At 40.4% G+C, this 543,694-nt stretch overlaps 7 protein-coding genes and 1 long non-coding RNA gene across 13 annotated transcripts; 5 read left to right on the top strand and 3 right to left on the bottom strand.

Moving 5' to 3' along the window:
* The first annotated feature begins 67,664 nt into the window (after positions 1-67,664).
* CAV2 (caveolin 2) lies at positions 67,665-77,964 on the top strand. Its single transcript, XM_051607897.1, has 3 exons — positions 67,665-68,026; positions 68,196-68,383; positions 75,742-77,964. The coding sequence occupies exons 1-3, from the start codon at positions 67,877-67,879 to the stop codon at positions 75,890-75,892; spliced, it is 489 nt and encodes a 162-aa protein (XP_051463857.1). The 5' UTR covers positions 67,665-67,876; the 3' UTR covers positions 75,893-77,964.
* A 6,392-nt stretch (positions 77,965-84,356) lies between these two features.
* Positions 84,357-103,574, top strand: CAV1 (caveolin 1). Its single transcript, XM_051642688.1, has 3 exons — positions 84,357-84,549; positions 85,483-85,647; positions 101,199-103,574. Exons 1-3 carry the CDS (start codon positions 84,520-84,522, stop codon positions 101,538-101,540), a joined length of 537 nt encoding a protein of 178 aa, XP_051498648.1. The 5' UTR covers positions 84,357-84,519; the 3' UTR covers positions 101,541-103,574.
* Positions 103,575-142,729: 39,155 nt separating this feature from the next.
* On the bottom strand, positions 142,730-156,204 carry LOC127383745 (uncharacterized). Its single transcript, XR_007889287.1, has 5 exons — positions 155,940-156,204; positions 148,708-148,773; positions 147,822-147,964; positions 145,787-145,921; positions 142,730-144,297 (listed from the first exon to the last, which is right to left on the bottom strand). It is a non-coding gene; the product is annotated as an uncharacterized LOC127383745 (long non-coding RNA).
* A 108-nt stretch (positions 156,205-156,312) lies between these two features.
* Positions 156,313-247,551, top strand: MET (MET proto-oncogene, receptor tyrosine kinase). The gene is made up of 21 exons (XM_051617152.1): positions 156,313-156,384; positions 176,064-177,278; positions 191,285-191,476; positions 203,026-203,160; positions 204,548-204,721; positions 210,143-210,303; positions 211,521-211,623; positions 211,836-211,972; positions 214,301-214,465; positions 215,316-215,415; positions 224,584-224,802; positions 230,395-230,541; positions 232,580-232,736; positions 233,537-233,677; positions 237,027-237,257; positions 239,402-239,482; positions 240,100-240,281; positions 241,863-241,972; positions 243,893-244,058; positions 244,945-245,081; positions 245,220-247,551. Exons 2-21 carry the CDS (start codon positions 176,073-176,075, stop codon positions 245,428-245,430), a joined length of 4,155 nt encoding a protein of 1,384 aa, XP_051473112.1. The 5' UTR covers positions 156,313-156,384; positions 176,064-176,072; the 3' UTR covers positions 245,431-247,551.
* A 21,208-nt stretch (positions 247,552-268,759) lies between these two features.
* On the top strand, positions 268,760-297,879 carry CAPZA2 (capping actin protein of muscle Z-line subunit alpha 2). The gene is made up of 10 exons (XM_051630164.1): positions 268,760-268,862; positions 282,688-282,751; positions 284,707-284,758; positions 285,199-285,262; positions 285,757-285,963; positions 287,108-287,187; positions 289,672-289,750; positions 293,239-293,310; positions 295,916-295,978; positions 296,870-297,879. Exons 1-10 carry the CDS (start codon positions 268,824-268,826, stop codon positions 297,008-297,010), a joined length of 861 nt encoding a protein of 286 aa, XP_051486124.1. The 5' UTR covers positions 268,760-268,823; the 3' UTR covers positions 297,011-297,879.
* Positions 297,880-311,437: 13,558 nt separating this feature from the next.
* Positions 311,438-460,438, top strand: ST7 (suppression of tumorigenicity 7). 6 transcript variants are annotated; one of them, XM_051619501.1, is made up of 15 exons: positions 311,458-311,985; positions 391,967-392,049; positions 401,715-401,874; positions 406,496-406,550; positions 407,110-407,225; positions 408,352-408,427; positions 411,397-411,551; positions 415,402-415,499; positions 427,995-428,109; positions 438,681-438,753; positions 440,264-440,366; positions 449,986-450,136; positions 454,151-454,243; positions 456,427-456,566; positions 460,115-460,438. In XM_051619501.1, the coding sequence occupies exons 1-15, from the start codon at positions 311,835-311,837 to the stop codon at positions 460,208-460,210; spliced, it is 1,665 nt and encodes a 554-aa protein (XP_051475461.1). In that variant the 5' UTR covers positions 311,458-311,834; the 3' UTR covers positions 460,211-460,438. The 6 variants fall into 6 exon arrangements, with proteins under 6 accessions (XP_051475486.1, XP_051475461.1, XP_051475476.1 ...); XM_051619516.1 differs by lacking the exon at positions 311,458-311,985 and adding an exon at positions 340,877-340,894; XM_051619508.1 differs by lacking the exon at positions 311,458-311,985 and adding an exon at positions 351,716-352,159.
* A 6,675-nt stretch (positions 460,439-467,113) lies between these two features.
* WNT2 (Wnt family member 2) lies at positions 467,114-482,384 on the bottom strand. Its single transcript, XM_051624400.1, has 5 exons — positions 482,305-482,384; positions 480,741-480,964; positions 477,631-477,908; positions 474,460-474,724; positions 467,114-467,367 (listed from the first exon to the last, which is right to left on the bottom strand). Exons 1-5 carry the CDS (start codon positions 482,382-482,384, stop codon positions 467,138-467,140), a joined length of 1,077 nt encoding a protein of 358 aa, XP_051480360.1. The 3' UTR covers positions 467,114-467,137.
* Positions 482,385-490,431: 8,047 nt separating this feature from the next.
* On the bottom strand, positions 490,432-528,874 carry ASZ1 (ankyrin repeat, SAM and basic leucine zipper domain containing 1). The gene is made up of 13 exons (XM_051632812.1): positions 528,778-528,874; positions 527,139-527,235; positions 522,365-522,487; positions 518,994-519,105; positions 510,307-510,418; positions 509,936-510,070; positions 507,716-507,828; positions 503,979-504,054; positions 503,556-503,612; positions 497,772-497,884; positions 492,793-492,898; positions 492,251-492,364; positions 490,432-490,578 (listed from the first exon to the last, which is right to left on the bottom strand). The coding sequence occupies exons 1-13, from the start codon at positions 528,871-528,873 to the stop codon at positions 490,432-490,434; spliced, it is 1,401 nt and encodes a 466-aa protein (XP_051488772.1). The 5' UTR covers position 528,874.
* Between the last annotated feature and the right edge of the window lie 14,820 nt (positions 528,875-543,694).

Below are 543,694 nucleotides of genomic sequence, written 5' to 3' on the forward strand. Positions count from 1 at the left end.
GACTAGGGCCAGCAGACAGCTGTGGCAGTTCATTGAGACTTTTCTCAGTGACTCTTGGTAAGAAAGGACTCAGATGTGCAGCTGATTCAGCTTTTGCACTGGTGAGTGCTGCTGCATTTACACCTGATGCCTCTTGTCTCCTTTCCGGAGGAGCAGCCAGGGTCAGCTCCCAGCTGTCCCACAGGCTGTCCCTGTGTTCTCTTGGGCCCTGACCTTATCTGCACAACCAAGTGTAGAAAGTGCTGGCAGTTTAATCTACTTATGTGTAATTTCCACGTTCTTAACAATAGTTAACTTCCTTCACTCTTTGCTTATCTTGTATATGTCTGGCAGAGGGTCTACTTTTTTCTTAGTATTGGTTGTCCCTCAAATCCAGACCAAGTAGAAATAAACTTTTAAGCTGACTTTAAAATTGTGACACTCAAGGAATTAAAAAAAATATTTAAACCTATAATACTTCTAAATTTTGTCTGTTTTTGAACTCCTAAGGGTTTCCTGCACAGTTGTGTGATTTAATTTTTTTTCCTATTAAGCAAAAAAATTGAGACTCTAACATAGCACAAGAAAAAGGGGGAAAAGTCTTGAAAAAGAACACTAAAAATCTTGAAAGCCATGATGAAAGAATGAAAACTACTAACTACAATTACTGTATATTTACACAGTGCCTAGCACAACAGACAGTTGATACTTTATATAATTTTTACTCATATTGTTGACAGCTACTGGTCTCAGCAAGTAATTTTCTCCTCAGTCTAGTTGTATTCTCGATCATTTTAATTGCAAGAGGTTACACAGCCCACACTATGAAACTCAATAACACCTGGTTTGCTATTATTTCAGGTGAAACCACAATAAAATTGTCATCACAGTAGTGTGTCACTGTATTAGGCTCAGAGTAAAGGATTTGGGAATGTGCTTTAAGTATGTTCTTCAAGATAAGCACTTCTTTCAGCCTCCTCTGAAGCCAAAAACCACTATAGCTTCAAGCAAGAATTGTGGTCTATTCAGAGATCTCCCAATGGATTCAACAGAATTGATCTTCTTTCAGATCAAATTATGCATCTCTGAATTCAGATCCAGTGGCATGGTTTTCCATCATTTTATCTTTCCTTTAACAAATAAAAACATAAGGGTGAAAGAGACCTCAAGAGATCACTAACTCACCTTCCACTGAAACCATTCCCCACAGATGATAGTTTATCCTGTCCTTATAGATCCCAGTGAATAACAACTTACAGCATCCCTGGATCATTTTATGCACATTGATTGTACACTGCTAAGCAAAACATACCCTTTGCGGGAAAACACTCTCAGTTGGGTACTTTAACCTTAGTAGAACCTGATTAATAAATAAATTGTTCATGGGAGCTTTCATTGTAACATCCCCCTCCCCATTAAATTGATTAGGCAGTCATACTTTATTCATACCTAACACAGATTTTTCTTCATCTCGAAGTTGAAGCCATTTAATGTCCTAGATAGTGTTGATTTAAAAGAAGCATGGATCACTCTGCAATGTGCCTTTTCAGATACCTAGTTTGATGAACTAGTTTTTCCAATTTTTCTTCCAAATGTACTCTTCTTCAGCTGAGGCTTTTAGTAAAACAGCAGTTTATGACCTTCACAGCACAGCAGCAGTGAGGACCAGAACCCTGCCCCTCATGGGCTGAATGTTCAGAGCTCCTACACCACCACCAGGAAGGTTGGTGGCCCCCCATGGCAGGTGTGTGCTGCATCCAGCCAGGACACAGGACCCTGCTGCAGCTTAGCACAGGGCACAATAATGAACATTTATTGAAAAAGAAGTTGAGGAAGATCGTCTTTTTTACTTCACTATTGGAGATGTTTCATTCCACTTAGTTCAGTTTAGCTTATATTGACTGAGCATCAACATTTGTTAAGGTATTTGAAACCTGTCGCTAGCTAAGGGAAAAATATTTAGAAATAATCAGCTTTGAAAACTATGCAACAAATGCAGCTGTAGGGATGAACAATGTTTGTTGGCATTCCCTGAACATATTGCAGATCATTTACAGGTCTCAGCAAAATGCCTACAGAGCGCCAGGACCAGGGAGTGAATTAATGTGCTTCAGGCTGAATGCATTTTCTTTAAACAAAATACAAAGTTTAGAAACTGCATGAACTTTCCAAACAGAATTTTCTCCTTATCTGGAAAAGAAACAGTAACCAATTAATTATTCTTGGTTAGTTATTCTTAGCTTTTTATAAATTCTTTTAACTCCACTGTCATTGAGCAATCTCTATATGTATTTTAGGTCTGTTATCCAGATTGTTGTCCTTGAGTTGCTTACTGCAGCCCTTGTCTACCATCTGATTTTAATTTTTTTTTCTGCATGAGATACGTCTGTAATCTGGCAGGATGAACTCTGTCCAATAGCTGGGCATGTTGCAAAACTCTCTTATTATTTTTAACCAGCTTAGCAAAATTATTTGAGGAGCTTTCAGTGCCTTGTATGTAAAACAGATATCTTCTGGAAGGGAGTAATTGTTCCCAACTGATTCTAAAGAGTATGGATTCAGCTTTATTTGGAAAAACAAACAAAATAACAAACAAACAAAACAACAACAACAAAAACATACACCACTGTTCCTGCTCATGTAAAAGAATTCTTCAGACCAACAGGAATAATAATATGACATGCAGCTACAGTCCAAGCAGCCAGCCAACCAGCATATGATCTTTTATCAGAGTTTTGCATTGTTCTGTTAACTGCATGATGCCAAAAAATAATAATAATAAAGAGAAATCCTTTGTTCCCTTTCACTAACCTAGAAGGTCACAAAACAGACAGTTCCTTCTTGATTACACTAAATAAATAAAAGTCTGATTCACAGAGGGGAAACAATCATCTGCCAACTGCCAAACCCTGTAAAGGGTAAACCTGCTTTTATTTTGTGAGCCAGATTGGTGAGTCACTGAGCCTATGACTAATACCAGCAAGAATTAACATGTACCCAATAATATAACCTCCCTTTGTACTGCAGGAGGGTTGCTCAACAGCAGACCCTGGTCTGACAGGTGCTTCTGGCAGTAGGGACCACCCCAATATTAGAACCATAAGCCCTCCCTACTGCAGCTACTGACATACATTTACTGTATTCATAGGCATAAACTCAGCATAGGAGTTGAATAATTAGGTTATTTGTTTGGGAAATAAGCCACTATGGAAATAAACACCCTCCTCTCCTCCCTCCCCCTTGCTCTGGGTGAGCTGCCTGCAGAACATGCTGTAACCAGAGGTTCCTCCCGGAGCACCGGTGACGTGCACTTGGACAACGACAGGAGGTTTTTCAACAGGAAAACCTGAGGCCATGGGATCAGAGAAAGCCAAGGATTTTGAGATTAAGGTTAGTATCTGAATATGGGTCTTCTCAGGAAACATACATTCCAAGAAGCGCATGGAAGCTGGACAAAATCAAATGGTCAATTAGTATTTTGAAAATTATGTAAGAAAAATGTGTTACAATACAATAAAATAAAAAATAATTTTTAAAAAGTATTTGTTTGTTAATTTCTTTCTTTAAATACATGCATCTGCTAGTCCTTCACAGCCACTGACAAAATTCATGGTGACAGCAACTAGGCCAGAATTTCACTAAAGGTACTCATCACCAAACTACATGTTTTAGTTGCTCATCAAAACTATTTAATGCTCTAAGCCTTTTCTTTTTAAGTACAGCTCTTACCACCGAGACATATCACAAACCAACAGAAATTGGACCCTCTGCAGCATAACCTAACATGAAGCTGAGCCCCTAAATATGGGGTTATTTATAAAAAATAAGAACTAGAGCATCACCATAGTTGAGGTTAACTCTCAGGTCACCTGCTTAGAAATAATTTTGGTAAGGATATCCCAGTAAGAAAAAGAAAGAATGTGAATGACAGTGTCATCAAATACCTAATCATGAAGAGGGAAGTATCTGAATACCTTGAAGACCCTTTTAGTCCCTACATGGATCTAAAAAGCTGAACAGCTTTGACCTGTTTCAGACTGAAACAGTTGCAATTGCTACTTATAACTGATCAGAGAAGGTCCCTCTATGTTCTCTACTGCACTGTAGTGGAATGCTGTAACCTTTGGACCAGTGCTGAAATGGAAAACTGTATCACAATTTTTTACTAAATTTTATTTGGTCTTATTTTAAATGTTATAAATTATTTATTTTCTGATCAAGCACTTTGTTCACTTTGATTCAAATGTTTTATATTCATTTCATTTTATTACTGTTTTTAAAATTAATAAAATGCTATTAATAAATCATTTGACAGTCATAAAACTCTCAAAAGCACAAAAGCATATAAATATATATTTATAACTCTGTACAAACGGAGGAGGAAAGCCAGTGAGCTGAGAATGAGTCTCTGTTTGAAGCTCCTTACTTGACCTTGAGCAAGTAGCTAACTTCTCTGCACCTCAGTTTTTCAGTTACAATAAGCTCATAATAATTCTCTATCTTGGAGAAGAGTTGTGATGACAAACCCATAATTATTTGAGAGGTTTGCATATAGAGCCATGAAGGGAGACATAAAAATAAGCAGGCAGATAGAAGTGATTTACTGGCTGAAATAAAATTATGCTAGTTAAATTCATTTCAAATTTCATCTTCTTAGCTGTATATAAATAACTATGACATAGGAAATAAACCATGGGTTTACTGCTGAGGAGCTGACCTGAAGACAAGTAACTGTAATCTTCTGGTTTCCCTTGTTTTGTTCATCCATCTTTCCAGATTTCAACTCCTTGAGCTCAATATTTCCATGTCTCTTTGGAAATTCCAAAATGGAATTCCATTCCATCCTGTCCCCCACTCTCAAACTAAATGTCTTCTTTGTTATTGAAAGTCAGGAGTAAAGTATAGGTTTTAGGAATTGTTAGACTACTATCTGTTGCAGCTGTCATAAGCCTCTAAAGAAGTGCACTGTAAATCCAGGTAACGCATAAGGCTGGAGGACTTCAAGCCCTATGCATGAATTTGGGACATGGTTACTACTGGGTTTCTGTGGTTGAGAGGCTCCCCGGTTCCACCAAGAAGAAGCAAAGAGAAGGCAATGCACACAGGTAGCGTTCAAATGAAAAGAGCAGGAGAGCACTGTGGATCAAGGGAAGCTGAAGAGTGAGGTCAGTCTACAAGGCCCAAAGATAAGCAGCCAAAGATAATAACAAGCAGCTTAATGGTTTCTTTCCAGTAAGTTTAAGAACTGCAACAAATATAGAAGAAAAAAAAATATCAAAAAACCTGTAATTCTACCAAATAAAAATGTAGCTGGAATGCTGTCTTCATTCTGCAGAACTGTGAACTGTACCTCTGTGTATCAGACATAGTAAGGCCCCAGAAACCTTAATGAAACCAACTGATCAGAGAAGAGAGTTTGGAGGAACATTCACAATAGAAGTGGTAACAGCATAAAATCCACTGCTAGCAGTGAAGCGATGGTAATGTTTAACAAGTTTTTGTGTTCTTTAAGCTTTATGTGATGCTGGTGTAGACTGTGAGAACTACCTTTGTAGTGCTCTTTGAGAGAGAGCAAGGTTCATGGAGGCAGCAACATTACTGCTGTTCTGGATATAGCAGCCTAAATAGATGAGCAAAGTGCTGTTTTATCTCCCACAAAGTTACTGGCTCTCCCTAGAGTCTGGCCTCGGACAAGGATAAAGCCACCATACAGCCTTGGTGCTTTTGTTTCTCACTTGCCTTTGAGCAGTATGTGGAGACAAGTTTTTGGGATGCTTGGCAAATGAAAATAGAACAGAAGGGAAAAAATGTGGTGTGGCATATCAGATTCCTGGCTTGAACAAATGGCATGGAAACCGGGCTGTGTTAGCTTTCTGCTCTAGGTCACAAAATTGTGAAATTGCCATGTAATTTAAAAGACAGGTAACAAAATTTAAAAAAATAAAGAGTGGCCACATCTTTGCTGCAGGGTCTAGCAGGAAGGAAAATTCCTTAAGGTGTTCTTGAAAAACTTGATTGCAAAGAATGTTTTACTAGAAAAGCAGGTTTTTATTAATGTACTGAAGAACCTAGAGATCAGCATGATGCCAAATTGAATCAAATTACTGATTTATGCAACCATCATATGTGATTAATCATTTGTACCATAACAGTAGTGGGATGAGAGTTTAAGTACATTTGGAGCAGGAATGGAATTGTAGATGTAGGTGAAGCCAGTGCAAAAGAGCACAAAAATTCAAAGGAGAATCTCCATGTGAGAAAGCAGAAAAACAGTTAGCATGTCTAAGGGGTTCATTTGAAAGAACACTACCAAAGACTTAACACTGAAAATGTAAAGGAGGGAACTGACCACACTGTAAAAAAAACAGCAGAGGTTTATGCACTGGATTTTCCAAGTCCAATGCTGTTGTGTTGTATTTTATGGCAGGGAAAAATAATTATTAATAAGGTTTAGATTAGGGCCTGGCACAAGGAGAAGGCAGTGGCACAGAAAGAAAAAGGAAATCATCAGCAAATAAAAGGAGTATCAACAGTAGGTATGAAGTACCACCAATTTGCCTTGAGCAATACACAAGAGAAGAAAAGAAAATGCAGCTAATTAAAGCAAACTTTTAATAATATTATGATAATTTCAATTACTAATAGAATAAGATAATGCTATGTATTACTATTGTTATTGCCATTTATTATTGTGCTGACTCCTGAAAAATTATTTCTCTTCTTGATATTATTTTCCTGCAGATTTCATCCCTAGTATAATTTTCAAGCATATGTATCCACCTACAGATTGTAACAACATGGACAAATCAGCTGCTTTACTTATCCAACAATATTTTTGTTTTACTATCCGATGACATTGATCAGATCCTGAGCATATTTCTGCTCTTCACTCTGAGAAGCACTTGTCAAAATGAAAACAAGCGCACACTGAGTGCAAACTGCTACTGTGGGAAGAAGTGTGGTTATAGGCTTCCGCAAGTGAAATGTTGGCATGAAATCCTGGAGCCTTGTATGTTGAAAAACAGTGTCTATACAGCAGAAATTACAGAATCATAAAATTACTTGGGTTGGAAGGGACCTTGAAGATCATCTAGTTCCAGCTAGCTGGGACCTGCATGGGTAGGGACTCCTCCAACTAGACCTGGCTGCTGAAAGCCACACCCAGTCTGGCCTTGAACACTTCCAGGGACTGGGCATCCACAACTTCCCTGGGCTACCTGTGCCAGTGTCTCACCATCCTCACACGAAATAATTTCTTCCTAAAATCTAATCCAAATCTACCTTCTTCCAGTTAAAAGCCATTTCCCATTGTCCTATTGCTACGTGCCCTTGTAAAAAGTCCCTCAGAGAGGCGGACAAGCAGTGAGAAAGTGACTAGGTGGAAAAGGCCAGACCAGGCTTCTTTTAGAGCAGCTTCTCACTGTAAAGAGATAAAACTGTCTGCTCTTGTTCTTTACTGACTTCAGGATAACAGGATTTTTCATACACTCTTTGCAACCAAACTAGATTGCTTTTGGGGAGTACCTGACTTTTCAACGGCAATAACACAGCAAGATCTCTAAGCACTTGTGTCAACTTTAGATCAATATAATTGATTGGCCTAAATGCTGCATGTGCAAAACATCATATAAACACATGACAAGACTATCTGAATGTAATTTATGCTCTGCAAGGTAAAGGAACATCTTTTGTCTCCATGGTGCTTTCAGTTTTAGTAGTATCATGCCAATCTTGAAGGCTAATGTACAGCTGATCAATTCTGTTATGAGTCCTCAGCCTCTGCCCACTACAAACCATGCTCCTATACCAAAATTGAAGAAATAATCTAGAATTCCTGATAAATGTGAATCATGTTTCAGTAATTTTGTTTCATTGTTGTAAGCCACTGCTAGATCTGTGTGCAGCAGAGGGTGTGAGCCTGGAAGAATTATGATTGTACCAGCTCTTCAATGTAAGAGATAAGAGACTTCTGTGTTATAGCTGGAAAAGCCCTGGTTTATTTGCTGATGTTAATCAAGGTAAGATTCATACAGGCCTGTCTGAAAGAAAGTGTTCTTTTTGCAGAGGAGGAAGACAAATAGCTGGAGATGGATTATGCAGTAAATGCCAGAGCCTTCACCCTGTTATGAGGAGTATTCTGAGGAATGATCCTGGTCACAAGTGTTTCACAGAAATTCCACCCAGCTGAAAAATGACACTGACAGTCTTTTGCCATGCTTGGAAGAACTTTTTTCTGTAGGTGCTTTATTTCAATAACCTCTAAATGGGAATAAAGCCAGGGACAGACAGTATGAGCATATAACCATGTCCCCATCCCTGCATATTGTACAGGGAAGAGCAGAATGAGGTGCTGATCAAAAGGAGGCAAGATGGACAGTGGAAGTAAATATTCTGCCAGGAAAGGGCACCTCAGAGTGGGAAACCTAGCAATAACTTTTTTATTTCACTTCACCCCAAAGTTATTATTTGATTTTTGGTGGAGGGAGACTTTTCTCCAGTCTCATCACATGCTCGCCCAAGTCAGTTCTGTTTCAGAACAACCTTGATGAATAAGCATAAAAAAGGAAAGTGTGACAGCTGATTCTATATGAAAAACTTTTATTCAAGGACAAGAAATAAACCAGGCCATCTTATCTCAATTGCTTTGCCATTTTAGGAAAAACTCAAGCCCAGGTGTTGTTACTAGTCCAGCTAGCAGCCTTCACTAACCATTCCTACCCCTTGACTCAGCTGGCCAGAATGACTCAAGCATGGGAGCCGCTGTGGGGAGCTGGGCACTTACTGCTCTGTACTCACAGCTGGGACTGAACCAAGGCCAGGCAGAAAGAAAAAGCTGTTCACCTAACATAGTCTCATTTAATCTAAATTAAACATCCCTGTGGGAAAAGCTCAACCTGTGAGCCAGAAGAACTTAACCACAGTTCACTGAAGAAACCCTATTTATCTAATAACAGAAAAACACACACAGATATTAGAAAAACCACCAGAATCCTTCATGCCTATAATAAAAATGATAGTGGGAATTATGTGGTTGGGACCACAAGGAGTAGAAAAGGAAGAACAGCTCTGTTCTCCTAACCAGTGTATGGGTTACAAGCCAGCAGCTGGCAGAGCCTTGGGATTTCTGAGGGCCTAAGCTGCTGGTGGTGAGATAGCAGCATGAGCTGTCTTCTGCTCCTTCCAGTCCTGTCTCATCTGTCAGAAAGTAAGCTCAGACCTGGTGACCTGCATTCCTTTCACTCATCTCTGACCACAGTATATCCTCAGCAAGAACCAGCTGCTGCGGTTTTGCTGCTGTCACTTGCCCCAGCTCAGGATATAGCACCCATTTGCAAGGTATCAGCACATCCAGGATTTTTAATTATCACCCCAGAAGGAATTTTGATACAATTATAAAAGTTTCATGAGATTATGGAAATTAATCTCAAGAGTCAGGTGTAAAAAGATATTTTTAGGGAGCAATGTATTGTTTCTCTCCAGGTGCCATAGCATTCAATGCCACCCACTAAGACTGCATTATTTGAATTATAGCATAGCTCATGGCAGAGAAAAACAATCAAAAAGGAGTGGTAATAATGGCAGCAAGTGACTTAATAAGTCCCTGATTGCAGGAAAAATGTTAAGAGCTGAAGCATCTGAACAGTTAGCGATACACAATCTATACACTCTGGCTACTAGGTTGATTTATTTCCATTTTTCCTTTCTCTACTGGTCTGGCTTTCCCTTATTAATATCTTTAAATTTCACCAGCCTTTCTCAGTACTACACAGCAACTCATTCTCAGCATTAATGTATGTTGTTAAAGGCACATAATGTTGTAACTCTGCTATGGAAACAGTCATAAGAGACCATCACGTAACATTTTAATCTGAGTCTCATTCAGCAGGAAAGTAGAATTACTTTTTCATATTGTTTCCTTGCACTCTTCAAATACAGGAAATTGCAGGTGTTGATTTTCTCTTTTTGTTTTCCATTCCGCCAACCCTCTCTGTCACACAAGAATGAATTATTTCAGGGCCTTGTTTTTGCATTTTGTATATCTTTACTCTCTTCCTTGACTTGTCCCAACCCCATTGCAGTTAACATCAAGCCCTGCATCAGTTCCCCCAGTGAGTTTCCCTAGAGGTAATACACAGCAGAGTATTAACAAGTAGCGTTCATCCTCCATAGGGGTCCATGGGCTGCAAACACCTTTCATCTTCTGATGCTTCAGTCCTTGGCAGTCTTGATTCCCAGTGCTTTCCAAGCAGGAAATGTCTGGCCTGTTAGAAAGACATCTCATACATCTCCTGTTTGCCTCAGTGCCATGAATACCACATTCCTCAGTCCATCTTGGATAGGGGGACACAAGCCCCAAACATCCTGGATGGAAATGGTGAGGCCAAGTGAACTGCCTCCAGCCTAAGCAGGACTATAAATCCTGGTCACACCAGAGGAGACACTGTTTCTACTTTTCTGCCAAAGGGCATTGGATTTTGAGTGATAAACATTTTCTAAACCTGTGAAAGGGGAAAACCCTGCGGCATTTTCATGTTCCCATTTTCCACTAAATCTCCTCTCCTTTCTGACCACAACTCAAATTGAGAGAAAAAAGAAGAATATGAACAAACAATTTTTTTTAACCAAAAGGCAATTTTTCCTCTTGTCAAATAGAAAAATAACCTGTGTAACTTCAGGGGTCTTTTTCTTGCATTAGCTAATTTGAGATCCTTTAAATAGTCCTCCAGAGACCCCAGTTCCTTTTTATTATAGTTCATCTGTCTTTTATGGCTTTGCTCTCATGAAAGATGAACAGCTGCAAAGGTCAAGGGTCACTGTGATCATTTAATCTGACCTGTATAGCATAGACCACCACATTTTACCCACTAATTCTTGTACCGAATCCCATAAATTGCAGATGGAAGATCATATATCTTTTATCAACAAATGTTTCCTTGATTTAAAGGCAACACATGATAAGAAGCCTACCCCAGAAATTTGTTCCATGGTTTATTTATTCTGATCTTATATGAATTTTTCACTAGGGCTGATTAGGACTTTTTCAATAAAATATTTTGCACTGAAGAAATGTAGGTATTATCAAGGGAGTGGAGACCTTGACATTATCTCACTGTTTTACTTTCAAAAAAGAAAAAAATTAACAGAAAGTAGTATATCCTTCAAAGCACTGAATCTTTTGTTCTGGTTTGCTTTGTGGATGTTCCTGATACATTTAATATCAGGACAATCGGGGAACTAGCTTCTTGACATTAAATGTGAAAAGCTAGGCCGTGGCAATGCCTCTAATGTTTTCAGACACACTGAGCTGGGAACTCCATCAGATACATGAGCCCAAATGCTTGCACAACCCTACGATTTCTGTCAGGCCTGTGGGCCTATTTGTAAGTGCCATAAAGACTGTTTGTGCCTCCGGGGTTTGAAAATACGTCTTTGACCCCAGGAAACATATCCATGGTTTTCAAATAAACCATCCTCAGAAAAATTAATCTGGCAGAAGGTTATAGGCAATCGGAGAGACAATCCGTTAACTTTTTGGAGAAGTGTTTGATATCCATCTGTCAACAGGCAGAGGGGCCCTGGTGATGTACGACCCGAGCTACACAGATTAGTTTGACCTAACAAAAGAGTGTAACATACAGACACTGAAGTGTTGACAGTACTTTACTTTACATCCTTTCCCAAAAGATTATCTTTCCCATGTTTTGAAATTTTACTTACAGTGGCATGAATTTATCAGAGTGGCTCTGATAAGGTTTTCTTATAACTAATTTCTTCCCTGTCTATAGCATAAACAATAATCTTTAGATAGAACAGGCTCAAAGACTTCAGCAGAGCTCTTTTCCAAGAGATAATATAGTTTCTATAAGCTGACATTTCAAAAAAATATGGGTTTTGCATGAAATAATTTTCAAAAAAAGGAAAACATTCAGATGATCCTAATTTCCACTTTCAAAATAAACATTTTCATTTGTGTATTTGGAGACTTTTTATTTTGTAAATATTTTTTATAACTAGCCAAAAATTTAAAATTATTTTCAAAACAATATGCCAGAAAGCTTTGATCCAAAACATTCTTTTGAAAAAAAATTAAAGAATTTTTAGTTTATGCTGCAATATCAAAATTCCTAATATTAAAATCCTCTAAGAATCATAACTTCTGACCTCACTATAATTGCATTTCTCTATTGGTAACTAAAATTTGGGTTACAAAAAGGGGGCAAACTCTATTGCACCCATTTTATGCTTGAAGACAACAGAAGATGTTTCTTCAGATTCTTGCTCAGAGACAGGCATCAGATCTCAAACACACTCTTCACCTCTCTGTACCGTGCAAGGATCTCAGGGTGAGTGAATTCCTTATCTTGCCATCTCTGCTCAGTGGCTAGTAGAGGGACGATGAGTCCAAGTGCTCCTGATAGCCCAGGATGCAACAGCAGAATGAGACGCAGAACTTATGAATCCAGGAATGCAGGCCCAAAATGAGAAAATAAAATTTTAAAATACTAACTTAAATGTTAAGTAATGTGGAATTTTTGCAGCTTTATGCACTATTTATTTTTCTTTTGTCTAAGGTAGTAAAACATTCAGGAATTGAAGATTTTGTTAAGTGCTGTGAAAACACAGTAAGTGAAAGTGTCATGCCAGAAGCATTCACAGCTTAAACACACAGACAGAGGGCAGGTTACAAGCAATGACAGTGAGACCATAAGACAGCATTAAGCATTAAGCTCAACATTAAGACAAGAAGTACACTCTGGTTACAGCCACAAACATACCATATTTATTTGTGCTTTCAGTTGTATTGGTCTCTCTCAAATGACTTCTAATGGGCATACTCCTACATGACACAGGTGTGAGTAACAAGAAAACTACGTTCACTGGTTTTTAGGTCAGAAGAGAGAGGGTGGGTTTTGCATATGTGAAGCAGTGGTTATCAAAACTGAACACTGAAATTAATTCTCTGCATGCTGCAAATTATTAGTATACATTTCTCATTCAGCAGCAGATTTTTCTTTGTGTATCTGATACTTTAATGACTATTATTCCGGGCACATAATTCTCACAGAGTCTATTGTTAAATTTGAATAGTAGTCACAAATTTCAAGAACTTCCTGTTTTTTCACAATTCACTTCTTTCCTTTTGTAAAATATGTTTTGTGGATTTTTTTCTGGTCTTCATTGTTTCAACATTCTAGCATCTTATTTGAGAACAGTAAATGGTTAGAGTACTTGCTGCAATCTAAAAACTTGCAGTTCAGTTCCATGTTCTGTGGGACCTTGAACCTGTGATATTCTGCTAACACAGCAAAAGCCTACTTAGTTACAAATGTGTTTATTGAGAAGTCAATGTTCAGCAAACTCAGAGAAATACCCCTTCTGATTCTCAAAGTGTCAGCTGGTGGAAGGCTATTTTACTCCAGAAACATCATTTTTAAGTACAGTGTCTCAGTGCAGGGTCTTGGAGCTGGTTTAGTGATAGTCCTCACATGATGAGGCTCCAGAACCTTCTCTGAGCATCATGTTTTGCGGACTCATGGTATATTGCACAACTACTGCCCAGTAGCTCTGGCACAGAGCTGCAAGTCACATCTGGAACAGGGATATAGCAGCAAGGCCTGCTACTTCCACCACTCTCAGTTATTCAATTTGACTTTGAGGACTTCTCATATCATTTTCTACAAGCCCAGCACCCTGGGTTGAAGCACTTGAAGCTGGGAGGAGAAAATACTCCTGAAACATGCTGTTTATTCATGGAAATCACTGCTATAATCAGTAACACTACAATTAAAATTGGTTTTCATAAACCAAAGTTAACTATTTGACATATATCTTCTACTGGATTGTCACAATTTTTGGTTTATAAGTACTCCTTTTTGCTGAATGTTATTGGAATCGGTTCCTAACCTCTGGATCTTTATTACACTTATCTTGTGTTAGATACCACTTTTGTAAGTGCAAGGGCAACAGGCTGTAATCAAATCAGGATTTGCTCGGCCTTTTTTCTACAGTAGACTGCAAAATTTAGCCTATGCATAAGGTTTGCACTTGTACTGCTGCATCTTATGGGGCTAAACAGCAGGTCTGACTTAAAGCCTGTTCATGCTTCTCCGTGCTGTGGCATGGACTGCTTCTATTTTAGTCCACCTGGCATTCTCATTGCAATGGCTGATAAAAAAAAAGTACTATTTGAAAATTATTTCACTCATTTTAGCTGACTTTTAACATTTTTCAGATCTGCAGGACCACTGGACACCTGGTTGTTAACCACCTATACACAGAAAAACAAGGGTCTGTGCAACATCCAGTGTCAGTATCAGTGCACTATCTGTGTCAGAGCAGCCTGACACAGCAGCTTGATGTCTGCTTCATGTGCTTCTTCAACAGGGCTAATACACTCAAGCAGCCTGGCCAAACCCAGGCTACCATCCCTCAAACTAGTCTCCTGAAAAGGAGGAGGCTGCAGACAGCCTGCACAGGAGCTGCTGAAGCAGGATGTCCTCAGCCTGCCTAGGAAGGGACCCTGGAGGTCCACCACATCATGCTTCTACTCTTGATATATCTGACAGCCAGGCAGTTTGGTCATCTGATCTCTGCATTTTCAAGAAGGCATTTAATCTGTTTTGTCCTATTCCTAAATTTTCAATCCATGACAACACAGATTCTGAATGATAAAGCCATTGACTTAAATGACACATTCCCATCTTTTGTGACATATTGGCTTAGGGCTTAGTTTTTCTGGAGTTGGAGGCATCAGGAAGATGAGGATCCAATGGATAGCTCATGCCCATCACATAGAAGGCTCCTCATAACAGGCCAGTTCAATTACTAGTTAGTAATTTTATTTTTTTTTTCCCCTGAGAAAAACATTAGTCTTGAAAAAAACAGTGTGTGTTTTTGCCACAGATGGGCATAAACATCTTACTGAAATACACTCCCAGGTACTGAGAAGCCAAATGTAACAAGAACCAGCAGTAGAAGGACAGACAAATTTAAACAAAAATATAACTTCTGTAAAAAAAATAAAATCAGGATGCATGATTATTTAAACAAATCATCACATAAAGTGTTGCACGGTCAGTCTGCTCACGAGTGTAATCAAGATCAGATGCCTCTCTGGAATCTCCTTCAACTAAAGGCAAGTTGTTGGACCGGTTACAAAACAGTGAAACACTTTCAGCGGTGTTATCAAGGACAGGTAGGGCAATCTGAGAGTTTCTCCTATCCTCAAAAAAACAAAAAACACCAACATGAAATGTTTCTTTAAATCTACAGAGACTTTTATTTTCAAATTTTGATTTTTTTTAACAAAAAGGTGCTTATCCAAAACTGTATCAGCCACCACTTATAAACAATATTACACAATGAATAAACGAAATGCCCCACTTAAATGTAACCAAATACAACTATAAACTAGTCTTTCATCTCTTTTGACTTTATGAATAGAGTTGCTTGCTCCACACTTGTGACTCTTAGGATTGGTAATACGGCAAATATATGTGGTATAAATGCATTTTTTTTAATCCCTGACTTCACAGATTTGCCTTTATCAGTTGACTTTTGCTTTTTGTAGCAAGTGGCAATCTCATTACACTTGATTTCTGCATATTGCAACTTCAAATAGAAGGCATCTTATCTCCTTGCGGTAGAAGTGGCAGTACAGAAGTAGTGTTTCATTCTACAGCATAACTTGGCACTGGGAAAATCAATCCAAACTGACTCCTAATAAACTAGAGGTTGATGATTGCTCCTGACATCAATGCTTCAGTGCTGGCCTCTTTTTTTTTTTTTTTTTTTTTTTTTAAATTTACTAACATCTTGGGAATCCTAGCTTTTAGAACTACACAGTTTATCCAGAAAACTCTGAATTCACTTTAAAGAGAGTTCACAGCCACCAAAGAGATCTCACAACTTGACCTAAAGCCTGAAAATGCCAGGCAGCAAATAAAAAACATTGTTTTCTTTTTAAGTCAGTCTCATGCTTTTCGCTGCATAACTCACATTTTTTGAACCTCAAGCATGGACAATACTGTACATTGTGCTTTCTCATGGGGTCCTGGTTTAGGACGATTGCTGGTTTTGCATTGAGAGCTTCTCCTCACTGTCATTTTGACTATTGAGAGTGTGAGTGCTCTGTGAGCGGGGAAAAACGTGATGGTTCTGCTCTCTACGGGCAAAAGGTAAATTGAAGCAATGACGAGCAAAGGGTAAATTCTTGCCCTTATATGTCCTGGACATTTGTGAAGAAGCAAACAGAAAAGCTGGGGCATGTGGCACAGGAGGAGAAATGCATGCCACAGCCCACAGCAGGCTCCTCTGCAAAAAGGGTGCTCATCGCTCCCTCTGCAGAAGCAGCTGCATAGTGGGGGCTGAAGCAGCCCAGTGACACCCTGTCCAGGACAAGCCCGGCAGAAGCAGCCAGCCACAGACACTCTGCCCCTGCTCCTGCAGTGCAGCTCCACGCTGAGCACCAGCACAGCAGGATGGCCACAGAAATAGCCACCCAAATGCTGCTTCCTAGAGGTGATCGCCAGGCAAAGGCAGGGGCAGGTTTGCCCAGCTGACACTTGCCTTCGCAGACACAATGGGATTTTATAAACAAGGCACACATCTACTAGGCTGCTCATGGCAGTGAGACATTTCCTATTCCACCCTACACCAAGGAGATTTTGGGTTTTTTTGGTATCTGTTACTAATTGGATAGGGATACAGTAAATGAAGACCAGCTTGTGATTCAAGCTGTGCTAGTCCTCCTCAACAGCCAACAATAACCCTGTGCATCTAAATGTCTATCATGCCTCCAGTAGTCCAGGCAGCTTCTTAGTGACAGTGACTAAATGACATCTTTGACCATAGGATTATTTTTTCCCAATGTATCTCATCTGTTTATCCCAGACTGAAACCACCCTGGATCTGATGAGTGCTACAATCTGGCTACACGCTGCTAATCCTCCAAGGGGAAGCATCTCCACAAGTGTTTTAAGACGATTCTTCTCACTAACATCCGACACCAGTGACTGAGGCGATTTCAGGGAGCTTTGCAATTCCCTCCCCCCGGGATACAGCGGGGACAGCCTGTGCAGGATGAATCAACGCCATACGTCAAGCACTGTTTGTATATGTTTCAGCGTATCCAGGCAAAGTCTTTTAACTTTCCATCCTAGAGCCCGAGCTGTACTTTCCTGAATGTCAGCCAGGAAAATCTTGTAGATTTGGCAGCAGGAGTGTGGGAAGCCTGGTTGAAGACCAGCCCAAAGTGCTGGAGCAGAGGCTTTATATAAAGAGAGAGAATCCAAACACCTTCCTTTGTTTTGCGTTACAAACGAATACAAATGGAGCTCTGAGATTGCAATCAGGCCCTATTGTATAAGCACAGGCCTTTCCATTACTCCATTAGAGCTTTTTGGCATGTAGAACTTCATTATTTTTCAGCTGGAAAACTAATTAAAATGAATTCTTTTTTATTTATCAGAGTTTTAATTCTTCAGTTCTCAAATTCTTCACTGGCTTCCAGCCACTTAATTTTGGTCCCTAGGGCAAAGCCTGACAAATTAAGATAAAGCCATTACTTAATGTTCCCCTCCTGAGAGAAAACGAGAAGTATTTCCTGTTCTTATTAATTGCATGAAGTCAATTTGCACGGTACAACTTCAGCGTGATCAGAGCCTCAGCACCTCACATCTCTCTCTTCCTTTACTTGTCACTCAGCTGCAGTGGCAGAGGCAGGGAGAGCTGCCCAGTTCCAGCTGGGCTCTCCACAACGCCCAGGATATCCCAGGGTAATGGGAGCGTTTGTTCAGGTGCTTGGCTTTTGCCCTTTGCCCTCGGGGAGTCACCCTCTCTAATACCTCTCAGGTATTTTTGCTTCCAGAGGGCTGGAGAGGGCTGTGCAGCACTTAAAAGGAGAAGCCGTCCCCGGGGATCCCAGCCACGCCAAGCGGGTTGGTTAGTCAGAGCTCTGGTATGGGCACTGCCCAGTTCAAGCACATTCAAAGCAGCCAAAATCCACCTTTATCTTTTTTTTTTTTTCCCCAAAGCACAGATCACAGAAGTTCACGCACTTGTCAAGCAGTGTGTTGATTTCACCGATACTGTTTCTCCATCCTCCCCAGCTGCACAGCCTGGTGCAATAGGTAACAAACAGCCTTTCCCATGGCAACACGATTCAATGCCCTCGCATTAAGGGGAACGGGAGGACACCAGAGAGCAGAGCAGCCCGCTGAGCAACAGCTCGGGAAAACAGCCAGGGTGATGCAAAAAGTTTAGAGGGGAAGCAGCAAAACAAACAGAAAAGGAACACAGCGACGTGCCTGCAGTTGTGAGGGGACAAGCAGGCAGCAGCAGTGCTGTGTTTCTCTCCCTGTTTGGTGTCCCTGATACAAATCCTGTGCCCTTTGGCCACCAGAGCTCTGCCCAGCACTGCTTTGCTCTTCAGTGCTCTCTTTATAGCATTCTTACATTTAAAAAAAGCTCACTCCAATGAAACCCAGCTCAATAGCAGAAGTTCCCCCAAATATTTTCCTAAAGCCAGCTTGGTTAGGGAAAGACTTGGCTAAGCAAGGAGACAACGTGCCAAGTGCTGTTGAACTCTGTTATCTCAGATTTGTTGCCCTGTTTGGGACTGAGAGCAGATGTTGCAGAATCCCTGGCAGTGGCACACCAGGCCAGGCTATGCCAGTGCCCTGGAGGGATGAATTTGTTCCGTGACCCCTTCTGGGCTTGAGACACCCTGCTTTGCCTCTGCACTGGTGCAAGCCCTTCCCTGGAGTTGGGAGCGGCTTGCACAAGTGTCAGCATGCCTCCGCATTGTCCCCTGCATTGACAGGACAGGCTGTAAAGCTTCCTCCTCTGCCCTGCTCTGAGTCAGGGCAAGCTCCTGCTTCCTGGCAGGGGCTGAGCTCTGTCCTGCTGCTGGGCCCCAGAGAGGGCAGGAAAACAGGCCCCAGCTGCCCCCAGCCAGAGCCACCCCACACCTTGCCCATGTCATCAAGTCCCCCCATGCTGTGAGCAGGAGGGGAAGCTGGGGAGGAGACAGAGTTTCCCTGGCAGCTGTACTTGGGCAAGGAAGAAGCTAGAAGCCCCCTGCTCCTGCGTTACTGAGGCAGGCACAAACAAAAACATATTGGAGGGCAGATGTTTGGGAAGCAAGCAAAGCATACAGCTCTGCTTCTGCTAGGCTACACCAGCCAAGGAAGGAGCCTAGAGACGCATGTGGCAAACAAAAAGGATTCACCAAAGACCTTCACACTGCACAAATGAGCAACAATATAGCCTTTGTTTACCTTACTCCTCCCCAAATCAGTTTTTCTTTGCAGATACGTTTTGAATAGTGTTGTTCTTTTAAAAAATATATGGGATCTGAAGACAGCCTTTCAATATATTCCTTTAAAACTCCAACATTTTAGTGGGAAATTTATTTCTAGTGTTGTACAGACTTTCATTGCACATCTTCAGTTTTTCTAATCTGTGATGGGTCATCTTGTCCTGCCACCTAACCCTGAATTCCATACAGCTGAACTGTATCGGGCACATGCCTTGTTAAAGCTACAGGCAGGATTATATTTATTGCAAAAATGCTTCCTGATACTATTTGGAATGATTCAATGGATTAAAATGCAAAAGTGAGCAACAGGGAGAGTCTGGAACACATTTTCTGCTAAAGCACTTCAGATAAGGTTGTTACCCTAATGGAAAAAATCATAATGGTCAGTGCTATGTGACAAACATCCCCTAAATCAAAATTATTCAAGCACTCCTTTTCATTTCCTTTCTGAGAATTACTTCTAAAAGTGTTATATTCCTGAATTTTTTTTTCAGGGAGATATGAATGGTCAGTTCTGTCAATATTTTAAGCAGATGCAGTTTCTGCGCACTTTTAGGCCAGTAGGGAATTTCATCCTTTTTTTTTTTTTCTTTTTTGTCACATGCAAGCTTTAAAAAGCCAGCTGTGGCTGTTGCTCCAGATAAGGTCAAGGGAAAATACATGTTCTCCCTGTGTTAGAAACTTTTAAAGGCATTTGTATTGGGAAATTATTCTGCTTGCTTAATATGAAGGAGGGACTTGAATTTAGTAGAAAGGTAACATGTAGGATGTACCTAGACATTAGGAAGAAATTCTTTAGTGTGAGGGTGGCAAGACACAGGAGCAGGTTGTCCAAGGAGGCTGTGGATGCCCCATCCCTGTAAGTATTCAAGGCCAGGTTGGATGGGGCTTTGAGCAACCTGGTCTAGCGGAAGGTGTCCCTGCCCATGCAGAGGGGTTGGTAGGTAGATGATCTTTAAGGTCCCTTCCAACTCTAACCATTCTATGATTCTATGATACTTTTTGCAATCTCTAAGAAAATCACTAATTCACTGTGTTACAAACCCCTGAGAAACCCCACTTCCCATGGGCAACAGAGTTTTACTGGAATCTGTTCTGTAGTTTCTCCACTGACTCTTCATCCTCTCAAGGTTCTCAGTGGTACCATAAAGGAAGCACTCTCATGGGTCTGAATGTGAAAGCTGTGTGCTTTCTCAGATCCAACTGCTTAAACACTCAGGATGTGAAGACAACGTAGAAGCAGGGACCTGATCATGGAGAGCTGAAATGTGAAGTAATGAGGAAGACAATTGCACTGCAGTGGGCAGTAACCAAGAAGAGCATGGGAAAAGAAAGGAGGAAAGAGGGAAATTAGGGGATTGAACTTGATGATCTTTAAGGATCCCTTCCAACACAAACTATTCTAGGATTCTGTGACCTATCAGCAAGATTACTTGTGAGCCCATCGACCAGGGAAATCATCTGCAGTGGAGGGAATAGGCAAGACCTGATTTCAGTTCTTTAGTGCTCGTCACACAGTGTTAGAAAGATTCTTGTTTCTTCTCCCCTCCCCACTTTGCGGTAATGCAATTTCAAGAAGAAAGGTACAAATGCTCCCCTGCCTTCTCTCCCCATGCCCTCATTTCACAAACAGATGGATTGGCAGTAAGGATGCTCCCCTGGGAGTACTCAGCACAGATATATTATTAAGTATTGCTTTGTACATAATTGCTAATTACTCAGTGGTGAGACAGGTGCCAAGCTGTTTTGCATTTGCACAGAAAGGCCCTGGGGAAGTTTGGAGTAAAAAAAAAAATCAGCGCTCAGTGATACCTGGGCATCCAGGGTTCAGGAAACTGAGCAGGAAAATTTAAAATCTGGATTCCAACTTACACATTTGCAGTCAATGTTAGAGCTTTTCTGTAACATCTCCAAGCTTCAGAGTGCCTCATTTTGCACGGCTAGCTAATATTTCTTCAACTTACATTTTTATATTATATTTCTAGAAAACCTTGTAATTTTAAGCCAAGTTGATTAAAGACATGTATTACTAACACTGACATTATTTTGCTTGTATTTACAGTTTCAATAGGAGACAAGCCCTGTTGAACAGCTAAATAGGTGTCAGCTTTTCTGTGCCCAGCAAGATCATGGAGCAGAGCCTCCTTAGGCTCTGCTAAGGCAAGTAGAAAACAAAGAGGTTATTGGTGACAGCCAACACAGTTTCACCAAGGGCATATCCTGCCTGACTAATTTGGTGGCATTCTGCAATGGGGTTACACAGCATCAGTGGACAAAGTAAGAGCAACCAATGTCATCTACCTGGACCTGTGCAAAGCTTTTCCTGTTCCGCATGATATCCTGGTATCAAAACTGGGATGATACAGATTCAATGGATGGACCACTCGTTGGGTAAGGAACTGGCTGGATGGTCACACTCAAAGAATGGTGATCAATGGCTCAAAGTCCAGATAGATACCTGTGATGAGTGGTGTTTCCCAAGGGCCGGGACTTGGACTGGTACTATTTAACATCTTTGTCAGAGACATGGACAGTGGGACTGAGTGCATTCTCAGAAAGTTTGCCAGTGACACCAAAGTGTGTGGTGTGATTGACATGCTGGAGGGAAGGGATGCCATCCAGAGGGACCTTGACAGGCTTGAGAAGTGGGCTGGTGCAAACTGCATGAAGTTGACGCTTCAGGAAGAAGGAATGATGGAAACATTCAAACTGGGCTTGACCCAGTTTTCATGGGCAATCGTAGCAGGAAAGATGCAGCAGCCTGGGATGCTGGGAAGTTGTTGAAATATGCTAGTATCCGCAAAGCCTTTTATTCTCTGCTGTGGTTAACTGCATTTGGGGTTTGTGTGGAAAGCACAGCTAAAAGCTTTTAAACCAAGCCACTATTTCCTCCCTGGTTGGGGAAGATAAGCTCCTAACATGAATGCATGTGGTGTTACAGTGGAAAACCACACTGTAAATTGCACTGCAGATAAGAAAACCAGCTAAATTAATAGGTTGGTCTGGAGTGCAGCATTTATCTAAGGAGGTTAACTTACAAGAAAAGACATCTAAGGTTTGTGTGATTTATTGCTGAGTAGTTTGTGGCCTACAGAAAAATGCACAGATTAAAGATAAACACATAAAATATAACACTGTCAAGTTCACTTTCTGAATTAATTTTATTCTAGTACTTATTCCTCACATGTTACAAGTGAGTGATTTTGAGAGTAGTTGAGAAAAATTAGAAATTGTCTGATCACACAAGCTCAAGTTGCAAAGAGTTTTCTCAAACACACATTTTCCCTCATGACACTTCTTTGTTTATATATCAGATGCTTATTTCTTTATACTTTATTGTAGGGCACTTAGCACTCAGCAAGATCTGCACCAGTGACTCTGCAATATACTGGCTTCTCTTCACCCACAGAACTGCACTGTGAGAGGAAGGTGGGCTAAACACCTTGCTGGACTTGCCAGTTTGCTTCTTGAGCAGTGTAGGGTGGTTCTCCCTTCAAAGAGCCCCTGTACCCTGGTGATTGCAGTGCTATATGTGTTCCTTGTAAAAAAACCTACAGTGCCCCAGTCTTGAATGGTATGCCCAGTCCTAATTTCCTAACCTTAAAAAGGTATAGGAGGTCTAGAAAACATTCAGAGAAATGCAACCTATGTTATCCCTTCAATAGGGAACAGCTTCCATGTTAGGAACAAGGACAATTAAATGGATAGGAACAATTCATCCTGAGAACACAAAATATTGGTGGAGTTTTGATAAAAGTACCTGAATTCACTGATGATGGGGAGGATGAATAGGGAAATGCCTCCCTGACCTATGAAAATACTACTGCAGCCACAATTTTGCTGGGATGTAGCAAGCAACCAGACAGATAATTGGAAGAAAAAAGGCCACCAAGGGCTGTGGCTTACAAAGGTGCTGCCTACAGCTATGGAAAATTCTTCCGTCATGATAAGCTGGACACAGGGAAAACATGCTGGGCAAGTACTGTCACTCATTTGCCTTGCCCTAACATGGTTTTCTTGACATTCACTTTGAACCAGTGCTAGGATACTGGGCTAGGCAGATCTTTCATTGAGCCCAGAAGAGCACCTCTTATGTTCTTACATCCACTTTCCAGAATGGGCTGAGTTGGTCACATGCCTTCTGTATAGCACCTGACTAGCTGACAACAGAACGATGACTTAAAGTACATTTTAAACAACAGAACTACAGTTTTTGGAAGGAAGCTGTTCCACAGATGAGATAAGCAGTCCTTGACACCTTCTGTGCCACTCCCATGGCTCCTCAGAACAGAGAATCCTTCCCTGCCCTGACCACTGCTGCAGGCCGGGGTGTCAAGGGCAGAAGGACCTGTGTCAGAGATGCTTCTACCTTCTGAATATTTGGACACCACTGATGTGTGTACCACATGAGTGGCTGGAGCACAAGATCAAGAAACTGCTTCCAAGTGACCAGTGTAAAGTACAACAGCAAGACTGACTTGTGATTACATAATTAAACCATACAATTTTTGTTTATTTTTTTAAAACTGGAATTAAGTGGTTGAACTTCCACTTACTCCAAGCTGAAGAAAGAAAGGAGTGACAAAAATGTTGTTAGTCTTATATCTGATTTAACAAACATCTCAGAAATACCCCTAGTGTCAAAACGAAGTAAGCAAAGTTGGGCTACCTCAGTTTTCAGCAAGAGCATGTCATGATGTCTTGGTATACTGGAAAGTTCAATATACAGAAATAAACTGCCTCTTTAAAAGAGCATTTACTAATTACTTACTAATCCTATGGATTTTAGATCTGTCTGATAAAGGACTTCAAACAACACACAAAGAATATTTGAATAAGATGAAACTAAGATGAAAATAAATGCTTGGGCACTTAATACCTTTAGGAAAAAAAATCAGCAACTTTTCGAAATATTTGAGTAATTGAATGCTTCAAACTGGAAGAGAAACTGGGAAAAATATTACTTAAACCATTTTAGCACTGGAGCTATTAAAATATGCACCCAGTGCACTCCGAATACACATTAAATTCTCCATGAAGGGCCCCCAGAGAGAAAACTGAGATTACAGGCTGAATTAAGCCAACACATTCAGCAGATCCCAGACCTCCAATCTATCAGAAAAATTCACATGTGATGCAGCTCTGAGCTATTGTAGACATAAATACTCAGTCTGCTTATACAAATCCCACAGAAATACTTACCAGGCAGGAACTTCTGAGCAACAAAATAATTTCTTCTTAAAAATCCTTCACTTTGAATAACAATCCTAACTTTAGGCCTAAATTCAGTTCCAGTTAAGGCCATGCAGCCATCTCCCAGGAAATGTTTGTTTTCCCTACATTCAATAAAATGGAAATCCCTAAAGTTCTTTAAGTCATTCTCCTGAAAGTTTCTTGGTTTAATTTTCAGACCAATTTTGGATAATTTATTTGTGAACAAGACTTTTTCCTCTCTGACTAATCAGATGTAGCCATGCATAATACTTCTCCAATAAATAATTTTCAAGCCTTTTTTTTTTTTTTTTTTTTTTTTTGCCTTGTCAGTCAGTGACTAATGTAATTAGAAGTGTTTGCTCACTTTCATTCAGGAGTGGCACTGTCTGTTATTTGAGTGGATTTGGGTGTTTTTAGTAATTAACCCAGGACTAGATTATGATTGTGAGTGGCACTGATGAGACAGGATGCTCTGGACTCCTGAGATAGGCAGGGCGGTTGGGCAGGATCCATAATACTGCTATAGGCAATAATTCAGCAAGCTTGGAAGACACATCGTGTGTAACATGTCAGTAAAGTCCTACCATTTTCATCACCCTGCCCTGAATGTTTTTCTCCGGCTACTGAAAGTCCACCAGCACAACCTCCAAAACTCAGGCAGCAGTGACACTGCTAAGTTCTTGCATTGTCAGCAGCCTTAGGGCAGACCCTCTTCAATGACATCCAAATCTCTGAGTCCAGCTTGTCCCCATAGCTATTTTGTGCTCTTCAAGCACTCTAGAGTATCCTTTCTCTTTGTAAGTGCATAAGAAGCCTTATATGCCATTTTTTTTCAAAATGCATGACAGATTTTATCCTGCTTATTGTATCTTCCAAAGCAAGCCCAACAGAAAATCATAAAGACGGTATAATTTTGCTTTCCTAACTGCAAGAAAGGCAAGGCATTTTCTGTAGGAACTGGGGCAAACATGCAAAGCAATTCGGAGAGCAGGAACTAACAGAAGCTGGAAGCATCTGGCCTCTCTCCACCTTCTAATCCCAAGGCTTTACCTGTAGCCGCAGGACCTAAATACCTCAGTGGTGAATAAGTCCTTCTGCGAAATCCCCATTACATAAATGGAAACTCATACCTAGACAGATGCTGAGGTACATACCAGCAGAGGAATGATCAGTACTAATACCTGTTTTTGAAAATACTCTTTCTTACTTTTTTTCTGGATTCACAGAGCATCAGGGAACCAGAGCTATCATTTCCCCCAGAACAAACCATTTGACATCTTCTACCACACATTGCAGTGGTGTACATGCAGCTGGGTGTTTCCTCAAGACTGGTTTTTACTGTAATATTCGTAGAAAGTATCTCTGCTTATAAAGAATTCTGGAAAATCATGGTAGAAAATGAGTAGTCTTTTTCTGTTCATGCTCTACAATATGTTGCTGTGCATTTAAGCTTAATAGGCTGGTTAATAAAACCATGGAGTGCTGATGAGAAGGAAACCAGGCTCTTATGATTTGAATATTATGAATAAAATGAATGACTGTAGAAAACCAAGACCTTTAAAAGGGGCCTTTAACCTTAACTGAAATGCCAGGAAGTAGCAGAGTATAGTTGTAGTAACTCTGCTCCTTAAGTTCACTCTGGAGTTTTCTGAATGGTTAATTTAGATATCCACACAGGTAAACAGTGCTGTATTGGTATTGAATTAAGAATAAGCACACCCAGCAAGAGCTTACCAGCACCAAAAAAGACTAATTAGACTGTATTTTTCTAAAAACACATAATAGTGGATCCTCTGTTAAGCTTCTAATTAATGAGTTACATCCCTGGATCGCCCAGGTGTTATAAAATTTCTCAAAGCTACTCTCTGTTTATCAAGTGTAAATGCATGTTGTTCTGGCACTAAGCCATTTTTTTTCCACCAAGGGAAACTTCCTCTACCGTGGTGCTCCCTGAACAGCCATGTGCAGGCAGGGGGCTACCCAGGACATCAGCTTTCTAGGACAAACTCCAGCTGAATGCATTCTGCAAAACCAAGGCAGCTTTAAAGGGAAACTGGGAGGTCCCTTGAAGGGTGATTCCTATCAGTAGCTGTTCCAAACACATCAACAGGGCTTCAACAAAACTCAGCCACTGCCCTTATCTTTCCAGCAGCCCTGGGAGTCCCACCACCATGCAGCAGAGACCCAAGCAGCAAAATATAATTGTTAATAACCATACAGACTTAAAGGGTAGCAAAAGCATAACTGTAAGAAAAAGAACCTGGAAGATAAATGTTTCACAGCGATGGGAAAAATTATTTCAATATATGAAGCTCATGAATAATTTTGAGATCTTCAGTCAGATGGACAAGATATTATTATCATTCCATGTAGTTTATTACTACATTGCATTTGAAATGGCTTTGTAATTTCCTGTCTAATTCTACCCTTAGGTCTCTTCTATATTACTGCTTTCCAATTATCTTTTATTTTTCTTCTTGAATATATATGTTTTGAATTATTTTTTCATCTGATGTATCAGCCCACGGTTCTCCAGATTGAATCTTATTTTGTTATTTCCTGTCCACATTTTGACAAATAGGAGTTTATTGCTTTGTAAAGCTGAAGTAAAAAAAAATAGATTGTATAAGGATGCTCTGTCATGTGTTTGTATTTATGTCTGGAAACACATAGCCCTTATTACAAGCACTGTGTAAAACATCTCAGAGATGCCCCAAATTCACTATCATGCACAGTTAGCCCACTCAGATTAAAGAAAAACCAACACCAAACACAAACCAAAACATAAACAAAACAAGCAAACAAACAAATTAAAAAAAAACCCAAGCCAAACACACAAAAAAACAAAGCCAGACTTTATAATCATGTATTACTGTCTAATCACCCTTTGAATTGCAAGACATGCTCCTGCCAAAAGGAGGTGTATAAAATCCAGCTCTGCCAGGCTAAAAGATGAAGAATTTCAAGGCCAATGATGCTCCAGGAAAATTCTCCAGCCTTGCTCTTTACTCCTTGAAAAATAAAATCATGCCATCTCAAAACATCACCATAAAGCTATAGTGAGATTAACCCCACAAAACCCATCAGGCAAGGTCAAGAAACCCCTCAGGAGGAAGGTCAGGCAGAGCATCAAGGTATGGAACAGGCAAGCATCCCAAGCAGCATCAGCAAGGGAAAAAAGGGAGTCCCTCAGCCACCACCACTCCTCATCATCACAAATAAAACTGTCCCTGAGTGATCACAGAGCTTGGCCTGTGCTGAAGACTGTACATTCAGAGCACTGGAGATTTCACTCACTGAGCTTCCCTTCCCAACATTTATCACATAGAAAAAAAACAGAAACTTCTTCTTTCTCCATGCAGCTCCTTTTCTCAGACTTCGGTGACGTTTTACACAATCAAACCTGCTAACAAGTCTTGTGGAGACTTCTTCACTGCTTGACACATTTAGCATTACTGTCATTCTGTGCTCCTTTCCTTCAGTTGTTTTGCAGTTTGAGTTGCATTGCTCATCTTGGCAGAAACTAAAAAGCTCTTTTCCATATACCTGGCAGTGACTGAGGGTACAGCCCTTTAATATTTTGTATTAGTGAAGAAGAGAAAACAAAACAAAATTTAAAAAAAACCAAAACAACAACCAACCAAAAAAAAACCAAACAAACACACACAAAAAGAAAATACTAAAGTCCCCAGAAATATGATTTTTACTATTTTCTCTTCAGGATGTATTTTCAGTTTGTTTGGTTTAAAGGTTTATTTTGAAAAAAATAAAAATAATAATAATAAAAAAAATCTGTTGTAACTTCCCTAGGGCTTTAAAAACCTATAATTAACTTTTATAAAATGGATGACATTTGCAGGCAGATGGTTAAATAGTATTTAAAAGCAGAAATGTGATTAAAACTCCTCAAGGGTTTTTAAACTGACTATCACAATCTCCTGTCTGTGCAAGGGATAACAAGAGCTATTTTTAGCGAACTGAGGGTGGAATAGGCTATTTGCCTTTCTCAGGTTTCTGTTTGCTTTGTTTTCATCAATCCAACGATTTCTGTGTATTCTTCCGTTTTCAAAGCCACAGGTTCTCTAATAAAGTGCACCAATTTAGCATCAGAAAGAAGATGATGTTCAAAAATCTCTAACAGGCTGTCCTGGGAATCACTGCAACACTTTAATAAGCCTCAGTTTTATCTTACTAAACTAAAATAAGACTTGGCACATGATATTTGCCAGCTGTTGTACATTTACCAGCTTAACTACATTTTTTAATGTTGATGAAGCACCATGGAGGACCAACTTGTAGCCTTATTTGGATTAAACTTTACAACATGCCATATCAGATCTCTTTTATTTGCATGTCTATTTGCTTTGTTCACTTATTTTTATTGGACCCAGATATCAGCAGGGTCCTGTATTCCTTTAATTAGTACAAATTGTTATATGCTATATGGAAAGATAAGATTTAGTTCTTCTGTGGTGGGAGATATTTTAGAATATTTACAATTCAAAATGCTGATGTGTGATTCTCTCTCCACACAAAAGGAATTGCAAATCCTGTTTATAATTAACTGTCATATCTCACAGACTATAAAGTCTACCTCACACCACATCTCCAGGATTTCCAAGGCAGACAATATCTGGCTTTGCATGGGAAACTTGCAGCTGCATATCAGTCGCACTTTTGAGGTTGTTCTGGGGAGACCGTGTAGCAATCTTCCAGTACCTGAAGGGGGCCTACAGGAAGCCAGAGAGTGACTTTTTACAAGCGTGTGTATTGGTAAGACAAGGGGTAATGGTTTTAAACTAGAAGTGGGGAGATTTAGATTAGACATTAGGAAGATATTACGTAGTGTGAGGGTGGTGAGACACTAGAACAGGTTGCCCAGGGAAGTTGTGGATGTACCTTCCCTGGAAGTGTTCAAGGCCAAACTAAATAGAGCTTTGAGCAACCTGGTCTAGTAGAAGGTGTCTCTGCCCATGCATAGGGCTTGGAACCAAACGATCTTTAAGGTCCCTTCCAACCCCAACCATTCTATGATATTTTCTTACAATTCAACTTCTCAGCTTTACACTAGTTTAAATCTTCACCCCTTTCAGTGAGCTTCTATAATGATTCTCTGCACGTTGTCTCCCTGAAGTCCTTCACTGAGGAACAAGAGTGGCCACCAATCTGCAGCAGCAGCTGCATAGGGAAAAGCTCCCTCCCTGTGTGAGGGTTGGGTGCCTGCTCACCCCCGGGCTTCAGCATCCCTGGGCTGCAGCCATTGTTTGGTGCTGATGTCCTACTTCTGCCAGGAGAAGCAAGGCTTCAGGTCTCAATCATGTTGATTGCCCTGGCATTCATCTCCAGAACGATCCGCAGGAGGAGCTCCGGGCTATGACAGTGTGCTGGCTGTGTCCCTGCCATGTCCCCTAGGGATGGCTCCTTCCCTGCCAGCAGCTCCCTGGTGCTGCACGGCTCCCATTGGCACAGTGTAAGGGAAATCCTGTGAGTCTTTGCTTCACTTCTGCCTGTGCCCCAGAGAAAAAGCCACTGGATTCATATCCTTCATCACATTTTTTAGAATTGCCTAAGACAGTACACCCTCAGTGTCCTAGAGCTGGGAACATGCTGATTTCATGCCATAAATCAGGAGGAAAGGACTGATGTTAAGCTCATAAACACAACAGTCACACAGAAGTACCAAAGACCACCAAAACTGCAGTTTTTTATATTCCAGCATTATAAATAATACTCTCTCCATTGGTAATTATATGAGAAGAAAAATAAAAATGTTATTTTAGCTCAGTTCAGATCGCAAACCATCATACCTGTTCACAGAGTGAAGGACTCAGTGCCATAATCTCAATTTTCACTCTGGAAAATTAAAATATGTGAGATTGTATCATGTGAATGTAATTGCAAATGCGTTTGTGACAGTGATTATCCTCTCCAAGTCACTGATGAATATTCATTCACAGTGAAAGATGTGCTGACAAGAATACTGTGCATTTTTCGGGAAGGTCACACTGGTTAAGTTAGGTGTAACAGCTTGTTAGTGAGACTCAGCTGACCATCTTTTTGGCTTGTGGCTATTACAGAAAATTTACTCTATCCATATTGGTTCCATACTTTTATTGCTGTTCTCAGAGCACAGCGGGAAGAAAAATTGTGAGCTCCTGTAGCAGCATAGTCTGGAAACAAAGCCAAGATTATCCAGCCAAAGGCAGGCTGCTTTTCATTCCTATCTAGTAGCTGGGCCTGGCAAAATACGAGCAGAAGCTATTAATCTGCTCATAATCAAGACAAGGCTTGATCAAAAATCAGTATTGGTCATCTGTATGAATATTGATGGATAACAATAATTTTATCAATTTATTTGATATTGATTTATTTCTAAGGTGAACGAAGGTATCTAAGTCAGTGAGGGAATTTAGGAACATTTGCTGTATTTCCTTGTAGACTGGATTCCTTGTAGAGAACAAAGTTGCTGTAAATCTCCATAGATTCTCAGAGCCTGGTAACTGGAGCACAAATAAAGATTAGTGGAGTTTTTAAACCCTTGCAATAGAAGATGTGTTTGAGAGATGCCTCCTAAGCAGAGAGACTGACACAGAAAAGCTCTGTGGAGGGAATTCAGTCCTCTGTGTCAGAGAAAGGAAAGTGCAGAAGAGGAGATATGTGGGCCATCTATTGTTTTTAAGATAAACTTTCTCTGAAATGCTTTTGTTCTAAATAGAGCAGAGTTTAGGGGAAGAGAGAATGCTTTTAATAAGTAATTTGTTATTAAGAGCTTTTGTATAAGACCTCAGCTTTATTCTACTAAAAGGTATTCACATATTCCTTCTACCCTTGGAACATCACGGCCATAGCAACTCTGCAATAAATATTTTCTTTAAAGAAAAGGGAAAGCGGTTTTGCAAGGTTCTTAATCACACACCTGTGTCATCCCATACACTGGAGGAGCTGGTATCCTCTGTGCATAGGAGGCACCTTTAAAGGGACAAGGAGGCCTCAGAGCCACTTTCAGACCCTAGGGATCAGGGTGTTCTTCCATTTGAAGTAAGACCAGCTGCTGTGTTTGTTCTGGTTTGGATTGGTGGGTTTTTTGGTAGTGGGGGAAGGGACCGTGGAGTGGCTCCTGTAAGAAGCTGAGAAGCTTCCCCTCCTCCAAAACCAGTCAAGGAGCCATTAGAGGGACAATAGATGCACCTCAGCGATTAACATACGAACTAACAGCTACAACACCTGAGCAGAGAGGCACTTAGGAGAGAAGAGCTGTGCTGGAGGAGAGCGGTGCTGGTGGTTGGTGAGGAAGAAGGGGAAGAAGGTGCCCAAGCAGAAGTTTCACTGCAACCCATGGCGAGATGTCAGCTGTCCCCCTGCACTCATGGAGGAAGGTGGTGGAACGTTCCATGAAGGTGCCAGGAGGGGTGAACTTGGCCAGTGGACTTAGGTTTTGTGGCCAGAGGATTTGCTGCCTGTGGACTCTGATTACGCAGCTTTGGAAGACCCCGGTGCCAGGGCAGTTTGTTCCCGAAGGAGCCCATGACTCTGTGGGAAGTCCAGGCTGGAGCAGCTCCGGACCTCGTGGGAAGGACTCATGGAGGAGAGGATGGTGGAGGACTCTCTCCCATGGGAGGGACCCCATGGGGGAGCAGGGGAGGACTGTAAGGAATCCTTCTTCCTGAAGAGGAAGGAGCAGCAGGAACCACCAGCCTGTGAACTGTCTCTAAACCCCATTCCCTGTCTCCCTGGACAGCTGGGGGGAAGGAGAGAGAGGAATCGGGAACAAAACGATTTGGGGCTGGGAAGAAGGGAGGGGTGGGGAAACATATGCAAGCCCTGCTCTTTGTGTTGTCTGTGTCCTGTGTGTGTTTGAGCAGTGTGAAATTAAATTATTGTTTTTTCCCCAAGTTGAGTCTGTTTTGCCCGGGACGTTAATCGGTGCAGAACCCTCCTTGTCCTTTGTTTCAACTCATGAGCCTTGTCCTCCTCATCCCAGAGTGTTGGGGGCAGGGGGAGTTGAGTGAGCGGCCTTGTGACTGCTCCTTTGTTGTGTTGGGCCCCACACCAGACAGTGTTTTAAATGTAACTGGTTTGGAAACTCTTCTCAATTGAAATTGCTACTTTTTTTGCTACAGCTAAAGTCTATGTTATGCATTTACAACGGAAAACCGCACCTATGAAAAAGCCATTAGAATAAAAGCTGTCAATGAGAAGCCTTACATAGAAATGAGACAGCAGAGATTGCACTCGGGCTGTGTCAAGGGTGTTAGCACTCACATCTGTTCCACAACACCTTGTCCAGTCCCATGATCAGGACCTGCATGGTGTCACAGCAAGAAGGAATTTTTTACAAGTGAGTGCTCAGGCAGGACTCTCTAATTGTGACTGAAAAGAGCATCATTAGCAGCCCTGCTAGCAGTTAATCTACCTGATTCCCTTGCTAGCAGGTTCCATGACATCTGAGAAGGCTGATGACTGAGCAGATGGCAAGTCCACAACAGCCCACCAGTCAACTGTTATTACTGTTGCCAAATCTTCTTGAAGTTTCCTTCAGGGAGTTCAAATGGGAGGCTGCAGAATTCAAAAAATCTGTAAATGGCAATTTTCTGAACCAAGGCCTGGAAAAGCATTGACCTTTAGCATTAGTGTTTTCCTCTTCCCTCTGTGAGTGGTCTATGTGGGTATGTGAAAGACCCATGGGAGATATGTTTGGGAAGGCAAGATAGAAGTTTCTAGAAGGCAGGCTGTGAGGGCAAGGGATAAGATTGATGAAGTCTCATGTGTGAGAATGAAGGGCTTCTTTAAAATTGGCTCTTTACAACACCAGCTATGATCTAACTGAAAAATTTAGACCAGGAACTTAGTCATGTTGTTGAAGGCTGTCTGAGAGCTAGAATTCTAAAAGTCCGCCAGTGTCTCCTCCTTAAAATGCTCTAGCGTGAGATCCAAGCCCAAGAACCCAGTCTGATCCACTTCTGGAGAGTTGTACCATGTAATGAATTCATACTGACCTTGTTCCTGAAACTGAGAAAGAGTTATCTTGAACAGTTTAAGCAGTCTATAAACTAGTTGTCAGCTGGTAAAATGTCCTGATAGAGTCTTGCTTTATCCTTGTCTCTTTTTCCTCTTCCTTTACTTGGAAGTGGCAGAATTCAGACTGCAACCCATGGTTCTTACAGACCAGACTGCTCTGGGGTGGCTCTCATCTGTCTGTAGGAACAAGTAGGTGGAAGTGCTTTCCTGGATTTCCTGGGGTACAAAGAGAGCAATGAGGAAATCGGTAGATGGGCACTAATTTAGTATTCACAGCATTGACTAGCTGCAAGGAGATGACCTCCTAATCACTTCAGAGGCTGCCCAGTCCATCCTGGCCACATGTCCTGACCTTCGTCCTCCAGCAGAGCTCTTGCCCCATGGTAACCATCACCCAGGTGGTTATCAATAGTCAAGGTCTGACACTTGACATCAGCCATGGCTGGAGATCACCAGGGAAGGAAGTACAAGTTGGGTTAAAGGGAGGAAGAAGATGGTTGGACTTGATGATCTTCGAGGTCCCTTCCAACCAGGATGATTCTGTGGTTCTATGATTAAGATTATGATTTTTTAAATCAGAATACCCACCAATGTATGAGAAACCTTTTCAGTTTTAGGAGGTTTTCCGTGCCCCCAGCTGCTTCTTCCTCCCCTACCCTTCACTCCTCCCTTTAAGAGCATCAAATGCCAAAGCATTTGGTGTAATTGGGCTGTCAAGGGGGCATAATATTCTTCCTGGGTTTTCAAATCTGTTAGCTGCTGTGCAGACAAGGAAGAGCTAACAGCCTTGTCTGCACCACCTTTGCAACTCACGCAGAGCAAACATGAGTTAACAACTTCAAAAAAGTCTGGCTTTAGTCTTCTCCTGAAACTGTAGGATTTTGTGACTTTGTCTTGGCTGCTTTCCTTTGAAGGCCTTGTTACTACAGTGTTTACTTTATCTTCATGCCACCTAAAAAAGCCAAATTCTCAGGAGCTCATATTCAATTCTACCAATCTGTCTTAGTATCTACTTCAGCATATTTCTCCAGACCTTTACAACAGTTATTGTACTTTCCCCTGGCCAGCTTCAACACCAGGGCATGTCTCTACCTCTCTGTTGAGAGAAGTGTTTCATACATACACAGAAACCTCTTTACAATCTGTTTCGATCAGCCAGGGGAACAACCATAAAGAGATTAAAATAGAAGAAAGATTTTGCTTTATATGGCAAGCAAGTAAAATATAGGAAAGAGTACAGTGAGACTGCACAGCAACATTAATCTGGCAGTCAAATGCTGCCACCATGAAGAGACCAAAGCTGACTCTTGAGTTTGGTAAATGATAATCAAGAAATCCTGAGTTCCTGTACTGTGCTTAACTATTAATTAGAAGATATATGGCTACTGGTCAAAGATCAGAAAAGGCTTGGAGAGAAAAGGCCTGAAATATTTCTTGGTAGTGCCAAAATATTTCTAAGTGACTATCAGAGTGGTAGCTAGGTAGTTACATACTGCAGGGTCTGCTTAGTTCCCTCATTCCCCCCAATAAGAAATGCAATCAGTAGATTAAGCTCTGCAATTTTATACATTTTTTTGATTGTTTTGCAGATAAGGGAAATTCCTCTCTAAACACCTTTGAATATTGTCTCCAATATTTTGCAAATGTAAGCCTTGCATACTGATGACAACAACCATTGCAGATTGAGGAATTCTGTTTCTTGTGTTTTATAAAAGTTTTTTCAGTTATAAAAAGGATTGTAAAGCTGGTGCTGAACAGTGAGTGTGGAGCAATGGAGGGAAGCTGCATGTCCAGCTGTGTCAATGCTGTGCATGGCAGGATGGTCAAGTCATTGTCATCAGGTGAAACTATTCCAGTCAGCAGCAGACACTGAAAACACAGAGGTGTAGTCCACTTGAACTCCTCCTTCCTGCATAGGAGGAAAGAAGCATTGAAAGGAGAGCAAAGCAACAAATGATAGACCAAACTTGCCAGATCTGAAGAGTTCCCCTAATTTACTTTACACATGTTTGTAATCCACAGTTTGGCTGACTTGATATGCCTTTACTAATAATAGAAAGTTTTGTAACCTTAAAACAGTACTTGTTTAAGAAAATGTTTTCTCATATGCTACTCCTCTTTGCAAAACAAATGAGCAAAGTCTAACAATATATGAAAAATATAATACACTTGTAAAGGGCATCTGCAGTATATTCTGCCCCTCTTTGTTGTATATTTTTTTAGGAAGCAAGTTTAAAAATGGACAATTTAAGACACATAATAGAATTCCCTTGGCCACTGAGTTGTGCTTGATACATGTAGTGTAGTATATGCAAAAGCACATGAAACAAACACTTGAGGCTTTCCATCATCTGCAATCTGGCTCAAATTTTTTCCATGCTTCCTCAGTTCTGAGAAGGAAAGTGGAAAATCTCTGATCTGCTCCATCTGTTTGCTTCATACAGTGGCACATGCTAATCCCTGAAGAGCACCGACTGCAGCACATCGATAAAACTGGTTCAAACAAGCTAGAGTAGATTTTGTTGTAAAAACCAAGACAAGGCCTTCAATTTTTAATTTATCTTCCAGCCCTCTAATAAAACTGGATAAGCTTTGTGAGATTTCAGCAACATTGAAAGAAAATGCAGGACAAAGAGAAATTTTATTTATTTGCAAACTCATTCTGGCCCCTAACGACCTTGAAAACTCAGACTGGCATGAAGCTTGGACAGCAAAGTAGCCTTCCTTTCTATTTATTCACATGGCAATTCACAGCCCCAAGAACTGCTTGCAGTTTGTAGTCTACCCAAATAAATCAGAAGTTCATCTGGAGCAGTATCTTCCATTAATTGCTGCTAACACTATATTTTGGCACATGCTGATAAAAGGAGTTAAAGCAAAACCTGCCTGTGCCAGAGGTCCCAAGTTGCCCCTGTAGTATCCCAGAAAATGCCTAAGGCCAGTGGCCTTGGAAGGCAGCCTGCCATCAGACTTCAGCCAGCCTGGGGGTTTTCTCCAAACTCTCTGGTCTGCTTATCTCAGCTGCAACTTGCTTGTGCCAGGATCACTCTAACCTAACCAGGCAGCCAGAGACAGTGCTTGGGAGAAGTATTTCAGCATTCTTAGGAGTGCGAGCAAACCAAAGTAAGGCAGAAAACATTCTGGGAGCTTTAAAAATATATAGCAGACAGATGCTGCTACTTCTGATAACACCACTTGGAGTCTTTGATAGCTCTACTTTTTCAGAAAACTAAACAGAATTAAAAAATACCAATTCTGAGCTCTTTAAGGGGAAAAAATTAATCACATTCCCATCTGCTGCCATGGGAGTGTTCACAAGTGTGTATTTAAAGCGAAGAGTGGTGTCCAGGCACACAGCTCCTACCAACAAAGCCTCCAACCATTACAATTTGTACCAATCGTGTAAACATGTTTATATGCATTTAGCAAAGGTAAAGACTTCACTTTTGAGTGATACTGTACTTTGAAAAGAAATCTGTGGCAAAAAATACTAATTTTTTAAAGGAAGAAGGAATTTAATCCATCTATTTTTAAAATTACAGCAAAGGTTCTGTGTTCACAAATACACATAGACACAGGTACAAGTGCAAGTGATGAAATGCAGTTTATTCTTCCCTTACTAAGTATTGGACTAAATAACACTGACATACTTGTCCCAAGGTCAGAAAATTCTTATGCATTATCTTAACTTATTAATAATCCATTAAACTCGTTTAATTCTTCAAATGAGATGCAACATTGCTACATTTCTTCTTCCTTGTTTGGCAGACACTTAGAAGAGCTAGTAGAGAGCAAAGAACCATATATATTTTTTTACTTTATTTTGAGAGAAAAATGTTATTTTAATCAATGTTTAAAATGCCAGTAAGTCAAAATATTAAGATGTGATGTGTGATCAGCAGTCAGTGCCTTAAGGCTCTCTGTAAAGTTTATGCTTCTTATTTCAGTCCACATCACAGTAACATTAACCACACTGTTCCACTTTTCATCTAACAGAACCCAGCACCAGGCTTTTGAATCTGGATCACTGACTCTGCCAGCAGGACTTCTGATTAATACTGGTGTAAAATGAAATTATGTTACCAATTTTTCACCCATCAGTTCACAAGATTATACTTTCTTTTCTGGAAAATGTTGACTCCTTCTGAAGCTCGTTGTGCAATCTGGCAGCTAGCAGCTGTTCTTCAGCTGAGGAATTTCTTCTTTTTTCTCGACACCACATTATTTTTGAGATACTATTTTCCTTTTCATTTTAAGGTCATTGATGACAGAGCACCTGAAATAAGCTTCCCAAGAAGCCCATGGAGAGAAAGCCTGAGAATCTGGTGTGGTACAGAGGGGGCAGCAGAGGGAGATGTGCAGGGCAGCTGCCCAATTCTGGGGGGGCTCTCTGAAGAAGTCTCCTTTTCAAACAGTTTGCTAGTCACTGCTGCTAAGGAAAGAAAGTTGAAAGTCAGCACTTACAGCATCTATCTACCAGAAGAGAGATGCCAAAGCTATGGACTCAACAGTTCCACACCTGAAAAGTAAAAGATTAGAGGAGTTGAAATGGCCTATTTATATTTAGTCTACTAAAAAGGGCAAAATATCCCATTATCTAAAATCCTAAGGAGTTTAGGTAATATTTTACATACCTTTTTACTATGAAGTAGGAAGGAAGTAAATCCAGCAACAGAATCCATGGGCAATATTCTCAAACAAGCACTCTGAAACAAAAAGCATATGACTCACCTCTTCTGCTAAAAAAAATTGTCCTTCTCTCCTGGGACATCACCACTGATGTTGCTACAGCTGCTTCTGTGTGGCATTTTCTGGACCACTGCTCCTCCTTTTTCTTTATATCTATTGGAATATTGCTGCTGTATTTGTGGTCAGGCTGAAAGTGAATGCCAGGGCATACACCAGAGCATTGCAAACTGTGTCACCCAGCCTGGGACACCAAGAGGAATCCAGCCAGAGCACTGCGAAAGGTCTCATTCATGTATCTGGGCTGATAGTGAGAGTGTAGGAAGAGTTCTCTCCAGGAGGAGGCTCCCAGCTCTTTTTGTCCTGACACAGATTTTACCTACGCACTAGTTTTGAATCGAGCTCAGCAGGCTAAACAGAATTATTCACAGCATCTCGCCAAGAGATGCTTAAACTACTACATTTATTTCTACTTTTCTACGTAGCAGGTAGTGAAGAAAAAAGTGGATAATTTTGGAGATGGATTGGAAGGTTACGGGTTGGGAATCAGTAAACTCTTCTGACTTAATACAAGGGGAGAGAGAAATCTACTTTGTGAAACTTGAAATGTTAGTGGAAATTAAAAATTAGTGGAAATATTCACAATGTTAGCACATATAGCAATTGATATATTTTTTAGATATTTTCCCACTGTTTTCTTGGGGACACAATCTGAAGGACTGAATTCCTGAAATGTAAAGGAATCAGCAGAATTAAGACTAGGAAGAAGATTCCCTCTTACAGAATGAAAAATGTTATTTTGTTATTCATTCAGTATGTTTTTTTTTTATTAATAAACAGGAATTAGAAAGATGGGAAATACCCTAAAAATGCTATTAAATTATTTTTCTATTATTTTTCCACATCCAATCCAATTATTTCACTGAGTGCTTATAAAGCTGCCTGGCAACTTACCAACTAATTGAAAAGGCTTTGGAATGATGGGGTTAAAGATGATTATTTTTTTTTGTCCAACTGAAGAATACGCACATCAGGTACTGACTGGTACCAGTGTGAAAGTTATATATATATAATTTTATTTTAGGTATATATATCAATAAGATTATTATTATAAAATATTTCCTGATGGTCTAGCCTGTGATGCTGAGTGCCCTCTGCAAATCCCGAGCATTAGACCCACGCGTGACCCGCTTGCTTGCTACATCTTTCGTTTGGGTGGGAGCTACTGTTAAACCCCATCAGCCACAGAATGAGGGAGAAAGGGTCATTTCAGACCATCTACGGCAGAGTACCAAGCCAGTGCAGAAATTATGACCAAATAAAATATTTAGGAACAGAGAGTCTAAACGCAGGCCAAATATCCAGGTCCAGAACACAGAGCATAGATTAGACCCTAAAACAGTCTTTAACTTCACAGCAACAAAAAATATGAGAAAAAATCTTTAAACTATTAGCAAGGCTGAGCAGCATGCTAGCCATGAAGTCAGTATTAGATCAACAGTGTCAAATGCCACAAACTTGTTTGGTTCCTGATGCAGCTCCACTGACTTCAGCCTAAGCCAATGGCTACTCCAAGGACTTAAATTCATTCCATGGCTTCTTTGAACAACTTGAAATAAATATTTTAGAGGATTGCTTCTAAATTTGGCCTCTGAAAAATAAACAGAGATCAGACTAACAATACTGCTATGCAAAGAGGAGAAGCACAAATGGGAAGGTTTCCAACAAGGGCACAAGGCTTTCAAACCACACCTCCGAGTTTTGCAAGGGCATGTTAATTGTCACTAGGAGGCTGGATTCTTCACCTTTTATTTTGCTTGCTGGCAACTTCAGATTAAATTCAATTTTTGGCCAAAATCCTGAGTTTGCCTCCTCTCACAGATGTGATTCAAATGGAAAGCAGATAAAACCTGCTAGATTTGCTTAGACTTTGTTCTTTAGGATACTGGACAGCAGTTATTATTTTTGAAGACACGCCTTCTGTGAAATGTTGCCAAGGCAAACATATACAGCACACAAATGCAGGTAAATAACTTCATATTTGATCTTGCTGATAATCAAATTAGGAAGGATGTTTAAATAGTAGGTGTACCTACATCAAATCAAAATTACCATGGCATTGATGCACAGAAAGATTAGATTAGAATTACAATTTGCTTAATTTGATCCCTTGTTTTCTGCTCTCTAGCTAGAGTGGTGCTGCTTCAGGTTATACGGAGATCAAAAGATTATAAACCAAATAAGTGATCAAATGAATGAGCTGTTAATTACACTGAAAAAACCCCACAGTACTAGATACCATGGAATTTGTTAATTTTTCATGGTGCTTCTAAGTGATGATTATTTACATTACTCTATGGAACACAGGTGACATTAATTGAATGACTGGTGAGACGTTACAATCCCTACTGCAAAACTGCTTTTTTGCTCCTATTTACTGCATCAAAATCTAGGGATACCACACCAAGTCCCCTGAAGAGAACTTCAATGTACACATTTATACTTTTAAAAGGAGCCACATATAGGCGTTCTTACTCATTGCAAAGAGATTGAGACTTTTCCTGATTAGTAATTTCATTAAACAGAAGCTGATAGTTTATATAATGTCATTTTCATCTTAATCAAAGATGAACAATAAGAAGTGACTGAAACATTAGAAGCAAATTATAACATACTTAGGAAACAGGTACATAAGGCCTGCATAAGTGACTAAAATCCCAGGTAGAGGTTTGGTGGCTTTACTTCATTTTCAGTCTCCTGCATGGGGAAGGAGATGCTGCTGGTGCAGATTGTCTCCCAGAAGCTGTACTTCATGAAGGCTGCTGGCCACTTCCTTGTGGCTGAGAGTGAATGAGCAGATTGCTATAACCTTACCCTCGCTGTTAGCTTCTCCTTATTGCCCCTGCTGATTTTTAGTTTTGGTTTCAGACGGAATTTCCAATGCCCTTTGCAGTTTGATCAAGGTTACGGGTGACGCTCTGTTAAAATAAAAAAAATGTCTGACAGCTATAGTTTACAGCAGATGGATTCCTGTCCCTTAACCCCTGCCTAGTGTGTGGAAAAGCTTCCAAGCCGATGAGACAAGCAAACAACAAAACAAAAACTCAAGTACCTTAAGCCCAGTATACAGAAGCCTGTGGGTGGAGGCATCTGAAGCATTCAGCTACAAAACAGAGGGATGGAGGGTGATAAACCCAAAGCAAGACTGCTTGAAACAGAATGTTGTGAGGAACCCTGGAGGAAAGGAAGAGATGGAGTGGACAAAGAGCCAAAGCCTGGTTGATTGTTCATGCCAGTAACCTTCTCAGGGTGCAATTCATTAAAAACTTCACTCGTCTTCACATTGCCATTAAGCTTCAAACAGCTGGCTCTGTGTATAATTTAAAATCACTTTCTGCAGTAACGCACTGTTATTAGTTCAAGCAAAGGGAATAAACATTCAGAATAAAAGCAGCCCTGTAATGCAGGGTTAGAATTAGTAGGTTAATTTTCCTTTGCAGGGATTTTTTTTTGCCAAATATTTTAGTGATGTTGATGTTTTCACTAAGCTTTTCATTTGGAGTGACTCATAGCTGCGGCTTCCTATAACAGAAGGGATTCCTATTTGGATTCCCTACAAGGCACCTCCTTTCTATTTACATATAAATCAGATGCAGGAAGAGATTAGCAGCTTCATTCCAGTAACTGCGAACAATCCAGGTCCTCTTTGCAAAGAATTATGCTATGAGTTTTACAAAAGACTTGAGGAGGAGGCAGGCAGTTTGTTTTCCTTTTCCAGGAAAAATAAAAAAAAAACCAACAACCTGTTGCATGAGCAAGGAATTATGACTGGAAAACCCAGTGGCAAACCCAGAAATAAAAGCAAACCTGGACTGACTTGAAATGCCACTGTGCTAAAGGTAGCAGGTGTTTCTGTTGTTTTCTGCTTTGGATATAAAGAAAGAAAAATGAAGACATCTCACAGGCTTTGAAGAGAATGAGCAGTCCTATTAAAGGACCAGTTTAAACAACAGGGAGTCAGTGGGAGCTCTGGGTGTGCAAAATCATGTGGAATAATGTAATTCTGCCAGGAGCAGAGAGGGCCATGTGGCTGCACAGCAAGAAGAAGGAGGAAGAGTCCTCTTTCGCACACTGCTCCCCTCTCCTTTTAATCTTAGACTTGAGTCAAGTTTATATGACATCAGAAACTCTGACAAAAGTGAGGTTCCACATCAGACAAATGTGCACTTCAGTGCTTCACCTGTATGGATATATGATCTCTCTGTATAAAGTGTATATACCGAATAGACACACACAGAGTGTTATACAAATACCTCATTAAATATATACACTGTTATACAACCGTATCTCAACAGGTTCTTTTCTCCCTATTCCAGCTCCTCAGGTATTGATTCATGATCTTATTTCCACTGATGCTCATCTGGAGCCAGGAACTACACCAGTGCAAAACTGGTGCAAATTTACATTAGAAGAAGCTATTGTAAATTGTTTCCACTAAAATATGTGTTTACATCTGACAGCCTGCAAACCTTGCTCAGGAAATGAGTGAAAAGAAAAAAAAGGTCTTCCAAAACAATTTCATTTGAAAAGTCTCCAAGTTATACACTCCAGCACTGTAAACAAGGTTCTTTTAAGAAGGTTTAGAATCATAAAATGGTTCGGGTTGGAAGGGACCTTGAAGACCATCTAGTTCCAGATTTGAATGTCTTTCCTTGAGATCAACTTTAATGCAGGTGAATTTGCCATTCAGTCTTTCCTTTACAGATTTACTGTCAGCATAAACATTTGCAAGGCAGATATTAAGATCATTTGGTCTGTTTAGAAGCTGAGCCTGAAAAATGTTGCTTTCCAACTGCAAACATTTTTACAGGCTCTTAGTCATGAAGACATTTGCCACAGTATTTTCAAAATATCCTAGTGTAACCAAAAATTGACAGACACTGTGTCGATATTATGGTGATTTTTCTTACATCATTTTCTTAGAAGGTGGGAGGAAACACAGGGACAAAGAAGTCAAGCTGGTGCTTACAGATGTTAATTCGGTCTCTGGGAGTTTTTTAGACTTCTTGTGTGGCTCCCAAATGCCACCTGTGTGCTTGTGTTTTGCTTCTTTGAAATCAGGGTGCTACTACTCCCCTACTTAGCAGTTAAGCTCCTCTTGTGATGTCCATTTTCTTCCCATCGGCCAGTCTCAGGCAGCAGTAGTAATTCAGATGCAGGAGCTTTGGGAGCTGCTCCACAGATTAAAAAAAAAGTATGGAAACATAGGGGGAAAAAAGCAAGAGAACCAGAGAACAGAAGAGCAAAAAGCTGATGAGCTGTACCAGGAGAGACGGTCACCAATTTAAAAAATCTCAATTAAGAAAAAAAATGTTCTTTCTTGAAAAAATGAAGTGGAACAGCATCTGCATAAAATGCATAATTATTCAATCTGAAATCTTTATAATATACTTTATTTTTATTTTTCTAAAGCAAAGTCACCTATCAAATCACTCTAACTGGGTGATGTTTTTACCTATTACTGCAGTAATTCTCCAGCATTTGGTTATCTCTGTTTTGTCATTTTAAAATCAGACTTTTTAAAATATGAATTTTATTTTTGTCATTGGTCAAGAGTGTTCATGCCAACAATGTTCCAGAAAATATGACAGAAAACCAAATTGCAACCGTTCAGATGTATTTATATGCAAATCATTGATTTGTAGGAGGCAGGCATCAAAATCAGAGAGAACGTGAAGATCTGGGCATGATTTACTTCTCTGTTTTGCCTATTGTTCTATTTTGGGCATTTTAGACAAAAATCAATTTATTAGGTTATTAATAATTTACTTATTGAAGTGAAAAATAACTGAAAAAAAATAGAAAACTAAATAAAGATAAAAATCCACTGAGTTGCCAAAGCATGGCATTACCAGGCTGGGAAAAAACCCAGATACGACATTTTTTTAGTTTGCTGCCAGAAATCAGGAAAATAGAAAACTGCATAAATTTACACCATCAAGAAGGAAATGTTATTAATTACAATAGCACAAAACATTTCATTAGTAAATAAATGAAAACCAACCACATCTTTTTATGCAAACCATAAAGAGCCAATCTGCATTTTGTTTTCATAATATGAAAAGGAAATTGTAACAAATACCCAAGCTCATACCCTTCCTGTAGCCAAACCATCCCTATTAAGGAACTATGTAATTGGACACACTATAATATCATCATTCCTCATCTAAGACATTCAATGCAGCTTCACCGGTATCACAAGGTCATTTCTTCCAATGGTCATTTAAGAAAAACATAACTTTGTACTCAAAAAATACTTATGCTGGCTTCAGCAAAAGTTGTCTGATTGGAACAGTCCAAAGAGGTCTTGGTATCTTGAGGATGCTTAAGTTCCTGATATCTCTCACTGCTGCTCATGTGAATGTAAGAACTTCACAGAAAATCTTCAGACAGTTATATTTACCATTTCTTCTTCCTCTTCATCAAGGTCAAAGAGATTTGAAGGTGCTCAGGAACTCACAAAAGCAGGATTCTTATTTGTAATCTTCTCAGTGCCAAAACAAGTGTCAGCTGGTCTTTGATGCTGTAAATAGAAAGATCTCCCCATGCTCTCATTAATAAGGGCTGGGAACTACCATTTTTCCTGGCCCTGTGCCTTTCTGAGTCAGAGAGAGCCCCAGGCTTAGCACCTACCTCTGCAGCCCCTGGCGACATATGCTCAGAAGATAACAGATAATATAGACTGACATTGCAAAACAACACCAAATTTTCACAGTTAAGCTTTTATTATTTATTAAATATAATTTTAATGTTACAGATCTTTTTGCCCCTATCCATCTTGAAGATTCATCCAGGTTTTAAGAGGTAACCTGTATTTTCAAGATTAACAGTTGACTGTGGGTGATGCACATGGTATACACAATGGATGCAGGATAAGATTCTCATCTCTATTTGGCTACACGGAGGCAGAGGGAAATAAACCCTGTGCTTGTAAAGACAAGCCCGAACGTTAAAGCCTGCAGTCCCCAGAGGAGAAAAGTAGGATGCAATCCTCATTTGGGTGGGACAGCACATTTTGAAAGTGTTTGCATCAGGAACAGGGGAGTGCCTCTGTGCAGAAAAAAACATGTCTTACCCTCCTCAAGAACAAAAGGAGGAAATACCATCAGTTCTTCCTTTGGATGTATTTTGTCAGCATCAGATGGAATTTTGTACATGTGCGTGAACATACTCTTATGCACACATGCATAAACACATAGAGGCATTTAAGCTTAAAGCTGTGCCATGCTCTGGACTAATTTCAATAACAATACTTCCTGTCTTGCTCCACTGTGATGAGGAAGATGGAACAGAAGGGAAGAAGGAAAAAAGAAGGAATAGTGATCCCAGCAAAAGACAATCTTTTGCTACGTTCTTCCCTCTTTTCTTCGGCAGGAGTTTCTGATGCCTCAGAAACCTATGAGAAATGTGAACCCTTCAGCCCTATCTGTTTTGTATGAAGTGTACAAGTGTTTTCTTTCTCACTTGCCTTAGCACATTCTCAAAAAACAAAACAAAACAAAAACACAAAATAACCCCACAAAAAACCCCACAAAACACAAAAAACCCCACCACTTAGTCATCTCCTGCTTTCTTATCATGGCTATTATTCATAACTTTTGCTAAAATGCTAAATGGGCCAAAATGGACATATTCCTTCCACTGATAATGATGGTGTATTCAGAAGACCGGGCACATTGCAGACTTCATTAGTGACATTGAGTCAATCATATCAGTCCAAATCACAGGTTGTGGTATTGCCCAGAAAAGACATTACTTATTTAGAGGTAACTCTTAATGATGCCCACTTCCCAAGTTGTTCACATATTCACTCTTCATCAGAGAAAAGAAACCAAGATTCCCTACTCCTTGCACAGCACAAGCCACACGAGAGCCCTCTTGTCTACTTTTTCTTTGGGTTCATGATATCTTCATGTGGGCTGTTGATAGTCTATCTGCAATAGGAAGGATGAAGTGTGACCCCATCCCAGCCTAGCTTAGAGACTGAGTAACGGAAGGGGGCTGGGACTTCCTCAGGATATGGAGGAAACTGAATCAGATCTTCCACTTCCCAGGCAAGTGCTTTCCCCCCAGGTCATCAGGACAACATGGCCACTGCCTTTCCCTTTTCTCTAAGCAGTTTATTGCTATCCCTTGCTGAACCATGAGCGCTCAGACCATCTCTAGCAAATCAAGTCCTTCCAGACATAAGTGCTGAACTGCTTTATTTAGCCAAGAACTGCAGCCCTATCATGTGTAGCAAAGCCCTTAAAGGTACTCAAGTAAGCTTTGGGGACTGAGACAAGGGTCTGAGTCCTACACCTTCCAGGCAGGCTTTAAGTTACTTGCTCAGTTCCTTAAATTTGGCTTATAAAGAAAACCTATGTACCTGAATTGTGAGTCTGGCTAATAATCTCTCTGACTTTGTCTATATGCCATGCAAAAACATGAATCTGAGCACTTACTGAAGTTCAGACACTGAAATGGCTTTAAGGAAACCTTTGGAGAATGCTAGAGAAGAGAATGAGAAACTATTGGGAAACCATCAGCAAAATGCATCTGCAGTGGATTAACACATGACCTTGGGCTTTCACTGGTCACATCCAGGGCAAGAGCCTCTGCCATGCCCCAGCCTTGCTGCGAGGGTCAGCGTTGGGTCAGCACTTCCACCACTAATGCTGGCAGCTGCTTCACCTGTCACTGAAAGCTGAAAGCACCCATAAAGTCAACTATGTTGTGATCATTTTCTAGAATGTATGGTATTTGACACTTGCCCCAAAGTAAATGCTAATACAGCTTTCTGTGCTGATATGGCTTCTTAATTTCTAATGGCATATTAAAATAGTTTTTCTAATAAAACTGCATTTGTATGAGGAAGTGACAGAGTTATATCAGCTTCTAGATAGGCTAATACAATTGCACCCATGTCAAACTGGAGAAAATGAAAACAAGAATTAAGAGCTTCATTTACTGACACTAACATTTCATTCTTATGTTCTTGCAGGTTTTTACTTGAGAATAAAAGCCAAGATTGAGTGTAAAATCAGAATGTCCTGGCTCTCCTTAACCTGGCTCTTCTTAACATTCTGGATCTGTATTTTGGGGTGGGAACTTGTACTTTCCTTTCTGTAAAACAAAAATAAACCACATAAAACTAAATATCAAATATTCACTTTTTCTCCTTGGAATTTGATGAACAAATGGAAAATATAAAATTTTCCATGATGGCAAAGATAGATAGATAGATAGATAGATAGATAGATAGATAGATAGATAGATAGATAGATAGATTTTATTCTAGCTAAATAGAGCTGCTGAAGAGGGACAAGTAGGATGAAAACCTGGAAGCCAATCTGACTTTCACTAATATTTTCAACTGACTAGCAATATTTACAGACGTTTTTCATTATCATTGGATCATATTTTCTCATGGAAAATTGTGCTTCCAGCAATTTCAGTCCATTCCTAATAGGGACAATTTAGACCATGAGTAACTTTTCAAAAGACTTGGAATTCTAATTGATAATAAATTTTTAAAATCTAATAGTTTCTTCTTCAACTGTTTATCAGAAGTCCTGCTGGGGATCCTAGTTATTTTTTAATGATTTGGTGATTACAGAACATTACATTTCATAACAAGAAAATTATTTAGTGTAGACAACATTGACTCATTGTATTTTATCCTCTTCTGCAAAGTAATAAAAAGTCTTACTGTCTTAGGCATGGAGATTTTTCCAAGATAGTGGTTTTTTTCAGTTTTGTCACTGACTTCACTAAGAGAATGACTGGAAACAGAGTGAGAATGTTTAAACGTAATTCTGTGAAGGCCACATATTTAGAAGCCATTTAATTTCCACAAAGTCTTTAATTCCATACATCCTTGCTATGGACTGTGTTGTTTAGGTCAACCACCGTTAGATACCTAGTGAGTAGGTTGGAACTACATGCTGTATGCTGAATTTTTAATATCTAAACCAGAATGCACTGTTCCCAAAGAGCAATTAAATGTCTGCATCCTAAGGGCTTTTTTATATTTGAGTTTGGAAAATATTCCTCTCTTCACAGCTGTTACCCAGCCAAAAAACAATATGTGAGTACAGCCAGCAACCTGGAGTGGAAAAGAGCTATTTATTTCCTTGCTGTGATCCAAGGTGTTTTCAGGATTGCTGAATATAGCTTCCTGTTTTTTAGACAGTTCTTAAAAGTGGACCTTTGGGGAAGAAAAGTATTCTACAAGTTGCACAAACTTTGAAGATATGTCACTGACTTCCATAAACTAGTCCTGGTTTATGTCATTGTGGTTCAGTTTCTTTTACATTTTATGGGCCAACACAATGCTGTTTCATAATTCAATGCACGTTCAAGTATGGAACATATCCATGCTGCTGATCCTGGGAACAGCTTCAGTTTCATCAAGTCTTTGGAGTGAGCGGTGCAACTGTAGATGATATCTGAGATAGAACTGGACATCCAAATGCATGTGCATATCTCTTGTGTCACTCTGTTTCATTACAAGAAAGCAATATTTATTGCCAGGTGTGGGTGCCCCTTCTCCTTATTGCAGCACAACTTTCAGTGGGCTATTGGCAAGCTCCTGGAAGCCAAGCAGTTTATGATAGACTCTTAATTAATAATCCATTTATTTATTTATAGTTTCTTAGGCTTTTATATGGAGCAGCTTTCTAAAATATATCTCTGCAAATTTTAGGAGTTCTGGCATCTTTTAGAGCACAAGTCCCTTTGAGCTGAATCAGAGACAAATTTGAATGTCTTGTCATATTGCAGTACTTCAGGTAATTATTTTTTTTTCTAGAAGTAAGTACACAATATGAAATATTCTTAAAATATTATGTTGTTTCTCATAATTGATATACTCTTCAAATGTAACACAGAATTTTCATCCTTTGCTATCTTGTTTACATAATAATTTTTGTAGCCTGTACCATGGAAGTGCCCTGATCTGAGGTTTCTGCTGGTGGAGAAACAGAATTATTTTTTTTTTTCCATGCTAAAGTAGCCCCCTCCCCCCACTACAAATAGACATTAGATGTTTTTTTTTCAGGACTTATGCAATTCAGGGCTCAGTACAGCTCTCGCTAGGCACTAATAAGCCTCTTGATATTTTTCCACACAGCTGCTATATTGGTGGTGTCACATACCTACTGTCAGGCTTGGTTGGTTGCAAGGGCAGGATGGCAACTTTGCAGGCCTGGCACTGAGAGGACTGTAGGCCATCTTTCTCTGTGCAACTTGTACAAGAATTAGATTTTAAATTCTTATGGTATCAATACTTGCCAAAACTCACATAACTTCAGCTGTAGCATACCTAATTGTTAATAATGAAAGTTATAATAAAAATCATCTAAGTATAGTTCAGCAGATTAAATTAAACCAATTATGTTTCATAAAGATCAGGTTTAAAGCTCACTAGACCCAGGGGAATCCCTGTCTTGTAATCTTTACTGGTTAAATAGTTTTATTTCGGCATTTGAGACACTAATTCATGTCTTTACCTAGAAAATCCTTCACATAAATTTATTTATTCAATAGGTCAACATTTATATTGGAATATAAATATTTTAAGACCAAACAGGGACTGTTAATAGGATGTAGTATTTTAAAATATACGACCCAATGAAAGATGTTCCTGAAAGATATTGGCTTGCATCTCTTACTCTTAAGGATGTGTGAATTCATACATAATTCAAGTTTTACCTTTCCTGGACAATTTCCTACCATTTATGGAAACAGTAAAATCATCCAATTGCAAAGAACTTCTACAGACAGATCCAGAGCCAGAGTGCAGAATGGGACCCTAAAAAGGATGAACAAAATATGATATTCAGCATTTCTCATGTTCACTGCTTTTCCTAAGAAAAATACAGAACACTTACATGCATAAACATGGAAATCTATATTTACAGCAAACAAGTCCACTCTAGTCATTTCTGCATTTGAGAAAAGGGTGCAGTGCTGAAAAGCTGAGTATATAGAAGAAGAAAAGCATCAAAAATTCATTATTAAAATGCATTAATGGGGAAATTACTGATTGAACAAATATTCTGCTTTAGCTGCTATCAGAATGGAAATAATTTTAGTAATCTATATAAAGTTTTATTATATTCTTTTTCCTTTCAAACACAGATTTTCTAACCACACAAAGTGGTGGAGAAATCTGTCTGAACAATGATACCACACAACATTTTACAGTACCTGCAGTGGAAAATATATTTATGCATATGTATTAATAATCATCACTATTACCCAACATAGATTTCATTTTTTTCAGTAATACTGCTGTATTATTATTAGCAGTGCTTAACATTTTGTAATTATATTCTCAAAATATCATTCCAGTGATTTCTGAGCCCACTTGCAGTAAAAACGGGTCTTTCCTGCCAGATTGATTCTTTCAATGTAGCAGACACTTATATTACAAAAGAAAATGCACAAAATCAGAAAAAGTGGTGTAATGAATAATGCTAACACTGTAACAAACTTGTATAGAGGAATGACTGTTTTTGCTTTTTATTTTACTAATCAGCATCTTAAGAAAAAAAAAGTCTACACATCACATATTCTGAGGAAATGATAGAACTTCCTGTTCTCTCACATCTGGAACATTAGCAAGCACAACCTCCAAAAAAATAGAGGCTAAATAATTTTCCACGTTGTTTATTTCAAAGACCTCCTTCCAGAATTAAAGGAAATCTATTTGCATGTTTCTAAAGGCATTGTTCCTTCAGTCTGTGATGTTCATCAGTCAGGTTTGCTGCTTTTGTTTTTGTAATCTAAATAAATATAGTTCAATGGTTTGCAACTCCATGGTTATCCCAGTGGATTCCTCTACATCTATTGTGTAAAGCAGAACAAGGGGAAGCAAAGGATGACTAATTTTATTAATACGAGGTGATGGAAGCAAGTGGAAATCTCTACATTCTGCAATGATCTGACACTTTTAAGACTCTTGTAAAGCCCAATGATTCAAGAGCTTCTGAATCTCTTGCACTTAAGTTTGTATTTTCCATTTCACTAATTATTCATACAATTCTCTTTGACTGCTAGATATTAATAGCAGTTTGGTAAAACATCTATTGTTTAGTAATGGTTACTAGTTGTAGGTAAGCGTACATAGGCACTTACCAATCTACTGGGTGTAAATCCATGCCGAGTTTGCAATAATATGTTCACAAAATCGTAGCCTAAGTGAGAAACAAGTGTTGAAGTAAGGGAGAAACAACCACTGAAAAACAGTGCTTGTGGAGTGAAAGCAAATGGAAATGCAACACACACAATATGCTGCAGTAGCTAGAAGGAAGAAGTTTTTTACAATGAGGGTTGTGAAACACTGTAACAGGTTGTCCAGAGGGGCTGTAGATGTCCCATCCCTAGAAACTTTCACTCTCAGGTTGGATGGGGATATGAGTAACCTGTTCTAGGTGAAGGCATCCTTGCAGGCTGCAGGGGGTTTGGGCTAGATGACATTTAAAGGTCCCTTCCCATCCAAACTATTCCATGATTGTATGAATCTATGCTGACAGAAGGAATCAACATGAACATGTATTTCCTTTATTTTCTGATAGTCTCTAACTTTTAAAAATATTTTTAAGATTGGGAAAGTTCTGCAAAGCAATTACAGGTTAACTAAAGTAAGCTGTACCAAATTCTGTGTAGTTCTTACTTGTCAGTGGTTTTCACAGTACAGCAAACATCTGAAAAGGTTTTTATCTTGAGTAGAGCTTTACAGAAATGAAATTTTCCATTTTGTGGAAAATTATACAAAATGTGTTTGAAACTGTAAACAGAGAATTTTAAAATTTCCTGTTATTTCCTGTGAATCAGGATGTTTCTGTATTTCCTACCAAAACAGCATTAAAATTGACTTATACTTGCTAAATATCTCCATTTTAGCAAAATACAGAAAAATAGATAATTTAACTGATGCAACCCAGACTGCAGCCAAAACCCACCGCTTGCTCTTCCATTGAAATCCAGGTAACTCTGGGCAGGCTCACAGAGTGCACAACACAGGACTGAGCCCACGACTGTACAGACAAAAACTATGGAAGACAATGCATGACTGAAACCAGCTGCTCAACAGCTGGATTTTATCCAAAGCCTCTCCTTTACACTGCCTACAGTTCAGAGAGAGAAAATGGCTCCTAAGGGCATTTTAGCCTAATGATGAAACAGATACTTAAATCATAGCATCACAGAATGGTTTGGGCTGGAAGGAACCTTTAAGGTCATCGAGTTCCAACCTCACTGCATGGGCATGGACATCTCCCACTAGACCAGGTTGGTCAAAGCCCCATCCAACCTGCCCTTGAACACTTCCAGGGATGGGGTTTCCACAACTTCCCTGTGCAGCCTGGGCCAGTGTCTCACCACCCTCACACTAAAGAATTTCCTCCTAATGTCTAACCTAAATCTCACCTCTTCCAGTTTTAATCAATTAGCCCTTGTCCTCTCACTACAAGCCCTTGTAAAAAGTCCCTCCCCAGCTTTCCCGTAGGCCCCTTTCAGGTACTGGAAGACCACTTAAAGTTCTCCTCGGAGCCTTCTCTTCTCCAGGCTGAACAGCCCCAACTCTCTCTGCCTGTCTTTGTAGGAGAGGTGCTCCAGCCCTTGGATCATCTTCATGGCCCCAAAATAACTAGCCAAATAACCTTCTGAAGAGTGTCTCCTTCTGCTAACCATAGAAGAACCAACCTAGGCTAAATATCTAAATTCTAGATTATCCACCTTTAAGACAGCTAAATTTGGAAGAGGGAAATAGTTAATTAATATATTTTATTACTGACTAGAGATGGCCACAATTTCACCCAGTCTTTTTCTAGACAATGGCTGCTGACATTTAAATATGTAGTTGCTGCCACTGACAGACCTTCAGAGTTTCATAATGCCACTGAAAAACAGATAAACAGATTCTTCCAGGCATCTCCAGAACACATCCAGAATTCCATCCTCACGCTACCTCCTGAACACCATGTCCAGAAAACAACATTCATAGGTATCTTGGGGAATTCCTTCTCACAGTGTTGCCTAATGCAACATTTGTAGTTCATGAGAATTTTTCTTCTCAATTAAAAATATGAATGCAGTAGCATTTGGCCCCTTTAAACATCATGAATAGCTCAACTAAAATTTGGTCAAAGTCATTGTCACAGAGTAGCCATTCTATTTCAGCTTCTAGAGGAAAGGTTTGGAAGACAAAGGGCAGACTGAATTGTCCTTAAAGCTGTGTAGAAGGCCAGTGCAAAGTGACTGAGGAGAAGGGTGGGACATTTCCATTTCCTTGAGTAAATCCATAATGTAGCCACTGAACTTTGGACACTGAGAAGCTATGAGACTTTAGAGCACAGAAGTGGCAGCAGGAACAGTTAAGATGGGAAGTGATTAAGGCATGAACAATGTGAGGCTGGAAAGTACTGCAACAGGCCATTGGGAAACAGCGATTACAGTGTCAGCACTGAACTGCCAAATGTGTTTTCTACTGACCAAAGTGGGATCCAAGATTTCTTTGTTGCAAAGCTCAACATTGCTGAACAAGAAATATTTGTTTCAACCAGTGAATAAAATGTACATAAAGTGGTGCTGCCTCCCACCTTCTTGGTGGACACATTTGTGCCATAGGTGGTTAGTGGGCAGCAGCTCATTGCTGCTGGATTACCTGGCAGCCAGTGTTCCTCAAAGTGATTTGCCTGGTGCATGGTGAACTGTTGTCCAAATGGCAAATACAAAACGAGACAGTGTGCTTTAGCAACATGTTTCAAGAAGAAGAAAGATACTGAAAATTCACTGGCAAATCAGCACAGTATTTTTCATTAAAAGGGAATCACCCAAGGAGATCTTTCTCAAGACCAAAGTTTTTGCAATCTAAAACTTGGAAGGAGATTTTGAGTGGACTGAGCAATCTGTTGAACTTTCAGAGACATGCTCTTGGTAAATTCTTGTGTACTAAAGGTACTGGAACTGAATTACTATGAAGCAAGGCAGTGTCTGCTCAAGGAATGCCCCAACTTTACGAAGAACATAAATTTGCTATTTTTACAGGACTCTGCAAAAGTTACACAGACATCTCATATTGTACAACCCTAGGGCTCTTTCCCGCCAAACTATTAAATACATTCCATAGATACAAATCACAGATGTTAAAATATTGCCAACATTCAGTCAGGAAAAATGTTCTAGGCAAAATGTTAGGTTAAACTTATGCCTATAGAGAATACTGGGGCTGGACGAGTCTACATGTCATAGCTCTTCAGCAGCCCCAAAAGTTGTTTTATGGAGACAAACACACACTCTACAATCAAGGCATGTGGAGAAAGATTTCTTTTTTCTCCTGTAAATGGAATTAATCTTTCATTTTCCCAATAGAAGATAATTTTTAAACCACTGTTCACACTTCGGCATCGACCAGTTCAGTATTTTACTTTAATTATTATTCAATCATCTCTAAATAAAAACTTTGCCTGGTAAAAGCAGATTTTTTAGACTAGATAGTAGCACTTAAGCATGGCCGTGTCTCTTGCAGTAAGTCCAGATAGTTCTATCATATGCCATTTTATGAAGCCATGTACTTTTTCTTCTGACTTCTTAGCTTATTACATCAAAATAATCAATGAGGAGCAGTCCCTGTGTTCACTTCAATAGAAGAACTGCAAATCAAGTCAATCTTTGTTGTAGCTTACACAGTTTTCACTGTCTACACCAGCACTGCCTCCCATCTAAAGTCATGCCACATCCAGCTGATGGGGGCTATGTCTCACCCAGGGGAGCTGGAAGGGCTTCTGAGCTGCTGGACCTATACACCCCTTCCCTGCTCAGGAGGTTGCTGGGGCTTCATCGCAATGTGTCTCCCATGGGAATTCTGACAGCCTAGCTAAGGTGGCTGGAGGGGGGCTGCAGCACATTCCAGACAGATCCAAGATATAAGGAACATAAACAGGCAGGATAGCCCTTATCCTATTCTCAGCTATCCAGACATTAAACAACCCCCAGATTTCTATTATGTGGGGATTGTGTCTTGATGGACAGAAGAACAAAGAAATGTGTCAAAACATAAGGGAATATTTCTCCCCGCATGTTTGTATTTTTCTAAATGTTAATTAAATAAGCTCAGGTGGCTTTCCCTGATTGTTTACACCTGAACTTTTCATCAGCTTAATATTTCATAAACCAACTACCTATGCTACTCTTCATGGATTTTTAAAAATTAGTGCATTTTGTTTCAAGATGCAGATGTTAGTATAATACAGTACTAACAGATCTCTCAGTATGAATAAACAGGAACGTGTGTTTATGCATGATACAGAGAATTGTGCAGGGAGTTCTCCTCATTAAAATGGTAAACTAAGTCCAGCTGAATTAGAGCTTGAAAGCCAAAGGGAAGTATGTTACTATCTTATCCTGCAGGACACAAGGTAATTTTTTAAAAATGGTGGCATGTTAGTGATAATGTAAACAGAAATACAAAATCCAACCAGGCAGTAGTATTTGGCATGTTTCATACCTACAGAGATCCATTTTCATTTCCAGTGGAGATTTTCTGGCTCAGCTACTTCTAAAAAAAGAAGGCAAGTCAGTTTTTAAAAGCTGTCCTCAAGTACACTCTATATATCCCCTCCATATAATACTGGAAAATGAAATTACTTTTTACTTTGAAATAGTTACTAGAGATTCTAGATTAATATTCTGTAATGAAGCAGAGAGAAAGAGCTCATAAGGACAATTACATTTTCTTTCTTTTAACAAGGAATTAGGAGCAATAAGCTTTTCTTGTCTGATGACAAAAAGCTGTAAACCAAGAGATTAAGAAATCAGGCCAAAAAGAAATCTGAGCACCAGGATGTAATAACCATAGTACTGAAGGCTCTGCTTATGCTGGGAAAGGCAGCATTTTGGACACACATTGGGTTTGCTCCATTTTTTTTCCTTTTTATTTTTTTTTCCTGAAGGTGGTTCCAAAAGGAACTGAGCATAATTTTTCTCTCCTGGTGTTTACCAGTAAGACAAGTTCACAGCCTAAACAAATCTCCCTGATAAATTTTTAAGCTAGCACAGTAAGTTGTCCCTGTAGTAGAAATAATGTTATATTATTATACTACTTTCAGCATCTGGCTTCTCCTGTTCAGGGAGGCATCATCCCTTGAGACATTCAAGGTCAGGCTTGATGGAGTTCTGAGCAATTTGGTGTGGTTGGAGATGTCCCTGCTTATTGTAGGGGGGTTGGACTAGAGGACCTTTAGTGGTCCCTTCCAACTCAATACATTCTATGATTCTATGATTCTATCACTTATTCTCACCCACAAGAAAAATTCTTCACTTGTTGAATTGAGCCAATATTTTTCCAGCTAAAATATCTGCAGCTTGCAAAGTGGATATCCTTGCAGTCAGCATGTATTACTAGCTTTGAGACCAGAAGAGCCTGTGGTGCTGTTTACCTTTGCACAATATCATTGTGGTTAGCAGAACCACTCTATAAATAAGCCTTGGCTTCATGTTCTTGGCTTTTTAAGCCTCAGGAAACTGGAAATTAAAGCCTGTAAATCACAGGGAAGTGCCCTAACCAGCCAACATGGGGGAAGAAGTAGGATTTTGTGGTTTTGACTGGTGCACAATACAAATAATCTAACTGTTCCCACCTCGCTGAAAATTTTAAAAAGACCTAGTTCTATCAAAACCATATAAGATGCCAATTTTTCAGCAAAAATGGTTCAGCCAAATAAAAACACCCAGAGCTAACACTGAACCAACACCCAAGAAGCCCATGAATACAGCAACCTATCAAACCTCACAAGAAACAAACTTGAGATGTGGATGGTGTCACACAACCACATGAAAAAAATTACAAACATATTTACATCCCACAAAATGAAACTATAACCCCACAGTTAAAAATAGTGATTCTCTTTAAATGAGTGCAGAGGAACCAGGAACCACAGCAGCCATCCCCGAGGCTGCTACTCTTTGTTCTCCTGGCAATGCTGAGCCTTTCTGTTAAGTCCCTGGAGTTAACTCCGATTAATAATCATGCTGCAGGTCGGCACTAGGCCAGCTCCCATGAAATAATATTTATGTCTCTCTTATCTGGTCATGCATTATTAAACTTGATCTTTTGGCGTACCCCAAACAATTACCTGCCTCTCATAAAAGCAGGCTGTGCACTGCTGGAAGCATAAAAGAGATTCTATTGTATTTTTAAACTTGTGCTGGTAGATGGAGCTGGTAGACAGAGAGGCTGAATGAATGGACTGAATCTTCACTCTTGAATTGTGATCTGGTGAATGGAATTAAAATGCTTAACCAACCACTCAGACAGATGTCAGCACAGTTGTCATCAAATCTGACCTGCTCCCAGAGCTCTCTGAAACCCACCAGAATCCCTTAGCAGTGAGAACAATTAGTAAAAAGGGGAACTGGACTTGGATAGATCACTAATTCCAAAGTTAACTTGCTAGGCCATCAACATACATGGGCACACTTAAGCACATTTTAATGCAGAAATGCTAAATGTTATTTTTCCCTTGTCTTAGTGTCCAAAGTCAGAATTCAGGGATCAGTGTTTCTCTTGTAATACAGGACACCTTCACTGCCTTGTGCCCAGCAAGAAACTTGGCTCCTGTTCCTGCTTTAGTCTCAGTGCATGTGTCTCTGATTCTCCTCAGTTCAGATTGCAGAAAGGTGCTGGGCAGGAATAGGTCTTCACATGTGCTGGCAGAGCTGATACTTTGCTTTGAAAGTTCGTGCAAATATAAGAAACTTTAAGCCTTTATTTATCAGCTTATTTTCACTATCAAACTCTTTGACAATGTATAGAGCAACAAATATTGTTTCAGTAGTTAACCTCAATTCCTGAATTATACAACTAATAACTCATAAACTTCTTCTTTCACAGGGAGTCGTTACCACATGGATTTTTACTTTTGTATCTTTGAAACCCTCCTCAAGCAGAAGTCAGATTATATAAGTACATCTCATATACCAAAGAATAGGGTAGGTGTTCTCAGCCTTTCAAACTCTCCATTCCTCAGATTTTCAAGACAGAGCCACCATGCTTGCCACCTGCAAAAGGCAGCACCAGAGTGTAAACAATTTCTTTGTGCTGAATCTCCCTTTGCTTTCCCTGATCTTGAGTTGACATGAAATATTTGGCCACACTGTGCACAGACCCCAAAGTCCAAGCCATCTTCTCTCTGCCAGGCATGCTGAGATAAAAACACAGATAAGATTCATTGCTCCTGTAATTTCTTTCCCTGGGAAACATAAAACCTGGGCAGCTCTCACCTTCTTTTGGACACTCTGTGTAAAAATCACTAGACCCAGAGCACATGAGAGGCAAAATTCCACTCCATCCAGACTGTGTTCTATTAATTCCTGATATACAGCTTATTAGTGGAGATTTGTAACATATACAAAGGCAAAAGGCAATGCTCCTTTGATGTTAGTCTTTTTGCCTTGCCTGCTTTTCATTTGTACCCCTTCAGCTCAAGTTGTGCTGCTTACCTGCTTCTGCCACAGTGTCTGCTTTCTTGCAGTGGCATTTAGCAGCCGTCAGAACATACATGCCCAGAGCACACACACTGCCAGGGCAGATATGAGAAGCAAGTCCATTGATGGGAATTATGGTGGGAAGCATGGCATAGCCAGTGCTGTGCTTTTCTGGTTCTTTATTTGTTAGTCATAATTTATAGATGGTAGAGAAAATATAACTTTGCAGCACCTTCAGACATTGCACATAGTGGAGGCGTGTGGCACTTCTCTGCAAACACAGGAACATTTGGCCAGTTCTCCCCACTGCCCACCTGACTCATATAGAGCACTTAGCAAGCACCAAAAGCTTTGGGCTTTTGATAGCACACTAATTACAAAAGCATGCTTCTGTTCATCATCTCAGGCTTCAGCTCCGTTCTGAATTTTTCTTTAGATTTGTGCTCTCCACCCACTTCTTTGTGAGCTCTGGGTAAATGCTCACATTGTATTTTGTTAATGTTTCTTGCCTATATGATGGTAGCTGTGTTTTGATCACTATCTGAACAAAACCACCTTTCCTGGATTGGTCATGAGACAGGGTAGAATTTATGAGACATCTTTCTCCAGATTACACTGCCTTCAGCTATGTTCTGTCAGAGACACTCTGTAATACTTTGTAAATACATGTTCTTTCATGTCACAGTGATCTGGAAGTAATGTCTCAGAAAAGAACAAAACAGAAATAAAAGATGGTTTCTCACAGGCCTGTCTTAAATGGCATCTTTAAAAATACCAGAATAGTCTGTATCCTGCATAAGACAGATGAAGGTGATCCTTTTTTTCTTCTAACACCTATTAGATGAACAGTTAAACTGCACAGTCTTTGTATTAAAACTGCATTCTCATGTATTTTTTGAAGACCCCTTCTGGCCAGCCTCTTGCAGGAGTTCTTCCCAGGCCACACTGAGCCTTCTTAGTAAAATACATCCCAGTCAATCTGCAGAATGCCTGGCCCGAAAGGCTGTGCTGCTACTTCTACTGGCAACAGTTCTGGGCACGCTTGGGCTTCATCCTATGCATTCACTGTGAGCAGCAATGGATTCTTCTGTATCCCTCTGCACCTCAGCTTTCCTCCTAGGACTAACAAGTACAATAACAGGCAACAATACAACTGTGAAACCAGTCATCTACTTCTTATCAATGGGATTGGCAGGCAGCGAGCGAGGAGGACAGCAGGGCTTTTTTGACCTTACCCATACCACTAACCTGACCTAATGCAAGTCAAGGACTGGGCAAAATTCATCTCCACTGGAGCAAGAAAAGAACCAGTAAACAATTGGAGACCTTTCTTTTTCATCAAACTTTGTGGTGATCCCAGGGTTGAGTCCCTACTGTATTTTCAAACTCACTGTGAAGATGCAGGTTGTATCCATCTTATCACACACAACAGGCAGAGTGTATTTCAAACAGCTTTCACTATCCTCATAGCCTTCCCTACTAAGCATGCTGAACGGTACTTCTCCTGAGAATTTTGGTCACCAGGATGTCGGCAATAAAACTAATCTGAGAGAAAAGGAAAGTCTGCCAGAAAGTTTTGAATGTCCAAGTTATGTACACAGTAGAGTGCAGCAAACACTAACAGGTTTTTTAATGGCACACTGGGCTCTTGTAAGGGCAAATGGATTCCCTGATATGCTTCACAGGATTAATAAACATAAGCCTGGCAAGTGAGTCATGCAGATAAAGGCCATATAGCACAAACCACACAGATTTATTGTGTTTCTCTCCATATAATGGAAGTTATATGGAGAGAAAAAGCCCTGGTCTACCAGTTCTCAGTGTTCAGATGACCATACTGGTACTTTCATATTCGTGTCAGAAGATCCTCAAAAGCTGTGTTCTCCTGTCTTTTGCTTTTTCTTGAATAACAAATTTGAAGTAAACTAGAAAGCCTACAATTAAATTAAACAAATCTAAATTACTTGGTTAAGGCACCAAAATAAACCTGGGGCTACTGAAATGGAAAACAGAATGAGTCATAATCCAAGAAATGCCTCAGGCTTGCCACACTCTCAGTATAATATGTCAGTATTATCTAATAAACTTGATTTTCAAAGGTTCAGAGTGCCCAGCATATGTTTTAGTTAGTCACCAAAACAAGGTGTAGATATACACCCACCTTCATTGCTCTTGTACTCTGGGGATAAGCGAGATGGTTCCTGGATTCCTCCTTAGAAGAGTCCCAGGAAGGTTGACAGAGCATTGCCTGGCCCTGCAGGAGCAGGATTTTTAAGGAACCAGAGCTCAAGTCAAGGGAAAACTCAAAGGGAAAAATGGAGCTGACTCAGGAGTGGCCTAGAATTCAGGGAATAGCCTGGGTTGTTTTACCATATATAGCCTGGGTACAGTCCTTCAGTAATTTGACATTCAAGTCTCTGACTTTGCCCTTATTCCCAAAGGTTCAGCTGGAAAAGCCAGAGCTCTGACTTAGTTCAGTTATAAGCAGCTGACCTATATATTTTGCTGGCTTCCCAACATGCCATTCTAAAATTATATGATGAATAAGAATGGAAAAGAGTATTTTCTAGATTTTAGGAAAAAAAAAAGTTTTGTTTTTTTTTTCTCCAGGTTTGGATTAATTTGTTGCTGAGAAGGTCCTAAATTCCTTGGAGACTTTCTGGCTCATCAACATATTGCAAACAGACCAAAAATGCATTCTTAGGATAAGTAGTTTATCAGATTGTAAGTATTTTTGTACAGGAACTGCACAAGAGAATGACCTAATTCAAGGATAATATGCCCAGTATTCCCTTTCCATAACCAAAGCATGAAAAGGATAGAAGCCTGTGAGAAGATCAAAGAGCTTTCAACAGAGAAAGTTGTTAAACAGCAAGTTGCAGGAATAATCTGGAAAATTTAGTGGTATTAACCACTGAAGTGTGGTTTAGATATGCAAACTAACTATGATACTCTAAATCAAATGATCATCACATTTAGAGTCAGATTCCAGATGGACAGTTTTCATACACATCTCTAAGATATATTTGATCCAGCTGCCAAATGGATAGGAATCTGCACCTTCAGAAAAAATTACCAGGGATTTTTTTTAAATGTCCAAAACACATAAGCCTGTGGCAGCTGCTGAAGAGTTGAAGGGTCTTATTTTCATTTTTTTAAAAGTCACCCACTAATGACTGCACTCTGCTTCGTATCCCCAGTCATCACCTGCTTCCCACCAGACATCAGCATCCTGCAAAACGACACACCAACAAATGAAGTGTAGAACAACCATTAGCAAGAGTTCTAATTAAACCAGAGCATCTAGCAATCTCCAGCAAACACAGTGGGACCCAAGCTGAAGAGCAGGGCCCTCCATCATTGACTGCTCATCCCAGAACGTTTGCAACACAGAGCAGTCACGCACAGTTACTGCTTGTACAAGGATTTTCCAACAGAATCTGGTTCAACTGTTGGATGCTCATGGAGAAATCATCTGGTCCTTCCTGCACATCCTGACAGCACCAGAGCTGTTATCATATCACATCCACAACATCCTTTTTTTTTTTCTTTTCTTTTTTTGTCATTTAAATGGGCAAACAGCACAAGCTCTGAAGTTCTGATCTGCATTCAGGTCCTGGTTTCACGCTACAACAAACTTCAGTGCCTTTCTTTTCTCTGCCTATATGAATCAACAGTCATAAATTCTTGTGTTACCACATTTTAACAAGTTACCACTGGTCAGCTCAACAGTAGCAGCTGGCTTTGACCACCATGTTGCAAGGTGAAGGTAGATGGATTTCCCCCCCACCTCTGGCAGACTTGAAGCACCAACAGCCTCATGAGTTGCCATCCACAGCTGAACCACCCTCCATACCCTGCATCCCTCTCCCAGTCTTTTACAATGTCCAGCTGGCCTACTTAGCAGGAACCTGTCTTAAATACTTTCTCAGCCCCCATTAGTGTTTCTTATAATGTTTTACAAGCTGAAACACATAGGAAACTTTGATTATAGCAGACCCTGTACTGCTGTAAACATTGAAGAACGGGACTTTTTTTCACTAGATCATCACTTCTTTCGGCACTCAAATCTGGGTCCCACTGAGTCATTCTGGGTTTTACTCCGTAACATATTCTGACATATTAACAACAGTTCTGCTGATACATCCTATAAACTGCACTGAGAAGCAAAATCTGGGGGGAAAAAAATGAAAACAGACAAGAACGAGTTATGAATATACACTGAAAACATTTCCAGGCTTCTACTGATGGGAGAAAAGAAGAAAGAAATATCTAAAAATGTCTGAGCCCAGCCCCTTTGCTATTCCCCATGCTCTCCATCTGCTCACAAGGAACTGTATTCCCATTGTCGGTATTAAACTGCGAACTCTCTCACCCCTCGCTGGAGACCATTTGAGCACTAACTTGTAAATCATCAGAGCAGTAACTCAGGAGGCCTCATGGGAGTACTTTATTTCTTCCTTTCTCATATTAGGAATTGGAGGCTATGCTGAAAGCTACTGTAAACATGTCTGTTACCACTAAGCTAGCTTGGCCAAAATAGACCCAGAAAATCCTAAAATAATTTCTGCAACCAGTTTTTGACCGGAACACATTTATTGTCTACTCTGTCTACTCTGATTCTCTAAGCAGCTTTCATCCTGACACATAGAAAACCAGCCTTCATAGATGCTTTTGGCTTAAATTCAGCAGCATTGGATATAATTTGGCAAAATAAAGACAGATGTTCAGCCATGGCTTACATTTGTTTACACTGATTGATCACTGAAAACAGTGAATTTTACACTCCATAGGGCAGAAAATTACAAGAAAAACAGCTGAATGAAAGGGAGTTTCCATACACAGAGACAGGATCTAATTATCTATTTTCATGGAACAAGTCAAGAGTCACTGCTTCATTAGTGACAAATAAGCATATATATTATGCACTCACTTTTTCCAAAAGTCTCCTGTCAGGTCTTTGTATGCACACTCTTCAAACAAGTTATTTATTCAGTGGGTTTTTTTTGCTTATACAGATGCGGTTACATCAAAAAAACGTGTTGGAGTGCGCAGTTTAAACTCTCTATATGTGTCAAATCTGAATATTTTCGCTGCCCACTGTGAAAACAAGAAATCTAGATTCTGATCCATATCTTAATCTGCAACATCCTCCAGGTTTTGTTTCATTTTAACTTACCTTGCATATCCAAAAATGCCACCCAGATTTCTCATTTCACTACACCTGTTTCCTTCATATGGATTGCCCCAGGCATGCGTTTGTCAGAAGGAAAATGGGGAAAAGGAGTTGTACCCTCTCCACTAACAATGCCTGGTTCCCTTCTTGACATCTCAGCTGTGCAGCTGCCCCTCCCTGCCACCCTCACCACACGGCCACGCGAGGGCTGCAGCCACAGTTTTTACACCTCAGTCCTAATGTGCAAAAATATTTAGAGCCCATCTGACCTTTTCATATCCCAGCAGCCTATCTGTGAAATGTTACTTACAAAAATTCCTCAGAAACGTCACAGAAATGTGAGGATAAAATAAAGACTGTTCTCATAGCTCCTATGAAATCATTACTATTTTCAGTACCGATCTTGAAAAGAAAGTAACATATTTGAAGTACATACCTGTTAAAACTTCAATGAAATTACAAGACAAATTAATAGGATTCCTTGTCCTTTGTCTCTTTGAAAATGTAAATTGCTATGTATATAATAACGATATGACAACTTTAGATCAGGCTAGAAATAATTTATAAAAGGAAGAGAGGAAAAAGGAAAAGGACACCCTGAGAATCAAACTCATCCAGACAAGAAAAACAGATGAGGCCAAACTCGCCATTGTCCGTGGTCTTGTTGCAAAGACTGGAGAGCTTTCTCAGATGCAAAGTACAATTGTGAAAACTTCTGACAAAAGACACATAATTAACATCCTTGCCATATTCAGGAAAGACTTTGTATATAAAGCACTACAATAATCAAAGAAATGCTCAAAGCTTAAACAGGAAAATCCTTATAAAAATAATGTTGAATTGACTCCACATTTTTCAATAAAATTAATCATTGGCTAGAGTCTAAATGTAACTGAGTTAATCCACTCTTTGCAATGGACAAACACAAAAACTTCTTCACTGAGAACTTTCCTCTTCCAAAACCCTGTGTACAAGCTGGGCTGTTTGTCCTTATGCTGCACTTCACACCTCAGAGGAATTGCTGTGAAAGTGCAAGATAGGTCTTCATAATCCTTCTCCACACCAGTTCTTAAAACTCCCCTTCCAATAACATGTACAAAAATGTAGCACTAAAACTACTGAGCCCACCACAACCTTGCTTGTTTCCTGGGATGCCCTCTCTGGATGTTTTCATCCATCAGTCATCCTGTGTCTATAATTTCGATTACAAGCTCCTTGAGAGTCTACAGCTTGTTCAATGTTTGTGCATTCTATACTGCAATAAGTTATGAGAGGCTATTCTAATACAAAGAAGTTGTAATAATGAATAATTTCACCCATCCACTTATTCTTAAAATACAGCAATAAATTCACAGTATCTCCTCAATAGCATGAAGCTCATAAGTGCCATAAAGAACTACACCTGCGCCAAAGTTTGGAAACACACACACGTTTCATGCCATACAATGTAATTCTCTGTTTTTTAACTATACAGAGATTTAAAATATACATAAATATATACACACACATATATATACACCTTCAGAGGATATTATACATATATAAGAGCAGATAAGATCTCTACCCCGTTTATGGTCATTGCTCTCCATTCTTATTTTTGTTTTTCGAACTGTTTTTTCCAGCCATGCTGGCAGGAAGCAGAGCCAGGCAGTCCTGCGGAGAGACCATTTCTGGGGGAAACTGAAAAACTCCTTCTTACTGCATATTGCATATGCCTCCTTGTTTTCCATACATTTGCCAGAAAAGCCAAGGAACAGAGACTGATACTACTCAGGCACTGCCATCAGCCTAATGTGATAATTTGTATACAATGAATTTCCAAAATAACGACAACAGCAATAGAAAACAGCATGTTTTAAGGGGTTCTTAATAAGCAACATCCCAAGTTGTCTACAGCCGTGAGCTTTTATTGCTTTAAACATTCTTTTCATGAAAAACATTTTTCTTTCAGGAGCAATTACATCAAGTTTATTTCAAATCCTAAGAGATTATGAAGGAAGATTTCGTTTTCCACGGAGCTGTCTTGACAGACATCAACATTTATCAGCTATTACAATAACAAATTTCACAAAACAGACGGGCATTAACAAAAAGTGCTATTTACTTTTTACAACAGGGCTGATTCTGCAAGAACACTCTCCAGTGACAGGACATGGTCTGGGTGATCTTGCAAGGAGAACCCCCCTTAGCTTTTAGCAAAGCTGAAGCTGAGCAGATGGAGCTACAGACTCCCTGCTCCAGCTGGTTGGAGTGAGATGTAGCAAGGTGGTTGCAAAATAGGTAGAAGTACTCAAAAGCAGCTCCCTGCTTGTGCACATGCACCCTGATCCATTACTCTAGTGAAAGAGAAGGTTGAAAATAGTTGATATAAACCAGTACAGTCTCAATTCAGTAGCCAATGGGCTAGTTTGGGATATTCTGCTGGTTGCTCCTACCTTGCTTTTCAGCAGCACCAAACCCAAATTTCTGTGCTTGACCCAAGCAGCCACTAAAAGTCTGCTGAATGCCTTTGGGCTGCACTCAGCTTCCCATATCTATAGGCTAAAAAATATTAGTTGCTGGACAGAAGTATTCTGAAGGGTGGGTCTGAACATCAAGTCCGTCAATTGGCCTTTCTATTCCTCCAACCTCACAGAACAAAAAGGAACTGGAGGGGTAGAAATGCGGCTCATAAGTACACCTTGAGTCATCATGCTAGTTCTTTGCTTGCATTTGAACCTGTTGTAAACTTGTATTTGCATGCTTTTATAATTAGTGAGGCACAGTGACAGTACTGGATCCAAACCATTTACGTGACACCAGTATCACTAAACTCATCAGCGTGGGAGAAAAAAATAACAACATGAGTTACACATAGATGTGAAGCTTTTCTGCAGAAGTTATCCGGTCAAGAACAATGTGATAAGGTCCAGAGCATTGTATTAAGTGATTTCCTACCCTGACCTTGCATAGTTATTTTTATTTCACTTTCCTGCGAGCTTCTCAAATATTAAAACCAATCTTAATGCAGTAGTGAAAATTAAAGAAAATTACCAGTACCAGCTTCCTTGAAATTCAACAAGCCTGGGTCACTGGTTAGCAATATCCCTTCTCTTTCTGAGACTGGTGGGTGTTTGAGATTACTGAATGCAGCAAGAAAGTACTCCTGACAGCTCATGAGCTCACACTGCCTATCAATATTATAAAATATTTTATTTGCTAACTTTTATAAGGATCACTCTTAGGCTTAAATCATGTTCTCGAACTATAGGAAATAATTGGCAGCGATGGATGCCTTGTTTTGTTGTGGCAACCGTTAGGCAGTTTAGTGAGTATGAGACCAGTAAGTAAAGCTGAAGTCTATCAGACCGGTGCGGCTGGACATGGGAACCCTGGTGTGCAGTGGTGACACCTCTTTCCTCCTTCTTCTCCACTTGCTCCCCACAGCTGGAAAGCCGGAAGCAGATACGACCCAATACGGCCTAATGCACAACCGCCTCGGCTGTTTTGTTTATTTTTTCCTGCTGCCAGGAAAATTCCAACTGTTGTTGTTGCAGTGCCACAAACGCTTGCTCCTACAAATCTCAGCCAGGCGTGAGGCGGCAGGGAGCGCGGCGCGGGGCCGGCTGCCCGGGGATTTGGGATGAATGGGGAAAGAAACATGCCGGGCGCCTCGGGCAGCAGAGGGGCGGGGGCTGGCCGGACGCCCCGACCCTCAGAGCTGCCGTCGGGCCGGGGGGCGGCTGGGCTGCCCGCAGGGGCTTCGGGCGCCAGGTCCCTCGCTGCCCAAGACTCCTACTCCGAGACGCAGCCCGGGGTCCCCTTCGACCCAGCTCCAGCGAGGGTGCGTCCCGGCCCGCGGGGCGTGTCCCGGGCAGCCCAGCTCCGCCCCAGCCCCGCGGCGCCGCGGCAGCGGACGGGGCAGGGCCGGGCCGGGCCGGGCCGGGTGCCGGGGAGCAGCGGGCACCGCCATGGGGCTGGAGACGGAGAAGGCGGACACTCGCATCTTCATGGACGACGACAACTTCCCGCCGAGCGGCGGCCCCGCGCTGTTGGAGGCTGAGAAGTGCGCGGAGGACGAGCTGGACCGCGACCCCCGCGGGATGAACGCCCACCTCCAGGTGCGCATCGGCCCGCGGCCGCGGGGACCCAGCCCGCGGGGAGCTGCGCCGGGCCGCGGAGCGGGGGGGCCGGGGTGCAGGCTGGACGGGCAGGCCGGGGCCGGCGGGGACACCGACGGTCTCCCCTGGTCCCAGCTCCGCGTTAAGGCAGAGCTGCTTCTCGTTCCAGGTGGGCTTCGAGGATGTGATCGCGGAGCCCCAGCTAACCCACTCCTTCGACAAAGTCTGGATCTGCAGCCACGCTCTCTTTGAGCTCAGCAAGTACCTGATTTACAAGCTCCTGACCCTGGTCCTTGCCATACCCATGGCCCTGATTCTGGCGCTTGTCTTTGCGGTGCTCAGCTGGCTGCACATTTGGTAAGTGCATCTTGGTGCTCGTCGGTGCGTGGGCTCTGCAGACAGCTCAGGAAACGCTCGTGTTGATTTAGTGCCTAAATGTTGTCCACTGCCTTTTCAACCGGTAGTCGGATCGATTTACATCTGTTTTTAAAGGGAGGGAAATTAAAACGTTTGCTCTGGGATGCAGTTCCCTGCTTGTTCACACCAGCAGTCTGCCTTGTCTGTCTAAGTTCCTGAGGGCAGAGAGCCTGTTTTACCATCTGCATGGTACCTACCCCAGTGTATCCCAGCCTTGGCTGGTTTCTGGAGTAGTAGTAATGACTGCTCGGGTTTTGTTAACTGGAGTACAGACATTGTTAAAACACATGTATTTGAAATGAAAGACCTGGACAGAAGCATTACTTACACTTGACACCTTCTCAGGGTGGTTACCTCTTCTGCTTTTTTCCGCACTGACTGAAGAGACTGTTTTGGGCCCAGCTTGCTTTTTCTTTGCTACAGCCACAAAATCTGCTGTCACAGCCTTTTGTCTGGTGCATGGCCACCTCTAAGTGCAGTGCCCCATGGCCCAGGTTCACAGGCAAGTATAGTAGCCCTCCCAATCACAGCAAGCCTGATGTGCTTTAAACAGAATATTCTGGCAGAATATCAGGGAAAAGTACCTCGAGATCAGAAAGGCAGATGATTGTGGAGAAGGAGGAAAAGCAGTGAAAAGAACAGCTTGAGGAAAGAACTGAGAATCCACAAGGCTGCAGAGGAAGGAGTGAATGCAGGTTACCAACATCATTCCTGCAAACCAGGAGTTTCTGTATACATGGGATTTGGGCTGTCTCATTTGACTTGGGTAACACTGGAATCACGAAGAAGTCATTAAGGAGAACAAAATACAACCCAGAAACTGGAAAACAAACTCAAAGCAATAGTAATAGATTGGTTGTCTGAACCTGTGGTTGCAGTCTTGTGGGTGCAGATTTCAGTTTTTGGAAGTGGAATGGATGTTTGTGTAGCTAACACTGTCACGAGCCACTTCAAAACCTGATTAACTTGAATTTTGGAGCATAAAGTTTGCATAACATCTTAAGGAGTTGCAGCCTAAGTTAGAGCTGCCCACCTGCTGCTCCTCTGGTCTCCCAAATTTTATGAACACTGTATAGTGTGCCCAGACTTTTAGGTCTGTCAGCTCTCTCTGTGCCATAGTGTACTGTGTGACTGCAAAAGGGCATAGTGGGCTTACAGATTTCCAGTAGTGAAATATTGATGGAAGAATTAATTGATGCTCAATTTATTAAGATTAAAGATATGTTGTGCTTCAGAATGATTGTGTATCTGGGTTTCACAGCCTGGATACACAGACATGAGTTTCACTGAACCAGGACTCAGAGGTCAGTTTCTATTTATGCAAGTGGTCCCAAGTGACTCTTTCAGGGACTGTAGGTTCTCAGTGCATCTGAAATAGGACTATCTGAATGTGCCACTTCATTTGAAAAGTTTCCCTTGACTTTCTTTGAACATACTTGCTTCCCCAACGACTTAATTTTCCTTCCCTATGTTCATTGTGTCTACAGAAGTGATCTTTCAGGTTGCTTCCTTGCATCTGGGATGGGTGTGAAAAACTAGCTCTGTCTGTACCCCCTCAGATCCCATCCAGTGCTGCCATCCAAACTCAACACCGTCTTTCTTTCCCACAACCTGGATTTGCTCCAACACAGAAGTGGAACACACAGAGACTAGGATAGCTTATCTGCAACTCTCCACATTCCAGATTTTTTGGGAGTAAGGAGTTCAGTGTTTCCGCATTTGAATTGAGTAGCGTGGGAACAACAGATCTCAGAGGCATTAGTCAGTGTTGGCATAAGGGGCCTGAATACATGGTAGTGACTCCCATGTAGCCCCCTTGAATCTTTTTTTGTGGGTGAGAGGAAGGAGTTCCAGGTAATTCTTCAGCTGTTGAAACATCATGGGAAAACCCTGACCACACCCTCCGACATGGCTGCCTGGAGCAGGGCTTGTCACATTCTCTGTGCCTCACTTTCCTCATCCAAACAGTGAGTTGATGATGTTGATCTGTCCCAGGGGATCCTTTCCTGAGGGTAGATTTGTAGGTGCTTTGAGAACGTTTGGAAGTGCTCAAGCACAAAGCTCTGTTGATTGTCACACATGTTGTGACAGTTTTATCAGCATGCTAAAAATCCACAAAAGTGACTCAGCAGTCCTCATGCATGAAGGACAGCTCAGGAGCTGTGCCCCCTCCATACCTGACAGTAAATACTGGCTTTCATCAGCAAAAAGTTTTCTAAAGAAGGAATCAAATATGTGAGACTTCATGGAAAGCAAAAAGAAAGTAAAGTAAGATGTAATAATACACTTTAATTTTTATTTTTGCTGATATAGAAGGAACTGGATCTGTTCTCAGACTGGCTGCTTGAACCACAGTCCAGTTTTACACTACCTGGAAAAAGGTACTGATGAACTGAAACTGTGCCAGCAAGCAGGTTGGTGACAAGCCAGTTCAAGGGTGGCTACTTCTCCACATTTCTTCTCTTTTACCAATGGCTGTTATTCTCACCAGAGATTGTGGAAGTTGTCAAGACTGAGTTTTAATATCTTTCTGGGAATATCTGAGCAAGCTTTTAAACATCACCTTAGATTGAGGCTGTTAAGGTTATTGATTTTTAAAGATGAGCAGAACACTGCCAGTTTTTCAGGCAGCACATAGAAAATTTTCTTTATTATAGATCAGGGACTGATTGTTGTTCCAAGCCACATGTTTGTCACTTCTTGGACATTAACACTTGAATCTCATATATGCTTTGTTGTAGTCTTGTCTGAATAGTGTTCTTGTATTTTGTGTATTTATGCTGAGAATCAGTGCTTCATTTGACAATCCATATCTTGGGTTTTGGGTCTGAGATGGGCTCTAAAGCACAAGAACTCAGCCAGAGCAGCAGGTACTTAAAGCTTCTCTCAGCTTGAACTTCCATACACAGTGCTAAGATGTAGCCAGGGATTCATATGCAGAGTAGATAAGGATTTGTGTCATCTCTTACCTCATTCTCCACAACCCAGTTTACAAAACTTATTGCTATCATACTCAACCCCCAAAACATCTCCGTACTGACTGTCTGAAATCAAAAGAAATTACAGTACAGCTATGTTGTGAAGACCCAATTTAGGATCTTGTGTTGCCCTGATGTCTCTTCGTTCATGTCCAGTGGATATCCCTTGGCTTCTGATGAGGAAGTAGGTGGATGTTGTCTTGCTTTCTTTTTAGTTTTTTATTTTCCAGTCTACCCAGGCCCTGGGATATATAGTGTTTGGTTTTGATGCACTTCATATACTATGTATGTGTCCTGGAAGACTTTGGTGGTTATCTCCAAGTCATGAATATCCAAAAGGTTAGTGGGACTCAACAAGAAGCTCTGCAACTGCTAGGTAATATTTAGCAGTCTGTTCACAATGCGTGTTTGTATTTTACAGCCATGCAAGACTTTTAGTTCACAATCATGATGTAGTACATGTGCATACTTTCAATTAGGTAGTTTAACCACTGAATGGTATAGCATTTAAAAAATAGCATTAAGACATATCTGAGATTCCATTTTGAAAACCTTTACAGGAGAAGATGTGATTCTTCACTTAGAAGCAGGAATCTGAATTAATATTGAATGACGACTCCGCCCAACTCTGAAAAGTTGAGCTGCTTTGAACTGAAAATACCTCTGTCAGTGGGAATTAAATTGTGCTCAGCCATTTCCAAGAGGAGTTTAGTTCTCAATAAAGTTCCCTCAGTGGTTGGCAGAAGAAAAGTAATGTAATCAAATGTAGGAAAGGTTGTTGGGTATAATTTTGTAGATGTTATGTCTTGAACAGAAAGAAGAGAGGATAGGATAGGATAGGATAGGATAGGATAGGATAGGATAGGATAGGATAGGATAGGATAGGATAGGATAGGATGGAAAAAAAATGAGTAATTTTGTCTTTTCAGTTCAACAGTTCCCAAAAGAGGTGGTTCCTTCTGTTTAGTGAAAGGATGGGTATTTTATGATGTATAGACATAGCAAGATTCAATGAGAGGTCAAATAGATTGTTGAAATGCCTTGGGTACACTTCAGCTAAATTCATCAGAGCTTTGATTTTCTTCATAGAATCATAGAATGGTTTGAGTTGGAACGGACCTTAAAGATCATCTAATTCCAAGCTCCCTGCATGGACAGGGTCATCTCCCACTAGATCAGGTTGCTCAAAGCCCCATCCAACCTGCCCTTGAACACTTCCAGGGATGGGACTTCCACAGCTTCCCTGGGCAACCTGTTCCAGTGTCTCACCATCCTCAAATTAAAGAATTTCATCCTAATGTCTAATCTAAATCTCCCCTCTTCCAGTTTTGATCCATTACCTCTTGTACTCTCAATACAAGCTCTTGTAAAAAGTCCCTCCCCAACTTTCCTGTAGGCTCCCTTCATGCACTGGAAAACTGCTGTATTCCCAATGCTGTATTCCCATGTGGTGAGACCAAGAGTACCAGTATTGCAGAAAATGATGATATATGTCTTGATGCCGACTTTCCTTCCACTGTAAGATGTTACTCAAGGAGTGACCATCTCTGTGAATAGAAGTGCAGGCTGGGGTAAACCCACAGGGATGGGAGTATGTATTAATGTTTATCTAACAGGTTACAAACCCAAATACATGGCATCTAATGGTGCTTGGTTATTTTAAGTGTGCCTGGTTATTCCAAGGAAGTCACATTGTACCTTCTGATGATTTGGGAATGCCACATGGTAGGATAACATATCCAATGCAGAGCAGGATGCGTACTTAGATACACGTAGATACATATATAGACAGACTCATATATTTAAAGTTAGAAAGTACCTTTTACTCCTCTCTTGACTATAAAGGATTTTCTTCTCAGAGGAAGGCTGTTTGATTAATTGCTGTCCAAGTAGACTGACTTTTATTTTAAAATTGAAAGTTATTTACATTAGTTAGCTGTGGTTGCTGAAGTGTTTCACAAATGGTCCTACAGAGTTACCCTAAGTTGTTTTTTCACATGCATTTACCATAAAATCAGATAGCAGGTGTTAACAGATTATAAAATGTTACCAAAACATTGTATATATTTGTTGTATTTAATGTTCTCAAAAGAGGTTGATTTCTGGTACTGTGTGAATGACCTCTACAGACATTGCAAGTAGTATGAGCGCTGCTTTTCCAGCCGTCCCTAATGAAATCCTTGTGATTCACTATATCTTTATTTGAAAATTCTACTTAGTGTGGTATTTTTTTAGTTTATATTTGGTGTGATTTTGACAATGGAGGATCCAATAGAAATGTCAGCTTTTCTGCTTCTCTGCAGTTCAGTTAGGCTTACAAAAAATGCAGGATGAATTAATTTTAGATTGCAGCAAAGGAACAGTGACATAAACTAACTGAAATGCAAAAGAGGTGAAGTTAACAAAAGCTGAATAGCCATTTCTGGTGTTTTCTCTGCGTTGCTTGGAGAAATACCAGGTTTTTTTCCCTTTGCATTACTGATGTTTATCAACTGTATTCTAACATGTGAAGCCCTAATTTTATTCTCTAGAAACTATTTTATATGCAGTGATATTATAGGTGGTTATAAAACACATAGTTTATTGAGTTCATTTTAAAACCAGATGCATATTATTCCAGTAACACTCACAGTTCTATATGCTGTGTATATTACTAGCTGTTTCAGCAGAGACAAAAGAAGAGAAGGTTTTAGAAAAACTATTCTTGTGTAAATCCATCTGGGTTAGCTTAGAGTGCAACATAGACACACTAGTACATGGCTTGCATTGTATGATAAAAGCTGAGAATCTGGTTAGGCAAACATTGAAAATTATTCATTTTGACTCTTTACATTTCTAAGCTACAGCTTTTTAAAAATATACAATGTTTTTTCTACTTTGTACTGAGCAGTACTCATTGGGAATACACAAACTTGCAATACAGACTCATGATGAACTAGAAAATTGAATCTTTCCTGTCATTCCAACCAAAGTCAATGAGAGTTCTGCAAAGGAATTGCATGGACACCAAGACTAGGATATTATATGTTGAAAGCAAGAACAAACTAGAATGGATAATCTTGATAAAGAGCTTCTTCTACCTAACTTAGGAAATAAATGTGTTTTATATGGCACAGAGGTTTTATAAAAACCTTGCTCTAGTACCACTTCAGTATTACATAAATTATTTACACATTTAATTTGTTTGCATCCAAATAGGAATGTCCAGCTTAATGAAATGACATGGGGTTTTGGCCAGTAAATTATTAAAACAGGAGAATAACTTGAAATAGTGTGGTCAGTTATCATGTATCCACTGACCCCCCTGAGCTACCCGTATGTGCTCTTCTGGCTCATTCTATTTTTAGTATGCTTAGCTTAAGCCACCACTAATGACATTGCTTTGGAAGTGGGACATATGGAGAGCATCCTCACATGGTTCCTAGTGCTCAAGAGATGGAAGCACAATACTTTCAAGTATGGACTCTAAGTGAATTAAAAAAATCTTTCCCCTGACCAGGAGTTATGACCTTATTCTACTGTAGTTTCTCATCCACAATTAAAAAACTCTCCAGCATCAGCAAGATCCCATTTTTCTGAGGTTCAGCATGTGTCTGTACTATGCTAATCCAATCTAACTGGATATTGCTTTACTGTTTCTGTTTTATTGTAGCACTTGTAACAGCCAGTTAGGTTGGTCGAATGAGGCAGGAATGGCAACATGCACGTGGCCTCTGTGTTTGTATGTGTGTGTGAGAGAGAGAGAGACAGAGAGGGATAAAAGAAACACTAGAAGGGACTGCAGAGCAAAACCAGGTTTTAAAGAGTGTTATTACCAGCACTGGATCAAACTGGGGAATGTAGCATTTCTGTTAAGGAGCAAAAACCCACACTCAGATAGGCCCTCTGCTCCTCAGCCACAGTGGGGTGGCACCAAGGCTGCAGCCTACAACATGTACCAGCCCTTCCAGCAGCATGGGGAGAACAGCAAAAGTTCACCCCTGTAAAATGCATATCCAAAAGTTAGCTCAGCATTGCCAATTAAGAAGAAGCAGAGCCATGATGAAAAGGAAGCTGGCCTCTGCTGTCCTCTGCGTTGCACGCAAGTGATCCTGGCCAGAGGGGCACATGCATTATGGTGCTTCTGCATGTGCAGGTGTGAGGCTGTGAAGGAACAAAATGGATGGAGAATGAGTGCAAGAGTATAAAATCAACTTGTTTAAAGATTTAGTTAGAAAATCACTTCCTCTTCCATAAGATCTCACACTTGTGCTTGGTTATTCTGATTTCCCTGTGCTATAGCAGCGGCCGTCTTCAAATCTTCCATTTTCTCTTTTACAGGATTGTGATGCCTTTTGTGAAAACCTGTCTCATGGTCTTGCCTTCAGTGCAGATTCTATGGAAGAGCCTCACAGATGTTTGCATCCTACCACTGTTTCAGAGCATCAGCCGATGCTTTGCCATGGTTAATATACGCCTGGACCAAGAGTAAACGTCAGGGATGTGACGCTGCTGTAGTAGTAGCTGGTGTTACACCTCTTTGCTAACCTAACATACAAGCACTTATCATTCATTCCAAACTGTAAAATTACGATGGCTGGTTTAAGTGGGAACTTGCTATTTTTTCTAAAACTCATCTGTTTTCAGGGAGAACAGTTTAATAAGTCGGCAGTTTTCACAGCTCACTGTTTTAACAACAGAGTGAACACCAAGTACGTTGGCAACACTTTATTTTAATGGTACGTGAATTGCTAGATTGCAGAAGAATTCTCATGGAGGTTTAACAGCCACTGCAGTGATAATGACTGGTGTTACTACTATAAATATTTAATCAGGCTCTGATACCTTAGGTGAAACCAATCTCTAGAGTTTCCCATTGACTTTACTGGCAGTCCACCAGGGATCATTTTTGGCCCTCACTATGCAGAATTATTAACTCAGTCCTTTGCTATTGGCAGTTAAAATGAACTGTTGTGTAATTCTTCTGTATTGGAGAGGAAAAGCTCTTTGGAAGTTTATTCCTTAAAATAAGGTGTTAGCTAATGATTTGGAACATCGGGTAATGAGCTAATGGTCTAACGAAAGGTATCCCTGCCCGTGCAGGGGGGTTGGAACTAGATGATCTTTAAGGTCCCTTCTAACCCAAATCATTGTATAATTCTGTGATTCTAATCTGTATATTTTATTTAATAAGATATTAACTTTGATGTATATTTTGTACCTTTGTAAATGGCACTTGATCAGTTTTCTTTGAAGCATTATTTCTGTAGTATTTGAATTCTAACCAACTTACTAGGCAGCAAGAGTGAGACACTGCAAAGAATGCCTTCAGAAAATGAAAATTTCCGTTTCTAAATTACGTAGATTTTGATGTGTTACCGTGCAATTCCAGTATATTAATTATATATTGTTGCCCATAAAAGCAAAGATTACAAGTGTTTTCATACAAGACTATTGAAAGAGCTGGAAATATCTGTTTATGAGAAATGTTTTTTATTAAAAATGGGGTGTATTAAATGCAACCCTGCCTATTTCTGTGTATAATCTGTGCAAATATTGTGATATTTTAAATTATAAACACTACACTAGCACTTTACCTAGGTAGAAAGCTCTTACAGAAGGCAAATGAGAGTAACTGGTATCCTTCCCTAATTCCCCTCAACTATTGACTCTCCATGTTGCTTATTTGCTACTTTAAATTTCCACTTTAAAGCCTAACCCATAAAAAAGTTCTTGCTTCTGCATCTAATATGGCTTTGTAAACCAGAATAACAGAACATATGCAGAGGTACATTAAAATTACATTAGCCTTCTGATGGGCTTATGTTCTGCTTTCTTTAAACACAGCTGAAAAGTTGCAATTGTAAAATGTTTGTACGATTTAGAATGTTATTTTCTAAAATTATTTCACATATTTATCAAACAAGAGATAGAATATATATATATGAATAATAAAATTTTAGCTTTTTTCTATTTTCAACTTCATTTTTTCAGGTTTTTCAACTTTTAAAAAGCTCTAAATAAACATATATATGCTGAACAAACAGCATAGAATACTATGCAGTTCTTCCAAAACATGGGAGAGGTAAAATAAATGCTGATCATCAATATGGTTCCACTGTCATTAACTGCATTTAACTTATTTATAGTAGAAAATTATGTATCTCTGTGGATAACTACGCCCAGGCAGAATTGCTTTCTCTGAAGCAGGTCTTTCTGTGTGGAATTTTGGCTATGCTCTTTTTAGGGGCGCATGCTTTATTTACAGATGAGCTGCTGACTTTTCTTGCTTATTGGCCTGCAGAAGCTAGCTGACACTGTATATTCTTTGTACAATGAGAACACCTTTGTACGTTAAAAAACACTTTTACCATTTGTGTCATTTAGAGAGGGATTCATATGGCTTTTCAAAACTGGATATTAATTATTAGTACCCATGGAAACTTCTCTTGAGTCTTCTGCAAAAAGTTAGCTCACTGTTCAGATGTGCTCTTCAAGATACCTTTGTTATGTTAAAAACTGAAAGATCTCTTTTGAAAATAATAAATGGTCACGCTAGACGAATTCTTTTGAGTTATTTTCTTTTACAGCATCCAAGGATTTCTACAAAGCTTTTTTCCACAGAAAAATATGCCCATGATGAATTCATTTTAAAAACAAAATAATAAAGGAAATCAATCAGTACTAATCCTTGTGTCTAAAAGGAGCCCCATAAAAGCCTAAGCTTTCAGGGAACTCAGGTCTGGATCTAAACTTTGAAAATTAAGCCATTAACTAGAGAAAAGGTTATCATTTTATGAAATGCACTCCTGGATATATGCATTCGTACTGAAGTCATCTGACTCTAGCTACCACAGGCAATCAAGTAGAATGGTTTGCTTTGTTCTTATTTTTATTTAGACTTGTCATTAATTCGATCTTTTCACTATTTCTCTACCTGTTACAAAATTCAAGTAAGCTTGTAATTAAGTAATTAAAGCTGTTAGTTTCTTAAATATTTTACTGCAGTATCTTTCTCTGGAACAGATGTGCTTTTACTGTTAACAAAACACCAAAGGGACTGTTAGGGCTAGAGTGAAATAGTAGACACTTGGCAAATATGCTTACTTCAGCCATGAAAGCAGTGAAAAGAAAGTGTGAATATATACACTCCAATACTTAAGTGTGAATCTGGCCCGGGCAACTCCGGCTGGCAAGTTTTCTCTGGATTTTATAGACTGGACAGTTCTGCCAGACATCCTGAAGCTCTGCCAGAGCTGATGCTGTCAATAGCTGACAGCCCTGTGGGACAACAGGGACTAAACAGGCTCTGGGACTGAATTGTGATCTTCAATGTAGAGGTGGGTGCTTTAAGTTTGTCTCAAATTTGTTTGAAATGTGGACAAACCAGCCCAGCTGATCCCTTAACAGCAACGTACAAATGAGAATTTAGGCAAGAAGGGGAGGCCAGAAACTTAGTCTCATTGTCTGCAACAAATATACGCAAATTTACACCTGATTCAAGTAATCTACTTTGATATATCTTCTTTCCTTCTATGGAATGGGGAAAATGTTACTGCTCTTAACAAGAGCAGACTTTCCATCATCTGGGAAGTGTAACGAGGATAAATAAAAAGTGTGAGATGTTTTGATTTCAGCCTGCCTCTTGTTACTGCAGACCTCAGATTTATAATCATGAGCTGGAGATTCAGTTCTGTCATGCAAAATATTTCAGTATCTTGTTTTTCATGAAGATCAAAACTAACATACAGAACTAACCCCAGATTTCTGCTTATGCATTTCTCCTTTTAATTCGCAAAGAAATTTAACCTGCCTCCTTAGGAAAGTGATTTCATTAAATCCTTCTTGTCTGACTTGAGAGCTTTTATATCTGTATCTTATCTTTCCCTACCCTAGTTGTTCACCATATAAATTGGAATAAATTCCTTACAAAAAATTTGACATAATAGTAAATGAGCCTTTTCTCACCTATCCAAAAAGCTCAGTTACACATACACTGACTGAAAAGTTCAGAACATCCCTGCAGCTCTGGGACCTCAGACCACACACTCATATTTAGTGGCAGCTAAAAAATGGTAAGTCCATTAGTTTTAGAGGGTGTGATAATTCCCCCACCTGCAGATATAAAACTAATGCTGCTAAGCTGTATTAAAGCTTTCAAAAATAAATGGAAAAATACGTGGTTTGTTGTGGTGTTTTTTTTAAAACTGCAAATGGAACAAAGTCAAACACCAGACAGTCTACTGGTGGTGTCTGTTAGTACACGGTGTTTGTGAAAATTAGATCTGAAGACCTCCAGTGAGTATACTGAACTCATGCTTTAAAAACTTGAGGTACTTTCTTCATGCAGAGATTTATAACTGAGAGGAGCATTTACAAAGGCTAATTGTAGCCTGGTGACACTAATATTCCTAAGCTTATTGCAACAAAAAGAAAATGTCTTCTGTGTAGTTAATTCAGAGGAGCTAAGATAGGTTCCTTCTCTGAATCATCTTCCAGAGAAGACTCTGCACTTATCAATGTAGAATGTTTGGCTTAGCTTGTCTCCTTCCCTCCGCTACAGAAAAAGTTTTATTTGCTGCAGAAATTGGGCAGGCCTATGAGCATCACCTACTTTAGGTGTTTGGTTTTGTCTGTTGTCTGGCTTCCCTCTCCAAATGCAAGTGGGAGAGAGAAGGACACCTTCTCAAGGAACTGAATTAGATCCTACTATAGACACTTGAATGGAATAAAATTTAGAGATTTACACTTTTATTTCAAGCTTCGAGGAAAACTTGTCTATTTTGTCAACAATTTAGTAAGAGCTGGTTTTTCACCTTGATTTGTATTTTACACTATCAGAGCTATCACAGTGCTACAACTATAAGCTAGGGTTGGCCATGAAACACTTGAACAGCAAACATCTGTGACAAGTCCCACCCTATGTTAGCCTCAAGGTGTGGGTCTTTAGCCCCATTAATGAGATTAGTTCTCACAATCTGATATTTCTATAAGACACCTGAACAGTTAATAATATGCTAGAACTGGCGAACGGTACAGAAGTGTTGACATGGACCAGTGTTCATGATCCAGCTCAGTATTTGCCAAGAAATTTGATACTGAAAAGGGCTGAGAAAAGAGTGACTTGATTTGCGCAAGGTCTGTCTGACAAAATTAAAGCTTTCAATCTATTTGCCCCTCCAGCAAAGGCAATTACCAGGTATCTTGATCAAGACCTACAGGGACAAGCTCTAATAAAAGACGTACACACCTACTGCAGGACTGAGATGAAAGTCAGACACTTGGATCCAAAATTGCAATCCCTGCCCAGCTGCCACCCAACCAGGAACATGTCTAAACTCAGAAGGCACCTCCTTCTCATGTAACCTACCCCCAGTGCCTATAGTTTTACTTCGGTCATGCCCAGAACTGCCCTTGTTTGAGCAACCTCGCATGTTACTCGCATCTAATCCCAGTCAGAATCCCAAAAGAAGGGAAAATAATGCCTTGGATCCCTTAAAATACACTTACATCAGCAGAATAGGGGACTTCCCAAAATATGCTTTTCCAGGAATGTGTCCAAATACATCAGCACACCTCAGACAGGCAAAAATTGATTACGGGTCTCTCAAGTGTTGGATTACTTCTAGCCCTCAAGCTATTGTGAAATGTTTTATGGCAGCAGCATTTTCACATAAAGGGAAAATCAACCCTAGCTAGAGGTTGTGAGAAGGAAGGAATGTGAGGAGATCTCACCATGTCTTTGGTAAAATTGCTCCTTTGCTGCAAGGAACAAACAGGTCAAATAACAAATGTGTAACATGGAAGTGCTGGTGATGAGGGGCACCCATCTCAGTGGAAAAGTTCTGATCCGGTGACTTATAATTTAAAATATAGAAATCCTCTAGGGAGTGGGGACAGAATGACCACCATGAATCCTCCAGGGCTGCTAGTCTGTAAATTATGGAACGAGAAAAACATTGGCCACATGTTAAACCCATCCCAATGCTTATTACAACGCAGCAGGGTGAGGGCAATAGCATGGCTGATAAAAGCTCACTATGAACAGTTCTGGCAGCTCAGGCTTTCGTCCAGCAAAACATCCAAAACCATGCATAACTTGAGCAGTTGAACAGAATAGACTAAAAGAAGTGGTGATCTTCCTCTACTAAGCCTCAGATTTTAAGTGCTCTGCATAAGACAGGCTGCTTGCTGACAGCCTCTGTTATCTGACAGCCTCACTGCTGTTGAAACTATACATAAAGAACACTGTTTCCCAGGGCTGATTCTGATCTTGCTGACATTGGAATATATCAGGAGTATTGCTAATACTGTAATTGGAATAATTACACAAGCTTAAAAAAAAAAAAAAGGGGAGGGGGGACAAGTTGAAGGAGAGGGAGTGTTTGATATCAAAGACACTCGAGCAGTCATGCAGATTGAGTTCCGTTTCATGACTCGTTTTCTGATAGTTTTTTGAGGAATATTGTCCAATCCTTTTTTTTTTTTTTTTTTTTTTCCCTCTGGCCTCTGGGAAGAGATGTTTCCTACCTATTCCAAAACCTTTCCTCTTCTCAAAAGGGAAAGAGGAAAAAACAGTTCATACCTTGCACACACTTTGCTCCATGTTGGAGCAAGTTCTCAGATAATGTAATCCTGAGGTTTCAAAGTTCAGTTAAGGCAAGACCTTGGAACTATAATTTTTTTTTAAGTTAGGTATTAAATACCCAAGGCTGGTGTGATGGAGAAAGAAGAAAGGCAGGGAGGTGGCCAGCCAAGGCAGCATGTAGTCCTAGGCTACTAAAGATGCAGCAAAACTCAATGAGAAGGCAGTTTTGGTGGCATTTCCAAGGCCAGCTTGGGTGTCTAGAACCCCTGGCAATTTTTGTCCACCCCTGGACAATCCATTCATAGTAACTGGGACAAGGACCAGGGCTTTTGTGTTTTCAGATGAATCCTGCAAGCCTTTACCAGGCTTTTTCCAGCAAAGCTATACTTTTCCTCTGTACGTAATGGGAGCTCCTTGCAGAACTCCTGCTCTCATCCATGCCAGGTCTCTGGCTAAGTTAGTGTGCATTTCTCACGCAGCAGTGCTAGAGGCAATGGGCCGTGGCTCTCTCCCTGTTCATATCTGCACATGTAACTTCCTCACTCTTACAACTTGGTAGTACCCATGACATTTTCTTCTCTATATGCTGTCTTCTTGGTATTCAAGCTCAAGTGAGCACTTCTGAGGTTCAGCAGATAGAATGGTTCATTTCAGCTATATAAGCATCCCATCTCATGAAGTCTGTAAATTCCATCAGCTTCCAATATTTTTCTACCTGCAGTAGTGTTGCACAATTCAAGTATTTCTTTTAAAGGGGGCTGTGGTCCTGCAGAAACTACTCCAGGACGAATCCAGCTCTTCAAATTAACAAATATCTCTCTTCTTTTTTTTTTTTTTTTTTTTGGTCATTCTTGAGATGCAGTAGTGCTGAATGATGGGTCAAAATCTTCACATTTATGTGCAGGACACTGACTGATCAGAAAACTTTCCAAAGTATGAAAACAAAAGAACTGTTCTGCAGAGCTTTTTTCAGATGGGTTGAAAACTTGCAGAGACTATCCTTCAATCCAGTCAATCGACCCAAAACACAAGCAAATGCTTGGACAGCTGAAAATATTTTAATGATGGCCTAAGTGAATTATTGCATCAATAAGAAACTACGGATATTTTTTGAAATACAACTAACTTGGAAAGTTGGAAAACATCCATCAGAGCATTTATTCTAAAGTTTACTAGCAATATAAACTCTTCACTACTAACTGATGACCATATCAGTAATATGTGTCAATGTGGACTGCCTTTTCAACAGGTGCAGTATGTACATCTGTGGATCTGACATCCATCTCAGCCAGTGGTCTTGTACAAGGTCATTTTTCTGTTGAATTGTCAAAGCCAAGTATACTGCAGTTAAGAATTTTCTACTTCTGTTGCTGCAATTCTGTGCAAAACGGCACAACACCAAGGTCACTATTTTTCTGTTAATGTTCTAAATCTTGAACCATGGTTTGGTTTCCTAACAGAAAAACTGATGGCTGCACACACACACACAAAAGGGCAAAATATAGCTCATGCAAGATGGCTCAGGTTAGGGTTGCAACGGCACTAAATGCTGATGTGTGTAAATTAGAGATCTGTAGTGCCGCTGCAACCCTGCCTGAACCATCTTGAATACACTGATGAATCCTTACAGCTTTTACACCAACATATGCCCTTGAGCTTACAAAGGACCTTGAGAACAAAGCATGGCAAAATGACGGTGTCCCAGCACGTCTCTTTAAAAGTAAATCCCAGGGGCTAATATGCATGGCAGACACACATAGGTCAGTCTCCTCCCCGGGGGAAATATAGTACAGTTAAAGTGCAGGACTGTTAAATATTTGCATAGTTTTGAAATGAACCAGTTGAGAAAATCTTTTCTCCATCCCAAGGATGTCCAAGTTTCCACAATTGTTCCTGGGGCAGCGACCATTATGTGTAAACTATTGTCAATGCCGGGGGAGAGGGGGGAGGAGGGGGGGAGCCCCACAAACGCCTCGCTCACTCTGGATGTGAAACACAACTAAAGCTTTCCATATCCTCATTGCTTCCTTGCCCCCCCCCCCCCCCCCCCCCGCTTTCCCCCTCGCCTCCCTCCCCCCACCCCGGTTCGGGTCTGCAGCACACAGGCACCGTCTCCCCCCGCCCAGAGCCCAGCGGCGGGGACCGGCTGCCGAGGGTCGCGGACGGCCGGTGGGAGGGAAGGCGGTGCAGAGAAGACCTTTTCCCTTTCCCCGTCGTATCTCTGTCCCAGCGCGGCGTGTCCCGAGCATCCGGGACTGGGTCCGCCCGCTTCCAGGTTGCCGGGGCAGGGCCGCTTTCCCCTCCCACCCCCGGCGGCTCCCAGCCGCCCTGCGATGTGCCGGGCCCTACCGCGGCTTGTCATCCACCCCAGCCAAAGGCAGGGAGCAGCCCCTGGCCGGCGGCCAGCCGTCTCTCTCCCAGCTACCTCCCCCGGGCCGGCCGCTCCGCACAGCAGGATCCTCCTGCCTCCGGTCCTACAAGTTATAGCGCAGGGACACCCGCGGCAGAGCCGCCAGCCAGACCGGGGCAGCATGTCCGGCACCAAATACGTAGACTCGGAGGTAGGACCGCTGCGGGGACGGAGCCGGGACGCTGCCAGAGCTCCGCCGGCTGCCCTTGCCGCCCTCCCGCTCCGCGCCCGCTACCTGCAGCGGCTCGGCCCCCTCCGCGGCTGCCGCGGCTGCTGCGCCAAGGCCCGGCGGACGAGAGGGACGGGGCGGGGGCGCGGCTCGACGGCGGAGCCTGCGGCCGGCGCCCGGCGGGGAGGGCGGGCAGCCGGGCACCGGCGGGAAGCCGGGCACCTGCGGGCAGGGACAGAGGGTCTCGGGGGAGCTCGTCCTCTGCCGCCGGGGCGGGGCCGCGGTGATGGGGGTCGTACGCTGAGGGTGGTATATGGAGGGGGCTACGGCGGGGGCGCCGCCGTGAAGGGGGCACGGTGATGGCTGCGCGTGAAGGGTGGTATAGTGAGGGCAGTGTAGTGAGGGCAGTGTAGTGAGGGCAGTACGGTGAGGTTACCGGGGTAGAGGGGGCACAGTGAGGGCGCTGTGCTCCAGTCCGCACGGCGAGGGCGGCATAGCGAGGGCAGCGTGGGGAGGGCGGTATTGGGAAGACAGAGTGGGGAGGGCGTTATGAGGAGAGCGCTGAGAGGGGAGCCCCGTGGGGGGCCACGCTGCCCCCTCCCGCTTAGGGGCGGCTTCGCTCCGCCCTGGGCGGGGCGCGGGGCAGGGCGCGGGCGGTGCGGGGCGCGGCGGGGCCGGAGCACCGGGCGGCGGGAGCGGCGGCCAGTGCCGTGCCTGGTACCGCGGGAGTGTGGTTGGCGCCCCGCGGCTGCACTTAAATAACCGGGGCGAGAGCCGCCCCGCAGCCAGCCTCTCGTCGCTCCGCTCTCCCCGCGGTACCCGGGCCCGCCCTCCTGCGCGGCCGGGCCCTGCCCTCCCCGCCCCTCCTCGGCTCGGCTCTCCCCTCCCGCCCGCTCTCCCTCTCCCTGTCCGCAGGGCTTTCTGTACACGGCGCCCATCAGGGAGCAGGGCAACATCTACAAGCCCAACAACAAGATGATGGCAGATGAGCTGAGCGAAAAGGCGGTGCACGACGTGCACACCAAAGAGATCGACCTGGTCAACCGAGATCCCAAGCACCTCAACGATGACATGGTCAAGGTGAGGGGGCCGAGGCGGGACGGGGCGAGGGGCCAGGCCGGTTCCGGGCAGCTGCCTGTCCTGCCGAGACAGAGTACGCGGGCACGGCCAGGGCGACAGCAGCCTGCGAACCGCTTCGCTCCACCTGCTGCAGGAGGGGAAGGGCCAGGGGGGACGTTCGTAACGTATTTGTCTTTAAAAAAAATAAATTAAAATGCAAGCGAGAGGGTGCAGGAGAAAGGCGGGCTCCTTGCAGAGGCGGGTCGCGCTGCATCCTCCGGCGGGCTGCCCTGGCTCTCCCTCCCTCCGGGGCGGGGGCTTGCGGCAGCCCCTGGGGGGAAGGGCGCCCCGGCCCGGGGTCCTGCAGCTGTGGTCAGGCAGGTCAGCCCGGCGGCCGGGACATCCCGCCTGGGACCGAGGGAGCGGGGGAAAATGTTGCGTGACCTTAACTAACACCGGCAGAGGGATTTTCCTTCCTTCGGGCACGCATGGAGGAGGCAGGGCAGGGAGGTGGCACCAAACAAGTGGAGTCTGAGGGAGCTGCGTTGCCGTGCAAGGCCTGCGGGACTCTCCCTAAACCAAGTGGGGGCAAAATCAGAGGTCCTGGTGCTCGTTTGGATTTGTGTCCTTGTTTTGTTTTGTTTTCCTTGTTTTTTTTCCTTCCCTCAATAAATGATAAATAGAAACAATTAAACTAAGTCTAACTGCGCCCTTGTGTAGATTTTTTTTCTTCAGGTTTTTAATTCAGAGTTTGACTGTTTTGACAAGTCAGGGTCGATGGAGCTTTTTGCTTGAAGTTGCTTTGGTCAGAAAAATCACAGAGCTGGTTCTTCTCTTAGCAGACAAATTTTATACTATCTATGTGAAAATTGAGGATGGCTCATCTGGGCTTGTAGAACCTAAGAAAAACAGGACTTGCCCAGTCATGGGTGACTAAACCATGAATTGGCTTATTTAGTGTCCAGCAGAGTCAGTGTGTGCACTTCACTATGTTTGTTGGTCAGGAAGACCCATTATTGAAAAAGAGAAATATTGCATTGTTTCCAGAGAATCAAAAGTTGGACTCTGGTCCTGGAATGTATGTCAGTGAAATAATTCACGCTATGTGTAGACAACATAGCAAAGTCCCAAGTAAACTCAAATTCCACTGGCTGCAGCACAATTTGAAGGTGCTCATTATAACTAGACACTGTGCTGGATCAATGCTAAGAATTATCCCTCAGAACTATATTTTTAGGGAGCCATTGTCAGCTTTGCCATCTAGAAAGAAAAGGCATAAAGTTTGTATTTGTTAAGAAAAAGTCACCTGTGTACCTAATGATACAAAACTGCCATTAAAATGGTTGATTTTAAAAAGGAGAGAGCAATTCTTTTTCTTCTAACCACGGAGGAGCAGCTGGGCAGAAAGGGAATATGGAGCTGAAGAATGAGACTGCATCATGTCTTATTGCGTACATCAACAGAAGAAGTCCCCAAAGCAACCAAACCTTCTGAGGATGAGTCATAGCCCCCAAGCAAGTCAGAATCTGGGTGTCCACAAACTTAACTAGGGAAGGAAAAATCCTGCTGGGAAAAGAGGGAGACCACTGATGGAAAAACCTCCTAACGAACTTGAAAGATACTGGAGTGTGCAAAGCCCATCTTGCCCTCTCTGCCTCCCACACGGGCAGTGATTAAGAAGGTTTGTTACATCCAATCATCCAAAAGAAAGTTGTAAAGAATTACAGGAATGGAAAAACATCTTTTCAGTTCGTCCTTTTGAAGTAATAGTGGACCAACACATTTGCTGAAAACCAGCAAAGAGCCAGAATACTGGTACCACCTCTGTGTCAGCAGGTGAACTCTTGATACTGCACGTAGTCACATCAAGACACAGGAATGTATCAAAATGAGTTTGATGTTAACCAGACAGGATCCATTTTGCATCATAAAACCAGCAGTATTTGTAAAACATGGACATCATAAAGAAACATTTCTCTGCTTTGTTAAAAGAATAAATAAGAATTATTTTTATTTTTGTGGGTATTTTGTGGATCGGTCCAACCTGAAAAAGAGAGAGGAATTTTGCCACAATCTGAGTTATTTGGACACTGCTTTCAGATTCAGCCTATTAGATGTAGCAATAAAGTTCAGACCCAGTACCTAGGGGACAGGCTTGGATTGGGTTGAAAGTACACAGGTTCATTTTCTGCCTTATCCATGAATCTGTGCACCCCTTCTGTCATGCATCTACCTTTCTTACTTCAGCTGTAAATTATCCAGGCAGAATGTAAAACATAGACTTGTATAGCAAAAGGAGTCCCCAGTCTCAGTCTGTTACTGAGAAAGCCAGAGGAAAAAAAAAATGTTCAGGAGTGTTACAGAGCCAGAAGTGTGGTTCAGGCTTAGCTCAATTTTGTTTAGAGCCATTGCTTTTTTCCAGATTCAGAACCTTCTGCTTTTTAGCCAGCATTTAATGCATTTCTTGCCACTTGACTATGAGGCACAATAGCATGGAAACTGGGGACAAATCAGTCAGCCATGAAACAGAAATGATTAGACAGAGAACGAGGAATCTGCTCTGTAAGCAGCTCTGTAAAAGGCCTCAGTGTTGTCTGCATTCAAATACTTCCCATAGCACATTTTAAAATAACCCTTGCTTGTGAGAAGCAGGAGACGTGTTCTCCGGTAATTCAACACACAGCACCTGTACAGCTTCCTCTGCAGCAGATACATAGTGTAGGCAGCAATAGGGTAGGGATCTGGGCAAGAGGGAGAGACCTAGTCTAGATCCTTGCATAAAACAAGATGCTTTATACCAAAGTTATGGGTGACCTCAACTTTGCTTACAGTTTATCGTCAAATTAGCTACCAAGTGGAAGTTAAGTGCTGAGAGGTTTCCAGAAATATGTGGTGAATCACTGGATTTCTGTTCAGAGAGGGGTGGCAATGAGGTCTTGCCTCTGAGGTCTGCAGATAGCAGTTGGCAGCTCTGTGCTGGAGGAAGCAAAATATAGTAAAATCACCAGAATTTCCTTCCTGTTCTAATTCCTTCAGTGGGGAGCAGAAAGGAAGGAGTTTCTTCCTCATACGATGACCCTCATGCATCATCTTGGCAGGGGGAGAACATGCAACAGTGTTCATGTGCTTTGAGGCATTGGCTTGTGAAGTTGGCTAGTCATGCAAGGAGGGAATCTAGTGAGAGAGAAAAAGTCTCTGTGCACCTGGGAGCTCTCCAGGAGTCAGTCTGGTAATTATACAGCTATTTATCTCACAGTTATATCTATTTCATATGTCCTTCACTGGACGATTATGCTCTTGGATTTGAGTCCCACATTTTTTGTTCGCATGTGATGAGACACAACAAACAGGACAGAAAGCAAATAGGTTTTTTTCTGTCATTCATTTCCTGATTATGCAGGATTCACATTAACGTACCTGAAGTTCAGCCTTTGCTCTTCCTGTTTCCCAAACTTCATATAAATTACAGCCTTCCAACTCTTTGGAGTTCAAATTTTCTCAAAGTATCAGTAGTCAAGTCTGCACAAAGTTTACTGAGTTTGGAAGACATGAAGGAGGAGGGAAATGGTATTGCTGCAGCTTGCACCTCTCGGTACTTCCTTGCTTCTTGCTCAGGATGGGGATGGACCTTGTAGCCAGCCAACCTTGTAAAGTCTACTCCTTTGGGTCTAGTGAGGACCAAACATGCATTCACAGCTGCAGCCAGATTACAGTTTTTTCCTACGGTGGTGTGCCAGGAAGGAAGGCCTGTGCCTGGTCTACTGTCCAGAATATTATTACTATTTTGTTTTAAACAAGTGGTGTCTATCTGCTACTTGTTGCGTAAGAGTACTTTTCTCCCTGGCAAAAAAGTCCAGTACTTGGCTCTAGATGGAAGGATGCAGAGCTTTTGTACCAAGGTTTAAACAGTTATGTATTCATGCTGACCACTTAAAGCTTAATGCAGTTCAGGGCAATTCAGCTCACTGCAAGGAAAAGTCTGGAATTTTTAGTCAGATGTTGATAGATACCATAACACACTCATGTAGGCATTAGGGAGGAAAGAATTAGTCAGCCATTTAAGAACCGTTTACAATTTCTGTCACTCTAATAAAAAGAGAGGTTTTTAAAAAAAAACATTTGCCATTTTATTTAGTCCTTCACAGTTACAGTCCTTCCCTGTTGTGCTGAGCAGGGTGTAAGATGCACAGAGAGATGACTAGGCAGAGCATCTCCCATCTCCACGCCTGAGAACCTCTTGGAAGGGAAGCAGGTGTCATTCCCTGCTCTTTTCGTATGAGAGGGCTGAGACATTGAGAACTGTCACTCAGATGTGACAGCAGGCAACAGCTTGGGAGGAACAGAATTCTGCTCTTCAACAGGCTAAAACATGAGAAAAGCAGCTCAGTCAGGTGTTGTTTTGTTTTTTTTAATCAAGGAATTAAATTAAATCGAATGCAGAACCTCTTTCCGTGTTTTCAGATAGAGTTACAAGTCCCATGGAAATAGGAAAATATACATTTAAATACATCAATATAAATATATAATATATAAATACATTTTTATATGTAAAATATGTGTGTATGTTCGAATCAAGCTTGTCATTTGGGCTCTTGCTGTTGGCAGTGGTGGACACTAGATGCCTCTGGAGGCAGATTTACATCACAGAGTTTGGGCATAACCGTATGACAGACTGAGTGATGTACTCAAGGGGCATGTTTTCTCTCCATTGAAGACAGATGTAGCTTAGACACAACACCTTGCTTTTACACATCTGTATTTTAATGCAGTTATTCTGAAACTCTGTATCATGTTAATGTCCAGCTGTGGGGTTTAGATTTAGAATGCAAGAACAGTCAAACATTTGACTTTGGCTACCCACATGATACAATTGTTTCAAATACTTCTTCCCAGGCTAGTCTAGGAGTGAGAGATAAAATCTTGAATCATGAATGCCGGTTTATATGACAGCTGAGCGAGGTTTTAGAGCTCTGAAAAACAGTTTTCTTGCATATTAATTAGGAGTTCCTGGACATGGAATTTGTGGATGTCCGTAAGATTGCAAATTATAATGGCATCTGTTCTAACAAAATAGTCTTTCTCAAAAAATGTGTTTGTGTTTAAGCTCGTAGTCTTATTAAAGCCTTATGCACTGTCTTCTTGCTTAGCATGATGAACATGACTCATAAGCCCATAGGAAAATATTCATTTGATGGCCATGGGGACAGAGCCAATGATTCAGCATGGATGTCCCCATTGTTAGAATTTCTTTGACACCCTTATATTCAGAGGAGACAGATAGTTTCTGTTTCTGATAAATTCAACAGAATTCAGATTATACATTAGAAAATGTTAAAACATTTTTAATTAATTTTAGCATTTTTAGCCCACTATATGGGGAGAAATGGTATCTTCTCTTGCAGCGAGTATGGATGTCTATGCAAAAAAAAAAGTAGTGTTGAAATCCAAAAGTCTCCAGAGAGAAGAGGGAAAATGTGTATAGTATAGTGATCTGTCCACAAGGTCCCTAGTGAGAATTTGATCTTTGTTGTATTTTAGGCAACAGAAAGAAGAAAATACAAATTAACTTGGATGATTCTGTAAAACTTGTGATCTCTGGAAAACTGGAGAGACTTATAGTTCTGAACTAAGATAAGTTTGTATGTCCCAGAGCTCTCAAACACCCTTGTAATACACATACAGTGCAATGAAATCTATGTTGGCAATTGATTTTCTGAGCTTTTTGATCCAGAACTACCATCTCTCTTCTATTTTCCAGACAAATGACAGTAATAAAAATTGTCTTGGACTAAAAAGGGCTTATTATTTTGAAGATGAAAGATAAGCTATTCTATTTAATTTCATTTTATTTATTGCGTGGCAGGTTTAATTCAGTATCTTATTTTTTTTTCCTGGCAGATTTCTTACGAAAATGTCCTTTGATAGTTTCAAAACAGAGTTTGAATTTCATGCAATGTATTTCTTCTCAGAAATCATGTAATCAGCTTAGTATTCAAACCCACAAATAGTTTCAGTACCATTATCCCTATTCTAAGGAGCACATTAATTGATAGAACTTTCACTCAGGCATTATTCAAGATTAGTTTTTATTCAAGGTAGTAGAGGAGTTATGCTACAGGTGTTAGTAGGGCTGTACAAGGATGGGTTTTGTCCAGTCTTCTACTCATCTGGACCATGTATCTTATTTTCAAGTAAATGCAAACTGATAAATTCAGCTTTGTCAATAAGAAGTTAGAAGATTCTCTCACAGCTGAAGGTGAAAGCATCACATTCCCTGTCCAGACTCTCCTTGTGCTGAATGTATACTCCGACTTCCAAAAAAGGCTGGAGGAATCTCACAGATGGATTGCAACAGTTCCTTTGTCAGCTTTGAAATCCCTTCTCAGAATTTATTTTTTTTTTTTCCTCAGATTAATTACTAACCTCAGACCAGGTTAATATCTGCTGTAGACCTCAGCCATAAGTCTGGTGTTTTATGAAGTCCAGGTTCATATATCTCTGTTCTAGTGCAGTTTATGAGGAAACAAGAACTGTAGGCAAATGATGCTGTAATTTTTAGGAAATGCTAAAGAAACGGTTACCTCATATTTAAGGACCAGTAACTTAAGATCTTCCATAAGAAAGACAATTTGCCAACAGAAGTGCAGAGGTATTTTTTTTTAAAAAGGAACTGAGAGGCAGCTGGGCATCTCTTTGTCAGCAATAAGCTTATTCAGGTAGAAATGAGGGAAAAGGTGAGAACAAGTTCCACAGATTTACTAGAAAGTATGTCAGCAGTTGACAGGAATGTGTTTGTGGGTCATGTACCCAGTAAAGAGTTTCTTCTCCTTTGACTCACTTTAGAAATGATAGAAAAAAATTTAAAAAAAAGGAATTTCAGATCTAAAGCACCCTCCAAAGGTGCCCATCTCTCTCCACATACTACTGGAGTCCAAGGTCACTGTATTTCCTTTCCTATTAGTGCTTAAATTTATGAAGCTTGAAGGTAGAGCAAATTCTAAAAAGTTATACTTAATAGCAGTTTATTATCATAGTAGCAGCTCTGTAAACCTGCATCGAAGGCAATATGATTCATTCATACACAATTAATTCATAAATCTATTTTTATATCGAAGATGTATTTATACAATATGTATAATAGAAAAATAATACAAAAATCTATTTACATATTTCATTTATTAACATTTCTGGAATCAATAAAAAATTTCCATTATCTTTAGTGTAGTCAAAACTTCACTCAGTGTTCATGTTGATGAACAAACAGATGAACAGACATATGTGGATGTACATATACACAGACATATTAGAGTTCTTTGCTAAAGTACTTATTTCAAACAAGAAACTGTGAAACATGAGATATAATAAAATAGAGATAGCTTCTTAAGAGTTTTTCTTTAGGAAAACTGCAACAACCTCCCAGCAGCCCATTTCCAGGGAGGATAAGAGCCACTTTGTTTTCTGATTGCTTACTACAACAACATCAGTGTATTTTCCAAGTAACTGGCTGACATGATATCCCCACCTGCACAGGAAGTTTCTCTATATTTCAGAGGAGTCCAGATGTCTCCGTGAAGCTGCTAGTCTTTCCTTCAGCTGGACTATATTGAGACAGGACAGGCAACTGCTTCAGGAAGAGATCCCTGGAGAATGGCTGGTTTCTGCAGCTCTGACCCGTTGGCACCAGCCACATTTTTCTCACAAGTATTTCCACAGATTCTGGTGAGCCTGCCCATCTGATAAAACAGCCCACCACCAGGGCTTTTCTGGCATGTAATCAGTAATTCAGCGTGGGCAGGGAGTAGGGGGTTGTTCTTTCAGTAGTTAGTAGCAAATTTATTTTTTTTTTGGCTGTTTTCATTGATTTTCAGTTTGTGAAATGGTGGTCTGCGGTCATGATGTTTTTCTAAGTGATGGTATTATTTAAAATTGTTCACAACCCATTTGAATATATGTTATGTGTGCAGTAGGGGTCACTCCTGACCAGACTGGTTTTCTTCCCTGCCAAGAAGCGTGTAGTCCCTCAACTCTACTTTCCAACATTAATATGCTTGTTTGTTAAAGCATTGTTTGCTTTTCTGGCATACTCTATAGTACTCAGAAAAGAGTCACTGTTTCCATTAAGAGATCTGCTGGCAGAACACTTTTCTTGCCATATTATGGAAAGCAGGCACAAGGAGACAGGGAATGTAAGGCAAATGCAGTGGTCAGTTTAAGCAAGTCACTGGAGTGGAACAGTTCTGCTTGCTTGTTAATGGTTTCATTCACTTTGGAATTATTTGTTTGTCATTTTTTCTGCACTTAACCAGCCTTACATAAAAACTATGGTCCTAGCCATCTGCACTCATGGCATCTTTTTTACTGCAAAGGAGTGAATGTTGTGCCTGCTGATCTGGCCAGTCCCCAGAAGACCAAGTGTGTTTTGAAGACAGCATTCAAGGTTCACAAGCAGAGCCTAATCTTGCTGCAGCCCAGTCTTGGGGGACTTGCAGGGTTCCCTTGTTAGATGCTTGCCACCATACCAAGAGTCAAGGTCATTTCTTGTCTTGTGATGGAACTGATTGCATCTCTGAATGCTGCTGGATATTAATGTTTTGTAGTCACCTATGCTATACCCTGAGGCTCATGAATACTCTGGAATAGATGGACTTTACTGCACGCCTGACAGCACCTAATGTTGGCTGTTGAAAACAATGATTAGTGAGGAAACAGAACATCTAGGCATAATGAAGCTCTGTGTTTTCAGGAGCAGAGTACCAGCTTCTCTACTACAGGTAAACATTTACCAGATGGAGATTACACAGCGCTCTTAAAATTGTGAACAGGTCTCCTGATGTCTGAGAGGTGAGGGAAGGGAGAAAAGCAGCTTTACTCCCATAAGCCCCAACACCCCCATGGTCTTTCCCTCAGATTCAACAGAAAAAACCTATGCTTTTTTCATCATTTTCTGATAAACTGTGGCAGTGGTTGGGAAGACAAGCATCAGCAGACATGGAAACATAGTATTTCATAGGGTCAAGGAAACATCTAGATGTTTGATTTCACTGATCTAACTGAATGGCTGTTGGCTTATTGCTTGAATTTTTTTTCTGCTGCTGTGATGCCCGTTGTTCTCCAAGCACTGTATTTGGCAATTTTTAAGTTCCAAAAAGTATATGAAAGTACAAAAACTAATAATGGTCTTCTACACTCAATTCATTTTCTTGTTTTTAATAACACACACCATGGCCTTCATCAAAGTTAGTAGTGCTGCACCTGTCCTGAACATCAGTTCCCAAGTGTGACTTATGCCATAGAAAGACTTGTCATTTTGTCATCTTTTATACATTTTCTTTTGCAGAATGTTTCTTTAAACAGACATTGAATGCATTGGTAAAACTTGCAAATTGCATTTATTACAAGAGAAAAAAATATAATATCTGCTTTTTTTCTATATCTCTGTTTCAAGTCTCACAGGGACATTGTAATATGGTGAAACAATATTATACTTACAGTTTTGGTATCAGAGAAAAACCTGTTTAAAAACAGCACAGAGTAAGTAGTAAAGACAGTTTCCATACTGTGCTAAAAATGTAAAAGAAACTAGCTTGTGACTTTTCCCTGTGTAACTATACGTTCAGACTTGACTATAGCCTTGGTCTGATAGGAGATGTGAGCATATTGACATAAGTGGGACAGTTCACAATTTTCAGGTTGTGTGCATATATAAATGTTTTGCCTGATCAGAGATATGAGTGGTGGATCAAGAGAGATCCGGTAAGGACCTAAGCATCCTTTCACTGACTCCCAAAGGTACTGATGGCACTCAAAAACGTGGGGATCCTCAGCACTTGTTTGAGTTTCTCCTCTAGAGTAGCAGTGGTGCCTGTCTGTGCAAACTGCCTGCTCTGAGCACAGTAGCAGAATACAGCTACAACACACAAAATATCTGAATAATTGCAGTTACAATCACAGAAACGTAGATTAGATCAAACCCCCTATAAAATGTTGATGGCATCAATAATTAATTTTTTTTCCTGATAGCACCAACACAGTAAATTTTTCAATTTAGTGGATATTATGTACCTCAAAGAACGAACTTTCAAGGAGAAGCACAACTGGTGAGTGGGCAATTTGAGGTTGGCATTTAACACACCTTCCCAACCTGCCAGGTTTTGATACGTACGGACTAAAGTGGCGAGGTCAACAGGTCATCTATTTTTGCATGTAACTAATATATCAAGTCAGCTGGGGATTTTTTGAAAGAAACAGTAACTTCACACTGCTAAGCTTTTATTAGTTAGTAGTTTTTTTCTTCAAACAGACTTTGAAAAAAGAAGACAAATTGCCCATACCATTTCCCTTTCTTGTAAATAAATCTCTTTTAGAATCAAAGAACGTTCCTTAATTTCCTGATACAAGTTTAATAAACATATGCAGAGCAAAAGAAGCTGTGGTAAGTAGCAGAATCAGACAAAAGCTTCAAGCAAAGTAAAAGCTGGCTTTACCAAACTGAATAGTAGGAAACAAAGAATAGCTGAAGTCAGGAAGTGTATTGTAGGCATGGAACAGGAGTTGATAGTGTTTAATGGCTTTGGCTAAAACAGGAGGCTGAAGTGAGTTATTAGCATCCCTTAGAGGGTCAAAACAAATTTCTTTCACTTCTAGTGAACGTGCCTGTGTATTCGTTGGCTTGGCAAATAACTAATGTGATCTCACAGCACACCCTGACAGCTCTGGAGGAACAAACTGCGCACTGAACATGCCGTATACCCAACAAGACCTGTGCCTAACCTAAGCATGCCTTTGGGTAGACAAAACAGAGTTCTTCACAGATCTATGTGTGCGTGATGCTTTGGCGAAAGTGGTCTTGGCAACAATACCCTAAAAAAGGTATCTTACCCTTGCAAGCCAGTTAGACTAATTTCTAGAAATTAGAGTGTCTTTCTTCCCTAGGATCATATTTCTGGCCACTTCTCTTTCTCCTGTCAATCCTATTTTTACTTTACTTAGTGCAGTTGGAGTCCCGTTACCAGTCTGATGACACTCACTATCACTGAGTGCTACTGAACTGAAAACCAGAGGAGAGTAATAGGAGGGCCTGAGGAGTGAGTAATTCCAGTGACATAAATGTAACCCATAGCAAGGCAAAATGCATCCAGTCACCCATTCCTCCTGCTGCTTGTGGAGGACTGATCCCTATGAGTTAAAAACAGGATCTTTCATGGGAGTGGTTCAGTGCAGGAAGAATATGGGTGATATCTCAGTTCCTGCAGCATAAAGACTTTTCTGTACTGCCTAAACAGTGAAATAAATAGAGCATTTCCCAGCCAGTTGATCTGTACGTGATCTCTTAGCAGCTGAGAAGAGCCCAGATCACTTCAGCTCCTTGCCTGTCTTTATTTAGACTGCACACTGCTGTGGGTAAGTGTGGTTTTGAGACAGCACCGCAGAGGTTTGCGTTCCAGTGGCAGCTGGACTCTGGACGTGTACCTAATCTCATAACGTTCCTATGGCTTTCAGGGTCATAGCAGCTTCATTTTAACACTGTACTCAGCTGAGAGTTTTTAGAGTTGCCAGGCTATGTTTCTGTCTTCACGCTCAAGTTCAGTTTGGTATCTCCCTTAATCAAACTGGAGCAATGTGGAACATGAGACTTGAGGAATAATGAGATGGGAAAGATGTGGTAGTAGGACATCAGCTATGATTTCTAGAGCACCATCTATGTAGCTTCTGTGCATTGGCAGAAACATTCCAAGAGCTGTTGAGATTGCTCCAACAGAGTAACCTCTTGACAATTGTTCGTGAATACACCTCTGCTATCATCTCACAGACAGACTGATTCCTTTTAAGACAACTGTGCATGATTTGAGCTGGGAAATCCTGGCCAGAGATATATCATATATGTTCTAATATTAGCATCATCTCCTGGAATGAGGACAGGGCTCTCCATCTGGCAATGGTATTTGGCATGATTCTTCTGTCAGCTCTGCAGGGTTAACTCTGTGGACATCTTGGAATGCACAACAGGCTAAAAATATTAGTTACAGAGAATCAAGATTACAGAAAGTTTACCATTTCATTTGAATAAAAGTGAGTTTACTGGCTTCCATTTTGCAGGAAAACATTCATTATAATGAATTATTTTGAAAATAATTGAATTACGGGCCAGTCCTACTATTTATTTTTAAATTTCTAGGAAATTCATACAAAGCTATGGTTTCTTTTTTGCATGCCAAAAATACTTTGCTGATAAAAATAGGTCTCACTTAGCTAAATTAAAAATGCAACCATGAAAAGGCTGATGGAACTCAATGCAAACTTGCTTTCCTGCTGAGATTTAATATTTCCCTTATAGACCAGTTGAAAAAACACAAGAAAGACTCCACCACAACTGAACTGAATAAAAAGACCTTAGGCATGACCCTGAATAGCCCTCAATGCACTGGACTGCTGTATGATGGCTGTGAGCACAAACTGGCTCTGTCAGGGATCACAGCATCAACTGCTGGGAAGCATGCAATAAATTGCCAGAAGTTTTAGAATAAGGGAGCTATGCTCAACCATGTAGTCTTCATAGAACCATAGAATGGTTTGGGTTGGAAGAGACTTCCAAGATCATCTAGTTCCAACACCCCTGCCATGGGCAGGGGCACCTCCCAGTAGACCAAGTAGCTCAAAGCCCCATCCAACCTGGCCTTGACCACTTCCAATGATAGGGCATCCATTCATGTAATAGCAGTGTTTTGAGAAGCAGCTTTTTTTGCTGTATCATCTTGGGTTTTGGCATCATCTGCATATTTTTGTTACCTGATTTCAAGGCAAACATTGATACTAAGCCAATACTCATTCTCTTTGAAAATGAGCTAACATGGGATATGGGCTACAATCAAAGGTTAACTTTTGAATAGTTGCAGAAGCAGATACTGTAAATATGCTTACTTGTGTATGCCAAAAAATAAGATAGATATATATATATGCTCCATAAACTGAGGCCTACATTTTTCCAACATGTGTAGTCAGTTGAATGAGATTGATTTGAGTGGAAAATATGCAAATTTTGAAATAATCTTTAGAGGGGAGTGGGAGGATGGGACTCTGTGATCTTAAAGGTCTTTTCTGACCATGACTATTCTGTGATTCTGTGATAAGACTATTATATGCCATCATCAGTAGATAGTGACTTCTTCATGTACACTTCCACAACTTTTACTTCTTTCTTTCATAATGCAGTCCTAAAATCCCGTGATTGATACAAGGCCATCTGTTTCATTTGGTAAAAAGATCACAATACATCCAGGAAGGTTCCTTGCTCTGTCTTACTGCACTGCATCTAACTTTTAATGACTGATTCATGTAATTACTTTATGGCAAATACACTTCGTAAAGCTTTTTTTTTCCTCCATTGTTTAGTCCCTAGACATGAACTAGTCTATTAACCCCACAATGAAAATAAAGAGCATATTGTCTGTGATGCCTTTCTGAGAATTTGAGTTATTTCCACCAGAGCTTCAATCTTGCACCCACTGGAATTACAGAGCCCTAATAATTCCCAATTTCCTGTCTTCAGCAGTGAACATAGAGTACTTTCTGTGCTTCTTTAGACACTATTGCAGAAGAGAACCATGATCCAAACTCTCTTTACATTTTCTCTGTTTTGTAGCTATTATTTAAAATTACGCTGCCTGGTTTCATAAAGTCCAGAAAGACTTTCGGCCCCACACACCTTTATGGACAAGTGCACAACGCTGAGATGTGCTCCTTGGGTACTCTGCCTGGACAAAATCTGCCATTGGTTTCTGTGAAGGCGGAATTTCAGCCCAAATGATACCTTCAGGTGTGATGGTGATGATGATGGTGAATTCCCCTCCCAAAGAACCATAGATCGCTTTCAGATCACTAAAGCCTAGTTCAGAGTGGCAGGTAAAGAGGGAGTTTATAGTTTGCATTATGTTTAGAGAGAAGCACTGGCTGAGACTGATGTTTAGGCCTAATAATATGTTGAATTAAGCCAGCTTGATATTAGGCTTTCAAGATATTTGGTATCACAGCTGATGCAGAAATTTCCTTCCAAGGACTTTCAAGCCCTTCAAGTAAATTGCACCTAGACTTTTCTTGCTTTAGAATGATCTTTCTTCTTTAAGAAACTGGAAAGTCCAGTGGTCTTAAAATATTTTTCCCTTAGTTGGTAATTTCTTTTTTGAGGTTGCTGAAGACTCAACAGGAGAGAAAGAGCAGTGCTTTCCAATTTATATGTATGTTTTAGATTTAAATGAGTAATTGTGAGACTTTTCCTACAGTATAAGAGATACTTACACTGAGTGTATGTATATTCACCTCCTTCCAGCACACTAAGGTACTGTTGCCTAAATTCCTGACACCACTGGCCCATATCATACTTACTCCACTCCTGTAAATTTTCACTTACAGCAGCAACAGCAACTCACTTTGGGATCCAGTCTCAGGAGTGCAATGTATTTTTTCTTTCATCTGATTTAAATAGTAACTTAGTTTCTTGCAAAGGAAAAGTCTTGTGATGTTCTTTTTCCTGTTGAATGCAGTACCTATACAGTTGGTTGTGCTGAATAAATTAAATATCCTGTATTGTGGGTTATATCAAACACATGTTTCTGTGACATGGAGCTGAACTATCATCACAATTCTGTTAATTTTCTAATAGAAATGTTATGACAATTAAGCTTCCTGAATGATTCAGTATTTCAACAGAGAGAGGCAAAACATGCCAGTTGGAATGCACTGTTTCCTTAAGTCAATTTTTGAACTATTTATGACGAATAGTCAAAACTATGAAATATGTGGAAGAGTGTGTTCTTTCTAAATATTAATATGTTAGCCTGGCTGGGTCTTTCATGAACAATGTTACCACATAAACAGGACAGGCTAGAACAAAATGGCTCTAATATGAAGAGCTTCCTTACTTCTAGTAAGATGAAAGAGCTCCCTAACGCTTTCAGAATAAGGAGGAACTCCACCAGATACAGGTCAACATGTAAGATTTTATTTTTCGTTCTATTAACAGCTATCTATGTCTGCTTCAAAGTATATATTTAAATAGCTACCCTCACCATTTATTCATGGTCAAAATTCAGCAGTGTTATACAAGGAAAGATCAGGTAATTCAGATGAATAAAACACATTTTATTGATGCATGCTTGAGGTGTGGAAAAAGTCAAAGTAGTAACTGCATTTATTCCATACGAAAAGATGTGAAATGGTTAAGTTAGGCAATGAAGCTTGATGTCTCTGTTCACCTGGTTCATCCCTTAAGTAGACTTCAGTGGTACTCTCTACCTTAAGGGTTGTAGAACATGAGGAAAATACATTGTGGGCAGTTCATCTCTGTCTGGATGTTAGATGTCTAATTTTGAGCTAATTATTGAGGCTCCCGGATAGTCACTGGAAAAAGGTTCTTGTCTTAAATGATGTGTTAAAATGGGTTTAATCATGTTGGGATGTAGGAAGTACATGCTTTGGTGCTTTGGCGCAGGACATCATTGCTGTCCAGGAAATGGGTTTCTGGAATCTACCCTTGATGCAAACATCTGACTGACCTGATTTTGTGTTCTTTGCTGCAGATTGATTTTGAAGATGTGGTTGCTGAGCCAGAGGGAACACACAGCTTTGATGGGATTTGGAAGGCCAGTTTTACCACCTTCACTGTAATGAAGTACTGGTTTTATCGTTTACTGACAGCTATCTTTGGCATTCCTATGGCTGTCATCTGGGGCATCTACTTTGCCATTTTGTCATTCCTGCACATCTGGGTGGTGGTGCCATGCATAAGGAGCTACCTGATTGAGATCCAGTGCATTAGCCGTGTCTATTCCATCGGCGTCCACACGTTCTGCGACCCACTGTTTGAGGCCATAGGCAAAATGTTCAGCCACATCCGAGCCACAGTACGGAAGGAGATTTGAGGGACGTTCCAAGGAGAGCCATCAGCCTAGGCAGGGGGTGGGGGTTTTGTGTTGTTTGGAGTGTTTTGGTGCCAGTTTCATGTTTCTCAAAGCAACACAGAGCAACTGGTGGTGAATATACTGGCCCAAAACAAAGAATCACTTGCTCAGTTTCTTATTCTAATGTTTATTCTTACTGGACTACATGCTTTTTTTTTTTTTTCTCCTTCAGTCTGCATTTCTAACTAACTTTAAATGGCTATTCTTCCATGCCAGCTGCATATAATTTTGCTGTCCGTTCAATTCAGAGACTGAAGTGTTGTTGGATGCCTTTTTATCTCACCCTAAATTTCTTGTGAGGTAAATCCACAGTGATACTGAAGAACGACAAAAATGCTTTCCAACACTGTAAAGCCATTCATTTTATTGTGGCCAAAGAGCACAGAGCTATTGCAGCAGAATGAACGTGACCAGCTGGCAGGTTTTAGCAGAATGTTCTTTTTCAATTGGATTGTCAGTTGACTGCAGCTATTTACAGTCATGGTCAGATATGGTGCACTATGAATAAATCAGTGAAGTAAACAAATTACTGAACTGCTATATGTCCCAAAAACCTAAGACAGTATCAGGTTGGAGACGCTGACACATGAAAACTTTTCGTGTGCATAAAAAGCCTTGGTCGGTGCCTGTCTCATTCTTTATGCCTTGGAAGTTTGCATTCAGTTGTTTCTCAACTTCTGTTAGGTTTGCAGAAGCAAACTGCAGTTGAGAACTGAAACTGGTTATTATGGAAATGTTTTTTCTGACTGTGACTTAACAACACATCCCTTGGTGAGCATTTAGGTGCTTATCTCATAGATTGGGGCTTTTTGTGTTGTTCTTTTTTTTTTTTTTTTTAAAAGTACCCAGATAAATACATATCACAGGTATGCCAGAGATAACCCTGAGTTACAAGAAAAGTAAAGGTGTGCCAAACACAACCCACATGAGGCCGAGGAGGAGCTGCCCCTGAGAGAGACATTTCTATCAGCTTTCAAAGCTTCCCTGTCAGCACCAGTCAGGTTGCCGCTAGCGCGCGGATTGTTTTCAGGACAAACGCTGAGTATCTTCCGGATGCTTTGCTGAGTCTAAACTAATCCATCACAAGAGATGATTTGGAAACTTCACGTTCATGGGGGGTTTTGTTTTCAGCTGAGCTGCAACATCAGGAAGTCTTAAACTGAGGGTGTTGTGTGAAACAACCGTGTTGCAAAGAACAGGGCCTGGAAAGCAAAGCCTTGGCAACACGTTCTGATGCTGTGACCTGCAGGAGCTTTTTGCCCTTGTGATAGTACTGTGTTCAGAGATGCTCTCTGCATCCCCACACGGTTTGCGTGAAGCATTTGTAAAAATAGTTGTGAGGCTCATCAGGTAAACTAGCCTGGGGCCTGAGCCTACTCCGGGTGGGATCTCCAGCAAACCAGTTCTTGACCTTGGAGAGTGCAAGATTTGTCCCTTGGGATGAGCATGGAGCTGTCTGGTACACCTACAGCTTTTTTTTATTTAGCGCTGATATTTCACGTATTGCTTTACCTAACACGGGAGTGCCTTCAGTTCAATTTCTGCCAAAGCATTGAAAACTTTAGGAAATGCTGCATTTTTTAGGGGGAGGGAAAGGGGGGAAAGAAGGGAGAAGATGCACAAAAAATTTACAAAGCTGTTAACTACTATTTGCATTTAAAACAGACACTGGTATGGATATAGTTTTATGTTTTTCTATGTACATAATGGAGAGTGTACTAGTCTAGATTTTTTTCAGTATTAAAAACCAAACGAGATTGTAAACAAATATTTTATCTTTTTATGAGGAAAATCACTCTGAAGAAAACCTTGATTTATGATATAAACTGCATATCCTGAAAGATGTCTGTTCACTTAGAGTTATTAGTCCCTAATCCGAATACATTGCTGATCCAAGATATTTACATTGTTGTTATACGCTTACAGATATAACTGACACTTTTTTAAAATTTTGCATGTACATTAAATACTACAATAAAAAGATGTTTAACAGTATCTCCTGTCTGATTTCTTTTCCTTGAAAGTCATGTTATTCGGAAGAAAAGCCCAATATTTCTTGATAAGGAAGCAGAAGGCCATTAAGTTTCTCAAGAAAGAAGGTGCAAAACAGTCTTAATTTGTGGTTCAGGATCTGACTCAGGAAGTTTCTCCAAAACAAAAGAAGTCATTTTTCTACCAAGTAAATATTTTCTGCTGCTAAATAAGTAGGCAGTAGGACTAGTGAACACAGCATTGAATAGGGACCCTAAGCTTGTTAAAATACTCAATTATGACAGATTTCTTTGCTTTTGTATTCCTCAGTTTCCCTGTATTTCAAATTAGGACAATTATGTTTACTTGTAGACTATTTTAATATCCAGTTAAAACAATGATATCATAATACAATCAGCTGCTTTTAGTTCATTTTACATAAAAGGCTTTAGCCATCCAAAATTCAGTCCTAGATTGTCCCAATAGCTCTTCAATTAACATTGTTTAAAGCTTTTGTTTTGAGTCCAGTGGAAACAAGATTGTTCCTAATAAAAGCTCATTAGCCTAAGCATTTAATGTATGGAAATAGGGGAGTGATAGCTTTTATCCAGCTGTGTATACACTTAACTTGTGACAGGACAGGACAGTTCTTTTCTATGGGGTTATTGCACAATACCTGTCACACCATTAAACTAGTACACAAAAGTCCAACAAAACAGGCAATTACATTTTGGCTTACAAATCTATTAACCCTATTGTAATGTCCAGAGGGCAGATGCCAACTTAAGGTAGTCTGTCATACGTTTTTCAATAGCAGAATGGTGTATTTAATGGTATTAATAATACAATGGTAGCAGAAAGTATGTTGGATTTGACTGGATTGTGAGAAAATTTAAAAGATTTTAAAATGCAAAAGGGAGATTGTAGTGTGGAAAAAAAAAGGCAAATGAGATTCTGGTATTCAAAAATATCTTGCTTTTGCAAAGAGCCTGATAAATTGAGGATAGTCACATCTATTCATCTCACACATTTATAATGTCATGTCTCCAAGACTCCTCCTGGGAGACATGTGCCGATTCCCCCTGTGAGAGCCATCTCCCTGGCACTTTGCTGGGTAGCAGTTGCAGGGCTGTGCTGTGGGTGAATCTCATACCTGTGCTCCTGCCAGGCTCTCAGTGTAATGACCCTGGTGATCAACACCACCGTCACGATGCATCCCATAGCAAGATTCAGGTCTGTCTACTGGGGACTAGGCATTAGCTGGTAGAGAGTTGCATCAGTCATTCTCCTATCATGGCTGTACAGATGGTGTAGATAGTCTTGTACTTCTAAATGTGAAAATCGGGGTCAAAAGCTACCTCAGAACCTGTGGGTTCAGGAGGGTTCCACACCACTTTCTCATCCTACCAGACAATTGTGTTGACTGTTGCTGGCCACTCTTCTCATCCTATGGGTCACCAGTTCTTAAGTTGTGCCATTTAGCATGAACCATTTTCTTTTAAATACTCTGGGGCATGTGGGGAGCTGGGCACTCCAGTAAAAAACAGCCAGAGCACCCAAGTTTTGAGAAATAGAGTGTCAGCTGCTTGGTTGTGTGGTTGATCCTTTGGAATTTGATTAAGAACAGTGGACTAAATACATTATACTTTTTGGAAATACATTTATTGGGATGAATGAGAAACCATAGACTTTTATTAATTATAGAGAATTTCCATAGTTGCACCCAGGCCATCTTTTGATTTGCTCTTGGGTTAAACTAGAACTGTTCTGTGTTCACTTGCTTTCATTGCCTTGTGCATCTCCATCCTTCTCCTTTTTTTCCTCATGTCTTGAGCAGCAGGAAAGAGGCTCTGAATGAAGTCTTTACTAAGGCAAAACATCTTTGTTATCTTTGTCTGTGTCTTACAAAGGTTATTTTTTCATTTTGTGTTATCTGACACTGGGATACCATATAATACAGGGTATATTATTTCTATCTTACTTCTGCAGAATTTTTAATTAAAATTTCAATTATGTAGTAGGATTGGCACATCCTGTCTTCAAGATGCTTTATTACGGTCTTCTGGAGGCACAGTGATAAAATGTTGCACATTGATAACTATGACAGTATATAAATGCGCAGTATTTTCACTAGATTTTAACTGCTTTTACTAAGGATGGAATAAGTGGGAAGAGAGTGCTAGACTGAGCACCAGCCCACGTCCTCCCTCACAGGCAAGGCACATTTTAGTGTTGATTCAAGATACAATCCAGAAAAGGCCCCAGGCTCAATGCCAGTAAGTAATTTGTGTTTGCTCTGAAAACCTGAATTTACATAATCCTGGAGACGCCTTAATTTCCTTGGCACATAATTGTCAGTAAAACTCACTGCAAAGGTGCCCAGGTCATGCCTACTGACTGCTGAGACTTAAAATTGAGATGTTCTTCTGGCTGCCACGTTCTCATGCAGGAAATGGAAATAATTGCTCAGGGATCACTAAGAGCTAGGAAATTATGCCTTTCTGAGGTTTTTAGTCTAGCATCTCACTACTTAAGATAGAGGAGACTTAAACATCTCTCACTGCAATCCCAGGTGTAAACTTAAGCCTCTCACTGCTCATTGTGCTGACTACTAGAGTATGAGCCCAATTGTATAAGCCCATTTTTCCTTGTGTGCTGTGCAGGAACTAACCACAGACACCTTTGATGACTTCCAGGAGGTGCCAAGTTGCCTTCAAGGCACTACCTGAGCTTTGTGACACCATTATTGGTCTAAAGTTTTCAGAATTTAGATTTTCACTTCCATCAAGCAGCCATCAATGCAGAGTGGAATAAAGGCATTATGGTCTCTAGTTCTATCACTTATAGAGATAATTCTGTTTTCCATCTTGAAAGACATGGAAACTAGGCTGAAGGTTGTTCTGCTTTCTGCAGACTGACAGCAGCTTGCAGGGCTTGTTTTGGCACACAGGGATTAATTTATATATAAAGCTGACATAGCTGTGACCTCAGTTGATCACATCTCAGAACCTTTATCCAGAATATGGAGTACTCCTGTAGTCCTTTTATGCACTGACAATTTTTTCCTGGCTGGTTATTCTGAGCTACAAAATGCTTTACATCAGAGGATCAGCTCAGAGGAACCTTAGAGGACCGAAGGGTCTGCAGTTATGTAATTGGCAGCTGGCAGCTGTTGGAATATGGGCATTCATCTGTGACTATTACTCGTCAAAACATTCAACCTGCTCATCTCCAGCAACTGGAGCTCCAGATGTAGTTTACCAGATGTACATGTTGCCAAAAATCCTACTGGCAAAAAATCCCAAGTGGAAGAAGTGACATGGAAACTAAATAGATGGTGTCATGAGAACAAAATAATGAAGTAGTATATCAAAAGGAGCAGGTATATTCTATAGATAGGATGGGTTGAAGAAATCTGGGGGGTCTGCCTTGCATACTTAAGGAATGAGGAGAAGCTGTGCACAACAGATGCATTTCCATCTAGCAGTGATAGATGGAGACTCTTGGAAGGAAAAAAAGGAGAGGGATGACTCTTCATACCTTTCTTCAGTTCATACCTGTAACTTTTTGCAGATAAATTCTGAACCGAAGGAGAGTGGTAGAGGAGAGTAAAAATGAACAGTGCAGTGCTAGGCACCAAGAGAGACAGCAAAAACCAAAGCATTGAAGTGTCATCAAGATGTGCGCATTTCTACTTAAGTGTGACTTTCCTTGGAGGGGAATGACCATAGGTATGGTCAGATAAAGCTAGTTTTCAATGCACTGACAAGTCAGCTCAAAACTTGCCTTGGACACAGTATGTATGACCAGATTCACACAACAGGAGCCTGACTGGGCAGACGACTGAGTCTGGAAGCTGCTTCCCATCCTGGAGAAGCACACTGGGAAGCAGGCTGGGGAATCACCCAGTGCTGCCAGCAGTGGTCTGACTCATGCATGAAAACTCCTTCCGTGCAATCCCAAAGCCCAACCCAAATGTGTTGGTGGGCAGCACTTAGCCTGTGTTCCCTGCGATAAGCATGTGCTGCCTTGCCAGACTCCTCATTTTATAGATATGCTTTATCTCACTGACAGAATCCTCTGTTATAGTCTAGATTCCTCATAGGACAGTAAATATCCCAATAATAGGAGCTGACACCTGAATCAAGCATGTGAGTTCTTGTATGTTTAGAGAAGTGCCTTCCATATTTTTTTCATACTTTGTCACCTCCTGACTTTTAATCTTCTGACTTGTAGAGTATTTTATCACTTTATTTCATGAGGAGTAGACTCTGATTCAACTGTTACAGACATCTGCCAATTCAACTGTCTTCTCTTAACAAGAGCAGATGTTGTTACTCCCTATTAGACAATGACTCAACTACATTTGGAAGCAGCTAAAATTTTGCCTGTTTTATCTGTGCTGAGTTTCTGAAACAGTCTGAAGAATTATGTGCAACAAAAGATGCTTAGGTACAAAAAGGTGGAACTGTTTTTGTCATATTTTAACAGGACTGGGTCTTTTGATCTGAATTTGAGTGTCTTTGGAGAATAATTTCTGTTGTTTCTGTAGTTAAAAAAATCCTGTGTGTATTTTAATATGCATCCTTTGAGGAAGGCCACTGAAAATATATATTTATGAAAATGCTCCCCTTGGTTGCAGAATTGTCTGTCCAAGTACCAGCATTCAGCACCGACATGTTGCAGCCAGTGCTGCCCAGCTCTTCAGTGGAGTGGGGAAAACCTCTCTATTGCAGAGTGCTCAAAAAAAACCTTGGACATCTGCATGTCTCAATTATGAGAGACTAAAAATTCTACAGCTGAAACTATCCTGTTGGTGGATGATCATCCAAAAGAAGAAAAAAAATAAAAATCTTAATTGTCTGTGACCTGTTGAATCATGGATTACTGAGGAGAGAAACTCAAAACAAACCTGTTGCTGATGGCAACAAGAACCGGGCTTAAATGCAGAGGGATTCCTCTCAGCACTGGCAAAAACCTCCAGCCCAAACCCTCACTTTGAGTCCTTGGGACATTGAACCCTGACTCTCTTAACAATCAATATTTCTCATTTAGAAGATTAAGACTTTAGAGAGACAAGGGAAAGTAAAATAATTTTGTGGAGAATTAACAGTTCTGAATTAATCATACATTTGTGATAGCAATGATTAAAGGCACATGCTGTACTTCTTTGCACTAAACTTTTTACTCTGTTTTGCTGCCACGACCATGATACTTGCCTTATTTGTGGTCACTATTGTCATTTCAGCTAGCCCTTCTCCCTATTTCACCATTGGTGGTTACATCACCATGATATCCAGGAATTCATTTATTCACACAGACATGTCACTAGCTCATAGGCATGCTCAGACCTACCCGACTTGTAGACTCTTGAGAGACTTACAGGGAATTCACAGAGCCCTGTTGCTCTGCTCAGCAGCTTCAGCTCAAGGTATTTCTTCCCCTCCAAAGCTACCTCCATATTAGCTCGATGTCTGCAGAAGGTCTACAACTTGCAGGCATCTGAAAGAACGCCTTGTCCAGTTCCTGTTCTGATTTCTGTTCTCCTCTGCCTTCATTTCAGCATGAACTTCCAGCAGTTATGTAGATGATTCTGGACAGATAGCTTATGCGGAAGAAATCACTCTCTATCTGCCCTTCTCCCTGCTCAGTAGTATTTCATAGCCTTCTCCTAGGCGGACTTCATGCATTTTTGTCTTTGTTTACAACCATCATCTAGAAGCAAAAAGCCTTTATTCCTTTAAGGAAAACCTCCTTGAAAGTGGCTAAAAAATACTAGCTAATCATTTTATTGTTCTCATTTGAGTCCTACTACTATATTTCCAAATGCCCATCACATAATGACTGATGTAATCAGATAATATTAATGCATTAGATCCAGTTCTATCAGTGTATGATGCTACTTGCCCTGGGCCCATGAACGATGACTATGTCAAAAGCAGATTTTTAATTGCTTCCCAAAACTAGGATGTCCTGGTGGCTTACCAAACACTGCTGTTGGTAAGAGGCTGTTAAGAAATGACACATTTGTCTTAAGAAGTAACAGTTTATCTGTCAACCAAGGATATGTGGGTAGTTGCAGTCCAGATGAACAGCCGCATTGATCCCTTTTCATGGCACGTGCTATCAAATTCCTGTATGTATTAATACCAAGTGATTCTCTGAGGCAGAGCACAAGTCCCTAAGGAGCTTTGCAGTCAGTGACTTAATTCTGTAAAAAGAAAGTAACAGGTGTAAATAATTGGCATAATATAGTTCTGAATATTTCTAAAGACATGAAATGGAATAGTTTTCACAAGTTGTCTGTTTCCAGAATAAATATTGGTAGAGACAACAGACGTAAAGGTGCTTTCATATTACCCTGCAGAAATGTTTATCCCGTGTCTCCTCAAAAGACTGGTTCTTGCAGTAAAGAAATAAGCTGCAGGATTTTTTAGTTCTTACCTCTTCCAACACTGATACCTCTTTTCTGGTAATTTCTGTTTTGTGGACCTAGGACTCAAACTGGAACCCCTTCTGCCCTGCAAACCTGTCCATACTCAGAGAGTAGTGATGTGACCATTGCGAATGTGTTGTTAATTTACACTGCACGCTGTGATTCTCAAGTGTGTGGCACTTCTCACAGTAATGAACTCTGTTTGTCTTACTAGAGTGAGACTGATTTATTTTGCATTTCTTTTACTGCAACTTACTGCACATAAACACAAGAAAGTGCAGAAAATGATAAGTGTAATCTATAAAGTTTGACTGAAAAATGTGTATAAAATACTTCAAGTTCAAGGCTGCTAGGCCATGTAGTCTACACAGCTATTGTATAAAAATCTTGGGTTTGGTTTCTAAGAGAAATATTGCAGCAAGCCACAAAGTCACATGGAAGTTGTAGAGTGCAAGAGTAAATCATCAGCTAACAAAATATCTTCCAACCAAAACAGTAATTCAGTGTGACCATGAGCCTGTCTTAATCAAGCGTAGTCTCATATAATTTGCTGGGAAAACTTATGCTTTTGACATTATGCAAAAGTCTTGCTGAAAATGGGCCTGACTTGTAGGAACCTTTTGTCATGGTGCTGTTAACATTCTTGTAATGAATTCTGCATGGAGGTTGAAGGTGGAAACTGGGACCAAAGCAAATGTCACCTCTCCACTGGTGGTTGCCTTTGAGGTTTTTGTCTCCAGGCAGCACAGAATGGCTTTGAGATGAATGGAGAACACAGAACTCTTGAGGAAGTAAAAAATGGCCTCAAAGTATGTGATCAGGTCCCTCGCTATGCCCACACAGGTCTATGAATTGCCTGAGGAGGAGACAAGGAATCCCCAGGGGAGCTGATGGGAACAGAGCCAGTGCCTCGCCAAAAGCTGTGTCTCTGTGTCAGAGCAGTGTGTAGCTGACAGACCCCAGCTCTTCCACAGCCACACGTGTTGAAAGGTCACAAGCAGGGGCTGAACACCCCCACAGGGACCTAAAAATGCCACAGGCTCACTGATTAACCTCCTTGGTGAAATGTAGTATAATTTAGGATGTATTTTTCTGTCTCCCATGACATCAGAACCCTTCTGCTGTTGTATATAATTATAAAAATGTCCCTCTGACTTCTTGTTGCTGAAAATACACAGGCTGTTTTGTTTTCTAAAAAACAACATGTTCTCTCTCTCTTGTTTTTCTATTTTTGGCAGGTTCTACCATGAAAACTATGATGATTACTAGAGCTGAAAGCTGGAGTAAGGCTTAAGATGACACCCTCTAGCATGGAGCTTTATAAAGGTACCAAGTCATTAGCTTCCCTCCCAGAACTAATACAGGGTCTTTTTTATTTATATAGTTCTCCTAAGCAGAAGATGAAACACACTACTCGTTTGTAACTGGTGCTAAGATCTTACTCGCCTTAACCACAGAGTAAACTATCACTGCAGAGGCAGATGCACAACAGCAGAAAGGGAGTAGGCACTGAAACACACCATGCAGGGGCCTGAGTAATGGGCAAAAAATGGGAGTGTAACCCTTTGACCATATTTAGTTTCCACATGTGAATCTTGGCTGGCTGAAACCTACCCCGAATGCCAGTGAGGCCTGAGAAGCTGGAAATCTTCTGCTCTGTGCATACAAGCAGAGTCATGACTCACACAGAAGAGAAACAGTTTTCTTTTGCATGAGGAATATTTTTTCCTTATTGACCAGGGAGACACCCAAAAATAGCTTTGCTTTCTGAGTGATTCTGTCAATTCGTGGCAGTGCTGTGGAGGTATGAAAACCAAAGAAGCATTTACAGCTCCAGCAATTTGCTAATAAGAAGTAGAAATCTCTGTTTAAAGACAGACAGCCAAATTCATTATATATGTCAACTCCCTGAAGACAATGAATTAAACCGATGGTATCTCAGACTGTTCAATAAGTTCCAAATGTCAGACAAATAAATTAAATGAAGGACCAAATAATATTAATGCAAGATATTTTAAATGCTGTGCAATTTAATCTCTTTGAGTAGGGAGCTCAGTGTATAATCTCATTTGCACTGGGCTTTATTTCTGATGCAACATATATTCAGCATCAAAACTGAAGAAGCATTAAACTTCTGTGATAGATAGAGCTCTCTCAATCACAGAAGAATAATGTTTCTTGGAAAGGAAAGACACTTCTGAGAATCCCAGATTGTTGGAGTTTGTTGCCACCGAAGCTGTCAGAACTTTCCAAGTTACTTCAATGGAAACTGAAGTAAGCCAAGGAAAATCCCACCCCATAGTGAGGGAGAACATCATCAAAAGGTGTTAGTAATCAGAGCAAGGCAAACAGGGCTTATTTTAATGCTTGCTTTGTTTTGACTCTCACGGTTTGCTCCAGAGACCCTCTTCTTCTAACATCCGTAAATGTCACTGATCTAAACCAGGTGAAAAACAGGCCTTCATCAGCCAGAAGGAGCTCACCGAGCCCAGCGCGCCCCCCTGGTGCTCACCTCGCAGCCGCCCCTCTCGCAGCCGCTGCGCCCACCCCAGGGGCAGCAGCACCAGCCGCGGGCACGGGGCTCAGCGGCAGGGCGAGAGGCACAGCCCTCCTCTGAGAATGCCCCTTTTTTTAAAGTGTTTGTTGTTGGTTTTTTTTTTCTCTAAAACCAAACCAACACACGGTATTTTCTTTTTATGCTTAATGAGGGGGGAAATTCCTCTTGGGAAACGCCCTAAAACACGATCCCGGCCAGGCACCCCCTGCGCGGAGCCGCTGCGGCATCGCAATGCCGAGGCTGCCACCTCCTGGCTGCGGGGCTGCGGGGAAAAGAGCGGTAAAAAGCTCCTTTGGAGCTCAGAAAGGAAACCAGTCTGATCCTGCCTAAGCCCATCATTTAATTGTCAAAACATCCCACAGCACATCCAGCAACGGGACTCTGCTGCACTCCGTCGCACTTACAGGGGGTTTATGGATGGAGTTAAAATTCTGCATCAGCTTACATGACGCCTGGAATAAAAACACTTGAGTTGACTCGAGATAATATTCTAATGTGAGAGATCAATTCTAAATATGAGAAATAAAAATAAAAGGAATGTAACACAACGGCTCGAGTGACTTTGTAAAATCACATTACTGAAGTTACTTCCATTTACATTTCATCTACTGAAACAAGTGTTTGCCAAACACTTGACCAGTGGAAATGTACCCTCTGCTTTCATTCTAATAGAAGTGTTTCAAAAAATCATTTGTTACTGTAAGTGCAGAGGGGAGAGCAATGGAATAAAAACCTCCCTTGAGGACAGCAGAAATGGATGCAGCAGAATTCTGCTCTGACTGAAATAAGCACCAGGATTTTCATACCAGGAAAGTGCAGTCAAAAAGAAAAGAGGGAAGGAATAACATTTGACAAGCAAACCTCCCACCTGCTGATCATTGACAGCAGAGAGATCAAGCCAGAGCAAGCCTGAAAGGAGAGTTTTGTTTTTTTCCTGCCTGTCTCCCCTGGAAATTTTGGCTGGGAGTGTCCTTAGCCAGAGGCTCCAGAAACACCAGGTAACACAGTAGAAACAGCGACGCACCAGGTGAACCCGCTTCAGTTCTGTGCGGTGCTTACGGTGCAGCACAAAGCAGCCACCCTGAGGAGTTCTATGGAGTAAACAAAATATGTTCCCCAAGAGAGATAATAGTTCTACCTGTAACCGACATTTTTTGCAAGAACATGTGATCTTCTAAGGGTGCAAGAGTGTTCCAAGAAGCTCAATCCTCTGTGTCAGAAGCAGTGGTCCTGCTGACTGGCAACCATAGGCAGCACCATGGTTGCTTGAGTTTTAGAGAAGTACTAGGCAGACTAACACAGAGCTTGAGTCGTTGCTGGTTAACATCTGGCTGTATTGTGCTGCTTCTAATATCATGAAGCAGCCCCAGGCCTCAATTCACCAGCTGGATTAAATCAACCAAGCAGATCCTCTGTTTTCAGAGCCACAGTAGGCATCAGGAGCAGATTGGTGACTCTGGCACAATGTCTATTAATAAATAAAAGCATCAGTCTTTCCATTTGAATAGGCCCTTTTCTTTGGCAGATCTCAAAGTAATTTCTAAAGAAGGGCAAGCATTATTATCTCCATTATGGGGCTAGGTTATATGACAAGCTCACAGGCAGGAACTGGGTGAGATCTTGGATCTACAATAAGCAACAGCTGCTCTCCTTGGTTAAATGCCACACACTAGCAGTCCTGAAAGTTGTCAGGTCCTGGCCAAGTGCACAAAGCCCCTTAGCCAGATGGGCAAGAACAAGTGCAGGAAAGCTGGTCCCGTTACCCAGTCAGTTCTTTAGGTAACTGAAACTTCACAGAAGACTCATCCAGAATTGCAAACAAGCAGCGACAGTTTTTAACATGACTTGCCTTTTAAGTTCTCTTGCTTCCCCATACTCCTTTTTTAAACAGTCCTCACTTCCAACAGGCAGGGATCTAAACTTACCTGCTGCAGGGAAGAAATACTCTTACTCATTTGTCAGTGCCCTATAGGGGAAAGTTTGGAACCTGTTCCTATTTTGTAGGTTTGCTACAGGCTTTTGGATACTTTTATTATTCCTGAAAACATGGCATCCTTGCAGAAAGACTACCGTGCAAGTAGCTTGCTTCATGTGCGTGCTTCATATGTAGACACCATATATAAACATCATAGCTGATGGTTTAGGTATTGGGTCACGTTATATGTTAAACAAATTACTTATCATAGTCATTTTTGATTGTAAGTCAAGATGTCAAGCCAGGATCTCTCCCAGATCCCCATGCAAAACATAAAGAAAATGTATTTCTAGTTAATAGTTCATTTAATTATGTCGACACATACATATTAACTTGGCCTTTTAGCTAGTGAGCCAGAGCAATGCAAACTTTGGTTTGCAAAACACCATGCATGGTAATATGCACCTCTACATGAGCTGTTCTGTGCATGTGTTAGCAAAGAGAAGAAGGTTGTTTCCCAGTGCAGGGGTGGTTCAGAAGTTACACACAAACAACACAAACATGTACACACAATGAAAACAGGCTCTTGCTGTTGGATACTGACATTCATTACCATCTGACAGCTGCTCTGAACCAGATGGGAAACAGCCATTCCAGTTCTGCTCTAAGCCACATCCCAACACCAGCATCACCACAGACTCCCAAGCTGGCATCTCAACCAAAAGGCAGTGGAGCAAGTGGGCAAAGGAGCCAGATCTCCCCTGCTGCCAATGCCATCCCTGCAGGAAAGGACTGAAGAATATTTGGTGTGGAGGGAAGAGAAGCAGGGAGCAGCAGGTGTTCAGATGCTGTGCTTGGGAAGCTGTGACCACACTTGTTCTGTATACAAGGAACGTCTGGGCCCAGTGTTGACAATCTGGTAGTGACTGAAAGCGGTCGAGTTAGCTCAGATATGATAAACAGAAGAAAAAAAAGTAACATGTCATCACCAAAAGCAGTAGCTCCCAACCCGTGAGTCAAGCCTTCCTAGCGAGGCATGACAGCATTAAAGATAAGATACAGAAGAGAGAACAGACGTATTGCTGAAGAACAGAGGAGAAAGATTTAGTTTATTATGTTTATTCATTCTCTTTTTCATTCCCAAGTTCAAAACTCAGAGAAAAAGTACATGCTGCTACATGGTAAGGAAATCTACCACTATAGATTTCCAAAGGCAGGGGCACTGAGGAGGTCATGGAATGATGGAGAGGAGAGGAGGAAAAGAAAGGGTAATGAAAAGCTACTTCTATGAGGCATGCCTGAGATAGAATGGGTATACTTCTCCCCCCCAAAAAAAATTAATCCAAAGCATTTCCATATTTAGAACAGTAAAATGAGCCAAATACACAACATTCTTAGTAAAACATGAAACTGGATTCAGCTTCACCCAAGTTAATTTAAATTCTAGTATAACAAAACAAACAAACAAAAAAAATGTCAGCCCTTAAAAATAAGTGTTGGCAGTTATTTCCTTCAAACTGTATCATTCTGGTACCCTGCACTAAGATAAACTGTCAGTTGATAGTATATATAAAATCCCACTTAAACAGGGAGGTTCAGTACATGGCAAGAGTCCACTTCTATACATTTTTATGTATATCAGCAACTTGATACTCATAAAAAAACTTCTTGTTCTACAAATGTCTGGTTCCCCACATCCATCAAGTTACTGATTGTCTCAAGCACATCAAAGCCAAAAAAAGTGAACACCACCCATCTCCCCCTTTTGTTTCAATTTGAGTGCCCTATTAGACTTTCAACATTGTTTTGATGTTCCAGTTCCACCAAATAATAAATATATCCTAGTTTCGCTTAGTCCAAATGTGTGTCTGTTTTACATCTTAATAGCTACAGAAGGCACCAGGTTTTGCCTTGAAATTCTATCTTTCATAAATACTTGGGGGGAAATAATAATAATAAAATAAAATTTAAAAAAGAAAAAAGAAGAAGAAAAAAAAAAAAGGGGGGGGATATTAATTGTTCGTTGCCTGGACCCTATTGTTTTTACTCAGCATCTTCATCCTCCCACCTTTGGGGAGAGCTGCATTAAATGCCACATCAAGCCTACCAGTGCTCTAACACTGATGTCCTGTTTGCCCAGCAGTTCCAGCTCAATAGAAACATTAGCTCTTGACCTTACCCTTGTACCAAAAATCAGCTCATTTCATAATTTGCAAGTTAATCATCATACATCTGTAGGATCAGAAGCAAGATCATAAATTCAAGAGGGTTGTATTTCATTGTCTTTGGGGTTAGTCTTGTATCCACCATTCCTCTGTTGATACTTTCCTCCAGGTTCTATGCTATTAAATGCCTGTGCTGTTGCTGTAGTTTGGGCCCAACACAACAACAAAGAAACAGCCACATGGCTGCTCACTCAACTACACCCCCTCACACACACACAAACACTCTGCAATGAGAAGGACAAAGGCCAACTAGAAGCTCAAGGGTCAAGACAAAGGACACCGATTAAGGTCCCAGGCAAAGCAGACTCAACCTGGAGAAAAAATAATAATTTCACACTAATCAAATGCCCACAGGACACAGACAACACAAGAGCAGGGCTTGCATATGTTACTCCACCCCTCCCTTCTTCCCAGGCCCAAATCACTTAGTTTCCAGTTTCTCTCCCTCCTTCCCCCCAGTGGCACAGGGGGACAGGGGATGGGTTTAGTCAGTTCACGGGCTGGTGGTTCTTGCTACTCCTTTCTCCTCAGGAAGGAGGATTCCTTACATTCCTCCCCTGCTTCCCCAGGGGGTCCCTCCCATGGGAGAGAGTCCTCCATCAACCCCCCACTTCATGAGTCCTTCCCACGAGGTCCGGAGCTGCTCCAGCCTGGGCTTCCCACAGAGTCATGGGCTGCTTTGGGAACAGTCACCTCCCCTTGTGCTGGGGTCTTCCACAGCTGCATAATCAGAGTCCGCTGGCAGCTAGTCTGAGTCCACTGGACACAAAATCCAAGTCTACTGTCCCAAGTTCATCCTTCCTGGTGCCTTCAGGGAATGTTCCACCACGTTCTCAACGAGTGCAGGGGCACAGCTGCCATCTCGCCATGGGTTGCAGGGAAACTTCTGCTTGGGCACCTTCTTCCCCTTCTTCCTTACCAACCACCAGCACCGCTCTTTCTCTCCAGCACAGCTCTTCTTTCTATAAGTGCTCCTCTGCTCAGGTGTTATATCAGTTCTTTCATGTGTTAATTGCTAAGGTGCATCTATTGTCCCTCTAATGGCTCTTTGGCTGGATTTGGAACAGGGGGAGCTTCTCAGCTTCTTACAGGAGCCACTCCTGGGGCCCTTCCCCCCTACCAAAAAATCCCCACCAAGCCAGACCAACACAGCTTTTTATAGTTCATATATTCTAGTCTACTCCCTTGAATGTCTTTCATCCAGTGTGGGCCATGTCTAGACTTGAAAAATTGCTTACAAGGGAAATTGTGGTCATGAAATATATAAAGAGAAAGACTGCTAGGTTTAGCTCAGCTATTTTTGATTTTCTGGAGTCCCAGGACTCACCCAATCAGATAAAGAGACGAGTAAAGCCCGCTTCGTACATTAGCAAAACAACAGCCAGCAAGCTCCAATGGCCTACTACAAACACCTGTCCATAGACAGCTGTCCTCCCGGTGGCTTTGGTCAGCCTCTGTAGGAGGCCTGACTTTGTGATGGCAGAAAACAGGTGAGATGGATCCTACCCACTGGATCGTGAGGTGTTCTTCAGTGCACTGGGAGAGTGACATTGCTCCTAATCTGAGAAAATAAATCAGGTGAAACACCCTTTTTGTTTGTTTGTTTCCTCCTTTCATAGTGCTGAAGCATCAGGTTGAATTTCTGAAAATGGAAAAACCTAAACTAAATGTTCTCCACTGGGAAGCAGTGCTGCCTTCCTTACCTAATGCGTGATTCAAACAGCAGGCTGCTGAGAAGTGTCAACATGCAGATGGAGACACTGCACACAGAAGATCAAGCCACAGCATTATCTCATCTTCGTGTAACACAGACAGAAACATGCTGCACGTGTATGAAGAGACCAATACATTAACTGCTTGCATGCACTCAGACACACACTCCTTTTTTGTACAAGGATAAATTATATGACCCTCAATAAGCAAACAAATATACAAACTTAAAAACAGCCGAGACAGGAATGACCAACTAGTAAAAATTACCTCAATGCATACCATACAAACAGAACACACATAGAAAAATAACAATCTACAATCCTTTCAAATATTAACAACTAAAAAAGCTGTACTCAGATACAGAAAATAGCCAGTGAAATTTTCTGTGCCCCTGTGACTACTGTGGTGACAGTTTGGGTCCCAGCAGGTGGAATTAGAAAGGAGAAATCAACAAATGGCATAGGAAAATGCACCTGTTGAAGGTATCACTTTTATGTATATCAGGCAAAATGAGACATGACAGCCATGCACTGACTGAAACTCTAGGGAGGCCTCCGCCTCAGAAGTCTTAAGAGCAAGAAGGTTGCTGGAACGGCAGCCCTGGCAGGCTGGAAGCAGTGACCAAGCTTCCCCCGGCCACGGCTGGGTCATGGGGCTTGGGACAGGTATGAAAATTATTATTTACACCACTGGAACTGTCATATACCGGGACTAGAGGCATCAAGTATCAGTCAAAAAGGAAAAATCGAAAAAATAATTAGCTGTGATATTACACCTGTAACTCCTGGGGCAGGCTCAGGCATTTGGTACCCCACTGCTGGGGGGAGCTGGGCTCTCACAGCCCTGGGAGGAGAGTGAAGAGGTTGGGACATTAAAATTAGGGCTGATAAAATCAGAGAAGCTGTGTATAAAAATTTCCCTGCAAACTGACTTTCCCCTGGAAAATAAGCACATGCCAGTAGAGCTCCTGTGCCCTCCAGAAGGATACTTGTCCTTGGGCAGTACTGCTGCAGCAAATGTAGTGGGGTCCCTGAGAGGGTATCCCCAAAGCTGCAGGAAAAGACCATGTTGGCCTGAGAAGATGGATGACCACAGAATGCTGTATTCATGCAAAATTATTGCATTTGAAAGTCAGATATGGAGAAAGGGCTGTCAGCCAGGGTTAATTTAACTATCTGAGGATGGTGAAACACTGGAACAAGTTGCCCAGGGAGGTTGTAAATGAATGCCCTATCCCTGGGACAGCTTGGATAAGGCTCTGAGAAACTTGGTCTAGCTGAGGATATCCCTGCTCACTGCAGGGAGATCGGTTAGACTAGATGACCTTCAAAGGTCCTTTTCACCCACACTATTCTGAGGTTCTATGATTCTATATGGAAAAACACCTGTATCCCACCAAATAAACATGGATGGAATTTCAGAGCCCCAGACAAGGAATACTTCAGGGGATTTATCAAGGAGAAAGTGACAGATGTTTGTGGACTGAAAAACAATGGAGAAGTAATATTTTCCACATCAATAATAAAGACCTTTTACTCTGTGCTTTTACCTGAGCAGATCAATAAAGGTTACAAATGTTCCAGATAAAGCAATATATTCTAGCCTAAGTTCACTGTTCAAATGCCAAGAATTTAGGCAGAAAGCCAGGTTTAATAAAAATGAAATGGAAGCCATGGTTTGACTAAATCATTCTTTTGGATTTCTAGACAACATTATATAGTGTTAGTGGCTACAGTAAAGAGCATGTCAAGGGCATGATTCATGGCTGCTTTAGCCCAGTTGTACACTGGCTGAACATCCCTGGACTCAATAAACACCACAGTGAATCAGACATGAAAGCTGTCAAGAGAAGGAAAACACAAAATGCAATGATTTTTAACACTAATCTGAGTATTATCATAGCACACAGATCCTGAAATTGCTATGAAGGATCTTTGTGTCACACATATCACTACCAGTCTTGAGATTTGTTTGTGATTTTTGTTTACCTTGCCATTCTTCCTTAAGCTCTCTGTTCCTAGAGTCACATGATTAAATGAAAACTGGTGGGTTTGTGTTGTTCTTCTTTTTTAAAAGGGACTCACTCGCCTTCATAGGGCTGCTAGCAAAACCCAAATAATAAAGTTGTGAACTGTAAGAGACAAATAGAAAGAAGTCATCGTTTCACTGTTACTGATTTCAAATGCTTCTGATTTTAAGCTACTGTAATCCTGGAGGACCTTGGTGCATCATTTTGTAGATCCTGGAGCACCCACCAGCCTTGCATGTATGTGGTCAAGACTAAATGTTTGAGAGTCAGGTATCACCTGTCAGACACAACAACAGTTAAAGTTAAGGGAGTGTGACCTAAACAAAAGTAGCAGAGGTCAACATGGAAAATAACAAGTCAAACCAGTAGCACAGATCTACCTTGATGATCTAAAACCTCACTCTGCTGGATTTATTGCTGAGGCCATTAACTGCTGCGCCCAACTACAAAAGCTAATGAGACCATTAAGGGCAAACTAAGGAAAGCCAGAGACAACTTGACTTTTTTTTTGTAACTTACTGCTTGTAACTACATTGTTAAATTGTTAACATTGCCATGTAGTACACATTTACTGGATTTAGGTAACTTTGTTGCCTAGACCTTGGAGCTGTTAATACAATGTGATGAAGGGATCTCCTCCCTAACACTGCAGGCAGCTCGGTCTGCTGGAAAGAAGTGAGAGCCTGATTGTCTTGGTAAGAATCAGGCTAAAGGCCATGACTACCATGTTGAAAGAAATTATAGGAAACATGTGGCTAATTGAATTCAGAGCAGTGAGCTATCAACAGTTTCGAAAGTTGCTTGTTCTTAAGTATAAAATACACTTGACAAATAGTTTTCATCAGCACTGATCCATGGTGCAGTCCACAGTGTGTGACTAGTCCTTTTGCTCATGTCATCCTAATCTTCCCAAGGTGTAAGATGTTCTGCAATACCCTGAAACAGTTAAATGCAAATTGTGGTTTCCAGGATGGGTCCATGCTTAGAGGGTTTTTGCTGATGTCTGTAAGGCATTTGCTTGGGACACCAGCAGCCCAGAGCTCTGAAGACCGAATGGAGATTCTGCAGGTGCTTTAAGAGCCTGGTGATCCAAAAACACTTGCAAAGTGGGTGACACAGAGGGTAGTCCCTGACCTAATGTTGATTCTGATCCTGAAGTTTTTCTTTTAATTGTTGCGTTCTGTTACACAACCAGAGATCTGTTCAGTGCAAACACTGAACACACAGCACACACATTTCTAGGTATGTGTGAATCAGCATTAGTACTCTCACATGAGGCTAAATATCAATTTTAATGTCTTCTTCTATGCTTTTCAGATTAATTTTAAAGCCAGTCTTCAGTCCAAAGCTTTTCCTGGACGCTTCAGATGAGATTCATTTTGGACTCGCTGGCAGCAAAAAGTGACAGTAAGTAGTTTTATGCTGGGTTTGTTAGCAGTGAGCTTTGGAAATGTTACAATGGAGCTCCCAAATCATTAGGTATGTAATAACACTTTTCAACTAAGCAAAAATGGAGGCTTGTGCTATAAAGATGAATAAATTACAGAAAAACTTAAAAAAAAATAAATGTAAATGTTGAAGGGTGAAGGAGCAGGCACAGACCTGAGGTAAACTTCCTCTAGCCCATCCAAGTGTGTATGCTTGTTTGGAACTCTGCAGTTTGGTTGGCTGCTCACTGGTGTAGCCAGCAGTGTATGGTAGCACTGAGTGATGCTGGAAGTTGCACAGCTCTGTGTTTCTCCACACAGGTAAATCCATAAGTGCTATTATGGTTGTTAAGGGAGTAAAATGTGTCTAATAAAAAAAATAAAAATAAAAAATCTTGCCTGTATAATTTTAAGCCTTTGTGGGACAGGCCTGTTCCCTCAGCAAAGTGGTTGTGGTCTTGCTGGCAGGACCATCCAGAAAAGCTACTTCTATGATCTCATTGCCAACAGGAAAGCTATTAGAAAAGAAGTAATATGACTTGGTGGTTTTCCATGTTTGAGAAGAATAAAGATCCCTGCCCTTTTTGAGTATACCAGTGAGAAAGATAAAGCATCTTTTAGTGGTGGATGCATCTTTCAGACATATTCACACTACAGCTCCCTTTTTTTTCTTTAAGAAGCAAACCCTAAACTCTTGGTCTCAAAGGCATAAAGGCACTGTTTGTGTCGTCCGTGGTGTATAAGGAGAATAGCATTGAAATGGCCAGGCTTTGTCATGATTTCAGAAGACATCCTCCCCAGATCTTCCCTACAGTGAGATTTTTACTTCTGGTTCTTGAGCTACAGAGAAGATAAGAGGTGACAGGAGTGTCTGTCACTTTTGGTTGACAGTGCTTTGGCAGGTCAGCATCTTCCAGCTCACTGGGGAGCACTCAGGCTCTGCGAGTGCCACAGGCAAATTCAAGGCCCTTCTCTGTCTCATTCCATCTCTTCAGTAGAGCAGGGTTCAGCTGCTCTGGAGGAGATTTTGCTGCATCTGGATCACCATTCACATACTTTTAAAGGTACTTCCACCTCTAGGTGTCAGTGGGAGCTGTAGACCTCCTGTAGCCAAAGGGATTACATTTCAATACAGTTGTGCCATGGCAGTGTTACAAGGGTCAACAATGTGATCATAGTTTCTGGGGAATGCCATCATATTTTTAACTTCTGTTAAACAAATCCAGTGTTGTTTTGCTGTTGATATAGTTGGCAGAGCTTCAAAAATTGTTGTGTAAAATGGAAAGCTTGCAAGAAAAGTTTATTTCCATGTTCACGAGGTTTGCAAAGGAACGTTTTGCTTCTGTGTTTCATTAAAAGTCAAAGGTAAAGGAAGTTGTCCATACAGCTGGGAAAAGCCTCATGTATTTTACAGACAGGAGCAGGACATGTTTTGAAAAAAGGAGCTGCTCTGTAAGTTACTTACCAGCTGTATCCCTGTAGCTGACTGGAGAGGAGTGGGATGTTTGATCTTTAATTCTTCACAGTTTGTAAGTTTGTAGAAGTCCCTCATGGTAGTTATGTTCTTCTGGTTATTGGAATAGAGACTCACAGCCCTCAGACTTTTCAGACAAAAAGGTATTTCTAGGCCAGTCCCATTTTTAAGTTTCATAGTATTCAGCAGGTCAGTAACAACGAAAGTGGCCTCTCTAGAGATTCAGTACTTCTAAAGCAGAAACACCATCAATGTTACTTACTACCTTCAGAATTTTTGAAAGCTATTTCAATTAAGAGGAATCAGATTGTTTTATTTATATAAATGAATACAAAAATAAATTTATATATCATATTTATATAATGTTTTGTTTGCATCTAAACAGGACCCTTGGAACTCCTAAATTAGGTGCCTGTGTTTGTGGGCACCCTGCCAGGGGGAGAAGGTCTCCACTGGAGGACATGCAATACAAACTGAATGTCCAAGCTGAATTTTCCTCCTGAACTGCTGGGTGCAGTATCTGCACCCAACAGCACCTCCTCAAACAAAAAAAGTATTTTTAAGAATGGGGATTCAAAATGAAAAAGCCTCATTAATCAGTGACAGGATTCAGTATTCCAATTGCTATTGTATTTTTTTCCATCTGAAGCAGACTTTCAGATAAATCAAAATATTCCACAGCAACTTTTTAATTTCATTGGAATTGTAAATTTAAAAGCTAGCTGCAAATTGATTTCTGCAATGTTGAAACAATTTACTGTTATCATTTCAGCTTTTCTGCCTCATATAATATGCATTCTCAAATGTTCCACCCTGATCAGTTAACTAAAATTATAGTAATTCCTGACGAGCAGGACTGTCCTTTTCCATCTTGTTTTAAAGCTGGCTTTAAAAAGGTGTAGGATAGAGAGATAACCTTCACATAGACCTCTCTTTTCAGAAGGCACTTCTTCAGGGAAATCCAAAGCTAACATCTATTAGGCAGACCCAGGACCGAAAACAGAGACAAAAAGACCTGGAAGACAGTATATAATAGTATGCTTTGTGTAAATCTGAGTTGCCATAATTCCACCAACTTTGGATGGAACAACTTTAAACTTTATCTGAATGTATGCAGCCTGTATCTCCAGCCCAGCTTTGGAGAACTGAGCATCCTCCATGAGGTGCTAAGCACTAACGGTAGGGATTCTTGTCAAGTGAAGTTGAGTTCATTCTGGAAAAAACACTTGGACCTGTCTGAGAGAGCTCTCAACTTTGAAAATTCAGGTATTTCTCTGGAAAATTTGTACAGAAAATCTTTTAAATCTTTCAAATCTCTGTGATTCACAAGAGGACAAGCTCTGGCTCCTGTCTATGTCTGTGCGTTAGTAATTAGACCGGCTTTTCATTGCCTTGCCAGGGAGTTACTATGTGTCCCAGAACACCTGCCACAGTGCACCCTGCCCTCACGCCTGTGCTACAGGCACACTGCTATCTGGTGTCCCATGCTCCCCTGGCCCCAGCTGAGCCACCCATAGATGCAATGGGAGGTGAGAATAAGGCCTGTTGCTAAATGCTTCTTCTTGTCAACACCTGGCTCATGCAGATGCATCTGGCCCCTTTCAGGAGTCACTGGAAATAGGCAACAACCCTCTTAACTGAGGCTGTAGAGAGAAGAAAATCCAGGCTTTATTTGTTAAGAAAGGTCTCTATGACAGGGGGTGGGGAGAACGTCTTATAAATGAGTGGCTGCTCTCTCAGAAGTTATTAAATTACTGTGGAAAGCTGCTGGCAGTTGTGTGTACTGAGGTGGATAAAAATCAGAGTCAACGCTGGGATGTGTCATAAAGAATTTAATTACAAAATCTCTGACTATCAGTGTCAGAATTTTGATTGGCTTGTCAATGGAAAAATTAATGTTATTGCTGTAGAATTACTGCTGGTTTAATTAGAAATAATGCTTTAATTAAAAAATATGGTAAGTTTCTCACTGTAAATATGCCATGATTGGTATACTCCACCAAAATATTTGTGTTTGAAACTGAATAATATTATAATAGTATCTGGGTTTTACCTTTTATCAGTAGATCTTGTTAATGTGACCCACTATAAAAGGATCGTCTTACAAAAGCATTTGGAAGTGTTTATGAAACATTAATGAGTACTGTCCACAACGCTTGTGGGGAGAAATGTGCTTTTTTAAGAATTTAACAGTTGGATAAACTAAAACAGGTGGTTGTTACAAATTATTGGAGATCAACACAGAAAAACAGCACTTCTTGCATTCTGAATGCTTTTTTCCTCCACAAACAGTTTCTAAAGTATTTCTGTGTGTAGTTATTTTATTTTATTACAGTTTTAAAGACACTTCTAAAAGGCTGCTGCCATAGCTGCAGGCAAGGTAGCATCCGGAAAGAATATGCAATAATACCCTGATTAAATGTGAATACATTCAAAATAACAAATTATGAGGCAGGCATAATGATGCTGTAAGAATTCCATCTTCAGAGCCACTGAAGCTGGGACATAGGGTTTGAAGAAGAAAGGTGAATTAGCTGGGGATAAATAAACTTCAGTTCCACATCCACCTCCTCATTTCATCCCATACTCCTCCTTGGGTTGTTTGTATCAAAAAATAATCAACATATTAATGCAAAAGAACAGTCTGTCACCTGAGCCTAAAGGGGAGTGGGTTAGTGATAACCTGCTGCCCAATTTATTGCATCTGGAATCTGATCATACATCAGAGCCACTGGCAATTATTCCATTTTGCTGTTGTATAACAATACAGGTCGAAAGGCTTTTCAGATTATTAATTTTTTAATAAATTGGAAGAGTGTGTGAATGCCTATGTATTTGCCTAACTGGAAGCAACCCTTCCTGAGGAGCAGCTCATCAGAACGCTGTCACTCATGGCAGGACTGCAGAGGGGCTGCGGGGGGGAGGATCATGTGGGAATCATCCTCTGCTGAGAGGCACCTCTGCTCCTCCTGGCTTTTCTGACAGCATCCCTGTGCCTGGCTGCTTGTTTAATGGTTTGCAAAACACCCTGACAGAAATTTAAAGTCTGTTCTGATCTGTAAATGAAGTTATACCTTCAGAGCCACTATTCATGCTGAGCTAACAAGCTGCATTGCTATCAGCCAGTTAGGAACAGTGTTGAAGAGCCATTTGACAAGCAAGAGTGAGGGTATTTCTGAAAGATTGTCACAACATTTGTTATTTAATACTGTACTGAAGTTAAAGACACTTGCCTGTGTTGGAATATGTTTTTATCACAGATGCAGCATACTAAATATTGAATAGTGGCTTGGTTATTAACAGCTGAAAGTAAGAATTGATTTATGCTTCAAGCACTAAAGTAGGAGTCTAATAAGAAAATCTTGCCGAAATTTTGTTGAATATTCAGCCTAGAACATAACCAGCATGTAATTAAAAAGATAAATACTGTTCAGTTATATTTTCAGTAGTTATGTTTTCTGGTTATTTTTAAATCTACTTTGGAAGTGAAGATACATGTCATGATTTTTAAAACAGTTCAATTAAACATAAACTGATTAATTTTAATCCTCAGGAAGCTTTAGGTAGTTCTGGGGGGAAGGTGAAATACATATGTAAAGTATTTAGAGGTTTGTAATAGCTGTAGTCCTCTGGGAAGCAAAAATCAACATTCATATCTATGTTGGACAGAACAGACTAATAAATTAAAACCATCTGAAAGGTTCATTTGTTCTCCAAGCTGTGTCTGCACAGCAGATACGGTTTTTATTCAGAAGGCACCATGTTCCATTTAGTAGATGGGTACTTGCTTATTTTCTAATCACAATAAGAATTTTCTACAGGACTGCAGGATTATTATAGGCACCTACAAGGAGACCCAGCTGCATCTGTCCTTGGTGATGCAGGAGCTGTAACATTGCCAGACAGGTCACACAGGCAGAACCTGTGAGTCAGGGAGAAGCAAACTTGACTTGCCCAAGTAGACAAAACACATCTAGGTCTGTAAAAAAAAATAGCATCTTTGAACTCGGGATTTGTTTGCATCCCAAAGAGTTAGCAAACATGGGAGCTAGCACTGCAGGTTGGATACTCACACTGCAGAGTAAGCCTGCCAGCTTGGTTTTCCCCCCCTCAGCCAGTTCTGGCTCTTGGAGTCAAATGTAGATCTTACATGATATAGCCATGTATAACAAAGAAAATCAGACTGACTGTGTGATAGGAAAACTAACAGGTTTACCTATCAGATTAGAAATCAAAATGAATATTGTAGAAGTGCAGCCTAGAGATATATCCTGAAGGCATTATTATTTTCCTGAGCACAATATAATTTTGTAATACCACTACAAGAAAGACAATTGTAATAAATTAATCCTGGCAGCTGTAGATTTGATACAGTATCTTTATTAAGGCAACCAGAAAATAGTATATCAAGTAATCTTGAAAGCCTGTAGCACAATTTGACCATTGCTTTCATCCCACTGACATCAAAGGAGTCAGTCAGTGAATTGTGTCTGCTCCATCAATCTCACAGGAGCAGGAGAGGGGAGAGACAAAAGACATAAGGTACATTGGAAAACACAATAGTTTGTTTTCAGGATAAAATCAACTGACATACCTAAATCCCATCAATTTTCTGTGAACTCACTTTTCCTCAGTGCTTGTTACTTTTAAAGTAGTACAAAAGTCCTTAATTGGCTTAAAATTCTGAAAATGTTATGTTTTACTTCCACTAAGGAAAAAATGCCCTTTTGCTGCTGTCACGAGCCAATACTGGGGGGCTACAGCTGCTGTGTCAATAAAAGGTGTAGGGGGAATGGGCATAGACAGAAATGAGCCTAGGGAAACTAGGAAGCGAGAATACTTCACCAAGCCATACTGTTGACATGAAAAACACCATTTTAACAGTGATCATAAATGCATAAAACGTTTTAACTGGGCCATAAGGCCCAGTAAATCATTTTATTATAGGCAGAAAATCTGTGGTTCTCAAAAAGAAAGCAAAGTTGGCACTGAGCATACCACAAACCAATGGATTTTAAACCCACAGTTTGGATAGAGGGAAACTTTTTCCCAATTTATTCTTTTTAGCATTGAGAAACCTGGCTGAGGTAGCCCACTGCAATAAATAGAGGAGAAAAATCCTCAATGATTAATTCAGGCAATTCAGAGACCTGGGACAAAGTGCAAAAAAAAGCATGAGAAAGCCCCACTTGTGCAAACAGCAATGTGAGGGACTGGAAAAGCAGGCTGAAATGGGGAGAAGAAGGTGACTCAGACTATAATGTTGAGAACTGCTGCTGCCATAGGGCAGCCCAAACAACATGCCAGGTTCTGAGTTAAAAATACAATATATTTATTAAAAAACAAAACAACCAAACAAACCAAACTAAAACAAAAAAACAACTAAAAAACCACAAACAACAACATATGAACCAGAAATCTGAGACCATACAGCAAGAGTGAGACCAGAGACAGGAAAACAGATGACATTCAAGAGGCAGTCACACTAAGCCTTAACAAAATAGTGCCAAAGTGAATCAAGAAACCTCCCATGCACGACCTTCTGGTCCAAATACGTGGAAAATAAGCCTGTTTGAAAGCAGTTGTGGCTGATGTACAATGGTCAGTGCTTTCAGGTGGCAAAGTGTTTATCCTACAGATTCTTTATGCAGCAGAAAAGTCTGATCACCCATGTGCAGGTGGTCATTTCTCATTTTCCAGTTTCTGTTGTGCTCAATACTTTGTGTATGTGTATCTCAAGTGCAGCCATTCCATCAAGCACAAATCTCATAAATCTTCAGGTGCAGCAGAGACCAGCTTTATTCAGCATTATTCCTTAAAAAAGAAAACCATTTAATTATATGCAAAGTCTTGTAACCACACTATTTTCCAACAAGTTTTCAGTTAACTTCTTGGTGAGAACTAGCAATTTTCAAAATTATATATATTTTTTTTTCATATTTTTTTTTCCCCCTTAAAAAACCCAAAACATTTAAGGCTTGTCCTTGTGGTGGTTCATGAAAGCTGTTGCTGTCTCTATCTCCTCCATTGCCCAGGTTTTCTAGCTGGACTAGATTTCATATAATAAGTCCTAGAGCCAGGAACTCCTACAAGATGTCAAGGGAGGAGCAGTTTGTTTAAGAAGCCCACACAGCCGAAGGCTTTGGAGTATGAAGCATGCAGACTACTGCTCCCATGAGATGCTTGAGGTATCAAAACAAAACCATTCTCTGCTGAAAACATGAGCTTCATTTTTCATCATAAGGCATAATTTTCATTAAGAAAAATAATTTCTGAGCAGCTCCAAAAACAACAGTCCAGTGGCATGCACAGTTCAACGGCTTATTAAATCTGAAGTGGGGAATTTGCATGCTATGAAATTGGTGCATGGCCAGGATATTCTCGGAAAAAAAGAACCAGGGGACCTTTGCTAATCATTGACAGTCACGGATGCCAGTGGTAACACCTCGTCCAAAATCTGTTACCTCCTAAGTCCTACACTTCCCTAAGACCCCATGAAGGAGGTAATCAAGAAGGATTCAGGGGAAATTCAGCAACTAACAAATTCCTATTTTTCCAAAGCCGAATGAAACTCCTTTCTTTTGCCAACAAACAAATGATTCAACATGTGTACCTCTTCCTCCATCTATATTCAGATGGAACAGTCTTTCCTACATTTGATTGCTGGCATTATTAGAAATACTGAACCAACAGTTGAGATGCATATTAGTAAAAAATGCATCCAACATTTTCAAACTGAAGCAACTTCCACAAGTGCATGTTTGAAAACCTGAGTGCAGCAAGTCAAAGTACTTTAAGGTTGCTAAAAAGCTCCCTCAACATCAGGCAGCTAGGGTTGTTTACCACTGTGGGATTTACTGGCAGCCTTAAACTTATAAAGGCTCTCATAAACTGAGCACTACCTTAGGGTCATATTGCAGCATCTCAGTGAAGTTTTTCCAGCAAAATATTTGCTTCCCAATATCTCTAACAGTTGGAACCTTTCTATTCTCTCATTGATTTTTCAGCAGCCTGAGAGGCTATGTGAGAGGCAGGATAAAATGGCACAAGCCTGAAGAGCATCACCAGAAGGTGGGTAACTGGCTCAAGAACAATCTCCAGCACCCCAGTCTGGCACCCTACCCAAGCTCTGCCTTTGGCAGATGGGTGCAAAGGACAGGCAGCTAGGGAGTCTGTCTATAACTGCTGCAACAGACCTACTTTTTCGGCACCTCTGGAATGGAGAAAGGCTGACTGAGGTATGTTAAGGAAGGGTTAGATAACTTGGTGGCTTGCCAAGGGTAGAAGCACAATCTGGAAAGGAAAGCCTATTAATAGGTGTTCAGATCTCTATAACAGGTCAAAAATCTGCAGGGAAAATCCCCCATTAAGGGATTATAGTTGCAGAGCTGTCTAAAACAGGGCGGTATTTGAGCCTTCCTCCATTCACTATAAACTTCCTATTATATTGTCTGGCCCATTCAAACTTTCAGTAGATTTTTTTTACAAAGGTCTGTACTTACAGAAACAAAACCACTAAAAATCTAATGAGAATAGGTGCAAAAAATTGTTAGAACTATCAATGGTGCATTTCTAATACATTTATTGTTTGCTGAGTTATATTTTTCAAGCAGAATTTATAAAGATATTACTATATTTATAGTTCATAGTGTTTAGGTCTATTTTGCTATATTCATTCTGCCTTGAAGTCTAAAAGATGTGTTGGAATCAGACTCCTTCCTTAAAAATTTTATTTCTTCATGGATTTAATTTTCCAGTGTTCCTTCAGGTAAGAGAAATTCCTAAAATACAATCCTCTCTTTCCCAGAAGCTATACTTGAAAATGTATCTGCACAGTATACCCTAAATCCAACTTGTAAACTTTGAGTCCTTTAATTTAATAATTTGCTGAGAACCACATGCTGATTATGGAATTATAAACTAGTGTTTGGCCTCTGCTTATGCTGTGAGATTAAGACCGGCTTGCAGACAAGCATGAGGACCTTGAGCCTCATGTCATGGTCTCCATCCACGGATGGGTGCTTTCCATACATATCCCTGCCTATTAGTCTCACACAAAGCATTCATGCTTAGGGCAACCCATGAATAAACTCTGGCTGTAAAATGGTCCAGGAAGCCTGGCCTTGCCTATTGTCATCTATTCAAGTCACCCAAGAGGGCACAGGTACCCGACCCAAGCTTTTGTCTCCAGCTGTATCTGTCTGAGGCCACAGTAAAGCACATACCTGCTCGTAAACAACGTGGATGCTGGGCTTCAGCAAGGACTTAAAGCTAAAATATCAGGTTAGACACTCCAATGGTGTTTCTTCTACACACGGCTGCAGCAGTGTGTTGCATGTTACTCATCCATGCCCACAAGTATTTCCTCAGGAAAGAGCAGGACTCTGTAAGATTCACTTTATTTGCAAATGTATACGAAGATCAGCCCAGCACAACAGAGCAACATATTACTTGGGTATAAACTGTGCTGCTTGTACCTGCCTCTGACAACAATAAAAAATACAACACTTAGGTGAAATTGCTGACTCCCTAGTCTTTTGGTTGGAAAATATAATATTGATATTGACTTTAGATCTTGCCTGATTTACTTTAATTTGAGCCAGGCCTCTACAGAAACCTGTTGCCTAGGTAACAAATGCTGTGCACCATAATAAGGCAAATTGCTGTTGAAATAAATAGTAATTATGGCCCTGGCTTCAAAAGTATTATCTTTCTCTTTATTTTAAAGTATCCTTGGGTAAGGGTGTAAGCACTGGCTTTGTTTATTTGTATGGTCTCACTGCTGGGTGTCTGGGGGGAGGGAGAGCGCACACTCGCCTGCCTGTCCTCCCTCTGCTCCCCTGGCAGCTCTAATGGTGTATGCATAGATACTTCCAAGCAGCATTTATTTCCTCAAGGGTGCACCAATACAAAGTGTAAAATTCCCGTCAGGAAAGAGCAGGGGTTGACATCATTCCTGTTCAGCATCCCCTACAAGAATTGCTTACAGATGAGCGCTGTAAGTGAGCCCTGGCTTAACCGAGGGCCCCCAGCCTTTGCCATGCGCCCTGCAGAGTCCTGCCCTGACTCAGGGCCCTGCACACCTTTTCACATTCATCAGGCACAGGATTTGTTTAGCATATATGGCTCTTCATCTGATTGTCTGGTGATTCACAGACAAGTATGAGCTCGAAGGAGTGAATAACGATGTCATGCCCAACATTCATCTATTTGTACTTGTAAAGTATTCACACTGGAAAAGCAAATGTGGATAGTTGCTTTCATTTTTTTCCTTTCTTCATCACTTTTTGGTTCAGCATGGTGATCTCAGGTCTCATAACGTACCATGACCAGCTGTAGTGCTACTGTCCAGTGACTGCCTTGGATCAGCTGAGAGGGAGCACCGACCATGGGGACCACTCAATCAAGTGACCTGGGGTCCTGTCCTAGCCCACCACAGCACACAGCCAAGTCGAAGTCCCTCACCCCGGCTTTCTCCATAGTAATCAGACACCAGAGCAAGGAAAACTATTGCCAACCACATATCTGAGGGGTAAACTGCAGTGAGACTATGTGAGAAACTCTGTAACCCCACCACACATGGGAGCCAGCAGAAAACACATCTGCAGAAAAGGGGAATATAGCCTTCCTGCTTGGACCTATTGCCCACACCATGGAAGAGGAATGTTCAGGTTATGACTCCACACAACAGCTCCTCTGCAAACTGTAGATGGGTACTGATGCACTTCATGTTTCCCTCAGCAGGGAATGGGCTGCGGAAGACAAACTTGTCTTCCAGATACTTGTTTGTAAAGAGTAATAGCAAGTCCACTCACAGATATACTTTCTACTCACACCAGATTTAAGGCGCTGTAACAACCTAAAAAAGCTAAGCTGTGGTCCTCTCAGGCTGGAAGACATCTGGAGTAGTGGCAATGTCTTTAAAACATTCTTCACCTTAATGATTTTCTTGTGATTTCCCTGGTGTTTCTACCTCTGTCATATGTTTGCTTCACAAAGCTTTCAGGCATTCTGCCTGATAAACTGCCATAGATCCCCATTTAATAATATTGATGTGACAGCAGCCAGGGAAGTGAGAGGATATGAATAAATGTTCCAAACACCACTTTTGCAGGAAGATGTCTTCTTTCCATTAGGAGGAGCCAAGTTCTGGGTTGAGGACAGATTTGGCTTCAGGTAGAAGGGATAAGGCCTGTCTTCCTCTGGTCTTGGAAGGAGCTGCAGCCCACAGGGACACCCCTGCATAATCGCACCCTGGCAACAGTTTTTTCCAATATGGCTTAGATTTGGTCAGAGTTCCTTTTGAATGGGGCCAGGATTGCACTGTGGGTATCCTTATATGTCTGTTCTTGGTAAGATTTGCTCACCTCTTTGGAAATCCAATAGGAGTTTTGAAAGTAAACTGAGCTGAAGTGGCGGCAGTCATGATGGTGTAAGCTCTGGGACACTGCCCAGGCAATGGGTGCTTAGTCAGGCTTTAAAAGCTCCATCCTGAGAATAAAAGGATCAGCAGTGGAAAGTGAATTTTCACCTACTTTGGCTACTTTTTGAGACTTCCAAAATTGTGCAGAGCATAGAGTCATTGCTCCTTGAGAAAGAATGACATTTTCTAGGGCTATCAGCCCAGCTTATTTAATGAGCCCTGAAAGCACTTTAAAACGCGTGTGTGTGCATGCATGCATGTGTGTACTGGATGGCAGGGAGGCAGAGAGAATCAGAGACACTTTATCAGAAAACATGATCTGTTTTTTAAAGAGTTTGACACACACAATCTTATCTAATTATTCAGAACATTTAACATCACCTAACTCCAGAAAATAAAAATCTCTTTCCTCCTCCCCTACCCCCTCTTTGCTGAAACTTAATACACAAAGACTAATACGGCACAAAACCATCTCATTGAGCCTTAAGATGTAAGATGACAACTCGTGGCCTTTGCCATTGATTGCCAGCCAAGTTACATACATCTTAGAGTCTCAGCGGGCCACCATTTGTCACCACACTGACAGTGACATATGGCTCAGCCTATTGTTCTGCAGGGGTAACCCCAGCCCCAGTAGGCCGGTAGCCACAGGGGGCAGTTTGCAGGACCTTGTGCTGTGTTCCCCAGGAGATCCTGTGCTGTGTACCTTGGACCATCCCTGGGGTCTGGGAGAGGCCACAGCCGTTGAGGCAATGAGAGAGCTGCTCTTTGGAACAGCTTTGGAAGAGCTCCAAAAAAAAAAAAAAAAAAAGCCTTCCCCTTCTCCTCATCAGCACAGTGTGTTTCTGCAGTAAGTTGTTGTTTGTGAATCCTGTGCTCTCCAAACTAGAGTTTGCAGGGTCCCTCCTCTTCACATTTGTTTTAGGCAAAGAAAAGAAAGTCTGAATCTGAATATTTATTTGGGTGTAGCTGCTTTCCTGCTGTGCTGGACAGATTTGCCTTGTAGGTTTAGAAATATACCTAAAGGCCAAGCAAGCTGTCAGACAGCTATTCTTAATAATTTGGTGCCCACAGCCAAATGGGTACAATTGCAAGGACACTTTTCACTGTGGGAAACAGGCATGTGCACAATCCAAGCAAATGGGTGCTCAGTCTGACTTCTGCTGTGTGGGCAAGCTCTTTGCCTCCAATTACTATCTTCACAACAGTGACTGAGTTTCCTGACTCCTGAAGTCCCAAATTAACATCCTTCAAACCTGCATTTAACATTAGAGGTTTACACACCTAAAATCCTCCTGGCCTTTCTACAGTTCTGCAGGCCAGTATAACAGAACCACCTACATTTTGGTGACACTGAACTGTTTGAGCACACATATTCATTTGAATCCTAGCAGCTCTGCTCGGTACCTAGTAGCACAATATTGTGGCACTGGCTCATCCTTGGAGAACTCACTTGATAACTAAGAATGCATTTAATTCCTTAGGAACCATGCTGTGATGGAAGATGCTGGTATCCCAATTAATGTTTTGATTACGTATCTATATGACAGAAGTGCATTCCTATCAAATGAAGTAAAACTGCAAGAAAATCATATGCAGCCAGATATGGTTCAGTGCCACTGGTATCCTCCCCAGCAGTGACAGTTTCTGACCTTCCAACTCTATCAACTGAACTGCTGGGTCATCTCAATAAGGGCTCTCTCAGTTCTTCTCATCTGAGGATGCTATTGATCACATGCATAAAATATTCAGAGGAGGGAAAGATTGCAACTTCTACAGCCTGGGTGAAAGCTCTAATTGTTGCTCTTACAATGCTAAATGTTTATGTAAAGCTGAACAGACGCAAAAACATAACAGAGACACCTTGGAAATGGGGGATCTGGGATATCCCATCCCACCAGGCAGTGGAAGGACCTGAATGCTGATCCCCCTCAGTTCAGGGGAGTCCTCAGACTGCCAAGCTACCAAACAAAAAGAGAAGGAAAGCACATCAGACTGGTTATAGGAAATGGGATGGGGGGACCCCAGCTCCTAACCTAGCCAAAGTTTCCAGGCTCCCAGCCCACAGGATGGTACCCTGGAAGTGGTACCTTCCTATCTTTTAGCATCCTAGGCTACCAGGATTATCTCACGTGTGATTCTATATTAAAAAACACAGACACACATACACTTTGGTAAAAGAATAAAAGCTGTAATTCTAATTGCAAATATTTGAACTTCTGCTTCCAAGCACTATGGTATTTGACACTACTCAAATTAAAGCCCCAAATGTTAATCCAAGGCTCTAGTAGCAGCAGGATGAATACAAGCTTTCTTTTTTGTTTTCCCAGTGACCTTAACCATTCTCTCTAGAAACAAAAATTCTTCCCTAGAATGCCTCCATGATTTCTGGCTCGTCAAAGGAATATTGCTGTGATAAATTCAGAAGGAACTCTCTTGTTACACATAAAAAACCCAACTATTTCTCTTTCTTATGTTTAGCCATGTATCATTACAGAGTAAGGATGAAGGGAGTTGGGTGTGTTTTTTTTCTATTTTGGCCATTGGTCTTTTACCAAGGGAATAAACCCCATAATTATTAATTATGTTGGATTTTTTAATCCATTTTAGTATTTTCAAACTCTAACTCATTAGGTTAGTCTGCCTAAGAGAGGATTCAAATAATTTAACAGTAGAGTAGCAATCAGAAGAATATAGCAAAGGCTGTGCCAGGTCAGATGGGTAGGTCCACCTAGTCCAGTACTCCATCCGAGTAAGCAAACTAACCTCAGGGGCCTATGACAGGGTATTGAAACAGGGCCAGCATTCTCAGCCTCCAACAGTTTGCAGGTGCTGAGCTTCAGTTTACATATAATAGACTTCAATGGGGTTTTCTTTCTTGGGTTTTTCAAGAGAGAGAAGTCATGTGTAAGACTGGAAAATACACTAAGGAAATGAGATAAACATCAGAACTCTGCTAAAATCAACAGATTTGTATTTGAATAAAGCTGGCAAGAGAGAAAAAAATAAAGGTACATTTTAAAATAGACTATGGATAGGCAAAAGAAATTGTCTTGACTGGAATCGACAGAAATATGTCATGATATTGATAGTTTTCCTATATACTATTGAACATATGCATTCTTTCATTTTATTTAATTTCAGCACATTTGGGGTGTTTTAATCACATAAACTGTAATTTCTATAGCAGTACAGTTTTCACATTCATTTATTTTTGAAATCAAGCTCCTGAATGTAATGCATATCCTACAAAAATACTACTGCTATTCATGTGTATTGTAGGTAGAGGTTATAGTAAAAAAGTCAAACCATCTCAAAGAGGGTAGTCAACTCACTTCTGCCTCCCCTGCACATGGAGATGTTACACAGCAGTGGTATGTGACACAGCAGTGGTATGTAACACCCCTAATGAGGTGTGCTGGCCACTTCTGAAGAGTGGGTGCAATGGCCCACACTCCTCCACCTTCCATTCTCTATTCCCAGAAGATAGGGAAGCAGTGAGTGTGTGTGGCTTGTGACTCAGCCTTGAGTGCATTGCAAAGTTTAGAGGGGCAGGCAAGAAGCCTGGCAGCCAGGGATGGGACAATCTGGAAAGTGTCTGTACAGCACTGGCTAGGTCTCTGTGCCAGGAGTCTGTGGAGGGTTATCTACAATCCATCTCCTTCTGATGATCTGACTGATTTAAAGGGTCTCACCACTTCTCTTGAGTTATCCAAAGCTGAACTATACCAGCAAGAACAGAGGATCACGTTATGATGGCTATGACACAGAAATATGTCTCAGTAGAAAAGCAAACTTTGCTGTCCTTAAATTCCTTGGATATGGATGTGATCAAACTAAAACAAACAAACAAACAAACCCATCCTGAGAAAGCAGACTGGAATTCTGAATGCCTTGGAGTTGCTATAGTCACAGGACACATCTCCACTAAACTCACTGTGTTTCCAGTCCTGAGAGATTTTTCCAAGCTAGTTTTAGCTTAGTTATCCTGAGTTCTGACAACAACAGAGCTAAGGAGGCATGGATTATAACAGGTCAAAATACTTCAGGTTCCTGGCAATTTTACAGTTCATAATGAAGCTCATTACAAGAAGGGCAGTTCCTTATTGCAGAGAACATTGATCATTAAGTTGTATTGTGTAAAACCTAAAGGAGAGGTTCGGTCCTGGGTATGACCATCCATCAACTGTTGTCCTCTGAAGCCATTTCAAGACTCTTAGCTCTGTTTCAAGTGAACATGTTCAGGCCACAGAAACACTGTCACACCTTGTACCTTCTCACATGTCCCTTGAGTAGTTCCAGATGGGGCATTCTTTCGCTCTGAGAAATAGCTCCTCTGTTGGAGCACCACAGTTCATTGGTGAAACAGTGTTAGGAAGAATGTAATTATGTTCTTCAGAAAGAAGGAAAAATTCAGACCTACAGTGACATTGCTTCAGGGAGAAAAATTTTAAACAGCCTCTCCGTGTTTCAAGACTATAAATAACACAAATCTTTAAACTTTTTCTGCTATGACTGCCTGGAATAATACGTGTTCATCTCCCAGATTTCTTAAAGTAACAAGAACAGTACCCCTGTGAAAAACAAGACAGGACAGCCAGCAACCATGAACTTAACTGCATTCTTTCCGCTGAAATTTTAGTTATGCAAAAAGACAACAAATAATAATGGCACGATTAGATCACATACCTATCTAACATAAGAGGTTTCCTAGCCTTCAAATCCAAACAAAGCCAGATTATTTAAGCAGCCATCCACTGAAATTCATTTCCCTCATTGGGGAAAAAAAGTGTATGAATATATATGTGTGTGTGTATTTGTATGTGTATAAATTTGAAGAATTAGGCATAAAGGTAATTTCAAATAAGGAAACTCTAGCATGTAAACATGCAGATGACAATCCCTCTATCCTGAACTGTGTCTTACAACACACTCTGTGAACCTTTTCATGTAATACCTGTGCACAAGTCTCTTGGTGCTGTTTCAGGGGAACTCAGAAACATATTAAAAAAAAAAAAAAAAGAGGAGGGTCAGTGGCAGGTATAATGGGGGCTGTTCACGCAGATATCTTGACAGAAATTACCTGTGGGTAGTTCTGCCTGATTGTATAGACCACTTACAACTCATTCTACCCAATTTTATTCTGCAGGTGTTTTTCTATGTTTTCTGGAGCACAAGTTAGGATGTGTCATGGAGGGTGTCAGTTATAAATGCACTATAATTACCTGGAATTTCTTTCTAAAACTTAACATCCAAATGGCAAGATCAGACTTGAAATGACAGTAATCACTCCTGTTCTCATACTCGAATGTTTATTTCAAGTAATAATCAACTAATATTTAGTGATAAGCTCAAGGTATCCATCTTTCTAACATTTGCATCATTCTTGCAGAAAACAATACTTTTTAGGGAATCAAGACAGTTTACTTAGAAGACCAGAAGACCTATTTTCCTCCAGAAAAACATTATTTCTCTATTAAATGGTAAGTCACAAAAAATTGCTCATTCCTCAAAACTCACTTTTTAAAAAGATTGTTTATTCAAATTTACAAACCTTCCTCTCTAAAATGAAGTATTGTAACATGTAACAAAAAAATGCATTTGACTTCTATGAAGCAAGATGACAGAATTTCTAGTACACTTCCAAAAGGATGTCCAATTCTCATATTTCTCTAAAATACTAAATTTAACGTCCAGTTATCTGTCATGAAAAAAATTATTTGTTATCAAGGTCTCCTAAAACTACTTTTTTGGTCGCCTAATCATAGAAGCCCTTCCTGCTTTCATCAAAAATATTGTGCATCTTCAAATAGTTAATTACAGTTGTAAGACTCAAATAGTCTTGCAGTTATTACAGTTTGGTTTGGCTTTCACTTTTGTTTGCAGAGTTTTGTTTATTTTCTTAGTTTATTTCTGTATTTTTGCTCCATAAGGCTATTTATGGAATTTTTTGTGTCATTCTGCCTCCAAACATACTTTTATAGTATCTTTCCGCTCTCTGATGTATTATGGTAGTTTCTTCAGTTAATGTGAAGGGTCGCGTTAACCAATATTTTTATCCCGCAGTGCTGGGAGTCAGCTTTAAGACAAGAGCCCTTGCCATGAGCAGGAATCAGCTCCACAATGACCATTTTATTTGAGGTGAAACCTCATCTTATAGCACAGCCACACAGCCTCTAAGAGCCCTGGACCAAACCTGCTTTGTGACCAGAAAGGTGTGCCTCTGGGGAAAGGCAACCAAGGTGAAGACCTGGAGCCTTCTGAGGATGTTTCTAGTGGCACCACCTCACATCGTCCTGCCTCAGAGCTCAGCCACACCAGAGCAGTTATCCACATGTTCAGTCACAGAGCTGCTAAGATGTAAGTACATAGCAGTTCTGAAAAATTCCAAAGAAAAGCTGAAGCTGCCAGACAGCTATCTACCAGGTCTGACATTTGCTCTCTGTGAACCACTGCTAACTTATATTTTAAATTTACATCTTTCTGCTTTGTACCTTTTTTTAAGACTTTTTGCTTTTTTCTAAGAGTAACGACCATCCTTCCACTTCTGGACTTGACACTTTGACACATAACCTAGACCACCAGCTAGTTTATGTGTCAAGTTTTCCCTTGGGTTTCTCATTTGCTGTAGTAATGTCCCTTTACAAATAAGTTTGTTTTCCATTTGAGTATGAGTCCATGATGGGAACCACCTATTATCAACACTAACTTCCTAAGAAGTCAGCTGTACTGCTGTCTGGGCTGCTAAAGGAGTGTTAAAAGGGAAGTCTAAAGTAGGCAGAATAGTTGCTTTCCTGATGGATCCTTCTCTCTTTGTTGACTACAGACAGGATTTGACTAGTTTACATTACACACCAGGCTTTCACACTCTCAAAATTAGATGCAGAGAATCTCATTTTCAGCAATTACAGGAGCTTCATGTTTTGAATTCTGAGGTGATGAGCTCTGTGAAAAGCAGCTCATCAATGAAATCCAGGGACCTATGTCAGCTAAACAGCCCTGGTAAGTACCAACAGGAGGCAGATCCAAGCACTTGGTTTCTTTGAGCCCGCTGCTCTGTTCAGAGGTGTTGACCAGCACATTTTGTCTTTACTCCAAATTGTGATCCAAATGTGCTTTGAGCAATCTTCTGACTATAACTATTTCAAATACCAAGAATTAGAAACTCCTATTTAAATGTTATCCCTTACTTCCACCTACAAACAAAAAATTCACCCTCCTTTGGATATACCTGGAGAGGAAGTAAATTATCCCACTGCCGACTACAGTTAAGCTCATATATTTTTTAACCTGATACTTTGCAGCGAGGATGCTGACTAACTCAGTTGAAAGCTGATAGCCTGCCAGTATTTTCCCATAATTTCCCTTGAGGGATAAACAGATTCTCCCCAAATTGACTGAGAAAGTGCAAGGGCTAGGAATTACACAGCCAGATACATGCAATAAATTGTATAAACAATGAAGAAACAATTGCACACATGTGGGTGTACAGTTCACACCCAGGTTGCATTAATTTGGCTTCTGAGACCTGAGTGATGAACTCTCCAGCTAACTTTGAATTAAAACATACTCTAAAAGAAACCTGTATATTAAAAATCTGCAGCTTTCTATTATTATTAAGGACAGTTTATTGGTTCTGAAAATACTCATTTTCATAGACTTCTGGGACTGCCATTTGAACACGATAGAACTAGAAAAGGTTTGAATACAGTGGCAAAGATGATGTTCAAAATAGAGAATAAATTGATTAGGATTTGCCAGTCTGGAAAAGGGACAGTGAGGGGAAAATGTAAAAGGTACAGAGAAGTGAAAGCATCACAGAGAAAAAAAAAATGTAAGGGAAATTTTTTCAGTATTTCTAAAAATACAAGAATCAGAAGAAAACAAACAATATGACAAGGTGAGAACATTAAAACAGACAGGGGAAAGTGTTGGGGATTTTTCCCCACACAGATCCTAGTTAATCAGTGGATGGAACTCATTGGCAGAGGACAAGCACAAAACATGATAGGAAAAATAGATGGAAGTAATGTCCATCAAGAGCAATGAAACAAAAACCTGAGTATCAGCAGCTGGCTCAGGAAATCCTCCAGCCATAGAGTGTTGCAAACTGGGCAGGAAAACTGGATAAAACGTCCCTGTATCTTTGCCTGGTCTTATACTTCTTCCCTGTGACATGTGCTGTGGTGACTGTCAGAAGCTTGATGGGTTTTTTTGGCTTTTGTCTTGATCCAATATAGCAATTTTTCATATACTTATGTAGTCAGTGTCTCTCCCTGGACCTTCCTTTCATTGCTATGGTTATAAACACTTCCTGAAGTTTCCCAGGGCAACCATACCTTCAAAGTGCAGTTTGTTAAAGCTGGTGAATTTTCCAGTATTTCCCAGGTCCATTATTTTCAATTTATCTACCAGGTCTTTGTCTCCACAAATTCAGTAACATTGTCATATTGAGAACTCTGATCTATATTTCTTGATACAAGCTTTGGGATATAATTAGATTTCCTCTTCACACGTGTTCTTTTTTAAACCTTAAAAAAAAAAAAGTGGGTTTTTTTTGTTTTGGTTTTGGTTTCGGTTTGGTTTGGTTTGGTTTTGGTTTGGGGTTTTTTGTTGTTTTTTGGGTTTTTTGTGTGTGTGTGTGTGAGAGAGAAATAGGAAAAAATATATTTAGTGATATTCTTTGCCAATATTAAACAATCAAAGTGCAACAATGAGTAAGCATGTTATGAAAACCAAGTAAGGTGAAAGCAATGATTAAAATAAATAAACAGAAAACTCCTTTCAGCAATTTGAGGACCATATTTGATGCACTGCATTTTTTTAACTAGCCAGCAGGAGTGTGAGTATGAGTAAGAGGCAAGAGCTAAAATCAAAACAATAAGCCAGTGTTCAGACTTACAGAAGAAGGAAATATGAGCAACTTAAGCAACTGAGAACTGGTAAACAGACAAAATAATAAATGCAAATAAACCACAGCTGCAGAGGGAATTACAGAAAGTTTAATGTTTGATGATGTGAAATCTGAGCAGTTTAATTCTAAGTGTTAATTATTTCAAGTGCCTTTTGCAGCATGCTGAGTCTAGTGAAACAGTATGAATCACTGTCTAGCCTTAAATATGAACCATAATGGAGTTCATGCAAGTGATGTTGTTTCTGTTTTTCCATTCTTGTACTAAAGCAGTCTTCAGGCATTGTTTATGTACATGGTCTAACGCCCTTCCCCTACCTTTTGTTACGTCTTTGTACAGCACAACAGCTTTTCTCTCACAAATGTCTTCATAGCTGACTTGTAAATATGCAGAATTCCTATTTTTCATTCCCCTACAGGGATGGTCTGTCTTGATACAAATATTGATATCCCAGGTTTATTACAGCTGCCAACAGTTTGGTCCCAGAATGGAATCATGCTGCACATCAAGCTGCACCAGTGTTTTACATGAGGATCTGCTTCAGATATTGGCTCCCACATGTGTGGGACTTGGGTGTCATGGTGCAGTTCTTGATAAAAAGCATGGACAGCAATGAAGTTGCCATAATATGTCTTTTTTTTTTCCTCATGCCTTGATTCATTAGGCAGTCACTGATGAACGCTGAAGGGAACGGTTCTGATCCTTCAGAAAAAGAGATTGCTTTGGTTTTTTTCCCTTTTTCTTGATTCATTTGGTCCAATAGAACAGAGCTCTTCTCAGTCCATGTTAGTTATACACCAGAATACCAGAGGTAAAGGATTCCTCTGATGCACATATACCCCAGACTTCTTCAGAGGTGAATTATTAAATTCAGTTTAGATCACAATAAGCAATTCCACATGGAGAAGTCTCTGAATCCTTCAATTAACAGCCTTCAACAATTTTTAGAAGAATGTAATCTGAGGCACAATTAGCAAGAATCACTACATCTCAGTATTATCACTCGCTTTTGCAGATGGTACAGAAGAACTGAGAAAGTGGCAAGTTTAAACTACTATTGCTTTAAAAGCACAGCTTATGTGAGAAAATGCCTTCTAACTTTCAAGCAGAAAGGAAGTGTCAGGAATTTCACTTACATAGTTGCTTACATAAATCATAGTAAGATGTTGATCTATATCATTAGAAGCCTAAATATTTAGAATAATCTAGATGCTATGCTAAACTCTGTGGGTAAGAAAGGAACTATTATTTGGCCAAGAAGTACGACGCATGTTTATGTCACTATGTAAATAATGATGGCAAAATATGATTTAGATATTATCTCAGAATCCACGAGGTGGCAGTGTCATAGTTTTCTTAGTATCACACCCTGAAATATTAATTTTCTATTAAAATATCTAAATGACATTGTGATATTTATCACCTCGGGTTTGAAAAATTTGGGGAAGTAATTGAAACATCTCCTGTGTCTCCAAAACCTGACAATGAAAAATTATTACCCTAAGAAAAGGCAGAAACTATTGTGCAAAGATGAGGAGCCAGCTTCCTGTGAGGCATCTGTCATGTTCCTGGGTGTTTAGTGCTGGGGCGCCTACGGAGGCTTGTGAAGGTTGCTGAATTCAGATGAGATCATATCCTGCAGAAAAATAAGAATATCACTCCCTGAAATCAGCCAGTCCTCAAAACCTACATTCATTTACAGTAGCAAAAGTAATATATAAAATTAATGGCAATTTCTCACTATTTCCGTTTTATTTAGAAAGTCTGATCACTTTCTGACTTTGTTATTTTGCAGGGATACTAAATATTAGGCCTATGTTAGCTCATATCAGATCTCTTTAATAAAAAGCTCTTTATTGAGAAAGTGGAATATACAATACAAACCTATGTCCATGAAAAAAAAATCTGTGCTTTATTTTTTAAAAATCACTAAAAATGCAGAACCACTAAGAACATCTGAAGGGAGAGAGACCCTCGTCCTTTTCTAGTCTTCCCCAGGAAACAAAACATCCCTATTGCAAATGAAGGAAAAGGTCATGCAGAATCTAACAAGTGGTTTCATTACTCCCTGGCTGCCGTTGCCTTCACACCCGCTGCAAGGCTGCTTGTGGGTTATTGTGCTCTGTCCCAAGGGCTGGGGTTGTGGCCACCATCCTGCTGGCTCCATGCCGAGGCAGAGCCAGGTGGCCCACACAGAGCTGCCCTTACATCAAGCAGATTGATGCAATCGGGTAGATCACATCTGTCAGGATCTGTCGGATTCCCAGGAGCGTGATTAATTAACGCAACCTTATTTAAACACAGTCTGGCGATTCCAAACTTTTGTACATCCAATGCCAGCTTTCCTTCCTTATTCTAGCAAGCCCTTCATTAAACACCGGTGGTGTGAGGCCATAGACATGCAAATGGAGTTGTGCTCAGCAGAGTCAGTGCTGGGATCTTCTGGCCACCTCTTAGAGCAAGGGCTGCACCATTGGCTAGCTTGACCTGTTAGCACCTCCCAAAATTACTATCTAGGCTCTGTGGCAGTTAGGGCCTGTTCTTGAAAACTCTTGTCTAGGATTGTACCTCTTCCTTCTGTCCTGACCGCTCCTCAGCGTGATCCTCTCTTTCCTTTCCAGCTGTTCACATAGCTCTGACTCTTAAACCTCTGGTCTTTCTCCCAGAGTGATCTCACCCACGTGTGACATCTCAGCTGCAGTTCCACCTCTCCTGCCATTCCAGGCTCAGCAGGTAGAGCTCAGCTAGGTGATGAAGGCATCAGCCTGGATGTACCTACTTGCATATGTCTGTGTGTGAGCTGAGTGGGGGTGTAATTGATACTGTCAGCTATTTCAGGAAACATGCAGACATCTAAAATGAGTCCCATCATCTGCAAGACACACTTCACTCCTCTGTCCAAGTCAGTCTTTCAGCTTCTCTGTGAACATCTCCCATTTCCAGCAGCTCAGGTCAAACCTGGTTAAGATACAGCTTCCAGTCTTCCTCAAAGCTTTGGCAACGGTGTCCTGCTGCAAGCCTATGGCACACTGCCACCTTAGACCCACCTCCAGGTGCTTACACCTTGTGTGTGTCTAAAATTGCAGGTTCTATTCAGCAATATCTCTGTAGCCTTTCAAACTCACCCCTAAGTGTCCAGAGTAGTGATGCTCAGCTCTGAGACAGGGCAGGGGCATCAGGAGAGGCAGAACCAGTTCTGAATCCCTGCAGAAGTCACAGAGTCTGCTTCCCATCCACGAAAGAGGTATCTGTGCTTTACACTCAAGCCAGTGAAAAAACATCAATATTTGATTAGGAAACCTGTACTGGAAACGTTCACATTTAAAAATGGCAACCTGCTCCACATAAAGCAAATGTTGGTCAGAATATTGGAACTGCCAGGATAGGAAGAGGAGACGAGAAACAATGTGATCCATGAGACAAAATTTCTGCTGTCTCTTGGCACCCATATAAGAAGAGTCTCTGAAACTACTGTGGCAGAAGTAGATGGGTAGTCCAAGTGTATCTCATTGGCCATGCCTTTAATGAAACTTTAAAGAAACTGATAGTTATCACAACTAGTGAATTTATCCCTGCATACTTTGATGCCTCTTTAATCTTAAAAAAAAAAAAAAAAAAAAAAAAAAAAAAAAGAAGAAGAAGAGAAAGAGAGAGAGAGAGAAAGAGAGACGACTCTACAGTGAGGTCTAATGCTATCTTCAATAATGAGAAAACACATCAGCTGTCTTGAGCCAAGAAATTTTGGAGAAATTTAGGAACTGTGTAAATATTTGTTGTTTATTTTTCGACTGTGAATTTTGTCTGCTTTCTCCCTCGAAACAAAAATTACCTGCTTCAAAATCTCTTCAACAACACTGGAGAGAACAAAACTTAGCTGGAGTATTTCCACCGAGTCTTGATCTAAATTAATTGGTTTTGAAACTTCTATCTGTTGCATTTACCTCAGTGCTTCCCTGGTAGCACAGAGACAGAAAGGCTAGGTTCCTCTTGTCTCACTACCTGTCAGTAACTGAGACCCAGACAAGAAGCATTACATGTCCTTCCTCTTGTATCTATGAGGAAAAATAAAGTTATTCATATTTTAGATGCACTCAGTTATATTCTCCAGCATTTTTCTCGGTGCTGCTGTTTACTATGAAAAGAGACCAGGTTGACAAGATCCCCAGCTTGGGAATTTCAAAAGGCGTGTGAAGTAAGCTGGGTCTTGCCCAGGTGAGGGGAGAGGCTGGGAGCAGAGGCGAAGCCACCCCTAACACGGAGGTCACCCGTCAGTGGGGTGATGGGGCTGCAGATCTTGCTTTCCTTCCTAAAAAGGAGCAGCCTTTCCTTTCCATCTCCAGCAGCTCCTCCACCCCAGCCACTCCTCTGACATGTTTGGGTTGACATTAGGCCTCTGCCGTGATTAATGCCAATAGGATGTGTGCAGTGAGACACATCACAGCCTTCTAAGATAATGTTAGCAATTATTACATCATTATTGTCGTTAAAGAGCACTAACACATACCAGCAAATTGTTCACAATACCTTTTAACTCTGAGAAAAGCATTAAAAACTACTTTAAGATGTAAAAGATCTGTCTAGGCTTATACATTTGGAGGAAATTGAAAACCCCCAACAAATGGCAAATCTTCCTGCACTGCCTTCAGTGCAACTTCTGAGAGTTTTGCAGAACTGATGCTTTATTTCCCAGGAGACTGAATGGACAGGCTGAAGTGCCCTGGATGCCTCAAAGTGGCCAGCTGACCTCACAAGATGCCTTGACCAAGGCAACTGAGGTGACCTGCTTCATCTGGCAACCAGGATGCTCAAGACAGATGATCCAAATAACTCTTATTTCTTCCCTGTTTTTCAATAAATGATTGCAGACAAAAGTCCCTGGATTTCACAAGCAAGTAGTTCTATGAGCAGCTGGCTATGCAGATAAATTACTAATGTATAGATTAACAATACAACATTAGCAAAAGGGTATTTTCATAATTAGCTTCATAACTCAAGGTGCCAATTTCAAAGCTTTTTGCTTCTGCATGAGGCTTACCTCCCTGACTTATTTAGGCATTAAAAAAAAATTCCCTTTAGGATTTTTGGACCTTCAGAAAAATTAGTGTATATTAGACCTACTTCCCTCCCTTTCCTTCTCTGGAGGTTTCCTTCCTGTCTTACCTTAGACAAGATGGTGGTTTTCTCTGTTCCTCAGTCCCTCATCAGGAAAATGAAGCTAATAGCACTTCTCAGCAGTGGTTTTAGGGGAAGATTAAGATAGCAGGTGTTTGAGATGTTCTTCAGTATGTTATCATGAGAGACAGCTATAAGGGGGAAGAGGATATGAAAGAAAGAAGAAAGAAGGGGTAAAATACTTCTTATCTCTTAGTTGGGAGTCAAACTTTGGGAGCTAACGTGGGAGTCAGTCAGATCTGGATTTGTCCTGATGGTAATTGCAGCTTTTATAGAATCATTTAAATTGTCTGTCAAATGAAAATATTTCTGTATAATGAGCATGCTATGAAAAACACCCCTGCCAAACTGAGGGCAGACGCAGTCACCATATCTATGAGGGACTGGCACAGAAGTGCAACTACCACTGAGCTGGGTGAAGAGCAGGTCACGGCGCCTGAGCCTTCCCTGGCCACCCGCAAGTAGGCTGGGCACGTAGGCAGAGCCAGTACCATGATTTAATTTGGAAAAAAAGCACCACCTTTCAGTTCCTCACTTCTGATGTACTCATTATATGGTTAAACATCCTGAGCTGGATGGGTTTTGTCCCACTGCTCCCCTCTTTCCTACTGCCCAGTTCTTGGTAGGATGCTTTTGTTCTTAGAGATAAAATTAAACCTGTGAAAGTGACTGAAATCAGGAAGATGTTCTTACAAAACCTACATTTTAACTTTGAATTTTGACTTGACACCATGTGTTAAAAACACTATCATAACAGAGGGAAGTGAAGCATGAAATTGCAATGCTGAAGTAACCAATTTGGTTTGGCTCAGAATTTTTTTGTTTCATTTGATTTGAAAATGTTCACAAACTCAAAGTTAATCTGTAAACTCACCTAAGCTCTTGCTGGGATGTTAAACATATCTTCTCTTTGCATGTTACACAGCAATGTTACTAGCTCCTGAAGGCATGAAAAAGGTAATAATTTAATAATATGTAAGGACACTTTTTTGTTTCGTGTTTTTTTTTAGTGAAGAAACATATTGCTAACAGTAAAGATGTATTGTTAAGGGCACAAATATTTCCTGGCTACATATTATGGGTGTGCTCTTGCTTAATTTAAAAAAAGGGGATTGTGATATTGACTTCATTCTCCACAGTATTAGATTCATAATCAGCACATGTGTCTAATTAAATTATGAAAGTCATTGAAACGAATAATCTCCTATCAAGATTCTTATAAGTTGGGCTGTATCCTAAACCAGCCTCATAAAACACAGCTTTTGGCAAATACCATATACTTACATCATTACAGAATCAACAATGTTATTCTAAAGTCAATTTAAAAATGCATATTCTTTAATGATAATAAACCAAATCCTGGCCTGACTTACAATAAATTGGCTTTGGTCACAGAATACATTTATTTATCTTTAAAAATGTATCAAAATAGGTATTGTACACAAAATTAAACACATTCTAAACCACATCTGGGAAATAGTTCATATTTTATGACATTAAGTAAAAAGTTACTATGAGTTTGTAGAACTGTGTTCTTCTTTGTGGCCACATAGAAGACAAATTTGATACACTCATGTACATAAAGCATCTGATTTTCCAAATCAACAAAAAATTATGCATGTAACCCCTTAAGGAGATGAAAAGATAACGCAGATGAAACCTAGACACAGTTCTGAAACAAAGCATGCTGGGCAAATTACCACTATAAACTACATCAGTCTGTGGTTTTGCCAAAAACCTTCGGTTTGGTAGTTATGGAGAGCTAAGATGTAAGCTCCCAAGTCTGCAAACACATCTGCACACAACTGATTTCACTACCAAGCACATTCTGTAATGCTTTCTTTCCATTTGATGCCTACTCAACAGTATGCCAAGGAAATACAAGTCGATGTAGGATCTGTTTTTTTTCTCTACTCCTTGGAAGTTTTACAATTATAATTTTTGGTTTTAAAATGCTTTCTTCTCTCTCATATGTTGAAAAAATTGTCAAGAAAAAAAAAAACCTTTGCATTAATCTGGTAACAGGCAAAGTGCTATAAATTCAGGAAGTAAATAAACTGAAAATGAAGGGATAATTTTCTTTCTCAGATCTCTCTCAACTTCACTCCTCTGAGATACTGCTTACAGCAGCATTACTTTATGCAGTAGCTTTCTGAGATGCTTTCAGACAAAGGAGAAATTTGAAGGAGATAGTTCTCTTTCAACTTGCAGGAGCTCACCACCAGCAATACTTGTGCAAACAGCACACTGCAGACCTGCATCGTGACCAGCAATGTGCCCTTGTGGCTAAGAAGGCCAATGGCATCCTGGGGTGTATTAGAAAGGGTGTGGTTAGTAGGTCAAGAGAGGTTCTCCTCCCCCTCTATTCTGCATTGGTGAGGCCGCATCTGGAGTATTGTGTCCAGTTCTGGGCCCCTCAGTTCAAGAAGGACAGGGAACTGCTTGAAAGAGTCTAGCGCAGAGCCACGAAGATGATGAAGGGAGTGGAACATCTCCCTTATGAGGAAAGGCTGAGGGAGCTGGGTCTCTTTAGTTTGGAGAAAAGGAGACTGAGGGGTGACCTCATCAATGTTTACAAATACGTAAAGGGTGAGTGTCAAGAAGATGGAGTTAAGCTTTTTTCAGTGATGACCAGTGATAGGACAAGGAGAAATGGATACAAATTGGAGCATAGGAGGTTTAAGGTGAATATCAGAAAAATTTTTTTACTGTGAGAGTGACAGAGCACTGGAACAGGCTGCCCAGAGAGGTTGTGGAGTCTCCTTCTCTGGAGACATTCAAAACCCACCTGGACGCCTTCCTGTGTGATATGCTCTAGGTGACCCTGCTCTGGCAGGGGGGTTGGACTACATGATCTTTCAAGGTCCCTTCCAACCCCTATGATTCTGTGATTCTGTGATTCTGTGTGACCTACAATGATGAGCACAGTAGAAACCAGTCTGCAAGTTCCCGTGGCTCTTAGCATCACCAGACTTAAGTATGTGCTTAACTTGAGGTATCCAACTATCTCTAGTGAAACTCATGTCCTTCCAAAGTAGAATGAATCAGGACTGTGTTTGCTCAAGCATGCTCACACGTGTGTTAGTACAGTCACACCCTTCCCCTGCTCACCAGCTGCACACATAGCTGGAGGCAGGATCTGTGCCTGTGCTTTTAAATAGGCAGTTTTTCTATTTCCAATGATCTGGCTGCTATGACCTTTGTAAACACAAATAGCAAACTGAAGGGGAAAAAAGGCTGCACCTGAGTCACAGGAATTGGACTGAGAAGAGACTTCTGGAAACTTTCTAGCATTTGATCCAAAAAGAATACTGAACATGTAATAATAAAAGTGATTTTACTACAATACAAATGCAACAGGATTGCTGTACAAGTCGGGGGGGGGGGAGGAGGGGAAGAATGCATTTAAAATGTACTGAGAAGAATGTCAAGAAACACTTATCAGACGATTTTAAGACAAGCAATTGTGCAATACCAGTGAACATATGAATATAATATGCAGCAAAATTTTCACTTCACAAATAACTGACTTTTGAATATCATTGGGTTAATTTCCAGTTATACAAACATATCTACAGTGCCCAAGTGTAGACACTGTGTTTGAGTTTTGCCACTGTGCTTTCCCTGAAGTAGTTCACAGTGAGCTATGCTAGAAAAGTCCTCTACAAGCAAATGCTGGAAAGCCTTTGCTTCTGTTGGGTGAGATCAGTGAATGCACCAAGGGCTCCATTCAGCTTTCCATCCCTGAAATGATTACTTGGTTTTGTACATTCAGACATACTCATTCCAGGATTTAACATATTTCAACACTATTGGGAAGGGAAGCAAGGCTAAAGTGAAGAGCAAAACTGCAATCCACAACATCTCCTCCCAGTTTCCCTGCTGCTTTCCAGAGGGTGAGGTGCCTTCTCAGTTTAAAATAAAATAAAACTTGGCTGCTTCAAGCCCACACTCCTCCTCAGTCTCTGACCTCGCCTTTTTGCAGGCACTAGCACTCATGTTACTGCATTGCAGATGGACTGGAGGAGCTGATCTGTCTGAAAACTAATCTCTGTTCTTCTAAGTGGTTAATTTTTGCTGGATTCCTGAACTTCATGTACCAACTTATCTGGTCACCCAGACTCTGGGACTGGAAAAAAAGGGACACAGACCCGTGGCACTGCAGGCTTCAGATGTATTATCTCCATTCATATCTTCCTCCCGTCTCAAGAAATCCAGTTATTTGGTTCCTGCACCACGCAGATTTTGGAATCACTCAGTTGTGGTGTTCAATTTATTGGCAATTACAATCGGACAGACAAATAAGGAGAAAACCACCATCAAGTTAAACAAAATCATTTCCCTTGATTATTCAATAAATTGAGAAAAGAAAGCATCTGTGATACACAGTGCAATTAGTGGAAACATGTTTGGTTACGATCTGTGTTTCCATACAAATGCAGGACTGGCCAGGATTGCTCGGTGGTTAGAGATTAGGATTGCTAGCTGGGGCCTTCTCTTTCTGGCTTTGCAGGGGACTTTTGCAACCTTCAGCCACAGGCTGAAATTTCCTCTAGTGCCATTGTATACCCTCTTACAAACAAAACAGAAAGTACTTATTTAGCTTGCAGAATCTGTGGGCTTAGTTAATAAATGCCTAGATAGCTAATAAAATAGCCATAAAGCAGTGATGATCGAATCTTTGGAGCCTACAGTTCTAAGTAGCAATTGTGATATTTATCCTGGTTTCCAGAGGGGCAAAACAGCTGTCACAGGCGTGCTTTGTTCAGAGCCTAATCCCCCCTCAACACAGTCTGTCCCTGCCCACCATGTGATTTTGTGCCCAGGGAAGACAGAAGTGAAAGGTGGCTTGTGTCTGTGACTTCAAGTGGCAAAGCAGTCACAGGGAACTGTGCCTCAGGCACAACCCCTTCCCCAAGCTGCCCCTGGCATTTGCAGCCAGGCTTCCTTCCAGTAAACAAAGGTCTACAGGAATTTCAGTTACACATTAGCCCAGCAGGCTGCTGCACTGATATTTTACCTTAGGATCACTGCTCTGTAAAACAGTTGGGTTGGGTGGAATAATCTAAGACTTTTTTTTTGCATTTCAGCCTCGAGGGAGCCTCAGACTGAGCTACTGTCAGCCCACATTGAACAGTACTGTGGCAGAAAGGTAACGCTAAGCTCAGGTCTGGAGATGTTTGTCTCACATGTTCTTAAGCATTAAATTAATTCCTTTCCACTTTCTTGCTCCTTGTGAAATCATTTACTAATGAGTAAGCCCGGCTAAGTTAGAAGTCTCTGGAGTCTCACAATGACATTTGCATTTTATATCTGCTCCCTAAGGTGTGGATGAATGCAGCAGAGGACAAAGAGCAAATCCACTGATGGCATCGTATAGCTGTGGTGACATATAGTATAGTCCTACAGAAATGCATAATAGACCCATTTTTTATTCTGCAGTTTTAAAAAAGGTGGTTAGATCCAGATTCTTGGAGAAATTTTAATGTCTTTGCCTTCTTAAAATAAAATCGGCAGTGAGTAGTTGAACTCCATTTTGCTACCTGTAGTTATGATAAATTGTGTCTTAGAAATGCATAGAAATATAAATCGTCCTGTGTTGTCATTCCTCACCTTTATATTTGGAAGTTCAACTTAAACATAGCCTTGCCATTCATTTTTCTAACTATGTGTTTATATTCTCGTACAAGTGATAGTGTTTCCTCATCAGCTTCCTATCTTGAAACACGTCAGGGTTGGGAAGCATGTGCCAATACTCTCCTCAGTAAGTTCCAGTTCTCTTGCTGAATAGATCACCCTGACAAACTATCCTTTACACTTTTGAATTGTTTTTCCATTGCCGTCAGCTTTTTAAAATGTGCCACACCATCATACTTAAGCCAGACACTTTAACGGAGTGTGGAGGATTAGCCCCTTTTAGACATGAGAGAGTAGCAAGGAAAAGTTACAAGAAAATAGGATGATAAATAAGAAAGTCACAGTTCCTTTTTCACCAGTTCCTGCACCTTAAAGATGCTTCAAGCCTCTGAGAAACTTTAATGGTGCACCCACATCATTGCAAGCAGTGAAGGGAGTATCCAAGGATTATCAAAGCCCTAATGCAGTGTAGTTGTCTATAGAGCTGACCTAAAGTAACACGGCATCAGCAGTGTCAAAATTGAAAGGAAACATCTGTTTCTCTTTTTTATGTTAGTGACAAACCATTTGTTAGCTTTAGAATAGCACAGGCTGCCCCACTGATAACAGCTCGGGCACTGGCTGTTCAGCCTGGGCAGGTGCATGGGGAACTGAGGAGTGACTAACAATAGATAACGTGGGGCTGTGCTTCAGAGCATGAACCCCGGACTGAAATATTTTTCTTTATCACCTTCTTTCAAAACCAAGGAGCAAGATTCTTCCAAATCTGGTGCAACTATATGGATGCACTCTGATTAACTAATCACTAATTGACGCCCTGTGAGCAGTATGAACTAATTGCAACCACGCTTTTCCCTCTAGGGGCTGGCACTGCGTGTGTTGCTTCTCAGGCTTCCTCTTCTAGCAACTGATTTCCAGTGAGTTCAAACAAATGAGATCCAATCGGTCAGAACACCTGTACCGCTGGTTAGGTTTTAGCAATTTCATCTTTGAGGGAGCATGAAAAAAGGGATTGGTTTTATTTTCACTTGTAAATTCTAGTGTGTTGCTATCATACATGATATGAGGAGGCAGTAACTGCAACCTCACCTGTAGCCTTGGTACACGTATCAAAGCAGGGTATCTTTTTTGCTATCTGTTGTCAGTAAAAGATACTGCAGAGTAAGAATCTCACAAATTAAACACATAAAAGGTTACACTCTGCCTTGATCACACATCTGTTTTTGCAGAGAATTGGTTTATAGCTGGGTTAGATGTCTTTATCACTAGTGCCAAAAAGCCCATAGGAAAGAGGAGACAGATAAACAAACTGTGAAAGTGCTGCTGATGCAGATTGGTGGAAGGCTGGCTAACTGCTTTGTAAAAGCATTTTGTTCTGATGTACAGCTTTGTCTGCATTTACACACCACAGTGACATCCAAGGCCTAAAGCAAATACATACAATACTTCATTTAATTTTCCTCTCAAAATGTTTTGATGTAAGGTCTGACATTTTTCCCATGGTTAATCATGGAACTGGGCAATGTTTCTTATGGTTCCTCGTCCTTTACTCATGCAAAACATTCATCAGTTTAAATGATATGATTAAGGGGAGAAGAGTCAGGGCCAAAAAAGGAAGCAGGCAAAGGGAAAATAGATGTCTCCAATAACTTCTATTGGAATATGGAACCTTTCACTTAAAATCTGGTTTAAATCAGTAGCTGCTGAAACTCATTACCAGAAAAAAGAAAAAAGAAAAAAAAAATTTAAAAAAAATGGGTCCCTGGTTTTGAGATCTTCAGTCTCCCAGCAGCTCCACAAGGGTACATTGTTTGGTGCCTCAGTTTCCCAACACCTCTAAAAGATGAAGCCATGATCTGTCTTGCAAGCTTTGTAAGGGAGAAACCTCAGCCCTTGCTGGTTCCTACCATGGAGGATGCACGTGCAGAGGGAGCTGGCTGTTTGATGGTCTAGATGAAGTGAGGTCATTTGGTCTGAATGACACACAGGCAGATGCTCAGAGCAGAGCCAGCACTGACACTATGACAGTGTCAATAGGGGCAAGAGGGGCAGAATTTGTTCTCCACTACAAAGCCGGGAGGGTGGGGAGGAAGAAGGGAGGGGGGCAAGGAAAGGTCTGGGGACAAGCCTAGAGGTGCCAAAGTCCTGCTGTCTCAGGGTGAGGCTTTAGCATCACTCAGGCACAGACATACCTGATGGTGCCCAGCGGCCGGGAAGCAGCGAGCGCTGTCCCCGCTCGCCGCCACTACCCGCTGGGCCTGACAACGCCAGGGTGCACGATAAGGGCCACCAAGGGCGGCCGCGGCGGGTCCCCTCGAGACTTTGCCGGTCTGGAGAGCTACAGCCATCCCTTCTGCCCCCAGGCTGAGGGATCCTGGCCGGGAGAGACGCGGGGGAAGGAGGGACGAAGGGAGGGGAGAGGGAGGGAGGGAAGAAGGCGCCCCCTCCCTCCTTCCCCCCACCGCTCACCCGGGCTCCTGCGATGTGGTGAGTCACAGGCAGGTCAGGACCGCGCCGGAGGGGCGGAGGGAGCCGAGGGGACCGGCTGATTTACCGCTGGGAGCCGCCACCAGCGCGGCGGAGGCGCCGGAGAGAAGGGCGCGCAGAGCCGCCCCGCAGCCCAGGTGCCGGGCGGGAGGCCCCTGCCCGCCGGGGCGCGCAGCCCCCCGCCCCAGGTAGGGAAGGCAGCGCCAGGCCAGGCAGGCTCAGCTGGCGGGGCGGGAGGAGGGGGTTGCGGGTGGGGAGGGAGGGGGCAGAGCGGAGCCGCTGAGGTGCGCCGGGCTGTGCCCCGCTCCGCCCCGCCTGGGCCGGGCTGTGCCGGGTGCCCGGCGAGGACCGCGGAGCCAGCCCACCGGCTGCAGCGCTCGCCCCTCCGGCGGCGGTGCCGGCGCGCAGACCGCTCCGCTCCTCGCTGGTAGGGACCGGCAACCGCGGGGACGGCGGGGCGAGCCGGAGACTTGGGGAGCGGGATGAGCCGGGAGCGGGGAAAGGACGGGGAGCGGCTCGGGTGCTCCGCCGCGCCGTGCCCCGCCCGGGAACTTCGCGGGAGCGCAGGGACGCCCGGAGGCGCCGCTGCCCGCACCGGGTCAGCAGCCTCCGCACCGGGCGGGCGCGGCGGCAGGTGAGCCGCGGTGCGGGGCCGCTCTGCCCCTGCCCGGCCGAGCTCCGCGGGGCGCCCGCACCAGGGGACGCCCGCGAAGTCGCTGCCGCGGGCAGGGCAGGACAGGGCAGGGCGAGCAGCGCTTCCCGGGCTGCTCCGCTCCGCCGCGGTGCGCGGCTGCGGCTGCGGCGGCCGCGCAGGCTGAGCGCGCTGCCCCCTCCCTCCCTCCCCCCGGCCCTTCCAGCTCCGCGGGCGCGGCGGGAGCGCGGAACGGGGCTGGCGGCAGCAGCAGCGCCCGCGGCTGCTTGCGGCGGAGCTGTTCGCGAGAGGAAAGGGGAAGTTCTAACTCGGAAACGGTGTCTCGGAGGTGTGTGGGTTTGCGGTGGGCAGTGCGGCCGCCTTCCGTGAGGCTGAGGTCTCGGAGAGAGCCGGCAGGATTCCCTCAGCGGGGGATTTGTACTTAATGGGTGTGCAGCGTTCACTGCCTTTCTCGCACTCGTATTGCGGTTTGCTGTTTGGTTTTGTGTTCTGGTTGGATTTTTTCCATTTTTAAAAAGCAGGATTTGCTACAAATAGTAAATAATTCACGCCATATTCCATTCCACCACTGTTTCCATGTCAGAATTAAATTAGGTGGTCTTTGGCTTTATAAATACTAAATGCATTCCTTAGAAATCGGAAGTTTTGTGCAGACATCTAAAAATAGGGATTGATAATCAAGTAACAGTGATGTTTAAGGAACTGTGCGTTGTAACCTGTAGGAGGTTATCTGAGCTGCAGTGCTTGCTCTTTCCGAAGAACCTATGCCACGTGTGGTAGTCAATTTGCTTTCATCCTACAGGTGCTTTTTGCACTGTCCACCAGCAAAAAGTGGATGCTGTCCTGTTTTAAATATTTTTTTTTTTCCTTTTCTCTCTCTCTCTTTTTTTTTTTTTTTAATGGAGATCTGAGACGTTTGAATTTATAATCAGGCCAGGTGAAGTGTCTCACATGTTTCTCTAAGAGCTGGTTAAATGTTTACAGATCATACACTGCAAGAGCAAAAAAACTAGCATTTGGCAGGAGCTGCATGTTGAAAACAAAGTAAGTTAGAGAATGACTGTATCACTTGTTCTTTGTGTGCCCTAATCCTTCTTCAGCACTGTGTGATTCTTTTTCTGACTGTCTTCTAACACAAACTGAATCATTTGGGGAAAGGAATATTTTGTAAAACATTCATCTTTCTATTTACAGAAAAGAGTCAGCTTCTTTGCCTTTTTGTTGGGGAAAGGATGAATTCTCTGTCTTTGTTATCCTGTAGGGCACTTTCTTTTAATCTTTTTTTTTTTTTTTTTTTTTCCCTCCAAAGGATAACTCCTGCATAGCAGTTATTTATCTATAAACTGAATTGCATGTGTTGTGGCTGAAGAGTGGTTTGTGGGGGTGTCATTTGCTCAGGGGACGTGGCAGTGCAGCCTATAGATGGATGGGAGCACAATGAGTCAGGGCAAGCCAGCCAGAAAGCTAAAACTCAGCAGAGGTTCAATGAACAGCTCATGAGTGCAAAACTGAGTGGCAAATATTGTCTTCCCAGGACTGCCTTTCCCATGCTGGTTTTCCTGCATTTTATTTTTCTGGTACCTTAGCTGATGATATGTAGCCTCCTCCTGCTGGTCCAATGTAATTGAAGGGGCCAACCCACCTACTCTCGTTGTTTGATGATCTGCAAGTGACTGCTCCGTATTTTTCAACACAGAGGAGAAATTCAAAGCCTGCCACCTCCCAGATCTGGCTTCCAAGACTCCAGACAATAACTGGCACAGCTGGTTGTGGTGCAAGAGCAGCAGCCTTACCTTCACAGCTACAGAGGGAACCTGATTTCAGCAACATGCTGTGCTGGGACAGCCGGAGAGCCTGAGCTACAGCAGTAGGAGTCCCAGACCTCTGGGTGACCAGCTTTGTACCACAGTTGTTTTGTGGTTTTAATGTGTCTAGACTTTATTCACTTCAGGCAGGAAGCAAGGGAAGATTCTGCATCTCCACGTGTGTTTGTGGAATTAAGGGAAATCCTGCTTAGGCTCTTTCAGCACTACAGAAATAGGCATCATTTCTTGAACAAGAAAGCAAAAGGCTAGCTGAATAACATTCTGTGAAACTAGAGGAACATGAAACCCAGAAGGGAGTTAAAGGAACTATTTTGGAGCAGAAGAGAAGGAACAAGATAAAGTGTGATACTTCAGATAAACCTTCCTAAGATTTTGGGTGGCAACCACATTTTTGTGGCTGGTTCCTGTGAGACCCTTGTGTCCAGGCTTCCCACCTCCCTGCTGCTGCCTCACTGGCTGACCTTCAAGCCAGTGGCACAATTTCATGTTTCATTATGCTCTTGCTATCAACTGAGTCATCAACCTGTGCATGTTGTTTGCTGTGGCCACAGCCTGTGATTTTGCCTCCCATGCAAAGTTTGTAGCCAGTAGTTAAACCCATGGTGACGCCGCAGCAGCTGCTGCATGGTCCCAAGCAGCACGTCATCACTGGAGAGGCAGGACCACTGCTCCACAGAGAACTTCACAGGTAGCAGCACCACTGCTCCACAGAGAACTTCACAGGTAGCAGCACATCTTTGTCCGTCCCTCAATATCCCTTGGCACGGCCAAGCCAGGAAGGTTTCTGTTGTTCTCTTCTTGTAAAAATGTTGCGTTTTTCTTGGCAATGGTTTTAACAAATCTACATCTCATACATAGCAACTGATACAAGCGCATTAGCAGAAGCCATTTTTAAATCATTTTCCTTACCCAGGGGAAAAGTAGTATAGACAAGGCCTTCAGGAAATGAATAATTAGGTGACCTTTTTCCCCCCAGAATATCAGGTCTGTTTTATGTAGAGCTGTTTGAAGTCACACAAATTCTCATTACTTTCCAAATCTCTAACCTTGCCTTGTTTAAGATACCTTTTAGGAAATCAAATCAGTGTTTCAATCTAATTTCCAAAGGCATTCAAACACATGGTATGTGTGCTAACTTGTTTCCTCTAGCATTAACAAATCTAGCAAATTGCCAAGCTATTTGCCTTCAGGAAAGCCATGATGTTGTACAAGAAGATAAAGTATTTTTGTCCTCCAATGTTAAACATTAGAAAAAGAAAGGAAAGTTATCAGACCAAATTGGTCTGGGATATAACTCCTTTGATGGAAAGAGTGTTACCAAGTAGATTGTAATTTTTTTTTAATCTGTTCTGAGACTTTTCAGTTGTGTTGCCATCTTTTTCAGTCACTTGGTGTGGCTGGATGGTGACAGAGTCTTCTTGACTCAGATGGACTTGCCTTGAATTAGTTGCAGTCAACTGCTTTCAAGAGCACCAAATATCAGAGTGGAAAACAGAAGTGGAGATGAAAATTTTGAGGTGTTTATAACCCTCAGATTTTAAGGAGAGGCTGTGTGCATAACCCAGGTGTGGGGTGCATCTGGTGCAAACAGGTAGGCAGTGGATGCCCCAAAACTGCTTTCCTCCACCTCTCCCCTCAGCACATCAGTCTCCAGGGAAGCAAATGCCTCAGAGCATTTAATTTTTCAAGCGGGTGTCAATAACAGAAGAGTTTCTGTGATGCTAAGGAGTTTAATAAGCTCAAAATACTTCAGCAGATCCCTTTTTTTGCACATCCTGCAGCTCTGTGATAGTTTCTTCTGCTTATCCCAGGAAAATGAACATGCAATTGTCCTTTTGTATGGAAGTCTATGGAAAGGTTCTCATTTGAATTAATGATTAATTTGATTGCAAGTGCATGTGAAAGGAAAATTGCTGAATGCTTTCAGAAGATTTTCATCTTGCTCAAGTGTTCACACCACGGCCATCACCATGGTATTTGATAGCTATCCATTTTGCTGTGTACATTGCAGCTTTAACCTCTCTTTGAAGGGTCAGATTGGCATATCTTTTTTCCTGTAGTCACAGAGAAATATCAATTTCTGTGTAAGGTGCTTTCCTCCTACCATAGCTCCTTCATTTTGACGTTTATCCAACTAAGCAGTATCAGAATCTTTTTGACATGTCCTGGTATCATTTCTGCAAAGGATCACTGACCTAGCTTGATAAATTTAAAAAATCAGCAATATAACTAAATATGTGACATTTATTGAAATTCATTCTTTGCCATGGAGCTACTTTCTTTCAAAAATATTGAGAATAGTAAGAGATTGCCGCTGCAATTTGATTAAATCTACAGTTGTTACCATTTGCCTTCTGAAAATTGATTCCTTCCCCTCCCTGTCCCCCAGCTTGACATGCTTATTGATTAAAAACTCTGCCCTGGCCTAAGCCAGTGTATATTTGTCAGTGTTTGTGTGCTTCCCATGCAAGTTTGGACAGGCTTTTGACCATGGAAGCTGACTCTACTCCTAAGCTATTGGAAATTGTAAGGTTCCCTAGCAATTGTTTTTAACTATATGATGACACATCTTTGAACCCCATTGTACGAAGGAAAAACACCTTCTGACTGGAGGGAGATTTCCTGTTTATGTGTATGTTAGCTGGAATTAAGCCTTCCCCTGTGCGTTGGCTGAGTTGTGGGTTGTTGTTTTGGGTTTTTTTTTTTGTAATCCAAAATGTCAATGTGGCAAGTCACCTCCAGAATTTATTTTTTTGGACAGGATACAGGTCTTTTATTGTCAGAATAGCATGGCTCTGGATTTGATGATAAAGCATAGGGCCTCTCAGTTACACTGCTACAAGCAGACTCAATTAGTTGAGGCAGCACAGTTATAAAGATAGCTAGATTTAGGCAATAAGTAATTAACTTTTATTGACAGTTTTATACAATGTGAGTTCACTTCCCACACAGGAAGTTTTTGGCTTCAGGCAGATGTTCTTTCAGCATAAGCAGATAAATTTGCCAAATGTATAATTTATTTTATAAAATGGTTAGAATCCATAGCTTTGGTTGTGACTGAAGAGAGCCCAGTAAAATCTTCTGATTCACTTTATTGAGCAAAGAGTAAGCCCAGCAGGTGGACTCCAGCTGAGAGCCCAACTACAGAATTTCATGCAGTACCTGAAGGGCTTTCAGCTGTATAGACATGGGCAGTTGACCAAAAAATAAAGCATATGTAGCACTCCTGCCTCTTGGTATCTGGTGTGCTTAGGTTTGGGACCTTGTGGTGTGCCTCTGAACCCAACGTGCCATAGCTGAACCCCCTTCAGAGGGGAGAGGAGGTGTCAGGAGACTCAGAAAGGCATTTTGCCAGTAACAGTAACAAGGCTGGACCACCCTCAAGTTACACAGTAAAGTTATAGTTATTTATTAAATACTGTGTTAAGGTTTCTGGTTTGCTTCAAATGATGCTCATTTTAAACAACTGTCTAGGACTGGGAGAAACCTGGACTAATGGACTGATTACGCCAAGCGTTTGTTAGGGCTGAGAGCCACATGGCCGCGGTGCGGGGTGTCCGCACCCAGCCCCAGCTGTGCTGCTGCTGCCCCTGCCCACATCTGGCAGAACGTTATCCTCGGCTGAATTCCAGTCCCTCTATTACGCACCACAATGGTTCAGACCCACAACACGTGCGAGTCTTCAGCAACTTGCTTTTCATACCTCCTCTTGTGGTTGTGCTACTTGCCTGGGAGGAGCTGAGCACTTTCTGCTGCTGACCCTTTATGGACGCTGGGTTTGGCTGTGCCTTTGTGTGTGTTTGCACAGTATTTGCAAAATGGATTTTCACTATTTCCTCCCTTTCAACTTTAATACAACATTGAGGTATTTTTTCCACATTATTTTTTTCTCATTAATATTTGTACAAATTGATAATTCCTGCAGGAACTATTTACTTTTCTCTATAGTTAGAATTCCAAACTTACTTATTTTCCCTTTATTTTAGGAGATATTATTTCTTTTGTTTCTCTGTTTATTTTTTAGTTTGTTTGAGCTGGATGCTGAATGTCACCTTTCTTTTACATTGTTTTTTTCCATATTGAAACTGCTCTAGCTTGCATCGTTTTAAGCTTGGTAGAGGACTATTGTGCCATATGATACCTAGGGACATACACAGTTTCTTATTGTATGGTCTTTAGCTTTATTGTGAATAAGAATACTTTTTGAATTGGTTGGCCTAAAATAAATCAACAAAATTTCAGGACCATTACAGATATTTATTCAGACAGAAGGGTTTGGTTCTCCCCACATCACACCCACCCCATGGATGATCTGATGAGGATAAAGGTAGCAGGTTTCCAAGTAACCTCAGCCTTTAAGAAAATTCCCAAATCTGTGAGTTGTCCCAAATGCATGACTAGAAAATAACATGTTTTGCTCTGTAGAGGTGAAATAACTTCACAAGCTTCATCTGTCTCCAGATCTATGCTGGAGTAACTGAGGCTTGGATTTCTCTCTATCTTGAAGACTGTTGTACAGACAAAGTTGTATTAGGATTTCTGTTACATAAATTATATGCCCTTTTATCTGTTGTTATATATCGCCGTATCTGTTATGGGTATTATTGTATCATTTTCATGTGTCTCCATGAACATGTCTCATTCATGGGTTAGGTCTGAGAAATCAGGATAAAGCAGAGAGAGGCAGCTTTCCTGAAGACAATGAAAGGTGTTGGTAGTTGAATTCATGTCAAAAGTTGATAAATTCCTCTTTCCTAATGTCAGTGAAAATGTTAAATGAATTACTGGAGTTATATTCAGTTTTTCTGTCTACTTCTACAAAGTGGATACTAATTTTAGATGTTATATATTACTGTCCTGCAAAGCCTTTGCTTAAACTCTTCAAGTTTATTGCTTTTGCTCTTTGGATTAGAAGGCAATATAATTCTTAGTGAAAAAAAAAATCTTGTTAATACTTGGTATTTTATATCATTCTTACAAATGCCCAAAGCTGCATTAAAAAATTAAAAAAAAAATAAAATTGCAATATTAATGCTTTAAAAAGTAGATAGAATGCAAACAGTATTGGACTGCAGTGAAGCAGTAAACCACTTTGAAGCTCCCTCTGTGATTAAGCACTTCTGCATCAGAGACTATAATCCAAATTTCACCCTGAAAAATGTGTTTACCATCCATTCAATTCAGTGCAAAATGTTGGGCCTGTCTGAGGATGAAGTTTAGTCCACAGTTAGAGATTGAAAACTTTATCTTAACTGTTGTTTAACCCTCCTGATGAAGGAAAACTTCAGAATCCACTTTGCTGTTGATTTTTTGTATGTGTTCAAGGACTGGGTGCTACATGATAATGAGTTTTATCCTTGTTTGCTTTTCCAGTGCTTCCAAATAGTAAATGGGGGTGTTCCCCCAGCCAGGATATAGGTGCCCTTAGTTAAAGTTGAGGTGTCTGAATACAAGTAAATTTCATCACCTTCAATGGAAATTATCCAAATGCTTAGAACAGGTAGCAGACCTACACTTGTACTACAGCTTTATTTCTGTGCTTTGCTTTGTTTTTCCCATTTCCTAGTATTTCGTGTTTATTAAGTATATTGTAGTCAGAACGTGAAATTCCCAAATGTCTTTTTTTCCTGGTATTGCCAACACTGGCCTTGCGTACAACTCACCAGAGAACATGGCACAGTGGCAACATTTCACTCTGTCCTTTGCCTTCTTGGAGGATCCAATAGCTCCTTGCCCTGGGAGTGTCCTCTCCTGTGACATCCTCCAGATCTTGCCAGTTCTCTACCTTGGCTCTTAAGTCAAATTTCCACAATGGGAAAAGCCTGTTGAATCTACTCAACATGGGAACCTTCCTATAAGTTTTTGGACTATCCTATAAATTTTGTATCAGTTCTGTTCATGCTTCAGACCTGCAAAATGTTAAAACCCCATTACATTCTATCTGCCATTAAATCCCATAGAATTCAGTTACTCTTCTTTGTATCAAATTCTATTGGATTTTTGTCCATATTATCCCAACCTTGTGTATACAAAAGAGATGGATTGCTAGGCATGTCCATTTGTGAGAAAGGGATGATTTCCTCCCTTTCCTGGTTATATTCAGAAAGACCTGACCAACAACAGTTACCCTCTTTCCTGGATAACTATGGCAGGCTACATGGCAGCAGTTGCTCTGATTGTGGAGTGTTCTAACAGAAGGTGGGAGAGATGAGAGCCAGGCTGGAGGTGGGTAAAGTCAGCACAGAGTGCATGAAATCACAAAAATAATTAATGACCTTCTAATTGCAGAACTGAATCCTGTGTATTTTCTCCAGGGCTAAAAAGGGAAAACACCGTGCATGGTCATTATCAGTCAGGAGCACTGAGTGCCAGTTCTCTGGAGTCTTCTTTCCTTCTGAAAACACATTTACAAAAATAAGTATGCGTTTGTTCTTCTTCAGATGTAAGCTGCCATGATAAAATCACCTTGGGGAGAGCTCAGAGACATCTTTGCTGCTTCCTGAAAATTGCTGCGTGGTTTGGTTTTTTTTGTTTGTTTTCAAATTGAGAGGTTTTCATGTAACATGCTTTGAAATAACTCCTTTTAGGCAAATAATACCACATTTCTCTCGTAAACTAAACACAGGCAAGGCCAACCTCTGCCTGCAGATAAGCACACGTGGCTTCCAAAGTTCCCCTGACTGTAGCGGGAGAGCTTCCTGCTTATCTGAGGAGAGTATGTGCCTGAAATCCCCGCAGGGCACAAAAATAAGGTAACAACCAGTGAATTGTTTTCACAGTACAAAAAGCCTTTCAGGAAGCAGCAAGGAGCAATAAGAGGTGGCTAAAGGATAAGAAAGTACCCCTTTTCCTCTGGAAAAGGCAAATCTGAAGGCAGATTATTTACTGGGACCTCCCTTGCATGCTGTTAATAGGGGTAAAAGCCCATCAGTCAAATATTTGACTAGGCATAGTTTATAGGGATTTCAAAGAGATATAAAAAGATAATGCCCGTGTCCATTAGCTAGTTACTTGCAAATGCAATGTAGGTTATTTCAGTCTTTCTTTAAAGAGTAATGATTGTCTTCATTAACAATATATAAGATTTTTAAAGATTTACTCTTCTGCATCTATCATCCCTGTTAAATAATGCCTTCTGCATCTCAGTATTTATCCTTTATCATCTATTGCTCATTTTAAATGAAGTAATATTGAGATTCTGTCATGTCAACAGATCTTCTGCCTTTCAGGCTGTTTTAAGCACCCTGTTTTCTAGTCCTTAGTCAGCTCAGCTATCATAGGTATTGATTATAATATTTTTTGCATAAAGCCTGCACAGTCAAGCCTTGGAGCAGGTGGTAGCTTCATATTAAAGAAATGTAACTTACCCTGACAAACCTGAGATCTGAAGCTAGGCTTTCATGTAAAAGCCAGATGTGTAAGAATTTAGACCTCTCCCATCGTCACCCCCAACAGCTGCATCTTACTCAAAATTAAATTGCTCAAGTGAGTAATTATTAATCACATGAGTAATCAATTTTTTTTTTTATTTGTGCGTGACATACATGGTGCAAAAAGCAAAACAATATCATTTGAATATTTTAAGTAGGAGCAGGGATGTAAAAGAAAATGTTCTTGTTAGATGAGTGACCTTTGCTTAGTGTTGAATTCAGTGCTGTAAACTACTTAACAAAACCCAGTGCTCAGGAGCAATTGTTGTAATATTAAGCCCTAAATTAAAAACATATGCTAACTGAAATTTCCAGTTTTACCACTACCATTTTATTTTCCTTTTGGATAAGCTGACCACACTTAAAATTATGGGTAAGATCCAGGTCTTTGGCGTCTAAAACAGGGTTTAGTGTGAGATCAGGGCGTAAGTCCAAGAAAAGGATCCAGAAAGGTAACACTCACTGGTCACAAAGCTTTCAGATGCTCCGATTAACTGGTGCCTGCGCTTCGTGCTAAATATGCCCTGGATCTCACCTGAGCTTCAGCTCTGCAGCAGAAGAAATCACGTAGAGCAGTAAGAGGCCCTTGATTCTGGCCAGGTTACAGCTCATCTAAGCTGGTTTCCAGTCCCCAGACAGGATGGAGCCAGGCTATACAAACAGGTCCTGCTGCTGACAGGCTGCCTCGTGTCCCACCCTCAATCCCTGGTCTTCGTCCTGGCCTACTTGGCTCCAAAGCGTGAGGATCGCATTGCCTAGGAGGATTCGCATCCATGCCTTCCTCTGTCTGCATCTTCCCACCTGGATGGGAGGAAGAGAGCAAGGTGAATGCTGGATCTCTCATGGCAGGGGAGTGCTGGCAGAGGCCACCTGGACCCAAGGGAGGGCAGGTGGCAGAGAGAATCTTAGCATCATAGAATTATTTTGGTTGGAAAAGACTTTTAAGATCATCAAGTCCAACCATTAACGTAGCACACTGCCAAGTCCACCACTAAACCATGTCCCTAAAGGGATGTAGAGCCAAGCCCTAGTCTCAGACCTGTGGCCAACCTTGGCCAGCATGTGGGGATGAAGACCATGGTTTTAAATAAACTCCCTTATGGCAGGCACCATCCTACAGCTGTCTTTCTGTGCTGTGCCTGTTTTAAACACTGATACTAAGCCCTTCATATTTTGGAGGTGTTTGGTAAGAACAAGCTAATTTATCCTCATGTCACCCCTATGAGAAAGGTAAATACTGTCTGAAGTTTGGAAACAGCCTCTTTGCTTATCTCACAGACTCCTTGAATCTGGCTCCAGCTTTCCAAAGGAGGCACTCTGGAATCTGAACAAGTCTAAAACCTGGTATCAGACCCTGTATAAACAAGAACCCCTGAGAACAGTGATTGCACATTTAAGCTCCCCAGGTCTCCCCAAGAGGAGGGGGGAAAGGCTGAAAGAAAGTAAATGAAGCAACTGAAAAATCCATTCTGAAAGAAAGAAAGATCATCTCATTAGCATGAAACAACTTAGACCACTCAGCCATCCCTGAACACTTTCTTCAAACTATTGAGTTTTTCAGCATCATCTGAAGGTCAGCACAATATTTCAGAATAAAAGCTGTGGCTGACAGACCTTTGTTGAGGGAGATCTGCCAAAAAACAGGAGCTGAGGCTGCTCCAGATCAGCCACTCCGCTGATTGCAGCTGTGACACTGTTGCCTCTGGTGAGAGCCAGGATGTCAGATAGGCTGGTCCCAGGCCATTTCGGGATTTATGAACACCAATACTGTAAAGTTCTTGGAAGCAGATCATGAATCACAGGTTCACAGTAAGGCAGCCGTCATGCCAGTGAGCCATCATTAACTCAGTTTCTAAACTGAGTGAAAGTAGGGCATCAGTTAAAGTGCATTGCAATAACATCAACTTGCAGTGACAAAAGCAAGGTCAGCATTAAAATAAAAGGTCACAACCTCCTAACCAAACACAGATGGGAAATGAACACTATCCTTGACATTGCTCCTGTTTGATTATCAGAAAGCTGCTATGAAGCTAAGTAGACCATCAGGTTATTAACTTTGGTACCAGACAAAGGATGTGTTCTGCTAAGCTGAGACATAAATACAGACTTCATTGCTTTCAATAGGTGGTTTACAAATACAGTCAATTCCATTTTCTCTGTAGCCATTCTGAGGGTTTGCACCATGAATTTACCTAGGGCAAAGGCTACTGAGTTAGTTTTGCATAGAGGCAGTGTTTGTAGTTCTCTCAGACACAACATTACACATCATGGTTATACTGCTTGTGGAGCCAGCTTGGGCATGCAGGAGTACAGTCTGCTTTAAAATATACTACATGTGGACAAATCACAGTATCATGTCAATGGTCTATGCCAGGACAGACCAGTTCAGCAGCCTCTCAAAGCTCCTAGATGCAAGGAGTGGGCTTGGAGGCAACCTAAAGGCCTCTGTGCAGTACCATCACAGGTCCACAGGCATTTTTTTTTTCCCCAGTTTCTCCAGTGCCTGGATAAGGCAGCCCCCAGCAGTCTTGTTCCAGCCCTTGGGCAAGCTCTCCAAATCTGGAGGCCCTGCTCACTCCTACAGATGTGCTGATCTTGCTGGGACCCTGCGCGAAGTTTGGCCATGACTTCTTGACTCGACAAGCTGTGTATCAAGCAAGGCATCACCAATATATCAGCAATCCTTGACCCTAAGTTTTGTCACTAATTTGCTTTGCAACTCGCTGAGACACATTGACTGAGGAGGGTGAAGTCCCTGCACTGGTGACATGTTTTATGTGCGCCCACAGAGCAGGAAAGCTGTTTCCTGACACTGTCCTGCTAGTTCTTTCAGAGGGAAGAACAGTGCCAGCACAATTACTTTTGCTTGGTAACCTAGGTATTTGTGCCACACCTTGGAGGAATTCAGAAACTTGTTGGGTTTTAGTTGCTGTTATTATTATAGTTCTTGTATTTACCATGGCGTTCAAAAAACCTCGATAACTTGGTGTGCATATAGACCCTTTGTTACAGTTCTCATGTAATGTACTTTATCTTCACTATCTATTGATGTACACAACTCTTTCCTTTTTTTTTTAAGAGATTAATGTTTGGCTATGAAGAATTATTGTCTTGGGGGCTCCTAAGAGCTATTAGCAGCTACTGACAATTAAACTGCAGGAAGTGCCCTGCATCAAGATCTTTCATAATTGCTGTTAGAACCTTTAGATCGGATCTGTATGCTGTCTTGGCTACTCATGGCTATCTACCTCTTAATCTTTTTCATTCTATGACCCATGGCATTCCTTTAATTATCACACTATGGAAGGCTGTTAGCTTTACAAGACAGGAAAGGCTTCCAAAACCTGCTCTGCATTTCAATACAGGAATTCAGGTAGATAGATGTCATAACCATGAAGTGTAAAGTAGAAAATCTAAGTACGTGCTGAAAGTAGTTAAAGGAATTGAGCTAAAACTCTGCTTGCAGCCAGGTTTGCCAACTTGGCTCTTTACGAAAGGAGGAACTACATTCCAGGGAAATTACACTGTCCCTGTTCTGTACAGACAACCACAGAATGCTCAGACTCATGCAAAAAGTTGATCAACAGGATCAACTAAAAAATACAAGAAAACTGCTTTTTTCTACTGTCAGGTAAAAAGGATGTGTGTCTTTACCTGAGCTTGTATGACTTCCTTGGTGAACCAGGGCACATGTCTGCATTTACCTCAATTGCCTAGAGTCAAGAAAGGTCTTTGCTTTGCATATGCAGGGAAAATGTGTTGAGATTAGATTGTCCAAACATGTGAAAAATTAGGAGTGAAGCCCAAATATCTCCATATTCAGTCACCTGAAACAGAAGACCAATGTACAATAACAAGCGTAACATGTTGTTTTACCCCCATACAGCTCCTTTTCTATTTGGACTGAATAAGATGTTTCCATGCTGGTTGTCAGGCTGAATTATTTGCTGCAGAAGCCAAGTTTAAGTCTGGGATAGAACCAGATTTGTTTTAGTGCCAATGTGGTAAAAAAGTCACAATAGCATCACAGGTATTTTGTTAATGAAGCTCCACAGTTGCTGACTTGCATTTCAAGTGAATGCAGTGGATCAATAGTGGTGTATTGTTAAAAGTTTACTTTCTGTTTTACTACTATCACCAAACATAATATATTTTTTAAAAATCCTCCTATCCTTATGCAACCAGATGTGAAAAGCTGTCCTCCTGTATTTAAATGTCCAAATCCACCTGGAAATATGAGCATGAACAAAGAAGGACCTAACTTGTTGTGGGTATTTTGTGCCTGTTTCTTAATTATTCTTTGTATATTTTTAACTTCTGTTCTAGTTCCTATTCTTTGTGGAATTGATTCCTCAGCCCTTAGAATGAGTACCACCTCCTTACATTAGAAATTTCCCTGAATCCCAACAAATGCTGTATAACACCTTTTAAATTAGTCTTTTTAAGCAACATAGAGCTTTTGATCTGCTCCACTCATTCGTAATACATCAGTGAGTGCTTGCTGAGGTTCATTATGAAAGAATCTGTAGTGCCACTGTAGCCCATCACAACAAAAAATTATTAAATAAATCCAGTTGTGCTGCAGACCCAAGATGTGAGTTGGCTTTAAGATGTTAAGATCTGAAGCAAGTTTCAAAGAAAACACTATACTTTATGGCACTGCAGGACACGTACAAATGTAATGCAAAATGAGTATAAGAATAACATCTTCTCCACTGCAAAGGAGAGATTAGTGTTCTTGTGTTTTAATGCCTGTTAAAAATAAACCTGGCAGGCAATGAAAATGCTTCCACTGATGGCTGCTGTGAATTATAATGGTATATTGGACCCAATAATTGGCCATGTATATTAAAGAGTATATTTTATGCAGGGAGAATTTAATTACTTTATTTAAAAAAAAAAAAAATGAATATTGTAAGAAAAGGCTTACAGATCAGTTGAACATGCTAATGAAAGCATTTTCTTCTGACACACATGATTGCACTGGATATGTAGAGGATTTAGGTAATGGTAGATCCTCCAGCAATTGCCTAGGCAATGCCCATCAGGCATCTGCGTGCACACGCACCGCTTGGAGTACCACAGGAACCTCCCAGCTCTGTTATGAATGAATTTATTACCTAAATCACTGGTACTAAGTCCTGTGACTCTGCACTGAGAAAATGCATAATGTTAGTGTACATATCATGTACAGTTATGTTCCTGTGTCCTGACTAGGATGGGTAACCTAAATGAGAGTTAAATAGTGAAGACAAGAGAACATGGATTTTAACTCAGATTAGCCATTTGAATTGAACTCAGGGATCAATTTTCTGTTTACTGCTGACTTTCTCAAATTTCCTTGTTCTCTCTGTTATTTTAACTCAAGATAGCTAATGCAGGTTAGCAATTCTGACTTCAGAAAAATTTTAATCTGTGGACATAGAAAATAGGTTAACCTCAATAAGCATTTTACATATAACCAATCTTGCCTACAGATGCAATCAGTTAATTGAAAAGTCTGATGAAGACACATCCTGTGTGAGCTTAATCTGTTGAAGCTGATGCCAGTGCTGTGACAGATTTGCAACCACACATTCAAGGTGGATGGATGGAGCTGTTATCATCTCCCCCTTTCAGTTGCCCTGTCCTGTTAAATGATGCCACTTTCATCATGGCAGGACATCTGATCCACAGGGAATAAGGTCATGAACTGGCACAAATACTGGTCCAGGATAGTAAAGCAAACTGAACTATCAAGAGCAGCAATCAGTAATGTTATCCTATATAAATTTGCCACCACGAGTCTGTCAGAGCCCATATTAACAAGATGTACTATCCCACTGGAGGAAAAAAAAAAAAAAAAAAAAAAAAAAAGCTAGGCTATCAAATACTTCCTTAAAGAAAGGGAAAGGCTACCACTCACTGTCATCAGTTTGTGAAATGTGAATTAACATAGCTCTGCTGTTACCTAACCTAAAATGACCTATTTGAGGACTAAATGTGCTCTTGTATAAACATGCTCTGTGTGGGATACACAGGACCCTGTTATTTCACTTTCTGAAATAAAGCAAGGCAAAATGAGATGCACCAACCAACAGTGTGTTGTCTTAGCTTGTGCAGATCCATGGAGTGCTTTGTGATCAGAGGTAGATGGGACCCAAGTTGTTGAAATGAGGGCTAGAAAAACAGGCATGACTGCTGTCTGGCTTCCTTGCGTATGACAGCTTGAACATTGTTCTACAAATAAGGCCAGGCCTGACTTGTCAGTATGGGGGCAAACAGTGTGAAGAAGAGGCATGATGTTCAATGTTTACAAATTGTCACCCAGGCTGTAATTAGGGAGAATGGAGCTTGTAGAAAAAGATTGCCATTGGGAAGCTCTTAATTGTGCACAAACACTCAAGACCAAGCCTGGTGAGAAGCATCGGCAATAGCACTTGAGGTTGCCAGGCACAATAATATGACACATCATTGCTAGCCACTTGCAATGGTTGATCAAAATCCATTTTCTCATCAGTTATACAAGCTAGAGTCTGCTGAGGGATGGAAAAATGAGCACATCATGACACAGGCTTTGAAAATATCTCTTACAAAAGAAATAATCCATCCACAGCTATTGCTTGCTGATAGTTATCACCAGTCAAAGCTTACAAGTCTTCTGTAGACACATGAAAGACACAAGTCACAGAAAGGTCACAAAAGAATGAACAGCATGCATCATCCAAACCAAGTACAGGAACAGAGGGTTTACTTGTTTTCCTTTTGCAACTGATAGCCAGCAACCAGTTCTTTGACCTGCATTCAAAAAGTGTATCTTTTAACGTAAGTATTTTGGTTCTAATTCAGCAAAACTCTTTAATTGCTTAAGTTCAACTGAAATTACATATGAGTATGTGCTAAGGAGAATGGGGACTATTGGACCATTGAAGAGAGGTGGGACAAAATTTTTAATTCTCCAAACTTTTCCCACTTCCCGTGTTTGCAATGAGCTGGTCTGCTTTTTTATAAAAAAGCAACTTTGTAATGCAGGCTGTAGCAGTGTACTAGAGAAAGTCTGTGGGTCAAATACAGATAAAAAGAGGCACCAAACATCATGAGAGTCTCACTGAGTAACAGTAGAGTATGTATCATGCGAGGACTTTGAAAAAAACCAAATACCTAAAAAAAGGATTTGCACACTGTGCTCTCCACATAACTCCTATGTCCTCCCTAAGCTATAAATGTCTCACAGTGGAACGTGTGTCTTCTGATTTCAGGTGCCTTGAGGAAAGATACACAGTGTGGTAGAGACATGCATTGTAGGGGAGCCATCTTACCTTAAGCTACCCATAAATCTAAGCCTGAGATTCCTATAAGTGGGACTCAGTAGATTTTTTGTATGGGAGAATGCTTGAAACACCTCAGAAACCAAACAAAGGAAGACACAATGATGGAGCTAAGATGTAAGATGACTTGGTTTTCATTTATTGCTCATATTTTCCTTCCTGTAGTGGTGAAATACAGTACCTATTATTCTTGGCATCCTTTGCATTACACTGAATCCCGCCCTTGCTCTTGCTGTTAAGCTTTTTGCTTCAGATCTCATTTGCTAAAGGAGCCTAAGGAGGAATTTTCTGTCTCCAGAGCACAGATTCAAACCAATGCTGTTTCACCAACTGCATGTAGGCAGACAGTAGCCTGTCTGAGGATTCTGACCTCACATCCCAAGATGTGGTTTGAGGGAAACACTAAGTCAGACTATTTATGGCTCTAAATCCCTCTGCAGTGAGGGTTTTTTACTGCTAGACAGCTAGGGATCTTCTTTTTCAGATGCTGGAAGAATGGGAAGGATTGTAAACTGAAGGCTGAGGGGCATACTGGTTGGGAAATCTATTTGGGAATGTATTAAGACAAGTACATAGCACAGAATATACTGTAACAAGGTAGATGCCTGTCAAGTAACCTTTCAGCTTTTTTCCCGTATTGGTGGTAGATCATTTTCATCTGCATCCTCTTCTATTTTCCCCCTAGTGTTTTCTCTCTCCACTGCAGTGCCGCCTCTGTTAAGTGGGTTTAAACTTGTTGTAGTAAACAATATACCTGCCTCCGTGTTGTGTCAGAAACAGAGCACTTTTGGAATTTTCTGCTTAATCTAGTATTTGTCAGAACATGTTGACATGTCAGAAGCGAGTCTGCAGGAATGTATCAGTTGTAGCAGTTTCTTGGTTGGAAGCACCAGCTGGAAGGAGACAGACAGACCAGGCTCCTGCTCCTCCCATTGCCAGGACCTTTGTGAGGCAGGGTCATGGAAAGGGTTGTTCTTGGATCGGGTGTGGCTTCTGGGTGTTTTGCACAAACTTTGGAAGCTCTTGGTTTCATCCCAGCACAGAGAAGGCAAAACTCTGTAATAGCAAGAAGTTTCAGAAGTTTCAGAGGAGGAGAACATTTACTGACATATGCAATACAGAAATCAGCACTGTGTACTGGTGCTATTTTCTAATTATAGCAATATCCCTGCTTTTTTTTTTTTTTTCATTTTCTTATAAACTCAAATCTATGTTTGGTTTGTTTCCAGGATTCTGTTGTCACTAATTAATATCAGAAAATGTTGATTTGAAGGAAGATTTTAATTTCACAATACCAGAAGTGTGACTTGTTCTTACCAGCTAATACTTGCAAGTAGGCTGTGTTTCTGACTTTATCCCCAGGTCTTGATCATGATTCTTATAAGATAACAGGGAGGAAGAACAATTCTTTGTTTCCAAAACCTATTTTTTTGTGTAATTAATGAGGTAAGCCACAAAAAGAGTTCAGTGGATGCTGAAATAAAAAGTTATAAGGCACACAGGAGATTATTGATGGATTGTTTTAACCAATCTAGTGAAAACACTGAGTTTATACATAGCTGAAACAGCTCTAGTCTGTGAGCATCTTTAATTTTGTGTAAAGTCATAATGAAACAAGAAGTCAGTATAGATTCCTATTATTAGTTTGTAATTGTCAAAGTTGTCTATTTTAAGTCCTTTCAGTGGTCATAAGCATTTCTCTGTTAGCAAGAATTGCTTAACTATAGCCAAACGATAAGTATTTTCCCAAAGTATAGTATCATATTGCTGTTAGAATGCATAATTGTTTTCTCCATGAAGAATCTAAATTTGGCTTAACAACTGTGTCATGACACGAACAGAAAATCTCTGGTGTCACAGGGCATAGCGTGGACACTGCACCGAAACGCTCATAACCACAGTTCATTTAATTGATCTTCAGAGGGGGTGAAATATCACACTAGTCATCTGCCTTTGGTTTTTCAAGCCACATCAAACAATTATGTGGAGAAGTAAAAAAAAAAAGGAAAGTGCTAGGTTTTTTTATTTCATCGGTTAATGGCTGTGGGTCACTTGATACCCCTTTGTTTACAACACAGTGATATGCCTGTATCTTGTAAAGGTTCACCAGAGTGACTTACTGCTGTGGTACCGGGTCTAAAATAAAACTTGTACATGCCAGGCACCACATGATTCATGAAATATTCTAACAATATATTACAAAACCTTGTCAACACTAGTGAAAATGACTATTCCAAGAAGTGGAGCTGGCTGAAAAAAACATTATTTTTTCCAAACAGGGCCTTTATGAAAGACAGTGATTTGGGGATCTAGAGGGAGAGAGGGGGGGGTTTCTTCCTTTGGTCTGGTGGAGAAAAGTCAAATAAAAAATGCCAACAGAATAAAAGAAGCCCATTTCAGCCCAGATCATCACATTAAGTCTTTCTTATTTCTTACTTTTGAGCAGCTGTGCGAACAACCAGCTCAGCCCCTTGAAGAGCTTGCCAAATGTCCATGCACTGAAGTGCTGCAACTGCGTTGTGTGCACTTGTGTCCCAATCTGCTTTCAGCTACCTGTGCACCATCTTCTAAATTGTATCAGGCAGCTGGTTTAATGCCAGTGTGGAAGCAGACATCTCTGCTACTGTACAACACACCAAGGGGTCTTTCAAAATTCATCATGAGAAAATCCTCTGTGATTGTTCTGAAAGTAGTGAAAAGGGTACCCATGAAGAACAGTAATCATAGCAGTTTCTAGCACAAGACTATTAATAACACTGAGCAAGATTACAACACTTCTTAAACTGAAATAGTTCAGCTGGTATGTGCAGCCTAGAAACATATTTCTGTTGACTGATGAACTGATGTTTTAGTTTATGAAATATAACCACTCTTTAAATATATTTTGACAGATTAGCTCTATGACAATGAAGCCTTTTACTGCATATCCTTCTGGGTTTATCGTATTCCTGTTTGCCTTGCTGCAGAGGAGCCATGGACAATGCAAAGAAGCAGCTAAAAAATCAGAGATGGATTTGAGTGTAAAATATGATCTTCCTAACTTCGTTGCAGAAACACCGATTCAGAATGTAGTTTTATACAAGCATCATGTTTATATTGGAGCAATCAACAAGATTTATGTACTAAATGAAACTCTCCAGAACATTTCTGTGTACAAGACTGGACCCATTCTGGAGAACCCCGACTGCATGCCATGTGAAGACTGCAGAGATAAAGCCAATTTATCTAACAGCGTATGGAAGGATAATGTCAACATGGCACTGCTCTTAGAAACTTATTATGATGATCAGCTCATCAGCTGTGGTAGCGTGTCTGGAGGCATCTGCCACCGTCACATCATTCACCCTGACAACCCTGCTGACATTGAAAGCGAGGTGCACTGCATGTATTCGCCTCGGGTGGATGGAGAAGCAGATAATTGTCCTGACTGTGTTGTGAGCACTTTAGGAACCAAAGTTTTGGTGACTGAAAAGGACAGGTTTGTCAACTTCTTTGTGGGAAATACTGTGACATCTACATTTCAGCCTCCTCATGTGCTGCATTCAATATCAGTTAGAAGGTTAAAAGAAACACAGGATGGTTTTGAATTTCTCACAGATCAATCTTATATAGATATCCTTCCTCAGTTCCGCGACTCGTACCCAATTAGGTATGTCCATGCCTTTGAAAATGATCACTTTGTCTATTTTCTGACTGTCCAGAGAGAATCTCTTGACTCTCAGGCTTTTCACACTAGAATTATCCGCTTCTGCACTTTAGACTCAGAGATGCGATCTTACATGGAAATGCCTCTTGAGTGTATTTTTACCGAAAAGCGGAGGAAGAGGTCCATCCGAAAGGAGGTGTTCAACATTCTGCAAGCTGCCTACGTAAGCAAGCCAGGTGCAGCTCTAGCCCATGAAATGGGCCTTGGGTTAAACGATGATATTCTCTATGGTGTTTTTGCACAAAGCAAACCAGACTCTTCCGAACCAACCAATAGATCTGCTGTCTGCGCTGTCTCCGTGCGAACCATCAACGAGTTCTTCAACAAGATTGTTGACAAGCAGAATATGAAATGTCTCCAGCACTTTTATGGGAAAGAGAGTAAATACTGCTTGAACAGGGTAAGTGACAGTTAATTTGTTACATTTTGGGACTGCAGTTCTCTTTTTGCCTACTCCATTGCTGGGTAGCCATCCCCTCAATTTTAGTTACAAAATGTAAGTCCCTGATCATTTAGATTATTTGGCATTGCTGATGATTCATTGCTGTAAGAATTAGGTCCTGTAAATTGACTGTGAAAATCCCTAAGGTCCTTATGGTACTAAGAAAGTATTTTTATTTATGTATTTGTAAGTCATTTTTTCCTGTGTTCTTGAGAGACTGTGATACAGATAAATGGAACATTTAGGCAGTTAGGTCTTTCAGTATCTCAAAAAAGTATTCATTAACATTCATATCCATGTGCACTGAGGAGTCCCTGAATATATCACTCATATTTCAAACTGTGTTAATGCTGAATCACTGCCCTCTTTGGAAAAAAAAAAAAAGAAAGAGCTGGTTTGGAACATGCCATGAAGAGCCAGATTGTAATACAGTTACTCATGCTTGATACATAAACAGTCCCACTGAAATCAGTTTTCTTAATGAAAGAAGTGTCTATGAACAGTGCGTCTGAATGAGGATACTGGTAGTCTCAGTTGTGAGGGTTCCCTCTCTGTACAGTATGCTTTCAGGTGGTCACTGCTTTTCAACCACCTGATATATGATGAGTGAAGAAAGGACAGAAGTTATGTCTTCCCTTCTGGCCAGTGTCTGTGCTGGTGTCAGCTCTTGTACAGGAAATACAGACTCTGGGAATCAGGTACTTTAAACATTTCATTTGAAACACAAAACATTAGAGCTTTGAATTGTCCTTCTTATGCAGCAGGGTCTTAAATGTCCAATCTGGGGAGCTTTCTTTTCTCAAATACAAGAAAAGTGGAGCTCAGAGGTGGCACACTGTTCTCTACTAGCAAGCACAGCCAGACCTGTCATGGGAGCTGGGATGAAGCCTGTGTCAGGATAGAGCAACAGCTCAACCTGCATTTGGGGCTGGATGGAGTCTATCATGCCCTGTTGTTGGGGTGGCTCCTGGTGAGAGTGGGAACCACAGATCTTAATCACCCCTGTACCACCAGAGTCCTCCTCAGCCCAGCTGCCCAACACAGGGCATCAGGGCAGGGTGGTGTCACATGCCCTGGTTGGAGGTGGGAGCCTCTTGCATGAAAAAGGAAGGCTGCTCTTTACTGCCAGGGTGAGATGGTGGAGTCTGGGGAAAAGCACCCATTACAGACCTGGTTTGGCTTAGAATCATAGAACCGTAGAATTGTTTTGGTTGGAAAAGACCTTTAAGATCATCAGGTCAAACCATTAACCTAATGCTGGCTAGTCCCTGGTAGTGAGAATGCACTCAGAGGGGCAGAGGGGAATCTGACCCAGTCTGAGCACCATTACAACAGCCTCAGCACCTGGCAGACTGCTCCTTATCACAGGCTCTAGGTGTTCAGCACAGATGTAGGCACTGCCTGCAGATCCTGATACAGCAACAGACCCAGCATTTTATTCCCTTTTTTTGGGAGGAAGGCAATTTTCAGGAACTAAAAGGAAGTTAGCAAACATGCATCACAGTTACTTCTTACCTTTCTTCACTGTGTTATTGCTGTTCTAATGTTTCATTTCAGGGCTTAATATCTTTTTTTCTTTTTTCGTTTTTTTCTTAGTTTTTAACAATGAACATTGTTCTCCTCTGAAAGTACTTTTTTTTTTTTTCACTATTGCTGGGCCATTTTATTTGTGATTGACTGTCTTTAAAACTCATGGCCTTTAACTTATCTCATTCTGTTCTTGCCTATACACCTGTTTCATGAGGTGATCTTTTTGTAGCAAAGTGCAGCATTAAAATATTGACAGAATAATTTGCCACTTTTCACATGCTGGGAAGTGCTTTCCTGTTTCAAGAGCTTCTCCAGAGTGTGCTGCTGCTTTGCATATCAGAACTGAATGTCTTATACTGCAGACAGTTTATTATAGTTGCCCATTTTAAAGAAATGTCATCAGAACTCTGATTTCTGCTACATTAAATTGATAAAGGGAAAATGTTTCTGTGATCTCTTGTGGTTCCTTTAAATGGCATAAAGGCAGTTAGAAATTTCTGTCCTGATTGTTTGCTTAGCACTAAAATACCAGAACTGTCAACTTTGCCATTCCACCATTCCATTTTCTTTGCTTTATTCCAGAGGACTCATTAGGGTTCCAATGAAAAGTGTCCCATGAGTTTTTTCAGGTTTCAACTAGCCAACAAGATTGACAAGAAATTGCCAGGCATCCTTCATACACCTGTTTTTCTCAGATGTGTAAAATAGACCTGCAAGGTTGGAAGGTGAAGGAGGGGAAGGAGCAGGCAGAAGGAGGAAATCCCATTATATCTTATGTTTATGCTTGTGTCAGGAATGTAAATTCTGGTCTTCATTGATTTTGCTAGAGATAAAATAATAATAAAAAAAAAAATCCCAAACCCTTCAACTCTTCTTAGGCTCTTTTTGTTCATTATAAAAAACTACATGAGGGCATAACCCATTTTTTCCCTTTTATAAGTCACCTTCGACTTAAAAGGAAGGTTTTATAAACTGTAAGAGTTTGTCAGAGTTTATTTTGGCAAAATTCAAAACTTGATTTTTGTAATGTAGCCAAGATGATCTTTCTCTTTGATGTTGAAAGAATGAAACCACAGACCGCTTATGCAAGTGAAAGGCACTGACCACTGAGATTAAGTCATAGCACAGTGAAAACAGTACAGCAGTGAATATGGAATGCCACTAGCTTCAACATTAAAAAGAAAAATGAGCCTTTAGCAATGTTTGCAGGGGAGTGTGATCTGATAATTTACAGTTAGTATCTGATGAGGGCCATTTCATGTTATCAAAAAAAGTCCCACAAGACAATTGTACATCATTTTGTTGGACTTTGGGTATTCCAAAATACTGTGGCTGTCCCTCAGGACTATATAGTCTGAGGCTGGTAAAGGTAGAATTAGACCAAAATAAACCAGAATAAAACATCCCAAACACTTCCTCAACTCATTCTTCTCAGATTTTAAGTATTTAAAAAAACAATACTTCACCTCATATTGATGTGGTTGAAAAAAATTGTTAGTTTTTAGCCTTGTTTCCTAAAGGAATTAATTTTAACTTGTCATGCTGTTGTATGCCTGTCTTTCCATTAGTTGTCCTGACAACCTCAATAATAAGAAATCTTAAAGATGTGAATCCAGGTGTGAACCCAGAGACAGATCCAATATATGCTTAGGCTGTAGAAACTGATGAAGTGTAAGGAAACCCTCTATAAACATCAGAAGGACTCGCAGGGACCAAAGCAGGTATTGCTCACCCATGGGACAGAGAAGTCTCTGTCAGAACTTAATTGGACAGTGAAGTCAACCAACCACAAGATATAAATCCAGATACAACTGTGCATCACTTATTCCAGTGCTCATGGAAAACTTCATAAAATCAAAAGAAAACATTTCCAGTTGTGTTTAAGTGAAATACAGAATAAGTCAAAGCCTGGACTCGCTGATGTCAGGGTTAGGAAAAGCGAATCCAGCGTGCATCTGATTGATATCAGATGTACCTCAACGGAGCTGTGACCAGTTAGCACTTCCTAATAATTTCCTTCAGTGAAGAGCTGGCTGTCACTTCAACGACAGCAAGGAGGAAACAGAACTGGCTTTAAATTAAAAGAAAAATTTGGAGTCAAGGTAAAGGGGTTTTATTGCCCAAGTCAGGACAAGGATCTGAGAGGGAGATGCTGTGGAGGATTGTGGATCACTGTTCAGGAATTTTCTCACCCACAATGAAGAGAAAACTGGATGTAGGCTTTTACAGAGTTTATTTGACACAGTCACTATCAGCTCTGGTGTGGGACTCCTCAAAACGGGAATATTTAGATGAGGAGACAGTTGTTGCGTCATTTGCAGACATAGTCCAGTAGTCTGTTCCCCTATCAAGAATTAAATAAGATTCTCCGAATGAGGAAGATGGGTTGAATTTAATATTGACAATCTCAACTATACATTTAAATTGTAATTAGTTAGATCATGAGGCTTTGTTTAGCCTTTCTGTGTCTCTTACATGCTACACAGTTGTGAGCTCAGTTCTTCTGCTGCACAACTTCAATGACTGTTGACTTCCATGAAAAAAACACCTCTAAAAATTAAATCCAAATTCAGATATTGTAATGGGTCTGTGGTTTTTATTCTTCTATAGGTAATTTAAGGTGAAATGCTAAAGTACTCCATTCACCTTGCAGGAAAAGCGAAACCACGGACAGGCTTTTGCCACCATGTTCCAAACAGGTGTCTTAAGCAAAACAAACTGGTTGCCACTCCAAACAAATGAAAAGCACAAACAGTTGGAAAAATGTGAAATGAAAACAGAAGATCACCAAAACAAAAGATAAAGTGACAGTAAAATAAACACACAGTGATGCTTCTTTATTACCATTACACTCATGATAGATGAGCAAAATTGGGTTATGCTTATATTGTAATGGAAGAAAATAATTGCTGCCTTCTATCAGGAAACCGCAAAGGCACTTATTGATCTGTCATCCTAAGGGTATGTCTAGGAATATTTAATAAAATAAACAGAGACAAATAACTCTTTTGAGGCCCTGTAACTGTAATATCCCACACCATTTGGCTTAAAAATTTTTGGCAAGTTTAAAAATAACACCACATCTCTATGATTAGGAAGAGTTGATGTGGCTTATTTAGATAATCTCACAGCATGGAGGAAATGTTTTTTGTATTCCGAATATAATGTGCCTGAATACTTTCCCTAGAAGTCAGGCACTAGAATCTGTTGGATTGGTTCAGTCATTTATCCCTCTGGAAATGCTGTATCAAATGGCATACAGCACTCAGCCTAGCACGGAGCCTGCTTCCATCCATACAGATTTTGTGTGAGCTTCTCTATGGGTTCTGATGTCTCAGAAGAATAAATGAAGAGGAACTGGGTGCTCTGACACCCTTTAAAACAGGATTAAACCAGAATAGTAAGGTGACAGGCTGCATCCATGTTCCTGCTCTGTGCTCACTGCCTGTCTGCTGAAAGCCCGGGTGGTATCCGAGGGTCCTCGTTGTGCCCTGTACAACATGGTGCAAGGCGGGGTGTGCCCATCACCCAGCTCCTCCCCACCGCTAGGTACGTGGCCACCTACCCACCTGGCCATGCAAGACCTGACTGGGGCAAATACCATGGCCTAAGGGGTTGCAGGAAGAGCCTGAATTCCAGTTAAGCTGCATATGAGGGATGCATGGTATGGGCACTGGTACAGATGTGAATATGAATGTGTAGGGGGAATACTGTGATTATCTAGGTGTGGCTGTGATTATCTCAGGCTGGGCCAGATTCTGCAGAGGTGTAACTCTAGAGGTAAGGGGTTTTTCGGTCCCTGGGACTGGCCAGGTAGACACTGTCTCAAGGGAGTTCCCAAGAAAAAGGCAAGGCAAAGAAAAAGGCAGGTCAAGGAATTTCTTTGGAAAGTACCACACCACCCTGAGCGGTAGATATCTTTTCAGGCTCTTCCAAGCCTGAAGAGCTATAGGATCTGGGGGCTGACCTGCTTGCCCTTGAGTGCTGCAAAAACTACAAAGAGTTTCCTTCTCCTGATTTCCTGTTAGAGGCCTGTCTCTGCCTCCCAGCACTGCTGCCTGGTGTTTTATCATTTTCTCGATGAAAGATGGATTTCTCTGTGAAAAAGTGGTATCCATTAAACTACCATTTTCTGCAAAGGGCACTGCTTTATCAGCCAGACTTACTAATAATGTTCCATTTCCAGACTTTTTAATCAAATTGTTCCACTGAAGGCAGGGTTCTCTATTGGTTATTAGTGTGGAAGAGTGACTGCTGCTTTTCTGTGGAATTGCACAGAAATAATTTCAGGCAGAAGGTAATTCTTTTTATATGGATACCTAGATTCTCTGGTCATGTGTTTTTTATGTCTCAAAGTTTCAGAAGATCCTTAATTAATACTAAAGACTAGAATTGGACATAGAATAATTTTCTTATCCTATGTAACTTTGCAAATTTGAAAACCCTAACAGTCCCACCACTAGCAGGTATGCAGCATTAAGGACACTCACTAGGGATATGTGATATTCAGATCTAAGCCTGTTTTCCTGAGTTCAGACCAAATTGTAATCCTTTGCCCCAGATTAAGTTCCTGTCTATTCTGCAACGGGATCATGTCAGCCCCTACTGAAAGAGCTGCTTGGATTTCTTTATAAACAGTTCCATGTTCCAGAGAAAGAAGCTGATTCTGCAGTGCACTGCATGCAGATCTAAGTCCTGGATTCATCCCACCTGGCTTTGGTAGGTAGTAGAGACATCTAAGTAAGCAGTGAATTTTCCTCAGGATCTGCTGCCAAGTGATGGCGAGACACATAAATCCTGACAACGCAGACATCTGCCTTTCAGCTCTCTCAGCACCAACCTTACCTCAGCAGCTTCTCTACTTACTTTCCTTGATCTGACTCAGGACCACATATTGCCATCATTATTGCTCACTAAAGCAACAGTTGGTAGTTATTATCCAAGAGAGTGTTGTGTTACTCAAACTTTCTAGGTGGCATGTGGGTTTCTGATCTCAGACAGCTTTTGCATCAGAGCAGAATTACCCCTCATTTCCAAACATGCAAGTAAACCACAGTAAATGAAAAAAAAAAAAAAAATACTGCAAAGGGAGAAGTTCCATGGCATAAACAGTTCAGAAAGCATGTGTAGGTCACAAAGAAGTATTACTTGTGTTTTCTATGGAGTGAGTGAAAACAATGAAATATTAGAAGAGGAATGATCTTGGGGAAGTGATATGAGAGCTTCATTTTGTTAGGGCAGATTTAACACTGCTTTTATGCACAGCCTGTGGGAATTAGGGCAAATTGCGTGATTTTCTCCTACTCTGGGCTCCTTTCTATCCCACACATGTCTTGCACCTCTGTTTTGGCTAGCTATGCACTTGTTGGGCAATGTTATCTTGGAATAAGAGTCTCCTCACTCAGCATTAATTTGGGAAAACTGGTCTTCTTGGAATTCACAGTTTTTCTATTTTATCACAGCTTCCATGTAAGTAATGACTTGTATGAAAAATGCACTGATGTACACTACAAATGTACAGCAAAACTGCTTTTATCAGCACAACATCTCCGATGCATTATTTTATTTCTTCAAATTGTGTAATTAGTCAACACCTCTCCTTTGATAATTTGTATACTGAGTTAAACGTTAAATTAATATAAGGGAAATCAGCAAAATACAAAGATTACTTAGGTCCATTTTATCCGCTGAATCAATAGGATTTACTTAGTGCTAATGCTCTAACCAGATTACATGAACTAATGCAGCACTGTTCAATGACAAAGGCAAATAACTCTTTGAATGATCTTGACAATAGAACATGTAATCATCTTAATTTGTATTACCTAATTACATTTAACATGGATGTCTTTCTACCTATTACCTTAAGTGGAACAACAGCACAGCAACTTCCACTTTCTTATTTTAGCAGTGAAGCAGATCAAGGCAACAAGTATTAATAGTGGAGTGATGCTGTGCAAAATTTAGTATCGAATTCTTTCAAAAATTTCTCTTTTTCTAGGAGTCATAAACATAAGTGTGATCTTTCCATTTACTTCAGTGAGTTCTAGATCAAGTGAAGTTGAAAGTGTAGCTTAAAGGTAATTAATCCTTCATAAATTCCCTCTAAATTGTTCCTTATTTTGCAACAAGTAGTATTTTGAAGGATTGGTTTCCTGTGTAACTCGCACCATCTCCAGGCAGTTGCAACACACAGTAGTGGCCACTGCTTAGTTAGGATTGCTTGATTGTTTCCATCTTAAAGGACTGTTTCCAGTTAATTTCTTTTTCTTCAAGTCTCCTACTTTGCAGTTGAGATTTGAAGAGTTTATTCCCAGAATGGAAACATCCTTACTTCTTCTGTATTTTATAAAAAAAACACCTTCAAATTGGTTTCAAATACATGAGGAATATTGGGAAGAGGAGGAAGGCGGAAGAGGAGGAAGGCAGAAGAGGGGAACAAGTCTTCATTTAAAACAAAAAGAGGAAAAAGTTATATTACCTTTTAGAATAAACCTTCAGTGCCTCAACCGAAGTTCCTAGAATTTGGTCCCCTGCCCCAGGCTTGTTCAGTTCTCCATGAACACTGAACTGAGTTCACAGCACCTACGCCCACGACGTGTCTTTCGCTGGTCCAAATGAAACCAGAAGAATGGTGGATATACTTATATGGAAGTTGTTTAGGATGTAAATTTGTGTCCACTAGAAAACTGAGCTGTTCCATTCGCTATTCTTTGTTCCTTTTCTTCAGATTACAAGAAGTGCTTGGTAACAGTGTCTGGTGCTACTGTGCAGAAATCTGTTTTACAGAGCACATGGCTTTTTGAAGACTGTATTTTCAAATACTTTTCTCTTGGGATGTGATTTCTGAGTGATTTCCGTTCCACTTCCCAAGAACATGGACTTCTTGGGAAGAATAAGTTGGTTGGTTGATGAGATAGGGCTTGAAGAAGAAAAAGAAAATTCAGCATACCTAGTACCTATCACAGACACATTAACATGGAAATTAGCCATCTTTCTGTGCTCTGAGAGCAGCAGGTGGGGAACCCTCTGCATATCACCATCAGGCTGCTCTAGGCTATTTTCCATGTAGTCTCTAAGGAAAATAATAGATAAATCACCCATTTGGGATACCCCTTTCTGAGGAATTACCCAGTTGATATGGATATGTACAATGGTTTAATATGGAAGACCCAATCTCTTGATAATATTTGATAAAGGAAGTGAACTGGGAAAATATTAATGTAAAGCAATCTTGGTGCCAATAAAGAACACTATTCACGTGTGTTTGGCCTGTTACTGAACAATACTTACGACAAGTACTGATGTGTGGCCACCCCTGTTTAGATTCCCACAGTTGCTCTTCTTATAAATGCAGCAGCAAGTTTTGGGAAGTCACTTCAGTTAGGCTGACCCAGTGGGCACTTGCCGTTGATCATGTTGGCAAAAGCCATTGTGCTACATCCAAAGAATTTCTATTTCCCATGTTCCTCAATTCTGGTTGGCTTCTCTTCTGCCTGGTGTACAGTGTGAGAGTTTGTTGACAAGAGATTCTTTTCTGGTCAGTTACTTCCAAAAAATAAATGTGTCCATATTTTTTTCAATGTAACATAATTGAATGTGCTCATAACCGTAAAGAATTCAGACACCCTGTGATAGTTAAGTATAGTGAGAACAATAAATGTGACTGACTTTTTAGAATTGCTAGTAGTAGAGTGTTGTCCATTTCAAAATCTGTCTTGCAAATTGCAGAGGAAAAAATATTCTTTTGTGATAGCATAGAATAAAGCTATATATATATTTGTCCTCCATTACCCTTTATTGACTGGCCAGCTATGGCATGAAACCACATGGGAAAGGAGAAGGGAGATAGTCCCTTTGCTAAGAGAACTGACAAAAAAAGACAGTAAGTGAACAGTCTGCAAATGTGCCAGAAACTAGGAAGTTTGTCCTGTTTTTTTTTTCTCATCTCCCCATTTTGTCAAAGAGCTCTAGATACAGGGATCTTAGCAGTCATCTCTAACTAAGTACAGAATTAAAAAGACCAGTATTTGACAGCTGGGGAAAATTTAAGGAGTAATTCCTTTCAAAGATAACAATCACAGACAGGCCAATTTTATAATGTCCCTCATTTTTATTTACATGGGATGGGAAAACAGCCAATACAGGTTCTAAATCCAGCCTTCCGGCAGACCTCCAACATGATGGTAATCAAACCACTCATCCTCTTCAGGCAGTACCCTGGATTCATTGAATTATTTGGGCCAGAATTTCACTTGTGTTTCACATGGAGAGAAGCAGTGAACAAATCTACTTCTCACCTGAGAGAAATACTGCAAACTACCTAGAAAATTCAAAACTGTGCTAAAAATGTACAAGGACATTTAGAGAGGAAAATCTGATAAGGTTCCTTTGTGTTCCTCACAGTTACTCTTCCTGTTCAGAGTCTGCTGTTCATATAAATTCTTCAGCATCATGTGCTTGATTGCAGTAGGACACACTCCTTGAAAACTGTATTTTTATTATTATCTTAATTCACTGACCTCCACAACAGAAGAGATGTGCGACTCATACACCCTCTCTGTTTTTAATCATCTTGAGAATCAATTTGTAATGTAGAATCAAGTATTCATTCCCTCTGCAGCAGTTTCTCTGAAAAAGGATTTTTGCCATTTGTGAATATCAGGATCCAGCTCATTTAGCAGTAGCTCATTTCCCCCTGCTCTCTGTTATGCCACAGAAATGCTCAAGGGAGAAACACTGTCAGCACTTGTGGGTGCCCACTTCTCTTGAGGGAAACTTCCAGGATTCCCAACAGAAAACAAAATCTGATACTTAGGAATTTGATTCCTGACAGCCAACAAGTTAAGTCATAAAAACAAACCAGCAGGAAATAAGACTCCTGCTTATTCCTACTTTCACTTGAGTTCTCCTTCATAACTGTACTATTTTACAATTGACACCAGGAAATTTTTCCTAATTACTTTCAGTCCATTTGTCCAATTTGTCAAATGAAGTTTAAATTTTAATTATTTCCTCCAAATCATTCACAAGACAGTATTAGATGTTCTGCTGTGATTAAGTCATTCATTTCTAGTTTACTCAAGACATTAAGCATAATATCAAGATATTACAGCTAATAGCACTTTCTAATTGAGCACTGCACTTAACTATGAAGGACAGGTTTTGCTCAGTTTGAGAAGGACAAGCCTGGAGGAGTGTTTCTCCAAACTGCAGTTGCTGCAAATAATAGAAAAGCTCCCCAAAAGTCTTCAGTTAAAATTTTTAGGGTTTGTTTGTTTGTTTATTTGTTTGTTTTTTTCCCTGAGTCTAGCTATTTAGACTAGAGAGTAGACTTTGTGATTGATTCTGACACTGACCTACCTAACTGAGGATTTTTTTGAGACATTCATTAGTGCCTTTAAAATTTCCTCCCTGCTTTGCACTGTTGGCTTCAAATGTGCAACTCTGAAATATTCTTTTTATGCTCACTGCATGTGATATACAAATCATATGTTAACTGCCAAATAGTGACAGGTCCTGATAGGCAACTCAACAATGTCTAGAGACTTCTCTTGGTGTGATCATCTTCTGTAGACCAAATCCTGGGTAAATTCCAACACTTCCTCTATGAACAAACAAGATATCTCCTACCCTTCTGGACACAGCCAAAAGGCAGGGCTTGCTCACACCTCACTGCATTCCAGTGGCACACCTACATCAGTTTCACAAAGCCTTGGCTATGAATCACACTTGCAGTTGGCACCTCTTGTAGAAGACAAGCAATATAGCCCAACCCCAGCATTTACTTGCTGTCTAATCATCTGTTTCAATAGTTGTGTGATTTGTCACTGGAATTTGGCATAATATCCAGAGTGCATCATCTGACATCAGTTATTTTTCCACATTGACAGCCAAATGGATACTTAGGTGTATACTGAGAGGGATAAAGGGAGGAAGAGAGACAGATTTGGGCTTGAAAGAGTTAATTTAAAGCAGCTACTTTGCCCAGGTTTTCCATCTTATCAATCTTCCTTCAGTTTTCTAAGTAGCCTTTTAATCTTTGCATTTCTACCCAGAGATCAAAGCCTTTCTATTTCTTGAACAGCTAACCTTACATTATGGTTAATCCATGAAGCGCCAGGTTTTGACAGAGCCATATGTGGAACAGTCTGCAGGTTCTCGGGCACATACCCAAAATTACAACATCTCTGAGGAAGGCTGTGCTGACTTTGTGGTTGAACTGACTTTGAGGAATCTAGAAATGGTGTTGGGGCAAGCAGGAAAATCTAGCCACTTGTAAAAAAGAGCTTGAACAGGGTTTCATGGGCTGGTCAGGATGTTCAAATTGTGTTAAGATGACTACATAGGAGAAACTACTTTTTTAGGGCTGGCACAGAAACATCTCTCCCCAAAGTAATTTGCTTATGGAAAAAAAAAAAAAAAAAAAAGGAATTACAACAAAAAACAGAGATCCCAAGTTGGAGGAGAGTAAATTCAGAACTCTGCCTTATTTCAAAAAGCATGAAAACTGTACATCTTTCTGCACTTGAACTATTCATACTCATTGTATGAGTAATCTTTGCACAGATGTTTCAGAAATACTTTTAGAGTGGATAGGATATGGGTACAAAATAAAAGAGATTTTAGCTTCTTTGGTGGCCAAAGCAAAAAAACCCTAAATTCAGCACTTGTTGATCAGTCAAAAATATTTAAACTATATTTAATGAATGTTCAGTGTGCCTAGTGCAAAGGATCATTTCAATTCCTGCTGAGCAAAGCACACCATAATTTAACAGTTAATACCAAAACTAATACAGCAGACACTTTAGCATGTGGATAACCAAACTGTGAAGTCACTGCTCTATCAGATCTAATCTGGAAGGCTTCTTTCTGTACCATTACGCAGTGCACAGAGATTTCAGTTGCTCTTTTTTGGTCTTATGCAGGTTTTTACCTGAAAGATACAGTAAATTGACAGTGCATGCTGAGCAAAACTGGCACCACAACTGACTGTAACTCCTAAGGATCATGGAAAACTTCATCTGCTAGTTCTGGTTTTGTGCGCAGTTCAAAAATGTTACAAGTCAACAGCAAAGGACTGAGCTATTAGGTTGAACATTTTGTTAACAGCATTTTCAGTGCCTTGATTTTTCTCCATAATTCACCAGAGTGCAGCCAGAAATAAATTTGTGATTCGTTGCTTGCTTTCTTATGGTACTTTGATTATAGGTAAGAAGGGAAAACATCTGAATCAAGAAAATATGAAAATAAAATTGATTTACTGATTGTTTTTTAAGGGTGATCCAGATCTATTGAATTCAGTTTAAAACCTCTGTCTTTAAAAGGTTTAATTTGAGCTTTAAATTAAAAAAATACAGCTTTTTTGTAACAACAATGAAACAAAAACTTAGGAAAACCGAAGCTCTTTATTGATTTTAACAGAGGGAACAACCATAAGCTATTTTATGATCTTCCTACATGTTTATTCATAAAGTATGTCACAGTGGGAACATGTTAGATGACTTCCAAATTTAAACTGGTTAAGGATCCTTGAGGGGGTTTCTGGTTGTTGTCTATACTGTATCACCAAAACAGATGATGTAGTATCAATAGTAATGGAATTACCAGTTAATAGATTACTATTGAATTGTCAGGACAGCAGGTTATATTCTTCTCTGGAGATAACCTAAAGTGTATTGCTTAAGAATTTTTCCAATGAAAATTAAAAACATGTACTCTCTATTCCCAAACTGAAAGAGAAAATCCTGCAAATGGAGCAACTATTGTAGTACACTCAAGACATAGATAGATTGGACAAAATAGTGCATGAGCCATAGATGATCAATACAATAGCCTAAGTAATTATAAAAAGCTGGCTTCCCCATAGTTTCATTTAAAAATACAATCAGAAACATATTCTTCCTGGCTTATCTCCCTTTTCTCTTTCTCCATCTTTTTCTCCTGTTTTTTGGCTTATCACTGAAAAACATGTTGAAAACAGAATAGAGAGTAATACTGGAAATTGGTATTTTAATGCAGAAAAAAAGGTTAAAAAAATTGCAATGCTTTTAGACAGTTTTCTAGGAATTAGTGTTTGAGAAGCTGGTGTGTTGCTGGACAGTGTCTGCAGTCAAGGAATTCTGAGACCCTTGAAGAAGTCACTAAGAGAAAGGATACCTTGATATATGTGCTTTTACACATACCATCTGGTTACATACAGAGCTTGTGTGTTATTCCCAACAGACAGGATTAAAAAAAAGTTGAAAGAACATTCCCATAACATTAAGAAGTCGTCGCCTTCCTCATGGAACATCATAACTAATGAAGCAATTAAGTTTGAAACAGTTTAAAATACTTTTGGTCAAATGCATTTGTGCTAAATGACTTCACTCTGACAAAGATCTATTCCTACTCGTAAAGACAGTACTCATCTGTACTTCATTTTCTAACAGGCTTTTTCAAGAAATGCTTCATACTGCAGAGCACAAGATGATGAATATCGCTTAGAAGTTACAACTCCTCTGCAGAGGGTTGACTTGTTCATGGGCCAGTTCAACAGTGTCCTGTTAACTTCAATATCTGTCTTCACCAAAGGGAACCTTACCATTGCAAATCTGGGCAGTTCGGAAGGTCGCTTCATGCAGGTAAATATTACTACAACACCTTCACAGTGAAAAAACATACTGGCTTTTACCAGGATGGCGAAAATTGAGGAGCAGTTAAGCAGGGCATTAGAAAATTGAAATTGCTGAGTAAAACAGAGCTTCTGGAATGTAATTAAAGTGGCTAATAGACAGTTCAGCATTTTAAGTGTTCACATGGGCTTTGTGATTTGGAGCAATGGTTTTAGAGCAAATTCTACCATGATCTCCACTTAGTCCAGCTGGCTTAGTTCACAGAGCAGTTCTGGTCCATACAGTCTAGATTTCTTTCAAGGGAAACTAAACTGAAAGCTCTTTTTTGAATACATAACAAAAAACCCCTTCAACCTCAACCTGGGCAAAAAGCTCCAAAGCAGTGACTTGATTCTTCAGCAGCTTCAGATATGCACTTCATATGGTCATTTGGTCTAGAGGATCAGATTAAACTTAGTTTAAAGTAAATTGCCAAGTTGTGTTATAATGTAAAAGCAGGAGCCTTCGTTGCTCAGCATTAGCTGCTTCTATATACTGATCCATTCCTCTGGCACCAAATTACTTGCTCATAGCCTGTGACTCACAGCTGTAGAATTGAGATTAGCTCCTCTTCCACCTACTTTCAAGTTTCTGAGTGCATCTTAGATTTTTGGGCTCTTGCTCGTTCCCGACTCACTGTTCTTTTGGACAGCAGTTCTTCCTGTCCTACAACAGGTTTTCCATAATAAGTGGTAAATCACCCTCCTGAGAAGTCTGTCTCCCTTCACTGACTATAGAATTTATCTAGATGGGTAGACTACACTACATGACTTCTTTGTAGGTGACTAATGAAATACATCTAACTGTTAGGGCCAGCCATCTTTTAAAAACTTGGCACTCAGAAGACAAAATACTTTCAAAGCTTCCTTTATTCACCCATCTTATTTCAAGCACTCTCATCCCGCAATGACCACCTTGGAGAGCTTGACTTCTGCAGCTGCCACAGGGTCCAGCCTGGATGTGTATCTCAGCCTTGATCTCTCTTGCACTCAACGACCTGTGTCCTTTTACTGTGCCACCATTTTTTGTCTTCTGGTGGGCTTCCTGAACTGTTAGCAGTCTGGCCATTTTAGCTCTGTAGGCTGCAGAGAGTCATGAAAATTGCTTGCTTTGTTCCCCAACCATCATTAACTGAAACCTGATGAGATTTGCCATAATGACTTGCTCTGCCCTTCACGCTTTCCCATTTCCCAAAACCTCCCATCAGACATCACTTGGGCGCTTGCTCCTTTTCATAAAAATCTTTGTGTGGTGGAACTCATCAGATGAGATTAACTAACAAGCTGTCCCTTTCTTCTCTCCCTTTTCCTTCTCTGTACTTGCCTCACATAGTAAGTAGGGTTACATATTGTCCCCAGTATTTGTTAACCTACTATTGGCACCATTTAGAGACAAATGGAATTCTAAACCTCCACTTCTGACTTCTGCACAGACTGGACACAGAACCTGCCCCATCTTGTAAAATGTGTAATGCTCCACTGGGGGGGAGATCAAAGTGATTTACCACAAAGGATAGATGAAAAATTGAAGAAAATCATGTTTGTCTTTCCCTCTAAAACTTAGGGGGAAACCAAATGTCCAATGACAACCCTGCCAGTTTTACTTGAACTTCCCTTGATTACCTTGGTAACTTTAAGCTGCAGTTTGTCCTCAGAACTGGAAAGGCAAATGCTAAGAGCTACACACTGAGCTCAGAAGCAGCCTACACTCTGTTCTTAAATGTGCTTACTGGTTCACACAGCGAACACGAGCAATTTGTTTAACCTTTCTGAAACCATTTCCTTATCTACAAAATACAGTTTAGCTACTGTCTTACTCACTGCATTTCTTCTGGGCTGTCACAAAGCTTTTAGGGAGCTTTGGTGGAAAACGCAAGGCAGCATTATTTTTATTTGTAACATTCTTTAAATTATTCATTCAAGCCCTGCACCACACATTTCATTCAGACATTTGCCAAACTTAAGGAACAATTAAAATATTTCCAGAATACATTTCCCATTCCAGGTTCAGCAACAGATCAAAAGAAAGGCTATTGTGTAAACTGCACATTGCCATTAGCAGAAATATTCTCATCATTGAATTAGATTAGCTTGAGCTACAGGGGGAAGTCAGCATTGGGCTCATATTGTAATAAGCAGATGCTCTTTCTTTGAGGGTTTGGTGCAACCAGCGAGAGAATAAGCTTACTGGCTACCTGTAATGACACTACCTCCAAATAAAATGGTTAGTATTTGTTTTGCTTCCAATGATATTGGAAGGGATACTAGATCTGTAGGATACAGCAGACACAGCTTTTTGCAGAATTTAATGCTCACTGGCATTAACATATTTTTCACTAATAGTTATGTAGGAAGTGCTTTCAAACATGTTCATTAGCAAATGCCCAACTAAAGCAGATTTGCAGTGTTTCTATGGAAATATAGCTACTAACTGCAATGAGATTGAGATAATAAAAAATTAAGCTATTAAACGATCATTACTGAAGTAAAATGGGTTAAAAAAATCAGGATAATCTAACAATGACTTAATTTATCAAAAAGATATCCCCAAACACTTCCCCTCATTTTTTAGCAAAAAAAGTGTAATTATGTTATGTTTGTTTCATTCACAAATCTACTGCAACATATTGTAAAGAATCCTCAGTTTTTCACTTACTGCACACCTCTCTTTTGCACAGTCATTTGCACTCATGTTTTTAGCTCTTTCTGTATGCAAATATTGAATTTTCCTGTGCAAACCCCTTGTAACTTGTAGCTGTTCAGAGCTGCCTGTATCCTGTCAGAGGTAGGTATGCTTACAGAGAAAATTAGTTCCAAAATTCTACCTATTAGGGAACCTGTTTTAAATCCGGTTACACAGTATTAATATCTTGCAAAGATATTTTCAGGCCAACTATTGAAAAGCAAAACATATTCATATATATCTAAAATTAGAAAGTCAGCTCAGCTCTTCCAGTGAATCCAGTTCATCTTGTATCATCTTTGAAATACCAAACCTTACCATATTTAGGCAATTTGGTTTGTGACAGATTTCAGCACTAGCAGTCATCCATGAGATTAAAAGAAATAGCAGTACAGTACCTTTGTCTCTGACAACTGCAAGCTGAAAAGTGCCCGAATATGAAACAGCTTTATGAAAATAATGAAGATTTAATTCACTTTTTTGACTGTATTAATTTAGGTTTTCCTTTAATTGTTATGTAACATTTTGGGGAAGAGGGGAGAGAAAGATGTTTAAACGTAGTGATTGTGCCCTCTAAATTGAACTGAAGCACCAAGCCTGTGCTGTGGAAGCCAGTGGGTGCAGCAGGCACCTACTGATACTCAACCTCAGATAAATTGATTTGAAAAAGTTTCTCATATTCTCCCACTATACTTGTTTATACTTGATCAGCAGCCAACCCCTTGGTTCTCCTTTTCTTTCCTTTTTCTTGCTTTTATCTCCTTTTGCACTTCCATCTGCTCAGCACTTTCTGCCTTCCTACTGACCCCACATCTCCAACTCCATTTCCATCTCTATCCATTTTTCTCTCCTTACCACAGGGCTGTAGCACAGCATTGCTGCAAAAGCCAATAGAAGGTTTAATATGTAGTTTCTGAGAGTAAAGGTTTTCTTTCTGTAGATGACAGCTAGCTGATTCTGAAATTTTTATGTATTTAGAGACATATCAAAATTAATACCTTCTATCTTTACAAGTGATTCCACTGAAGCTCATAGTATTACCCATCAAAGCTGTGCTAATAGCCCAACTCAGAATATAGCCTGTATGTTGCTTATTGAGGAGCCAGTAATATTCAGAATGCAAAAGTAGGTATGTTTTATCCAACCAAGGAATATCACCTGTTGGTTTCTGCTCGTGGTTTTAGTTCCATTAAATAGAATTATTCAATTAAACAGCTCTGGAAAGTGCTAATACTGGAAAGGAAACACAGCTTCCTTCACTAAATGATTTTTGGTTTTTTTCAGCCAAAATCTAAAACTAAAATCAAATCAATCTGGATGGTCCAAATACAGAAGATTCATGAGTTCTTTTAAGGAGAATAATTGGGGCCAGGAGGTGAATTCCAAAGCTCTCCTGGAGAGTAATTGCAGCCCATTGACATACTGAGCATGTTTTGGCTGCATCAGAAATGTTAAATCTGTATTTGGCCATGAAGAGAATGAAGTTTGTAGTTTACTGAATATTGTGGAGTTTCTGTTACAAAACAGAGCAGTAATAATTTTTCTAAGACAGCTGACATGTATGAGACGGAAAAGAAAAATGGTTTTACTTCCTTCCTAAGCTGGAGCCTGACAACAAGGGTTTTTTTCTCCCTTCTTTTTTTTTCTGTTGAGAAGCTGCAGCTGTTTTGGCCTTTCTTATTGTGCTTGTTTCCAGAGTGTGACTGGGAACACAGGCTGTAAGTACAGCTGTTGGGTGCAAAGTGAATCAGGTATTTCACAGTGGTTATTTGATTAGAAAACAGCACCCAGTGACACTGCTGTAGTTGGGGAATGAGATTTTCAGCTGGTGTAAAGCATCCTTACTCCTCTCAAGCCAAAGGAGCTACGCTGAGAATATGACTCACAACTGGAAAAGACACTTTCATTACCAGCCAGTATTTTGGGAAATTATAGCTTGTCAAAAAAACCTAACAAAAAACCTTGTGATATATTGAGATAATATCTTCTACTTTTGCTCAGTTCCAAGGTGGATTTTTAATTTTTTTAATTTTTTTTATTATTATTATCTGGAGCTTGGTGTTATTTCAGAGAGTGACTTTTTGAGTGATGGAGAAAAGAGCAGAGTTCTTCAGGAAGGGGAAATCTTTCTGATAGCTCAGGGGAAAGTGGGATGTGGGAAAGCTTTGCAAGGTTTATTCTGAAAAGCTCAGATTTGGTCTGGCCTTGACATACACAGAAGTTGGTTTTCAGCATAATGCTGAATGGAAGTGGGAGGTGTCCCTGCCCGTGCAGGGGGGTTGGAACTATATGATCTTTAAGGTCCCTTCCAATTCAAACCATTCTATGATTGTGTGTGCTACTTATGCTTGAAGCTGGCCTCACCCAAGTGAAGCCCAAAGAAATGCACTGCTTGTTGGTGACCTTCCTGAGGAAGAGAGGGATAGAAAAATGTTTACTGTATGTTTTACAACTACTGCAGGCAACCACTCTCTTTAGATGCAATTTTGGCAGCAGAGCCATCTCATCCTTCTGACTATACCAGTGAAACTCAGTGCAACCACTGCAGGCAACCACTCTCTTTAGATGCAATTTTGGCAGCAGAGCCATCTCAGCCTTCTGACTATACCAGTGAAACTCAGTGCACAGTGGAGCAGCACTGGGCTGCATGCAGAGTAAGGAGTTCCCCCACGTGCCCTCTCATCTTCAATTGGGCAGTAGGACCTCCATCCTGTTGCTCCTGGAGGTAAGGAAAGGGTCTTCACATGGATATGCATACACACTGAGATGCAATCAGCCACATGTTGGCTGCAGTCCTGTCCAATCTAGCTGGATGTGAGCCAGCTCTAGATGAGAAGCCAAGTTTTAGCAAAACATGGTCACGCACTGTCATGTCTGAACAGATGCTGGACTGAAAATGGCTTAGGTCAAGAGAACCAAAGCATGATGGCACTGATAGGCCTCGTCAGGGTTGAGCACATCACACAAGAAGCCACTCACCATCCTCCTCAGGGCTTCTCAGCACTTGTTAGACATGAAACAATACAGAAGAAGAATAATAAGCCTTATTCTAGGGACCCATTACATCCCAGTATCTTTAACAATATATTTAACTCAGAAAGGATGTATGGGTTCAAAATAAAGGCTCAAGGAGCACAGTCTCCTGTCTCCAACAGGGGCTAGGATGGATAAGGGAGAGGTATGAGGCAAGTAAAAGCACCCAGTAATGATTCTCCCAGTACCCTCTGGCTCCAGGCATTCAGTGGCTCAGAGATTCCATGAGCTGGAAATTGCACCTGTATCTGGTGTTTAATAGTTCTTGATGGACTTCTTTTCCATCAATTTTACCTATTGGTTTTTGAAATTATTTGTTGTTTTGTCCTCTACAGTACATTGTGACAATGGCTTCCATAATTTCATTCTTCTTTGAATGATGAAGAGCTTCTTTTGGCATTACCTTAACTTTCTGCCTTATCATTTCATTTGGTGCCCTCAGTTCTGTCTGATGAGGAATACGGACTTGGCTCGCATAGATCAATGGTCTGGGAAATTGTCACACGCTGAAGAGAAAACTTTCACATCCAAGTAGACAGAACACTTGAAAGTCACACCAATTTCCCAGTAATACTTGTGATTAAAAACAAACACCACCACCAAACTTTAACACACACATCTCATTTCCCTGAAAAGAGAGAAATTAGCATGTGTCATTGCTGCTTTCATAGATTACATGCCAGGGAAGAAAATGGCATGCTACAGAAATTAGTACAGACAGAAATAATTACATCTGCTTTTTATTTGTGTCTGCAGTCAAGGCTTGGAAAAATTTGTCCCAGATTTCAGCAAGGAGAGAGCCAAGCATTCAGCATTACCCTCCTCTTGCAAACAGCAAAGTGGCAAGGCCTTGCCTCTCCAGGAATCAAGGCTCAAAGCCATGGTGCCTAGAAGCAAAATGAGTTGACGCAGAGCAAGGAGCTCACGAAATACATGAACACAGACCTTAAACCTTACAGAGCCAGAAGGGGGACACGACTGATGGGATGCCTTTGGAGTCATTGCAAAGGCTGTCCTCTGTGCCCACTGCTGTCCTGCCTCTGTGGTGCAGAAATCCACCTGGCTTTTCAATACTGGCAGTCTGATCTAGGTAAAGCTAAATGCACACTATGCACATGTGCATCTGTAGGAATGCAAATAGTTGCAGTCTTTCCCACTTTATCATTTTTAAACCAACAGAAAACTGTGGCAAACGACAAATAGTATTTTCGTATCTTTGACAGTTTTATAATAGCAGTTCTTTTTCTGGTAAATAATATCTCTTGATGATCCCAGAAAAACAGAACAAACAAACAAACAAAAAAACCCAACAAATATTGCATAATGTGAAATCCGTATAGTCAAATGAAAATTAACACCTGGTGACAAATAACTGTTTTGAGAGCACACATGTTTTATTATTCACTCTGAGTAGAAAAGCTTACACCCTTCAGAGGAGATCCATTATACTCTCCATGGATTAGAATGATATACAGCATTTAGAGAGTTACATATGTGCCCTTTGCAAGGCTACGCTGCATATCCCAGGGCATTTGAGGCATTACACAATAAAGTTAACCCTGAGCCTATCTCTGTTGGATAATGGCCTACACCTGCCAGACATCTAGGGAAAAAATAACAATATGATACTTGGACGGGATTGCTTTTAGAAGGCCTCTCATTTTTGCAGAAGATATTTCAACATGCAGACAGTAACATTTGTAATTCAATCCTGCTGACTAGCAGAACTGAGCATCAGAATTATTTTCAAAAGAAGCTGTTGCATGCTGGTTTTTAACTCAGGTTATTACAGTCTTAATTTGCCATATTATGCATAAACAAACGTAGAGTCAAGTATTCTTACTTAACGTTAATACCAGCTGATGAAAATTAAATATTTTTTAAATTAATTATTTTGATGTTCGTGGACCTAAGTGATCACTGACTTTCAGGATAAAAGATATATTAATTCATATATTCATGAATTAATTAACTGTTGGCTGTTATCTTCATGGAAGTACTTTTGAGCTATGCTGAAAGACCACGTACTTTTTTCTTTAAATGGAGACACATAAATACTGTGTGTGCTTTAGGGAGGATATCTGGGGTTGTAGTTACTAATAATTAATGTGATTCTCAGAAAGGTAATTTCTAAGAACATCAGAAGAGTCACATGGATTTAAATGAAGAATCCATGTAGTTCACTGCTCTGTCTCCAGCAGTGGTGACTAGTGGATGTCTAGAGACTGAGGAAACATATGTACTAACTTCTGCTTCAGGCCTCCAACTATTTTCCATTCTGGGGATTTCCTGAGCTATTGGGTTTTGTCTGTTTAGCTCTTCCCATGTACATGTGGCGATTCCCTTTGAATGTGTATTCCTCTTGCATTCACATCCTTTGGCAAGGAGTCCCATAGGTCATCATATATTGCTAGGAAGTCTTACTCTTTTGTTTGCTTTGAGCCTGACTCTCACTTTTGTCTTTTGATGGTGTTTAGTGCTTTTTTTAGAAGAGAGTAAATGGTCAGTCTCTAAATTCTCATGATTCTGTATGTCTTTTTCATAGCTTTTCCACACATACCCTACTCAGTCATTGTTCATTATAGCCTTTTGATCATCTGTGTTACCCTTCTCTGAACCTTTTCCCATTTTAACGTACTTTTTTTGTCATGAGGCAACCAGAACTTCACAGAGAAGTCAAGGTTCAAGCAAGCCATGAATTTGTATGACATCAGGATGTTTTCCAATTTGTTCTCTTAATATTTTTCTAATAATTCCTAAGGTGTTTGTTTGTTTGTTTTTGACTGCTGCTAAGCAGTGAGATGATGTTTTCATTACACTATCTATCATATAAAGCTTTAAATTCATCTTCTTTGTTGTCTTTCACCTGCCATTTTATTGCCTTGGCATACTGTCATGTGAAGTCCTTCCATCATCCTTCATAGTGTGTCCTCATCCCCTTGGATACCTCCAGACCATCAGAAAACTTTTGTCACTAAACTGCTCAAACACTTTTCTCACTAATTTATGAGTAAGTTGAATAATGTGGATCTCAGCACAGACACCTTGCAGAACATCTCTGGTGACTTCTCACTATTGCAGGGACTGACCATTTACTGCTAACATCTGTTTGATCTCTTTAGTTTATTATCTATTTGTGCAAGATCTTCCCTCTATTCTGAGTGCAGACACATAGTTATACTTTCATTTCTTTTATGTTATCAAATTAATGATTAAAATGTAAAGAAAACCCAACACCACCACCTCAAAAAAAAACCAAACCCAAACCAAGCCAGTACTTTTTAATTTTGTAAAGAGAAATCCTTCTGTAGTACTGAACCATTTCCATGGTAGAAGTAGCCCCTGTATGGTGGTGTTTCCATGGTAGATTTAAAGCCACACTGTATGCATACCAGCCCAGTCCTAAGAAATAAAAATCAGAGGTTTCTGAGAACAGCACTGGAGTCATAAGTAGCTTCTTCCTGCTATAGAAGCTGTCTTCAAACTGCCTTTTTCTTCAGGATTATGGTGGATAAGATAGAATTTCAAGGAGTGGGCTGATGTGTGCAAAAAAACGCACAGTTCTATAGACCAAAAAGAGCATTTTTGCATCTAGAATCTGTTACAGCAGCATTGTAGGCTCATAGATTAGTTCTAAGAAAACTCCAAACTTTTATTCCAAAGTCCCAAATTAGTTAGGAAATGCATCTTGAGCTCCCTGTATGTCATGAGGTCAAAGTCCATTCACCCGGGCTTTGGGCAAGTGATTTGACTCAGTAAAATAAAGGTCAGTGTTTAAAGTACCAAAAAAAAATTCCAGGATTGTAGAGATGGGATCCAAATTTTCATGTATTGCTCTGAGGTTGCAACACAGATGTGTTCAAAGGGTTAACACTGTGGCTCAATCAGAAAGAATGCTTGGCAATAAGAGGTAGCCTGGATTAATGATAGAAAAGAATTCTTAGCATTTTATAGCAGTGGGTATTTGAGATGAGACATGGCTAATGATCAACTAAAAAGGTATTTGCAGCTGTGGTGCTACCTCTCCACATAATGCCAACATTAATCAAGTTTTTTCATGCAGCTTGGCAGTCCATTCTATTTTTCATTGTCCTGAATATAAAAACAGAGCTCATGCCCTAATAACATGGAGTCAGAGACCATACTTCTGTGTCACCAAAAATGATCAGACCTTATTGATTTCTAAAAGCTGCACTTTCTGTACTGTGAAGCAAAACCATAGCAGTCTTTAACAAAGCCAGTTTCATTTTAAAGGAAAAAGAGGCCTCTTGCAACCCCAAACTGTAAATACCTCTGGGACACGGAGCACTTATTGCCATGAATTAACTGCTCATATATTTTATTTAAGTTTTGAATTACAACAAAACATCAGCTGTAATTACAGCATGTCTAAGTCTGGTTTTGGAGTCAGCCATCTTGTTGAAAGACCTTGGCAGTGCGAAAAGCCAGTGAAATCATGTAAGTCAATGTCCTAGCTGTTCTGATGCTGTCTTCAGAGTCAGAAGAAAAGATTCATTATAGTGAAAAATTAAACATTTGACATACAAGTTATTTCCAGAATGCCTTCAATCTTTTTAAAGAATGAACCCCATTGAAATTCAACTTCTCAGTAAATGTTGATTACCTAAATTCCTTAAGTAAACTACACGTGATCCAGCTTTTGAAACCTGAACATGATCTTCCTTCATGTAAACAATCCTCTGCCTGTGTTGCCTGATGCTATCACGTTTGGGTGCACATCCCTCTGGATTGCAGGCCCAAGCCTATAAAATCTTGCTATCAAATATCCACCCCAATCTTCAGATGCTTTATGCCTGTGCTTAACAACCATGACTCATCCCATTAAAGTCAACAAAGTACAGTAGTAAAGTCAAGCGTGTGTTTGCAGGAATAGGCCTGAATTCTCAGAAGTATTTAGGTAACTCAAGATGGAGAGAGATGACTAGTGGGGGAATTTCATACTGTGTGACTAATCTCCCTAAGATCTCCTAAAATCAATAGAGAGAGAGTGGGCTCATGCAGAAGGTCTTCAGGATAACTAAATTAGGCTTCTGTTTTGGAACATCTTCTAGAGAAGCCTCCACCTCTCCCTGTCATTAAGAGGTGCTTTAAGTGCTCTGTCCTGGACACCCAGCTCCCTCAGAAATCACCAGGAGCCAGATCTCAAGATGCCCAGCCATGTCTTGCAAAGAGCCTGTCTGTAGCAGCAGCCACCCAGCCAGCTCTGGGAATCAAGGTCCATGTGCCTGTAGCTCCGCAGAGCTGCTCACAGCACAACCTGCGCCTGCTGTAGCTTTGCACTCTGATGGCCCCACCTGCTTCAAGACCACATACTGTTGACACAGGGTAAAGTTTACTTTTCAAACTGAAGGACCAAAGTGAAAATAAATAGAAATATGTTTGACTTCTGAAGGCTTGGAGTTATAAGATTATTTTCCATGGATGTTGTAGATAAAATTCTTCTTTCTTAAATGTACAGGGCTGAATAAATGACCCATCTTAATTTTTTACAGTTGATTTATAAATACCTGAAATTAAAGGACTAAAAACACAAAACAATTCCTTCATATTTCAATAAATATGATGCATTTTGAGGATCCTCCCAACAGCAATGATTTTGCTGTGTTAAATAAAGCAGATTTTATAGCACTTTAATCAGATCATGATGGAACATTATGCAAAATATTATGCAATGTAACGTAAAGTAATTAATGCAAGCAGAGAAGTGGTAGGAACATGAGATTGCTGAGCAGCATGCATTTGTGTCACACACTGCCTGCTGATATTTCCAATTTCTTTCCTAGATAGTGGTTTCCCGTTCAGAACCCACATCTCCACACGTCAGCTTTCAGCTAGACTCCCACCCTGTCTCTCCCCAAGTTGTTGTCGAGAATTCATTAGCAGACGATGGCTATACCCTGGTAGTGACAGGTAAAAAGGTGAGTGGTTCATAACCTAATCCTTCTGTTCACTGTATAAACCTGCCATCAGAGCAGCAACTTTCAGGAAGAGCAGCTATTCACACTGTGGCTTTATGCTCTGCATCCTCCCAGCCTTGCCATTCCCTTGGGAACACTTGACGGGCAAGTTTCCTCCAAGATTATTTTTTTTTCTGTACTCAACAAACCAACAGCCTAATATTGAGAAATGTTTAAATAATGTAAGAGCTGCGACATAAACAGACAAAAGCCAGGAAATGCAAATTTTAAGGCTGAAACCCTGTCCTTAATTCAAGTGCTTGCAAAGAAAGAACACACAATGGCTTCAGAGAAGAATGGTGCTCACAGTTTCCTGGCTTTTGATGGTTTGTGTCATAACATTGTAACTTTTTCAGGAGGAGTGTGTGTGCAAGAATTATGGGGGTGTGTTTAAAATTGGAAGTCAGTGTTCTCAGTAAGTTTTGAAGACTGCCTTAGCATGTAGTCTACAAATGGTTAATAAAAGATGAAGAGCTGTCATAAATATGCTATTGTCATAAGTAGACACACATTGTAGACTGGCTTTAAAACATCAGCAGATAATATTACAGATAATCCTAAACCAGAACCGTAAGCAATAATTTGACCCCTTGAGTTCTATAAGAATCTGCAGAAATAGATCAGCCATTAGTAAAGATTGTTATTAATCATTTACTAGAAATGTATGAGATATTTATGAGTAATCTTCAAGAAAATTTCCAAAATAAGTTAGATACTGAAATATAGAGAAGTATGATGTAGTAATGTAATTATTTACTTATGTTAATATTTTAACTAAAACAAATTTGTACATATTTAGAGTTGCTATTATAATAACTATTTTGATATTTTAAATAATAAAAGTTTCAATTAATAACCTAGGTATAGTATAGGGGTTTTGGTGGTAGCTGTTGAACAACAAGTACATGGGCAGTCAAATGCTGTGTGTCACAGCTTTTAATACAGCCTCACCAAAGTTGCAATAGCCATCATGCCTACTTTTTTACATGTATGAACTAAGGCATACTGACATACACCATTTTTTCCAAGAACTAGTGCAGAACTGGGAGGAGCACACTCCTGTTTTCTTTTTCCATCAGCTAAAAATGCTATCTTGCTGTAAACACCAGATGCTGGTAGTAACTATATAACATTAAGATGCCTTTAGGGTTTCTCCCAAGCGAATTTAAAATCATGTCAGTTAAATTACTTATAAGATACTATAATTACTGAGCTAAAGAGAAGTCAAACCGCAGCTTGCACATCTGAAATCTGAGTAGCACCACAGTGCAATGCATAAATAGAGACTCTCCTTGCCACTTAGTGTATGTATTAAAAGGATCTGTGCATCATGTCTTTCCATTGACAGATAACGAAGATCCCGCTGCAGGGACCAGGCTGCCATCACTTCAGGTCCTGCAGCCAGTGCCTGCTGGCGCCTGCCTTCATGCAGTGTGGCTGGTGCAGCCAGCAGTGCCTCAGGTTGCCCCAGTGCCCCAGCGGCACCTGGACCCAGGAGACCTGCTTGCCCAGGGTTTATGAGGTAAACCAGTGGGTTTCTCATATCTGTCTCTGAGGAAAGAGAGCAGTTTGCCCTCTGCGGACATTTTCTGTATATTTTTATGCAATCATGATCAATGAAGTGTCTGCTCTTCTTGGCTTCCCCTTGACCTCGGTGTCCATAAAGCCTCTGGCTGGATGCAGGTACTCTCCCTGAACGCTGCAGGCTCTGGGGCTCTCGGTGGACTGGTCTGTCTGATCATCCTGGCTTGCCACAGGAGAGCCTCAACCCTGCAAAGCACTTGTGGTGGGGAAACAGCATGGTCTGAGGCAGCCTGGCAGAGATCTGATGGGAAAGGCCCATCACAAAAAGGAGCACTCTTCCCCTCAGTCACCTTTCAAAGAGGGGAGGTGAAGGAAAGCTCTTCCCACCCACAGCTGCCACGGCCTGACCCACCACAGTAGGCCTCCAGGCCCCACTCATTATCCATCCCTGCACTGGCTCCAGCACTGGGGGAAAGAGTGGTGTGACTGAGCTGTCAATCAAAGCACCACCCTGCAGGGATGATTTTTTCAAACATCCCTCCCGGGCTCCTTGTTCCCATGGGTCCACTTGCTACCAAGGGGGATGACCCTGTAGCTGCACCCCTCCTTGGGACAGAGGACAGCCAGAGGTAGCTGCCAGCCGGCCAAAGCCCGTCAAGGATGTGCCAGAACAAAGCGGCATGGAGGAGCAGAGAGCCGCCCTGGCGCGCTCCTGGTTTAATTTAGCTACGGTTTGTGCAGGATCCGCGCTGGCCGCGGTACCTGTAACCGAATCGTCCTGTGTGAAGTGTGACAGAGCTGGGAAGGCAGAGGTTTACATGGCTTATGGAAAACTGTGGCAAGGACAAGCATAAAAGCATTTCTGGTAGCATTTACGCAAATTTACTTTTGTTAGTGCATTTAAACTACATCATGTAGTCAAAAATACTTTTTCCTTTATGGGCATGCAGCTTTTACATTGAGATGTTAAACTCTGTGAGAGAAAGGGACACAAAAGCTTTTTTATTTTTTATTTATTTATTTGCTTGTTTATTTATTTCAGCCAGGCAGATTATTTCATGTACATCAACTTTTTAAAGAGTAAACAGGCAAATGTGCTAATGAGTTAGAAACACAGGTTTACAGGTTGTTTTTTTCTTTTCCATGTTCACAAAATTTAGGGCTAACGCAGGTAAAGTTCAATGAACAAACTAAGAAGTAATGTAGCAATCAAACCCAAAACGGGTGGAAAGGGCGTGTTGTGTGAGGGGGTTTGCCTTGCCCTCTGTTGCCTCTGTTACCTTTGGGCAAAGGAGTTGTAAAAATGTTGCTACAGCAGAATGCGAGTAGTTTACTTTCACTTTATACAAGAACACATTTATTTTAAAAAAAAGCTGTATTAGGTTATAAAATAGTCCTTTCTGGCCTTTAAGTCTGTGAATCATCAATTCAAAGGGATATACTGACAATGAGTCCTGATACATTTTTATGTACCTCTGCAGGACCAAGCTACTCCACCTTTTTGGCATAGCTTGTTTAGTCAAGCACAAGTTGCATCCCTTAATATTTTTTCATGGCAAAACTTTCCAGCAGCGGCTGTATATTGCAGTGACTCAAAAAAGATTTCTAAGGTTCTGAACAGCTTAGTTTCTGATTTTAAGAGGTGCTGAGCTCATATAGCCCTCTTTAACTGCAATTATGAATGTGTTCACTCAGCAGTTTTAAGTGCCTGGAGCCCATGCAGAGATGCTTAGACAGAGAGATGTGTCCCCAAGGCCACTTTTGCTGTCCCTGTGAAGTTGCAAGGAGGACTCATTCAGGTGAACATGCCTTGGATATGGTGCAGTAGGAGCAGGTGTGGGGCTGACCAGGTGCTCCCCTTCCACACATGGCTCAGCCCTGCCTGCTCAGCACAAGCCCAGTCTATCCCTGTAATTAATATGGATCTGTGGCACCGATGGATCTTAAAGTGAATCTCAAATTACAGCGTGTCCATGTTGGCAGAAGTTACTTCTAGAAGGCTTGTAAGGAATAAAAATGCAGCTGAGTACTTAAATCCCTTTGGATTGCTAGCTGTTAAGACAGATTTCATGCTCTACTGGACCATGACATTTAACATTATTACTGAAAAAAATATAGAACAGATTATTCATCATCTTCTGATCTGTCTTTAAACCCATATGCATAAAATATGAGAAACAAGCTTGTTTTGTTCCTAACAAACAGAGGATGACCTGCTTTGCATAGTATCTGAAATTCAGTCTGAACCCCCCACTAATATTTTGCAGCTTTCAGAGGGACAGATTGCTTGAGGTATGTCATATGATCACTTTAACCTGAGGGGAACACAGAGCTTCTCTGCAGACCTGGTCCAATGGACATTAGCGAAGTCTCCAACAAAGTTTTCCCAGGTTATTACACAGAGTGGTGTGCAATGGGAAAAAAAAAAAAAGAGAGATTCCCCTCAGGAGGAATGGCAGAGAAGAAATCCAGCATTTTCCCGTGGAGTCCTGCAGATCTTTTGTCTCTCTGCCCTGCTTTAAGCACTTTTCCTAAGAGCTGTGGGTGGTGGGGAACAGCCCTGCAGCTCAGGCTGCAGCCCAGAGCTCCAGCTCTGCTGGGGCATCCCTCCTGCTACAGACAAGGAGCAGGACTGGTGCCAGGACACGTCCCCACTACAGCCCAGCTCCCACCCCACACCTCGGCACCCTACCCCACTCCCACCCACCACCTCTGCCAACAACGAAGCGTGTTTCATCAGCCTGGACTGGCCTTGCCAGAGGGAAGCTCAGAGACTCAACTCAGAAGGAGTCTTTTCTGAGATCACTTGGTGCTGGAACAAATTGCAGGCATCCACGTGTGGCGTTCAGGTCACACTGAAAGGTGAACAGTATAAAAGAAGAAATAAATTGGTGTCCCTTTTGATTCTTTATTGTGGTTAAAAACCTGACATGGTTTTTTTTGTTGCTTTTAAAGTGAGTCATTTTAGCTGCCCTTTGTCTCAGACATACCAAGAACATCAGGCTGTATGCTGCCTGTTTAGGTTGGAGGTTTTGCTGGAAATTTCACATGTGGCCTGTACATGTTCCTGCCTCTTAATTAAAATGAATGGGCTGTTGAAACTTTAATAAATAGATACTTTCTTCCAACAATTTATAAAGTATGTGAGTGGATATTAGCATAATGGTTGTCAACATAAACAAAAGAAAAATACTATACTTAATTTTTTTCCATAAAGAAAAGTTAACTTTCTGTCCTTTAACTCAAAAGTCCAGAGAGCAGCAGGTAGAAGCAGAACATCAAGCATTGCAGCAGGACTTGGTCCATCTTACAAATGGAGTGTCCTTTCTATAGACAATTTCTGAATCCTAAATTTCACAGCATTTATAACTGATTTGGATTTTGCTTACTTTCTGCTACTACCCGACCAATGTAAGCACACAGAAGATGCTTACGTATGCCTCAGTTCAAAATGCAGGAGGTTCACTATTCATTCGTGTCAGCTCTCCCAAGAAAAAGTCTGAAAAGCTACATTTGACTTCCAGTGGTTTCATTGCAATACAACAAGTGAAATAAAAATAAATTCACACAGAACACTGGGGAAAATTCTGCAGAGCTTAAATAAAAAGTGTAAGATTTGGTTTATTTTTTCCTATCTACTTAGAAGTCTTGTCTTCTAAACTTGGTGGCAGAATGTAGTAAATACATTCCTTCTCCTTCAATTAAGGCACATGGGCTGCTATCAAAAGTCTCTCTTGGCAGATCACTCAAAACTAGTTAAGTGCCTTTGGTTTTTATTCTGTATGGCTGTGTGGAGCCTGATCTTAACACCCTTATTTTGCAAACTTATGGATTACATTTCAGAGTCTTCAAATGCCACATGTCAATGCATTGTTGTATAAAACATGAGACATCCTGTACCCCCACAGAGCAATTTCAGTTTCTGCTAGCTTTTTGTTACTCCAAAAATAGATAGTGGGCTGAGATATTAAGTAGAGTGGAAAACAAGGATCTGAAGTCAGTCCAGATTTCGAAAGAAATTTAAAAAAAATTTAAAATAGGGGAAACTTTAATTTGGGAGTAGCACAGACTCCATGGTGTACAGTAGTGCTCCACACTCTTAGCAGCAGTGTTGTGTGCTGGGGGGCTGTGCATGCATCACTCCTTTTTTATGGGATTTGTGTAAAAGCAATGTACCTACGTAGGTTCCCTCTTCTTTGCCCATTGAGAGCTGACTCAAAGCTCTGTATAATAGGGAAGATTCCTACAGGCCTCAGTGCATTTTAGATCAGACTCTGTCCGGTTGTTAATGGGGGCAGTAAATTTCTTCATATAGAATATAGTATAATTCTTTTGAAGTATTCTTCAGCTGCCTTTCTATCTACAGTAGTTCATTTGTGAGAGTCTTGAAGTATAGCTACATGAGAGTTGAAAAGAAATGTGCTGTCTTACTGGATTTCCAGATGAAATAATAGCCAAGTATCTCTCAAACACTTGCCTTTCAGCTTGAAAATGAAGTCGGATTCTTTGAAAGGCACAGCTGTATTGCATTTTAGGGGCAAAATTGCTATCACTAAAGCATTAAGTCTAAGACATTTAAGCACTATGACCATAAGTATAAATTTAGTCTTTCATTCTCTGTTTGTTCAGTGGTAGTGGTATGTTTGCAAAATTACTCAGTATTGTTAAAAGTCCCCATAAACCCTGAATGAATATCTTTTTTATTTTTTTGTTTTTTACTGGCAGTACTGACCAGTACTTTTTCTGAGTTTTGTAAGACTTCTATAGTGTTCCTACCTTTTTCCCACCATTGTTATATTTTACAGGACAATTTACAATATACAGAAAAAAAAAAAAAAAAAAAAAGCATTTCCTTTGTAGATTGTCTCTGTGTGTTTCTGAGAGGTAGTGTATTTTTAACTCGGAATTAGAGGTGACCAAATGTAAAAGATTTAAGGGAAGAATAGCAGAAGTCATGTTAACTTTATCACAGCCAATGCAATATCGGATTTTGGTGTCTTTGAAGCTACTTTGCTCTGAACCTGACTTTCATTAAGCTAACAAAAAATTGTCATTTTGGGGCTCTTTTGTGTTCAGCATTCAGCTTCTAACAAAATAAGTACATTGTATGTTTAACATGCCAGAAATAAGATGTGAAAGACCAGAACGGCAGGATTTAAGAGACTATTACAATGCACAGCTTGTTCAGTGCCCCTAAACACTATCCTTCAAAGCTTTCTAGTATAGGTTTTGTTATTTATTGCTACTGTCAGAGAAGGCTCATAATGTGACAAATGAAAGGTGAAGAACAATTAAGATGAATGGTTGGACATGGTCTGCCAGAAGAAATGCTTTTCTAAAATTATTCCTTTGCGCATTCTTTAACTCCATTTGAACTTCAAGAAAACCTGATGTAACTAACACAATGTTTTTTTAACAGATTATCCCGAACAGTGCTCCCTTAGAAGGCAGGACAAAACTGACACTGTGTGGATGGGACTTTGGATTCAGCAAAAATAATAGATTTGAATTTAAAAATACAGTAGTCCATATTGGAGGACAAATTTGTGCCCTGGAAGCAAAATCCAGCAACAAAAACAAGTAAGAAACCTAAAATATTAATTTCCTTTTATACCCTATGTTCTTTGTGTGATATGGATTTTTTAATGATGTAAACGTTCAGTCTATAAGTGTCGTCTCCAATTCTGAAATTTAAATCAGGAAACAATCCCTTGGTTTGATATGCTCCCCAAGAAAAAAGTGCTTGAAATGGACATCAAATAAATCTAGTAAATGCCAATAGCTCCGGCAGCAGCTTTTTCTGGTTTGCCTACAAAATGCTGTTCAACATCTGTGGGAGCTGGCAAGAACAAAACTATTCAAATGTTTGAAAAGGGGCAGGTCCTTTTGCGGGGATCCTGCTGGGCTCAGTTATGTCACACCTCTGTCTTCCTGCTCTGTGAAGCTGCTGGAGAGAAATGTGAGAAGATGCAGGTATTTTGTCATGCTGGGGCTTATGTCTCTCAGCTGCACCTCTCCTCCTCCTCTGCAGAAATAAGTATTTGAGGCAGTGGGAAAATTGCTGAAGTTTAAGACAGTGGTTATTTTGGTTGATATCTTGAAGAAATAGGATATTCAATGAGTATCCTTTCTCAGTTCAAAGCATTTGACTATCTACAAACAAAGCAATGGGCAAATTGTGGCTTGGCTTCGCTGTTCATGTATACAGTAACAAAAAGGTCTCACCCTCCAGAAGTACTTAGCACTCTCCTAACTGTTACTCTCAACAATTTTAATGCAAACAAAATTATTTGAGGAGACAACATCATATATTAGACCATGTAAATGAAATGTACTACATTTACATATGCTGCCACAAAAGTTCAAGTTTAATTTTTTGTAATATTTAACTATTTAATATTTAATGTAGAACAAACTTGTGTATATGATGCATTTTTTATAATCCTGTTGTCTACCAAAATTTGTCATAAAAAGAAAATACCAAAAAACAACTCAGCCGTTGAATGGGAGGTATTTGTTTTCTTTAGCATGCTTCTTTTATTTTTCTGAAATTTATTTGGTATTCAGAAATTATTTTATCTGGCCAAGTATAAACACCACAGTGTTTGTATTTAGTCTTAAAAAAGGCAACCATAATTCTTGTAGCTGTTGTTTCTGAAATGTCCCTGACATGCATAGATCAGTGATTTGTTTAGTATGGATACTTCATTATTACAAGTTTGATGTGGCTGTATTGTAATACAAAAAATCAAGCCAGAAAAAAACTGTAATCCCATCTTTTTCCTTATTTTCCAAAGGCTGGAATGCACCGTTCCTTCTGCAAAAAATCCACTTTTTAACATATCCAGTAGTGTTTCTGTTGGACATGATAAAACAGTATTCAGTACATTTTCATACGTGGTAAGTACTATGATTAAAACTTTGTTGTCAAAATTAGCTTCAATATTAATTGGAAGGAGACTCTTCATGAGTCCAATCTAGTGTGGTAATTCTATATTCCTGTTTGCTTTATTATTACTTCATGGAAATGCTAATAATGTTTTAAGATTCTTTTCACATTTTGAAAATAATTTAACAATCCACTGTTTTTATTTTTACCCCCATCCCCTCAGAATCCTGTAATAACAAGTATCTCTCCCACCTATGGCCCCAAATCTGGAGGAACGTTGCTAACTGTAGCTGGAAAATACCTTAACAGTGGGAAATCCAGAAGGATTTTTGTTGGTGAGAAACCATGCACCTTAAAAAGGTAATGTACTTATTACAAAGTGATGCCTTTAATATTGAAATGGCTTGATTAAAATGTCTTGGAGTAAAAAAAAAGACACAAATGTTCATTGCTCTCCTCTGCTCATGTTATGCATCAGAGAACTGATACTGAAAGAACCGTTCTGTTCTGGATTACATCCTGAGTTTAGCATGTCTGAAAGATTGCTAGACTACAGTTCTCTAGAAGACATGTTTATTCTGTAAGGCCTTCATTAACCTCATTAAAAGGTTGCATAGAGAAGTAGCAAGTCAGCTTCTAATGGACTAGAAGCTGTCCCTTTCCCATCATTTTTGTCACCCCAGTTCCCACACACTCAGCCCTCTGGTATTAGAAAGAGCTACTGTCCATGCAGCAGTTCCCAGTGAGAATCCAGTGTGTGCAGGTTACCATTTCCTACTGTTTTTTTTTTTGGTGGAAACCTTACCAGGATCTGAGATTGTATCCTGTGCAGAGGAGCAGCTGTTTCTGTGCTACTATCAGTGAACAGCCTCCAAACCAGAAGCAGCATCAGTTTGGGACTTTTCCTGGTGTATATAAAGTTGTTTAGAGGATTAAGCCAGAATTTCCCTTGGCTCTGTACTGAATCCAGTAGGAGCTTAGTCAAGAATCTTTGACGTGCTCTGTGCAGAAATGCCTTCAATCCCAGCTGAACATAAAAAATAAATAGCAAGCACAGATTTTCTGCTGTGGGCAGACAAGGCTTCTGAATTTGTAGCCATTCTGCTTGCTTGGTTAGGTAGGTACAGCAGGGTGGCTGCTCCTCTGCACAGGATACCAAGATCTTCAATACTTCTGTTCAGTAGCTTCTTAATAGTTTAGGGTGGCATTTATTGGTGTCATCATCTCAGCTGCTCAACTAATGGACAAATATGAAAAACTGTTGAGAATGATTAATCTGAACCATTTGAGATGTGTACTGTGGGGGTGAGATGCAGGCAGCTCAGAGGCAGACATCTGGTTTGGTCAGGTGGACCTCTAGGCGTCAAACCATAGCTGGGGCTTATCCAGTAAGCATCTCCAGCACCCCTCTTCCTCACCAGCCAAATTGTCTGGAGACTTCTACACAGGTCTTAACGAGTTTCTCAGGGCAGGTACCCTCTACCCAAACTGGCAGCTAGATCAAGAGTTTATTTTTCCTTTAAAAGAAGGTTAAAAGCTTCCAGATACTTGGGAATGAATCACTAACTCCTACAGCACACAGTAAACCCCACCTTTCTGGAAAGCTTCAGAAGTCACATTAATTGCCCTTTTTGTCTAATTTGGAGGCAATCTCTCATATCCTTTGAGAATCATAGACTCACAGAATTAAGGTTGGAAGGGACCTTAAAGATCATCTAGTTCCAACCTCCCTGCTATGAGCAGGGACACCTCACTAGAGCAGGCTGCACAAGCCTCATCCAACCTGGCCTTGAACACCTCCAAGGAGGGGGCTTCCACAACCTCCCTGGGCAACCTGTTCCAGTGCCTTAATGGGAATGGCCTCACTTGGAGGGCTTCTGGATGTCATTGGGCCCAATGTACTGAAACCAGTCAGTAGAGTTACATTTACTTCTCCAGTCAGTTGTTACCCTATCTCTGATGTGTCCTGCTCCCTGAGGCCACGCTTCAGGAGGTGCTTCAAGCTTCAGGATCCTTCACCCCTCTGCTGCCTGCTCACCCACAGAGCTCAGTGAAGGAGGAGGACTTCCAGGGCCATTCATGAGAAAGCAAGGGAAAGGAGAATATCCCAGAGACTCTGCTACTGTGCTGAATTCAGCAAGCTCTTCCTGAATTCTTACCTTCTCCTCCTTTCTCCTTGCCCTCTGCTTGCCCCTCAGCAGCACTTGGAGTCATCAGGTGCCCCTAGGGCAGGACATCTCTAACATGCTGGTACCTCCCTCACCAGCACCTTTTCTTGCGGTTTTTAACACAGGGTAAATCTTGTGGACTTGAAAAAGAAAGACATTATCCCTAGGTTACAGCAGAACCAATTGTTCTTAAACTGGGAGCACACTCTCATTTTCTAGGCTGGAAGCTGCCTTTGCAGGGTGCAGAGGCTGATGTGGCTGTCGCCAGAACTGGGGAAACCCCTCCTACCTGGCAAGGTGCAAGGCTACGAAATTAAGATGAAACTTGAGCCTATGCAGTGATGTTGCTGTTTCTACCTCGTGCCATGCTTATTTGTTGCAAATGATCATCCAGTGTGGGAATCAATGACATTTTTTTACAAGTGGATCTTCAGGCAGGGTTGGGACTCACTAAAGTACAGTCTTTTAAACCGAGTAAGTTTTCTAATGGTGACAAGCAAGCCCTTATCTGTTCTTCCAGTGTATCAGCAAGCACTGTGGAGTGCTACACTCCACCACAAGGAATTCCCCAGGAATATCGTGTGAGGGTGGGAATCGATGAAGCTATCCGAGATGCAAGCAGTCCTTTCATGTACAGAGAAGACCCTGTTGTTTTCAAAATTCATCCAGCCAAATCTTTTCTTAGGTGAGTAAAAGTTTCTTACAGAAATAAGAAAAGTAATGAATGAAAGAAGAATGGCTATGCTTAGCAATCTATCAAAAGAAATTGCATTTTTATCTCCATCTGCCATGCCAATTGCTTCAATTATGGCACAGTTGCAGAGGGCAGATCATTTCCTCTCAGAGGTGAAGGAGAAGGGGGCAGGGTGCCTCTTTTCTTTATGTGATTTAACTCCTACCAGCTTCTGAGCGTACCTGTGATGCCCTGCTGGGATACCTACTGTACAGCTAAGTGTGTCTCCTGTGTCTGGACATTACACTGATTTGTGAGGAAAATCATTTAATGTGACAAGTCAGCAGTACTCAGGAGAGCAAATGGATTTTAAAATAGTCTAAATCCGGCCCTACATAAATATTATGAATATATATGTATGGTAGCATTTGTGTGTTTTTATGTGACATATTTATGGTCTCAGTAGCTCTAATCCAAACCATCTGCCTTTGCCAAAAAATTGTCAGTGGTAAAAAAGACACCTTTTTCATCACCCTTGCAAGCAGTCAGTTAAGTAAGTTAGCAAATGCTAAGTACAAGTATACACCCTCCTTTAAAATGTACACATTTGTGTTAATATCCTGGCATAACACAATTTTAAAAAATATTTTTATTTTCTTGTATTTGATTATTTGTTATAGCAAGTGTAAAATTTGTCTCCTAGCACTGCTCAGAGCTATATCTTTGTATTCACCTCATATATCCCTAATTCTGGTTTTCTGTTGTCATTCACTCTAAAACATAATTTGTAATTAATATTATCATAGCAGACATAACATTATCCTACTCATCTTTTTTTTCTTTTTTTTTAAATTTTCCCTAGTGGTGGAAGTACAATCACAGCTCAGGGAATGTACTTGAACTCAGTGTGCTTTCCTCAGATGGTGATTACGGTACCCAAATTGGGAATGAACTTCTCTGTGGTGAGTCAGTCTTGGAGAAGACAATCTGTTATCTTGTCATCTTTGTGTGGTGAATGGCACTGAATTTTCAGTCAAAATACTTTGATTTTTGCCTTGAAACGTCAGGGCTTCCACCAACATTTTGAAGTTTTCTGCACAGACTGTCTCCAGACTGCATAGGCAAGACTCAACAATAAATTAGAACTTAAACTGAGAGTAGAACAACCGTTTCCAAGGAACCTCTTCCAAATAAATAAGTCTTTTACAGTCTTATATTGTGATTTAACGATGCAAATTAAATGAGTAGACAGAGAACAATGCAATACACTTATGTCATTACACAGCAAGTTCAAGTGCTACTGTAATAGGTAGGAAATTTATTCAGATGGTTACTGTGGATATAAAAGGAAAATGGAACAAGAATCAAGAAAAGAGGAAAAGTAAAAATGTAAAATCTAAAGTAATATTATTTTGAATAGTTTCTGATTGCCTAATTACCTGTTGGGGCAAATCTTTCCTAATTTACCAAAGTTCAGCAACTAAGTTTTAAGGGAAGTTTGGGCTTTTGCAGTCAGGTACATCTGCATGAGTCAGTCAGGGATCGGAGTCTTGTTTTGTTACCTGAGTTATCTGATAGTACACAGTGTTTAAATCTAAAAGAGCTGTTCTGATATGACCATGTGTTCTACTTTAATTTTTAGAAGGCAAAGGTGACATTTATTGGCTAGTTGTACTGTAACTGTTTCCTGTAAGGTTTTGCTTACACATTTGTCTCGCATCTCCAACTTTTTCTTATCCTGTAAGGTCTGTGTAGCCTGACTGAAGCTAAATTCACCTACACTCTGTATGACAGGCTATGCTACCGCTCATATCCTCAGTTTCTTTCTAATGATCATCATATGCTATTTCCTGTATTTAATTCTAAGTATCAGACCTGGGTTTGCATAAAGCATTTTAAATGGTATGTCTGCAAATTTGCAATCTTTAATAGCTTCAAGGTCATAGTATTCTTCATGATCCTAATTTGTATAATATTATGAGTGTCAGGACCTGCATTTCAGCTGAATGTAATCGTGTCTTGTAAATTAATGGGTTTAGTTTTTAAACCAAAAATCCGTGCCCCTGCAATGAAACATGGTATCCAGTGTTATCAAAGACACTTCACCCATGAGTCAGAAAGAAAACATTTCAGTGAAACCCACCAAACTCAGAATTTATTGGGTTTTCAGTAAGGTGGGCATGTCTATTTCTGCGTACAAAAATTTTTCAAATAAAAGATCATTGCTGAAATGAGCTCTTTAGATTTTGCTCTGTGTGGATTTCAGCAGTCCTTCTTTTGAAGTACAGATCATTCACTTGCTTTCTCTGTTCCCCTGTAAGAATAGGCAGTACTGCTTCCTTTCAGACCCTAATTCTGCATACCTTGCTTGCCAAATATATGGGGCTTCTTCAGAATTTGCAGAGATTTTAAAGGATCTAAAGAAAAAGTTAAATCCACTGTCCAAAAGTGACTGAGAACTCCAGACAATGAACACTGCAGAATTTACTTTCTCCCCCAAATCTCAGGGAGCAACCTTTCCTTTGAGTAGTGGTTTGCTGCCATCCTGCCTTTTAACTTGCTATTGAAAAAAAACCATGGACATAGACAGTGAGAATTATCTCCCCTCTTCTTTTTCTTTTCATAGCTTGCAGTGTGCATGATATTTGCCAACACACAAGAAGAGGCAGGTCTGACACTCCTTTTCCATGAGGATATCTGTTCCCCACAAGTGCTGATCTCTAAGAATCTGCCGCAGTGTAAAAGCAGTTGTACACAAGTTCATTCTCCCTGCACAAAGTCTGGAATGTAGCCTCAAAGAGAATATAATCCAGAGTGTTTTATACTTTGACACTGCCCAAGTAATATGTTTTGCTCTATTGAAATTAAAGGTTTCTAGCACTTGGTGGCTTTCCCTGCCTCTGTGGCAGCCCAGCTCTTCTTGCCATTTGTTCTGACACTAGTCATTACCTCAAGCTTATTTCTCAAGGAAGAATATTTGTTCTCAGGAAGAAGGGGAAGATTTATAAGTGGCAAAACAAGATTGCACTGTGTAACTGAGGAAATGGCTGGCAGAGATGCCTATGATTGCATCCTGTGCCATCCTGTGCTGGAGGTTCTGGGCCCTGTACATGAGCGATATGCCAAAAAAACAAACTTTCATTCAGTCATCACAAAAATAAACAACAATGACAATCTATTTCCAGCAGGGATCCAGAGCACTGCGGTGACCTGCTATCTTGTTTATAAAACAGAAAACAGGTTGTGGTCCTGAACATACCAAACCCAGACAAACAGTACAATGCAAGCCAAAATGATCCAAAAGCCCTATAGCTGAGTTTATATGTCTTTTTGCTTCCTTATTTTGAGAGGAGAGCTAACTGAGAATTTTTTTTAATTGTTATTTAAGCATTTTTTCTTTTCAGTTTTCTCTCACCACCTTCCTCCAAGAAGATGCTTTTGTCAGCATTCAGAAACTCTGGCTCTTGGGAAAACCAAAGCCAGCACTGAAACACATCCCAAAGCATCAAAGGAAAGTACAGCTGGGAGGGACCACAAAGACCTAGCCTGGCCCATTTCCCTGAGGCAGGAGCAAACGTACCCAGACCACTGCCTGACAGATATTTGTCTAGGCTGTTATTAAAACTCCTTGTGAAAGAAATTTCACAACCTTGCTTAAACAAGCTGTGGAGAGAGCTGCTCTACCTGCTTACCTAGTGGTTTGGAAAGACTTATTTCTAATAATTAACCCAAATCCTAGCTGCTAATTAGCTATCTTCTTGTTTAACCCTCAGTGGACACAAACAACAGATTACCAGTCTCTCCTGCTAATTTTACATATTTGCACTCCATTATGATTCAGCCTTTCTCTTTTCCAATTAAAACAAACTAAACTACTCAAAACTCTCCAGATAAGTGTTGTTTCCTAGAGCTCTCCTTGTTCATTCTGCCACCTCCCAGACCCTCTGCCATTTGCCTAAAACTGGTAGTGCCTAATTTAAAAGAGGTCTCACCTTTTTCTGTCAGCTATCTGTCCCCAGACCTTTAATTCACTCCCTTAGGCTTAATTGTGGCCTAGAGCCCTGATGGAATTGCAGTGTGTGCTGAGGGTCACTTTTGTAAGCAGCAGGGGCTGTTGAGGTTGTTCTGCATCCCAAAGCCTCAGGGAGCAGAGCCAGCTGATGTGCCCTGGGGCTTTTACTCTTCTCTGCCTGTTTCTTTCCATCCCAGTCTTTCCATCAAGAGATGAGTGGTACAACTGGTAAAACAGTTTTTCTGGAACAACTCCCCATAAGAAGGGCTGTTTCACAGAGACTGAAAAGATTGGGGGACAATATGCCAGTCCCCACAGAAGAAACATATAAGTACAGCTTTTCAACTTTCATGTTTGAAGTTCAAGTATTTCTTAAACTTTTTGTTCTATAAGGCAAAAATGTCTTGCATCCCCTTGATCATTTTTATTTCATATTTGTTTAAATGTTCTTAAAATTATTCAATACTGTGTTCACACTAGTTGTGTTTATGTTATGCTCCATTTTAACATTATCAAAACAATACATTTTACCTTCTTTGAATTTGGTATTTCAACAAATGAAAAAGTATTCTAGAACTATGGAACCATATGTTTCAATACTTGCAATGTCTTTTTACATTTCTGTTTCATTAGTTCTTTTGACCATTTGTTCGGACTAGGAACAAAAAACATCAATTTAGGCAGTGCTGCATGAATTCCTAACAGCTCTAGATGATGCATAAGGATACACAAACTCTCTGATTTCAGCTCAAACATCCAGTTCCTGTGTGAGGTACATAAGTAGGGAAGCACCTCATTCCTTCCTTTCACTTTACATTGTGCCTATAGAAAAAGCTTTGTACCATTTGGAATGGTGTTTGGTTAGGAGCCTGTTTACAAAATAAGTGTCTTCTAACCTCTGCTATAAGTCGTGCTAGATGATTCTCCTTCTGAAGCACATGAAGCAAATATTTTATCTTTGAAAGCCTGTACTTTGCATTGATTCCTCAATATTGAACAAGTGGTCTCTCAGGGATCCTTTGCTGTCACAATTATAATATTCCTTTAATTAATTAATTTGGATATGTGTTATTACTGCTTAATCTCTTCTGAACATGGATGTCTGAAGATATCCAAGGTTGCAAAACTAGGGAGAAGCACCTTTTAATGCATGACCTCCAACAGCTGACCATGTAGCTACACAAGATCATCTCCACAGACTTTTCATTTTCTCTTCAGTAAGTAATCTCTTGAATGATCTTTAGCATTTTTTAATTTCTCCCTGCTAAATGCCATTTCCTGCTCTATTACAGGAATTAGGGCATTTTAAAATAATAAATAATCCATATTATAATACAGATTATAATTATAAATTATTATTGTATATAATTATATATTATTATACACTGTTATATATATTATTATATATGACATTATAATTATAAGCCATATAATAATAATAAAACAATCCATTTTCCTAATACTCATTAAAATGCTTAGAGCTCATCAGCAAGTGTCTACGTTAGATTTATTAAATAATGATAAAGGAACTTCCTTGGAAACTCTGGATGATGTGCATGTGACTATTGAAGATATCCCTGACTACCTGTCCAAAGACACTCAGGATTGGATCCTCTGTCTGCATTGATTCTGTGACATAAAGCTGCCACAGAAGTCCAGCAAAGATTTTCCTTCACAAAGGGGAACCATTGGCCTTTCTTTCTGTACCAATTTGGCATCTCATGCACATCTACTGCTAAGGAAAGAGTGCAGCAGGGGGTGCCAGGGAAAAGCCCATGCTGTGAAATCACCAGGGTGGCAGTGATGTGGTGCTAGCAGGTACATTGACCACCCCAAGCCCAGGGAGGACTTTAGCCTCCAGTCCATACTGGTTGTGTTGTGCAAAGGGGTGGGTCTCAGACCCAGGAGCAAGAGAGGTTTTTCTCTACCTTCTGGTGCACTGATCTGATAGACTGGAAGTATCATCATGACTTCACCCAAGAAGATAACTAGAATAAAAATGCTACCGATACATTAGCACCATTCATGGCACCACTTGAAATGGCAGCAAAAGCCAATGAGTTCTCTGAAAAATCTTCAAGATAGTCTGCTTGAGTGTCACTGCTCAGATTCTCAAGTACACAGAAAAGTCTTCTGAATGGGCTTTCCTCAAGTCAGACCTGAATTCTCATCTGTTTCTATTGAGAAATTGTTCTTTGGCAAAGATGGTTGGAGAGTCTCCCAGTCTGTCTTTAACCTAATTCAACTTTCATTCCACAATGGAACTCCAAAAGTTTACTTTTTATGAAAGGAAAGATTGGCCCTTTTCTCCCTTTTGACGGCTACAGATCCTGCAATATACATCCAGCTGCCCCTCTCTTATCTGGGTCAGCTTCTGGGAGACCTCTGGAGCCCAGAGATCCTCCCTCATACTTATCCTGTTTTTCTATCAGATGAAAAAAATTGAATTGGGCACCAAAGTTCAGATTCTGTAGGTCAGGTTTGAATTAATTGCCTCAAGGGTCATATTTTACAAATGAAACAAGAATACATACCTTTAAGTGATGAGTCATATGCATTCTGCAATGGATTATTATTCCCTTTGGGGTATAGTATTTACTTATGCTTGTGAAATGCTCCATAACTTTTACATCTTTTCTTCCTTCTTGTCTTCAGATGTAGATCATAGTCAAAGGAAGAATGTAGGCTTAGCTTTTAAAGTGAATGTACTTTAAAGCCTAATTAAATAAAAGTTGAAGGTGCTGGGTGATAGGCAGTATCTTAATTGAGAAGGCAATAGATTGAATTAGGGTTTCTTTCTTATAGATCCTCAATCCAATATTTCTTGAAAACTAAACCGTCATATTCTTCAATTGCTAAAACCAATTTCAAGGTAAAAATGTCATGTCAAATCATGTAGCAATAAGGGCATTGCAAATGAGATTTTTCTTGACCTTACCAATCAGTCACATTGCATCTTCTCCAAAGAGTGTTATTAGATTTTTATCATTTTCTGAAAGCTTCCTCTTCAGAGACCAGCCTGATAAAGTAAAGTATCTGATTCTAATAGATAGCCACAAACAAAGTTACGAATACCACTGCTATTCATTTAAGAGACACTACTACTCTACAGTAGATAAAAAGTCTAATGAATTTGCATTAACCAAATAAATATAATGAATACCTGGGACATATTTGGTTTTATAATTATATATCTATAGTAATCCCTTTTTAGAATCGACACAATATGATAGATAACTTTTTGAATATTCATGTGTCATGGAAAAGTATGGCTTGAGCATACATTATACTAATGTTGCATCTGCCAAGGCTGCCCGGAGAGGTTGTGGAGTCTCCTTCACTGGAGACATTCAAAACCCACCTGGACATGTTCCTGTGTGATGTGCTCTAAGTGATCATGCTCTGGCAGGGGGGTTGGACTGGATGATCTTTTGAGGTCGCTTCCAACCCCTAGGATTCTGTGATTCTGTGATCTTATTAATACCATACTGATTCAAATTAATTTATAGATCCACATGATACAACAAAGCCTGAGATGTGGTAAATGGTGTATAACAGGTACTCAAAATAAGAACAGTCTAATATTTTAAGCAAATGGAGTGAAATTCTGCCTTGTCTTGCATCCCACAGATTACCTTGTTGTCATGGGTGATGCACAACTATTTCTGAGTTTGTGCTGGGAACCTAACCAGGTTGTTAGTTACACAGGTACAAGTTTCATTTGCATCACTGAGAGCTGCACCAAGTTATTTAACTGACCAACTCACAGCTCACAGACATGTAACTCTTGTAGTAAAGCTCTAGTGTTCTATTTCAGAGACTTGAAAATGTTTCCCTTGGCAGATTCAGGATTTCACTATATTATGCACAGAAACATATAAGAAAAAGTGCTGATTTGTACATAGCTAATTTAATCTCACTTTTCAAGTTAATGTGAGTATATAACTGATAAAGTTTGAATAGTTATGTCACTGATTTGAAACATAGCAAAATGACATTGCATTAATTTAGCATATTAGAAACAAATGTAAACTAATTTTCCAGCTCCTTCAGGCAGCATTTTATAGAATCATAGAATCACAGAATCACTTAGGTTGGAAAAGACCTTTAAAATCAAGTCCAATCATTAACCCTGCTCTTCCAAGTCCAGCACTAAGCCGTATTCCCAAGCACCACATCTAGACGACTTTTAAACACATCCATAGATGTGTTTAAACCACCTCCCTGGGCAGCATGTTCCAATGTCTGACAACCCTTGCAGTGAAAAAGTTCTTCCTAATGCCTAGTCTAAACCTCCCATGGCACAGCTTGAAGCTAATGACAACCAATTTAATTTGAAGAACGAAAGAGGAAAATACGTATTTTTTTGCTTCCTCTAGATGTGCAAAGGTATTCAACAGCACTGTTGGTTTTCCAGGGAAATTTCTAGTAGAGCAAATTTAGAGATTTGTGATGACTAGGAGCTAAGCCTCATTCTTACTAGGCCACATGTCAGCCACTCTAGTTATTTAAAAAAAAAAGTGTCATCTCTGCTGTTAGGGCATAGTGTACAGGCAACTACTTGTAGAAGGCTTATACAGTTACAAGAGAAATACTTTTGTGGAGGTGAAGCAACTCTGTTTATGCCAGAAGTCCTTCAACCATATCCACAGTAGGCAGCATGAAAGGGAGGCACAGCAAAGGGACTACACGATACAATCACAAACAAGCCACTCTGCACTTTGTGTGAGGCTGCCCAGCACCCATCGTGCCTCCCATCGATGCTTGTAGATGTGCTGTTGACATTATAATCAAATTAGTCATGTAGAAACCTTCACAGTCGAGAGATAAGTCGACCCTTGTAAAGCACCATTAATCTAATTAAAGCTGTTGACTAAAATGTATCAGATGCATCCCAGTCTAGGTGGGCCTGTTTCCCTTTGTTGACTATAAAGGCAGTTTAGACAACTAACTCCAACACAGGTGTCTTGATGCAGCCTGGATGAATCCCATCTGTAAGGTTTCATATTATCCCTGTAAACTGCCTAAAACCAGCTTTAGATCAGGCTACCAGCAAATTCTCACTGTTCTTGCTTGCAACACAGGAGTCATTTTAGGAAGGAGCTGGGTCCATCTTGTCTGTCTCGTGAGTCCTGTGTCAAAGCTGTTTGGGATAGAGGAAAGCACCCCCACAGCACAAAGCATGCTCTGGCAGTGTAGGGTTCACCAGCAGCTTTCCCCTGGGAAGGACCTCTGGAGCAGGCAGGCCCTCAAGAGGAATAATGGCAGAGTGAGGGGCAAGCATGGCTTCACACTGGTTGTCAGGTGGCTCCTGTAGTGAGGCGCAAACATCTCCTCTCCACTGGTCCAAGGAGATATAACATGAAGTACACCCCAGTCAACACTCCCAGGAGGAACTTGCATGACACCTGGGTACCTAAGCACTAAATGCCACACATCTAGGGCATAATACGTACATTTTTTGAAAGAAGATACTCTTTGCTGAGATTTTGTGGCCCAGAATCCCTTGGTCGCTTAGACTTTAAAGCACTTTCTCTCAACATCCATAGTGTCTTTCTGGAAACATAGTGGCTCAACTATGCTGTGGGTAAGCAGTGCTTTACTTTTGTTTTCCACTGTTTCAGTCAGATTCATTGGCCCTATTTTTACCTTCTCTGGTCTCTTGCTATTGCTTTGGTAATGTAAAAGGAAGAGAAATCCATGTGGCAGTCACTCTGGCATAGGCTGGATAAACTGAATTATGGCTACTTTGTGTCCCAGTACAGCTTCAGTACATCAGGATAGCCTCCTCATGGTCCTTGGCTTTGGAAATTGTTTTCCATTAATTATCTGCAAAATATTTACTTTAAAAGTGCTGGGAACAATCAGGCCAGGAAGCTTGTTTACTTGAACATTTCCTCAACAAGAGTGCAAACACCATTGACATGGAGCTTTTATACTCTTCTCTCAGCTCTAAATAAACACTGTGTAGCACTGATCAAGATTTTGCTTTGGTTAAAGAAGAACAAGACCCCTGGTGCTTTTTTTTTAATTATATGTGTATTGTTAAAGAACAGTTATGTTCATCAGTGACTTCCTATGCACGTACTTACTGCAATTACCTCTTTCTTTTTTATAGGCATGTAGCCACCGCTCTAGCTCAGAGATCATCTGCTGTACAACGCCTTCACTGAAAGCCTTCAATCTCCAACCACCCTTTGTAACCAAAGTCTTCTTTCTTTTTGATGGTGTCAGCTCTTTGTACTTCAATTTTGATTATGTAAATAATCCTGTTTTTAAGCATTTTGAAAAGCCAGTGTTCATCTCAAGAGGCAACCAAAATATTCTGGAAATTAAGGTAAGAAATGTTGAAATAAGTTTTTCAATTATTTGCAAGCGCACATCAGCAGTGTAGTGTGGAACACAGACTTTGATGAAATAAGGGAAGCCCCAAGGAAGCAAGGGCAGAGAGAGATGTGTGTTCATTACTGTGTTCATCTGAACCCCCAGCTGTCACAACTTAAAAGATGCAGAGCTGACAACAAAGACATACCAGAGTGATTGTTTGCACCAGATTGGGTGGGAGAGGTGCTTTCCTTATCTTCTTGGGAGGACCACAGTACATCAGCTTCCAGTTGCAATAACCTGCATCACCAGTTTAGGATTAAACATGGCCAGCCACCCAGAACCTAAAGTCTGTGTTCTGCACACATGTCCTGATTCTCACTGTCACATGGTTTTATGTCCTTCCTCATGAAAGATTTGGAGTTGCCTTTAGAAAGTGACCTAGTGGCTTTGGCTCCCTAGAGCTGAGGGAAGCTCTGTCCTGTGCACAAATTCACTCATGAGGATCAGTCACCACTGCAGCCTAAATATTTACAGATCCATGAAAAATGCAAAGTTGATGCTGACTGCCTGTTAAAAGAGTACAAAAATGGCCTACATCACACTGAGAAACATCTCTTAGGAATTTGGGGCCCTCACAAGCTGCCTGCTCTGTTCTAGTGTGCTGTGGAGAAAGTTAAACACATTTTGTGAGAGTCTGATTTCTTGAAATCTAGTGCTTTTCTGATTTAAAGTATCAAATTGAAACAGTATAAATACAGGTATTTCTAATTTACAATTAATGTTTATGAAAATTTATTATTATTTACATGTAAATTGTATATAATATATGTAATTTATATAATCTATAGTCTATTAAAAATGCTTTACAGAAGAGAACCAGCCTTAATGCTGGGGTCATCTCTTTGCATAGCTCCTCCAGAGCTCTGTAAGTCAAAACTCTTTTCCCATATGACTGTCATGAAATCTTGAAGCCCTGAGGTCTCTGACTCCAAGATGGTCCAGTGGGCCAGCCTCTGAGCTCCAGAAAATCAGAGGTTTACTTCAGAGCCTCTGTCAGCCATGAGGTATTCCAGTTAAACTCTCTGAATATTGATATGTCTCCACAAAGTGTTTTAGGCAAATTCCAAAGAATAATCAGTCTGATTTTTATTTTTTTATTTTGTTTTGCTACTTGGAACTATTCACCGTACAATCACCCCTTGCTCAATGCAGAGCAATTCTCCTGTTCAGTTATGGAGAAATGCTAGAAAGAATTCTGGTATGCGGGTCAACGGAGAGCTGGGAATATATAGCTTCTGCATGGCTCAGTGCCTCTGTGCAGTGACAGCAGTGTTTTCCAGTATTTTCCAGGTCATGCATATCAAACGATTGGAAAGAAGACTAATTTGAGAAGAATCATAGAATAACTTAGATTTGAAGGAACCTCTGGAGGTCTTCATAGTCTAAACCCCTTGCTCAAAACAGGGCTATGGTAAAAATTAGGTCAGTTTGCCTATGCCTTGTCTAAATGAGTTTTGAAAATCTCCAAGAATGGAGATTTTACAGCTTTAAAAAACTCCACTAGCCCTGCATTGTGCTTCCTGTGCTTCAGCTCCCTTCCTAGCTCAGTATCCCTCTTCTGTACTTCATCCAGTTTGTCAGTATCTCTCTTGGTCAGTGGGGTTCAAAATTAGACAGTTCACCAGGTGTGGTCTCACAAGTGCTGAGTAGAGCTGATGGCCAGCCAGTTTGTCACCCACTTTATCCAGCCAGCCAGCCAGCCAGCCAGCCAGCCAGTCCATATAATCCCAAGTTGTTTTCAATGCTAGGAAATACTGTGTTACAAATCTTACTAAAATCAAGGTAAATACTGTCCAGTACTCACCCTTACTCTACAGAAGGCAATCAGGCTGCTCAGGCAAAATCCTACCTTAGGAACTTATGCTGGCTCTTCCCAATTGCATTCTTGTCCTTCCTCTGGAAAAGCTTCCATGAGGACTTGCTCCATAATCTTCCCAGGGGCTGAGGTTAAAGATTTTGTGGTTTTTAACTCTCTTGTTTCTTTTACTCTTGAACTTTTTATTGTCCCCTAAGGAGAATCCCTAGTGCTATTTATTGCTGGGAAGAAGCCATTCAGATGAGAAGGCCTGGCTGAGGACCGTCCTACTGATAACTGACCAAAGTCACAGTTTTGTATCATTGATGTCACCTGTAGTCATGGCACCCAAGGCAGATGTCTACTTAAGGCTAATGCTCTGGTTATTTCCTGGCAACTAACTGGTGAATAACAATAATGAAAGCTGGTGTCCTAGAACAAAGCATCAACCAGCCTCAATATAACATCTTACTCTAAATAGAATTAGTTATAGTGGGATGCTTCTACCAAAACACTGAGGCAACATTCAGAAATTATAGTCATGAGCCAAAAGATCCAAAAGCCATTTTGGCAACACTTTTCCCTTGCCCCATACCCACATTCAAAAATACCCACACACAAGTTTACATGCCTCATGGTCATATTTTGTGCAGTAATTAAGCAAACTCAGCATGAAATTAAATGGCAGCTTGCTTCAGTGAACAGTCTATTCTACCAAACCAAAGTTCTTTTATCTTTTTCTTAATTAGTTTCAGAGGGGCGGAGGGAGTTTTTATCACAAGTTTTTCAATCAGACTAATCCAGTGTGACATTATTTGGCTTTCCTCAAATGGCAGTGGGTACCAATTGAAAGGTTCTGTTTGGTTTCTCCCCTGATGACTGTAAGATGTTTTTGTAAGAAAATGTTACACACAAGAAAACATTAAGTCTCCTATCTAAAACACAGTCAGGGCACTGTATGCCATGAATGTCAGCCCTTCTTGTCTTTAGTGCCAGCCCTTTTGTCTTCCACACTACTGAGCCTCTCAAGGTCCCACATCATCACTGTCTTCCTCTGCCAAGTATGTGGCTCTTTGAAGTCTCTCAGTGCCCACCATGCCCCAGCCAGAGGGGTCATGGCAAAGTGGCTTGAGGCACTTCTCTTCTTCAACACCATGAAGATACCACTTCAGAAGCGTTCCCATCTCCCACTGACTTGGGAAGCTCTCAGGGCAGGAGAAATCTGGTGTTTTGCTGTTGGGTACAACCAAGAACCTGAGTCTGCTGAAGAGGACAGAGTCTACTTGCTGCCGTCCGCAGGAGCCACAGGCCCAGACCTGCAAGCTGGCCTGCTGACAGCCCAGTGTGTCCTAGCTGTGAAAAAAACAAAGAAACAAAGACAAAAAACAACAACTGATAAATAAGGAAAGAAACAGCTTCTTACCTCAGTCTGCCAGAGGCCTGGCCTAGTCAGGGGTTGTGCTCACGTGCCAAGCCAGTGCACAGTCTGTGTGCATGCTTCCAGAGGAGGCCTAGGAATGGGCCAGTAGGTGACTAAAGGCTATTTAGAAATATAAATCTTACACTAGCAAAACAAGTAGCACAATTGTAATTTCATGTTACACATCACATTTGAGGTCTTGGTTTTCTTTTGGCACATCTGTCCTAAAACTAAGTGTAGAACAAGACTTACTAAATGTCCTACTCTATTCCTGAGCCAGTACAAGATATTCTTTATGAGACAATCTTATGGAACTCTTGTCTATTTATAGGTCACTCTATTTTCAATCTTCTTCCACATAGAAAAAGATGTTTCTCTCAATGTCTGGTCCAAGAGAGTGCAATATAGAAACCCTGGTATTTCTGAGCAAGCTGAAGTGGAAGCTCTGCAGCTGCAGTTACTCCTTCTTGCCAAGTCAAGCCACTCTGCTTAGGAACCTTTAAAATTCTTCCTACACCAATCTCAAAATTTCTACACCTTGGTCTGTGGTCCTTCTACTGCTTCTAGACTTTCACCCAAATTATTACAATCTCTCTGAAGTTGTGAGGTAGTTAATCTATCAGATTGGTTTGCAACAGCTACTCAGTCCAGTAACAAGCTTCTCCAGCTTATGTGCAAGGGCATTGCTCAGGAAAAAGGGGATAATACACATTTTTAATAGAAAACACTGTTTTCCAGTTCTCAGAGCAGTTTCCTCATTTTCTTACAATGATAGGCAAATTTTATGGTCCTTAGAATAGCAAAACTACTGCTGAAAGAGTTCTGAAACTTTCTATTTTGAGATAGTATATAGAATATATTTGAAACTACAATATATTAATGGCAATGTGATGGTAGTAAGTAAAACATACTGTCTTCCTTATACCTAACTAAGGACCACCTTAGGAAATGTCAGTATGATTTTTTTCCCCTTGGATAAGCATCAATTTTGATGGAGAAAATTTCTAAGATTTGGTGTAGAAGAAAAAGAAGCTGCCCAGCCACATTCTCCAGGATAGTACATTTACCCTGAAGATGGAAGACTCAAATTCAAGTCTTTCAATTTATATGATTCAAAACAAATAGTTGAACATGAATTGGCTCACAGCCTGTAGCAAGCCTCCATCATAACAAGCAATAAGCCATGAATCACATTCTCCCTGGCCCATTGAATATTTACTTAATAACACCAAACAGAATGACTCCAGGTAGCCAGAAGATAGAGTGTTAAATGGACTTTTTTGGCCAGCAATTAAGAAGCACTCACCTGGGGTGTGGGTTAAACATCCTATTGAAAACAGGATGTTTAACTGGCTCTCCTATGTTTTTGTTAACCTTTTCCCAGGGCTCAGTCTAATTCTGCAGGAGACCCAGAATATCTTCCAAAGTAAGATTTTTTTGCCCCTCAGGATGGGATTCTTGTTTTCTTTCCAGTAAATGAGGCCTCATTGCAGTATCAGCCTTGATGCCTTACTCCCTCCCAAACTCCTAGATCCAGCCCACATAAATAGCCTGTATTAGTGTTACTCCCCATCCTCGTTCTCCCCTTTTACTCCCACTTAATATGTCTGTTCTTTCATCTTAATTTTGGCTGTAAATGCAGTATGGCAGCTTCATAAATACTGATGCACTCCAGAACACAAAAGATCCTGAACTTGTCCTTTGGACACTATATCAGAAAGAAAAATATTTCATCCAAGTCTGAGATGGTGAAAGCAGGTTTTCTGAGTAAGGAGTACACTTTCTATGCTGTCAGCTTCACCAGGGTTTGTTCCTTTTTGGTCTGTGAAACATGATGTTAACAGTTTTTTGCATTTTTATTATTATAATTAACTAGTTCTTTTTGAAAGTTTCACTCCTTCTACCATAACCACTTGCAAAACAAAATGTTTGAGATGCCTTTAGCTTGTGGATAATATAATGCCAGTTTTTTATAAACAACAGGATCACATAATGCTTCCTTTCTTGCACAGATTATGCAAAAATCTAAACAGGACCAACAGGATTTATCCCTTGGACATTTACAGTTTTAGAAGTCTGTATGGACTGTATGAGTATTAGTGACAGCAGATTTTATGCATAACCTTTCTCCCTCTCTGGCCTGTCTGTCAAACTCCCATTTACATGAAAAAACCTGATATATGCATATTGACAGAGCAATGTAAATTTGCATTAGTCTTTTATTTCACTATTGTTTTTCCATTAAAACATTTTCCAAAGTAATAAAAGGACTTCTCCTTAACTTTCATGAGATGGCTATGTAATATGTAATTGATTTTTTTTCCAAGGGAAATTATATTGATTCAGAAGCTGTTAAAGGAGAGGTGCTAAAAGTTGGAAATAAAAGCTGTGAAAAACTCTTCCTGCAGTCGGAATCAATTCTGTGCACAGTTCCCAGTGATCTCCTGAAATCCAACAGCGAGCTAAATATAGAGGTGAGGCAGCTACTCCACATATGAGATACTAATGCCATTTTTATTATCATTCCCAATGTCACTATTGAACCTATAAACTTTAAGTTTAAGCCTAAGCCTGTGTTTACAGAGATATCTATTCCTGTTCATTTGGGATGGAAATTCAAAGAATATCGAAAATTGAAAAAGGAATATTATCATCATTGTTGTTATTACCTGTTTGTGTAGAGACTTTCTGGAGCCTTAGGCACAAAGTAGGACCTAAACTAAGCACAGAAATAAAATTATAGTTATTAATCCAAACACAAGAGGCCAAACATGAAGCTAAAATGGAGTAGGTTTACTTTGGAGCTCACAAGCCCTTTTTTCAGCAAAAAAATTCTGCTGCTGTCAAGAGAATCAGATCCTTTCTGAAATAATTTTTGTCTGCTTTTTATAATTTTATTTCAATTATTTTTGTAAGATGCAGTCATACAAGTGGACAAATGTTTGAATTCCACTATTTTTCTAAAAGTGATCTCACTAGAGTCATTCAGAGTGCTACTGCAAATGTAAATTGTAGACACTTGACCTACTGATTTGTAGAATAAGACACAAATCCTTCAATATCTTTGTAATTTTTTTTTTAATATAAAAAAAAGGAAAATCACAGCAGAATGGGATTAACTTTAAACTATGAAATTTGCTGATCATTCTCATTCACTGTTGATTCACTGCTGAAACTGATTCACTGAAAACAGTGGAGACTTTGCCAGTCATGTAAGTGCGATTAGGATCAAAGTCTATGTAAGCTCTTTGGAGCAGTGACCACCTATTTTTTCTATGCCTTTATGACATTCATCTCAACAGGGTCCTGGGCCATGAGCAGCATTCCTATGTGCTACTGCAATCTAAGTAAATAGTAATAACCAATCTGCTTTATTAATACAGCAATATTAATTTGTTTTAATAATAATTTATTTTCGAAAGTACAAAATAAATTTATTGGATCTATCAGGCAAATTATAAAATTAAATGCAGCTCTCCTTTTGGTGTCTGTGTTTTCCAGAGCTGTAAATGCCTTGTTCCATGTAATACTTGTGCACATGTTGCATTCTGTACCTGTTTGTACTTTTACATGTGCAACTGGGACTGTCACTACATTCAGTCAGTTCTACAATGTGATAGTTCCTGAACATCTAAGAAACAGATATGCGTGACATGTATTTTGTACATAGAAAAGAACACAACATAAAGGGGTTAAATAAGGTTTCTGCTTGTTTACTGGCAAGGAGCCTCAGAAATTGCAGTCTGCCCAGCGAAGAAGAAAATTTGCTCTTTTGACGGGCAAATCCATCATTACAGTACCCAGAGGAATGAATTCCACGCAAGGAAGAGAATAGATGGCCAAATGCATTCCAACTGACTGAGCTAGTGCCGTGTGACCTAAAACAGTTTTTCCCTGTTAGCTGCTCGGTGTTTGTTTGGTTGTTGATTTTGCGGGTTGGTTTTTTGTTTTGTTTCTTTAAACTGTTGACAAGCTAGAATCTGGCAAAGGACAGGCTCACGTGACCTTGGGAACTAAAATGCAGGCAGGCTGTCAGCAGAGGGAGAGTTTGATGTTACAGTGTATTTATGCCAGAAGGATGCATATTAAAGACATTTGGCCTTGTTTTTTAACATGCATCTGAGCCCATATATCCATAGGCTCACACATTTCTGTGCACCATTTGAGGAAAAGTATGAATTGAGCATTTTGAGTTAACATCTGGTAGCAGTGGGACCTTGTTATCCAGAGTGCGTGCGTGAGTGCATGCCGTGTGTGTGGTGCAGTGCATACATAACTGTGTCACTACCAGAGCTCTTGAAGGCATGTAATGAATCATTAAAATGTAGATCTGCTTTTGTGCACACCAATATAGCATATTTCTCCACGCCCAATGTCTTATCACAGTTCAGCATCACAAAATCAAGACTGAATACATTCGGGACATATCAGCTCATACTTTAGTACTAGTAATCTACTTCTTACTTGTCTTTTGAAATCGTCACACAATTGTTTTTCTTTATTTTTTTCCAGTGGAAGCAAGAAGTTTTGTCAACAGTTATCGGGAAAGTGCTGATCCGGCAAGATCAGAATTTCACGGGACTAATTGCTGGAGTTGTTTCAACATCAGTTTTAGTTTTTATCTTTTTGGTGTTTTTCCTCTGGAGAAGGAAGAAGAAACAAATTAAAGGTCCATCATAGTAAATTCCATAAAATAATCCTGTTATATCTTAGATTTTAAAAGCTTACCTCAATTTATGCTTTGCTTAACTGCCATGCCATGCCCTGATGTAACCTGTCAGCAGAAGTTTCACAATCAAGTCCAATGTTTAGTTGTCTTTCAGCCCTTGGCTCTTGCCTGAGCTGGGTGAAGGGCCACACTATGCCTAGAGAAGGATTTCAGAGGAACTCTGAGCTACTAGGAGAACTTAGCAACTTCTCTTCCCCAGTCAGCCTTGGAAAAGGGGACAAGTAAATTACATCCATAGAATCATGAGTACTTCAGCTTCATCCAGTTACCTTGTAGTCATCCAGGATGTGCCAAAGTTGCACAAAACGCAGAGCACTGTGGTGTCCTGGTGTCCTGTTCACATATATGAGGAACTTGGCCAGAGTTTGCCTCCTCTCTGGCCCCCATGGCTGAGTTTCCTTCCAGAGGGAACTGCCACGCTGGGAGGGGAGGAGGAGGGAAGCTAGTATATAAACAGGACTAGTTCTGATGCAGTATCACAGTCAGATCATTAAGCTGGCCCCAGAGGATTTGAAACTCTCTTGGATCTTCCAGTGTGGCCAAGAGTGGGGCTTTAACACAAGTTATGGCAAATCTGCTCTACAAATAGGTCAAGTTTGGGTCCTGCACATCTGCCTCAGCAACAACCTAACCCTCTTCCCAGCAGAGCAGAACATCTCAACTTAAATAAATACCTAAATTTCTGTTGGCATACGGTAAATGTAAGGGAGTTTTAATATTTCTTTCTCCTCCCCCTTCAGATCTTGGAAGCGACCTAGTGCGCTATGATGGCAGAGTGCACACTCCTCACCTGGACAGGCTGGTGAGCGCGAGGAGCGTAAGCCCAACCACAGAAATGGTTTCAAGTGAATCTGTAGACTACAGATCAACTTTTCTAGAAGGTATGCCCCTGTTATGAATCAGTACAGATAATACTTTATACATCTTGCTTTTCATATGTCTTCAGATGACAGCTATTTTGATCAGTATCTTAATTTCAATTTCTCATCTGGTTTGTCTGTTTCTGTACTGTTTGGGACTTATATGTTCACAGGCTTACTATTTGAACTGAGCTTCTCACGTGCTCCCCAAGGTTAAGTTGCAAAGGATTTTTACTTTTGCTCAGGTTGGAGGAATATATAAAATACTATTAGTAAAACCCCTCTGTAAGTATGCTTCATAGTTCATTAGGAGCTAGTGGACATAAAGATTTTGTGTTATCAGGAGGTCCACCATGTACAAATCCACTCTTAAAAAAGTTATTTTAAGGATAGCATCGAGTGGCTGTAGGTTGTAGTCTCAGGGACTTCATACAGTCATTATAAAGCAGTTCTGTCAGCCCAACAAGAGACATGGACTTTTGTAAACTCATATTCTTTTGGCTGCTCATACCCCTCCTTTAAAATGGCATATTGTAAGATGCAGAAATGTTGATTTTAAAAATTAAGCTGAAGGGATGTGAAAACTGTGACAAATTGAGTGGAGGACCATGTGTGCTGAGATGCAAGTCTCAGAAAACACACTGTTCATTTTCAGGACTGTGGGCATAAGGGAAGAATAATCTTATGCTGAATACATTTTTGTGCCTTAAAACACCATTTTAGAGTATTATATTCAGCCACTTTAGGCTAAATATGTCTTTTAAGAAGTGGAGCCCATGTTCTGTGATTACCATTAAAGAGTCTTTAACTATTAGGAGTTACCATATTATGATATTTGAGATATCACCAATTTTTATTAGTCTTGTTATAGTCTTGTACTAATTCAAGTGCTGCTGTATACAGCTCAATAGAAATCACTCCAAATCCTTATTCCACCTTTGTAGTTCTCAATCATGGAGCTGTTTGAGAGCCAGGCCCATTCCCAGCTTCCTTTATGATTCTATAATTGCTGCTGCCAGCTCACACAGGAAGTTTCTTGATTGAAAGATTCCTGAAGGAAAAGGCATGCCTGTGTCACTGGTTAGGAGGGAAAGTGGTGAGACAAAAACTGTGCAAAGATCCTGGCACCTCTGTGCACTGTCAACGCAGAGCAGAGAGTGCACCCAAGAAGAAGGTGTGTTCGGTTAATGTTCCTGTAAGAATGTTCACGTCAATTACTGTCAAAGAATAAAATGACAGGATATTGTGGTTTTGAGCCCAACACAACGACAAAGAATCATCCACATGGCCCCTCACTCAACTCCCCCCACACACACGCTCTGGGATGAGGAGGACAAGGCTCATGGGTCGAGAAAAAGGACAAGGAAGGTTCTTCACCGTTTAAGGTCCCGGGCAAAACAGACTCAACTTGGGGGGCGGGGGAATTAATTTCACACTACTCAAACACACACAGGACACAGACAACACAAAGAGCAGGGCTTGCATATGTTACCCCACCCCTCCCTTCTTCCCGGGCTCAAATCACTTTGTTCCCAGTTTCTCTCCCTCCTTCCCCCCAGCGGCACAGGGAGACAGGGGAGGGGGTTTAGAGCCAGTTCACAGGCTGCTGGTTCTTGCCACACCATCTTCCTCGGGAAGAAGGATTCCTTACAGTCCTCCCCTGCTTCTCCACGGGGTCCCTCCCATGGGAGAGAGTCCTCCATGAACCTCTCCTTCATGAGTCCTTCCCACGAGGTCCAGAGCTGCTCCACCGTGGGCTTCCCACAGAGTCACGGGCTGCTTCAGGAACAAACTCCCCTGGTGCTGGGGTCTTCCAAAGCTGCGCAGTCAGAGTCCACTGGCAGCAAATCCTCTGGCCACAAAATCTAAGTCTGTTGGACTTGTTCACCCCTCCTGGCGCCTTCATGGAATGTTCCACCACCTTCCTCCATGAGTGCAGGGGGACAGCTGCCATCTCGCCATGGGTTGCAGTGAAACTTCTGCTTGGGCACCTTCTTCCCTTTCTTCCTCACCAACCACCAGCACCGCTCTCCTCGCTTTCCTCCTCCAGCACAGCTCTTTTCTCCTAAGTGCTTCTCTGCTCAGGTGTTATGTTGCTTCTTTCGTATGTTAATCGCTGAGATGCATCTATTGTCCCTCTAATGGCTTTTTGACTGGGTTTTGGAGTAGGAGGAGCTTCTCAGCTTCTTACCGGAGCCATTCCTGGGGCTCTTCCCCCGCTACCAAAAAACCCACCAAACCAGAACGCAGGAACATTAGAAAATATGCAGATTTACATGTAGCAGCTGTAACAATTATTTAGCATCCATAGCTAGAGTATTTCACTGTGATTTTTAAACAGATATTTGTTCTTTCTGACATAATGAGGCTTTGTTGATGTAAGAGTATGTATTTTTCTTCTTGATAGAGTAGCACTGAGTTTATCTCAGAACCTACAGTAATAACAGCCCTATATGGACATTTCCCAAGTTTTATGCATAAATATATAAAGCCTGCACAACATCTTTTACTCTTTGTGATACAATATCTGATAATTTCTGTTGTTAAATTTATTCCCTTTGTTTCTTTTTGACCCTGGGCTAAATTCTGCTCATTGACTGCACTGGAATCATTCCAGACTGAAACTGGTGCAAATTAAACTTAGTTCCTTGATTCTGTTACACAAAATGCTAGAAAAAAAAATCGGTTAAACAAAAGCAATTTTAAATACCTGAACAACATGTTGTTGACAAAAATAATTTTCTCAAATAAATTGTCCCTGCTTGACTGAAACACTTTAATTTCTGCTATTCTAAATCAGTTGGCTTATGTTATTTTCATGAGTAGCACCAACTGTATTATCTTCAGCAGTTACAGGATATGAATCACCTCTAGGCATTTCCCTGGTTGAATATGTACCATTAGATAAATATAGCTAGTCACCAACAGTTTGGAAACCTTCATGAAATATGAAGTTCCCTACCAGATTAGAACATGACAATAATAAAAGTTTTCATGTCTTTTAATTTTTCACTACCTCCTCCTCCCACATCGCTGTCATTTTTCCATTTTACTCTTGTTACTCCCAATTACTAGAAATGTTATAACCTACACTTGGCAAGAAGTGACAGGGCTTCATTCCATCCAGTCAGAATAGTGAAAGTTTTGCCATTTGCTTTCTTAAAAGCATAAGTTTCTAGTGACATGGTTTTCCTGGACTTTGGCAGATTAGCAATGCATATTTTCATTTTCCCTTTGTGATCAAAACTTCTGCAAAGCCAAGCCACTTCCAAACTGATAAACTCAAACCTTTGCTCACCAATGAAATAAAGCTCTTAATTTTCCAAGGAGAAATCTGAAAGAATTATAACAGTTTCTGTTCCTCTTGCAGATCAGTTTCCAAGCATCTCTCAGAATGGATCGTGCAGACCTGCCCAGTATCCTCACTCTGACCTCTCCCCAATTCTGTCTAGTGGAGACTCAGATTTAGCAAGTCCACTTCTCCAAACTAACGTCCACATTGACATCAGTGCCTTAAATCCTGACCTGGTCAAAGAAGTGCAGCATGTGGTTATTGGTGCTGACAGCCTGATTGTGCACTTCAGCGAAGTGATAGGGAGAGGTGGGTACCACGACTGACCTTGCAAACTGCTGTTCTTTTTGCTTGCCAATCTGTTTTAAACCATTCTGAGTAAGGTGTCTAGGTAGGGGTTTTTCAAGCTTTTTGCCTCTTCAGCACTGCTCAGGCAGGGCTTCTGATCCACAAAGCTGCAGAGTAGAAATGAGACTGCCACAAAACATTGTATGAGTCTATGGCACATGCCTAAATGGCAAAGGATGCTGAGGCAGGGGCACCAATGATCTCAAACTCAGAGCCTGAGGGTGGGCAGGGTTGCTACATGACACAGAAAACTCCTGCAGTCACTAATGCATTCAGTAGAAGTCCTCGTGGGCCAGGTGAAATGCATACACTCCTTTTTCCTCCATAAGTTTCCTCCAGCTCTGATGAATTCAGTTTCTTCCTGCCGAAGGCTCTCTGTTCCCCCTCATTCCTCTCTCATCCCAGCTGCAGGAATGCATAGTTCCTGATTCACTTCCCTGTATTTTTGTCCTTGATATTGTGAGTTCCCTATTTCTCTTTCTTTCACCACCCCTATTCCTCTACGTCTCCGTAAGCATGTTCCCTCTTTCTTTCATAGCCCAAGCCAGTATTTCCGTTGGAGGCATTTATTGAAATCTGTACTAGTGAGTACCTATTAGTAACCAAGCAGAAACAGACCATGCATGAGTGGAGTCTTGTTGAGTATCAGCATACTGATAAAAACTTGGCTATAAATGATATTCCTAAAGCCTCTTCTACAGGAAAATAGCTACAAATCAAAGAAACAGTCAGTGCGCTTCCCTTCCATGTATTACACTTTATCCCCAAAGCAAGGGTGGGCCTTCTTCTTTTTTTTCTTGTTTCAGAAAAGGCTAAGTAATTTCCCATTTTTTAAATGTTGAAAAATATCAGGAATGACACCGATATAATTAACCTTAATAATTTTCTCCTCCATAACTAGAAATGAGACAAATCCAAGATATTTCAGACACACCCTATCCAAGCTTTAGGATGTGTGCCCAGGCTCCAAACAATCTGTGGTCTGATGGGATTTTAGTTGCTTTTATAAAACAAACTTTGTATTGATTTTACCCTAAGCCAAAAGCAAAGCCAACTGGGCTCTGACCAGCACTTATGACTGGAACCTAGTAGAATTAATCAGATAGTCTTGTTCTCTGCAGAACTCACAGTTTACAAAAAAAAATAAAAAATAAAAACAAAACTATGTTGATTTCTAACTGCAAATATTAATACTTTTAAAGTGTCCAGTAAATAGCATGTCCATGAAGAAAAGCCACCATTACATGTACATAGTTTGATTTGGATAAATTAGTGTACGTGCCTGGAGCTCAAAGTTCTCTGTGTGTCCCAAATAGGTCAAGCTGACTTCTCATAATAGGTTTCCCTGCTTTGCAGACTACCCCATTTGCTTGACTGGAAAGCACAGGATCAGGAAGGATTTCTGTGCCCCTGGCAGTTTATTCATAGACCATCAGCTAGGAGGCAAATTTCTCTCATCTTCTAGTGATATTTTGCACTAGGAACTAAGCCATAGCAGAGACCATAGGCTGCTGCCTGGTGATGCAGTCAGTCTGTGACTGACAGAGTAACTCCCAAACTGTTTGTGGCCAACTCACCACTTTTAACACTCAGCATTTTCCATGGAATAGCAAGCCCAGAGAGACTGTAAGCCCACAGTGACCCTGAAGATGCATCAAGACTGTACAAGCCAGTGGGCTTGCAGACCACTGGGAACCACTGCTCCAGTGGTCATGTCATCTCTTCCTGACCTCTTCCCTATGCCTTCCAGTGCCCTTCTCTGACATATATCCAACAGGAGGGTATGGTGGGAATGGCCTGACATGCTTTTTGTGTGTGTAGTCATAACAAGAATATGAAGCAGTTATGGCGCCAGTCTTGTTATTTATACTCTCCATCTAGGTCAAGAAATATCAATTATGCTGCAAATAGAGTTTTCAATTTATGTAATGATGGTTTTATGTAATGATAGCTTTATGTGTTAGTTATGAAGTATATTACAAGTGTTGGGAATTGGACAGAAATGAAGTGTGATCACTTTCTTAAAGCATAATTGCTACCCAGTGGAAAATACCAGAAAGCTAATTTTACTTCTTAAAGCTAATCTTTCTCATTTTTTTTCACAGGACATTTTGGGTGTGTGTACCATGGGACATTGCTGGATAATGATGGCAGGAAAATTCATTGTGCTGTGAAGTCACTGAATAGTGAGTTACATATTTAATAGTGAGAAATTACCACAATTCCAAGGATAACCAGGGTGAACTAATAAATTACAATGAAGTGCACTTTTACAAATAAAGATTTTTAGTTGCAACTGGATCAGATTTATCTCTGGAGCAATTCCAATGACTTTGGATTACCACAAGACATTGGTATATATTTGTGCATCAAATGAAATGTGTGTGTATTTCCTGTACAAAGAAAAGGACAGAGGAAAATGAGGGACAGGCAGTGTCATTTTTTATTCCACTGACTACTGAAGATTTGGCTTTGGAAGTTAAATTGCTACAGAACAGGCAAAGCTGCTGGAAAAACAGGAAGAAACTATAACAACATTTATTAAAGGCTTTATTCAAGTGTTGTTATTCAATTCTAAATCGTTCATAATAAGAAAAGGAGAAATGAATTTAAATCACCAACAAACCATATCTGGTAATTGCAAGAAAACAGACGCACATAACCTAGTTGAAATGTGGGAGGTGGGGAGCATGTCTGTAGCTTCTCATCACTTTGTTGCACAATGACATGCTGGACAGAAATTAACTGTAATTTGTTTGGGGTTTCTTTTTTAATTAATTCATTTTATTACTGAATTTCTCAGGGATTACAGACCTGGAAGAAGTAGCTCAGTTTCTGAAAGAAGGAATAATCATGAAAGATTTCACTCATCCCAATGTTCTGTCACTCCTGGGAATCTGTTTGCCCAATGAAGGGTCCCCCTTAGTCGTTCTTCCATACATGAAACACGGAGATCTTCGAAACTTCATTAGGAATGAGACTCATGTAAGTACATGGTGAGGTTCACAAAACAGTAATGCAAGTCTAGCCACGCCCTGCTCCAGCACCACAGGTTATGAGCTCTGATAATTACATTACGTCTATAACTTGCTGCTGTTCCTACACCTTAACCTTTAGTACTTGCTTAGGCTGGCATCAAGCCCACCCACAGCACTACCACTCCTTCCCCTCCCCCTCAAATTCCTCTCTCAAATGTTTCCCAGAAATTATCAGCAATAAGTATTTCTCATTTCCCATCCATAAGCCTCTTTATAAACAAATGTGTTTATGAGATCTAAGTCAAGGGGCCCAGCCATCTGCTGGTTTAAACTGGCATATCTCTGTTGACTTCAGCACACAGCTGTGCCAGTTGTCACCATCTGCTCTTACAACTCTCGGCATGGGATCTTCATGTCCAGCTAGAGAGTGTCACAGTCCTGTTATTATCAATATTTTTTCTTCCTACCTTAAGAGAGAAAACCAGCAATTTTTATACAAACTATAAGTTCTGTCATATCAGAGATGTTCCCAATTTTCAATGAAAGACTGCAGATTTCTCTAATGTGCCTCACTGCTTTCTCTCAAGTATGAGACCACAGGTCTTGCTTCAGGTAGTGTAAGCCCACTTTATATTGTAGTATTTCACCCATTTCACAGTGCTAGGACAATATAAATTGACTTGGAGCCAAAGGTATTTCACCTCTGCCTATATGGCAATCAACAATAAAGAGTAAAATTAAAAAAAAAAAAAAAGCATCTTGGAAAATTGTTGGGGGAGTTAAGCTTTCTGAGGTAGGGGCCTCTTTTGAGCTTCTTTCATTCTACAAGGATCAGGGACCTTGTCTGTGAGTAGTGCCATGGTCCTTCCTGAAATAAATAGACTAAATGCCACAGTTGAACAGGATTGTTCCACAGAAGAACATTTTATGGAGCGATGGCAACAACAGAAAACAAAAATCTGTTGGACCATACTATTACAGAAGAAGTAATGACGTTGGATAAAATAATTACAGACTTATATTTATTTCCAAATTTAACATTTCCAGTAAGGTTTCACCTTGTAGATCAGCAGAAAGAATTACTAATCATTTTGGAAAATCTTCCTCTGGTAGCTGGTAAGGTCTCATTTGCCTTTTCCATGGCATCGTATTGATGATAGCTTGCACTTATGTTGTCCCAGATAGGACTCTCTCCTTTCTTGGTCATTTCCAGCATATGAGCTCCAAGTTCCTAGTTAGCCCCTTCTACAGAGTTACATGGTATTACTCTAAATTCACAAATGTGAATTTTGTATATCAGCTGTGATGTTGAGGTTTCAGCACACTGTTCTACTTCCCAACCCAGATCATGCTGCTTATGCTTCGAACTCCACTTTTTTCGAGTTTGTCAGCTGGTTTGATTTCTTAAGGTGTATTTTCTCACTGGAGGCAAGAACTTGACCTGAACTTACATCAGTTTTTCTACAAGCACCAAGCTGTCTTGGTCATTCTGGTGGCAAGATAGGTGTATCAAAAACTAAAAGTCAAAAAAATATTCTGCTCTTTGGGTTTCTGCATTGATTGTATCACAAATGTTTGTATTTTACAGAACCCAACAGTAAAAGACTTAATTGGATTTGGCCTTCAGGTCGCAAAAGGGATGAAATACCTTGCAAGCAAAAAGTTTGTTCATAGAGACTTGGCAGCAAGAAACTGTATGTAAGTACAAACATCTAATTCCAGCCATGCTGTTACATTCTTTTGTGTAAGACAGGGAGATGAGGTAAATGCAAGTTTCCAGGAATCTCCTTTTTCAGTCAAAATAGTGTGTTGTTTTCATTGTTCCATTATTATACTGATGTTCAGCTTGCATTCTGATGAGCTACTCAGCTTGCTACAGGCTCACTTCTTACACATAAGCTTTTTTTTGAGTGTGGGAAATAAGAGCTGAGGTGAAAGTGTAGTTTCTCAAAATCATTGGTTAGAGCATTTAAAAGGCATCTCCTAAGGGAAGTTAAACTGCTGTTGTCTCAACTTGCTATGCTTCCACCCAACCTCTTCAGAAGCAGCTCACCTCTGCTGCCACACCTAGCAGGAGGGAGAGGAACACAGGGCAACTTTGTGAGAAAAAGAGGAACACAAAGAAACACCAGTGAGACTTATTGACAATAATATTTCATTACATGAGTGTGAGCTTACTTTGGCTCAATTGCACATACAAATTAACATAAAAAAATCAAACCATGCAAAGAATCTTACGAGTGTCTGGGTAGCCAGACAGTAAGTATGGTTCACACAAAGACTAAGTGATACAGGAGTTGCCAATACTGTTATGCTGATTCATCACCTATGTTGTGAGTTAATGAGGTACACCATTAACATTAGAGTTTATTTTTAGCACATCATAATCAGGAATGCTGGCTGCAAAAAGGTTATTCACCTGTAATATCAGATTTCTTTTTCAAAGGATACACACTTGTGCAGCTGAACACCCTCTGAAAAAGAATGTTTTCCTACAGCTGCTGTTTTTTTAAGGGAGGAAAAAAGCCACCAGCAACATGATTTTCAGGTTTCCTAAGATGAAAGGAATTGGGTTACTGGGTAGAAGTCCTGGTTCATCTAATCCAAGTCCAAATAGTGGCAGTAGAGCATTCCCTCTGGCCTACTGTCCCTTCATTGAGTGAGGAGTGAACAGCTCTCAGGATGTCTCCCATTGCCAACTGAATGGCTGCTTTTGCACCACTCAGCACTTCAGAGCCTGGAGAACTGCTACCACATGAGAGGAAGATGTAGAGTTGAAGAGCCACATTCCCTAGTGGCCGTGTGCATCCAGCACTCGGAAGCACAGCCCCTGCCACAATGGCAGTGTCCGTCAGAAAGGAAGACAGGATGCAAATACAGTCCCTGTATGGGACTCTTGACTCTATTCCACTATGCTAGAAGAGGTGCAGGAAGCTGCTAGGGCATAAACTGTCCCCTGTTGACCCATCAAAGTTCCCTCCTACTTCCTTTGTTGATACTGGTTTAGTTACTACATCAGTAAATACAGCAGATGGTTCAGTGCCATTCAGAGGGACTTCAGTAAACCAGAGGGGTTGTCCAGACAGAAACCTCATAAATTCCAGACAGGGAAATGCTACGTGTAGAGGCTGAAATAGATGGAATTGTTTACCCTGGAGAAGGCTCAGGGGTAGTTACTGAGATAATGACAGGTCCTTCCTTATCAAAACTGAGACTAAGTAGGAAGGGTGATGCCTTGACTTGAAAATAAAAATTAGTGGTTTCTAAGGATATGGAAGAAGAAACAGCTGTGAAAGAAATGATGTAGCACTCAATCAGGGTGTATACATTATCAGCAAAAATCTTTTTATACAGAGCAATTGTTTTAAAAGAACCGTAATTCAAATTATATTATCAAAACAGTAGCAGTAATTTCCTGAGCTCATTCACTGTGTTCAGTGGATGTCAAATATACTTTGCTGCACTTTTTGTTTCACTGTTACATTAATTCATAGACCCAAGATAAGGTACTATCTTGCAAAGTCACGGTCTCAAGAATGTGAGTCACTCATTATAATCCACCATCACTGTAAATCTCACCTGCTCAGTTGCAGATAATACTTTTTGTCATTTCTCTAGGTTGGATGAAAAATTCACTGTCAAGGTTGCTGATTTTGGTCTTGCTAGAGATGTCTATGATAAAGAATACTACAGTGTGCACAATAAAACTGGAGCTAAACTGCCAGTGAAATGGATGGCTTTAGAAAGTTTACAAACTCAGAAGTTCACAACAAAGTCAGATGTGGTAATGTACAAACATTATTTGCATCTCCTATTAATCTCTCTTTTATTGCCTGAGGCATCTCTCTAGTATTTAATTAATGGACTAGCTCCAAAGCAAAACTTATATTGGAATCTACCTTGAGTTCACAGAAGAGTAAGAGACTGTTTCTACATCCAGAAAGGGTATTTGTTCTAATCACAAAGCAACAAGTTGTTGACCTTGGGCAAGAGTTAGAAGTTTAATGCCACTCCAAGGGAAACTAAGGACATTCTAAAAAGCTAAGTTAGAGCTGAACCCTGTGACAGGAGGGGCTCTGGAAAGCTTGACGAAACAGGTTAACTTTGCTACTTGTAAAATGTAATAGTTCTCAAAAAGACTTTATTTGTTTTATAAATACTTCCTGACTGCCTAGAGCAACCTCAAGTATTACCTGGCCATTTATGAAGAAAAAATCATAAGATGAAGTCATCGTTTGGCTAGATCACTTTGTATTTTAGCTTTCCTTTCAATCCAGATTCAAATTAGCCTGTGATGCATAGAATTTTCACCACGTATATTCTCTTCAGTATGTATTTACAAAGGGTTAGTCAGATCATCAGCTCATGCAAATTGGCAGAGCTCCATTAACCTCAAAAGAGGTCTGCCAATTTATACCAGTTAAGTAGCAGGCCTATAGGCTTTTATTTTCTTTCATTTACTTAGTTGAGTTTCTCTGACTCTAATTTAAGTGGCTCCTCAAGTCCTTACAGCATTTATTAGCCCACTTAAAAGAAAGCTGAAGGCAGTAAAATACCTTTTCAAAGGGAAAATTCATGCATTTGAATGCTTAAATCTGTCAAACCATCTTCTAAAACTGGAATGTAAAGCCCTCCTACCCTTTCACTTATTTATTTCTTTGTTTTCTTAGTGGTCCTTCGGTGTGTTGTTATGGGAACTTATGACAAGAGGGGCACCACCTTATCCTGATGTAAATTCATTTGATATAACTGTTTACTTATTACAAGGAAGAAGGCTGCTACAACCTGAATACTGCCCTGACCCACTGTAAGTAAATATTTCCAAAGCCTTCTGCAAATGCTGCTGATTCTGATATTATAGTAAAACTGTGGGAGGAAAGAGGGTTTGATTTTTTTCCTTTCTACATAATTTCATAATTGAACACCTCTTTTATCTGAATGGCAGGTATGAAGTAATGCTGAAGTGCTGGCATCCAAAACCTGAGTTGCGTCCAGCATTTTCTGAACTTGTTTCAAAAATATCAACAATCTTCTCCACTTTTATTGGAGAACACTACGTTCATGTCAATGCTACTTATGTCAACGTGAAGTGTGTTGCTCCCTATCCTTCTCTTTTATCATCACAAGACAACACAGACATGGATGTTGACACATGACGGGTATGTCTGAAATAGAGGAAAATCCATTCTTATGTATGAACAAAAAGCAGAACATTTGATCCACTAGTTTTTATTGCCCGGTCTTTGTGAGAACACTGTTGCACATGTTTACGTTGTTGCCCAAGTTGCACAAGTACAAGGACGTGATATCGTGTTGTTAAGCCTATGGGATTGTATAAACCATCACAGCTGCATCAATGTACCAAATGGAAATGTTGAGTGCTACCATCCAGAGCTAGTTCCCACTGGCTCTCATCAATGTATGCTCAGACCCAAGAACAAAGATCCATCATTAATACCATGAAGGAGAAAGTAGAATACCAATCAGTACGGCTGGAAGGACTATTACTGTTGCATGTACTTTAGGATAATGAGCAATGCAGAAATGGTTTTCACACAAAAGGCTAAGACAAACAATGAGAGTTACACGAGTTTAAAGTGTCTTTTCCTCCTGCACAGTCCAAACTTTGGATTTTTGCACTACATCAGCAAGGGTTCTTAAAACGTGGACAGCCAGGAGGGCCGGCCTCATAGTAAATGTCATAACAGAAACTAACATTAAAAAAACAGTGTGCAGTAAGATAAGTATGTCAGCCTTGCCAGTCCTCTGGTGTAGTCAGACGGTACATAAAATGAAAGTAAAATCATCCACTTTAAAGCATTCCTAGTGTCAACTTCATTCCAGTGGTCAGCCACTTCTTAGAGTAACAGCCTACATTGACTGTTCTCTTGCTAAAAAATGCAAAGCCTCCATTTCTATCAATAAATAATTTACCACTCTCTGAGAATAAAAACCTGAAGGCATCCATATGAAATGCCAGGTTAATCCCTGGGTTCTATTAATATGGGTGGCATTATTCTAGAGAGGAAGAGGAGATGGGCAGGCTGGCAGCCTTGTGGAGCTGTTGTCTGGCGAGTCACGCGAAGCTCTGCCACCGACCCTTGGGTGGAGCTGCTGCCAAAGGTGAGTAAAGAGCAGAGGTGTTGATCCAGCCCTGACCTAAAGAGACACTGCCAAGCAGGAAATGTTGGTGACTTCTTTGTGCCAGCCCTAAAGAGAAGAGAAGACTGATCAAAAGAAGAAACAGCTTTAGGCCCCCCTAGCCTCTTCTTGGATCACAGCTCAATGAATTATTATACCTACTTCTATTTCTGAATTATGACCAGAGAAACAATTTTGAAAACAGATAGTACATAATACTTTAATTCATTAGGGAAGAGTACTATAACTTTAGGGCAAGCATCACATGTCATTTCTGTTCCTGTGGAATTCTGTGCATACTACTGTATAGCTTGTTTAGTATAGGATAGAACTGGGTTTGTTGGTGTAAACACTTAAAGTAATCTATTTTTATATTAAAAAAAAAAAAAAAGTTTATTTTTAATGACATTTACAAAGTTTGGTTAGGCCACAAAATACTGCACTGTGAACATTTCAGAAAATGTATGTCAACGTACATGATTCATAAATTGTAGCAACCTTAAAAAAATACTGTGTAGACATTAAAAAGGAAAGACCTGACTGTAAACACACTCCACCCTAAGTATAATATCTCAGTTGCTGCAAGCCAACCATTTTAAGATCTTCAAAGAAAGGTAGTGCAGATAAAGAACTGATATAAAAGAGATATATTGTTTTGGGAGACAGTGTTATAACTGAAAGATTTATAAGGAGGGCAGAGTGTGTAGGCAAACTATGAGCAGATAATATTGTATAGTGTTTCATCACCACTTTCATTTCAGAAATGAACTTTCATGTCTGCTGAGAGCAATACTAATTGTAGATTGCTCAAGGACAAAAGGCTTTGCTGCAGGCAAAAAAAAAATCATCTCTATGGTAGTTAAAACAGCTAAGGAAGTTTATGACACATAGATTTGGAGAAGATACTCCAGACTTGTACATACATGCTTGAGGAACGCTGCAATGTGAAACAGAGGACATTTTTACTATTTATGAACTTTTGCTTAATAAAGTTAATGTTGTGTCTGGGACACCTGTAAGAATACGTGATTCTGGTAAAGATTTGGTGTTAGTAAGTTCATATATCTGCAAAGAGCTAAATGGTACTGAAGTTTATAGTTGTTGTTATGACCTAATAAACATGTTACTAAAATGAATTACTGTAATACTTTATGCTCTGAGTGCTCTAATTACTGTGAACATCTGACTGTTAAGCTGATAAAAGCCTGTAGGATTTTTCTGACTACTGTGGCACTGTGTGAGGAAACAACTCAGAAACATAAAAATATGGAGAGTGCCCCAAAAAATCAAATAGGCAGTTCATCAGCCTCCTATCCATCAATAGATGCCTCAGAGAAAAGTGCAAAATATGCTGTCATGAACAATCATGGCATGGCCTGCTTGGTTAGAAAGGCTCTTCCCTAACCACAGGCTACACCCATGCAGAGCCTTAAAATTCTTCATGCACTTAGTATTGGGAGTAACATTTGAAGCTCAGAATTTAGGCATCCTAAAGAGTAGCTGCTTGACCCAACAAGGATGCCAGTGCTTGCAATCAGCATCCAGGCTCCCTAAGCATAGGATCCGAGAATCACAGAATCATAGAATGGTTTGGGTTGGCAAGGACCTTTAAGATTATCTAGTTACAACACCCCTGCATGGGCAGGGACACCTTCTATTAGACCAGGTTGCTCAAAGCCCCATCCAACCTGGCTGTGAACACTTCTAGGGAAGGGGCAAATCAGTCATGATCCACAAGAAACTCCAAGCACCTAAACCCATGTTCCTCACAGTCATCAATCACAAGTTTTACCTCTGCAAGGTGCTTTGTCTCTGGGACACCTGAAGAGAGAAGGCATTGCAGTCTTCAGGGGTCTTAGTTCTTCTGGAGGAGCAGGAGCCAGCCCGTCTCTTCTCCCACACATTTCCTCCCATTAAATTAGGTGCCTCCAACTGAATTCACAAGTTCACTTCTGCAAAGAGTAATTTAAGTGGGTGCCCCAGAAACACTGCAGTGTGCACTGCCCCATGCTGCTCTTCAGCCAGACGATGCTACCAGTTCATTTCTCCAGCAGCTTACCTTAGAGGGACATTTTATACTTAACGCACTCTGAAATATTTAATGCACAAAGTCTCAGCTGATTAAAAACAGCCTTTATACACTCTTCTAATTTACAAACATCAAGCAACCAACATCAGGCACATTTACTTCTAAGCAGAAAATATATATGTTCAGTTTCAACTCTAAGTGTATTTTGGGGAAAAAAAGGCATTGAAAATAGCAGGTAAGGATGAAAACATTCTGTTGTGTTGCAAGTCAAATCCAGCAAAGTTCTGACTTTTTTATTGTAATTATTTACATCTCATTTATTTTCCAGTACATTTTCAGGATTTCCCTGAAAAGTCAGTAAAAAATTTCCAATGTTTGACTGCAGTCTGCTGCTAATACCACTGTCTTCAATCTAAACCAGCATAACACACAAACGATGGTCTGAACTTAAATACCAGATTTGTAACACATTCCTCTGATTATTTCTCATGATTTCTAAGGGATGCTATTAATTGCCTTTTTGAAAGGGTCAACAGAATCACAAGCTTCCCATGTCCAGTTTTTCATCCTGATAACTTTGCGTACACCAGGTACACACTACAGCAGATCTTCAGCTGACTGACACTGGCAGCCTTCCCCCAGTATGAATATTAACAGTGGACATGGCCTGTGTTCAAAAAATTGCATAACAGATACCCTGCACCAAAGCCAAGAGATTAAAAAACAGGGAGGGATATCCTCACCCCACAGAAAAGTTTTCTGTTGATTTCACACAAACTTTTTCAGTACACAATTAACTCAACCATTTAAATTAATTTGTCTGTAATTACAGAAGATTTTCAATACATCCAACAATATTAAAAGTTTCTAAAAAAGAAGGAAAACAGTACATTTTGCTATTGAGTTGCTAAGGCTTTGCATATTTCTGTCTCTGCAAAAGGGCATAAAAATCATTTTAGACCTAAACATGGAACTCTCCCTTCAGAAATTTCATTTCTGGAATTCAACAGTGACATGATCACAGGAAAAGGTCATAGCACATAATTTAAATACAAATCTTAATCGTTTTCACTCATTAAACGAAAAAGTTATTCCTGAGAAATTCCAATTTCCATTACTTTTAATAAAGAGGTCATGAACTGGGTATTCCGAGCATCGAAGAAGGACACAGGAAATCAGGGTTTTGCCAGATGGATTACTAAAAACATTTACAAGAAATTGTAATCTCACAGACAGCAGGGAGAATTCAGAGCAACTTGACTGACAGTACAAACACCAGCCTGGAGGAGATCGGTCTCTCGCCCTGGAACTGTGTGTTCTGACATTAAACCTGAATTTGCCTTTTTAAATCCCCATCCACCTGCCAGGGCTCAAGGTGTAATAACTTCCAGTGAGAATGCCAAAAGACTTTTTCTGATTAAGGTCAAGCACTTGTAGCCACTCCATGACCTCCTGGGGGACAAAGAGAAAACGTTTCTGTTTTGTGAGGAATGTTGCTTCCCTGGCTGGTGTTAGTATTAACTTTAGTGCTTTACTTTCCAGAGCTGTCAGCCTCCCCATGACACCCCATGCCTGGGGAGACACCCTCAGGTGATGTTAAAACCCTGCCAGGGTCAGCCCAGAGAGACCCTTACAGCTGAACAACAATGACGTGCAGTCCAGCTGAATCGGGCTTAAACAGGAGACTCTGACACACAGACCACGCTGGGCTTTTAGTTTTTCAGTTGTTAGTTTGTTCGGGGTTAGAGGGAGGGGGAGAGTCATGATCAGGTTTCTTTTCCTCCTGCTGTCACCTCCTCCGTTCTTCTTAGGTTTGGAGTTGGCACAGAAAGCCTCGGGACAGCCGACTGACCTGAGTCTGCCTCATGTCTTCTTAGCAGGCTCCGGAGTTCAAGAAAGGATGCTTGTAGAGTTAGGGAATTAAGTGGATGAAGCTAGAAACTTTAGTTCAGGTTGATAGGATATTGTTTGTACAATCCAAGATAGAACACCAAAGAAGCATTGTGTGGTTCATATAATCTCATTTCCATGTGCTTTTCTCCTTCAGTAGTAAGTACTTTGCTGCAGCCTGGTCCATTAGGAGGTATCTGCTGAATGTCTTCTCACATTCATTCAGACAACTTATGAGAGAAGTCATCCTTGCTCAGGCCTCCGAGGCCCTCTGTGTTTCTGTAAATGCTGTATGCTAACAGAGTTCTAATTAGCAAGTACATGTTGAGCCCCTCTCTGATGTAAATGACAGCTGAATATCCTCCTTTAGGTTGTGAAAAGTGCTATTCCCAGAAGCTTTACGGTGCATGACCAAAAATGGACACCTCAGCTGCCATGAGCTTGCAGCTAGCTGGGGCTGTTGGCATGACTTTGCATGACAAAACCGAAGACAAATGCTAAAAATACTGTTTGAGCTTTAATTAGCAAGGGGAAAAAAAGCACTTAAGACAATGATGGTATATTCTCTATCATTTGTGTGGTTAAGAAAAGAATACATTTCAGACAGACAGAGCAGTTGCAGCCTGTTGGAGCTCATAAACACAGAGATGGTGCAGAATTCACAGCAAACGATAATGTGACAACACATATATCCCAGTCAGCAAGCAGGACACAACAAGGAAGGAGTCACATCCAACCCCAACTGTATGCTAATGGTTTTCTTAAGAAAAGCTCTTTCTGAGAAAAGGTTACTGCTACAATCATCTTCCAAAGTAAAAACACTCTCATATTCTAACTTTTGCATTTTGTACAGGATTTTGTATTTATTGGAATAGCTTCTTCCTTAATTTTCAGTTACTAGAAATGTATCCATTGAGATGAGCTTGTCTATTAGATCACCAGCCATGCCTATGCAAAATACTTGCCACCTGGCCACAGGACCCTTAACAGCATTGGGACTATTTCCCTCTACAGCTCAATAATTATAAAAATGCTCCAGCGTTGCTTGTATCTTCTGTTCACCTCTGAGATTGAAATTGTTGCAGCTGTTGGCAGAACTTTTGAACATTAACTCTGAATTGGATGGGAAGAGGGTAAAAGTTTGTCAGGCCTATGTAGTCCCCATGAATGTTGAATCGTGCCACTGAAGTGATGAAAACAAACTTACTCACTGACAAGTGTAAACCTGGGCTGCTGTATGAAATGCAAGTAAATAAAGGATATCCATGTCAGGACTTTTTCTGCTTCTTCTTGTTAATATTAAGTTCAAAAATATCCTGGAAAAATATACGTACATCTGCAATAAGAATGATTTAAAAAATATTCGGTAGGTATCTTGATATTAACTTATAACAGCAGGATTTTCTCAAGATGATCACAAAACTACAAATTAAATTATTTTAAAATATGTTTAAGTCTATGTCATATGTCTAGGAGAGTGAATGCCTTCAAAATATATCTGTTAGCCTATTTGGATAAATGAAGGGAATTCTCTACTAATAGCCATTCTGGACATCTTGAAAGAGGTTTTGTTTCTTCTCAAAACTGAGTTGCTTGGGGAGAAGTCCAGGGAAATTGATTTTTTATTATTTGGCAGAAACTAAAGTTCTCTGCACTATTGGGGGGTTCTTCTGTCCAACAAAACTGATCTACCAAGTATTCTGTCCTTTTTATTGTCTCTAGTATCTTCACACTACCAGAAGTCATCACAATACGGAGGTTCTGTGTGCAAATATCTACCTAATGTTCTGCAGACAATCCTGAATAGGAAAATAATGTATGGATGGTGATGATCATCATAAACAAATCCTTATCCCCATGCTGAACAAATAATTATCAATACAGCATTTTTCTTATGCATCCCCTTCCATAGTCTATATAGTCCTTACAATGACTGCATATAAAGTTTATGTAGTCCTATATTTTACTGCATAAAACCTTGAATGGTGTTAAATAGTAAGTACATTGCAGGAAAACTGGCGGCCATGAAGGTTAATGGCATATTAACCAACCAATAACAAAGGCCCATCTTTAATTAAATGCTTGGTTTATATCATATTTGTAATACTGTACTTATGCACTAGCCTGCCAAGCAGATATTACAAACCAGACTAATTCATAAAGTACAACATACGGGAGCAACACTCCGGTATATTCAATGTGAATTCAGATTAACAAAGTCTCATTTCAGTGAAAACCAAAAAACAACTTGCTTTACCATCTTAATGTCAATACAGAAACTTTGTCCATCATTCATACATGCAACCACAAGCAGGACATTAGAAACTGCAATGAGATCAAAGGATTTTACTGCTCAAGATACCCAACACTATTTTCTACAAGTTAGTATCACTCCTCTCCACTCCCCTTACTTAGTTATATATTACCCCCAGCAGCTAGGTCAGATTTTATGAGGACCATTTCTGAAAGTTGGAAGAGGTTTATCTGTCAGGAAGCCATCTCTTTGAAGCGTTCAACTCCTTCAAGATCTGAAATGCTTCCCAGAGTCTTTTCACTTCCCAGATGTATTGCAAGTTCCAAATATCTAAGCATAAAGTGACAGACTCTCACAGTTGCAAGGGAACTTCTGTTTAGGGGTAAATCCTAGCTGAGAGGTAAGCTGTGTCAGTCAGATATCAGTGATCTGAGTGGGAAGCACTGCTGCTTTGGCTTATCTATGTTTTGCAATACCAGTGTTGTCCTTTTCATGTAAGCAAAAGGTATCCACAACTTCAGACTCTTATGCTGTGGAGTGGGTTTTCTTTAGATACAAACTGAATATATAATATGTCTTCTCACAGAGCCAAGCTATGCTTAGAGAACATGAGAGAAGTTTCTCAGCTTACAATAATTTATACTTCAAGACAAGGGAAAACTGATAAAAGGCTGTTGTAAAAATAGGCAAATCCATCCTACCTCTGTGATCAGCTGAGATAACATTAGCACATTGTCCAACAGGAAGGCATTATCCAGTAACCAGGACCACAACATACAGCTCAAAAATCAATCACTCTGAGAAAGACTGGTTAAGGAAATCAATACCAAAATTATGCATGATTAGGAAATACTGAAACATTGGGAAAACTCCCTCATAGAAATGTCATCGTAAAAGCCTCCCCATTTCCTTTCTTGATGCTCCTAATCAAACACTCCTCTGTTCAAACTGTTAGAGACACTCTCAGCCTGCTATAATAATGTGTAGTGCCCAGGCCTGAGAAGGAAAGCTGACCAGAGAATGAGCAGAAAGAACCAGTTTTGGAGATAAGATTTTTCCTTTGTAACTACGCTAAGAAGAATTAAAATAAATAGTATTATCCAGTATGGAGAGAGAGATTTTCATCAATAAATTTCAAAGCACTTGCACAGAAATTTAGGGCTGGAAAAAATGTTGGGAGATTATTTGGTCCATCCTACGTCACTAAGGTAGGGTGAATGCATCTAAGCTGCCTTGACAAACACTTTTCTAACATGTTTGCTTTACAAAAAACCCAAACCTGTACAAACTACAAGGATTTTAGGGCTTCATTATGTGTATAGTGGTAAAGTTCCACTGCTTTTTTTTTTTAAATCTTCCTTGCTGCAGCATGAGGCTCACTTTCCTGCTTTTTTTGCCCCAGTACTGGCTGCATAGCAGACAAATGACTGTCATGTTATTTATAGAAAACTTTTAACCATAGATGCCCCATCTTAATCTCCTCTTTTCTAAGGTAAAAGTTTTCTTCAACCTTTACTCATGTGCTCTATTTTCTAAACATCTTCAGTTTCTTCCTGGTGGTTCTTCCAAACTCGGTACTCTGAAAATGTGCTACTTTATAGAGTGATTAAGTTAACAGCTCTGTTACACAATCCAAGCTGTCTGGAAAAGCAAAAGACTACAGCACATCATGTGGTTAGAGGTTTTGTCCACAAACAGATGTAGATTGAGAACTATGGCTTTAGATGTTAACACGGCAAATTAATAACTTGCTTGAGGATCTTTCTGGTTATACAAGTTAGATGGCTCCACAATTCCCTGAGTCCTCTCTTTTTAAAGTATATATCCTAGATTTGTCTCAGGATAGTGTCTCTCCCCTAACTAATTCTTTTGTGATTGCCTTAGCTGAACCACGGCAGTTAGGAAAGCTGCCTCACCAGGAGGACAGCTTTCACCCAAAGAGCAATGGCAAAGACAGGAGCAAGAACTCAAGTTAGTTGAAGTCCCAATGTTAGCCCACATTACCCAACAAAATAAGCTTTTTAGAAAAGTATAGAACTCTGTATTTTTTAATTCATATGTATTCTGTTGTTTCACATTATTTTGTTTTTATATTAACTAACTTAGATCAATTAACCTTGAATAACTTGCATAATCCAGCCAGGCAGTGCCAGAGAACTAGAGATCTCTGGCTTCTAAATAGAGTGCTGTAAATAAAGAATTTCTTGAGCACTTATTCATGAGATGGGGCAGGCAGAAACCAGGCCAAACCCAAGGAGCAGAGCAAAGCTAAGAGCACAAATGAGACATTGTAGTGTACTAAGAAGTGATGATTTCTACAAAGATGGAAACTGATCAGACTTTGCTAGGTAGGGGAGGAGGTGCACTGAGGCTCAGTGTTTGCAATATTATACTACCACAATTGCCAGTCTCTCCCTCATGTCAAACCTGATGTATGGCAAAATGCCCAGGATCCCAGGGAGGTCCCTCCTTCTAACAAGTGCTCTCTGAGGCCACTTACCCTGCCAGAGAGCTCTATCATGGCTGCAGCTGGTAGGCAGGAGATGCAGAGGTATCCCTTCCAAACTGGTGAGAGAAGGTATTTCTTCTGCAGTGCTTCCACACTCACTGGTAATGACTCACACTGCACAAAGACTGGCATGGCAGTAAAAACTCATGCACAAACTCACTGAATATCAGCTCCCTCTACTGTAAATACATCGGTAGATGTTACTTTGCCACCCCACCACCTCCCAAAATGATCAGTTTTGATAAAAGTACTGCTCGGAAGCACTGTGACCAAGATCACTGGAAAAAGGCATCCTGTAAAACAGACAAACAAAAAGACAGCACAGATTTTTCTGTTCAATTCTTGTGGTTATGATAATTGGGTTTTCAGTCTTCTTGTATGCTGCAAAAATCCATCTCTAGTTTGTCTCAAAACTGGAATAAATTTCATGATCTTAATCTAATATCTTACAAACAACTCTAGTCTACAGTCTACAGAGCAGTCTGCTGCAGGAACTGCAGTTTTGCCTTTATTAGTCACCATATGCATTTCTGACAGAAAATGTAATGGTGTGGACTTTAACCTCTGTTGATTATTATGCTACTTCAGATGGTTTGTCTTCCTGAAAAGGTTAAAAATCTGACAAATCTCAATAGCTGATGGCTGTGCCTATCTGTACTGAGGTCTATTCTTGGTTCCAGGAGAAACCAGAGATGTTTGCAGCACAGCTCAGTAACACAGTACCATTAACTGATAAGATATACTCAACAGTATGACTCAAAAGGACTTATATTGTTGTTCAGTCCAGACTGAATTTAATTAATAATTTAAGCCCCAAAATACAAGAGGCTGGCTTTTTTCAGAGAAAGGGAAGTAATTTTTATATTGAAATTTACCTTATTTTTTTTAATGGTAGACTAAACAAAAGTTTAATTTCAGATTAAACCAGTGGTCACAGTTGTACTTGGCATGAAATACAATTAAATTATCAAAGTATTAAAAGTTGGCCAAGAGATCAAGGAAGATGAGGACAGCAGAGAGGCTCTGACACTTGCCCAAGAATGGATAGCCAGAGCTTCTGGTGAAATTTGAATGTAATGAAAAGAACAGACACTAGATCAGAAAGAATCCAGACACTTGGAGAAGTGATCAATAGCCTATCTATGAAAATGGTCCATTTATGGATTGTACAAAAGGAGCAGGAAGAAGATGTTAATATCACAAGATGGGGATCAAGAGCTGAGTGTTGACATCTAATTTGCTTGAGTGTTGAAGAACAGAGGCAAGGAAGGAGAAGAAAGAGAAAGAAGGGGTGAAAATATGATCAAGAAAGGTCAGCTCAGAGGACACGGAAGCATCAAGGGGATGGGGTGAAAGCACTGGAAGTAGTGAGCTACCAAGTCTCTCCAAGTAAGGAACCTGAGAGACGGACAGAGCTGCCTGAGACAGCAGCAGAAAGGGAAGGGAGGCCAGACACCAGTGTGTCCCACACACATGGGCTGAAGAGATTTCAGAATCCCCCGACGTCCTTACAGTATCCTATGTGCTGCTGTATGGAGGGTCACATCTCATCCTTAGCTGTGGGCTCTCTAGAGTCCCTGAAGAGAGATAATGAGAGAAAAGGGATGAAAAGCAGAAAGTGAGTTTGATCAATTTAATGTTGACTTTGTACCATTCCTTTGATAGAAACACTCAAAGCAAATAAAGCTGCTTTGAAATAGGAATTGACAGGACAAACTATAGCAAGTGCATGAGAGGAACTTTATCAGAATTATGCCACAACTCATTAATCTGTATTACAGTAATAATGTTTCTTTAAAGTTAACACCAGTGTTTCGAAGCAGAAGGTCTTCTGGATCTCTAGCAACTCACTGCAAACCCTTTATAGCTAATCAGTATCATTGCTTCAAAAGAAATTAAACTGTCTCCACCCAGTAACTTTGCTGGCATTTGATCTACAATTGGCTTGAAGTTAAAAATTAATTACCCTTCCAACATATTGATTACATGACTATAAACATAAAAGCAGCAGCCCAGAACAATGTACACTGACCCTCTGTTGAAACAGCATGTTTGTTTTCAAAAGGAAGCTAATTAAGACGAGTTTTCCCCAGAAGAGGACGACAGCAGTAAAACTAAAACCAACAGTGCCATCTAGTGCAGCACTGTGCTCAAAGAGCACCTCAGAATCGTGTCGTTCTTTATTTCAGCTATTTCCCAATGCTAACGAAAAAGGACTTGTAAATTACTATCACATTCCATGTGCCTGAAGTCCCAAGTCTTACCATCAGGAAATACATGACTTCCAGCTGAACAAAGTCTTACATCATATTTACATTTGGATAATTAATGAAAATATAAATATACTTGATTATTGGATTTAACTACTAACTGTGAATTAACTGAAACAAATTCTCAGGCTTCTAAACTGTTCATTTTCAAAACAGTTACACTGGATCATCTCCTCATTGTCTTCAGATGGTATCTTTATCATATGCACTAAAATACTTTAGATAAAAATCTCCGGATATCTCTCATGTCTACATTAGATGTATATGTACAATGTGATGTGTATTAAATTAGATGTATATGTATACACACCAGTGAGAAAAAATAGAAAACAAAAAAGGACAGTACCATTTTATTATTTGTGTTGTAGTATCTGTTTAGGATCCGCTAAATATACCCTTTGCTAATGAACACCAATCGTTTTTACCAGAAAAATGTAAGCCATTAACTTTTTTGCCCATATGTCACAGAATCACAGAATCACAGAATTTTTTTATTTGGAAGGGACCTTAAAGATCACCGAGTTCCAACTCCGCTGCATGGGCAGGGACACCTCCCACTAGAACAGGCTGCTCAGAGCCCCATCCAACCTGCCCTCAAACACCTCCAGGGATGGCGCCCCCACAGTTCCAGTGTCTCACCACCCTTACACTGAAGAATTTCCACCTGATCTCTAATCTAAATCTCTCTTCTTTCAGCTTAAAACCATTACCCCTCGTCCTCTCACTGCAAGCCCCTGTAAAAAGACCCTCCCCAGCTTTCCTGCAGGCACTGACAAAGTCACAGTGACAAACGCACTTTGTCACTGACAAAGCATGTAGACCTTGCTTTGGAACCCTCTTCCCTAGAAGAGCCATGGTCCAACCCATGTGAGGTACCCTCATAGAACTCACAATTCCACAGAAATGCTCTCCCATTTTGTTGCCACCTGATTTTATGCTTCTCTCTGACTGCTTTAATGTCCCCTATCATTAAATATACCCTTTCAGGAACACTGAACACTGACTTGGCTTTCTTTTCCCAAAACCCTGTAACATCCTCCCACTGCATCTAGCACCATACTTAGCACCCTCACTAGATTAATGTACATTCATTGTCAGCTTTTAATATAGCTTGCCTTAAACTACAAAAGGAAGCCTAAAATAAAAGCTGTATATCCTGCAGCAAGAAAGATTACAATCTCAATGTGAATTGCCTCAGATTCCTTTCTACCCCAGGGCTCATATTTCACCAAAGTTTTTAGCACCCATAGCCTGGTATCACTAAGCTTTAATCCATACTAAATAGTGTCAGGCACATCTCGGATGACATTGAGCACACAGATGTGTGCAGTAGGCACAGAAGTCAAGCACACACATCCTTCAGATATTGCAGCTTAGTCAAGACTGGAATTCCTCTCTGCTTTATTCACCAGTTCCTCCCCTGACATCAGGGGAACCAGTCTGTCCACACCCACAAAACAGCTCCACTATTTGTTTTGGTTTCCCTTTTGTTTTGTTTTGCTTGGCTAAATGTTAAAACATAAACCAAACCCTCGGGCTGACACAGGCCTGACCCATTTCAGGTCACTCCCATCCACCTTGTGCCAAGACCAGAAGCAGGCCCATGCCACTGTCTCTATCATGCTCCACCATTTGCAGGGATGGTCACCAGCAGGTGACCCCACCAGGTCCTCCACAACACACATGACAAAACCTTAACTTTGCCAAGTTTAGAGGGCTGCAACAGACTTCTATTACTAGATTGAGGGTTTATTGCGAGCTCTTGTGCACAATCCTCCCCTGGAACATAACCCACGATTAGAGGCAGGCTGTATTGCACAGAAACTGTGAAAGGCAATACACTGTAAGGAAAAAAAAAATTACTGAGATCTGCTTCCCTCTCCTCTCCACCTGCCCATTTTCCCACTTCTTTCCTAGGTCTTCTCTTTCCTCTCTGACTCAAAGAAGTCCCAGTACACTAGGCAGGAAGCAATGGTGGCAGCAGCAGCCTGATATGACTGGGAGCAATGAAAAGACTGTGACTAAAATCAATGTATGGACAAATCCAGAAACAAACAAGTAGCAATGAAGAGCTAAAAACTACCAGAAATTAACACATACAGATCGAACCATCACATGCTACACTAGGGAACAGCCAAAAAAACTACAGCCAGTGCTGTGCAAGGACACTGGTCACATGAGGAGACAGGACTCAGTTACAGCAGGTCTGCAAATAAGCCCAACTACGTCTAAAACCAGCTTTTCATGTCATCATGTCAGCAAGTTGCACACAATAGAGTGGTCCCATGTGTCTCACCACCTGCTGCCTACTATCACTCCTTCTAAATCTTTCATAGGTTGTCAAAGACTCACTTCCTGTCACCATTAAATTTTCAAGAAAACTGTGTCTTCTCCTGTGTTGCACTTGAAACATCTATAAAGGCTCCTTCCTGCTCTCCTTTGCCTCTTTCCCTAAAATCTACTTTTTACTCGGAAGGCACAAAAATTTGAAATAGTGAGACTAGAGACCCCTCTCCATCATGCTAGATGTTTACATTTTTTGATATCCCACTTCTGTTTGTGTCTCCTTGTCTCCTCATCCTGCTCATCACAACAGGGGTGAGATTCCTACTTTTGCTGTATATCTTGGTCCAACATGAGAGTCTAAAACCAGAAGTTCAAAATCTTCTGGTGAGGAAGGAAGTGGAGCAGAGTATTTGTACCAGCTTTCCACAGATTGCATAACCCTGAGCTTACCATCTGGAAAGAAAGTACATGAAGCTTCCGTGCAGACTAATGGTCTGTATCAATCAGGGATATCATTACAACAGCAGCAACAGGAATTAAAACAGGCACATATACATAGCAAATGCAATTCTCTAAAAAATAAAAAACGAGATAAGGCAGGTGTGGATTAAATATTTGTTCCCCTTCCATGATCAACAGCATTTTCTTTGGTTCAAAACAGTTCATCTAGATACTGAAATTCTTTAGTGAATTATTAATTACTACCAAAATACAATTCTGGTTTTAATATTTTCCTCTCCCAATTAGTTCACACAAAACGCTTGCTAAAGGGCCACAGAGGAAAACGGCTGTATTTTTCTCAGAGTAAGTATGTTTTACTCCTCTGTGTATTTCTTGAACATGGAGAAATTAAAGAACTATAATCTGATCTTTGCGCTACTTTTGTTCTGAGTTGTTCTTCTTAACCAAAAGATTACTTAATGGGGGGGATGGGGAGGAGCATTATGGTGGAATGTATTTCCTTTGGTTTTTGCATCAGACTTCTGTGACTTGTCTTTCATGTCAGTTGAGGGAGAATTTGACCAACTATCCCTATATCTCAGTTTACTGCCACTAGAAAAGCCATCCTTCTTCTCTTTTTACAAACTTCTCAGAAATAGACAGAATTGTTAACCTAATCAAAATCCCATTCTCACAGAGATAATCAATAGTGGAAATGCTTGGGAGAGAGAATTCTTCCTTGTAAACCCTTCGATAAAGAACTGTCAATATGAAGCCTATGAAGCCGATCACAGTAAAGTACAAAACAAGCACGAAATACAATGATGGATAATTCCTGGATTAAGCGTTTTTATGCTTCTGATATTAATTTTTCTCTTTGCAGCAGACCTCCGTAGCATCATATAATTCAATGAAGTGTAAAAGTGAGGCCTCAAAATAAGAAAAAAAAAATTAAACAAGAAATATGCTATCTTGAGACAACGTATACACATGTAAAACTTGGCATTTCCTCTCACAGATACACTGCCTATTCATCTGTAACCTTGATTCCTGATAATTTAGTCTTAACTGAAAAGGTCCATGGTCATCATCAACTTCAGAATCCAGGTGGGTGAAATCCTGGCTCTCTTGTAATCAGACAGAGACTTACTAATTTCTAGAGCACCAGAAAACTGAGAACAATGCAGTTATGGTCATATATAGGACTACTTTTGCTAAAGGAAAATGGTAAGATAAGTTCCTCAGTTTCTTTTACACCTCAGGTGATTTCACTGTATCCCTGCCCAGAGATAAGAAATAACAGATCTCCCAAGGAAGCAGATCTTAGGCTTTAAGGCCACCAGTGAGTTCTGCAGTACAGAGTTTACTTGACTGCTATAGGCAAATTGCACCACCACCTGTGCCACTCTTCCATTAAACAGTGCAGAGGGGAAAAAAAAAAAAAAAAAAACAACAAACTACCCACTCTTTTAAGATACATATGTGATTTTATCTATACACAACATTGCAACTGTTTCAAAAGTAGATGACTTAAGTTATATTTCCACATCGACATTCAGACACCATCCTAACTTTCATAACTATTTAGCATTCAGAACTGCTACTGAGGTCTGAAGCAAGTGTACTCAAATACTAATTTTGTGCATCATTCAGGAGCCAGATGATCAAAAATAAAATTACATTACTTCAAAATCCTAGCTCTTCCTCCTGTTTCTTCTAATATACAACACAAGATTAAAAATTCTGTATGCAGAATGAAGTACCACTGCTTCTGAGACATTTTACTCTACACAGGCACAGTAATTCACAGCCCATCAGTCATACCTGCTTGTATGGTCTACTTTTATTGAGATTTTATCTTTATAAGACTGTCAGTTCTATGGAAAGCAAAAGAAAAAGGAATTTGGATTCCTCCAGTGAATCTGAACTTCATTAAACAAATCAGAACATTTGTTATTTCCTATTGAAAAATAAAATTGTCAAACAATGTCTCTTTTAAAATGAAAGTAAATAAACCCAGCTAGAAGACTACACTTTCATTTTTCAGAAAGGAGTAACTAAAAATATAAACAGGAACCAGGCTCAGTGAGAGGAAAGGAAAGGAATTTTTGTGCTTTTTTGCAGAGCTTTTCAAAATCAGGTGGCTGATTTATTCCTGCGAGTTAATGTTCTATTTTTGTAACATGTTAATGGCTGGGGAGAGCAGTGCTCCAGCTACTGTGCTTTCCTTAGTTTTATTTGTTTTCTCCTAGCACCACTGCTGGTTTCTCCTGGTCCTGCCTTCTCTTCCAAACCTATCCTGCTACACAGCAAGGGCTAATGAACAAGGCATACCAAAGGAGAGCTAGACTGGTTCCAGCTAGAGAAGTCCCAGAGCTACTGTAAGCCACACACATCTTAACAGCCCTCTTCAGCCATTATGGGGTGCAGAAACCTCACACTTTGTTTCTCCCCCACTTCCTAATCCCCAGCCTGTCCTCTCTCCTTGATAATCGTAATACTCCTCAATCTCTATATTATCAATAGTTACTAATACTAAAATTCATCAGTACTGGCAATCCATCAAGCAATGTACTGCTTACTTCAAGAAGACTTTTAGAATGCACTTTTACTACACTATTGCTCCTTATATTACGTCAGAATTAAATAAATTAGCAAAAAGATACTCGGCAATGAAAGATGTTTTATAAGCTGTAACTAATCTTCTTCGCTTGATAATATTTCATTTTACATTTCAAAAGGAAGACAGGATTCTTTCACCAGAGAATTCTGGATGAGGTGCTTTTGCAGGTCTGACAACTTTATCAAACTACACGCTCAAGAAGTCACAGTTTGCAGGAAGAAACAACAATTTAAAAGCCAATGCTGTAGCTTTCAAATAGTTAACATACTAAGACAGCAAATATAGCAAATATGTTAGGAGAAACCTACTGACACATACCCCACGTATGAATGTTACAGGCTTCAGAATCAATAGACCTTGAAAGTGTTGGCACTTCTGAAAATCTGTGCATAGATTGGATTACATAAGCATTGCTCTTTCCAAAAGATAGCTTGGGACTGAATAAAACTGAAAGTGGGTATTTTAGTATGCATTGTTTCCTCTTTATCACCTTCTTGTTGCCTTCAGCTCTTTGCAGATGCTTCTGCACTATTGCCCACTGCCTTCAAGGACCTGCAACCTCCTTATCTCTTCTGAAGCAGCAGCAGCAGCCATGAAGACTTAAGTATTATTTCTCTCCTTTGGTTGCTTTCCTCTAAAATGCTCAACACTTGCTCTTTTCCACACTACTTTTTGTGCATTCCCATCCCTGAATAAAAATTCTGTATCACAATAAACAAACATAGAATCATAGAATTTCTTGGGTTGCAAGTGACCACTAAAGTTCATCTAGTCCCACCCCCCTATAGTAGGCAGGGACATCTCACACTAGAACAGATCACTCAGAGCCCTGTCAAGCCTGACCTTGAATGTGTCCAGGGATGGAGCCCCCACCACCTCTCTAGGCAACCTGTTCCAGTGATCCACCCTCATATTAAGTAACTTTTTCCTCATTTCCAACTTAAATCTACCCTTCCTTAGCTTCAAACCATTACCCCTTGTCCTATCACTACATGCCCTAGTGAACAAGTCTTCCCCAGACTTCTTATAGGCTCCTTTCAGGTATTGGAAGGTCACTATAAGGCCCACCCGGAGTCTTCTTCAGGCTGAACAATCCCTACTCCCTCAACCTGTCTTCACAAAAGAAGTTCTCCAGCCCTCTGATCATTAATCTCACTCTTAGTTCTTGAATGAGTGTATCTGCTTCAAAGAGCCTTGGTTTCTGAGAGGGCTAAATCTTGTTGCAAGCAGTGAACTAAAGTATTAGCTTGCATTTTAAGACAAATCTCAGAAACAACATGGGTATCTGATTCCTAAAATACAACTACACGAGAAAAGAAAGGCAAATGTAAGACTGTGCATTTGAATTACATAAGGCAAGATACACAGCTGACAATTCTCGGAGGGGACTGGGTGGAGAAAGAAGCCGAGAAAACTCCCAAGAATAGAAACAGAGTAGGAAGTCACAGAGAAAGTCAGGATAAGATCTGAATGCAATCCTAAAAAGAACCTAAAAGGAGCTTCTAGGTTAAATGTGGTAATAAAGGCCCCTAAAATTGATGAAAAATATGTGCCCTAAATATCAAGTTTGTAATTTAAATAATTGTGACATGCAAAGTCTCCATGAAAAATATAGACTATGTTGTAAAATTAATAAAAAATGTAAAAACATTATAGTTGTGAAGCATAAAGAATGTTGTGACAATCTTAACAATGCCACAGTGCAAGATGGTGAACTTGGTGAGCAAAGAAAAAAATGGCCAGTAAATTCTGAGGTATCAACAAAAATCTTGATATAAGAAAGACATTATTTTATAGTGAGAACAATCATTAACTGGAACAATCTCCCTAGGAAAGTGGTAGAGTCTCCATCACTGGAGGTTTTCAAGACACAAGTAGACAGGGCAACAGATAATCTCATCCAGGCTCCCTTTCCTGTGAAAAGATGGACCAGATGATGTTTCAAGGTCCCTTCCAACCTGAGCTGTTCTGTGACTCTAAATGGGACCTTCATAGCAGCTGAAGGGCTGTTGAGCCATTCTCTTGAATATCTGCAGTGGCCTAAAAGATCCTAAGTGTTATCTAAGAAGAAAGCTCAGTCTCACGTTTGCTCTGCAGTTGCACTTTATTATACCTTCCTTCCTGTCACAGCTTTCTTTCCAACACTGTTGTAAGGATTTAATATTCAACTTATCTAGGACAAACCTATTTGCTTTCACTGTTCAGGTTCTGTAAGGTATAAGGGGCAAAACTGGGAGGTTGCAAACAGCAGTAACTCCCCAGAATATGGACATAAATTGGTAGGCAATTTCCAAGGTCCTAAGATCCAATACCTATTTGGGAATCTCAGGAACCGGAGTGTGCCTCTTACCAACTCACAGGAATGTGAGGATTTTGATCAACGGGTGTCAGGATGCAAGGAGACACTTCCTACAGAAAGGAGCAGGCAGCAGGGACACAGCCTGCCACACCCTTCTGGGCACTCCTACTGTCCCAAGGGCAGGAGCACCATCTGAGCAGGGATCAGAGCTTGGCCAGAGTCCACCTTTGTCCTAGGAAACAGTGTAGTACATTCTCCAGATTAAATAAGTAGGCACCAAATATACCTCTCATCAATTTGTCATCTGAACAGATGCAATAGGTCAAATGTCTATTACCCTCTTGAATACAAAGAATGAAAATGTAGTAATTTTTTTCTGCATAGTTTATCCCAGTCTTTGGGGCCAGTGCAGAAGGAGAGAAGAAGCATGCTATGCTAGCCCCTGTGCCCTGTTGCCTCCTCGCCAGGTATGGCTTTAGCACAGGAACTGCACTTCTCAAGCCATTTTAACAGCTCTGCAGGAAGACCTTGCAGGAGGGACTGCTGAGCCCTCCATCCGAATGTTACTCAAGGACGAGGAGTCTGGCCTTAGAGAGCTGATACAAAATAAATTACAGAAGCAGTATAGCAAAACTGCAAGGTTTTTTTCATTCATTTTTCTCTTATTGCATCACTAAACCACACACTGCTCACCAGATTTGCTAGCTCATGTAGTGGGACTGTACATCTACTAAGACACGAGCCAGCCAGTTAGTATGTTTTGGTTCTCTGTGTGGTTCTAGTGCAAATTAACCTTTAATCAATGTGTAGAGACACTGGCACATGGAAAAGATCACTCATGTAGATTAACTTTTTAGCACGAGAAGATTTACTGGCTGGAGATTGGCTGTATTCAACTTAAAACAGCAAGTAAAGCTGTAACTTCAGATATGATGCATATAAATTCCAAAATAACCAAGGTATCACTGCAGTTCACTCAGAAGACATTTCCCAAGTCACTTCTTAATCTGGGTGGAAATTAGGAAGTCCTGTTGCATGAGATTGAGTGTTGTGCAATGCCTTCTCCTGCTGCAGACCATTACCCTTTATTACTGAGTCCAAATAGCATATAACAGATGTTTCAAAACCAAACATCCTTCAGACATACCTTTTCTGCTCTATATTTCATCACTCCACATCAAGCAATTGCCTTATCAAACATTAGGTCTAGTTGTCCTTTATTTTGTTCCTTACATAAATATAGTACTTTCCTTTATCCCTCCATGGATTCAGGTATTTTAAATTTCTCTTCAATTTTTCTGAAATGGTCACATTGTCCTACATGTTCATAGAATCATAGAATCATAGAATCTTAGGGGTTGGAAGGGACCTCGAAAGATCATCTAGTCCAACCCCCCCTGCTAGAGCAGGGTCACCTAGAGCACATCACACAAGAACGCATCCAGGTGGGTTTTGAATGTCTCCAGTGAAGGAGACTCCACAACCTCCCTGGGCAGCCTGTTCCAGTGCTCTGTCACTCTCACAGTAAAAAAATTTTTCGTATATTCACCTTGAACCTCCTATGCTCCAATTTCCACCCATTACCCCTTGTCCTATCACTGGTCATCACTGAGAAAAGCCTAACTCCATCTCCCTGACACTCACCCCTTACGTATTTGTAAACATTAATGAGGTCACCCCTCAGTCTCCTTTTCTCCAAGCTAAAGAGACCCAGCTCCCTCAGCCTCTCCTCATAAGGGAGATGTTCTACTCCCTTAATCATCTTTGTAGCTCTGCGCTGGACTCTCTCAAGCAGATCCCTGTCCTTCTTGAACTGAGGGGCCCAGAACTGGACACAATACTCCAGATGCGGCCTCACCAATGCAGAATAAAGAGGTAGGAGAACCTCTCTTGACCTACTAACCACACCCTTTCTAATACACCCCAGGATGCCGTTGGCCTTCTTGGCCACAAGGGCACATTGCTGGCTCATGGTCATCCTCCTGTCTACCAGGATTCCCAGGTCCCTTTCTCCTACACTGCTCTCCAGCAGGTCAGCCCCCAACCTGTACTGGTGCATGGTGTTTTTCTTCCCCAAATGCAGAACTCTACACTTGCCCTTGTTGAACTTCATCATGTTTCTCCCCGCCCAACTCTCCAGCCTGTCTAAGTCCCTCTGAATGGCAGCACAGCCTTCTGGTGTGTCAGCCACCCCTCCCAGCTTAGTGTCATCAGCAAACTTGCTGAGGGTACATTCTATACCCTCATCCAGGTCGTTGATGAAGATGTTGAACAACACCGGTCCCAGTACCCAGTTCATTCATTATTTTGATTTTTTTATTTTTATCATTTGCTTATATGCTCATTTTCAGTGCCATTGTAATTTCCACATAACCATTTGACTGTAACAACTTTTTGTCCAGTACCTCTTTCATTTCCATGCAAAAGTCCTGTTGGGACATCTAGAATGACAGCCTTGAAAAATTCTAGATGTCGGTAATATTTTGCTGTACTGCATGTAAAGGCATTAATCATTGTGTAAAGATAGTTATGCAGCAAAGGCAGATGTGGATGATCTCAACAGCATGAGAAGATCCTTTGGCTAGAAGCTAGCTGCGTTCATACCACTAATCACAATCGATTTAGACATATCTTGATACCTGTGAATTTTCAAGTATTTTTTTTTCCTTCAGTTTTCTGTAGATTTTCACCTTCTGCAGAATGGAGTCTGTGGCCACCTCACTGCCGCCAGAACAGCTCATTATCAAAGCAGCTTCTCCTGCTTATCCCTTTTCCCAGCCTGACTTTGCTCCTGGAAGAAAACAAACTTCCCACTATCTATCTGACCCTTGAAGAACAGTTCAACAATCCTTGCTGGAAGGAACTCACTGAGCAGGAGGACCATCCTCTATGCCATGCCTGGCTGGAAGGAAAAAAGCATTCCCAGGAAGTGTCGATGTGGTGTTACCGCACTGCTCCCTGGGCATTTGTCCCACTGTTTCTCATTGTTGGAAGAGGATACTGAACTTCACTGGCCCCAAATGCATGTGGTTTAAGCTACACAAATGTTTTATTTCCCTTATTACATTTTTCCTATAAACTTTTATCATGCCTTCCTCCACACGGTCCTTGTGAGCAGCCATCTCACACGCCGCTCTGTGTACCTGTAACGTCACACTGCTGAAAGACGCTCTTCAAGTTTTTTCTGTAGTAAAAAAACTCCCATCTATTTATTTTCGTATCCCCTCCTCTTGCCCACCTTCCTTCTCCACGTCGGATCTCCTGCAGGGTAGATCAGTCCACACAAGCTACCTGCCCGGTCCCTGCTGCTGGGACCAAGCGCAGCTGCCAGCCTCCCTCCCAGCACACGGCGCAGCGCTCCAGACCCACTAACCCGCACCGGGCATGCGGAAACCTGACGATGTTTAGCTCTCTCTGCCCACGTTTCCAGCGACCTCACTCGAATGACTCATTCCGCTACCAGAACAGGAGACGGGAACCCCCGCTGTCTGACCCGAACCCGCCCGGAGGGGCCGTGCCGCCCTGCCCTGCCCTGCCCTGCCCTGCCCTGCCCTCCCCATCCCCCCGCGCCCTCTGACGCCCCGCTCCGCCGCGGGCTGAAGCCCACCCCGCCCTCCCCCAGCACGGGCACCACCCGGGCCGCCCCCCGCGGACGCGGACGCGCAGGGCCCGCCCCACGCCCCGCCCGCCCCGCGCACATGCGCAGAGGCGCCGCCTGCCCCGCGAGCCGCGCCGCGCGCGGGGGGGACACGCCCTTCCTGCCTGGGAGGGAGGAGACGGGGGCGGCGGCCGCAGCCGGACGGGAAGATGGCGGACCTGGAGGAGCAGCTGTCCGATGAGGAGAAGGTGGGGGGGGGGGGGGGTGCTGCGCCAGGCCGGGCTGCCCGCTTGTCCCCCGGGCGGGTGAGCCGGGAGGTCGCGGGGCCAGATCCGCTCTCGCTCCGTGGTTCGTGTTTTTTTTCCGCCGCCCTGCGCCCAGGCCTGTCAGCCAGGGGGGCGGGAGGAGGGTCTGCAGGGAAGCAGTGGGGAGGCCTGGCCTGGCCGCCGCGCCGGCCCCGGCGCATCTCCCGCCGCTCCTTGTACGGTGCGGGCCTGGAGGGAGGCGGGGCCCGGTGTCAGGTGGAGGCGGCGGCCGCTTTGCCGGCTCCCCGGGGCGGCGGGCACGACCTCTGCCTGCCGCTGCCTCCGCCCGCTGTGGTGAGGGGAACGGTGAGGGGAGAGGCAGGAGGGACTCGGAGGGACTCTCCCCTCCCCTTCCCCCACCTCCACTTCCCGTTTCCGAGGCCTCTGGTCCGTGCCAGCCGGCTGCTCCGGTGCACCGGCTCTGCCTTCCCGGAGAGGGCTCTGTGCCGTGGCCCCGGCCCCAGAACAGCCTTGGCCATCGCCTCCCCCCTCACCGCCCCGCAGGCTGCGGGAGGAGGTGGGATACGGGAGCTTTAGGGGGTGGGGGGATGGCGGTGTAGGGATGAGGCAGGCTGTTTTACTTCCTATTAGGAGGCAGTAATTGGGGAAGTGTAAGGCCAAGAAGCAGGGGGTCTGCGTTAACGAGATGTGTGTGTAATCTCTTTTTATAGCAGCTGGAAACTTCTTAGATTTAAAACAGGTTTTTCTAGAAAAATCTGACTAGGAGCAGGGTGTCTTATAAGTCCTCAGTAATCAGTGCTTCTTGTCTTTTTCTGTTGGACCTAGCTCCATGGCAGCTGCCTGTTTGAGAGCTAGGGTGTGGTGATTTGTGTACATGGTGCTGCTGATGTCTTTATGTAACGCACAGTATTACACATTTTCGTCTTCAGAAACGTAGGTTTTCATGACAGTGAAAGCTGAGGTGACTTAAATGTGGAAAACATCAGTAAATGACGTTTCAGACTTCTCTGAAGTTAGAAGGATGTCTAAAATGCCTAAGAAGTTACAATAAGGCAGATTTTCTGCATATTTGAGGATAACAGAACCACGTTTCAGAACTGGAGATGCACTAAAAGGCCAAGAGATGCACAGCACCTGGATCTTGCTGTCTTCTTTCCCAAGAGGATTTAAGGCCATGCACTCCTCTACTTAAATCGCATTGAAGTGCCACCTCTTGGTACAAGTAGTAATGTAGTCAAAAAGTATATGTGGTGACCCATGATTCTTTTAGCCACTTATAGAAAACACAAGTAACTTTAACCAGTACATTGTTCCTAGAGGGTATGCTTGAAAATACTTAGACTACAAGTTATCCTGTCATCACTGAATGGATAATGTTAAAAGGGATCTCTGGAGGTCATTTTGCCCAACCCCCTAGCTCAAGCAGGGTCATCTAGAGCAGGCTGCCCAGGACTATGTGCAGATGGCTTTTGAAAATCTCCTGGAATGGAGACTCTGCAACCTCCCTGGGTAACCTGTGCCAGTGTTTGGTCACCCTTTTAGTAAAAAAGTATTTCCTTATGCTCAGATGGCACCTTTGGTGTTTCATTTTGTTTCCATTGCTGCTTCTCCTGTCGAATAACAGAAGATACAGTGACAGTGCTTTCATGACTAATGTGGGTTAATTTCTGAACTTTCTTCTATCTGTTAGTTCCAATTTTTCTTTTCCTCCAGAATGGGTGCAGACCTTCTAGGGACTCTTCCTGCCTCAGTGTAGGTGAATAGAATCAACACTCTTCCGTTGTAAATTTAAATTGATTCCTTTAGCCGCTTCAGGCCCATATAAAATTGATTGTCCCATATGAGTGGAATTTTCCAAGCCTGGCAGTATGTTTTATTGGCCAATAAAGCAAAGATGGAAAAGCAGGAAAATATCCATGCCTTAAGATTTTCATTCTGCTACACTTAAGTTGTGCTGTCACTTTACAATAAAATGTTACACCAAACATTCAGTTTTACTGAGCTAAAAAAAAAATCAGTTAGATAGCATTTGAAAAGCACACCCTTCTCATCTGTCCATTTGGGACTATAAATAAGTGTAGGAGTAGAGGCAGACAGACAAATACTCATTTTCACAGAGAATAAATCACATTGCTTTTGTATATTTTTCTCTCATGCTGCAGAACTTGTAGAAAGCTGACACAGATGATGGTGGTACAGTTTTGTAGGTAATTTCAAGGAGGGAAGAAGGTGAACAAAGTCGCAGAACTTTTTTTGTACCAGATTCCTAAATAATGCTGTAAAAGCATAAGTAAATAGGAGATCAAGTGATGCAGTAATGTGAGCTCTGAAAAGTCTTTGATTAGTGTCTTACTTTGTGTATAGTCAGTACATTTGTGTTAGAAAGGCAGTAAGCAATTCTGTTTGCAGTGGCTATGCCTTGCTGTTGCTATCTAGTAGTCAATTTAAGATGGCTGTATTTAGCTCTAACATAATCAGATTTAAAACTTGCAGTTTTTAGCATAATTGAGAATAGAGAAAGGGCATGAAATGGAATCGTGGCAAAACAGAGTTACAGTTCAGGTAAAGAAGCTTGAAAATCAAGGAAGGAGAAGAGCCAGTTCCTGGAAGGAATATGATTTCAATGTTCAAGACTACATATTGAAACTGGTTTTGAACTTAGTCTCATTCCTTAGATTCACATTTTAGCAGGAGATTTTTGAAGCTTGCGTATCTTTCATTGATGTGGTAGTAAGTGTGAGGATAAATTTGAAAAAGTTTTTTTAAAAATAATAAATTTGAGAACTACTAGTAGTAAATATGGTGTGTGCGATTTGTGAACATTCACAGCTCTGAAGCTGGGCCACTGCCATTTTAAGTTAGTGGCTTTAGCATCCAGTACCAGGAATCTTCCAGTGCTAAAATCAGCTTTTGTGAGACACAATGTTTTGTATTTGCTTTATTTACATAAATCACTGAAAGTTCAGAAGCTTTTAGATATGTGGAATAATGTAAGTTAATGTTTGTTTCAATCTATTAATAAAAATGGGGTGTGATAGGTGGAAATCTTGAAGCCCTGAACTCTTAAGGATAGCAACATGAAGTCATCACTTTTGTGCCCTTCCTGGGTAATGCATCCTCACTTCAGAAGTTTTGAATACAAACCCTTTGTTTATTTATCCAGCATATTTGAAGTAGTTCTGTTCAAGTCTACTAATAATTTCTTGCAGTTTAATTTTATTCCAGTTTCTCTAAAAACTGTTTTCTTGTCTGTGGCTATGTCAAACTAATAAGCATATATACAGTGTTTTTAGTGAGTATATTAGTGTGAATATAAAAGCTGCAATTTATCTACATTAATATAAGCAATGATTAGTGGAAGGTACTCATTCTACTGTAAAAGTTGATTTTACTAATGTAAATATTCATTAACAAACAACAGCTCAAATGCAAAGCAAGACTAAAACTATTTAAATAGTAAAACTAGTGTTATGTAGTCCATTTTTGGTGACTCGAAGGGATGTGTAGATTTTTTTTTTATTTTTTTTTTTTTAATGTGAATCCTGTTCTCTACAAAGCACAGGAGCTAAATAGCTGTGTTGATACCAAGATAAAGTGTGAGAAAATCAGGATGCCTTCAGGGAGGAAAGGGGAGAATCCTCCTACGAAGGATAACACACCAATTTTTTAATTGCAAAACTAGCTCTTGCGTTCTTTCAGGTGCTGAGCATATAGATATGGGAATCGTCAAACATTATTTTTTTAAAAAAAGGAGCCACACCTCTTTCAATATGGTTATATTTCTGTAGTTCCACTTGTTCAGGAAGGTGGGGTTTAACAGTAGGTCAGTTTGCTGTCATAAGAGCAGAACTTCTCTTCTGAGAAGGAAGCAGTCCTGTTTGTGAAAAAGAGCCAGCATTGCTTCCAGGTTTTTGCTGGTGCATTGTGTAACTTAGATTAGGTGTCAAAACCTACCATTTAATAAAGGTGGGCGTCTTACAGCAACAAACCTCTGCAGTTGTCTTGTTAGATTGTTTAAGGAAAACTTGTTTCTTTAGCCAGTGTTTTGAGGTAAAAACTTTATGCCAGTAACATGCATTCTCTCGTGTAACTTCATCTTTAAAATGTAATACACTGACAGCAGATCTCACTTTCGTATACAAGCCCACCTATGTGTGAGGTACTGGTGTTTCCTTTGATGCTAATATAAACCTTTTTCCTAAAACTGCTCTGGAAGCATTAGCAGAATTTTTTTTTACAAAGAGGTAACTAAAAAAATCTTTACATGTATTAGTGCAATTTGAAAGGATCTCCAATTCTGACTTTAAGAATTGCCCAGAATGGGAATTAGAGTTCATAGATTATTAGAACCATAAGTTGTTGGAGTAGACATAGGGTTTGAATAGACTTTTTGGGGTATAATTGCACTGTAGTCTATAAGGTAAACTTAAGGTAAAGTTTTGCAAGTGTTCTTAATGTTATTTCTTAGTAGTTTATCAACACATGCTTTGTTTTATATTTAAAAGTGCAGCTTTGCTAATGTGTCTAGCAAGAGGGCCTTGTGGACTCTCTGGCTCTTGTTTGTATTTAAATTCTGAATGAAACTGGAAATTCCATAGCAGGCTCCAATGAAAGGCTGAAAAATCTTTAGTACTTAAATGTGAAATAATTCAGTTACTGTTTAAGCATATCTTCTGTTTAATTTACTACATTATTTAAGCTGTAAAAGTTAGCGTTTTTCCACAAGTGAAATGTAGCCAAGTTGTGTGGTAGGAATTGCTTTTACAAAGGCAAGGTTACTCAACAGTTACACTTTGGTAACTTTTTACATGAATTCTTTAATAAGAATGAGGAATTTCTTAGTACATCTCAGACTGGCATGGAATTCTATATAGCTGTCCTTCCAAGATTAAGATACCACAGTGTGTTGTCTTGAGTTAGGGATTAATTTTATTTAAGGGTATCAATACCCTTGAGTTTGAAGGACAGAACATAAATTGTAACAACTTTGTTGTGAAATAACAGAAGTTACCAACACTGTCTGAAAAAAATGATCATACGCTGTATGTATAACTGCAAATAATAATTTATTTGTAGAGTCACGCAGGCTGGAAGAAACTTCTGGAGGTAACTCAAATGCTTCTTGGTCAAAGTGGGCCAACGTAGATCAGGTTGCTTAGGAACTTGCACTTTGAGTTTTGGCTGTGTCCAAGGATGGAGACTGCACAGCCTCTCTGGTGATGTGTTGTAATGTTTGACCTCACCCATGGTCAGAAATTTTTCCTAATATTCTGTTGTTGGAACTTGTGTCCAATGCTGCATGTCTTTGACTGTGCACCTCCATAGAAAACTATTATGCAAAGCAAAAGAGTCTGCATTTCTGACAAGTTAAAAAATAATTATCTGGGACTCGAGCATGATTATAAGTTAAACCTGTTATTCTAAATATAAGATCAGTGATTTCTAAAACTGCAGTTCATATTTTGTTATTAGTAGTTTGAATAGTTAGGTACTTTTTGTGGATTATGACTTTTATCGTGTCAAGGAGTATTTATAATGCAGTGACACCTCAGGAGCATCAGAAGCCCTGTTCTTGCTGTCTGTGCTCACAGAACTCTCGCGGAAGTTTGCTACCCAGGAAACCTCATAGTTTAAGTAGGTAAGAGAAACAAATTGAACCAAAAATAGAGAAGAGTAATAGAACAGATTATTAGCAGATCCAGTAATGAACCTAGAGGAAGTAATTTGTGATATAACAGGTAAGGTTCTATTGCCCACCAACACTGAGATCAACCTACAGTTCTGCTGTGAAATACCATCTTTGGTTCTTTTCAATTTTGGCAGCTGGAAAGGAGGAGGATAAGTATTTTAGCTACATTATTTAGTGAATCAGTGTGTTTTTCTTGGGCAGCACAGTATAATAGTTTCTGAAAGTAGGGTGTGAAGAAGTTTGAACTGCTCAGGCAGAAATGAAAGCAGATGACTCTTTTTAATCCTTGAGTTAAAGCTGAAATGCAAAATATTTTGAATACTTGCAAACTAAGAGGTAACTTTGAGAGAGAATTTCAAGATCCTGAGATACTGGAATTATGGGGGGGAATGTACAGTTAAGGTGACACCTTACTCTGTGACTTTTAATAAAGACATTTTTTGTATAGCAAGCTCTAATCTTTTTCCTTTTCTCTCCCTGCTATTATTGAATCCAGGCTTGATGTCCTTGGAGTAACTAATTATAAATAATGAACTTGGAGTAGTAGAAAGGATCACTTTAAAAATGTAGGCTTTGTAGTGGGAGAATGCTGTACAAATATGAACAAAGTGCTTTTTAGGTTATAGGATTTACCACTCTGTCATGGCTGAGAAGAAGGGGTCTAGTTGCTGCAGCTGAGGACCAGCACACTCGTTGGGCTGACAGAACATCTTGCTTCTGTATGTGGGAGATAATGCCATCATTTTTTTCCTTTGTGAAGTCTTAGTAATTTCTTACACTTTTTACTTCGAAAACAAAAGTTGATGCTTTTGCTTTTCACTAAATGTAAAATTGTACTATTTTTACAGTTTTCAATGAATGAATTTTGCAGGGAAATTCTGAGATATTTACATGCTTACTGTCATGTATCTGATCCATAAGCAAAGTAAGGGATTTTTCAGCTTCTAAAGGTTTTATTAATAAGATTTACTCAAAAAGTTACATCAGACCAATGACTGCATTAGACCTTTGTCAAATTGTGTGAGATACCTGTTTAGCAAAGGGAGTACTAGCCTTTAATGTGCTCCTCAAAACAGTATTTTGTTTCTTGAGTTGATTATATATGTTGGGGCTTGACTATAATGAAATAGGAAATACCAAAGAATTATAAAGTTTCAGATACTGACATTTTAAGGCACCCAATGTGTAATCGTTTGAGACTGGCACTTAATGGTGCTTTATTGAATACACCTCCTATTATTATTTTTTTTTTTACTGGTCTGTCTTTCTTTTTTTTGCTTTCGTTCTCAAAGCCCTTTGAAAGTTATTGAAAGCGGCTTTTGTCTAAGTTGTTAACCTGAGATGTTCTTAACCTTTTTTTCTTTTTCTTTTTTTTTCCTGGTTGCTCATATCACAAGATCTTATGTACGTATCTGGAAAAAGAACTGCTACATTAAAGATAAAAACTTGCAGTAAAGATGCTGCAGTTAGAATGTTCTGTATGGCAAATGTGGGACATGAAGCACTTTAGAATTACTTTTGCATGTGTGTGGTTTTCTTGGCTTGTTTGTTTTCAAGCCAACTCCTCAGAAGACAGAAAGAAGGAGAAAAATAACAATGTATTCTGCTGTCTGTATTATAATTACAGCAATTTTTTTAAATCCAGAGCTTTTTAGTAGTCGATGGTGATAGCTGAAGCTGAAGTTTCAGGTTGGTCTTGATCCTTGAATGTCTACAAACAAAACATACTTGTTTCACTAATTTGAGACCAGTACAGGTTTTTGCTATCTTTCTGAATTAAAATATGGGAAGTGTGTGATATAAAAAGATGTCCAATTAGATACAGTTAGAGGTAATTGAAGTAACTGCAAAACCACATGAGGGAAATTTATCTAGCTGCCTTTTTTTTTTTTTTTTCCCTAGTTAGATTTGTGTAGTATCCAAGTAACATACATGGCATTCATATTCCTCTTTGCTATCTGACTTGGAACAATGACTTTTAGAAGTCCTGTTTTAGGTTTGTTTTTTTAAATCCTTCATCTTAATATGATGTGGTGTGGAGAGAGATTTTTAAACTGGATACTTTTATAATATTTAGATACACTGTTGCAGAAAGGGCCTACAGTGAAACAATCAGCACCTTTCAAAATTGTTATTTTGTGAAAATAAATCTCATTATTTGAGTCACTTCCTTGGGTAGAAAGAATGCAGCTAGAATATCTCACGCTGTGTAAGGTTTACTTTTTGCACCACTTTTAAGTGCTGGTACTGTTACATACTCTTAAATACTTATGTATTAAAAATAATTGAGGAAAACACACATGCTACAGATGCAATGCAGCTTCAGACAGATGCTATGCAGCTTCAGGCATTACTATGAAGGAAATGTCTGTTCAGTCAAAGCCATAGGCATGGAATGTGCCCCTCCTTTCCTGTGCCACAGAACCTCATTTTTGCAGTGTTTTCTTCCTCAGCTCTCCCAGAAGCAAAAGTGAATTCAATACTAGAGTGCATTTTTCAGTTGAGCTTGGTAGGAAAAGAGTTGCAATGCTACTTTTTATATTCCTTCCCTCTCTACTAGAGTAACACTGTGCTCTATGTCTGTGTGAAATGGCACATGTTTCAGGATGCTTCTTCACTACCTGATGAAATTATACTCATGAGTATGGGTGAGGTTCTGTGAGAAGCTGAGAAGAAAGTTTGCTGCCAACATGGAGTTAAGTGCTTTTTCACATACATGTTTTCAGTGCTTTCCTGGCCATTTGAAGGCTTATTCGCCTCACTAAACTCTTAAGAGGCGAGAACCAAAAATTATTTTAAACTCTCTTAAGAAATTGATTGGTTATTTTTTAAACTTTTCTTTAGCTAGATCAATTTACTTCTCTGGATGCTCACATAAATAAATGAGCACTGGTGCTTAAAATAAGTTTGTAAAAATGGATCATGGGGCTTATTTGGGAGAAGGCAGGGAGGTTAGTCCTTTTTGTGGTGGCAGAAGCACAGTATTAGGTCAGTTTATGCCACTTTGAAAACACCTCCAGCTTTTTTTGAATTTTAAAATATGTATCATAATTGCTGGTTTAACATCCTGGGGGGGTATCTAACCAAAGAATTTAATGAACAATTAGAGCCAGTAATACGAAGTATCTACTTGGTCAAAGGAGAAGCCAGTTAGTTTTTGAGTTTGCAAACCCTTTTAAAAAAAGTATGTTGGTGTTTGCGGTACTGTCCTTAGACACTGTATCTTGCAAATGAGAACCTTAGACTGTGTTGCTTGGTGCACTACATGTGTCAATGCAAAGTAATTTTGACTGATAAAAGGTGTCATAGCACTTTTGTTCATTGGAAAGGAGCGCTGCATATTGAAAAATAATGGCTCAGCTGAACTGAAAGTTTTAATCAAACTCAGAAGCCAGTAAAATTAGACATTAGTCCAATATCACTCCAGATGGAACAAGCAGGATCCTGTGATTGTGTGTGTAAGTTACAGGGTCTTGAGAGATTTGGAGTTTACCTAGTCTGAATCAGCTTACATGTGTCATAATTTCTGTAACTACAAGTTAATTGTGAAACACTCCTGTAGCTACCTGTAAATAAAGTTCAGTGGATCAAGACCAAGCCATTTATTTAGTTGCTGCAGAAAGCCTCCCTGAACCAACAGGAACTACAGCAGAAGGCCTGCCTCTGGAAACAGGCCTCTCTGGACTCTTTACTATTCCTAAAGCAGAACCAAAGAGCTCCCTTCTCCTGCATGTGGTTTCTCATCTACTTTTTGCCAAATGTAGGTTCCTGTAAGTGGAATATTTGTTTTGTAAGGAAGCAAGGGTGCTCGCAGAAATCCAGAATATGAATGCACGATATACGATGTCTTTCTCCTGCTATACAACTTCTTATAATCACTGATAAAAGTGTTGGAAGCTCTTTCATGGTTTTTTTCCCTGTGATTGGCAAAGAAGTTGTCATTGAGTGGATGTGTATTATGGAGGTCTTATGTTACCTTCCCCCCCCCCGCTTTAATTTTTAATGCAGTTTTCACTTGAAAAGGACTTTTAATATCTGCTTCATTATTTCATTTTTATTGCTCTGGAACAGTAAACTTTAACCTTTTATGAGTGTAGAGGAAGGGTGGGTCTGTCTGCCACAAGGAGTTCGCAACTGAACTTGATATAATGGATGTGTAGGAAAGAGTAAGGGCAAAGTATGTGGTTTCACAGCTTCTTGCTTACCAGCACATTTTTCTGGCGCAGCATGGCTGTTGATTGAAGGACTGAACTGTCAGGGGTGCCTGGCAAATATAACTGTATTTCAGTTAAGTTAAAAAGAGGGAAAGAAAGAAGGGCAGGAGAGGGGGAGAGAAAAGCTAATGTAAATTTTAACATCTCATTTATCGTTAGGTGTACTCTAGTTGATTATCAGGAATGAACATATTTTAGCAGAGCTGACAGTGGCGTGGGGGAGCCCCTGCACTTCTGCGAGCTGTGGATTCATGACCATATATAGGCACACACAGCACTGAAGGTTGGGCTTTTTCAAGCAGTGTCAGTTCCGATGTGCCAGGAACAGGAAGAGTAGTTTGGGGACATTTGAAGTCACCATGTACAACTTCTTTAAAATAAACCTATGAATGTCTCAGACTGAAAAAGGTAAAGAATAAGGATTTCTCTGTGTATCTAATGGGTGTCATGCCTTGAGAGAAATCAGATTGTGAAATAAAAGCAATTCTGAAGTTTGTGTTTTCTTGCATGCTGCTCTGCAGACATTTAACTGAAAACAGTGACTGTAAAGCTGATCTTGGAAACTACATTGATAAAACACTGTCTTAAAATTCAGGTGGTGTTTTAAGTGTAATAAGTGGAGAAATTTCAGGTGTTTTCTTAGTCTTGGTTTTTGAGTTTTCTGAAGAAATACTGAACTGTAACCTAATTTGTCACTTGCTGATACATGTATAAGGTTTTTTTGTACTGTGTGTGAAGGTGTAGTTCTCTTGAATGGAAAAAGCTTTGTTATTTAGACTTCTAAAATGTTATATTGTTTCTGGTTTGACTTGTTCAAATCAGTGCTTATCAACTTTTAAAAGTCTCAATGTATTGAATAACCAGCATTATTTTCAACTATAGTGTATTTGATTGAAGTGTTTTATTAAACAGTTTTCAGAAAAAAATAACTTCCTAGCTCACTTGGACTATATTGCATTATTACTTTGTATTACAAGTAATGTGCCTCTTGCTGTATGTGCATTTTTTTTTTTTTTAGTTTACCCATAAACACCACATTTTTTATGGACTGTCCTTTTTTACAATGGTTTCCTCAAAGGACAGCTGAACCAGTTGCTTTTTACTGCCAAAAAGGGGAGATCTTAATCTCATTGAGGCCCATGAAAGTGTATTGCTTTATCCTTCAGTATCAGTCTGGTTTTGGAAAACAGAAATTTCTAGTAGACCATTTATTTCTGGAAAAACTCAATGGCAAGAAAGAAGCCTTAAAGCCTTTTCAGTTAGTTATGTAGTAAGTGAGACTACTGGATTTTATCTTTTGTATAGGCTTCTAGTACATATGAGTTGGGCAAATACGGCTTTTTCAGATACTCATCTCCACACATAAGTTAATTTGGTTTAACAGCTCAAGAAAAGTGGACTAGTTTTAAATGGGCTTCACGAAGGTAGGTTAGCAAAATGCAGTGTGTCTTAAACTGACAGTCAATTTTTGAAGACACATGAGGTTTTTTCTTCCATAAGCATGAATATACTTTATACTTCTTGATGAAATGGTTATTGCAAATTTACATGATTGCTTTTATCTGTCCTATAAAATGGGCATCTGTGATGAATTATCACACTGAAAAAATCCTCATTGAGTAAGTGAATTTACTAGCAAAATATTCATTAAAAGTAAGTTGATCTGTGCTAAAGAAACATTTGTTCCTGTTGAATACTTCTTAATTGATATTGCTTGTACTATAGCTATGAAAAATTGTTACTGAGAATGTAGAAAGAAAAAACAATTTTATATTACCAATACAGCTAAAAATGAGGTATTACTCCAGTTTTAATACACACTTAATATCTCACCTTACATATATTACTAGTACATGGTCATTCAGAGTACAGTGTGGGCACTCAAGTTTTGCTAAATTTTGATCATTTAGCCACAGTCCAGCCTAAAACTGATGGATTGTTTATTTCAGAAACCAAAAATGTCTCTTAGTCTTGTTTCTCTGCTTTCCCAGAGCTAACCTGGCCTTGGCAGGGGTAAGCAGTCCTATTCACATCCTGAAGTCAAGTCAAAACCAAGAAACAATGTCCTGTCATCTAACTTTGAGTTGGGAGTCAGCCTGATAGTCATGCTGAGAGCACAGCTAAATACCTGTCTTTAGGTATGAGGCCTAGATTCCAGCCTGATCCAAGGCACTGTTAATTGCTCATTCAATAAAATGCCTGGGTCATACAGCCTTGGAGCCTGTCTTGCCCTTCTCCTCCATGAGTGGTTTAATAGTATTGTAGGTTAGCTGTCTTTGTGTCCTTCGGAGAGCTGTGTACACAGTGCTCTGACTTCAGCAGAAGAGGTGTGGAGCATCTCCTCAATCCAAAAAACTGTTCAGACTGGTGGTTGCAGTAATCTGGCTAATGCAGATAAGTTTACATTCCTTTGGGTCAAAAGAGACAATCCAAGTTAACTTTCTTCTTACCTGGGACAGTGCTTTAATAAGCTGCCATAGGAGAATATGTTGTTGCCTCTCTGTGTCTCTTTTGAGAAGAGTAAACCCTGTGGCATTTTACCTCAGTATAATGCAAATTTATGTTAATGTGGAAAGAGGAGTTCTGATTTAGGTATTGGAGGCAGCAGGTAAAAGCTGTCTGAAATCCAAAATGTAGCATTCAATTTAGAAAGCTGGGAACTGACAGCCTTTCCACAAGCCAGCTCTGAGTGACTGTGCACTGTTAGTGAGCAGAAAGCTGCCTAGGCTAGTCATTTGTGGTCTCACTGAAGTTTGAACGCTGCTAATGAGACAGCTAAGAAGTCTCTGGGACACTCTGAGCCTGAGCCATCTCTCCTGGAAACTGGTCTGAAACTTGGGCCCTGTCAAGAACCTGTGTCCTAAGCACTGGCTATATTGCTACCCTTGACTACAAAAGGTATTTACAAGTCTGTTCAAGAGCTCTAGCATGCTCAGAAAATTCTTTTTGTAGTTTCAAGTGTATATAAATATGTAAATGTAAAGTATTCTTTGCTAATGAAGTATGTGTTTCTGAAGCATCTTAATTTCAAACTGTTAGCCCAGAGAGTGCAGACACAAAATCTCCCGGCTCTTTATCCCATAGTAACATAACTGAAGGTGTTAGAAATGGAAAGTATGGTTCATGTGGTATCCTGTATTTGAATAGTGACATCAAAAAACCCAAAATAATTTTGCTCACTGGGCAGTTGTACAAGTGCTTGTGCAGGCAGAAGGAGGGAGAAAACCAGGGCAGGCGCATGTACTTTCAGTGGAAGTACTGACTTACGCTCTATTTTGTCTGCAAGAAGTTGTGAATAAAGACAATTACTCGTGGATTTGTATGAAATAAGTTCTCAGGGTGATTTTCCAAACTTTTATCTGCTTATACTGTGGAATTAAGAGGCATTACAGGTAGATGCAGGTGAAATTACATGCTTTAGTGTCTGCGCAAATGTTTTCAGTTTTATGTATTCTATCAATTACTGTCTAGCTGTGGGCCTTTTGGGAAGTTTAGAACCATAGGATGTGTAATAAAATTAGAGAAGAAGCTTTGAAGGTTGAATAGATCTTCATCGTGGGTTTTGGCTCTCTTGTATTGAGTCTTAGGCATCCATGGACTGAAGGTTGAAATAGATCTGATGTGTTATATTAATCTTTTTCCTTTTGCCAATAATACAATGAGTGACTCCATTTCTTTGTCTGCTTCCATTGCATATAATCTCCTCTATTCTGTTTGAAGAGGTGGAACTTTATATTCTGTGTTTCTAACAAAGTCAGAGTAGTTAAAATAATGTGAACAAATATATGAAGGAGTGGGAGTTGTACAGTTTTATGTCTGGGTATTAAAGCTAAACAATGCATATTTGGTTTGAATAGGAATTACTACAAATGTATACAACCACGTAATTGTTTTTGTATTTCAGGTGCGTATAGCAGCAAAATTCATAATTCATGCTCCTCCTGGGGAATTCAATGAGGTGTTCAATGGTGAGTATCTGTCTACTCTGCCCTTTCATTTAAGGCGTCTATGTTCACAGTTATATTGCCAATTACTCTCCTGAATTTCATGTAGTTTATATTTTAGCAACTTGCTGCAAGAGCTGGTTTTGTAGCTTGGCATAATAAGCTTTGCAGTCACAAGACAGCTTGGAGTTTAAATGCAAAAGGAGGAAAGTACCACTTTTCTTTGTGATGTGAGAATGAGCTTTCTTTCTGTTTTTAATCAGTCATGACTTAACAGTTGCTAGGGTTTTTGTTTAGAAGACACAGTACTCTTTTTTTTTTGTCTTTGATAGACAATTAAATTTTTCAACAGAAATTAAACCAGCTGTAATTAAAATGTTTGGGGTTTTTTTTGTTTGTCTTTTTGTTCTTTAAAGAAGGAACATTATTACAAATACTTAACCTTGAATATGCAAAGGACTACTTCTTAATGCCTGTTGAGGAAAGAATATAAATCTTCTATAAACAATTTTTAACCCTTAAATTCTGGAAACAGTTCATTTTACAGAGTGTATTGATAAGTTGAAAGGAAGCTTGAAATTAGCTTCTCTCAACTATTGTTGCCTGAACTTTAACCTGAGGTGTTACTTGTCTTTAAAAATTGTTGTGTGTGTCCTGTATCAATATAGATGGGCATACATATGTAAGAGGGCATACATTTTGTAGCTGTAGCTTACAAATAGCTCTGGTGCTATTTAAGTAAAGAAGTAGCTTGAGTGTACTAAATCAGTGTCAGGTTGGAGAGAGCTTAATTTTGTTTAAATATGTAATGGTTTTTAGGAGTACCTTGTTTTTCAGTTAAATTGTGACCAGCTAATTATTATTTAAACTTAGGTTTTACAGCTCATTAACCCAACTCCCAAAGGTTAATGAAATTTCTTATAGCAGTACTGCTATAAACATTAGTGTTAAGCAAGTTCATAGTTGCAACCACCTGGTCAATAAAGGAGTATAATATGTTAAAAGTGCATAATAAAACAATTGATCATAAATGCACAACCAGTGTTCAAGGAGATTCAGATTGGCTTCTTAAAAAAAAAGAATATATGTTTGAATTCAAATTCTGTAAACTGTGATTTTGGTTGGTTGGTTTGACTTGGGGTTTTTTGGGATTGTGATTTTTTTTTTTGTGGGGTTTGTTGTTTGGGTTTTTTTTCCATTTTGGGTGTTTTGTTGTTTGGTGTTTCAGTATGTTTTTTAAAAGAAAAAATACTTCAAATTCTGGATTTTTTTTTCAGTTGCATCATATCTTGGGAATCTTCAGAAAAGTTTAAAAAGTTATGAGACTAATGTTAATTCATGATCAGTGCATTAAATTATTATTACAATACTGCCTAGTAAATAATAAGGCAGGTAGTCAAGTACATAAAAAAAAAATTACTGCATAGCAAATATTAAGTCATTCTGAGGAGGGTATTGACTTTACACTCATGTTTCTTTTATGATGGTAGAAGAAATGATTTTGTGATATATTGTGCTCTGACTACTGTGGGTCATTACAAAACAAGAGCAAAAGTTACAAGGCTTAAAAAAACAAGTACAACACCTACTATATTAGTGTCATCAAAATACACAAGCCACTACCATCAATACAGTGTGAGGGATTTGGTAGTTTACATCTTAAAAGTGAACTTGTTTGAATCCTATGCTGTTTTTATTCAGAACTTCTCTAAAAACTACTTTGACAGATTCCTAGAGCTGTCACACTGCCTGTAGAATATGGCTTATATCTGCTTACCAGATTGCTTTGGAAGAGATCCATTTCCAGGCTACTCTTCTCATTTTATTCAGCCATATTATGAAATGTGAAGCAATAAATTTTCTACCTAGTAATCTGCATGGGGGTGGGGTGTTTTGGGTTCTTTGTTTTTTACAGTCTGTTGACAGGTTATGTGACTGAAACAAGTTTCCGAGTTAACTGTACTTTTATGTTGTTTCAGATGTTCGGTTGCTGCTTAATAACGACAATCTTCTCAGGGAAGGAGCAGCCCAGTAAGTACCAGATGCCACATACTTAGTTGCCTAAAAGCAAGATGTTTTTCAGTAAGACTTTCACTGTCAATAAGTGATTCATTTAAAAAGATGTTTATGCCAAAATCTGTAAGAATGAAGTTGTCTGGCTTAGTAAGTTGGATCCTTGAGGAATTTAAAATTTATCTGTTCCTCCAGTTTCTGTGGGTTACCATAAAGCTTATGTGTTTGTCTGTATCAGGTTACTTTTGAACATAAATGATTGTGTAGTGGTGGTTGGAATCTGTAATGCCAGCACTGAGTGAACCAAGGTGATTCCAAGAATTTGGGCTTGCTAGATACAGTTTGATACAGTTTCCTGATACAGTTTCCTGATGCACATTGCTCAAATTATTAGCTAGTATTTAAATCTCTTACAGGAAAAAGATTGTGCTTGATGCAGGCTTTTTTTTCTCTTCTAGTGCATTTGCACAGTACAACTTGGACCAGTTTACTCCAGTAAAAATTGACGGTTACGATGAACAGGTATGAATACAAAGAAATACTTGCAGTGTTCTTCCTTAAACTGCTAAATAAGTTCTAGTATTGGAACATACATTGACAAGAAAATGAGAATAAATGTATCTTTCCTGCCAAATAGAGAGATTATGGCCCTTCAATAGTACTAGTTCCGTTAGCTAATCATTTATGGCATCTAAAGAGAGCTTGAAATTTTTTTTGTGTTGTCCCAAATTCAGTCAGACCTGATTTGGAGATGGAGAGCAATTTGCTCCATCTTTAGTATTAGAAGACAAATTTCTATATTGTATTGTTTGTTGCAGTAAGATTCAGGGCTTTTTCCTGTGTCAGTGTGTCCTGTTAGCCTCATCCTCTCTTGCTATCTGTATATTTTGTTCAAAATGTGAGTCTTTGGATATGAGCAAGCTCCAGTTAAACATAGGATATAATTAGATTTGGCATGGTATTTTTTTTCTCCTTATTCAATAGCAAATGTTGTTAACTAAAATTTTGTAATACAGGTTTTGATAACGGAACATGGTGATTTGGGAAATGGAAAATTTTTGGATCCCAAGAACAAGATTTCTTTTAAATTTGATCACTTAAGGAAGGAGGCTACTGATCCTAGACCCCACGAAGTTGAAAATGCCATAGAATCCTGGAGAAATTCAGTTGAAACAGCAATGAAAGCATATGTGAAAGAACACTACCCAAATGGTGTCTGCACAGTAAGTACTGAATTATATAACCATGGTACTACTAGAGATTAAAATAAAATGTAACTTTTCATAAACCAGGAATATAGGTGGTTTCAACTGTTACGGGTTCATACAGGGAAATGAGGGAAAGCTTCAAGAGTTTAATATTTCAGCTATTGGATTGCAAGTGGGTGGTTACTGTAGGTCATAGTGATGACTTAGTCTCAGTTCTGAAGAATTTTTATTTAAATTTCTTATAGTAAGACTTTCCGTAGATTACTGCACGTTGATCCCCTTGATCCTGGCTACCTGGCTGGTTACTTAAAAAAAAAAAAAATCCATGAGATACGAATGTCTGTGTTGGTTTGGTTCAGTTCACTGACAAAACCATCAGTAAAGCAAACTATTTTCTCTCCATCACATCTCCTGTATATCAGAGTGCTGTATGTTCTTTCCATCAGAATCTCTTGAGTTCTGGTGGCTTCTTAAAATAAAACCTGGACCAAAATAGCATTCATTTCCTGTTAGGAGCCCTATGACTATTTAAAATTCAGCAGACTAATCTAATGATAGATGTCCTGTGCTTTGTATTAACCTGATGGAAAAATTAGCTAGATAAAAAAACTGTTCAATTGCTGAGTTAACAAGTGGAATTGGATTCCCAGGCAGTCAGATCAGTTTCAGCTTCTGTGAAGGAAACCAGATTGCATGTTCATTGAGATAATTTTTAGTAGTATTTTATTTTAGGGGATTAAGTAGGACAGAGGACCAAAACCATCCTTTTAATAACCTTTTCGCTGGTCTGTAAAGGCTTAAATCATAATTTAGTTGTAGAATAAGTGGTATCTGAAACACACCTGGTTATATATAGTCAGAGCAGTTACTGCTATAGGCTTGAAATTCCTCTAGTTGCAGAAAAATGAATTTGCAGAATATAAAATTACAGTTAAGATGCTTGACCTTCATATTTTCTGATCTTAATTTTTTCTGCATTATAATCTGCACTTTAGTATTTCATGTACTGAATATTATGTAAGAACCGTAGTGGTTTTAAAGGCAAATTTTACAGCTTATGTAATAATAATAGAACTAAATATTTCTAAGCAGTTTGAGCAAGACAGATACTGAAACTTTAACTCCGTTTTTTTTTTTTTGTTTTTCATTCCTAATTCAGGTGTATGGTAAAACAATTGATGGGCAGCAGACTATTATTGCTTGCATAGAGAGCCATCAGTTCCAAGCAAAAAATTTTTGGTAAGTTTCTGTATGGATATAGATATAGTAGAATACAGCAAACTCAATAACTGCACTGGTGCCATAACACTGATAATCCTTTGTTCAGAGAAGGTACATGCACATCTTGCATGTGACTTTACTGTCCCTCTACTCCATCCAATTTTTTTAAATTATATTTTTTTCTGTACTTGGTTGAAATAAATTTTCCATACTCTGAAGTGAATGTGGATAGCTCCTTGCAGGAAACTGGCCAGAGTTGGATAAAAATCACAGTATCAGAAATGGGTTAAGGCATTGTCTCCTAAAGATAGCTAATATATGCAGCTGTCTAAAAAAATGTATTTCATTATTATTTTATTTGCTATTTTGCATCTACCTGAGATTATATTTACTAATCCTGTAGGTAAAGAATGAAAGTGCAGAAATGTTTGTTTTCTGATGCTGAAGGCGAGTGTTGCGTATGCAGAGTGATTTCAGTATGAGTCTATATCAATTAAGTAATTTGCCCAGTATACTGTTCTATAGATTGCAATTGAATTTGCTCAGTTATTAAATAATTTTTGCTATTGACTTAAGCTTAACTAATTAAGTCTGCATGTTTTACATCCATATTAAAAGTAACTTGAAATAATAATGATTTTCTTTATAGTTCAGAAATATGAAAGAATTTTGGTATTCCAAGTAGTTACTTTAATATTAAAGCCTTTACATTAAACAAGAGAAGCATATACGCCAACAACCTTTTCTAGATGAAGAAAATCTTTCAAGAAAGTTTTCTTTAACAAAGTTATGGTCAGACTTCTATGGGTAAATATTGACCATGTTTCTAAGAGTTTTACAGCAGGATAGTCAGTCTAATTCTCATTCTTAGCGAGTTTTAATAAATGCATGTTGGCTTGGGGGTTTTTGCAGATGGAAGAATAGATTCAGAGTTAACCAGGCTCCTCAGTTATCCAGCTGTGTAGATGTCTGAATATTCAGCCCAAGCCACAGCCAGTATTTCTTCTCAAGGTGTCCCAGATTTTTAAGCATTTGAAAGACTGGCAACCTATTGTTAAAGTAAGTTTGTTGGATGGTAGAGAAGCAGCAGCACATGCCAGAGACAAATGTTCTGTGAATTTCTGAAATACTAGCAACATTGTAGGATAGTTTATTAAAGAATGTGGAAGAGAAGGAAGAGTAATCTCTTACAGACATCTTAAGTCAGGAGAGGTAAATAAAGTAATGACAAGTTGTTTTTAACTTAAAGCATTTTCTACAGAAGGATCCTTCTGAACTTGCACTCTTCTTGGAATAGCATTTGAAGGACTAAAAAGATATCCCAGAATGGAAACATTGTGGTCATCTTAACTTCAAGGATTACAGAGTGACTTAAGAAGCAAACAAATTTGTTTGCTAGTCATTGAATCCTATGCATTTGAAACTAATATTGTACCTAAAATGTAGTTCAGCACATAAGCTTTCTTATAAATGATAGGTTGGTCTTAAGGTTACCAGTAATATTAGTGTCACCGAGTGGGACGACCCTTCCCGTTTTCTTAGAGATGCCAACAAGCTTCTCCGTTTTTCTGAGTGCAAATTTTCAGTAATAATCTATAAATTGGATATTGTCTGAAATAATAACCAATGGCTTTATAATTGAGTTAACATTGTTAGTATCTGAAATGTGTCAGTGTAGATCCATTAGTAGGTGTTAATCTTATTCTGTATCTCTTTTCTCTCCCCTTGTTGAATGCTCTGCAATCTACACCTAACATTAGTAGGTACTCGTAGTATCAACTTTCTCCTGTAAGTGCAAGGGAGAAATTGAGAGACAGCTGCAGTGCATTCTTAATATAGCTCTAACATTCTAATCCACTAATCTCAGAACTAAATAAAAAAATGTCTAGTCTACAGGAAAGAAATCAGGTGAAACTGCAGTCTCCTCGTGCTGTTTTCCAGATGTTTGAAACTCCCTTTAAGCAATTTGGCAAGGATATTCAATTTGTGGAAGGAAACAGGAAGGAAATAGTTGTCCTGGAACAGAAATGCTAGAAGAGCTGAAAGACCTAGTTACAGTTCAGCATAGCGGAAAGTCTTGCTTCTTTAATGTTCCTTTCGTTCAAGCTTTTCGTAGCCTGAGGTGAAGTGTGACTTCAGCTGATCCAGCAAAGTTGTCCAGGTCCTGGAAACAAAATATTGACTACAAATACGTAATCAATAATAAAGGAGGGAAAGAACATTGGAGGCTTTGGGTATTTTCAGAAGTTAAGTCCTATTGTTAAAAGATACTTACTAATAAATCTCCTTGGTCCACATCCAAAACTGAGGGTAAATATTTTGGAGAACTGTTCTTTTCTCAACTGATTATGGGGCTAAATACTTAGGGAAAGATTTTGCGCACGTGTAGTTGCACAGCAGATTTCATTCTCTGTTTTCCTCTGACTGTCAGTTGTATATCATGGTTTGTTTTTTTCCTTAACCAGTGGGCTGACATCTGATTTCCATTTTATTTTTTTAAAGGAATGGCCGTTGGAGGTCAGAATGGAAATTTACAATCACCCCTTCAACCACTCAAGTGGCTGGCATCTTGAAAATTCAGGTATGCTTATCTCAAACTGTGTCCTGATCAGTAAAGTCACCAGTTGTTATCAAGGGAGGTACTTGCCTAATCCTTACAAACACAAAATATGTGTTTGATGTAAGGATTCAGAAGACTTCAGAAGATGTATGTATTCACCTCGACTAGGCATTGTACTTCTTTGATTTCTTGAATTCTTGGTGACATGAGTCTTTCCTGAGGGAAGGCCCTTTCTGAAGTACATTTGTTGTTTTTTTTTCTTTTTAAATTACAATAGCAGTATTTTTCATGTTGGCCACCCTGTTGTTCAGAAAGGTAAGAACCTTTGGTTTCAGTCATTCCACCATTTCAATTTTTTTAATCTGTGTCTTCTTCATTCAGAATTTGCCCTTGTTGGCTTCAGGGCATTAAGAAAGGAGATGTTCTCCAAGCAGGAATGCAGAAATCTTGAGACCAGAGGAAGTCTGACTGTCATGTGGTAGGCAGGGGAACTTGACTTCCTGGATTGGTTCTCTGGAATGTGTACACATATTTTGCAGGAGTTTATTAAAACAATTCTGGGATCAGGGACTAGTATCTTAGTGCAGTCTGGCTTTCAGCGTAGGGCTTTACTGTTGCTTTACAAGACACATGAGAGGCCACGTGAGTTTTGCACTTTCTTACTGCTCAAGTGACTTGACTTCAGAAGGAAGATGCAATGGAATGTTTTTATAGCCATAGCCTTAGATTAAGGAATTTTAGGATTTGGTAGATGTGTTCAGATCCACCCAAGCAGGGGGCCCAAATCTGATTTCCTATTCTGTGGTAAATTCTGTAACAACTGGAAGGATTGTCAAAATGTGGACATCCATTATTATATTGCCAGATGAAGATGGTTTCAGTAAGCACCCTAAATAACTTCAAGGATTCTTGAGACTTTGGGAGAATCTAAGTAAATTGCCACTTAAATGTTGCTTGCAGCAAAACAGGAATTTTTTGTTAAATGTCTTAAGAGATTTTCCATATCAAGCAGGCAGGTGTCTGCCCAATTCTAGGAAAGGTTAGCCCAGTACCCTAGAAAATACCCTGAATAGGGAATTTAATAAGGTTTTAATTGTCATCTAAATTTGGGCAGCAGCTGATTTAGTCTTTTATTACTATTTCACATAATTAATTAAGACATTATTTATTTTCATTAAAGTCTGTGTTCTGTGGAATGATGAAAGTTTCACATCTTTTGCTTTTATAGGAGCTACCTGTTTCACGAAGGAATTTTGAAATCAGTTTCAAATTTTTAGAAATTGTGTACGATTTCTTCAGTATGTGAGGGTGCTCCCCCTGTCCAAAGATACAAACAAAAGTGCTTTAATGTTTTTTAAGGAGCAAAATAATTTTCTGGAATAGGAGCTCACTACAGTATTACTGAAATTTCAGAGTACTGGAGTTTCAGTGTTATTTGCAGAATCTTTATGACAGTAATATGGCCATTAACCTGTTTCTGATAAGGCCTTTTATGAATAGGTTGGGAAAAATTCCAGCATCACCTGCTGTCTTCAGGTGTCTTCATTTTTTAAGGTCACTTGCACAATTTCTTCCTTTTTCTAATTCTAGTAATAGATTCTAATATAGGAGATTCTCAACAATCTTAATCTCTTCCATTGTTTAATTTTCTTTTAATTGTATGTAAGGGGAAAACTTCAGCAGCAAAGTCTTAGTAAAACTGAGTCCCTGTGATGTTTGACATGCTCCAACTGTGCATGGAAAACAACTGATAAGTGTACTGGTTACTCATTTTATCTCTTAGATAATCTGTTATTCTCATCCCTCCTTGGTTAACCTTTCCAAGAGATTCTGTTCATAAACATCATCCTTCTTGTAGTCTTCTGAACCCAGACCTAGCATTCTAGAAGGATGTCAGCAGTGAGGTGTCGTACAGAACAGTTACTTCTCATATTTTGTATAAGATATAACACATCCTAGAATTAGATATGACTCTTCATCCCTATGCAGTTTTCAGGCCTGAGTGTTTGCCAAGAACGTGACTCAGTGAGACAGATAAGATGTCCCTACTAATGTTGGCCTCAGAGATCAGGGAAGGCTTGAGCCCTTTGCAGTGTATTGTGACAAAGAAGAGAGGACATTTATACTTCTGAGTGCTGTTTCATTTGAAGGTCTCAGAGTTTGGCACTGAGTAAGCATGATACGTCTTTTAGGAACTGGATTGAAAAAGGCTGGCACAAGTTTCACCCAGTAATGTTTGATTTGAAAAGACACTTATTGTATGGTTAGCATAATACCTTTTGTTGGAAAAAAAAAAAGTATTTGACAATAAGCAAAGTAATAATGTAAAGTGAATCATAGGAAATAGTTTTTCTCCTATAGGAACCTTTCTTTTGCCTAGGTACAGCTATCTTACTGTGTGTCATGCTTTCTCTATTGTTTAAAAATTGAGGTTCTCTTGCACAAATCATAATGATAATATGATTAAATTGTAGTATTGTGCATTAATCTCCAAATTAAAATGTTATATTGCCTTATTAGGTGAGACACAAATGCCTCAATTCCTCATAACATCAGCCATGTTAACTAGCAAAATTGTAAAAAATGTCTTAAAATATCTGTTTAAAAGTCAGTGAGCTGCATAACTCTTCTGTATCAGTTATTGTGAATGATTAAATGTAACTTTATATATGCTTCCTATTTTTTAGGTTTCACAAAAGTTGCCTTAGAAACTAAATGTTTTCAGATCCTTTCCAACTGAATATAAAAACTTCAGTAGAGTTTTACTGGTCTCCTGCAAAATAATCGAGGAAACTGTTCTGTAGATATAACATTTCAAGAGTAAATAGATTTAATTCCTCTTTGCTGTCTAACTTTGGCAAACTTTGTCCCCAAAAGCTCCTTTGTCTAATTAAATACCAGCTTCTGTTATGGGCCATGTCTAATAAAGAAAGATATCAAAACCAGGCACATCTAGAAAGGGAAGCTTAATGTTGCATGTCCCTAGAAAACAGATTGGGTGAAGCAAAAACCAGCTGAACAGTATCCTGAAGCCTTGCCAAAGCTATACTGATTTTAAATGTATCTTCACCATTTCAAGAGTTGCTAGTAAGGTCACATAAGTATTATGTCATCTTCTTCATTATGTTAATAAAAACCTTGGTTTAGTGGTGGGCTCAGCAGTGTTAGGTTTATGGCTGGACTTGATGATCTTAAAGGTCTTTTCCAACCAATGATTCTGTGGTTCTATGATCCTCAGCTTCTTCACATGAAGAATGCTTCACATGCTTAAGACACATACATCAACACAAAAATGTTTCCAGAGTAACTTCTTTACTATTCCCCCTCAAAAATATTTAAATACTATAACACTTTGGTTTTCCAATTTGTTTTTGTTGTTCTGTAAAATTTTATTTGGTTTAGTTTGATTCATATATTTTTTTTATTATAATAAATACTACAATACTTGACTTTTCTATGTTGTTCGTCTGTAATAGTTAATATGAAGTTCTTTGTTTCATTTTCTGTAGGTTCACTATTATGAAGATGGTAATGTTCAGCTGGTGAGCCATAAAGACATACAAGATTCTCTAACAGTGTCTGTAAGTGAACTTTAAAGATCCTTAGAGCGTGTATTGAAGTGACTTTGATTTAAAAAGAGAAACAAGATTAAAAAAACCTCAGAAGTTTGGAGGCTCGTTTCAATGGGAATTACTGTTCAAATGTATAAATATTTTGTACGTAGTACATACAACTTTTACCTAACATGTAGTTACTGCTTTGGTTTTTATTTTTAAAAAGTAAACAAGTTGAAATTAATGCATTTGGTTTGTATAAGGTCAATTAACTTTGTTTGTAAAGCTTTAATTAGCTGGCTGTTGGTCTTTCTGCACTTCTACATTTAAACTTTGGTCTGCAGAGTGACCTATAAAATTAATCTTTTAATATGAAGGAGGTTTGAGTTATAATAACCCACTTAAGTAGTACAGTATCTAGGAGATTGCCTCCTTTGCTCACTGGGAGAAGAACAGTGTGCTAAAAATAGTAAATAAATTCTACCGGTTGAGAAGTAGTAGTGGGTATTCTCCCTTCATTTCCACCCTGTCTGTAACTGGTGCTGTCAGCCTCTTGCTTTTCTGTACAAAAAGCCCTTTCAGAGATGCTTCAGCTTAAAAAGCATAACACACTTCATATTACAACTTATTTTGAAATGGATCATTATAGTAACAGGGAGCAGACAGTAGAAATAATTTTTTTTTTTAAATAGTACCAGATCTACCTTTTAAGAGTTGGTAATGCTGCAACATAAACTACTACTACTTTTGAAATAATTCTCCTCTTGCCTACTAGAGATGGTGTTTATGAGCACTAAGATTTTCTTTTACAGTGTTCTGTACTAAAGCTTAAGCCAGTGCAGTTAAATTGGCAAAGGGAAATTGTAAAAGTGAACAGAGAAGTATTTTAATGATAATGACTGGTAGTGACCCATTTGGCTCAAAAGCTCAATTCATCAATAAGCAACACTGTTTGTTAATATAAAGCAAGGCTTGTTGTCTTTTCGGTTGCAATAGCACCATAAAGAATGGGGGAGTGTGGTGCCAACTGATAACGCTTCTGGAGCTGTAGATATAAAATTACTTTTGACCCCCTAAGCAAAAGAGCTGTTTAGTCTTTCATTCAACTAAGAGTTGCTTCGGGGAAGATTATGTGGAAGTTCTCCATTCAGCAGCTTGTGCTTCACTTTCTGTTGGGAAGAAACTTAATCCTGTTCTGCTATTTAGTAAAGCAGCAGAAGAACCATGAGTAGAAAAACATCTTTTAGATAACTTTCCTACCTCCTGCTAAAACAAAGGCAAGTATGCTGCTGGATATCAATTTTTAGCTTTGGTGTTGAGCTTCATAGAGGGCAGAGGCTGTACAGGTTCTTATTTCAGACAGAAAAAAGGGTAGGTAGGTTAAAAAGAGCCCAAACGACTCCTTTTTTGTTGTTTGGCAGAGAAGCAATTTTGTGCCATCAATGGGCGCCACAGGAATAAATAACTGAAGAGCTCTTTTACTGCTAGAGCTATGAATAATTTTGCTGAAGATTACTTTCTTAGCTCTAGTTTCTCTCTGAGCCAAATAAGACCTCATACCCTTGAATTCTTCCATTCATTAGTAGAGCTTTTGAAATAATTGCCTCAGTTCACTGAAAAGTCAAAACCTTTTCAGTTGTTCTGCTTGGTCTCTACCTTCTTCATCTCTTTCTGTTGTGTCCAGGAGTGCTTTCACAGTTGATAGCTACAGCTTACTTGAAACTTTGAACCAGATTTAGTTGCAGCTGCCATAGCTTTCTCCCAGCCTTTGCCTTTGTAGGAATGAGGGATCACGTGGGGCAAGAATACTCCTATCTTTCAACAGCTTCTCCAGAAGCACCCTTGTGAATGTCTTCAACACCAAATTGGAAGCTCTGAAATTCATGAACCCTCATTTCCTTCTTGAGATTTCTTTCAAGCACTTCAGCTAATTAGTCTCCAGGTTGACTGACAGGTCATTTTTTGTTTTTAAAATAAACACACACTTGCATACTTAAGGGTGAGGCCCAAAGCTGAGAAATTGTTTTATCAGTCATGATGAAATTTGGACATTGCAGTGTGTTGCACCCTCATTTTTGCAAAATGTACTCAGAGATGTTTTTAGGGGATCAGGTATATAAAGTGTTTGTATCAGCTTACTCTCCAGAATCAGCATGTTTAGAAGTGAGGAAATATGGGGGGGGGGTTGTTGTTTTGGTTTTTTTTATGTTGTATTCTGCGTGTTTCTGGGTTAGCTGGTGTTCTTTAAGTTTTCTTGGAAATGTAATATTGCTAATGTTAATATCTATGCTTTGCATGTTTTCAGAGATGTGTGTGCATTGTCATACTTCCAGATGCTGTTGCTTCATATACCTTTCCATCATACCATAGAATTTTATATAAAAATATTTTAATTAGCTTTGCGGTAATCTTTATGCTTGTTGCAGTTGGACTGTTTTTTATAAATGTATAATAATAAAATGTAAATTATGCCTTTTGGATGCATGTATCATTCAGTTTTGGTTTAGCCACTAAATGGCTATGTGTTCTCATTAAATGAACCTGACATCTCTCATAAGTATAGAAAAAAACAATCTAGCTGCTCTTGGAAGTGTGCTGTACAGCAGACCTAATTCAAGTGCTCTTTTCCTAGAATGAAGCCCAGACAGCAAAGGAATTTATAAAAATCGTGGAGGCTGCAGAGAATGAGTATCAGGTATGTTGGAAGCAAACACTACCCTTACTCTCATGTATAGCATTACCATGTTCCTAGCCAAAGCTAGTATTCTACAAAGCTTAAGGTTTTGATATCAAGATAATGCAGTTCCATACAAATATAAATAGATTACATGCTGCTATTTACTGTATCCTTGCGTTCCATGCCTTCTGGTGGCTGCACTCACCTACTGTATGTTACAAAGAAGTCCCAAGCGTGATCAAGTATTGGCAATTCTGTTCTCTTTTAGTATTAATGCATTCCTTAAGTGGAATTTTTTACAGATTCTGTTCAGAGGCCACTCTGTTAGACAGCTTTGCTACATATGACCACAAGCACTATCCATTACAATTAGTAATTTTAAAGTTAGAACAGTATTGCTGTTCTAGTTATACTGTGTCTAATTGGATTCATGTTCATTTAGGCTTTGAACATAAGGTAAATGTCAGACATGTTCTGTCATTTTTTTTAAATGCTCTTCAATAAAAATTTACCAAGTGTCTATCATATGCATTATATTCAAGTTCATATGATGTAGGGGACTGACTCTACCATCCCCACAGGAAAAACAGTGGAAGACTTTGGTATCTGAAATTAATGATGTGCAAGCTAACTCTGATCAGCACTTCATTTCTGCTGCTGATTAACCACATGTAGTTTGCTGAAACACCTGGGCTCCAGCCAGATTTATTGCATCTCTCTCACTAATTTTCTTCACATAATTTCAATCTGGATCTCAGAGCTTTCCTTCATAAAATAATGTTTTAATTTAGCACCTTTTTATTAAGCCTGTTTAAGAGGTAACAAACTACTCGATCAGTTAACTTTTTACATAGCACGCTGGTTCTGTCCTTCACGTGCCTTTGTTTTGTGTGACTCTGTGTTTCCCAGACTGCTATCAGTGAGAATTACCAGACTATGTCGGACACTACTTTCAAGGCCTTACGTCGACAGTTGCCAGTTACCCGCACCAAGATTGACTGGAACAAGATCCTTAGCTATAAGATTGGAAAAGAGATGCAGAATGCTTAAAGTGAACATTGCATGACTGGATCATTTTAGTGTCCTTGTATACAAATAAAAAATATTACAAAAAGTATTCGGAACTGTCAAAATCACCCAGTCAGCATGGGCTTTTGCCATTGAAAATCACTGTAAGTAGTTAGAGCACAAAGCTTAGCTAATTGACTTTTTTCCTTTTCCTTTCTTTTCAGAGGATTGCAACTTCAGTATAGCTGAATATCTTCCTTTAGAGTTTCTGTTGTACCTTTATTTTTTTATAATGAAGAGACCATGCCTTTAGTTTTCACTTACACATTAAGAAACAGTTTTAAAAATATTTTTGCATATGATAACCCTTTCTCTTGCTTTCATGTGAAATGGACAACTTCCAAAATTTGCTGGATTCCCTGTGGAGATCAGTAATGTGAATTTGTAGGTAAAGGTCAACATGGAGTTAGCTATAGGTGCTGTTTTTGAAATCATCTATTCTTTCATCATATGTAAAATTGGGAAGAGTATTTTCTATATCCTTAAAACCTTTTGGAATACTTATTTAACTAGCTCCATGGTAACAAGTTTTGTGTTGTTTTTTTGTTTGTAGTTTGTTTTGTTTTTTTTTAAGGAAAAGGCCAAGGTCTAATGCTGTTTTAAGATTCTGAGATTAAATAAAAGTACTTATTTCAGAAATGCATTTAATGCTTTGTTCCTGACAATTACTTAGATGAGCTTAAACTCCATCTGCCCTTGAGGTTTTTATCATAAAACCAGAAATGTATTATAACAAGGCATATTGTAATATATATAATCCTGTACTCATTACTATGTCTGTCAGTTTATTTTTTCTTGGATTGAAATGTACTAAAATTCAATGTGACATTAAAATGCAAATTTTCTATTTATTTGAGTATCAGATTGCTTCGTGATAAAGCCTATTTTTGGTGTTTCTATATATTTTTAAAATACTGCTTAAAACAGCCACAAACTTCTGGCCTATTGGCTATTCTCAGTGCATTTGAATATTGTTGAATCATCATCATCCATTGTTTCTATGTGCATTTAAGAAACATCTACATATTGAAGTCAACTTTAAACAAGTATCTTTAGCTTTATATTGGCTAAAGAGGATTAAAAAATTACAAGACCACAACCAACATGTTATCTGGAGAATACTTTCCCTGTCTGATATATCACATTGAAAATGGACATCAGGTATTTAAATCATAGACTTCATTACAAGTGCACTACAACATTTCTATAAAATGCAGATTTCATTTTTAATTAGATTAAAACCTGTTTTAGAATATACAAATTAGTTATATGCCCATTATGGGAAAAATCAACAGCTTTTTCTTTTTCTTAGAAGGCAGGTGTTTTTGCACACTCCTAAACCAGTAGAGCTTACACAAAAGTTTTATATCTTTGTTAAGTTAGTTATCTTAATGTTAAGTTAGAGCATAGCAAGAAAGAGTCTTTACTTGTACTGCATATAAAATGTACACACAAACGTACTACACAAAGTAGTTTACTGTTTGAATTGTAATAGCAATACCCCTATGTTCTGTTCTTCAGTGCTCTTTTATAAGGGGGTATAGAATTAACTGAAGTTCTTGAAACTGCTGCTACTTTACAGTGCTAAACTGTATAGTAGAAGAGTGGTATTTCTTCTACCACAGTCTTCCTGGAGAGTTGCCCTATTAATTGTCTTCTTAGATTAACTATTGAACCATGTTGTTCTATAAAAAGGTTTATAAAATCTGTAAGTGAGCTAATAACACATACTGGGTCACTGTCAAGTCAGTCTGTCAATCTTAAGTTCTAAATATGAATCTTGTTTGAATAACTTCTTTGACATACTTAAGAAGAAGCTAAAAATAAAAGACAGTGCACAAAGAGTTAGGAGAACTGTTAGTGGGCAACAACCATACAAATAACTTTTCTAGCTGTTAGAATATTATGTATGACCAGAATCAGCACTGGCTAAAAGTCAGAATGCTATTTTTCTTACCTGAAATAAAAAGCTAGTTTTAAATATATTCCTAATGAAGAGGTATTTTACTGTGAAGTACTCTAGTACTGTGTTTCCCCATCTATTCAGTCCTGTGGTAGTCTTAATTCCTTATCTTTGAAGAATAGCATCCTACAGGTTCATTTCTACCAGTAGGTAGATCTGTATTACTTACATTTTTTCCTGTTGTGTTTATTTTTAGTCTGTGAGAGAATTTCACACCTTGAACATCACATTTATTAAGTTATAACTTCAATAAAGGAATTTATAAGTAAATCAACTATTCTGTTAACTTTTCCAATATGGTATGTTGTATCATATTTAGGGGTAATGACTCCCCAAATGAAGCTGACCTGAGTATCAGCAGAGGCACATGGCACATTTGGAGTTCTTAATTTCTCTCAGCATTTGGGATGTCACTTGCTCTTTTTTTTTTTTTTTCTACCCTTTTGCCTTTTGTATTTGAGACCTTTAGAGCTTGCTTGGTAGGCTTTAGAGTATTTTGTGTAGGTAAAGCACCTTCTCTGAGAAATGTTGTTGTGGCAATTGTCTTAATGTGAATTACTATTTGTTTATATTCTATTTTTAAATATAAAGATTTGTATTGTGGAATCTTCATGTACTAGACATTATGGCTTGTAATATGGACTTGTAAAATGCTTGCATTTATGAAGTGTGTAATGACTTATGCATCTCAGTCCTCCTTTATACGCAGGAAATTTTGACTTATGCAAGTAAGCAATTGTTCTTTCTGAACATCTTTAACGGGAGTGACAATTCTGCTTTCAGTTCCTTCTGAGTATGCCCTTTTCTACATGTCTATTTTAATTAATAATGCAGGTAGAATGAAACTTTAAAATCATTGTTATTTTGAATATATCACTACTGCTGCTTATGCTCTACATGCAGAGGCAATTCTACTGGCTGGTTCAGTTGGGAACGCTGCAGTGCAGTTCATTAGTAAATGGTCATTCAGCCCATGGTTAAAAGTATTGTGTGACACTGAAAATCCAATACATGCGTTCTTTTTAGGGGATGACTCCAGCCACATCTCTGGCAGTGATGTAGTTTGTGCAGTTTGGGAGTAAATGCCTTTTTCATCCCCACTTGCCACATACTGGTTTTGCTGAAAAAGCCGTTTTTATGCTCTTGAGTTCACTTTCTTTGGTAGAAATCTGAACTGGGAACTGTCCTGGGTGTGCACCAAATGGCCTCCAGCTCCTAATGGTGACCTGAGTCCATAGCAGTGGTTTCCTTCAGGCAGCTTGAAACCACGTAATGCATTGAGTATATCTGGAGGATCAGGCTAAACTTGACTTTCAAATTTTCAGACGGTATGTGCTGTAGGTGTAGAGGCTGATCATCAGCCGTTGGATTCTGTGGACTCACTGCTACCGTGCGGAATTACTTGCTGACACAGACATAGCTTCTGCCACATTCGTTTACTGGAAGGATTGAAAGTGTTCTTCCTCTGATACAACTGTAAACTAGGTTTAGATTAAACTTAGTTTGTTCATAACCTTGAAGTGTCAATTTTTGTGTGACGGTGTCAACTCTAAACTTCTTTCTTTTTTTTTTTAATACTTTTTTCCCACAGCCTAGTACTCAATAGGTTTTCTTACTAGTGAAATTTTCCTCTGCTACTGTGACTGGCTTACCTGTAACAGGTATTGTTTAGCATGATATTGTCCATGTGCTCATCACAAGAGAGGATAAGGGTAGTAATCGTTGTCTTAAAGGGTTCTTATTCTGTAAACATGTTTAGACTTTTTTTTGTGCAGCTTTTCCTTGCAAAACAGTAAAGCTGTGCAGGGACAAATCTGTTGGTTTTTTTCTCTTTAGTCAAGAGGACCATGTAGAGACTTTTGCCTGACCAGCTGTAGCTTGAAATAACTTCAGATCTGGAACAATTTGCAGCTTACAGGGTTGTAAACATGCCTGATAAAGTAGTTTTTGGTTGTTTGGTTTGAGGGGAACATCCCCACATTGGCCCCGAAGGGCCAATCATACAGCAAGGGCCCCAAATATCATCCCTGGGATTTGAGGTGCCATCATGCTGCCTTTTCCAAGGTAAGGCAGTAAGTCCAGTTACAACGCAAGGTGTGTAAGTACAAGAAGTAAGGTACAAGAATGTGGACTGTAATGGTTTTCCTTAATGAAGAAAGGTGACTGTGTTTCCACTCGACCAAGTCTTCTGTTCAGTCTGGAAAGTGGGAGCCTGATGCTGCAGCTCTGAGGAAAGGATCGGTTAAGTTAAAGTTGCACTCCAGGAGCACAGGTCTGCTGGAGTCTGGCAGAGCACTCACAGCAGGAGTCTTGGGTACACAGTGCCTGAGAGCTGCAGCCTCTGCCACCAGCCTCTCTGGGTACACCTGCTGCTCCTGATCCCATGCCTTGCAGATGGCAGTGATGTGCTTCAAGTGTTGCCCCAGCAGTTCTTCCCATCTCAGCACAGTCTGTTTTAACCCAGTCAAAACTGCTGCCCCAAATGCTTCTGTGGACCTTCTGTCAGTAAGCTGCTGTTTGTATAGTCACCTGGCACTTCTTTCTTCTGTCTGTTGCAGAAATAACTTCCACATAATTTGGAAATTAGGGAAGGAGGCTTGAAAAAGGAGTCAACTAATTATGAAATAAATCAATATTCAAGAGAGAATGTTTTGGTTTAATTTATTTTCAACTTTACTGTGAGCTAAGCCTTTACTTAAGGCTAATATATGCATAAGCAACTGGAGTAGAAGTCTGAGCTTTGAAGACTCACTAGCGGTTTTAAACAAGTAGCAGGAAGAAAAATCTGCTGCTTTTTTTCCTTTTACTTGATGCTGCATTGTCAAGCCAGCTTTCAGATGCTGTAAAACTGGTAAGCTTTGTGAGTCTTTTACTTCATTGTAAAAATAGGAACATGAGAGCAAAAATGTGATTGGGAAAAAAACAGTTGTGGTTATAAGACTCCCAAGTGCAGATATTTGCTCAAAAGGTTTCTGAACAATAGTTGCGTCAGGAATCTTAAAATCCTTGAATGGAAAGAAAAAGCTCATCTTTTTTTTATTCCACAGTGTGGCAGGATCAGCTGCATCTCAACTGTACATGGCAGGAAACAGACTTGTCTGCTGTGAAAGAAATTCTTAATTACAAATATTTTCCTTCCTCTCTGAGTTACTGTAGGGCTTTGGAGTTAGTATTAAGGTAGATCTTAGGAAAAAATCAATCTTCCTTGCTGGATCTTAACGTCTTTTTATCTTAGCTGTGAACATACAGAACAGCTCATTCCCATTTTCTTTGCAACACATTTTAGGTATTTGAAGGGCATCTCCAGGCTCTGTAGCTTTTAGGCTAAAGACAATCCAGCAACTCTAATTTCAACATGAAAGCCAAACCTTTAAGTAATTTCTCTACATCCTGCTTTTTTTGGTTTGGTTCATTTTGAGAGGGAGGTAAATTTTTTTTTCCCCTCTACATATTGTTCATTTCATCCTGGTGATGTTACAGGCTATCATGATACTAACATAGTATTTGGATTTCGTTTTGCTAGATTCTGGCCTTGAATGCTACAGTGTTCTCTAGCATTGTCCTATCAGCAGTTAAGAGTTCTGTTATATTTTTAAAGCCCATTAAATTAAAGAGGGGGGGAAAAAAAGACAAAACCAACCACTGCTAGGTATGTGTGCCTTATGTTTTCTCTACTGAAAGTAGGCACTGGGAGTGTACAAAAATGAGACTGGTATGTGGACTAGCCAGCAAATGGATTCTGTGCTCAGAGCATCCTGTGATGAAGAGTCAAGGGCTGCTGTGGACTTGTCCAGAGGGATGAGCTGGATCCTTGTTATCTGGGATATTTGTGCCAACAGCAGGCAGTTTGGTTAGCCGTACCTTGTAGACACTGATGTCAGCCAAAATCGAGGAGGTGAAATGTGCCACCCTCTCTTGTGCTAGAAAGCACATAATTTGTTTTTTTCCTACCTTTTTTCTATATGGAGGAAAAGGAAAGGAATTAATGATCAGTTACAGTTGACAAGGCAGCTTGATCTAGGGGTCCAGGGGAACCAGTTCTGTTTTCAGAGGCACTGAAGCTCATCTTACCTCTCTTTCCATGCACTGGTGAAGATTGGATCCCAGCCAGTGTAGCATTCATGCAAGCCTTTTCCATATCTCCCAACAGTTCTGTGTGTAGAAACCAGTAGCGTCCTCACTTCACCAAGCTAGCCAGAACTTCTCACAGAGTATCAGAAAAGCCTGTGTCATTCAAGAGCCTGTTTAAAGTTTGTGTAGGCGTGTACTGAGTATGAAGAGTCCTTGAGCTGTCACAGATGCCAGGAGCTAGCTCAGTTGCAGAAGACTAGACCTGAGAGAAGCTGTTAAGAAAGTAAATGCCATATGCTCATGAAGAATTGAAGTGCTGCTTCTGTTCTAGGGCTTTGCTGCAAGGCAAAGGAAGACATGGCTACATAACTGATTTTCCAGGTACAAGATCTGGAGTTAAGAAGCATGCAAAAGAATCTGTTGAAGACAGTAATGAGTGGGTGTCCTGTTCATCGCTAAACATAGTGAGCCATCGTCTTCCATCTAAGAACTAACCTACCTCTCTTTAGCTCTTTCAGCTGAATACTGTGTCTCTTGCAGTCCTACCAACAGTTGGTGTGACTAGAATTACTACCCAAACTGTAGCTGCAGAGACAGCATGATAAGCCATCTGTCAAAACACAGATGATGACAAGGTTGAAAAACAGGGCTGTAGCAGATACAACCTTAACAATCCCACAACCAAGGAGCGTTGTTCTGGGAAAAAAATCGAAGTTACCTACAAAGTAATGGTCCCAGTGAAAGAGGCTCAATGTTGTCTGTAAGAGTGGATTTTCACTGCAGCTTATGAGTTTGCTACAATTCATATGGCTGTCTTTGGTGGCTGAAATCACTGCAGAAGATGAAAACATGGGAGCAGCAACCATTCCTATGACCTTTGCTCAGAACCTCTCGTATTCTATTGATAGAATTGGAAGGATAAAATCCTTCCATGTTGCTATTGTGCTTGCCAACAAGCAAGTTAGGAAAAGCTAAGGAAAAAGACTGAAAGTGTGTGGGTGAAGCTATCTGCTTCATTTTGTTTTCATCTTGTTCTTCTTCATGCTGATGTAAAAAGGAGCTGAATTCAGTCAGCAAGGTAAAGACAGATTGGCTTCTTTAGCTGCACTGACTGTGTCTAAACAGAAATTGAAGTGAGACAATGCTGAAGTCAAATGTAAATGAGGATTCATTGGATATGCAAAATAAGTGTGTTTGTCTGCAACTGGGATGGGACAGAAGAATTCCTGTTGGAGTAGCAGAGGAGACAGTACACCATTAAAATCAATTAGCCAAAGCAGACAGGCTACCCTGTAGGAGAGAGATTCATAGGGATTTCAAATCTCCTCAGTACAGAAGAGAAAAATGCAAAGTAGAAAAAAGAAACTTTGGGAACAGTCTCTATCTCAGGATTGAAAAAACCTAACAGCTAATTTGCTGGGGGCAGGGGCAAGAAAAATATACAAATACTTGTGATAAAAGCAAGGGGCAAAGCAGCAAGCATCTGTCTTCTCTTTTTTAAAAATGGCTAGATAGCAGAAGAATTAATTAAGAGATTCCTGTTTCTAAGAGAGAATGTGTGGAAAGGACAGGGTATATTGAGAAGGGAAGGAATTGAAAGCCACTCAGATAACTACCACCTGTATGTGTGGCTCTCACCAGTGCACAGAGCACTCCTGGCACAGGGAAGTGACCTCTGTCACACCTAGTGTGGAAGGGCAACACAAGCTGCCGTGGTGTGATCACTAGTTGGCAAAGAGAGCAAGTCTGAGGGAGGTGGCCAGCAGCACCTAGGCCCTCCTCCCACACATCCCTATCTGTAATAAAGCTCTGGTGTAAGTACTACTGTGCTGCATTTATGCACTCAGGGCCACTGCAAAGCATTTGCAGAACCTGCTGCCCTGACCTTGGTGCCCTTTCCCAGCTGCTGCAGCACTCTGCTCCCCTACAGCTGCAGGGACACTGCCTTTTTCCCCACATAGCAGCAGCTGTTGGGATTAGGAGAATACTGTCTCAATGTAATGTTTCTTACAGCCTTCCTTTGCTATAGGCCTGCTTGTGTTCCTCACCTCGGGGTGTGCAAGCCCAGAGAAACACACATGTACAGAAGCATGTGCTGTTTCAAACTGATGCCAGGTTGGAGTTCACAAGTATGATTTCATGAGTATTCAGCGATGGACAAGATCCCACAGTAGTGACTATATTTAGTGTTAACCCTTTTCCATCACAGCTTTCTGTTTGCAAAAGGGATTATGGAAAAAGTCCATATGAAGTCTCTGAAGTGCTGTAGCGATGTCATGAGAGAAGCCACTAGGGAATGAATAATGCTCTATGTGTAGCAGGATTTCAGTAATAGGTAGTAAATGGGGCTAAGGATCTGTTCTGAATAATGGGAGTGCAGGTATCAGCTGGTGCTTGTGTACAAACACACCTTGTGCTGAACAAGCCAGTGGAGTATGCCAGAAATGTGCTGTGATTCCTGGGGCTGCAGGCACCCATCTCACCCCTGTATGTACAACTATGCTTGACTGTGCAGTAAATTCACAGCTGTATGATGAGAGACAGTGAATGGGATAGAAGCTAGCAGTAACGTATGACAAGTCACTTCACTTTGGGCTTCCCAACACTAGCAGTTGTGAGAAGGAAGAGAATCTTCTCAGGCCAGGTGGGACTCTATCACATTACTCTTCTGCTTTCTTCACAGTCAAAAGGAGGCTGAAATATAAAAATGTTATATGATAGTGTATCTATTATGTAGAATTCACCTAAGTCTGAGTTGGCTAAGAGCACACAACCTAATGTAGAAGAGAGATGTGAACTATTCGGATTAATATTAATGAACTCTTCAGATTAAGAAGGGGAGGCCTATTGTGACATTAATGAAATTTCTTACATCTTAGGCCAGGCTTACTCTGAAATGTGACTTTTGCAACCAGCTCACTTTTACTGAAGAAATGGCCATCCTGGTTTTCCCTTTCCAGAGCTCTTTCTCCTTGACAGACTAAATTTGGGTTACCAGCTAGGCTTTCTTTTTAGGCAGAGATTATTGAGTACAATTACCTACTACACATCACAAAAAGATGTTCCTCAGTTTTCCGCAATACTGTCACCTAAATACCATGAGGTAAATTTAATTTGAGATAGTGATTGCATCATTACTAAAAGGGGAGATGGGCTGAACTGAAATAAAGGATGCTGTGAGAAAGGAATTTGGACATGAACAATTACTGCTGATTTTCTTCATCTGGATTTCTGGAGATTAAGTAAAAGGTGGATTCCTGTGTTTCTACAGACACATAGCTGGTGAAGATGATGTGTTGACAAATAATAGAGGAAAAATAAACTATGCTCTCAAAATGTTTATCGTGAACTTCAGAGGAGGGGATTTGAGACATTTTCTCTCTTAAAAAGGTTTATTTATTACATACAGTATCAATGCTCAGTAAATTAAAACCCACTCTCAACACCCTTCTTAAGAAAAAAAAAAGTCATGATACTGAACAGCAAGAGAATTCAACGTCTTCTACATATCCTGACCCCACAAATGCATCTCAGTTAAAAAAAAATAATAATAAAAAAGTAATTTATTGTTTGGCTTCAGTCCAAGGCATGGATGTGGGGAGCTGAGCTCTTGTCCTTTTCCTCAACCTAAACAGAGGAGGGAAGGAAGGTTGGTTCCCCTCTGGACTTTTTGCCATCTGTCTCTGCCTCCCCATTTCTCCCACAGCCTTGTTTGCCTCCTGTGACATACAGAACATGTGTGGATGCAGATGTCAGACTCTGACTTGCTGAGAGCTCTTTTTTGACCAGGGGCCAGCCTCGCAGCTTGCATGATTTCTTTAGGAATCCTAAGCATGTACCATCTTGTACAAATACTGATGTGCCCCAGTCCGCCACCTGATTTTCACAAAGGCTCATTAAATGCCTCATGAATGTGTGCATCCACCTACTTCATAAAAATACAGAAGTGCTACTGGGGGATATTTCAAGGGAATATTATTATTATTATTATTATTATTATTATTATTATTATTATTATTATTATTATTATTATTAGCCTTAGCAAATATGTGTGTTTGGGATGGATGACTTTGCCCCACACTGATGCTGATTGTTGGGGTGAAATTCCCATCTGATTTTTAGGGAGAAAGTAATTTGTTAGGCAAAAAAGGAAAATATGAAAGCAGGTTTTGGTTGTTCGGGTTTTTTTGTTTTGTGGTTTGTCTTTTTTTTCTGGTTATGATTTATTTCAAACAGTACCTGAAAATACTCAAACACAGCTCTGAGTTATATCAACTGTTTGGTAACACCTTTCTTTGCCCTGTCTTTACATTAACATCTGATTCTTGACTGAGCCAGGTCTAACCCGCTTTTTTGACTTGTGCAATCAGGGCAGCTTGCTGGTTGATATTTGGGTCAATGAAGTGACTCTCCTTTCAGGCTGTCTTGCCTTCCTTGCCTACAACTGCTCCGACATGTTCTACATCACCCTGTCTTCTGGCAGAGTCCCCCTGACAAGCCTGTGAGTGTAGGGGAATTGGCCTTCTCATTTTCTCCATCCTCTGTTGGTTTAAGTGGATCTGTGAGGAACTGGAGATTCAGCTCCCCCAAATCCAGCTCTGCAGCTTTCTTAGCAAATAAAACAGACAGAGCTTCATCCCAACATTCCCACCTTTATGCTGCTTTGGAAGTAATAAGGAAGAAAAAAAAAATTACACTTTTTGACAGTGATGCTTTAGGCATGTAAATGCTTATTTGATTTTTCCTTCTTTGTAATGGTGGCATATTTTGAAATACTGCTATCTTCTTTTAAGCTGAATGATCATCCTATAGCACTGTAATATCCCACTTTTAATATGGGGAACAGAAACTTCAGCTTGGGCACACAGAACTCAGTAGTTACATACTTTCTAAGTGATTTTGTTTTAATGAAAAGACATTTATTAAATTGCAAATTAAGCATTAATTTTTTATTTCAGTCTTCCTTGACATACTGTCAGTTGTCTGGCCTGTAACTAAGGACCAAGTGCTTTAGCTGAAAACAGATTTTCGTATGGGTTTAAGCTGGTTACTCAGACTTTGGTATGTCTGAAAAGTGATGGATATGGGATCCCACCAACTCTCCTCCAGTGCTTTCATTCATATTGGCATGCGGTTTCTCACCATCACTGGTTTCAGTTTAGACTGCCATCTCCAGTTCATCCCTGACATTGTTTAATATGCATGTGGTATGTTTCATAGGTGCACTATATGCATATATATTTATCTGTATATAGATACATGGGTACATAAATGCATGCGTGCTTAGGTGTAGATACTGTTTTTTAAGATGTATATAGACTAAAAGGTGTTAGGCTTAACGTTGCTTAGCTGAATTAAATTACTAACCAGGCATCAGCTAAAGGTCAGGAGGATGTCTGGCTCCTTTGAACCATGCTGACAATGTTTCCTAGCACTCACAAATGTCTGGAGCTGATACAGGTCTTGTTCATGCCCTTTCTGAATGTCCTCAAGAAATGTGCCTGGCCATCTCTCAGCTGCCAAGAACCTGATGCAATCTTATTTCACAGACAGGCTCCAAGGGGATTGTACATTATTGGCTTAGAAAAAAACCTATTTATTAAAGAAATGTTCAGACAGAAGATATTTTGAGGTTTCTTTTCTTTAAAAAAAAAAAAAAAAATTAAGACCCCATGACTTCGGATCTGGACCCATACAAAAAGAATGAGTGGGCAGAATTTTCAAACTAGACTATTGCTGCATAGTGGTCACAACTTTTCTTTCTTACTTGCCAGGACTTGCCAGTTCAAGATGTTTTCTTTCTTCTGGAGAAAAATGATACCTCATGTTTAGTAACTGTCATCACTTCTACTTCCTGATTTCATTTAGCAAAGTCATCAACAGTCTTATGAAAAACTAGAAGCCTTGAACTTGGTTTATGGCAAATTACTGAGTAGTGTTTGTATTTATCAGGTACTTCGAAGCAGGAACTGGGGTACCTGAGGGGTTGTGTGAGAAAAGACTTACATGAGTGCAATAATTGAGTGAAAAATCTTAGCAGAAAGGTAAAGACTGTTTTAAGAATTATTTTTGTCTAAAGATCACTTCAGCTGCATTGTGTTATGCATTGACTTAGCAAATGAATCCCTGGAGCCAGATTACACTCAATAAAATTGGGTCTCTTCATAGTACTGAACAGCTTGCTTCTTTGACTTGTGAAATGCATGTTTTAAGCCTTTGTATTAATACTCGGCACTCCTTTTGAAAAATGGAAAAAGGAGAGAATTTCCGTTAAGCAGAGCCTGAACTGGGATCTTGCATTGAATGTCAGCTCTGGTGCTCCTTTAATAGCAGCAAGAGAAATGTAACTCGTCATAGGAGTGCACCAAGCTAGTCATGAGCCAAGATATCCTAATGGGTAGTTGCTCTTCACCTCATGCTAACATTTGGGTTTGGATACATGCTTTTTCTTTCTTGATATTCTTCTTCTTATCATCATCATCATCATCATTATCATATTATGATACAACTTTTGTATGTTGTACCCAATAGGAAATTAAATTGAGTGAACTGCATAAAATTACTGCAAAGTATTAAGAACTGTTATAGTTCTGGCATAAGGTGAAACAATGGTGCTTAAAGGAAGAAAGGCATAAGATTAATAATTGTGCTTTAAGTGAGCACAGTTCAGAGTGTTTTGGTCTTCTGGTAACACATGGGAAATAAAGAAAGCATAGCTGAAGAAACCAATGCATTCCACTTCAGCCTTTCAATAAAAGATCAACAGAATTAAAAGGAAAACTGTTTATAAGTGTTTTTTTAAAAAGCCCCTTAAACCACCTCTGTGTTTCATACATGAAAGGAATTTATCATAGTTGTATAATATAAGTGATAATGAAAATTAAAATATGTAAAGGAAAATCTATAACTGAAAAAATTGCTTTGTGCTTTGGTTTTTTTTTTACTAATACATAAGAGAACGTGAAGAGGAATATTTAGGTTTGTATATAACTGCAGGATGGAATAATGTTGACTTTTTTCAGATGTGACTTATGTGTTAAGTATTTCTAGACTTTTATAACTGGAAAGGGAAGCTGAAATATTTGAAATGTGGTTTTCTTCAGTATGTAATCAAACTATAAATGACCTTTTTGTAGTTAAAGGCCATCGGTATATTCTAATTTTTAAAACTTTGTGATGTCTCAGCATTAAACATTTCTGTCATTCCTGCACCAATATTCCACTATAGCAACTGTGGTCCCTTAATCAGCAGATCCTGCCATCTTCAATTGCACAAGCCACAGCCAGCTTCAAGTTTCCCCACCCAGCTTCAAGTCCCATAGCATAGTCTGGAATAATTAAGAAAATAAATAAATATGGATTGTGGTGCTGTTGCTGCTGTATGGGAAGATATCAATTTATATAACCATAGATTTATTTTGGTTTAACATCTTTAGATATTGTAAACTACGTTTTTCTCCATGATGACTTTTTCATTGGCAGACTAGAAAAACCCAGGACAGAATGGCTATTACCAGTTGGTTTATTCTCCAGGATTTTTTGCTTTTCCAGTACTTCTTAAGAAATACTACCTGTTTCTTAAGATGCTGAAAAGTATTATCCCCACAGAAGGAGAGAGATCCAGACAGCGCTGCTGAAGTGTTTGTCACTTGTGTAACATCAAAGAAAGGAGGGATTAGTTAACTGGCCTCTGAATTTCTGTCACATTCTATGGACAAATCTTGCTTCATGAAGAAATACCTGATCGAGAAAGTCTTGGAAAAAGAAAAATGCATTTCACAAAAGTACAAATTTATGACTTGATGATTATATGTTATTAATGCTCTTTTAATGAGACATAGTTATTTCTCCTGCCATACAGCACTTCCCAAGGGGAGGGGGCGGAGTTTTACAGTTCAGGAGCCTGTCGCACGCTGCACACACAAACATACACAAGCAAAATTGTAGTTCTGCTCTTCGGGCATTTTCCTAGCAAGACACTTAGGCAAGTAAATTACAAAAAGCCCACAATCCTACACGAGCCCTTTTTAGGCTTCAAGCCCTGTTGCATGGTGAAAATACCGCCTGAAATTCACGTTTAAAATAGTAAAGTCGAGGAAAAGCGACTTGCACGGCTTTGCTTCCCCCCTCTTCTCCGCAGCCTCCTGCTGTTTCCCCGCATTTCATCATGCAGCTGCTGCCAGCGCCGGGAGCGGCCCGGCCCGGCCCGGCCCGGCGGGGGGCAGGTCCAGAGCTGCCGCGCTCCTCTGTGTGTCCGTCTGTGCCTGCGTGTCCGTCTGTGCCTGCGTGTCCGTCTGTGCCTGCGTGTCCGTCTGTGCCTGCGTGTCTGCGCGCCCCGGGCTTGCGGACCCCGGGACGAGGTTACTGGCCTCCGCTGTCGCTTCCCCGCCCCTCGGAGGCAGGACGGCCGGGAGGGGCGGGGGCGAGTTGCCGCGGAGGTGGCTTTGCCTCGGTCCCCACCCGTCCGAGCCGGAGTGGCGAGGGGAATTCGGAGGAATCCATTTTAGCGGGCCAGCCCCGGCCCCGGCCGGCCCGGCGCCCTGAGGCCACGGCGGAGGGCGGAGGAGAAGCGGCAGCGCCCGGGGCGAGGGGAACCCGCGGCGGGAGGGCAGGGCCGGGAGAGGCGTGAATCATCCCACAAACACACGCTGAGAGGTTGTGGCAGCAGAGAGCAGGGTTTGGGTCGCTTTTTGGCTGTTTTTTTTTTTTCTTTCTTTCTTTTTTTTTCTTTTCTTTTTTTTTTTTTTTTTTTCCTCTCTCTCCTCCGAAAACATGGCTGAAGCTGGGACGGGTTTTTTAGAGCAGCTGAAGTCTTGCATCGTCTGGTCCTGGACTTACCTCTGGACGCTGTGGTTCTTCATCATGCTCTTCCTGGTCTACATCTTAAGGGTGCCCCTGAAGATCAATGACAATTTAACCACAGGTAGGGTGCGATTATCCCCGCGGTCCCACCCCCGTCCCCCCGCGGGAAGGCCGACCACCCCGTCCTGCGGGGGGCAGCCAGCGAAGGAGGGATGGGACACTTCCCAGCCGCCGGCACCCCCTCGGGGGGTGAGTTTTCCCTTTCCCGAAACATTCGTGCCCGAGGTGGTGGTGGTCCCTTGGGCTTTTTGCGCCTTCCCCGTTGCTTGCCCCTACGGGTGGACTTTTGCAATGGCCCGGGGTGGGCTGTGTCAGCTTGTGATTAACCCTTGGCTTAGCCCAGCTGGCGCCGGGAGGGCTTGAAGGTAGAGAGAAAGCTCAGCCGAGAGTTTCCCTCTGGATCTGAGAGCCTTCGAGTAGTTGTGCCGCAGCAGGGACGAGCTGTAGAAGTCCCACCGTCGCCTTGAAGTTGCTTTGTGGTGGTCTGTCAGCAGGAGAGATCATCTGCTGGTGGTTTGTCACTCTTCTCTGCTTGCTTTGACTGCTGGAGTGAGTTACCTGAGGGATGCTTGGTCCTTAGGCCAGCCTACCTGCCCCTGCCTGCTGGGGTGTTGGGGCTGCACGGGCACTGGAGGAGCTTCTCTGTCTCCTCTTCTGTGCTGTGAGTAGAGGTTAAGAAGTCAGGATGACTTCAGGAGTACAGGGCAAGCTGTGGCCGTGCCCGAGCTGAAGCTTGCTGTTTGCGGGAGTTGTGTTTCGCTCTGGACTCTTACTGAAGGAGTCAACATAATGATTTCTGACTGGCAGGCTCTTTGAGAAAAAAAGATTGTGTCTTTGATCTTCAAGTAGTGGCTTCAGATATTTATAGTGGTTTTACTGCATGACTGATAAATAGCAAAACTACTGTGTGTTGTCCTATCCCAATGTCATACTTTTTCTGTCCTTCTGAGAATGACAGAGGATTTCATGGGCTTGAGCAAAAATGTGCTTCTTGTTCAATTCACAAGCCTAAATCAGGAACAACCAAAAGTAATTTACATCTCCTATGTGCCTGGTCTCAACTAATTTCCATAACAGGCTTATCTTTGATGTAGACTTGAGTAAGTATGTAAATACAAACCTTTCTTCGGAGCAGGTGGTGTAAATGTGTATGAGGGATTCCAAATAATAATTATATTTATAGAAAATTCTTAGATTCTTTGAAGGATAAAAAAGGACTGGTTATTATAGGGAATATCTTGGCTTCAGGCAGTATATGGAGTGGTATTAATGTCTTTTCCTGTACAATCTGTATTATATTTAAGCATTTTATAACAGGATAATGTTTATTACTCTGATAAAAATGACATATCAGCTTATTCTTCTGAACGCCAATAAGTAATATGTATGCAAGTTTGATGGAAGATTATCACTATAGAGGTGGACTTTGCTTGGACTGTGAGGTCTCACTAAGGCAGTAAGCCACTACCATACTGAACCAGCAGGAACATATGTTAGCCAGTCTGAATTGGGCGGTTATGTCTTTATCTGGAAATTGCTGATTTTTCCTTCCTATCTACCATGATTATTTATTTTTTTTCCCCTCACACTGGTGAAGGCTATTTGTTTTGGGGGGCAGATGAGATGTAAGCCATGTGGCATCCCTGCTGCTGGGAAGCCAAATGATATCTGAGTGCTCTTCCCCCGCCTTTCTGGCCTGTTCTCATTTGATAAGCCTTGGGCAAATTCAGCATCAATAAAGGGGAAAAAAAAAAAAAAAGCCCAAATGATCCAGCATGCTGCAATTTTCACTTTAAGCATAGACAGTAGACACAATTAAAAACAGCTTTTAAATGCAATTTTGGTCAAAATTTCTCAATATGTCTTTGAACAAGTGTTCTGTTTCTTTTGAGATTGCTGCACACTGATTTAGAACAAGCGGTAATTCTTGTTGCTTGATTCTTAACAATTTATGTAATACATAAGTCCCAGGTAAACATTGCAGGCTAGGTTTGTCAAGCAACAGCGTCAGAATGCTTTTTATCATCATTTTCACTATTGGCAAAAATTCGCAGGCATTCACCTGAGACTTAATCAACCCCCTCTTATTTTTTTCCTGAGTTTGAATGGACTAATTATTGATGTACTTTCTCATTTGAAATGCTACTCCAGACGTATTTAGCTGAGTCATCCTGGTTTTTGTTGAAAAGTCCCTTAGTGCAAGAAAAATGGAAAATGGAAGAGATTTTCACACCTGTGTTCTTTAAGGCATTGAGGGGGTTAAAAAGACTGAAGAAATTGCCAGTGAGTACTGAAATGCCTGATGAAAATCAGTTACCAGGGTAGAACAATAGGCACAATATGGCCTTTATGCATCATCTGATCTTAAATAGGATTTATTAAAAAACCAGCACTGGCAACAAGATGGGATTTTTTTCTTTTCTACTTTGTTTCTCAAAGTTTTTTTGAATGGATTAAAACCAATCTAAAGTATTGTGATTTCCCCCCCTGAGTTCATCACAGTAGGATATTGTCAGTGGGTTAAGGTTGATCAACAAGTGCAACAGCAGCTGGCCTTAGGTGTGATACTAACCAAATGGATCTCAGTAATGTGAAAATAAAAGTATAAATGTTGATGGTAAAGCTTCTGCATGACGTAAAGAAATAATAATGTGATTAAAAACAATGACTGGGCATTTTCCCAGAATAAGCTGGATCTGTTGGTGACTTGAGGTCAAACGAACTGGTTTTCAGTATCACCAGACACAGGCTTAGACAGCCAGTTAGACACATGCAGTTCTGCAGGTATGATTTGCATCTCAAGAAACAGTGATTTAAAAAGGTTTTAGATATTTAGATGAAACATCTTAACCTGAGGCCACAATGGGCTGCTGCGACATGAGGGATTAGTGTGGCATGTAAGGAAGAGTACCTACCGGAGGGACTGGTACTTCCTACTGCTGTGTTATTTTGTTTTTCCATGCCTGATGTCAATATTTTTTAAAAGGAAGTTGAAAAGTTGGAGAAGATAGTGGAAAATGATTTAAAGGCTGGAGAGAGGCATCAGAGTTAAAGATTTTCTTTGGCAGGTGACTAGATTACAGTAAAGAAGTATTGTCTTGGGGGAGAAATAAATGGCCTTCTAGTCACAGAAAGAAAAATAAGAATTGATGACTGGAAGCAGAGGGCAAACTCAATGTAGTCATAATCAGGCATTAATTTTTAAAGAATCATGGATCAGCTGCTTAAGGAACCTCTGGGTTTCCTGTGTCTGAAAGTTTTCAAATCAGATGGAGAAATACGAATCACTGGTGTTCATACAACCTAAATTTGATTTTCAGTGAGGATATGGGCAGCGGGCTGTGCAATGGCAGAGGTCAGAGTAGTTACAGATGGTTTCACCAGATAGTCCAGGGGGCCCTTTTAGCTGTAATTTTTAGTAAGGTGAGGTGAGGAGGCTTTTTTTCCCCTCTTTTGTTGTGTTACAGAGGTGCACGCCCCCAGCGTTTGGCAGCTCTGGTAGCACAAGTCCGTCATCCTGTGTGTTTCATTGGGCTTCTGGGCTTGAATGTCCTGGTAGTTTTGGGACAAGGCTGATTTCCATGTCTTCAATGGAGCAGATATTACTGTGGTATAATGAAACGGAAATATAGTTGGACATATACAAATATTCGTGTTAAATCCCATTGTGGTGTTTCATGGTTTTTTTGACGTTTGTTGAAGCTTGATGTACTAATCGAGTAATAAAATCCTTTATGAATAGGAGTGTATGAACTATTATAACTGTACCATACCATTAGCCAGCAAGCAAGAGAGAAGACTTAATAAGTCAGGCTAAAATATTAAACAGAGAATAGGTAGTTGTTGAAGTGAATGTTATAATCTTAATTCAAAGGAATTAAAATAAAATTATTATTTTATATAACATGCTGTATTTGCCTCCCATGTTGGCATTTGCACAATTTCTGAATGCCACATTAATCTGACACACCTCTTCTAAAAATGTGCAACCCTGCTTGTTTTTCCTGACATAACAGTTTGGCTTTCTATTCGTATCCTAAGAAGGAGAGAGTCCCAGAAGGTAAACAGTTTCTGATTATTTTATTTATCCCTTTGAAGCCAAACAGCAAGACAGATTTAATAACCAGAGCAGTAAGTGCAACTGGTTTGTGACGAGACAGTCAGGAGGAAACCTTTGGGTTGCAGAGGGTGAGGAAATCAGAAAACCTGATTTTCTAAAAGTATGAATAATAAATATGTGGGTATGAACTCTGTGTTGAATCTAGCTCTGTTCGTGTCTGTAAAATATGATTAGCTTTCTGTGGGACATCCCGCTTCAGCTGCACTGCAGCAAGGCCCCATACTATCACCAGCTGAACATCTAGAGGAGGAAGGGTTAGAAACCTACGGCATGGAAGGAAGCAGGTAACATTGTCTGCTTGGGTCCACAAGGCCAGCAAGTCCAGGAGAACAGCAGATGGAAGGGGAAGAGCACATCACCTTGGAGAGGAGCTGGTGGTTGTGACAAAGTTGTGTTCTGGGGAACACGGTTGTTTTCTTCGTTATGTTTTATTTATTTATTTATTTATTTATTTATTTATTTATTTATTTATTTTAATTCTGAGATTCCTACTCAACTAATTACCTAGAATTTAAATTCTTGTGGGATTTGTGTTCATGTAATAGACTTCTCTTAAAATCCAGAACCTGAAACACTGTGCAGGGTGCCAGCCATGTGGGGAGGGGAAGAGAGGCTGATATGTGAGGACGGCTGCAGCGCTGGCCAAAGCAGGTCACTTGCAGCCAGGGCTTGTGCATGAATGTGCTGGAGGATGGAGGAGATGTGTTCAAAGTGTCTCCTCTGTTCCTTGTAATGGTACAGTAACAACACTTTTTCTTCATCCAAGGGTCTTTCTGAAGACACAGAACTGACAAATTTTTAGGCAACGGTGGTCTGGTCCACCTCAAATGCATTCACTGATGAGTGCATTGCACAGGCTTATGTAAATATATCACTTGGACCACTCCAGTAAATTGATCTCATTGAACCCTCATTTTATGGAAACTATTCAGTATTTAACCATGCAAGACAGTTGGGTGTGATTCTGTAGGCAGAAATACTACGGGAGATGAGTGGATGGAGCATGCTTCTCAGGTTCAGGCTGTGCTGTCTTAGGGTGGTGATTGCTGTCAGTGATGCTCATGTCATCTTTCTGATCTTCCCTTTCTGGGCTTCCTGACCTTGCAGATCTGTGCTCAGTGCCAGTGCAATGTGCTCCAGTAGGTTCCAGTGTGAGAAATAAGTAACTTTTAATTCCCATGGTCCCAAATTAAAGTAACAGCAGAAAATGCTTGCCTGTTATTAAAATTTAACTAATGGTCACTTTCCCCTTGCTGGTGATTTTTGGCCATCTGGAGCTGTGTTCACGCAGACTAAGAGTGATAAACCACCCTTGGGGCAGAAGATGTTTTGTCAGCCTGGGGTTTGTCCTCCCTGGGCTAGGGAGCCTGGCAGGGGGAGCTGGGGCTGGCAGTGTGCTGTGCTCGGTCACTGCAGCCGTTGTGTGTGTCACTGTGTGTTTGCTGTGATAGCATCTTGACAGTGCAGTCAGGAGGTATTGTTCCCCTTCATAAATTTAAGCCTGGGAAGTTAATCATGAGGGTAGGAAAACATTAACCTGATGAAGACTGAGGAGTTTCAAATGGATTAGAAATGAGTGAACAGCTTCTTTCTTTTAAGAAGGACTGAGGGACTGTTATTTTTATGTTTGCACACTTGATGGTAGCTGCTTGGCCTTCTTTCAAAGTCATCTGCCATCGACGTGATGGGTTTCCCTGTGAGCGTTTGCTGTGAGAACTACAGAAGTGAATGTGGTGATGTGGCCACAGAAACCCTGGAGCAAAATTCCTATGCCACCAAAAGGAGGTGGATAAACTCTTAACCCCCTGCAAGTGCAGTGTTGATTTTTTATTTTAAATATATGTTAATTTCTGGCGAGGTCAACATTAATTCTCTATGTTGATTGCCCAGAATAAACCGTATCAGCTATATACATACAGTTAGCCCACGGACAGTTTTTGCTCTTCTCAGAATGTAAATTAAGTCTTTCCTAAATACTAATCTTACTTTTCTACAGTCCTCATGGAATTAAAGCAAATAGTGTTTGGTTTACTGTTACCCTCCATCTTCAGCTGTATCAGTTACAGCATCGTGAAGCATTTGTAGTGGTGCTGTGCCTCCAGACAGGGTTTGGATGTTAGAGGATCCTTTGGTCTGCTTTTTGAGGTTTTGCAAAAAATTAGGTGTTACCTGGATAGAGGCTAGTATTTAAGAGATTTTTGTACAGCAGATTTTAACAATTTTAAGCACATTTATTTTCAGCATGGTATGCTTGGAAGTTATCTCTTTAATTTTTGTGGAAAATAATATAATATATTATACAAGAAAGCCACATGCCATTTTTGACAAAGGTCTTTATAGGTGAAACTTGGGGTCCTTGCAACAAAATTGGGGAAGAAGCCCTAACAAAACTAGTTAGATCATTTCCCAGTGAACGCAATGTACAGTGACACAGGAAGACATTTGTTTTCTTTGAATTTTGGCATTTCTTCATTAGTTTGATTTTTTAATTGAGCTTCGTTTTTCAATCAACATCAAATGGAGGAAACTGAGCGAAGTTTGTAGCAAGTGCAGATTTGTCAGAGAATACTTCTTAAAGAAACTGACTGTAATCATAGAACTATAGAATGTCTTGGGTTGGAAGGGACCTCTAAAGGTCATCTAGTCCAACCCCTCTACAGTAAGCAGGGACATGTTACACTATAACAGATTGCTCAGAGCACCATCAAGCCTAACCTATTCCAGTGATCCACCACCCTCACGTTAAAGAACTTTTTCCTCATTTCCAACCTAAATCTACCCTTCTCTGGCTTGAAACCATTACCCCTTGTCCTATCATTATATGCCCTAGTGAACATGTCTTCCCCAGCCTTCTTACAGGCTCCTTTCAGGTATTGGAAGGTCACTATCAGGCCCACCCAGAGTCTTCTTGAGGCTGAACAATCCCTGCTCCTGCAACCTGTCTTCCTAAGAGCGGTGCTCCAGCCCTCTGATCATTTTCATTGCTCTCTGGACACACTCCAACAGGTCCACATCCTGCTTGTGTTGGGGGCTCCAGAGCTGTACACAGTACTCTAGGTGAGGTCTCACCAGGGCAGAGCAGAGGTGCAGAATCACCTCCCTCACCCTGCTGGCCACACTTCTGATGCAGCCCAGGATGGAGTTGGCCTTCTGGGCTGCAGTAGCACACTGGTGGCTCATGTCCAGCTTTTGATCCACTAGTACCCCAGGTCTTTCGTACTACTAAAGCACTAGAAGATTTGCAGCCAGCATTTCAGTGGAAATATGTAAGCCAGAGCCTTCAAAATAATATTTGATAAAATCATGAATGAGCTTACTGTAACCCTGGCTGATATGCAACCATGGAGTTGTACTGCCAGCTTCTAGCTGAAGTCTAATGTCTTCTGTGCGCTGATGAAAATCTTCAGAAGTACTTTGAAAACTGCTCATATGTAGGTGGAATTTTCTCAAAGCACCCACTGAGTGCCTGGCTAAATTTGCCCAAAAGAATGTAAGCCCTGTTCTTTACAGAGATCGTGGGTCCTAATTGTCTGAGTGGCTGTGAAAATACTGAGATTCTAAATTAAAGGAAAAAATTAAAATAGATGCCTGCCATAATTAGCAGGAATTAGGAAGATTATGTTGGATAAAACAGGGACTTTTGGGGGAATGGTATGTCTGTGTTTTAAAATTGGTTCTGAAAACTGCTGCATCTCTGAGAGGAACTACACAGAGTCCAGCAAAAGCACGTTAATAGCATAAGGAGGCTCAGACTGTTTATCTAATCACAGAGAAGCTCCAGAAGCAGCTTGACAGTAGCTAAGGAGGAGGAGTAAGAGCTTTAATGTAGTTGACAAACATGATAATGAGTTTCTTAAATATTTGGAGTTAAAATGCATATGTTACACTTGGTAGAATTGGGGCCAAACCACCAACAGCCTGGCTGTGAGACATGCTTCCTGTAATGCCCTCACTTTGCCAGAAACAAAGAATCAAGAGGTGGTTGGTGATACTGTAAATTATATTGTAGGAAGAAAAAAGTAGATACGGAAGCAGCCTTTTCTGTAGAGGAGACAAATATTACACAAATGTATGGCTGCAAAGTGAGTCCAGAGGAACTCACAGAGTGTATTTTTAATAGAGATTTTTGAAGATGTGTTTTGACCCGTTTGCTATGGCAAATGATGCTCTGTGGAATTGCAGCTTGGCTGTTGTGGTTTCAAGACTGTCAGAGTGATCAGGATTGCCAAGTGCAGTATAGGGGGAGTAAAATCTAATGTCCCACGATAAACAGGAGAGCTGACTAGTAAAACGGCTATCATGTTAAGATTTAAAAAACCCAGCACTCACCGGGAAGCGATCGCTGGCAGTGCACAGGTCCGTTGTGCAAGCATGGAGGTTCTGATAGTCCTCAGAGGTGCCAGGACTTCTGTGCAAGTGCCAAACCACCGTCCCCACTGAGTCCAAGGTTTCTGAGCACAGCTCAGTCAGCTGGGAAGCTCTGTGCCTAAGGGAGAGGTACTTGTCTTGTTGGCAAGTGGCAAAGCAAAAAAACCCACAGCACTCAAGTGGCGACTTACGCTGGCTGACTAAGCAATTTCTTCTGGCCTGAAATCTACAGAAGTGAACATCCCTGTCAGGAAATGATGAAGATGAAAGTCTCTTGTGCAGCAGTTGCAACAACTCGGGATTCAGCTTTTTTATAACAAGGCTAGTTGTTTTGGAATATATTTTACGTTTAACAAAATAAGACCCTGTTTTAGATATATGTTGGTACGCTGAATGCAATTGAGAGTTATATTTAACTATACAGGGAAAACTAAGGCACAGGGAAATGAGACCCTGATCCTGCAAATCTTTAATGGGATGAGTTGTTCTGCAAGCATAGGTTCTGGGGTTTACTGCAAAGGTAATTAATATATGTGAATTCTTAGTGACTGGGGCCTAAATAGTTTACCAAGGTACTGCAGGAAGTACCTTGTAACAAAACTGGGAATAGAGTCCCCAGTCTCTTCAGTCCGAAGGCAGTTTTCCCTCTTGTGGTTTGATGGTCACATCTAAGTTTTATCTTTTCAACTGGAGCTACTTTAGGAACATATTACATGTATTTATCAAAGAACTTAAGAGAAAACCTAGCTTGGTCCTGCAGCCAGACTGTAAGATGCTTGCAGGGATGTTGCTCATCTGTTGGCTGTTAAAGGGGGTGTCTGAAGGCCCCCTCCCCCTGTTTTTAAATTAGCTCTTTGTGGCACTGGAGGCATCTATTGAAAGATTGTATTATAAACTCCAGTTCATCCTCGTGTCTGTGAAGTGTCATGTGGACCAGTGATGCTGTGTAAATACTAATGAGTGAAAGTTGCTTTGTGAACACCCAGCACAGGCTAATGGGATTTTTTTTATTTCTCAGCTAGGCACTGCAGAAGGGCAACCAATTTTAATGCTCAGCTTAAGCAATGATAATGCATCTAAAGCCAAGAGTTAATGTCATGCTTTCAGCAGACAGAACAAACAAGTTGTTACTGTTAAGCCTGAGGAAAGGACCTAAATTCAAAGTCCAAATCAAAACTCACCAGCTGCTGAGGGAAGACAAAGATTTATTATTGTGGAGTCTAAAGTGGAGATTTATCACTGTGGTAGAATCAATGCTTGAGTGATTAAGTGCACTTAAATATACCAAATAGAAGGGTGAAAGCTATAGGGCAAAAATGAAATGCAGTCATCAGAAGATTCCTCTTCTGCACGGTGTGCCAAATGCAACCATGAGATCTAATTCCTAGCTCACTTTCTAGAAATAAACTTGTCTTATTAAATGTCAAGCCTGTTGGGTTGATACTTTAGGTCTTGTGCTCATCAGCTAGACACTCAGAGATCACATTTAAAGTGCAGGAAATGTTATAGTTGTCATTTTATTTTGGATGGCTGCCCTCCATTTCTGAAGAAAACGTGTTTGTAGCTTGAGAGCGCCATAGATGTTGATTTTCACGTACCTAAATGTTTTGATGGCACTGCCTGCAAGTTTTATACTGGACACTGAAAATTGTTTACAGTGAGGCTTGGTCTGGAGCAAGGTTATATGATCTACCAGTGCACTTAATCTTCTATGTGAAATTTCTCTTGCTATTTTTAATTCTGAAGTGAACTTGATCGTGGTGTATCCAGCTGGTGTGTTTTACGCAAATCTCAGCTTAGATTTCCAGACTAGTCATTTCCTCAGTTTTCGGAGAGAAGGTTGTATCAGACTCCACTAGGAGAGGGCATGCAGCTGGCCTGTTGTACCCTATGCAGTGGATGAGGGCACAAAGGGTTCCCAAGTGTGACTCAAGCTACTTCTCAAGCAGAAGTCATGCAGCAGCAGGATGCTGCAGCCGAGCTGAGGAGCCCTCCATACCGACAAAAGGAGCTGAGGAGATCTAGGAGACAGAAGCATCTCCTTGACAGCACTGCATGGTCTGCCTGCTCAGAGAAGGCTCCTGTACTGGGCTGTGCTGGGTGGTACAGAAGTGCCTCTTGGTCCTTACATCCATCCATCCAGCTTTTTGGGTCTGGGCAAAGTAGGAGTGATGGAAGAACAAGAGAATCTCCTTAGCAGTAAATTTTGCCCTATATGCTCCTAACTTGTTTTTCCCTCCAGAAAACCTTCTCAAGAATCTAGGGTTTTAAAGTACTGGTCACAGCTGTGTTAGTAGCAGCCCCAAAAGCCCTCTAGTCTTGGAGGTGCACAAGCCATGAGGAGCTCTCATTAGCTCCAGAACTTCCGAAGATGCCTAGTCCTGGTGAGGGAGTATTTGGCCTGTGTTACAATCAGGGTTGTTTTGACAGTGGGTCCGTGGAGGCCAGCATTTTTGTTCTTGGTTTCCCAGTGGAGCTCCCCAGCCTCATGTGAGAAATAGGTAGAAGCTGTGCTGCATGGAACTGAATAGGTGGACGGAGCTCTCTAGGTCCCTGACTCCTGTCTTCAGTCATATTTTACATTATCTTCCCATAAACCACTGCAATGAAGGATGTTTTTGGAACTTGAGAGCTCTGATGGTTAGAAACCTTGTTCTTACTCCATCCAGCCCAGAAGTGTTTATGGCTGGTTTGCATGCCTTTGCTCTCGTGAGAGCTCTCTCCTTTATTTTCAGAAACTGCAGCACTGCATGAAGACAGGTTCCCAGTTCAGTCACATGGGGTTTTCCTTCTTCATCTTCCCATTGTGAGGTTGAGTCAGTTAGGCTGTCCTAGCCTGCTCTCCTAAAATGGCTGGATGTCCTTGTCTGTAGTAGTAATACCCTACTCTTTCAGGTTTTCATCCATTTCAAAACTGGTTAACCAGCATTATACGTGTACACCAATGTAAGGTTCCATTAACTACCTTATATATAGTGTCACTAATCTTTCTTGCCTTCCACTGGAAATATTTTGTCAGGTAGTCATATGGTTAATATTGCCTTTTTTGTGCCAGTACCTCCTTGGTGGTTCATAGTGGTATGTGGTCATATAGTAGGTGTGGACCTGTCACACCACCTGACCAACTTCAAACAGAAGCCCCTGCTGGTGCCTCACCCTTTGCACCATTAGCTTTGACTTGGTTTCTCTGGCAGCTCGTATCAGCCTTCTTCTGCACCCTTCTAGTTTTGGTAATGAAAATATGATTCAATTGAAAGCTCTGTGGGCTCTCCTGATAGCCCAGCACTCCCAAGCAAGTTGCAGGTTTCTCCATCACTGCTAGTTCCTCTCTCCCCCACATCTCCTGTTTTAACTAACTAACTTCCTATGGCACTGTCAAATACTTTACTGAAATCCAGACAGGCATTTTTCTTGGCTACAAAACTAGCTATATTTAATAGAGAGACACATCTGGTTGGTCTGGCATGATTTATTTATTTTGCGTTTGATCCAATTTTTCATGTACCTCTATTGCTTAATTTATTTTATCTTTAAAATTCCAAAGTTTCACATAGTACTGCTTTGTCAGTAGTATGCAGTAGCTTGGGTCTGCATATTAAATACAGAAATGTGAGGTATTCTGGCACAGTCTGGGGAGTTTCATCAGTGTATTAAAACTGTGTTGTTGCTGGGCTTTATTTTTCAAATGCCACTTATTTCAGTAAGATGATGTATGTATATTATCTTCATCTCACACTGAGCCATGTCTTGAATTGTGTCTCTCTCCTGCCACAATATCTCTTTTCTTGCACTTTTATTATTTTTTCTTCCATAGTCAACAGTTTTGTTCCCATTCAAAAGTGAAATAAGTATTCACTTTGTTTTGGGGACTACTGTATCCTATTTCTTACCTTCCTGTCTCATTATTGATTTTGTTGAAGTAATCTTACTAATTTATTTAGTTTATTTTAGTATATATAAAGTGTTTTTGTAGAACTCTTAAGGTAGATCTCAGTCTGAATTTTAGCAAATTTTTTTCTGTGCCTTTTCTCCTCACCAAAGCAGAGGGGAATCCTTGAACGTCCCAGGTCTTGAGGATGTTACTTGCAGAGGGCTGATGCTGCTTTATTTTTAAGCCTTGGCTGATAAATTATCTGAGGTAGAAATGAAATTTAACTTTCTGCGATCATTTTGAGAAAGTATGTGTTGCATTTCTGGCCTTTTTTGAAGCAGTTGGCAAAGCACCTACTGATTGATGAAACAACTGTGTTGCCCGAGAGTTTTCTGACATGAAGTCCTGGTAGAAGAGGGTATTTAGCATGAATAACTCCCAAACACCCCCCAGCAACCTGAAATTAGTCTGTATGATCACTGCCTTTTTGTGTTTTGAACATCATAGGTTACCAAGAAACTGTAAACTGATATCTGTGCAGGTTAGACAGCATCAAATAAAGGTATTAAGTGAGTATTATGTGTTCAAGAAGCTGGCTTGTCTAAACCTAAACTGCGGAGTTTCTTGCATGCTTTTATGTTTAAAGAGGTTTAATTGGTTATCTTCCTACACATTTTTTTTAAATTATTGAAGTTGCAAGACAGTTTTTCTGTTTTGTAAGCTTTCTGAAAGTATGACAAATTTTACATTATATAAGCCAAACCCAGTAATTAGTAAACCACTCAGCTGAAAATTTTGGGTGCTTCAAGAAGTATTCAGCTGTTCCCTAAAACTCAGGTAGATCTAAATTTCCCTTTTTTTTTTTTTTTTTTTTTGCAAGCCCTATTGAAGCTGACAATTATGGAACAACATCTGTGTTAGGCAATTTGTTTTATTTAGTTTTCTGAATAATTATATAGTACTGTCCCGCTCATGTTTGAAGGTTTAGGTCTACAAATAAACGGCTCTACACATGCTCTGGAGTTGGGATGCAGAGTCAGCAATGTGCAGAACTAGTCAGCATCTTTTGCTACTTTCTTTAGGTGGGCTAGTAATACAAGCTTGAAATAAGTATACTTAACATCTTCATGACAAATCTGTTCTTCCCTAGATACTGTGGAGTTCCTCTTAGTGGGTGACAGAAATGCCTGGGTCTGTATACCTCGATGCTCTCCACTTTACTGCAGGGCTGTTAGGGGCCATTTTGTTCATTGGTATAAAGGATACCAGCCACTGACTCGTCAGCTTAGTAAGGTGACTTGGTAGCTGCAAATGCTGACCCAGCTTGGTTCACTGGGAGGGCAGCTGCCGCCCTGGGAATCACCCAAGATGGTGGGATCTCAGATCTTCCATTCTGGGTTATGACCCGCTTGCATCTTTGCAGTGGCCCCTTATAAGCTACAGAGGAGTCTGGTTTAGCCCAGACTTTCATAGTTTAAAAAACAAACAGAACAAACAAACAAAAAAGCCCACAACAAAAATCCGAAAACCAGGCACAGAGAGGATCCACAGAGAGCTTCTTAGGCTGTGGAGCTCCCTTACATACATGACCCTCTGTAAATTGCAGTCATTCTCTTTGCAGCAGCACACGTGACCCCTCTGCTCAGCCACAAAAATCAATAATAAACAGTAAATGAATAACGAAAGGCCTGCCAACCAAAATCTCAGTTGTTTAATTTTGTGTTTCTTTTCCTTTTCTAATCTAATGTGACAGAGGAGCATTAAAGGGAGCAGCATGCCGGGAGCTATGCAATTTTATGAAGCTTTTTCTCACGGATGCCTTTGTTTGTGGAGCAAAGGGGCTGGTGGTGTCTGGGGGAGCCAACATCCTCTCACTGGGCCCTATATGACAGACACTGCAGGCTGTGGGGCTCAGCTCTTCAGAAACTTTCCCCTTTTGTAAGGATCGGAAACCCATGATGCTGATGGAGTAGGTAGTCTTGGGCAGGATGGGTTCTGCAGTTGTCTGGATGTGTTTTTCTTTGTATATGGAAGCAGTACTGTGTAGCTGTGCCTTTGGTCTTTAAGCTGAAAATGAATTTACAGTACAATTTTGTATCTTTTCCTTTTTATAGTGTTAATTTATTTGAGGTATGTATTTTAAACACAGACTGAAATTCTGTCTACAGGGCAATGTTTTCAGAAGCACCCGTGGTATCTCATCACCTAGATGCTTTAGTCAGCCATTAGTTTACTTATTAACATGTACTTATTTATATATTCTTTATAAATAAGTATAGTAATAAACCAGAATGTGTTCTTTTAACTGTAAGAAAATAATTAAGTATCTGATATACAATGTATGTGCACCTACAATGGCACAATTTCCTTTTCTTCGTACACTAATGGAATTCCGTAGTGGACGTCATAGCCATTGTTTTTGCAGGAAGTTATACTGTTAGTTTGGAATAAAAGTTAATGAGAGGTGTGAGAACACCATAAAATAATAATAAACCAAAAATTTATGCCAGTTGAAACAAATGTAGTTATGGTGTGTTTGCTGTCTCTGAATGCTGCAGTTCAGTAAGAGGAACGTTGGCTGACTCAGGTCCTCAATATTGTTATTTAAACGTGGGTCCTTCTGGATGGGAGATCACAACACTGCATGGGAGTAGATGGGACAGGTCTGAAGTTTGAATTCCGTTCTCCATTTATAGTGAACAAAATAAACTGTATATTTATTCACAGAGACAATTAACATTGCCATTTGGCTGCTTGCAGATACATTTGTTAGAAAGGACTAATTGAATTTGTTTATGAAGGAGATAAAATTATACTTCAAATTCAGCAGATGTTTATCATGCAGGAAACTAGAAGCCAGTGCACTTGCATTTGAGTCACTTTAATTTCCTAGTGGTTGCTATTCAGGTGGGAAAAGTAAGATTAGACTTTTGTTCTACACTGTTGGTTTGTAGGTATTTTTTTTCCCTTTTCTAGTTGCATTCTGGTCCTTTCCATAGTGCCTGAGCTGGGCCTTGCACGGTGCCTTGCCTGGGCTACCTTCAGCAAACAGATTTTGCTTTTGCAGTAATGTGGGCCGAAGTGGAAAAGTCCGTGTCCAGTTTACACACTAGAGGGCAGGCATCCTGTGAAAGATGCAGGAGGTATCCAGGGACAAGGACAGGCAGCCGTAGTTTGTGGGAAATAAATGTAGTCTGAAAAAAGCTGAGGTCTGTTTTTGTGTCAGAAACCTAACAAAGGGTCATCATTAGTTTCCTGAGACACATCATCGGTTTCCAATAGCAGATGCATGCATACAGAGACACAGCCCTATGCAGCAAACTTACGATGGAACCCTCCTCACACACAAGTGGAGATCCCTAACAGTCATTGTACTGCATCAAATGATCTGCAGAGGGGAAGAATTAAAGTCACAGTCACTGAAAGGTAAGAAATACAGTTGTCAGGCCATCCTAGAACTGATGTAGCTGTAAGGCAGAGTCATATCCCACCCTGGACCTTCACAAGTCTGCTTGTAAGGTGGTCGTCTAGATTGCTTTTACAAGGTCAGATGAAAGATGAGGTCCTGGGCTTCGGTAAATTGATGCAACAATAGTGAGTTCAGTAAAGCCAGGCTACCTTAAGCAGAACAAAAAGTGGAAAATTCAGGACTAGAAGATTGATTGTTAAGATGCCTCGTATTTGTCTCCGTGAAGCAATTACTACAAAATAAGCTAGACTGTGAGTTTAAACATTTTTGGTGATGGTTGGTACATCTATGTGCCAGTGCTCCTGCAGACTGGGGACCTCAAGACAGTGAGGACAATTTGCCTTGAAACGCTGCGGATGTAACTGCTACAGACCTGCCTGACATTGCTCAACCAGCTGCCTCCGCCGTTGAGGTCACGAAGCACTTTTACAGATTTTCACTAATTTTTAAGGCTCTGGAAAACTGACACGCATTTATCAGGCAGCGTGGGGCTGAGGACGTGCCCCCAAACGGGGCAGCTGCCCCTGGGGCGCGGCTGGAGCGGGGCCTGACCCCCTTAGGAAGCTGCTCTGAAGGCTGGTGCAGAGAACATCCCTGCACCTACAGCCTTCCCTGGGCCACGGCTCGGGGCGCTTTCCTGTGGAGCCCAGTGTAAGCACAGCCTGATGTATGCCTGACTCTGGCTGCTTGTTCTGTACAAACAGCAAAAGTAGCTTAATTTCCTGAAGGTTCAGCTCCACCCCAGTTGTTCCTAGATAGGTCTCATGTATCTTCTGTTTGAGCATTTGTGTATACATGCAGGTGTATTTTTTTGTTGTTGATTTTGCATATGTGCAAACAAATTAGAGGTCCACACCTGTGGACACTGATGCGAATCTTGAAAAACTACCCTACTGATTCAAAACAATCTTTATAAAAGAAGAATACGTATGTTGGACATTTATTATCAGGGATTTGTCAGGAAAGCAGTCATAGCAGTCTTATATCTGCCTTGCTAAAAGACCCTTATAGAAGATTATTCCTTTATAAATCCATTGTTCTTTTATAACTCAAATAAACTGGACTCTTAATTCTGTTCCTTTAGTTTGTTCCCCAGCTGCTTCATGTTCTTTCTCTGGACTGCTGTTGATATTTTGTATATGCACAATAGCATCATTTAAAAATATGAGTGTGTAGGTGGGTGCAGCTGCTCAGACAGTTAAAACTGACTTTTTGACATCAGGTGCCTCTGGAATACCACACATCTGCTTCATTGGCATTTTATCCGTGAGGCTATTTGGGGAGTTTCAACTAGATTTGGGCTCTGGTGACTTGTCTTTATATGCCTGCATATTAAATGCTCTCTCACCTTTATGTAGTCCATCTAGATAGACCAAAGATAAATGTAAGCATAAATGATGAAAAATTGCATTGCAGGTATGGTTTAGAAGAGGTTTCAAAGTGTTGAACAGGTGTCAGTGTTGTATAATGCCAGGTCCCTTCCTGCTTTAGGGTTATTAAATTGATTTGTGTCTGTGGCTTCTTTTAAGTGAAGGACTGCCTCAGCTAATGAGACTTATAATGAGGCATACTAGGTAGAGGCAATTTGAATACTTTTTTTTTCTGTAAGGCATTTTTGTAAGAGCATTCTTAGCTGTGATGTGTTTTTATGTCAGATATCCAAAAGCAGAACAAAAGGCAGCAGCTTAACTACGATATTAGACAGATTTCAAAGAGGGAATATAAGGACATTAATTTTTATGTCTACCAGCAACTCATATTGAATGTCAAGGGTGTAGGGATAGGAGTTCTGTTCTGGTGAGTCATCTTCTACATCTCTTCACATAATACATATTTCAACCTTGTGCTCCATTGTATTTAAAGTAGTATAAAATAGCATATTAACTGGAAGGACAGTGACCTTTAAAAAATAGCTTGCCTTAGTAGACAAGCCCTTGGCCCTTCCTTAGCTCACCACATCTTCTGATGCTGAACAACAATAGCAAGGTCAGAAGAATTAAAGAAGTTCATATGTTAAGTTGCTTTTCATGGGAAGTAGTTTGAAAAGCTAAATTAATTCAATTGTATTGTAACATCTGAAGCTGAAATGTGAATGTGAAATGTGAGTGGGGTTTTGTGTGTGTTTTGCATGAAAAACAGTTCTTCATAAGTAAAGGAAAGGCCAAATAATGCCTGATGTATTGATTTATTTCTTAAGTGTTATCCAACATCATTTTAGCATCAAGTTCTCATTTGCTCTCCAGATCTTGTGTTTGAATTTATTTTTCTCTTGCTTCAGCCATGTCACTTCCCAAATTGTGCAGCCCATGGAGAAACATGGACAATTATATGGAAAGGATTAAAAATCCATGCCTCGCTATTTTTATACAATTGTAAAGCCAAATTTAAGAGAAAAGCTTTTAACATTCATTCTGTAGAGACAGTGAGAAGATAAAGCTTCCTCTCCGTACTTGCATCTCTTGAGGACCCATCACAGATAATATAAAAGGCTAGCATACATTTTAATTCCTTCTACTTATGCTTGGGTCTAGGCTGTCTGCTTTCTTGGGAAAGGTCCTTTAATTAAAACTAAATAGGGGGGAACAATGAGGTTTAATAGTAATGAAACTAAATTTCTAGTGATCGGACATAAGAGTTCAGTGGGTTGTTGGGGAGAATGAGAGCTGATACTTAATAAGCTGGAGACTGGCATCCAGAGATTACTGAGAAGCTGTGTCTTCATTACTAAAACAGTTATTTTTATCTCTTTCTCCGTCATGCAATATAATTAGCACTCATTTGTATTACTGCTGTAACATCTCAGTGAAGGCAAAATGCTGACATTTTTACACTAAAGGGGAATGAATCCCTGGCTGTTTTATAGCCCTGCCCTGGGTGTATGAAGGATAAAACCAAGTTGAATCATGGCTTGGTTTCATTCAGGGTGAAAGCCAATGCACTTGAAGCCTCCTATGGGAAGTGCCTCATCACTGTTGCCCACCTGACTGGTGCTGCAAAACGAGGTACACATCTGGACAGATGGCAAGACAGAGTGATCTCCGTTAGCTTCAACAGTTTTTCCATACAGTGTTTTTGCTTGTTTCTGGTTGCAAGCTCCATCCCTTGGGCTGGGCTGCCTCCTGGGTTGGCTGCTGTGATGTTAGGCCAGCAGAGCTTTGGGGGTTACCTCAGATAGGGAAAGCAGTGAAGACAGGTGTTGGCAGTGAAAAAGCACTTGGTGCCTGACCTGCAGCCAGAAATACCTGTCAGACCACAGCCTCAATCTGGCTTTTGCAGAGTGTCACATAGCTGGAGTAAGCGTGACGGACTATAGTGCTCACTTGGGCAGAAAAGAGAGTCTCCTGTTCAAAGATAATACAATGTGTGTTGAAAGCTTCTTCAAGTTAGTGTGGAAATCATCAAACAGTTTCCTATTATCTATAAAGCAGGGGTTTGAATGTGTTCTTGGTATTTTCAAGCAGTATGGGGGGGTTCTGTGTAGTCCAGTAGATGATGATCTAGAAACCGTGCAGAACATTGAAACCTGTGTAGTGGAGTCACTCAGGGCATTTCTAGTGCTGTTTTGGGGAAAGTGGGAGGTTGGTCGTTTTTTTGGGGAGATGTATTTTTTTCACCCCTGAGAATAGGTAATACCAGATGCAGACAACAGTGTAAACTTAATCTTAATGAGCAGATGCCAGTTGTAAGCTGCCTCTCCTTCATCTGCGATTTACTTTCACAGACATGCTTGCCACTTCACTTTCCTTCTGTTATTCCTCTGGGTAGTCTTACTGTAATTCCAACTTGCAGTTTTGCTAGTTCTTCAGCATCGTCTTTTCACAGTGACTGTTGCAAGTAAATTATGTGTTTAATGAAAAACTGTTTTCTCATACAGTTCTCAATTTGTCCTGTATTTTATGGTATGGCTGTTTTTTTGCCCTTTTACTTACTTATTCCACATACATGTACAGTATCCCTTCTCCTTGAACTCTTACAGAGCCTAAGTGATAGTGTTGTGGTTTTTTTAATACTACCATTTTTTATTTTTACATCTCCCTATGCAGTCATCTCTTTTGGATACAGTGTTAGTACTCATAAAGTGTTAGTGAGCTACAATATATATATATAAGATAATGTACTTCGTATACTTTGCCATTTCTAACATTGTGTTTCTTTGGCTGGATTTGGTTTATTTTGCTTACTGTTTTTTTTTTTTTCTGGCTCTGGCTGCAGCTGTTCATGGAGTGAGACGATTCTGTTGAACTGTGTACAGCAACACTCAGATTTCTACTCACTCTGTTGCTCTGTATGGGAAGAGAAGAAAATGTAGTCATTGTGTTTTAAATTTAGTAACTTTTAGTAATTTTGGTGATTACTACGATCACTTTTCCGATTATAAATAAACCACATTGTTTAAAAATATTTTTTACTAGACTGAATTCTGTCCCAAAATTGGAACAGGCTGAGGAGAGTTTGGGAAAGAAATTATGGTCAAGTTTTTGCATTCTTAACCGTAAATGGAAACAGAAGGGCATTGACTGACCAGAAGCCTTAATTTTATACCTCTTGTAGCTAATGGAAAACATTATTTACTAAAAATGTTGTCAGATTTAGTTTGCCATGTTTTGGAGCTGCCTCTGGATGCCTGTAAGTGGTTGAAGTCTCAGGCAGACTCTTCTGTCTGATGCTTCTTGGGCAAACTGGGGAGCACTGGAAGCTCGATGTAAATAGGTGTTAGGTGACCTCTGGTGCAAGTGAAAGAGGTAACCCAGTGTCATTGTCACTGGGAGAGTAAGGCTAAGCTAGCAGACACTTGCAAATAACCATGGATTGTTGCAAAGCCAATTTCTAATCATTGAAAGCAAAGTCTGATTAATTCAATGTCTTCCTTGTCCAAATTGCTCAGAAAAGGCTGTAAAGGTTGATGAAGTAGCAAGGTGGTTAGTGGAGCTGAAGGAGAGGTAGTCAGGAAAACCCAAATACTGTTGTTGCTTCTGTAGCTGTCTTAAATCCATTTACTTCCGTGGACTACATTGGCTGTACAGTTTATTTACACCATTAAACACAATGTATGTGTTGGGGTGTTACTTCTGATCTCTCATCCTGGGGCCAGAACACCTCTCCTATAAAGAAGGGCTGAGAGGGTGGGGCTTGTCCAGCCTGGGGAAGAGAAGGCTCCAGGGAGACCTTATAGATCCTTTCAATATATAAAAGGGACAGAGAGAGATACTTGTTTTCCAAGGCCTGTAGTGACAGGACAAGGAGCACTGGTTTTAAATTGAAAGAGGGTAGGTTTAGATTGGACATAAGGAAGACATTTTTTACAGTGGGGGTGATGAGACTCTGAAACAGGTTGCCTGAGAAATTGTGGTTGTCCCATCATTTGAAGTGCTCAGTGTCAGGTTGTGTGGGACTTTGAACAAGCTGATTCAGTGAAAGCTGTCTCTGCCCATGGCAGGGGGGTTGGACTAGTTGATCTTTAAGGGTCCCTTCCGATACAAATCATTCTATGGTTTGTGATCCTGAAATTGTCCTTTTTGGATAGTCTTTACAGCAAGGTGCCAAAGTGTTTTACGGTGTTGGGGAATTAATGGTAGATGTTAAAAGTTGAATGTTGTAAAGTCACACACAGGAATGTTTCACCGATGACAGTATCTTGACTGTGTGTTGTGGTTTTTTATGACGTAGACATTTGATGAATTTTTCCATTACTACTTTTGTCTAAAGTCAAGATTAAAGACCTTTTATGAACTATTTGCTACTTCTTTTACTTATTTGGAAGAGTCCAGATTCTTGGAAGATATTTCCAAACAGTAGATGTGTTGGAAAAGTCCTGCTTCTCTATCTCAAGTCAGTATGTAAGTCTCTATTCTAGGTTACCAGACATTTGTCTTCTTTCTGCTGTTGGATTGTAAACAGTTTTTCATCTTCAGTGTTAAACAGAAACAGAAACTCAAGGAATGTCTATTAGTTTTTTCTTTATTTACTAGTAAGTGAGAAGCTCGGGAGCTTTTAGACATGTTTGTAACCATGTGTGAAGTATCCCCATATAAAGTTATTAATTTCATTCTGATGTATGAAAGCCAGTAATAGTTGTAACTTATGTTCTTGTTCACAGCTTTTCTCTCTCAGCACAGATGTGATACTTCATAGACAGTCAGGGCCAGAGGAGATTTTCTGGCAGAGCAAGGTATGATCTGAACTCAACAGCTTGTCCATACAACTGTAGTAGTTGTTTTCTGCCAATGAGGCCCAGAAAGTCTCCTTCTGCAATTAGGCAGAAACCAACTATGCTGGTGAGCCAAGAACTCTGTGAGCTGCATGAACAGTGCCTTTGAAAAATGGAGATCCTGAAGGAATACAGACCTTTCACCCTAACAGACAAAAATCAGAAGAGGCAAGAAGTACTGTTGGGATTTGGGGTTTTGGGTAAACCCAGGGCTTTAGGATAAAATAAGGTCCAACTGGTAGGGTGTGTTGGATTTTTTTTTTTTCCCCAAGATAAGATATTTGTGATGAGAAACCTGGTTTTGTTTAGCCAGTTTCTTTGGATAGCTTGACACATGTAAGTGCAAGTAGGGCAGTGGCACATCCATACTTCTCTGGGAGACATCTGCCTTTAGTGCCGTGTGACTCCAAGAGGTCATGTCTTGAGCCCTGGGTCTGAGACCACTGGACTCTGCTGGGAAAATGAGGTGAGAGCCTCTTCATTGGTGATGACAAATAGGTTTTCTGCAGGAATCTAATTGCAAAAATAACTGTGGAGGTGCAAGTGCTTTTCTTATTTAATGTCCTTTTAATACTGCCATGGAAGGTAAATATCCATGGCCATGGAGACAAATGTCCTCTTGTCCTCAGAGTACAGCAGGTACTCAAACAGGGTCGGGTCTGTGGATGTGTAATGCCTAGACATAGGCATAGATACTGTTCTCTGCAAATACTTTCTGTCAGGTGCAGTGTATTATCTAAGATAAATCCTGTTCTTTCCCCTCAGCAAATCATGGTGTCAGCAGGACAGCAGACGCTGTGGCTTTAGAACATCAGACATGGTTCAGGATTCTGCTCACGTTGCCTCTGTTAAGCCAATTTTAGAAACAGTGTGTTTATAACTGTCTTTAACCTTTTAATGGAGTTGAGAGAAAATGCTTAGTACAGGTTAGACCATTGCATGTTTGGATTATCACTTGTTTTTTACACAGTATATTTAATTTCAGGGTGACATTATCCTGTTACATTTTTTTTCTGAATGGTCTGACATGCTCACGCTGGTGTCAGTAGCTGATTTCTCACTCGCTTCTATAGGTAAAAGAAAAATTAATGGCAACATGAATAAAAGTATATTTTCATGTTTGGTCATGGATTTGTGGCTTGATCCTAAGTTATGTGTGCTTTTTGATGTTTTCGTATGAAAAATAGCGGGATAACTTATGCTGTTTCACATACAGCCTATTCCTACTTGTTTTAATAGAAAGAACTTAAAAATAAAAAAAAAATCATGACAGTGAGCAAAGCCAAAGTAATAATTCAACTAAAGGAAAGATAAAATGTGGCAATTTAGTGAGAATTTATTTGCAGTAGTATTTCCCGTTTTTCCCCCAGCTGCACGCAGTAAAATATATTTAGTCAATACAGTATCTTATTACCTACAAGATCTGTAAGTGCAATTGAGAGGTTCATATGCTTTTACATGACATGGCAGGAGCACTTTTGTACCAAAGTATAATGCAGTAAGCAGAGAAGCAAGGAATAATTCCTGGTTGTGACAAAAAAAGCCTGCACAGACTCATGGGGTAGCTCCATGGCCTTGGCATTTATAAAAGCTGAATTTACAAAACCTTAACATTTGAACCAGACACTTCAGACCTGCCATCCAACTGTCCTCAGTGCTGACAGAAAACACCTTTATTTATAAGTGCTGTGGGGAAAAAGGAGAAATTACTTGTTTGTTAGAAGCACCAGGCATTTAACCTCACTTTCTATATGTGTATGATGTGCTTTTAAGAAGTAACAGGGAACCATGGCATAGGAGACCTTCTATCTCTTCATCTAGGATAGAAAACCTTCTTTAGGAGAACAAGCTTGTTGGGATCAATGAGCATTTGTTTGAGGATGCTGAACTAGGTTTAGGCCTTTTTTATCCCCTATTAAATATTAACCTTTAGTTGAAGACCTAGAAGGTCTCTCACATTCCTAAGAGGGACAACATAATTTAAGTGTTCATTTTGGTAGCTGCCCAACTATGTGCCACTGAAATACAGTGTGCCTTTCACAAAGCTGTCCAGTTTTTTATTAGTGCTATTCCAAAGAGTCACTGTTTAGCCAAGTTTTCATTACTGCAGTTTTTTATTATTGGTGAGATTTGAAATGAAGAGCTCTGGACACTTGCTAATAGAAAACCATTGCTTATTATTCTGTTGCTGTTCTGAATCATATTTCCTGTGAAGGGGTTGAAATATTCTGGAAATGATGACTAAGAATATTTGTTTTAAGATATATTATGCTGCATTCTTAGCTGTGGATTTAAAAATAAATTGTCTACTGAGGAAAAAATGTTGGGCATGCTCCAGTTTCACAACAAAAAGTGGGGGTGGGTCAGATACTCTGTGCTTGGGCTGAAAAGGAAAAGTGCAGAGGGGTTGAGTAAAAGGCATTTCATGGAGACCCGAAGGAGAAGTCCAGCTGCATGTCTTGCATAAGGGAAAAACTTAAAAGACTTTCTCAATATTTCTGAAAGTTGGTGCAACTCTCTCTACATAATTGGAAAATGAGATTTGATACATGAAGGTGGCAAGAACTCAATGACCAGATTAATTCTACTTTAAAACATTTTATTTTTTTTTAAATGTTGCTTTTTTGAGTTGTACCTGTTTTGTGTACTGAAGTCATAATACAGAGAACTGAGTTAGTCTGAGAGAAGGAAGCTATAATTTGATTTGCTTGTCAAGTGTAACATAAGAAGAAACTCTTCTGCAAGTGTTGCAGAAGATGCTTTAATACTAAATACTTCTAGCTTTTTAATGTCATCCTTCAGCCTCTGCTTTTAATTGTAGACCTTAATAATGAACACACAGACCTCTCTGGCCTCTGCAGCAGTCACTTGAGTATCAATGATAAGAGACTTTGGTAATAAATAATGTGGGTATGGGCGAGGAGTACAGGTGACCTATTGGACTGGTTGATGTCTCTGAAATGAAGTTGTTCTGAATTTCCTTCCACGTCATCACACCTCTAAATCCAATTTTCAAAAGTGACGTGACAGTCTAGGAAAGCCAATGGTACTTGAATAAAGAAGTTCCTATTCAACTTTTGAAAAAGGCACTTGGGTTTCTAAGAGTTTCAATGACACGGTTGAACCAATATTTAAATAAACACATGTAGGTAAGGCAGGGTTGTAATTGCATTCTCTCTGCAGTATGGGCTTTTTTTTTTTTTTTTTCTTTTCATAAAACTGTAGTGGTGGTGGATAGGGTTAGACTGAGATCCTACTGAAATGAAACAAGCTTTGAGTGGTGTTTTGACCTTTCTGCCCACCAAAACAAAACACCATGAAATGATGCAAGAAAACAGAAGGTGGGTCAGGGTGGGCTGGGCTGTGGGTGTTGGTGACAGGGGCACCCCATTTTACGCTGCCTGGACTGGTCCCAGGTCTGTTGAACTGGGGTTTTGTGGGGAAGGAGCTTTTATTGAAGCCTGACCTCACAGTGATCCCAGGTGAAATAATATAGATTGAACACATCTGGTCATCAAACAGAGTCAAGTGTCTCGTCTTTCTTACCTGAGGCCAGTGCTCTGACCAGAGGTCCTCCTTGTTCCTCCTGGCCTGCAAGCTTGTCTGGGCTGCCCTGACAAGGTGTCATTGAAATTCATGTGCTTTTGTGAAATATGTTGATACAGCTGAAAAGGCTGCCAGCAGAAAAAAAAAATCCCTTATTGCTCTTCTAGGGAGACAGTGAATAGGAGGCTATTTTTTAGTAGGAGGAGAGATATTTGTTAGAATTAGTCTTATAAACCTGTCACAGCATAATTTATGCTTTCCTCTCTGTGCAGGCTACAGCTTTCCTGCTGTAAGGATTGTGAGAAAGCATAGGACCATTCCAGATCCAAAAACAGAGTGGCTGTGAAATCTTGTTCTCATATGAATGCTAAGAAAGATTACTTGAAAAATGTGTAGGAAGAAAAATAAGAGTGATCGTTACAGATAAGAAGAAATGTCTAATTCTTAAGAGGACATAAGTCTTGCCACAGATTAGGGAAACTTAAAAAAAGAACCCTGAAAAAATATTTGGAAATACTAGTGTTTGTTTTTTAAACAGTGAAGCTTGCAGTTTTGTCTGCATGTCTGTTACTTTGTTTCCTTCCCATTGACAGATCTGTGAGATTGCACAGGTAAAGAAAGCACTTCAAATTCTTCTTCACTGTTTCTTTTTTCTTCTTTTTCTTTCTTCTTTTTTTCTTCTTTTTTTTGCTCCCCTTTTGTTCATATACATCCATAAGATTCAGACACTTGTTTTTATCTAATGCTTGGGGGTTTCTGTCCTCTTTCAGCTTTGCCTTGAATCTACAGGTAAGGTCAAGCTTGGTTATTAAATCATTAGCCTTTTAAGGTATATTAAAACCAGTCTCCATTCTTCATTTGAGTTCATGTCACTGTGGCCTTGTGGTCAATACATACAAAATCTGCCATGCTGTGGTGCATCCAAAAGAGCATTGCTCCTCATCATTTCAGCTGCTTCTCAGAGTTTGGTGGCTGAGGTTGAGTGTTTTTTCTTCTGTCTGCTGGAATCCTGGGGACTTTACAATGCAATATTGTTCCTGGCATGGAGTGATGAATGTGATCCTTACTGTGGGAAAATTCCTCTGACAGCCGTGCTATTTGGGAGGAGGTTTGTTGTTGATGCTCTCTTCAGTCACAGGATGTGGCTCAGGCAGCCGTGACCACACGGAGAGGGGCGAGTGATGCTCCCTGCCATATTACTCTCAGCCTTACCCTTCTCACATCTCCTGCCATTGTGCCTGTGTGTTCACACCTCAGGCTGTCCTGTCTTTTCTCTGCAGTTCATTTTCATTGCCAGTCACTGGCTTTTCAGCAGAGCGTGGTCCTTAAAGCACAGCTCTTCGTTATAGTCTCATAAAGAATTTAGATAAAATGGTGTTGCAAGTGCATCTGTGTAGTGGCAAAAGCCTTGGCTGACCTGGGAAATAACCCCTGTCTGCCCTGTAGGCTCTTCACTATGTGATGGAAGGGACTCTGTATTGCACTGCTGTGGTGATGCTGGACAGTCTCTTCCATAGGGCTTTCAGTAGCCTGTTGTTTCTCAGACACAGCTTTCACTGTCCTTTGAGTCCTGTGAAGGTGGGTTTTGGTAAGAACAACTTACAGATAGTTGTTTTTTTTTAGATCCCTGCCAAAGCAAAATCAGGGATTTGGAAAATCTGGGATTGTCAGGGCCACACCGGGGCAGTGGAGGTGGGCTCAGAGGCATGAAAGAAGGCTCACAACATAAGCAATTTTCTGGGGGTAGGGTAAACGCTGGTGGTTGATGCCGAATCTCTGCACCCTGGCAGAGCAGGTGCCTGTCCCCCGTACTTGAGTGTTCACTGGTTCCTTGTGTCAGTCAGAGGAATGCTGTGTCTGGACTAGGAATGAATGAAGAATAGGAGCACAAGGAGGAAGACTTCTGCAAGGCTTCAGTCACATCTGTATAAAGGGCAGGTGCTTGCCACATAGGAGAGCTAATATTTATTACTGCAGAAACACATCTGAGTACTGCATAGAGAACACAGATTTGAAATTTAACAACCCAGCTCCCTCTGACAAGATCTGAATCTTTTAAATAGAAACTGTACTGGAGCTCTTGAGAAGCTATTCTCCAGGATCATAGTCTGGAGAAAGGGGATGCACCAGGAGGCTCACTGTACTCTGCTGTCAAGATTTTTGTGTGAGTTGTGCAGGTGGAGCTCTTGAGAGTTGTGGGATGGAAGAGGAAAGAGAAATGGTTTCTCTTTGTAGGAGAGACTTTGAAAGGGCAAAAGCCTTCTTAAGGTCCTGCTGACAGCTTGAAAACAGCAAACTCTATTCAGTGATTAAATAAATAAATAGAAAAAAGGGCAAAAGAGTTAGAATGAGTGAAATATGCCTGGTGAGATTTCCCTCTGCAGTGAGAATTCACAGACTGCACTAGAATTAACTTCCTCAATCTAATAATTAGTATTATTGGGGTCTGAATTTGGCAAAACTCATGTACTGTTTGTTAAAGATTTCACTATAAAATATTTTTCATGGAGATCTATGTTTATTCATCAGTAGATCTGCATTAGGAGAATACATGATGTGCTTTCTAGACCCAGGCTTCCTGTTCCTTAAAACCTGTTGACTTTCTTGTATATCTTCTTACCTCCAATGCAGATGGGCAGAATCCTTTTCGTACATCAAAAGACTTGGACGAATGACAGAAGCCTGAAAAATATTCAGCTGTTAAGGTTGAGTTTGCATTTGAGGTTAATTCCATATGAGCATCTGCTTTAATTGACATTATATAAATAAATTTGTCGTGCAGTTTTCCCCTTGCTTTCATCTAGGGTACATCTGGCTGGGATGGAAGGGTGTATTGATTGGGAGATTTCAAGGAATGGTGGAGTCTGGGCCAGGAGGGGCTGAGACCTTCAAGGTGGACTGGGTATGCCAACTGGCTTCCCAGTGGGGCCCAGTGGCAGAAGAAGAGGCAGCAGTCACTTGCTAAAGCACAGCAAATTTTGTCCAAACATGAGAAAACACTTCTTTACTCTGAGGGTGGTGAGACACTGGAGCAGATTACCCAGAGAAACTGTGAAGTCTCCATCCTTGGAGACATTCAAAACCCAGGTGAATGTGACCATGGGCAACCTGCTGCATCTGGTTCTGCACGAGCAGGGGACTTGGAGCTCCTTGCAACCTCTGCTTCTGAGGGGTGATTTAGAAGAGACTTAAAGCAGAGGATACAGAGAAGGCAGACGAGAGGGTAGAATGTTTTCCTATGGGGTTGAGGAGGGACTTGGCTGTGTACTGGGAAGGGCTGGGTGCTCTCCAAGGGAGGGACAAACGCGGTATTGCAGAGCTCCAGGTTAGGAAGCATGGGGGAGGTCTGGAAAGAGAAGGAGTGAGACCTGAGCTTGGTTGTGGCTGGGTAAGTGGAACAAGTAACCACCTTGTTATACCCATTTCGTCTGACTTGGATTTTGTCTTGAGTATAGATCTGTGGGCGTGACTGTCTTCCTGTGTTTGAACCACCCTCAGAGAGTGATTTATCCCTTCACCATGACTTTTTGCAAGGGGGCTGTCCACACAATCCATTACCTGGTCCTGTAATTTTAAATTTTATTTGGTTTTGCTTTATGTTTGCTGCTGGAGATGTAGTCCTTGCCTTTTACAAACTAACAAAACTCTCTGTTTTAAATAGGCAATATTAATAACAACGTAAACCAAGAACAATTAAAAAGACAGATTTTAAAGAAAATAAATGCTTTAGCTACAGCTTGCTAACCAGGAGATGAGCCCTTCAGAAAGCTCCTGCCCTGGAGACATCTCCTGGCTCTGTAGCTTAATGCATGCAAATCCACTGCACTTTGTGGCAGAGCTGAACTATGACTGTGGCTATTGCAAGTCAAATATTCTAGTTCCCTTTTGGCTTCCCCAATGAGTGTGCAGTGTGTGCCTGTGCACTGTCTGCATCAGCACAGGCCCTTACCAAAGGACATGTAGGGCACATTTCAACAAGTAGTTTTTAAAAATTCTGCATATTCTGTAAAAATAATTGCTTAGGTAAGAAGCAGTTATTGCATACAATGAAAGCAATGTTCCAGAAGAATCTTAACTCTCCCTGCACAGAAATGAGAAAGATATTTGAAGTAAGAGGCACTTGGAGCACATGATTAAGACAGTGGGACTTCCCAATGAAGTCTTTTCCCTGGAACCTGATGCTGCGTGCCAGGGGAGACTGTATGCTCATAGTTGGACACTTGATATCACATACCATTTTCTTATTACAGTACTTAACCCTTTGCTTTTCCCTACCTGTAACATATTGTACCAATTTCAGTCAAACACACAATAAGCAACAAGAACAGCAATGAAGCCTGAAAGTCTGTTTTTACCAATTTATGAAGAGATGCAGGGGTTGAGATCAGGGAAGGTGCCATACTGGGCTGCATTTATCCAGTGCATTGTTTCCAGTGGTGTTTGATGTGAGCTAGAGAAAGGCACATCAATGTGTAATTTATTTTGGAACACATTTTCTTGAGAATTTCAGTAAGAAAAGATGAAACTATTTGCACAAGGTGTATTTCTCATGCTGTTTAACTGAAGTTTGAAGGACTGGAGAGGCTCTGCCCTGGGGGTGCCCACTGGGGTCCTGCGGCCTGGCCGCAGTGGTGCGGAGCCAGCATTAATCAACCAAACACAGGAGGCAAGTTGCTCCTTGTGCTGGAGGTTGTGTTTTGGCCCACCACCAAACCAGCTACCGCGAAGGATAAGTGATGTCAAACACTACTTGCCTGCAGTGTAAACAGGGCTGGAGGCTAAAGTGGGTAAATAACATTGACTGACAACAAATAGAGCTAAGCAGAGCCTGTAGCCATCTGACAGCTGATGGGTTTCATGAAGCATCAAGGAAGGAGGCTCAGAGGTGATCAGTGCCTACCCTGCTGCTGAGCAGAGCTGTATGCATGTGCTCTGCTACAAGCTGAAGCTCTGCAGTCTGGTTTGACAACTGATTAGGTGGTGTTAAGTAAGCAAATCAGGTATGTCAAAGTGGCTACAGGCCCTTTGATGTCAAGAAAGGAATGTGTCTCCATTCGTAAATTTGTTAGGAGGAATGTCTTGATGGCAGGGGAGACTTGCTCATTGGTAAGTGACACCTGATGGTTTTGTCCTCTGTGTATCTGCAATTGCTGTGCTCAGTATTACCTTTCTGCCTGGGATGATGAAGTTGATAAACTCTGTGTGCTATCTAGTACAGGACACAAGCCCTTGAGTCTTTCAAGATACTGGGGCCAGAGAAGTGGTGTGGTGCTTCCAAGAACTGAGATACTGTTGAATCACTGGTGTAATGGAGCCATATGCAGCTGCAGGGGGGAAAGCGTGTCTCTCTCAGCTAAACACCTGCTCTTTGGGTGACTTGATCATGCTGGAGCCTGGGACCTGTTCAAGGGGAGCTTGCACCTATAGCAGAGGTCACAGTTCAAGGTTTGGAGTGCAGAGATCTACTTTTCTTTCCTTGGGCCCCTGACCCCAGCATAACCTTTTCCTTTTCCTGTGCTTCCCCTAAAACTCCCAGACACACTTCTTCTCTGCATATGTAGACGTCTGCATCTGAGCTGCTCGAGCCTGACTCTGTGTAAGTCGAGAGAGGTTATTTTCTGCCCTGGTGAGGCCACATCAGGAATACAGTGTCCAGTTCTGGGCTCCCCAGTTCAAGAGAGACAGGGAACTACTAGAGAGAGTCCAGAGGAGGGCAACAAAGATGACTGGGGGATTGGAGCATCTCCCTTAGGAGGAAATGCTGAGAGAGCTGGAACTCTTTAGCCTAGAGAAGAGAAGGCTGACGGGACACCTTATTAATGCCTGTAAGTATCTAAAAGGTGAGTGCAAGGAGGATGGAGCCAGACTCTTTTCAGTATTTCCCAGTGACAGGATGAGGGGCAGCAGGCACAAGCTGGAACACAGGAAGTTCCACTTAACTATGAGAAAAAACTTCTTTACAGTGACAGTGACAAAGCACTGGGACAGGCTGCCCAGGGAGGTTGTGGAGCCCCCTTCTCTGGAGATATTCAAGACCTGCCTGGATGCAGTCCTGAGTAATGTGCTCCAGGTGATCCTGCTTTAGCAGGGGAGTTGGACTAGATGATCTCTGGAGGTCCCTTCCAACTTTGACAATTCTGTGATTCTGTGAATAGAAGCACCCTGGCCCTGAGCAGTGTGGTCTTCTCAGAAGGAGTCCCACAACTAGTAACAAGTTTCTGAGAAATGTGAATAGTGTTAATGTCTGATCATTTAGTTGCCACTAAATTGCTGTGCCACTTATTATCATGTCCATCTAGGATCACGGTTCTATCACAGTCTTTGTACATTGACCATTGCGGGGAAGAAGGTGTAAGCTTTAGTTACTGAGGTTTCTTTGTGTTTTGGCAGCATGGTAATTTGCTGTTAGAGGAGCCCTGTGAACCAGTAAGTGCCTTGAGCTCCTAGTACGGGCCTGCTGTATGTCCTAAGTTGAGTTCCCACATGGAGTTGGACATGGGATTCCCTGCAGTTTTCTGTTGTAACTTGCATCTGGTAGAAGAGATGTTGTTGTAGTTGAATCTTCTGTGAGGAAGGCAGATGCCACCACCTATTCCAATCTTATTTTCTTCTACCTGCAAAGATAAGCCTTCTGTTACCATTACTAAATGCCTGAAGTTTTCTCTAATGCTTTGTATAGGAGAACATTTCCAAGATGTCTGTCAAGTTTAAGAGTTTACTTCTCCGAAAGTCAGACTATACTTAAGCGCTTTGGTGAAGGCTTCCTCTTCACCTCATCCAGATAAGTCTTTTTCTAATTTGAAGAACATTGGATTTCCGGATGAGGTTTTACTCTTCTGCTGTTGTGTGTTCAGCAAATGAGACTGTTGTGTCCAGGCTTGCTGCCTGAAGCCTGCACTCTGAGCCTCAGGGATGGACGCTTCTGCTTGGATTGTCTTCTCAACTCTTAGAAGCTCTTTTTTTTCTCAAGAAAGCTATGATAATCAAGTTATCCAAACATTTACTAAATTTTGTGGTTAATTTTTTTTATTCTGAGAAAGAAATTTTACATGTCTAGTCTACTGGTCTGGCACTGCATGGAAGCTGGGTGGAAAGCATAGAAATAGAGGCTGGGACACCACCAAAGTGCTGCATCTTGGGAAGACTGAAATCTGGAAATGACTACAGTTTTGTCCAGTGGAACTAGTGAAAGAGTTTCCAGCAGACTTGATTTCTCCACTGACTCCACAGCTCATCCACTGTTATGCACATGAGTATCTACATATGAAAATAAAATAAGCATTTTTCCCATGGTTATTTTATGGATACTTTTATGTCTCCTGGGGAGTGTGCTCAACACCACACTGGCTTATCCAGCAGGGACCTTCATAAGTTATCTTTTCATTATCTGATTCCTTGCTGTCACATGCCACATGGAATATATTTGTTTCTCCTATACTTTTGGGAACTATGGTTGAAATGGCCGAAAGGTTCTTGAGTTAGTAAGCACGGACAGACACATGGTGCATGTTCATGTGAACAGCTTAATTCCTTTGGTACCTTCTGACACTGTTTTGTGGTTATTCCTCATAGGCTTAGAAGTCTTTCTTAAGTTTTTCCCATATGTACGTTGAAATAATTGCCATTTATAATGTCAGAAATAACATTCTTACTATGGATACCCAGACTGAGAAGTCATTTAAATTTGATCTTCTTCTCTCAACAAACTTACTCCTAAATGTGAAGTTTTGGCATTAGATCAGACATTGTTAATGTGGATTGTAATGTAGAGTTGGCAATGTTAAGTACTGTTCTAAATCTCTCTAACTTATTTTTTCTGCATATAAATTGGGTATTTGTGTTTTTTCTGGGGCACACATGTTCTCTTTGATGCCAGTTTGCATGTGGTTTGTTATGAGTCGGCCTTAATCCTAATCTGTGGTCCCTCAGAGTTGCATAAAAAATGATTATAGTTTGTTTATAATCTGTTTTTTAATTTGTTATCCACCTCTGTTCACTCTGACATTTGAGGCTTTCATTTGTACCTTATGTGCAGTCCTGTGGCATAGGTTCTTGAAGATGACCCTGATATTAGGATGCAACAAAACCAAACAAAAAAAATTATTTCCTTCAGTGTAGAAAAACAACACATTTTTCTTCTTCTAATATTTTATTCTTTTACAAATGCATTTAAATAGGTGGCTATTTAAATGTATTTAATTTAACCACAATACTGATCGGTTGCTTCCTTTGTTTTTAAGTTCTTATCAAAAGGTAGCATGTTCTGCTGGTATATGTTTCAGATACAGTTGTGGCCCCATTTCATCACACAATTGCATGTGTTTGGGACAAAAATTGCTTCCAGAATTTAACAAGGCCTTTACACATGCGCTGTTGAGCCATGGGGCTTGATGTTTTTGAAAGAATAACACATTTATTTTGGATTTGGTGTCATTTGCGTACAGTGAGTAAATTGTCACACTGTATTGGTAACTGTCTTAGGTATTTGTGGATAAACATTTTTATGTTTAAAATGAAACCAACTAAACTGAAAAAAAACAACAAAACCGAAACAAAAAAAGAGGTGAATCATCATCCTAATCTTTTGACAGTATTATACAGAAGGTAAGCTATACTCTGCCACTTATAAAATAATATTGCCTTATTTTTCAGTCTCGTGCTGAATATTGGAAGGGAAGTGGTGTTGAAAGTGGAAGATGTGTTCTGTATAATCTGTTGTAGAGGATAGAAATACCTTTCTAATCTATTGCTCTCTGTTACTCGTCCCTGGGTATTCAAGTACAGTCCAGGGGCTACCACCAGAGGACAAGTAGATACTGTATTGCTTAGTATCTCAAGGTTCTGTCTCCTGCATAAGTTCCTAGTTCCAATGAGAAGACAGGAGCACAAGATTTGGAGTTTGTTCAAGATCATGAGTCTGACAAGGAGCAGACACCCAGCCCTCTGAAGAGAGCAACACCTGCCTGGGATCCACAATCTCAGGCTTACCCTAGAATTAAGTGCTTAAACTGGGCTAATTGTTTCTTATTTTCTTTCTTGTACACAATATTCTTTACATATAGCTTTCTGTGTGTAGTACTTTACTATTTCATAACTGCTGGAGCTTCATGTCCATTAGATGGGTCCCAGAAGAGTGGCCAGTGGAAGGCAGAACACACAGAACTTCCTCTGTTAATTGCTGAGCATTTCCTCAGAGCTGCTTCTCGCTGCCTGTAGGGAGTGGCTTGCAGTAATCATGTACAGAGCAGTGCTGAAGCGAATGTCTTTGTTAAAATTGAGGTTGAAAGACATTACAGTCATGTAATGATTAGCTAATATGATTCATTCCATCTCTTTTTAAAAAATGAATCTGTCTTTGTAACTTCATCTCTCAGGTAAGGACCAACACAGACTGAAAGATTTTGTTGGTGGCAAAATCAAGCACTTGTTCTTCAGTCTTTCTTGTCATTTGCATATGTGCGTGCATGCTTATGTTTACTCAAAAACTTAGTTGCTCTAGGCTTTAATTGGCTAAAAATGCTGCAGAAAAAGAATTATTACATGAAATGAGACTGCATAAAAGCAATATGGACTACACAGAAACATTTAAAAAATCAGTGCAAGATCCCCTTTGGATGTTGAGCAGGATGAAGACCTTGACTTTGAAGGCAGATTCCTTCCTTTCTGTGCCAGTGCAGGAACAGTGAGTTGCAGAGAGGGAATGCAGGTGGCAAACCTTGAACAAAAGGTGGTAAGAGCAGGCAATGAGGAGAACACTGAGGAATTCCAGACAGCTCAGGTGCCTTAGGAATATTTTCCACTCTCTGGCTAGCCAGGCCCCTTGCCTCTTGTGTCCAGACCACTTGGCGTGGTCCTGGCTCTTCAGTCTGCCTCACACTCTGGGCTGCGCTTCTTCTGGCTCCCAGTGGGAAAGTGCTGGCGTTTTCACAAATTAAGGACTTCAGACATTTCCTTCCAGTGAGATGTGCCTTTATTTGCTCTCCTTGGCTCTGATTGCCATGTAATCCAAATCACAGACCCCAGGGGACCTTCCCTGCCAAACCTCTGCCCACCATCCTGCTGAGCAGTGCTGCTCAGGGCTGTCCTCCCTCCCAGCTGCTGTGCTCCCTCTCCCCACAGCAATGGCACCTTTGGTGCTGTTTTGAGCACAGTAGCATCATTTAGTGAGGGAGGTGGGAGCCTTTTTGGAAAAATGCCCTGCAGATGGGTAATTGTTCATACCTCTGCATTGGGGTCTGGCTTTCATTGGGTTTGGTTGCTTGGGCATTTGTTGGAACTGTAATTACATGAGCCTGTGAGATGACAAGCTGAAGTTGTACCATCATGGTAGGTTCTCCCTGGTGTAACTGTGATGTCAACTTTTTTTCACCAGAAACATTTGTTAAAGTTAATTAAGGGTTAGTGAAGTTGAGCACAACAAGGCCAGATAAAGTGTTAAGGAAAGGAGCTGTACCTCGGTGATATGTGCTCCTATTTGAGTTAATTTTTTGTTAGAGCTTGAAAAAACACCTTTTCATGGTTTTATGTTGATCAATAATTGCTGTGGCAGCTGTTGGCAGAGTCAACAAAAGCTACAGCAGCTGGAGGTTGTCACAGCATGGGTGAATGGGAGTTTCACTGGGTTTTTAGGAAGGAACTAACATTCCTAGAGGCAAAATAAATCCCTTTTGGGGGTTGCTGAATAGTGTGGGTTAGCCACAGTTGCTCAGAGTTTTCCAGTAGCACCTTAAATGCATTAAAATTTTTGACGCCTTATAAAACTTTCAGTGCCCTCACATAACAGGGAACTTGGAAAGTAAAGTTTAACTAACTTTATAAAAATCCTTATTCCTTTTTGAGGCATCCTCCATTTTCCCTGCAGGGAAGATCTTTTCTCTTTCTCCAGGAGGAGACAGGTAAGACCTCCCCTGTTAAGGGGTGCTGCTCAGTGCAATAGGACAGGAGAACCTCACACATGGGATGGATTAGTTTCCTGTTCCTTGAGTTTATCTTGTGGAAAAGGAGGTTAAGCTCAAAATGAAATGTTTCTCTAGTGACAAGAGATAGTAAAGATCTCTAGTTTAGTGGATCAGCATAAGGCAAGTGAAAAATCTACCTGTCAGTAGCTCACAATTTCCTGCTTGCGCCATTTTTCTTTGGAGAAATTACTCAAAAGCAGAAATATACATCTATATAAAAATTTAATATTTCATTATCCAGCTTCTTTATTAAAACTCATACTATGCTTTAGGCTTTAAACACACATGTCTTTACAAAACCCAGTAAAATACATGTATTATTTTTCCATGGTAGTAAATTGAGGAATAAAGAATATCTGTTCAAGATTGGCAAGGGTTGTGGAGCACATCTCTTTCTCTGGAAAATGTGACTGTATAGCAGAGAGCTTTGAATAGCAAATATATTTGCTGTTTTAAGTATTTCATACTTGCTTGTGGAGAAATCTGTGGAAGTAACATTGTAAATGAATGTAGTGCTTCAACAGTGTCTTGTGCCTATTGTAAGCAAATCACAGCAATGCTCATGCTTGCAGGAGATTTCATTTGACATTCTCTGGACATGAATTTACATTATCTTCACTGCTGTAGAAGAGAGAGAAACTTTCCCATATCAGGAGATTACATTTATTGACCCTTGTTTTTGAACACACCAACAGTAAAACTCGGGGAAGGAAGCATCAATTTGTGATCCTGCTTGCCAGCTAGCCTAGCTATAAGGTCTTACAAGATCAATAGATCAGAAATGGATTTTAACACTTACCTTTTAGTCATTTTTTCAAGTTTTTTAGGTAGACTTGAAAGAATGTCAGAGGAAGGCTTTCAGCCTGTCAAGAGTCACCTTTCCCACGAGGCAAAGCACTGACCTGGCAAGCCTAATGCTAATGAAATAGATTATTATGAAACCCTTCCACAGATACTGCATGGGTTGTTTAGGCTTTTCGGCTGGGTATGTGCGTCAGTGTAATGAGAACTTGGCAGAGGGCCTGAGCTCTGTGACACCTTCAAGGATGTCATTGGAAAGTCCTGCGGTTTTGCATCTTCCTTGGAAACAATGCTGTGGGAAGTTCAGATCTGCTCATCAGAGCAGAGCTTACTCTTCAGCCACTGCACATGAACACTGGAGTTTTTGTTCCAGTGGTTTGTGTTTAAAGATGCTGGGAGACTTACCCGTACATAATAGACACATTTCTTTTGTGAACTTGCCTCAGTTGCTGGATCGCCAAGCCAGAGCGCTTGCTTTGCTTCCTGCACTGCAGCTTCTTGTCAAGCTGTTATGACTGAAGGAGGTGTTACTGGCTCTAAATAGTCAAAATAACGAGTTCAGCTCTGGGAACAGCAAAACTACGATCCTTGTCAGAGGGTTGGTGCCACTGTCGTTATAGCACTAAGGTCAAAACCAATTTGGACATGTCTTCCTGGTGCTGAGCATCCATGTACATGACTGGAAATATTAATTACATTGAAAACCCAGGCCATTAATTCAGGTGTTTAAGTACAGAGTTGAGGACATTTGGCTAGTCATTGTCTAAAGGTTGATTTGAGTCACCGTGCACCCATGCCCTGCCTGCCAATGAAGAGAATAAAACTTGCCTGTTAAGAGAGTGTGTTGCGAGATGTCTCACTCCAGGATATGGCCTCACCCGTGGCTTTCTTCCAGAGATGAAGTGCAGTTAATTACTCCCAAAAGCCTGCTGGTCCTAAGTATTCTCTTGGTGTGTGCAGATCACAAAGACACTGTTCAACATGCAAGGGAAACAGTTGAAGAGCATTTTGTGCCAACAGAGGTTACCAGGAGAGGAGCTCGCTGTGCCTTGCAGCACCCCCCACCCTCTGCCTCAGAATGGAAATGACAAGGAGGTTGGTCTCTGTACAGCCTCGTGATCTCTCTCCTGCCTCCCAGCACCTGTGGGCCAGGGTTATTTAGGGTCCATATGGATGTTGGTGGGCACACACGTTGTGTGAGGTTGGGATTGCATTCCCCCTCCCCAGGAGTGGAGAGGATGGCATAGCAGTGGTGGCTGTGGCTCCAACCTGCATATTGCTTTCCAGTCTGCTCCTAAGGCAACATTGGCGCCGACCAACACCTTCTTGGTTCTCTAATGATTTAAGCACATTGAGATCCTCCAGTGGCAGATCCTGCTGTCCTTCAGAGTTACTTCTTTTTACAGCCTGCTGCTTACAGTGGCATTGCGTATTCTGCAAACAGCACAACCCCCCGTAGAACATGGAACACCAGGAGCCTTTGGGAATGCTTAACCCACAAAATGTTCAGAAACAGGGGGAGTGTTTTTCTGGAAATGTTTCATTTAATGGACTTGCATCTTTTCAGTCTTTGCCATCTTGGGAACAGCATATACTTGTTTAATGAGACTTAATAAAAAAATGTTTTTGATTTTGCCCCCTCTGGACAGCAATTCCTATGGATTCCCAATGTCTCGTAGCTTCTGACCATTAGCTTGCTGCTTGGCTACTCTTGCCAGCACAAGACAGGCGAATTCCTTTTGTCTGCGGGAGGATAGGAAGGAGCCAGCTTCAGGCTTTGTTTCTATGTTTGAACATTTTAAAATTACTGAGCATCAGAAAAAAATAAGCTCAATGCACTCAAAAATGCACTTTCGAAGGCTAAGAAACTCTAAATCTAGATGGTTTAGAAGAATAAAGAAGAATAAGGAAAATATTTCTTTGGTTGCTAGGATGCATTTTTATCGTGGAGATTAGTGTGGTTTGTGGTTTTTCTTTTTCTTTAGATGTGTGACTTATTTATTATGGTTAGAGCATTGCTACAGTGTATTCTGACAATAGATTTAAGTAAATGAGACAGTTGACTAGCACTTTGATGTGAAAATAAGGTCTGAAGTGTAGATTGGCCAAGGACTTTATTTTTTCTTTGAAGGAAAAATAATGAAGAGAATAAGTGATAGAAATTAATGGTTATTCTTTATTGTAAACACCGTAATTGACAATTGCTAGGACATTTGTCCCCAAAATTTATCCTGGTTGCACAGAAACACTTTGCATTTTGTGCAGCTGAGAAGAGGAGTGTGAATTCAAGGCAGATATTTTCCTGCAAGCGTTACAGCCCTGGGTAGGGCCTTTATCATCACGGAGGGAAATACGTCTGGTTCTTTGTCTTCTGCTTTTTGTGACAAAGGAATTCCCGTTTGAATTGCTCTGCTCCGTTCAAGCCCCCTCCGAGCCTCTGGGTTAGCAGCAGTCAGTCTTTGCAGTGTCCTGACGTCATCCAGTGTATGCATAAGCTCCGCTATTGTCTTACGGGGAGCAGGGCTGGGGATTGCAGTATCTGCTGGCTGCTACCTATTTATGCCTGCCAGTGTCACGGAAGGGACACTGGCCTGCCCGTATCTCTTGGATTTAAAACAGAAGCTCTTGCCTTTTGCTGCCTGAAGAAGGACCTTTTTTTGCTGCAGTTGCAAGGAAAAGCTGTCTGCGGTGTGGAGCAGAGGAGCGGAGAGGAGGAGAGAGGAGAATCTGGCAGCTTGGATAGCCTGGACTGCATTGTCTGGCTTCATGACCCCTGCTGTGTAGCAGTCTCATCCCTACTCTCATACACTGCCTCTGTCTTCTACTCTTCTTTCTTCTTTCCTTTTTAAAATAGCAGCATCTGGGGCCAGCCATGTTTGGCACTGAATCTTCATGTAAGTAAATGCATCCCACTTGCATCCTTTTTCTGTTGAGAACAGGGCTTGTTTTATCCTCGCTGCACCCGCAGTGCTTGCATCGCCTTTGCCGCAGGTCGTTGGCTGAAAGCTGCGGTCCTCGCCTGTTTGGGAAGGGACGAGAGATGCCGGAGGGGAAGCATCTACCTCCCCACTGTGGGGGCATCCTCGATGCCAACAGCAAGGCAGTGCAGGGCTGTCAGTGCTGCTTAATTCAGGCCACTGAAAGATGGGGAGGAAAAAGTCAGTTTTGCTTGAATGTGTTAATTGATAAGATCGCATCTGTCAATGATTGGGAGTTGCAAACCCTCTAATGAATGCGCTACTTACATGATATGTCTGGGGACAGGGAATGCTGCAGCATCAGATGGGAGAGTGCTGGGGGAGAGTGTTTTAATCAGCAGGAAAAGACTGTCTGGTTTGCTTCATTTTTGTTTCTGGGAAAAAGGAGGCTTGCGTGGGATCCCTGCTGTAACTGAAGAATGCAAAATTAAATTAAGTGACATTCTAAACATGAGGTGAAAAATGCAAAATATTAGGGTCATTTATTTGTTTCTTCCTAATCTTTGTGCTGGAAAATCTTAACTGAGGCAGTCTGCTATATAATAGCAGTGCAGACACATGTCATTGAAAGCAAGCCAGTTTTGCTTCAACAGGAACAACAATTGCCTACCTGGGAAATCTCGCCACGGAGAATGGCTGGAGGTTTATATATAAATAATGTTGCCAGTGACAGCACAGCTGTGTGGAGACCAGTCTGATCCAGTGATTATCGGGTGGCTGAAAAATACAAAACAGTTGGTTTACACTGTATTTTGTGTACAAATAGTACTGCATGTTGAAAATGTGTCTCATTTGAATATGAAGCGGTGGCTTTTTTAGGGCATGATAATGTGCAGTGTGTGTGATGTCTCCATGCCTGTCAGGCTGTGACCCGTTTTGCAGCTTGGTTCTTAAGAAGTGGTAAGGGTATCGGGATATCTCATAGTCACTTCCTGACGGCTGTCAAACCCCCATGCTCCCAAAGGGTTAATTGGTCTGCTTGCCTGGCTCTGGCAGCTCCCCCTGCCTCTGCCACAGCCTGATCAAGGTCAGGCAGCATAAGAACAAAATTTGCCTTTAGATTTCTTTTGTTTGGTGTCTCATTTCTCATGTATGGTTTTAAGCATACTTGCAGCTCTGGGTCAGTGAAGTGTGAGCAGAGATGCCCAATCTTGTAGCTGCATCTGTTCATAGCCTGCCAGGTCTGTGAGCCCCAGCCTGTGTGTCTGTGGGGTTTGCCTCTGCAGAATGCACATTGACGTGCTCAGAGATAAAATCAGAGCTGTACCTGCCCTCTTGCAGAAAGTGCATAGGGTATGCTTGAAAGTCAAATTGTTCAGCCTAGATAATTTTTGTGGTCCTCTATTGTTTTATGAGGTGCATTAATAAATGGCTTGCTTGTCACTTTGCGCGTTTGGCTAAAGTCACTGGGTTGTACCACCAGCAGCTGTGGCTGCTTTTGTTTCCATGGTTTCCTCAACTGAGAGAAGCGTGACGGGAGCTTCCCTAACAGTCACTACCTGTTTCCCAGAAGGGTCTAGCTTCATTATTTTCCTTTAAAAAAGAGGTTTAATGCAACATGAGTAGTTGCCATCGACCCAAGCAGAGGCTGTGGCCAGTCCCTGCCTGCACACCCAGACAAAGATGAAGGCAACGTGATGGCCTCGCCTTTGTTCAGACCTCAGTCCCCTGTGCTTCTGTTCAGGCCTGGACCTCATAGCCGAGGGGTCACCTGTGACCCTGGAGTTCCTCTCCAGGATGGAGTGGCTGTCCTATTGCCCACTGTCACTGAGTGCTGGCCGGTGGGAGAAGAGCAGGGTCACTGGCGATGCCCCCGCACACCCGCATGGCAGGACAGCCCTTGTGCTGGAGAGTGTGGGGGGGTTTGCTTTCAAAGAAAGAAAATTGTATCAAAATTAATTTAATCGCAATGCAGTCACAGCTGGGGTGTTTTGGTTTTCCCTCTCCTCCTGTCTTCTTCATATTTCCAAGCTGTCAAATGACAGCAGTGCAAAACATTGTTAATGTTTCGTCCAGCTAGAACATAAATAAATAAAATAATAAGACTCAGCATCATGTGATGCTTGAAAACATGATAGAAGCTGTTTCTGCTGCTGCCCCAAAAGCGTTATATTAGCAGATTATGTGTTGTTTGGTTTTTTTAAACCCTGCTGTTTACACTTAGTATTTAAGCTTTTATTTCTCTTTTCTCTGATTAAAAATGAAGATGAATGGTCAGAAGCAAATCCTGGTTTAGAACCTTTATTCTGTCACTCAGTATAAAAATGTCAAATGTCAGATTTTACATGTCAAATCAACTCTCACTCAGCAGTCCTGTTTTTTCTTTGTGCTTTTAGCAGCAGTCAGCAGGGCAATAAAAGATAGTCTGAGGGCCATTATAGATACACAGGCATCTGCTTATCACCTCGTGGATGCAGGGAAAGACAAACAGCAGGCAGCGCCACCCTGGAAAGCGGGGTAGGGCAGCAGGCAGTGCACAAGCAGCTGCTAACGCTCCGGTGCGGGTGAGCGGGAAGGCGCATGCAAAGCAAAACCCCTGTGAAGTGTCTGTGAGAAGGGTTGTGCTGTGGCAGGGTGGTTGCTGTACGGCTGTGTTCGATATTTTCCATCGGTCACATGTCCTCTTTATAATCCCCAGGGGAAAATGTATGCACTGGAGACCCTTCATCTTTGGTGCTTTTGTGCCAGTGCCCTTGCAGCTGCATCGCCAGGGTGGTGTTGGGGGCCTGTGTGCAGGAGGGGCAGCTGTCCATCCCACACCACCTCTCCAGCTGACCGGACAGATTTATCTGCTCAATGTCATTGTTTCACATTCTGTAAGGGATAAACACAACTTGGTTTCATAAAGCATTGTGTTGAGAATGAAGTCTTTCTTGAAGGTGCAATGATGTTGCAGCACTCCACTGAAGCAGGGAAACAGTGAGGCTTGAACAAGTCATGGGCTGGTCCCTGCAAGGACACCCTCGGGTTCAAGGAGAAGAGATAACACCAAGCCTGGGGAAAATAACAAGCAAACATCCCTTGTCTGGCTTGCTATACTGGCAGTTGCAGGCCTACAGGAGAGACAACACAGGCACAAATTAAACTGAAGTGTGAGAGTCCACAGCCACAGTCCATAGAGCTCACCAATACTGGGGAAGGTCAAGGTGACCTCACATGTCTGTGTAATGGGAAGAAATGTGTGTGGTTCAGAGCCTGTAAAGTAAGCTTCAGAGAGCTGTTTCATGTGTTTCTGAGAATGTGCACCATGGGTGCTCCAGATACCCCTGACAGTGTAACTCAGTAGGGAGGTTTGTGGAGAGAACTGCTCACACACGTGTGCTGCTCATCCTGACGGTGCTGAAAGGACACAGATAAGTCAAAGTCTGAGGTGATGTTCTCAGCACTGCTGTGTTTGTTCATGCCAGGGTATTTTAGCCTAGCAGTAATGCTAAACTATGAGGGTTAAATGGGAGGGTGTCTGGGAGGTGCTCTTCCAGTCTGGGCTGCTCAGGGAGATGCTCATGGTGTTCCTGCCTGGTAGATCAGCAGCTGCACTCTGGAAAGCAGAGGGACTCTGGACCAAAGGCCAGAGAAATGCAAAACCAGAGGGCAAATGGAGCTTTCCTCTGTTCTGAGGCTAATGCTGGAAGGCTGTTCTCCACAGGGAGGCTGGGAAATGCTGGGAAGGGGAAACCCTGCCCACTTAAGTGTGCCAGGGAAGCTGCTGTGCTTGTCGCAGGCTTACTGTATTGCCTTCTGCCCTGGATATTCAGAAAGTGCTTTTGTTCCTGGGCATTTTTTTCCCCAAACTCTCTTCCAGCTGGTATGCAATAAATGGGAAGGGTTGCACCAAGATAATTGATTTGAAGGCATCAGGAAAGTAGTCTTATAAACCTCTGCAAAACCACAGTAGCCAACTATGGAGAAATGAGAGACCTTAGCATCAGATATTAAGAGCAATTTCTACTACCTTGCAAGAGATTATATTTACAAAATGGCTACCCAAGTGCTACAGTGGAGCTGAAGTCCTAATGCCGTTAGAGAGGGGGCTGCCCAGGGTGCAGTTCTGCAGTGGCACGGGATGATCTGATCAGCACGGGTGCTGCCATTCTGTGCCAGTGTGTCTGCCTTCTCCTGTTCCCTGCACTCATTTTTACCTGTGGGAGAGCCAGCAAAAACCTGAGCACGTCTGCAGGTAGTCAGTTTTGAGCATGTTGGGTCCCCAGGCTGATTCGTGGCATGATGACGTGGGCAACAGCACAAGGAAGGGTTGGACATGGCTATTTAAACTCTGATGGGATGGCAGCCTTGGCGAGAGCAGGCTCCACTGAACCAGTAGATTATCAAAATGCTCATTTTTGAGCATAACTCCTGAATTGCCATGACCAGTAATAGTAGTAACTACTCAGTAGCAGTAAATAATAATAATTTCATAATGGTGTTAGACTTGTTTCTGAGGCAACTGAACGTCAAAGAGAGAGGTTACAGGAACATACCAGAAACTGTAAGTTTAAGCTAATATATTTGGCTGCTGATGTTCCGACTGTTCCCTATAGTCAGGATTGTTGAACGAACTGCAGAACCAGGTCAAAGACAGGCTTGGCTACAGCAGCGTGAGATGCCAGAGTAAGCCTGGATTATGAAAGGGATTGCGATTGCAGGAGCGGTAATAAACTTGACAAATTTAGCAATGAAACTTCAAGATATTTGAAGAGAAAACACAGTCCCACCTTCTACTTTACCATAGATTTTTCAGGATTTACTGAGTGCTATTTTTGTTATTTTTTAAGAAAACACATTTTGAGTAAATGCAAATATGAGATAAGAGAGGCCTCTGCAGTTTCTGTAAACTCCTTTGGCTGTATTACTTTGTCAGATGCCTGAGGTGGTGTCTCCAAGAGCTTGGTTGTATGTACTCTCAAAGAGGACAGGGCTTTGAAGCTCAGCTTTCCATCTCAAACAGCACCAAGGGCAGCTTTAATTTGCTGTGTTGAGCTGTTTACAGGCAGGTAGCTGTTTGGAAAGTTTAAGTGTACCTTGCCCTTTCTTCCTCCCCAATGAAAAAGTGAATGCAGACATCTTGCAGGCTAGATTTGACTTATGCATTTCACAGTCTTGGACAATTTGGCTCTTGCAGCCTTGGATCACCTTTCCTATCTTATTGCTTTAGAGGTTGCAGGGATCTGATGCAGAGTTACTGAGTACAGTTCTCGTTTTCAGTGCAATTGCGTTCACACATGAACTTCGGAAACAGGAAAGAAATCTCAAGATGCAGGCAGTGAATAGGGTAACCTTTATTTCAGATTGTGGAATTGCAGTTTGCCATAGCTAAAAGAATAAGCTATAATTAGTGGAAGGCCCTGTGATTGGTCAAATATGACAAAAGATCTTTTAGATTTAAGACAAAAATCACAGAGTAATTTAGGCAGAAGGGACCAGTCCCTCCCTCAAAGCAGGACTGATGTCCAAGATAGAGCCAGTGAAAGATACCATCTCAGTCCATCTGCCACGTTTGCAAAATGGTATGAGATCAAAATAAGCTTCAACATTGACCAATTTAATTTAAAGGACCAGAAACAGGGATAAATCTTTATGCCCAAGGATGTCTGAGAGATTATTAGAGTCCCATTGGGTTGTGTGACCCAGATAGGAAGTGCAATACATGCAGTGAGGACTCAGCCATGTTATTTGAGCTGGGTAGAAACAATAGAGTTTCATGAAATTTGGGGGTAAATAGTAGGATATCTAGCAAAAAAAAAATTCAGAGAACAATCTAATTTGTCTTTTCATCTTAGCTATAATACCTTGCTTGATCCCTGAAGCACCAGGAACAGGTCTATAAGGTGCTATGGAAAGAGAATGTGGGATTCTGGAAAACAGAGTATTCCAGATGTTAAGATTAATGGATATCTTTCCTGTTTGGTGAAAATACTTATGTAACACCACTGTTTAAACCCTATAGGTTACTACCTATAAGAAGAGATTACAGAATCTTAGCAATGCCTTATATTCCCTGTTGTAAAGGCTGAGGATCTTTAGTAGGGAAATAAGCTGTACAGCTACAGAGAAAAAGACTTGCTACCCAGAATCTGGTATAGCTCAGTGGCAAATAAGCTGGCTTTGTTGTGTTTGATCCAGGTGAAGCTTATGCTGAGAGATCAACTTAAGATGCTCAGAAACTGGAAGTCCAAGTGAACCCATATTTTACCTAGACCAAGAAATATGCCATTGCTTCCCAGCATTAGATGGAAAGTATTTTAGGAGCTCCTAGGGCTCTCTATGGATTTCACTTGGAAATGGCATCTTTGAGGTATATGAAGTGTTTTGATCAGCACATGGAAAGTAGAAGGGAAATTCTTGTGAGACTACAAAGCAGAGATACAAAATTAAAGTCGGATATATTTTGCTTCTTTTGAGAAATCCAGTGGCTGGGAAAATTGTTCTGCAGTGCATTGAAACAAAGGATGTTGAGGTGACCCTCAAGCATGATAGATAGTGTTTTAGCCTAAAGCAGGACCCTAAGGTGAAAATGGTACAATGTTGATGAGCTTTTCCAAGGAAGTACATAACTATAGCAGAGACCTCCCTGGCATAGGTTTTGTAAAGGTTTGACTGAACAGGGGAGAAGAACCAGAGAGTGGTGGGAATGAGCTCAGGAAGAATGTGCCTGGAAGAATGTGTGCAAAAGGTCTGTAGCCTAAGAAGCCGTGAAGACATTTTGAAGATGCCAGTGGAACAATTAGCTGTCTCCCTTGGCTTCTCATGTTTAATGTTCCACTAATTAGCCCAGTGATTTTGCAATCTACAATGATGATATGTTTTCATATATGTCATCACTCCAGCAAATGTCAACTTACATTTTCTCACTAGGAATGAGTCTTGGAAAACTGTTGTGAATTTGAATTTCCAGCTGTACTTGCCTGTGTGGATATACCCATCCTGTTGTGCATCAAAGAGTTTTAAGAGGATATGATCTTGACATTAATGAGTTATGTTTGTGCAAGTGCAGCAAAAGGAAAATGCACTCAATTACGTATTTTAAAGTTCATGGATGGGAGTAGAAAAATAAGATAATATATTTTATACTTTATGTGTTTGCTGCATTTTTAAAAGTAGTAAGGGACTGTGTGATGAGGACACCCTTAGAAAGCAAATTCTGAGGGGAAGAGCATATATTATAGCTCCATGGAGCTCAGAAAATGGCAGCTGTAAGATGTCTGATAGAAGAAAAGGGAAAACTGCTGTAAGAAGGTAGTATCCAAAGCAGAATCTGAACTGGCTTACTGATACTTCTAACATGAGTCACACTGACTCTGAACTGACTTAGGACAAGGCAAGTACTGCTGTTCACAAACGTATGAAACAAACAAACAAAACCAACCAAACAACAACAACAACAAAAAACAACAACACAAAACCCGCAAGCATTGTAGTTAGCAATACTGAAAGACGCTAGAAGCTATATTTAACATTCAGAAAAAGAGCTGAATGTGGAAAATATTAGCACCACTAACCTTTTTTCCTGTCAGCTGCATTTATTACTGGAATGAGTAACTTATCTGACTGTCACAGGTGTAGTAAATTGTGCCACTGTATTTGCACAGAGGTAATAACCATTCACTCAAACCATCCGTCTGCTGATAAAATACTCTCAAGTTTTGATTTATAGTATTAAAGAGAATATACTAGATCAGAAGTGTCAAATTAGCTGGTAAAGAAACGTGTTGAGTTGTGTGTAAAGATCCCATGCTGTGCTTTGTCATCCACAAGTACATGAACTCAAATAGTCTGGAAAATGTATAGGGAGTGAGTGGAGGCAAAGGTCTACTAGAGGGTTAACTAAGCTGGGGGAAGTGTTCCTGTAACTCAGCAATATATATCAGCCTGGTTATTCTCTGTGTCCTCTGCTGCTTGCATGGTCCACAGTGATAACTCCAGATAAGCTGTTATTATTATGTACAGAGCGAAGAGGGTGATAATCAGGCTGCCTGTGCAGATGGATGGAGAAAAGCTCCAAGTGGCGGAACAGAGCACCCAGATAAAAAGCAGCAAGTTCTGAACTGTAAGCATCACGTGCAAGAGTGAAAGTTCCTCCAAGAAACCACCCAAGTGTGAGAGGCCTATTGCAGGTTGTATGGGAGGATACAGTGTCCTTTGTCACAGGACAGAAGAGAGGCTCCATGGCAGTACAAGCAGGAGCAGATTCCTCTGCAACTGCTGACCTGCTAGTGATGTCTTTCTGAGGCTTCAGCTGGAATGTTATCATAGCACAAGGAGATGGCACTGGGATGAAGGATTTTTCAAGTATATTAAGTGAGACATAGTATATCCTCTTTAATATTATTTACACACGGTATAGTGGAACTATGGATGTTTCTCCAGCTGTTTCTCCAGCCCATAGGAATACAATAGCTACAATGACCAAGAGATTGAATTTTCTACCCAGGGTAAAGCGCTGGTGGTCTGTCATGGCAGAGAGGCAGAGGTCTGTGCATGGTTTGCACAAAGAATGGGCATTTACATGGGACCTTTTCTAGAGTTCTCTTCATAGCTGTAAATATTTTCTCTACTGGGGTTCTTGCTATGCCAGGATACACCTCCATGCCACAGAAGGTGGCATTGCCATGGGCATGGTGCTCACAGCCTGCAGTGACCCGTCTGGAAGCAGAGACATTATCTCTGTCACTCTGAGGCAGTGCATGTATGCTAATGACTTGGAGTCTCTGTGGGTCTTGGCTGTGTGTCAGAGAAGAATGAAGCTGTAGATTGAAAACCAGTGCCCTGTACTGCAGGAGTTCAGTGAACTACGTGCCTGGCATTTAGTTAGGTTATGGCTTGTTTGTGTGACTATGGTGACATTCAATTAATTATTCCATAAAATAAGGTATAGATAAATACTCACACAAGTTATGCATAAAAAAAACCAAAAAGAAAAGGCTAGTGTTTGGACTTGCCATCCTTAATAGTATCCTCTTCAACACAGAGGCTTCCCTGAGGGAACAAAGTGTCATGAGTGTGTAACCTGGAAGGTCTGCGCAGCCACCGTCCCAGTCGAGCGAGGCCCTGCGGGCAGCAGCTGCTGCCTGCAGTCTGGCAGCCAGTACATCGTGTCTGGATTTTCAGTTATTCTCCTTTATTTCACTGATTTGTATGTACTCCAAATGTGTTCTGGTTTACAGTAGGAAGAAAGAGGTGTCTTTGTGCCGTTGAACAATCTAGCTATGGACAAAGAAGTTAAAAAACCTCCCAGTTTTTATTTATGAATGTAGTATGTGAGGGTTTTCTTGTTGTTTTTTTTATTTATTTATTTTGACAGCTGTTACGAGTTAAAACTATAACTGGTTTGTTTTACTAGGATTGTAAAACAGACTAGTTGACCAAAGTTAAAGCCATTTTTCTGTAGTGAAGGAAGATCCCAGACTCCCATATAGTGGAGATGCTGGTGTGAAGCTGCAGTCTTACTGCTCTTCTCCAGGAGCTGGGAATTCAGTTCCATGGCAGATAGTAACTCTTGTTGTTCCCCTGCATGGAGAGCGCTAAAGTTTATATCCATCTGGAAATGGAAGTACGCTCTCCTCTCTGGAAGCAGTGCAGGCAGACTGACAGAAGAGGGTAGAGGAATGCGGCGGGCAGCGTGGCCAAGCCTGCTTTGCAGCTGACCGGTATGCTGCCCCTGTGGACAGGTAAGGGAGGGTCGTGCCACCAAGTTGGCTTCCAGAAACTGGAATTTTATCTCCGAAAATCAGCTGCTGAATGTTATTGATTGCTTTGGGTTTTGGGTTGTTGGTTGGGTTTTTTTTGGTTGGTTTGTTATTTTGTTACTTTGTTCTTTTTTTATTAATAGGCTAAATTCTGGCAGTTAGTCCTGGCTTGATTTCAGAAGTTCAGTCTAGAAATACATTTCAAAGTGAAAGATAGGGAACTATTAACTCCTAAAATTGAATCATAGTTGTTGGGCCATGCTTCTGCCTTCTAGCATCCGAACTCCCAGAACTGGTCTGATAAAAATAATTTTGAAGAAAATTAGGACAGACAGTCAAATAATAGAAAAAGCTATCAGTGCATATAGTCAGAATGAAATAAAAATAAATTTATAATCAGCAATCTAGAACACTAAACTATAAAACAATTGGTGATTTACACAGTCATGATATGACAAGAAATATTTTAGAACATTTTAAAAAATCACCTTCTTTTCCAACATTTATTTTGCTTTTGGTCTTTGTAAGAAGAACAGAGCTCTAGCTATGAGCAAAAGTAGAGTTTTTTTCTTTATAAAGTCACTTTTTCCAGGGCCTCATATGTGAGCCCAAGGCAAGATATGGCCTTCGTGAACTCAAGTTTTATCTGATAACCCACTGTGCTAATGATTTTACACCAGCTACTGCAGGATGCTAATATCAAAAAATAAGCCAACAAGAGCACTTGCGTTATGGTAGAAGTCACTGCAATAGAGTTTGACTACTGCCATTTGCAACTGGTCACCTTTTTTGGGGGGAGAACAGAGTGTCCAGGTGGTTTTGAGTAATGGAAGACTTGTCCTAAATAGGTGTTGAAAACCTTTGTGCTGGGCTTTTAAGAGCTTAGGCTGATGGATGAGATCAGTTTTTTCTGTCATTGGCATTCCCAGAAATCGTACATCATCTCTTACAGGATTTGTCTGTATGTGTCCTTACTTAGGTTTAAATGAAGGTGTGATTATTTTTTTAACAAGGTTAATTAAGCTGGTGTAAAAAAAACCTGCACAGATTCTCAATTAGGACTATATTGAGTTAACAAGATTTAAGATTAATTGAAATAAATTTTCTGAGCTGAAATAAGAATGTTCGTGAACTGTACTGCATCAAAATGTATGTGCAGATAAATCAAAGTACTTTTAAGTAATACTTATGTAAAAATGTCAGCATGGTTTATTGTTTCTGGTTTTATTGCCTTTCATAATGCTTCTCGTAGTTTTCAGAAACTCAAAATTAAATGTCTACTTGTCTGCTGTACTCTCAGATTTCTTAACAAGCATGAATGACCTTTGATAAAGGGTTTGAAGTTCACATCTGCCAAAGATGACTACAGTTTCTAAGCGTAACAAATTAATAACTTTGTTTTCTTTGATCTTGCTGCCATGTAGTCAGCCCTTTGGTGATGTTTCTGCAAAGCTAATAATATATTTTTGGAGGACACCGAGCAAATGCATACCAGGCAGTGTTACTTGTTCTACCCATAGATAGGGCCATGCTTCCCTGATATGTTTGCTTGTAGGGAGGTATAGAGGCATTTCTGTTGATCCACAGTATCAAAGCATCAACAATTCTGAGAGCATGAAGTGAGAAGGACCTTCTTCAATTTATGGGGGTGTTGTCTGTAACAGTTTAGGACTTAAGCCATTGTCCAAGGTGATATAAAAGTTAGCCTTTACACCAAACAGGCTTCTGTTTATGTTCTGTTCTTGATCATCCAAGTGATGGAACAAGTCCAGAGAAGGGCAACAAAGCTGCTGAAGAATCTACAGCCCAAGTCTTCTGAGGAACAACTGAGGGAACTGAGGTTGTTTAGCCTGGAGGAAAGGAGGCTGTAGCACTCTTTACAACTACCTGAAAGGAGGCTGTAGCAAGGTGGAGGTTGGTCTGTTCTCCCTAGTAACAAGGAACAGGACCAGAGGAAATGATCTCAAGTTGTGCCAGGGGAGGTTTAGTTTAGATTAGATTAGATTAGATAGTAGAAGAAACTTCTTCACAAAAAGAAAATTAAACACTAGAATAGGCTGCCCAAGAAGCTGGTTGAATCACCATCCTGGAGTTGTTTAGAATATGTATAGGTGTGGTGCTTAGGAGCATGGTTTAAGCACTGGACTTGGTAGAATTAGGTTGATGGTTGTTAGAATTAAGTTATGGTTGGACTTAATGATCTTAAAGGTTTTTTCCAACCAGAATGATTTTGTGATTCTGTGTAAATACTAAACTTGAGCTGGTTTTAAAACTTATAAGAGTCTGACAAAAACAGGAATCAAGCACAAAATATATTTTACAAACTGTTGCAAAAGCAAGTATAGGCTAGGTGGCTGCACTGTGGAGACTGAAATAAGCTGAAGAATAAGAACAGTTGGAAACCTGAAGGAGGAGGTCAGATCGTCTTCATTTTTGAGCAACAAGGAAATTGAGGAGGTGTGATGAGCTAGAAGAAAGTCTGCAACATGCAGCATCCTGGAATAATAAACTCTAAAATTGTGGGGGATTTGCAAAGTGTGAGAGTTAAAATTTCATATGGAAGTGGTGGAAAATGCTGGAAATGCTATTTAAGTTATTTTAGTAAATGAGGCCATTTTATAAATGAAAATCAAGACAACAGTTTCCCTTTACTCCAATACCTAGATGAGAAGATGGATAGTAGATATTTTGCCATATTAAATGTTATCACTCAGTCCTCGACTGCTGTGTGAACAAGAATATCATGGAGCCAGTTCCCATGAGATGGAAAAATAGGGCAGCATCTTTTGGACTGGGGTGGTGAAGCTGAGACAACCAAGGTGATCCAGGGTGGAGGGGGGTTGGCACAAACCCTACTGCATTTTCAAATCTTTTCAGGGTTTGGAGTTGAGACAGGTTCCTTTTTCCATCCCTCACTTTCTGATGGCTGCTTTTGTGATTTTCTCTACGTCTGTCAATCCCGACTGTTTTACTGAAAGCACCAATTAAGTAGCCGAGCATTTGCTCTTCCTCCCAGATGGCTCCCTCTTCAATATGGGAAGCAATCTGTGCTGTAACAGGACGGGCAGGAACCCAAGCTGTAATCTTGTACACAGATTGGTGCAGCCTGCCATGTGCAACTGCATTAATAGTGGGATGTGAGTTAACAGTGTAGTTAGCAAGAAAGAGCAGAGCTGGGGTGGGAGCAGGGGAGAGGAGAAACTGCCTGGTGCTGTTTTGTTTGAGCCTGGCTGACTCCTAATCCTGCTAGCCATTCAGGCTTGATGGTAGGTAGCAATAAGCCTGAATACCAGCTGTGTCTTTCCATGGGATGCCGTGTTATTTTCAGCTCCTGTGAAAGGAGGCATTTCCATTTAATTTGCATTTTTTCCTCCTCATTCTCTAATGAACAAGTAAGTACAGCAAATACATGTATGCTTTCCTTAGTGATGCCTCCCCTCCTTTCAGCTGCATCTACTTTAAGATCCCTTTCAATCCATTGCTTGCTTTAGATCTAGCATCTTGTAATTCATAGAAAATAACTGAAAGTCTCTGCTTATTGATGAGATCTCCTGCAGCTTCCAGCTGCTCCGGGGGTACTTTTGTTCAAAACCTGAATTTCTGAGTGTAGGCCTATTCACCCATCCAGCATCACCAATATGGCCCCATGGAGGTTTTCCTGCTAGATAGTTTTTCCTTTACTCTGAAAAAAATTGTATTTTCAGAATATGAACTGGGGACATATTGGAAGAGCTGCCTCAATTTTCCTCCCTGTTTTCCAGAACTCTAAAAATGACAGTGGAGAAAATCACTGAACATACCACTGTTTCATGTGCTGTATGATCACTTCCAAGAGTCATGTTTTAGGTTCCAGGTCTCTGGGAGCTTAGTCTTTACAGTCCTCAGCTGTGGAAAGCACAGTGTTGTCCTTTCTGTTAGAGCTCTATGCCAGATAGGTTGTCTGAGCATAAAAAGGTGCACTGAATTAATTCAGTAAATATAAAAACGGCCATTTCTCAGTCTGTGGGTGGACAGACCAGGTTTAGAGAGTTTGGCCTGTTGCAGAGAGGTATTAGCTAAGTCTCTGGCATGAACAAGTCCATTGTATAGGTAGCCAAAATATATGTCTATTTTCAATTAACAGGTAGGGATTGAGTATTTTGAAAGTGGATATAAATATGTGCTGATGCTAAAAAACTTAATCTTGCATTGTACTTTCCAGTAGCAGGATGCTCTAGGGTGGGGAGCCAACTACAAGGAGTCTTGAAGTGTTATCCTTTAGTGTCTTCTGTCATTTGCCCATACCACATCTTTCTTCAGGCTTGAGCACTGTGTTTACAAGATGATTCTCCTGAGTAAGAGTCTTCAATATCTGCTTGTATACAAAAGGAATGCTACATCTTTAGTCTTTGTGAGTGAATTAAGGTGTGCTGCCAAATGTACACACTGTATCTATTTAAACTGCTATATAGGTGCTTTTTAATAGCAATACTAACCTGTTTTTATTAGTGGTTGATACAGCTGAAGAATGGAGGAGATGAATGGGTCATTTTAGGCTCAGGTCAGCTGTCTAAATGAGACATCAAGAGCTATTTCAGATGCCCTAGGCCATATTTCCCCTTGTCTCTAGCTGCTGGTCCCCAGGGGTATTCTGCCTGTGCCTGGTGCCAGTGTATCAGCTGCCTTACGCATCTCAAACAGCTCTGGATGCACAGGCTCAGAAACCAAAGCAAGCTCTTTTTTGACATCGAGGACTGTTGTTCATGTAATTCTAAAGAAAGATGGCTTTGTTAAGTAATGTTGAAATCTCAGATTCCTAAGTAACTGCATAGGTTTTGGGTTGTTTTTTTTTAATTGGTTTTGGGCGTTAGAGAGTGAAAGTCGCAATGATGATGATAAACTTGGACTCTGGCAAAGCGCGCGTGTCAACTGTTGCTGTGATCAACACCGACTGCTCAGCAGCACAGGCTTGGGGCTCAGGGAACATGCTGTACTCAAATTATCTGGCTTTGAAATGCCCTGCATTTGCCATTTGCAAGCAGGGACAGACAGAAGACAAACATTTCTCCCCCTAAATATGGGACTTGTTATAGCTTAGTTGCTTGGCAATCCACTTGACAGTAAAATAAGCAGACTATTAAGCAATGCTACTGGTTTCCTTCCTTCTATGGCTTCGCGGGATGTTCTGTGATCTTTGCACCGTTACAGCCTTTGCAACCGTCTGCTTAACTGCAGAGGGATCTCCTCACTGCTGCCACGGGGCTGGCGCTGGGGGAGGGAAAGTCACTGGGTTTTCAGGTGTTCCTCCTGTTGTTTTTTTCTGTATGACACTGCATTTCTATTCCTACCACTTCCCTTTCTCCTTTTAAGCGTATTGGCAACATCTGTTCCTGCTGTCTATATTTACACTTGGCACTGGGAGAAGGGGAGACACTGAGCGCAGCAGCTGCCTGTGCTTTCCCTGTAGGTATTCAAAGTCATGTATTAATATACTGACACTTCTAGATTCCTTCATCATTTATTTCCCTAATCCAAAATAAATTATTCTCTATCAACCCTATATGGACTAAACCATTACTCTGCCTCCTCCCTTGACACGGAAGACCAGAACCAGCTCCTCTCAGAAAAAAACCACATTGGATTACATTTATCTTTTGTAGATAAATACATATATATGTATATTTATGTGGCTATCCTCTGTTTGAAGTAATATCATCCATCCCTGAAAGATGCGAGTTTTTTTGATCCCAAGTAGATAACTGTACTTCCTGTGATCAAAATAATAATGTTAATTAATAATAATTTTTAATAGCTAATGCTACTAATACTAGTTCTGAATAATACTGATAAAATACAAAGAAGACGTCTCAGATTCTGAGCATGTTTTGCCTAGGACCACTGGAAGAAAGGCCTTTAAAAGAGCTGGGTATGTGTAGAAATTACTTCAGATTCTGGCATACTTTACATTGATATGCCCTTTTCCTACTGTGCAATATAGTAAGTGGCCAGAGCATAATAATTTAACCAATAGCTATAAAAGAAAGGAGTAGACTAGAAAGGGCAATTTCTATATGTAGTAGCATAAAAACCAGCAGTCTCATTTGGTGCCAATTCACAGTATATTCTTGTATATTTGACATTTAGAGTTAAAAACTAGTTTTAATCTTTTTCTTTTCATATCATGTCATTTGAGTTTCCCAGCCAGTGTGCCCTGAAGTGTAATGACAGCCACCACGGGAAGTACTAAATGAAAGAGCATTCGAATATGGGAATTAGTAGAGCTGTGGTTAGCTAACAACTGCAGTACACTTGGTAAGCAAGAACATGCAAATTTGAGTGAGGCAGCATCTTGAACCTCTCGCATAGTACTGGGGAAAAACCCCAGTTTGTCAGCTGATGAGTACGCAGAGAAATCTAGGTTGTGTGTAGGCTGATGTTCTGGTCCAGCAGTGTGTGGGAGCAGCCTGCTGTGGTGACACTTTAGGACAGAAAGCTGGAGTCTTGAAGGATCAGGGTGGAGTTTTGAACAGCAAAGCACCTTTTCAGGTACTGGGCCAGTACCTTACCTCTGTGAAACCAGCAGTAAGATAGACACTAACTCTAGTAATCAGAAAATCCATGTAATTCACACACATGCATATAATGCAAAATATGTATTATATACCTTACACTTACATACAAAGTTAGTGTCAAATATAGTTGCTTCAATGTATTGCTGTTTAATACCAGAAGCAGATTTACTGTCAGAAAAGAATCAAAATACAGCCATGCTCACTATCTACACATATAAAATGCACAGAGGGAGTCCTACATGAAACAGAATTATAGATCACTTTTCAAAGAAACCTGACTTTAATGAAATCTGTCAGATGCCAATTGTACAAACATGCTTTGATGCCTTTAAAATTATAGATCATTATTTTTCCAGAGGGGAAAAGTATATATAGAACACAGATTTTAATTATGCCTGAGAAGACTGAAAGTTTTTAACATTTCAAATAAATGTGGATGTGGTATTTTATCTGAGTTATTTTATAATTTTGGATACAGGCCTCATTAGATTCAACCACTGTTCATGGTGTTCAACATATGGAAGTCTATTTAGCTCCAAAAAGCTGAAGACAGGAGATTAAGATAAATGCTGAGGGACAAATTGATTCAAAAGGTGTTTGTCACTTAATAAGTGAAGCTAAGTTTTTCCTTTGAAGGGCATGTCGATACTGTGCAGTGGAGAGAACTTCAAGTGAGCTGGTGTTTAACACCAAAGCAATATTATTCTTCAGCACTGTCCTCCAGTTAATTAGTCCGTCAAGCTGTTTAATAGGGGTTTTTGCAGTTGTCTTGGATAGAAATGAGCATCTTTACATGGCATTGTCCTACAGCTCCACACAGAGTTTCTGAAGCAGTAAGCAGTCGTTCAGGGTGCTCTGTAAGACACTTTGCTGTAACATTGAGATGTTCTCTCCATCTTTTACAGTGTTTGTTTTTTTCAGATCCAGCCTAAATTTGTGTAGAAGGATTTTATCATTGTTGTTAGAAAGGCTGTGTGATGGTAGTTGGTTTTTGACTTTTCCTTTTCTACCAGCAAATGTTCTACCATGAACAAACCCCCCAACTTTCAGAGATATTTTTAAAATCCCATTTTATTGGGCACTTTATCTAAGACCTTCCAAAGGATCCTACTAAAGATGTGCTCTGTCATTTGAAGTTTTTGAAGTGCCTTAATTCAAACCTCTCAAATTGTAAGGTATTTAAAAAATATTGATCTATCTTTTTTTCTTATTGTCCTTCTGAGAAACATTTTATCATCAAAATATGCTGATAATTTGCTTATTTAAGTAGTTGGTTTTAATCTAATTTGCATAAGTTCATATTACCTCACAGTCAAAAATGGAATAAGCGATTTAAGAGATTGGACAAACCTGCATTTTATTGTTCCTTTCACAAAAAAATTTGCTTATGTCTGTACACTGAGTGAGAAATCAGAGCCCTCAAATTATAACAGTTGGTTTTAATCTAACATTTTATATTTTTGGTTGCTGTCATTGCTGTCAAAATCAATATACCTCTGAGTATTATACAGACAGAGCCATTATTTTTAACTAAAAGAGGTATATCCTTCAAATATGTTCAGTTAGGGCTAAGAAAGTCTCAAAATTATTTGCATGTATCTCTCAGAGATCCTCTACAAAACACACGAAAATTCAGGCCATTCTTAGTAGGAGGATGTTTCCATAAAGGAAATGTGCTTTACCAAAACCAGAAGCTCTGATCAGCCTGGAGAAGCATTGTTGTGTTTGTCAAGTGCCTCTTCGGAAGAAGGTGTGAGAGTGTTCATGCACTAGTCACCCAGCATGTTCTCCAGGAATATGTAAGAAGAGACAAAGTTAAGTCCTAAAGGTGAAAAACAGTCTGGGGAAATAAAATACATCTCTCCAATATATTTGTAGTGCTAACAACCCACATAGAGATTGTCAGGAAGATTCTAACTTGCAGTAAGGGGAAGATGGAAAAAGATACTGGATGACAAACCTATTAGGTGTGGTTGCAATGCTTCTGTTGCAGGTCTTGGTTAAGTAGGCTGGCTTTCTAAGCTTTCTTGAAAAGACATCTTGATACATTGCTTGCTAGCATGTGCTACATATAACAATTGCTAAATACACAAATAAACACATATCAGGCTTTCTGTGGTATATATAAAGGCATCTCTTTCCTGCATACCCATTAAAGATCACATATCAGAGGACACTTTTTCTAGCTTTTTTGCTGTGGTGAAAGATGTCTAAGGGATCTTAAAAGCCGGATTGTAAAGTATAAGATTGTAAACTGTAAGACAACTGTTTCAGCACTTCACAAGGACTCCTTCTGACTAGTTCTAACTAGAGTGAAGAGAGGCATTTTCATGGGAGCTTAATCCCAGTCCATCCTGCAAAGCTTCTGGGCTGTGATCCCTGAGACATGGATTTGGACCTATATGGCTATCCAGATTGCACCACTGAAGTGGGAAATTTCTGCCTTTTCAGTAGAACTGAGAAGGCTTCAGGCAATCTAAACACACTCATTTGGCTTAATATTCTGTATTGCTCTTAGAAGAAAACTAATCAACAAGGCATTAGGTAGTAGTAATGGGTACGAGGCTCCAGGGTATGTAACAAAGCAGGGAACTTTTTGTTAGTTGTGAATCACTTGTAGATTCTTATTAGCATACAAGCACAGTAATCAATATGTGGTGCTTTCCTAATATGTTGCAGAGAAGCTACAGAAATGACTGTACAGGCTACCTGGGCTCATTTCTAACTGACTGCCCTTATCCAGCAGCAAATGTCGGAGCTGAAGAGGGTGAAGGTTTAATCCCCTGAGGATAAGAAGGGGAACTAAACATCCCTCCTTTCACTAAGGCAGAACTGTAGACAGTCAATATCAAGAGACCCTTGTCACCACTAGGTTGGACGATGTCAAGAAGGTAGATGATGAACATGGAGGACAAAGTGAAAATTTCCATTAAAGCAGTAAATAAAAAAGTCAACCCCACAACACATCCAAAGAAAGAAAGAAGGGAACTGTGGCTGTCCCATTTTGTCTTTGTCATCCCTCCACTGAGGCATGCATGCACATACATTCACACATCAACTGGATAATAAAAATCTATATAAAAATTACATAACAATTGTACCAGAAAAAAAGAGTGCCTACAAGGAACAGAATGGTCTTCCTGTGGTGACACAAGAGGTCTTTCTTTAAACGATGAGCCCTCAGATCTCAGTAAGGTTCTTTGGAAAAGTCCCTGCAGTGGCTGGCTTGTTCCCAGCATCTGCAGCATGACAGATATGCAGAAGAGAGGCAGCAATACAGACAGCAGTAGTTAGTCAAGCAACCTCTTATTTTTTCATTACTATTTCATTAGTAAAAGTTTATTGTGAAGCAGAGTATATTAACACCAAATGAAATTAACCGAACAGGTGTACAAAATAATGAGATCTGCTCTGAAACAGATGTTTTTGTCCATTAGATCTATCTTTCTCGATCCTATAAAATCATTATTGCCTGGAAATAGAGCCCAGATGATGCTTTTTTCTGTTTGACGTATATGACTTAATCATACCTGATGTGCAAGGGAAAGGATATCACCCAAGGACTGTGCATTCTGCCACAACCATTAATTATCTCCCTGCATAACTTACTCATATAAGGATGACAGCCTTCTGGAGCAAAATAGCTTTACCTGGATGAGATTTTGTGGAGTTGTTAACCCTACCAGGGAAAAGGCAGAGATTGCTAGAGTGAAATTCTGATCCTTCTAGTGTCAGTAGCAAGGCTTCCTCTGGCCTTGAGGTGGATAGATGGATTTTGCTGGTGATTCCCTTCCTGAGATCAACCACTGACTTGCTTACAAATGCTTTTCTGTATCTAAGTTTCCCCTTCTAAAATATGAATTTTATGCACACTGTTTAGCAAAGCAGTTTGAGATCTATGATGGAAAGGACGCTGAAGTGCTAAGCAAAATTTATAGAAGGTATTATCTCCTCAGACTAATTGTTACTGCTGGAAAAAACAAATAAGCTTCCAGGCATGCAAGCATTTCTGATGCAGAAGTCATGTCACTTACTCTGGCTCCTTTTTCCTTTGAGTTATTGAGGCTTTCTTTTGGACATCCAGTTTTGGTATCTTCCATGTTGTGGTTGCAGAGATTTTATTGTTGTGACAGCCTGATGACATAAATGAGGATGAGGACTGGAAGAATTAGTAATCTCATGGAAGGATGGTGGAAAATACAATAAAAGACTCAAACTTAATTGAAAAAAGTCATTTGGAAAAGATTACAGTCACATCACTAATTCTTTACCAAATGTCATTCAGTCCATATTGAGATGTGCTTAGTTTTTCCTGGATTTGTCCTTTTTACTTGGACAAAATAACATACCAAATATGGAAATACAATGGCAAATGGGAAAGGATTATAAATGTGCACAGTACAAGCAAAATGAGTAATTAGGCAAACACAGGGAGATTTTGTTTGGCAATAGCTGTTGAGTTGTATTTGTTTCTTTCTGTGTCTACTTTTAGTTCTGTCTCATGATAGACAAGCACTGATCCATGTACTGCAGATGTAGACAACATACCCTGTATTCTGGTTTTTCATCAGTATTTCATGTTGGATTGTGAAGTGACCAAGAAACAACAAAACAGCAATTGGGAGTGCTCTGGCCATTCCCTGGAGTCCCAGATGTCCTTGCAAGAGACATATTTCTGCACGTGCAACATCATTACTCAGTCTCTTTTATTAGATATCCAGAAGTTATTCTTCTATGTATTTTATATTAGGAACCTTCATTATTATGCTGCACTTCAGCAGCTGCAATTAATTTTGCTTTAGAAAGAGGCTTCAGACCAGATTAGAAATCTAAAAACAGAACATCAGGATGAACGCAAAAAAGGAAAACCAGAGTTGTGGGGTGCACCTTTCAGTCACTTTAGCTCTTATAATGTAATTTTGAAAATTGGCTTAATATTAGGCTGGTTTTGCAGGATGAGAAAGAGTCTTAATTCCTATTAGCTAGGTGCTTTGAGCATTGGCACAAAAGATGCAAGTGCAAAAGATGGTGTTTCTTAATATTTTATAAAATCCTCATCAAAGTTATGACCATCCTCATTTGTTACAGGCATTCACAATCTTGTAAGATACAAAGTTAAAACAGCATCTATGTCAAAATAGATAATAGAGGTCTAGTTTGTTGAAATATTTTTTTTCATTCACTTTCGTCTGAAAGCCAAAACAGAGAAAGTATCTCACTAACAGCATTTATCCAGAAGAGGTTACAGGCAAACAGATTGGGGAAAAAAATTAGATTGAGTAGGATAGGTTATCTCCTTAATTTAACGTCAGGAGTTAGCAACACAATATTTTTCGTTTTGCCAGGAGGAAAAAAAAAAAATGCCTGTTAAGAAATTATTCTAGGCTGACAATGTCCCCTTACCTTGAAACAAGAAAGTCAATTATCCCATTTACCAGGGGTAAATGCTGCCCAAAGTTACGAGCCTAGAAACCACTGAGCAACTGCAGGCAGTGTCTTGCATGTATTACTGGGTGTAGAGGTTTCCTAAGGTTTCACTACTGGAGCAAACAGCTTTGGAGCAGTTCTCAAGCTGACTCAGACAACCAAAATCTAATTAAAACCCTCAGCTTAAATAATACTATGGGTAAATGCTTGGTCCTACACACAAAGGCTTAGTTGGTGAGCTGCTGGTACCGTTAATTGGAGATGGAAAGCTAAATCCCTGGCCTGGAAGTCTGCTCCTTGGAGTCCACCTTAAGCATAGGTTAGCTGGGAAACTGCCTGAAGAGTCTGTGGCTCAGTGACACATAGAAGTGAGAAGTGAAGGAAGAAGAAAATAAGTTAATTTTGGAGTTCCTAGTATACGTTATAACAGATGCTCTTTTGGCATTAGGAGGTGGGTTATAATAAATCCTACTGTTTCACTCTTTGAATTGTGAGTCAGAAATGAAGTTACATAAGGCAGCACGTGTGATTGATGACGTGAACTCTTGCCGTGCTGTTGTGTTTGCTCTGAGTGGTGAACACTGATACCTGCAGCTACACCTCCATCTCCAGAAGCCTCCCCTGCACACAGGGTGCTGTGCCTGGGTCAAGATGCTGTGCAGCACCTGAGAAGGGAGCAGAGTTATACCTTGAGCCCATTGGCACTGAACTGGTTTTAACCTCTTTCTTAGTTCTGCTTTCTAAGGGAGGAAGGAACACCATGGCTGTCTGATTCCCTGATAGTGAGCCTGTCCGGGTGGGGTAAGAAAAGGGAAGTACCCGCAGGAATTTAATTAACATTTGGAAAATCTAGGAAGAGTAGGCAAAAATGAGACACTTGCCTTTTAAAACATATGGGGAGAAGTGAAGGTAAACAGAAGGTTAGCTTGTATTTCTGGGTCCACAGGGGTTGGGGGCCAGGGCACCGTAACCCATCACCACTAGGCCAGGCCCCCCTACACTGCTCCTGCCGCTGGCTGTGCCCCCCTGGGCAGCATCACTCCTGGTAAAGGACCTTGTCCAAGGAGGGCCTGCATTGTCCCTCGCCTGGGCTTGGCAGGTAGCATGTGGCAAATTTTACAGTTTCTGATTTCAACTTGTCAGGACTCCCTTTCAAAGCAGGGTTCAGTCTTACAGAGGCAGTGCTGCCCCAGAGTGAAAGGGAGAGCCCCACTGCCTCCCTGGGTTATCCTCATGGACAGGGAGCCCTCCACGAGCCCCTGCGCCTTCACCCCACAGTACAGAAATCAGTCACAGACTTCATTCATGCTACAGAGCTGTGGCAGTGTTACAATTTTCTTTAACAGGTTTAATTTTCTTCAAGGTTAAAGAAACTGTTTTGTTCTTCCTTTAGACAGAATGAGTAACTACTTCCTGGTCATTCCCACTTGTCCTTCAAGTCATCAACCTTCAATCATTGTTCATCAACCACTTTTTTGGAATTTTTTCCCTGCTTTTTCAGCTGAATTACATGGGAAGTCTGATTTTAGGCAAAGCTTTGCAAAATGATTTAGTAAGGAAAAATAAATAAATTTATTCTGTGTCAGTGGGGACTTTGACTAGAGTTTTTGTCCATCAGCATTCATTTTGTATTTGGCCCATCTTTGTTTATCATATGATTAGGTTGTATAATGAAAAGTGGCAACTTATGGTGAACTCTTCAGAAATCAGTGCTGTTACAATTTCCTGACAGAAAAGACAGAAACAAAAGTTTATGCGCTCTGGTTCCTTCTTTCTGAGGCCATTCCCAAAGCGTGCAGATGGGATAGGAGAGGAGGATATATCTGCTTTGCTTTTCTCGAATGACATTGCAAACTGAAACTAAATTGAGCCAGATGACAGCCAGAATGAATAATTTACAAGTTGAAGAGGAAGAAGCTGCAATGGATACAAGCAAGTGGATGCACATCACAGAAATAAAGGCAAGAAGAGGCTTTATGGCTACAGCAGCAGGAAACAGATTAGAAATGGCCTTGTGAGCTGGAAGCTGGTGTGCAAGGGAAATGAAATTACAAAGTGCAGGTGTGCCCTGAAGAGGTCGAGGAACAAACAATTCAGTCTTTTGAACCCACCTCAGCTAATCTGATGTATGGAAAGCACTTTGGTTTCTAGTGATGCTCGCCTCAAGTGAAAAATCTTAATGAGCCCATCTGCTAGCACAGCCTCTATGCTTTCTCTGTCAGCTCTGTGGAGTGCTTCTGGTGATAAACATTTCAAAGAAAGGGAGTATAACTGTGGTGAAAAAATTTCTTGTCTGCTCAAAGCAAAACAGAGAAAGCAGCAGGTGTCTACACAGAATTAAAATGATACAATTAATGACTGTCAATAGAGAAAGCCAAGCTTTTAAAATTTTTATTTCTTGATTTTTCTTTCTTTTGTCTGCTTATTTGATCTTATTGGTAGATTTGGCAGAAATTGCTTGGTTCAATATGAAGTAAGTGTGAAACTGCAGGATAAAAATTGTTTCCTCCTTGCAGCACAGCTGAAGGCAAGCTGCTCTGCTTGCTATCTGTGTGCTCTGCACACTAGGGAGGTTTTCCCTGAGAACAGCCTGGGCCACTTCAGTGAAGATGCCCCTCCTCAGGGGCTTGTTTTCAAACACCCAGAGAGCACGCAGTAACTCAGAAGGGTTTGCTTTAATTATTCCTTTGATTTTCTTTGCTACACGTTTACTTGTAATTTTGCCTCAGTGATGCTCATCTAGCATTGCTTCTTCTATAGTGTTCGCCTCCATTTCCCAAAATTTCACTATGGGAAAAATGTCTGTGGCATTTTGTGGCACTTCAGCTCTCCTGATATATGTCAATGCGGTTGGAATTTTCTTGCAGCTGAAGAGTATTGACAGCAGTGGGACTGACTGATGGAGCAAAGAGAGCTTTGTTTTTCTAAACAATGTTCTCTTGCCTTCCTTTTCTGCTTCACCTCATAGGAGCAATCAAGCATAACACTAATCCTACATGTTTCCTTGGTTTTGAAAACTAGAAAGAGCAACATAATGAAAATGGCAGCAAAGCACACCACAAGTCATTGGCCTCACAGATTTCTAGCCCTAGTTTGAGACTAACTAATCTCTGAAGGATTTACCTCTTTGGCAGTATTAAATCAACTTGGGAAAACTCCTACATAAAAAAAAAAAAACAGCAACAAAACAAAACAGGAAAAAAAAAACAACTCCACAAAAAACCCACCAAAACAACAACAACAACAAAACCAAACAAAACCAACCAACAAACAAACAAAAAAAGCCAAACAAAAAGACAACAAAAAACAAACAATAAAAAAAAACCCAACCAACCAAAAAACAAAACAAAACCAAAAACCCAAACCACCACCTTTAGGGAAAAGATAATGACTCTGTGGCATTTAGTTAATTAGCCAAATTATGAGTGTACTTCACGAGCAACAAACCTGGAGTAGTTTCCTCAGGAGTCTTGCTTCTCAGCAAAGAAAACCACCACTTTGGAGAAGTCTACAAAACTATTATAACATTTCCAGTTCAAGAGGTGCATTTTTTCCCAAAAAGCCATGTTCATAACTCTCAAGTAAAAGAAGACTGGATTTATTAATTTAATCTAAAAATTAAATTACTTCAGGGCAAAGGACTTGTTAATGGGCAAAAAAATCTGAGCTCTGAAAAACAGTTAACTTTTTTTTTAGTGTTATGCTTCACTGGTAAAATACTGAATGCTTTTGGGAAACAGTTAATGCAATATTTCTTTATGAATGCATTCATGCAGAAATAAATATTGCCCTACTGCATGTCAGCCAAACACCTTTTATAATACAGCTATAACTTGGTATCATTTCTTGTTAATGTTTCGAGCTCAGAGGCCTATTGGCAGCTCCTGACTTTGGCTTCTTCGGCCAGTATCAGCTCTGGGCTTGGCTTTTCTGGCGAGCTGCAGCACGTATTTGGGCATTGTGCTGTTCCCTTCAGTCAGCAACGTCTTAACAAGCCCAGATGGTTTTCCTTAATTCCCCTGGTTAATGATGTTTCATGTTTTCAAAGTTTGGGATCTTTCTGCACAGTGGCAGCTCTTCACCAAGTGAAATTTTAATTGCATTTGTATGAAAAAGAGCTCTTCAAGGGACCCATTCCTTAATAGTGCTAATGTTGCTGAAGCTCAGGGAAACCTATGGGGAGCTATTTTCTTTATAAGAAGTAAAAAAGAAAATATGGAGATGGTTGTCAAATACAGGGGCACCCAAATCCAGCACAGTAGGTTGTATGTAGCCTTCACGTTTTCTGCTGCAGGGAGATTTTAAGGCTGCGAAGCCATGTTAGTTTTTTGTTCCAATCCCCTTTACATACCCTCTCATGGTCTCCTTCATCTTCCAACCCCTTTATATAATGAGAGCAGGCAAGTCTTCTACATGGACTACCACAGCTTTGACTGTCGTGCTGTCCTGGGACTGGCTGGATCGAGATCAGGTCTGCTGGAAAGCACTACATGAAATACCTTTATTTGGAAATAATCCACTGTTTCCTGTAATGGCTTTTTTGGGTTGGGAGTATGATAGTACCAGAAACAGCCCTTAGGGAGGGCCAGAACAATTCACTTTGCTGATGTATTTGGGAGGTACTACATGTAATTGAAGAAACCAACAGGGGAGCTTATAAATGAATGCAAAGATCTCTGCTGCTTCTGCACACAAAATGTTACTTAGGTCTCCTCCTAAAGCACAGGTAGGGAACCCAAGCCCCAAAACACTGCATGGAGAGACTTGCAGACAAGTCAGCCATGAAGCTGGGAGCAGAAGCCAAACTTTATTGCAAACTCCGTGTTGCTGTGGTATTATTTATCCCTAATGGACACTTCTAGCCAGAAAGTCAGCTGCCTTTCTCTCAGTGGTATTTTGTGCTTTGAATAATGAGCATTAAGGTTTTGTTGGTCATTTAAATGCCACAATTCCAAGCACTTAAACACACTTAGCAAGTTCCCAATCTCTCTGTTTCTGAGCCAAGTGGCACTTTGAAAAGCATTAAGTTAAGTAGTCTCCTACAATAATTTTGCATTTCCTCTTTGAGCTTTCTGTACCAGGGCCCACTTTGAATGTATCACTGTATTGATTTTGGTATTCTGCCATTCTCAAAGTTTTCTTCTGGATTTTTCTGTGGAAGCAGTTGCTCATTTAGATGCATGTGTTCAGAGGGGGATCAGCTCCATGTGCCCCACACTTGCAGATTTCCTATTTCTCTTCCTCAAGGGCAGGACGGGAAGCTAGTTCCTAACCACATGTATAGGGAAACCTGGTTGTGGATGTGAGATCCCCTGGTTGTTGAAGTTTTTTGCTGGCATCCCCCCTGTGAAAAAAAAAATTGGAAAATTGTGCTAGTGCATTAAGAGAAAGCTTAAAAATTTAGCTTCAGAGACAGTTTTTCCAGGGTGATTTGAGTAGGTCAGCTTAAAGAATCACAAAAAAATCACAGTGTGGTAATTATTATAATTAACCACTAGTATATGAGGATAATACAGCCATGTTTACTAGTTCTAGATACACTAACGTGAACAGAAGAGGAAAAAGCAGATGCAAGAAAATCACAGCATTTTGACAGGCTGTTTTTGCAGCATGGTCTTCTCTGGTCACCAGGTGCAGTGGTGAAGTAGCATTCAGTCTTGTTCAGAAATGAGTACAGGACACTGTCACTGGGTTTGCTCAGCGCTCTGGTCTTACCAACCCTTGGGAAAGCTGAGTTCCTCACCTCAGTGACTCACTGCTTGCCTGACCAAACTTTCAAAACTGTTTTCTAATTGCAAACATTCAATTTGAGCCATCTTGTTCTGATCTTTGAGGAACTTGGGAGTTCCCATACCTCAAGTCAGAGTCAAGGGAGGGAACATGCAAAGAGGATCTTAAGCCATTACCTGCCTATGTTTTGAGACCCAAATGCACATGATGCAGTGGAAAGGAAGGGCAGTGTTGCCGACCAGCCACGCTTCTGACACGCTCTTTTTCTAGCTCAGTGTCTTGATACTGGGCAGTGCACAAAAAAACAGTGGAAAACCAAGACATAGCTCTTTTTAAGCTGCTTTCTGCATTGTAGTATCTGTAATCCAGCTAGAGGTTGATACAGCTTGACATGCAGAGTATTTCCCTAGAGTTATTTACTCAAATCTGGAGTGCATCCTTCAGCTATCTGATATCCACCTGGATAATTCAGACAGGTAAATGAGTATTTACTTTCACAGGTGTCAGAGTGGATCTAAACGAGGAGGTTCCAAACACAGGTTTTAATTTGAATAAATAAAAAAAACAAACTCCACTTTGAAGTTAGAACAAATAGAGTATCTGACTGCATCAACAACAGGGTTGAGAAGACAGGTTATGGTTAAGTCCAGTGCTGGTGTTGTTTCTCATGCAAGCTTCTCCTTTAATCAGGTGTGCATTGTTTGGCTAATTTGGTCTTGCATTTTTCACTTCTATCTCCTCATTGTTTGGCTTTAGAGGAAACAAGACCTGACAGTAGCTGGTGGGTAACACAGAATGCTGGGGTTGGTGTATTTGTGTGGTGTTTCTGAGCAGCCTGACTGCTGTGGCAGGTTTGAGTAACAGTTCTGCAAGGTGCTAACGCAGCCCTGCCAAGTTCTGTCTGTGGGTCCTGCCCCTCTCCTGCTGTGGACCCTCCTACCTTCATGAGGAGACCCTCCTCTGAAATGATTCAGTAATTTTAAACAGAAGAAAGGAAAATTAATGAAGACATTATTGGACAGAATGCTATTTCACGGTTGCTTTCAGCCAAGTCAGCCGTGGCTCATGTTTCAAGTTAAAACCATCAAGTATTCAGTAAGAAGAATAGTAAGTGTCTTGCACTGCCTTTTCTTCTGGGATTGCATCAAAGGCCAAATCAATAAAATAATTATTTTTAATGTTGATGAGGTAGTCTAAGTAGCATTGTATTTGTCTTCTTATGAAATGAAACAAAACAAGCTTTAAAACTATGGACAGTCAGTTTTGTGTAGCAGGCACACAAGACTCTTGGAGGAAATCACACTGGGGAGAGACTCACCTGCATGTAGGGGCAGGAAGAGCACCCTGGCCACAAGAAGATCATGTTTGAAAAGTCTAACTTTATACTGAACATCTACAAGGCCATGTGAGAGGGGTGCTCCCTCAGCCTCCAGTGCTCCCTTTGCCATGCATTTGTTTGGGAGTTCTTTCCCTGGAGCTCACTCTAATTAAAATATTTATGATGCAAAATTTTCCTGCAAGGTTTCTCCTCATCAGTCAGGTCCTGAATGCAGATTTCAGTTCTGTCTGTGGAGTTACCACAGAGCCTTTTCCATTTCAATAAGTTTTGGGTGCCCCAAGAGACTGGTAGACAATGGAAATTATACAGCATTTGTCAAATCTGCTGCTGTGCTTTCTTTGAAATATCCCAAAATAGAGGCAAAGAGGTAAAAGTTTTCTGCTTAACTTGTCATTCTTTTCCATTTGGTACAATAGCCATGTGAGTCACTCAGCTTTAAGAATGCTTTGAAGGAGAAAGTTGATTACTAGATACATATAAATAATGAATCACACTCAATGGAAAACTGGGTTTTCCTTTCTTTTTGGGCCACCCAGACCATCAATTTCTGGAAAAAAAATCCCAGCCTCATATGGAAATTTATAATGGGTAGAAATTTCTCATAGGAGAAAAAAGGCATGAAGACCCTATAGATATTGTAAGTTGGAAGCACAGATGAGCTTTCAATGACAGGGTAACGATACCAGCTATTGCAGACCTCCAGGGAGTTTTCATGAGGTTGCCGGCTCTATTTATGAAAATGTTTTCCAGTCACCTCTGTTCCAAGAAGCACCTTTTAATTTCTTGTATGGAAAGGGACCAGCATCTTAGAGACTCTCAAAATAGATGTGCTATATAGAGTGAGGTTATCAAGGTTAGAACAGAAATGTCTGGAATATAATTATGTCTCCAGAATTTAAAAAAAAAAAAAAAAAAAATTAAAAAAATTGTATGTGAAAAAATAGTCATGATTTTAGTCAAGATGGAAATTTCAGCCATATTTTCTGAATATTTTTCATTCCATAGAAGATTTTTTTTGATGCACGAAACATGAGGATCCTCATATTTTTATGCCTGTGAATGCAACACACAAGCAAGGATGGAAGATGTAGCACTGCTCATATCTGTAGTTTTAGTGCTCACATCAAATCCCACCTAGAACAAAAGGAGGCACAGAAGGAGGGTGCAGGGCAACCGAGGGTGCTTTGTCCATGTACCTCATTTTGTCTTAGTATGGGAATGCTTCCTCAGACAGAGATTCCAGGATAATGGGAACCCGTGGCATATTTTCTCTTTTGTGGAATGCCAGGAGTTGTTGGTTAAAGCTCTTTGCATGATTTGTCTCTCTAGAGTAGATTAGCCTTTGTTATCTGTGGCATTGGAATTAATCACTGTGGCAAACTTTTAGTTTAGGGTGTTCTTTAGACAGCTAATGAACCAAAATAAAAAAAGATTTAATGAAGCTGTTACCTCCCTGAGTGCTGCATGAAAAAAGAGTGCAAAACTCACCCCATTCCTTTGAAAGAACTGTGCTGATCTGGCACTTGGAACAGAAGCCATTAATTGTCTTAAATGACTCTGGATAATGAGGTTTAGTAATTGGCTTGTGTTTTAATACAGCTTTGAAAGGCTGAACCACATAATCTGTGTAATGCCTCAGAATAAGCGACAGTTAAGGTAACAGGTAGGTTTGCCTTCACAAACAGTGCCTTCCAGACTGGATAAAGCCTTATCAGTTCAGTTACTTGAACAATTAGTTGATGTTAAGAATAATTTTAAAATATGAATTTGTTTGAACACTTTGGGGTAAAGAGTGGAAAATAAGGTCATTTTGTTGCAGTGCTTAGGTACATTTTGCAATGAAATAAAATGCTCTTGATTTTCACTAGAGCTCAATTGCTGTGTGCCTTAAATTGAAGACTTAAAAGTCTTAAAATGATCTACCTAATAAACTGTGAAACAGCTGTATTCTGAAGAGCTCAGTATACTCCTGCTTTCTTTTACAAGTGTGTATCTAGAAGAAGGTCAAAGATGTCTACACATGGTGATATTCTGCAGTCACATGAGAGACCATCAGGGAATGCATCTTCATTTGACTGTAGCATCACATCAGGATTTCCCCTGCTTTTGTGTTGAGGAAATTATTGATGTACACACACATGCTGATATATGTGTGATTAGAAAAGGAAACCACAAGCTGGCTGTGCAGGTGCCTTCTCCAATATCTGGAGTGGTTCTGTCTACAAAGACAGCTTGTCGTATTGCACAGGAAAATCCCCATTATGAATCTGAGCACTTCCTCCTGCAGTGCAACACTGAAGTAAAAATTAAGAGAAGGACTCATACATTTCTTGAAACTTTAAAATCTGCAGGGGAGACATATAATGACAGTGTTCCAAATCAATCTGCGAGCAAGCTGATGTTGGAAGAATTGAGACTGAAAATGTTGCAAGAGAATTTGCCTAAGAACCAATCAACAGCCTGATTTTACACATCCACATCTCTAAAAATCCAAATATTAATATCTCTGCTCAATATGTCATTCCTCATCCTTCATGCCTCATCCTTATTTGGCCCAGTTCCTCCCTTCCACTTGTACATTATTAATACCCGAGTCTGCTTTTAGCATTAAGATGCTGTGATGATCAAAAAGAAATGTACAGTAGTTCAGTCCCTGATTGCTAAGGGCTGTAAAGTCCCAGGTAAAGTTTTCTCCTTCATTTTCTTTAAATGGAAATGCTCTGGGGTTTTTTTGAGGTGGGTTTTTTTGAGGCGGGGTTTTGGGGCTTTTTTGTGTTGTTTTGTGTTGTTTTTTTTAAACGAGGTTTTTGCTGCCAGTATATTGTCAAATCTTGGTGTTCATGCAGCATGCTGCAATTAACAGTAGCTGCGTAATTAACTTGTGTCACCACTGCATTGTGAAAGGAAACGTCCCTGTCTTTTGGCAGGGACAACTTTGTGACAGTGAATTTGCATTATAATAGCTGATTTCATGGGGCAAAGTTTATCCTTTTTCGCTCCATACTTTTTTTCTCCTCAAGTCCACAAGATAGAGAGTTCGTGATCTCAGACCAATGGAATGGCAAAATACTGTGCTTGAGCCTGGCTATCCTAAGTTGGTTTTATTATTTAAATTCACAAGAAGAGAATGTTTTTCTTGGAGTGGGTATAGTGCATCCTGTTCCTGTGTGTCCAGCTTGTCTGCTCCTGGGGGAAAGTGTAGCAGCTGGCCTTAGTAGGACATTCAGGGAAAATAACAGTTGGGGATGGGAATTTTTGTAGCATCTTGTATTAAGTGACTTAGTTTGTGAGACCGGGCTTTGGGGTGTATTTGATACTAAGGAGTAACTTTCTGACAGTATCTCTTCCTAAATGGTCAAAGCTGTTAATGTTGGCAGTCTTATTTCTCCTGGAGAAAGATACTGAAAGATACAAACCATCTTTTGCCAAAATGAAAGCAGTCTTTATTTACATTCATGTTATGTGTCATTTCTAGTGCATCTTTTTTTGCATGTGCTTTTCTTGTCTCCATCATCTTTCTGCATGTGTTAATTTTTGTCACCATTCCATTTTTTACTTTTAACCCATCTCTGTATTATATTTGTTTCTGTGTTGGCTCTTGTCTCTATCAGTTATGTTTCCCTGTATATTGTTCTCACTGGGCATGAGCAATCTTAATGTCTAAGAGGCTGAATGGTTAGTGCACTCTGAAGGACACAGTATATGCCTGAAAGTCCCAAAGGCTCCAGAACCAGCACAGACTAATTCCTGCTAGGACTAAGCCAGAATTTCGACCAGTCTGCTAACTTTTGGACAGTATGACATGAAGATAGACCTGGTGTTGAAAAGGAAGCCAGCATTGATTTTTGTGTCACTTTGACTTTAAGATATTTAATGTGTTAAATTGTTGAGAAGAATTATCAAATTGAATTTGTTAGAAATCTTCAGGCAGGATTGGTTGGGAAACGATGGACTGAGTTTACTAAGATTTGTTTCAGTTTTCTGTGCTGGAAAGAAATAATTTGCTTAGTGTCCCACTGGGTCACAAAGGGTGAAAATGTTATTGCTGTCATCTGCAACCTTCAGGATTCTTCATTTTTCGATATAAATAAATGACATAAGAGTGTTTTTTACCTGGAACTGGAACTGTACTATTGCCTTCTGCTCTTTCTTCAATTTGGGCTGTGCTTTGTGACTCAAAGCCTCTCCCATGATCATAGAATCACAGAATCATCAAAGTTGGAAAAGATCTTTAAGATCATCGAGTCCAACCATCTGCTTTACAGCCCCCAACCACTAAACTATCTCCTGAAACACAACATCTACCCATTTTTTTTAACACCTCCAGGGACGATGCCTCCACCACCTCCCTGGGCAGCCTGTTCCAATGCCTCACCACTCTTTCTGTGAAGAAATTTTACCTAATATCCAATCTGAACCTCCCCTGGTGCAACATGACCTCATTTCCTCTTGTCCTATCGCTGGTCACCAGGGAGAAGAAGCCAACATCCACCTCACTACAGTCTCCTTTCAGGTAGCTGTAGAGAGCAATGAGGTCTCCTCTCAGCCTCCTCTTCTTCAGGCTGAAGCCCCAGCTCCCTCAGCCTCTTCTCATAAGACCTGTTCTCCAGACCCCTAATCAGCCTAGTTGCCCTTCTGTGCACCCACTCCAGCACCTCAATGTCCTTCCTATACTGATAGCCACCATGTCATAGATTCCCTGCTGCATCACGGCTTCCAGCTCCCCTTGATTGTTGCTGTGCTGCGTGTGTTGGTATAGATGCACTTCAGATACCCAGCTTCTCTCCAGAACAAACAATCTCTACTCACTCCATTACTTGTCGTGAAGGTATTCTGTTGAAAGGAAATGCTGATATGTAAGATGTGAAAACATGGAAGAAAGAGAGTGGTGGTCTTCAGAAAGTTTTATTTCACTAATCAGAAGTGTTTGTAAGGGCACGACTTTGATTATGCACAAGTCTGTAGTTAATCAGAGTTCATTATTTGTCTAAAGTAATAGGTAGCTTTTGGCACATCATCATTTTCTGTTACCTGAGCTCTGATCCAGCATTTGCTGAGGACAACAGATGACTTACTGGCCATTAGTTTAGGCTCCAGACATCTGAATGTGACTGTCATTCAGCCTCAGGCCTTTAGGACGAGAGTAGGTGGTTGAACAAAGTGAGTGGGCATCTGGATTTCCTTGTGCACAGTACAGAGACACCGGCTGTTTCTGTCTGGAATGGCCATGTGTTTGTTCCTGAATAAGAAATTTTTTCAAGTTTTGAAAACAGATCTAGACAAAAGGCATTATAGAATGAAGTTGCATAGAATTTGCAACAACTTTGGTAAAAGTGAAACTTGCTTTGCAGCATTCTTAAACTTTTGTATGCTTAGTTCTTTAGTTATTTCTTCAACAAGTCTGAGGAAGTTAAAAATATCTTGGTAGCTTCCCAGGGAAAACCCTGGTAAATGGTAAAAAAAAAATAATAATTCTCATACTTGGTGTTAGCTTTAAATCTGGTGGGGTTTGCTTTTATATTGAGCTGGAGGCCATCATCGTATGTAATGCATAATTCAGCCTGACTCTTACATGTTTTCCCAAAAGTGGATTGTTAACATTCTTACAAGGTCTGGTTTGATGGTTCAAAAAGGTTATGTATAAACAGTTCAATAAAAGTCAAGAGCATATAGCACTTGTATTCAGAGAGGGAAAGTTTATACGTTTATTAAAAGGAGTTTAATGAACTTTATTTTGCCCTCTTTGCTGACACGGTTCTTCACTATTGCAACAGCTTTGAATCAGGAGGCTGCATTAATCATGCTGAGGTCCCTGTGAAATAAACCAGAGAGTGCCACATCCTCTGCACCATGTTTGAAGAGTGGCTTGAATGGGTGATTGCAGTGAAAAGAAGCTGAACTGCTTGTGTCAAATAAAGTTCCTCAGTAATAGGTGTCTTACCTTGTCACCTGTCTGAAGGATTTGGGCTCTTGACACTGGTGTCATAAGGACTCACATTAGTCTGCATACCAAGCAAACATTATGGAGGGTGGAGACAGAAGTGCGGCAAAATTTCTTAGTGACACAGATACTGTAGCCATGAGGACTTAAAAGAACAGTAATGCACAAGAAGAGTCCCATGTCTATAAGCTTTTCTGTGTTTTCTGGCTATTCATCCATATAAAAGTTAGTACTGAACCCAGAAACCTTGTATCACTTAGGACTGTAGAGGTACTGGCACAAAAAGAGCTATGCCTTCATGTGTATTTCAGTATATTTGTATTGTTTATACTTGATCTTTAATTCTGGGTCTGCAGCACATATTTTTTTTTATACTAAATTATTGGTATATTTTTATCCATATTTTAAGATAACATTCTGTCTGGGGAATTTTTTCCTCTTAGAAATCCCATAAATGCTGCAGTCCTGCCTTTGCTTGATCTGTTTGTATATATTACTTATGTAATATTACCATTAAATTTTTATTTGTACCTTTATATGCATTTGCACCTTGTATGCATTTGTGCGTAGTAGCCGCATAGCCTTACATTCAGAAGTAGGTAATGGAGCTGTCATTTTAGTAGGTGCTCATACATGAGTAGAAGATAGTTCACAGTGCTCCCTCCCCTAATAATCTCATGTTAACTGACAGGGCAGCACTGTGATAGTTGGAGCAGTTTAACCCAAGTGTTTCCCTCCTACTGTGGTTCCTCACATGCTTAAAATCTGAATAATTCAAGTCCTTCAATAAATTTGTAAAGTAACACAGTGTTTTAACACCTTGAGCGATACATTTTACATGAGTTGAGGATTTTGTCACTTGAAAAATATCTGGATTTTCCTCTTATTCATTCCCACACAAATATTGGCAATGAATAACAAATGAAACAGCATCAGCTTTCAAGAACATTTCAACTGCCTCTTTTGATTAGCCTGAACAGGGAAAATTAAATATGACTTGTGTGCTTTTTTAAGCTTGTCTGCCATGTATTGAATTTGATTTAAATTTATTTTTGTGAGCATGCACACTTAACAATGAAATATAACATTCCTTTCCCAGATAATACACAATATTATGGAATGATTTACCAGTGTAGCATAGGCACCTTTGGAAATGTAAATAGCCTTATGACTCAAGCATGGTTTCAAGGGAAGAAAGCGGAGGTTGAGTGTTTGTAAGGCCAGGAGCCCCTCATAAGCAGACATGCTCAGCTTGTTTAGACAGCATGTATAGGTCATGCAGGTTTTTTTTTTAAAAAAAAACACACCAAAACAAACAGGCTGTACTGTACTTCATCATCTCTACTAACACACCTAATATAAATCATTTATCATGAAAAGCCTGTGGAAATAATTGGGATTTAGCAGTAATTTCAAATGAGTTGGCACTGTAGGAACATTAGGCAAATTTCCTTCTCTACTCATTACATGCCACTCTTTTTAAGCCCTACCAAGTTACAAACAAGAGATGATACTCCAGGCTGAATAGCTGCACAATCTTCCCCTTGTGAACAGAAATAATTAGGCATACGGTGGCCTGTTATGAGTTCAGAAGAAAGGACATACAGTACCATCACTGGTGATTCTGGGTGGCTTCTTTATTCTGCAGTAATCTGCTGGTATCATTCAACTCTAATTTCTCAGAAATCTCTCTCTGATCCTCATTCCTGCAATTTCATCAAATAGAAATAGAGAAGAAAAATAGTGTTCTCCAGACTTAGACAGATGGACATTTAGCATTATCCAATGGCTCCAATTTACTGCAACATACTGCAAGAAACCTGAGTCCACTAAAGGATATAGACATTGGATATGATAGTGATTTCTTCAGTGTTACAATGCTGACTGTAAAGAAATGCTCCTTTTTGGACAGTGATACATATCAGATAATCCAAAAGTGAGGTGATTTTTGCTTTTGGGATTACTATTATGAGAACTGGGCCTTGAGGTAATTTCAATTTAAACAATAACTGAATTCTCATTGACTCCAGAATAAAAATAATCTGACAACAGAGCCTGTCGTGCTTAGTTTTACTGTTGTGGAGATATGTTTCTTATTAGAAAATGTTTGCTTTAGTTAATAATATTTATGGAGGCAAAGGGACTGAGAGGGTAGTTAATAATTGACAGAAGTTGATATTTGCATAATGGAACAGAAGCTTCTTATATTTAATGAGTGGGTAGAAGAATGGCAAAAGGATTAGGGAATAAAGTCTGGATAAGCAGCTCAGGAAGTTGAGCACAACTGCAGCAAATCAACTGACTTATGCCAGTTACCTGGAATTCTGTCTAATACTACCTAAGAACATGCAGCATTGTACCTGTTCACCCTGCCTGTTCCCATGACTAAGCTGTAAAAGTGAAAATTTATAGAAGTCCATAGTAAAGAGCACAAAGGAGCACCAGAATACAGGCAAGCAAAGAAGGAAGAAGTAACACTGGTGCAAATGACAAATAAAAACCTACCTCTATGCAGATCTGATTTGTCTACAAATCAGTGTACGTTGCTTCTAAAAGATTGCTAAGAGCATTTCTTAAGAGCCTCATTCATTCTACTCCACTGATGAGATCCATGGAGCTCATTTTTGAGAGTGCTCTTCCACATAGGTATGCATTTCCCAAAGCTAATTTTATGGATGGCAGTCAGTAATTGTGACTATCTCATCACTGCTTAAGAAACTTTGTTCTCTTTGCAGCATTTCTTAGTGAAACAGGCAATAGGAATTTAAAGCAAATAGACTGTATCTTTATTCACTGAATATCCTATTGTGGATATCCAGTGTGGAAGCTTCTAAAACACAGGATGCTTACGTGGCTTCACAACTTTGGAAATAAATTTTCCCCAAGGTAATGGGAAAATTTTTCCAGTTTAGTAGGATAAATTCCAGCATTCCATAAGCTGTGAACCTATAGTGAAGGAATGGGAGAGAAAGCACCTCTGCAAAGTCTCTGGCTGCCTGGCTCTTTGTTTTATTGTTGGCTCTACAGCAGCACTGTGCTACATAGGGGACATGGATATCTATATCCCATGATAGCATATTGTCCCTTAGGAATATCCTGACCTTAGCAGAGGAAGTAATTTCACTGGCAGGCTGAAATTTCCCCAGTGACACAGTTTGATGATGTCTCTAGTTTACATTTGCATTCCAGAATTAGGAATATTTCCTCTAAAGGACTCATGGGTGGTGTGTAGAAGCCAAAGCTATTTCAGTCTCTCCATTCCTCTTTCTTTTTAGCAGGTACTGGAGAAAGCAGGGACTACTATTTCAAAGTCAACTTGTATTAGCCATAAAAAAAAGAATAAAAAAAGAATGGGAACAGGAAAAAGATGTGAGAAAATCCCAACCGTTGAGCCAGAGCCAGCAGCAATCAGCGTGGCTGTGCTGCACACAGTAGAACTGGGAATGTTAGTCTGATGCACGCTGAGAATCTGGTATCCAACTCATTTGTGAAAGAATATGTACAATGCAATTAAAAAACACCAAACTAGTTCTTTATTATATCAGCTTGGTGCTTAATGCCACTCCAGTGGAGCAGAAAATGACACTTCCATTTTAGCAGTTTATGGCTTTTTCAAGAAAAATAATGTAGAAAATAAGCAGCCAAAACCCAAACAAAGCAATTGAATTGCAGGGTTTCAAACTCTTTTAGTGATGTGTTTCTGGAGAACAATTTTCTGTTTTACTCGCCATGGAAAATCAATCCTATGTTTGATGATTTACATCCTGCTGTTATTGTCTTTTTAGAAACATTATTCTGTATTATTTAATTTCAGTATTTGTAATTTCTAAAGGGAACAGAATTAAATGCGAGCCTCCCACCTATGTATCCAAGTTTTTTGTCAGCATTTTTAAATGACTGCTTAGTTGTCTGCTACAAGCCTTTTAAATTTACCTGCTAGGTATTGTCAGTTCCCTCTTCAGTCATGGATGCATGTATATATACAAATATATATGTGTGTATATACATATATGTATATATGTATGATAAATGCTTTGACACTGGTTGAGGATGAGACCAGTAGGTTTTTTGACAGAAGACATTCTAACACTCCATGTAGTTTAATAGAGAATTTTCATTTGTGGAAGATGGAGGTGATGGGAAGTTGACAGTTGTCTTTAAATATGTAGAATTTAGTTAGAAGAGCTCCAGTTCTCTCTAGTAGCTTCTGTAGAATTTTCCAAAACCTATAAAAGATTATTTTATTTTCTTAAGGCCATAGGGATTTTCTGGGGGGGGCTGAGCACAAATACCTGGTGATTCTCTCAGCAGCTTCCAAAATAGAAGACTCTAGAAAAGCTCTCAATTTCCAGAAGCCTATACAGATGGAATTGCATTCCTTGCAGCTTGTTTGGCTTTGTTTCTGCCCTCGACCCCAGAAAATCTAGGCAGCTATCACGATTTTCACCCCTAATTATCAGAAAGCCTGTTAGGTGTTTTCCTAATGTGTTTTATGCATTTATTCACTGTTGTTATAATGAGTGGTTCATCAACTTTAATGGAATGGAATGACTTAGGGAAATGCTATTATTCCATACTTTATAAATGAGGAACCAAGGTAATGAGAAGTAAAAGACTTTTAAAAATTTGTCCAGATAGTTTCACCAAGATCATACAGGAAATTGAGACGTTGAATGCAGGACATTGAGATCAACCCCTAAGATTTCTAACTGCAGGAGACTAGCAAAGGAAGATAACAAAATGTCTTCTTCATGGGGAATCCTGAACATGATGTCAGTGGAGTGCTGACTGGAATAGGAAAGACCCACATGTGTGCCCAGCTATTTTCCAATGCCTTGTGATTGACTCTTTTGTGAAAAAAAAAATTCCGCATGTGGCAGTCTAATGCTCTGCTTTATCACATGTTAGGCAGATGGAACAGGATGTTTTTTAAACTGCCTTTTTAATCAGAATTAAAGTAATAACTGTTGGAAAGCAGTTGGGAGGAGGAGGGGACACATGGAGAATATGTCCTGCTCTTGTACTCATGGTTGCCTCTCTTTTCTTTTTCAGTGAGTATGTTTTTGAACACATTAACCCCCAAGTTCTATGTTGCCCTGACAGGAACTTCCTCATTAATCTCGGGACTTATTTTGGTAAGTACTAGATATATTAATATCACCTTACAAATTTGTTTCATTATCCAGAATGTGATTTCAGGATTTATCCAGATTAATAGGTACATTTTTGTTTTTTCCTTAAACTTACATTTCTGTGGTACATACAATTTGTATTTCTTTATTTGTAAATCTTTTTCTGTGGGAACAAAACAACAAACAGCAAAACAAAACAACAACCAAACAAACAACAAATGACCAACCAAAAAGAACCCAAAACCACACACACGAAAAACCCCAAACAAACAAACAAAACAACAAACAAAACCAACCACCCAAAAAAAAACCCAAACAAAAAAAAAAAAAAAAAAAAAGAGGGAGAATGTTCCAGTGCTGTGTCTTTAAAGAAAAAAAGTCTTGAAGGACAATGTGTCCCACTAACAACCATATAGTAATTAATAAAAAGTGTTTCCATCAACTAGTACTACAGAAATGAAAAGACTGGTAAAAAGGAGAGGAACCAACTGTCTCAGCTTAGCAAGGTCCTTTTAGAAAGTTACAGCAGGACTTACTAGAGAAACACGGGCAGAGTATTAGAAATGAACCCAGTTCTAGTGCAAATATTCCAAGGGATAATAATTTCAGATCTTCACTTTTAAAACCTTTCTCAATATATATCTGCCTATTCATATAAAGGTTTCAAGAGTATATTTAAGCCATTTAAAAAACCCTCCTCCCATATGTAATCCCCAAGAGCTTTGTTGTGCAGATTGATGCAGTGGATTGCATCATAATGCCATCACAATGCAGGAGTCCAAAGCAGAGCGTTTGCACTGGATTTTATTCATGTCTTCATAGAAACAAGTGGAGGGAAAAAATCTAAGAATCTGCATGATGTACTTAGGACATTGTGTACATATTGGGTTGTTCTGTTTCCTCACTGCTGAGAATTGACTTTTTATATACACAAATGAGTATCAGTTGGAAGGGACCTACAACAATAAGTTAGTCCAACTGCCTGGCCAAACTCAGGGCTGACCAGGTTAAAGCATATTATTAAGGACATTGTCCAGGTGCCTCTTAACACACTGACAGGCTTGGGCTTGGAGCATTGACCACCTCTACAAAGCCTGTTCCAGTGTTTGACCAACCTCTTGGTAAAGAAATACTTTCTAATGTCCAGTCTAAGCCTCCCCTGGCACAGTTTTGAACCATTCCCACATGTCCTATCACTGGATAGTATGGAGAGCTTCTACTCCTCTGGGGAAGGAGAAGTCTTTTAGTCTCTTGTTTGTTAGTCAGTTTTAGTTCCTTTGTATAAAAACAAGTTGCAGACCCTCCCTCACCATACCAAACTAGGTGTGTAATTGGGAGACCAATGAGACCAATTTTAAGAGTGTAATTACTGCAGTTGAAGTGGGAAGAGGCAGTCATGGCTAGGGGCTGGTTCACATCACCTCAAATCTACTGACCTCAGAGAAATAAGAAAGTAACTAGGATCCTAACTAAACTGTATCAGTTTGGAGTGGGAAATCCACACCTCTTGCTTCCACTTTGCCTGTAGCTGACATAGACAAAGAAATTACATCCTTGACTCCTGAATGTCTCTGATGCTCTCATAATTTAGATGATCTCAAGTATAAAGCATCAGGTGCACTGCTGCTGTGCCTTGTTCTGGTGTTTCCTTGTAGCAGATGGCAATTACTTAATGACTGCATCTTGGGCTTTCATCATCCTTGTATGGATTGAGTCCCAAAGCAAAGGATGGAGCTCCAGGGACATCAGCAGATCTTTCAGAATATGAACAGGAGCCAGACCTGTAAGACTTGGATTCAGTTCAGCACAACTCACTGAAATGCATGGGAGGAAAATACTGAACTTTACATTTAGTACTCTCACTCAGAAAGAAGAAACATTCAAAAGGCCAGGCCCCACTGCCAAGATGAGAAGAAATGAGAGGAATAACATGGGTTCCACAAGCACAGTTCCATATTTGTTTTTGGAGAGTGGTGGAGGCAGTGGGAGGCAGTGGCAAGAAAAAGACAGCTTGTGCCCTGTAGAAATATGTGACAGAATCAAACAGGAACAGAAACCCTAAAGAGAGATGAAATTATCTGTAACTAAATTCTGTGCAGAGTATGATTGCAAATGTAGGTACAGTTAGTACTGTAGTCATGAAGACAATTTCTGGTGAATGAGCTCAATCATCTTGTGAGCAATAAATTTCTAAGTTCTCTATTTTGATGGAAAGTAAAAGAAGGAAGTGGCAAGCAGTATTCAAAGCTGATATGAAGAAGGGGGAAAAGGGCACCAATAGAAGCTTTCCAAGAAGAGATTAGACTTGAGTGAGCCTTAACTGAATAAGTTTACTAAATGCTGTATGACAAAGTCCATTACGAGCAAGGTGAAGAAACAGCAGGGTGGTGGCGGTGTAGGTATGGACTGAAAGACAAAAGCCCTATGTGTCAACCTTCTCTTCTGCTGTCTGCTGTTCATGTCACCATCCTAAATGTGTAAAAGATATTTAGGCCCAGCAGGTAACAACCAGGAACTCTAGATTGAAGGGACTGGTGTCAATGCTGAGAAGAGCATGTGGTCGGTAAATTGGATGATGGAAAACGAACTCAGCAGGGCATGGTCATGGAAAGAAGAAACTGCAAATTAGACAGACTATGCATCAGGAAATAGAGCTGTGTAAGTTCTAGTGAGGTAGTGCTAGCTAGTTACCAGCTCAGTTGTGCTCCAGATTAATTATTTCTTAATAATCTTTCTGTTTACCAATGGCCCTGTAACATGCTGAATTGCCTGCATTACTACCCACTTACCTGTCACACTAAACACCATCTGCAGTTCCAAAGGATTCTTGGTCCTGCTAATGGTATTAAGTGAAACTATTTTATAAAATAAACATTCTCTTGTCTAATCTACATTGCTGGGGTATTTTTCAGACTAGATGTACTAATATTCCTTGGAATTTTCCACCATATGGTCTGGCAGATTTCTTTCCATTATCAGTTGGCTGCAATTCCTAATCAGAAGGAGAAATCACAGCACTGCAGGTTATGAAATGATGGAAAATTCCATCATTTCAGAAGTGCAGTAACTGATGGAAAAGCAAATGCTTTTCCTCTTTCATGTTTGGGTCATGAAACAGTGACTCTGCACAGTTCAGCTTTGTGCAGTTGCATGCTATGTGCCTCCTTTGCAAAACACCAGTCTCCTGTCTTGTTTCGTCTCTTTGTTTTCATTCTTTAGGTAAAATTCTGGCCTTGCAATGTGACTTAAACGGAGCAAGGATTTCAGACCTTTTTTCTTTTCTGGATAACTCAGAAGTGTACAGAAAAGAGTTTTCTGTCTCAAGCATTCTCCTTAATAATTTCTTGAGTACAGCACATAGTTTAAAATGAACAATTTAGCATATATTTAATTCATCCCAGCACTATTTTAGGCATCAAAAATAGGAATCAAATTAAGTCTCAAGTTGCATTAGAAATACTGTATTGGAAGCTTGGTTCCACCACAGTTACTTTTAATCCAGTAAAAAACCAGGATTCTGTCTCACAGAATACAATGAGCTGTATTGTAGTCAATGTCTAAGAGACTAAGGTTTTCCACAGGTAGGGTAATAAAACTGTCATGAAACTGACGTCCAGTAAATGCTGTGAACTGGAACTATGTAAATGCCACCAAGATTTCTAAATAAGGCCACATATTTAACATAGAGTTATCACCGGAGTGAAAGCTGATTAGCAAATGTGGGTGGCATTTGTACTGAAAACTGATGCAGTGTCAGTTCCAACAAAGCACAGGCAGAAGTGCACCCCAGTCTTGAATCTCCACCAAGAATACCTTCTTGCTTTAACTCAGAGCTTGGGACAATAATAAAGAGATGACTGCTACACAATGAGAAACATTCTGCAATGAACAAATACCAAGTTTTTCAGAGATAAGAATAAGTAAGCCAGTGTACAGAGCTAGAGCATGAGGGCTGAGTCTACACATTGGCTAGCATGGAGCAGCTGGGCTGTTTGCTACTACCCGCATATGTGTGTATTATGTGAGAGTTCCAGCCTTTTGTAGCCAATGGTGCTGGCACAGGAAGTCTGAAAGAGAACCTGAATAACACAGAAGGTACCTCTCTTATTTTCTTTAGATATTATTTCTTCTGTTGCTTGTTTCATTACCTTTGTGTAGTTTGCTGCAGAGGGGCAGAAAGGTTACTGAGTTTTGGGTGTTCCCAGACTCCAGGGAAGTCTGACAATTGTGCAGGAACAACCTTTGGCAGCTGAAAAGAGATACGTAGCAATTGTTTGAAGTTTCTGCTCTGCTCAGCAGTGGTTGACAGGTCAGGGAGGGCAGAATCCTAGTAAGGAGTTCCTAAGAAACTGAAAACACTTGCCAAGGAGCAGATGAGAGAGGAAGGGTCTGTAGGAAGGCAGGCTATCACCCAGCCCACAGAAAAAAGAAGTGTACCATAAGTAGCTGGGTTCTACCCAGTGTTGAGAGTAGTGCTATACTTAGTCCAGGCAGTATATTATTTTTGTTCCCATTTCTGTATTTCCAGAGGTAGATGAAGTGTAAGTAAATAGCTGTTTATTTTGAATAAGCTGCTTGTTAGCATTGCATGTATCTTGTCATCCTGACTCCTTGAGATAAGACACGTACGGTTTGGTCACGAGGAGCAGAGTCTAAGAGGATGCTAAACAGGTGTATTTAACCCAGAAAGAATGGGGCTACATAACCTTCAAGACTGAGACACTTAAGAGCATGGTCAGAAGTGTACTGTTTCCTAGAACCAAGCTGGGCAGGACTGCAAGATCTATTTGAGTCACTGGCTATCACTAACAGCAAAATAAAACAGACCAGGGGCTTGCTTTGCCCGAAGGCAAGTGACATTGTATAGTCACATCCGTATGGATAAACACCGTTGCACCTCAAAACAGAATCATCTTTTCCATCCTGTCTATTGGAAACCACCCCAGGGCTGTGAAATCCCTAGAAAATGATAGAATCAAGGAATCACAGAATTGTCGGAGTTGGAAGGGACCTCTAGAGATCATCTAGTCCAACTCCCCTGCTAAAGCAGGATTGCCTAGAGCACATAACTCAGGACTGCATCCAGGCAGGTCTTGAATATCTCCAGAGAAGGAGACTCCACAACCTCCCTGGGCAGCCTGTTCCAGTGCCCTGTCACCCTCACTGTAAAGAAGTTTTTCCTCCAGTTATTGCCTGGGAGAGTTGGCACAGACCAGGCAGCACGCCAGCAAACAAACAGCACGAATGACTGAGCCAGCCAAACCTGTGCTGCAGTCCTGTTTTCTTTATCAGATAGTCTTATCCACTGAATCAAGTTCTGCTATCATTATCCTGTTTCTCAAGAGACTGTTTCTTTTGAATCTATTATATTGGTTGTTACCACCCCTCATATTAGAAAGTACTCAAAATCTTAGTCCTCTGAGACCTGGAGGCTAAATGAGAACTCTGAGCTGTGGAAGCTGCCAGTTCTCAAAATGCTTTATTGCTTCTTTTGAAGACTATGTATTCACTAGGAGAGGACTACAGGGAGTGTTTGCTATAAGAGGGGGTGCCAATCTCAGAATGAACAGGAAAGCATAATCCAAATCTCAGATAGACATCACTACGTGGTCCAGTGAGAACCACCATCAAAACCATCCCTTGTGAACTGATGCATTTGTGATGGAATATCTCTTCTGAAAAAATAGGCGGGAAGATCAGATATCCACAGAAAAGACTGGTTGCTGCACAGAGAAGTAAATCATCTGGGATTGTCAGTATAACTGAGAGCAGAGATAAGAAAGAGGATGACTTATATTTTCATTGCACATGGGGAAGAGAGGTACCTGCACAGAAGAAGTCCAAAGCAATTATCTGAAATGCATTAAGAAGACTGATGAGTGATTAACCAGCTCTTAACCAACCCAAATATATGTCTCCTACAAGTTGCTTTTTCATAGCTTTGCATTTCTAGAAATCAATATGTGTTTTCCAAAATCAAATACTCTTACATTAAGCATTACCCATCCCAGTTTAAAAAATAAAAAAATCTAGATTTTTATCTAGATTTCTAAGCTGAAAATGTTGAGAACCACTTTTTAACTTGGCCTTTGTGAACACAAGGCTTTCAAAGATCCCTCAAGGGTCTGGAGTTGTTTGACTCTGTTCTGATTTGGAAGTACAAGCAGCAACTAGAAAGAACACAAAAACATTTGCCACACCTGTGAAGGGGACAAGATCTGTGAAGATGAGCTCCCCTCCCACTGTATATGATAGAAACAAGGTGGCCTTTACTTTGGAAGTTGTGCAGAAATTATCTTTTGCCTTAGATGCCTCCCTGATCCAGATCTCTTTCAATGGATAATTAATCCTTATAATCATCTATTTTTCTGCCAGATTATCTCTCTGCTGACCTGTCAAAAGCTTGTTGACTTCACGTTGCTTTTCAAAGGGACTGGTGCAGCTAGAAATCAAATTTGATTATTTGAAATCAGGTTTCAAAACAGCTGACATTTTCTGAGAAAGGTGCAGAAGTTCTGCAAAGAGAATTTATTGTTTTGACGTTAGTACCAGACTACCTTCTCATTCACCCTGAACAAATCACTCCAAGCAAAGGCTTATTTTGATGATGATTTAAAGCTTTAATTTCTACGTGAATGTATGCATTAAGATCTGGCTGATGTTTCCTGGCACTGGATTTGCTTAACATTGCAAATATTTTTCAAAGCTGCCTTTAACAATTTAAGGCCATTTTAAAAGTAATTAATGTATTTTTAAATTTAGGGAGGTAGACTTGCAGCCAGATCCTGTCACTCGGCTGAATTGTAGTAGTGACCACAGACATATACACACACACACACATTCTTTCTGCTTGTACCTTCAGTTTCACTAAAAATCAGTGTGACAGTTTTCCAGCTGGTATACATTTGTGCAGGGCAAGTGGGCTTTAGCATGCTGTTCTCCTTCTCACTCTCCCTCTGGGTTTTACTGACTTTTTATCTGCAAGTTGATTATGACTGAAATAGTCAGCAGGAATTTATTAGCACACTTTGAAAAATCTATTTTTTCCTCCTCCAAAAGTGTACAAAGCTTGTTAAATAAGAGTCTGTAATTGCCAAGAGTTTTGAGCAGCCAGTCTGGCAGCTGTACTTCAGTCCCTGACTTATGCCACAGTGACACTGAGAATCCCTTGCCTCAGGACAAGACCGTGATCTTTGATTCCTAACAGCCACTCCTTCTGAGGCCTTGGGCAGGTAGCACTGGGGCTTGTGTGCCTTGATTTGTCCAAACTTCAAAGTTTCCAAAGATAAAACCAGAAACAGGTGCTCTCAGTAGATCTGTGACTGCATTTTACACTCATGGTCGGCCACATGGTGCCTTGTTTAGGTTCTGGATACTCTCTTAGATCGTAAGATTAATGTTCTAAACCCTTTATAAAGTGTTGCATGCCTAAGAGCAGGAGAACAGCTAAAACCAGAGCTGGCTCACCTGTGCCACCTCACTCTCCACCATCTCCAGCATTTGGAGGCAGTGGTGCATGCCAGGGGAGGTTTGCCAGTGCAGAGCAAGCGTTCGGTGATACTTCCTCAGCATTCTGTTCCTGGGCCCTGGGGACTCCCACCTGGGGGCTGCTGCAAGCACCTGCGGACAGCGAGTACAGTGCCAAGGGAGGAGGAACTGTCCAGGCTGTGAGGGTTTTAGTGATTTGCCTGGGACATAAGAGTTCACAAAGATGTGGGTGTATTTATGTTCTAGTTTCTCTGTGACCATCTGTTTATCTTCCCAAGTGCCTGTGACCCTTATGTGTTCGCATAGTCCCTCTATCTTCCCCTCATCAGACTGCTTCATTCTTCCTTGTTGATGGCTCCTAGAAGAGCCATTAGATTGTTTTGGGGACTGAGGATCTTCAGAGCTGCCATGCACTCCCGTGTGAACTTGTCTCAAGTGGCTGTCAGCTACATTCCCACCCCATTGCAGTGCAGCTAGGGTCAGCTTATATGAATGCCCGAGATGCTTTAACAACACAGCTGAATTTAGGGGAAGCCCCAGAGCAGAATGCATTGGAGTGTCCTTTGGAAAAGGAACATTTTCTTACTATGCCAGGTTTATCTTTTAGTTTCCTCATATGGGAATGGTTTAAAGCAGGGGAGGGAGAAAAGTCTTGTCTATAGACAAACCCATGGAGACAGAAGTCAGTTCAATTATATAAATTGCTCAAGAGAACTTAAAAATGAAAAAAAATATATATTGTGGGAGGACGTGGAGCCCAGCCTGAACCTCTTTACAGCAAGTAGACTCCTAAGAGGCCTTCCAGAGCCTCCTGACTCCTGATCAGTCCAGCAGAACCTGCTGGACAGTGCACTGATGATGTCAGAGACGTGAAGCAGCCCTTTCACATGCTGCTGACAGCAGATCTAGCAAGAACGAATCATCTTTCTTTCTTTGGTAGAGATTTTGTAAAAGCTTTCGGCACTGGCATGAAACACGGAGACAGAGTAATACAGAAGGGGCAAAGGTCCTTCATTCACAACTCCTACTGCAATCAATATGACAAAGCGCTGCCAATTTTTTAAAAACTCCTTTGGTTTTGTATAAATTGGTATATAGGTGTTTGGATCATGATTCAAATGAACTGAAAAATACACTGATTTTACATACTTACTATAACTGTGTGTGCCTTTACAATTTTTACAGTCAAAAACTTTTCCCTCTTCATATGGAAATCTTCCTTTCCAGGTTTTATGTGGTTTCCTGAAATAAGTGTATTCTTACCAAAAATATAAATCCTTGTTGAAAGTACCACAAATATATATATAATTATATATATGTATATATATAAAATTTCAAATATAAGAGGTTCCTTGAGGCTGTGGAATTATTTCCAAATAAGAGTTCTGTAAATATTTTTTTTTCCAGATTTGCTAGCTGTCCCAAAATCCTGGAAATAAAATTTATTTGGAATCAGTCCAAGTCAGCCAAACAAAATAATACTCTGGGTTGGGCAAAACAAAATCTTAGGAAGAGTAAGATTCAGCTTCTTGGAGGCTGTTCAGTGTTTTAAACATTTTTTGAATTAAACTCAAGAGTAAATTCCTATAGAAGCATTATTAAGGAAGAAAGCAGACCTGCTTTTCTTCAGTTTCCCTTGGCTGCAGAGGGAGCTGGGGAAAGGTGAGGTGAGACTCCTGGCTGCCCCACACCCCATTTACGTGGCTGGTATCGGACAGGATGGAGCTGAGCTCCTCGTTGGTTTGGTTTTGGTGTTTTGTTTTGTTGTGTTTTTTTTCCAGAAGTCAGTTTAAAGGAGCGCTCCCTTTAAAAGAAGTAATTTAATGTAAGGTTGTGTTAAACAAACCAACCAACCCAACAAAAAAACAACCCACCTGTTTGTTTATTTTTTCTTCTGGTCAGACTGAGCTTTTTCACCTCCTCTAAACCAGGGTTTGAAGGCGATTTGCCAGATTCGGCACGTACTTGGGATAAAATTTAAACTCTCCGTATGCCCGGGGGGGGGGGGGGGCGCTGCCTGCCAGGGGGGCCGTCAGGTGCCTCCCTCGGGAAGCCGGGCGGGAGGGAGGGAGGGGGGAAGCCGGGCGGGGCGCAGCGGGGCCGGGGCAGCCGTTAACGGCCGCCGCAGGGGCGGAGCGCGCGGGCGCTGAAGCGGCGCGCGCCGTGTCCGTCTGTTGCAGATCTTCGAGTGGTGGTACTTCCGGAAGTACGGCACCTCCTTCATCGAGCAGGTCTCGGTGAGCCACCTGCGCCCCCTGCTGGGCGGGGTGGACAACAGCGCGCCCAGCGCCGCCAGCGCCGCCAGCGGGGACGCGGACTCCAGCCGGCAGAGCGTCTCAGGTGAGGGGCGGCCGCAGCCCGGCCCTGCGCCGGCAGCACCCGCTGCCGAGGCGGCGCACGGCTGGAACCTGGCTTCTGCAGGTTCCCTGGGTCACTCAGCGCGGGGGGGGGATGTCCCTTCCGTGCCCCAGGAGGGACGTGCCGGGCGGTGAGGCGGGGGGCGGCTGTGCCTGGGCTGCCTGGCGCTGCCGCCGTGCGCGGCCGGCCCTCCCGCCCAGCAGCACCCCGCCTTGCTCTCGGCCGCAGCGGCCACGCTTGGCTTTCCTGCGGGCCTGTGGTGGCCCTGGAACCGGGGCACGCCTCGCCCGGCCCGCCTCAGGCCCGCCGTCCAAATAGCAGCTGGTGCTGAGCCGTGCAACCAGATGAGTCTTCTCCAAACTTGTTTTGTTGTCAGATAAAAGGCAGAACCGCTTCATTAATTGGTCTGGCTAATTATATCTTTCCAAATTCATGAAGTGCCTGTTGCTCAGGCTACGTTGCCAACACATCTGTTTCCCCCTTGTTCTTGTAGCCTGCTAAACTGCACGGGCTCTTTCTGCAATATCGTTTCTAAAGGCAGGCGATATTTTTGTTTAAATTCTATTGAGTAATAATAACATTGTAAGAAATTCAGAAGAAGATCTTGGGAATGCCCATCTGCTTTTGCATTGCTTTATTTTTTAGATAATGTAAGTAGTATGTAAACAACATTTGGATTTCACTTTAGTAAGTGTAAGCACAGTGGCTTTAAATAGCTTAAGGGCTTGTTCTGTTCCTGAGTCTGCTACTGATTTAATTTGTGGCAATTTAATTTGTAACGACTTTGGGCAAGTCATAACACAGGTTCTAAAAAGAGACTTCCAGTTTAAGGGGCCTGATTTTAGGCATTTGGGGCTGGATTTTAATGAGTTTCCAGGCATTCACAGCTCCTGTGGGTTACAGTGCAAGAAGGAGTGGGTGCTGCAAAACAGGCTGAAGGTGTCGTAGTCTAAGTCATTCAAGCCTTTAAAGTTGGCCTTGACACTCTGGGGCTTTTTTTTTAATGCATATGATTATTCTGAATGAACATAGGATTGCGGAAGTGTTTTGAGAGCCTACCATGAGTGGTATAAATGTATGGGTTGTAATTTTTGTAATATGTATTTACATATTGCTGAATTATTTATTTCCTTTGGTGAAAAGACAATGTTAAATCAGAAAAAATCAGCTCTTACATGATGTAGGGGATGGTGTCAGTTTTGAACGGAGGCAGCTTGAGTCCTGTTGCAGCTCTGCTGCTGGAGGATTATCCCTACAGGTCCGCATCATGGGGCTTGGGATTCTACTGAGGCTGTTTGAGTTGGGTGCCTGGTTGTCCAGGGATGGTTCCTCTGAGACACAGGCCAGCCTGTCTAAAATGAGTCAGTCCCCCATGCACTGCTCTTTTGTTCTGAAGAAGAGTCCCAGGGGAATTTGTCTCCGTGCTTGGGTGACTCAGCTACGTGGAGGGTATGAATTGAAAACTTAACCCATGAGTGATGAAGATACTGAAATACTATTGCTTCAGGCTTAAGTTGGAGATACTCTCTGTTAAATGAAGTCAGGGCAGGAGCATCTCAGCCTGTGTTCCTCATCTGTAAAACAAAGCTTACCTGTTTCATCCCTAGCTTGGCATATGTGCCATAATATTAATATTGGAAATTAATTTAGCTTTCTTTATGGATATGGCCCTAGAATCAATTATGGTTTATTTAAGTTTATTTCCTTGGCAGGCTTTAAAAATGTATCAGAATTAGCAAGTGAGGAAGAAAGAATGAAAAAAGCCAAATTCAGTTATGGAGAAAACATTATTGTCTAGCAGCTGAGGTGCCTATGTCTGTACCTGGCAAAATTTATTCCTGCTCTTCAGTGTTCATGAAAAGAAGCAAACAAAAATTAGCTTTGAACTCACAAGTAAAGTAAAATAGATGGCCACAAAAAACCTTTCTCTTCTACTGAGTAATTCTCCTTAGGGAAGCCTCCATATAGCACAGCAAATTCAGCTGTTGTCATTACCATCTGAGGAGGGACTGTGAATAGCAGCAATGCATGGTCCATGGATATTATATTTGGGTGAACTGGCAGAAAGCACGGGTTGACTTGGAAACACCTGTGTGCACTCATCAGTGTACTCAGTCACACTTCAGCAGCTCGGAAATAACTCCCCTAGTTCCAAAGCAGAAGGCACAGTATTTTGACTAATGAGGGTCACCCAGGGATCTTGACTTTTCTGGCATAAAGAAATAGTTAAGGAGTGTGTTTGCTTTCAGTGTTTTGGCACTCAGTTCCATGAGCTGGGGCTCTCACAGTGTCCCTGGATAATGTGTACAGATAGCCTGTTATTCATGCCTTCAGAAAGATACCAGTGCTCAAAACTTGATAATTTAATGAAGAGCTGAAAGGTTAATCTTCATTAAATGCCAATTGCTTATATAAAAATAATAACAGAAATATAGAATGGTTTGGATTGGAAGGGACTTTAAAGATCATCTAGTTCCAACTCTCCTGCATGGACAGAGACAATAGTTATATTATTAGTTTGTAATGTAACAGAAAAAACAACTTACCAGTTTACCATGCACCGACACTGGGGTATTTCTTTCACTATCCGACAGGCTGACCTTGCTCAACATGTTTTCCTATGTAGATGTTTGACTATGGTAGAAAATTGCAGTATATATATCTTTGCCTTCAGAAGGGTCAGGAGAATCGTTGTTGTACTGAGACCATGGTATCAGCAGATACCAAGATGAAAGCGACAAAGAGCAAATAATGTTTAGCTAGCCAGACAGATGCCAAACTACCCCCAGGATGGGAAGTGATAATAAAATGTCTTCTTCACCTTCCGTTCTTGTTCCCCAGTTGTCCCTTTCCCTACTACAGAGCTGAAGTACTGCATACTTCAGATGAAGTATAACCACTTAAACTGAAATGAGAGGAGCAAAAAGAATGATGTCACTGTGATCAAATAGCTGTTGCCTAATCTTGTTGGTTGCAAACAAGAGTAAGCCAAGCCATTGGATTTTACCTCTGGAACTAAAGCTGGTGTTTATTTAACATTTATTATGGTTTGAAAGTCATATTATGTAGAAACTCTCCAATTGAAGTTTGCCAAACAGCTATACGCTCTAGCTGCACAACAGAAAAGCTGAATGTCTATCAAGTACTTCTGCTGAGTAAACGAGTGGAGCTTTCTAATATTAGCTACCTGCTGAAGTCATTAGTTAAAAGATGCAGATTGATGCTTTCTTCCCAAACATCTTCCCTTTCCTGTGTCTCTATTCCATGATTCTATCTGGGCACCAAGCTGAGGGCCCACCTTCTATGCCACTTGGCTAGTTTTTGTGTAGCTGCAGGTGTCATTATGTTATTGCAAATCATTTTTTATAAATGCTTTCTTTTCATGCCACTTCAGGCTCATACTCAGAAGTAGGAGCTAGATCCATGTGAAAAGAGAAGGGCTTGCCTTGCATTTTTGTGTTTCTATCCCTTTCCTTTATGGAACAGGCATATACTTTACCAGTGATATATAAAGTAGGGTAGATCTCCTGCTGACTCAGTATCCCACCAGAAAGCTGTTGCTGTCATCTCTTTAGAAACAATCACAGAATTTCGTAGAGAAAAGTGTGCTTGGTGCTTTTGCTTGTGGAAAGCAGCTTGTGAAATGCTGCAGGGCCAATGCTACTGATGAGTTTTTGCAGAGCACCACATGAGGGGTCATCCAGTAGCAGATTTGTGGTGCCTCACTGAGTCTTTGTTACAAATACTGGCTTTGATTCTGGTCTCACCTTCACTGGCATGAATTGCCTTTGTTGAAATATAGAGAACAAATCTGTTGTTAAATTAGAGAAGAAAAGCCAGAATCAAGACACCACCTTTTCAAAAGGTAGATAATTTTTTTTTTTGTACTTATGTCCTAAGTTTTATTGTGGATTTTCTTATTTCTTCCTACTTGTAGTGCCAAGAATTTGCAATCCCCCCCCTCCAAGAGAAATGTATTATATGCTTTTAGTTTCCCAGACGTTTTCAGTGCAATGAGCCTTTCTCTGCCAATCAACCTCAACATCCTTTGTCAACCCTGGGATGCTTGTAACTGAAGTAAGGTCAGCAGATGTTGCCATGGATTTTTTTACTTCATGAGCTAAAGAGGAATTAAATTTGGTGGCTGTAGCTGAGATTCTCAGTGATTTACAGTATTAACTAGACAGTGAAGTTTTTCTGTCAAAATAATAAGTCCAAAGGGACTGAGTTAATTGCTGTCTTTCAGTGCAATAACCCAGTGTGATCCCTCTTCAATTCTGCATTATGGTAATTGTGAGTCCTGGCACTAATCAGTGTTATCTTTTCATCTAGCATTTGGAGCTCTGTTAGTGGTTATTTGTCAAGAATAGTAACATTTCTTGACACTAATTTGTAATGAAATTATTATTTAAAAAGGGAAGAACAGTCTGGTTACCTGCATTTCTATGCTCTTGAGGTTTTTGGGGTTTTTTTTCCATTTGCACCTATAAAACCTAAAACATATTTGGGAAGGTTCATTGGAAGGTAACTGATGTTTCTGATAAACCTCAAGTACCATTCTAAACTGGGAAAGACTAAATTGTTTTGTGTTTCTGTTTGACAGAATGCAAAGTCTGGCGAAATCCTTTAAATCTGTTCAGAGGAGCAGAATATAATCGGTAAGTGCTATGATGTTACAGTTTCAGGCATAGTAATCTGTTAAGGACCCTAATTGTACTTTTCCATTAATCTAACTCAGAAATGGAAAACCATAATGAATTGTGGGCACATGTACTCATGCCAGGTTCTTCTGTCATATGTAAAATGTTTCTGAAAGCAAAGGAATTTAAATTCTTTCTCATGCACTTGTTGTTTCTGCAATTTTTGGTGATCTTATAAAAAAAATCGAAAACTTTAAGTGTAGTGTAGGTGGTACCATCAAGAAAGAAATTCTGTTCGAATCAGTTATAGCAAATAACCTAATGAATTATTGTCTAGGTTTCATGTAGTCTTAAGGTTTGGATACGTGTGCTGCTTATTTCCAGCTTATACTTTCCAACAGTTAGATTCAACTGCTGTCACTCCATCACAGTACAGTGAAGTGCAATGTGTGTTGATTAGGAGATTGGCTGGATGACCTTAGTAGGCTATGCCAATCGCTAACACCTAGGATTCTTTTCTAGATTCGTTTTGCCAAATCTCACTAACCAAAATGTTTCTTCGTTGGCATGTTTGCAGGTATACATGGGTAACAGGGAGAGAACCTCTGACTTACTACGATATGAATCTTTCAGCACAGGACCACCAGACGTTCTTTACTTGTGACACGGATCATTTACGGCCTGCAGATGCTAGTAAGAGACCTTTTGAACCACTGTTTTTGCTAGGTTAATGATTGTTTTAAACTGATGCAAGAAAAGTATAGTCAGACATCACTTGTCTCAGATAGATAAGGAAAGGCAGAAGCTGGATCATGCCTGGAAAGCTGCTGCTGTTGGAGCCATAGTATTCTAGATCTGAACAAATATATATTTAAGTATAAACCGGGTAATTTGTGTCACTGTTTTGTTCTGCTTTCTTGCTGAAGTCATTCAAGGTACTGTCTGCAAATATAAAGACTTCTTTTTTCCTCCTGTTTCTTGCAGTTGCTTCAATCATATATAGCTTAATTTGCTTCCGACTCCGGTTTAGTATGCTGAGTTACATTATCCATGTCTCATGTAGTCTATGCTGACAGAAGAGAGCTTATGTAAAACTTTTGATGCCTCTGTTTCATTCCTTGATGTAGTTAGAAGCTCTGTAAAAAATGGGAACACATTTACAGCTGAAAGTGATGTAAGCAGCTTTGTTGTTGTAAAAAGTTGTATTAAGTCTTTACTGTTAAGTCCAATCATCAGAATTTGCCTCTGAAGAGACTAATCATCTTTGTGTCTTGGGAAAGGAGATACTGCCACTTGGATGTCCCACTCTGAGGACACCATCATAAAGGAGAACATAATGTGCTTTTTAGACACACAATAAACATGAATCCTGTTTTCTGAGCTCAATAGGCTAATTATGAGGTGGTCTGATGAGCCCAGATGTTGTTTCCATATAACATTCACATAAAGCAACAGCACAGTAAGAATCTAAGAGAAGCATCCCAACTATCCTTACATTCTTTTGTGCCATGTGGAATCTACTTTCCCAAGAGGAAAAAGCTGCTTATCACCTTTGTATGTGACAATGCAGATGACATGGTCTTTTAGCTAGATTTTCCCATGGAAAAAAGTTTTAATTAAATTAAATAATAAAACTGACTATTTGGGACAAAAGCTCATGTTGATTATGTATCTTCTGGGTGATTGCTGAGCTCTTTGGAATGCTCTGGAGTGAATCAGGCTGAGAGCAATAAATTCTGTTGTTATAATGCAGTAGATTTTCCTTGTTAACGCTGTAATGACTGATATGGCCCTGTCCTGCTTTTTTTTTATTGAATAGTAATGCAAAAAGCCTGGAGAGAGAGAAACCCCCAAGCCCGAATTTCTGCAGCACATGAAGCTTTGGAATTGAATGAGTGAGTGACAACAACATTAACATGTATTTCCTGTCATTTAAAAATCCATTTGATGATAGCTTAAGGCAGGGGGTTTGCTACAGTATTTTTTTAACCATGATTACAGGCCTGTCACAGGAAGTCCTACAATGGGAGGAAAAACAGCAGCTGCGTGTTGTGCTATTCACCCATAAGATCCTTAGGACAATGATGACAATGGGAGTCTTCCCACTGGGCTTTGGAACAGCATAGCAGAGTGTTAATTAAGTTGCCTCCTGATAAGCATGTAAAATATGCATTTATGGGATGGAGAGTTCCCTTTTGGATTTCTCAGTCACCCTGAACAGAGGCAAGAAAGAAGGGACTCACAAACACCTTCTGAAATACTCATTTCAGTGTGAGACAATATGATGTAATTTTCTGGGACTTGAGGTCTTTGAGTTCATTACTTATTTTCTCAGTGAGAAGTGTAGTATTCTGAGATCCCAAAATAAGTTCAATGCTGTGATGCTTTACTGGCATGGCAAACTGTATAAATGTTGCCAAAGTGCATGAAGTGGAGAGAGTTTCTTAGGTTGCTGTCAGAGATTACTGCATTCTAGAGTTCTATAAGCTGGTGCCTTACAGATTGTTCTTCATGTGTTTCATCAGAAGCAGAAAACAGTTTGTTAAACAGGAGTTTAACTGAGAGAGTCTGTAGCATAAAAGGGTTTTGAGGAAGTGAGCTATAAGCTCACATATCACAGAATCACAGAGTGGCTGAGGTTGGCAGGGACCTCTGGTTCAACTTCCCTGCTAAAGCAGGACCACCTGCAGCACATTGCACAGGACCATATTTGGATATTTCCAAGGAGCAGGACTCCACAGCCGCTCTGGACAATCTGTGCCAGTGGTCAGTCACCCTCAGTAAAAAGTGTTTCCTTATGTTCAAACAGAGCCTCCTGTGTTTCAGGTTATGCCTATTGCCTCTGGTCCTATCACTGCACACCACTAGAAGGAGCCTGGTTCCATTCTCTTAGTGCCCTCCCTTCAGATACCTACAACATTCATGAGATCCCCCTGAGCCTTCAGTTCTCCAGGCTGAACAGTCTCAGCTCTCTCAGCCCATCCTTATGTGTGAGATGGTCCAGTCCCTCAATCATCTTCGTGGCCCTTTGCTGGACTCTCTCGAATATGTCTATGTCCCTCTTGTAATGGGGAGCCCAGAACTGGAACACTGTCCTCCAGGTGTAGCCTCACCAGTGCTGAGTAGAGGGGAAGGATCACCTCCCTCAGCTTGCTGGCAATACTCCTCCTAATGCAGCTCAGGATGCCATTAGCCTTCTTTGTGGGAAGAGCACATTGTAATCTCACATTGAACTTGGTGTCCACCAGAACCCTCAAGTCCTTTTCTGCCAAGCTGCTTTCCAGCTGGGTGGCCCACAGCAAGTACCTGTGCCTGGACTCTTGTTTTCCCCCAGACCCATTATTTCCCTTTCCTCAGCTGTTGACTGCAAAATGTAACTACAGGTAGCTGCAGCCCAATTCTGTTTCTGTTTAAGGAAGTGTCTTGTCAGCAGTGTGCTTTGTTTTGGAAAGAAGTCAACAGGCTATATACCATCTAACTTCAGCTGCTAAAAATATGACCATCAAGTTTAAAGTGCTTGTCTGGGCACCCTCCTTAATCAAGGAGAGAGGCACCTCCATTCAGGAGTTCACCCTGTTCTTAGAGAGTTGTTTGAATACGTGCAAAAACAGCTTTGTGAAGATGCTCCTTGATGGAGGCAGAGGGGCACAGGTAGTTTAGAGATGTCAATTAGACAACTAAAAGCTGGATGAGGGAACCTACACCTTTCTCTGTGTTCCTAAAGCTGCTTTCCTGTCTTCTGGGGATTTGGAGTTTTTTGTTTTGTTTGTGTGTTTTTTTTAATATCTACAATTACATTCTGACTCAGTTTGACAACAGTGCTCTTGATCCTCTCCCAGGTAGGGAAGGAGAGAGAGAAGTAGGAGAGAGATGCTCTGGATTGAAAACTAAACTACACAGCTTTAATTAAACGCCAATGATAAAAGAAAATATATACAATTATATACAAATATGTTCAGGGAATGTGCAAAAGCCTCTCACCTCCCGCCACCCCCAGCAACTCCCACAGCACTCTCCTTAGCTGTAAACAGTCCTGAAGAATCCTGGACTGCTGCTGGAGAAAGCTCAGAGTTTCAGGACAGCTCAAGCCCAGGTATTGATGGTGATGGATGGATGGAGTCCTCCCCGGATGCCGGCCATGGATGGAAGAGAAGGGAAGAAGAAGCAGGAAGGAATTTGGCTTCTGTGATCTGTGACCTTCCTCTGAACTTATGTAGATACATGGAATGGAATATCGCTGGCCAATTTTGCTGTCTGTCTAACTCAGCCTCCTATGGGGGGAGTCATAGATGTCCCTGTAGTGTCTGAGCTGGCAGAGTAAGGATGTGACCTTGAGGACCCAGCAGTTAGAAAAACATTCCACCATTATCAGTCTTAGTTGGAACACTCTGTTACTAGTTAAAGGAAAGCTTACTGAAGGAAAAAAAAAAAAATGTTCAGAAAAATTTGCTTCATCCTGGCTCAAACCAGGACACATGTTCTTGGCATATGGCAAGTGTTATGGATCTGTTGATTCTTTTCACACCATTACAGTCAAGGAAACATTTCATGTTAAAACAATGGTACATAAAATTAGTCTTGGTTTCCAAGAGTCTTAATGATGTAGGCCAAGACTACATAGTGCTTTATTTTCTGAGGCAGTTGTCAGTAAGCTGACTCAAGTAGATGACTGATACAGTAACTACAAATGAAAGTCATGATCTGGTTGCCAGAATAAGTTGTTCATCAAAACAGTTAATCCAAAAGGTATATGAACATAACTCCATTGCCACAGTATTTGGTACAAACTTGCCAGACTGCATGTTTTTGTATAGCTTTTACTTCATGCAACTTTCTCATGGTTTCTCCTGTGGTATTTTTGCAGGTGTGCTACTGCTTATATTCTCTTGGCTGAAGAGGAAGCAACAACAATTGTAGAAGCAGAGAAGCTGTTTAAGCAAGCTTTGAAAGCTGGAGAGGGCTGTTACAGGCGCAGTCAGCAGTTACAGCACCATGGTGCACAGTATGAAGCCCAACACAGTAAGTTTCTTTGGAAGGAATAGTGGTTTCTAAAGGGACAGAAGTTCCAGGGATTTTTTTGGGTTTTGTTTGTTGTTGTTTTTTTTCTTCTCAGCATTACATACTTGGTATTTAACAATGGCTAAAATAGGCCCTAGAGCCAGACTATTCTGTTTCAGTGGTTTTGCTTGATTCTGCTGCTGAGCTAGCTAGCAGTGCTGAGACTACAGATGCATCTTTTCTTTTTCATGGCAGAAAAAGTGTAGCATGTCCTTAACAGAAAAGAAAAGGTAGCAGAGACAAAAGAGATACGATATTCAGAAAATGCTGGATGCTGTTTTAGGAAGTTGTAGTGAAATGCCTTTAGCCATTTTAAAAACTTGGGGGCATGTTGTGAAAAGGCAGTAAAAAGTGATGGAAAGAGGAGGGAAGTGCTGCTTTGCCACCTTTTTCCATCAGCTGTCAAGGTAAATACGTGCACCACATTGTTCTGTGTAAAAGTTAATGAGACCTATTAGCCAGTGTGACATTTGAGAAGTTAGTAGCATACAATAAAAAAGGTCATAGAAACATAAAAATTAACAACTGGAATAATACAGTGCTTTAATTGGAAGTGTAGATTTTTATTCTTTTTCTTAAAGTTTTGAATAAGTAGATTTAGGTGCTGTGGGGATATTTATTGGATGATCCTTAAACCTAAGAAAACACATGAGGGTTCACTGCCAGTAAATGAACAAAAAGATAAACAAAGTGAATGGTCTAGGTTATTTCTAGTCTAGAATGGCTACCTCAGGCAAAAAATAATACCAATTAATTACATAAGTACAAGCACCAACATACTTCGGGCATCTTTGAGTTTCTCAGGACCTGAATTCACAGCCTCTGGCTATCTCACATAATTTGAAGATTGCTGATAAAAATTGTACACAGTGAAATTGTCTGTGATCTCTGGTTTCAAAATTGTACACAGGTCTGTACCTGAAAACCTGAGGTTTTGTAAAGCTTGGGGGTAGTATTTTCAATGTTTGTTTGTTATAAAATGATACTTAGGATTATTTGCTTATTTTTGGAAAAACTAAAAGTATAGAGCATCTGAGCCCTTGAAGTAGTTTTCAGGCTCTAGCAGGCTTATGGTTACCTGTGAAATCTTAATTTGTTTGCTCAATCCATCCTAAGCACAAAAAAAGAGATCAATTATATTAAAAGTACACAATAAGAGTAATTAACTGTCACGATGCTTATCTCCAAGATGACCTAGTTAAATTTGTGCAGGCAAATATTTCCTTCTCAAAAGACTGAAAAGGAGCTTGGCTTGAAATATATACCTCTTAGTTATACAACATAAACATGTTGAAACAGATGTAACTAATAAATTGTTTATTAAATATGTAGGTATCGATACAGATACAAGGAATTACATAATAAAAAATACAGCTAAAGAAATTCCTTACCTCCCTTATTTATTTTTACTTCTAAAGGTCAGACCTTTCAACTTGCTGTTTAATCTATCTGAAAATTGTAATCACACTTTAAAACAATTTGTAGGTACTTGGAACGTTTTCAGTGCACATCTTTTTCTTATTATGAAAGACTTGAGAATGTTAGGAACAGACTAAAACCTTTACAGACAGCAAACTATACACAAAGATCATTTGTAGCAGGTGTCTTATATTTTAACAATACAGTAATTTTTTAGATGATTAGCTGTCCACACATTTCCTGTTGGTCCAGGAACATGTTAAAAGTTTACATTGGAATTATAGGGAAGTTTATGAGAAGTGAAGAGAGCAACAACCCTCCAAGAGGATAATTTTTGCAGCTGTTTAGTTTCTATCATCTTTGCTGTTAGGGCATCTTCCACCACATAGATCTGTCATATCTGAAGCATGTTAATTTGCCATCCATAATTAGCAGTGTGAGGAATTTTAAGATCACAGAATCAAAGAATAGTCATGGTTTGAAAGGACCTCTGAGATCACTGAGTCCAACCATCAAAACCAAAACAAAACACCACACATGCCCCAAAAAAAACCCACAATGCAAAACCTACAATCTCGGCCACTAGAGCACACTCAGAAATTCCTCATCTACACGTTTCTTGAATACCTCCAAGGATGGTGACTCCACCTCCTCCCTGGGCAGGTTGTTCCAGTGCCTGACCACTCTTTCAGCATAGAAATTCTTCCTAATATCCAATCTAAACCTCCCCTTCTGCAACTTCAGGCCATTTCTTCTGGTCGTGTCATTATTCACTTGGGAGAAGAGGCCAACACCCACCTCGCTACAACCTCCTTTCAGCTAGTTGTAGAGGGCAGTGAGGTCTCCCCTCAGCCTCCTCTTCTCCAAACTAAACATCCCTATTTCCCTCAGCCGCTCCTCATATGACTTGTTCTCTAGACCCTTCAGCAGCGTGGTAGCTCTTCTCTGGACACGCTCCAGCATCTCAGTGTCCTTCATGTAGTGAGGGGCCCAGAACTGCACACAGTACTCGAGGTGTGGCCTCACCAGTGCTGAGTCCAGGGGTATGATCACCTCCCTACTCCAGGTAGCCACGCTGTTTCTGATGCAGGCCAGGATACTGTTGGCCTTCTTGGCCACCTGGGCATGCTGCTGGCTCATGTTCATCCAGCTGTCATCCAGCACCCCCAGGTCCTTTTCTGCTGGGCAGCTCTCTAGCCATTCTTCCCCAAGCCTGTAGCGTTGCCTGGGGTTGTTGTGACTGAAATGCAGGACCTGGCACTTGGCCTTATTGAACCTCTTGCAATTGGCCTTGGCCCATTGATCCAGCCTGTCCAGATCCCTCTGTAGAGCCTTTCTACCCTCAAGCAGATTGACACTCCCATGCAGTTTGGTGTTGTCTGCCAGCTTACTGGGGGTGCACTCAATCCCCTCATTCAGATCATTGATAAAGATGTTGAACAAGACCAGGCCCAAAACTGAGCCCTGAGGGACACCACTGGTGACTGCTAACCAACTAGATTTGACCCCGTTTACAACAGCTCTCTGGGCCCAACCATCCAGCCAGTTTTTTACCCAGTGAGGAGTACACTTGTCTGTGTTGTGATTCACCAGCTTCTCCAGGAGAATGCTGTGGGAGATAGTGTCAAAGGCCTTACCAAAGTCCAGGTAGACAAGGTCCACAGCCTTCTCCTCATCCAAAAGGTGGGTCACAAGGTCATAGAAAGAGATCAGGCTGGTCAAGCAAGACTTCCCTTTCATAAACCCATGCTGGCTGGCCTTAATCCGCTGACTGTCCTGCACTTGCCAGATGATAATTGGGTAACAAATAAAGGCTTCATAAACAGAAAATTCAGGGTATACTTGTTTTCTTCTAATCCTTAAGTAAAAAGACTGTTAGAGGACAAAGATACTATTTTGCATCTATATTACATCAATTAACAAGACGCACATCACAACTTACAAAAAAAGCAGGATATAACGTGCATTTTCATGGATGCTCTTAACTATGTATGTGAATTGGTAATTTATTGCTGCATGTGTTATCATAGAGTTTTGTGCCAATGTTAACTTCATAGGGGTTCTCTTTGCCTCAGTTGTTCACTTGATACTCGGCACACTGCAGTGTCCTCTGTGCCTCAGATCTGCATATATTGAATAGGTGTAAGGCCAACCCATGGCTCCTTATTTATACCACCTTACATCTGGAGTAATTCCACCGATTTCAGTGATGTTACACCACATCTAAATCAGCAGAATGTGGCAATTTTTTAATTTAGGTTATTGTGAAAGCATTGGTGATAGTGAATAACAAAAAATGGCAAGAAAACTGTTTTCATTTTTGTTGGAATATTACATGAATGCTTGTTTTAACCTTTTATCTTAATAAAAGTTTCTTTCTCCTCTTATACAGGAAGGGACACCAATGTGTTAGTTTATATCAAGAGGAGGCTGGCAATGTGTGCAAGAAAGCTGGGAAGGACCAGGGAAGCAGTGAAAATGATGAGAGATGTAAGTTTGGATTTTTTTCACATGTGATGCTTAGATAACAGTAGCATAGAAATTATATTCATTTGCTTACAAGTTAGCATCTATTCCAGCTGCATGTAGCACTGCTAGTAGTAATTTTGTGTGTGTACTGTACATAAAGATGAAGTTAAGAGGTCATTTATAAGGTTGCAAAAACAACACTGTGAGGTTGTAGAATACCAGATGGATGGTAGCCCAGACAGACCGAATTTCCCATCCTGGCACATGTGTAATGATTTGATCATGAAGTTACATCACATTTTTTCTGAAGCATGTAATGGATGCCACTATCTCAGTAAATGGGTCTTAAGTATTTTGTTTCCTCCTTGCAAAGCTGCAGTTTGGCTCTGTGCGCTGTTTACATTACCCTATTCAGAACTGAGGACAGTGTTATTTATTAATGAAAAACCTATTACTGAGAAGTCAAAACCAAGTAATTAAAATGAACTTATTTCTGCTGCCTTGGGAGATGATTATATCCGTGTTTTGTAGGTGGGGAAGCTACGAAAGGTAGTCCTAAGTCAGTAAGCTACAAAACTACAAATTTGAAACACCAAACAGTAGCAATTTTGGGAATGACAGGAGGGGCAGGTATCCACATAAGGTGCTGTATATGTTTCAAGTATGTAAAATGCTCAAGTTTAGAGATAGCTACGGATGCCCAGTGAGATCCCCTGGATGCAGATTAGGAACACAGTTTTTTGAGGAGATGACTTGCCTCTCCTGAGGTAGCAAGCATATGACATAATGAGGAATGCAGCCCTGGAGTTTTGGACAGACAATAGTGAAATTGCTTATTAATTTCCTATATTCTCCTTTCTTACACTTCATTTTCCAATTCCCATGAAAGTGAGGTGGAGATGAATCTGGCAAGATGTACAGTTCTGCAAGTTAAGCTGAAGGAGCTAAATTTTAGATGCACAAAATGGAATCTCAGGCCAGAATGAAGCACATGTAAAGTATGCTTAAGGCAGCTCAGATGCATGGTCAGTGGGAGTTTTAACATAAAAAGGCAAGTGATTTTCTCTGGAGCTTAGACACTTGCATCAACAGCAGTAGGGCAAGTACTTCTACCAGCTTGGAACCCAGCATCTTTTGCTAGAACTGGGACACTCATGAATATTTTATGAAAACATTGAGCAGAATTCATCGTAATAACGCAGGTCCTCATCCTAAAAAAATCTGCCAGATGGCAAGTGGTGAGTAACTTCGATTCCTGTGTCTAGCTGGGGTTTGTCAGGCACACAACACTCTCTCCCCTGAATCGCTAGGCTCCCAGACAAAGGTGTTGAAAAAGAACTTGTCAAAAACCTAGCCATTGTACAGCTTGGAGTGTGAGAGAGAGAGATGAGGAAGAAAGACCTGGTTTTGCAGTCTTGTGGTCAGCTGGGAGAATGTTGATTTCAAAAACATTGGTTTCAGGCCAGCCAGCTCCACTGATTCTTCATGAATTTTGTTATACAGGCGCTCTGGGACAGATAACCGAAGTTTGCAGACAAACATTGGAATTCTAAGTTCTGGTGTTAATATACAAGAAAGACAGAATTTTGAATTTCATGTTCAAATGTCACACATCATAATTATGGTAGCTTCTGGAGCTTACTATGGGCTGCTGAATATATTCTGTGATTTGTAGATAGAGCTGTGTGAAACAGGTACTCTGTGAATCTGCTGTCTGCTGATGTCAGTATGCATGGTTAATTGTGTATGCAGAGCATTGGATTCAAGGACTCGGGTCCTAGATTTCTTATGCAAAGTGAGATCCAGAATGCTTTGATTATAACAAATGGCTTATTCTGTCACTACAGAGAATATTGTGTGTTCTTCAGGTTAAGCACAATGTGAATCTCAAAAGACAACAACGACAGGGAGACCCAAAGTCATTCTTTGTTAGACACTTAAGGATGAAAAATGCTCTCCTCAATAGGAACATTTTGGTAAAATGAAAGGACTGGATGTGAGACAAAGGATGGATAAAGATAGAATTTCAGCTTCTAGAGCTTCAACTCAGATCAATCCAGTATGTGTTTTTCCACATACAGACACTGAACCAAATCTTAAGCACTGAATTTAGATGCCTCTAGAGCTCTTCGTGATGAGCAAGCAGAGCTGAGAATTAGCAGGTCCCTTGATGAAATATAAAAGCATCGGTATCTCCAGGTCACAACTCCAGTACAGTGGGAGCGAGAGGAGGGTCAAGTCAGCTTTGCAGATGCTTTTCTTAGACTGACTCAGAGCTACTTATTTTTGATGAATACATATCCTCCATTTCTTCATAGAAGACATAAATAACATACTTATGAAGAAGGCTGAAGAACATGAATGTGTCATTGAAGGTTTCTATGTGATTGATGAGGGAGGAGATTAATTTATTTACTCTAAAAAAAATATGAAGAATATGTTGGCTGGGGACTGCTGAATCTAGCATCAGGGGACAGAGGGTGGAGGCCCTGTTTGTGTTTCAAGGATTGAAAACAGATTTCTCAAGACATGGAACATGATGGAAATGAAGTGTTAAGAGGTTCATGACACCATCTGGGAAATATGATTGGGATGTAGTGAGTCTTTGCCACTTTGAAAAAGTAAAAACTTTGAGAATATTTAATTCATTGCACATATGAGGCCATCTTGAGGACATTACTGATGGATTAGATTGTCTTACTTGAGTTTTATGTAAGAAAAGACTGAGGTCCTGCTTAAGACACCTTAATGGAAAGAAAGAGTTGTTGGTGACTTAAAAAAGATTTTGAGTTTATGGTTATTGTAAAGTTTTAACACTGGGCTGACAATTAAACAAATAACAGATGCTCTCTATTAACCCCCCTCTACAGGAAGGGAAAGGGGAAAGAGTAAGGGAGAGAGACTTATGATTTGGAAACTAAACTATGCACTTTATTTTCTTTTTCGTCATTATTGTTTTCATTAATGAAATATATACAAACTCACTATCATGCTCCCCCCCAGTAACGCTCATATCACCACTGAGGCTGTGGGGCAGACCCTGGGAAGAATCTTGTACTGGACTCCTGAATACAATGGCAGATGGGGATGCATGCAGGAACACCCAGATTCAGGAATGCACAAATAGGGATCAGAGGCAAAAGAATGGATGGAGTCCTCTCAGGACACCAGCCATGGATGAAGAGAGCTTGACCATGATCCCTCGGATTTATACTGTGTATGACATGTATGGGATGAATACTTTGGCCAATTTTGGGTCACCTATCCAGTCCGCTTCTCCCTATAAGAGGGTCACAGGTGTGACCCCCTTTCCTCTCATTCATTTCCAGAGCAGGAGAAGTTTAGCAGAACCAAGCAATGACTGTGGTTTCTATAGGAATAAGTATAAGCAAGTGCCATTCTGCATACCATTCTCCAGGAATAACTATAAACATCTAGAGTTATTATTAGTCCTAGAAGCAGACACTGACTGAAAACCATGCTATTAATTTCAGCAAGTGCAGTCACTTAGAAGTGATTTCACTGAAAAGTAAAATTACTAGAAAGAAAATTGGTTCTGTCCTGGGGCAAACCAGGAGTGTTTTATACTTCTGATAAGAAAATATTATTTTAAAATATTCTATTGAAGATACTTAAACCCATTTTAAAAAAACATTATTAGGTGTTTAAAATCAGGGTTGTTTTAATTTAAAAAATTGGGTAGGAATTTTTGTTGCTTCTGTGATTCATTTTGAGATAGTATTTTGGTACTGGCTTTGCTGCTTGGGTGCCATTCATTTAGCTGAGTTGAATTAATGAGTCTTATGAACCTGTAATTTTCATGGGAGCGTGTAATTGAATCATACATAGGTGTTGCTTTTACTTGTGTTTCTGATGATAATTATTTACTATGTTTGCTATAGAAACCAGCAGCTGTCACTATTTGTATATATTGAGTTAACTTATGATCTCATTTTGATTAGTGTATTGTTGGAATAATTCCACTCTAGTCAACAGAGTTATTCCAGTTTTATTCCTTTTTATACAGAGCATGATATGGTCTGTGAGGAAACTGTCCCTGAGGAGAAAGTTGACAGTGCTGGTTGTTTTATTTGTTGAGCTCATTGTGTTAGAAATATTTAAAATAGTGTGTTCTAAATTATGTTGGAAAATTTGGTATGTACAGAGGTGAAAGTCCTTAATCATGGCTGTGGGGCATCTTCAGTATTCCTTCATGTTGAATCTTAATTGTGGACAGTGTTGCAAGCTAAGTAGCTACAAGCCGATGAGCAAGGATACCCTTTTGTACCAGCTGTATCTGTTTTTTATTGATTCCCTCACCTTTACAATAGAAGAAAACAGACATGTATTTGGTTTGTGTTTGACGCTCTTCATTGATTAAAAAAGAAAGGATGTGGAGGGTATACAAAGGCACTTCTCTTTGTACTTTCTAGGCAACTGAATCAGTGACAGGCTGTGTTACTGAATTCAGGAGCAGACCATCATAGTTTATAGCTTGACTGGAATCACAGAATCACTGGAGTATCCAGGTGAAAATGTACCATGCAAGAAAGTTAATTGTCAAATAAATTTCAGCTTCTTGGGATTGTTCTGGAGAATGTTTGGACTGTGGAGAAAGCTTTCATTGAAGGGTGATGTGTCTATTAAAGAGAAGGGTGGCAGTTAGAAGGCATGCTAGTGGACAAAGTGAACAGAAGCTCTTAATCACTTCCTTTTTTCAGAGAGAAGATGAAAGAAACTCATTTTAGAGTGTCTTTTTCTCCTATCCTGTGGCCCTGCACTCCCCTGAAGACTTCTGTGTAGTACGAACAAGTATACATTTCTGAGACACAGTGGAATTGCAACTTGCCCCATGCTTTGCAGCTTTGTTTACAAACAAGTGAGGTTTAGGGAGAGAAGAGGCTCTCTGGGTCTTTCCTAGGCTCTGGAGAAGGATGAAAACCAAAACACCTTTTACGGGTCAGAAAAGTACGTTTCATTTCTTGGATCAGTCATATCTGCAGATAAATTACTCTTCAGATCACAGTGAAGTACACAGAATTCTACTTCTGTGTACCTAGCTCTGAGAACCTTTCTGAAGATATTTCAGTTGGATGTGTTTGTGTTCTTTTCCATGGCCACCTACAGTCTCTAAAAGTCACAGGAGATGCTAGGGAATTATCAGTACCTACACTGCTTATCAGTGGGCTGCATGAGAAGTTGTTTAAACACTCAAGTTGCCCTGAGCATTTAATTTTTTTTAAGAGGCTGCATGTTACTTGAAGGCTTCAAAAGGGTACTTAACCATACTAAATCAATTTTAAATGATATGGGTAGGTGGTTTTTTATCTCTTTGTGACTAGCAGTATTAGTGATTTTTGCTGGTGTGATGGTTCTGCAAATCTAACATACTTTCTTGTCATCCACTTTTGCTGGGCTTTGAATTAGGTTTTCTGTTCACTATTTTCTTGAATTCTGTATTCTTGTATGAATTGCTGATTGGGTTATGGGAATACATAGCTGGGACAGTGAATTATCAAGCTGTGTGAAAGAAAGAAGAGTACTAATTGCTAATAATGATGTTGTTCTCCCTAGCAACCAAACATCTCAACTTCTGCAACTACTTGCATAGGCAGCTACTGTTCGTCTCTCCCAGATAGTTTTGTGCTTGAGGCAGGGATTAGTGAGTCAGATACTTTGGCTTGTGTTACACAGGTGAGGTTAAGCAGACTGCTCTCCCTTGAGTGGCATTACTATAATGTGTAGCAGGTATTTAAAGTACTATTTATTAAAATTTTAAGTGAAAGTATTTCTTATTTAAATAACACCAGGAGTTATCTCATGCATTTTAGAAGAGTGCTACCATTGTGAATGGTGACATTTGCCACTCTCCACCATGGATTAGTATCTTCTTGTTCTGACACACAAGCACTGCAATAATAGCAATTGATAAATGCTGGGTTTAACATTTCTGTATTTCTGTATATTCAAATGTGATTTGTTTTGTCACAGATTCACATGTTAGGGGTTAGAACATCCCTCATTTTGACTCTTAAACAAAATGGAGACTCTTGTGATTCCCTATGGCGTTTAACCCTTTGTTTTGCCTGCATGTGACTTAGACCCTTCACTTTTTGGCGTGACTGTGATCCTGTGCAAGACCCTCAAAAACTAGAAATTTGGTGACCACTATCTAAACCCAATAATAATAATCTAAATTATGCGTTTCCAGGACTGAGATTCTATTAAGATAGAATGTGGTGTATATATATGACTATATAGGATATTGTCACATAGTCTTGGTAGGAGCCCTGGTAAATTGGACTCCTTTTTATCTGCCCTCTTGCATCACTCCATATTCAGGGATTTATATTGTAATTTAATTATGCTCTTCCATCTCTCTGGAATACCCTAACCTATTTTTGAGCTACTAGATAATTTCCTCGCTTTGATTTCAATTAAAAATCTACTTCTAAAAATATGACAAAGTTTCTGCAAAATGCACTTTGGGATGATGCTAATAAATTGTTTTTGAAGAGGGCTAAGAGTCATGCTTTATAAAATTAAAACCTTTGATGTAACAAACATTACTGTAGTTTATCTGTTCCTGCTTTTATGTAATGTGATTATTTAGTAGTAAATGTAGATACAGAATCAGCCCAAACTCTCTCAGCCTGTCTTCATAGGAGAGGTACTCCAGCTCTCAAATCATCTTCGTGGCCCTCCTCTGGACTTACTTCAAGAGCTCTGTGTCCTTCCTGTGTTGAGGGCTCCAGAATTGGACACAGTACTTCAGATGGGGTCTCACAAGTGCGGAGTAGAGTGGCAGTCTCATCTCCCTCGACCTGTTGGCCGTGCTTCTTTTGATGCAGCCCAGGATGCAGTTGGATTTCTGGGCTGCAAGTGCACTTTGCTGACTCATGTTGAGTTTTTCATCTACTGAAACCCCCAGGTCCTTTTCCTCAAGGCTGTTCTCAGTCCATTCTCTGCCCAACCTGTATTTGTGCTTGGGGATACCCCAACCCAGGTGCAGGACCTTGCACTTGGCCTTATTGAACCTCATGAGGTTGAGCCCATCTCTCAAGCTTGTTGATGTCCCTTGAACAACTTGCACTTTTCTGATTTCATGCCACAACTGCCTTTAAAATTCTCTTTATTCCTGAAATATGCATTTTTTTCAACACAGCACAAATAACAGCATTTTCAGAATTATACTCCATTAAAGAAATTAAGTCATACTCTGAAGACTTTAATCCTCCAATTAAGAGAGAACATAAAGGCTGCGTGTTCTATCATATTTCCTTAGAGTCTGCATATTCAGTAAGATATTTTTCAGTTTATTGACTCATTGTTAATCCTACATTGATGAGAACTCTTTATTACTGTGAATATTATGGAGCACTAAGACTAAACTCACATTTGCCAAATTAAAAATAGAATGTCAGCAAATTTTATGTCTGTCCCATCCCACGGTTAGTGTAAATGGGATTTGGGTCTCTTTTTTGTGACACTGAAGTTCAACCATTAAATGACATGTCAAATTCCCTGAATTCTACATATGGATAAAAGTATGTGGATCCTACTGCTAATAGTTTCCAAGCTCCGAATGAACAGGATCTGGCAGATTTGGCTTCTTAGCTTCTATCCTCTCTGACCTCTGAAAGAGTAACTGCAGAGCTGCTTCCAAACAAAACAGGGATTATTTGCCAAAAGGAATGCAGCATATGGAGAAATACATTACTTTTGCTGTAGTTAAGTAGAACTTTAATTCAGGTAGGTCCAGTGTATTTCAGATAATTTTCCATTGATGCCATGGATCATCATGAATCTCACTTACAATGAAATTACACTGGAATGAGTTGTATTTTTAGGACCAGGAGTTAGCCTAATTTTTAAGCATCTGACATTGTTAACAGAGCCTTTTGGTGTGCTAGGTTCAGATTGCTGATGTTTCTTCCCTGCTGTCCTTGCCAGGTGAGCTGGCCAGGAGAAAAACATTAGTGTGTCTTATTGGACATCAGAAAGTCAATGTGGAGTGATGTGTTGCAAAGGCCTCAAACCCACCTTCAGTCAGAGCAAAGGCATCTGAAAGCTCAGCTGTAGACAGTGAAGCCCACAGCAATGGAGGTTTCTGTTTGTCTACTCAGAAATGGCTTGGAATTTTGCCTGTTCTACCTTGTTCACTTAACTTTTTTTACACAAGTCATATACCAGAAAGCAGCTTATGCGAATTGCTTGTGAAAATAACTGTGCTGTCCATACTGTGCGCTTGATCCTTCAACAGTGGTGGACTGTTGCACCTGGAAGATGGCAGCCTCAGTCGTTCCTCTTTTAGGAGACAGATTTTATTATTTTGGGTACCTACTGTGGGGATAAGGTACACTAGAGATTAACACCGTAATAGTTTCACTTTTTGCCTTTAATTTTTCTTGTTTTCTTCTTATTATTTCTTCATTTGGAGCTGAGTTCACTTCTCAGATTTATGAGTGCATTCAGTTGAATCCATTGATCTAAAATGATTTTTGTTTCTATGTTGAGGGGATATGAGTATAAGCAGCAAGGACTGGTTGTATGCAGTGCCGGTAAAAATGTGAACATACGTACAGCCATAACACAAATGGAGAGTAAATGTATCGACACCAGGTTATATAGAAGATAATTCATTTATCCACCTCTGTATTCCCTTGAGTCACATTGTCTAGTGGTAGGCGTAAACTAGCTTAAAGCTGTTTTCTACACAAATAATGTATCATTGCTAATTGGTGCATGATGTTAATGTCATCCCAGGGACAATAATGGATGCAACAATTGAAGCTATGTTCCTTTAAAGTGTTTCAAAATTAGATCTAAATGAGAAAATGCTGATGACTGAAATATTCTTAGGGAAGGGAGTCCTCTTCAATAAAGCATTTTTGGGAGATAAAGCGTATTCCTCATCCAATAAATCAGATACGGATTTCCTTGTACCATAAAACATTTTTTGTCATCGTCACATTTTAATATCCGTCACAAAATCATTGAACCTACACCCTGCAATATGGATTGGGGTGAGTCTTGAAATATGGCCTTCTCAGGACTAGTGGTAAGATAGCCAGTTGTGTCAGACTTATTTCCAGAATTTGTCTGTGAACTTGTAATCCCAAAATATTGTTTATCTTGAAAAATTAACAATCATTAATTATCTGCAAAAGATAAGTTTCTATGTATTTGAAGCATACATATTGAATCTTTTAATGAAAAACAATTCCTCCTTCTACTCATTTATCTATTCCCCCTCAAACATGGAGAGCAATTAGAATAGAATATGAGCTAACCCAGCAGCAGGTCTGAATTTCATCACTAGGAAGTATTTTGACCAATACAAGTAGATTTGGTAGCTGTTTGAACATCTTTATATTGTAAAAGAATATATTCAGGGCCATGTGGTGTCTGTTTTCGTAAGTTTTGCTCAGGGGAGCACTGCTCTTTCATACCAGCTGAGAAACCAACTGGAATTTGACAATGAGTCTTTTAGTCTGAACTAGTGTTTATGTAAAGAGCTGTAGTGCCTTGTTGAGAAATCTGGAGTGCTGAATTTGATGATTGTCTCCTGACATCTTAAGGTGTGCAGAAAGAGGATAACAGCGTCTTCGTCTTTTCTTTTAGTGCAGTACTTGCCACTGAAAGTATTTGTCAGGTTCCAGTAAAGATGTAAAGAGAAATAAAAATTATAAGACAAACAATTTGGCAAATGTTAGTTTGTAACTTCACAGAAAATAAATCTGGGTACAATGGGAGGTCTGTGCTTCTTGGAGTCCAGGTTAGAACTCAGAACTGTAAGGGTCTGGAGAACTCAAGGGTGCGTTCTTCATCTCATATTCAGGGATAACTTACCTGTCTTTACATCTCTGTGTGGAGTATGAGCCAGCCTCCCTCTCCAACTGCTAGGATGGGGAGGGGGGAGCAGGCTCATGGTCCACCCTCCATGAGACACTATTTGGCCTGCCCTGACCACCCAGCAGGCCTCTGTTACAACCTTTGTGGTTTTATTGTGGTTTTTTTCCTCAGTGTTTCTTTTTACTATGAGACCTAAAAGATGACCTGTTATAATATACTTCCATCTAAGTGGCTTTACTTTCTGGGAACTTTTTCAAAAAACAGATTTGTACTGTCACTGAAAACTATTTGCAGTGGAAGCTCTGTACTTTTCATCCTGGCATGTCAGAGAAATGGGTTCATGTCCTCTCTTCTTTTCTCTTTTTAATAGCAAATGTACTCTTATCTGTGCAGAGTCAATGTTTGAATAGCTGAGTGGCTACTTAGAAGTGTTTTATTTTTGTAGTTGCTGTATCAGCTGAGTTTATTATAACTGAGTTGGTCTTCTTAATGTTCAGCATTTCCCAAAATAAACCTTTATTATTAGGACTTGCCTGTTTGCAGGCCTGGAAGACAGTGACCTTTATTCTGCTGCTGTCTTAGGCAGAGTTTATCACTCTGATAGAACCTAATTAAAATAGAAAAAATAATCAGTGTGTGATGTCAGTTGGAAATGGAGAACCAGAATAAGAACTTTTACTGGCCACAGTGCATCTATAACTAGCTGCAGCTCTTCCGTATTCTTCAGTGATGGAGGGAATGTTACTCCACCAGCCATTATTCATTCTCAATGAGCAGGGATAATCTTTCTTAATCCCATGAAGGGTTTTCTTTGCAATATGTTCATTCTGAACTTTAAATGACTATTTTGGTAGGTCCAGATTCTGTCATACTTTTTTTCTGCCAAGTAGTAGTTTCCTCTGTCAAAAATGCACTAGAAACTAAGTTTAAGAATGAAGAGAAGTACGTTCTGTGATGGATCTTTAACTGATGACTGCAACTATGTGGATTTTCACCTGCAGTTATTTTTCTTTGCAAGCAATGATTTAAACTTTTTATTTTATTGTAAGGTCTTTCCACTTACCTAGATAAGCATGGAGGCCTGTGATCCAGCTTTTAGCAAACCAATGAAGGAGAAAAGCCTGCAAACCATGCAGTTTTGTGTTCTTTTTCACAGGTTCTCCTCTTACCGTTGAAACTAGGAGCTTTATGGCCATCATCATGCCAGTAGCATAAAAAAGTCTGTGAGCTCTTTCAGCTGTTGTCGCAGTGATCGTGATTCTCTGTTATGGTCAGGGTAATTCTTACATTAGTTTATGCCAAACATTTGCTGAGCTTTGCATCTCTGTTTACCTGTTAAGGTCTCTGCCTTCACAGAGTGAAGAAGCTCTTGTGCATTACCTGTTTCTCATTTTCTAAAGTTCTTGGTGAATCTGTACCCCTCGTTTCAATCCTGGCTTATTTTTGTTTATGTTATCTGTTTGTGGGATTAAGATTCGCTGGTTTTCATCAGTATCTCTATATCTTTAAAGCTAGGTTTATTAAATAACAAATTTTTTTAGGTCCAGCTTAATATTTTCAAATTGAGCAAGGCTGACCTTGAATCAGTTTTTTACTTGGCTTGTTACAGTACTCCTGTTGCCATAAACCATCTCAGAGAAACTGTAAATTATAGTGTTCCCCTGCAAGTTCCTGAAGAACAGCAGCAATATCAGCTATCCTAGTTATACACTGTGTGAGACCTTTTTGTGCTGAGTCTACATGATTTAGACAGTTAAGGTATAACAATCATGAAGAATACACAAGGGAACAAGGATCTTTTAACACTTCAGTTCTTTATATAATCACTCTGAGAATAACAAAAAAAAAAATTAATCAATTCTGCAGTAAAAAACATGGATGCTTCTAGTAAGTATGGCTTCAGAAAGGAAATGCAGTAGAATATCAGCCTCAAGTCATTTGAATCTATGCAGACACTGAAACTAGCAGTGTCTCAGAACAAATACCTGGTATCTCTCAAAGGGTTAGTTCATAAAGTAAAGGCATTTATGTGTAAAAGAATTACATCATTTTAACTACACATTTCATTCAGTTTAAAATACAAGATGGATTCTTTAATTATAGTGTTAGATTTGTATGAATGTTACCTTTCCTATTGATGCTGCCTTTTTTTTTTTTTTAATATATTGGCCACAATTGCAATTGTGTTCCAAAGTACCATGATTATGGATTCTAATCTCATGTATTTGATAGTACAGTTGTGTATGTGTAAGTTTTTCTTATTTAATTTTATTCTATTTTTTTAATGTTTTTTTTTGCTAATAGGTGATGTTTGCTTACTACTGATACACATTGAGTTACATTGCTGAAGATTATTTTCCAGTTTGATAAGATAACTCTTCACTTTGAAGAAACATGTCAATTGAAGGGGAGTAATGCATTCAGGCAGCTATGTTCTTGGATTTGACTAATTGCATTCTATGCAAAGCATGCCTTGTCAAGAAACCTGACCTAATGTCCTTTAAGAGCTCAGAAATTTTTGAGAATAGTGAACTCTGGGAAAGAGTCAAGAACAAGGGGAACTGAGGGAGTTTAACCTGGTGTTGGTTATTTCAATGTATTTTGAAAATAAACCCTTTTCCATGTTAATAATCCAGTTCTTTTATATGTCACTGATTATAGCTGATGAAGGAGTTTCCTCTGCTCAGCATGTTCAACATCCATGAAAACCTGCTAGAGGCTTTGTTGGAACTTCAAGCATATGCAGATGTCCAGGCAGTCTTAGCAAAGTATGATGGTAAGTTCATATATATTTATGCTTTCTCTATATGGTGTGCAGAGAAGCCATGTTTCTAAGTTAAACTCCTAAAATTTAGGAAACATTGTAATTAAGGTCATTGGTGTGAGCTTCAAAGATCCTCTAACACAGTCTTTAATCCAAAGATTAAACATTGTGCATTTTTTCTGCTAATTTATGCTTAATTAATTGTACAAGATAGTGGTAATGCACTTAGTAGCAACTCCTCAGTGCTTTCTTTGCTTTCTGATGATGTTTAAAGAATGACCACTTAGGTTCTGCAGACTTTTTATTGCATGATATTCAAATGTTGTCTGAAGAGATTATCAGATTCCTTGTGGGCTTTTCTATGAATGTTGACTTAGTAGCTACAGGTACTTTACGAACATTGATTGATATAACTTCACAGCAGTCTAGTGAAGTAGCAGACTTCCTGTCTTATTGGGAAAACTTGGAAAGCTCAGAAGACTGGGTGAACTTTTAACAGTAATTTTCAGTATTTTTCAGCAAACATTGGTTTATGCAGCATTGCATCACTTTTTATGTTCAAATCACATCTCCTGCTGACTTCAGCTCTAGCCCGTTGAACTTGAATTCAAGACACCGGGGTCTCAAGCAGAGAAGGGACAGAGTAAGAAGCATCAGCTGGTATACTTTGTTTAGTTTAAAATAAATGAGTTTTCCTTGCATTGTGTAGAAACTTTGTGACAGAAACAGGGATACAATCCAATTCTCTTGCTCAATATTCATCAACCTTCACAGTGCCGCTCTTCCTCCTCTTCCTGCAGTCCCAGACTTTCTCACTATCCACATTCCAAGGTCTGTGACAAGTGATTCAGGAATCCTAAAGCCATCGGTTTCCTGTGTGTTACTACACAGTCCTCAGGCATCCTAAGAGAAGTCTCATTCTGTGCACTGGAGTATGGCAAGGGAGTTTATGAATAGAATATTATGTAATCATGTAACTAAAAATGAGATTATAACATGCATTGATCAAATAGCTAAATCAAGTGAAACAGCCTTAATTTTGGTGTTTCTTAACTCTTTCTCTTGGTTGATCTTGTAGCCTTTAAAATGTTCTTAATTACTAGCTCTTACAGCCTTTGTGGTGTTCTTTGAACAGAGATTTTAATGCTTGTAACTTGTAAAGTTTTTGAAAAGGTAGATGGCCATCATTTGAGGTACTGTTGTATAAATGGCTACCAGTTATGGACTCTGGAGCCTATATCCACAGTGCTTTGGCTTCTCTTTCTCTTTGATTCTTTGAAGGAATTAGCATCTTTTCCAGCCTGCCCTTAGTTGATCTTCTGTCCTATTTGTTTACTGAATTGTCTTCTCTCTTGCATGGTCAGTTTCAGCTTTCTATTGCTAGAGAGCAGTAGAATTCCTGTTCCTACCAGAGGCTCCTTGTTCAGCTGGTACTGCTCATTTCCAATTCCATTCTTCTGCCTCTTCTGTGCCAATCTTATCTTCAGGGTGGTGATGGTCATGATGCATCTCCTCACCAACTTTTCAGTTCTGTTATATTAGCAGACATCTTTTCCGTCTATCCTTTTCTCTGTGGCTTTTGACTCCTCTTCATTTGACAGTCTCTGGTGCATTGCCTGGATGCCAGAAAAGCAGAACAGTGAGAGCCCACACAGGCAGAGGTTTCCTGCTGTCTGCCCCAGTCCTTGGCCCTGTATCATCCCATGGAACAGTGACAAGGGAATGATGCGTAAGTTTATTGGAGTACTGAGATGTGTGTACTTGATGAGCAAAGAATCTTTGGAGTATATAACTGAAAAAATAGCTGAAGCTTCCACTAAATATGTGCTAATTGCTTTCTTCTAGCATCTTAAAACTTAGGAAATCAAGGAAAATTTTAGAGTCTGTGAATAGACCATTGGCTTGATACTAATATGATCGTACTGTCAAATTCAGACCCCTGCAGTAGACTGTGGCAGAGCTGAGGTTATTTAACAAAAGATACATAAGCAGCTGATTACAGGCAACAGTGCTGCTACCCGTCTAGCCTGGAATGTTTTCAACTCTTTCTGGAGTGAAATAATTCTAAGTGAAGATGAGAATGTCAGCCAGGCCCTTGAGTACTACCATCCAGTAACTGTAATGACTGTGCAAAAGAACTTGGTTGTGCCTGGTTGAATAAATCAGCAGTTAAAGCGGTAACATCAGAGTCTTTCTTGTAGCTCCTTGAATTTCACTAGTTCCTGTGATACAGGAATTCTAGCATTTTAAGAGGCAACTAAAGAGAAATGCTCGTTTTTATGCCCTAAGCACCACAGGCTGTTGGCACCCTCTAGTCTTTAATGGAGTTATGAGATAATAGCCTTGGGAAATAGCAGAACTGTGACAGAACAGGGAATTAAGCCATACACTCCCAAATCTAAACTCCCATGCCATCTGTGCTTTTGCATACTAAAGCACTGATCCCTGATTTTAAACAATACCACAGTGGCACTTTATGTCATGGAAGCTGAGAAAACTGGAAGGTGCGTTTTGTTTTCTCAAAAGCATTTGATAGAGTCAAAACTGAGATTGTAAAAAATGTAAAAAATAAGGATTTTCAAAATAAAACTCTTCTCACTTTGTCTGTTTGAACCCATGCAGGTTCAAGTCATGCTTTGCCATATAGGAACAAAGGTGTGTGTATACACTAGGTATGCACAAGGACTCAGTGAACACAGGCTTAACCAGTATAACCCTTACAGTTCATGAGTCTCAGAAGGCCCATCTCAGGGAGTCTCAGCTCATTTTAGAACTCATCAGCTTCACGTGTTGTAAGATTTATTGGAATATAAAACAATGAACTCATTTATACTTTCCTATCTGCAGTTTCTGTTGGTCCCACTCCTCTTCCTTTTTTTGACTAAGACCAAAACTGATTTATTGTATTTTGATAACATATGAACAAATTATTTCCTTGAGCAGTCTGCCCCCACCCTGGGCTAAAAAGTTGGATCACATTATGCAAAACCTCAGCCTCTGCAAGCAGACATACTGCTTTACCAAAAGCCATGTGTTAAATTGTGTTTATATTATGTACCTGGCAACAGAGCTGATGTCCATACTCATTATTCATGGAAAAAGGGCCTCATTAGTGGGACAGCATGCACTGTTGCTGAGCTACATCATTATGGTTTCAGAGTTCAGTGTCTGTCAATAGAGTGCAGATGACCTAAATGCTGTTGAGTTCTGAAAGAATTTTTGGCTCTGATTTTACACATATCCATGGTATTTACAGCAGAAGTAGCTATGGCTGCTAAAGAGACTGTTCTGGATGGAATATACTTCTGGTATTCATAGTAGATAAAGCTCTCTGCTTCTCTTTCTTTGCTTTTAAAACTGATTTTTTTCCAGTGGATAGGTCTGCTTGTTGTGATGCTTAGAACAAATGATTTATTAACTTCCCTGAGCAGCCAGTTGCTTTGATTGTTATTATCTGGTAACCTGGGCACTGTGAGAAAACTCAGACCTTTCTGGCATTTGAAAGTCAGATTTAAAAAGAATGGATGCCTGTGTATATAGTCATAGTGATGCAGTTGTTCCTCCCTAAACCTGTCCTTGCATTCCTTTTTTCAAATGACAGTGTTTTCCAGTGAGACTATAAGCTTTCTGGTTTGCACAAGGAACACTTTATACAGATTCCCCTTTCACTTACCACCTTGCAAAGAAGGAGAAAGACCGTATCACCATGTAGACAGAATCCCAACTTCAGAGTCCACTTGAGAAGATAATTTAGACTAAAGGATACATAGAAAGAAAGTGATTTTTAGAAACGGAGGGTCTCATTCTGCTCTAGGCTATAACACTTTTTTATTTGGTAACAGCGTACTTTGAAGAATTCTACAGTAGTGCCAAATCAAAATGCAGGCCTTTGAAGAAGCACTTTAGGTTTCTTGTCTTCTGTGTTTTGGAGTGCTTTCAACTCAGTGAAGTCTAAACAGTTAATGCAGATAAATCAGTTATCTAAAATCTAGCTGGTTCAGTGCTACTCTCCGTTCTCCAGTCTCCCTCTGTCCAATTTCTTCTTTTCCTTACAGACTCAGGAAATGGGTAAATTCTATTTACATTGAAATTGAAGGCATTGTAGCAAGTTGCAGATTGATGAACCCATTTCATTGAGTCTTTAGTTACATTAGCTGTGATCTCCAGAGGTTTTGCGTGTATGCATGTATGTATGTATTTGAGGTCACAGCTCCGCTCCATCGGTTTTATTACTTGACATGATTATGTTTGGTATTTTTGAGATGTTCTACCTGGTGGAGATAACTGCGTAGATGTTCTGAGTACAAGAAAGGGTTTTCTTTCGAGTTAAAAATGCAGCAAGTAACACTATGGAAGCAACCATTACCTCATGCACACTATTTTATAATCCTTTTTTTTCTTTAGTCTCTCGTAAGAGAGACCTTAAGAGAAAGTTCCTTTTAATTAAGGTCATCCCAAAGCCTAGTCTACCATCTCCAAGAGATGCAAATCAAGCAATCCACTTTGTGTAGCAGCAGTAGCAAGAAAATAGTTTGTCTTTTCTTCCCATTACATCTTTTTCAGCTTCTGCTTCTAAGAACTAGTTTCTTTCCTTCATGTCAAAATTATTTGTCACTTCAGCTAAATGTCTGCATCAGTTCTGTGCCTGTTCATGCCATCTGGTTTTTTTTTTTGCCATATGATTCTGTGATCATATAATATGATTTTTTGTTTCTTCTGTATGTGCAAATGCACAAAAAGTCTAAACTAATAATACTAATCTTACTCTTTCTAATCTCCTATAAGAGAAGTGATTCCTTCCCCTCTATGTTCATTTAGGATTGAGCTTGGTCAAATTAAAGGGGCTGACACTTGGCTGGTCACTGAGATAATTAATCTCAGCGAGAGTTGCATATGAAGGGTTTACAACCAGCAGTGACCCTCAAACTTTTTCTATAACTGAACAGTTGAAGCTAAGTTGTGGTCATGGCAAAATAAACACTTTTTGTTGCTGAAATGTTTTTTCCATCCTATCAGGGGACCGAAATCTAGGCCTTAACATGCACAGTGGCTATGTGTTTGTGTTTGGCTGGGGTGTTTCCCACCACTGAGGAAGAGTGTCAGAAGTACAGAGAATCGGAACTGCTTTGTTTTGCAAGCACAAAATAAGCATTAGGTAACCATGTTCATAATTTTGCTCCCCCCAGCATGTTTTCTGCCACACTTTGTGGAAAAATGCAATGACTATTCTCATGGGAGATAATACTACAGGATATTAGATCTTTTTGACAAAGTGTTTTTCCCCTGATGTTCACTTCGTACTTTCCTTTATTGAATTCCGTCCCATTGCTCTCACTCTTAACCATTTGTATCAGCTTAATTCACTTTATTCCTTAATGTCTGTGTCTTTATAGATGACTGCATCTCTCTTCTGTCATCGCTGATCCAGCCTGCACATACTTATTTGCTAGAGCACTTTCAATCTTTCCTATAAGCAATTTTTCCTACCACCTGTGCAAGAGCTGACAATCTAGCCTTCAGGTGCTGAAAACTGGGGGAGTTCTGATGGGGCAAGTGTTGGCCCTAGCACTTAAACACGGGAGTCTTTGGACAGGCTGAGGGAGAGAAAATCAGAGCTGGGGTTCACCATACCACAATACATGTCCTGTATTCCACCATTTTTTGTTTTGCTCCTTTGCATACCTTCTTCCAGTTTGTTGATACACTTTCAGTTACATATTTGGAAATATGTGAATGATTCCAGCAACTAAATGTAGTCTCTCTCCACTGCTATGTGAATAATATCTAGCAGTTTAACTGGAAGGATCTTACTATGTAAATTATGTCCCCAGATCAACATCTTATTTCAGCAAATATTTAAGCCCTATTAGTTTTTATAAGACCATTGATCTATCTGAAATTAAGCCCATAGGAATCTGTATTGTTGACTTGGGAATAATGTGCTTTGGGGTCAAAATAAGGAATAATTTCTGATCAATTACTTAAACAATTGCAGCATGCCTGTCTCTTCTCGTTTAAGGCCTTCTGATGACTTGGCTAGGGGATGTTGCACCGATCCGTATCCAAATTCATAATTTCTTAATTACTTGCTATTTTGTAAAAGCAATAGATCCCATGACGTAATGATGATACGTGGCATATTCTGGATATCTTGAATCAGAGCAGTAGTGATACTGTTGTTGGAAGTCTCTACCCATAGCATCTTTCCATTAGTTCACTCCCACAAGCAACTGCTTATGAAGCAAACGACCACTAAGAATTCTTTTTCCCAACCCTCCCCATAGCTGAACTGGGGCTAATCAAAAGAAAATGGTAATAAATTAAGTCTAAACTGTTTTATATTCTGTTAAAAGATACAAACAGTAAGGAAGAACCAGAGCCTTTTTAGATTGACACATCAGTTCTTAATTAGGTAAAAGTGTCCTGATGGTTTTGACAACAGAATAGCAGTCACATCTTTCAGCACATTGTGGGAGCTCCACAAGTAATCACAGGAGGGTGGGAAACAGTAAATGTGAAGATATTTTGCCAAATGGCTCACAGAGCTGGACACAGTCATTTATTAAAAACATGACTTTGGTTCCTGCAGAGGACACATCTTCTAACTCTAGTTTAGATTTGATTGCCTTGTTAAATTCAACCAGAATTATGTCCGGTTAATTATATTATGCTTTTTTCTAAAATATGGGGGTCTGTTTTTGGGGATGAAGTCTAAATTATATGAGGATTTTCAAGTATTGTAGTGAGCAGACCATGGTACAGCAGAACCAAATACAGTCTAATATGAAACAAAAAAACCCAAAACACTTTTAGAGGGGAACAGGCATGGACCTACTGAGGGTTATCTCCACAGCAACAGAAGGGTGAACATTTATATGTAATTCTACCATTGCCAAGAGACTGTAGGTATTATCCTCAAATAATTGCTGCTGGCTCATTAGGAGCATAGTACTGGAAGAGGCCTCCTGGGTGAGTCAGGTCCCCTGCTGTTGCATTCACTACATTATATTACCCCTTTCATTGGCTGAGCAAGTTCCAACCTAGAATTAGCTGTTTTGTTTGCCACTCTGTTCTACCTGGAAATCTGCCTCAAAAATTAACTTCACAGAAACCTTCTTTTAATCTGTTTGTTCTTGTGCCAACATTATCCTGCACCTAAGCAGGTCTTCTCCTTTCCTGGTGTTCCTTCTGGGTATGCATAGAGAACAGTTGTATCTTCTCTCCTACTATATTTCACTTGGATAGATACAAAAGCAATCCAGTTTTTCTCTTTACTTTTGTTGTTCTTGACTATGGGTAATGAGAGCTGAACACAACATTCCTTGAGAAATACCATTTCTTCTGAAGTAATGACTCAGGTGATGTACCTGAGCCTTGCTTCACCTCACCGCATTTCCCTTCCTTGCAGATGCCAGCAGTTCATTGAGGATCATCCTGCACTCTAGATGCACTGATATTTCCAGCTCAGGAGCACTTGCTTCCTAGTAAAAGATACTGTTTTGTGAGATGGTGTTTTATTTTAGTGTATTTAATCCTGTGTCAGGCTCACTTCCTACTGTATGGTATCTTAATCTCTTAACCAAGAATTGTAATCATCCTCACAATGTGGTCCATGCGACTTCCACTAAACGTTCTCCATTCAAGTACCAGTGATCTGAGGCAGAAACTAGCCTTTATACTTGTGGTTAGAGGGTTTTCTTGTGTTGAGCGGTTCACTGTTTAACCTCATGGACTGTGTATTAATGCCTGAATTGCTGTTTTATTGCTGTCATTCTGGCTTTTGCTGGCATACATGCTTTCTTTGATGGAATTGAGCCAGCAGCTTTTATCAGTGTAACAATTGCTTTCCCTCTGCTGCATCGGTTATACACTGCAGACCTCTTGATTCCTCCTAGCTTTAAACAGACATAAAAATTAAGTGGTGCTCTTACTATGTAATTCTAAGAAGTTCAGGCAAACATTATCTTCTTGTTCTTCTTTTTTTTTCTATGTGGAGTTTGACATTTGATTGAGAAAATGTATTTCCAGGGACTTCTATCTAGGTAGACCTGTTGTTCTGTGTTGTGTATGCAAAATTTTCTAAAGGTTAGATCCTGAACCAATGTTAGTAGGTTTGAACTGGTGCAGGGGAAGTTATTTCCCTTGAGGTAGCGGTGGCTTGATGGCCCAGAGAAACACTTACAGGTAAGGGGGAAATAATGTCGAGTTGTTGGAGCCCTATGAGGAGAGGCTGAGGGAACTGGGGTTGTTTAGTTTGGAGAAAAGGAGGCTGAGGGGAGACCTCACTGCTGAAAGGAGGTTGTAGGGAGGTGGGAGTTGGCCTCTTCTCTCAAATGAATAATGACAGGACAAGAGGAAATGGCCAGAAGCTGCACCAGGGGAGTTTTAAACTGGATATTAGAAAGAATTTATTTACCAAAAGAGTTGTTGGTCACTAGAACAGGTTGCCAAGGGAGGTGGTAGAGTCACCATCCCTGGAAGTATTTAAAATAAATGTAGATATAGTGCTTAGCAACATGATTTAAGCACTGAACAGGTAAATTAGGTTATGGTAGGGGGATTTAGGTTGTGGTCGGACTTGATGATCTTCAAGGTCCCTTCCAACCAGGATGATTCTATGATTCTGTTTACCATTTGAAAACTCTGTAAGTGACAGTACATAATTGGTTTTCTTGTTTTGGGTTCTTTCAGTTCCTCTGTCTTTCACTCCTTTTTTAGTGTGAGGGTGGTAAGACACTGGAACAGGTTGCCCAGGGAAGTGCTGGAAGCCCCATCCCTCCTAGTGGTCAAGGCCAGGCTGGATGGGGCTCTGAGCAACCTAATCTAGTGGGAAGTGTTCCTGCCCATGCAAGGGGTTGGAACTAGATGATCTTTAAGGCCCCTTCCGACTCAAACCATTCTATGATTCTGTGATTTTGTGGTTTGATGAATAAGGTTTATACTGAAAGATAGAGAACAGTATGTTCTGAAAACAAGTAATTTCTCTTCACTGGAAATAACTTTTAATGTTAAGGAAAACCTGGTATAAGCAGAGTTACTGAAAGTGCTTATAAGTAGTTTCTCCTCTTGTCATTAAGGATTTGCTCATATCTGTGCCTGTAGCTTCTATTAGTGGAGTAATTAAAATATCTATCACCCAGACTGCTTTGCATGCTGTTTTTCTTAATTACTTTAGTCACTGCAATTACATACTCCAGTGAAATTATAGTTGGAAGATATTAGAGGGAAACTTCCAATGATCTATATATCTCATAGTTGAAGTGCAAGTGCATAAAAAGACAATAGAGAGGATTTAACAGGTAGCATTTTGCAAATTGCCTCAGTCATTCTGGCAATGTTTTTTTGTCCGTCAGAACAGCGTTCTGCCTGATTGCTTGGTTGTTAGTAATGATGGTTACTTCTGAGGTGCGACTTGCTTGTCCTCTTTAACTCCTTTCTGGAGCCCTGTCTTGCAAGGCACTGAATTTGTAAATCACAACTTTCTCTTCACCCTAAACTTACCAAGCTCTGTGGTAATTTCTTCTTTCTAATCAACTTTAATGACAAAATGAGGGACAGATAGTTTCTTAGAACAATAGGGAGATGAGCTGCTCCCACTGCCTTGTGTTTACTACATGTGTATTTGCTGTTTACTATAGGAAGTTATAATATTGCAGTGTGCAGAAGTGTTTGCAGAATCCAGCCTTTAGTGGAAATTGGTTTGGGTTTGTTGGTTTTTTTTTCATTTAGCAGTAATCTTTAGCTTTTTAATGCTGAAATATTTCAGTCACTATACACTATGTGTCTCCTGGGTAGATTACTAGTGTGGAAATCAGTTCTTCTCTGTAACAGTGGGAACAAATCTATAACTCAAGTCTGTTAAGCAGCATTTCTTTCTACCTTTTGGATATATTACGCCAATCTACAGGTAGAGAACAGATATAAACTAAGTTGAACTAATGGGTTAAGTAAGGTTTATGGCTACTGTGTGTCTCTGGAACAGCATAAAATGTCCAGGGACTGTCTGGTTAATATTTTAGCCCAAAAATTTCCTTTAAGAGGCAAAACACCTTATTTTACTGCTGATCTTTAACTGCAATAAATCTAATGGTTGTTTGCTGCCAAGTCAAATCCACTATTACTTAAACAGTTGTCTTAACTTGTATAGCTGCAACATATTCATATCTGACAGCTCCTTCTTAATGAAAACAAGGGGAGTGAATAAGATAGCCCTCAGCTATTACTTACATATTTTGTGAACTATGGAAAAATTCATGTATTCCACATTATCTATATATTTATGTATGAAGTAATTAATTCTTTCATTATGTCTCTGTCATGTCATTCTTTGAATTAGTTCTCTAATTAACCCAGTTGCTGCTTAAATGGCAGTTCCTGTTGTCATTAGCATAGGTTTTAAAGACTGTATATTGGGTAGAAAGTTAAAAATCCATGTAACGTGGGAGTACAAGTGCCAAGATCAGAAAGTATCTGAATTCACATAATAATTTTGCATGTGCCATTCCTACTCTGAAATATCAATTAAACACTCTTCTTTCTGCAGACTTTTAAATCCTCTGATGTTTACTTTTTTTTTTCAACAGATATAAGCTTACCAAAATCAGCAACAATATGCTACACAGCTGCATTGCTCAAAGCCAGAGCTGTCTCTGACAAGTAAGTGCATAAGAACCACTGTCTAGTAAAATTCCTGATTTAACTCAAGATTTCTCTTAGCTGAGCCCACACCCTAACAATCTGCTGGATTAGCAGGAGAATTCCGTCCTGCAGTAAATTTATAAAATGACTTTACATGTAAGAAAAATTTGTAGTGGTCAAACATTGCACTTGAAATATTACAGAAGAAGAAGAGAAATAACGTAAATTCAAATGGTTTCAGTTTTATGTATACTATCTGGGTGAGCTTTGGCTTCCTACATAGTATAATGAAGATGCAACTAAAAGGTGTTGTGTGGCTGAAGCTCTTCAACTGTGTACAAACCTGACCACAACAAGGTAATTAATAAATGTGGTAGTGATGTTGTCAGAATACTTCCCATCTACTTTAACAGCAGCAGGTGGATTTAGCATAACAATGTCAGGAATTCTGAGAGGTAGATGATGTACATATTTTTAGACACACAAGTATTTGCACATTCCTGTTACGGTTTTCTCTTGGGTCTTAACCTCCCAAGGTGTTGAGCACATCTACTTGATGCCTATGGACTTGAGAGCACTGGCCTGCTCTGAAAGGGTGCTCAGCTCCTTGTCAGATGGAGCTCAAAAATCCCAATTCTGCTCTCAGATGCCTTCACACAAATCCCAGGCAGAGTTGTGTCTGTGCACCTGAGGGTCGAATGTCTCCCTAAAGTTGGAAAGCAAGTAGAGTGGAAAGCCATTTTCTCAGCTGACATCCTGACAGTTTTTGCTTTTAAAGTGTATGTACACATCAAGATCTAAGTAATTTTCTTTCATTCTTTTTATCCTGTAGATCGCCAGTACCTACTGCAACATCTTTCCTCCCTACACAGCGACTCCAGCTTGGGAGGGCAGGGCTAAGGTTGTCACAGCTTTCCCTGTGGTGTCTGCCTGCCAAGTACAGCTCTGGAGTTAGCCGTGGGGTGTGAGGTGAGAAAGAGATTGCATGGTCTGGTTTTTCATTCACTGGGGCAGATGATTTGCCCACAGTTTGGGCATGCTACCCTCAATGGTGCTGCGGCCAGTAGACCACCTGCTACTGCTGCTGCATCGTGCTTCCATCCCAACCTGACCCAGGGGCATTGGGCTGGGAACCTCCCTAAAACCTCCCCAAACCTGTTTTTAAAAGAAACCCTCCAACAATAATTTGGCTTTGTTGTTTTTGTTTTTTCTTTTCTTTTCTTTTTTTCTGCATCTTCAGCCTTGAATATGCCCCTTAGCAAGGTACCTAGAGCAAATTTAGATTAGTGACAGAGAAAGGACTGTTTGAACTGACTTTCTGCCATTATTATATGCAAACATGCTTTCCACTTCTGCTGGGATTTTCATTGGCCTTGATGTAATAGATCACTCAGAGTTTCTACTTGCTATGGGAGTTTGGAGAGCACAGGAAATTGACTTAGTTTGGTTACATGGGCCTATGTTCTAGATACTTGCTTTTTCTTAGTAGCAGTTCTGACCTAATGTATTTGTTTCTTTGCTTTTGTAGGTTTTCTCCAGAGGCTGCCTCGAGGCGAGGGTTGAGTACTGCAGAGATGAATGCAGTAGAAGCTATTCACAGAGCAGTAGAATTTAATCCACATGTACCAAAAGTGAGTATGGAGAAAACGTTGTTGTAGCTTTAACATTGCTGAGGACCTAACTCCTGATTTCTGTGTTAGATTGTGAGTGATGATGTGGAAAAGGGAGCAAACAATGGGAAGAGAAATAAGCTGATAGTATGCACAGGTTTTTTAATTTGGTATTTCACATTCAGTATCTTCTACTCTGGACCATGCAACTTGAAGTTTTAGCTGAAGTGAGTTCTCTATGTGAGCAACAATTCCATGGCGGATTGCAGGAGTCAACATCACCAAATGATATGCTGCAGGACAGAATGATACAGAAAGACAGATTATTATTTACAAAATAACCATTAAAGGTCTCCTAGTTCAAAGTATCATGTTTTATATGTTTTGATGATTCATGTCAGAATATGTTTTTGGCATGCTATACAAAGGAACCTGTTTGGAGTTCATGGTGTGCTTCATGGAAGTTGCCTTAGTAATTCCTTATGCAGCACCCTGTCATTAAGTTCTGAGAATACAAAGCTCAGAGATGAAGAATTGCTGAGAGCTACAAAGCAAGAAAAGGGATTTATGTTCTAATTCCCTAATCCTCTATCTAGATATGTATCTTAGCATTAAGAATCTTACCTAGGGGCTACTAAAGGCTAATATATTTTATTATTTCATCACCTGACTGTCAGTATCACAGTCTGTAAGTTCATTGTAAAGGTAAGCCAGAGGCAGCTGCTTTTTGGCTCTCGGAATCTGCCTCTGAACCTCACTTCACAAACCTTTGGACCAGTATTGCCCTTTGAAAGTAAGCAGCCTCCACTGCAGAGCATAAGACTGTTATGTGTTGATGCAGGAAGCCTACTCATTAGGTATAGCTGAACACCAGGTCTGGTCAAGATAAACCCAAAACCTCTCCCATATGTACACGTGGATTGCAGAAATTTCATTCTCGTACATTGCAGGAGTTAAGTATTTCCTCTGTGAGAAAGTAAGTGTATCTCTTATGCCAACCACTAAATAGCATGGTTTAGCTATCTGAAAGTTAAGCTGTTTGTTTAATAAAATCATGTAGAATTCCTCTACAGGCAGTGGAAAGAAGGAACTATCTTAGACATCCCTAGACAGACTTCCCTCCAAGGGAAAATATTAAATGAAGTTGGGTTCCAGGGGTTCCAGGACTGCTTCTGTGGAATTCTCTTTGCTTTCTTCCATCCCAATGGTTCTTCCACCAATACAGCCATTGATAATTATCTTCTGCCTGGTTGCCTGTTTAACTTTCTATTCCAGTCCTACTCTGGGTGAACTTTTTTAAATGTTCTAGTGAAGTCCAGTTGGAGTATTCTAGCCTTGCTGTCTAAAAATGTAGCTGTCTTGCTAAGCAAAGATATCAGTTCAACCTGTCATAAGCAGTCATTGGGACCCTGTTCCATTTTCCTCAGTTGCCTCCATGCTTTTGACAGTTCTTCCATAAAAATAATTTTTATCAGTTTGCATACCAAAGATTCCATATTAAAATGTATTGTTTCCCTCCTCTTTAAATGAACAGCCTTACATTTACTTCTCTCATTACTGGACCACTCAATTCTGAGTGGAGCTCTTTTTTGGCTTAAGTCACTTCTGCAAGTCTGACAATTTCTGGGACTGGTTCATTCACTGTTCAGGGACAAAGATCATGGCCCAGACTAGCCTCCATTCCTGTGTGTGCTCCACCCTGCCATTGTCTCCACACGTTGCACTGCCATGAATCTGAGGCCAAGTCTTTGTTTACTATTTTTTTGCTTGTTCTTTTTCTGGTTTATTCTTAAAAGCTTGCTTTTCTTTGCTTTGACCTCCTTTGCAAAATCTACCTTAATGTAAATTGTAGCAGTTGCTCTGTAACATCTGCACTTCCAGACCTCCAAGATCCTGCTTTTCTTGTAGATCAGTATTTTCATTCATACCTTGTGACGTTCTCACTATCCAACCTCTGTTTCAGTGACTGTTCAATACAAGGCTTTATTTTATGATACTTGTAATTTCTGACAAGTACCCCCATGTGTGAAATGCAGATGGTGTATTAGTTTCAGTACTTTTGCTTTAAAGAAATTCCAGTCCTCTTCCTCGCTGAAGTTCCTGAGCTTTTCAGCCAGTTCACACTGTTAATTGATGCCCTCAGTTTTTCAGAGTCTGTCATTTTGAAATTGAGAATCTTATTGAAACATATAAATTATCAGGATAACTAGGTAGTATTGGGAGCAGACAGTAGGATTTTTTTAGTTCAAATTTTAACATTAAACAGTGTAGCCTAATACAGACTAATATGCAGCACTGCTAATTTCACACTCATTTTCTCTGCTATTAGCTAAAGGATGTTAAGATGGCCAAAAATACTTTTGTTATAATTTTATGCACAGTATGGATATTACTTCTCAATTTCCACTCAATTAGGATTGAAGTAATATCCAATTTATTCTTAATGAAGTGGAGATAAGTTTTAGCAAGCAGCATCACAAGAAATCCAACAGTGCCACAAAACTAATATACATTCAAAGCTTCTTTAGAATTTAAACACTAATTGGTCTCTTGTTCAGACTGAGCAAGAAATAAATTGCAAAGGTGACGAATTATTAAAAAGCATTTGCAAAGCTCCTAGCTGAAACCTGGAAACTGCACTATAAAAAGAGAAAAAAATAGTTCAATATATTTTGGGTTTGTCACAAAAGAAGATTTTACCATTTTCAGTTCAAATCATTAAGAATTATCTCATAAAAATATTATTATCAGATGTGCATGTTCAAGATATTTAACTGGAAATTGCAGATTTTTGCAAATGAGATTCTGAGACAAAAGGAATGCAGGGAGCACACTCTGAACACACTGAGAGATGCAGCTGAGCTGCATTTAGCAGAAAAGGGAGAGTGAGTCTGCCATTGTGACGTATTGCAGGTTTCTGCAAAACAACCATGAGATTTTTACAATGCTGCAGATTTTTCCCTAGGAGATTAAGGCCAGATTGCAGTCCAGTGTTCCAGAGTGATGTTGCAGAGGTCAGATACACTTCTTACAGTTTCTTTTGAATAGAATGAAAGATGTAGGAACCCTTTAAAAAAAGCAGTGTAAAAGTCGCAGATTTCCGTCTTTCCATAGAAGTGAAAAACCCTATTGTAAACACTTATCTTGCACATAAAAAGCAGTGCATATGTATGGTTCTGGGAGTCTTCTCAGGATGTATGTCATGGCAAACCATCTTGGCACCCACCTACATTGATTCTAGATCACTACACATCACCTTAGTTTTTATTTTCTGTCTACGCAAAAAAAAGCCTTTAAAGAGAGACCTAATAGGACTGACAATCTTTCTTCAGGCAGCCACCCTTCTAGCAAAGAACCTTCTTTTGACACAGGTCTCTTCCAAGTCTCAGCCATAGGTGATAAATTTGCATTGTTACTGGGATTCATTGCAGTCAAGATGTGACACGTAGAGGTACCAGAACTTGGTTTAAGTGAACAAAGGCAATACAGTGCAGCCTGCCAGATCTCTCCAGGAAGCTGGGCAGCTGACTTAGCTGTGCTGTCTCTGGAAGCTGAGCTGTGCAGGTTGAGGCCAGCTCATGTATGTCAGTTACAATCTCCTTCTTGACTGCAGAGGAAATGGAACCACTGTCAAATTGATCAAGACTTCTCATTCTGAAGACATCTTACCTACAAAAATGTTTCTGTGCTTGAAAGTGGCTTAATTTTTAAGCTGTACCAGAAGAATATCTGATAGAAGTTATGATGTCTATCTACAGTTTGTCTTGTTTATGTTACTGAAACAACTTAGCTACAGCGAATTTCAGCTTTATACTTTGGCAGAGATTGCCTATGTAAAAAGAAGGCACTTCACCAGGCAGAGTATTTTCAGGGTTCTTTTTGGTAGAAAAAAACCCAACATAACCAGTAGCAGATTGACATCAGCAGTACCAGCAGGAAGGAGAACAAAGCAAATAGCTGTGAATTTCACTGTGAGAAGAATTACCACAGATTTTATCACTTGTCTGTGAGAGTTTGTCTGAAATTTTTTTCTACCATCTTTGTCTTAAATGAGATGCCATGGACCAGTATTCTTTTTTTTTTTAGTGTAGTGCCATACACTGTGGAATTTTGGTCCCAAGGAAATGTGCTGACACTGTCTGACAACATGCTGCTCAAAAATTTAAGACTTAAACAAAACTGCCACTGAAGCAGTTTGGTTATCACTGCAATTCCAGAGGATTTTGTATGGAAAAGAGAGTAGTACATCCTGTGTCATGGACAGTATGTCATTTGTAGCGTGGGCAGGAAAAAATGTCTATGCGCACACACATACATAATTTCATCAGTATTATTTATATGTTGTATTTGGAGCTTCCCCACTTATATGTAATTCAACCATCCCAAGCTAATGCTGATAAAGTACCACAGCTGTTTCTGGGACATTGCTCAATTGTGGAACACCCTTTCTGAACTGATGTGCAAGGCTCTCTCCCTGCATTCACACTCCTCCTGAAAAGCCTCCCACCTTTTCTGTGATGTGTAAGACTCAAGCTACTCAGTAAAGTCAACGGGAAGAGAAAACAGATGATGGACCATAGAGCTAATTGTTAAAAGTGATTGAAAAGTGTGCTGCACAGTTACAGGGTTTTGCTATGTAAGCCAGGAGCTGAGTTGATTTAAAGAGTACCCACTGAAGGTTGCTGCATTTGAATTGGACAACTTAAATACTGGTACTACTTGAAGAAATGCAAACTATGTGAACAGTTTCTTAAAATGATGTACCAAACCATTGACTAAAAACTCTTAAAGATTTATCTGTTCTTCATTTTATCCCTTCTCATTTCTTTCTTATTTATTTATTGTTTAAATAAGAACTGTGTCTGTCTGTATCCTTGTGTGATTTCTAGTAAGTTATAGTTGCTAATAGAAACAAATAATGCAAACAAATTCATAAAACAGATGGGAAATGAATCTGCTCTGCACACCCCATGATATTAGAGAGAAACTATTCCAGACATGTTTAAGAGGTTTTTTAACTGTTCACTGAGACACTGATTTGATTTTTTTGTCTCCAGCAAAAAGGCCAAACTTCTTAATTTCCATCAATCCAATAAGAACTTGCAAAGTGACCTAGAAGTGGCTTCTCTGGGCATGTTTAAACCAGTATTTTGGAACTGTTTTAAGCTTGTGCTGCTTATCCCACTGGGAGGAGGAGAGTTCCTGTTCAAACAATCTTAAATTCTCATGTTCTGGCCTGGAGGGATGCTGTCACAGGTGCAGGAGTGACTATTGCCTATTTGCAGTCTAAGCTGTAATTTCAGAGGCAAATTGCACAATTGAGGAAAAGAAGGAAACATTTCTAAGATAGGTTGATGTATTTTATAAAAGGGCACTGAAGTACCTCATTAATGTGGAATGTTAAGAACTCTCCCAGCAGAGGAGAATTAGTAGCCAGAGTGCTGTCAATATTATTATATAAATAAAGCATATTCAATCAATTCAAGTAAGACAATGTAATCTCCAACATGTTGCACTTCATTGTCATCCTCCAAATGCTCATTAAAAGGCATATTCCTGTACATGTACGGAATGGCTAAATCTGAGCAATATCTGTTACAAGCTCATATAACCAGCCTCTGTGAAAGCACACAAAGAATACTGTTACCCTTGTTGTAGCTCTGAAAATACGGGTTTTTGACAATAAAAAGTTTGGGGTGAAAGGAGAGAAGCCAGAAAAATCAAAAACAGACAACCAAAAAAATCCAGGCCAAAACAGTGCAGTGAAGGGCTGATTGATCTGTTCATGACAGAAGTCATCACATAACTTCAGTATGCACCCATAAGTTAATTAAGTCTAGGTCATTCTGGCTGAAATGTTCTAGACTGCCTTTTCTGAGCTGATGTTCTGTGTCCATTTCTAGCTAAATTCTTCATTTTCTTTGAAAAACAAACACAGCTGAAGATTGGGCATGCCATCTTAGTTTTCTCCCCGGTGGCTAGCTCCTTCCTAAGTTTGTTATTTATCCTGTTACTTGACTCTCCCTCTGAAGGGAACCATGCTTGGGTTCATCCTGACAGAGCTCCTGTCTTCCCCTGTGTATTCGAAGTATTGAAAAGGTAGTGAAGTTTTATTACTTCAGTTGTAAAGGTCATGGTTGAATCTGAGAGGATGCCAGTGTATTAGGAGTTACAGTTCACAGGGACTCTGTCAGGAGGTGCAGGTTGTTTTCTTTTAAAGCCAGATGAAGTACATACTGATATGAGTTGTAGTGGTATGTTAAGATCTTGCGTCCTTATTAGTCTTTGTAAAAGAAGGGCTGTGTTCTGAACTGAGGCTTTTGGAAACACTGAGATTTAAATAGTTAGATTCCCACCCTGAAGTCCTTGGTGGCTGAGAAGACACTACCTGTCTAATATAGTATCTGATTAAGTGCAATAGCAGCCTCTTCGAAACTACAGTCAGATGCCTTTGATTGATTTTTTCCAAGAACTGGAGATAATTGTTGCACACAGCTGTCTGTCAGGACTACAATTCACACATTATAATACAGACAGCATGAGGACTGCAGCTCATTTGGATAGTTTTTGAAGAAAGATTAATTGAATTTCATTTCACTGGAATGTGTCTACTTGTCTGATCCAAAATGTTTCAGGAGCACTGTGTTGATTTCAAGACCCTGGAGGCTCTTGAACTCTCCTTGAAAATACAGCAATGCAAGAATGGATATGACATTCTAGGCCATCAAGACCATTTTGATTTTCATGGACAGTCATATGTCTTCTTCCATAATAATCAAGCCCTACCTACTGCTAGGTAACTTTTTGGTACCCGTTACTCCTATTTAGAGAAGTTAAACAGATGAAGGCCTTCAGGTGCCCTCTGGCAAAACAGACATACCATTTATTTAACTCTGCTCTGTACTTACGGAATTTGGTCTTTATGTTTCTGAAAGTGATGAAAACTGTACAGAGTGTTCCAGACAAGGTCTCTCTGGAGCTGTGTAAAATTAGCATTTCTGCTAGAAATGCCTTCAGAACAAATTCATTGAAAGCTTGTATGCCCAAAAGGTGTGGCTGACCTTTGTACATAAAACAAAAACTATTATGAGACTTGAGCCATCCATCAACTTTGTGTGTGGGTCTTCTTGGGTATCACTAGACCATATTATGGACTTTTAATTTGGGAAAGTAGCTGTCATTGTGTAACGAGGGAGGAGTGTTTCACACTTTTTATCTGAGGAGCTTTTAAAAATATGGTTTTGTTTCTGAAACTGAGAAAAATGCAGACTGAAGAGACACCACAACTGAATGAGGACTAAGAATAATTTGCAAGTGTCAAGATACATCCTCCCATCTGGTATTTCCTCTTGATTTGTCTTTAATTACTGATAACATACAATACCTAAAAATAAAAATAACCTGCTTTCATCTCAGCACTCTTAGAAATAGGACATACGTTCCTGGTTAATTGTTTTTTTTCTTACAAATAGTGCCACGGTCTCAGGGTTGTTTGGTTTTTTCCCCTTTGATTGAAATATGTAAATACTTTCTCATTTATTTTTGAAAAAAAAAATGGAAATAAGAACTACTTTCTAAATTAATAAAACAGATAGAAACCTGCAGCTCTTGGAGCAGTATTCCATTCTGTTTAACAGGTATAATTTGAGTTTTTGAAAGGGTGGCACATTCATTAGGGCAGTGAATGAGAATGCTTGCTGGATCTCTGTAAGCCTGGCAGCTCCCTCCTTCTTGTCAGGTCTTTATTCAGTTCTCTCTCTCACCCTTAAACCCTGTCCTGCCTACTAAATTGCAGCTTCTTCCATTAATCCACCTGCTTTGCAGCTCACTCAAAGTTTTCTGAAAGGCTTTAGAGGAAGTCCAAGTAACACACATACTGGTCCCACTGCTAATTCAGTTTCTCCTCCTTCAGTATTGTTGCCTGCATCAGAAACATGCATATTTTGTCTCTCCTCTTTGAAGTATTTCTCTGTTTCCCAGTGTTGACAGTTCTCTTTTTTGATCACTGTCTCTTTAAAATCCTTTACCTGTTGCTAGCTCCTGCCAGGCTCCTTCAGGCAAAGGGGTACCTAGCTCTAGGATGCCCTCCATGACATCATGCTATTGGTGCTCGTATCCCTCTGGCCTTTCCTCTTCCATTCCTCAAGGCTGATTTTCAGTTCTCATCTATTTCTTTTTGCCCTCTTTTTCTTTTTGCCATCTATTTCTTTTGTCCTCTTTTCTGCACCAGCTCACACACTGAGCAGGTGCTCCTGTTCACATAAGTTGGTGTTTACCAGGAACTGTGAAAGGTTAACACTATCCATGCCTCTGTTTCACCTCTGGTGTCAAGTAGTCTTCTCTTGGGTGCCTGCACGGGGTTGTGTTTAGTCCCTATGTCTTGCAGTCATCCTTCCAGACCAAAGCAGAGACTGGTGCATAGGCACAGAGGCCTCAGTGAAGTGGAAGGGCTGCACGCTCACTCTCTTCTTGCCAATAATTAACCTTCCTTTCTGAACCTTGTGGTAGGGCTTCACAGTCTGCCTGACTCACCTGCTGCCTCTTGTGTCAACTTAAATAGTCTTGTGGGGAGAACATTTGCTCTTGGGCATCCTGGAAGAGAGTGATAGCTTCTTTATGTTGCTGAAGAGCAGTGGGAGCACAACTGGGAAATGTCTCACTTTTTGGAGGAGAACTGGCAGACAGGAGTTGATTGGGCAGCCTCTGATACCTGTTGTCATTCCTTTCCCTGTAAAGCATGCCAACAAGGGGTGTCTTTCCCCTCCGCTGGATCATTCCCCTTCACTAACTGGACTGTAATAACACCAGTGATGAGATAATGTCTGCTGAACTGGTAGTGGTCTGTTGTTCATGAGGTAGGAAAAGAGAAAAAGTCACCTGTTTGAATAATGTCCAGGACCTGTATATTCTGTAGTATGAACCCTCTGTGTGTTTTAACCACTTCTGTTACAGGGTATCCAGTAACAGGAAGAAGAATTGCATGTGGGTTTAGTCAGCAGTGCTATTAATTTTCATGCAATTTTCAACAACTGTTGCAAGTAGCAAATTTAAAGGTCAAATTTATTTTTTTTTCCTGGAAATCACGTATTTGTTACATTTTTTAACTTTTTTTTTACTTTATAACTTAGTAGCTTTTTAATGACTGCCAATTTAGCTTATTCATAGCTGTAGCAACCAGTTGATAGGCATGCAGTAAAGCAACTTGTGTATAAGCTGTGAGTACTGCGTGTTTCCTTATAGAAAAACTATGTACATCAGTATCTTATATGTGCTTAATATCTTCTTCATTTTATTATAAGCACTTCTAATTAAAATCTCTTGTAACTAGATTCCCTTTTCTGCTTTGAGCCCTTTTATGCATCTTTGACAGAAGAGACATCTCATTTTGAAATTCTCTATAGTCCCCCTACTACAGCTGAAAAGCAGAACATTAACCATCTGCCAACGTATCTTAGTCTTTGGGAATCATTCAATAATTATCTTCAAGTGCAGTTGGTGATGTTACACGTTTGATGAAACACTTATGAGGGAAAGTACTTGAGGGAAATAAACCATTCCAGTGTGCATTGTAGAATTGCAGGCAGCTCTTTGTGTTTTTTATTACCTTTTAAATAATTGTGCTTTCCTTTTTTTATTGCAGTATCTACTAGAAATGAAAAGCTTAATTCTTCCCCCTGAACATATTCTGAAGAGAGGGGACAGTGAAGCAATAGCATATGCTTTCTTTCATCTTCAACACTGGAAAAGAGTAGAGGGAGCGTTGAATCTCTTACATTGTACCTGGGAAGGCAGTAAGTAATAAGAAATTCTCTTCATTATAAATAAAATACTTCTGTTGAATGTCATGAGAAAAAAACAGGTTTTTGAGAAGTACAGTATGTGGGAATTTTGGAGGTCAATTATATCCTTACCAGCACTGAAATATTTTAAATTCAAACTGAAATTACAAACTTAGTTTAAATGGGGAAAAGGGTTCTAAATTCTTGGACTGTGTTTCCTGTGTAACAATGAACAAAACTTCCCATCATCTTTGTGACATATTTTCTTACTCATGGAAAAGGGGGTAATAATTTACCTTCCTCATTACAGAGTTGGAGATATTTTTTGTCATTGTTTGAAGGCTTTGATATTGGAAAATTATGAAAGTGCCTTAAAAGCAGAAAAAAAAAACCACAAACAACAAAACCATAAAATACTGGTTTGATTTGTACTATTAATATTTAATTGACAAACTAGAGTCAGTCCAGTGGAGGACCACTAGGATGTTATAGGGGACTGGAACATGTGAAGTAGGAAAAGAAACTGAGGGAGCTGGTTTTATTCAACCTGTAAAAGACTTGTGGTAGGTAAAGGAGGAATCCAGTTGCTGTCTTCTGCCACCCAATGGAGAAATACTATGGAAGGCAAAGTTGAAGTCTTCTCAGCAGGGCACAACAGAAAGACAAGAGGCAACAGTCACAAGCTGCAGCAAGAGGAATTTCATTTAGACATAAGGAACGTATTTTCAGAATGAGTGCAGCAATGCACTGGAACAAGTTACTGGTAGGTTTTGGCATCTCCATCCACAGAGATACTCAGAACTCAACTGGCCATGACCCTGGGCAACCAGAGCTAACTTTGAAAATGACACTACTTCGAGTAGGAGGCTGGAATCATATACTAACCTTCTAACCTAAAATACTTTATCATCTTTGAGATGTGCTCTTTTCAGTTTCCAGAGAATTAACAAGTGCCATTTAGAATCAGCCTCTGTGGGCTTTTTTTAATGCAGATTTTTCTTTCTGTAATGTGGTTCCCCTTCTCTGCTCTGCTTTCTTATGTTCCCTTCATTTACTGTTTTCATATAAGCTTGTTAGAAAAGATACAGTTTGTCATCATAATCTCTATGGAAAGCACTTGATAAGTTCATTGTTAAAGTGACTTACTATCTCAGTCACCATATTAAAAAGCCTAAACTTGCTTAATTTTCAACGTAGGCTCCCTGAGGAAGCAGTGGCTTTATTTCTAGGTGTATAGAACACCTCGCTTAGTAATTCATACTGCTGCCACCTGTGGTTTGTGCTGCTGCATTGTTCTCTGTCCTACCTGCTTGCTTTTTTCCTGTCATTTCTCCCAGTCTAATATTTTCTCTGTCATAGCTTCCTTCCCAGTGGCTTATTTTCAGTGGTTTACTTTTACTTAGTGTTTCTTCTCTTCCAGATGCTTGCACAGGTCCTTTAGCACCCAAGGTTCATTATCCTATCATTATGGAGCAGTGTGTTGCAGGGAATCATGAATAGATTTTCCTTTGCTTTATCAAGCTGGGGAGGCCCTAAGGGGCTTTTCACTAGGGCCAGCTTTTGGCACAGGAGGCTGGTTGCCCTGCAGTCCTCCTGCCACTTAGGAAATGTAGTCATCTGTGCCTGAAGGCAGTGTAGGGCATTCCTATCAAACTGCATTAACTGATTCCTCTCCTTATTACATCCACAGAGATCTTTACTTTATTAGCTAATATTTGCATAGTAGCCTGTAAATTATTATAATTGCATAACTTCTGAAGAGAAATCCATAATTCAGTTTGCACAGTAACTTCAGACAGAGATGAAGAGTGCACCAACCCTCAAGAATTTTGTTTGGATTTTGTTCACTCATAAAGATTCACAAGCGTTTTAATGTTTTCACCAGTGTCTGGTCCATTAATCATAACTTTTGGTCCATATCTTTGTCTGGGTAATATTTTTTACAAGATGTGGTGAACTGTTTATGTCACTTTCCTGCTGTTTACTTGCAAAAGGTTTCCTTGGCATCTCTGCGCTATTGTGAGTTAAAACCAGTCAGTGGAAACATGCCAGAGAAATTCAGTTTAATTAACTACTAGTTCTAACAAACAATCTACATACAAGACATGCTCAGTTCCCCTCAGGTTGTTTTCTAATTTTTTATGTTCTTGCCATGTCTTTAAAGTGTGCTATTTTGTCGTTGTGCTTAAACAAATGAGTCTTACTTCAGTAGCTTTAATGTAGGAATTTAATGCCCACATTTATAAACTGTTCAGTTCTGACCTGATGGGAGTTGGGCAGAATTAAATACATTGTCAGTCATTTGGGGGGCACATTTGGAATTCTTATGAGGAGAATAAGGTCATACCTAATTAAGACAGCCTCTAACAACATTTATTAAGAGGCACCTTTGTGATCTTTTAAACTCAAACGTTTCTCTGAGAGTGTTTTTCCCAAATTGCATTCAACAACTGAGAAAAGTGAGGTTATAAAAATAATTATCATCATTGCACTGGAATGTTGGTTCTTTCCTGTTTTGTCTTCATTCAGTCAGTCAGAGTACAGCTTTATTCATAGTACAACTGAAAAAGCCCAAGTGACACCACGTGAAACATTGCTCTGGGTTTGGTCCAGGTGCTGTGTACAGAAGGTCTGTGTAACAAAATTTGAAAAGATTCTGAGGTGCTTGTTTGTCACTGTCAGTTTTTAAACTTGTGTCATGTTTCCTGTTGTTTGCATGAAGAAGAAAAACCGAAGGGTTCTCAAATGCTACTGTAGCACATGGTTGAATGGCAAACAAACTGTCTCTGTGCTACCTGAATTGATAGGATCAGATAATACTGTAAGAGTAAGGCAGAGAACTACCTATGTAAACACAAACTGATACAGATGAACCAGAGCACATTCTTCCATGGCTGATAACATTGCTAAAGAAACTGTTTTGCTGTAAGTATTCCATATGGGGTCTCATGTCAAAGATGACTGTTTGAATTCAACAAAATCTATTCAGACATTTTTCACTTGTTTTTTAAAAGCAACATCTTTACTGTGCTGTGCATTACATCTAAAATATACAGGGCTTCTAGGACATCTGTTGAGGAAAATATTGCTTCAGTGACTGATGTTCGTAGGAGTAGTGAGAATAACATGCTGATGACATTTTAACAGTGAGAATAATATGTAGGATAATGGAAAAGGATGCCTTGATTGCAAAGCTATAATTCAGTCAAGTATTCTCATATTTCCATAAACCACACTCAGATGGTCTATGACATCATCACCATCCAGATTTAGTAATCGATTTCCCTCCCTCTCTGCTATTATTTTTTATTTTAAAAACACATATTATTAAGTATTATTTAATCCGTGATGTGAGGATTTATATTGGAAACCTGACTTGTTCTGCTACATTTAAAAAGAATGCATGTGAGGAACCTGATTTTAATTATTCAGTATTAATCTTTGATTGCCAAATATAAAATGAAAATATGACCGTTGGAAAACTGGTTCTCAGTGTTACCTGATTTGCTAGAGTAAGAGGGGAAAAAGGTAGTGTACTTTTTACCATACAAAACTTCTATTATGCTTGATCCACAGAGACTGCAAGTATTGGCCTCAATTCACAAGATTGGCTGGCCATTTTTGTAGGCTATATCTCTTATATCAAATAGACTTTTTTCCCCTGAATTTTAGACATTCTGCAGCCTAAAAGCCTAAGATGAAATGTGTAACCTTGTGTATAGAATTGTAAGTATAGTGGGCTCTGATCGTGCAAACATTTATGAATGTACTTGTAATGTGGTCTCACTTGATGGTCATGAACATTCTCTCAAGAATAAACATAACCATAAATGCTTGCAGGATTAAAAGCCAAGTGTAGATTTATATTTTGGCATTTCATTAAGCAATTTATATGCTGTTTGCAACCAAATATAAATGTTGTGTTTTGTCTGTGTTTGTTTTTCAAAATTGTAAATACAGTTAAGTATGTCCAGTGAGTGCCACACTTGCAGTAACTTGTGCATGGTCGGTTTTTTTTCCTTTCAGCTTTCAGAATGATTCCCTATCCACTGGAAAAAGGACATCTTTTCTACCCTTACCCTATTTGTACAGAAACTGCAGATAGAGAACTGCTACCATGTATGTTCAACTTTTCTATTCTTATTGTTGACATCAAAGAATTGTTTACCTGAGTCTTGCAGCACTCATCTCCATTAATGCCTTTTACATTGAATACACTGGATTAGAATAATCAGGTTGACAGGGAGCCTTTGGGGTTCCCATGATGGTTTAAGAGGCAGCTTCTAGCCATAGTTTGTAACGATTAGCTAGCTCCATTTTTGTTGACAGTGTGGGGACAGGGAAAGAGATTACTGAATGGATATGAATCAGTTAGATAGATCCTGCTGTTTTCTCCTGTCAGGACACTGGAAAATATGTCTGATCTTTCATCTAAGGTAACATACCATCAAACCAAAAGCACAGTGGCACAGCTTTGTTCATCTTTTGTAGACACATAATCTATTTAAATTCCAAAGGCAGGATCACACCCACTTGAGGACAGCTGGATCATTAACACAGCTGTTACTCTGAGAGGTTATTCTGATGTTTTCTGAAAAGCAGTCTTAAATAGAAAGGAAGGGTTTTCTTCATGTAATTGATGTGTGTGCTATTAGAAAGAGATTGATGTGAAATTACCTTAGTCATTTATTGTATGTGTTTATGGCATGTATTAGCAAAGTACCAACAGTGCTCCCAGTGCTCTGCAAGATACAGCTATAGACAGATGCAGCCCTCAGGAAGCATTACAGTCCAAGCTAATTGGACTTTTTGCAGTGCATGCAGTGAAGCAACAAGAATGCAGTGGAAGCACCAAAGCAGCCAATCTTGCAGTTACACCTCATTCTCACATGTTTTCTTTCTGAAGTCAGGGAGACTTTGTGAGAGCTCAAGCAAAACACACAAGTGCAGAAGGGTTTGCAGGGTCAGGGCAGAGGAGGCAATTACAAGTTGATCCAAAGAAGGAGATTCTTCTCTCAGCTTCTCTATCTTGAAGAAGGAATAAAGAGAAATTTGTTTTGGAAAAAGTAAAACATAGCCTGCTTCTGCTGCAAAGGCTGGTTTTGAGGGCATTTGCACTCTTTGTATTATTTCATTCAGAACCTCCCTGGTTTGAGCTGGAAAACGTGTTGCCAGTTTTTGTAAGCCTATGTGAGTAAACATTAGGTGAGAATAATACAGCAAAAATCCACTTGTTGTATTTCCTTCACAGTATGTTCTTTCTGTTATTACACAGAAATCCTTGGCAACTGACAGTATCTCCCCACCCCATTATAATCACCCTAATTATAACAACACCTCTTAGAGTGTTCTGCTTGCTTTACTCAGAGGGATGCTGAGCTGGGGAGAGTAGAGTGTCAGGATATTTAGGAATGACAGTCATTCAGAATAGCTCAGCATTCTCTTTTTAGATACAAAACTAATCATTCTTGTCAAATGTTAGAAGCGAGGGACTTGTTGAACAGCATCTGCAGACAGTGTATTCTGCTCTGGCAGTTAATGGAAAATGCCTTTCACTGCAAAATCTCTTGGGTTTGGGAAGGGTTTAATGTACCGTGACAGACACAGATTGTTTCAAGCGGTTTTGCATACCTGTCCACACCCTTTAATTGTGAGTGTTCTAAAGGAAACTCAGCTGGAATTCTATTGGAACACTCAGATCTGATAGGCTATCCAAATTAAAAATATCAATCACAAAACTTTTGCCATGACTGGATAATAAACTGGAACAACAAGCTTTTGCGTGTGTCAAAAACAAGTGTAAAAAACTGAGCACAAGAAATCTTAGACTTACAAAGTCCATTATTTGGTACTTCCCTTTCTCTAAATTTAATTTAAATCAAAGAGGAGTTGCAAATAATCTGTGTTTTTATTTTAAACTCTTATGAATTCATGCTGTTGGTTTTGGAGGCTGCTCCACTCTGAATGAATGCAGCCAAGGATATTGTCCTGTCATGTTGCTGAATTACCCTGTGCTTATGTTGTCTGCAAGTATGATGAGATGAGAGCTGGTCACTGAAGTAAAAAAAGTAGGCAGAAGGGAAGAGTAATGTTTTATGTGTATACATAGCAATAGTATTTGAGAAGACTGATTCAACAACGTTGACCTTAGATGTTTCAGACTTTCTATGTGTTTCTTCCTTCAAAAGCATCTTTTAGCATCTCTGGCTCTTTAAACCATGTGGGAATGTTGTTTGGTTTGGTTTGGTTTAAATTGTTTTTTAATGTATAATCCATTCCCCTTCCCATCTTTTTTTCTACAGCATTTCATGAAGTTTCAGTTTATCCCAAGAAAGAGCTTCCCTTCTTCATCCTTTTCACTGCTGGGCTATGTTCTTTCACAGCCATGCTAGCCCTCCTGACACATCAGTTCCCAGAGCTTATGGGGGTCTTCGCAAAAGCTGTAAGTATTCCCTGCTGCTGCTCTCTTCTGATAGGTAAAAACACAGATGCAGGAAGAGCTGAACTAAGTATTGCTGGGTATTAAATATCTGCATATTTGGTAATAGTTAGTTTTGCATATATGTTTTAAGCAAATGGTGCTATTCAGAAGGTGCTCCCAGAAAGCTGCTTTCTGCCAGCTTTGAAATAGCCAGGTTGGTGGGTTTTTTTTAAATACAAAATAATGATAGTGTGTGCTTTACAAGTCTCCCTTCCTTACTTCTGCCACCTTGAATTCTTACTCTGCTGCTGGTACTGTTTTTCTGTGTTTCATGTGGGGAAAAAAAACAACAGGGTCATAGAATCATAGAATCATTTAGGTTGGAAAAGACCTTTAGGATCATTGAGTCCAACCATTAACCCTTCTCTTCTAAGTCCAGCACTAAGGCATATTCCCAAGCACCACATCTAGATGACTTCTAAACACATCCAGGGATGGTGACTCCTCCCTTGGCAGCAGGTTCCTATGTCTGACAACCCTTTCAGTGAAAAAATTCTTCCTAAAGTCTAGTCTAAACCTCCCCTGGTGCAGCTTGAGGCCATTTCCTCTTGTTCTATCACCAGTTACTTGTGAGAAGAGACCAGCGCCTACCTCTTTACAGCATCCTTTCAGGTAGTTGTAGAGGGTGATGAGTTCTCCCCTCATCCTTCAGCCTCCTTTTCTTCAGACTAAATAGCCCCAGTTCCTTCAGCTGCTCTTCATAACACTTACTCTCTTCACCAGCTTCATTGCCCTTGTTTGGACACATTCTAGCACCTCAATATCTTTCTTGTATTGAGGTGCTCATAACTGGACACAGTATTCAAGGTGTGGCCTCACCAGTGCCAAGTACAGAGGGATGATCATCTCCCTGGTCCTGCTTGCCACACCAATTCTAATACAGGTGAGGATGCCATTGGCCTTCTTGGCCACCTGGACACACTGCTGGTCAAAAGAAAAGGAAAAAAATAATTAAAAATACAAAACTTTCCATGCAGACTAAGCCCTCCTGGACACTATCATATGGCAAACAAGCTGGGTAGGTGGTGTCTGAAGATAGGAACACCAGGAGCTTTCCAAGAGATAGATAGCACCAGCACAGGTGTTCTTTATGTGGGCTCATACAAGAGAGTAAGTGGCATCCTGAACCTCTTGCTGTCAGCAGAGGTTTTGCTTGGAATTCAGAGAAACCAGACTTTGGTATCCATTAATGTAAATGTATTGTAGACCAACTAATTTTCCAGCTGGAGAAAAACTTGGCTCATTGGAAGCTATAGATATATTTTTTAGTTTGTTATAGGATACAATCTATTACCTGAGCAACAAAATTCCTATGAATTGCAATAAAACATAGGCAAATTATTCTTGATTCATGGATTTAACAAGTATGTAGTTTGCACCGGTTACAAAGCTGAGTTTTATCCAAGTAGATGTGACTGTGCAAGCCAACCACATAGATGCAGTGCTACTCAAAGAGCAGAAAGTATCCTGTAGTGAGCCTTTTGCATTTGGCAAAATTAAAGGGACATACTTTTTAAACAGTTCATGGCTTAACCAGAGGGAATGCTTCTACTTGGCCTAAGCCACTTGAAATAGTAATAGGAAATCTATGTTACATTTAATTCAGCTGTGTTTCATGTGACACAGCTTGACCTTTAGCACTACAACTGAATACTCTGTTCACCTTCTGTTGGAAGTTGTTTTTTCGTCAAGCTGTGCTTATGATGAAATCTCAGCACTGGTGATAGTGTTACCTGGTTTTCCCATGATACACAGGTTGTCTGTGATACAGTGTCTGTAATGTATGCGGAAGTGTCCAAGAGGAAAAAAGGAATATAACTGCTTACTATTGACTTTAAAATACAGAAGCATCATAAATATCAACACAGTTTTACAGTTAAACTCTGTGCAGAGCTTGTTTTGGTAAACAGTGGAACTGTTTGCAGATATTTTCTTGTGTGATACCATGAAATGGTTATAATCTCTGGCTGTTGGATATTGAAATCTTTAAACATTTAAAATACATTTGTCATATATAGTTGTGTTTCAGCAACACACAGACCTGTAACAAATTTTGAAATTGATTTTTTCATACTTTCATACATCCTCGTCCTTGCTGGCTGCTGGAAATGGTCCCTGCCCTGTGTTGTCCCCAAATTCTGCCTGGGCTTTGTTGAGGAGACACTTAACTGGCAGAAGCTACAAGTTTGTTAGGAGCTGTGCTAGTGGTTCAGTAGCGTGGCTGGGTTAGGCCAGCACCCTGTGTTGCAGCCCTCCTTACTTTATGGGAGAAGACAAAGCCCAACCACCCTGGCTCCCTCTGCAACGGGGAGCAGAGAGGGAAGAGACAATTTCCAAGGGCATTTCTGGTCCTGGGCTGAGTAGAATTTCTCTCTAGAAATGCTTAGTTCTCTTCAGTGACTGCAGAGGGACCAAACCCTCGGTCTGCATCTTTTAAGAGCCTAAAGATACATGGGACAAATTCAGAACATGAAAACTGATGTGTTTTTATATATAAAGTCTGATGCTCTCCATTGTCAGGAGAGTGAGTTCTTTTGGGCGAAAAGAGAACACATTCAGCTCCAGATTTGCTTTAATACAAACCTACCAAGCAGACTTCATATACACATCAGAGCAGTAACTGAAGCACAAACCTCTTGCAGTTCTTGGCCTGTCGGTTCCAAACAGAACTGTTTATTTTTAGTGAAGTCGCAGTCAGCCTAAATGGTTAAAAGCCATGGGGTTCACAATTTGGATGTGGCTGACTTTGGATATTACTGTATTCTGTCATACATGTTCAGGGCCCCTGGACAGCTGTATGTCATGTGTGCAGTTGAACTGCAATTAATGTAAAGCACAGTTAATATGTGTATCTCCAAATTTTGGGAGTGCTTTGAGAACCTGAGTTCTGAGATGTATAGCTGGCAATGTATTTTTGCTGTGATAAAATGGTCTCTATTCACTTGATTTTTGTCACATATGCCTGTCCTAACATTACTATATTGAAACCTCTCTCAACATTGCCAACTGTGTTCTGTAACACAGCGAGGAGTTTAAGATAAATTTCAGTTGATAATGCCTAGTGTATATAGCAGATCTGTAGGTAACCCAGAACCATTTTAAACCTGCATCTAAAGACACTCTTTTTGTCTCTGAAAGGTGGTGACAGAATCTCCTGTTATGAAAAAAAGCCTCTCTTCCCCTTCAGTAGGTTTTGGTTTGAGTTTTTAGTGGCTTCACTATGAGCCTGCATCTAGGATATGAGATGTGTAAAAACTTTTGTATTTCATCACTTTCATCTTCATAAAAATAACATTCTTGCTTTCTTTACTGCAACATCCAGAAATCTATATATGTTCAAGGCTCAGAATTTGGCAGAAAGTCTTTATACATTAATTATCTAATTTTTGTCATGCTGGAGGATTTTACAGAAGAACACAGCAAGACTTTCTTGTCTTTCTGGGCATCTTTCTCTTGAGGTGTATTATTTCCTGGGTTTTGATCTGAACGTGTGTCTGATTTCTTTGCAGTTTCTCAGTACCCTCTTTGCTCCATTAAATTTTGTGATGGAAAAAGTAGAAAGCATCCTGCCCTCCAGTCTGTGGCACCAGCTGACGAGGATCTGAGGGAGCATGCCTGCTGACTGACTGCCATGACATCTTCTGTGCCAACGTTTTGTTGACCACAAGAAAGCATGATAAAAAAGGGAAGCAGTTCTAAGACTTAAAAACTCTTCATGGATTGTCTGTTCTCATATAAAAACTGTTTTGTTGTACAAAGTACGTTGATGTTAGGTTCTATTATATTTTGCCTTCAGAAATGAAAAACTTAAAAATAAACTTTTGTGTATTGCAGCATTGCTGTCTTTTGGCTGCTTCTTCAAAGCTCAGATTGCACTTCGTGTTCTTAAACGTGTGTGGTGTATCTGCTTCACCAGAGCTAGGGCTTGGCTTTCCGTTCAGTTAATGAAAAAACACTAATAACTTTACAATTAAGCAATGGTATCACTGCCTTTTCTTAAGGAGTGCAGTCAGGGTGAAGCCCTCACCACTACAGACAGTCTAGACAAGGCTTCTAGACAAATCTTCTTCCTAAAGCAGCTTTAGGCTCTCCAGGTGGTTTGGATGGCACGCTGGACTTCTGATTCCCATCCCTGCACAGAGGCTGGTTTTATTCTCGTTTGAATTTTCAAAAGTCCAAGTACTTGGCAGATTTTCTTCACAATGGTGTTAATTCAGGTACCTCCAGAAGTTCCATGTTTTGTTCTCTGCCCACAGAACAAAGTGTAAGTAACCGCAAAGAACTGAAGACAAATTTACTTGTAGTGAGTGACTGTTGAATTCATGCTCTGACATATTTCCTGCTGAGTTTTTATTGCATTACAAGAACGTTTCAATTATGAAAAAGCAGGTACTCTTTGCTGTACAGATTAAACATCAGCATTATAAACGGTTGCTTGAGACCAGAAGCTCATTAACGACATTGGTGTTAGCTCATGCACAATTAATAGAGAGGTTTGTGCCTACCTCAGGAAATCTTATCCCTGTGCTGCTGGAGGTTTAGACAGAATAGTCACAACTTTTAGCCACTGTAGGTGGAAACTTCCCACCAACACCTCTGCTAATGCAGCTCTAAGATCAAGAATATGATCTGGAAGTTGAAGCAGGGAGTCCTACCTGTCCAGAATTAAAAGTGTGTTCTTACAAGTGCCTCAAGGATTATTTTTCCAACTCCTCTCCCAAATAAGGAAGCATAAACCAAATGAAGCGGATCAAAAATGCCACTTTGCCAGTTGAACTTTGCTGTTCTTCTAAAAATGATGAGCAGCTTGAGAGACACTGATCACCAGCAGGTAAGTTTATCAATGAGGATATGAATGCATAAAGCAAAAACTGCTGTTATTGGAGTTGGTATAAGAGGAAAGTGTTTCTTTACAGCAGGACATGCATTCTGTAAGTACTTGCCCTTTTGATCACAGCTACACCAGTCTACCTAGAAGAAAGATGTTTGCCCAAGTAAGCAATCGTGTTGCTTTAATGCAAACACTGCTGTGCTGTGAGAAAAATGTCAGCCCCCACACCAGGAGAAATCAGCTCAAGAATGAGACCTGAAGGACAACACAGAAGATCAGAGAGCCTCATTGCTAAGTGTTAAAACAGGTGTGCCACTGGTGGGGATTTCCATACAGGGTTTTCATCTCTTGACCACTATTCCTGCAGAGCAATTCACTGTAATGTTGCAATGAGTATGGTTTACATTTAATGTGGGATGTGGCATACGATTAGAGGGAGCAAAAGACTCATGGACAGCACGTGGAAGTGTGAAATGGGCCCATACATGCGTTGTTGGCTTTTCATTGGAATTGCTAGAACAGCCACCGAGAGCACCTTTACAGCAAGTGCTCCTGTCTACTTCCAGCAGTAAAACTAGGGATAATTATATTAGAGTTGTTTGCCTCACAGTGACACTGTCAGAAAACTAAGGTTGGTGAAAATCAGAAGGTTCAGCTCTTGCTGTTCTGTGCTGGTTTGGGTCACTTATTCCCAGCCCCCTCAAAAACCTTTCAAAGTTAATTTATATATACCTACATTTTAAAAGAACAAATTGCTGTGATTAACAGTCCTAACGTAAATATATTTGCCTATCAGTGTATACCTAGCTATACACAAACATCAGCAACTAAGTTAGTAGTTTGGCCTTCTGTTAGAATTACGATCTGTATGGGAATTACTAGCCGTAATAATCTGATAAAAAGGAATGCTTAACTTCTGGAAGAATCAGCTCCTTACCTTGAACTATGGGGAACCTTTAGGAACTCAAAAATGTCCTTGTGCTCTATTTCTACTATTTATAGTATCCATCTCCCTTATAAGCAGTCATGAGCCCTCGATTTTACCTAGAAAATATCTCTAGCTTTAATTATAATTCTAGGCATCTGGGAGACAACTCAGACAAAAGGATTTTCTTTTTCATCAGGCAGAATTTGTTGCCTTAAGCTTTTCTGCCTCTGACATGTTTCCTGTGAAGTTCAGCATGGCTTAGATCAAAAGGCAAACACCGCCCGTGATTATAATGATGGAAAGCCTCTGGCTTAGTGTGGAGATGAGACTTCTGGAAATCTGGTTCAGATAATAACTCATCTGAATCTTCAGTTTGCAGATTTATGGGGGAGGGGAAGGGCAGAGAGCTTTAAAAACTAAAATTTTCACGGTTCCTATTTTTTTTTTTCTTTAAAACCAATCATTTGCTGTGATTTGGTGTGAACACCAACTCTGATTTTTCAGTGGGATAGCATAGAAGTCCTTACCCTAGTAGAAAGGACAAAAAATACCAGCAGTTTTCCTGTGTTGCAACAACCTACAGAAGGTAAACATCTGAAGGAAGATGGACCCCTCACATGCCTCTTCATACCTGGTGTGGCTGTCACTGCAGGGAGGCCTTGGGAACCTCAGTGGCTCCAGTTAAGGTGCAGTGTGCAAGCCCCTGGCCCCACATGTCACCCCACTGCCTACAGAGCTCCTGCCTGGTTCCAAGGAGTCACCCCGAACAACAAAGGAGGCACAGTCAATATATTGGTTCATATATGTTGGCTTCTTTCACACAAGAAAAGATCTTAACATTATGAAGTCACATCCTTTTAATCAGGCAAATGAGCTGTTATTAAAAAAACAAACCCATCAAACCCTGTTTGTTATTACAGCCCATGAAATGCTGCTGTGATCCAGTTAATAATACAAGTTAATTTGTGTTGTTTGAAGTGGCAGGAGAAACCTGCAGGCTCTTTTATGACCACAAAAGGACCTCTGTCCTCAGAGGTGGCCATCACCTGCACATGAAGGCCACAGGCCTTCCTGAGAGTGAGAAGCAAAACCCACAGCAGCAAGCATGCCTTAGTGCACTTCCTGCTGCCACAGTGGATTAAGACTCTTTTTCCTAGTGAAAGCACCCTCCCTCCCCAGCCCCAGCTCTTCCCTGATCCCCAGAAAGCCACTCACTTCCCCTTGGCCACCACACACCAAGTGCCGCAAGAGGCTGAACACAAAGTCTGCAGGCAGGGACCACTGGGTGCTTGCCCACTGTAGCTGTGATATAGGCATTGATGCTGGATACCCTCCAGCAACTGCAGCACAGTACCAAAAATGGGGTGTTGTATTTCTAATTCACATTGCAGAGAGGGTTAAACAAGGATGGGAGGGCAGGGTGAGATGCATCAACAGCATTTAGATAGTTCTGCAGGAAAATAAGGAGCAACAGAACAAGTTCTCAAGCTACAATACCCACATATCCTCATACACCACCAAGTCATTCCCCATTTTTCCATGCAGCAAAAGCAAGTAACTTTTTTTTTTTTTTTTGTGAGATTTCTCCTAAAACAGCTCAACACACTTTTTAGGGTAAAGTTTGATAAAAAATAAAATAGAGGGGGAGGGAGCAATCCCAAAAAGCTTGGCAAGCAACAGCGTTTCAGAGAGCTGCTAGATTCTGATTTCATGCAGCAAATTAAAGGGAACTCCCTCAAGAAAACTGGACAGTATATTTAAGAAAAAATAAATCCTCCAACCTTTTGCCTCAGCTAACATTATTCTGACGCTAAACTGTCTACCTAGGGACAGCTGTTTCCTCTGCATGACTAAGTGCATGAGTAAATGTATTCCATACATAAAAATATATAGGATTATTTTATTTCTTTTTTGATTTCAGTAGAGGTTTTTTTAAAACTTCCCCATCCATCCCCCCAACCCTTTTTTTTTTTTCTTTCTTTGATTAGCCAAAGGTCAAAGAGGTGTCTTTCCTAGCAATGTTTACATCTCTGAGTGTCTTTTCTCACCAAAGAATAGCAAAAGGAGCACATTCTTCGTGGAAGAGGCAGCAGCAATGCTTAGAGCTGTAAAAAGTTTACTTTAAGCTCTTAAAAAAAATTTAAATCACAATTACAGGGAAAAAAAATGGTAATCAAATGATGGGCCAGCTCAGCAGTTATACATTTGTTGTGCTACAAAATATTCTGGTTTTCCTCTGGTGAAGCGAGGTCAGTGGCGGCTCAGCACTGCAGCTTATTAATATGACACTTGTGTGAAACCTAAATTTCAGCCTGCCGAATGCACCTTTGGTGGGCTTGCTGCTGAATGGGGCAGGGAAGCTGGTGACAAAGGACACTGAAAAAGCCAAAGCATTCAATGCCACCATCTTCCTGGTCTTCCTTTAAGAACAGTCTTGAGGAACCACAGGCCTCTGAGACCAGGGGAAAGTTTGGAGCAAGATGTACCTTGGTCGAGGAGGAGGATGACCAGGTTGGGGAGTAAAAGTTCCACCTTTACTACAGTGACCCTAAAACACTACCTGAGACTGCAGGATTCAGGTGGGTTTGTTTTCTGCTGTAAAACCAAACGATGGAGTTAAGAAGTGAGCTGATTTCATTACCTTTTATTCAGCTGCATAGAACGAGTTCCCTTGTATGAATGAGGCTTCCTTATTTTCCAGAACATTTCAATATTTTCAGCTTTATTACATGTGTAGACTACTCAAAGGGTCCTTGAACCTTTAAAAAAACCTGGCACAAAAAAAGTTTAAAAATACTACCCTGTTTTTAAGTTCAAGGTTTAAAATGTGATTTTACTCAGGCTGTGAAAGACATGCGGATTTGATTTCATGATGAAATCCTAGTAAAAATTCTCCTTGGAGCTCACCTTTTAATACAATTAGGTTTGAATTTTTCCTTATCCAGCCCAGAGCCTTAATTGCCAGCAGGAATGAGGCAAACACTGTAACTGCTGAATGGAACACGTACACATGCATGCATGTGCCTGTGTGCCTGGTCATGACATTAATGCCACTGACAGGCACTGTGTCATTATCTCATTGTTCAAATAAATACCTTTCTGGACCCTCCTAATCTTTTAATACCGACCGTGCCTTCTGGAGATGACTTGCCCATTTCAATGATTCAAAATTTTTCCAAAGCTTTTCAGATGCAAATGACTGCTCTCTCCAGACCATTGACTGCAAAATCCCATTCTTTTTAAATAGCAAAAAATCCTCCACAACATAACAAGAGTACTTGCTTTATGGCCACAGGATGCTACTTGTATATTACTTTTTCGTGCACTGTTTGCACCCACTAGGATTCCTCCATTCTTTTTCATTTTCATATAGAAATTTTACCTGCATCTACAGTATGTTCTATCATCCATTTGACCTCCTCTTTGGTATGTTTCCTTGTCTGTCTCTCCACTTCATGGATGCTTTTCCAGAGTTTCATTAGACTCACTGGCACAGCACCCACCTTTTGTCTTGGATCACTTGCTGGTCTCTGCTCCGAGAAGAGGCAGCTGGTCCCTGTCTCACCCAGCTCTGCTGTAGTGAGGCTGCAATTTCTCTGCCTCATGAGCCCACACCTTTCCAGCTCGTTGTTGTTTTGTGCTCTGCCAGCCCTCCATGTGGACCTGGCACAACCTGTTACTGCCTCCATCAAAGGCCAATGCACCCTTAATCACAGACGTAAGGTTTTGCAGAAAATACGCAGAGAAGATCTCATTTGGAAGTCCCCATCTGAATAGAAGGTATCATTCTGAACACATTTAATAGGCTTATTAAATTTAAAAGAACATAGAAGTTGAGAGATCCTTTAGAAGCCAAATAATTCAGATACTTCCTTCTTCAACAGCCTTTTGGAAACATTTTTCTGCTTATTCAGTAAATGAAAAATAGGAAACTTTTTCCTTAGGTAGCTAAGTGTCCTCCAACCAGTTCTCACTAGGCTGAGAAACAAACCTCTTCAATCATTCAAATCACAACCTCAGCAGTTAATATTAACGACCTTTTAAAAGCTTTTAAGGCAAGTTTTCACAAACATATAGCTAAGACATTTGCTTTGACTCAATAGTTTATGAAAATGTTGTGGTTGAACACATTTCCTGCAGTTTGCTTTTGCCTGTGGGCCAATTTCTGCCCTATGGAAAGCCAGAGAGTGGTAACAGTGGCTTGGGTGACCTCAGGTGGCCACTTCACTGCAAACTCCAGTCCACTGGGAATGGACAAGCACCTCTTGGGGAAAGCCTTTCACCCAGCCTGGCCCCGAGTTTTCTCTTATGAAGGAATCACCAACTGATGCTAAAACTCCCGAGCACTTCAGTATCCAGGGCACAACTATGACCAGCACAAGATCTTTTGGAAGATGCTTGAGCAAGCTCAGACCATGCAGTTGGTGGTGGTAGTCTTGTATGAAGTGCCCCTTCTTTGTGCCTTGCTGTGTTCCTGGTGGCAAGAATGAATTGCCACAAGGAGTCCAGAGGAGAGTTGCATGTTGGTTGGAAGGGTCCTAACAAAAGTATGCCCTTTCAGAGCTGCAGCAGTTTATGCACAGACAAATCTGCAGCAACACTGTCATGCAGAAATGGGAAATAAATGCTGCAGAGATTAATTATTCAGCAGTTTCTGTGCAATAAAAGACAAAGGCAAAACTGGCATAGAAGTAGAGGAGACCTTGGAAGCATTCCCTGCACAGACCAGGAAGAGCAAAGTCTGTGGTCCTCAAGCATCAGTAGCCTGGTGCATCATGTCCGGGAGATCCAGCCAGTGCTCTTTGGGGCTTTGCAGGTGTGAATATCCACCACTTCCAGGCAGTCCTGGCAGCGCACAGCACAACACCAGTGGAACTTGCACTCGCACTTCGTCATCCTGCTGACGCGGGAGGTGTCGTAGCCTCTCCCGCAGCACATCACCTCACAGCTGTCCATGCCACGGGAGGTCTGGTTACAAACCCGACCAGCTGTCCCCAGGGACCCTGCAAAGGAAAAGCAGTGTAAGGTCCGGAGGTGAATTTTAAGGAGGGACAGAAAGCATGTGAAAATAAGTATAGGAGACACAATTTGCAACTCATTTGAGGCCTTCAACATTGTATCACCCAGGATTCAATGTCAAGCCAGAGAAACCTATCACAAGGCAAAATTGCTCTTAAATTCTGAAATTTCTCCTAAAACTCATGTCTGGAGATGAGAAGAAGTGAACCAAGTATTTCAAGGCTCTGCCTGATTCTGTTAGTATCACCATGTTTTGATTCACCTTTCTATAGCACCTTTTTCCTCGCCAGGGAGCAGATGCCTTCCCCAAGGCCGCCCTGCATCCCCCTCCTATGCACCACGGCCAGTCCCCCAGGGCTGTGTGAATGGGACATCCAGGAGGGGCATCCCTGTTGTCCTCAGGACCTCATGAGCTTGGCAGGGGAGGGCTGGAAGAGACTGATACATGTGGTGGCTGCAAGGGACACAATGGGCAGAGTAACCCATGCTGCTGCTGGTTAAAGTCTTCGCAGAAGCAAGCAGAGAAGCACTCCCAACTTCTTGGCATCACTTCTGTGTCCACCCATGGCCCCAGTGTCCACCACTTCAGGTGGCAGCTGAAGAGTGGCTCCTCTGCACCTCTCATCTCTGGGGGTAAGCACCAAGGGCTCTTCTCCTCTTTTTTGATAGCAATTAGAAGAAATTAAATTCTAGCCTGCTGTGGACAGGAGGGCTAGGGAAGCATACACATACTTCTTCATGTTCTTAAAACCTCTCTGCAGTGGCTGAATCACCTCTACCTATCTCCACATGGCACAAAATGGCTCTTCAAGGCATGTCTTTGCCCAAACAGCTACTGTACCACATAGGAGCTGCTGCTCATCTAACAGAAACTTCTCTCAGGGCACGCTTTGGGATCTGTACCACAGCTGTTGAGAGATTATTACCACCAATCTGAAAACTTCACAAATACTCATGCTTCACCTGATTTCTCATGTACTGCTCTAATAAATCAATTTCAGGTATATCGATGAGATTAACGTTGCTCTGACCTTTTCCCTAGACCAAATTATGGCTCCAGTCTTCTATTCCTGGTCAAAAAGGGATTTCCTAAATATTGCCTGTGGTCATTAAATTAACTGGAAACATTTTACAAAGTGTATTCCCAGGTATACATCAAACATGAACAATTTACCTTCTTAAAGAAAAAAAATACATACAGACATTAATCAAATTTGCATGAGCTACACTGGCAAGCCAATCCTCATTAATAAAACTCAAGCTGTAATTAATCTGTAATTACTAAAAATCTAAGCTGCATAAATTCTAATTTTCTCTTTTTTTCCCCTCATGGTGTACTTAGGGTTCCATGTACCACTGCTGCTGTACTGAAGCAATTCACAGCACACAAGCATTCATTGTTCCTCCAACCCCTACTGTCCCCAGCACCAGGGAGACTTCATGCCTTTTCAGACCTGGGCCCAGCCCCTGAGATCCACCTGGATCCCCGTGCAGGGGGTCCCAGGAGGAGCAGGAAAGGTACCACCAGCAATGACCTGCACGGTCACACACCAGCCCTAGCAAGCCCTCTGCCACACTGCAATCCCTGCAAGGCAAGCTGCTCTGGGGCAACCTGCATGACAGGCAAAGCAGTGATGCCAACAAGCCTTTCCCAGATCCTTTTTTCAGGAATCACTCTACACTGGGGGAAGAGAGACTTCCAGTGGCCCCAGTGCCCCCAATTTAGGCAAGGCTGAGGAGTCAGGAGGATGCAGAGCTTCTTGGTCTGCCTCTGGTCCCATGGGAAGCCTGCGGCAGAAAACAAACCAAATTCTGCTTCCTGGCCACCATGTTCTCCTCCATTCCAGACACTGCAAACAGCTGGGACACCTGAACATAAGTGCTGGTGCTTGTGTCAGCCCACAGCAACATCCACCACATCCCCAACTACACAAAATACAACTCAATAACCACTTCCATAGTCACTTGTCCTGCCCCCTCTGCTCAGACAAAAGGAAAAAAAAAAAAAATAATAAGGTACAAAGACCAAGCTTGCATTTCCTTCTGCATCAGGATTTTGGTGCAAATTCCTGCTCATCCCACCTGCATGGGCTCCCCCTTGACCTGCCTGAGGCTTTACCCTGCTGCAAAGCTCAGCCCAGGTCCTGGTTTGCCCAGGCTGCTGGACACAGCACACCGAGGACAATAACCTCCAACAACCATTATTTGGGTTAGATTTCAAAACGTCTGGTGTTTTACTCTCCGCATGTGGTTTGTGTGAAGAAGCAGAGCAGGATATGCCCACTGCTTTCAATGGGAACTCTGCCACTGACTTCAAAACCAGAAAGATTTTGGCTGCTAACACAGTCAGAAGCCTCTGTCATCTGGTACTGCCCACAGCGCAGCACCAACACTTAATGTGCCACTAGGAGAGGGGACTAAATTATCCACAGAACGAGACAAAAGAGAAAACAGGCTCATTGAAACATTTAGTTCCTGAACAAAACGTTTTTTACTAGCAGCATCTTCAGCTTCTCTGCAATTTCTCTCATGAGAAAGAAACTGAGCAATAACTGCCAGACGAGCAGCCGGACGAGTCACTGTGCTCCTTGGCAGGCACTCTGGTCCCAGGCAAGAAAGGCAGCAGGAGACACTAAATAAAATAAGGCAGTTTGCTGATCTTTGCCTGCTGCCTCTAATGCACCTCCCCATTACTTAAGGGGTAAGAGAATGTTCTAACTTGTAAAAAGTTTTCGTGCAACCTCTTTGTTTTCATTTCAAGCATTGGAATTGCCATGCCAACACACAACATTATACCTGCCAAAACATCCACAGCTTTTACTGCTGCCAACTTTATGTCCTGGGCATCCAACCCTTTCTTCTTGGTTTGCACAGTTGCTTTCTCAAGCAAACATATGGTAAGGTGAAAAATACATTTTCCTATTCCCAAAGCACTAAAATTGATTTAATTATTTATAATGTGAGATTTTTCCTTTCTATTTCTATTGATTATTTGGCTTCAAACAATAAAGTTCATTATTTGACTTTCACGTTAAAAAAAAACCCAAAGCAGTGAAATACCCAACAACAATGAACTAGTCTCCACACAAATGTTTGGGTGATGGGGGTGGGGGGGGAAAGTTTAAAAAGGAATATTCAAAGAAAAGGAACTCTAAAGCTACTTTTTAAATTAAGAAAAAAATCAAGTGGAACCTACATAAAACAGCCCAGCACAGTGGGCTGGAGGGAACAGGCAGCACACCCTGGAGACAGCCCTGCCTGGAGGGGCTGGGATTTGCCCACAGGCAACACATAGAGGATCAGCACATCCAGGTTCAGTTTGGAGTAAATATGTGTCTCGTTTTCATTTCCATAGCCCTTGGGGGTTGTCAGAACCTCTCAGCTCCCAGAGGCTCTCAGGGCAATGCTGCTGCTTCTCTGCCAGATGGTGCTTGGAGCTGCCTGGATGGAAGCCACCACAAGCTCCACCAGCAGCTTGCACGGGGCTGGGTCTGCACCCAGCATGTCTGCAAAGCCTGAACTGGGAGATATGGACCAAGAAGTCCCATACTGACTGTATGCAGTTAACCTTGGTGAGAAGTTTTTGACACAGATGAGGGCTGGTGTCCCTCCCTGGGTTCCATGCTTTGAGTACTAACACATCTTACCCAACACCAAGACTTTGCAGGCTATACTTCAGCTTCACATTTTTCTTTCACTACAAACCTGGCCTCATTGATCTCAAAAATGCAGCAAACGGCTTATGTGGGTCAGCAAGGGAAATACATTAACACAAAAATACTCCTTTGGAGGACCTGAAGCAGATCACCCTGGGCACGTGGTTTGTCACCCAACACACAGCTCCATGGGGCTGCCTGTAGCACTGCACATGCATCTCCACAGTGCTAACAGTGCTTTCCACCAGGACACCAAGTGCAGAGGGTCCTTAGACACAGCTGCAGCACCCCATCTGCCTGTTGAAGATACAAGAGATGGCCACCACAATCCAGGTCCACAACCCACACCCTACACACAGGCAGAGGCAGTGACACTGGCTTTGACAGCAAATTTATTATAATATAAGAGAAGATCATGCAAAGCATGGCAAAATTTGTAAGTTCATGGCAAGATTTTCAAAAGCCCCTGGGATGTCCTACCTCTATTCCTACCAAATTCAGCATCCATGTGAGCAAAGTTAAGTGAATTCTGAGCACTTCTGAAAACCTTCCTTTGGTCTTTTTCTAAAAGTCATTCTCTTGCTATTTGTGATTTCAACATATTACAACTCTCCTGAAAGCAAAGACTCCACTTTTCCTCAAGGAAAAACAAAAACAAAACCAAGCCCAAACAAAACATAAAACCAAAAAAACCCCAAACAAACACATTTTTCATTTTGTAGGGGTGATCCCTGTCTGTACGTCCAGCTGCCTCTCCCAGACAGACTGCTACCCCCAGCGGGGTATATTCAGTCCCAGCACTCTCCTGCCTACTGCCAGAGAGAATCATAGAATAGAATCATAGAATCATCTTGGTTGGAAAGGACCTTGAAGATCATCAAGTCCAACCATAACCTAAATCTACCTACCATAACCTAATCTACCCGTTCAGTGCTTAAATCACGTGGCTAAGCGTTATATCTGCATTTCTTTTAAACACTTCCAGGGATGTTGACTCCACCACCTCCCTGGGCAGCCTGTTCCAGTGTCCAACTGGAGAAGAGCCAGTGCTACAAGCTCTAGTTGTAGAGGATGAGGTATGTGGTTTTTTGGACAGGTAGATGATGATACAACCCCTGAGCACCTTGTAATTTACTGGTTCATTTGTGTTAGCACACCCAAGTCACAGAGGACAATGACTTGGTTGTTTTACATTTTGGGAAGCTGTCTCCTGATCTAGTCATGACACTTCATGAGATTTGGTCTGGGAATCTTTCATTCAGTCCCAATACTTTTTATTTTTTCTTTCTTTTTTTTTTTTTTCCCCCTGAAGCACTAAATTGCCTGAATTCCCCAGAGAATGAAAGGCAGAGCTGTATTCCAGGACATCCTAAGCACTGATGCTCCTCACCTATTTCCAAACTCAGACTTCCATAATCTCATTTCATTTCCAGTCACTTAACAGGGCTGACACTCTGGAGCACTCAACAGGGCAAATCTAAGGTAATAAAGAAAAAATGCTGCTCAGTTGCGGAAATTACCTCTCTCAAAGCCAGATCAGCCTTTGTTCGTCTGATATTTCCTTTGCTCCATGCAAGCAGCAGGGCACCCCACATCCCATCTAAGGTTTACTGCAGCCTGCCAAAATGTGCTCTTTCATACAGCCACATTCTCAGAATTCTGGGCAGCAAAGAAACATCACCTCATCCTCAGCCTTATTTCAAGCTGAACCAAAGCACATGTTGGACTCTGCCATCTCTGGTGTCTTGACAGTGTCATGCAAGCCTGTGTGATCCACTGTGGTGGGAACTGCCCACTCTTTGCCATGACAAGAAGACTGACAGATGAGATCAGGCTTAGTATAAAATTATTACTAAATGGCTTTTTGATGCAGAAGCAGATCATGTATGGGCTCTCCCTTTTGGAGGAAAGAAATCACGGATTTTACAATGCACAGTGCAACTTCAAGAAATAAAGTTTTGAATAAATCTTAGTCTGCAAAGTCAGTCTCTGCACAATGCCTCAATATGCCCATTTATTCACTTGGATTAAAGTATTAGACTTTACAGTATTGGCCACTATTCAAGGAACAATATGTGCTTGTGCAGGTAATAAGCATCACCTGCAGAAGTCATAAATAACATATAAAATTACCTTGACTACTCAACTAACCACCGTAAAACATCAGCATACTGGAGGAAATTCTGGGTTCACTGAAGTCAATAGTACATGACCAGGGTTTCACATATTGTTCCTATTTAAGTACAGTTGTTTTGCAATGCTTATTACAAGTAAACTTGGATTGTAAATAGGCAGTGGTGCCAAAAAGAGCTGATCTGCATTGCTATCCAGATACTCTCGGGTATGTCATACCGGGTGCAATCTGGTATGTTATACAATCTATTAATTAGTTCCACAACATCTTTCATACATTACTCAGTCTGGCTCTGTTTTCCAAATGTCTGGTCTTCCAGTTGCTAGTTTTTAATTGCCACATCAGGAAACACTATACATGGGTTGAGAACCATCAGCAGGATTCCTGGTGCTTGGCAGTGCCTGGAAACCTGTAACACTGTTATGTGGGTCTCTATTGCAACCTCTGAAAGCAGAAAAATTCGGTGTGAACTAGCAGCCCTGAAACTTCACCTCTTCCTGCTGGGGCTGGCACGACCCTTCAGAAGATGTGATGGTTACCATGGTTGAAGTGGCATAAGCAGAAGTTTCCCTCCATGCAGTGTGCTCTGCCCCACCAACCTCTATTCCTTCATCCACCTGCATATCCTCCAGCTGCCTTGCACCATGTTACCACCAGCTGCACTGACTGGTGCAAGCATGGTGTGCACCAAGCTGCTGTACCTCCTGCATTACCATGAGGACAGGCGTTTTATAACTAGGGGCTCCATGGTCCACAGTAAGCTTCAGGAAACATGGAGGTAAAGGCATACACAGGTCCCCTAGGAGTCTGCACCAGTAGCATAACAATATGAAAGAGAAGCAACTCAACTCGAGGTGGTATCATAGAGACATCACAGGATGTCTCTCTCTATGGGGGCTGCTGTAGTTGTATCTGACAACTCTGGAGTGAGCTGTGTGACAGAAGCATGTATGTGGCTGTGCATCCTGTGGACCTGCCTCCAGACCACAATTCAAACTTGTCCTAAAAGCAGCTTTTGTCTTGCAGCACCTCCAGGGCTCCATAGCATCTGGAAGAAACTGCTGAATTATATTAGAACAACTGGCTGTCATACATCTAGGAACATCAAGAAGCTATTGTTCTTGTACAGAGCTGTCCTTCCAAAACATCTTCCTGCCTGCTTCCTGCTGGTTACATGCATGGATTTATACACATATATATACACACAATCAATAATAACGATGATTTTTGAAATTCAAAGTACAAATGTCCGAAATAACAATTCACATGTAACGATAGAGGCTTACCTACATCCCTGTCCCTGATACAGTAGTCTGGAGAGCTTTCAAAGTATACGAGGTCATTCTTAGTTGGCTTCTTAAATCTCTTATTAGCCACGGTGAAACCCGTGCCATCTTGATTCATGACCACCTGAATCGCGCCATTGTATTTCTTCCACAGATAATCTCCTGTTTTCCTAAAGTCTGCCATGGCCAGCCAACAGGTCCTTAAAGTGCATGATCCGCTCACACCGTGACATTTGCACTCCTGTTTCAAAAACCGCTTCACGGCCTGTTTAGAAACGCAGTAAAACACACACAGGTAAAACAAACTGTAATTTTTTGCCTCTCAGCCCTTTTCCATCCATCCTCAAGTGCCAGGCTTCCACGGGGACTCCAAAACACGGTCTGTAGTGACACCCACTGGTAGCATCAAGTCATCCCCACACGGTTGGTCTGCTCTGCTTGTTTGACTCAACCGTACACACAATCCTGGGGCTGGTGGGCTTCCCTTGCCTGCTCCTGCCAGTCATCCCGCGGTTCTAGATGGTCCATAGTGCCAGGAAACAGACTGGGCAGAAGAAAACGATGTGGGAAACAGACAGCATCACTCAGCCCCTTGTCAGCCATTTCTCCATCATTCCAGCTGAAGCGTTGCCATGCTGACCCTCTCTAGCTTGCCTGCATGAGGTTGCCCTTCATCCTGAATAGTGTTTAAAGTATTGCCCTGAAATTCACTGGCATTTCATATTTAAATGCTCTTGCAGAGACTGTGCAAAGCATTGTACCTGGGCTAGGTAGCAAGTCTATGCAAAAATTTTAAATACAGTATTTTTAAAATGTTTATAAACCTTTTAATAAACATTTTAGAATAAGACCTTCATTGGTTTGCACTGCAGAGATCACCTTCATGATTAATTTAACAATTGGATAGCATTAAAGCTATTTCAGCTTCATCTCAGCCATTTAAGTTACCTGTATGATGTTAGAGAACAACAAATGGGTTCATATAAAATAAATAATTCATTCCTAATTCTGAAGATAGGGATATTTGATCTATAAATATTATGCTCTAAGGGTTCATGAAATATGAACGTTTAAGGGTTTGCAGAAGAAGAACCGTGTCGTGGAGGGAAGGTAAGAGAGAGGAAAGCTTGATGATTAGAAGTGAAACTGATGCACAGAAGGGCAGCATTTTTCAGTCAAGCTCTCAGTAATAAACTGAGAATGTGTTATAAAACCAAAGTACTTTTAATTTTCTTTGCAACTTGTTTAGAATATGACTATTCAAAGAAGTGACTGACATTCCCACAGCCCCACTTCACTGCCAATGGTCCTGTCACAAAACCGGGATTTAAGAAGATGCTTGGTTTTCATTATCTCAGTAGAAACCAGTTTAACTGCTTGTATGTTTAAAGTAACTTGTTGGAATAGTGGAAGAAGAAGACAGGAATGCAGGAGTTCTGTTTTTGTCAGTGATGTTCCTATACTGATATACAGCATATTCTTTTGTATGACTCATACAGGAATACTATAAATATTTATTCTATGTATTTTTTAATTAGTATAATCTGAATAGTCTAATTTTAAAAGAATCATATCAACACCCCTTTTGGGATGAGAAAAAGCTGAGGGCACAGCTGGTCTTATCCAGATCCAAATGCCAGGCCTGTGGGTGGGCTGAGGCAGTAAGATCCCTGCAAAGCTAAACCTACATTATAGCACCATGGATACAGAACAGCATCCCTTTCTAATAAAGCAGGTCCTTGAGAATATGAGAATGTCTTGATTATTTTTAACTGAATATGTTTATTAAAGTTTCTTGAGCTTTTTCTAAAAAAACCCCACAAAACTACTTGCTTACTAATCCTGTCTTATTATTTGGCACATGTTATTTCTACTAAGATATGTAGCTTTTACAGGAAGTACTTCCCAGCATGGAGGTAATTCATCCCTATAAAGCCTTTGCTTGTGTTGTAGCCTGCAGCCTCTTTTGAATAGTAACATAAATACAGCCATAGCATTGTATGTGCATATCACTGATCTGAATAGCCTTAGCTGTCTGTATTACATATTAATTAATTACACCTGCTGGTAATAAAGAGGTGGAGAAAAGATGTTGAAGGAGAAACAGCAGAGAAATCATTCTACTTGCAGTACAACTGATGAAAATTGGATCTTCTAGTAAGAGCTAGTTAATATTCAACAATTTTACAGTTTATAAAGGGAAATTCTTAATACAAAAAGAACAGAACATGAACAATTTACTTTCTACTGAACATATGTTAAGGACAACCAGAAACAAGAAACAAGAAGTCTCTGTGAATCATTTCAGAAGTGCTTGGTCTAGCACTATAAAATGTATTTATTATTTCAGATATGGCAGATGCAGCAAATTTTTAGTATGTTTTGAATAATGAAACACCATATTCCAGTTTCATGGACTGTTCTCACTATTTATAGCTACCACCATAAAAAGCTAGTGCATGTATTCTTCAGCCCTTGCAACAGCAGTGGGCAATATGCCCAGCAACCGCTCCTCCTACTCACCTACAATAAAAAAGTAAAGACTCTTTTTGTTGAAATCCAGGAATGGTATTTTCATACCATGTTTAGGAAAAAGGGTTTGTTTAGAGCAGTTCATGCCCCAAGGCCAATGCCTTTTGGAGGGACATGTATTTTGGATTTGTTTTCTTAAAAAGTGAAGTAATGGTATTTTAACTCTGCTCATTTTGTGTTTAGGTTTACCATGCATACACAAGAATGGTCAGGATGGTTTTTTTCTCCAATACTATTTTGAATTTGCTCTTTCATAGTCAAGTCTGTTATTTAGCGTGGTTTTCAACCTCCTTTAGGAATTTATGTTCTGTATTAACCAAAACTAAAACTCCTCCAGATAAAAGGATTACGGTCAAAACAAAACCTCCATGCAAAGTGACTGAGCAAGGAGCCACAGCCTGTCACACAAGGAGCCACTGAACTGACTCAGAAGGGAGCACTATTAGCAGCTGAATTAATTCTGTTTGGAGATCTCTACCCACTGAATCTCCAAGGGTTCCAGCAACAGCATCTCAGGCTACTGCTCATCCCATCCCTCCTAACTGCTGAGACCAGCCAGCTAGGTCCAACCGTGACCTGCCCCAGACCCCTGAGGGCTTTCCTAGAGCATCTCCAGGCATCTGTTAGATGGACACCAACCTTCCTTCCAGCTCTGTTGTTGTGCAGGTTCATCAGTGCCCTGGCATCCTTTCCTCTCCGTTCTTTGGCATCCACAAAGGCTCTGGCAAATTTAACGCCATAGTCGATGTTATCGCTGCAGCCACCCCAGTCAAAATGGCCCTTGCTGTCCTTGGCAGAGCCTTTCTTCTTGGGATCACAGGAGCAGGATTTCAGCTCCCCTTGGCTACATGCCCTGGTGATGGCAAAAACAACTCCAGCAGAGGAGATGGCATGTACAAAAGCAGATTCCCGACTACCTGAAACAACAAAAATAAATAATTTAAAAAATCGTTGGGGTACTTAGCTTGAGTGGCTTTCCTAACTCCAGCCAGTTACCCTGGACTTTTTTGCTGAGCAAAAGATAAAACTGGGCTGAAATCATGCAAATACACATTCCCTGGAGCCAGAATTAGTCATGGCTTAAACTTGGACTCCTCCCTGGTAAAAGCTCATCAATATAGTGCGAGAGTTGGAAAACATTAAATGTTTGCTTCTGATATTGATTAATATACTTTCATGGATCAGTTGTTCTGAACAGATATGTGATTAGGACAGCTGGTATTCCTATCATGTTTCATCAATTTAGAAAAATATATTAAGTGCTATTTCCGAGATAGGTTTAAGAAATTATTAAATAGGGACACTGGAACAACATGTACATTGCAAAATCCTGCCAATAACTCTTGAAACTAGCTTTTCCCCTTCTGAAGCACTCAGAATGAAGTTTCCTGCTTAAAAAGTGGTAGGGAGAAACCTTGGGTGTTATTTTCTGAATATAAGTGAAATGTAGGTTTTCTGCCTAGAACCAAGCCTGGTAACCGTAAGTCACACAAACAAGTTCCATTAAATCAATGGCACTGCTTGTGTCATGCCTGAGGGCAGGATCTGGCCTGGCAGCTGTAACTTCCACACGCCAGCTGTGCAGGCAGTTTTCCCTTCTCTTACCAAAGACACTTTATTATACCAAAGATGATCTGCATTTGTAGGCTATGCCTGCTCTTAGGGTACTGGGTACATACTTCAGTGCAGTAATTGCTTAAGTTTATTTTAATATATAGTAATTTATAATACACGGCTTGATTATATTAGCACAATTCTACCCATGGTAATGAGATGTTTTCATACTTTAAAAGTTTGTAGCATGGAAAGAGAGAGATGTAGATTTTTGTGCAGCATCTAAAGCCACTAGCAGTGAGAAAGACCTGGTTGGAGAACTTGTAAACCTTAAGTAATGTTAGCGCAGTAAAGTAGGACCCTAAAAAGAGAATGTTACCTGTGATTTTATTGTAGGGGCAGCATTACACTATATATATAACCTACTGTTTAGTATTTCTCTTCCTGTAACATCTAGATGTTTCAAGTAGGAATGAGCCCTGAACTTTATGTACTTGCGCAATCCTTTGGTAAATGGCAACTACAAGCCTGCAAAAGGACCGGGCAAACCCTGCCTTGCCCACACCGCCTTCAAAATCAGGCAGGAGATACCATGGCTTATCACAAATCATGATCTTTTGAGGATTTATTTCTGAGAAAATGTATTCAGAAACACAAAATCTTTTAAAAGCACTAATTAATAAGAAACATTTTATGTTGTTGGAAGTGTTTATCACACTACTAAAAACCATTTCATTTCAAATTAGGTGCATTTCCATTCGCAATCACTACCTGAGCAGGCTCAGTGTAGAGCTCAGAAGCCTGATGCCTTAATTCTCTCCCATGAACCAACAGAGAAAACTTCACTTTTGGAACAACTGCATTTTTACTTCTTTAATGGAACAGCTTCATCAGAATAAGACCATGTTCTGCTAGACATGTTTTCCTGAATGTCAGACAAGCCCAACTGAGACCTTCAGCCGATGGGTGGTATTACTAGTTACTCACAAATAATTGCTAAGGGAACATGAAGCTGGTTACAGAAATCAACTGCTTACCAGCAGCCAAGCCTGGCACTGAATAAACTCTGTGGATAAAATCCCACTGGGTCAGCATGCCCAGTGTCACCTAAGCCCCTCCCCACCCCCACCCAGGGGTACCTTCCTCCTCTTCCTTCAAGTGCCATGCTGCTCACAGCCTGGAGAGAGCCTGTCTCAGGTGGTACCAGAAACATCCCAAGGATGCAAGTGTCAGCACGTTTATCATCTGGATAGAGACTTCCTGGCCTAGTAACAGGTCTCAGCCCTTTCTTTGAACCAAAGGACCATATAAGCTGTATGAAAACTCACTAGATGGCCGAGTCCAACATTTAGATTGCAACAACAACCTGCTTAACCATCCTGTGCTCAGGGCAGGAAGGACACTGAAGGCCTCAGGGTCTGCACAAGCTTGACTCACCCCTATAAGATCACCCCTTCTTATCTCTTCTGGAGGCTGACCTGAGGGACTGGCTGTCCCACCCCGCAGAGAAGGCTGAGGGCCTGGAGGGCAGCGCTGCCCCGCACGGGACCCCACACCTCACCCCACACCTCACCGGCAGCACAGCCGGCAGGACTGTTACCTTTCCCCTGGGAAATGCTCCAGCATGAACCAGCCTGTAAGAAGGGGTTGTCTCCTGCCATCTCAGTGTACTGGGATCCTGTTTGGCCACGGGCTGCCTCTTTCAGCCCCCCCAGAGTACTAACCTCCCATTAAGAAAAGCCCTCTGCCAAACTACTGCATTCTGGCACTTTCGTTTCTCTGCAGCCCTTAATTTTGGGAAAAAAAAATTTCCCTTAAAAGTTGGGAACTGCAGGGCCATCCCCTAATATGCCAGACCTCTGAACCTTATCCATGTCCTTCTCCTCCGATACAGGTTTTTAAACAAAGCAGCGCTTCTCGACGCTGCACGTCCTGCTCCGCTGCGGGACCCTGGGATGATTCTGCACCTCCCTTCCTGCCGAAATGTAAACTGGAGCCTCACCGGGTAGCGGGAGGGCAATCTCCTGCCGCCGCCCCGGCCGTGCCAGCCCAGCGCTGACTGCCCCTCCATCCTCCTCCCCAGCCCCGACCCTCGAAACCCGCTTTTACCCTCGGCACGAAGCCGCCGGGGAGGCAGCACCGCGCCGAGGGCTGCGCAGGGTGCGCGTCCCGCCCGCCCCGCCCCGCGGACTCACTGCGCAGCAGGACGCGGCCCAGCAGGCGCTGCCCCCGCTCCAGGGCGTTGCAGTCCCAGCGGTGCCGGCGGAACTGGTGCTGGCACTCGGCCGTCCAGGCGGCCACGCCGCGGCCGATGGAGAGCATGGCCTCGGGGTGCCGGCGGCACAGCTGCCGCTGCCGGCTCACCAGGCCCGGCACGTTGTCGCACATCACCCGCGACGAGCCCACGGCCCCCATGTACCTGCGGGAGGGAAGGGGCAGGGCAGCACCGGGGGCAGCACCGACCCCCGGCACCGGCTGCGGGGGAAGGAGCTTCAGCTGCGGCGGATCCAGAGCGGCAGTCGCCTCTGCCCTTCTGCTGGAAAGCCTTTACAGTTACTGGGCGACACTGTCTTTTTTTTTTAATCATGAGAACCCCAAAACCCCGCTGTTACAGCTCCGTGCAGTACTTAAAAAAACCCAACACAACAAAACCCAGACAACCTGGACAAAAATTAAATTACATCATCATCTCTATCCAGATGGTCTCTATTAGTCCTGAAATGTCTCGAAAGGTACCTTTATAGAACCCAAACTACTACAGAGTCTTTTGAAGGGATCGAACAGAAGAAAATGTAATATGCTTGTATTTTCATTACTTTATACGATCATAAAATCGTCAAAGCCGTGATTTTCAAAATAATATATATTAAGTGGCAGTTAAGAGGCACCATGACAAAAAGCCATTGCAATAAATAACATTTATACGGCTGGGGACATAGATAGTAATTTTATTGAAATACGCCTAGTCTGATAAATCAGGCTGTGATGCTTGGTCAGCCAGTGTCAAGGTTAAATCTGTTCTTCAGGTTTGTAAGAAACCTTTTAACTCCTTTTCAGTCTGGGCTTGGTTGAGTCCCCAGTTTGAGGGGCAAGTTTCTATTTCCATTCTAACACGTTAGACGGCCCCGTGTTTTGCAGCCCCCTTGGACACCTCGCATTGAGATCACATGTCATTTGAAGTGGGGTCCTGCGCTGCCCGCAGGGACTTCCCACCCTCTGCACTTGCAGTTTGCGCTTCAGCGAGGAGAAACTTCGAAGGAGGGAGGGGGCGAGGAAGAAGGGGGAAAAAAAAAATATTAATAATACAAAAATATTCCTGCTGTAGCCAACTCCCCGAGCTGCCGGGGGGGAGGGCTGGCTGCCAGCAGCAGCGCTTCCCCCAGCCCCGCGGGCGGGCTCCCTGCCAGCCCGCGCCCTCCTGCCGCCCCCCGGCCGGGGGTGCCCGCTGCCGCCGCCGGGCCCGGCCGCCCCTTCCCCTCAGCCCCGCCGAAAGCCCCGCGCAGCCCCGCAGCTGCTCTGTGCTCAGGGGGAGGAGGAGGGCGGGCAGCAGGGACAGGGTGTGGAAGGAGATGCAGAGACCGTCTAATCCCGCTTGCGTTAAGGCCGGGTTTTCTGGACCGGAGCAGCTGGCAGCAGCCAGCTTCGCTTGTACGAGCCTGCGAGGGAGAGGCTTCCACCCTCCCACCCCCCCAATTTACAATTAATCCGACCCCACCTTCCCCAAGAGCAAATAAAAATTCCTGGAATTGCACAACTTACCACCATGAGGAGGTGATTGGTGGGGTCGCCCAGACCAAGACCAGGAGAAGAGACCACCAGATCCCAGAGAGAAAGTTCATGTTAGAAACGGTTCGGTCCACATCAGGTCAGGCGCGAGGAACAGAAGAAATCCCATGGAGCAAAAATGACCGGCCGGAGCAAACGCACCTTGAAGGCTTCTTTCTTTCGTGGGTCAAGCGCCTCCGCATCCCCACGCACGGCCACAGAGTTCAATGATCCCCTCCCGGGGTACGGGGGATGCCGATCAGTGCATCACTCCGGATTCCTTTTGGTTCCCCCAGCACCAGATCCTTCAGGACAAGGAGCTCAGCCCCGCTCCCATCCTTCATCTTTGCCCTGATCCAGCTCTTCCCTGCAGTCACAGCAAAACTAAGGGGCTGGTGTGGGCTGCTCACAGACTGGGTGGGTTCTGCTTTGGGTTGTGTGTGTGTGTGGTTTTTTTTTCCTCTGAAACTCTGATGGATGAAATGATGTCAAGAGACACTGGGGGAAGAGGAGGAGGTAACACCTCTGATTAGGCAAGGAATCCCGAGGAGCCAGTTGCTTTCCAATAGCCCTACAAGCAGACAGCTCGAACACGCCAGCAGATGCTGCGCGATCTGCTGCGGAGCCTCCAGCGGCGACCGCCCCGACTATTAAACACCAGCAGCACTTGGCACCTCACAGGGGTTGACACGACGTCTTTATTACTCCTTAAACGCACTCGCGAACGCCAAACACAAAACCAAGCCGCGACTTCGTGTCGGGAGGAGACGCAGAAGGCGCGGACAGCCGCGCTGCAGGGGTGGGACAGGCCGGGCCTCCTCTCGCCCCCGGGGACCCCACTCACTCCACCTCCTGAGCAGCCTCTCTGCGGGCACCGGCACCGCGGACCCCCGGCCGGTGGGCTCCGCCGGGGGGGGCGAGCTGTGCGCCCATGGCGGGGGCTGCAGCACAGGCGGGGGGTCCCTGTCCCGCACCGCTCCCCGTGCCGAGCCCTGCCCGGGGCAGCCGGGGAGGCGGCCAGGAATGCTAAACGGGGAGCGGGGCGATGCCTCCGGGCCTGCGGACACCGCCTGGGGCAGCCCTGGCGCCCGCCCCACCACCCCCCGCCCCGGGAGCGGCTCCTTCCCGGTGAACGCCCGCCCGGCGCCCCGAAGCGGCGGCTCCGGCTCCCGCCGCGACAGGAGCGGCGGCAGCTGCCCTGCCCTGCCGCAGCAGGGCTCGGCCTCGGCCCCCAGCCAGACCCCCCGCCCTGTCCTTGCACCACGCGTGGGGAAAAAGTGCTGCTCTCCCTGCTAAGCGCAGGGCTGAGCGTCCCGCTGCCTGTCAGACCCCACTGCATCCCCTCTTCCCCTTCCTGTCTTCCTTGCATGTTTTTAGTCCAACCTTTCTTCTCCACCTGTACAGCATTCGCTCCCCTCCTCTCCTCTCCTCCTCACCTCAATCCAGCTCTTTACAATGCATGTCTGACCTCTCTCCCTGACCCCGCAGTGCAAAGAACTCTTCCACCTCAAGACTCTAAGAAATCCACTGAAGAACCTATCTGCTCTTCACCTGCCCGTTCACTCTCCCACCACTGTTAACGACAGCTGCTTTAACCATCACAAGACAGAACCAGAGCACACCGGCAGAACAGCTCCAGTAAATCAAATTTTATCAGCCACATTTCACCCACAACAAGTGCAGTCAGGCTAGGTCTGCAGAAGATGACAGCTGTCCTTAAGCTCCAAGCTGTAAGGAAATTGTCTTCTCCTTTTGCACCAGCACTATTCCACACACAGAGTGCCCAGAGACATGGACACTGCCTGCCCATAAATCAAAGCTTCCAGGTGACTGAAGTCACATCCTGACATCACTTACTGAATGGTTGGCTGACGGTTGCCAAAAAATCAAACTGAAACCCAAGAAATTCCGCAACTTTTTTCTTAGTGTCATCCATATTGGGCAAACACAAGATAACAGATACTCCAAACAATGAACATCATTAATAAGATGGAGATGCCCCAGTTCAAGGTCAGCCCCAGGTCAGCTGTAACAAAGACACTCTGAAGGCTGCTAAATAACTTAAGGACTACACAGTTCTCTTTACTTAAAGATGTCTTCAGCTGTCAACCCCAGGTGAAAATCCTGAAGCTAGGAAGCACCCTTGAGATCTGTTCTTCAAATAGAACTTTACAGCCATGACTGCATGCAGGGAAGACATCAGTCTTCCAAGCTGTTGCTCCCTATGACTTCTAGAGATCACAGACACAATCAAGACCAAGCAAGCAGTTTCAGAAAATGAAAAAGGTAAAGTTGTATCAACTTTTGAGGTAGGAACACTCACCCACTTCTCAATTTAACTTAAAAAAACCCCAAAAACAACAAACCAACCATGCATACAGAAACCAACCAACCCACCCTATAATATCATAAAAGCTTTTGGCAGCAAATACTATGGGTTAAGGGCTAACCCCATTACTTCTCCTAAAGCAGTAGGAATTGCCCAGAGCAAATGAACTACAGTTCCAATTACTAACTCCAGTAGGTCTTAAAAGCAACATATGAGCATTCAGCATCTATTCAATAAACTATTACCTGTGAGAAAAAAAAAAAATCATCCTAGTTTTCAGCTAGCAGTCAACTTCAGTTCCTGAAGTTTAATATATAGTCCTTGGATCAACCAGCAGGGGAGAGAAAAGAAATGCCAGGAAGAGGATCGCAAATTCCAGTAGTATTTGAGACCTCTCTGAGCAGAGCCTGCAGTCCTCTGCTACCAGCTTTCTCAAGTTTGCAGTAAAAAGTTGACCCATTTGGTTTTTCTGAAATACCCATCTGTATTAACACGAGCTCCTTCCACTGCTGGCGATTGCACCAGCAGCTCACGAATGTTGTCCTCTTCGTTTCTGGAAGGATCATTTACCACATCTGCATCCCAGCTTTGCTGCTGTCCAGATTCCTTCTCTGAGCACTCTGCTGTTCTGGCCTTATATTAATTCACCTTAGATACATTATCTCTGTTAACCACTCTTTCTTGTTATACAGAATGACAGACCAGACAAGGTTGGAAGGGGCCCTAGGACACCTCTTCTGGTCCAATGCCCTGCTCAGAGCAGAGTCAGCCAGCAGGCTGCTCAAGGATGTCGTTTTGAGTACTTCAAAGGACAGAGACACTACAACCTCTCTGGGCAACCTACCCCAGTGTCTGACCTGGCATGCATTTTTATTTTTTTCCTTATGTTTAAATAGAATTTCTGCATGTCAGGTACTTTGCCTCTCCACCTGTCCCAGGGCACCGAGAAGTGCCTGGATTCATCTTCACTACCCTCCCAAGGCATCTATCACATGGGACAATGTGCCCCAGAGCCTCCTCTCCTCCAGGTTGAACTCCAAATAGCTCACATTCTCCAAGCCCTTCAGCACCTTCATGGCTCTTCACTGCACTCATTCCAGTGTGTCCATATCCCTCTTGTACTGGGGAGCCCAGAACTGTACCCAGCACTCCAGCTGTGGCCTCCACAGTGCTGAGGAGAGAAGGATCATCACTTGGACCTGCAGGTGATGTGATGCTGCTCCTGATGTAGCTCTGTTGGCCTCCCTTGCTGCAAGAGCACACTAGACTTAAAAAGCTTTCCATGCCTTTAAAAGTTTTGTGCACACTCAGTTTCTCATCCACTCATGAAATCAGGCCATGTGCAATACAGATGACAGCAGAGCAGCCAAGAACACTGATACATAGCTTCTGAAATTAAGCTCAGGTTTTTCAATACAATAGTGAAAATAATGTAGTTAAACCTGTATTTCTACATTCAAATAAAGACTGTTTTCAGAAAAGCAGAAGGCACGGAAGGCTCATCTGAGAATAGTAACATTAAAGCTATTAAGGATACAAGTCACATTATTAATTTAATTCCACCAATACCCCATTTCATACTTCAACACTTAACCATTTCTGGTCTGTAAAATACAGAGCCCTGTTACCTGGAAACTCCCATTTCTAGAATAGGGAAGTATGAATTTCCAAATACACATTTCCCTTGTGTCTCCAGAAGAAGGAAATGACAGAAGTAATCTTTAAAAGCAGAAACCTGCAGTTATTATACTTGCTAGACCTTCAAGGTTTTTTATCTGTGCAAAAAAATTACCTCCCATATGAATACCAAAACAGATCACAAGGAAGTTGACAACTAACAGAGACAAGTTTGTATTCTGTAGTCACCCTTTCGTGACACAAGGTAAGGTGGATTTATTCAGTTTATTCTAAAAGGGATTTGTTCAGCAAGGCTGATGGCTCAAAATCTACCATGCAAGGCCCAAAGTAACATTTGTAGTATGTGACTAGTAAAACAGCTGCTTTATTTGGGAAAGATGACCTGTAACATTTGCAAAACTGCTGGACAGAGAAAGTAAATGCAAGAAAAAATTATGAGCAAGTTAGAGATTTTGGGAACACTGGTAGGAGTTCAGAGATGGCAAGAGGGAAGGAAAAGAATAAACTGCACAGCTCAAGCTTAAGTCTTGTCCCCAACAAGGAACTGGATGAAGAAAAAAATACCAAATAAAACCAAACACAGCACTTCTCTTAAGTCCATCCAGAATGTAATAAAAAAAAATATCACTCTTACCCAACTTAAGCATACACATACCCAAAATTACTGTTTACTATTTGCAACTGATCCCAACAGGAACAACTGAGCAGACCTCAAGACAGGCCAGGTACTTCACAAGTCAAATTTAAAGAGCAGGGCAAATCCTAAAGCACTGGAAGAAAGATGCAACACACACAACCCTCAGTTTATCTTGGGCAGGACAAATTTGAAATAAAAATTCTTCACGTTGTTTCAGATCTCCACAGGCTCACCAAGGCCTTAATTCTACATAACAAAGTTTCAGAAAAGGCCACTGCATGAATATTCATCCATATCAAGAGAAGTTAGGTATCCAATGGTATTGCAAGTAGGAACCTCACTGCATCTTTAGGAGGGATTGTGCCCCAAATCCAATCCACTCAATCCTCCCACATCTCCATTTGCACTACTGTAAGAGAAGAACAATACCTCACAGCACTGTGCAGCTTACCTGCTTAATGTATGTAAAGCTCTTTAGCATTCTCCTCCAATCCCCTCATAGATGTGCAAATCGTTGTATCCAAACCGTTCAGAGATAATGACTTTAATTTGATGATTTACAGGAGGCCTCTCAGCAGGGATTTTAATCTGAAGGCTCCCTTACCAGGTGCTGGTGGGGGTGAGAATTTTGACAGCAGTAGTTCAGGGGACAGATGTTGAAAGAACCTCTTTCTTTGCTTCCTGCCCTATCACAACCATACTGTGATACCTTCTCAGAGAACTTGAAAGAGGCACTCAAACAACATGAAAGTGAATGAAGGACCTTGAAATGAATTAAGTGTGATCTTGAAATTTAGAGAAAAATAAACATTTTTTATTATATAGTAGGTTAAAATAATTGTTATTTGGCTTGTAACATATCCTGCTCATGCAACATAGTTCATGACCAACAGATTAATGGGACAGCTCAAAATGGTAATTCCAAGACTCTTGCTTCTCCTGTGTGGTTTAGGTGACTTTGAACACTATTCTTCAACAGTGCACCATGCAAGAAAGCTGCTGGCAGAAAGTCTAGGTTTAATCCAAATGCTGTTCACTTGTGTGTTTGCAATAGTGAATATAAGCACCTGAAATAAGTGATCCATAAAATAACTTCACAGGACCAGTATCTCCAAAATGTGTTTTGGAGGTCAGTGCCAAATGCTCAAACTTTTGATCTATTTCTGCAAAGAATATTTTAATTTAACTCTCAAACTAGAAAACATTCATCAGCAAGTATCATGAACTTTTTTACCCTCATAAGTACTTTACGCTGATGGCATCCTTCAAATTGTTATATCTATGTTTTACTTTAATACTGATAAAACCATTTTTCTGGAGCATGTTTCTTCTTCAACTGCAAGACCTTCATGCTTAGCTTAAAAGACCACCATACAAATGGATCTTTTCTTTACATTAGTAGAAAAAAATAATTTTAATTTTCAGTTAGTATCCCAAATGACAATATCTATGCCTGGTAGGAAATGCATCTCTTGAAATTGAAGCTATTTTCAGTGTCCTTTGAAGTGGCTTTGTTAATGCAAATTCTCACCAAAATAAAGTTAAGAATAGTGAGGGTAAGTAACAGAATCTTCTCAAGGGCAGTATCACAGAAATCTTACTAGTGGTTGAAATAATTTCACTAAACTACAGTGAAACTACATGCAGGAAACACAGTATCAACAAAATGCCTGCCCACTTTCCCCCCAGGAAAAAAAAAAAGAAAAAAAAAAGGGTGAAAATCCCCTCACCCAACCAAAAAACCCAGAAGATGTCACATGTCAAAGTTCTAGCAATACTTGTGAGCCAACCCATCACTGGGCAACTGCACCTCAACTGTTTTGAGCTAACTGGAGGAGTACTATGTATATACAAGGCTCAACACATAGGACAAGCAACTAAAACTGCACTTTACCTATTTTTGTATTGACTCTATGTCCTGGTTTGAGCCAGGATGAAGCCAATTTTCCTTTTACTGATTTTTTTTTTTCCTTCAGTAAGCTTTCTGTTGACTAGTACCAGAGCGTTCCAACTAAGACTGGTAACAGTGGAATCTTTTGTCTTGTTAGTTCAGGATTCATTATAAGGTAATATCAAGAAATATAAAAACATTTCTATACTTTGCTGGTTCAAACCAGTATGCTGATGGAACACGCACTTCTCCACTTCTGCTGGTAGGGAGGAATACAGTTTATCCCCTGTGACCCAACGTTTGAAACAGAATGGAAAAAAAACCCACCCACAACTTAAATGTTGTATTTGTTTCTGGCCTCACCACTCTGTAGAAGTTCCTTGGTTGAAAGTGAAACTTGGGAGGAAAGGAAGTAAAATGATGGCAACAATGAGGAAACATACTGAAACATACTAACACCCAACCAAGTTTGCTAAAACAAAAGGCAGAGAACAATTGTGACAGCAACTAGAGTAGCACCCTGGTTTTTATCTTCTCCTTACTAGACTCTGGAGGGAACGTCAAAGATTAAGACTTCACAAAACATATCTGAAGTGAGAGAGCTAAAGCCTTACACACCCCATTGAGGATTATGGTTTTTTTAGATTCCTTCTGTTTTATTTTCATAGTAGAATGTCACTTCAGAAAAAGTCAGCATTTTTACAGATGCATACTGAAGTCTGCAAAAACATAACTGATTTGAATTTACTTATGCCAATTCCCTTTTTTCCAACATAGCTGATTTGTAACCAGATGAAAAACAGATATTGATGTCTCACCATAGAATTACAAACACCTTTTCAAGAGGAGAAAATATGAAGAAAAAAGTATGAAGCTGTTGTAGTTAAAGAGCAGACCAAGAAAGAACATGCTGCTACATCTTCTAAATTGCTTGCATTCTTATAAGCAAAGGACTGCCTTAATCCTTTTAATAGAGCTGATGAAAATCAGGATTAAGTATCCCTGAGGAAACAGATTTCAAGCAAAATCTGAGTATCATAGTTTGAAAAATGACCTTTCAGGCAACATGTAACAAAATCTCTACAATCCTGTGTTTGTGACAAAGCAAAAAGGTATACTTCACTGGGAAGTTTTTAATATGATATGATTCATATGAAAAACTGCAAGAGAAAATATCTTTTTCAACATAACATTACCAAAGATACTTAAAATATTTTAAGCCCTCCCAACCCCGAAAACATCTGCATCATACTTTTAAATATAAACATGTTATAGAATCAGAATTATTTGTTTTATGTTCACCTCTGAACTACAGCTGAAGTTCAAAATGAAAACTAGTAATTAGTAAGAATTGCAGCTTTATGCCAACAAAGAAAACCAGCTCTGACAAGATTTTAGGCCTGCAGTAGGGGTCTATTCAGACCTGAAAATAAATCCCCAAAGTACATTTAAGTAGCAGTTTGATTTGTAATGCTTTATTTCTAGATCAAAGTACTTACTGATGCAAATACTACATATATGATGAGAAACTACTCCGATTTTCTCATGACTTCAGCTGCATATAGTGAACAGAATCATAACGCGACCGAGTTTTCCAAAGTATTCATAGTATTCATAAATTTAAACTCAGGTTTTCTTTATCACTGACTTAGCTATAAAGAAGGAAAAACCAAATCCAAGCAATGTTACAGCTCCCATTTTTACTAATATATTTTTCAAGGTAGGTGCTTTATCTGGAAATTTCACTTGGCTGGGATCATCCTTCTGTTCATGCTGAGGCAGAGTTCATGTAAAAAGTGCAACAAAGGAAAAAAAAAAAGTTAGTGAAAGCTTCTCAAGTATGTGATAAAGTGCCCAGCCCTAAGATTCTGTATGCTCATAAGACTGATATTATTTCTTTCTCACTGTCTTAATTCCTCAGGAGCAAAATCACACTGCTACAAAAATCTAATAACAAAAAAATTAAACTCCAATTGTCAATTATTTTAACCAGAACTTTTGCTATTTAATTTCTAAAACAACTGTTTATTAGAACACCGAGTTAAACATGTAACAGATTGGACTTCCTTGAAACTAAAGAGAGACTGGGAAGTACCTTACAAGGGCCTGCTCAAAACCATTTGAAGATGAATGGAGCCCTGTTATGAAGTGCAGCAGGGTTAGGTCTGATTCCCTACCTTAAACATTAGCCTTCTAATTACTTCAGAAAGGTAGGGGAAGCCATCTCCTTTACCATGCTTTCAAAAATTATATGCCACAGACACAACATGTACTGCTGGCAAAGACCTGAAATGACTAAGCTTGGCTAACAGTACTAAGATTTTAAGGGAATTTATACAAGCTATTTAAGAGGTTTAACTGGTTCACTTAAACTAGAACTTTTCATCTGTACTCATTCACGAGTGCCCCACCATAAATTAAGCAGCAAAAAAAATGTTTTGTATTGAAGTCTGAATCAGTCAAATTCACAAAATACTACAATATTTTAACAGAACTGGAACTGCATTTTTCAAGTAATTAGAAGGCTAATGTTTAACATAGAGCCACCATGCTTCATCTTGACAGCTATAAAACCTTAATACAGATGAGAGTAAAGTCAAGTGGTAACTAAGTCAGATCTCCCTCCAGCCCTTATACAGAAGACAAATATATACACAGAATTGATTTCTGCATATGCAAAAAAAAGGAACACAAATAGCAAAAAAATTCTTTGCCACAACCCCACCTACCTCTTAAATATATTTGGTGTTAAGTGATTTATTGGGAGAAGGCTGTTATATTACATTAAATTTACTTAAACTACAGGAAATTGCATTAGTAGCATTATACTCAAGGTTTGAGTTCCACATGGCTTCATTCAGCAACAGATTCCTTTCTGACACTGATGCTCCATTTACTCTATCCCAGCAGCCATTCCTTTTACTAGCCTATTACTTAAAATGACCCCATCTGACAAGAACGTGTCATCATGTTGGTTTGAGAATGACTGATGTGGTGCTAACATCTAGCCTTGACCTCTCCCACCCTCTTCTTTTGTCACTCTGCAGAGTTATCTGGATGCCTCTCATTCAATTCATAAAACTTCAGTATCTTCCTTATGAGTCAATACTTCCAAACAAAAGATTAAGAAGTAAAAGTATTCAGAGTGGCATTTATGCCACAGTGGTTGTCCAAGAGCACAGGGACAGCTTCCACTGAAATATTTCCTGGGGTACAAAGAAGAAGATTGGCTGTGCCTTCCTTTGGAGACTGTCCACATTGCTATGGAATATTCTGCATTATTACTCATTCAGCCCACGGAAAGGTGGAAGAGGGAGAGGAAGATGCAGTGTCCAGAAGCTTTGCTACACCAAGGTGCAAAACATTTAACTGATGGCTATCCCATTTGAGGTTGCACACAGTAACTTGCACACAGTATTTAGCAGCCTTACTTGTGCATACTCACCTTCTCTATCAGGTCCTTCAGTTTGGTAACTTCCACTTGTAGACTTTCAACACTGTTAAGCAAATCTTCGCAGACTTGAATAAAACTTTCAGTCGGTGCCCACTGCAGTACCATCTGTTAATAGTTACAGTTATTTGCCAGAATTACTGGAGACTGCAATTTAATATTCTTTAGTTAACTTATAAGACAACACCAGAAAAAGTTTGTAACTGCGTTTGTGCTGGGTTTTCATTGTACGATTTAGACACAACATGATCTACCTCTCTGTATCAGCCTTTGTGTGAACCTTTTGTCAGCTTAACTCCCCATCAGCAGAAACACAAAGAAACAAATCTATCTCCTTTAATTGGGGGGCTTAACTATTTGAAATAAATCATTTTTTAAAAGTGTCCTTTAAAGAAAGAACATCGGACAGCTCTATCTAACTACATAAGCGTCAAGATGGTTGATCAGTATCCATATTTTTCATTTTACAAGGAAGAACAATATTCTGTAATAGAATAAAATACTCTAAAACGATCTTTCTTTCTTTGGTTTAATACCTTCTGAGAATTCTTGAGGAAATGCTCATTCATGGTCTGCAGAGGAATGCTCAGCCTACTACACTCACTATTCAACTTCCGAAGAAACTGAAGGAATTCATCTCCACTACAAAAATACAATGATATTCAGTTATTTGTGTAAAGGCTGTAACATTTTGCAAGCTAAATATTATCTATACATTCCCAACACTGGCTAGTGAGGGAACCAAACAGTTTCATTTCATTAAAAAAAATAATAAAATCCAGTGTCATTTTAACACTTAAACACTACATTTAACATCTTAGAAGTTTCCCCCCCACCCTCTTTTTGGAAGGACAAAAATAAATAAATCACTGAGTTATCTGAAATACTCAGCTAGTATGACACACTGGAAGCTGAACAACTGTCACCTATAAAACTTTTTAGAAACATTTTAGTAATCCCCCACTTCTAACTCTCAGCAATCTTGTATTATCAATGAAAAAATTTAATTACCTGCTGCATGACTAATTTTGTAACACTATGCATTATTAGTGCAAGACTGTTTTCCTGTGTATGTGTGCATACAGATCATAGTCTTGCAACACCAGAATCAGAATTTATAGTAAATTTTATGCTGACATATCATTATTCCTAACCTGCAGGTTACATTTTTGATATCTGATTTGTACTTTGAAGCTAGGACTGAAATGACTAGGTTAGCACTACTTAAGTCTCCAGTATAGCAGAAAAAAGAACAATCCAGTAATACTGACTTGGCCCTGGATGCAGAAATATATTTCTCAAAGCCTAAAATATCTGATGTTATCTACTTTCAGTAAAATTTATTCTTAGTAGTCAAATACAAGCAGGAAGACGACTCTGAAAATTAGTTTGTTCAGTAGTGCTGAAGAGTGGAGAAATGTGTAGGAAAATTTAATAGTCTAATTTCAACGCTGAGTTTCTAGAGCTTCCACGAGACAATGGGTCACTTTATTTTACTGTAGTAAGCCTCAGAGGATGTCAGTTGTAAGTCATGGTGCTGACCAGAAAGTTGTTTCTATTGATAGGGCAGATGAAAGGAGGGCAGGGAAGAAGATCATCCATTTATTTTTACAGAGTGAGCTCTCAAACCCTGAAACTCATGAGAAGTGCTTGTACCTCTCATAGAAAATTTCCACTTGCTAAAAGCCGTTCAGGTGAGTAATAAGAGACAACATCAAGTTCCTATTGCAAGATATTTACAGAAGGATCTTAATAAATTAATTCTGACTCCAATGTTCCTCTTCTCCCTAGAGCAATCTGCTACTAAACCTAAACATACTCAACACCACCTTACTTGCTGCTGCTTCTGATGGTAAAAAGGTATACATTAAATTTGCCAAGCAGCTAACTGAATTACATGCCAGTGTGGTGCAGGTGTCTAAAGAGAGACTAAGTTCAGCCCATAGAGTGTTTTCCTTCAACTTTGCCATAAGATTGTTAATAAGCAAAGTTTCCACCACTTCTCAGGACACACCTAATTTGCAACACTGCTAACCTGTTAAGACTTTAACACTTAAAACAGAAATATATAGAAGCATCAGCAGGGAGGCTGGAGGTTAAAAGCAAAGCCTGTTCATGGTTTTTATGGAGATGGGCAAGTAAGAAAGGGTATTAGCTGTTTTTATAAAATAAATTACATATTTCAGATGAATGTAACTGAGTTGACTATTTAGAGTTAAAAAAAACCAAACACTAAACAAAATAAATTGCATGGAGATAGTCTGAGTTTCTCCCCCATTACTACAGTCAAGCCACACTCATGAAAACCTCCTTCTATTAAAAAGATAACATTTTAGCTAACCAGCATGGGTTAAGGCACCTTCTGTGTTTTGTCACAAAGGGAATTATTTTTTAGGAATTCTGGAAGGATTCTGTGAAAAATAAAATATGTCATGGGCATGAAATAAGGAGAAAAAAAAAAGGAAAATAAAAACATACTTCTTTATTATACCAGTAACAGTTGTTAAAAATTTTGTATAATTTTATATCTGTTTCAGTGACATGTTCTTATACTCACAAATGAAAATTACCTTTTCAAAAAACAATCACTTTTTAAAAGAATTAATGGCTGTCAAAACACCAGTGGCTAAACAGTGCTAGACACTCTGTGAGTTTATAATCAATCAGTTCAACATTTTCTACTATGTTAGTTTTTCTATGACTTAATGACTGATTTTCCTTCTCACAGAATGACTTTGAACAAGTGGGAAGTAAAAACTTTATATACGAGCATGTAAACATAGCCTATGATTTTAGTCTCAAGGTCAGATTCCTAGAATACATGTCAAGCCATTTTCTGGAAAACTATGCAGTGCTTGCCATAACTGAAATGCTGTCATATTTTGTATACTTCAATCTTTAATCAATCATTTTCTGGTTTTGAGAACTACATATGATCCAAAACCATAATGTAGTAGGAATTCCTTATGTCACCAGCGTGTGAGACTGTACCAGACATCATGTGGGTCTTTTATTGTATTTGGCCATGCATGCAGTGTTGACTTAGTGTATTGCTCCACTTATTCCCTCTGTTTAAATTTTTAAGCTTTCTGCTTGAATGTATATGCTAAACACTACTACAGACTGATCTGAAAAAAGCTTTGTTTTCTAGCATAAAAATGCATGAAGCATAAACTGGGTAAAGTCCTCTTAAACCGCACCGAAGTGTCCCCTGCCGAAGAGTCAACATCCTTTTCTAAAGGTGGCTAACTTGGACAGTTAGAGATCCAGATGCCTGCCCTACTACCTCAGCTCAGCAGCAAAGCCTGTGTTTTAACAGGGACAGCTCAGATGATGTCAGAGTATTTATGGTATATCCCTATCATACTGGTTTTAACCCTCTTGTGTCCTGGAACTTTAGTTCTTCAGTCTTATAGCACATGTACTAGTTTGCACCTGGATTCTCCTCTGGAAGCACACAGATACTTGTTTTGATGGAGAAACCTTCTCACAGACTAAAAGCAGCATTGAGGTCTTGTATTAGGCCATGAACACCCTGATCTCCCAACTCGCCTCAGTCTTTGAAGAGCTTTCCCAAATGCCTTACATGTCCCACATCCCACAGCTCAATCTTGGCATCATACTGCAAAAACATGCCTCAAGCAGGCTGCAAAGCCTCCCTTGTATAAACCCAGTAATGGACACAGATACAGACACAGGGCCAACATCAGGAGCAATCAGTGCATGAAAGAATGACCAGACTGAAGCACATGCTAGACAGGCTCATATAACCACGGCACAAAAGACAAGGTTATGGCAGGATCACATTGTGACATGACTGCTAAAACACAGTGTCAGCATGGTTCAACTGCCTCCAAAGGATGGCGACCTCTACAGAATGAACTTGAACCCAAGTACATTTTTTGGCACAATGAACAAAATGACTAATGAAGAATCTAGACTTACAGTACTCAAATAATGCAGACAGTTTTCCCCAGTATTTTGGAGAGGGAAGAAGTATCTAACAAAGTAGCAGTACAGCTGTCAGGTCACTAGTCAAAAGGAGATACACACATTTTAAAAAGGAACTGAACCCTTACTTTTCTAGACAGTAGAAAGTTGTTTAATGAGTAGACTGAATGCAAGGAGTTTTTTCCAGACAGGCCACTGCAAATAAGGCAACACAATGCTATGCAAATGGTGGTGGGACTGGGAAGGAAGAAAGAAACAAGCACAGAGAACCTAACTTATTAGTGATGCAGCTAGGGTACGAGGGAAGGAGCATTGTCTCCAAACCAGTCTTCTCTAAGCTAAACACAGTTCAACTGACTAAAGCCTCTGAAAGGCAAGCCCCAGTTTTCTGCTCATGTCCATTTCTAAAAATTTTCATTAAACTATCAACAGTTCTGGGAAGTGAAGAGGAAAGATACAACAGAATCTAAATTCAAGGGTAGGTCTCTCCTCTGGAAGAAAAGGATATCAACATGACAAAATAGAAAATAAAAGGTTTAAGAAATCTTAAAGAGACCTTTGCACTTTACTATAGCCTTCATTCTTCTTTTTGTGCTGGATGAGGGAAGACTTCTACCAGTGCCTAGGAGACTGATGAAGTTGATTCAGGTTGCTGAGGGATGTTCCTCTCAGCTCAGGGCTGGTTTTCATGGGACTGCACAACACTATACTAGGAATAGGAGAGGTAGTGCAGAGTGGATGATTAAGGATATAAGAAAGAACCAGTAATGGGAAAAATATCAAGTTAGAATGGAAGTGTGAAGGAGTAAGTCTTAAAATGTAAGTCTTGTAAATCTATTTCTACGGATACATAGAAGCCATGATAAGGAAAACCTCTTTTAAAGTTCTTAATTTATAATATTAAAAAAATGAGGTTATTTTAGAAACCAGTTAAAGCTGCTTCCAGAGGAAGAGAAAAACAAGGAAAAAATCCTGAACCTATACAGAAGTGACATTTATGATTTAATACAGACATGTACAAGTAATTATTTATCAGTTGCATTTCTTCCTCCCACATATCTTTTTATTGCATCTTACAATCAGACAGATTTGACTGCAAGACTAACAGAGCCTGCTTTGTCTACAGATGCAAAGAATTACAGAGACCATATCACGGGGAGTTCATTGAGATCCATAATACTCTTGAAGTATGGGGAAGCAAGGAGGGCAAGACCCCATTTCCAGAGACATAACAAAATCTTCTCACTGAAGCCTATCAGAAAAAATTAAAGAATGAGTCAATACTGGAGCAGAAGGGAGAAGGGAGTTTCAGAGTTTATGACATGAACACAAGGTAGTGAAACCCATAAAAACAGATTCCTACAACAGAAGTCTATACTTCCAACTTCATTTGTACAAAACACACCTAGCACCAGCCCTCATGATCCACTAACTGGTATAATTTAATGAATGTTATGCATGGGATAAGGTGTAAGAGAATTCTACCTTTTAGCTTTAGAAAACAATGCAGACACTTTAAATAGTTCATATTTCACTTCCATTTTCTTATATATACAGTTAATACCTTGATTCCAGCTTAATCACTTCAGGGAGGTCTTCAGTTCTTGTATCTTGCAGTTGCAGCTGGGTAACAGCATCTAGGACTTTCTGTTGATCTTCAGGATTTGTAATACCAATCTAAATTCAAAGAGTAATCCCAAATATTATTTACTTTTAATTCTTACCAGACATAATTGTCTAGTACCATTTATTGTGTGAGCTTCTATTAGTAAGAGTTAAAAGAAATGTCTTTTAAGTTATTGCAACCAACTACAATGTATGTAAATGCCAAAGGAAGGAAAAAATCTCATTGAAATTATTCAATGATCAAAGCTAAAATTACAAGAGGAGAGGAAGAGTCAAACCAAAATTACACAGGATACTCAGAAAACCTGTTGAAGGTTTTTAAGGTTCATGTAAAAAAAACCCTAATCTTTGTAAGTATCCTTGTGTTGGTAGGATGCTATGCTCAAGTATTTCAGAATCACCTCAGTCGTCTCTTACAGCAAAATAACCATTACAGCATTAAAACAAAAAGAAATAATGGAAACTCTTAAAATGGCAGCAAATACAGAATTTTACAGAAAGAGGTCAGATTTTAAGAAAGGCTTTTATAAACTTTTGTGTGTGTATTTTTTCCAGTTAGAAAAAACAGTCCCATAAGATATGATACGTCTTTCTAAAACCTTATTTTCTTATAGAATCTCATTTAAAAAAAAGTTAAGTTGACAAAGAAATCTAGTTCGTTCACATTACCTCCAGAAACTTAGATGATCAGAAACTAGTAGAGAGAGGATAGTATCTGTTAAAAAGACATTCAGCTGCATGTTTATACCATGAAATAGCCCACAAAAGCAGCCTTTTCAGATACCTGAAAGACACCATACTTTATAAAGTCAGAACACACTTCTCACCTCAAATTAAGACCAAGCCTAAATACCATGCAACATCAGTTTATACAGTCCCTAAGCTCAAATCAGTTCACCTTTTATACTTTTGGGTAATGCTACAAAACAACAGAAAAGTTCTGAAGTGTTCAAGGCCTTTTTTTTTTTTTTTTAAGCTGAAGGAAAGCACAGTTGTCTTCAGAAGATACACACTATGTAACTGAGGTTCTCCAAGTGACAGTAAACATTGTCAGCTGTGTTATCCATCAACCATCCCAGATGAAAATTTAATTAATATTTAAATCCTAGGCTGAAAATTTTCTTGCAGAAAACTTTAAATAAAGAAAATAGTCCATTTGTTAAAAAGGAAGTGCTTCTTTGGCACATTCAATACTTTTCCTTGCTCATCTGTCCTGGTGCAGCATAGGACTTCTAATGTTTGAAGCCCTAACAATCCTCCTCCACCCAAGTGAAAACCTCATAATTCTAGCTCCAAGTATGACTTTGCTCCTAACTCTCCAGCTGAGAACACGGACTCAGCAGGAATTGACCACTCTGGAATTCGAGACCACAAGGATCCCACAGTCTCCAAAACTAGAATATATGCGGCTCTCCCCCATGTTCTGAAGACCTGAAGCTCCCTGCTGCAGCCTCAGAAACCTGTCAGATGTTAGTATTTGTAGTAGCCCACATTTCTGTAATTATTGTAGAAAGAATTTTGAACAAACAGCTGACAACACACATCAGATCAAAACACCAGGCAGCCTCACTTCCTCAAATGGTGCTGCACAGCAATTCTAGGGAAATAAGGTGTCTAAAGAAATGCTTGCTCTGAGTGAGACTGTAATTTCTGACAGCCAGTGTTCATTGTGGCTCCATAAAACAGTCCTCCAGGTTCTCCACAAGGTGTTCAAAAATCACAGGTAACATGTACCTATGGGCTCAGAAGCTGTCTTTAAACATTTCAAAATCACATTGTAAGTCTATAGGCAAGTTCTTCAGTAATAAAAAATCCCCAAAAGATTGAGAGTTTAACTACAGATATAAAGAACTTTTGGGTTTCAAATAGGTTGCCATGGGTACCTGTACAAATTGTACTCAAGTCTCTTTGGTAAATATCACTAGCAGCCTTAAAAGAGAAATATCTGGGTTTCCTAGAAAAAAAAATTGCTTTACTTATGTCAAATTTTAAGCTTGCTCAATTTATTAGTTCTCAGGTCAGCCTTGTGGAGCCCTATCTAGTAGGAACTAATGTTTTCTTAATGCTTACAAAGCATTACAGCAGTCATTTAATGATGCAGAAGTAAACAGATTTATACTTTTAATTAAAAGTAAAAAATGAAACGAGATCTTCCAAGGACAGAATGGTAGCCATTCTTTAACAGTAAAACTATCTTGCTTAAAGCAGGATCTATTGTGAAGACTGGGTTTGCTTTTGACTCCATCTTCTCATTCCTGGAACGAGCAAGTCAGGATATACCTTTCTGATCAGTGTATCAGGAAGCTGTTGTACTCCGCTTCCTTACAAATAAAACATAATTTCATCCTCCCGCAAATGGATCAGTGACTGAGCATCACCACGTCTTGAAGATACGGTTTAGGAGGTTAAGAATGTGGTAAAAGTTATCCTAGATAAAGCCTTCTACCACCACAGTAATTCTGAATTCAGAAGTACAAGGTGCAGGACTCAAAGATGGAAAGCAGACAGACCAGTCCAAACTATTTCCCAAACCAGATATATTTTTCCCTTCCTAGGGGGAAAGGGAAATCTATGGGGGAAAGGGAAACCCATCTATGCTGAACATGAGGGCTACCCAGAACATGACTATTCATGCAATGATGAAGACACAGAAAAAGAACAGTGCAAGAAGCTCATCTTTCTTATGGATAAGCAAGTTTTTAAGTTGATGTTGGTTTAATTACACTCTGCAACCAAATAATGCAAATATTATTGTGAAGTGACCATATGTTTAAGAATGTACATGTATTGTACGAGGATGTGCTTGTATCTGTAAAACAGACTATGCAATCAAGATTTTTACTCTAGCCATATGAACTCTAACATAATCTATTTTATTCTTTATTTAAATAAATAAAAATATCCCTAAAAAAAAACCCTCAACCCCTGAAAATCCATGCTCTGAACTCATGTTCCAGCATCAACATGACTTTTCTGTCATCCTTTAAATGGACACAAAAGAAGAGGTGAATAACAGACTACCTCACCACATGAAAGATGACATACCTCTCAGATAAAACCAGTAAAGTTATGCAATGATCTCTTACATCTTTACCATCTTGCCCAAGTGGTCACTATTTTTAATAACCTGAGAATTTTCTGCCAAATATTAAATCGGGTTTTTTTGCAGAGAGGGAGAACAAAGGAAGGAGAGTCCTGGAACTGTGACGTGAACACACAGAGACCGGATAATTTTCTAATGATGAAGTTAAACTTCTGGGTTATATTTTTAATTTTGATGTGTCAACTTTCCATTGTATATTCTGAAATCCAGAACAGGACACCAACTTCTCTTATTCTAAACAAATAAAACATGTATGAAAGGAACCTTCCTAGTCCTAATTGCATCCCTAAGTAAAATTACTTCTGTTGCTATCTTGTGAGACAAATGCTCAAAACAAATAAACAAAAAAGACAAAAAAAGATCTGAGTATTATGAGTAGTACAGAATCAGACAAAAACGTTCAAATGTTGAATAGTCATGTCCCAGCATATTGAAAAGATTTGTTTCAGTATGGAACAATTTATAAGCTTAAGGAATGCAAGGATATCGGCTTGAAAGAGTCATTGTTTAGGCTCTGTTGTAGAATACAGATAAAGGTATTTACAGAGAAAATATCTTTCTGATATTGTTTGATGGAGCAAAGCATATCATGTTAGTGACAGGATTTCTCCCTAGTTCTCTGGATACAAAACAGCTCGGTTCAGAGGCATCCATCAGAGGTCATCATTAATCTTTGTAGTAATAAGATCCAGGCTCTTTAAAATAGCTGGCTGTTAGCTGAAGATCTGCCATCACACTAAAAACTTTCAACTCTGGAGTAACGAAGAAACAGATTAGATTTGTTCTATCAGCAGTGTGGGAAGAAACTGTTAGTAGAGCTCTAAAACTAGACTGCATCAAGAATTTAGGATAAGTTATGAAGTGCTAATAAGCCAGCAGTGTTATTTTGTAAGTTCTCAGTTGAAGACTCACTAATTAATTTATGTCCATACACCAAACACGATTTATTTCTCAGGAAGCTGCAGAGCTAAGAGGCAAAGTGTTCCTATATGTATTATTGTCCCATGCAAGAGGATCTGACTCAGGTATTTATTTAAGTTTGTCCAAAAAAGCCTTCATAATAAGGAGCCTCCAATCTGTTAGAACACTGAAACAGAAGTTAATCAGTTTGTGTGAAATTACACCTCTTCAGTGAAGTAAGTAAGGTTTAGCCATTCCCTGAAGTCCACAATTCTCTCCCCTTTCCCCAGTGTACTCCTCCCTGGACAAAATCAAGTAATGATTACAACATCAGAACAGGGTATCAATATGAACATATGCTCAGTCAGATTTGCAGTTTAATGTAATCATGAGCAAGACAGCAGCTCATATAGTGATGAGAAACAAGACACAAAAAGTCCCCCTTAAGCTCAAAATTCCCGTCAAAGGAGGTTTTCGGATTTATATAAAGCCCACACTGTGATGCTGTCCAGTGGGCGCCATCCTGAGGCTTCAGAAAAACAGTAACACCAGAACATACCAACATGCCTGGTAACAGTAAGGTCTAAGTGAACTCTTAAAAACTTCTTGATTCAGAGGAGCTCCGTATGTGCATCCTCTGAGAATACAGATTTACCTCTGAGGTCTGTCAAAACACTGTAACAGTTATATGAGCAAATCTCATGCAAAATATCTTTGTCACATCAACTCTGAAGGAATATGGACATCTGAACACAAGCATCGGTTCCAGCTGCTAGAACACATGCTTCCTTGGTAGCAGACCAGGGGGGAAGAAGCTGACACTGAGGTCATGGTTAGCATCAGTAGCAGGGAGCAGGCTTCAAGCAGTTATTTTAATGAGGCATCTTTGATATCCCAGACCAGGTACAGAGTGCTCAGAAGAATCCTACGACCTGAAGTACTTATATTGTTTCAAGGAGACTCCTATAATTGGATTTTCTTATGGCATCCTCCTGTAAGCACAAGAAGTCTTTAGTTTCCCACAGGAATAATTCCAGCAAAGACTAAGGAAAAACAACCACCCTACATCAACGGGGAACTGAGACCTTGTAATAACTAATGTATCACTTAGTCCTGGTTAACCGCAAAATAGGAGCCTTCCTAGCTGCAGTAAACTTTATGAAAACAAACTTCCTCTCCTTCACTTTTTAATTTGTTTTGTAAGGTTTTACAAACCTGCGAGGGATATGTGGGATATGACATTCCACAATGTAAGAGAGCTCTCATTTTTCCAACAGAAATTACCACTTCACAAAGGAGAAACACATTTAAAGTAATGTTTCAGATTATCTACTGCTAATACTAGCACTGATTTCCTTTAGAGAAAACCTACTGAAATACTAAAACCAGCAACAACTAAAATTCAAAACCACAACTATTTCTTGCTCACCCCAGCTCCCAAACAACTACAGCAAAGAAATAGCAGGGACTTCCACTTCATAGTCAGATCTAGGCAGAGAAGATGGAAGAATTCAACTAACAGAATTCAATGCTTATCTGTGCAATTTCGTACTTTAGAAAAGGTCTGCCTATATCCCCATTAAAATTCAAGAAGTTGCAGAAGATTCTGAAAACATGTAAGAAAAATTCCTAAAAGGTCAAACATTTATAAAGAAAAGTTAAGAAATCAAAAACTTTAAGAGGATAAAACTAAATTAAATTATAAAAAAGTAAACTTACCTGTATTAACTCATCTTTTTGCATGATCAGAAGTTGTTTTAAAGTTTTATTTCTTTCCTGTATAAAATAAAAGGTTTTTCTGCCATCAAAAAGAATATCTGAACAAAACACTGTTTTTACTTAGTTTTTTCACTTTTTACTTCAGTTTTCAGAAACAAAACCAGCTGCACAACACCATTACCAAAGTAAGGAAAGAGGTCTCTAGGTTAAAATCGTCACATGACAAATGCACACAATCGCAATTAAGCAATCCAATACAGTCTGCTGCACTTTAACACATTATGTAAAATGTTGTTTAATAAATTTAAATTACTTAAAACATGTATTTGAATTGATATACTAATAGCAATAGAACTTTTTTTAATGCTGTAGGTGTGTTTTGCTTTCATGGATTGCTTTACAGCAGATACAACACAAACTTACCTTCAATAATCCTATTACGTGTTCTAGACCAACACCATGTAAAAACACTTCCATGTCATTAAAAGTTGAATAGGAACTGTAAATATAATTAATGAGATTCAAGATGAAGACAGTGGAAATTAGAAAAGGACATCTAGAACAAAATACTATAGAAAAGCTCCCCAGACAAAGCACTGGGGAGCTACCTCAAGTTGTACACACCTACTGATTACAGTAGTATCTCATAGTTATAATGGGGTACAATTTAATCTATCAAAATTTTATAAATAGCTTTTCTGTCTAATGAGTTGAATTGAGCCTAAAGGGAATGATTTTCATGAATAAATGTAATGTGAAGTAGCAATATATTCTAGCTGAACCTTAAAGTTGGGTTGCAAAGCCTGCAAGATTTGGAAGTGGAGTTAGGGAAGATAACTATGTATTCTTATCAGATAACATTCATATAGACTGGAATCAGTCAACAACTCTTATCCTTTCAGTTCCATTTCAACCAAAAAAGGTTATAAAGAAAACAGGAATGTCTATAATTAAAGATAGTGGAAATTAGTCTGGTAAGAAATTTGTTGTCAGAACACTACTGTTCCAAAGGTAGACTGAGGAAGCAGTATAGCCCACTGTAAGTTCAGAGTTTCACACAGAAGTAAAATATCAATTTTTATTCCCCACCCTACCAAAAGATATAAAAACATAAGGGTAAAAAAATATCTAAATAGCTGAATGACTAATGAACAGAATTTAAAATAACAAGCAAATCAAGAAGGGAGTACTGCAATAGCTACAGTGAACAGCAAGTTCTTTGCTAAACTCCTGAGAGCAAGTTTTCTTGTCTTATTGTAGGGCCCAAAATGAAGGTTTGCCCCTTTTCAACAGCAAAAACTTAAAGAGCTTCTATTAAAATTTCTAAAACAAAGCCCTCAAAAAACAAGCAAACACTTCCTCCCCTCCCCCCCCCAAAAAAAACCAAAACAACCAAACAGCCAAAACCAAACCAACTAAAACACAACCCAAAACAAACCTCTCGGAAAATTACTCTGAATACAAAGAATATCTCAGGTTTGTGCACTGAGAATCTTGCGTTCGAGGATTTCTAGTATTTAATATCCCTTTATGAGAGTGGACACCTTAAATTACACATGAAGGAATTTATACAACTTCCACACTGTAATAAGTCAGTAAGTCTGTAAGCATGCCTTCTGTCAACAGGCAAAAAGATGAAGAGTTGAAAATAATTTTAATGCAATTTAAAGCCATCATCCCTGCCATAATGTTGTGTACAATCGTGCTATCCTCTGCCCAACTCCTCTCCCTTTAAAACAGACAACAACCAGTCTTTGAAGTAGGCATTTCAGAGATACATCCAAACACTGTATGTACAGCTAATTCACTTCAACTGGCAAGACAGTGTGTGAATGATCCGCAATGATAAAATGTTGTTACTCAGGCACTTAAGGTGCCCAGTTTGCAAAGGTTTTGGGAGTTCTTGGGTAATTCAAGACTTTTGGTTCTGCTAAAGGTGCAAGGAAAGGACTTTTCCCAGGATCAAAGGGTATTCAGCATCCAGACAGCAACTCAAATGCCCCTTAACCAGAAAAGGAACTAATCCAGGAGCTGAAGAAAACAAATTCCTGACAGGTGTTTGCATTTCCTTGCCCAGGGCCCTAGACCTGGGACAGCTGTCTGAGTAGGAGAGCAGATAGCAATGACTGAAGCTACACTCACTACCTAAGGATGACAAAGGGATGACAACAGCAAGGATGACAACAGCAAGGATGACAAGTTATACTCACTGACCCTGCATGGTGGGGCACAACTGATACCAAGTACCAGATGATGCATTAGGAGCAACTGAGAGAACAGGGACTTGAAAAGACAAGTGGCAATGCCTCCATGCAAATGACACAGGCAAATGGCCAGAAGACATCCAGCTCGAGGCACTATGATGGAGTAAACACAGGTATCAGTGAAACTCTTGACTATCACAAGATGAAAAACCTCAACTCACTAGGGGGTGGGTATCCATGTGTGTGGAAACAGATAAGCTACATTTGTAAGAACAGGCATTTAACAGCCAGACATCTGCTATACTTCAGGGGACTGTTTCCTGAAACCAACAGTTCTACTAATTACCAGAAATGCTCATAGTTATGAAACATTAGAACTAATATAAAAATTCTTGAGCTTGACACATATGTCTGTTTATACAAACAAATCAGTTGCCAAACTAATGCAGAGAAAACCAGTAGTTTAGAAAAAGATTACTGAAACATTGTGAAATCCTGGAAGCCCAAGAATTGCCTAACATTACATTTGCAGAGCTAGACATCTGGCTACCAAAAAGTATTTTAAGTGGCATTCAAGATTTCAGTGTCTTAATTTAGAAGTTTATCAAGATTAACCTAAAATGGTAGCACGTCCTATAGCAATGGTCAGTTTTCAACAGATTTAAATCCATTTGGATAACTGCTGCATAGTGTTAATTTATTTCCTTCCACCAGAAAAAGCCTGGAAAACTTCATAAATAACCTAAACCTATTAAAAAAAAAAAAAAGAAAAATAAAAAGAAAGAGAGAGCTCTGCTCTAACACCAAGGTCTTCAAGGACAGACTCTAGCCAATCTATTTAAAAGAATGTCATGCTTATGACAAATACACAGGGACTCAAAAGATGACTCCCAAGGAGCAGACAGATCCCTCGGGAGACCTGGTTCAGAGATTACGAGATATACCCAGAGCAATGGGAATTCATGAGTACTCAGATGCAACAACAAAGAGGCCAGCATAGATGACTGGTTTTATTATGCAAAGCCTTCACCCCACTGCTCCAAGAAGCACCTCTAAGATGATTGTGGTTGATGAATCAGAGAATAAACATCTGATTGACATAAATATTTATCTAGCAACAAAAGCTGACAAGGCTTTATCTAAACTGAGGTACCTGGTGACTGAGACAACCTCAACGAGAACCGCTACCTAGTGAACTGCCATCAAACAAATGATACAAAACTACTGCATTTCAAACTCAGCATGACCTGGCTGAGCAGGTACATAAAGAAGCATCAATCTGACCAACCAGAACAGACCATGGGAACTGGAAGTTGTGTCCTCGAGAGCATGCAGCTCAAGCTCATGAAGGCAAATAGATGTTTCGTCGAGGACTTCTTAGCCAACATGTTCTGGGACAAAACCATATCAAAGATCTCTGAAGTCACTGAAGCAGGGCCTGATTTAGGTCGTAAGACACCTGCAAGCTTCAGGGTGAGGGGCATGCTATTTGGTAAGTTCTAGAGCTTAACTGGTGTTCACACTTAATTTTGACTCTCATATATGCAGAAAAGAAGGGCATAGCTCTTCCCAGTGGCATGAAGCTGAAGCAAGCATTTATTTAGTGAAAGCATAAACAGATTTTAACATCAAATAAAGACAACCACACAAAAGGAGCATCCAATAGGGGAGCATACAAATAGAACTGAAATGAACTGAAGTGACATTGGACCCTGGCTCTACTATACTTTAGACCAAGTGAGAGGAAGGAAAGATCTAGAGCATGCTCTTTGTTTATAATGCAGAAAAATGATGCAATCTTGAAAAATTAATAGCACATTAATATACTTACTGTGGACTCTTGGTAGTGCTCCAAACAATACACAATATATATCAGTACAACTTAATCACTGATATGAACAAATACAATCTCTTAGGAATGTTTATAAGCTAAAATTACACTATGACTGTATTTACCCAGCTCTGTGGTCAGGGACAGCTGTCAGAAATGTGCAGATAGCCTCTTGCTTAATTGTTTCCTGGTATCTCCCTTCCAAGTGATTCACAGCCAAAGAGAGTAAACTATAAATCTGGAAGAGACCAAATGAATTAATTATTATTCAAACTCAAAATGCATTAATTAAGACAACAAAGATCAATTTCCAGGGCATATATGGACTCAACATTTAGCCATTTACAACTGACAATCTAAGTTAACTGTATCTGACAGACAGGGATTCTTTCAACTGATTAAAGAAGTAAGCCTTCTGTGAGACATCACTATGCATCAGTGATGGATTCCAGAAACAGAATTGCCCCTGTGTGAGTTTTGAGATAGTTACTAGAAAAACCAGTAAAACAAGTAAACCTCAATAAACCTATAGTAATGGTGAAACTACCTTCCTGAAATTTAGGTGACTAGCCAGCTCTATATACATATACACGTGTGGTGGGTTGATACTAGCTGGCAAATAAGCCTGTACCCAGTGAGTGAGTCAGTCAATTAACTCACTCTCCTGCAGCAGGATGGAGGAGAATAAGAAGGGTAAAAGTGAGAAAAAAAGTAATGGGTTAAGACACACATAATTCGATAAATGAAGGGAAAAAACATCCAAAAACCTAACTGATGCAAAGCCAATCACTTGCCATCTCCCACCAGCAGACCAATTCCCAGCCAGTCTTCAAGCATTAGCTACTTTGGAAAAATTCTCCCCATCAATGTTATTGCTGAGCATGATTTTATATGGAATGGACTATCCCCTGAGTAAGCCAAAATCAGCTGTCCTGTTCTCCCTCCCAACCTTTTGCTCATCCCCAGCCTACCTGTCAGAGGCAGGGGGGAGAGTGAGAAACAGAGAAGGCCTTGATACTGCACAAGCACTACTCAGCTTTAGCTAAAATACTGGTGTGTTATCAACACTATTTTGGTCACAAACCTAAATCAAAGCACCATGCAAGCTGTTATGAAGAAAAATAACTCCATCCTAGCCAAAGCCAGTACAATATGTAAGAAAAATATCTCCCCTCCCAGATATAGTTTCTGCAGACACAGTCTATATGACAAAGCAAGGAGCTGTCAAACAGCCTGAAGAACAGATCTTCAAGCTGGAAGAAGCTCGCAACCATTAAATATCTCAATACCATCTGCAAGACTTTGCAGTAACTGTGTGAAAGTTAGCACTTCACAGGTCAAGAGGTAAGACCTACCTTCTCAAGTGTGAGGAGCCTGTATTCCCTCCATGTCAGACAAAGTCATGTTATAAGATTATATGGCCATAGCATGCTGAGCAAGTAATTTATCAAAGGCAGAAAGCATTTGTAGCCCCTTTCAGTAACCTGAGCTAGCTGATCACTGAGCCTCAGACACTGATCTTGCTAGCCTACACTGACAGCTTTGTGCATAGTTATCATTTTTGTTCCTGCCTAGCCCTTGAGGCTGGAAGGAAAAAAAAAAAAAATAAAAAGGAGAAAGAAAGAATAAAACCCTGTGAAGTGAATTATAATTCACATACATTTCTGAAGAGCCACTGCAAAAAGCTTAATCACTGCTAAGAGCAACTCAAAGCAAACACACAGAAATCTGGTCTGGCTGATCTACCATGCATCATCTGGTAACACCAGTAAACATTTATTTTAGGAGAATAGATGTTGGCTTCAGCAGCTCCCTCTTATATTGATAATTAGCAGCTGCTCTTCTAATGATGGATGACCAATTTATTGCATTTTACGCCTTCTTCCCTTCCAAGAATGGATGTTGAGGTTGGTCAGTACCAACTTCTCTCCTCTTTAGCTTTAGTCTTCTCACCTTCAAATTCAACCAGAAACTATGCACTTATAATTAGTCTGATATCTGCATTCTCTCACACACTTTGGCAGACAGGAAAAAAACAACACATTATTTTTCTGTTTCTCATATCAACATTACTAACATGAACAATTCCTTGTTCTGTATTCTAAGCCTGAAGCCAAGGATTCTGGAGAAAAAAAAAGTGTTTAAAGCCCTGTGAATAATTGGGATATAACAGAAAATAGACTACATAGATGCACAAGTATCCAATTGTATAGCTGCTAGTATTTGACTAGCAAGTATAATTTAGTTATTTAAGTAACACTTTTACAGAAAATGATACAATTAATTAACAGATATTTGAGGCAAAATGAAGAATTTACATTTCAAAGAGAAATAAAATTAAATACCTCTGAATTTTTATTGATTTTTGCTAGCTCTGCTGCTGTTTTCTTATCCTTAGTCTGTAGATTTTTGTCAGCTCCAAGCTCAAGCAACTTAAAAACCACATTTTTATGTCCCTTCTGAGCTGCCCATATTAATGCCTGCAAAGAACAACTTAGTTTTACCAAATTTACATATGGAGCAAAAAAGAACAGAGGTTCAATCAATAACATAACCAGCAGAATTTGGAGACACAGACAAGCACTGCCAAACAATCTCAAGCAGAAGAATATACCTATGAGTATTTCTGAGAAGTTGTACTTAGAAACAAGTTTGTGCATTCTCACTTTTAAAATTTTTTATCATTAATTACAACACAAAAAAGTAAATAACTTACTGAATATCCATTTTCATCTTGGGCATTTATGTGTGATCCATGAGCAACAAGAAGAGCAACAACCTGAGGATAGCCTTTTCTAGCTGCATAAATCAGTGGAGTCATTTGTTTCCTGAAAGAAAAGGGGATAAGTAAAAAAAGTATTTCAAGATATGAAAATCTAACTGTATTATCAAGTTGAGCTCCCCAATTCTGTAAAGATTCTCTGTTCTATAGAAAATCTAACCAGAGGATGAAAGCCCAAGACACCACATTCACGCTTCAGCACAAGGATCAACTTCAGCGAACGTATCAATTCAGCCTTTTACTTCTCTCCAGTTAGCAATTTTTAAACATTTTAAGAGCTGATATTTATTTCCTGATTGAAATGAAGTCAAGAAGTCAAATGTTGTCCTTCACAAAAAGGAAACTTACAGGAAAAACTAAGCAAATCTCTCCCAGGAGTTTAGAATATAGACTTATAATACTTCTGGGACAAAAAGTTGGAAAAAATATATCAATCTTTTATCCACTTCTAATTCAAGTGGTCGATAAAAACAAAAGTAAACTCAACACATTCCCAACTATGAAACACAGTAGCTTGCTGACTGAAGCATTAATGTTTTGGTTCTGAACTACAAGAAACCAGTTTTTAAAGACCATCCCTTGCTGCTGCTACCACAAACCTAGCAGCAGGCCTCACGTGGACTGGCTTAATGAGAAGGGAGTGGGTGTAACTGCAGGTTACAGTTTTCACCCTACTAAAAGCAGAGAGGATCAGCAAATCTCCCATTTTTCCCATTCCCCCCCCTCAAATTAAAAAAAAAAGTGGCAGTTCCATTTTTTACTTCAAAAAATTATTTTTAAAAGACACAGCTTAAGTGATGAATTCTACATACAGTTTAAATCCAAAGCTCTGAGAAGGAATGTGCAGTTTTGTGAAGGGCAAGTTGCAAACCACATCTGAGTATTTAAGAGGAAGAATATTAAGAACAACAACTATGTATGTACCTGCAAAACCCTCTCCTGTAAAAACAATGTAAGCAAAAGAATCACAGTTCACAACTCTTGCCAGTGTGCACAGGTGCAGTACAATAGCACAGGGTGCACACATATTAGCAACATTAAGATTACCCCCCACCCACCCCAAGTATGCCAGAGTCTTCAGAGAATTACATACAAATACCATACTGAAATTTTAACTTTTAAAGTACTAAAATTAAATGCATATCAAAGCATTTCTGTCCTTTAATCCACCTTTGTTTTCTGTTCTCAGAAGTGAATATGCTAACACTTTTTCTCCACATACATTACTACTTCTTACAACTGCCAAATAACTACTTACAGACACCACCTTTCCCACTACTGTTTCTTTTTTATATATTCCAAAACGAGGATGACGAGTCTATTAACCTTATGCTTCTATTAAGCTACTTACAGGTGAAGCTATTGTGATTTGCTCTGATTATTTTGAAAGAAAAGAATACTGCTCAAAAGCTTCTGTTAGAAAAGTATCTTTCCAGATGCCTTACGCTAAATTCTTCGGTGAAGTAAGATTGCAGAATTAAAAAACCTGCAGTATTAGATGACAAAAATGCGAAGTTTCTGGTCATTGTGAAGTAATAAGATTTAACATAAAGTATTTTATTAACAATGTTCAACTAAAATTTACTGTATCTTAAAATGCAGTATTTTTTTCCCATCATGTATTGCTTTTAACATATAGCTCTGTGTCAAAATTCTGCTGTCAAAAGATTATCCTGTTCAGATACACCTGAGGGGAGGAATGCTCTTTCAAATATTGTTTCTTAATAACAAATTCAATACTGACCACTAGAGGGACCAAAGTAGCTGTCTTAAACAGACTGTCACCTTCCAGTATTGCTACAACTAAGCCTTTGCTCACCTTCCTTGTTACTGCTTATTCAAAATAGGACAGTATTATGTCTCATGCAAACACAGTTAAGAGTGCACTGAAAAAAATCCAATAATATTACAAATTTGAAAGAGTTATGATGGGGAAAAAAGTCAATTATTTGGAGATAAGCAAAATTAATGGTAACCAGGCCTTCAAGACTTAGAGTGAGTAAGATGATCCTGTTAATGAAATGAAAAGACTTGCATCAGCCTAACTAATTCAATTTAATCCATCAAGACTGCAAAAGCAGAAGTTCTGACTAAATATAAGGAGACATTTTTACCACAGGGCACAGTCAATCAGTGGAGCTGGTTGCTCAGAGAAATTTTATAGTCTCCATCTTTGGCAGGTTTCAAGACCAGATGGTACATAGCCCAGTGTCATAGCAGAGGTGGCTCTCAGAAGTCAGACTAGAGACCTTCTAAGGTTCCTTCGGACCTAAATTACCCTTTGATCCTATCAAGATTACTATAAAAATAAAGATGACTCTACAATCTGTCCCTGTGACTTAACAACTAACTGATGAGATGCAGATATCATATATAGACATTCAGATATTACTATTTTAAAGAATGAACAGAAGTTGATTACAACATTAATAATTTGTAGCAACAAAACTCAAACTTGCTCGCCCAATGCAGACACTCACTCCCACACTTCTATTCAGTGGCAGGTAGCCTTTGACAGACCTTCCATGCTATCACCTTTAAAGTAATTGCATCTGCCTGCAAAAACAGCCCAACAGCCCATTGATGGCCGTCTTCACTTTAATTTCTTCTGCTGCCAACTTTTCTCTTTCACTGAACAAAAGTCCAGAGGCTAGAGTCTTTTCTCGAAAGAACATCATGTAGTGGTTACAGCTGTAGATACGGTATCTGAAATCAAGGCAACAACTCAATGACATTTAAGCCACCTAAAAAGTTTCTCCATTTCTAAGTAAAACCAAATTAAAATGGCATTTAAAAGGACCACTAAGACAAATAGGCAACTAGTACTTCAAGCATTGCATTTTAAAGATCAAGTTTTAATTTTAAAGGCTACCAGCTTTTTCAGGGTAGAAACACAGAGCTGCATAAATTTGTGATTGCTTTTATGCACCATTATATATGAGGCAGCACCGTTTAATGTCTTGGGCACATGCTGCATAGGCACCACCCCAGAACGAAAGGTCCATTTACATGTACGTCCACAGGAGGGAGACCAGAGCACTGAGGAAAACAAGATTGGTTTCCTAACCCTGCAATGAAACCCGGCAAACACTACAGCTTTAAAATGCCAACTCCACTGTTTCTTGCTAAAGTTGAAGAGAAATTAAATGTATTTGTACATCTTACTGCAACCTAAAAATGTACATAAAAGGTGTAGCGATAACCACCCAGATAAAATATCTGAAGAATTCTCTTGTCACATTGAAGAAATGTGCAGACTTTACAATTCAGCAATCTGGCTTGCAGATGACCTTCTTGACCAAACATCAGTGAAGTCATTTTGTATGGCACAAGTTGCCACAACATTTGCCCACACTGAACATGATACTCAAGTGATGGTCATTAAATAAAAATCTGCCCAGTGTATCACTAATATTAGAAAAAAATGCAGCAGGAATGAAACAATTTAACCTATGAGTTTAGTCTCAGTCTTTTCTTATTGCAACCCCAAAGCTAGGAAACAATGCTGCAAGACAGTAAGATTTTTGTATATTGATCCGCAAACTGTACACTGCTTCAGATTATCAGGATGCATCTTCAGAAGCTTTTGGAGCCAGTTTCATCAGGTCAGTGCGGTACATTAAGCTTGGAACCAAGAAATGAAGCAGTAACAATGCGTCCACAGTAACAGAAGGAAAGCTATGTGCCCCTTTGCTGGCTCACTGAAGTTCTAAGCGGTGAGGTGGGAAACCTGATACAACAAGTAATACTGGAAGAACATACCATGGTGTACTGCAAGCTGCAAGGTACTTTTTCCAGGCAATGTCTGCTAGAGCAAGGTAGGAAAGTCCCTTACATTCTTGAAGCAGAACTCACCCAGAGAATGGAACATACAGCTCTAGCAAGATGGTTGGGCTGGAATAGGTGACAGCTAAGTTTCAGGTTCCCTAGCTTTAGGCTCCATTTCAGATGGCCAGTTCTTGTACCTTTCTGCCTCTGGACTCTACATAATTGTTTTAAAATTTAAAAAGGCATCTGTGTAAGTTCTACAGCACACAGAGGTGGGAAGACAGACAGCTACAAAGTTATCTTCTTACGACTGGAAAAATACAAAAGATGTGATTATAAACGGAATTAGCACAAAAATTAACAATGCGGATGGCAGGGCTCTCTGCTATGACATTGCCAATCAGCCTTGTCCTCCTACATCCTTACTGCATCACATATTTACAAGCAAGCTGGTTTAGCTGAAGACAAACACTTTGACATAAAGTATAAAAACAAATGAGCTATCTACACAACCAGAAACTTCTCAGGCTGTTTTCACCTTTTCTTTCAAAGTGGGGGTAAAGTCTCCAGTTAAGAAATTCAGTACATCCGTGTGAAGTCTCCTACACCTTTATAACAAAAGGGCTATTCTCTGCCACATAAAAAAACCCAAACCAATTCTGTGCAAATAACCCATGATCAGGGTAAGCTAATGGCAATGACAGGAAGTTTAATATATTTTGCTAGAATGTTGCTGAGATAATGCTAATGGCTTTCAGCACAGCTTTTGTTTTTGCTTTACACAAAGACTGTTCAGGTGACATTTCAAGACACTATAGTACACTGTCAGAATGCCTTTGTTAAAAATAGCACCTAATGTTGCTGCTCTCCCCGAGTATTTTATACCTCTAACCAGGAACAGTGATCAACAGTTGTAAGACTGCTGGCACCACTGTACAGTCAATACTAGCTGGGAAAAGTATAATCATCTATTTCAGCACCTAGACTCCTTCCACCTACCAAAATATCTGATCAACAAGCCTCAACACTTACATTCAAAAGCTGTTCTTCCAAACTCACAGAACTCGCACATTTACCATACTTTTGACTTCTCCCTAACTTGGATGAGAGTAAGGAAGAGACATACAGACATAGCCCAAATGAACTTGGTATTCTGATGTTTGATGCTGATTTGAATAAAGCAAGTCTTTCTGTCCTGAGTTCATAGTGCTAGAATAAAAAACTCTATGAAAGGCATGAAGTAACATCAAAAGGTATTTTTTACTCTGAAGTGGATCAAAAGTATTAATTCAATCAGTATTAATTTCCCTGATTTTCTTGTCCCAGCCATAAAATGCACTATAGTGCATTAAGTTTTCCCAGGCTATTTACCTTTACTGAAAATTGTCTTTTATCACTTGGCATAGCTAACTATCACACAATGATTATTGTCAAGATCTTTGAAATTATATGACAGTGCAGACGTACTGTCTTACTGGAAACAATAAACATCTTGCCAAAACTGAGGTGTTAATTGTTTTATTCTGACTATGCAACCTGAAGAGAGACCTACCTTGTGAACTGGGCAAAACTGTGATGAAAACTTCCCCCCTCCATTATAATCTTCTCAAAAGTACAAGATAGACCAAAACTTTCATATCTAAATAATTTTGATACTTCTCAAGACTGTTCTGAATGTAAGCCTAAGTGGATATACATAGGCAGCTTAATACCAGACCTGAGCACTGATTATATTTTAATATATATGCATTCAGGTACATCACAGTATGCTTAAATCTCAACTTTCAAACTTTACAATCTGACTAAAGACAAAGGTCTAGTTCTTATAATGTTCACCCTAAAAAAAAAAAAAAAAAAAAAAAGAGAAAAAAGTATTGAAGACTTTCTGAAGACTTTTCTTTAAACATACACAAAATTCATAAATATTTTAAAGCAGAAACACTAAAACTTGGTCATTGACCAGGACTAAATTGTGCTGGAATTTTTAAGACTGAAGCAAAAAAAGCCACACAAATAAAATCAAGCTATCCCATAACAAACAAGAGACTAAGAACTTATGTCAAAATAAAGGAGGTTTCAGTCAGTCGCCTATTTGTCCCTTCTAACAAAGAGCTATTGGTATGAAACATCAACTCAAAACACTCTCCGTACTGGCAAAGCCATTAGGATTCTTTTACTCTATGTAAACAAGAACTTGAAGGATGTCATCACTAAAATCCATATTTACTAAACAACCTATGCCATGTAATCCCAGCAGCAGTTGTAATCTATGTAACGTAGCTGTCAGTTGCTTCTGCCTTCTTCCTTCTGCCTATAACAAAATCACATCTTAACATTAGTAAAACCAGTGTGCCTTTAAGAAAGCACTGCAGGTTAAAAGGGGGTTGTTGTTTTTTTTGTTTTGTTTTAAAAAAGACTGCTGAATTATTTCCAGGCAACACAAAAGCATAAAGTATATAATTTACATTTTAGAGTAAAGGAGAGGTGAATTAAACAAGACATGCCAAAGAAATTTCTAAAGGTAGCATTCACTTAAATTAAGCACTCAGGCCATAGCAGCTTTACAAATACTATACAGTGCTGTCTTAAAATGTCTTCTTCTTTCACCTAGCCATTACTTTACTTCTTGTTCAACTTTCAAAACCCTTCAGCTAGCACTTACACTTTGACACACTACATTCTCAAACAAAACTGTTTTTTACAGCCATCAGTATTCTGGTCCCAATTTTGGTTCAGCAAAAACATGTACCCCCACACTCCTAAACCCATTTTTTTTTTCTTAGACTGTATTCCAAAAATCAGTTTATTTTCCCCTAGTCTTTCCCTGCTCCATGCACATTTAATGAATTAGACAAAAAAATGCAACACCTTGGTGATATGAAACAAACAAAAAAAAAATCTATCGGCTGCTCTGCCAGCATGACAGAGAAAGGATAAATACCCAACTCTACCTTACATCAAAGTTCAGTATTTTCTTTTGCATTCACACACATGCCAGTTGCTAGTGGACATAAGAAAAGCTTCCTAAAATAATTTTGGTTCTTAGATTCTGAGACAGTCAATGTGAAGCTTAGCTCTTAACGCCTGTGGTAGGCTGATGAGACTGGAAGCAGTCTCACAATAATCTCAATTCACTGATGGTTCTGGTACCCTGCTACAGGAACATCCTGCTTGCTATAATGCACTGGGTGAAGTGGGACTGCAGTGTCACAGAGAGGGTCTGTTTTGAGCCCTTATCTTCAAAGAAGCCGGTTTGAAAGGTTTCATCCTCCTGTTTCAGAACACAGTGAAAGAAGCCTCCAAGAAGCAGCAGCTGCTGCCAAGCAGTTCTGATGATGGAATGGTATACATACACGTCAAATACTGCAAAGGAAAAAAGATTTTTGGAAAATCCAGACATTGTTGTCCAACTTCTACCTTTGCAGGTGCAAATATGACATTTCTGATTTTCACAATTCAAGTTTTAATTTGAGAAAGACTACTATTTCAAAAGTGAAGACCACACAACTAACTGGTCACTGTATCTGATGTATGCAAGCATAAACCGTATGTTAGCGCAAGGTCTTAGCAAAAAGGGAGAGCAAATAAATATTTGCATATAAAGAATAACTATGCATAACATATACTAAGTTTATAAATAAAGCTTTGCCCTTAAAATTCCTCTCTCTTGTGTCAGAATTCAAACTTTTCCAAGGATAAACCTGCAGCTTTGCACTTCGGCCTATATTTTTAAACATCCAGTACAACGTTTAATAATGCAGACTTTCCCCACTTTTCAAAGCAGGATGTTTAGCCTAACACCCAGCTATCTGAGGGCAACAATATGTAATTATTTCAGACAGTAGCTTTCTCTTCTCTTAAGAAGAATTTTTAGCTTTTCAGATAAAAATACACAAATGGCATTTAAATCTGGTAGCATATACCAGTGGTACTTCAGCACAACTACGTTTCCTTCTTGTCTATCAGTACTATGCTCATAATGACAGTCACGGCCCAGAGTAATTAAACTCTACTAGTAAGAACTAGCAGGCCTGCAATTCTGTTTTTTTTTAGAGTGTTACACAGACCACAGATGTCAGGTAATGTGGTGAAAGAGCTGTGGTATAAAACAATAAATTCCAGTTGAAAAAGAAGTAGGTTCAATTTGACCCAAACAGTATCTTTATTCCAGCAAAGACAGGACAGTTTATCCTGCATTAGCTCAGAATTTCTTTTTGGTGCAAAAGGAAATGTTGCATGAGACTATGCAACTACAGACTTCTCACAATGCAGTGCTTTAGACTGCTGAGACACAAAGTGGTAAATCAAAAACCAAGATGTTACTTATTTTTAAAAGGAGATTAAATCTCCTTTTAATCTGGTTTATTCCAGATTGCATTGGAGTATTTCATACACAGACAAGTTTTCTTTTTCATGGGAGGCTGCTTATGAAAGGAATACAGCCAGATAACCACAAAAAGCTCAAAAGGATAGGAATTTAAATAAAAAAATTAACTATCCCTATATAGAAGGGGCAACATGATTTAGGAAAGGCAGTGGACATACTTCTTGCCCTTATACTGCAGTCAACTGAGGTATTAAGTTTAGTTTTCATCTTAAATTTATATCTTGCTCAGCTGAGGATCATACTTAAATTTGATAAAACTGATCACAGTCTTACTCAGACAAATTTCTGTACTAGGAAAAATAAATATCTGGACACTAATCTTCCCTTATACAGACAGTAATTAAGTTATAAAAAACTAATGAAGTACATGTGATTTTAAAAAGCAATAGCTATGTCTATAAACATGTCTCTGTATATTAATATTAATTTTTATATTGTATTCCCAGACATGATTTATTTTTGGTACCTGCAAGTAAGGTTAGGGTCAGCATTCCTTGATAGAAGCAGTTCTACAGTCTTCAAGACGTTCTCCTCTGAAGCATGGGCAGTACATGCTGCCATCAGCACAGTGTACTTATCTGTTTTGAAACTTGCAGTTAGAGAATTACATAAGTAAATGTAAATACCATGCTAATCTACAAGTTCATTTAAAGGTCTTTACATTTGCTAGAGTTGTGAATCAGGTTCTGATGCTCTAAGATATTTAGAAAAGGGCAAGAAACTTGTGTTCCTTCCAGTGAAAGTCACAAAAATTATCAGGTAAGACAGATGCGCCTGAGAAGACAAGATACTCAGAAAGATGAGAGCGAATGGCAGTAGTAAACATCTCTCCTATTGGAGTTTAGGATACTTCTTAGGTACCTAAAAATCACAACAAGACCTTAACTGTACAGGCTTGTTTCTCAAACCTTCTAGATTCACTCCCTAATGCTCCTCACCTCTCACCAAAACACAGTCAAAGGAAGAAAGAGCTTACAGAAAGTTAACTGCAATGAATAAAAAAATGCATGAAATGTGCTAAAAAAATTACTGACATAAATTTTAGGGAGAACAGAGGCCCATATGAAGGACAGCTGTAGAAATAAAACTTTATCACAGGTCTTAAGGAGCAGGAAGTAAATTTAAGAAAATTAGACTATTATGCTGCAGCAGTGGCAGGAAAAGGATTAAAGTATGTTTTTAGATATGGATACAAACATCTACACAACCCATAAAGATTCACAAGAAGGAACCAGTATATTTGTTCCAGCTCTGAAGCCAGCTGGGAGTTACATGCCATTTTTCCTCATAAATCAGAATTGTACAGCATTGCTGTTTGCCCCTGGAACAAGGGAGATCATTTCTTCCATAATTCTCCTAGAAAGAGATGGGAAGCATCGCACTTCAAAGACCTTAGTGAGTTAGTTGGCCCTCAAATCAATCAGAATTGCCATTTGAGTTAACTGCCCATTTTATTTCTTGTACAAACTTGTGCACAAGTTCAAACATGCCTTTAACGATTTGTTTTAACAAGTATAATTTTAGTGGTACCTACTTCAGACCATACCATGAAGTGTTACAACATATTTTATAACTTGAAGAAATACTAAGACCAAGTATATATTAATACCTTTATTCTTCAACTGTTGTTGGATTTTATTCTACTTATAAGTTTGTTCCACCCTTTGCTTCCATCTGCTCTTTATATATCACTATTTTGTGTCCCCCACCTCTCCAACCAAAGATCTTAGTTCTGCAGCTAAACTAATATTTTATTTAATATACCATCTCTTAAGTTTCAGCTATGTCACACAGAAGTTGTAACAAAAATAAATCAGTATGATAAATTTAAAATTAAATTTCAGAGTCACTGGAAACCCCTGAACAGCAAGCAACAATTACTGTATCAAGTAATTTACTGAAATGCTGACAGATTTTTACTCAAAATGTTTAACCTGGTTAATGGCGTCAAGTTGTGCTGGGAAGGTTTAGATTGGGTATTAGGAAAGATGTTTTCACCAAAAGGGTTGTCAGACACTGGAAGAGTCTGCCCAAGGAAGTGGCAGAGTCAACATCCCTGAAGGTATTTAAAAGGTGTGTACATGTGGTGCTTAAGGATGTGGTTTAGTGGTGGACTTGTCAGTGCTAAGTTAATGGTTGCACCTGATGACCTTAAAGGTTTAGAGACCTTTTTAGGTCTAGCAGCTGAGGGAACTGGGATTGTTTAGTTTGAAGAAGAGGAAGAGGTCTGCTGAAGGCAGACTTCATTGCCCTCTACAAGCTACCTGAAAGGAGGTTGTAGGGAGGTGGGTGTTGGCCTCTTCTCCCAAGTAAATAATGACAGGATGAGAGGAAAAGGCCTGACATTGCAGCAGGGGAGGTTCAGATTGGATCTTAGGAAGAATTTCTATACTGGAAGAGTGGTCAGGCACTGGAGCAGCCTGCCCAGGGAGGTGGCTGAGTAACTATCCTTGGAGGTATTCAAGAAATGTGCAGATGTGGAACTTCAGGGCATGCTGTAGTGGCTAAGGTTGTGGGGGGTTCTGTGGGTGCTTTTTTTGACGGGGTGTGTGTGGTTGTTTGTGTTTGTTTGTTTGTTTTTGTGCTAATGGTTGGACTTGGTGATCTCAGACATATTTTCTAAACATTACGATTCTGTGATTATATTTTTACCAACCAAAATAATTCTATCATTCTACAACTGTTCCTGGCTAGACAGGACTCTGCTGCATATATGCCCTAGCTACTGTTTCCCTGCACAGACTAACAGGGAAACAAGTAGAGAAACCTGATCCTAGCAAGGTGCCACCTAGGGCAAACAGTTTGTCACAGACTAAAAAAATGCCATGCCTGTTGGTTAACTGGTCAGCTGAAACTGCTGCCTATAGCAGTTTCTGCCCCATTTATCTTATGGCTCTACAGCCATAATCAAGGAAGAGGTATTAGTTGTAGGCAGCCACATGGAAGTTCTCTGAAGTTGGCTACAAGGACAGTAATTCAAAGGCATGATTGCCTTGTGGTGTAGGTAGACTACTCTAACTTCATACTCTGACCAGCTGCTAATAAGTTAGGGAAATTTTCAGAGCCAGATTTGTACCATCTGCATTTCAGTCTGATACTATTACAAAGACCAGCCAGTTAGCAGAAAATATGATCACTGCTTTTATGTATTTGGCCATACTGTGTGTCACATTAGTTTCTTCTGTATTGCAGTGCTTTTCCTTGAACTTGGATAACGTTGTAACACAATGAAAGAGAAGAAAAATAACCACACTTTAAGAGGAAAAAGTTATTATTAAGCCATAAAAATTGAGAGAGGAACTGACAGCACTTAGAAGCTCAGCTGAACTCATGCAGACAAAGGTGATCTAGCAACACGCTGAAGAACAGTTTTCACTTAATAGAAAAAAACATGCTGTAGTTTGGGAGAAGTCCACATTAGTTTCCCATTAATTGGGAAGCTATTTCTGTTGTTTGGGATTCTAGCTAGTTTTTGCACATACATACTCCATAACAGGATCAAAGAAGTTTTAACTCTACAACCTTATCCCAGAATTCTTAAAAAAATGTTTCAAAACACTATTTTTAAAAAAGTATTTGGGGTTTGGGATGGGGGCTTTAAGACAGAATGAGACAGAACAAGAAAATGCATCAACTGATTCCTAATCAGTTCCAGTAACATAATTTCACTTTAAAACTACTACTTTTACTTCAATACTGTGAGAACCAGACTAGCCTCCAGTTCCAACGTGAACTTTGATTTATTTTTTTTTCCCTATATATGTAAAAAGAGAAGAAGACAAGGGCAGTGACTGGTTCTGAGCACGACTGGCCAAGTATTCTTCATTCACAACTTACCTATTTCAAAACAGGCATTAGCACCTCTGTCCAGAAGAAGACGCACTACTGCAAAATCAGCCATACTGGCAGCACACATCAGGGGAGTCCATCCAAACTGAAAGTTGGATTCTGTGCTTACACCTGTTAACATTTAAAGTACTAAAATCGTAAAACTGCACCACAATCAACATGCATTTTTGTAAACCTTACTCTTAATATGTATCATTACAAACAAAACACTGTTTATATTTAGTCAAAGGAAAAGAAGTCTCTTAACACTGTTTTATTTTTTTAATACACATTTACCTCGAAAACCAGAAAACAACTTTTAGAACTGAAACCAAGGAACCCACGAAGTTCCGTACCACAGAAAGATAAGTAATATATTAAGCTGCAAAAATAATTTCCGAGAAGCTCACAGAATCTGTTTTCTTCACTGATAACATCTCAATAGAAAGAAGAAATCGAAGATTAGTCAAGATTAAATCACGATCACCAATTTTTCACTTGATAATAGCCATATTCTCCTTTGTGGCTAGAAGTAAGCTTTCCAGACAGCCCTCCTAAATTCACCAAGTATCAGATTGATGCAATCATCTGACAACTTGAAAAAATATAAATCTCTATTTTTGCAGTAAGAGGAATCATCTTTCCTTCAGTTCTTGCTCAAATATTACTTCCTCTGTAATAGCTTCCATCAGCTGGTTCCCGTATTAGTCCAACAGTGATGATGGGTAATCAAAACCACTTCTTTACAAGATGCAGCTCTGAAAAAACCCAAAACTGTCCTAGGAAGTTGAGCTGCATGCATACTTTTTAATGGAAAAAGTGCATTTACTTTCCCTGCCTCAGTAGTTTGTCCAATATGTGCTCAGTGTGTCAACTGAGCTGTCAACATTAGAGCTGAAAAAGTACCAGGTCACTGCTCTGGGATTGATTCTTCAACTGTTTAAGATCACTGGAGTTGCAGAAGCAGTCAGTGAAGAGCTAACATTCAATGAAAGTGAGGTGTTGAAGTACTCTACCACCTGCAAGCTGCAGAATTTATGATAAAATCTTCATAGTAATATATCAATACTAGCTGCAGTCCTTAATGTCACAGCACCTCAGTTTGCATTATACAAAACACTTCATTGAAGCCCACAGCCAAGTTCAACAACTGCAGCCAGCATACATTCCTTAGCAGTCGTATCTGAACTTCCGTGAAGATGAGTCACTTCAAGAATTTAGGAAGTCTGATCTCCAACAGCCCACTGAAGTAACACTAGTAGGAAAGGAATATCAGAAAGCTTGCACTCTGTCAGTCTTAAGAAGTCTCCTTTCCTCTTAAGAAAAGCAGTCCATGTAACTAGAGCTTTTTATTTTCATACATATCTGATGATGAAAAGATCTACTGATCTACCATGACAAAAGATCTACCTGGCAAGATACAGACATTAAAACTCTTGACAGAGTATTGAGAAGGTATTTTCCTTACTGTTTGTTTTACACATATAACAGTCAGTATCTGCCACCACGCTCATGCTTTAAGCTCTTGAAGTGGAATGGTCTTTTTGGCAATGAAATGTCAATGCTGTGTTACAGCTTGTTTGTCCTGTGTGTTCTCCTGCTGTCTTCATATTGACTGCCTTTAAGTACCAAGCAGTGTGAAAGTCTCAGTACAAACCAGCTTGTCTTAGAGGAAAACAAAACGGACAACTGGAAGTAACAGTCCTCTTGCTTCTTGGCTGCATCATTATAGGAGTTGTTGACTGAACCAGAAATGTTTCCCTGTTGGGTACTACTCAGATGCTCTCTTTATTAGCTGTTCTTGAAGTTAGCAGTGTTAGTTTAGCATTTAAATGGACCTTAAGAAGTCCTAAGAGGCAACAGTGAAGCCCAGAAAGAAATTTTTTGTGAAAAATCAGGCCAGCTACAAGAGACAGAGGCAGGTGAAGATGCTGCAGCTTCATGTCCCCGAGTCCAACCAGTATTGATGCTGAGCATGTATTTCCAGCAGGCACACACATATACCACCAGCCACACTGATCCAACACAGACAGAGCGCTCGTGTGAACACAGCACCAAGAGTCTCATCCTGCTCCTCTATGGGATTTATCTGTCTCCTCCAGCTGCTGGCATCACAGACACACAGGCATCTGACCCCCAGTCCCACTCCTGCGGCTGTCATATCCTTTCACTCACTCCAGTTTCTAGTCACTGGCAACTAGGCACAAGGGCCTTACGACAGCCCTGAGTCCCTCTGAGTCTGTAATTTGGGATCCTGCACTTAAGCCTCTCTGCTCTTTTGTGCCTGTGAAAGATGGGCCTTCGATGGGCTTCCATGATGGGCTTGGGATGAGCTTGGTCAGGGTATTATATGGGGTCCCCTACCTGCCATTTCCTCTCTATATTGCTTTGTGGGTATGAGCAGAGGAGGATTTCAGTCACATAACCCCACAAATAATTTCTAGGAGGCAAAGCAGATACAACATTCTTTCTTACAATCAGAGCTACAGATAAATATGCTCCTTTTTAAACCAAGAATGGGGGGGAAATATGTTCTGGCCCCAGATGAGCTCTAATAGCATAAACTATATAAAATGTGAATAATAGAAAAGCAAAAGAACAGCAAAGGAAGAATTATCTTCTTTCTCCGATAAATACAGTTTCTCTGGTATCTCTTTCTCGTCTCTTGTTGACTGTGGCTAGTAATAGTTATTGTAGAAAGGCTGGTTTTATGCAGTAAAATATAACGTCAAATTCAAAAAGATTAACAAAGTAATGCCCAAAGAACTACAACCAACCTCTAACATATGGCTGTTTATGCTAAGTAATTCCACATGTGACACAAAAAAACATTAAGTCTTGAAAGACTTAAATTTAGTTTCAGAATAAGCATTAGAATTCATTCAGATTCAGACCCAATTAACTTGAGGGTAAAGTTCTAAAATGCTTGATTCTAGAAAACTTCTCTCTAATAGCAGAACTGATTTCTTTTAAGCCTGTTGGCACTTTGTGGCATGGTTCCACAATATGTTAAAGCTGAGTTAAATCAGAGCTGCTGATATTTGCACTGCTGGGCCAGCTATAGTTCTCACCTGACTGAAGATTCAACATTCTAAACTGGCTGAAGAATTACTCACACACACTTCTGCTCCTTACATAGTTTACTACTATTTTAAATCCCTGAACTGGCTCCCAAAAGGTCAGAGGTGCTCCAGCACTCATGCAAAGCTAGTAGTGGAAGAGACTTCTGAGTAAAAATCGTAAAGAGGATTTGACTGTAGCTTTATCTTTGATCAGCCTGACCCGTCACGAGGTCATAGCTTCTAATTCCACTTAAATAAAAAAAATGTATGAATTATACAGTGTTAAAAGTATTTTAATCCCCAAGCAGAACAAAAGCCCAAGTAATCTTTGAACCTGCTACTTGCTTGCATTACTTTTGCAACGTACACTTCAGAAACTTGGCCTTAGTATGTTGCCATTTTATTGGAGGGATAAGAGAAGACAATGTGCTTGTCCATCTCCTAAGGGAGCTCTGTAAAACTGCCTCAGCACCAAAGATTCTTAAAGCAAGGGCTAAGCAAGCCACAAGACAACATGTTCTCTCCCTCTACCTGAAAGAATGACCCCACCTGTTGCTAGGAAATCCACTCCCAACACAAATCCCGAGTTTGGTCCAGTACTAGTAGCGAGCCTCCTACAAGCTCTACTGAACATACACTAAAGGCAACTTTGGAGGCAAAGATTTAATCTGAGCACCGACCCTCTGAAGGACAATGTTACCACTCTTTAAGGAACACCTCCTCATTAGAGAGGCATTGTATTCTACTGATTGGCAGGGATAGTACTGTATGGGTCAATTATTTTATTTTTTTCCAGGAAAAAATAGGTTCTCTTGCAATGCTGCCTTGTGCATTTGAGGGGACTGGACACTAGACTACAGCAATCTTTAGCCTGACCTTATGCTTTTACAGCCTATCATCATCACCACTCTAAAACACAGAACTGCTCATTATGTAGCAGGCATCAATAAGCTCTTGGATACTATATTCTGCTTGCTTGCTGAAGCAGAACTTCCTGACTATTATCACTAGGCAGGTCAACTCAGCTATTCAGTTTCTGATTGCCCAGGATGCTTCAATAAGCGACACAACCCTCCAAACACTGAACAACAAAAACACATTACAGAGAATTACTGAGTAACAGAACAGGGAGAAAGGCTTTCCCTGACAAAACTACTTTTTGGTGAGAAATGCCACACAAACCCTATTAGACCTTTCAGAATCACAAAATCTTTGTCCAGCTGATGTTGCCAGGGCAGCAGTATTCGAGAGGACACATACCAGAAACTTAACAGTATTGTGAGTGGGTGGGTGGGGAGAGGAATTTCCAAACTGGAGGAACTTTAAAACAAAAAAGCCAGACTCCTCTCTCCACCCTGCCAAGAACCTTCAACACCAAATTAAGACCACAGACTGAATTCTCACTCTCAAGATAAACAATCTAGAATTCAGTGTTTGTAATTGACATTTTCTGGTTAAAGATGCATCTAAAAACCAAATAAACTTCTTTCATAGTTCATACATTAAGAAAGAACTTGCTGGAGTACAGCATGCTGCAACACTGAACAAGTAATTTAATCTTATAAGATCTTGTAAGAGTAAGAGTTTGTATCCTGTATTAGCAATATTCACATATTCCTACATGTCCCTGACACACTATTTTAAAATGATAAACTTTGAAGCTTTAAAAGTCCTGCCAATTTCAATTAAAAATTATCAACTTAATAACTGACTTTCCTCACCTGAGTTTAAGAGTTCTTCAATTAATGACACATCACGACGAAACAGAGCTGCCTTTAATGCATTACTCTTGTCCTCCTGCAACATTTGATCCAGCTGCTAGATAACCAAAAAAATTAGGTCAATACCTAGTAACTGTTACAAGGTAAAAACTACAGCTTAATGTCAGTATAAAAACACTAATGATCTCTGTATGGACAAGGGGGGTCAACACAAGGTTAAGACTTTCCTTCTACCTCTGTAGACTTGCTTAGGCTCTACTGTAAAATACAAGTTTTAAATTTAATTTTTCAGTTAATTAAACTTTTAATTTACATTTTCACAAATAAGGTATTTACATTTTCAGATAATGGAACCTTTCTCAGCAGACCTATCCTGTGCTCAGTTTTTCTTAATGGTATTCAATTTCAGTTAAGATTCCTTTTCATCTTTTGGTGCTAGAATAAGGTCACAACACATTTCTTCACCTTTTTTGGACATTGCACATTACGAAGCATAGCATTAAAAAATGTAACTAATATGATCAGACATAAAAGTTACAGTTTGGGGCAATGTAATTCAATTACTAGCTATCTGGCTTAATCCAGCATGAATCCACTGCTAGAAAAGGTTCCCATTCCTCTTTTCCCCCTGTTCCTGTAGCACCAGAGGTATCTGTGTCGCTGCGTCATAAAATATTTGGCTGAAAGATGCCCTGACCAAAAGCTTGTTTACGCACCAGACAATCACCTGGTTCAAGGTCCTACCAGAAGCATCACAGATTTGATCACTATTACAGCTGCATATGCAGCTGAAGATTGCTGCTGGTATTACCTAGATTGCATAAAACTCATACACCAGTAAGTTGAGGACTACTCACTAATCCTCTGCAGACAGAAGTGGGTATGGAAAGAGAAGTAAAATGTCATTATACATTCTGAAGTAATGTGAACTCAGACAATTTTCTCCAGCACACTGTGGGCTATCCTTCCAACATTTTTTCTGAATATTTTAATAGGTGCTTACTGTCTAGAAAACCAAAGGTAAGAAACAGCTAATATAATAATTTAGCCCTATTTTTGTTCTACTCAGCAAACAATTTCCAAATAACACATCTCTTCATATGGGAACCCTGAAGATTCAGGAACCAAGGCTCCTGAAAATCCAACCATAACCTTTAGCAAGAGTACTGCAAGCATTCAGTCACTTCCAATTCCAGCCGTAAGATAAACTAAGGGCTAACCCCCCTTGCAGAATCTCCTCATGCTATCAGATGCCTCACACCTACCAGATGCAAGAAAATCAAATTCCCTCTTGATGTTAACAAGAAACAATTTCAGAGAACTAAAGCAGATTTGCAGGCCTCTCGTCACTTTCAACCCTAATTCTCATGTTGAAACTGCGACTCGGGTCTGTTATTAAGGGGAAGTGTCTTAAATCAATATTAAGGTTTATGTAAGAAGAAAAAACACCCAAAATGTAGATTTTTATTCACGCCTGGATAGAGGGCACCCCCTTATGACACCGCTGTGAAACAGCCACCGCCGAAGCGCCAGCCGCAGCCTTCCCGCGGCCACCCCCGCAGCCAGGCCCCGGGCCCGCTCCCCGCCCCGCGCCCCAGGCCGCCCCGCCGCAGGCCCCGGCCGGAGGGCTCAGCCCCACCTGAGGCTCGTGCCGCACGACGCCGATGTCCCAGCCATCCTCGTCGCTGTCGCCGCCCTCGTCGCCGCCCGCCACCACCCGGGACCCGCACCACATGGCGCCCGCGCCGCCTCCCGCTGCGCGCCCGCGCCTCACGTGGCCGGCGCCCACCGCGCCGCTTTCCCGCGCAGAAGGGGGCGGGGCGGGGCGCGCGCGGCTGCCGGCTAACGGCGGGAAAGCTGCGGGGGGGGGGGGGGCGGGGCGGGGCGGTGTCAGAGCCCGCTCCCTGCGGGGGTCACCCCGGTCCTTGCCGGGGTCACCTGTCCGCGCCAGGTGAACGGGGCGGGGGGGACCTGCGGTGATGGAGGAGCGGGGGTGCGGTGGGTTCCCGGCGGTCCGGCCGCTTGCAGGGGCTCGAGGCAGCGCAGCTGGGTGTGGTGGTGTTTCTCTAGGTCCGGGGCTGATAAACGTGTTTAAACCCAAGGTTAAGAAAACAAGGTTTTATCTCTTTAATTGTAGTCACAGCTAATGCTACCTGACTCAATACCAGCCGGGTCCGTTGCTGAGGGGCAGGTCCCGGCACCGTTCGGTAGCCAGGCCTGTGGGCTGCGGCGTGAGGAAGGTTCAGCAGAGGCCGCGGGTGATCACAGACTCACAGAATGGCCTCTCACCCTCCTTCCTGCCGGCTGGGCGTGCATGGGCATTACTTCACACTGCAGGATTCTGGCTGGGTGTCATGGATAGTGTCTCATCCATCCCAGCGTTCACGGGAAGCTCTTCGAAGAACGGATGAGGAGCAATATGCTGTAATTCATCCACAGGCAAAACTTCCCTTTGAGCTCAGTGCAGAGCTTGCACCAGCCGGAAAAAAAATTTGGTCTTCCACCGAAAGAAAGGTAGCAGAAGGGAGAAAAATCTGGTCTTGGAAAAGAGGCAGGTGTTAGTATGGAATGGTCAGTGTAGTCCTTGAGCCTTTGACAGTGTAGAAGTGTAGATTTGGGGAGTTCATTTTAACAAAAATTTCAATTGTCTTAATCAGAAGGTGACTGTGAAGCATTTATTCATTCATTTATTTATTTATTTTAGCAACACAATGTGTAAGGCAACTTTTACCATGTTGGGAACTTGTAGGTTAGCTAGAGCTGTGCTGAGAACATCCTAAGTACTATAAAAATTTCACTTATTTGAAAAAAAAAAAAAAAAAAAAGAGAAGAAAGAAAAGAATGGTTTGTATATTTCAGTTATGCGTTCCTGACATTTTTAACAGCTTTTTTTTTTTTTTTTTTTTAATTTTGGTTACTTGTCTGTAAAATGTGACAACCTGTTTGCATAAAAGTATTCTGAAAGTCAGGTTACTAGCAATGAGAATGCTGGTATAGAGCTAGCTAAACGAACTCCCACGAGAGAAACTTCCAGTTCTGGAAACCTGATAGAAATGCAAAAACCTTTCTTTTCACACAGCCTTCCTAGAACAAAAGATGCTAAAATTGCATCCACTCTAAGATAAACCTCTGTGTAAAGGTTTAGCTTTCCTTACTTATTTTGGATTTACCTGCACTTATAATTTGATATTATAACATTTACTGGATGTAATAATTTAATGTTTTTGTAGCCATGTCAATTCTTACAATAGAGTAAATTTTAGTCTCAAGAGTTTTTAGTTTTCTGATCCCTGGCCTGAAGATTTCTTGTGTCATTTTCTGCTTGCAGAAGAAAAGTAGAATTATGACATTGTCACCTAACTTCTTTGTATCTGTATAGGTCTACCAGTCCTCAACATCATAGTCTCCGTGTCCCAGATCTAGCTTCCATAATTTTCTTTGGCTCCTCTGTGTTACAGAACATGGGTTTGCTAGTGGAATTTATATCCCTAGTTGTTGAATTCTAAAGACAACTGAGCTTGACTTTTTACAATTGAACCGATGCAGTGCAAGAGAGTTGTTTCTAACTGGTGATACTACTATATATAGATTCCTCACATTTAATACACTGCCAATCACTTAGTATTTGACAGTTGTAATTTATTTGTCCTGGTTCGGGTTTCGAAGTTTGAGATCCATTGGGGTTTTTTTCCTTTCCTTTTTCTCTACATCATCTTGTGCACAAAATGTCACTTCAAATGCAACCTGTGTGCTGCTTTGCTCAAAGGCCGCCTCTCTTCAAAAAGGTCAGCTTTAGTAACAGGCCTAATGGTCCCTCATATGACAAAAAAAAACCCCTTTCAAAACTTTGCAGTGCAGGAGAGCCTTGAACCTAATAGCCATTTCAAATGTGATCATGTAGAAGTTAATAGCAGGTGATCTCTTGTGTGTTTGCATGGAACTGTAAATCAGATACTGTTCTTGATACGGATTCTCCCTCTTCTTTTTCACTTTCTTCTTGCTCCAGTTAATTTGTGACATTGAAGTCTGTTGTACTTTTTCAGCTAAGCAGACTCTTCATTTTGGTTGACAGTGTGGTAGGTCCTGGCTATCATTTATACTTGCTTCTTACTTACTCTAGTAGGAGCAGTTCCCAACAACTTTTATTCATTGTTATGCGGTACTCATTTTACATGCAGGAGGCAATTATAGAATGGCTCAAGCTGGGAAAGTATATTGGAGTAATTTCCTGTATCACAAGGGACATCAGAACAAGCACTAAAAGCCAACTCTAAAATAAATACTGAATCTGTTTATAGCCCAGCTCCATATACTTCCATATCTAAACATACCTGTTAAAAATGTAGTGAATAGTAAGAATAGCAATCACTGGATTCAGTAAGTGACAGTAGTCTTGTAAGATCCTGTTTTTGCTCTTCATAATAGAACTTCCAGAATACACTTTTCATCTGTCTTTAGCCACCCTTCTTGCCAGCCATGCTTACATTCAGACTTGAGCTTTTTTTAATTCATGAGCTTTTAGTCTTCTTTCATTATTTCTGATGTTAAACAGATTTCAGTAATTGTCTGGTTTTCCTCTGTATTTTTATCTATACCTAATGTTTTATCTTGTGTGGGACTAATACAGGTATAGCTAAAAAGTTATATTAAAACATGGTTGCCAGGATATTCCAGAATATTTTAAGTGGTTCAGTTTCCTTTGTTTTAGACCAAAAGGCTGAATCAGCAAATCCAGCTGAGGAGAATCAGAACTGGTAAATGTTTAAAGAGAATTAATCTGTAAATTTTAACTACTGCAATACAGTTCTACTAACAACACAGCAGCTAATACTTTAGCGGTTTGACAGCAATAGCATTTTAGTGGAACTCTGCTTATTTCTTCTCTATCACAGCTGTAAGTCTATGCCCTTTCAGTATTCTTCTGTAACTTTCATCTGTGGTAACATTGCTTAGAGTAAAAACTCAGTAATTCTTTATCTTAATGTTAGCTTGATATTACTTTGACAAAACTTAACTGAACTGTGGGACAACTGATAAAAAGTCTTGAACCCATTCTTTTCATGTTCTCTTAATTTCTTTGTGCAGAGGCAGAAGCCAGACCTTGTGCAAGCAATGGGCAGTCTTGGTAATTAGAAGAGATTCTCACTCCCAGAGAGGATTAGTAGCTCTGGGTCTACTGAAGTGATAAATTACCAGTAAATTTTCAGCCAGGGGATGGTGAAGTACCAGCTATACCAGTTCCATGATTAAGGGCAGGACATCATACAGGAATATGCATGATTTGCAAAAAGTCCCATAGAGTAGTACAGGTGGTTGTGATTTCAAAGGTCACGTTCATTAAAAAGATGAGAAACAAAATGCTTCATAGTCATTTAGGTTGTCCTGAATGAATTTTCAGCTGACTTGTATGTACCTGTATCATCTCTTATTTTTAAGATAATTAGTGTATAAAGAAGGGCTAATATTAGAAACTTTCACTGCAGTCTGTAAGGCATTTATTTAGTTAAAAGCACCAAAGTGAAGTGTGATCTGTGAAACCACCCTTGCAGTTAAACCAGTTTTACCTTTGCCATCCTGAAATTTGTTATGAGCTTCTGCAAAATAGTAAATTGAGTTATTCATAGTTATTTCTGTCATTGTTCTAATGCACTTACCATAGATGGAAAGCATTTAATTTCAGCTGTTTTGCTTCTGATAATTCATTTTTTACAGCTGTATTCATCCTGTCCACTGTGCCAAATCTTTCTGGATAGTACATGTTGTAAAACTTTCAATCTGCTGCCAAAAGCTTGACTATAAATTGCATACCAACTGTTTTCCTGTTCATAAAATTTGTTTGTTTTCTGGTAGGAGTCTCAAATAATTGTCAAAATGAAACCATGTAAACTAATTAGTGGGGTATTCATGGGTGTGGTGTAAATGTGAATCTTTTTCTGGACTTCCTAGGTGCCGATGTAATGAAAATGTTTTATTACAGTAATATATAAAAAACCTAGAACAGTAATTCAGATGTTGAAGATAATTTCTTTTCTTAGTGCTAGTCAGGCACATTTTTAGCTTCTTGCCATATAACCTAGCAGCTTTGCTTTGTATAGCAAGTCCATGTCAGAATGGTTCCTGCTATAACTAGATACGTCCTCTCTGTTAAAATTTCCTCATTCCTCCACTATCTCTACTCCGTTCTACAGTATTTCTTCCCCTTAATCTTGACTGGCAGTACTCCCACTTCGTTATCATGTTGTTGAATGGTGAGTACCTTCTTGTTTCAGCCTGTTCACTCTGCTGATCTTCATGCAGCCACTTCTAATAGTAATGCCTGTCTCTTGGTAACTCAGATGTTTGAGTATACTAATGGCTGTTTATATGATCAAATAGTACTTTGAACTTTATACCCCACTTATCTTTTATTCTGATGTATCACTTGATCATCACTTTTATCACGATTGAAGTTTATCCATGTATTTCAGTATATTCACACATATAATCTTTCTGTTAGTCACTATATTCTTATTTTGCTCTGATCAGTTTAGAAGGAATATGGCTTATTGTTAAAGGAACTGAATCAAAAGCTCTTTTTGCTTTATTGTGTTTGGGGTTTGGTTTTCTTTCTTCGTAGCAAAATGTGTGGTCTAATTGTCATTTTGCATAATGAACTGCCTTGCTGTCATAGGTTAACCACAAGATATTAAGTCTATAATTATATCTCGTATTTATGGCTGCTGGGACTGCTCATCAGTAGTCTCTGGGCATTGTGACAGTTCCCATATATACCAGGATGGTGTTTTACATTATGGCTTGTGATGCTGGCTCTTCAGAGTGATACCAGAAATTCAGAGCTCCTAAAGCTTCACAGCCTCTCTTCTTTAAAGAAATGTTCAGCCTCTCACTGAATTCATAGAATCCTAGAATCATAGAATCCTAGGGGTTGGAAGGGACCTCAGAAGATCATCTAGTCCAACCCCAGCCCTAGAAAGGGCAAACTGGGCTTTGCTGCTGATTCCTTTTACCTCATTCATCTGTTCCAGCAAAGTCAGCATCTCCTTTACATCTGCTTTAAGCTTTTCTCTTTGAGGGAAAAGTGCTAAGAAGTAAAATTGTTCCAAATGCCAATGTTTGAAACATGAGAACACGTTCTGTGGGAAGACTGTCCAAATATGTCACACTGTTTTTCAGCTGTCTTACACTTGCATTCTTTGGCTACTCCAAACTTTTGTACAGAAGTGTTTGACTGTGGAAGACACTTTTAGGATATGTCTGTCTACCCTGTCACAGCTGGACCAATAACAGAAAGCTGTAAGACTTTCTTTTTGGGCAGGTGTGTACTGGGGATGCCCTGACTGGTTTTCTAAAGCAATGACTACTAACATTGCAAAGGAAGTTTCCTTTGCTCTAGTAAATCCCAGATAATTTAATGGCCATAGCGCACCCTGCTGTGTGCCCATATTGAATCATGTTGTTACATAAGGTGCTGTTCATGTATCTGTTATCTTTTTCTCCCCAAGTCTCTAACCACTGGTGTAACTCCTTCATTCAAGTTGCTGTTGCCATAGATATAATGGTTCTTCTGTTACAAAACTATTTATTAGTCCCATTAGTTTCAGTGCATGAAATCTCAGAATTATCAACAGGCACTGTTATATTAAAAACCATACCTCCTCTCTAATTTGTGCAGTAAAATCCTCAGCAGATTCTATCCACTTTGATACTGTTAAAATACCCCAAGTCTTAATCATCCTACATACTGGAACTATTAAGTTTATCAAAGGTATGTTTTCTTCTCTGTTAATGCAGCTGTGTAAGCTCCCAAAACAGCTGTTTGCTCTAGATTTCTCTCTCATAATACTTTCCTACAAACTTATCTTGCACTAAACTTACAGAATCCAAATTGCCTGGCTCTAAGGCTCTGCAATGAACAGATTTGCTTCTGTACCATGTAGTTCTTCCCTGTGTTCCTTCTTGAAATACCCTTTGACAACATTATCCCAAACTACCATGGAATGTGTTTGAAACACAGATATGTATGGTGGAAAAATGAGGCTATGTGGTTTGCAATAATGATCCATGATCATAGATTTCCTTGGCCTCATCAGCCAATCTTAAAAACCTCCAACTAACCCCCTGGCTAACTTTCTGCAAAATCTCCACAGTCCCCTTTGGCAGTGAGCTCAGACTAGTTATTTAAGTAGATGTGTTTTTGTAATAGGCACATGTCCTTCTGTGAGTTGAGCCACTGTGAGGTAGATAGCCTGGCAGTCAAGAGCACTATCTCCCCACAGCGCTGTTTCATCATTTGTTAGTATCTCTATTTAAAACCATATGTTAAGTAGCCTTATTTTGGTTACCACTTGGCATTATGTCAAAAGAGACATCGAGATGTATTGATTAATGACATGGGAGTCGTGTGAGGGTTGTGGGTCTACAGTATGAATGTATCTATCACAAGTGGGCAAGTGATGTGGCATAACTCAGAGAAGAGAGAGTAATGGCAATTTTCTGTGATGGGCTCCTATTTGTCTGATGTTGTTGCTGTACCAGTTGGTCCTGTCAGTGGAATACTCCTCTGTGATAACTTCTCAGTCATTGTTTTTAAGAGAAAAATAATTCTTTGCTCAATCAGGATAGCATTCTATGTAGTTTTACCATCCTTGCAATCCAATATTGTCCTAAATTTTGTATTCCCAGGCTAAATACTTTATTGTCCTCTCTCATAGAATGAAAAAAAAAAACAACACAAAAAACTTGTAGGTGCTTAAATAATTTTAAATCACCTACTTGTTCCTTCAGAAAAGTTTTATGTTTTCCACATATTTCAATTAATTTGACTTTAGAGAGGAAAACAAAAATCCCGTCTTTTTCCAATTAAGACTACTTACTGAGTGCTCCACCAGTATAATTACATTAAAAATCCTTCCTTTTTCCCCATGTGTTGGCTGTTCTAGCCATTCATATTTATGATGCTTACAACAATTGCATGTTTATATCCAGTGTTTTGGCATCATAAGTTTTAGTTAACGATCCTGTGTAAATTCAGACTTCTATCAAACCTGCAAAGTGTATGTTTGATGCTTAAGTTCAACATTCTGGCCTTTAAAAAAAACATTGGATGCAACAGTATTAGAAAATACAGGCAAACTGGTGGAGTTCCCATCCAGCAGTAGCAAAGCTTGCGTAGTTTGTTGTCATAGTTTACCTAATTCTTGACTTAATAGCATTAGTTTGCAGCAGCAACACCTATGGGATTCTTGCTATTGTTATCATCTAGAACAAACACAAGACAGTACACTTCAGATGTTATTTTCCTGGGAGCACGCGGCAGCGGTGAGAGCTGCTCCTTTAATTACTGAGGATTAGAGAAGAGACCGGGCTTCCCGGAGACGGCGAAGCCGGAGCAGAGCGAGGAGACCCGAGTCTGAGCGGGAATCCTGAGAGGAGCAGGAAGGCTGACGTGGCAGGGGGTGTGGCTGAGAACCGCGGCAAGGTTTAAAAGCGGCCATCTCGGCAGCTCCCTCAGAGCACGCGGCAGCGGTGAGAGCGCAGAGCGGCAGCGGCCGTCACAGGAAGTGAAGGAGCGCGAGGGCAGGGGGAGAGCGGCGTGAGTGGAGGCAGGAAGCAGAGAACACCAGTAAATTTCTCTAGCATGGTGGCAACACGCCCTAAAACTGTATTGAAGAAGGATATGGGAACTCAGACGGAGGTTCTGAGCAGGCACGCAGCCGTGCAGGTCTCTGGCTGCAGCGAGTGCCTGAGCCTGGCACTGGTGCCAGAGGGAGCCAGTGGCACCGCGTGTGTGCGGTGCGAGCAAATCGATGATCTCCTCAGGCAGGTGGTTAGACTGACAGAGGAGGTTGAAAGACTGAGAATTATCAGAGAATGTGAGAATGAAATAGATTGGTGGAGTCAAACCCTGAGGCAAGGGCAGGAGGAAGAGATGCTAGAACAAGTGATGGATCCCCTCCCCTCCTGTTCTCAGACAGAAGGAGAGAACTTTAGGAACATGGAGGAATGGAGGGAGGTCCGTCCTCGGAGAGGCAAGAAAAAACCCTCCCAACTCCGTCCATCCTCCGAATTGCCCTTGAAGAATAGGTACGAGGTCTTGGAACTTCAGGGAAAGGAAAATGAAGCTGGAGTGACAGATTTGTCTAGTGAACCGCCTATGACTTGTCGCTCAGCTCCACGACTTAGGACTTCTTCAACTAAGAAGGAAAGGAGGGTAGTTGTGGTGGGTGACTCCCTTCTGAGGGGAACAGAGGGGCCCATCTGTAGACCTGACCCATCCCACAGGGAGGTCTGCTGCCTCCCTGGGGCTCGCATTAGAGATGTTAAAAGGAAACTCTCTAGTATGGTAAATCCATCTGATTACTACCCACTGCTGATTTTTCAGGTTGGCAGTGACGAAATTACTACAAGAAATGTAAGGGCAATGAAGAGAGACTTCAGGGCCCTGGGACGGCTAGTTAGGGGGTCTGGAGCACAAGTCGTGTTTGCCTCCATACCTCCTGCAAGAATGGGTGGAGAGATAAGCAGGAAGAGTTTAATGATGAACAAATGGCTAAGAGACTGGTGCCAAAGGCAGGGCTTTGGCTTTTTTGATCATGGGCTGCTCTATGAGACACCTGGCCTGATGGTGGCGAGTGGGATGCACCTGTCCCAGAGGGGGAAAAGGTTTTTGGGGCAGGACTTAGCAGGGCTCATTGAGAGAGCTTTAAACTAGATGTGAAGGGGGAAGGGGAGAAAACTGGGTCTGTTAGGGACAAGCCCAAGAGGAACATACCAGGGCCTGTAGGAGGATGGGCTAAGGAGGATTTAGTCCCACCGATGTGCTCTACTTGCTTCCTGAAATGCCTGTACACCAATGCACGCAGCATGGGGAATAAACAGGAATAGTTAGAGGTCTGTGTGCGGTCTAAGGGTTATGATCTGGTAGCAATAACAGAGACATGGTGGGACAGCTCACACGACTGGAATGTGGCCATGGATGGCTATGTGCTTTTTAGGAAAGATCGGTCGGTGAAGCGAGGTGGTGGAGTTGCTCTTTATGTGAGAGAGCAACTAGAATGTATTGAGTTTTGTACAGGGGCTGATGAGGGGCGAGTTGAAATTCTGTGGGTAAGAATTAAAGGACAGGGTAGTATGGGTGACACAGTTGTGGGGGTCTACTACAGACCTCCTGATCAAGATGAGGAAGTTGATGAAGCTTTCTACAGGCAGCTGAAAGCAGCCTCACAACTGCAGTCCTTGGTCCTCATGGGAGATTTTAACTATCCCGATATCTGCTGGAAGACTTATACAGCCAGCCTTTCACAGTCTAGGAGGTTCCTCCAATGCATTGATGACAACTTCTTAATGCAAATGGTGGATGAGCCGACTAGAAGAGGAGCGCTGCTGGATCTTGTGCTCACCAACAAGGAGGGCCTTATTGAAGCAGTGGTGGTCAATGGCAACCTTGGCTGCAGCGACCATGAGATGGTGGAGTTCAGGATCCTGTGTGGGAGGAACAGAATTTCCAGCAGGACCAGAACCCTGGACTTCTACAGAGCAAACTTCGGCCTCCTCAACCAATTGTTAAGGGAAGTCCCATGGGACAGAGTGCTAGAAGGTAAAGGGGCTCAAGATAGCTGGACAATATTCAAGGACCACTTCTTGCAAGCACAGCATCAGTGTGTCCCAATGGGTAGAAAATCTAGTAAGGGAGCTAGGAGACCAGCGTGGTTAAAAAAGGAACTGCTGGGGAAACTCAAGTGGAAGAGGAAAATCTATAGATCATGGAAGGAGGGACTGGTCACTTGGGAGGAATATAGGAATGTTGTCAGGGAATGTAGGGAGGCAACTAGGAAAGCTAAGGCCTCCTTGGAACTTAACCTTGCAAGTCGGGTTAAGGACAGTAGAAAGGGCTTTTTCAAATACATAGCCAACAAAGCTAATACCAGAGGCAATATAGGCCCACTGCTGAATGAGGTGGGTGCCCTGGTGACAGAGGATATGAAGAAGGCAGAGGTGCTGAATGCCTTCTTTGCCTCTGTCTTTACTCCTGCAGGCTTTTCCCATGAGCCCCAGATTCATATAACCCCAGAAGTAGTCAAGATAGGTGAGGACATAGTAGATGAGGATTGGGTTAGGGATCAGTTGCATAATCTGGACATCCATAAATCGATGGGTCCGGATGAAATGCATCCAAGGGTGCTGAGGGAGCTGGCGGAGGTCATTGCTAGGCCACTCTCCATCATCTTCGGTAAGTCATGGGTAACTGGAGAGGTGCCTGAGGACTGGAGGATAGCAAATGTCACTCCAGTCTACAAGAAGGGCAAGAAGGAGGACCCGGGTAACTATAGACCGGTCAGCCTCACCTCCATCCCTGGAAAGGTAATGGAACAACTTGTCCTTGGCACTATCTCTAGACATATCAAGGAGATGGGGGTCATCAAGAGCAGTCAACATGGTTTTACCAAGGGTAAGTCATGTTTGACTAACCTCATAGCCTTCTATGAGGAAATTACTAGGTGGATAGATGATGGTAGAGCGGTAGATGTGGTCTATCTTGATTTCAGTAAAGCATTTGACACCGTCTCCCACAGCATCCTTGTAGATAAGTTGATCAAGTATGGGTTTGATGATCAGGCAGTGAGGTGGATCAAGAACTGGTTGAAAGGAAGAAGTCAGAGAGTTGTAGTCAATGGGGCAGAATCTAGTTGGAGGCCTGTGACTAGTGGAGTCCCTCAGGGGTCGGTACTGGGACCGGTGTTGTTCAATATCTTCATCAACGACCTGGATGAGGGCACAGAATGTACCCTCAGCAAGTTTGCTGATGACACCAAGCTGGGAGGAGTGGCTGACACACCAGAAGGCTGTGCTGCCATTCAGAGAGACTTAGACAGGCTGGAGACTTGGGCGGGGAAAAACCTGATGAAGTTTAACAAGGGCAAGTGTAGAGTTTTGCATTTGGGGAAGAAAAACGCCATGCACCAGTACAGGTTGGGGGCTGACCTGCTGGAGAGCAGTGTAGGTGAAAGGGACCTGGGGGTCCTGGTAGACAGGAGGATGACCATGAGTCAGCAGTGTGCCCTTGTGGCTAAGAAGGCCAATGGCATCCTGGGGTGTATTAGAAAGGGTGTGGTTAGTAGGTCAAGAGAGGTTCTCCTCCCCCTCTATTCTGCATTGGTGAGGCCACATCTGGAATATTGTGTCCAGTTCTGGGCCCCTCAGTTCAAGAAGGACAGGGAAGTGCTTGAAAGAGTCCAGCGCAGAGCCACAAGGATGATTAAGGGAGTGGAACATCTCCCTTATGAGGAAAGGCTGAGGGAGCTGGGTCTCTTTAGTTTGGAGAAAAGGAGACTGAGGGGGGACCTCATCAATGTTTACAAATATGTAAAGGGTGAGTGTCAAGACGATGGAGTTAAGCTTTTTTCAGTGAAGACCAGTGATAGGACAAGGGGTAATGGATACAAGTTGGAGCATAGGAGGTTTAAGATGAATATCAGGAAAAATTTTTTTACTGTGAGAGTGACAGAGCACTGGAACAGGCTGCCCAGAGAGGTTGTGGAGTCTCCTTTGCTGGAGACATTCAAAACCCGCCTGGATGCCTTCCTGTGTGATGTACTCTAGGTGACCCTGCTCTGGCAGGGGGGTTGGACTAGATGATCTTTCGAGGTCCCTTCCAACCCCTAGGATTCTATGATTCTATGATTCTATGATTCTATGAAGCTGAAATTTCAGCTGAGTGTTGGGATATCTAATTTGGGATTCTGAGTTCAGGAAAGCCCTTGGAGAATGAATGGTCCCAGCAAGGCTCTTTTTGTTGGTTTGGTTTGGTTTTTTGTTTGGTTGTTTTTGTCCCTATATATCTGTTTTGTGTTACCTGTTATAATTAAAGGTTGTGTGATAATGCTGTGGGGAAAAAAACCCCATGAAATAAAGGATATTGGTGTGATTATATATATATATATATATTTATATATATATATATATAAAAAATTAATTTTTTTTTCACTTTTGGCTTTGTGGTGTTCACATTTTTACCATAATATGTTTTAAAAGTGTTTATATTCTAGCTGTAACTACATTTAGAGTTTTCTAATGTTAAACACTATATCCAAATAGCGTAAGTCTAAAAAATTCAGAAGAGATACAAATACATTCCTCTTCACCTTGCTTTTACCTAGTCTGCTTCTCTGTGTATTCCTGCTTTTAACTGTCCTTTCCATCCCAACTCTGAAGAGCAAGGCATGCTACTTCTTTGCCTTCTTTGTGTGAGAGTCTGTTGCCTCTCCAGCTGATCTTGCTTAATTTACTAGGAGCTACAGGCATACAGTACCCATTAATTTCCATGCAGACTTATCCAAACGAGGAAGAAGGCAGATAGGTAAGGAAAGGAAGTTGGTCTCTGTACTGAGAGTAGAAAAAACATTTGATTTCTATGAAGCAGAAGGCAAAGAAAGTTCCCGGTGTTACAAGGAGGACGCCGGTGTACAAGGCAGACTCATGTGCAGCTCAGTACTACTGGCTATTTGGAAAAACTTTTGAGACTTTAACTACTTTGTAGCAAGTTATCTCTGTTTCCTTGAGTTCTCTGTTACATCAATAACTACCCAATTTGAAGAAAGATAAATGCATGTTAGCAATTCCCCCCCCCCTTTTTTGCAATCTCTTTGTTTCTTATTATGAAACTGCTGCAAAACAGTTTTGACAGGTCCTTTGGAAATAAACAAGGAGTAAAAGATAACATTAAAAATACAACATGCATCTCTAGGCATTGTTTTGGCTAAAATACTGTGAGATTGGTACATCAAGAATAGAATTTTTATGTTTTACTGAGCTGAGACAGCCTTTGCACTGAGTCCTTAAATAAAAACCAGACTGAAAAAAGTACAATATTGAAAACATGTTTTAAAGGTGTTCACTAGATTGTGATGATCTGAATAATATTGCAATCTGGAGTAGAATAAAATAGGGATGGAGACTGCCACAACAGTCAGTTATTTTCCGGTTTGAATGCTGTTAGTGCTGGAAATATTTACAGAAAACTGGTTGCATGGTGGTTAAATATAATGAAAAAATTATATTTCCATCATTTCACAAAAGCTTTTTCTAGAAAGCATGTATATTTAATTCTGAAGTTGTAGTGTTACATGCTTAGTACTGTAGCAGTCAACAAGTAGATTTCTCTGTTAATCTAGAGTCAGATAGTGCTAAGGATGTTAATGCTTTCAAATAATTTAGAATTAGTTTATAATTGTTTCCTGCTTGCATTGTTTCTGCTTTTGGTATGTGAATACGACTTCTGTTTAACATCTACTTGTTATTCAGGCCTTTTTATTTGTATGCATTAATAAAATAGACTTATTTAACTTGCCCTTGACATCCACTGATCATTTTGTAACACATTCTAATATTACAGCTTTGAGGCTACAAAACTGCAAGCCACTGCTTGGAAAAGACTGTATCACAGTCAACAGCAAAGAGGCATTTCATGTCATGGCTATTAACTGACAATTTTAGAATGGTACACAGGGACCATAATGCATAAGAGTAGGTTTTGAGTATGTATACATTCACAGAATATGCCATTACAGCTCTGCCTTTTGCATGATTGTTTAGACCTGTCAGAGTCACTTCTGTCTTTCCTGGGTTGGTACCAAGATATTTTGCTTGCAACTGTTCTCCAAATCTGTGAGACAAAAGGTTTCAGAGAAAATGCAATGTCAGGATAAGAAAAAACAATTTCTTGTGCATGGTGAGTGCATGGTGCTTGAAAGGCAGGATGCCTGTGAAATGTAGGTGGCAAGGATGGGACTGCATCTTTTTGTCTGCATTTCTTAAAGCTTGTGACAAGACTGTATCTGAGGTTGGGCATGAATGTATACACTTGACACAATGCTGTAACTGCCTGAGGGAGAGGGTTCTCAAAATACTGGGTTAATGTATTGTAATGGCCTCGAAGTCATCTAGTTCAACCTTTGCACTGAAACAAAATGCAGTATACCTGTAACTTTCTTGGCAGATATTTTGTGTAACATGTTTCGAGAGGGAGACCTGCAGTACTTCTCTACCTGTAGAAGGAGAGGACTTTTCTGGTCCTCTTTATTGCAAGTTATTGTACTTGTTGTCTTTGGCCGGTAAGAGAATCAACTGTCCTTTTTAGATATATTTAAATATTTACATCTTGCAGATTAAAAATTAAACACATAGTTATTTAGATCTTTTCCCAAGCCACAAATGTTTTCTTACACTGTACTGCCCAACAAATGGATTCAGTGCTTCAGCTGAGCTGTAACCCCAGTGCCAAACCTAACAGTGTAATTAACTTGCATGTTCTATATTCCACTTCTGTTAATGCACATCACAACTCCATTTGCATTTTACGCCCGCTTCCCAGAGTATTTTCCACAGAACTAATGGGGTATTCAAGCTTCCCATTTGTACCTTTGAGTATATATATATTATATACATATATCTTTTACTTTCTTGGTGTTTCAGTCTTGCCTTATTTCACAATGTATCATTTCACATCAGTTATATGATGTTTTTTGTCTTGTGCATTTGTTATGTATGATTTCATACAC

This window comes from Apus apus, chromosome 1 (genome assembly GCF_020740795.1).
Source record: "Apus apus isolate bApuApu2 chromosome 1, bApuApu2.pri.cur, whole genome shotgun sequence".
Lineage (NCBI taxonomy): Eukaryota > Metazoa > Chordata > Aves > Apodiformes > Apodidae > Apus > Apus apus.

Bases quoted from the DNA above. Each gene is read 5' to 3' on its own strand.
- ASZ1 (XM_051632812.1), bottom strand. From the start codon at position 528,873: ATGTGGTGCGGGTCCCGGGTGGTGGCGGGCGGCGACGAGGGCGGCGAC. The intron at 527,236-528,777 runs GTGGGGCTGAGC...TTGGTTATCTAG, and splicing joins TCGTGCGGCACGAGCCTCAG to CAGCTGGATCAAATGTTGCA. The intron at 522,488-527,138 runs GTGAGGAAAGTC...AAATGTTAACAG, and splicing joins TGAAGAACTCTTAAACTCAG to GTGTAAGCACAGAATCCAAC.
- CAPZA2 (XM_051630164.1), top strand. From the start codon at position 268,824: ATGGCGGACCTGGAGGAGCAGCTGTCCGATGAGGAGAAG. The intron at 289,751-293,238 runs GTATGCTTATCT...CATTTTCTGTAG, and splicing joins CTGGCATCTTGAAAATTCAG to GTTCACTATTATGAAGATGG. The intron at 293,311-295,915 runs GTAAGTGAACTT...CTCTTTTCCTAG, and splicing joins AAGATTCTCTAACAGTGTCT to AATGAAGCCCAGACAGCAAA.
- CAV2 (XM_051607897.1), top strand. From the start codon at position 67,877: ATGGGGCTGGAGACGGAGAAGGCGGACACTCGCATCTTCATGGACGAC. The intron at 68,027-68,195 runs GTGCGCATCGGC...TTCTCGTTCCAG, and splicing joins GGATGAACGCCCACCTCCAG to GTGGGCTTCGAGGATGTGAT. The intron at 68,384-75,741 runs GTAAGTGCATCT...TCTCTTTTACAG, and splicing joins CTCAGCTGGCTGCACATTTG to GATTGTGATGCCTTTTGTGA.
- CAV1 (XM_051642688.1), top strand. From the start codon at position 84,520: ATGTCCGGCACCAAATACGTAGACTCGGAG. The intron at 84,550-85,482 runs GTAGGACCGCTG...CCCTGTCCGCAG, and splicing joins CCAAATACGTAGACTCGGAG to GGCTTTCTGTACACGGCGCC. The intron at 85,648-101,198 runs GTGAGGGGGCCG...TCTTTGCTGCAG, and splicing joins TCAACGATGACATGGTCAAG to ATTGATTTTGAAGATGTGGT.
- MET (XM_051617152.1), top strand. From the start codon at position 176,073: ATGACAATGAAGCCTTTTACTGCATATCCTTCTGGGTTTATCGTATTC. The intron at 203,161-204,547 runs GTGAGTGGTTCA...TTCCATTGACAG, and splicing joins TGGTAGTGACAGGTAAAAAG to ATAACGAAGATCCCGCTGCA. The intron at 230,542-232,579 runs GTGAGGCAGCTA...ATTTTTTTCCAG, and splicing joins ACAGCGAGCTAAATATAGAG to TGGAAGCAAGAAGTTTTGTC.
- WNT2 (XM_051624400.1), bottom strand. From the start codon at position 482,384: ATGAACTTTCTCTCTGGGATCTGGTGGTCTCTTCTCCTGGTCTTGGTC. The intron at 477,909-480,740 runs GTGAGTCCGCGG...TTGTTGTTTCAG, and splicing joins GGGCCGCGTCCTGCTGCGCA to GTAGTCGGGAATCTGCTTTT. The intron at 474,725-477,630 runs GTTGGTGTCCAT...GTTTCTAAACAG, and splicing joins ACAACAGAGCTGGAAGGAAG to GCCGTGAAGCGGTTTTTGAA.
- ST7 (XM_051619501.1), top strand. From the start codon at position 311,835: ATGGCTGAAGCTGGGACGGGTTTTTTAGAGCAGCTGAAGTCTTGCATC. The intron at 428,110-438,680 runs GTAAGTTCATAT...TTTTTTCAACAG, and splicing joins AGTCTTAGCAAAGTATGATG to ATATAAGCTTACCAAAATCA. The intron at 438,754-440,263 runs GTAAGTGCATAA...TTGCTTTTGTAG, and splicing joins GCCAGAGCTGTCTCTGACAA to GTTTTCTCCAGAGGCTGCCT.